At 38.2% G+C, this 524,233-nt stretch overlaps 4 protein-coding genes, 1 non-coding gene and 7 pseudogenes across 14 annotated transcripts; 5 read left to right on the top strand and 7 right to left on the bottom strand.

Annotated features, from left to right (window-relative positions):
• Positions 1–18,531: 18,531 nt before the first annotated feature.
• Positions 18,532–152,328, bottom strand: GK5 (glycerol kinase 5). Of its 4 annotated transcripts, XM_045185840.3 has the most exons (17): positions 152,054–152,328; positions 121,802–121,895; positions 118,561–118,636; positions 91,417–91,510; positions 81,100–81,231; positions 63,638–63,713; positions 63,029–63,090; positions 62,873–62,946; positions 62,580–62,640; positions 59,916–60,042; positions 58,750–58,854; positions 40,507–40,601; positions 31,856–31,959; positions 30,336–30,395; positions 29,635–29,768; positions 21,782–21,801; positions 18,532–21,427 (listed from the first exon to the last, which is right to left on the bottom strand). In XM_045185840.3, exons 1-17 carry the CDS (start codon positions 152,210–152,212, stop codon positions 21,401–21,403), a joined length of 1,500 nt encoding a protein of 499 aa, XP_045041775.1. In that variant the 5' UTR covers positions 152,213–152,328; the 3' UTR covers positions 18,532–21,400. The 4 variants fall into 4 exon arrangements, with proteins under 4 accessions (XP_045041775.1, XP_024433648.1, XP_024433650.1 ...); XM_024577880.4 differs by lacking the exon at positions 21,782–21,801 and having other exon boundaries at positions 152,054–152,327; XM_024577882.4 differs by lacking the exons at positions 21,782–21,801; positions 81,100–81,231 and having other exon boundaries at positions 152,054–152,327.
• Positions 38,824–38,907, bottom strand: LOC112320702 (U2 spliceosomal RNA; annotated as a pseudogene).
• On the bottom strand, positions 125,742–126,565 carry LOC112320413 (large ribosomal subunit protein mL42 pseudogene; annotated as a pseudogene).
• A 9,181-nt stretch (positions 152,329–161,509) lies between the features above and the next one.
• LOC112320606 (elongation factor 1-alpha 1-like) lies at positions 161,510–162,832 on the bottom strand (annotated as a pseudogene).
• Positions 162,833–172,112: 9,280 nt separating this feature from the next.
• Positions 172,113–172,671, top strand: LOC112320648 (small ribosomal subunit protein eS10-like; annotated as a pseudogene).
• A 35,664-nt stretch (positions 172,672–208,335) lies between these two features.
• Positions 208,336–376,502, bottom strand: XRN1 (5'-3' exoribonuclease 1). 4 transcript variants are annotated; one of them, XM_053918514.1, is made up of 42 exons: positions 376,309–376,502; positions 366,631–366,863; positions 360,902–360,999; positions 347,180–347,289; positions 346,975–347,085; positions 345,671–345,753; positions 342,890–342,977; positions 342,637–342,805; positions 341,822–341,889; positions 341,378–341,515; positions 338,976–339,039; positions 338,660–338,765; positions 334,216–334,305; positions 332,057–332,213; positions 330,441–330,560; positions 321,359–321,528; positions 320,270–320,390; positions 320,072–320,170; positions 316,051–316,154; positions 313,272–313,403; positions 298,502–298,664; positions 297,391–297,504; positions 295,471–295,569; positions 292,400–292,515; positions 291,744–291,890; positions 270,789–270,878; positions 270,266–270,401; positions 265,916–265,972; positions 265,652–265,784; positions 263,119–263,188; positions 248,722–248,926; positions 247,567–247,662; positions 240,847–240,955; positions 230,846–230,907; positions 226,526–226,636; positions 226,247–226,369; positions 225,619–225,781; positions 219,842–220,023; positions 218,148–218,261; positions 217,950–218,052; positions 213,462–213,622; positions 208,336–212,990 (listed from the first exon to the last, which is right to left on the bottom strand). In XM_053918514.1, exons 1-42 carry the CDS (start codon positions 376,381–376,383, stop codon positions 212,688–212,690), a joined length of 5,193 nt encoding a protein of 1,730 aa, XP_053774489.1. In that variant the 5' UTR covers positions 376,384–376,502; the 3' UTR covers positions 208,336–212,687. The 4 variants fall into 4 exon arrangements, 3 of the variants coding, with proteins under 3 accessions (XP_053774489.1, XP_053774490.1, XP_053774491.1); XM_053918515.2 differs by lacking the exons at positions 263,119–263,188; positions 265,652–265,784; positions 265,916–265,972; positions 270,266–270,401; positions 270,789–270,878; XM_053918516.2 differs by lacking the exons at positions 208,336–212,990; positions 213,462–213,622; positions 217,950–218,052; ... (13 more) ...; positions 270,789–270,878; positions 292,400–292,515 and having other exon boundaries at positions 291,750–291,890.
• Positions 237,308–237,427, top strand: LOC112320708 (U5 spliceosomal RNA). The gene has a single exon (XR_002976426.1). It is a non-coding gene; the product is annotated as a U5 spliceosomal RNA (small nuclear RNA).
• On the bottom strand, positions 292,525–295,463 carry LOC112320572 (large ribosomal subunit protein eL34-like; annotated as a pseudogene).
• A 1,418-nt stretch (positions 376,503–377,920) lies between the features above and the next one.
• On the bottom strand, positions 377,921–512,495 carry ATR (ATR serine/threonine kinase). 4 transcript variants are annotated; one of them, XM_053918510.2, is made up of 47 exons: positions 511,837–512,491; positions 489,493–489,584; positions 488,383–488,532; positions 485,591–486,468; positions 484,611–484,789; positions 483,731–483,922; positions 482,343–482,527; positions 481,743–481,895; positions 477,933–478,125; positions 477,442–477,704; positions 476,042–476,232; positions 475,859–475,959; positions 475,485–475,656; positions 473,905–474,075; positions 472,729–472,923; positions 471,302–471,487; positions 463,593–463,685; positions 461,687–461,817; positions 460,268–460,411; positions 454,979–455,072; positions 453,637–453,762; positions 446,922–447,128; positions 446,026–446,139; positions 443,028–443,143; positions 436,576–436,696; positions 432,125–432,262; positions 429,356–429,566; positions 417,392–417,570; positions 414,301–414,465; positions 413,178–413,269; positions 410,619–410,710; positions 410,203–410,380; positions 408,213–408,392; positions 407,639–407,798; positions 405,953–406,132; positions 403,514–403,656; positions 400,767–400,864; positions 398,116–398,348; positions 396,917–397,051; positions 395,269–395,469; positions 393,828–393,971; positions 389,783–389,933; positions 386,302–386,458; positions 386,039–386,192; positions 384,750–384,901; positions 379,256–379,361; positions 377,921–378,272 (listed from the first exon to the last, which is right to left on the bottom strand). In XM_053918510.2, exons 1-47 carry the CDS (start codon positions 512,040–512,042, stop codon positions 378,099–378,101), a joined length of 8,076 nt encoding a protein of 2,691 aa, XP_053774485.1. In that variant the 5' UTR covers positions 512,043–512,491; the 3' UTR covers positions 377,921–378,098. The 4 variants fall into 4 exon arrangements, with proteins under 4 accessions (XP_053774485.1, XP_053774486.1, XP_053774487.1 ...); XM_053918511.1 differs by lacking the exon at positions 395,269–395,469 and having other exon boundaries at positions 511,837–512,492; XM_053918512.1 differs by lacking the exon at positions 511,837–512,491 and having other exon boundaries at positions 488,383–488,464.
• LOC112320432 (Y-box-binding protein 1 pseudogene) lies at positions 425,304–428,561 on the top strand (annotated as a pseudogene).
• Positions 439,847–441,393, top strand: LOC112320665 (serum response factor-binding protein 1 pseudogene; annotated as a pseudogene).
• On the top strand, positions 499,439–499,950 carry LOC112320666 (large ribosomal subunit protein uL30m). Its single transcript, XM_024578180.4, has one exon. The coding sequence runs from the start codon at positions 499,490–499,492 to the stop codon at positions 499,919–499,921; it is 432 nt and encodes a 143-aa protein (XP_024433948.2). The 5' UTR covers positions 499,439–499,489; the 3' UTR covers positions 499,922–499,950.
• Positions 512,496–524,233: the final 11,738 nt, after the last annotated feature.

The following is a 524,233-nucleotide window of genomic DNA, read 5'->3' as shown; positions in this document are numbered from 1 at the left end:
GGCATGCTGCCTGTGAGGGGACCTGCGTGGCTGCAGTGAATCTCAAGCATTCAGCCCCTGGCCATCCAGTCCCCATCCTGCCATTCTTGCAGGAGACTTGAGTCAGAACTTCCACTCTGCACAGTCTCCTGCTTGCCAGCCATGCTGCATCAGGTCCCAAAGTGCCTTCAGTGTGACTCTATCCCTCTGCGTTCTTTGTTTGTAGAACTGCTGTGCACATGTGCACACAAGTGCACATGATCATGTGGTCCCTGCTGAGTCATGAGTCTTGCCACTTTAAAAACTTTTAAAACTTTTAAAAGCTCCTCTTTTAAAAGTTTTGTGTGGCCCTCTCACTATAGCACCAGGCCCTGGGGCACCTGTTCTCCATGAGCACCCCTCCACAAAAAGCCCAGAATCTCTCACAGTTAGGGCTGGCCACAGCCTGCCAGAGCCCCCAACAGTTTTAGATAATGTTTCTCTCTGGATCTCTCCCAGATGGCTCTGGGAAGAGTCCCGCAGTGCTACTATAACACGGGGCAGTGGTGGAGTGCTCTCACTGCCCCCTCCAGTGATTCTCAGCCTCAGGTAGGCCTGTTCCAGCCACACTATTCCTGCAACTAGCACCACCCTGGCCTTCTCTCTCAGCCCCCAGAGTTCTAAGCACCTGAGCTTAACTGCAGCCTCCTCAGTCAGATTTCTTCCTATTCACAGTTCCCATGGGTGCCCAGTGTCAGGGAGGTGACAGCCCCTTCCTCAGTAATTACTGCAGTCCCGAGATACTAGCTCCTGGATGTGGTGGGGTGCATGGCCCTGCCAGGGGGGAGCACACAGAGATATATCTGGGCACCGAGGTTTCAGTGACATCTGGAGGCTTCTTCCTGAGGGGGATATTTTTAATTCTTCAAAGTGGCTCCTGCCTCAAATCTCACAGCCAGAAGTGCCAGGTTCGGCAGTGGTGGCAGCAGCTACTACACCACAAGAGTCACGGTTGCCCAGTCTGAGTTCCCTGCAGGTGGGCAGGCTCTTGCCCTCTCACATATACACCCTGCACACTCGTCTGCATACACAGTCACTCACACATGCTCTCACTCACTCTCAGCTGGATTTTCAAGTTGATTGCTCTATGATTTAGCTGCAAGACCAGTCTGGGTCTGGGAGCAAGTAGACAGAGCTTCCAGCTTCTCTGTAGCCATCTTGAATCCCCCAAGAATGCATTCTGATTTTGAAGATCACTTCAGGGACAAAATCTTTACTGTGATGGATTGTCTCATAATAGTGACAGAAGGAAAGAAACTGAAAATGTTTTCAAGGTTTTAGTTTGGAGTGCAATAGGAGCAAATTTGCACGGAAAGCTAATGAGTTAAATTAGGCAAATGTTAAGAGTTGGAGGGCCCATGGGTCATTCACCTGAAAAAAGTTCAGAAATTCAAAATTTTGGTCTGAAATTGCAAAGTCATATAATAATTACTTTCAGTTCTCAACTCTATTTTTGTTTGGATCTTGTAATAATCCATTTTTTCCTCTTCATTTTCTGTGTGCTATTTTAGCTTGGTGGTGTTCTATTATGTTTTTTCCATTTCCTCTTTTAAAAACACTTTTCCTCAGCTTTGGAATTTTGTTTTGTGTTTACCATTAAGTTTGTGTAAAATGTCTCATAGATACAATAGTCCTTTTTCTTCTGAGTGCATCTTATCTTAATTCATCTATGACTCATCAAGTTCAATCCTTTCTGCCACTTCCCTTTTATGTTTTTGTTGTCACAAATTATCCCTTTTTATGTGCATTTGTTTCTAAATTGCAGAGATATAGTCTTTTAAAAATGATTTCCCCTTTTAACCACTAGGTTATTATTGTTTAATTCCCTATTCTGAAATAGTGTTGCAATCTTTTGCTTGTGTCATTTTGCTTCAGGTATAAGAGCTCCATTCAACATTTCTTGTAATGCAGGTCTTGTAGCAGGAAATTTCCTCAGCTTCTGTTTGTCTGGAAAAACATTTATTTCTCCTTTATATCTAATGGATAACTTGTCTGGATCTACTATTCTTGACTTGTGATTTCTCTCTTTCAATATATTGAATATTTCATCAGAACTGTATTCAAATATTTGAATATTTACAGCAGAACTATAAATCTGATGATAATCTAATGGGATTTCCTTTGTAGGTTACCATCCCTCCCCCCCACAACCATAGCTGCTATGAGAATTCTTTCTCTTCATTAACTTTTTTTTTTGCCTTCATTAACCTTTATTGTTTTTTAAAAAAATTTTATTGTTATTCAATTACACTTGTATGCCTTTTCTCCCCATCCCTCCACCCCACCCCAGCCCAACCCCCCTCCCTCCCCCACCTCCACCCTCCCCCTTGATTTTGTCCATGTGTCCTTTATAGTAGTTCCTATAATCCCCTCTCCCCACTGTCCCCTCCCCACTCCCCTCTGGCTATTGTTAGATTGTTCTTAACTTCAATGTCTCTGGTTATATTTTGTTTGCTTTTTTCTTTTGTTGATTATGTTCCAGTTAAAGGTGAGATTATATGGTACTTGTCCCTCACCATCTGGCTCATTTCACATAGCATAATTCTCTCCATTTCCATCCCTGCTGTTGCAAACTGTATAAGCTCCTTCTTTCTCTCTGCTGCATAGAATTCCATTGTGTAAATATACCATAGTTTTTGGATCCACTCATTTGCTAATGGGCACTTAGGTTGCTTCCAGTACTTAGCTATTGTAAATTGGGCTGGTAAGAACATTGGGGTGCATAGGTTCTTTAGGATTGGTGTTTCAAGGTTGTTAGGGTATAATCCCAGCAGCGGAATTGCTAGGTCAAAGGGCAGTTCCATTTTTATTTTTCTGAGGAAATCCCATACTGTTTTCCACAGTGGCCTCACCAGTCTGCATTCCCACCAACAGTGCACTAGGGTTCCCTTTTCTCCGCATCCTCTCCAACATTTGTTTGTGGATTTGTTTATGTTGGCCACTCTGACTGGTGTGAGATGGTACCTCACTGTGGTTTTAATTTGCATCTCTCTGATGGCCAGTGATGCTGAGCATCTTTTCATATGTCTCTGGGCCCTCTGTATGTCTTCCTTGGAGAAGTGTCTGTTCAAGTTCTTTGCCCATTTTTTAATTGGGTTGTTTATCTTCCTGGAGTGCAGTCATGTGAGTTCTTTATATATTTTGGAGATCAGACCCTTGTCTGAGGTATCATTGGCAAATATGTTTTCCCATACTGTTGGTTCTCTTTGTAATTTGGTGCTGTTTTCTTTAGCCATGCAGAAGCTTTTTATTTTGATGAGGTCCCATTTGTTTATTCTTTCCTTTATGTCCCTTGCTTTAGGGGATGTGTCTGTGAGGATGTTGCTACGTGGAATGTCTGAGATTTTCCTGCCAATGTTTTCCTCTAGGACTTTTATGGTGTCACAACTTATATTTAAGTCTTTTATCCATCTTGAGTTTATTTTTGTGTATGGCATAAGTTGGTGATCGAGTTTCATTTTTTTGCACGTAGCTGTCCAACTCTCCCAACAGCATTTGTTGAAGGGGCAATTTTTGCTCAATTTCATGCTCCTGCCTCCTTTGTCAAATATTAATTGACCATAAAGACTTGGGGTTTTTTCTGGGCTCTCTGTTCTGTTCCATTGGTCTACATGCCTGTTTTTATGCCACTACCAGGCTGTTTTGATCACAGTGGCCTCGTAATACAGTTTGATATGAGGTATTGTGATCTCTCCTGCTTTATTCTTCTTTCTCAAAATTGCTGTAGCTATTTGGGGTCATTTATGGTTCCATATGAATTTCTGAAATGTTTGTTCTATATCTGTGAAATATGTCATGGGTACTTTAATAGGGATTGCATTGAATCTATAAGTAGCTTTGGGTAGTATGGCCATTCTGATGATGTTAATTCTTCCAATCCATGAGAATGGTACATGCTTCCATTTGTTTGTGTCTTCCTTCATTTCTTTCTTCAATGTTGTGTAGTTTTCTGAGTACAGGTCTTTTATCTCCTTGTTTAGGTTTATTCCTAGGTACTTTATTTTTCTTGTTGCTATATCAAATGGGATTTTTTTCCTCATTTCTGTTTCTGCAGTTTCATTGTTGGTGTACAGGAATGTCTTTGATTCCTGAATATTGACGTTGTATCCAGCTGTTTTGCCAAACTCATTTATTAGGTCAAGTAGTTTTTTGGTGGAGTCTATAAGATTTTCCATGTACAGAATCATGTCATCTGCAAACAGTGACAGTTTCATTTCCTCCTTTCCAATTTGGATGCCTTTTATTGCTTTTTCTTGTCTGATTGCTGTGGCTAGGACTTCCAATACTATGTTGAATAGGAATGGTGGGAGAGGACATCCTTGTCTTGTTCCTAATAGGTGGAAAGCTCTAAGTTTTTGACCATTAAGTATGATGTTGGCTGTAGGTCTCTCATATATGGCCTTTATTATGTTGAGGAATGCTCCCTCTATTCCCACCTTGCTGAGTGTTTTTGTCATAAATGGGTGCTGTATCTTATCAAATACTGTTTCTGCATCTATTGAAATGATCATGTGATTTTTGTCTTTGCTGTTGTTTATGTGATGTATTATGTTTATTGATTTGCGAATATTGTACCATCCTTGCATCCCTGGGATGAATCCCACTTGGTCATGGTGGATGATCTTCTTAATGTGTTGCTGGATGTGGTTTGCAAATATTTTGTTGAGAATTTTAGCGTCTATGTTCATCAACGATATTGGCCTGAAATTTTCTTTCTGTATTGTGTCTTTATCTAGTTTTGGGATTAGGATGATGCTGGCTTCATAAAAAGAGTTTGGGAGTCTTCCATCAGTTTGGATTTTTTCAAGTAGTCTGTGAAGGATAGGGGTTAGCTGTTCCTTAAATGCTTTGTAGAATTCTCCTGTAAAACCATCTGGTCCAGGGCTTTTGTGTGTTGGGAGGTTTTTTTTTTTAATTTTTATTGTTATTCAATTACAGCTGTATGCCCTTTCTCCCCATCCCTCCACCCCACCTCAGCTGAACCCACCTCCCTCCCCCACCTCCACCCTCCCCCTTGATTTTGTCTGTGTGTCCTTTATAGTAGTTCCTGTAATCCCCTCTTCCCACTGTCCCCCCCCCCCCCCGGCTATGGAGTTTTTTGATGACTGCTTCAATTTCGTCTGATGTTATTGGTCTGTTCAGGTTGTTTTCTGCTTCTTCATTCAGTTTTGGAAGATTATATTTTTCTAGATATGTGTCCATTTCACCTAGGTTTTCAAATTTCTTGGCATACAGTTCTTCGTAGTAATTTCTTACAATCCTTTGTATTTCTGTGGTATCCGTTGTAATCTCTCTTTCATTTCTAATTGTGTTTATTTGGATCCTCCCTCTTTTTTTCTTGATGATGAGCCTACTTAAGGCTTGTCGATTTTGTTTATCTTTTCAAAGAACCAGCTCCTGGATTCATTGATCCTTAGAATTGTGCTTTTAGTCTCTATGTCATTTAACTCTGCTCTGATCTTGGTTATTTCCTTCCTTCTACTTGCTCCGGGTTGTCTTTGTTGTTGTTCCTCGAGTTCTTGTAGGCATAGGGTTAGGCTGTTTGTTTGAAATGTTTCTATCTTTTTAAGGTAGGCCTGTATTGCTATGAACTTCCCTCTCAGGACTGCCTTTGCTGTGTCCCATAGGTTTGGGGTTGTTGTGAATTCATTTTCATTTGTTTCCAGAAAGTTTTTGATTTCTTCCCTAATCTCGTTCTTGACCCATTCATTGTTTAATAGCATGCTATTCAGTCTCCATGATTTTGAGTGTTTTGGGTTTTTCCTTTTGGGTTGGTTTCTAGTTTCAGCCCCTTGTGGTCAGAGAAAATGTTTGATATGATTTCAATTTTCTTGAATTTGTTGAGGCTTGCTTTGTGTCCTATCATGTGGTCTATCCTTGAAAAAGTTCCATGCACACTTGAAAAGAATCTGTATTCTGCTTCTTTGGAATGAAAAGCTCTATATATATCAGTTAAGTCCATTTCATCTAGGGTATTGTTAACTGACACAATATCCTTCTCGATATTTTGTTTGGAAGATCTGTCCATGTTTGACAGTGGGGTGTTAAAGTCCCCTACTATAATTGTATTGCTGTCAATATCTTTCTTGAAGTCCTCCAAGATTTTCTTGATGTATTTGGGTGCTCCTATGTTGGGTGCATATATATTTACAATGTTTATGTCTTCTTGGTGGATTCTTCCTTTGAGTATTATGAAGTGACCTTCTGGGTCTCCCTTTATGGCCCGTCTTTGGAAGTCTATTTTGACTTCCTTAAGTAGGCTCATCATCAAGAAAAAAAGAGGGAGGATCCAAATAAACACAATTAGAATTGTCTGATATGAGTATTGCTACCCCTGCTTTTTTTCCTGTCTGTCTGCTTGGAAAATTTGTTTCCAGCCCTTCACTTTCAGTCTGTGCAAGTCTTTTGTCCTGAGATGGGTCTCTTGTAGGCCCCATATGTGTGGTCATGTTTTCTTATCCATTTAGCTATTCTATATCTTTTGATTGGAGCATTTAATCCTTTTATGCTTAAGGTTATTATTGATAGGTAGTTATTCATTGCCATTTTTCATACCTGTGTTCCTCTCTCTTTCTCTTTTCCTTCCTTTCCTTAAAGCAGTCCCTTTAGCATCTCTTGCAGAGCTGGTTTGGTGGAATTGTATTCTTTTAGACTTCTTTTGTCTGGGAAACTCTTTATTTGGCCTTCTGCCTTGATTGAGAGCCTTGCTGGGTAAAGTAGCCTTGGTTGCAGGCCTCTGTTCCTCATTATATGGAATATTTTTTGCCATTCTCTTCTGGTTTGGAGCGTTTCCATTGAGAAGTCAGTTGCTAACCTTATTGGGGCTCCCTTGGATGTTAGTTCCTGTTTCTCCCTTGCTGCCTTTAGATCCTCTCTTTGTCTTGGAATTTTGCCATAGTTGCCTTGCCTCTGTTTCATTTAGCATTCTTTCTGAGGCTCCTCCTTTTCTTTCATTTGGGGATTTTTTCTTTGTCTTCCCATGTTTGTGAGACTCTTCTTGTTAGCCTCTGCTTCTTAAATTGATCTGTTCTGACTCCCTGGGTTTATGGTATGAACTTCTATGGTAGAATGCCAGTGTTTCAGTGGTGCCGTCTCCTTAATATCCTGAGCTCAGTGGTCTTGAGCTGACGTTTATGGGTCTAACAGGTTCTAACTCTGGCATTTTCAGAGCTCTAGGTTTTAGTCTCTCACTTGTGGAAAAAAGAGAAAGAAGGAAAAAAAGGAGAAGGGAAGAAAGGAAAACGGAATAGAAAAGGAAAGGAAGAAAGGAAGGAAGGAAGAAGGAATAAAAGATCATAGGAAAGATAAGAAGAAGGAATTTTAACAAAAATTAAAATAAAAAATAAATAAAAGAAGGCAGGAAAAAGGAATAAAAAAGTAAAGGAAGGATGGAAGAAGGAATAAAAAAGTAAATGAAGGAAAGAAGGAGGAATAAAAAAGAAAGAAGGAAAGAAAGGAAGAAGGAATTAGGGGGAAAAGAAAAAAAGTCTTCTTTTTTTTTATTTTAATTTTTTAATTATTATTCAATTACAGTTGTGTGCCTTTTCTCCCCATCCCTCCACCCCACCCCAGTTGAACCCCCATCCCTCCCCCACCTCCACCCTCCCCCTTGATTTTGTCCATGTGTCCTTTATAGTAGTTCCTGTAGTTCCCTTTCCTCACTGTCCCCTCACAAGTCCCCCCTGCCCATTGTTAGATTGTTCTTAACTTCAATGTCTCTGGTTATATTTTGTTTCCTTTCTTTTTTTCTATTTATTATGTTCCAGTTAAAGGTGAGATCATATGGTATTTGTCCCTCACCGTCTGGCTTATTTCACTTAACATAATGCTCTCCAGGTCCATCCATGCTGTTGCAAAGGGTATAAGCTCCTTCTTTCTCTCTGCTGCATAGAATTCCATTGTGTAAATATACCATAGTTTTTGGATCCACTCGTTTGCTGATGGGCACTTAGGTTTCTTCCAGTACTTGGCTATTGTAAATTGTGCAGCTATGAACATTGGGGTGCACAGGTTCTTTTGGATTGGTGTTTCAGGATTCTTAGGGTATAATCCCTGGCTTTAAACCTGTCATGTCAGTTCTCCTGGTCTTCGTGTTGTGAAACGGGAGCAGGTGGGTGGAGGGATTGGTTTCACTTTTCTCCTTTCCTGAGCCACACTCTTCACTGTTGTCCATCCTCCATTCCAGTTCCTCAGGGTCCTACTGCTCCCCCCTAGGCCTTTAGTTCACCAGTTGTGCTGTCCTTGAGGTGCACCAATTAGGGGCAACTCACACTCCACCTTCTTGCTCTTTGCTGTCCTAGATGCTAGCGGCTCTCAGTGCTCCTTCAGGGTAGTTTAGCCCTCTACTGAGTCAAGTCTTTCCGAGGACTACAGTCTCCCCCAGCCCTGCAGCTCCCATCTGCTGGGCGTTCTGCCTTCCTCCTAGAGAGTGAGTAGGCCCTGCAGGGTTCTGTGAGCAGGGGCTAGGTAAGAGGTGTTCAGTTCCTGGTGCTTCAGGCGTGGTCGGCCACGGGCAGCCAGGCCATTGATCAGAGTGCGCGCCCACCGGAGTTTTCAGGTGTGGGCACCCAGGCCACTGATTAGTGTGCACACCCACCCAGGGTTTCAGGTGGGGGCGCCCAGGCCACTGATTGGGGTGCGCACCCACCCAGGCGCTTTGGGCCTGTGTACCCAGGCAGCGGGGCTACTGATCTGGTTGCACACTGATCCCTGGCTTTGGGCCTGTGCACCGGGGCAGCCAGGCCAATGATCAGAGTGCGCCCCCACCTGGGGTTTCAGGTGTGGGCGCCCAGTCCGCTGATCTGGGTGCGCACCAACCAGGCTTCAGGTGTGTGCTGGGGCTGTTTATCTGGTGTTCGCAGTCCAGGGGCTGAGGGGGTGGGGGCACAACAGGCCACAGCTGCTGTGGCAAATTCTCTAAACAGCTGCTGAGTGCCTCTATTTTCTCTTTTCCTTTTCAAGAAATTCCTCCTATTCAAGCCCCCCGGTCCAAACAAGCACCTGGCCTCTCACACAGCCCAGCCTAGCTCTCTCCCAAGAACCTTGCAGCAGACCCTGTGCCCCAGCTAAGGTCTTCAGCCACCCTGGTCCCGTGGTGGTCCCAGGGACCTTATTGTCCTTAAGCACTCTTCTTACCCTCTGATCTTTCAATGCCCTCTACAATCTTTGGTGTCCGATCTTCATATATGCTGGAATACCATTGGCTGTTCACTGTGTTCTTCAGATCAGCTAGGCGTTTCACTGGTGCCGAGGGGAAGTGGGCTCCGCTCCCACCTATCTCACCGCCATCTTCCCATATCTCTCTTCATTAACTTTTTACATTTTAATATAATGTGCCTTGAAGAAGGTCTTTTGGCACTGAAATGATTTAGGTGTTTGATTAGCTTTTTGGATTCAAGGGTCCAGCTTTTTCCATAGGTTTGGGAGGTTCTTATTGATTATTTTTAATTATTTCTCTGTTCCCCTCTCTCTCTCCTCTCCTTCTGGCATACCCATTATTTGTATGTTGCTCTTTCTAATGGAGTTAGGTAGCTCTTGTAGGGTTCTTTCATTGTCTTAAACTCAATTTTCTCTTTTTCCAACTGAGTCATTTCTTGATTTCTATAACTAAGCTCACTAATTCTTTCTTCCACTTGGTCTGCTCTGTTTCTAATGCTCTGCAATGCATTCCTTACCTCACTTAGTGAGTCTTCAGCTCCAGAACTTGCTTGGTTCTTTTTATAGTTTCAGTCTCTTTGGTAAAGCACTCCTTTCATTCACTGACTTTATTCCTGAGCTTATCAAACTGCCTTTCTGAGTTTTCTCGTACCTGAGTTTTTTCATAACTGCAGTCTTAAATTCTCTGTCATGTAAATCACAGTCTTCCATGTCTTTGAGTTTGGCTTCTGGAGACATTTTATTTTCTTTATGAGCTACTTCATTACCTTGGTACTTGATGGATTGTTTCTCTGCCTGGGCAGTTGAGGTAGTGAACTCTTTCTTTTTAGGTTTATTTATTTATTTGAATTTATTGGGGTGACATTGGGTGGGGAAAGGGAGAAGAGGGTAAAGGGAATATACGGTGATGGAAGGAGATTTGGGGGTGGTGAACGCACATTGCAAAATACAGATGACATATAAAACTGTACATTTGAAACGTATATAATTTTAGGTACTATTTTGCTCTTAACAATTCAGCAGGTTGATAAATGGTCTTTCTCTTGTTCTCCAGTAGATGGTGCAATAGTGCAAGTGTTTGTATTCTTTTACCTGCTTCCAGGATCTCAGTGTGGCAATGTCATCTCAATAGCAGAAAATGCCCCATATTCTTGAAGCAGTATGCATTCCCTCTGAAACCAGGTCGCCTCCATCTCAATGTCCACCTCCGTGGTGTAATGTAGTCAGCAGTGGGGATCTAGGCCTGGGTGTTCCTGTACTGCCTCTTTGTAACCAGAGGCTGCCAGCCACACTGTGCTCTCTGTGCTATCTCCACTGCCTCTATCAGGTTCCACCACAATGGGTGAGGTGTGGGGGGAGGGTCAAGAGACTGTGGCTTTGTCTTCTTTCTAGTAATGGTGCCAGTCTGCTGCCACCCAACTGCTGTGCCACATCTCAGGTTGGAATGTTACTTCTGCTTCTCTGGCCCTCCAGTATGCTGCATGAGGGCTGAAGTCTGACTCCTTTCTCAACACCATTGTCAGCTGAGTCGGCCGCATCTCTGCCTCCTCTGCTTATTCTGATAAGCCCGCCCTCACATGGCTCAAAGTGAGGATCTCAGACACGTTCGGGTGTTGTGCAAGGAATCCTTTGTTGAATTACAGTTGTCCAATTTGTTGTGATTTTAAGAGGAGACACCAAGGAGTCTTCTCACTCCCCCATGATGCTGATGTTAGGGTTAGTGTAAGTTTTAGTTTTAGGTGTACATTTAGGGTTGTGTTTAGGTTTATTTGTAGGATTAGTGTTAAGTTTGGTTTAGTGGTAGTGGTGGGGTCAGAATTGGTATAAATTTTAGTGTTAGGTTTTGTGTTGGGGTTAGGATTTAGGATTATGGTTTAGTATTGATTCTTTCTTCTTCTTCTTCTTCTTCTTCTTCTTCTTCTTCTTTCTTCTTCTTCTTCTTCTTCTTCTTCTTCTTCTTCTTCTTCTTCTTCTTCTTCTTCTCCTTCTCCTTCTTCCTCTTCCTCTTCTTCTTCTTCCTCTTCTTCTTCTTCCTCTTCCTCCTCTTCCTCCTCTTCCTCCTCCTCTTCTTTCTTCTTCTTCTTCTAATTGTTATTCAATTACAGTTGTATGCCTTTTCTCCCCATCCCTCTACCCCACCCCAGCTGAACCCACCTCCCTCCCCCCACCTCCACCCTCCCCCTTGATTTTGTCCATGTGTACTTTATAGTAGTTCCTGTTTTTTTTGTGTTGATTCTAAAGTTAGGATTAGTGTTAGGGTTAACGTTACAATTAGAATTTAGGTATAGTATTAGGATTAGGTTTAGGTCTAGGGTTAGGTCAGTGTTAGTAACAGGGATAAGATTAACATTAGGGTATGATTTAAAATTAGGGTTAGCATTTAGTATTAAGATTAGAGATTAGGGTTAGTGTTAGAGTCAGTGTTAGTATTAGACTTAAAATTAGGGTTACAATTAAGGTTGAGGGTAATACGTTTATGGTTGCAGTTAGTGTTAGAGGTGAATTTAAAATTAGGGATAGAGATAGGTTTTGGTTTAGTTTTAGGGTTTTTTATAGTTAGGTCAAGGTTATGGTTAGGATTAGCTTTAGGGTAAGACTTAGAATTAGGGCCCTGAGTTGGTTTAAGTTTAGAGTTAGCATTAGAATTTAGGATTAGAATTTCATGTTAGTGTTATGGTTATGGTTATAATTACAATTAGGTTCAAGGTTAAGGGTGGGATTAGGTTTATGGTTGTGGTTAGTGTTACATTTAGTGTTAGGGTTAGTGAAATAGGTTTAAGGCCAGTGTCATAGTTAAGTTTAGGTTTAGAGTTTAATTAGAGGTAGAGTTAGGTCTTCTATTAGGTTTTGGTTTAAGGTAAAGGAAAAGGTGAGGTTAAGGAGTAATGTTAGGGTTAGCTTATGGTTATGGTTAAAGTTAAAGTTAGGGTTATAACGGGTTAAAATTAAAGTAATCATTCAGGGTTATTGTCAAGATTGAAAGTTAGGGTCAGTGTTAAATTTAGTGTTAAGAATAGGACTAGGGTTAGGGTGATAATACCGGTTTAAGGTTAGGGTTAAGTTTAGTTTTATGGTTATGGTGATGGTTAGGTTTTGGTTTAAGTTTAGGGCTAGCTTTAGAATTATGGTTAGGTTTCAGGTATTAGGTTTAGGGTTAGGATTAGGTTTATAATTAGGTTTAATATTAGGATAAGGGAGAAAGTTACCATTCAGTTTAGAGTTAGTGTTAGAACTAGATTTAAATTTAGGGTTAGGTTCAGATTATGGTTGAGGTTAGGGTTTTGTTAGAGTTAGCATTAGGTTTAAATTTGGGCTTAGAGAAGGCAAGAGAAGTAAAAGCAAAAATAAAGTGGGACTGTATCAAACTAAAAATTTTCTGCACAGTGAAAGAAACTATCAACAAAACAAAGAGAAAACCAACCAAATGGGAGAAGATATTTGCAAACAACAGTTCCAACAAAGGGTTAATGTCAAAAATATATTGCAATTCCTATCAAGATTCCAATGACACATTTCAGAGAACTAGAACAAATATTTCAAAAATGTATATGGAACCACAAAAGGCCCTGTACAGCAACAGTGATCCTGAAAAAGAAGAACAAAGTTGGAGGAATCATGCTACCTAATATCAAACTATACTATAAGGCCATAGTAATTAAAACAGCCTGGTACTGGCATAAAATAGACATGTAGATCAATGGAACACAACAGAGACCCCAGAAATAAATTCATACCTTTGTAGTCAATTAATATTAGACAGAGGAAGCAAGTACGTACAATGGGCGAAAGAAAGTTTATTCAATAAGTGGTGCAGGGAAAATTGGACAGATATGTGCAGAAAAAATGAAACTAGACCACCTTCTTACACCACACACACAAGAATAAATTCAAAATGGATCAAAGACTTAAATGTTAGACCCCAAACCATAAAAGTCATAAAAGAAAACATAGGCAGTAAAATCTTGGATATTGCTCATAGAATTTTTTTATCAGATACATCTCCCCAGGCAAGGAAAACAAAAGAAAAAATAAACAAATGGGAATACATCAAACCAAAAAGGTTTTGCACAGCAAAGGAAAACATCAAGAAAACAAAAAGACAACCCACAGAATGGGAGAATATATTTGCCGATAGATCTTATAAGGGGTTAATATTCAAAATTTATAAAGAACTTACAAAATTCAACACCCTTCCCCCAAAAAACAAACTACACAATTAAAAAAATGAAATGGGCAAAGGACCTGAACAGACACTTCTCCAAAGAGGACATATGAAAAGATGCTCAACGTCAATAATCATCAGAGAAATGCAAGTTAAAATCACAATGAGATACCATCTCACACCTGTCAGAATGGTCATCATCAATGAATCAACAAACAACAAGTGCAGCGAGGATATGGGGAAAGGGAAACCCTTTTGCACTGTTGATGGGAATGCAGACTGGTGCAGCGACTGTGGAAAACAGTGTGGAGATACAACCATTTCTCCAGTATGGAGAAAGCAGTATGGAGGAACAACCTGAAAAAATTAAAATGCATCTGCCTGTTGACCCAGAGATCCCACTTCTGGGAATATATCCAAATGAACCCAAAAAACTAATTTCAAAGAACATAAGCACCCCTATTTTCTTTGCCGTGTTATTTACAATCACCAAGATATGGAAGCAGCCCAAGTGTTCATCGGTAGATGAGTGGATAAAACAACTATGGGACATTTACACAATGGAATTCTACTTGGCTGTAAAAAAGAGGAAAATTTAACCCTTTTCAACAGTAAGGATGGTCCTGGAGAATATCATCCTAGTGAAATAAGCCAGTCAGAGAAAGACAAATACTGTATGATTTTACTCATGTGTGGAATCTAATGAACAAACTGAACCAACAAGCAAAACAGAGACAGACTCATAGATGGAGAACAGATGACAGCTAGTGGAGGGGGTAGATAGGGGGTGGAGGGATTGAGCAAAAAGGAAAAAAGACTCATAGACATGGACAACAGTGTGGTGATTGCTGTGGGAAGAGAGGTATAAGGGGACTAAATGGTAATGGAAAAGTACAATAAATATTAAACTTAAATATATGTATATAAAGTTTAAATATATTAATATAAAGTATATATATACCTAATGTATATTATATAAATAAAAGTAATATAAAGTAATATAAAGTTTATATATAAACTTTATATAAATTTAAATATATATATAAAAACATACAAGTCAACAACAAAAAACAATTCAATTTAAAATAGGCAGAGGACCTACAGAAATCTCTCCCAAGAAGACATACAAAAATGTCTAATAGATATATGAAAAGATGCTCAACATCATTAGCTATAAGAGAAATGCAAATCAAAACCACAATGAGATACCAGCTTACACCTGTTAGAATGGCTATCATAAGACAAGTAATAAATGTTAAAGAGGTTGTGGAGAAAAAGGAACTCTCATTCACTGCTGGTGGGAATATAAATTTGTACAGCCACTATGGAAGACAGTATACTCATCCTCAAATAATTAAAAATAGAGCTACCATATGACCCAGCAAGCCCTCTTCTGGGTATCTACCCAAAAAAACTTGGAAATATTTATTCACAAAGATATATGCACCCATATCTTCCTGGTGGCCAAGACATGGAGACAACCAAAGTGCCCTTCCCTAGATGATTGGATAAAGAATACTACTCATGTATAAGAAAAGATGAAATAATGCCATTTGTAAAACATGGATGAATATTATGCTAAGCAAAATAAGTCAGATGGAAAAAGACAAGAACCCTATGATTTCATTCATATGTGGGATATAAAACAAAAAGCAACAAATGAACAAGTCAAACAACAAAACAAACTCATAGATATAGAGGACAGAATGGTGGTTACCAAAGGGGAACAGGGGTGGGGAGGAGGTAGAAGAGGGTAAAGGAGGTCAAATATATGATGATGGAAGGAGACTGGGTGGTGAACATACAATGCGATATACAGGTGGGCACAGTGGGAAGAGGGGATTACAGGAACTACTATAAAGGACACATGGACAAAATCAAGGGGGAGGGTGGAGGTGGGGGAGGGAGGTGGGTTCAGCTGAGGTGGGGTGGAGGGATGGGGAGAAAGGGCATACAGCTGTAATTGAATAACAATAAAAATTTTTTAAAAATATTATAGAACTGTACACTTGAAACATAATCTTATTAGTAAATGCTACCCCAATAAATTTAATATAATTTTTTAAAATAAAATGGGCCCTGGCTGGGTAACTCAGTTGATTAGAGTGTTACCCTGATACACCAAGGTTGCAGGTTTGATCTCTGGTCAGGGCACATACAAGAAGCAACCAATGAATGCATACATTAAGTGGAACAACAACTCTATGTCTGTCCATCTCTCCTTCCCCTTCTTCTGTTTATCTAAAACCAATAAATAAAAAAATAAAAAATAAATTCGGGTTTAGGTTTAGTTTGAAGGTTAGTTTTAGGGTTCAGGTCAGGGTTATGGTTAGGATTAGGCTTAAAGTTAGGTTATGTGTGAAGTTTTGAAGCAGGTTTAGGTTTATGCAGAGGGTTAAGATTAGTGTTAAGATTTTTAGGTTTTGGCATTAGGATTAGTTCTAAAAATAACATTACATTTAGAGTTAAGTTTATGGTTAGGGTTAGGGTTAGTTTTAGCGTTAGGATTATTGTTAGGGTCAAGAGTAGGATTAGCTTCATGGTTAATTTTAACGTTAAGGTTAGAGTTAAAACTAATGTTAGTTTTTGTTTTACATTTAGGATTATGGTTATGGTTAGTAGGATATGGTTGTAGGATAGGAAATAAGTTTAGTGCTGGATTTGGGGTAAGAGGCAGCATGACAGGTTTAGGTTAGGGTAGGGTTATGTTTAAGGTTAAGGTAAGGTTTAGGGTTAATAGTAGGGTTAAAATCAGTGTTAGAGTTAGTGTTAGGATCAGGACTAGGTTTAGGGTTAGGGTTCATTTTAGGGTTATGCTAGTGTCAAGGTTACATATAGGGTTTAGATTAGGGTTAGATTTAAGGTTTGGCTTAGGGTTTACGTTTAACTTTAGGGTCAAGTTAGGGTTAGGTTTAGGTTTAAGGTTAAGGTTATATTTAGAGTCATGTGTAAGGTTAGGATTAAGATTAGGGTTGGTTTATTATGTTAGGGTTAGGATTACTGCTAGGGTTAAATTCAGAGTTCAGTTAGGTTTAGTTTAGGGCATGTTAGGTTTAGAGTGTTGGTTAGGGTTAAAATTAGAGTTAGGATTAGTGTTAGCATTAGGATTATGCTTGGGGTTATACTGAAGTTTAGGGTTAAGATTAAGTTTAGGGTTCGTTTTAGAGTTAGTATTTAGAGTAAGTCTTGGGTTCAGGTTAGGGTTAAGTACTGGGTTAAGTTAGGGATAAAGTTAGGTTATGATTAGTTATAGGCCAGATTTAGGTTTAAATTTAGAGTGAGGTTTAGTATTTGGTTTGGATTTAAGATTAGGGTTATGGATAGGGATAGGTTTTGGTTAGAATATTGGTGTTAGAGGTATGGGTAGTGTTAGTGTTACATTTAGGGTTAAGTTTAGGTTAGGAGGTTTAGGGTTTTGATTAGGGTTAGATTTTGTGTTAACATTAAAGTTGGGCTTAGGTTCATGGTTAAAGTTAGGTTTGGGTTTAGCGTTCGGGTTGGTTTCAGTCTGGGGTAGGGCTAGGGTTAAGGTTTTTAGGTTTAGGTACAGTTTTAGTTGTGTTGTTAGTGTTAAGGTTAGAATTAGGGTTAAAGTTAGTGTTAGAAATAAAGTAGATTTAGGATTAGGTTTAGGGCTGTGTAATGGTTATGATTGCAATTAAAGTTAGGCTTAGTTACAGGGTTAAATTAAGGTTAGATTTAGGGTTAGGTTAAAATTTAGGGTTAGGTTTAGTTTTAACGTTATGGTTATTATTTAGGGTTATGAGTTTGTGTTAGGGTTTAGAATTTTACAGTTAGGGTTAGCTTTAAAGTTAAGTTTAGAATTAGGATTTAGGTCAAGGTTAGGGTTAGCTTTAAATTGAAGTTTAGGGTTAGAGTTCTGGTTAATTTAAGGGTTTGTTAGAATAACCCTACATTAAATTTAAGGTTACAAGTAGGTTTAAGTTTTGGTTTGTGTTAGGTTTAGGAGTAGATTTGGGATTAGGTATAGGTTTGGATTTATAGTTAGGATTAATTTTAGGGTTACGTTTATATGTCAAATGCTGGTTAGGGTGTGGAGAAACTGGGCCATTTATACATGGCTGGTGGGAATGTGAAATGGTATAGCTATTATGGACAGCAGTTTGGCAGTTTCTTAACACAGCACGGTTCATTTAAATTAGAATCTATATCATTTATTTTCTAAATAATAGACATATGTAGTCATTTTATTTAATTAACCAAATTATAGTAAAAGGGGGAAGATAGCAGAAATGAAATAACAGAGAATTTCAGAAATATGATTCTTCAGGTTTCTGCCTCTCTCATTCCCACTCCCAAGATCATTCTTGCATTCATCTAAGTGCAAGGGTCCCGTGGGAATATGGTGACAATATAGCCAGTTACTTATAATAAATGCCGGTGCCAAAACATTTATGGTTATGAGGTTCCAAAACTTAAAAAACAATGTGATTCTGGATCACCTATTTGACTTCTTTGGGGTTACCCATTTTGACTGATTTGAACCAGATTACCTGGCTTTGTCTATGAAAAAGGATGATTCTGGGACAGATAGATCCCTGCTGTGTTTTGGGCTTTTAATTCTAATTCAGAAACATGATCTAAATTTCCTAAGGGGATTCAGAATCCTCTGGGGGTAGAGTCAAGCCCTCTAGGCCATCTCTGGGATGACTCCAGAATCACGTAGAGTTGAAGATCCCCAGAGTCTGGTTATATCTCCATTGAAAGGATTATAAAATTCTTTTCAAAATCCTGGGCTAGATTATTTTTAATTAAAGACTTGTTCCTAGTATAAGTCCCTTGCAGAGGGGCTATTTCTAAAGTTTCTTTCCTCTAAGACCATAGTGTTAAGTGACCTTCTTAAGATTCAATCTGTTAGTCATCGGCCGTCAAATACACAAAACCTGTGACTACAGAGTTAATGTATATATGTATCTCTACATACATATGCAAATACATAAACATTAAGAGGAAACAAAAGGCAGACCATATCAAAGATGATCTACAGACAACATCAATCTCACACCGAAGTCATAAAGCCACTTAGTGAAACCATAGAGGATGCGGGCATGGGGGTGTGGGTGGGTGGATAAAAACAGCAGGACAATTACAATGAGATTTTTTAAAAAACCTCATCAATCAGCAGAATGGAAACCCTACTCACCTTAATATACTACCATCTCTTTTTGCTAACAATCAGCTTCTAAGGTAAAATAAGACAGAGAGAAGAGGGGTACTAACAGACACTCTATAGTCATTGAGTCTCCAATTCTCTTCTAACAGTCTGTATCAGTGGTTCTCCACTGGGGCTGGGGGATGATTCTGCCACCAAGGGGTACATGTGGCAATGTTTGGAGACATTTTTGACCATCACAACTCAGGGGAATGCTACCAGTAGCTAAAGAGTAGAGGTCAGAGATGCTGCAAAATATCCTCTAAAGCACAAAGCAGCACCCTAAAACATAGGATTATCTGTCCCAAAATATTAATAATGCTGAGGTTGAGAAACCACATCATGTTGGATATAGAAGAAAAACAAAAATCAGCACTCCATAGTATAAAAGCAATTAATACCACTTTAAGAAAGATTGTACAGGAACATTCTCCTTGATAAGAAAGCTACAGACCTGAAAATATCTGATAGATCCACAATGGTAACGTAGAATATGATGGGAAATATTAGCACACAATGCTTTTAATATTTCAAATATTAACATACAAGTGAAAATGAACTTGAAAAATGGAAAGGACAATTTTTTTTGCTCAATTGATTTTGATCATCACTGTTTCAACAACAATAAAAGCAAATGTGGTCACACTTCTGATTTAGGTCAAATCTGACAAAAGATTTACTAAACTGTGTCACTAAAAAAGCCTGAAATGTTAAGAATAAAAGAGTAATTTCTAGACTAACACAAAAATTAGCCACTGATTTTTGAGATGCTCAATTCCAATAAGAGATATTCAAAGTTATTTTCCCACATCTAAAAAATACCCTTTTTTGAGGTTATATGCTGAGGAAGAAAAATGTGAAAAAAGAGATGAACTAAAGCTTTTTTTGGTGTTTATATGATAATCTACTATATCCTAATACAGAAAGAATTATTTCCTATGAAATCATATCCACTGAGAATCAGACTCTGTAAGAAATAGTAAAACAACAGAACAGTTTTCATATGATATTGATAATAAAGCCTTTAACTGGTCAGTGAGATTTGTAGAAAGAACATAAAAAAGAATGAAAAGAGTAAGATACCTACATAATGGTATCTGACTTATTACAATACACAAAACACCCCAACATAACAAAAATATTTCCAAATCTTAATTAAAGATACTGTATATTTGCATTAATGACTCCATCAAAACAATTAATCAGTTAAGAAGACAAAGTACAGTGAAATGGAATTGGTAGAAATACAACTTGACCCCTAATTCTATCAAATTTGTCTCTGAAACAGACGTATACAGCAGCATAACCACTTCTGGGTATTAATCTGAAGAAATCCAAAACACTAACTTGAAACTATATAAGCATCCCTATGTTCATTGCCACATTATCTACGACACAAGGTATGGAAGCAGCCCAAGTGTCCATCGTTAGATGATTAGATAAAGGAGATGTAGTTCATCTGAGTACACTGTAGAATCCTACTGGCCATAACCAAGAAGGAAATCTTACCATTTGCAACAACATGGATGGACCTAGAGGTTATTATGCTAAGTGAAATATGTCAGAGAAACACAAATACCACATGATTTCACTTATACATGGAATCTAAAAGAACAAAACAACAAAACAGAAACAAACTCAAAAATACAGAAAACATTTTGATGGTTGCCAGATGGGAGGGGTGTTGTGGGAGAAAGGGTTAAAAAAAAGGAAGGGATGTAGAAGTACAAATTGGCAGTCACAAATAGTCACAGGGATGTAAAGTACAGCATAGGGACTATAGTCAATAGCATTATAATAATATGTGTGGTTCCAGATGGGTACTAGACTAATTAGGGTGATTACTTCATATAGAAATGTCTAATCACTATGCTGTACATGAAAACTAGTACCATATTATATGTCAACTGCAATTAAAATTTTCTAAAATGTGACAATATATCATTTCATTGAGGAAAATACAAAAAAAATTGGAAAATTCTTATTTTCAGGTAGTGAACAACACACACTAAAGCACAGTTCTACCAACCTATTTGTGCTTTCTCCATCATCTTGTTTGGGTTCTTTTGGAGGGGGGTTGTTTTTTCCAGGTCATACAGAAAAAAACCAAAATTCCCTGTAATGGTCACTTCTTTAATTACATTATTATTTAACAGCTAGCTGTAGGACTTTATGTGATAAAACCTGACCAACTGGGAAGTAAACTCATCATTGCTGCGCATCTAAAAGGAACCTAGCTGAAATGTAAGGTGGGCCAAATAACCTGAGAACATGTTGGAAGGTGATTAACTGCCTTACAGCAATTTTATTCTTGGTCTGAAGCTTCTCACAACTCTTACTCTTCTACATTAATTCTGTCAAGAAAGTTGGAGAATAGAGGTGTCTCTGGCCCTCTCTGTGCATCTCTGGCTCAGTGGCTCTGACTCAGGACTATTGATTTGGAGAGTAAACAATTATGTCCCTATATACCATTGACCCAGTATTTTTAAAAAGGAAGGCCCATATCTGGCAAAATATAGTTGCAAATGGCTAATATCCTAATAATTCCAATTTGCTACAAAACAGAATGTAGAAAGTTTTGAGGCATTGCTGCCTTACAATCTTTCCAAGTTTGGGTTAAAAAAAAAGAGCGTTTTAAAAATTGTGTTTGTTTGTTGTTGTTGTTTCCAAAAAAGCAATGCTTTCACTCTCAGGCTGCAAAGCTCATTTTAAATCCCCTCTCGGCCATCCTGGTGCTGGTGTCCCTGCGTTCTGTCCCGTGGGCGTGCACTACACCTTGTTGTACCAGTGCATGGAGCGCTTCACTGCTCTAACCCAGTTTTCCATGCTTGTCTCATATTCTTGCCATTTCTTCTGTGGCTTGAAAACCATTTCACTTTGCCTCAGTTGCTTTAGTTCTTCTTTGTCAGTCCAAAACCCTATAGATGAAAAAATTATTCTCAAATGTTAAAGTAAATAATGAGTCCAGAAAGCTTATCCATAAGCCTATGTGAACGGCAGCAAAGGTAAACAATTATTATTTTAAAGTACAACCCAAAGTATTTTGTTGCTTTTGAATTTTGTTAGATTGACTATCCTAGAGAGTAAATACACCAGGATTTTAAAATCTTTTGGTTTCTAACTATCAGCTGTATTTACATGTGGCAGGACACCCAGTCATTTCTAGAACAACCACCCCCGTCATCATTTAATTTCATGACTTGTTAAGAAAAAAAAAGGTAATATATTTTCTTTTTACAGAATTAAAAAACAAATATAAATTAAGAATGTACCTTGAGGGAAGAGGCAACTCCTTAGGATATGCGTAAAATTCAAAGTTGGTAATTAATAGAATAAATAGTTTCCTTTTCAAACTATTGCATTTCATAAAAGTTACTTAAATGCCTATTCAAGATAATAACAGACTTCTGCACATATTGTTCTTCACAAACAGAATCAGGCAAAGCACCTAACTACGATGCTGAGTGGTCTGCAATGGCAAAGGCGTCTCGCTGGCAAACTCGGCACATCTCACTTACTCTGAAGCACTTTAGTGGACAAGTCTTTGTGAAGCACATTTTCACCTACCAAAAAATTGACACATAAAAGTCTTCCTTCTAAAATTTTCTGTCAGGTCATATTCTTTCTATTTACAGTTAGAATTTTAGACTCTATATTTAAACATATTAATAGAAGTTTTAAAAAGAATAAAAATAGCTTTAATTAGTATACTACAGTTAGATAAGTTCTAGCGATAAAAATAAATATGTTCTAAAATCCTTATTTCCAGAATTTATTATTTACACTAAGGCATATATATTTTTAAAGTCATTTTATTAAATATGTATTGAATAGACTCAGTTTCTGAGTGAATTTTGAAAACACAGAGAATGTACATAGCCTTCAGTCTCAAACTTCTGAAACAGAAGCCATCTAACCAGAAACCTAGGCTCTGAGAAAGTAAAACTGCTTCCCTATAGTTAGTAAAGTGTCATATTACAATATTAGAAAGGCTTGAAATTAAATATAGATAAAATTAAGTAGATAAAACCCAAGACACTATGTTATATGTATGGATAATCTGCACATATTTGTTGTTTAAAGTATTTTAAATGTTCAAGAGAATCTGACATATTTATTCTTATGAGCTGAAAAGTGTAGAAGAATTTGATTCTTATAAATAATAAAAGAATGTTACGAGAATTTGATTTACTCTAGTCATAAGCATAATTTATTCATTTTGCAAGAATTGTTTAAATACTTTAGAAGATTTTCCTTGTAACAGGTCTAAGTTTGCTCAGTTAGTTATGTGAAATCATCATAAAAAATCAACTACATTAAAATTTTCAGGGTTGAAATGTACAAAAACCTTTAAAGTTGTAAATGGAAATTATTATTTAAGGGAAAGTTATCTTGTAAACCTGAATTAATCAAATACTAGTCAAATGAAAGTGACTGTAATAATTTTATCCATGTTAAAAGATTTTTAATAGAATAAAGTTTAAGTTGAACTTACCAAGATTTCATACTTTTTGGATTTGTAACTTTACTATGCTAAATAGTAGCCTAAAACTTTTAACTTTAAAATATTCTCCTCTGTCCCTGGCTGTATAGCTTAGTTGTTTGGAGCATATAGTCCAGAGTACCGTAAGGCCTACTGTCAGGTTTGATCCCCAGCTCAGGAACATAAGGGAGGCAACCAAACAATGTTTCCCTGTCTCTCTCTCCCCCTTTCTATCTCTCTAAAAGAGCCAATGGAAACATATCCTCGGGTACGAATGAAAACAAAATTCTGTTCTGCACAAGCACTCCTTCCCTTCATACAGAAACACAGGCATCATCCTGCTTCCGAAGGAGCCCCTAACTGGCCTCGCACTTCCATTCTTTACCCCTCCAAATTAACCCTTTCACTAACTGCCAAAATGATGTGTTCAAATGAAGATCTGTCCATGCCCCTCTCCTGCTTCAAATTCTTCAGCGGCTGTCCGGTGCCTTGGCAATCAAACCCAGATTCCTCTTTCTGAGGAATCCACCACACCTGGCCCTCTGTGTACCTGCCCAGCCTCCCTCTTGCTCGCATCATACCAGCACTTACCTTTTTCCCTGTTGGACAGCTCACCTTTTACCCTTTCACCTGGCTGGCTGTTAGCCCCTTCAGAACTGAGCTCCATATTGCCTCCTCTAGGAGGGTTACACCATAGCTGCTTGCTGCTTTTTCACATCAAATTTAATAATCAGTTGACTTGTCTGTTCACATCTGAGACTCCCATAGCAGGGGCTCTGTCTTTTAAACTCTGTATTCCCAGCAGTGACCGTCATGTAGCAGGGCACTCAACAAATGTTCAATAAATAAAAGAATGGAGTTCTTTCCAATGCCACAGACAAGCTTAACTACTCAGAAAGTTTACCCAGAGAATCAGGGAAGATGGCGGCAACATAGGTGGGAGCAGAGTCCACTTCCCCTCAACGCCAGGGAAATACCTAGCTGATCTGAGGAGCAGAGCAAACAGCCAACAGTATTCCAGCATATATGAAGATCAGAGACCAAAGATAGAGGACACTGAAAGATCTGATGGTGAGACAACAAAACTAGGAGTGCTGAAAAGACTATTGTTAGACCGTGTTACACCCATAAATGTCAGCTCAAGACCAGTGAGCACAGGAGATTAAGGAGACAGCACCACTGAATCCCATTGGCATTCTACCATAGAAGTTCATACCATAAACCCAGGGAGTCAGAATAGATCAATTTAAGAAGCAGACGCTAACAAGAAGAGTCTCACAAACAAGGGGAAGACAAAGAAACAATTCCCAAATGAAAGGAAAGGAGGAAGCCTCAGAAAGAATGCTAACTGAAAAAGAGGCAAGTCAACTATCAGATACTGAGTTCAAAGCAATGGTCATCAGGAAGCTCACTGAGCTCTCTGAGCTCACAGAGAACTACCAGAAACTACAGGGAAACTAAAATGAACTCACTGCAAACTATATCAACATGAAAAAGGAAATAGAAACTATCAACAAGGGCCAAGAGGAAATGAAGAATACAATTTCTGAATTGAAGAACACAGTAGAAGGAATGAAAAGCAGACTTGATGAAGCAGAGGATCGGATCAGCGAGCTGGAGGACAAAGTAGAAAAAAACACCCAGAAAGAGCAAGAAAAGGAAAAGAGGCTCAGAAAGAATGAAGAGGCAATAAGGGAAATGCAGGACAACATGAAATGTAATAATATCCGTATAATAGGAATACCAGAAGGAGAAAAAGAAGAGCAAGGGATAGAAAACCTGTTTGAAAAGTAATGATGGAAAATTTCCCTAATCTGATGAGAGAAAAAGTCACCCAAATTCAGGAAACAGAGAGAATCCCAAGCAAGAGGAACCCAAAGAGGCCCACTGCAAGACACGTCATAATTAAAATGGCAAAATTCCAAGACAATGAGAGGATCTTAAAGGCAGCAAGGGAGAAACAGGAACTAACATCCAAGGGAGCCCCAATAAGGTTAGCAACTGACTTCTCAATGGAAACGCTCCAAACCAGAAGAGAATGGCAAAAAATACTCCATATAATGAGAAACAGAGGCCTGCAACCAAGGCTACTTTACCCAGCAAGGCTCTCAATAAAGATAGAAGGCCAAATAAAGAGTTTCCCAGACAAAAGAAGTCTAAAAGAATACAATTCCACCAAACCAGCTCTGCAAGAGATGCTAAAGGGACTGCTTTAAGGAAAGGAAGAAAAAGAGAAAGACAGAGGAACACAGGTAGGAATAAAGGCAATGAATAACTACCTTTCGATAATAACCTTAAACGTAAATGGATTAAATGCTCCAATCAAAAGACATAGAATAGCTGAATGGATAAGAAAACATGACCCACACATATGCTGCCTACAAGAGACCCATCTCAGGACAAAAGACTTACACAGACTGAAAGTGAAGGGCTGGAAACAAATTTTCCAAGCAAATGGACAGGAAAACAAAGCAGGGGTAGCAATACTCATATCAGACAAAATAGACTTCCAAAGAAGGGCCATAAAGAGAGACCCAGAAGGTCACTTCATAATACTCAAAGGAAGAATCCACCAAGAAGACATAAACATTGTAAATATATATGCACCCAACATAGGAGCACCCAAATACATTAAGAAAATCTTGGAGGACTTCAAGAAAGATATTGACAGCAACACAATTATAGTAGGGGACTTTAACACCCCACTATCAAAAATGGACAGGTCTTCCAAACAAAATATCAAGAAGGATATTGTGTCACTTAACAATACCCTAGAGGAAATGGACTTAACTGATATATATAGAGCTTTTCATCCCAAAGAGGCAAAATACACATTCTTTTCAAGTTTACATGGAACTTTCTCAAAGATAGACCACATGATAGGACACAAAGCAAGCCTCAACAAATTCAAGAAAATTGAAATCATATCAAGCATTTTCTCTGACCACAAGGGGCTGAAACTAGAAAACAACCCCAAAGGAAAAAACCCAAAACACTCAAAATCATGGAGACTGAAGAGCATGCTATTAAACAATGAATGGGTCAAGAACGAGATTAGGGAAGAAATCAAAAACTTTCTGGAAACAAATGAAAATGAAGTCACAACAACCCCAAACCTATGGGACATTGCAAAGGCAGTCCTGAGAGGGAAGTTCTTAGCAATACAGGCCTACCTTAAAAAGATAGAAACATTTCAAACAAACAACCTAACCCTACGCCTACAAGAATTCAAGGAACAACAACAAAGACAGCCCAGAGCAAGCAGAAGGAAGGAAATAACCAAGATCAGAGCAGAGTTAAATGACATAGAGACTAAAAGCACAATTCTAAGGATCAATGAATCCAGGAGCTGGTTCTTTGAAAAGATAAACAAAATCGACAAGCCTTTAAGTGGGCTCATCAAGAAAAAAAGAGAGAGGATCCAAATAAACACAATTAGAAATGAAAGAGGAGAGATTACAACTGATACCACAGAAATACAAAGGATTGTAAGAAATTACTACGAAGAACTGTATGCCAAGAAATTTGAAAACCTAGGTGAAATGGACACATTTCTAGAAAAATATAATCTTCCAAAACTGAATGAAGAAGAAGCAGAAAACCTGAACAGACCAATAACAGCAGACGAAATTGAAGCAGTCATCAAAAAACTGCCAACACACAAAAGCCCTGGACCACATGGTTTCACAGGAGAATTCTACAAAGCATTTAAGGAAGAGCTAACCCCTATCCTTCACAGACTATTCGAAAAAATCCAAAATGATGGAAGACTCCCAAACTCTTTTTATGAAGCCAGCATCATCCTAATCCCAAAACCAGATAAGGACACAACAAAGAAAGAAAACTTCAGGCCAATATCTCTGATGAACATAGATGCTAAAGTTCTCAACAAAATATTGGCAAACCGCATCCAGGAATACATTAAAAAGATCATCCAGCATGACCAAGTGGAATTCATCCCAGGGATGCAAGGATGGTACAATATTCGCAAATCAATAAACATAATACATCACATCAACAACAGCAAAGACAAAAATGACATGATCATATCAATAGATGCAGAAAAAGCATTTGATAAGGTACAGCACCCATTTCTGATAAAAACACTCACCAAAGTGGGAATACAGGGAGCATTCCTCAACATAATAAAGGCCATATATGAGCAACCTACAGCCAACATCATACTCAATGGACAAAAACTTAGAGCTTTCCCACTAAGATCAGGAACAAGACAAGGATGCCCTCTCTCACCACTCCTATTCAACATAGTATTGGAAGTCCCAGCCACAGCAATCAGACAAGAAAAAGAAATAAAAGGCATCCAAATTGGAAAGGAGGAAATGAAAGTGTCAGTGTTTGCAGATGACATGATTCTGTACATGGAAAATCCTATAGACTCCACCAAAAAACTACTCGACCTAATAAATGAATTTGGCAAAACAGCTGGATACAAAGTCAATACTCAGAAATCAAAGGCATTCCTGTATAACAACAACGAAACTGCAGAAACAGAAATCAGGAAAAAAATCCCATTTGATATAGCAACAAGAAAAATAAAGTACCTAGGAATAAAACCTAACCAAGGAGATAAAAGACCTGTACTCAGAAAACTACACAACACTGAAGAAAGGAATTAAGGAAGACACAAACAAATGGAAGTATGTACCATGCTCATGGATTGGAAGAATTAACATCATCAGAATGCCCATACTACCCAAAGCAATTTATAGATTCAATGCAATCCCTATTAAAGTACCCATGACATATTTCACACATATAGAACGAACATTTCATAAATTTATATGGAACCATAAACGACCCTGAATAGCTGCAGCAATTTTGAGTAAGAAGAACAAAGCAGGAGGGATCACAATACCTGATATCAAACTGTACTACAAGGCCACTGTAATCAAAACAGCCTGGTACTGGCATAAAAACAGGCACATAGACGAATGGAACAGAACAGAGAGCCCAGAAATAAACTCAAGTCTTTATGGTCAATTAATATTTGACAAAGGAGGCAGGAGCATAAAATGGAGCAAAAACAGCCTCTTCAACAGATGGTGTTGGGAGATCTGGACAGCTACATGCAAAAAAATGAAACTTGATCACCAACTTACGCCATACACAAAAATAAACTCAAGATGGATAAAAGACTTAAATATAAGTTGTAACACCATAAAAGTCCTTGAGGACAACATTGGCAGGAAAATCTCAGACATTCCACACAGCAACATCCTCACAGACATGTCCCCTAAAGTAAGGGACATAAAGGAAAGAATAAACAAATGGGACCTCATCAAAATAAAAAGCTTCTGCATGGCTAAAGAAAACAGCACCAAATTACAAAGAGAACCAACAGTATGGGAAAACATATTTGCCAATGATACCTCAGACAAGGGCCTGATCTCCAAAATATATAAAGAACTCACACAACTGCACTCCAGGAAGACAAACAACCCAATGAAAAAATGGGCAAAGGACTTGAACAGACACTTCTCCAAGGAAGACATACAGAGGGCCCAGAGACATATGAAAAGATGCTCAGCATCACCAGCCATCAGAGAGATGCAAATTAAACCCACAATGAGGTACCATCTCACACCAGTCAGAGTGGCCAGCATAAACAAATCCACAAACAAATGTTGGAGATGATGCGGAGAAATGGGAACCCTAGTGCACTGTCGGTGGGAATGCAGACTGGTGAGGCCACTGTGGAAAACAGTATGGAATTTCCTCAGAAAACTAAAAATGGAACTGCCCTTTGACCCAGCAATTCTGCTGATGGGATTATACCCTAAGAACCCTGAAACACCAATCCAAAAGAACCTGTGCACCCCAATGTTCATAGCAGAACAATTTACAATAGCCAAGTACTGGAAGCAACCTAAGTGCCCATCAGCAAACGAGTGGATCCAAAAACTATGGTATATTTACACAATGGAATTCTATGCAGCAGAGAGAAAGAAGGAGCTTATACCCTTTGCAACAGCATGGATGGAACTGGAGAGCATTATGCTAAGTGAAATAAGCCAGGCGGTGAGGGACAAATACCATATGATCTCACCTTTAACTGGAACATAATCAACAAAAGAAAAAGCAAACAAAATACAACCAGAGACATTGAGGTTGGGAACAGTCTAGCAGTGGCCAGGGGGGAGTGGGGTGGGGACAGTGGGAAGAGGGGATTGCAGGAACTATTATAAAGGACACATGGACAAAATCGGGGGGGATGGTGGGAGTGGGGGAGGGAGGTGGGTTCAGCTGGGGTGGGGGGGAGGGAAGGGGAGAAAAGGCATAGAACTGTAATTGAATAACAATAAAAATTTTAAAAAAAAGAAAAGAAAAAGAAAGTTTACCCAGAGACCTTGCCTTGCTAAAGACCAAAGCAGTTGAGAACTAACTGTCCTCACCTCATTTTCAGGACTGAAGGAATGAAGTAAGGCTGAAAGAGATGCCTGAGACCCACCCACAAAGCAGGTCAAGGGCATATTTTGTGAGTTGTGTGTATATGCTTGTGGAGCTTAGTGGACACCAAGGTTTTCCAGATCCTCTCTATAACTTCATAGTTTGGAAGGAGAAATGCTATCTGTAAGAAATAGTTTGCAACACAGCTCTCATTTTTGTAAAACCCACACATACCAACAGCAAGGCCAGCTAGAAAAGCTGCACCTCGGCACGACATGTCAAGGTGGACCGGCCTGTCTATATCCTCATTAATCAGGTCTGAAGTCATCTGCATTACAAAACTGTTCTTACAAACTCCTCCATCTGCCCTGTGGGAAGCAAGATATTTGAGATAAATTACCATAACAAGAGCATAAAAACATTTTTTTAAAAGGTCACTTTTTTTTAGGTCTTTGGTTTTACTTTTTAATTCTAAAAGTGTATCACTTAACATTGAGGACCTTGCTAAGCAATCTTGAAACATCTTTCCTTATTCCTGCCATCAGTCTTCCCACCTGCTCTGCTTGTCCTGGGACTGGTCCAAAACAGGCTGCGCAGACTAAGCCAACATAAGAATTCATCTGGACATGCTAGCAAAGACAATGTGACACTTCCATGCCAAAAGAACAGCCACATATCCAAGAAAGATATTTTAAAGATTTTTATAATATACATAAGGGTACTAAGATCCTCCCAAATTCCATATTGTGTTATATTCTCCATAAATCCAAAATCCACTTTCTTTTCTAAATTCCTATGACTAAGAATTTTCTTGCAAAGAAACTAGGTTTAAGTTCTTTTTGAAATCTTGAATAACCATAATGATGAAAATACTAATAGCAGCTACCACTGACTTCTAATTTCTAATTAAATTACTAGGAATAAAGTTTACATACCGGATTTTTGTTACAGGAATATGAATCTCTTTCTGCATCACCTCGTACAACTGTTTGTTTCTAGTTAAAAAAAAATAAGGTAGCTATTTAGAGGAAATTGAAATCATAGTAATTCTCTATTTTTTCTAAGCTGGAAAACTAAAAACTGTGGTTTTATTTGCATGATATATATAAAATATGCAAAGAAAGAATTACAGAAGTACATTATGCTAACTGCAAGTAGATAACAGATGCTCAAACTGAGGCTCAGGGCCTTGTGCTTTTCACCTCGCTACGAAAGAGCATAATTTTTATTTTTGAACTGAATTTTATCTATAACCATTCATACAAATAAAAGTATAAAGCCAGAATCCATTTAATAGATAGCTATTAAGAAACATGCCATAAATAACATCTAATAGAATTCACCAAATGTAAAAATAATCATTTCATAATCACGGGAAATGTTAAACATTAAAATGTTCCATATTTACAACAGGCACATTCTTAGTTTTAATAAGCTACACCTACCCCATCACAAAAAGAGCAGAAAAATATATGTGAAGATGAATTCTGATGATTCAATCTTTGAGTCTCACAGAAGCATATTCAAATTCTCCTTTATGAATAAAGATACAAAAACCTTTGGAAGTCCAAATTTTGAATCTTTAATTCTTAGGAAATTGGATATATTTTTAAAAATCATTAAATTGCCCTGGCTGGTATAGCTCAGTGGATTGAACATGGACCTGCAAACCAAAGGGTCACCAGTTCAACTCCCAGTCAGGGCACATGCCTGGGTTGCGGGCCAGGTCCCCAGTAGGGGGTGCATGAGAGGCAACCACAGACTGATGTTTCTCTCCCTCTCTTTCTCTCTCCCTTACCCTCTCTCTAAAAATAAATAAAATATTCAAAATACGAATAAAAATCATTAAATTGCCCTGACCAGTGTGGCTTAGTTGGTTGGGCATCATCCTGCAAAGCAAAAGGTCACCAGTCCAATTCCCGGTCAGGACACATACCTGGGTTGAAGGTTCAAGAGGTAACTGATCGATGTTTCTCTCTCACATCAATGTTTCTCTTTCTCTCTCTCTCTGTCGCTGTCTATTTCCTTCCCTCCCTTCCTGCCTTCCCCTCTGTCTAAAAATGAATTCATAAAATCTTTTTTAAAAAATTAAAAAAGAAAAAATCATTATATCAAACCTAAAGTGATACCGGTACTATTTAATATGAAAAATAAGAGATGCTATGAAAATTAGCAGTAAGAACATATTATGTCAAATGTAGCACGAATTAAACTAAATGTATAAACCCTCAATATTAAGAAATTTCCAGTCTCATAGAAATTTTTTAAAAATTTTTTAAAAAGCTTTATTGAGACATTTCTATACTCTCAAAAAGTTATTCTGACACTTGTTAAAATGGTAAGGATAACTTTATTCATAACTACTGCAACAGGTGTCAAAACTATCACAATAGGGGAGAGAGATCATGGCAATACAAAAATGGGAGAGAAATGAGTTTAGAGCAGGTTCTGGTACCTGAAAGCTATAGACTCCAATATTGCTCGTACAAGATGGTATTTACTAGTGGAAGGCTTCAAACCCATGAAAGAGGCACATGCACAGGGGTCATTTAATGGAACCTAAAGTAAGAGATAGTAAGAATATATTATTATTGTTCTAAATTACATCTGTAGACTTAAAGACATATTTACACTAAGGACATGGACATTTTCTTCTTTTTTTAAAATTTTTATTCTTATTCAATTATAGTTGTCTGCATTTTCTCCCCATCCCTCCACCCCAACCCAGCCAAACCCACCTCGCTCCCCCACCTCCACCCTCCCCCTTGATTTTGTCCATGTGTCCTTTATAGTAGTTCCTGTAAACCCCTCTCCCCACTGTCCCCTCCCCACTCCCCTCTGGCTATTGTTAGATTGTTCTTAACTTCAGTGTCTCTGGTTATATTTTGTTTGCTTTTTTCTCTTGTTGATTATGTGGCATGAACATTTTTTTAAATCCCTATTAAAGTAGTTTTAAAATAAATGATAACCCAAAAATGTATTAAATATTATGATAACTTTTTAACAGGACTTAAGCAAGTTTGAGTGACTGATATTGGGCTCAGCCGATCCTTGTGTTTGAGCTCATACCAAGGAAAGGGACTGAAACACAGAGTAACAAATTATTAAAGGCCTAGCTTTATAAATGAGGAAAATGAGAAGCAATCCTGGTATTCCTTCCTTTTCTCCAACTGTAAAGTTTTTACACTGAAATTGTTTACTAAGTAAAGTAGCTTTTTGAGGACATAAATTAGACTCAAGAAAAAGAACAATAATGCAAAAAAATGTGGTTTTCAGTGTCATAACTTATATCCAATATGTTGTCAGACACTCAGGCTAAGGTCAATTTCTTAGCTTATAGTCTTATTGCCTAGTATGAGAAATGACCCAGCCTAACATCTGTCTTGAAAAGAGTCAAAATCTTGCCCTAGCTGGTGTGGCTCAGTGAATCCAGCCTGCAAACCAAAGGGTCACCAGTTCGATTCCCAGTCAGGGCACATGCCTGGGTTGCAGGCGAGCCCTGGGTTGCCAGTGGAGTGGGGGGCATGTGAGAGGCAACCACACATTGATGTTTCTCTCCCTCTCTCCCTCCCTTCCCCTCTCTGTAAAAATAAATAAATAAAATGTAAAAAAAAAAAAAAAACCAGAAGAGTTCCAACACTCCTACTACATAAGGTCGTGACAGGGACATGCGGGTGCTGCCAGGAACTGATGGTCCCTAGAAGAGGGACCTGCTACCTAGCAGAGCACTGACATATCCCCTGTTTACCCGGAATACTACCTACTGCCTCTTCTCCCAATTAATCCTACTCCCTTCCAAATTGCTCAGCTCCCTCTGGTAAAGCTCCTGACCCCAGACAGCAGGCCACGTCTCCAATGATACATTTCTATGGGAGCCTCTAACTTCCTATCATATCATGTGGCACAGTTTATAATTACATATATTTGTGTGATTGTTGAAACTCCATTTAGCACTGTATCGGGCTCTCCACACGGGATCAATACCCATCTGTTGATTGATATGCATTTATTGAATCAATGAACAAACAATGTTTTGTAATTACTTAACTGAAGAAATTCTACATTACATCTTATCTTTACTATAGCTATGATTTTTCCTCCTATTGTGAATTTATCTAGATAATTTTCAAATTCAATAATGTCTTTTGATGTTTCACTCAGTAAAAGTTGATTTACACAGGAAAGCTGGTCTCTATCAGGTGATATGATCCTGTAAAACAAAGATAAGTCAGACTCTGCCAGTTCACTTAGTCCCTAGTATGCTATGGGGTTTCTTTGCATAAAAACTACTTCTTCTGATATACTACATAAAATTCTGGTAAATATGGCCTGAAATCATTTTTGTACAAATAACTGTGAACGTGACTTACCATTAATAATAGGCCAATTTGAGGAGTAATAAAGTCCATAGAAACTTAAAAATGTCATTATACGTTATAATGTCTCTGTATTATTTAGTCCAAGTGAATCTCTCTTTGGGATGATACAGTAGAAGAAAAACTGGGCAGGTCCTTTTAAGGGCCCGGTCACAACTTGCCAGGGCAGACAGCTTCCAGCCACACCTCTAATACGTCATCGCCAATCCCATCAAGTGAGCCTCCCAGAACCACCAACCAACTAGGAACAACAAGACTCGGCCAAGTTCTGTTTGGCACCATAGGTAAAACTAGTAGACTCCAGCCCAGAGCACAGACTATCTGCCCCCAGCAGGCCATTGTCACCAATGAGATAGATGTCAGCCTAACCTGCTGGGACTTGCGGGATGGTTAATGGGAAACTGCCTTTTGCCCTAGTCAACCTAGACCTGAAAGGCGTGCTCCGCCGGCACCTGCGGCGCACTTCTGTCGGCACAGTGTTTTTGCTTCACCGTGAACGGGTGTGGCAGGGTGGTTAGAACATGGACTCTGGAGTCAGACGCTTGGTTCCTAAAATCAGATCTGCCCCTCAGTAGCTCTGTGAGACTGAGCAAGTGATTTAACAGCTCTAAATCTTAACTTTCCTGATCTTCAGAAAGAGATGATAAGAGTATCTTGAATCTTGTTGAGTTACTGAGGAGTAAATGGGATAATGTATGTAAAGAACTTAGAACAGAGTACGAATTCATAGTAAGGTTAGCTACCACTACAATTTTTATTTTTTTATTATTACTTTTATTTTTTACCCAAACCCTTCCCACTACTACTTTCTTCATAGCCTTTTCACTGCACCTTCTGAATATGTCCTTCTATTGTTAAATAAATTCCCCCTAACCCTTAACGAATTCTGAGAAGCTCCCTACACTTATTTTGTGGTTGCTGTAACAAACTTGGCTCTGAGTTGGGAAAACGGCTTTAGCCATAGCTATTTGGTGTAGGTTCCCAGACTTGCACAGCACAAGGACCAGAAGGAAATTGTACTAACCTGTCCAACCACTCTAGGCCACTGTGTACCTGCTGTTAACAGACACTACCCTTCCGCCCATATGTGCTGAGGTCCACATCAACATCATGCTGTACTTCCCTTCACCTTCCCACTGCTCAGACACTGTAGTCGCCCACAGAACCAGAGACGGCATTCACGGTACTTGCTGGCCACATCCCATCCTAAGTAAACTGTTTGAATTCACAGGCCCTGTTTTCTAAAACAGCCAAATCTCGTGCCCCAGTCCCACTGCCACTACCCCAACTGTAAGGAGTGAGCACACCTAACTCAAAGTCTGTTTAAAGCTTGAAAAAACAAGGTAGTCCTATCCGATTCCCTTCCCTGGAAATCTGAACTAGGAAAACACTGAGAAAAGGATCATCAATGGGAACTAATGGATAAAATCAAAAGGATGCACAAGGTGGAAAAATATTGTGCGTATTTATAAATTATGAAGAAGAAAGCATAAGGAAATAATAACAGTTAAGCAGAACTTATGAGGAAGAAAGGATACAGAGCAAAGCTGATACTGAGAAGAGAAAAGCAGACCCACAGAGAAACAGGAACCACAAAGAACACTCAGAACTGCACGGCTGGTTGCCAACTCTTCTAATCCCAGTCCTCAGGAGGACATGAACAAAGCAGCTCCCCTCTGGGGGGACTTAAATAAGCCTGTTTCTTACGGCAGAACTCACCCTCTGAAGACTGACACTGGGCTCACAGTCCTGTCCACTCTACTACTGCCACCAACACAGTAACTTTAATGTCAAGTACACAACCACAGATTCTAGCCTCTGATACCTCTCATGAACACTCTGAGTATCCCTCTCCCCAGACCACAGCCCTGCTAGAGCAAAGCCACAATGACTGCACCAGTCGATGCCAACCTGCGTCCTGCTGGATGCTCCCATGCACCCTTTCTGCCATTCCCTGAAGTAGCTGTTCCAGACACCCTCACTCTCCTCAAAGTTTCCCTGATGACCCTTCCTTAGCGGACTTTCTTGAGATATATGGCTATGAGGAGCCTTTAACATCCTGTCCTCCATTATCCACAGCTGTGACAATATTCTAAATGTATCACAGATAATTGTGTCTTCCTTCCTTCCCACCCCCTATCCCTCATTTCTCTAGCTGTTGTTATAGACAGCTTATAGGCGATCTCTCTCCTATGTACCAAACAGCTTATCATCAACACACTATTGTTCTTTGCATTAACTTTGGTTTCCAGTTTGGACTTTCATTTTACACTGGAAAATATTGGGCTTTGCAGGCTTCCCTCTCCCCTCCCCACCTCACATATTGCCAGGTTGCACTCATGACAGAACAGGGATATTTTGTTATCAACATGAAATTTAAAACCTCCTCTGTAATAGTTTTCTCTAATCTTCTGGGCTTCACCAATACTTAATTTTTTTATTACATATGATTTTTACAGGTATATGAACTGATGGAGAAGTGAAATACAGAGTTGCCAAGATAAAGTCACTAAGTCTACCAGCACATTTTTAAAAATGGGAAGAATCCATAGTAACCTAATTAAATCCTACCTTTACTGATAACTATGCATCTAATCTTCCTCCTTAAACTTCAATCACATAAATCTGCTTCACTTCCTGTCCTGTCCTGGATGATATTTTAGTCGCTTCACACCATCCTGAAGAGGAAGCAATGCACACGCCATACGCAGTTTATAAACTTCAGAGTACAGTATATAAAAGAAAAGGATTGCCGGTCAAGATGGAGGTATAGGTAGACACACTGTGCCTCCTAACACAACCAAAAGAGGGAAAACAACCAATTTAAAAACAAAAACCAACCAGAACTGCCAGAAAATCAAACTGTATGGAAGTCTAACAACTAAGGAGTTAAGGAAACATTCATCCAGACCAGTAGGAGGGGCAGAGACAGGCAGTCGGGCAGAAAGGACTCGCAGCAAGATGGCAGCTGGCAGAGCAGGAGGTCCCACATTTGCGGGTGGTCCCACATTTGTGTGCAGATAAACTGGGGGGAACAACTGGGGAGCGAGACAGACCATGCAACCCAGGGTTCCAGTAAGGGTAAATAAAGCCTCAAAACCTCTGACTGAAAAAACCTATGAGAATTGTAGCAGCGAGAGAAACTCCCAGACTCACAGGAGAGTTCACTGGAGACTCCCAGGGGGTCCTAGCATATACACAAACCACCCACCCAGGAATCAGCACCAGAGGGCCCAATTTGCTTGTGGGTACTGGGGGAAGTGACTGAAAACCTCTGAGAGCCGAGCAGGTGGCATTGTTCCCTGTCTAACCCCTTCCCCACATACAGTGCCACAACTCAGCAAAGTGGGTTGCCCCACCCAGGCGAATACCTAAGGCTCCACACCCCTTACTACATAACAGGTGTGCTGAAACAAAGAAATATGCCCAAATGACAGAACAGATCAAAGCTCCAGAAAAAATACAACTAAGCAATGGATAGCCAACCTATCAGATGCACAGTTCAAAACACTGGTAATCAGGATGCTCACAGAAATGGTTGAGTATGATCACAAAATAGAAGAAAGAGTGAAGGTTATGAAAAGTGAAACAAAGGAAAATGCACAGGGAACTGATGCACAGTGACGGGAAAGAAACTGGGACTCAAATCAACAGTTTGGACCAGAAGGAAGAAATAAACATTCAACCAGAACAGAATGAAGAAACAAGAATTCAAAAAATTGAGGAGAGGCTTAGGAACCTACAGGATAACATTAAACATTCCAACATCTGAATCATAGGAGTGCCAGAAGGAGAAGAGGAAGAGCAAGAAATTGAATACTTATTTGAACAAGTAATGAAGAAGAAGTTCCCCAATCTGACAAAGGAAATAGACTTCCAGGAAGTCCAGGAAGCTCAGAGTCCCAAAGAAGTAGGACCCAAGGAAGCACACACCAAGGCACGTCATAATTACATTAGCCAAGATTAAAGATAAGGAGAGAATCTTTTTTTAATACTTATTTTAAAATTTTTATTGTTACTCAATTACAGTTGTCTGTATTTTCTCCCCATCCCTCCACCCCACCCCAGCCAAACCCACCTCCACCCCTACCTTCACCCTCCCCCTTGATTTTGTCCATGTATCCTTTACAGTAGTTCCTGTAAACCCCTCTCCCCACTGTCCCCTCCCCACTCCCCTCTGGCTACTAGGAGAGAATCTTAAAAGCAGCAAGGGAAAAGGACACAGTTACCTACAAAGAAGTTCCCATAAGACTGTCAGCTGATTTCTCAAAAGAAACCTTGCAGGCAAGAAGAGGCTGGAAAGAAGTATTTGAAGTCATGAAAGACAAGGACCTACATCCATGATTACTCTATCCAGCAAAGCTATCATTTAGAACAGAAGGGCAAATAAATGCTTCCCAGATCAGGTCAAGTTAAAGGAGTTCATCATCCCTGAGACCTTATTCTATGAAATGATAAAGGGACTGATCTAAGAAAAATAAGTACATCAGAAACTATAAACAGTAAAATGACAACAAACAACTATCAACAACTAAAAAAACAAAAACAAACTAAGCAAACAACTAGAACAGGAAGAGAATCCCAGAAATGGAGATCACATGGAGGGTTATCAGTGGGAAGCAGGAGGGAAGAGAATGGGGGGAAGGTACAGGGAATAAGTAGCATAAATGGTAGGTACAAAATAGACAGGGGGAGGGTAAGAATAGTATAAGAAATGTAGAAGCCAAAGAACTTATATGTACGATCTGTGGACATGAACTAAGGGGGGTAATGCAGGTGGGAGGGGAGGTGCAGGGCAGAGGGGGAAAAGGGGCATGGAATAGGACAACTGTAATAGCATAATCAATAAAATATATTTTTTAAAAAATTATCACATATAGTGAAGTAACACTTGTTTAAAAATCTAATTTGGCAATATGGTATTTTTAGAGATTTAAAGCATTCTGATCTAATTGTTTTTCACCAGCTTCTAAATTCTATGATCCAAACTTTAAAATTTTGAACTCTTTTGTAACTGATTTTTTATAACACAGTAAGCAAGTAAGCAATGGACTAGAAGGAAAAGAAAATTTTAGTTTTTGAAAGGAAAAATATACTACACTTGATCTCAGCCAAAAGGCCAAGAAGTGATGGAAGGAAAAATATTTAGAAGGGGATTAAAAAGACTGGTATAGGCTTTCCCAAAAAAATAAGAAAGTAAAGAAAATTTTTTCATAGTAATATACCTCAAAAGAGTTTTTTAAAAAGTCTTTGTAACAATATGCTAATGTTAAATGTAGTATCACAGATCTTTCAATAAAATACAAAGTTAAGTATTACAAAATCAAGTCTTTTATTGGACTCATTTTTTTGATTAGGCAAAGTTAGCAATAATCTATCACAATAAGAAATTTGATTTTTTTAAAATGAAATAAGCTCCTTCTTTCTCTCTGCTGTGTAGAATTCCATTGTGTAAATGTACCATAGTTTTTGGAAAGAAGGAGCTTATACCCTTTGCAATGGCATGGATGGAACTGGAGAGCATTATGCTAAGTGAAATAAGCCAGGCAGTGAGGGACAGATACCATATGATCTCACCTTTAACTGGAACATAATCAACAAAAGAAAAAAGCAAACAAAAATATAACCAGAGACATTGAAATTAAGAACAATGTAACAATAGCCAGAGGGGAGTGGGGAGGGGATAGTGGGGAGAGGGGTCTATAGGAGCTACTATAAAGGACACAAGGACAAAATCAAGGGGGAGGGAGAAGGTGGGGGGGTTTGGCTGGGGGGGGTGGAGGGATGGGGAGAAAATGCAGACAATTGTAACTGAATAAAAATAAAAAGAAAGATGAATTTTTAAAAAATAAAATAAAGAACAAACTGCCAGTAAGCAGAGGGGAGGGGGGAGAGGGGTAATGGGGGATAATAGGAGAAGGGCCATCAAAGAACATGTATAAAGGATACATGGACAAAGCCAAAGGGGGTAGGTTCAAGAGGGGGAGGAGGGGTGGAGGGCCATGGTGGGTTGAAAATGGAGACAACTGTATGTGAACAACATAAAAATAGTGTTTAATATAACTAATAAAGAATTGCAAAATATACACATGCAGATGTTGGGGGAGGCACATGTGTGTACCTTTCCATTATATTTCTAAATTTCAATGATACACTTCCTCTATAAGCACTGATATATTTCTCTCCACTGGGAAATGCCTATTTTGGTCATGATAAAATAACCCTAGGTCTGCCCTGACTGGTGTCGCTCAGTGAGTTGAGCATCATCCCGCAAAGCAAAAGGTCAATTCCCAGTCAGGGCACATGCCTGGGTTTCAGGCTAGGTCATAGGTTGGGGGGGTGTGAGAGGCAACCAATGGATGTTTCTCTTGCACATCAAGGTTTCTCTCTGTCTCTTTTTCCCTCTCTTCCCCTTTCTCTAAAAAATATTTAAAAAAATAAAATATTTATCTTAAAAAAGTAATCCTAGGTCTTATGTAAAAGTTCTATGAAAACCTGCCAACTTTAGTTTCCACAGGGAAAAAGTTCTAAGCAAAAGCCAAATGAATTTGCTATGGTCTCTGATAGAATTCATACTATGTTAAATTATAGTTTCTCAGCCCTAGAATGTACCTTTCACTTTAGTTCTGTTGAGTGCCCAAATTTTCAGGTAAGAAAGTGATAGATACATAATTTTATGTGTGAGTATGAGGAGAGAATGTTTAATTGCCATTAAATATTTTTTACATACCTGCAATCCACTAAAAGATGGAACAAAATAAACTCCTTCAGAATCTTCCAAACTTTTGGCCATATTTTCAGTCTCAGCAGCATCTGTGAAAAGATCTGTGAACACAAAAACAAATAAACAAACAAAAACAAAATGAAGGTGTTGGGGAGGGACAACGAATTATGTTATATGATTAGTGTTTACTGCACCAACATTTATTATAAATTTAATATGAAAGGTAACTCACTTGAAAGAGCCAATACAAAGGCCAATCCACTCTCATACTATCTGGGTTATATGAGGACCAGTTGATAATAATTATAAATTTTACTCAAAATGACAGTTATCAGAACTATAAATCATGTTCACTTGGTCAAAAGGTCCAGGTAACACATCAAAATGTCTGTAGCACTTTAAAAACTAATATTAAAAAGACAACATTGGTTTTGAAATCTATACTTACAAAATATCATGTTCAAATGCCTAAATTTTTAAATCAGAATGTGGAAAACATACTAGATGGCCGGTTTAAGGAACATGTTTGGTAACAGATGAAGAAATGGGAAAAAAATCGAGTTTATCCACATTCTTCACTGATTGTTTCATTCCTGTTTGAAGAATTAACTTTGTCTGAAAAATCTTCCACTTAAACTGTTCTCGAAGGAGCTTATCGATTGAAGAGTCTTTTGGGGTAAATAGACTTTATTCTGTCTCTCCCACTGAATACAATTAAGACTCCTGGATGGGCCCTGGCTGGTGTGGCTCAGTGGATTGAGTACCGGCCTGTGAACCAAAGGGTTGCCAGTTCAATTCCCAATTAGGGCACATGCCTGGGCTGTGGGCCAGGTCCACAGTGGGGGACACAAGAGGCAACCATACATTGATGTTTCTCTCCCTCTCTTTCTCCCTCCATGCCTCTCTAAAAATAAATAAATAAAATCTTTAAAAAAAAAAAAGAATCCTGGATGGAATTCATGGACAAATGACCTAAGGGCCAGACGAATAACCCAGCAGGCTGACAGTGGAACTCTTTAAGTACCACCAAGCCAGCAGAAATTTTCCTGCTATTTTACTTCTTCTGCAATATTCCAGCCTGGACTCAGAGACAGCCTGAAACCAGAAATGTGGGTCTATACACTGGGTGCAAATAAACCTCCTCTTTCTGGTCTGAGGAGCAGGAGTCAGAGGTCTCTATAGAACACAGAGTGGGGGAATTACCCCTTTTTATGTGTGTGTGTGTTTTTCATTCTACCTGAACAAGAGAAGAGGAAGGCAGGGGAAGCGGGGGAGGGGGGGAAAGAGAGAGAGAGAGAGAATAGAGCCTCAGGGATCAGTAGGAAAATGTCTAATATTTGTCATTTAAATTCCAGAAGAAGACAAACAATGCACTTCAGAAAAGCTATGTGAAGAAAAAAAATGTCTGTAGACTTCCCACAGAACAATAAAATAAACTATTGATCACATACAAAAACATGAGCTGAATCTCAAAGACATTATGCTGAGTGAGAGAAACAATCCCAACTGATTATACACTTAATGAATCCCGTCACTGTCTTTGATATTATGGAGGAAGTAAAAGTGTAGGGATGGAGAAAAGATTAATTGCTGCTAAAGATTAGATTGGGATAGGGATTGACTATGAGGAGTGACACCAGGTAATTTGGGGGATGATGAAAGTGTTTAGTGCAACAGTCATGTTCCTGATTGTGGTAGTGGTCATTCAGTCTATACAGTTCTTAAAATCAATAGAACTACACACCAAAATACCACACCAAACACAACCACTATAAACATATAGATATAGTATATGGATATAGATAGATATGAAGACAGATTGAGTATGATGGTGGTTCCACAGATTTATATTTTGTTAACACTCATTGAATGCCTTAAAAGGTGAATTTATTGTATGTAAATTAAACCTCAATACAATCAATTTAAAATAATTTTTTCTCAAAATGAAGAAAAGAGATTCACCTTTATTCATAATCAGAAAAACATCATTTAAACATTGAGATGTAAAGATGGAGGCGTAGGTAGACACATTTGCCCTCTCACACAACCAAAAGAAGGACAACAACAATTTAAAAACAAGAAACAACCAGAACTGACAGAAAATTGAACTGGATGGAAGTCCAACACCAAGGAGATAAAGAAGAAACATTCATCCAGACCAGCAGGAGGGGCGGAGATGGGCAGCGGGGGGGGGGGGGGGGGGGCGGGGCGGAGAGGACTCGTGGCAAGGCTGCAGCTGGCAGACTCAGAGAGATGGCGGATTGTGGAATGGGACAGGCCAGGCTGCAGCTAGCAGACCCCACAAGGTGGTGGCTGGCAGACCCTGCGGCCCCACATTTGCGCATAGATAAACCGGGAGAAACAGCGGGGGAGCAAAGCAGACCCTGCAACCCAGGGCTCCAGAGAGGGGAAATAAAGCCTCAAACCTCTGATTGAAAACACCAGTGGGGGTTGAGGCGGCAGAAGGAGAAACTCCCAGCCTCACAGGAGGATTCCTTGGAGACACCCACAGGGGTGAGCCCACCCACTCGGGAATCAGCACCAGAGGGGCCCAGTTTGATTGTGGGTAGCGGAGGGAGGGACTGAAATCTGGCAGAGAGTGGAGCAAGTGCCCTTGCTCCCTCTCAGCCCCTCCCCCATGTACAGCATCACAGCAAAGCGACCAGCATTACCCCTCCCTGGTGAACACCTAAGGCTCTGCCCCTTTAAGTAACAGAGGCACCAAGACAAAAAAAAAAAATGGCCCAAATGAAAGAACAGATCAAAGCTCCAGAAAAAATACAACTAAGCAACGAAGAGGTAGCCAACCTATCAGATGCACAGTTCAAAACACTGGTAATCAGGAAGCTCACAGAATTGGTTGAATTTGGTCGCAAATTAGATGAAAAATGAAGGCTATGCTAAGAGAAACAAAGGAAAATGTACAGGGAACCAATAGATGGGAAGGAAACTGGGACTCAAATCAACGATGTGGACCAGAAGGAAGAAAGAAACATCTAACCAGAAAAGAATGAAGAAACAATAATTCAAAAAAAAGAGGAGAGGTTTAGGAACCTCCAGGACATCTTTAAACGTTCCAACATCCGAATTATAGGGGTACCAGAAGGAGAAGAGGAAGAACAAAAAATTGAAAACTTATTTGAACAAATAATGAAGGAGAACTTCCCTAATCTGGCAAAGGAAATAGACTTCCAGGAAGTCCAGGAAGCTCAGAGAGTCCCAAAGAAGCTGGACCCAAGGAGGAACACACCAAGGCACATCATCATTACATTCCCCAAGATGAAAGAGAAGCAGAGAATCTTAGAAGCAGCAAGAGAAAAGGACACAGTTACCTACAAAGGAGTTCCCATAAGACTGTCAGCTGATGTCTCAAAAGAGACCTTACAGGCAAGAAGGGGCTGGAAAGAAGTATTCCAAGTCATGAAAGGCAAGGGCCTACATCCAAGATTACTGTATCCAGCAAAGCTATCACTTAGAACAGAAGGGAAGATAAAGTGCTTCTCAGATAAGGTCAAGTTCAAGGAGCTCATCATTACCAAGCCCTTATTATATGAAATGTTAAAGGGATTCATCTAAGAAAAAGAAGATAAAAATATGAACAGTAAACATGACAGCAAACTCACAGTTATTAACAAGCACATCTAAAACAAAAACAAAAGCAAACTAAGCAAACAACTAGAACAGGAACAGAACCACAGAAATGGAGATCACATGGAGGGTTATCAACAGGGGAGTGGAAGGGGGAGAGAGGGGGGAAAGGTACAGAGAATAAGTAGCATAAATGGTAGGTAGAAAATAGACAGGGGGAGGGTTAAGAATAGTATAGGAAATGTAGAATCCAAAGAACTTATATGTATGACCCATGGACATGAACTATAGGGGGTGAATGTGGGAGGGAGGGGGTGGGCAGGATGGAGTGGAGTGAAGGGGCAGAAAAGGGACAACTGTAATAGCATAATCAATATATTTAAAAAATAAACATTGAGATGTCATTTCTCACCCATCTAGATTGGCAAAAATTCAAATGTGTAGCAATACTTCTACTTTAGCCCCCAAATTCTGCAGTTCACCCAACAGCATCATTTGATTATGCAAAAGACACTATGAAAAAGGAGGCTATAGGGAAACAGTCACATACATTTCTGGTGTTAATGCAAAATGAAACAATTCCTACAGAGGGGAATTTGACAATATCTAACGAAGCTACAATGCATTGATTCTCTGATACAGCAATCCCACTTCTGGGAATTTATTCTTAAAACACATCTCCAACGACATAAAACACATTATGTGCAAGGTTATTAACTGAAGTATTATTTGTGCTTTCAAAAGATCAGAAACTATTCAAATGTCCAATATGGGCTCTTTGCTGGCTAAGCTGTGCACATACACATGAAGGAGTACTATGACACTGTGAGAATGAAGAAGATCCCTGTAAACTAATATGAAGTAACTCCCAAAATATATTTTTATATGGAAATGGCAAAATACAAAAGAGCTCACACAGATCACCTTTTATACAAGCATATGGGGGATAAGAAAATATGCATGCATCTTCATGTTTTTGCAAAAAGAAATAGAAGGAATAAACCAAAAACAAATGAATTGACTATTTATCAGAGGTAGGGAGATAGGATGAAGAGACTAGGGAGCAAATCAACTCCTCAGAGCACACCTTATGGTTTTGACTTTGGGAATCATGTTAAAATTCCACATTAAAAAAAATTAAATAGTGTTTTTAAAAAAGGATGCAGAGAGAGGTAAACACTAAGACTGAATGATAACAGAAACAAATGAACCTAATTCTATTTCAAATTAATAAAATCACTGAGGGGAGAAGAAAAAGAACTAATCCAAGTAACTTTTGAAGAGTGTGCTTTGACCATATTACCTTGTTATAAAGAAAAAACACCCCAGCAAATAGTCATGAACAAATGTTACTTGTTGTACTGGTATGGGTCTAGTAATTCTGAAATTCTTTTGAGTATATTTTAAGATTCAGCAAATGAGTATATAATATTAATGTTGTTGGGAGCCAGGTTCTCAAAATAGAAAAAGGGAGACAAAAATATAGAAAAGGGAAAGACAAACAAGGACTCTTAGGAGCTAAACTGGAACTGGAAGTACAATATAAACTCAATGATTTTTCACACATACACTCTTGTATATGCATTTCTCTCTCTCTCTCTCTCTCTCTCTCTCTCTCTCTCTGTTGCACACACACACACACTTCTAGCTCTGTTGTAAGGGCTTAGAAGCAATGACACTTCATTATTGTTTTAAAATGCCATTTCCCACTAAAGAAAGTAAGGAGGACTCACTGGAAAAGTGCCTAATTCCAGAACAGGGGTTGAAAAACACAAGATGAGCTCTTGTGCCAAAAACTAATACCAAGAACGTTCTCAGAAAATAATAAATATAGACATTTAAAAGGCACAAGCCAGTTCTGGCCAAGATGGAGGCATAGCTGGAAATGCTTTGCTTCCTCGCACAGCCAAAGGAAAGATAACAACTAGTTTAAAAACAGAAAACAACCAGAACTGCCAGAAAATCAAAATGCATGGAACTCTGACAACTAGGGAGTTAAAAGAAACATTCATCCAGACTGGCAGGAGACGGGCAGCTGGGGAAACAAGGCAGTTGGCGAGGAGGAGGTAGGGCTGCCTAACTGGTTGGTCCCACATTTGTGCGGGGATAAATAAGGAAGAACAACAAGAGTGAGACAGACTATGAAATCCAGGATTTCAGTGATGTGAAATAAAGACTGAATACCTCTGACTGTAAAATATTGTAAGGGTTGCAGCAGTGGGAAAAACTGCCAGTCTCACAGGAGAATCCATTGAAAAGGCCCCCAGGGTCCTAGGATGTACACAAACCCACCCAACCAGGAATCAGCACCTGAATGGGCACAATCTGCTTTCAAGGAACGAGGGAAGTGACAGAAAGTAGGGCAAGAACTGAGCAAGCAGCATTACTCCCTCTCGGACCCCTCCCCCATATACAGCATGACAATGTAGCAAAGAGGGTTGCCCTACCCTGGTGAATACCCAAGGCTCCACCCCTTACAACATAACAGGTGTGCCGAGACAAAGAAATATAACCAAAATGAAAGAACAGATCAAAGCTCCAGGAAAAATACAACTAAGCAATGAAGAGATAGCCAACCTATCAGATACACAGTTCAAAACACTGGTAATCAGGACGCTCACAGAAATGGTTGAGTATGGTCACAAAATAGAGGAAAGAGTGAAGGCTATGAAAAGAGAAACAAAGGAAAATGCACAGGGAACTAACAGTGATGGGAAGGAAACTGGGACTCAAATCAACAGTTTGGACCAGAAGGAAGAAATAAACATTCAACCAGAACGGAATGAAGAAACAAGAATTCAAAAACATGAGCAGAAGTTTAGGAACCTCCAGGACAACATTAAATGTACCAATATGCAAATTATACGGGTACCAGAAGGAGAAGAGGAAGAACAAAAAATTGAAAACTTATTTTAAAAAAATAATGAAGGAGAACTTCCCCAATCTGGCAAAGGAAATAGACTTTCAGGAAGTCCAAAAAGCTCAGAGAGTCCCAAAGAAGTTGGACCCAAGGAGGAACACACCAAGGCACAGCATAATTACATTACCCAAGATAAAAGATAAGGAGAGAATATTAAAAGCAGCAAGAGAAAAGGACACAGTTACCTACAAAGAAGTTCCCATAAGACTGTCAGCTGATTTCTCAAAAGAGACCTTACAGGCAAGAAGGGGCTGGAAAGAAGTATTCAAAGTCATGAAAGGCAAGGACCTACATCCAAGATTACTCTATCCAGCAAAGCTATCATTTAGAATGGAAGGGCAGATAAAGTGCTTCTCAGATAAGGTCAAATTAAAGGAGTTCATCATCACCAGCCCTTAGTATATGAAATGTTAAAAGGACTTATCTAAGAAAAAGAACATCAAAAGTATGAACAGTAAAATGACAACAAATTTACAACTATAACAACTGAACATAAAAAAACAAAAACAACAGTGAACTAAGCAAACAACTAGAACAGGAAGAGAATCACAGAAATGGAGATCACAGGGAGGGTTATCAGTGGGGAGATGGAGGGGGGAGAATGGGGGAAAGGTACAGGGAATAAGTAGCATAAATGGTAGGTACAAAATAGACAGGGGAAGGTTAAGAATAGTACAGGAAATGTAGAATCCAAAGAACTTATATGTATGACCCATGGACATGAACTAAGGGGGAGGGGGCAATTCTGGTGGGGGTGGTTGGAGGGTGGAGAGGAATAAAGGGGAGAAAAAATGGGACAACTGTAATAGCATAATCAATAAAATATACTTTAAAAAGCAGCACATATAAAAGACTCATGGACATGCACAACAGGGTGCTGATTGACTATGCAAGGGGGTGGTGGATGGTGCTAGGGAGAGCAATAGGGGAAAACTAATTGAACAACAGTAAATAAATAAAATTTGACACATAATTAAAAAAGAAACTATATACTACATGGCCAAGAAACATCCCTTTTGCACTAAATATATTTTTAAGTATTTTTATTGATTATGCTGTTACAGTTTTCGCAATTTTCCTCCTTTATCCCCCTTCCGCCCTGCACTCCCAACCCTCTAGCATCCCCCCCTTAGTTCATGTCAATGGGTTTTACATATAAGTTCTTTCAGTCCTCTGTTTCCTATACCATTTTCCATCTCTCCCGTCTATTTTATGCCTACTAATTATGCTGCTTATTCCCTGCACATTCCTCCCCATTCCTCCCTTCCCCCACCCCACTGAAAATCCTCCATGTGACGTCCATTTCTCTGATTCTGTTCCTGTTCTAGTTGTTTACTTAATTTTTGTTTTCATTGCTTTCCTTCTCTTTTAGACTGATAGTTGTGAGTTTGCTGTCATTTTACCATTCATATTTTCTATCTTCCTTTTCTTAGATAAATCCCTTTAACGTTTCATATTATAATGGCTTGGTGATGATGAACTCATTTAACTTGACCTTATCTGGGAAGCACTTTATTTGCCCTTTCATTCTAAATGAAAGCTTTGCTGGATAGTGTCATGTTGGATGTAGGTCCTTGCTTTTCATGACTTCAAATACTTTCTCCAGACCCTTCTTACCTGTAAGGTTTCTTTTAAAAAATCAGCTGATAGTCATATGGGCACTCCTGAGTCTTACAAACCTCTGGGACAACCCTGCAATGTTCCAATAACTGAATTATAGGGGTGCCAGAAGGAGAAGAACGATAGCAAGAAATTAAAAACTTATTTGAACAAATAATGAAGGACAACTTCCCCAATCTGGAAAAGGAAACAGACTTCCAGGAAGTTCAGGAAGCTCAGAGAGTCCTAAAGAAGTTGGACCCAAAGAGCAACACACCAAGGCACATCATTAAGCTACCCAAGATTAAAGATAAAGAGAGAATCATTTTGCAATTAATATCTTAGCCAAACACTGGAATATTTGTTTATTGCCCTTTTCCTCTGTAACATGTAGATATTGTTCCACTTTTCAAATTTTCCAACTAACTTCAAGCCAGTCTGAGTCTTTTTCTTTATAAATAAAACTGTTCTTCCTGTCTTGAAGCTTTTCTTTATTCTTGCAATTCAGACAGTTCATCTATACATGACTGTCTTAGTTTGTGTCTCATTTTATTTCATTTTATTTTCTTTTTAATGCGGTAAGCCATTTCAGTCTGAAAATTCAGTACTTTCACTTGGTCAGGGAAGTTTATTTTGCATTTTGTCTTTAATTTTTTCATTATCATAATTGTTTCCATTTCCACAGTTACCATTTCATATTCCAAAGAAGACACTATTACTCACACCTTTTTTTCTCTAGTCTTTCCTCCATATTAATTACCTTTCAGTTTTGTTTACTGTTTATGTTTTCTTTTTAAAATCTCCCTGACTCCTATTTGGGTTTTCAGCACTGTCAATTTTATATTTTATCAATCTTTTTACATTTTATACATCATGTTTTTGTTCTTCAAATCCTTATGTTTTCAAGGCTTGAGCAGCACCAAGAGAGACCTGGTTTTTGAAGTCGCAGGGAGGGGAATATGGACGAAGTGGTAAAACCACGGAGACTGTGGGCGCCCACAAGCAGAGTTGAGAGTTGGGCCATGTGGTGCCCTGACCCGGACAGTCCCAGGTCTAGCCAGAGAGGGGGCCTGTGTGAGAGGACAGGCCCTTCCTTGTATGGAGAGGCAGGACTGAGCAGGAGGATTTTCTCAAAAAGAAAAAGACCCTCGGGGGCACTTTGGGGAATCCTCCTGCAGCAACAGCTCCACCGGGCAGCCCGGTGCTCCCGTGGGGCTCTGGGGGGTATCAAGCCCAAATCCTAAACACCAGGGGGAGAATGCACACCTAGGGGGTCCGGAGACCACAGGCACTGACTGGGGAGAGTGCAACTCAGAGAGACCTGAGACCACAGACACGGGGGAGAATGCCAATCACGGGAAGGCCCCTCGAGCACACCCATAGCCTGGAGGAGGGTGAGTGCCTGAACCTGTGGGTCCAGGGGCTGCTGGAGAGCTGAGCCAGAGGCTGCCCAAGTGCTGGTCTGGACGGAGAAGAGCTGGGCTAGGCCCCCTGAGTTGGCTGCAGACAAAAAGACCAGCAAAACTGGCTTGGCCAGTGAAGCCAGCAGGCTTGTTTGTTTGTTTGTTTTATTTTTTAAGGTAGTTCTTTATTATTACATTTTTATTATTTTTTCTTTTAGCACCTTCCTCTTTCCTTCTTTCTTGTTCTACTCCTTTCTCTCCCTTTATATCTCTTCTTCCTTCTTTTTTTTTTTAATCCCCACAGGTGAGACAATAAAATCTGCAACTGTGAAAAGACCAAAGTTGGACCCAAAGAGGGGGCATCCCAACAGCTGAGACAGTGAAACAAATTTCACTTTGCTACTCCAGAGAACTTGCAAGGTATTGTACGTTTGTATTTTTTTCATTATGCTTACATCACTCATTTTATTAGTATTTTTGAATCTCCTTTCTGTTTAGTCTTCTCCGCTTGAATGGTTAATTTGCATTGTTTGACTGGTTTTCCCTTGTTCTCTCTTTCACAGTGTATTGTTAGTTAACTGTCTTTCACTTCACTTGGGTTCCATTAGCACAGTACTCTAGGACCTATACTCCCTATTCTAGTTATCCAGATCACATAGATTCTGTCATATGATTGTTGCTCCATTACTATTGTAAATAATAGCTGTTCCATACATCTGTAAATACTACACAGAACTTCTCCCAGATCTCAGCCCACTTCACTGTTTCCTGGACTTTATTACCGGTGTGGTTAAATCTATTCTCTCATATATTACACCTATTTTCTACCCTTTACTCTCACTTTACCTCATAATCTGACCTCCCACAAGCTCACAGCTTTCTAGATACAACTCAAAATCCTTCCCACCCACCCCAACAACAAGAGCCTTATCTTCTTTCCACCCTTTCTAAAAAGTGGTTAGGTGGGTGAATTATCACGGTTAACACCATATATATACAAAGGATCTCTTATATCTTCTCTAAGGGCTGGTACTAAAGTATAATATCATATATCATATAATACACTCCTGCTGCCTTAAACCATTTTGCCTTTTCCCTACAACCTATCACAAAAAAGAGTAGGTAGAAGCTGTGAACAGCAGGATACCTCCTCCAAGAGGAAACCCACCAACAAAGGAAACACCAACAGCTAAGAACAGAAGACGGTGAAGGAGGAAGTGGAAGTCACACTAACTCAACCCAGGACCTATCTGGAAATACAACTAAATAGTAAAGAAATGACTAAGAACAAACGACTGAACAAGAACAAGAGAAAAGCCTCAAAACCTTGTACACACAGAGGAACCAGCTCCAACACAACCTGCCAACACCTGCACAACAGAAAACAAGAGGTGGAGGACAGACTGACCCTCAGATAACCAGCTGGTGGGAAAGACCCACCAAAGAAACACCCAACAAAAACCAAAAACCAAAGACATACACAGAGCCAACAGAAACGAAAGCACAAGACCAGCCAGCTCAGGAGATCAAGGAGACTGTACCACTGAATCTCACAGGTATTCTACCACAGAAGTTCACACCATAAACCCAGGGGGTCAAAACAGAGCAACTTAAAAGCAGAGGCAAAAAGGAAGAGTCTGAAAAATAATGGGAAGACAAAGAAACAATCCCTAAATGAAAGGAAAGGAGGAAGCCTCAGAAACAATGCTAAATGAAAAATAGGCAAGTCAACTATCAGATATTGAGTTCAAAGAATGGGTTATAAGGAAGTTTAATGAGCTCACACAGATCACCAAAAACTACAGGGAAACTAAAATGAACTCACTGCAAACTATATCAACGTGAAAAAAGAAATAGAAACTATCAACAAGGGCCAAGAGGAAATGAAGAATACAATTTCTGAATTGAAGAACACAGTAGAAGGAATCAAAAGCAGGCTCGATGAAGCAGAGGATCAGATCAGCAAACTGGAGGACAAGGTAGAAAAAAAACACCCAGAATGAGCAAGAAAAAGAAAAGAGGTTCAGAAAGAATGAAGAGGGATTAAGGGAAATGCAGGACATGAAAAGTAGTAATATCCGTATAATAGGGATACTAGAAGGAGAAGAGGAAGAGCAAGGGATAGAAAACCTGTTTGAACAAACTAATCATGGAAAATTTCCCTAATTTAATGAGAGAAAAAGTCACACAAATCCAGGAATCACAGAGAGTCCCAATCAAGAGGAACCCCAAGAGGCCCACTGCAAGACACATCATAATTAAAATGGCAAAATTCCAAGACAAAGAAAGAATCTTAAAGGCAGCAAGGGAGAAACAGGAAGTAACACGCAAGGGAGCCCCAATAAGGTTAGAAACTGACTTCTCAATGGACACGATCCAAGCCAGAAGAGAATGGCAAAAAATATTCCAAGTAATGAGAACCAGAGGCCTGCAACCAAGACTACTTTACTCAGCAAGGCTCTCAATCAAGATAGAAGGCCAAATAAGGAGTTTCCGAGACAAAAGAAGTCTAAAAGCATATACCTCCAACAAACCAGCTCTGCAACAGATGCTAACGGGCTGCTTTAAGGAAAGGAAGGAAGAGAGAAAGACAGAGAGAGAGGAACACAGGTACAAAAAATTGGCAATGAATAAGTACCTATCGATAAACCTTAAATGTAAATGGATGAAATGCTCCAATCAAAAGACACAGAATAGCTGAATGGATAAGAAAGCATGACCCACACATATGCTGCCTACAAGAGACCCACCTCAACAGAGAAGACCTACACAGACTGAAAGTAAAGGGCTAGAAAAAGTTTTCCAAGCAAAAGGACAGGAAAAAAAAGCAGGGGTAGCAATACTCATATCAGACAAAATAGACTCCAAAAAAAGGGCCATAAAGAGAGACCCAGAAGGTCACTTCATAATACTCAAAGGAAGAATCCACCAAGAAAACATAAACATTGTATAGATATATATATGCTCCCAACATAAGAGCACCCAAATACATAAAGAAAATTTTGGAGGACTTCAAGAAAGATATTGATAGCAACACAATTGTAGGGGATTTTAACACCCCTCTGTCAAAGATAAACAGATCTTCCAAACAAAATATTAACAAGGATATTGTGGCATTGAACAATGTCTTAGATGAAATGGACTCAACGGATATATATAGAGCCTTTCATCCCAAAGGTGCAAAATACACATTCTTTTCAAATGCACATGGAACATTTCCAAAGGTAGACCATATGTTAGGACACAAAACAAGCCTCAACAAATTCAAGAAAATAGAAATCATATAAAGCATTTTATCTGACCACAAGGGACTGAAATGAGAAACCATCCCCAAGGAAAAATCCCTAAGCACTAAACGACATGGAGACTGAATAGCATGCTATTAAACAATGAATGGGTCAAGAATGAGATTAGGGGAGAAATCAAAAAGTTTCTGGAAACAAATGAAAATGAACTCACAACAATCCAAAACCTATGGGACACAGCAAAGGCAGTCCTGAGAGGGAAGTTCATAGCAATTCAGGCCTACCTAAAAAGAAAAGAAACATTTCAAATAAACAACCTAACCATATGATTACAAGAACTCAAAGAACCACAACAAAGACAACCCAGATCAAGTAGAAGGAAGGAAGTAACCAAGATAAGAGCAGAATTGAACAACTTAAGTTACTAAACGCACAATTATAAGGATCAATAAATCCAGGAGCTGTTTCTTTTAAAGATAAACAAAATCGACAAGCTTTTCAGCAGACTCATCAAGAAAAAAAGGAGAGGGCCCAAATAAACTCAATCAGAAATGAAAGAGGAGAGATTGCAACTGATAGCACAGAGATACAAAGGATTGTAAGAAATTGCTACAAAGAACTATATGCCAAGAAATTTTTTTTAATTTAATTTTTTTATTGATTGATTATGCTATTACAGTTGTCCCATTTCCGCCCCTTGACTCAATTCCATCCTGCCCACCCCCTCCCTCCCACATTCCCCCCCTATAGTTCATGTCCATGGGTCATACTTATAAGTTCTTTGACTTCTACATTTCCTACACTATTCTTACACTCCCCCTATCTATTTTCCACCTATCATTTACGCTATTTATTCTCTGTACCTTTCCCCCATCTCTCCCCCTCCAAATCCCGTATTGATAACCCTCTATGTGATCTCCATTTCTGTGGTTCTGTTTCTGTTCTAGTTGTTGGCTTAATTTTCTTTTGTTTTGGTTTTAGTTGTGGTTGTTAATAACTGTGAGTTTGCTGTCATTTTTGCTGTTCATATTTTTTATCTTCTTTTTCTTAGGTAACTCCTTTTAACATTTCATATACTAAGGGCTGGTGATGATGAACTCCTTTAACTTGACCTTATCTGAGAAGCACTTTATCTGCCCTTCCATTCTAAATGATAGCTTTCCTGGATAGAGCAATCTTGGATGTAGGTCCATGCCTTTCATGACTTGGAATACTTCTTTCCAGCCCCTTCTTGCCTGTAAGGTCTCTTTTGAGACATCAGCTGACAGTCTTATGGGAACTCCTTTGTAGGTAACTGTGTCCTTTTCTCTTGCTGCTTCTAAGATTCTCTGCTTCTCTTTCATCTTGGGGAATGTAATGATGATGTGCCTTGGTGTGTTCCTCCTTGGGTCCAGCTTCTTTGGGACTCTCTGAGCTTCCTGGACTTCCTGGAAGTCTATTTCCTTTGCCAGATTAGGGAAGTTCTCCTTCATTATTTGTTCAAATAAGTTTTCAATTTTTTGTTCTTCCTCTTCTCCTTCTGGTACCCCTATAATTCGGATGTTGGAACGTTTCAAGATGTCCTGGAAGTTCCTAAGCCTCTCCTCATTTTTCCGAATTCTTGTTTCTTCATTCTTTTCTGGTTGGATGTTTCTTTCTTCCTTCTGGTCCACACCATTGATGTGAGTCCCAGTTTCCTTCGCATCACTATTGGTTCCTGTACATTTTCCTTTGTTTCTCTTGGCATAGCCTTCATTTTTTCTTCTATTTTGAGACCAAATTCAACCAATTCTGTGAGCATCTTAATAACCAGTGTTTTGAACTGTGCATCTGATAGGTTGGCTATCTCTTCCTCGCTTAGTTGTATTTTTTCTGGAGCTTTGAAGTGTTCTGTCACTTGGGCCTTTTTTTTTTTTTTTGGTCTTGGCGCATCTGTTACTTAAAGGGGCGGAGCCTTAGGTGTTCACCTGGGCGGGGTAATGCTGGTTGCTGCACTGTGATGCTGTACGTGGGGGAGGGGCCGAGAGGGAGCAATGGCGCCCGCTCCACTGTCTGCCAGACTTCAGCCACTCCCTCCGATACCTACAATCAAACTGGGCCCCTCTGGTGCTGGTTCCCAAGTGGGTGGGCTTGTGCACACTCTAGGCCCCTGTGGGTCTCTCCAACGACCTCTCCTGTGAGACTGGGAGTCTCTCCTGCTGCTACCCCAACCCCCATGGGCGTTTTCAATCAGAGGTCTGAGGCTTTATTTCCCCACGCTGGAGCCCTGGGTTACGCAGTCTACTTCGCTCCCCGCCATTCGTCCCGTGCGCGAGTGTGGGGCCACGGGGTGCTACCCGCCGCTCTGCCTGCCCCGTTCTCCGCCACTCTGAGTCCGGGCCTCTCGGTTTATCTGTGCGTGAATGCGGGGCCGCAGGGTCTGCTAGTGGTCAGACTGCCTGCCCCGTTTATCCCACACTCCGCCAGTCTCAGTCCTGCCACGTCCTCGCGAGTCCTTTCTGCCCCGGTGCCCGTCTCCGCCCCTCCTACCGGTCTGGATGTATGTTTCTTTTTTATCTACTTGATGTCGGACTTCCCTGCCGTTCGATTTTATGTCCGTTCTGGTTGTGCGAGGAGGCGCAGTGTGTCTACCTATGCCGCCATCTTGGTTCCCCTCCACAAAACACACTTATATGCCAAGAAATTTGAAAACCTAAATGAAATGGACAAATTTCTAGAAAAATATAACCTTCCAAAACTCAATGAAGAAGAAGCAGAAAATCTGAACAGACCAATAACAGCTCATGAAATTGAAACAATAATCAAAAAGCTTCCAAAACACAAAAGCCCTGGACCAGACAGTTTCACATGGAGATTTTTACAAAGCACTTAAAGAACAGCTAACACCCATCCTACCCAGATTATTCCAAAAAATTCAAGAAGATGGAAGACTCCCAAACTCGTTTTATGAAGCCAGCACCATCCTAATCCCAACACCAGATAAAGACATAACAAAGAAAGAAAATTTCAGGCCAATATTGCTGATGATCATAGATGCTAAAATCCTCAATAAAATATTGGCAAATTGCATCCAGCAATACACTAAAAAGATCATACACCATGATCAGTGGGACTCATCCCAGGGATGCAAGGATGGTACAATATTCACAAACCAATAAACATAATACATCACATAAACAAAAGGTAAGACAAAATACACATGATCATATCAATAGATGCGGGAAAAGCATTTGATAAGATACAGCACCCATTTATGATAAAAACACTCAGCAAAGTGGAAATAGAGGGAGCATTCCTCAACATAATAAAGGCCATATACAAGAGACCTACAGCCAACATCATACTCAATGGGCAACAACTAAAAACTTTCCTACTAAGACCAGGAACCAGACAAGGATGCTTACTTCTCATCACTTCTATTCAACATAGTATTGGAAGTCCTGGCCATAGCAATCAGACAAGAAAAAGAAATAAAAGGCATCGAAATTGGAAAGGAAGAAGTAAAACTGTCATTGTTTGCAGATGACATGACAGTGTACATGGAAAATCCTGTAGACTCCACCAAAAAACTACTCGATGTAATAAAAGAATTTAGCAAAACAGCGGGCTACAAAATCAATAACCAGAAATCAAGGCATTTTTGTACACCAATGAAATATTAGAAACAGAAATCAGGAAAAAAGTCCCATTTGATATAGCAACAAGAAAAATAAAGTACCTAGGAATAAACCTAACCAAGGAGGTAAAAGACCTGTACTCAGAAAACTACGCAACACTGAAGAAAGAAATTAAGGAAGACACAAACAAATGGAAATATATACCTTGTTCATGAATCACAAGAATTAACACTCACAATGCCCATACTTCCCAAAGCAATTTATACATTCAACACAATCCCTATTAAAGTACCAATGGCATATTTCTCAGATAAAGAACAAACACTTGAAAAATTTATATGGAACCATAAATGACCCCAAATAGCTGCAGCAACTTTGAGAAAAAAGAGCAAGGTAGGAGGGATCCCAATACCTGATATTAAAATGTATCACAAGGCCACTGTAATCAAAACGGAATGGTAGTGGCATAAGAACAGACACATGGACCAATGGAACAGAATAGAGAGCCCAGAAATAATCCCAAGTCTCTATGGTCAATTAATATTCGAGAAAGGAGGCAGCAGCATAAAATGGAGCAAAGATAGCCTCTTCAACAAATGGCGTTGGGAGAGCTGGACAGCTACATGCAAAAAAAAAAAAAAAAAGAAAAAAGAAACTCAAGCACCAACTTACTCCATACACAAAAATAAATTGAAGGTGGATAAAAGGTTTAAATAAGGCGTGACACCATTGAAGTCCTAGAGCAAAACATAGGCAGGAAATTCTCAGACATTCCATGCAGCAACATCCTCACAGACACGTCCCCTTAAGCAAGGGACATAAAGGAAAGAACAAACACATGGGACCTCATCAAAATAAAAAGCTTCTGCATGGCTAAAGAAAACAGCACCAAATTACAAAGAGAACCAACAGTATGGGAAAACATATTTGCTAATGATGCCTCAGACAAGGGCCTGATCTCCAAAATATATAAAGAACTCACACAACTCCACTCCAGGAAGACAAACAACCCAATGAAAAAATGGGCAAAGGACTTGAACAGACACTTCTCCAAGGAGGGCCCAGAGACATATGAAAAGATGCTCAGCATCACTAGCCATCAGAGAGATGCAAATTAAAACCACAGTGAGATGCCACTTCACACTGGTGAGAATGGCCATCATAAACAAATCAACAAGTGTTGGAGAGGATGTGGAGAAAAAAGGGAACCCTAGTGCACTGTTGGTGGGAATGCAGACTGGTGAGGCCACTGTGGAAAACAGTGCAGAATTTCCTCAGAAAACTGAAAATGGAACTGCCTTTTGACCCAGCAATTCCGCTGCTGGGATTATACCCTAAGAGCCCTGAAACACCAATTCAAAAGAACCTATGCACCCCAATGTTCATAGCAGCACAATTTACAATAGCCAAGTGCTAGAAGCAACCTAAGTGTCAATCAGCAAATGAGTGGATCCGAAAACTATGGTAAATTCACACAATGGAATTCTACGCAGCAGAGAGAAAGAAGGAGCTTGTACCCTTTGCAACAGCATGGATGGCTCTGGAGAGCATTATGCTAAGTGAAATAAGCCAGGTGGTGAGGGACAAATGCCATATGATCTCACCTTTAACTGGAACATAATCAACAAAAGAAAAAAGCAAACAAAATATAACCAGAGACATTGAAGTTAAGAACAATCTAACAATATTTTATATACTTAAATCTATTCTTCTTTATCTTTATGGTATCTGGCTTAACCACCTAGCTGTTTACTATCCCAATATCCTAAAAACAACATCCTATATTTTCTTCTAGCATGTGGCATTTTATTTTATATTTCATTTGAACAATCCATTCATTCCCTACTGATCTGCCATCCTTTAATTCTGGCCTGTGAAATTCTGTAAGGATGACTTACCTAGTTGTTGAGCCCATTCTATGGCAGTACCAGTGTCTCCTGCATTTCCTTCAGCTAAGCATACAATCTCTTGCCCAATCTTCCACCCAATTAATGGATAAAAGCCTTAAAAGCAAACAGTGTAATTGATGTAGTAAACAATTTACTGCAGAGTCATCTACAATGGAATAATTTAATTAACCAAAAAATAGCAAAGTGGCTGTAAAGTCAGAATGCCTGGGGTCAAATTCCAGTCTTCTCTCCTTTACTAGCTGTGGTCTTAAAAGTTTCTAACCTCTTGGCCTCAGTTTCCTTGACTAAAATGGTCTACCTCAGAAAGCTGCCTCAGAGAATAAATTGAATGAAGAGAATTAAAAGAATTTAGCACAATGCCTGGCATATAATATGAATAAATATTAGCTTTTATTAGCTTTGCATATCAATGTTTCTGGAAAAACAGAAAGAATATTTTAACTTAGAAATAAAAGGTTATTATGAGATTGGTTTGCTTGAGAACTGTCTCATCTATTGCATTTATCTGTGGTTTCTATACAAGGCTCCTAAACAGGATCAATCTTATATAATGGTCAACATTTTTTTATCTTCCATTCTCCCTGCTAGGGAAAAAGGAAGAGCTTCAGCAGGGATGGAAAGTAGGTAGGAGATTTTCAAATCCACCTCTTAGTAACCATGTTAAGGGACCAGAGGCCAGGCTAAGAATCCACAGCCATCCTGTGTAGTTAGACAATCTAGTATTTCTTGGTTTATATGTCCCAGGATTTCTCCCATTAGAGAGAACAAATTCTTAATAACTCAATAATATGCAGGGATCACTAGTGGAGAACTATCACTTCCAAAAAATTCAGAAAAAGAAAAATAATTTCTTACATATAAAAGATATTTTACAGGCCTAGAAAGATGTTTAAACACATGTAACATTATAGGTAAATTTTTGGAAAGCTAACCAAAAATACCCTAATTCTTCTGAATTTTTCTGTAACATCTCTCTCATTTTTATGCTTTTAACTTAAAGATAAATGGGAAATGGGGATTAACTGTCTCTAAGAACAATAATGAAAAGTATGTTAGAGAATATCCTTAATATAAAATGGGAAAATAGTATTGTAAAACTTAAATATGCAAAAGTGGCGTTTTATTAATAAAGAGGATATATTCTAATCATTTACCTCCAGCATTCTGTTGAGGGTTATTTCCAGTATTAATATCCAAAAAGGTCCCAGTTCCCATGGTTAATTTCACGTCACCTGTCTGGAAACAGCACTCCCCAAACATGGCTGATTGCTGGTCGGCAACCTGCCAAAAATGTTCAAATGTAAGACCTTTGGGGCCTTAGCAGAGGCCTATTTCACTGTATCCCACTGTCTCATTTAATGTGTTCTCATGGTTCAGCACTGTCTTCTCTTTTTTCCTTTTCCTTAAAAAAAAGTCTGGAGAAAACAGGGAGCAATAACTATAGGATAAGAGTCTCTCTGAGACTAACATTGTATGAATAACCAGTGTGCCTCAGGAATTTTTAGTGGGCAACCTATTTCATGAGTTTTAAGTATTATAAGATTTAAGGGATAATATTAGAAATAAAAATTATGCAGAAAAAATCCCAAGATTTTTGTTTACATCTTGTAAGTGGTTTCACTCATTAGTCAAAATAATTGACCTCGCAAATTTCTCTTTCAGTAAGAGTTATAAGGGTATGCTTAACTATATATATCTACCAACCATACATTCTGTTACTATAGTTTTATATAGATACATACACAGCAATATTTTAAGGACCCAAACTCATCTGAAGAACACTTTCTTACCAATATGTAATTCTTCTAACCATACCTTAGTCTCAACCTGAGCCTACCCCTAGATTAAGTAAGACTGATCCTCTCTAGCCCTGACTGGTATGGCTCAGTGGGTTGAGCATCATTCTACAAACCAAAAGCTCACCAGTTCAATTCCCGGGCACATGCCTGGGTTGCGGGCCAAGTCCCCCACTGGGGTCAGGGGCATGTGAGAGGCAACTGATTGATGTTTCTCTTACACATTGATGTTACTCTACCTCTCTCTTTCTCCCTCCCTTCCACTCTCTCAAATAAATAAATAAATAAATAAATAAATAAATAAATAAATCTTTGGGGAGGGGGAAAAAAAAGACAGATCCTCTCTAAATAACCAGGAATTTGTAACTTGAGAATTAAATTCCCTTCCCCTCAATTTCTTCCTCCACCTACTGTGGCGAATGTCCATCTAGGGACAGATGGTCTGCACTTCCTGCTTAAGCTATTACAGGAAATCAAAGGCAAGATCTACACAGCCTCTCAAATCAGGTGGTAAAATCTTTTGGACTCTCGAAGTTCTGACTCACTCATCCAGAGAATAAGGGTATAATCAAGAAAGAAACTTCAAACACCAAAAACAGCTAATTGTTCATTCTCCCACAAGTTTTTTTACTGGTAGATGCTGGCTAAGGATTTATGAAATGTAAATACAAGTTACGTCTTTATTTTAATTGCCCTATCATTATTTATGGTTACATTATTATATTTAATGTAAACTAAGCATTGACCCTATTACTATTTTTTTTAATCTCAGAGTATCGAATATAAACAAATATTACTCAGAATACATTTTAAAAACATTTAGTACATTGGTGGTGGGAATGCAGACTGGTGCGACCATTGTGGAAAACAGTGCAGAATTTCCTCAGAAAACTAAAAATGGAACTGCCTTTTGACCCAGCAATTCCGCTGCGGGGATTATACCCTAAGAGCCCTGAAACACCAATTCAAAAGTACCTATGCACCCCAATGTTCATAGCAGCACAATTTACAATAGCCAAGTGCTAGAAGCAACCTAAGTGCCCATCAGCAAATGAGTGGATCCAAAAACTATGGTACATTCACACAATGGAATTCTACGAAGCAGAGAGAAAGAAGGAGTTTATACCCTTTGCAACGGCATGGATGGCTCTGGAGAGCATTATGCTAAGTGAAATAAGCCAGGTGGTGAGGGACAAATGCCATATGATCTCACCTTTAATAGAAACCTAATCAACAAAAGAAAAAAGCAAACAAAATATAACCAGAGACATTGAAGTTAAAAACAATCTAACAATAGCCTGAGGGGAGGGGGGAAAGGGACAGTGGAGAGAAGAGTTTTCAGGAACTACTATAAAGGACACATGGACAAAACCAAGGGGGGTGGAAGCAGGGGAGGGAGGTGGGTTTGGCTGGGGTGTGGTAGAGGGGTGGGGAGAAAATGCAGACAACTGTAATTGAACAACAATAAAATAATTTAAAAATTGAAAAAGAAAAAAACAAAAACATTTAACAATTTCCTGAAAAACAATATGTAGAGAAGTCAGTAAAGGTTATAAAGAGAAAAGGCCGACAGTGACCAGAGGGGAGAGGGGAGGGAATTTCAGGGGAAAAGGGTGAAGGGTTTGTAGGAACAATTATAAAGGACACATGGACAATAATGGGGGGGTGGAAATGAGAGGGAGGTGGGGAGGGCTGGGAGTTAGGCTGGGGTAGGGGGAAAAGGCAGAGAACTGTACTTGAATAACAATAAAATTAGAGAAGAAAAAAATAATTATGTACATAAAAATAAATAAATAAATGATAAAGTGCTTCTATGATGGAAGATTTGCCCAGCTGTCCCCTTCCCAGAATATAGAAAACACTTCTGATTATATGACAAGGTATTTTTAACTTAAAAAGAAAAAAGATACTTTAATTTTATTCTGCAAGAACCTTTTTTTGTCTCATGTATAATCCCAATTATTCATGTATATTCATTTACTTTGTACGATACAAGGAGAAACCATCAAATTTTCTACTTACCAAGGCCATTACTGGTATAGGCACACCAAATATCTCTTCATCTACTGATCCAAAATTGAAGCTTCAAATAAAATTGATTTAAAAGTGAGTTATAACTCTAGAAATATTAATTTTAAAATTTAGCAAATTGTTTTTAGCATAAGCCAAAAAGCTATATAATGTATGTTCATAAAGGTACCCCCAAAATGTAAATCAAATACTTTTTAGTTTTAAACCAAATGCTTTTTCCTCACCAAAACTAAATGAATTCAGGGACAATTCTGTTTATTTCTATGTCCAATGTTCATTATTACCTTGTATCCCTCACAGGAGGCAGGAGAGAAAGTGGTATAGAAAGCAGAGAAGTAATCGGGCCACTCCAACACATCTGAACATAAAAACATGTCATCAGAATCCAAGTTAAATTACACAAAAATTGATGATTCAAAAAGGAGGAAAGAAACCTTTACCTCATATGGGTCAAAAAGTCCTGTGGTACTTGCATTTGAAAAGTCCGTGGCAAATGCAGAACCTAAATTTACATTGGAAATAGTCATTTACAGATAGTGTAAACACATCCCTAGTTTATAGTTTAGGCCAATTTTTGCCTGAAAATTTGCCAAAATGTATATTTCCAGTGCAAAGTATCCAAAGCAATTTCCCACTTAATCTTTATAAACTTTTATAACTTACAAAAGCACTTTCAAAAACATTATCACATTATGATGCTTAAGTTTAAAAACCAGGAAAGGGGGTCATAGATGCAATGTGATTGCCTATAGTTATACCAAATTGCAAAGTGGGAGATTTGGTACTGAACTCAAATTTTAGTAGTCTTGAAATTAAGACTGTTCCTGAGTTTTACATTTGAGGTTTCATCACAATTTTAAAATCACCCTCCTCTTCCAACAAATCTGAAATTAATTTAGCTTTGTTACAACATGTAGTTTCTAAGGTGCCAAAGGGCAACGTGTCTGGGATATAGGAAGGAAAAAAAGTAATATCTACTATTTTGGGGTAAATCATTTCTAACAGTCAAATTTTAGTTACTTGAAATACATTTATCAGATCATCTTTACCTTTTGTGAGTTTATGTAACAACCAGGTATCAACAGTCCCAAAGCAGCAATTTTCTTCTTCAATTGCTTTATGCACCTTGGAAACACAATAGCACAAAATCAATTCAAAACGGCTAAATTATTAAGTGCATGATGAAGTGCCAATCAGTAAATACAATATAATTCTATTTATGATAAATACTAATATATACATAGAGGAAAAATTTAACAGTTCTAAGCAATTACTACAGGATATCAAATGCTTTAGTTTTATTTTTTTAAATTTTTTTTATTGTTATTCAATTACAGTTGTGTGCCTTTTCTCCCCATCCCTCCACCCCACCCCAGTTGAACCCCCCATCCCTCCCCCACCTCCACCCTCCCCCTTGATTTTGTCCATGTGTCCTTTATAGTAGTTCCTATAATCCCCTCTCCCCACTGTCCCCTCCCCACTCCCCTCTGGCTATTGTTAGATTGTTCTTAACTTCAATGTCTCTGGTTATATTTTGTTTGCTTTTTTCTTTTGTTGACTATGTTCCAGTTAAAGGTGAAATCATACGGTATTTGTCCCTCACCGTCTGGCTTATTTCACTTAGCATAATGCTCTCCAGTTCCATCCATGCTGTTGCAAAGGGTATAAGCACCTTCTTTCTCTCTGCTGCGTAGAATTCCATTGTGTAAATATACCATAGTTTTTGGATCCACTCGTTTACTGATGGGCACTTCGGTTGCTTCCAGTACTTGGCTATTGTAAATTGTGCTGCTATGAACATTGGGGTGCACAGGTTCTTTTGGATTGGTGTTTCAGGGTGTTTAGGGTATAATCCCAGCAGCGGAATTGCTGGGTCAAAGGGCAGTTCCATTTTTAGTTTTCTGAGGAAATTCCATACTGTTTTCCACAGTGGCCTCACCAGTCTGCATTCCCACCAACAGTGCACTAGGGTTCCCATTTCTCCGCATCCTCTCCAACATTTGTTTGTGGATTTGTTTATGCTGGCCACTCTGACTGGTGTGAGATGGTACCTCATTGTGGGTTTAATTTGCATCTCTCTGATGGCTGGTGATGCTGAGCATCTTTTCATATGTCTCTGGGCCCTCTGTATGTCTTCCTTGGAGAAGTGTCTGTTCAAGTCCTTTGCCCATTTTTTCATTGGGTTGTTTGTCTTCCTGGAGTGCAGTTGTGTGAGTTCTTTATATATTTTGGAGATCAGGCCCTTGTCTGAGGTATCATTGGCAAATATGTTTTCCCATACTGTTGGTTCTCTTTGTAATTTGGTGCTGTTTTCTTTAGCCATGCAGAAGCTTTTTATTTTGATGAGGTCCCATTTGTTTATTCTTTCCTTTATGTCCCTTGCTTCAGGGGACATGTCTGTGAGGATGTTGCTGCGTGGAATGTCTGAGATCTTCCTGCCAATGTTTTCCTCTAGGATTTTTATGGTGTTACGACTTATTTTTAAGTCTTTTATCCATCTTGAGTTTATTTTTGTGTATGGCGTAAGTTGGTGATCGAGTTTCATTTTTTTGCACGTAGCTGTCCAGCTCTCCCAACAGCATTTGTTGAAGGGGCAATTTTTGCTCAATTTCATGCTCCTGCCTCCTTTGTCAAATATTAATTAACCATAAAGACTTGGGTTTTTTCTGGGCTCTCTGTTCTGTTCCATTGGTCTACGTGCCTGTTTTTACGCCAGTACCAGGCCGTTTTGATTACAGTGGCCTCGTAATACAGTTTGATATGAGGTATTGTGATCTCTCCTGCTTTATTCTTCTTTCTCAAAATTGCTGTAGCTATTTGGGGTCGTTTATGGTTCCATATGAATTTCTGAAATGTTTGTTCTATATCTGTGAAATATGTCATGGGTACTCTAATAGGGATTGCATTGAATCTATAAATCGCTGTGGGTAGTATGGCCATTTTGATGATGTTAATTCTTCGAATCCATGAGCATGGTACATGTTTCCATTTGTATGTGTCTTCCTTAATTTCTTTCTTCAGTGTTGTGTAGTTTTCTGAGTACAGGTCTTTTACCTCCTTGGTTAGGTTTATTCCTAGGTACTTTATTTTTCTTGTTGCTATATCAAATGGGATTTTTTTCCTCATTTCTGTTTCTGCAGTTTCGTTGTTGGTATACAGGAATGCCTTTGATTTCTGAGTATTGACTTTGTATCCAGCTGTTTTGCCAAATTCATTTATTAGGTCAAATAGTTTTTTTGGTGGAGTCTATAGGATTTTCCATGTACAGAATCATGTCATCTGCAAACAATGACAGTTTCATTTCTTCCTTTCCAATTTGGATGCCTTTTATTTCTTTTTCCTGATTGCTGGTACCACAGCTTTTTAATCTACTTATCTACTGATGGGCACTTGGACTGCTTCCAAATCTCTTTCTCTCTCTCTTTTTTTTTTTATCTTTTAAAGCAACAGGTTTTATTATCTCTGAAGTCACAGGTGTTATTTACAGGATGAGAAGACTTAGTATTTAGTAATGATATACAGAGCTGAGGTTTTTCAAATCCCACTTTGTACAAATTAAACGTGAATGTGTTCAAACAAGCTTTTTCAGTGTTCTAAAATGGAAGACATTTCATTTGGAATGAAAGACAGGAACTTAACCAACAAAACAAACAAGGAAGCAAAATACAACCTTGACAACCCTTCCCCTTCTTTACCCCATTACCCCCCTCCCCCTGCCCCTCTGGTTACTGTCAGTTTGTTCTTTATTTCCATGTGTCTGTTTATATTTTGCTTGCTTGTTTGTTTTGTTGATTAGGTTCCATTTATAGGTGAGATCATATGGTATTTGTCTTTCACCTCCTGGCTTATTTAACTTAGCATAATGCTCTCCAAATCTTGACTAATGCAAATTACACTGCAATGAACACAGAGCTCCATGTATTCTTTTGATTCAGTGTTTCAGGTTTCTTTGGAAATATTCTCAAAAGTACAACTACTGGGTCATAAAGAAATTCCATTTCCAATTTTTTGATGAACCTATGTACTATATTTTCCACAGTGGCTGCACCAATCTGCATTCCCACCAACAGTGTAACTCCAAATCCTCACCAACACTTGTAGTTTGTTAAATTTATCGATGAAAGCCATTCTGACAGGAGTAAGGTCATATTGCATTGTACTTTTGATTTGCAATTCTCTGATGATTAGTGATGTTGAGCAACTTTACGTATGTCTATTGGCTATCTGTATGTCTTCTTGGAGAAGTTTCTATTCAGAAGTGCCCACTTTTTAATCGTGTTGTTTTTCTGGTATTAAACTGTTAGAGTTCATCAGAAAAAAACAATGCTAAGAGAATGCCAGAGATGTTCTTGCCTATGTTTTCTTCTGGAAGTCTTATGGTTTCTGGTCTTAAATTTGAGTCTTTAATCCATTTGTGGGGGCGTTGTATATAGTGTAAGAAAGTGGTCCAGTTTCATTTTTTGCATGCACCTGTCCAACTTCCCCAACACCATTTATTAAGTAGACTGTCTTTACATACATTACATAATGCTCCATTGTATGTTCTTGCCTCCTCTGTCAAATATTAATTGACCATATAGGCATGGGTTTATGTCTGGGCTCTCTATTCTCTTCCATTGGTCTACATGTTTATTTTTTATGGCAGGACCATGCTGTTTGGATTCCTATGACCTTCTACTATAGTTTGATATCAGGTAGCATGATACCTCCAACTTTGTTCTTTGTCAAGACTGCAAAGGCTATTCAGGGTCTTTTGTGGCTCCATTTAAATCTTTGGATATTTCTTCTAGTTCTGTGAAATACACCATTAGTATTTTCATAACAACTGCATTGAATTTATAGAATGCTTTGGGTAGTATGGACATTTTAATGATATTAATTCTTCCTATCCATAAACACAGTATATGTTTCCATTTATTTTTTTATTTTTTTAATTTTTTATTGTTATTCAATTACAGTTGTGTGCCTTTTCTCCCCATCCCTCCACCCCACCACATCCAAACCCTCCTCCCTCCCCCACCTCCTCCCTCTCCCTTGATTTTGTCCATGTGTCCTTTGTAGTAGTTCCTGTAATCCCCTCTCCTCACTGTCCCCTCCCCACTCCCCCCTGTCCATCTATTACACAATGGAATTCTACGCAGCAGAGAGAAAGAAGGTGTTTCCATTTATTTTTATCTTTTTCAATTTGTTTCTTCAGTATAATTTTCCAAGTACAGGTCTCTTACATCCTTGGTTAAATTTAATCCAGGGCAACCTTTTTTGTTGTTGTTGCAATGGTAATCAGGATGGTTTTCTTAGTTTCTCTTTCTAATAGTTTACTATTGGTGTATTAAAATGTCACTGATTTCTGAATATTAATTTTGGGTCCTGTTACTTTACTGAATTCACTTATCAGATCTAGGAGCTTTTCAGTGCAGTCTTTAGGTTTTTCTATATACAGTATCATGTCATTTGCAAGTAAGTTTTACTTCTTCCTTTCCAATTTGGATGCCCTTTCTTCCTTTCTTCATTCCTTTCTCCCTCCCTTCCTTACTTCCTATCCTCACCTGAGGACAGACTTACTGATTTTAGAGAAAGGGAAAGGGAGGGGTTGAGAGAGGGAGACAAACATTGATCAGTTGCCTCTCCAACACTTCCCATCCAGGACAAACCCACAATGTAGGCATATGCCCTGACTGGGAATCAAACCTGTGGCCTTCTGGTTTACAAGATGATGCTCCAACCAACTGAGCCACACCAGTCACACCAGCCCTTTTATTTCTTCATTTTGTCTAACTGTTGTATACTTTGTTGATTAAAAGTGGTAAAAGTGGACATCCCTGTCTCATTCCTGATCCTAAGGGGAATGCTTTTAGATTTTCCCCATTGAGTATGATGTTGGCTGGAATTTTGTCTATATGGCCTTTATTATGTTGAGGTATGATCCCTTTATCCCCACTTTCCTGAGTTTTTATCATAACTGAGTGCTGAATTTTATCAAATGCTTTTCTGAATCTATTAATAGGATCATACAATTTTATCCATCACTTTGTTTCTGTGCTGTATGATGTTTACTGATTTGCATGTATTTTAACAACCTTGCAACCCAGGAATAAATCCCACATGATTGTGATGTATGATTTTTTTCTTTTTAAATATATTTATTGATTATGCTATTACAGTTGTCCCATTCCCCCCCCCACTCCACTCCATCCTGCACACCCCCTCCCTCCCACATTCCCCTCTTATAGTTCATGTCCATGGGTCATACTTATAAGTTCTTTGGCTTCTACATTTCCTACACTATTTTTACCCTCCCCCTGTCTATTTTCCACCTATCATCTATGCTACTTATTCTCTGTACCTTCCCCACCCTCTTCCCCTCCCACTCCCCTATTGACACCCCTCCATGTGATCTCCATCTCTATGGTTCTGTTCCTGTTCTAGTTGTTTGCCTAGTTTGCTCTCGTTTTTGTTGTAGGTGTGGTTGTTAATAACTGTAAGTTTGCTGTCATTTTTACTGTTCCTATTTTTGATCTTCTTTTTCTTAGGTAACTCCCTTTAACATTTCATATAATAAGGGCTTGGTGATGATGAACTTCTTTAACTTGACCTTATCTGAGAAGCACTTTATCTTCCCTTCTGTTCTAAGTGATAGCTTTGCTGGATACAGTAATCTTGGATGTAGGCCCTTGCCTTTCATGACTTGGAATACTTCTTTCCAGCCCCTTCTTGCCTGTAAGGTCTCTTTTGAGACATCAGCTGACAGTCTTATGGGAACTCCTTTGTAGGTAACTGTGTCCTTTTCTCTTGCTGCTTCTAAGATTCTCTGCTTCTCTTTCATCTTGGGGAATGTAATGATGATGTGCCTTGGTGTGTTCCTCCTTGGGTCCAGCTTCTTTGGGACTCTCTGAGCTTCCTGGACTTCCTGGAAGTCTATTTCCTTTGCCAGATTAGGGAAGTTCTCCTTCATTATTTGTTCAAATAAGTTTTCAATTTTTTGTTCTTCCTCTTCTCCTTCTGGCACCCCTATAATTCGGATGTTGGAACATTTCAAGGTGTCCTGGAGGTTCCTAAGCCTCTCCTCATTTTTCCAAGTTCTTGTTTCTTCATTCTTTTCTGGTTGGATGTTTCTTTCTTCCTTCTGGTCCACACCATTGATTTGAGTCCCAGTTTCCTTCTCATCACTATTGGTTCCCTGTACATTTTCCTTTGTTTCTCTTAGCATAGGCTTCATTTTTTCATCTGTTTTTCGAACAGATTCAACCAATTCTGTGAGCATCTTGACAACCAGTGTTTTGAACTGTGCATCCGATAGGCTGGCTATCTCTTCCTCACTTAGTTGTATTTTTTCTGGAGCTTTGAAGTGTTCTGTCATTTGGGCCATTTTTTTTTTTTTTTTGGTCTTGGCGCGGCTGTTACTTTAAGGGGCGGGGCCTTAGGTGTTCACCGGGGCGGGGTAATGCTGGTGGCTGTGCTGTGACGCTGTACGTGGGGGAGGGGCCAAGAGGGAGCAATGGCTTCCGCCTCACTCTCCTCCGGCTTGGCTTTCAATCTTTCACTCCGATACCCACAATCAAACTGGGCCCCTCTGGTGCTGATTCCCGAGTGGGTGGGCTTGTGCACACTCTAGGCCCCTGTGGGTCTCTCCAACAACCTCTCCTGTGAGGCTGGGAGTCTCTCCTGCTGCCGCCCCAACCCCCACGGGCGTTTTCAATCAGAGGTTTGAAGCTTTATTTCCCCTGTGCTGGAGCCCTGGGTTGCGCTGTCTGCTTTGCTCCCCACTGTTCGTCTGGTTTATCTGTGGGCGAATGTGGGGCCGCAGGGTGCTACCCGCCGCTCTGCCTGCCCCGTTCTCCGCCACTCTGAATCCGGCCCTCTGGGTTTATCTGTGCGAATGTGGGTCCGCAGGGTCTGCTAGTGCTGGGACTGCCTGCGCCGTTTGTCCCATACTCCGCCAGTCTCAGTCCCGCCACAGCCACGCGAGTCCTCTCCACCCGGGTGCCCATCTCCACCCCTCCTACTGGTCTGGATGAATGTTTATTTTCTATTTCCTTGGCGTCGGTCCCCCTTGCCATCGGTCCCCCTTGCCGTTAGATTCTCTGCCAGTTCTGGTTGTGGGAGGAGGCGCAGTGTGTCTACCTATGCCGCCATCTTGGTTCTCTCGATGTATGATTTTTTAAATGTATTGCTCGATTTTGATTGGTAATATTTTGTTAGGGATATTTGCATCTATATTCACCAGGATAATTGGCCTATATTTTTCTTTTGGGTAGTGTCTTTATCTTGTTTTAGAATCAGGACAATGCTGGCTTCAGAAAATGAACTAGGGAGTCTCCCCTACTTTTGTATTTTTGGAATGTTTTGAAGATAGGTGTTAATTCTTCTTGGAATGTTCGGTAAAATTCACCTGTGAAACCATCTGTTCTAGGACTTTTGTTTGCTGGGAGTCTTTTGATTAGTGCTTCAAATTCATTATTTATAATCAGTCTGTTCAGATTTTCTGTTTCTTATTAATTCAGTTTTCGGAGATTGTATGTTTCTAGGAATTCATCCATTTCTTCCAGACTGTCCTTTTTGTTTGTTGGCATACATTTATTTTTAATATTTTCTTATAATCCTTTGTATTTCTGTGGTGGTGTTACTTCTCCTCTTTCATTTCTGATTTTATTACTTGAATCCTGTCTCTTTTTTGATTCTTGATTTCTAGTTAAAGATTTATTGATCTTGGTTGTCTTTTCAAAGAATGAACTCTTGGTTTCATTTACCTTTAGTAGTATTTTTTTAGACTCTACGAGGGGACCCCCTCATAAAATGGAATTTATTTATAAAAACTGTGTGTGTATTCTTACATGTTTAAACTTCAGTCACCTTCAAAGGACTCTCCATTTGACGCTACACCTAGCAAGACATTTTTCCCACTGCTCAAAACAGTTTTTTAACTCATTGGTTTTAATGCCTTTTAGTGCTTCTGCTGTGTTTGTTTGTTTGTTTCACCTCTTCCACATCAGCAAAACATTTCCCTTTGAGGAGTTTTTTTCATCTGGAGAAACAAAAAAAGTCACTCAGGGCACATCAGGTGAATAGGAAGGGTAGGGCACGGAGGTCATGCCATTTTAGGTCAAAAACTGCTGAACATTCAACATAGTGTGAGCAGGTGAGCTCATAAATCACCCATCGTGAACTAGGTAAACATGTTGAAAGTCTTCAGAAAAAATTAAGTGAAGCCAAATGCAGTCCCTCACAACAATGCCAGCTGGTACACAGATACAGATGGGTTCCTGGAACACTCACCTAGTGGGGGTAGCTTGTACTACAAGGGGCCCACTCTCCTGAAGATAATTTCAGGTTTGGGGAGGGTCCCCCCTCATATTTCACATATTTCCACCCTGATCTTTATTATTTCCCTCTTTCAACTCACTTTGGGCTTTGGTTGTTAACTCTTTTTCTAGTTCCTTTATTTGTAAAGTTAGACTGTCTGAGATTTTTCTTGTTTCTTGAGGTAGACATTATTGCTCTGTATTTCCCTCTTAGTACTGCTCTCTCTGTGCCTCAGAGTTTGGGCTGTGTTTTCATTTTCATTTGTTTCAAGGTATCTTTTGATTTCTTCCTTGATCTCATTGCTAACCCATTCATTGTTCAGTAACTTGTTATTTAGCCTCCACATTTGTGTGGTTTTCAGAGTTTTTCTTGTAATTGATTTCTCGTTTTATACCATTGTTATCAGAGAAGATGCTTGATATGATTTCACCCTTCTTGAATTTATTAAGACTTGTTTTGCGTCCTAACATGTGGTCTATCCTAGAGAATGTTTCATGTGCACTGGAAAAAAAATGTATATTCTGTTGCTTTGAGGTAAAATATTCTAAAGATATCAATTAAATCCATCTGGTCTACTGTATTGTTTAAGGTTGTTGTTCCCTTGTTGATTTTTTTCCTGTAAGATCTACCCACTGATGTCTATATGGTGTTAATATCCCCTACTATGACTGGGTTACTGTGGATCTCTCTCTTCATGTCCATCGTGATTTGTTTTACATATTTAGTTACTCCTATGTTGGGTGCATATATCTTTATAAGGGTTATATCGTCTCATTGGCTGATCCTTTTAGCATTATATAATGTCCTCTTTTTCTATTATAGCCTTTGTTTTAAAGTCTCTTTTGTCTAATAGTATTTGACAACTCCAGCCTTTTTTTTTCTTTCCATTTGCATGGAATATTTATTTACATCTCTTTACTTTTAATCTGTGTGTATCCTTCATTCTAAAGTACATCTCTGTAGATAGCAGGGGTCATGCTTTTTTATCCATTCAGCTAACCTGTGTCTTTTGATGGGAGAATGTAATCCATATACATTTAAAGTAATCATTGATAGGTATATATTTATTGCCATTTTATTCTTTATAACTATGCTCTTCCTTTTTATCTTTCTTCTTGTTAAAGTAGGCACTTTAACATTTCTTGTAACACTACTTTGGTGGTAACAACTCCTTTAGTTTTTTCTTTGTTTGTTTTGTGTGGGAAGCTCTTTATTTCACCTTCAATTTTATTGTTTTGTTGTTGTTGCTTTATAGTAAGACTTTTTTATTGTTGTTCAAGTGCAGTTGTCTGCCTTTTCCCCCCACAGCTTACTCTCACCACAGCTGTGCCCACCTCCTTCCCCTCACACCACCCACCTTGGTTTTGTCCATGTGTCCTTTATAGTTGTTCCTGAAAATCTTTTCCCCTTATCCCTCCATTATACCCTCCTACCTCCCCTCTGGTTACTTTCAGTTTGTTCTTAATTTTCAATGTCTCTGGTTACATTTTGCTTGCTTGTTTGTTTTGTTGATTAGGCTCCACATAAAGATGAGATTATATGGTATTTCTCTTTCACCACCTAGCTTATTTCACTTACCATAATTCCCTCCAGTTCCATCCATGCTGTCGCAAAAGGTAGGAGTTCCTTCTTTATTTCTGCTGTGTACTATTCCATCATGTATATGTACCATAGCTTTTTTATCCATTTATTTACGATGGGCACTTAGGTTGCTTCCAGTACTTGGCTATTGTAAATTGTGCTGCTATGAACATTGGGGTGCACAGGTTCTTATAGATTGGTGTTTCAGGGCTCTTAGGATATAATCCCAGCAGTGGAATTGCCAGGTCAAAAGGCAGTTCCATTTTTAGTTTTCTGAAGAAATTCCATACTGTTTTCCACAGTGGCTGCAGCAATTTGCATTCCCACCAACAGTGCACTAGGGTTCCATTTTCTCCACATCCTCTCCAACATTTGTTGTTTGTTTTGTTTATGATGGCCACTCTCATTGGTGTGAAGTGGTATCTCATTGTGGTTTTAACATGCATCCAGTGATGCTGAGCATCTTTTCATATGTCTCTGGGTCCTCTATATGGCTTCCTTGGAGAAGTCTCTGTTCAGGTATTTTGCCCATTTTTTAATTGGGTCATTTGTCTTCCTGGTGTGGAGTCATGTGAGTTCCTTATAAATTTTGGAGATCAAACCCTTGTCAAAGGTATCACTGGCAAATAAGTTTTCCCATATAGTTGGTTCTCTTTGTATTTTAATGCTGTTTTCTTTAGCAATGCAGAAGCTTTTTTATTTTGGTAAGATCCCATTTGTTTATTCTTTCCTTTATGAACCCTGCTCTAGGGAACATATCAGTGAAAATATTGCTGCATGTAATATCTGAGATTTTCTTGTCTATGTTCTCCTCCAGAACTTTTATGGTGTCACAATTTAAATTTAAGTCTTTTATCCATCTTGAATTTCTTTTTTGGTGTGGTGTACTTGGTGATCAAGTTTCTTTTTTCTTTTTTAAAAAATATATTTATTGATTATGCTATTACAGTTGTCCCATTTTCTCCCCTTCACTCAACTCCATCCTGCCCACCACCTCCCTCCACATTCCCCCCTATAGTTCATGTCCATGCGTCATACTTATAAGTTCTTTGGCTTCTACATTTTTCTTTTCTTTTTTTTCCATGTAGCTGTCCAGATCTCCTGACATCATTTCTTGAAAAAGCTATTTTTACTCCATTTTATGCTGCTGCCCCACTTGTCAAATATTAATTGACCATAGGGTCTTGGTTTTATTTCTGGGCTCTCTGTTCTCTTCCATTGGTCTATGTGCCTGTTTTTATGCCAGTACCAGGCTGTTTTGATTACAGTGGCCTTGTAATACAGTTTGATATCAGGTATTGGGATTCCTCCTACTTTGTTCTTCTTCGTCAAAATTGTTGCAGCTATTCAGGGTCATTTATGGTTCCATATAAATTTTTGAAATGTTTGTTCTATATGTGTGAAATATGTCATGGGTACTCTAATAGGGATTGCATTGAATCTATAAGTCGCTTTGGGTAGTAAGGCCATTTTGATGATGTTAATTCTTCCAATCCATGAGCATGGTACATGCTTCCATTTGTTTGCGTCTTCCTTCATTTCTTTCTTCAGTGTTGTGTAGTTTTCTGAGTACAGGTCTTTTACCTCCTTGGTTATGTTTATTCCAAGGTATTTTATTTTTCTTCTTGCTATATCAAATGGGATTTTTTTCCTGATTTCTCTCTCTGATATTTCATTGTTAGTGTACAACAATGCCTTTGATTTCTGGTTATTGACTTTGTATCCTGCTGCTTTGACAAATTTACTTGTTAGGTTGAGTAGTTTTTTGGTGGAGTCTATAGGATTTTCTCTGTACACTATCATGTGATCTGCAAACAATGACAGTTTTGCTTCCTCCTTTCCAATTTGGATGCCTTTATTTATTTATTTATTTATTTAGTCTGATTGCTGTGGCTAGGACTTCCAATATTATGTTGAATAGGAGTGCTAAAAGAGGACATCCTTGATTTGTTAATTATCTTAGTGGCAAAGCTTTTAGTTTTTGCCCATTGAGTATGATGTTGGCTGTAGGTATGTCATATACGGCCTTTATTCTGTTGAGGAATGCTCCCTCTATTCCCACTGTGCTGAGTGTTTTTATCATAAATGGGCACTGTACGTTATCAAATGCTTTTTCTGGATCTATTGATATGATCATGTAATTTTTGTCTTTCCTTTAGTTTATATGATGTATTACTTTTATTGATTTGAGAATATTGTACCATCCTGTCACCCTTGGGATGAATCCCATTTGATCATGGTGTGTGATCTTTTTATTGCTGGATGTGATTTGCCAATATTTTGTTGAGGATTTTAGCCTTTATGTTCTTCAGTGATATTGGCCTGAAGCTTTCTTTCTCAGTGGTATCTTTATTTGGTTTTGGAATTAGGATGATGCTGGATTCATAAAAATAGTTTGGGAGTTGTCCGTCTTCTTGGATTTTCTGGAATAGTCTGAGAAGGTTAGAGGTTAGCTCTTCCTTAAATGGTTTTTAAAATTCTCCTGTGAACTGTCTGGTCCAGGTCTTTGTGTGCCGGGAGTTTTTTGATTACTGTTTCAATTTCATCAGGTGTTACTGGTCTGTTCAGGCTTTCTGCTGCTTCTTCATTGAGTTTTGGAAGGTTATATTGTTCTAGAAATTTGTCCATACACCTAGGTTTTCAAATTTCTTGGCATATAGTTCTTCATAGTAATTTCTTACAATCCTTTGTATCTCTGTGTTATTGGTTGTAATCTCTCCTCTCTCATTTCTGATTGTGTTTATTTGGGTCCTCTCCTTTTTTTCTTGATGAGTCTGCTTAAAGGATTGTGAATTTTGTTTATCTTTTCAAAGATCCAGCTCCTGGATTTATTGATCCTTAGTATTCTTCTTTTAGTCTCTATGTCATTTAATTCTGCTCTGATCTTGGTTATTTCCTTCCTTCTACTTGCTCTGGGCTGTCTTTGTTGTTGTTCCTCCAGTTCCTGTAGGTGTAGGGTTAGGTTGTTTGTTTGAAATGTTTCCATATTTTCTAGATAGGCTTGTCTCACTATACTCTTCCCTCTCAGGACTGCCTTTGCTGTGTCCCATAAGTTTTGGATTGTTGTGAGTTCATTTTCATTTGTTTCCAGAAACTTTTTGATTTCTCCCCTAATCTCATGCTTGACCCATTCATTGTTTAATAGCATGCTTTTCAATTTCCATGAGTTTGAATGTTTTGGGGTTTTTTTCCTTTGGGGTTGGTTTCTAGTTTCAGTCCCTTGTGGTCAGAGAAAATGCTTGATATGATTTTAATTTTCTTGAACTTGTTGAGACTTGTGTTCTATCATGTGGTCTGTCTTTGGAAATGCTCCATGTGCGTTTGAAAAGAATGTGTATTTTGCTTCTTTGGGATGAAAGTTTCTGTATATATCAGATAAGTCCATTTGATCTAGGACATTGTTCAATGCCACAATATCTTTGTTGATATTTTGTTAGGAAGATCTATCCATTTTTGACAGTAGAGTGGTAAAATCCCCTACTATAATTGTGTTGCTGTCAATATCTTTCTTGAAGTCCTCCAAGATTTTCTTTATGTATTTGGGTGCTCCTATGTTGGGTGCATATATATTTACAATGTTTATTTCTTCCTGGTGGATTCTTCCCTTGACTATTATGAAGTGACCATGTGGGACTCTTCTTATGGCCTTTTTTTAAAGTCTGTTCTGTCTTATATGTGTATTGCTACCCCAGCTTTTTTTTCCTGTCCATTTGCTTGGATTATTTGTTTCCAGCCCTTCACTTTCAGTCTGTGTAGGTCTTTTGTTCTGAGGTGGGTCTCTTGTAGGCAGCATACATGTGGGTCATGGTTTCTTATCCATTCAGCTATCTGTGTCTTTGGATTAGAGCATTTAATCCATTTATGTTTAAGGTTATTATTGATAGGGACTTATTCATTGTCATTTTACTTCCTTCATACCTGTGTTCCTGCCTCTCTCACTCTTTTTCTTCCTTTTCTTAAAGGAGTCCCTTTAGCATGTCTTGCAGTGCTGGTTTGGTGGAGGTGTATCCTTTGAGGCTTCTTCTTTTTTTTGGAAACTCCTTATTTCACCTTCCATTTTAATGAGAGCCTTGCTGGATAGAGTAGTCTTGGTTGCAGGGCTTTTTTTTTCATTACTTGTAATATTTCTTGCCATTGCCTTCTGGCTTGGAGTGTTTCCAATGAGAAGACCGCTGCTACCCTTATGGAGAGACTCCCTTGTATGTTACTTCCTGTTTCTCCCTTGTTGCCTTTAAGATTCTCTCTTTGTCTTGGAATTTTGCCATTTTAATTATGATGTGTGTTGAAGTGGGCCTGTTTGGGTTCCTCTTGATTGGGACCCTCTTTGCTTCCTGGAAAGGTGTGTATTTTTCCTTCAACAGGTTAGGGAAGTCTTTAGTCATTGTTTGTTCAAACAGGTTCCCGATCCCTTGCTCTCTCTCTTCTTCTGGAACCCCTCTGATGTAGATGTTGTTATGCTAGATGTTGTCCCAGATATAGGATCCCATACACTTTCTTCATTTTAAAAAAACTCTTTTTTATTCCTCTACTTTTGTGTTTTCTGTTATCTTGTTCTCTAAATCACTGATACAATCCTCTTCCTCTTCTAACCTGCTCTTTATTCTTTCTATTCTTTATTTCTGATACTGTATTCTTCATTTCTGACTGGTCTTTTTTATGGTATTTATGTCCTTTTAAATGCTTACTATCTCTTTTAAGTCCTCGCTGAGATCATTCATTCATCCCTAAGTTCTTTAAACATCCTTATAAGCATTGTTCTGAATTCTGCATCTAGTATCCTGTTTGTTTTCATTTTGTTTAATTCTCTTTTGGGGGATTTCTCTTGTTCTTTCATTTGGGGCATGTTTCTTTGTCATTTTCTCTGCCCTTTGTGTCTGTGTCTGCGTCTGCGTATTAGGTCGATCTGCTATGACTTCCAAACTTGCTCTAGTGGTTTTATGTTGTAGGTGTCTCGTGGGTTCAGTGGCACAATCTCCCGTATCACCTGAACTGAGTGCTCCAGGAATGTCACTTTTATGGCTTATGTGAGCACTCCTGTTGTAGTTGAGTCTTGAATGGTGTTGTTCTGTTTGCAAGTGCGGTTCACCTTCAGGCTGACTGTTAGGACTGACCCAGATCACATTTTATGAGGCACTGTGTTGGGGCTATGCCCCAAGTCACAACTGTTCAGAGCAGTGCCTGCTGTGATTTTCCTTTGGGTGTGCCTCTTGTATGTCTAGTTGGGTCATACTTTGGTATGGTCTGAAGCACACTACTGATTGTGTTGGTTCTGGGTCTCCTTTGGAGGGATTCAGGTGCAGGTTAATGTCAGATGCTTCCTGCAACTGGCCTGGAGCTACATGTTTGGAGCTATCAAGCAATCCACTGTTACTGGCTGTCTCTACTGGGTCTCATTGCACTTGGGAGGAGCCAAGCTGTGTACAAAGATCAGCTTCCCACCATCTTCCAGAAGGCATACTAGATAGGACAGGGTGACTGAAGTTCAGAGGACAGGGCTAGTGAATCTTGAGCTTGGGGACAGTACAGTCAAGTATTCAGTGGGGGCAAAGTGGCCACTATTCCAGAGCCATACCACTCCATCTCTGCCCACTGAGGGAGGGGCTCTGGCAGCATGCAGGTGCAGATGAATGGCCCTACTCTGGAGCTACATAGATCAATGTCCGTCTGAGTCTCTGCCAATAACTTCTCAAAAAAGAGGGTACTGAAGGTCCCAATGGGGTGCTGCCAGCAGACCTTTCGGTAGGACTCAAGCTCAGCAGGGTGGTGCCACCAGGAGTTAAAGGACTGAACTAGTGCTGTCTCCAGGCTGGTGCTGTAAGGACAGGAGTACTCCACCCTGGGCAATTGGCATCTTAGGGTGGTATGAGATAAGGCACCAAGGACCTTGATGGCTGACTCTCCAAATCTCTCCTTGAAACTTGCCATCCAGATCTTCTGTTTATGACTCTTGTATGACCTGACTCACCATTCCTGTACCGAAGCCCCATGTGAGTGTCTAAGAACAAAACCCTGTGTGCTGGCCCTTCAAGAGAGTGCCTGGGTTTCTATCAAAATTCCATCTCTCCTAGGTGAACAGAATCCCCACTGATTTTCACCTTCACATGCTATGCAGGCTCCTCTCCCTTGCTCTGCTGCTCTGGGATGGGATCCAAGTATGGGATTAAGACCCCTTGCTCCTCAGGGAGATCAGTGCAGCTCAGATATCCCTCTGGATTCTCAACCACCACATGTGAGTGCAGGGGCCAGCCCTTTTTGTGTCTCTGAACTTCTTATCAGTCTCTATGTGGCTGCTTCTGTAGAGTCTTCAGTTGGTTATTCAGGTTGATGAATCTATAATTTAGTTGTAAATCTGGTTTAGTGCTGGGAGGAGATGAGTACAGCTTCCACCTACTCTGTAGCCATCTTGGAATTCCATTTACTTTTAACCAATTTGTATTTTTTTCCAATTTGAATTTCTGAATCTAAAGAAGTGTGTCTTCTGTAGACAACATATAGTAGGATCTTGTTTCTTATAATCCAGTCTAAAATCACAAAGAGATACCAGATACCAGAAAAGACTGATAATATCAATTATGATGGTAAAGAAAATAAAAAGTCTTGTCATTCACTGTTGAGGGGTATATAAATTGTCAAAAATTTCAGAAGACGTTTGAAATTATTCACTAAAAATGAAGATATATACACATTCATGCCCTAAAAATTCTATTCCTATATGTAGACACAGCAGAAACTCATTTACAACTCTGGCCAGTATGACTCAGTTGGTTGAAGCACTGTCCCATAAGCAAAAGGTTGTGAGGTTCAATTCCCGGTGAGGGCACATACCTATGTTGAGGATTCAATCCCCAGTCTGGGTGCATATGATCCCCAGTATGGGTGCATATGGGAGGCAACCAATCCATGTTTCTGTCTCACATGAATGTTTCTCTCTCTCCCTCTCTCCCTTCCTGTCTCTAAAAGCAATTAAAAAATGTCTTCAGGTGAGAATTTTTTTTAAGTTAAAAAAAGAAATATGTTTATAGTGCATGAAAAGATAGCATTATTCATAATAGCCCCAAACTAGAAAAAACTCAAATGTACATGAACAGAATGTATAAGTAAACTATGATAAAATCATATATTGAACACTAAATAACAGTGTAAATGTAAAGAAATTAATTTACATAAGACATGCATATATTTCACACATATAATGTTAAGCAAAAGAAGTCAAATACAAAGGAATAAACACTGTATGGTCCTGTTTATACAAAGTTCAAAATTATTCAGATAAAACTAAATGTTGTATTGAGAAAGAAATATATAAGTAAAAGTAAAAAGAATATGTAACACACAATATTACAGTGTTTTAGTGCTTCATTCAAGTAACATCACACAGATGTTTGCTCTGCAGCATATGAATGCTACATTTTTATTCAATTCTCTGTATGTACTATGACTCACAATAAAAAGGTTTTAAAAAAATACGAAGTAAAGATTCCTTATCTTCCATCCCAATATGTGGTAAATACTTAATTTTCCCTCAAATAATCAAGTTACTATCCTTATTCCTTGAATCTTCCCCATAGGTTCCATAATCGCACACGTGCTCACACACACACACACACACATACACACACACTTCTCTTACCTCAACCATGTTCTGCAAAATCCAGGCCAATCTCAAAGAAACATGCTGGGTTGTGAAAGTGAACAAACTGGCTGCTAAAAATCGTCTACTTCTAGTGAAAAAGTGAAGCATTCGGCAGGAACTGTGTATTAGCTATTTCAAAAAATTTTAGAAAAATACATTTAATAATGGTGTTTGATGTTTCCATATTAATTTCATACCTATGCAAACAAACCCAATAACAAGCAAGTTATTTAACTACTTGTAGAGTGTTCTCAGGACTTAAGAAAATTGAGCAGGCTCAAGTACTTCTAAAAGTCTTTTAAAAATAATTGTTTTCTACCTCTTTCCCTACTTTTGATTATGGAAGTAAAGGGAGACAGTCAGGGGAGAAAGCTTTATTGCTATTTTTTAATAATCTATTTTGTTATTTCAAAAATATATTGCTATTATTTTTAATATTATATTCTTAATCAAGTTAGCATTAACCGAGAAGGAATTTCCACTATACATTAAGTAACTAAAATTGGGATGCATAATTTTAATACTATCTATACTTACCTAATAATCAAATTTTAAGTTTAATTTTTTATTAAATATTTTATTGATTATGCTATTACAGTTGTCCCATTTTTTCCCTTTGCCTCCCACCATCCAGTACCACCATTCCTCCAGCAATCCCCCTACCTTAGTTCATGTCCATGGCTTTTACATATTAATTCTTTGGCTTCTCCATTCCTATACTATTCTTAACCTCCCCGTCTATTATGTACCTACCAATTATACTTCTTATTCCCTGTACCTTCTCCCCCATTCTCTCCCCTCCCCCTCCCCACTGATAACCCTCCATGTGATCTCCACTTCTATGATTCTGTCCTGCTCTAGTTGTTTGCTTAGTTTGTTTTTGTTTTTTTTGTTTTAAGTTCAGTTGTTGATAGTTGTGAGTTTGTTGTCAGTTTTTGATCTTTTTCACAGGTAAAACTGTTCACAGTTTTTGATCTTTTTCATAGGTAAGTCCATTTAACATTTCATACATTAAGGGCTTGGTGAGGATGAACTCCTTTAACCTGACCTGATGTGGGGAGCACTTTATCTGCCCTTCCATTCTAAATGATAGCTTTGCTGGATAGAGTAATCTTGGATGTAGGTCCTTGCCTTTCATGACCTTGAATACTTCTTTCCAGCCCCTTCTTGCCTGCAAGGTTTCTTTTGAGAAATCAGCTGACAGTCTTATGGGCACTCCTTTGAAGGTAATTCTCTCCTTTCTTCTTGCTGCTTTTAAGATTCTCTCCTTCTCTTTCATCTTGGGTAACTTATTGATGATGTGTCTTGGTGTGTCCCTCTTTGGGTCCAAATTCTTTGGGACTCTCTAGGCTTCCTGGACTTCCTGGAAGTCTATTTCCTTCACCAGATTGGGGAAGTTCTCCTTCATTATTTGTTCAAATGAGTTTTCAATTTCTTGTCGTTGTTCTTCTCCTTCTGGCACCCCTATGATTCAGATGTTGGAGTGTTTAAATTTGTCCCAGAGGTTCCTAAGCCTCTCCTCTTTTTTTTTTTTTTTTTTTTTTTAATTCTGGTCTCTTCTTTCTGTTCCAGGTAAATGTTTATTTCTTCCTTCTGTTCCAAATTGATGATTTGAATCCCAACTTCCTTCCCTTCACTGTTGGTTCCCTGTATATTTTTCTTTATTTCACTTTGTATAGCCTTCACTTTTTCCTTTATTTTGCAGGTGTACTCAATCATTTCTCTGAACATCCTGATCACTAGTGTTTTGGACTCTGCACATCCAAAGATGCACATAGGCTGGCTATCTCCATGTCACTTAGTTCTTTTTCTGGAGTTTTGCTCTGTTCTTTCATTTGGGCCATATTTCTTTGTCTTCTCAAATTGGCAGCCTCCGTGTTTCTGTGTATTACGTAGAGCTGCTGTGACTCCCAGGGCTGGCACACCTGTTATGGTGTAAGGAGCGGAGTCTTAGGTATTTGCCAGGGCAGGGCAACCCACTTCCCGGGTTTGTGGTGCTGTATGTGGGGGAGGGGTCTCAGAGGGAACAACGCTGCTTGCTTGGCTCTTGTCCCATTTTCAGTCACTTCCCCCACTTCCTGCAAGTGACAGGTGCCCTTACGGCTGCTGCCCTGATACTGATTCCCCAAGTAGCTGGGCTTGTATACATTCTAGGCCCTGTGGGCCTCTCAAATGGACTCTCCTGACACTGGCAGTTTCTTCCACTGCCACAACCCCCACTGGTTTTTACAGCCAAAGGTTATGAGTCTTTTTCCAGGCACTGGAATCCTGGGCTGCACAGTCTGGCCTGGGGCTGGGATTGCTTGCTCTCCAGTTGTCCCTCCCAGTTTTTATCTGCTGCATGCAAATATGGGGCCACCAGTTCCACCAGACGCTACTGCCTCGCTACATTCCTTTCCACCCTGGCTGCCTGTCTCTGCCCCTCCTACCCATCTTGATGAATGTTTCTTCTTTAACTCCTTGGTTGTCAGACTTCCATACAGTGCAATCTTCTCGCAGTACTGGTTGTTTTTTGTTTTTATATTGGTTGTTGTCCTTCCTATGGTTGTGCAAAGAGGCAAAGCAGCTAGTGGAACATATCTATCTATGTCTCCATCTCGGCCAGAAGTCCTTAAACATATTCTTAATAAGAAAAATCTTTAATTTAAAGAAAACCTTACACAGAACATAAGCCCTGAGTTTTAAAATTTGTAACACATACTAAAAAACCAAAAACCAAAAAACCTTATCCTGCTACCTACTACAAGGATTCAGATGGACAATTCAACTCTGAGACTGATGTTTTGTAAGTATTCACTTATGGAGAATTTACCCACTTCTTGCATTTTTCTGTTAATCCCCACCACTCTCCCAAAAAAATAAATGTAAAGATTTTGGTTTATTTATTAAAAATAGTAATATGAATTAACTTTTTTCACTTTTAGCATAACATACTAATCAAAATGTGCAGGCTTTCCATCTTATCCTTTTCTTTTAAACAATGAGCCCCATTTTAATTTTTAACACATTTTTTTTTGGTGAGAACAAAGTTCTACTGTTTTTACAAATTTCAATAGTACAACACAGTGTTGCCAACAATGGTCATGTTATCATTAGATCCTCAGACCTTATTCATGCTTGTAACTAAAACTTTGTATCCTTCTAACTTCATTTCACTTGTTCAGTGCTCCAACCTTCTGTATTTCTTTATATTTTAAATTATCTATTAAAATATAAGACTTTTTAAAAATATTTAAAGTGGTCACTCATAATCCTTCTTCTGATTTGTTACATGTTTAAAAATGCCTCAAATAAAAACTGAAGCACATTATACTTTTCTCTATAAAAAAATAGATTTAGGATCCTTCCGGAATCTTCTGTTAAAATTTATATCCCTGGGGAGGAGAGAGTTACATAAAAAGTATTAGGAGTTGCAACACTAGTACTTTTAGTCAACATATGAACAATGAACACCGTTGTTCATATATTTGACAAATAGCTCTTGAGTCCCTTCTATATACCAAAAATGTGCTAGGCCTTGAGAAAACAGTGAATAATACAAGGAAAATCCTTACCTTCCTTAAATTTACCTTTTACTGGGAGGATACAGACAAATAAGTAATCAAATCAACAAATGAGATCACTTAAGATACTGATTTTAAAAGAAATCACTATTTGAAGTACCACCAAAAAAGAAAAAAATTCAGCCAGCTGAATTATGGCATAATACTGAGTTACAATTAACAGTTCAAAATGCATCCTGATATCAAAGCTGTTAAAATAAGAAAAATGTATGTCTTGTTACTTATACACTACTGGTAGGAATATAAATGATACATACAGCCACTCTGGAAACCAGTTTGGCAGTTTCTTCTAAGCTATGCAATTACCATATGACCTAGCAATTGTACTCTTAAGGTATTTACCCAGGATCAATGGAATTTTATGTTCACATAAAATTCTGTACATGAATGTTTATAACAGCTTTATTTGTAATAGCAAAAACTGGAGTAAGCACACACGTCCTCCAACAGGCAGTATTATCTGTAACGCTGAATACAACTTGGCAATAAAAAACAACTTGGATTCTCCAGGGAATTATACTATGTGAAAAAAGCAAATGCCAAAAGGTTTTATGCTTCTTCTTTCTATGTATATAACATCTTTTAAATGAAAAAAAAAATGAATGGAGGAAAGGTTAATAGTTGCAAAAAGCTAAGGATTTGAGAGGGTGGGAAGGTGCACAGGAGAGAGGTAAATGTGCTTATATAAGAGTAACATAAGGGATCCTTGTAGTGATGGAACTGTTCAGTGTCCTGACTGCATGGTGGATACATGAACACATGAAAAAATATACAGAAATTAACACACACATAGAAACAGAAATGAGTACAAGTAAAACTGAAAATATGTGAATAAAAGCTATGGATCTTGGTTGTAACATTATACAGTAGTTTTATAAAATGTCACCATTGAGAGAAACTCTGAAGTGTACAGGGGATCTCCATATTATTTATTTTTCTTCTTTAAGATTTTTATGTATGTATGTACGTATGTATGTATGTATGTATTTATTTTTAGACAGAGGAGAAAGGAGGGAGAAAGAGAAGAAGAGAAACATCAATGTGTGGTTGCCTCTCACGCCCTCCTACTGGGAACCTGGCCATCCAGGCATGCACCCTGACTGAGAATAGAGCTGGTGACCCATTGGTTCACAGGCTGGCGCTCAATCCACTGAGCCACACCAGCCAGGGCTCAGTATTATTTCTTACAATTGCATGTGAATCCACAATTGCCTCACTTAAAATTTCAGTTTAAAAATGTGTGATACATTTTGGAGATCAAACCCTTGTCTGAGGTATCATTGGCAAATATGTTTTCCCATACAGTTGGTTCTCTTTTCATTTTAATGCTGTTTTCTTTAGCCATGCAGAAGCTTTTTATTTTGATGAGATACCATTTGTTTATACTTTCCTTTATGTCCCTTGCTCTAGGAGACTTATCAGTGAAAATATTGCTGTGTGAATATCTGAGATTTTCCTGCCTATGTTCTCCTGAAGGACTTTTATGGTGTCACGACTTACATTGAAGTCTTTTATCCACCTTGAGTTTACTTTTGTGTGTGGTGTAAGTTGGTGATCAAGTTTCATTTTTTTGCATGTAGCTGTCCAGCTACATGCATGATTTACAATAGCCAAGTGCTAGAAGCAACCTAAGTGCCCGTCAATAAATAAATGGATAAAAAAACTACAGTACATTTACACAATGGAATAGTACACAGCAGAAATAAAGAAGGAGTTTCTACCCTTTGCGACAGCACGGATGGAACTGGAGAGCATTATGCAAAGTGAAATAAGCCAGGCGGTGAAAGACAAATACCAAATAATCTCACCTTTTAGTGGAACCTAATCAACAAAACAAACAAGCAAAATATAATCAGAGACATTGAAATTAAGAACAAACTGACAGTAACCAGAGGCGAGAGGGGAGGGGATAATGGGGGGAAAAGGGTGAAGGGTTTTCAGGAACAACTATAAAGGACACATGGACGAAACCAAAGGGAGGCGTGGAGGAGGAAAAGGAAGAAAACTGTACTTGAACAACAATAAAATTTTAAAAAATGATAAATGTTGTGAAGGAAATAATGGACAGTAAGATAGAGACTGGATGGGAGTTGGGGACTACATTAAACAGGATGGCAGGTAAAGGCTCCTTAGAAGGTGACATAAAGCTGAGCCCTGAGAAATGAGAAGGATCAGCCATGATAACAGAGGAGGCCCCTTGTAGGTGTGAGGGCCTTAAGGTGACAAAGGGCTTGGGTGCTACAAGAATTAAAGCAGGCTGGCAAAGCTGGAACCTAATCCTTAGCAGCTTCAGAGAGAAAGGGGACTGGGAAGTAGTCAGAACTGTAGACAGGGCCAAACCATGGTGAGGCGTAGATATTTTTATGCTGAAAGCAAAGAGAAGCCTTAACAAGAATCAGAACAGCACTGAAAGGAAGCAAGGGCGCTTGGGGAGACTGAAGGAAAACAATGGTGCCAGAAGTTTGACAACACAGCTCAATTCCTTCACAATGCAGCTTGGAGCTACTCTTGGCTAAACTAACAACCTTGGTGCCAGCTCAAGCACATAGACCCTAAACATTTCCAAGAGCCTCAATCAATAAACTATACCACCTAGAAAGACATGACTGTGGGGTGGGGTTCCTTCACTGGCAGGATAGACTCTGTTTGTATGCATCTTTCTGCTAAGAGAAACCAAAACTTACATCATGCACATGTTCAATATCAAGTACATGAAGTGCTTTAAACACTCCCTCTTGTGCTTAAAGTCACAATTTTGTGTTATGATTTGTGATCTGGGCTTTTTTTTTAAGAGAAAAAATGTTTAATGATGGTTGCAAGAATTGAAGACAATATACATGAATACATGGCACATACTATGTGCTAAATCAATAGTGGTTGCTGTTCTGATTATTATCATTATCATAATGCCAAGTGGTCATTATTCTACCTCTCAGATATCTCAGCCAGAAAGGATCTTGCCTTTTTTTAAAATCCCCAGAGAAAGATTTCGTTGATTAGAATTCTAAGTAAAACAGGTTCTGATTAATAGGTTTTCTGGTTAGCAGATGACGATTCACTGACAATTCTGGGCTTATACTAGAGAAGTAAACATTTGCATGGTCACAATCTATTTTTTAAATTTCTTTTTAGCTTTAAGAACTATTATATCTGTCAGTTCAAAATGGCTGTTTCTTTTTTTTTAAATATATAATCTTTATTATTTTTTTCTACTACCACTTAGTCCCCTTACATGGCCCCCAGCAACCAAGTCCCTAAGTGTTTTTTCTTTTTTGCTAAATCCCTCCACCCCCAACCACCCCCCTCTAGTTGTCATCTGCTCTCCATCTATGAGTCTGTCTCTGTTTTGCTTCTTAGTTCAGTTTGTTCATTAGATTCCACATATGAGTGAATCATATGGTACTTTTCTTTCTCTGACTAGCTTATTTCACTTAGCATGAAGTTCTCCAGGTCCATCCATATGGTTCCAAAGGGTAAAATTTTCTTCTTTTTTATGGCTGAGCAGAACTCCATTGCGTAAATGTCCCGTAGTTGTTTTATCCATCCATCTACTGATGGACACTTGGGCTGCTTCCATATCTTGGTGATTATAAACAATGCTGCAATGAACATAGGGATGCATATGTTCTTTCGAATCAGTGTTTTTGGTTCCTTTGGATACATTCCCAGAAGTGGGATTCCTGGGTCAAAAGGCAAATCCATTTTTAATTTTTTGAGGTATCTCCATACTGCTTTCCACTGTGGCTTGCACCAGTCTGCATTCCCACCAACAGTGCAAAAGGGTTCCCTTTGCTCCACAACCTCTCCAGCACTTGTTGTTTTTTGAATTATTGATGAATAGACATTCTGACAGGTGTGAGATGGTATCTCATTGTGATTTGAATTTGCATTTCTCTGATGATTAGTGACATTGAGCATCTTTTCATATGTCTATTGGCCATCTATATGTCCCCTTTGGAGAAGTGTCTATTCAGGTCTTTTGGCCATTTCATTTTTCAGCTGGGTTGTTTTCTTGGTGTTGAATTTTGTAAGTACTTTAAAAATTTTGGATATTAACCCCTTATAAGATCTGTCGGCAAATATATTCTCCCATTCTGTGAGTTGTCTTTTTATTTTCTTTTTATGTTTTCCTTTGTTGTGCAAAAACTTTTTAAGTTTGATGAAGTCTCATTGATTTATTTTTTTTCTTTTGTTTCCCTAGCCTGGAGAGATATTTCCAATAAAAAATTTCTACAAGCAATGTCCAAGATGTTACTGCCTATGTTTTCTTCTATAAAATTTATGGTTTGGGGTCTAACATTTATGTGTTTGATCCATTTTGAATTTGTTCTTGTGTGTGGTGTAAGAAGGTGGTCTAAGTTTCATTTTTCTGCACATATCTGTCCAATTTTCCCTGCACCATTATTGAATAAACTATCTTTAGCCCATTGTACATGCTTGCTCCCTCTGTCAAACATTAATTGACTACAAAGGTGTGGATTTATTTCTGGTGTCTCTGTTGTGTTACATTGATTTATATGTCTGTTTTTATGCCAGGCTGTTTTAATTACTATGGCCTTTTGGTATAGTTTGATATTAGGTAGTGTGATTCCTCCAACTTTGTTCTTTTTTTTTTTTCAGGATCACTGTTGCTATACAGGGCCTTTTGTGGTTCTATATAAATTTTTGAAATATTGGTTCTAGTTCTCTGACATGCATCATTGGAATCTTGATAGGAATTGTGTTGAATCTATAGTGCTTTGGGTAGGATGGACATTTTAATTATGTTAATTCATCCTATCCATGAACATGGTATATGCTTCCACTTACTTGTATCTTTTTCAATTTCTTTCTTCAGTGTCCAAGTACATGTCTTTTACATCCTTGGATAGGTTTATTCCTAGGTGTTTTATTCTTTTTGAAGCAATTGTCAATGGCTTAAATTCCCTTTCTGTTAGTTCCTTATTGGCATATAAAAATGCAACTGATTTCTGAATACTAATTTTCTGTCCTGCTACTTTGCTGAATTCACTTATCAGTTCTAGTAGTTTCTTAGTGGAATCTTTGGGTTTCTCTATGTATAGTATCATGTTATCTGCAAATACAGGCAGTTTTAATTATTCCTTTCCAATTTGGATGCTTTTTATTCCTTCTTCTTGTCTGATTGCTATGGGTAGGACTTCCAGTACTATGTTGAATAAGAGAGGTGAAAGCAGACATCCTATTTTGTTCCCAATCTTAAAGGGAATGCTGGTGGTTTTTCCCTGTTGAGTACGACACTAGCAATGGATTTGTCACATATGGTCTTTCTTATGTTCAGATATGTTCCCTGTCTTCCCACTTTGCTGAGAGTTTTTATTATACATGGGTGCTGGATTTTATCAAAAGCTTTTCCTGCATCTATTGATACACTATTTTTTTTCATTTTTTAAAAAATTTTATTTATTTATTTTTACCAAAGGGAAGGGAAGGAGAAATAGAGGAGAGAGAAACATCAATGTGTGGTTGCCTCTCACACACTCCCAAATGGGGACCTGGCCTAAAACCCAGGTATATGCCCTAGACTGGGAATTGAACCTTTGGTTCACAGGCCAGCACTCAATCCACTGAACCACACCAGCCAGGGCCACAATTCATTTTTAAAGGAAAAAAAGTATTCAACATCTCACTGGCTAAAGAATTAGTTATGACTTAGGAATATTTGTAAATTGACCTATTAAAAACTAAAATTATATGTTAAGGTAAAAAATTACATATTATGAATAGTATAATTTAAAATTGTACCAATCAGGATTCATGCCTTTCCTACACCACTTTCAACTTCCCTTAATTACTGTCTTTCCTGTAAACAGCACATCTCAGAATTCATCCTCACAAGTTATTAAAATAAGGTGCATTTTTATATATTAAACTAACAAAAAGTATCAATGTGCATGAGATTTTGGTGTTTCACTCATGCATTGTTGTCATATTCTATAATATATTCATGTTTACTTTTATATAGAATTAATGTCTCCAAATACTCAGCAAGAAAACTGGTGAAACTTGACACTGCCCCCTGAACTGTCTGGTGTGTGCACCCTAACTGAGAAGATATTAGAAATATTAAAATAATGGGACAAGTGTAATAGCATAATCAATAAATATATTTTTTAAAAAGAAATATTAAAATAATCAAAAGTGTATTGATTATTATAACACCAAATATTGTAGGTTTCACCACAGCTGAGGAGCTAGAAAACTGTCTTCTTACCCAATGACTCAGTTTCCCACTCAGGGAGCGAGATGATGTGGATAGTGCTGCTATTCCTGTCTCTGTCACCATCACCACCATCATCACTTGCTTACTATGTGCCCGGTATTATATTAAGAGGACATGGCAGTCAGCTAGTTAACTATCTCAAAATACATACTCCACTTTTTATAACAAAAATGATGAAATTTGGACATTGCTGCATCTTTTCTGGACATAGTCTGTATTTTTTCCATTTCTCCAGAAATGAAAATGTGAATTCTCACTAACATGTGAACCTTCAGTCCACTCCAAACTTCCTCAGGATGTTTTGAAGTGTAGTGTTAAGTACTTCAGTCTGCTAGTTACACTTTTGTGCAACTATTATTCAGTTTCACTGGTGTGGGAGTGTGCGTGTGTGTATTCTCTTATTAATGTCCAAAACAGCATAGGTAGGAGATTATACAATTAAGTCTACAGCTAAGAAAACTTTACAGGAAAAAACTGTAATATCCAAATTGCAGAGAAGAACAAGATTACCTTCATTATAAGGGAATTATTCCAAGATTTTACAAGTTCAATAGCTCTTAGATCTTGCCAACTAATGAAGTTATGAAAATGATTTCCCGTTTTCCTAAGAAAAATGGAAACAACATTTTGACATTCATATAAATCAAACACTATATTATATAAAAGATATGCCACAAGAGGAAAGAAAATTAGAGGCCCAACTACTTTCAAAGTATGATTTAATTAGATTGGGCTTTCCAAATTACTTTCTTCTCTTTGATTTATAAATTGAACATATTTTATAACAAATATTATGTGATGCAGAGTATGAAATTTTAATCAGGTAGATAAAAAAGATATTTTTTGAAGCACTACAATGTGTACATTTCAAAAAAAACTAATGAAAAACCTTTAACAACTTGCTTATACACTTTTAAAAGCAAGATGGGGAAGGCAATGCCTTCCCCCTTCATTGTACTTACCTTGACATGCACAATCAGATAAAAACTTCTGTACAGATTGAAGAGCTGAAATATTGCCAAGCCAATTTCTACAGCTGTTAACTTTAGGACTGGCTTAGCCACTAGCAACCTACCAGGCTTACCAAAATTTGTCTAATAAAAAGAAATTCAACAAACTCTCTGTCAATACTACAATAAAAGTACAGAACTAAGAAATACAGTAGACACAAGGACAAAATCAAGGGGGAGGGTAGAGGTGCGGGAGGGGGGTGGGACTGGCTGGGTTGGGGTGGAGGGAAGAGGAGAAAATGCAGACAATTGTAACTGAATAAAAATTAATTAATTAATTTAAAAATAAGAAATACAGTAGAAATAAATCATTTATCCTTTGAGACTCTTGCAAATCAACAACAATCTATTCATCTTCAACATCCAACTCAGGTTTGCTTTCTACCCTGTCTCCTCTGTGAATTTAACCATGTTCAATTCTTGAGACTGGCATTTCCCACTTTTATTAAGCAGTCTACAGCCATGGTGGTCACATACTCAATTTTATTAACTGGAAACACTCTACTACTGAAATTCTAGCATTGCAACAGATTAGGCAACACATCTCACTAGCAGAGTTTTGTCCACTTAACAACGGGAGCACATTCTGAGACATGCATTATTAGGTGATTTCATTGTTGTGCGAACATCACAGATTACACCTACACAAACCTAGACGGTCTAGTCTACTACATACTTAGGATCCAAGCCTATACCACAAGGAACAAGCCTGGGCTGTAAGCATGTTACTGTACAAAATGCCACAAGAGTAAATCAAACACAAGAGAAAAGGATGCAATCAAGAGACATGTTAAATAGGAGATGTATGAGGCTGCTGCAGGCTCACACCACACACTGTTTAAAGCATTTTTTACAAGTAGAAAGACTGCACTCTAAAAATGACTTTTAAAAAGCATATATAGTAAATACATAAGCCAGAAAAAGTCATTATTATCATTATCAAGCATTATGTAGTGCACATAATTGTATGTGCTAGACGTTTATCTAACTAGCAGTGCAGAAGGCTTATTTACACCAGCATCACCACAAACACGTGACTAGTGCATTGTGCTAAGATGTTATGATAGCTACTACATCACTAGGTGATAAAAACTTTTCAGCTCCTTTATAATCTATGAGACCACCATAGTATACGCAGTCGGTCGTTTACCAAACATCGCTATGCGGTACACCATTGTATTTCAGTTTTCCCCATTTCACTCCCTAAATGTCTTCCCTTCAAGCACACTGCCACCTTTCATCCCTCAAACATTCCCTTTTCTTTCTACCAACCCCTGCTAGGCTTACTTACTTTCTTGAATCCTGTTAAGAACTTGCCTCTTTTTTTTAAATTTTTTTGTAATTGTGGCAAAATATACATAACATGAAATGTACAATTTTAACCGTTTTTTCAGTGCAAAATTTATTGACATTAAGTACATTTCACAATATTGCATAACCATCACCACTATTTCCAAACACTTTGGTTGTTTCAACCTTCTTGCTATTGTGAATAATGCCACTATAAACATTGCTGTACAAGTATCTGTTTTCAATCCCTTTGGGTATATACTTAGAATAGCTGGGTTATACTGGTATGGTAATTCTATGTATAGTTTTTGAGGAACTGCCAAACTGTTTTCCACAGTAGCTACAACCATTTTACATTCCCATAACCAATATACAACAGTTCCAATTTTTCCACATCCTTGTCGACATTTGTTATTTTCCATTTTTTAAGTTATAGCCATCAGAGTGGGTATACAGTGATATCTCATTGTGGTTTTGATTTGCATTTGCCCAAAAACTAATGATATTGAGCAATTTTCATATGTTTATAGACTATTTGTATATTATTCAAGTCTTTTGTCCATTAATAAACTGTTACTTGGGTGTTTGTTGAGTTGTATGAGTTCTTTCATATATTCTGGGTATTAATTCTTTTCACTATCTTAATTGTTTCCTTTTTCTTTTGTTGTTCACCTTTATTAGTGGGAATCACATCATTCACCTACATCATGAACATGTTACTTCCTATTCCTTTAGTGATACAGTCACCATTATCATTAGTTCAATTCAGAGAAATGAATCTATTGTTTTAGTCTTCAATCTTAGAGGAAAATTACAAACCAAGTATAAAAAGAAACATGCTGCATTGGTTTTCAGAAATCTAACTGCCAATTTGAGATACCAATGACTGCAAACTTGTTCAACATTTTTTCCCAGACACATTTTTAAAATGCAAATTGTATATTATGTCAGAATAATTCCAAAATGGCTTTATTTCTTATTATTTATGATTAAATATAGGGCAAATTTTTCTTTCTTTTTTATTTATTGTTGTTCAAGTACAGTTGTCTCCATTTTCATCCCACCATGGCCCCCGCCTCACCCATCCCCACCTCCCACCCTTGAACCTATCCCCTTGGGCTTTGTCCTTGTGTCCTTTATATGTGTACCTTGATGACCCTTCCCCTATTTTCCCCCATTATCCTCTCCCGCCTCCCTTCTGGTTACTGTCAGTTTGTTCTTTATTCCAATGTCTCTGGTTATATTTTGCTTGCTTGTTTGTTTTGTTGATTAGGTTCCACTTACAGGTGAGATCATTTGGTATTTGTCCCTCACTGCCTGGCTTATTTCACTTAGCATAATGCTCTCCAGTTCCATCCATGCTGTCGCAAAGAGTAGGAGCTCCTTCTTTCTTTCTGCTCTGTAGTATTGCTGTGTAGTATTCCATTGTGTAACTGTACCACAGTTTTTTGATCCCCTTATTTACTGGTGGGCATTTAGGTTGCTTCTAACACTTGACTTTGTGAATTGGGCTGCTATGAACATTGGGGTGCACAGGTTATTTGAATTGGTATTTTGGGATTCTTAGGGTATATAATCCCAGCAGTGGAATTGCTGGGTCAAAAGGCAGTTCATTTTTAGTTTTGTGAGGAAATTCCATACTGTTTTCCACGGTGGCTGCACCAATCTGCATTCCCACCAACAGTGCACTAGGGTTCCCTTTTCTCCACAACCTCGCCAGCACTAGTTGTTTGTTGACTTGTTTATGATGGCCATTCTGACCAGTGTGAAGTGGTATCTCATTAGGGTTTTAATTTGCATCTCTCTGATGGCTAGTGATGCTGAGCATCCTTTCATATGTATCTGGGTCCCCTATATAGCCTCCTTGGAGAAGTGTCTGTTCAAGTCCTTTGCCCATTTTTAAATTGGGTTGTTTGTCTTCCTAGAGTGGAGTCATGTGAGTTCTTTACATCTTTTGGAGATCAAACCCTTGTCCAAGGTGTCATTGGCAAATATATTTTCCTATACACTTGGTTCCCTTTTCATTTTAATGCTGTTTTCTTTAGCCATACAGAAGCTTTTTATTTTAATGAGATCCCATTTGTTTATTCTTCCCTTTATGTCTCTTGCTCTAGGGAACTATTGGTGAAAATATTGCTGTGTGGAATACCAGAGATTTTCCTGCCTACGTTCTCCTCTAGGACTTTCATGGTGTCACAACTTACATTGAAGTCTTTTATCCACCCTGAATTTATTTTTGTGTATGTATAAGTTGGTGATCAAGTTTCATTTTTTTGCATGTGGCTGTCCAGATCTCCCAACACCATTTGTTGAAGAGGCTATTTTTACTCAATTTTATGCTTCTGCCCCCTTTGTCAAATGTTAATTGACCATAGTGACTTGGGTTTATTTCTGGGCTCTCTATTTTGTTCCAAGGGCAAACTTTTCATATGAAGTTCTAATATAGAAAAAAAATTAAATAACCATTGTTAATAGACTACAGGATTTTAATTGTATTCTTTGATGCAAAAAGTTTTTAACTTTGACAAAGTGCAATTAATCTATTTTTTTTTCATTTGTAAGCTGTGTTTTTTATGCCACATAAGAAATCATTGTTAAATCCATGGTCATGAATACATTCCTCTATGCTTTCTTCTAGGAGTTTAATAGTGTTATCTTTAAATTTAGTCTTTGACCCATTATTTGAAGTAATTTTTGTATATGGTCCCACTTCATTTCTTTGCATATGGCTATTCAGTTTTCTCAGCATCATTTGTTGAAAAGGCTGTTCTTTCCCCAATGCCTGGTCTCAGCAACCTTGTCAGAAATCAATTGTCTAGTTTTGTGGGGCTGCCATAACAAACCTTCACAAACGGAATGGTTTAAAACAATAGCAATTTGTCTCAAACATTTCTGGAGGCTAGAAGTGCACATACAAGGTGTTGACAGAGCCATAGTCCCTCTGAAACCTGTAAGGAATTCTTCCGTGCCTCTTCCTGGCTTCTGGTGGTTTGCTGCAATCTTTAGCATTCCTTGGTTTATACATGCATCACTCCAATTCTCCTTCTTTACATGACTTACTCTCTTTGTCCACACTCCATCACTATCTTCATATGAGGACACCAGTCACACTAGGTTAGGCTCCCATCCTACTGCATTATGACCTCATCTTAACTAATTACATCTGCAATGACCCTACTTCCAAAAGTCACATTTTGAGGTACTGCTGTTGCCAATATTGGGTTATTTCCTTCAAATCTCCCTTACTCCTAAATTTGAGATTAAGTCAAATGGTAAGGCAATTTTCCAGCTCCTCAACTGTGGTGAAACCTGCAAATCTTGGCTATTATAAATAACACAGCAATGAATATGGGCATGTGTATATTCCTCTCAAATTACTGTTTCAGACTTCTTCAGATAAATTCCCAAAAGTGGAATTGCTGGGTCATAAGGCAGTTCCATTTTCAATTTTTTGAGGTAACTCCATTCTGCTTTCCACAGTAGCTGCACCAATCTGCATTCCCACCAAAGGTGTAAAAGGGTTCTCCTTTCTCTTCATCCTTGCCAGCACTTGTTGTTTGTTGATTTATTGATAATAGCATTTGGACAAGAGTGAGGAGATATCTCTTTGTGGTTTTCATTTGAATTTTACTGATGATTAATGATGCTGAGCATCTTTTCATATGCCTATTGGCCACTTATATGTCTCCTTTGGAGAAGTGTCTATTAAGGTTCTTTGTCCATTTTTTAATTGAATTGTTTGGGGGTTTTGGTATTGAGTTTTATAAGTTCTTTAAAAATTTTGGATATTATCCCCTTATAAGATATATCAGCAAATATGTTCTCCCATTCAGTGGGTTGTCTTTTCATTTTGTTGAAGGTTTCCTTTGCTGTGCAGAACCTTTTTAGTTTGACGTAGTCCCATGTGTTTGATTTTTCTTCTGTTTCCCTTGCCCGAGGAGATACATCAGAAAAAATATTGCTATGAGAAATGTCTGATTTTACTGCCTATGTTTTCTTCTAAGATTTTTGCAGTTTTGAGACCATGATTTAAGTTTTTAATCCATTTGAATTTATTTTTGTGTGTTGCATAGGAAGGTGATGTAGTTTCATTTTTTTGCATGTATCTGTCCAATTTTCCCAATATCATTTATTGAAGCAACTATCATTAGCTCATTGAATGTTTTGCCTCCTTTATTAAATATTAATAGACTATAGAGGCATGGGTTTATTTCTGGGTTCTCTATTCTGTTCCACTGATCTGTATGTTTGTTTTTATGCCGGTACCATGTTGATTTGATTGCTAGACTTATAGTATAGTTTGATATTATGTACTGTGATTACTCCAACTTTGCTCTTCTTTCTCAATATCTCTTGTTGCTATTTGGGGTATTTTGTGGTTCCATATAAATTTTGGAATATTTGTTCTAGTTCTGCGAAATCACTGGTGTCTTCATAAGAATTGCATTGACTCTGTAGATTGCTTTGGGTAGTATGGATATTTTAGTGATGTTAATTTTTCCTATCCATGAACATGGTATGTTCTTCCATTTATTTGTATCTTCTTTAATTTCTTTCTTCAGTGTCTTATAGTTTTCCAAGTAAGATCTTTTACATTCTTGGTTAATTTTATTCCTAGGTATTTTATTCTCTGTGAAGCATGTGAAAGGTATTATTTTCTTAGCTTCCCTGTTAGTTCATTATTGGCATAGGAAAATGCAACTGATATCGGGATTTTAATTTTGTATCCTGCTACTTTACTAAATTTATTGATCAGTTCTAGTAGTTTCTTGGTGCAATCTTTAGGGTTCTCTATATACAGTATCATGTCATCTGCAAATAATGACAGTTATACTTCTTCCTTTCTAGTTTGGATGCCTTTTATATCTTCTTCTTATCTGATTGCTGTGGCTAGAATTATGTTGAATAAGAATGGTGGAGAACCAAGATGGCGGCGTAGGTAGACACACTGCGCCTCCTCGCACAACCAGAACTGACAGAAAAATCTAACGGCAAGGGGGTCCAACACCAAGGAAATACAAAATAAACATTCATCCAGACCGGTAGGAGGGGCGGAGACGGGCACCGGGGTGGAGAGGACTCACGTGGCTGTGGCGGACCGAGACTGGTGGAGTGTGGGACTAAAGGGACAGGCAATCTGACCACTGGCAGACCCTGCAACCCTACATTTGTGCAGATAAACTGAAAGGACCAGACTCAGAGTGGCGGAGAGAGGGGCAGGCAGAGCAGTGGGTAGCACCCCGGGGCCCCACATTCGCACACAGATAAACTGGGCGAACGGCGGGGATTGAAGCAGACTGCGCAACCCAGGGCTCCAGCTCCAGGAAATAAAGCCTCAAACCTCTGATTGAAAGCGCCCATGGGGGTTGGGGCAGCAGCAGGAGAGACTCCCAGCCTCACGGGAGAGGTTGTTGGAAAGACCCACAGGGGCCTAGAGTGTGCACAAGCCCACCCACTTGGGAACCAGCACCAGAGGGGCCCAGTTTGATTGTGGGTATCGGAGTGAAAGACTGAAATCCGGAGGAGAGTGAGGCCGGTGCCATTGCTCCCTCTTGGCCCCTCCCCCATGTACAGCGTCACAGCACAGCCACCAGCATTACCCCGCCCCGGTGAACACCTAAGGCTCCGCCCCTTAAAGTAACAGAAGCGCCAAGACCAAAAAAAAAAAAAAAAATGGCCCAAATGACAGAACACTTCAAAGCTCCAGAAAAAATACAACTAAGCGACGAAGAGATAGCCAACCTATCGGATGCACAGTTCAAAGCACTGGTTATCAATATGCTCACAGAATTGGTTGAATCTGTTTGAAAAGTAGATGAAAAAATGAAGCCTATGCAAATAGAAACAAAGGAAAATGTACAGGGAACCAATAGTGATGAGAAGGAAACTGGGACTCAAATCAATGGTGTGGACCAGAAGGAAGAAAGAAACATCCAACCAGAAAAGAATGAAGAAACAAGAACTCGGAAAAATGAGGAGAGGCATAGGAACCTCCAGGACATCTCAAAACGTTCCAACATCTGAATTATAGGGGTGCCAGAAGGAGAAGAGGAAGAACAAAAAATTGAAAACTTATTTGAACAAATAATGAAGGAGAACTTCCCTAATATGGCAAAGGAAATAGACTTCCAGGAAGTCCAGGAAGCTCAGAGAGTCCCAAAGAAGCTGGACCCAAGGAGGAACACACCAAGGCACATCATAATTACATTACCCAAGATTAAACGCAAGGACCTACATCCAAGATTACTGTATCCAGCAAAGCTATCATTCAGAATGGAAGGGAAGATAAAAGTGCTTCTCAGATAAGGTCAAGTTAAAGAAGTTCATCATCACCAAGCCCTTATTATATGAAATGTTAAAGGGAGTTACCTAAGAAAAAGAAGATCAAAAATAGGAACAGTAAAAATGACAGCAAACTCACAGTTATTAACGACCACACCTAAAACAAAAACAAGAGCAAATTAGGCAAACAACTAGAACAGGAACAGAACCATAGAGATGGAGATCACATGGAGGGGTGTCAATAGGGGAGTGGGACAGGGAGGAGGGGGGAAAGGTACAGAGAATAAGTAGCATAGATGATAGGTGGAAAATAGACAGGGGGAGGGTAAGAATAGTGTAGGAAATGTAGAAGCCAAAGAACTTATAAGTATGACCCATGGACATGAACTATAGGGGGGAATGTGGGAGGGAGGAGGTGGGCAGGATGGAGTGGAGTGGGGGTGGGAAATGGGACAACTGTAATAGCATAATCAATAAATATATTAAAAATAAATAAATAAATAAATAAATACACCTAAATTGCAACCCCCCCCCAAAAAAAAAGAATGGTGAAAGTGGACATTCTTGTCTTGTTTCAGATCCTAAGGAGAACACTTGTAGTTTTTGCCTAATAAGTATAAGGTTGGCTATGGGCTTGTCATATATAGCCTTTATTACATTGTGGTATTTTCCCTCTATTCCCACTTTGCCAACAATTTTTATCACAACTGGGTGCTTGATTTTATCAAATTCTTTTCTATTGATATGATCATGTGGTTTTTATCTTTACTTCTGCTTATGTGTTGATTTCTTCTTTGATCTCAATGTTAACCCATTCATTGTTTAATAACGTGTTATTTACCTTCCATGTCTTTGTGTATATTTTAGTTTTCTCCTTATGATTGATTTGTAGTTTCATAGTACCATGGTCAGAGAAGATGCTTGATATGATTTCAATCTTTTTAAATTCATTGAGATTTGTTTGTGTCCTAACATGTGGTCTATCACAGAAAATGTCCCATGTGCGCTTGAAGAGAATGTATATTCTGCTTCTTTGGGATGATATGCTCTGAATATGTCAACTAAATCCATTTGATCTAGTGTGTCATTTAAGGCTGCTGCCTCCTTGATGATTTTGGTCTGGTAGATCAATCCATTGATGTCAAATGTATATTGAATTCTCTTATTATGATGGTATTTCTGTCAATATTTCCTTTTATGTCCATCAAGTTTTCTTTACATATTGAGGTGTTCCTATGGTGGGTGCATAAATATTTACTAAGGTTAGATCCTCTTGCTGGATTGTTCCCTTTATCATTATGTAGTGTTCTTCTTTGTCTCTTACCATAGCCTTGGTTTTAAAGTCTATTTTGTCAGATATAAGTATGGCTACCACAGCTTTTTTTCCTTTACCATTTGCATGAATATCTTTTCCCATCCCTTTACCTTTAGTCTGTGTGTATCTTTTGTTCTGACTGGGTCTCTTGAAGACAGCATATATATGGGTCTTGTTTTCTTATCTGTTCAGCTACCCTATATCTTTTCTATATCCTCACCCTAGGACATGCTTATTGATTTTAGAGAGAGGGGAAGGGAGGGAGGGAGAGAGAGAGAGAGGAAGAGAAACATAAACATGAGATAGAAACATCGATAGGTTGCCTTCTTGTATATGCCCTGCTCTGAGATTGAACCTGCAACCCAGGTATGCACCCTGACCAAATCACACCCACAACCCTTTGGTTTATAGGATGATGCTCCAATTAACTGAGCCACACCATCCTGGGCTCCCCTATGTCTTTTGATTTGAGCATTTAAGCCATTTACATTGAAAGTGGTTATTGATAGATATGTATTTATTGCCATTTTATTTTTTTAACTATGTTCCTCTGGGTTCTTTTCTTTTTTCCTGCTTCTTCTTAAAGCAAGCCCTTTAACATTTGTTGTAGTACTGGTTTGGTGGTAACAAGCTCCTTTACCTTTTTTTTTGTTTGAGAAGATCTGTATTTCTCCTTCAGTTTTAAATGATAGCCTTTGGTAAAGTAGTCTTAGTTGTAGGTCCTTGCTTTTCATCACTTTGAATATTCCATGCCAATCAGTTCTGACCTGAGATGTTTCTGTTGAGAAATCAGTGACAGCCTTATGGGAGCTCCCTTGTGTGTAACTATTGCCTTTCTCTTGTGGCCTTTAAGATTCTCTCCCTGTCTTTATGCTTTGCCATTTTTAACTGTGATTTGTCTTGGTGTGGGCTACTTTGGGTTCCTCTTGTTTGGGACTCTGCACTTCCTGGATGTGTGTCTTTTTCCTTCACCTGGTTAGGGAAGTGTTCAGTCACTTTTTTCTGCAAACAGGTTCTGGATCCCTTGCGCTCTTTCTTCTCCTTTAGAACTCCTATGATGCAGATGTTGATGCTTCATGTTGTCCCAATGGTCCCTTAAACTATCCTCTTTTTTTAAATTATTTTTTCATTTTGCTGCTCTGATTGTGTGGGTTTTTTTCTACCTTGTCTTATAAATCCTCTGCTTCATCTAACCTCCTGTTTATTCCTTCCAGAGTATTATTTATTTATGATAATTGCATTCTTTATTTCTGACTGGCCCTTTTTAATGTCTTTTCTCTTTGTTGAGCATCCTTATATTCATTACTTTGAACTCTATATGTGATAAATTGGTTGCCTCCATTTCATTTAGCTATTCTTCTGGAGAATTCTCTTTTTCTTTCATTTGGGGATGCCTCTTTGTATTTGTTTCTATGTATTAGGTGGATTTGCAAAGACTTTCATGCATGTCTACATCAGATGCTGCCTGTTATTGGCCCTGGGCAATGTGATTGGAGCTAACATCAACCCACAGCTTGTGCCTCCATTTTCTGGGCCTGGGTCCTAAGGAAAGGACCAAGCTACACACCAAGGCTAGCTTTTAGCAGCACTAGGCCCAGGGAAGGGCCTAGTCTCAAAGAACACAGAAATCAGCCTCCACCTATAGGCTGCCTGTTAGGTTTAGTCACTAAAACAGACTCTGGCTGACTCCTCAATGGGGCTTAAGCTCCACAGGGTGGGGCAAGAGGGAGTCCCATGAGTAAGGCTATTGCTTCCTCCCAGGCTCATGCCACATGGAGTGGAATGCTCTGCCTGAGAAAGATGGCTTCTACAATATGAGGAATGACTGAGCACAGGGATCCTGGCAGCTGACCCTTAAACCTTCTCCCCAGAGCCACCAACCCCAGACTCTCTTCATGTGGTTCTAGCCCACTCTGCCCTACCTCCACCAGAGCCCAGGGTAAGTGGCTGCAAGTAAAATTTTGTGGATTGGCCCTTTAAGGTGTCTGCATGTCTAGCCATCTCTCCCTGGCAGAGAGAAACCCCTCTGCTTTTCACAGTCAGATGTTATGTAGTAGCCTTTTCTGGTTCTGGTGCTCTAGGCTTGGAAGCCTTGCTTGGGGTCTAGACCCCATACTTCTCAGGGGGAACCTCCCTGGCCACTGAAATATCCTTCCAGAACTTCAACTGCTGCCCACATGTGGGAGCCCAGAGAGTCGTCTTGCACCTCTGTACTTCTTCTCATTCTCAGTGTGGTGATGTTGTTTCTTCTGTATCCTTAGTTATAAGGCTTCTCTCCAGCTAGTCTTTTCAGTTGGCTAGTCAGGATGACTTTTCTGTAACTTAATTGTGGTTCCATTTTGGTCCTGGGAAGTGGTTAGTGTAGCTTCTACCTATTCTGCTGCCATCTTGAATCTCCCTCATTTCAGTGGGTTTTTCTAAGTATTTTTTATTGGTTATGCTATTACAGTTTTCCCAATTTTTCTCCTTTTATCCCCCCTCCACCCTGCACTCCCAACCCTCCAGCATTCTCCCCCCTTAGTTCATGACCATGGGTTGTACATATACGTTCTTTGAATCCTCTGTTTCCTATACCACTTTTTATCTCTACCTATTTTATGCCTCCTAATTATGCTGCTTCTTCTCTGTACCTTTTCCCCATTCCTCCCTTCCTCCTCCCCACTGAAATCCCTCTATGTGATGGCCATTTCTCTGATTCTGTTTCTGTTCTAGTTGTTTGCTTAGTTTTTCTTTTCACCGTTTTTCTTTTCTTTTAGGTTCTTTTGTTGATATCTGTGTTTGTTGTCATTTTACTGTTCATATTTTTTATCTTATTTTTCTTAGATAAGTCCCTTTAACCTTTCCTATAATAATGGCTTGGTGATAATGAACTCCTTTAACTTGGCCTTATCTGGGAAGCACTTTATCTGCCCTTCCCTTCTAAATGAGAGCTTTGCTGGATAGAGTAATCTTGGATGTAGGTCCTTGTCTTTCATGACTTCAAATACTTCTTTCCAGCCCCTTCTTGCCTGCAAGGTTTCTTTTGAGAAATCAGTTGATAGTCTTATGGGCACTCCTTTGAAGGTAATTCTATCCTTTCTTCTTGCTGCTTTTAAGATTCTCTCCTTCTCTTTCATCTTGGGTAACTTAATGGTGATGTGCCTTGCTGTGTTCCTCTTTGGGTCCAACTTCATTGGGACTCTCTGCGCTTCCTGGACTTCCTGGAAGTCTGTTTCCTTCACCAGATTGGGGAAGTTCTCCTTCATTATTTGTTCAAATAAGTTTTCAATTGCTTGCTCTTCCTCTTCTCCTTCTAGCACCCCTATAATTTGGATATTGGAACGTTTCAGGTTGTCCCAGAGGTTTGTAAGACTCTCTTCAATTTTTTGAATTCTTGTTTCTTCATTCTGTTCTGGTGGGATGTTTATTTCTCACTTTTGTTCCAAATCATTGATTTGAGTCCTGGTTTCCTTCCTGTCACTTTTGGTTCCCTGAATATTTTGCTTTATTTCATTTTGGGTATCTTTCATTTGTTTTTTGTTTGGGTTTTTTTTTTTTTTTTCATTTTTCAACCAAGCTCAATCAGATCTGTGAGCATTTTAATTACCAGGGCTTTAAATTCTCCATCAGATGGGTTGGCTATCTCCTCATCACTTAGTTCTCTTTCTAAAGTTTTGCTCTGTTCTTTCGTTTGGGCCATATTTCTTTGTCTTGGCATACCTGATATGTTGTAAGGGGGCGGGACCTTAGGTATTCCCCCTGGGCAGGGCAACCCTCTTTGCTGCTGCTGTGGGGCTGCCTGTTGGGGAGGGGCCAGAGAGGGAACAATGCAGATCACCTGCTCATTTCTAGCACACTTTCCAATGGACTCTCGGACTCGGACTCTCGTGTGAGACTAGGAGTTTCTCCCACCATGGCAACCGCTGTAGTCCACAGACAGCTCTGAGTCTCAGTTTCTCCTTCTGCCAGCCCTGCCTGCATGTTCCACCACCAAGCCTTGGTGTTTCTGAGCTGGCCTGGGCCTACCTGTGGGCTGCTGCCTTATCAGTCTGGTTGTTCTGGTTGATTTTTTCTTTAATTCCTTGGTTGTCGGAGTTCCATGCAGTTTGATTTTCTGGCACTTCTGGTTGTTTATTGATTTTAGATTGGTTGTTATCCTCCTTTTGCTTGTGCAAGGAAGTGAAGGGTTTCTACCTACGCCTCCATCTTGGCCAGAACTCTCCCTCATTTTAGTTTTTAATAGGTCAATTTACCAAACATTCCTAAGAGGACTAATTCCTTAAGCCAGCCAGTGAGATGTTTAAAATGTTTGTCCCTTTAAGAATTAATGTGGTAACTCTAGAAATCATTTTCCAAGTCCTCAGGTATTGCTGATTTTTCCTTGTTGAGGGCTGGAGCTGTCAGTTTGTGACCTTTCCAAACTATTTTTGCCAAATGTGTATACCTTGTTGTATGGTCACTGAAGTTTCTGAAACTTCAGTTATCTCTGTGATCAGCTAGTGACTCAAGAAAGATTTTCTTAAAGGTCTGTCTCCAAAAAGACCCATAAAGGGAATGGCCCTTTAAGTCTTCCAGCAGATGCTGGCAAAGGAAGTCACTGCAGCTGAGAGAGCCAAAAGGGCCAGAACTGAAGTAAGCATCAGAAAAAGTCTTGCAGGCCACGGCCAAATACATCAAAGTTTATCAGCTGACATTTTTGTAGGACAAAGTCCCCCCTGCCTTCTCGAACACCAGGCACTTGCACCAGGGAAGTGGGCTATTTTCCTCATACCCACAGCAGGAATGAGGAATGGAGGATGGTGGCTGGTTTGCACACACCCTCTCTTACCTAAGAACAGCAGCCTCTGCCTTCACCTAGGACTCCGCTAGTTGTTATAAGGGCCAATCAGGTTCTGGAGTTCTGAAACAGTGTATTCCATTCTCTCTTTCCAACTTTCTACTCCACTATTTTGCATGATTTCATTCCCTGCCCCTTGACTTTCAAGTTAACTATCTACCTTTTCAACTCCTAACCTGGGATCAATCTAACCTTCTCTCTCCATCTTCAATGCCAGAACCACTGAGAAGTGTTGGAGAACCACATAGCCTTGTGAATTGGTACCATTTTTCATATCTATGGAATGCAACCTTGTCTATGTTCCCGAAGTCACTTAAAATTATAAAAGTTTTTCTCTCGTCCTTCATGACTTTCTTCTCCATTCCCTACAAATGGCACATCCAAATTTTCATGAGATTTCTCAAGTCCTAGAAATCTCAAAGGAGATAAGAACACAAAAATTACCTTCCTCAATGCCCACCTCCTCCACCAGCTACACCTACAGCCATCATGCATTTTCCTCAGTTCAGAGGAAAATCTTTCCCTCTCCAAGTTTACAGCTGACATCGCTATCTCTACTCTCTATATCCATGCCTTTCTCCCTCCTCCATCACTTCATTTAATCAAATATTTCTTCAGTTCTCTTCTTTAAACACCTTTAATATCCCCATCTTTGAAACAGAACCAAAAACATCTCTCTTAACTCAGGATGCTGCCCATGTAGCTTAGCTCCCTTGAAGTTTCCTCATCACTCCCTACTACCTCAACCAAATACAATTCAGTATGATCACCAGTCCTCCCAGATTTACAGGATCCTTTTCCACCTGACTTGACCTTTCTGCACTAGTGCCCAGAAAAACACTTCCTCTGTCCTAAAACTGTCACTTTCCTAAGTTTCTCTGATAATACTGTATTATTTCTCCTCCTACCCCTCGTAGTACCTCTTATTGGTTTCCTTTGCAGATGTGATTTCTTTGATGGCCAGTTAAATTGCTGGCAGCTGCTGGGGGTTTTATCCTTGGTCCCCTTCTCTTCTTAACTAGCTCTCTGGAAAATCTGACTCACACTCATGAATACAGTCATCACAGAACCACTCACCAACCCACACCTTCAGGGTCAGTCTCTCACTTCAGTTCTACCCCCTCACAAATAGCTGCCTTCCCGATATCTCCTAAGATTGCCCCACAACATCTCAAATGCAATATGTCCACCCAAACCTTCTGTTCCTCTTCCTCTAGTGTACCACACCTGAGTTGATGGTATCCTTTGAGTGCTTAGTCAAAAACTTGGTGGATGGAGGGTTCTTAACATCTCTGGAGCTTATATTCTAATGGGGGGATTAGAAACTAATGAGTAAATAAAAATATTATTTCATATGGTGATTATGCTATGAAAAGGAATAGAGGAACTGGGGAGTGGAGTATCTTTTTAGATATGAGATCCGAGACCTGAATAAGCAATTGCCTTCAAAGAGACTTCTCAGCCTTAGTTTCATTCTCCCCAAATCCACTGTCTGCTTTGCTTTAAGAACATTCTTTGTAAAATGTCAATTTGGTCATATTACTTTTCTGCTTAACATCATTTGATAGTTTCTCTCTGCTTATAAGAGGCAAACTTCTTACTACAACAAATGGCCTTTCCTGCTCTGGGACCCTGTCTTCCTCTCCAGGTTCATCTCAATCACTCAAAGATTTGAGTGCCTACTATGTGCCAGGTACTCTTCTAGGTGTGGGGGACTTATCAAGAACAGGGCAAACAAAAATCCCAATACTCATGGAACTTCTTAGTTCTATGAGAGAGACACAATAAATAAAAATGTAAGTAAGTGAAGAATTTTAGATAATGACAAGTTCTATGAAGAAAATAAAATGGCAATGTGAGGGGTAAATAAAATGGTCAGGGAAGGTCTCTTAGAAGAACTGGTCTTTGAGGTAAGGTCTCAATGATGAGAAAGAGATAAATCTCAGGTAAGAAAGCTCCAGAAAGAAGGAACAATAGGTTCAAAACTGCTCCTTCCAAATGTAGGAACCAGTGGGGAGTGCTCAAGAAACAGAAAGCAAAACAGTGTGGCTGGAGAGCATAGGATAGTAGAACGGTGGTCAAAAACAAGGTCAGAGTAGAGAAGGAGTCAAACACTTGGGTGTGGTGCTGTGCCTATTTCACCCCTTGATTTCCTAAGTGCTTTTGATGCTTCAGACACACCATTCTCTTGTTCCTCCTGCCTTTACCAGGGATTTACTCTTCCCACTTAGAAAACTCATATTCATCCTTCAAGACTTGGCTCAAGTGGCTCTGTGAAACCTCCCCTAGCTCCTCTTCTAGGCTCTTCAGTCTCTCCCTTCAGGCTGCACCCCAACTATCTACATACACACCTGTATCTACAACCGGACTGGGAGCCTCCTGGGGGAACTGTCTGTTCACTTTCAGATTCTCACCACCTAGTCCATATACCAAAGAGGTGTATTTGATAAGTTAAAAAATGTTGCTTTACCAATAACAACTATCAGATTGTGTTTGATGGAAATGACATGTATTGACATAAGATTCTTTGAAGCCATGCTATAATAGCAGCCACCTATACACTTGAATCTGATTTTTAATCACTGATTCAGCAAATATTTATATAGCATTTTGTGCCAGGAGCTAGGGACACAGCTGTGAACAAAGATGAGAAGATATCTCATCATATCCCTATAAATATACTTCTACCAAGGAAGTCACACAAATAATTACTCAATTGCTACTTATAACAGGAATAAGTCCTATAAAGGAGAAGTGCTGGGTGCCACGAGTATATATAACAGGGAGACCCTACCTACTCTGGGTCAGGAAAGGCTTCTTTGAGAAGTGACAGTGGAAATGAGCTCTGAAGGATGCATCAGAACAAAGAAGGAGGGTGAACATTCCCAAAAAATTGTATTGTATCTTCAAAGTGTCCAAGTCAGGGTGAAGCATTGCAGGTTTAAGACTAGTGCAGCTGAAGAACAGAGACAGGAAGAAGATCACAAGATGAAAGTAACATCACTAATTCATAACACATAGAAGACAATCTAGAATACAAGTAGTAGCACATAGTCTAATATTTACTTAGCAGTGATTTAGGTTTATTTTATCTTTGCCAACAATAAGTGGAGAAATGGAAGAAAATCATAAATGGCAATATTGTAAATGAATTGCCTTACACCTCTCTAACACATTATACCATTCTGTGGGTCTTAATATTTTTGTGTCATAAGTAATTGGTTAAGAACCATTGACACAAGTATCAAGTACTATAAAAAAAAGTTATTTTTGGTGCTATGAGAACACAGTAGCTTATGTGCTTGTATTATGAGACTATAAATTCCTTGAGGGCTGATATTCTTGTTCATCTTTATATTCAGTTCATCAACCAACATAGTGCCTTACTCCCTCTAATGCCCAGTTACTAAGTGCATCCTGGTTCCTATGACTCAGTCCATGGTACTCACTGGCACACACCCTGATCTGAGGTTATTTGGCAGAAGCCTCCCTGACAGAGTAAAGAAACAAAACAGCTCTAAAATGATTTTTTTACAACAAAAGGGATTTAGTTTTTAATATATTTTATTGATTATGCTATTACAGTTGTCCCATTTTCCCCCCTTCACTCCCCTCCTTCTTGCACACCCCCTCCCACCCACATTCCCCCCTATAGTTCATGTCCATGGGTCATACATATAAAGAACAAAAGGAATTTAAAGCAACCAAAATGGAGGAGATATCATTAAGAGTTATTTTATATACCATTGATTAAATATGTTGGAAAATTTGTTTAACCTGAAGAACTTCAAGAAAACTCAAAGACTGAAAAGAAGTTAATAAAAAAACAAGTTTCCTGGCATAGATGTCTGGGGGAATGCGGGAAGAAGGAGAAAATAAAGTTCAAAGTTTTAGACTTCTTGACAGTATCTAAAGGAAAATAACATTTCTGTGGTCATAAAGGCAGAAACACCCCATGGACATAGGAGGAAAGACAATGAGCTGGGAAGAGAAGGTGCTGGCTGACACTGGAATAAACAATATGTTCTACAAGGTACAGTCTGTCTCTCTTTTTCTGCCAAAAATGAGCAAAGAATGCCAGGGAGCTTGTAGAATCTGCCAGCATTATAACCCACAATGGCTCACTAGGGCCCCAGGAACAGAAAAGGCTCTATAATTTTAAGGTAAAAGAAGCACAAAACCTCCTGTGTCTTTTTTTTTTAATATCCAGTATTTTAGTTCCTACAAGCAAAGTTTCCAAAACTCTTGAAAGAAAACAAACATCTCAAGGAAAGACGGCCAAGAAGAAACTCACAATTAATTGTCTCAAGAAGAAATCTTAACCTTCTACAATAGCAATACCAGCAAGAAAAGTGACCTATTTGGAATCTGACTCATATTTCTCCTAAAAATGAGATGATCCAACTTCCACATAAAAAACTTTGCTTTTTAATACTTTGAGCTTCATGTCATGAATGACCTGGTACCAGGTTCTGATGAAAGCAGTCTCTGTGGCCCATGACCTAATCTCCAAATCCAACCGATCATTTATACTTCCAATCAGTTGGTTCCCTAAGAAACAACTCTCCTGCCTCTGCTTCCTTATCACCCACTTCCCAGATTTACCTTGGTCCTGTTTTGCCAGCTTTTTTGCTCCCTAACTCCCTCTCAATTTGGCGTGGTGGGGGGTGGGGGGGTGGACTCATTGTCCAAATCCTCCATTGTCTCTCTTCTATCTTTATAATCCCTACCAGAGAAAATACCTACTTCTCCAGACTATTCCTACAGAAACAGTTCTCAGCTAGGAATGATGCTGCGCCCTCCCACCCCAGGGGACATTTGGTAATGTCTGGAGACATTTTTGGTTATTGAAACTGGGTGAGGAGGCTACTGGAATCTAGTAGGTAGAAGCCAGGGATGATGCTAACCATCCTACAATGCCCAGGACAGCCCCCAAGAATAAAAAATTAACTGGCCCAAAATGTTAACAGTACTGTTTAGAAACCCTGATCTATTGGACACTGATAGCTTTAATTGATTTATTAATTTATCTGAAAAATACCTGATAATTTTTTCAGATAATTTTTATCTGAAAAAATTATTACCTACTTAAGACTTGCTATGCCCAAATCACTGGGTAGGGAGTTGGTGGGGGGAGTTTCAGGGGAACTGCAGATGAAGTGACCAACCTGAGGTGCTTTATGCCCTAAAAGAAAAGAGCACCCACCTGGAAAAAATGAGCCCTGCCTCAGTCTAAACCAGACCAATGTTCTAACCACTTTTGGGACACCTCCACATGCACATGTCCCAAGCCAAATACTTTTATCATTTTCTATATTTTCTTCTCTTATATTCTCTATAATTTCTATCATATCCCCCCAAACATCAAGCCAGAAATACTTTTAAATTTGAACTTCCTCTTGGACTGACTTAAAAACCAAGTCACTGTGAATTCACCCTGATTATATTTCTTAGACTTATCCCTATGTCCTATATCCATCACCAATCTCCCTTACAGCCCCAAGCTCAGGATGCTCTTTGGAGCCTAGTACTCTGTAACAAAGAAACAGTGTTGAAGGCAAATGGGGATAGCGGAAAGAGTATACTTTGGGGTAAAAAAGATAATTTGGAATCTTGTCTCTATTTAGTAACTGAATGACCTTGAACAGCTTACTTATTTCTCCAAGCCTCAGTTTCTTTCTCTATAAAAAATAGGCAATACCAAAACAGATCTTTACTATTTGGTAGCTATTCCAAAATTATAACTGTGTTTAATTTTTATATATTTCTTATGCTATATGTACTTAAATATTAAATTTGGAGTAAACTGAAAATGTAAACCATAATTATAGTATTGTGTTTCTGAAATCTATTAGGTTCCCCTGAATCTTTTTAGTTGTAAACTAATTTTTAAGATCTTCAGTCAATCTCTCCCTTCGAGATGGCGGCAACATAGGTGGGAGCGGAATCCACTTCCCTGCAACGCCAGGGAAATACCTAGCTGATCTGAGGAGCAGAGCAAACAGCCAACAGTATTCCAGCATATACGAAGATCAGAGACCAAAGATAGAGGACATTGAAAGATCTGACGGTAAGAAGAGTGCTCAAGGACAATAAGGTCCCCGGGAACCGGGACCGTGCGGTACAAGGGCGGCAGGGGCTGCTGCAGGAGTCTTGGGAGAGGGCCAGGCTGCGCTGTGAGCAGCCAGGTGCTTGATTGGACCAGGGGGGCTTGAAAAGGAGGAATTTCTCAAAAAGAAAAAGAAAATAGAGACACTCAGGGGCTAGTTAGAGAACTCTCGGTAGTAGCCGAGGCCACTGGCGCCCCTCCCCCCTCCGCCCCTGGACTGCGAACGCAGAACGCGGGATAAGCAGCACCGGCGCTCACCTGAGGTCCGGTTGCGCGCGGTCGCGCGCGCGCGCAGATTAGCGAACGGGGCCCATACAGGAAACCCCGGAGGGGCGCCCACACCTGAAACCTCCGAGATCATTTGGAGCTGAGGCTAGCTGCTCCACCCACAGACCCAAAACCTCGGAACCGAGTACCGCGTGATTCGGTCCCTGGGCGGCCCCGCCCACCTGAGAGTCTCAAGCCCCGGGCGGCTGGATCGGGCCCCCAAGCGTAGAGCCTCTGGCTCGGCGGTGGGCTGCGCGCTCACCAAGCGTAGGGCCGGCTGGATGCGCGTTTCCCAAGCACAAAGAGGCTGGCGAGTGTTGTAACACCAAGGCGGCTGAACCAGCAGCTTGCGGCGCGCCAGCCTCCCTAGCCTGGGCGGCTCGATCGGTCGGCCGGCTGCGCCCTCAGAGCCCAAACAACGTCACAAACCCGAAGCGGCTGGATTCCCCTGCTGCGCGCGCACGCCTCCCGAGCCAAAGCGGCTGGAGCGGCCGCTTGCACGTCCAAGAACAAAGCTGCTGGATTGGCTGATCAACGGCCTGAGTGCCTGCCAGGGACCACACCTACAAAACAGTGAAGAGTGTGACCCAGGAAGGAAGAAAAGTGAAACCAATCCTTCCAACCACCCCCTCCCGTTGCACAGACAGGACAACAGCAGAAATAACCTGAACGGTTTAAAGCCAACAGAAGATTTTTTTTTCCCTTTTTTTTTTTTTTCCTTTTCCTTTCCCCCTGAACTCCTTCTTCCTCTCTCTCTCTTTTTTTTCTTTCATTCCTTCTTCCTCCCATCCTTTACCATTTTTATGTCTTCTTCCTGCCTTCTTTTATCTATTTCTATGTTTTAATTTTTGTTAAAATTCCTTCTTATCTTGCCTTCGATCTTTCTTTAATCCTTCTTCCCTCCTTCCTTCCTTTCCTCCTTTCCTATTTCCTTTTTCCCTCCTTCCCATCTTTGTTTTTTTTTTTTTTCTCTTTTTTCCTTTTCTTTCTCCCCCCCTTTCTATTTTTCCCACAGGTGCGACAACAAAACCTGGAGTGCTGAAAAGACTAGAGTTAGTCCGTGTTAAACACATAAATGTCAGCTCAAGACCAGTGAGCACAGGAGAGTAAGGAGACAGCACCACCGAATCCCATTGGCATTCTACCATAGAAGTTCATATCATAAACCCAGGGATTCAGAACAAAGCAATTTAAGAAGCAGAGGCCAACAAGAAGAGCCTCACAAACAATGGGAAGACAAAGAAACAATTCCCAAATGAAAGGAAAGGAGGAAGTCTCAGAAAGAATACTAACCGAAAAAGAGGCAAGTCAACTATCAGATACTGAGTTCAAAGCAATGGTCATCAGGAAGCTCACTGAGCTCTCTGAGCTCAAAGAGAACTACCAGAAACTACAAGGAAACTACAATGAACTCACTGCAAACTATATCAACATGAAAAAGGAAATAGAAAATATCAACAAGAGCCAAGAGGAAATGAAGAATACAATTTCTGAATTGAAGAACACAGTAGAAGGAATGAAAAGCAGACTTGATGAAGCAGAGGATCGGATCAGCGAGCTGGAGGATAAAGTAGAAAAAAACACCCAGAAGGAGCAAGAAAAGGAAAAGAGGCTCAGAAAGAATGAAGAGGCAATAAGGGAAATGCAGGACAACATGAAACGTAACAATATCCGTATAATAGGAATACCAGAAGGAGAAGAAGAAGAGCAAGGGATAGAAAACCTGTTTGAAAAAGTAATGATGGAAAATTTCCCTAATCTGAGGAGACAAAAAGTCACCCAAATCCAGGAATCACAGAGAGTCCCAAACAAGAGGAACCCAAAGAGACCCACTGCAAGACACATCATAATTAAAATGGCAAATTTCCAAGACAAAGAGAGGACCTTAAAGGCAGCAAGGGAGAAAAAGGAAGTAACATACAAGGGAGCCCCAATAAGGTTAGCAACTGACTTCTCAATGGAAACGCTCCAAGCCAGAAGAGAATGGCAAAAAATATTCCAAGTAATGAGAACCAGAGGCCTGCAACCAAGACTACTTTACCCAGCAAGGCTCTCAATCAAGATAGAAGACCAAATAAAGAGCTTCCCAGACAAAACAAGTCTAAAAGAATACAGCTCCACCAAACCAGCTCTGCAAGAGATGCTAAAGGGACTGCTTTAAGGAAAGGAAGGAAAAGAGAAAGACAGAGGAACACAGGTAGGAAATAATGGCAATGAATAACTACCTATCGATAATAACCTTAAATGTAAATGGATTAAATGCTCCAATCAAAAGACATAGAACAGCTGAATGGATAAGAAAACATGACCCACACATATGCTGCCTACAAGAAACCCATCTCAGGACAAAAGACTTACACAGACTGAAAGTGAAGGGCTGGAAACAAATTTTCCAAGCAAACGGACAGGAAAAAAAAGCAGGGGTAGCAATACTCATATCAGACAAAATAGACTTCCAAAGAAGGGCCATAAAGAGAGACCCAGAAGGTCACTTCATAATACTCAAAGGAAGAATCCACCAAGAAGACATAGGCATTATAAATATATATGCACCCAACATAGGAGCACCCAAATACATAAAGAAAATCTTGGAGGATTTCAAGAAAGATATTGACAGCAACACAATTATAGTAGGGGATTTTAACACCCCACTATCAAAAATGGACAGGTCTTCCAAACAAAAGATTAACAAAGATATTGTGTCACTTAACAATACCCTAGAGGAAATGGACTTAACTGATATATACAGAGCTTTTCATCCCAAAGAAGCAAAATACACATTCTTTTCAAGTGTCCATGGAACTTTTTCAAAGATAGACCACATGATAGGACACAAAGCAACCCTCAACAAATTCAAGAAAATTGAAATCATATCAAGCATCTTCTCTGACCACAAGGGTCTGAAACTAGAAACCAACCCCAAGGGTAAAAACCCAAAACACTCAAAATCATGGAGACTGAATAGCATGCTATTAAACAATGAATGGGTCAAGAACGAGATTAGGGAAGAAATCAAAAACTTCCTGGAAACAAATGAAAACGAACTCACAACAACCCAAAACCTATGGGACACAGCAAAGGCAGTCCTGAGAGGGAAGTTCATAGCAATACAGGCCTATCTTCAAAAGATAGAAACATTTCAAACAAACAACCTAACCCTACGCCTACAAGAACTCAAGGAACAACAACAAAGACAACCCAGAGCAAGCAGAAGGAAGGAAATAACCAAGATCAGAGCAGAACTAAATGACATAGAGACTAAAAGCACAATTGTAAGGATCAATGAATCCAGAAGCTGGTTCTTTGAAAAGATAAACAAAATCGACAAGCCTTTAAGTAGGCTTATCAAGAAGAAAAGAGAGAGGATCCAAATAAACAGAATTAGAAATGAAAGTGGAGAGATTACAACTGATACCACAGAAATACAAAGGATCGTAAGAAATTACTTTGAAGACCTGTATGCTAAGAAATTTGAAAACCTAGATGAAATGGACACATTTCTAGAAAAATATAATCTTCCAAAACTGACTGAAGAAGAAGCAGAAAACCTGAACAGACCAATATCAGCAAAGGAAATTGAAGCAGTCATCAAGAAACTCCCATCACACAAAAGCCCTGGACCAGATGGTTTCACAGGAGATTTCTACAAAGCATTTAAGGAAGAACTAACCCCTATCCTTCACAGACTATTCGAAAAAATCCAAACTGATGGAAGACTCCCAAACTCTTTTTATGAAGCCAACATCATCCTAATCCCAAAACCAGATAAAGACACAACGAAGAAAGAAAACTTCAGGCCAATATCGCTGATGAACATAGACGCTAAAATTCTCAACAAAATATTAGCAAACCGCATCCAGCAATATGTGAAAAAGATCATCCACCATGACCAAGTGGGATTCATCCCAGGGATGCAAGGATGGTACAATATTCGCAAATCAATAAACATAATACATCACATCAACAACAGCAAAGACAAAAATCACATGATCATATCAATAGATGCGGAAAAAGCGTTCGATAAGATACAGCACCCATTTCTGATAAAAACACTCAGCAAAGTGGGAATAAAGGGAGCAGTCCTCAACATAATTAAGGCCATATATGAGAGACCTACAGCCAACATCACATTCAATGGACAAAAACTTAGAGCTTTCCCACTAAGATCAGGAACAAGACAAGGATGCCCTCTCTCACCACTCCTATTCAACATAGTATTGGAAGTCCTAGCCTCAGCAATCAGACAAGAAAAAGCAATAAAAGGCATCCAAATTAGAAAGGAGGAAATGAAACTGTCACTGTTTGCAGACGACATGATAGTGTACATGGAAAACCCTATAGACTCCACTCAAAAACTACTCGACCTAATAAATGAATTTGGCAAAATAGCTGGATACAGAGTCAATACCCAGAAATCAAAGGCATTCCTGTACACCAACAACGAAACTGCAGAAACACAAATCAGGAAAAAAATCCCATTCGATATAGCAACAAGAAAAATAAAGTACCTAGGAATAAACCTAACCAAGGAGGTAAAAGACCTGTACTCAGAAAACTACACAACACTGAAGAAAGAAATTAAGGAAGATACAAACAAATGGAAGCATGTACCATGTTCATGGATTGGAAGAATTAACATCATCAAAATGGCCATACTACCCAAAGCAATTTATAGATTCAATGCAATCCCTATTAGAGTACCCATGACATATTTCACAGATATAGAACAAACATTGCAGAAATTCATATGGAACCATAAACGACCTCGAATAGCAGCAGCAATTTTGAGAAAGAAGGACAAAGCAGGAGGTATCACAATACCTGATATCAAACTGTATTACAAGGCCACGGTAATCAAAACAGCCTGGTACTGGCATAAAAACAGGCACATAGACCAATGGAACAGAATAGAGAGCCCAGAAATAAACTGAAATCTATACGATCAATTAATATTTGACAAAGGAGACAGGAGCATAAAATGGAGCAAAAACAGTCTCTTCAACAGATGGTGTTGGGAGATCTGGACAGCTACGTGCAAAAAAATGAAACTGAATCACCAACTTACGCCATACACGAAAATAAACTCAAGATGGATAAAAGACTTAAATATAAGCCGTAACACCATAAAAGTCCTTGAGGACAACATTGGCAGGAAAATCTCAGACATTCCACGCAGCAACATCCTCACAGACACATCCCCTAAAGCAAGGGACATAAAGGAAAGAATAAACAAATGGGACCTCATCAAAATAAAAAGCTTCTGCATGGCTAAAGAAAACAGCACCAAATTACAAAGAGAACCAACAATATGGGAAAACATATTTGCCAATGATACCTCAGACAAGGGCCTGATCTCCAAAATATATAAAGAACTCACATGACTCCACTCCAGGAAGACAAACAACCCAATTAAAAAATGGGCAAAGGACTTGAACAGACACTTCTCCAAGGAAGACATACAGAGGGCCCAGAGACATATGAAAAGATGCTCAGCATCACTAGCCATCAGAGAGATGCAAATTAAAACCACAATGAGGTATCATCTCACACCAGTCAGAATGGCCAACATAAACAAATCCACAAACAAATGTTGGAGAGGATGCGGAGAAAAGGGAACCCTCGTGCACTGTTGGTGGGAATGCAGACTGGTGAGGCCACTGTGGAAAACAGTATGGAATTTCCTCAGAAAACTAAAAATGGAACTGCCCTTTGACCCAGTAATTCCGCTGCTGGGATTATACCCTAAGAACACTGAAACACCAATCCAAAAGAATCTGTGCACCCCAATGTTCATAGCAGCACAATTTACATAGCCAAGTACTGGAAGCAACCGAAGTGCCCATCAGCAAACGAGTGGATCCAAAAACTATGGTATATTTACACAATGGAATTCTACGCAGCAGAGAGAAAGAAGGAGCTTATACCCTTTACAACAGCATGGATGAAACTGGAGAGCATTATGCTAAGTGAAATAAGCCAGGAAGTGAGGGACAAATACCATATGATCTCACCTTTAACTGGAACATAAGCAATAGAAGGAAAAAGCAAACAAAATATAACCAGAGACATTGAAGTTAAGAACAATGTAACAATAGCAAGGGCGGGGGTGGGGGGTGGGGGTGGGGACAGTGGGTAGAGGGGATTACAGGAACTACTATAAAGGACACATGAACAAATCCAAGGGGGAGGGTGGAGAGGGGGGAGGGAAGTGGGTTCACCTGGGGTGGGGTGAAGGGATGGGGAGAAAAGGCATACAACTGTAATTAAATAACAATAAAAAAAAAAAAAAAGATCTTCAGTCAAGGCTATTTGAAAAAACTAACACTAAAATAAAGGATAATTTTAATAACAGCAACACCCTTTTTATTAGTAGTATTTCATATAAGTCTAGCCCAGATAACAGGCAAGGAACATATTTTAATACACCAGAAAGTAAGCTTACTTTCATCCCTCTTAATCAAGCAAAACTGTTCTTAATTCACAAATTTAAAACTCTCCAACAAGGTTTCATAGCAGTGTATTCACTGTGGTATAAACCCAGCCATAGAGAGCTCATCACACTTACTTGTTCCATGTAATAAAAGTTGCCCTCTGTGTTGAAATGCCAAGACCAACAATTTGATTCATCTTTATTCCTGCAGCTAAAAATATAGATAAAACACATATTTAAAAGCCAATTAATTTTTCATTATAAATTATAGTATGGAAATTATTGAGTATATTCTTCCGGAAAAACATTTAGGTTTACCATTTTTCTTTTTTTTTTTATCGTTCTATTAGAGTTGTCCCAATTTCCCCCCCATTGCTCTCCCTTACCCAACCCAATGCTCCACGCCCACAGTCAATCCCCACCCTGTTTTCCATGTCTTTTTTTCTTTTTAAAAAATAAAATAAAATAAAATAAAAAATAAAATAATAATTTAAAAAAGATGCCTTGTCTAAAAAATAAAAAAAAATTGTTTCAATATTATTTTGTATTGATTACAGGTGTACAGCATAGTGGTTAGACAATCATATACTTTACAAAGTGTTTCCTCTGACATTTCCAATACCCACCTGGAATTTTCATAATACAATTGGAGCTAATAAAGAAAGCATTACTGAGATGATTGTATTTTTTTTTTACTTAAAGGGTAAAAATGGTCATATTCTTATAATAACAAAATGGCCTTTTTGCTTAAAATGTTAGAAAAAACAAAGACTATTAAAAGTTAAGTGAGACTGTATTTTCTTCTTGATTATACTAAAAGATTGGATCTCAATTTAAGCAATGATCAATCATAATAGAAGCTGATAAATGACAACAAAGAAAAGTCCCCATTAAAAGTAGTATCATTATTAAAACTCAGATCTTATATTTCACACAAATCAATGCTAGGATACAAATAAAAACATAGTGGGGGGTTTTGGGTCCAAATATCTTAAAATATATCAAGTTTTTGTGATGTTCTTTTTTAAAAAGTATTTTTACCCCACTGGGCAAATTAGACAAAACTTTAATTTGAGTAGAGAAAGACAAATCACTCCCTACACAGCACTCTTTCCAAAGAGTGCTTAATCTGACCTGATCATGAGGAAATAGTCAGACAACCCCAAAATGCAGCACAGTCTACTAAACTGGTCTGTAATTTTGAAAACTGTCCATGTCACGAAGAACATGCTCTAGATTAAAGGAGGCTATACAGATTGACTGCTAAATGCAGTGCCTCATGAATGAATCTTTGGTTGGATTCAGGATTGAAAACAGAAGTTATTACTGGCTAGGATAATAGGTAAATATTCAAGACTAAGTATTAGAAAATATTACTGTTGTAGACCCTGAGAAAGAAGATACCTACTAAGAAGGGCTCCTGGTGGCTAACTAGGCTCAATTTTTTTAAAAACACAGCTTACTAGTCATTTCTAGTCACAGACCTCTCAGCAAACTGCATTTCATGGAGAAGCCTGCACTAAACTAGCTACCTGTGCACTGAACTGCCTGCCTGCACTGTTTCTGCCATCTGAGCCAGCCCTTATAAAGGAGTTTCTGGAATCCTATTTCAGCCAATGAGACTGAGGCTTTCCCTATCCATTTGGAGCTGTACAGCTAAATCCTCCATCAGCATCCTCACTGATATATCAGAGCAGTTCCATTCTGACCAATCAGGGAAGTCTCTTTTGGACTAATCAAACTGGAAGGATTTAGAGTCCTCATTTGCATGAAGACAGACCAATCAGGAATCAGGGGCAGGAGTTTCTGTCCATATAAGCCAGCTCCCTGCTGGCTCTGGGAGCCTGCTTTTTCTTTCCACAGGGGGTTGAAGACCAAGTTTCCCTCACTGTGCTGAATGAAGATGTCTCACCAGAGCAAAGCCAAGCAGACCAGTGCAGAACAAAGCAGACCAGTGGAACAGAGTAAAGCTGTCCAGCTAGAGGGAAGCCTAGTCCCAGGGCTACCTCACAGCCATGCTGTGTTTATAACCATGCTGTATCACAATGGAGCTGTTTTGCACCGGATAAAGTTTCTTTTACCACACTTCAAAATGGGGTTTCCTACTGGAGTTGAATTGGCACCAACTACCATCAGTTGACAAGGTATTAATGTTAAATTTCCTTGTGATAACTGCAAGGTGGTGTTATAGGAGAATACCCCTTTTCTTTGGAAATGATGCTGAAGTATTTAGGGATAACAGGTTAGTATATCACAACCAAACCTCAAAAGGATCAGCAAAAAAAAAAAAATTGTAGAGGATGATACAGTAAACATTGCAAAACATGTCTGAATCTCAGAGAAAGGAATACAGGTATTCAATGCACTATTCTTGAAAGTTTTTTTATAGGTTTTGAAATATTTACAAGTCATTTTTCACTATTTTTTTTAAAAGGTTGCGTGGAAAACATTCTTGAAGAGCTGAGTTTGGACCATAGCTGCAGCCAGGAAAGCACTTTGCATCAAGAGGCCACACAGGAAAAAACAATTATTTTACAAGAAAGGTTACTCAGTTGTAACTCCTGCCAGCAGGAACTGCGTTATAATTTTGTTTATAACCCTGTGGTATTTTGTACACAACAGGAAAGCAAAAAAATAGACACTAGCTATAACCTGGAATAAAGAAGGAAGGTGAGCCTTTTAGATTGTGGCTGTAAAAAACTTAAAGCAGAAGACAGAGTTGCTGTCACTTTTCCTTGAGAAAGTGGTTCGCTAGAAACTGCAAATGTCCCCTGAAAAGTACTGGGAAAGTGTGGCGAAAGAAAAACAACAAAATGGGGTTGATTGTCTTTAGAGCAATCTAAAATTGAGCCAGAAGGCCTCCAGGAAGGCTAGCTACTCACACCCTCCCTGTGAACTTTTGAACTGAGCTAAACCAAATGACTACATCCTGATAGTTTCTAGAACCTGCTCTATATCACTGAACTCTCTGTTTAAAAATAAACTTTTCCCCTAGCAATATACATAAGCAATTAATTGTGTGTAGCATAGTGCAAATCTGCTTACAAGCACCAATCACAGTTCTTTCAAAGCAACTTGTGTAAGCCTTTTACACAAGACAGAAAAGGGCCCCTTTCTTCTGTCTTTATAAACTCTGTCCCTCTTTCATGTTTGAAACACAATTGAGGTTTCTAACCAAATGTATTTTTCTGACCCCTAAATAACACTTTTGTTTGCCTTGCCATTCTTGGTCAAAATTGATTGACACCATGACACCAATAAAATACTATGCATATAATTATAACTTAGGAAACCCACAAAATTCTATAGACCCCTAAGGAAAATTTTTATTAAAAACAAAATATAATTTACCATATTTATTTTTATATCCAATTACCTCTGACAGATTCTTTTATTACAGCAACAAATTGAAGCCAAAGAACATCAGGATCAATTTCAACCCAGCCAACTTGAGGACAAAGATTCTCCACCTATGGAAAAGAGATTTAGTAAAAACAACATTAGATCAAGTCACTAGCACCTGGGTCCTAAAATTGCTGGTGAAAATCCTGAACAACATGGTTTTATGTATTATCTATTTTATTTTTATTTTAAAGTGGAAAATATATGTATAAGAAGTAAAAAAGAATGATACACCAAAATAACATTAGTTTTCTTTAGTTCATGACGTTTATTTTTCGAATTTTCTACAATGAAGATGTGTTATTTTGTAATAAGAAAAAAACCAGACTTTTAAAAACGAAAAATTAACAAATAAAATACCAAGTTCTGGTTCAGACTGTGTTGGAGCAAGCATACTCCACCCTGTTCCTCCCACTAAACACAGATATAAAACTGGGACAGAATTCATGGAGCAGCTATCTGTGAACTCCAAAATGTACATGGGGGCAAGCAGAATGGGCTAGAAGACAAGAATTCAAGTACTTCCCTGACAAGTGTGGCTCAGTTCATAGGGCACTGTCCTGCAAAGCAAAAGGTCACAGGTTCGATTCCTGGTCAGGGCACATGCCTGGGTTGCAGGTTGTTACCTGTCCAGGTGCGTACAAGCTCTCGATGTTTCTCACATTGATGTTTCTCTTCCTCTCTTTCACCCTCCCTTCCTTTCTCTCGAAAAACAAATAAACTTTGAAAGAAATAAAAAAGAATTTGAGTACCACTGGACTGGCAGTAAGTTTCCTATTTTTCTTCTAGTATCACCTGGCCTGGACTCAAGACAGCCTGAAAACCACAAGCGGGCACCAGGATGCAGTAAAAAACCCAAAGAGAAGCACTCTTCTTTTGGTTAACACACAGAGGAAATAGGAAAAGCCTTCATTTTTCTTTTCTTTCCTCCCCACTTGCCTCCATGCTTTTGTACGCAGGCTAACCTGCAGTGGTGGCTGCAGCAGTAACCATAAGCACCTAAAATACTTCAAGGGGTAGAACTTTCTCTCCAATCAAGGTAGCTGTGGGTGAAAAATGGTAACATGAACCCCCATGGCTTTTATCTCTCTGCTTCTTAAGCCTAGCCCTACATGTGGGAAGTGCCTGGCAGAATAACATAATGAAAGCTCCAGGTTTCTGGGAAAAGTACCCGGAAGATCTCAGAGAGGGAGAAACTTGAGAAATCTGGTCCTGAAAGTTGTGTATGAATTCCTAGGCTCACCTCAAAGCTGTAGGTGTGAAATGTAATCCTAACAGCATAGCAAAAATGTTAAGATCAATACACAGGGTCAGAATACTTGACCACTGGATGGCACATACACAGGGTATACCCAAAATAGTACCGCCAAGATTTTGAAAACAGAACATTGAAACAAAAGTCTGAAGCTGGTCAGAATGTTTAGCCTGAATCCAACTGTATTAATTGCCCACTAAAAGAAGAATATCAACATTCGTAATAGCATTTACACAAGATCCAGAGTCTTATACCATGATATTCAAAGTGTCCAGCATACAATCCAAAAATCACAAGGTATATTAAAAAAACAAATAGAAAAATCTCAACTCACATGGGAAATGATAATAGATACTAATGTTAAGAAGGCACTGATATCTGATAAGGGCTTTAAAGCAGCTATTACAAAGGTGCTCCAAGAAGTAAGGACAAAGTCTCTTGAAACTAATGGAAAGATAGAGAATCTCAGCAAAGAAATAGAAGGCATGAAGAAAAAAAATGAAATTTTTAGAATTAAAATATGCAATAATTTACAGAATGGGAGAAAATAAGAAATGCTGGTCAAAGGATACAAATTTTAAGTTATAAGATGAATCAGTTTTGAAGACATAATATACAGCATGGTGACTATAGTTGTTAATAATGTATGGTATACTTGAAATTTGCTAAGTAGTTTTCAACACACACACAAAAATGGTAATCTTGTGAGGTGATGGATATGTTAGTTAGCTTGATTGTGATAGTCATTTTACAATGTATAGGCATACCAAACATCACGTTGTACAGTTTACATATAACAGCCTTTATTTGTCAATCATACCCCAATAAGGCTGAAAAATCAATTTGAAAATAAAAATATAACAATTTAAATTAAAAATATACTGGATGGGCTGAATAGTGGAATGCAGATAGCAAAAAAAAATCAATAAACTTAAAGATGTATCAGAAATTATCTATTCTGAATAACAGAGAGAAAAATATTGAAAAAAATGAATACAGCCTCAGGGATTTGTAGGAAAAGAGTAAAAGGTTTAATACTTACATCATCAGAGTCCATGAAGAACAAAAGAAAGAGTTCCATGCAGAAAAATATTACTTCAGGGAAGTAACAGTGCTAAAACATTCCGAGTTCAGTGAGATTTCAAATCTGTACATTCTAGAAGCTGACAAACCTCCTAACAAGAGTCATACACATCCAGATTCAGCATAATTAAAATGACAAAAGCCAATCACAAAAATGTGTAAGCAGGCCGACACGTTACATATGTGAAGCAATGATCCAACTGACTGTAAATTTTTCATCAGAACCATGAGGGCCAAGAAAAAGTAGCCCAAGAAAAATTTTAGCAATTTTTAAAGTGCTAAAGGAATTGCCATCCACAATTCTATATCAAAATTCCAGTAGAATTTTTTGTGGGTATAGGCATAATTATTCTAAAATTTATATGAAATTTCCAAAGAACTAAAACAGCCACAAATGTCAAAAAGCATAATTTTGGAGGAATCAAACTACACAATTTCAAGACTTACTATAAAGCTATAATAATCAAATAGGTGTACTATTAGCATAAAATAGACAAACAGGTCAATGGCACACAATAGAGTGCAGAAATAGACTCATACAGATATAGTTAATTAATTTTTTACAAATGTACTGGGCAATTCAGTGGAGAAAAGATAGCTTTTTTAAAAGAGTTGGAACAATTACAAATTCATGTGCAAAAAAATTAACTTCACCTAAACCTCACATCTTTTTTTTTGTACTAAAACTAATTTTATTCACAGACTACGTAATCTTTTTATGTGTATTATATGGATTATGTTGTTACAGTTGTCCCAATTTTTTCTCCCCTTCATCCTCCTCTGCCCTGCACCACCCTACCCTCAATCATTCCCTCCCCCTTAGTTCATATCCATGGGTTGTATGTATAAGTTCTTTGGTTTCTCCATTTTCTATACTATTCTTAACCTCCCCCTGTCTGTTTTATACCTACCAATTGTGCTTCTTATTCCCTGTAGCATTTCCCCCCATTCTCTCCCCCTCCACCTCCCCACTGATAACCCTCCATGTGATCTCCATTTCTGGGATTCTCTTCCTGTTCTAGTTTGCTTAAGTTTTTTGGTTTTGTTTTAGATTCAGTTGTTGATAGTTGTGAGTTTGTTGTCATTTTACCGTTTATAGTTTCTGATGTACTTATTTTTCTTAGATCAGTCCCTTTATCATTTCATAGAATAAGGTCTCAGTGATAATGAACTCCTTTAACTTGACCTGATCTGGGAAGCATTTATTTGCCCTTCTGTTCTAAATGATAGCTTTGCTGGATAGAGTAATCTTGGATGTAGGTCCTTGACTTTCATGACTTGGAATACTTCTTTCCAGCCCCTTCTTGCCTGCAAGGTTTCTTTTGAGAAATCAGCTGATAGTCTTATGGGCACTCCTTTGAAGGTAATTCTCTCCTCTCTTCTTGCTGCTTTTAAGATTCTCTCCTTCTCTTTCATCTTGGGTAACTTAATGATGATATGCCTTGGTGTGTTCCTCTTTGGGTCCAACTTCTTTGGGACTCTCTGAGCTTCCTGGACTTCCTGAAAGTCTATTTCCTTCACCAGATTGGGGAAGTTCTCCTTCATTATTTGTTCAAATAAGTTTTCAATTGCTTGCTCTTCCTCTTCACCTTCTGGCACCCCTATGATTCAGATGTTGGAATGTTTAAAGTTGATCCAGAGGTTCCTAAGCCTCTCTTCATTTTTTTGAATTCTTGCTTCTTCATTCTGTTCCAGTTGAATGTTTATTTCTTCCTTCTGTTCTTTTTTTTTTTAGATGAGAAGACATTTTATTATTATTTTACTATATAGCATAGTAGTGAATACACTTGATTGCATTTCCTCAAATGGCAAATGAGACACAGGAAAACATTTTCTTTGATTACTGAAAACCTCAATATCATCTGTCTTTTGGAGGATTCAATTTCTTACGACATGTATGATACTGTCCACGAGGATACCAACAGTGCTTAGTAGTAAAGAACATTTTGCTAAGTTGTTCTATCATAGGTCCTTGCTACAAGTGTTCTTCTTTTTCTTCTAATCTTGTTTTCAGTACTTGATCTAGTGTTTCTTCATAATTATGCACAGGATCTGGCCGAGGGATAGGTTTTGTGTGTTCATATGGAATGTCCACAGAAGGATGGTAGCAAACTATGGTCCTGCCATCAGATGTCAAAGCAAGCTCTACTTTGCAATTATAGTCATCTATTTTCATCCTTGACAGCTGCTCACCACGACCCAGCCATCTTGCCTCAATCCCTCTTCCTTCTGTTCTAAAGCATTGATTTGAGTCCCAGTTTCCTTCCCTTCACTGTTGGTTCCCTGTAAATTTTTCTTTATTTCACTTTGCATAGCCTTCACTTTTTCCTCTATTTTGCAACCCTACTCAGCCATTCCTGTGAGCATCCTGATTACCAGTGTTTTGAACTCTGCACCTGATAGGTTGGCTACCTCTTCATTGCTTAGTTCTATTTTTGGAGTTTTGATATGTTCTTTCATTTGGGCCATATTTCTTTGTCTCAGCACAGCTGTTACATAGTAAGGGGTGGAGCCTTAGGTATTTGTCAGGGCAGGGCAACCCATGTTGCTGCGTTGTGACACTGTATGTGGGGGAGGGGTCAGGGAGGGAACAATGCCTCTTGCTTGGCTTTCAGCCTGCTTTTAGTCCTTGCCCCACTTCCCACAAGCAAATTGGGCATTTCTGGTGCTGATTCCCAGGTGGGTAGGTTTGTGTACATTTTAGGACCTTGTGGGTCTCTCCAATGAACACTCCTGTGAGGCTGGGAGTTTCTCCCACCATCACAACCCCCACATATTTTTACAGACAGAGGTTTTGAGGCTTTCTCTTTCTGCTCTGGAACCCTGGGTTGTGCAGTCTGTCTCATTCCCCAGTTGTTCCTCCTGGTTTATATGCATGCACATGCAAGAACACTCAGTCTTCCAGCTGCCGCCTTGCTTGCCACATGTCCTCTCCACCCCAGCCGCCCGTCTCTACCCCTCCTACCAGGCTGGGTGAATGTTTCTTCTTAACCTCCTTGGTTGTAGGATTCCATATAGTTCAATTTTCTGGCAGTTCTAGTTATTTCTTCTTTTTAAATTTGTTGCCCTTCTTTTGGTTGTGCAAGAGGAGGCAAAGTGTATCTACCTATGCCTCCATCTTCGCCAGAAGTCTCTAAACCTCACATCTTACACAAAAGTTAATTCAAAGTGGATAGTAGATCTAAATGTAAAACTGTAAAATCTTTAGAAGAAAACACAAGAGAAAATCATTGTGATATGGGATTAGGTGAAAAGTTAGATATGACACTGAAAGTATGATTCATAAAACCTAATTGATTTTTAATTAAAAAATTGATAAATTGCACTTCATCAAAATTAAAAACATTTGCTCTTCAAAATATACTATTAAAATGAAAAGACAAAGTACAGAGAATGATTGAAGATATTTGCAAATCATATAACCAATATAGTAATCATACACACAATATAAAAAGAAATCTCAAAACTCAAGTACAAAAACAAAAAATGCAATTAAAAATGGGCAAAACACTTGATCACACAGTTTACCAAAAAAGAAATATGGTAGCAAATATGCATATGTAAATATTCAACATCATTAGCCATTAGGGAAATGCTAATCAAAACCAAAATGAAACACCATTGCATCTACTAAGATGCATAAAATAAACACTAAGTGTTGGTAAAAAACAAATTGAACTCTTACACATTGCTGATAGGAATGCAAACTGGTACAGCCACTCTGGAAAACTTTGGCCTTTCTTGATGTAACAACAAATTAAATATTCACTTCTCTATGACTCAACAATCCCTCTCCTAGGCATTTATCCTAAAGAAATGAAAATTTATGTTCACATTAAAATCTGCACAAAAATGTTTATAGTAACTCTATGCAAAATCACCAGAAACTAGAAACCAAATGTACTTCAATAGGCAAATGAATGTACTACTCAGAAACAAAAAGGAATGAACTATTGATACACATAACAATATGAAAAAATCTCAAAGGGATGATGCTGAAAAAAGCCAATTTTCAAAGGCTATTTACTGTATTGTTCCACTTAGATGACATTCTCAAAAAGAAAAAACTATATTCACGGATAATAGACTAGCAGCTTCAGAAGTTAGGTACAGGAGGAGGGTATGACTACAAAGGAATAGCACAAGGGAGTTTTCTGGGTTATCCCTATGCATGTGCTAAAACTCACAGAACGTATTCACCAAAAAGGCAATTTTAGTGTGCATTAATTTTAAAAATAAAATAAAAGGAACCTATGGCTTCAGATTAAAATGATGGCTTGAACAGATATGTTTTATCTACAATACCTCTCAAGAATCAATTAAAATGGTTTATGCAGAAGGACAATGAGAACAGAGCAAGCATATTCAGGCCAGGTTTGAACAAATGCTTTCAATATCAACAGTGAGTGGATGTACAGTATATGGCTAAGTACAGAGGAGAAAACTGATACCTCACTCTCTGCCCAAATTACACCACATGTATACTCAACCTCTGGCAGAGATTCTATGGTAGAACCCTGAAAATTACAGGTACCTACAAAGGCTGGGATACCAGATGGAGATGAATAAAACCAGATGGTTAAAAGTCTTTAGAAGCTCCAATTCCCCTTCTCCAACCAGCTCACTGCCCCTCTCTACGCAAGCAAAAGGTAAGACGTTTACTCTGGGGATGACGCAGGGGTGGGGATGGGGGGTAAACCAGAGAATTTCTTTACTTGCAAATACCAGATGTAGCTGAGTGGGGTAAGACATAGTACCGAATATATGAACAGATAACCAACCAAAGATCATCATATTCTAAAGAAAATCTCTAACAAGTAAGAAAAGACCAAAATAAGAAAGGGGGGAAAAAAAGGAAATCTGAGGAAACAGTGACAATTTGGAGAACATCGGATGATATAAAGAAAGAATCCAGTAAGCTCATCAGAAACAAACAGATCTAACAAATTTATTCCCCTTTTATCAAATATTTTTGGTGTTTCTATGTAAGATTTTTGTGACCACTGACTGTAAAGGCTCAACTTCAATAAACACTTCCTCATCCCCCAAAAAGCCAATGTAGATATCCTTGTTTCAAGCCTACAAACCTTCAGACTCGACGGTGGCACTATACAGCCACTTTCCCCCACTCTGCCAACATCCCCATTCATGTCACAACAATGAAATCAAATCGTACTGAAATTAGATCAATAATACAATCAAAGCTAAGAAGAAATTTGTGTTGTTGACTAAAATCAAAAGATTTTTCCAAGAGTGTACAGAGGATACATAGCTGTGTTCTTTGGAGTAGACTTTCAAGCAAGATGTTATCTACCATGGTTTCATTACAAGAGCCTGCTGATCCAAAGGGAACATGATAAACTTTCCCCATTTTGAAAAACTAAAAACATCAATATTCATATGTGGGATTTTCAACTCTGAATACTGTTTTTAGGGTATGACACCAAAATTTAAGAGTTCATAAAAAGTTTTTCTATTTTTTTATTTTTTTAATTTTTTATCATTTTTTTGTCTTCAATTACAGCACATACATTATTATATTACTTTCAGGTGTACACCCCAGTAATTAGACATTACACAACTTACTAAGTGATGATCGCAATAAAACTCATACCCATCTGACATCAATATAGTTATAAGAACATTATTAACTACATCACCTATGCTGTACTTTACATACCTATGACTATTCTGTAACAACCAACTTGTACTTCTTAATCCTTTCACCTTTTTTACCCATCCCCCGAACCCCCTCCCATCTGGCAACCACCAAAAACATTCTCTGTATCTATGAGTCTGTATCCGTTCTGCTTGTTCATTTATTTTGTTTTTTAGATTCAATTGTTGATGGAGATATACTTTTTGCAATTTTATTCTTCATATTTTCTACCTTTTTTTTTCTTCTTCTTAAAGAAGATCCTTTAACATTTTACACAATACTAATTTGGTGGTAATTAACTCCTTCAGCTTTTTCTTGGTTAGGAAGCTCTTTATCTGTCCTTCAATTTTAAATGACAGCTTTGCTAGTTATAGGTCCTTGCTTTTCATAACTTTGAATATTTCTTGCCAATTGCTTCTGGCCTACAAAGTTTCTTTAGAGAAATCAGCTGATAATCTTATAAGAACTCCTTTGTAGATAACTCTCTTCTTTACTCTTGCTGCTTTTAAGATTCTCTCTTTATCTTTAACCTTGTATATTTTAACTGTGATATATCTTGATGTGGGCCTCTTTGGGTTCACCTTGTTTGGGACTCTCTGCACTTCCTGGACTTATATGTTGATTTCCTTTAACAAGATAGGGAAGTTTTCTGTGATTATTTTTTCAAATAAGTTTTCAACCTCTTGCTCTCTCTCTTTTCCTGCCAGCACCCCCATGATGTGAATGTTGGTGCACTTGAAGTGTCCCAGAGGCTCCTTAAACTACCCTAATTTTTTTTTTGTTTCTTTTTTCTTTCTGCTGTTTTCATTGGGTGTTTTTTGCTCCCTTACATTCCGAATTGCTGATTAGATTCTTGGCTTATCTACTCTACTACTGATTCCCTGTAAATTATTCTTCATTTCAGTTAGCGTATCCTTCATTTCTGACTGATCCTTTTTTATGCTGCTGAGTTCATTAAGCTTCCCTATTACCAGTGTTTTGAATTCTGTATTTAGTAGATTGTTTGTCTCCATTTTGTTTAGTTCATTTTTTCTGGAGTTTTGTTCTGTTCTTTCATTTGGGCCATGTTTCTTGGTCTCCTCATTTTGGCAACCTCCCTGTGTTTGTTTCTATGTATTAGGTAGAGCTGCTATGTCTCCCAGGCTTGGTAAAGTAGTCTAATGTAGTAGGTGTCCTATAAGGTAACATGGAACAGCCACTCCAATCATGCAAGCTGGGCACTCAGGTGTACCTCCAATGTGATGTGCATACCCTCTTCTTGTCACTGAGCTGTGATTGCTGTCGGCACATCAAGGGGAAGGATTTACTCCCAGGCCAACCAGCTGCAAGGACTGGCTGCTACCACTGGCCACAGACCTCTGACCACTGTGGAATATCACCTATGCAGGGGCCCAACCCACTGAACAGGACTTACTTCAGCAGGGCTCTGGTACCCAGTGAGTTCACCCTTTGAGTCTGTTGCTTGTGAAGGTGGTTGGGTGGTGGTGTTTCAACATGGTCTGAAGCTGTCCACCTTGTGTGCTGGCCCTGGGGCCTCCTAAGAGATGCAGGCAAAGGTCAGCCACCACCTGTGTTCTTCCCAGGGCCAAGCAACATAAGCAACAAAGCAACCTGCAGATGGCTGTTACTTCTGCTGGACTTGGAGTTACCCAGAAGAGTCCAAGCTATGAACCAAGGCCAGCTGCTGCTAGTGCCAGGCCTGGGGCAGCTTAGCAAGAGGTATGGGGCTCACTGAGGCCAGATGCTACTTGTTTGAGAGATTTTAGGAAAATCTGAAGCATGAGCCAAGACAAGCCATTTGTATGAAAAAGCCACTGAAAACAGCTTATGTGGGCCCAAAAGTTGGGTGGAGTAGGGCCCCCAGGGAGTCATCAGGATAGGGCAAATAGTGCTAGCCAGGTTGATAGAGTCTCAGATATGGCGCCTGCCTGCTGGCTCTGTGGGGGAAGGGCTCATCAAAGGAACAATGGCTTCTGCCAGCACTTCTGTCTAGTAGAAAGCTGCCCCCAGCACTCACACTGACACTGGACAATTCCTCCCTGTATGTCTCTGGTGCCTTTCAACTAATGCTGGAGTTCAGAAGGAATGAGTCCAAGCTAATCCATGCATGGGCCCTTTACGAGGACTTGTCTGGGACTCCAGAAGCCTGTGTCCCTCAACCTCAATCCCTGCTGGTTGTTACAGCCAGTAATTATGGAGACTTCTCTTCCCAGAACTGGGTCCTTAGGCTGGGGTTCTGGGGTTGGACTGGAACTCCTCACTTCTTAGAAAGGACCTCTGCAGCTGAGAGATCCCTCCCAATTTTTATCCACCATGTGTGGATATGGAACAAGCCCATTCCACATCTCCACTACCCCTACCCATCTTGATATGGCTTCTTTAATTCCCTACTTGTATGACTTCCATTCAGCTCAACTTCAGCTAGCTCTGAATGATGGTTGTTCTGTAGTTTAGTTTAGTTATAATTTTGATGTGGTTGTGGGAAGAGGCAGGTGACAGACCTAGGTAGGCCTAGCAGGAATGGAAAATGACCAGGCAGGAAAACTGTACCATGGGAAACTGTAGCCTGGGAAAATACCTGCCTGGGAAACTGCCTGCCAACCCTACCCAGGACAAACAGATGCCCAGCTAAGATTGAGGTCTGGGGTCGGCCTATCCAGCATAACAGGATGTAGCTTTAACTTGAGCTTGACAAGATGTATCAAGAACTTGGTCAGCAGAAATGGCACCCAGCAACCAGCTCTAGCCAATTAGACTCTGACACCCCAACCAGTTACCCTTTGCGGGGTTTTGCGCTTAAAAACCCTGCCCTAATTACAACCAAGAGAGTCTTAACCTCCCTAGGTTGGCTGCACTTTCCCTCTTATTCCCCGCTAATAAACCCTGCTCCTTAGCTCGCTGTGCCCGTCTGGTTTCTTGAGCGACTCCGGCCTAACAGCAGGTACTCTGTTTACCTAAGCCATCATCTTGACCAGAAGTCATGAAAAGATTTTTTTAAATAAAAATTATATAAAAAGGCTAAAAATGTATGTTTACAGTTAAAAAGTGAATGCCAAAACAAAAGTCTTCTGAGAAGCCTAGTGCTATCATACTAATGTAAGGGTTCATGTTTTGGGTGTTCAATTTTAACTAAAAGACCAACACAGCCTATATTGTTCCAGTCTCTAAATAGAACAGGATATTTTCAGTTGTTCTGTCTCTCCTTTTTTATAAAAGCTATTTTTTTGGCAATATAAATCAAATACTATAGTAAGGTTTGGGTTTCTATTACATACTCTTTCCATCATAATATTAGTAGAGGTGTAATTTTCAATTAAGCAAATAAACTCAAGTTCTATATCTAATCAACAGTCTCATGAAGCAAACTGAATTTCTAATACTTTGATAAAATGCAATTCAATTATTTATTCTTTACCCATGATGTAATAAACCAGATGCTAAGTAGCAATGTAGGTTAAAAGACTCTTTCCCTAAGAACTCAAACTATCTGAAGGCCTAGCTGTTGTTTGTGTTCTAATTTCTAATTCATTGTGGACCAATAGTTTTTAGAGAAACAATTAAAATATATATCTGGTCCAGATGGCAGAGTACATGAATGCTGTGCTCCCCTTCTCGCATGACCATAATAAAATTACAACTAAATTATAAAACAGCCACCCTTGAGAACTACCTGAATAACAGCTGAACAGAAGTGCTATAAGTAAGGATGTAAAAAAGAAAACACATCCAGACTGGTAGGAGGGAGAGAAACATGAAAAGGAGCCAGTCTTTCCTATGGTGTGCCAGTCCAGTAAGAATCAGGAAGAATATATTGGCTGCAGAGGTCCCTGCCCTGAGGACCAAGGGGTCCCAGCCTCACACCAGAGCACCAGTTCTGGGAAGAGGAGTCCCCACAACATATGGTTGTGAAAATCTGTGGGCATTCCATTTGGATAAGACAAGGGCTGCTGTAGGCTCAAGTGTCCTATTAGCCCAAGCACAGACTCACTTCCTACCAAACACTAACCCTAAGCTCCAGCAAAGAGATAAGTAGATCCAAAAGTACCAGGGACATATGGGAAGGAACTGAATTTTCTGGCTTCAGGGCAAGGACTAGAGAAATAGCTCGCTGCTGGATAGAAGTACTAGTAGATGTCATTGTTTCTTTGTTGAGCCCTCCCACCACCTAGCCTACAGGCACAGGCAGGTGCCAAATCTGAATTTCCACCAACTTGGCTAACACTATTTGCCGCACCCAGGTGATTCCCTGAGAGGCAGGAAATCTACCCTATGCAAAGTTCAAAACATTGGTCAAATGATCCTCAATGAACTTAGGGGTAGAATAGGTGAACTCAGTGAGGTCTTACGCACAGACAGAAACCATAAAAAACAGTCATAAATAAAGAATACAGTAACTGAAATGAAGCATACATTAGATGGAATCAACAGCAGCCTAGATTAAGCAGAGTACTGAATCAGCAATTTAAAAGACAAAGTAACAGAAAGAAAAAAAACAATCGTAACAGCAAAAAGAAAAAAGAATTTTTTAAAAATGGGGGTACTTTAAGGTAGCTAAAAACAACCAATTGAAACAGCAAAATGAAAAAAAATTTTAAGTGCAGTTACTTTTAGGGACTTCTGGGACAACATCAAGCATAACAACACTTGAATCACAGGGGTACCATAAGGAAAAGAGAGAGAGCAAAGAACTGAGAAACTATTTGAAGAAATAATGATTGATAACTTCCATGACCTGGAAGAGAAAATAGACAAACATGTCCAGGAAGCACTAAGAGACCCAAACTAGATGAATCCAAAGAGGCCCATACCAAGACACATCATAATTAAAATGCCAAAGGTTAAAGACAAACAGAGGATCATAAAAGCAGCAAGAGAAAGCAGTTAGTTATCTACAACGGAGCTCCCACAAGACTGTCAGCTGATTTCTCAAGAGAAACTTTGCATGCCAGAAGGGATTGACACAAAATATTCAAACTGATGAAAAGCAAGGACCTAAAATGAAAATTATTCTGCCCAGCAAAGCTATCATTAGAATCAAAGGACAGATAAAGGACTCCCTAAAAAAGAATAGCTATCACAGTTCTTTACAAAGAAATGTTAAAAAGACTTCCTTAAGTAGAAAACATGATCAAAAATATGAATAATAAGATGATAACAATTATATACCTATCAACAATTAATTTTAATGTGAATTGATAAAATGTTCCAACCAAAAGACATAAAGTGGCTATATGGAGAAAATACAAGACATATGTATGTGCTGCCTACTGGAGATGCACTTCAGATCTAAAGTAAAGAGATGGAAAAAGGTATTTCACCCCAGCTGAACCCACCTCCCTCCCCCACCTCCACCCTCCCCCTTGATTTTGTCCGTGTGTCCTTTATAGTAGTTCCTGTAATCCCCTCTCCTCACTGTCTCCTCCCCATTCCCCCCTGGCTATTGTTAGATGGGGAGAAAAGGCATACAACTGTAACTGAATAACAATAAAATTTTTTTTTAAAAAAAGAAGTCTAGTTGAGCTGAAATACCCTCTCAAGAGAAATGCACAAGAGTCTCCCTCTCAGTTTTGCCACCTAGGGGAATGATATTAAAAGATATATATACCCGTGAACCCGTATTTTTCTATATAGCAATAAAAATTTTAATTTCTCCTGAAAAAAAAGAAAAAGGTATTTCATGCCAATGGAAATTTTTAAAAAGTTGAGATACCAATACTATGTCAAACAAAACAGACTTTAAAACAAAGGCTACAGTAAGACAAAGAAGGACATTACATAATAAAGAGATCAATCCAAGAAGAGGATACAAGGTCTGTCTGGAAAAAGTCCAGCCATTGTTAATATAGTGAAAACAGTTTGTGCGACATTGATGTAACCTGGCCGCCATGGAGAGTGGACTGGAATGCACATGAGTGGACAATGACAATGTCAGTGGGGTCAATAGATACCACTAAATGAACATGTATACTGTGGGGCTGTTGCATTTAAAATAACTGAGCTACTAGAGCACAGGTGGTAAACACAAGGCCTGCAAGCCAAATCCAGCCCTCCACCTTGTTCTATCTGGCCCTGACATTTGTTTCTACCTGGTGGCAGCACCAAGCTCCTTATCCCTAGTTAAGGAGTAGTTACATTTATACAGTCCTAAAACTACATTCAGCCCTTTGAAGGCAACTGCGAGGCTGATGTGGCCCCTGGTGAAAATGAGTTTGACACTCCTGTACTAGAGCAATGAATCTGCATCAATTTTGCATTTAGCTTTAACATTCTTCTGCAGAAATTATTTGGATGATTCAGAAGGCGTTTGGGGATGATGCAATGAGTGCAGTGTAAATAAAAGTGTGGCACAGATGCTTCAAAGATGGTCAAGAATCTGTTGAAAGTGATCCACATTCCAGAAGGCCTACAACAAGCAGAACACCTGAGAATGTTGAACATGTACTGGCTGCAAACCCCAAAGACTTGCAACTGACAGTGTGAGAACTAGAAGCTGATCTGGGGATTCCAAAAACTGCTGTCCTAGATTTTGACACAGGATATTGGCATGAAACATGTCATGGTAAAATTCATTCCGTGGCTTCTGCTACAAGAGTAGAAAGAACATCATGCTGCAGTTCCTAATGACTTCATTCAAACCACTACCAATGAACCAGATGTCCTCAAGAAGTTCATAACCAAAGATGAATCATGGGACTACAGCTATGATCTGGGAATGATGGTCCAGTTGACCCAAGGGAAGTCACCTGGTTGTCCACGCCCAAAGAAGGTATGGCAAAATTGCAGCAAGATCAAGACCATGTGAACTGTAGTTTTTGATTGGGAAGGTGTTGTCCATTATGAGTACACCCCTCCAGGCCAAACAATTAATAAGGAGTACTACCTCAATATTCTTGGTTGGTTGAGAAATAATATACAATGAAAACAGCCACAGCTATGGGCAACCAGTGATTCAAATCATCATGACAACAAACCCACTCATGCATCATGTCTCGTGCAGGGCTTTTTTTGAGAAACATCAAACCACCCAAGTGACTAAGCCCCACTACAGCCCCGATTTGGTGCCTGCAACTTCTAGCTTTTCCCAAAACTAAAATCACCTAAAATCTCTTCCCTTGAAAGGGAAGAGATTTCAGACCATCAATGAGATTCATTATATTATGAACACTGGAGTGCATAGATTCTTTTGAACTGGTGTTTCAGGATCCTTAGTGTATAATCCAGGCAGTGGAATTGCCAGGGTCCAAAGGCAGTTCATTTTTAGTTTTCTGAGGAAATTCCATATTGTTTTCCACAGTGGCTTCACCATTCTGCATGCCCACCAATGGTGCACTAGGATTCCCTTTTCCCCACAACCTCTCCAATACTTGTTTGTTGATTTGTTTATGATGGCCTTCCTCACTGGCGTGAAGTGGTATCTCACTGTGGTTTTAATTTGCATCTCTCTGACGGCTAGCGATACTGAGCATCTTTTCATATGTCTCTGGACCTCCTTGGAGAAGTGTCTGTTCAAGTCCATTGCCCATTTTTTCCCCGTTTTTTGTTGATGTTCGAATACAGTTGTCTCCATTTTCCCACCACCACTCTCCCCCTCCCTACCTGTGCCAACCTCCCACCCTCAATCTCACCCCTCCTTAGCTCCTTCCATGGGTCCCTCATTCATGTTTATTTACATCCCTTCTTTCCCACGTTATTTTCCTCTCCCCTGACCTCTGGTTACTGTCAGTTTGTTGTCAAATTCAATGACTGGCTGGCTATATTTTGCTTGCCAGTTTGTTTTTTAAATTAGATTCCACTTATAGGTGAGATCATATGGTATTTGTCTTTGACCACTTGGATTACTTCACTTAGCATAATACTTTTCAGTTCCATCCATGTTTGTTGCAAAGGGTAGGAGCTCTTTCTTTCTCTCTGCTGCATAGTATTCCCTGGTGTGAATGTACCATAGTTTATTGATACACTCATTTGCTGATGCTTTGCCCACTTTTTAATTGGGTTGTTTGTCTTCCTGGAGTGGAGTCGTGTGAGTTCTTTATATATTTTGGAGATCAGACCCTTGTCCCAGGTATCACCGGCAAATGTTTTCCCATACTGTTGGTTCTCTTTTCATTTTAATGCTGTTTTCTTTAGCCATGCAGAAGCTTTTTATTTTGATGAGGTCCCATTTGTTTATTCCTTCCTTTATATCTTTTGCTGTAGGGGACATATTGGGGAAAATATTGTTGTGTGGAATATCTGAGATTTTCCTGCCTATGTTCTCCTCTAGGAATTTTATGGTGTCACAACTTATATTTCAGTCTTTTACCCACCTTGAATTTATTTTGGTGTATGGTATAAGTTGGTGGTCGAGTTTTATTTTTTTTTGCATGTATCTGTCCATGTCTCCCAACACCACTTGTTGAAGAGGCTATTTTTACTCCATTTTAGGCTTCTGTCCCCTTTGTCGAATATTAATTGACCATAGTGACTTGGGTTTATTTCTGGGCTCTCTATTCTGTTCCATTGGTCTGTGTGTCTGTTCCTATGCCAGTACCATACTGTTTTGATTGGCCTTGTAATACAGTTGGGTGCCAGGTATTGTGATCTCTCCTACTTTGCTCTTCTTTCTCAAAATTGCTTTGGCTATTTTGGGTCATTTATGGTTCCATATACATTTTTGAAATGTTTGTTCTATATCTGTGAAGTATGTCTTTGGTATTTTAATAGGGATTGTGTTGAATCTATAAATTGCTTTGGGTGGTATGGACATTTCCATGAACACAGTATATGCTTCCATTTATTCGTGTCTTCCTTAATTTCTTTCTTCAGTGTTGTATAGTTCTCTGAGTACAGTTCTTTTACCTCCTTGGTTAGGTTTATTCCTAGGTGCTTTATTTTTCATGTTGCTATAGCAAATAGGATTTGTTTCTTCATTTCTGATTCTGATCTTTCTTTCTTGGTGCATAAAAATGCCTTTGATTTCTGAATATTGACTTTGAACCCTGCTGTTTTGCCAAATTCACTTATTAGGTCGAGTAGTTGTGGGGGGGGGGGGCGTCTATAGGATTTTCTATGTATACTATCATGTTATTTGCAGTCAGTGACATTTTACTTCCTCCTTTCCAATTTGCATGCCTTTTATTTCTGTTTCTTGTCTGATTGCTGTGGCTAGGACTTAGAATACTAGATTGAATAGAAGTGGTGAAAGCAGACATCCTTGTCTTGTTACTGATCTTAGTGGGAAAGCTTTTAGTTTTTGCCTATTGAGTTTCTCATATATGGTCTATCATGTTGAGAAATGTATCCTGTATTCCCACTTTGCTGAGTGTTTTTATCATAAACGGGTGCTGTACCTTATCAAATGTTTTTTCCAGATCAATTGATATGATCATGTAATTTTTGTCTTTCCTTTAGGTTATGTGATGCATTACGTTTATTGATTTGCAAATATTGTACTATCCTTGCATCCCTGGGATTAATCCCACTTGATCATGGTGTATGATCTTTTTAATGTATTGCTGGATGCGGTTTGCCAATGTTTTGTTGAGGATTTTAGCATGTATGTTCATCAGCGATATTGGCCAATAGTTTTCTTTCTTTGTTGCATCTTTATCTGGTTTTGGAATTAGGGTAATGCTGGCTTCATAAAAAGAGTTTGGCAGTCTTCTCTGTTCTTGAATTTTTTGGAATAGTCTGAGAAAGATAGGGGTTAGCTCTTCCTTAAATGTTTTCTAAAATTCTCCTGTGAAACCATCTGGTCCAGGGCAGTTGTGTGCTGAGAATTTTTTGATTACCGCTTTTATTTCATTAGCTGTTACTGGTCTGTTCAGGCTTTCTGCTTCTTCTTCATTCAGTTTTGGAAGGTTATATTTTTGTAGAAATTTGTCCATTCACCTAGGTTTTCAAATTTCTTGGCATATAGTTCTTCGTAGTAATTTCTTACAATTCTTTGTATCTCTGTGGTATCAATTGTAATCTCTCCTCTTTCATTTCTAATTTTGTTTATTTGGGTCCTCTCTCCTTTTTCTTTGATGAGTCTCCTTAAAGGCTTGTCAATTTTGTTTATCTTTTCAAAGCACCAGCTCCTGGATCTATTGATCCTTAGTATTGTTCTTTTAGTCTCTATGTCATTTAATTCTGCTCTGATCTTGGTTACTTCCTTCCTTCTACTTTCTCTGTGTCATCTTTGTTGTTCTTCCTTGAGTTCTTGTAGGTGTAGGGTTAGATTGTTTATTTGAAATGTTTCTATTTTTTTAGATAGGATTGTCTCGCTATACACTTCCCTCTCAGGACTGCCTTTGCTGTGTCCCATAAGGTTTGGATTGTTGTGAGTTCATTTTCATTTGTTTCCAGAAACTTTTTGATTTCTTCCTTGTTCTCATTATTGACCCATTCATTGTTTAATAGCATGCTATTCAATCTCCATGAGTTTGAGTGTTTTGGGGTTTTTTTTCCTTGCGGTTGGTTTCTAGTTTCAGTTTCTTGTGGTTGGAGAAAATGCTTGATTTCAATTTTCTTGAATTTGTTTAGACTGGTTTTGTGTCATATCATGTAGTCTATCATTGAAAATGTTCCATGTGCATTTGAAAAAAATGTGTACTTTGCTTTTTTGGGATGAAAGGTTGTATATACATCTGTTAAGTGCATTTGATCTAGGACCTTGTTCAATACCACAATATCTTTGTTAATATCTTGTTTCAAAGATCTACCCATTTTTGACAGTAAGGTGTTAAAATCCCCTCATATAAGTGTTTGCTGTCTATACCTTTTGTGAACTCCTCCAAGAGTTTCCTTATATATTTGGGTGCTCCTATGTTGGGTGCTTATATGTTTTCATCTTGAAGAATTCTTCCTTTGCATATTATGAAGTGTGCTTCATTGTCTCTCTTTATGGCTTTTGTTTTAAAGTCTATTTTATCTGATAAAAGTATTGCTAGTCCCACTTTTTTTTCCTGTCCATTTGCTTAGAATATTTTTTTCCTACCTTCACTTTCAGTCTGTGTAGGTCTTTTGTTCGGAGATGGGTCTCTTGCAGGCAGTATATGTATGGGTCATGTTTTCCTATCCATTCAGCTACCCTATGTTCTTTGATTGGAGCATTTAATACATTAACATTTAAGGTTATTATTCATAGGTATTTATTCATTTTTCCCCCTTTGTACCTGTGTTCCTCTCTGTCTCTCTCTTTTCCTTCCTCTTCTTATAGTAGTGCCTTTAGTAAATCTTGTAGTGCTGGTTTGGTGGAGATGTGTTCTTTCAGCCTTCTTTTGTCCAGGAAGCTCCTTATTTCACCTTCCATTTTAATTGAGAGCCTTGCTGGATAGAGTAGTCTCAGTTGCAGGCCCTTGGTTTTCATTACTTGGAATATTTCTTGCAATTCTCTCCTGGATTGGAATGTTTCTGTTGAAAAATCTGCTGCTAGTTTTATTGGATCCCCTTTGTATGTTACTTCTTGTTTCTGCCTTGCTGCTTTTAAGATTCTCTCTTTGTCTTTAAAACTTGGCATTTTAATTATGATGTGTCTTGGCATAGGCCTCTTTGGGTTCATCTTGTTTGGGACATTCTGTGCTTCCTTAATTTGTATGGTTTTTTTTCCCCTCTCCAAGTTCAGAAAGTTTCCTGTCATTATTTTTTCAAACAGGGTTTCTATCCCTTGTTCCTTTTCTTCTCCTTCTGATATTCCTATGATTCAAATGTTGTTGCATTTCATATTATCTTGGAGTTCCCTTAAGCTATCTTCATATTTTTTTTAATCTTTTTTTTTGTGCAGCTGCTCTACCTGGGTGTTTCTTTCCACCTTGTGTTCCAGTTCACTAATTCAGGTCTTTATTTCATTCAGCCTGCTTGTAACTCCTTCTAGTGTTTTTTTTTTTTTTTTTTATTTCAGAAATTGTATTTTCATTTCTTCCTGGTTTTCCTTTAAACTTTCTATATCCTTTTTCATACAGCTCTAGTTCTCACTCAGTTCCTTGTAGTTGCCTGTGAGTTCCTTGGGCATCCTTATAACAATTATTTGAATTCTATATCTGAAAGTTTGTTTATCTCCATTTCATTTAGCTCGTTTAGTGGGGAGTCATCCATTCCTTTTTATTACAGGTTCTTCTTTTGTCTCCCCATTTAAGGTGACTCTTTTTGTTTGTTTCTGCACTTCCTGATATTCCACTTTGTTAGCTGTCTTTGTAGGGTGAACTTCTATGGTAGGCATTCTATGGGATTCAGTGGTGTCGTCTCTTTGACCTCCTTGTCTGTATGCTCTAGGTTTGCCCTTTCTTCTGTTTGTGTGGGCTCTCTTGTTGTACTTTGGTTTTTACCTCTTGGTGCTTCCTTTGTTGGTGAGTTCTCTCATCCAGCACGTATATTGGTGTTCACAGCTCCCACCTAAGTGATCAGTGGCAGTGTGAAGGCAAAATGAATTAAGACAGCGGGAGAGTATTCAATGGGATTTAGTGTACCAACGAGTAGAAAAGAGATAGGAGATCCTTTGGATAAATATAGTGTTAACCGTGATATTTCACCCAACTAGCCACTTTTTATAAAAGGTAACAAACAGATAAGACTCTTGTTAGAAGGGAGACGGATTGTGAGCTGAATCCAGAAAACAGAGCACTTGTGCGAGGTTAGATGGTGAGATAGAGTGAGAGTAATGGACAGAAACTAAACATAGTGTGTGAGAGAATAGAATTAACCACAACTGTAATAAAGCTCTGGAAGATAGTGAAATGGGCTCAGATCAGGGAGCGGTACTGTGTAGTATTTACAATTATATGGAACAACAATTATTGACAATAATACTGGAACAACAATAATATGAAAAGAAACATATTATCTGAATAATAGGAATAGAAAGTACATGACCAAAAGTAATGTGTTATTGGAACAGGAGTGAAGTGGAAGAAGGAAAATTAAAATACAATATGAAAGAGAAAAAAAGAAAAACCAGTCAAACAATGCAATTAAAGAAACAAAATGAAGAAAACTAAAAAGAAAGAAGAGAAATAAAAAATACTAATAAAATAAAAGAAGTAAAAATAATGAAACAAATAATAATAATACTGATAAACAATAAAATGCAAGTTCTCTGGAATAGCAAAGTGAAATTTGTCTCAGTTTCTCAATTGTTGGGGTTAGCCTTGTGGTCCCTCTCTGCATCTGTCACAGTTCCAGGTCTTATTGGTTCACTTGGTGGGGTGGCGGGGGAAGGTGGGGAAAGGGGGAAAAAAAGGCCTCCTGCTGACTTTAAACTAGCCAAAAGACTTCTGCTGGTCTTCCTGAATGCCACAGGCAGAAGGGGCTGGGCTTCGCTTTTTCACCCTTCCTGTGGTTTTGTGAGGATGTGGGCCAGGTCTGGGCCACAATCTTCACAGTTGCCCAGCCTCCAGTCCAGGTCCTCCATGTGCTGCTGGGCCCCCACTGTCCATCTATGCCAGGCTGGTGCCTTTCATCCACCAGCTGTGCTACCCGTGGGGTGCACTGATTAGGGACAACTCTCACACCACCTACTCTTCTCCCTCTTTGCTGGCCTGGGTGCTATGCACCCTCAAAGTCTCTTCAGGGCCACTCAGCTCCCACACCAAACCAAGTTTCTCTGGGGACTGCCAACTCCCTCAGCCCCACTGCACAGTCTGAACAGTCTGTGTGGTGCAGCGTTCCTTCCTCTCCTCTAGCCAGCCACCACAGGAGCCTGCCACTCTGCAAGCCAGCTGCTGTGCAAGCCCACTGCCACACAACCCCAATGCTACACAAGCCGGCTGCTGCATAAGAGCTCCTTAAACAGCAGCTGAGAGCTTTTTTTGAGTAAAATCCACTTGTTTAAGACCGCCATTCTTACCAAGCACCTGGCTTTTCATGCAGCCCAACTTTCTAACCAGACTGGAGACTATCTGAGTTAGGATCAAACACGGCCCAACACTTCTCCATCCTCTAGGTGTCACCCGTCTCCCAGTTTCTCTGGTAATTACCTAGCCAGCATCCACAGTCCCAATGAGTAAACACCACCGCTATGTACCTCCCACTTCGTCTTTACTCCCCTCAGCGACTTCAGGCATCCAGGTCTTTCCTGGTAAACAATAAAATGCAAGTTCTCTGGAATAGCCAAGTGTAATTTGTCTCAGTTTCTCAATTGTTGGGGTTAGCCTTGTGGTCCCTCTCTTTCATGCTGTCTTCCCTGCTTTGGTAGGGGAGGAAGCTGTTGATCTGGTTCTCCTCCAAGGATCCTGTGGCTGTTGCCAACCATGGCGGCAGGTGCCAGGCCGGGGACCACAGGAGCCTTGGCCCTGCACAGGTCCCAGAGACATTACTGACCCAAAGCAATCTCCCTACTGTCTGTTTTTCAATGCCCTTCACAATTTTGGCCTCCAAACTTCAAACAAGCTGAGATTCCATCGGCTGTTCACTCTGTTCCTCAGAAGATCAGCTAGGTATTCCATAACATGATGTCGTTTCTATTCAACATAGTATTGGAAGCCTAGCCACAGTAATCAAACAAGAAAAAGAAATAAAAGGCATCCAAATTGGAAAGGAAGAAGTAAAACTGCCAGTATTTTCAGATGATATACTATATGTATAGAACCCTAAAAAACCACAAAATTACTAGAATAAATGAATTCAATAAAGCAGCAGGATACAAAATAAATATTTAGAAATTGATTGTACTTTTATATACCAATAATGAACTATCAGAAAGAGAAACAAAGAAAGCAATCACATTTACAATTGCATCAAAAAAATTAAAATATAAAATTTATAGGAATAAATCTAACCTAAGAGGTAAAAGACCTATACTTGGAAAATTATAAGATGCTGAAGAAAGAAACTGAGAATGATACAAATATGTGGAAGTATACACCACATTCTTGGATTGGAAGAGTTAACATCATTAAACTGTCCATACTACACAAAACATCTATACATTCAATGAAATTCCTATCAAAATACCAATGGTGTATTTCACAGAACTAGAACAAATAATCCAAAAGTTTCAATGGAACTATAAAGACCCCAAATAGCCAAAACAATTTTGAGAAAGAACAAAGTTGGTGGTATCATGTTACCTGATATCAAAATATACTACATGGGAATAGTCATCAAAACAGCATGGTACTGGTGTAAAAACAAACACACAGACCAATGGGGTAGAATAGATAACCCAGGAATAAACCCAGGTCTATATGGCCAATTAATCTAAGACAAACAAGGCAAGAGTATACAATGGGATAAAAACAGTCTCTTCAATAAATAGTGTTAGGAAAATGGGACAGGTGCATGCAAAAAACTGAAACTACACCACTTCTTACACCAGATACAAGAATAAACTCAAAATGGACTGAAGATTTAAATGTAAGAACTGAAACTATAAAAGTCCTTGAAGAAACCATAAGCACTAAACTCTCTGACACAGTTCTTAGTAATATTTTTTTAATATGTCCCCTCAGGCAAAGGGAACAAAAACAAATAAACAAATGGGACTACATTAAACTAAAGAGTCTTTGCACAGGGAAACTATCAACAAAACAAAAAGAGAACCAACTAAAGAGGAGAACATATTCACCAACGGTAGGAGTTAACATCCAAAATATTTAAGGATCTCATACAACTTAACACCAAAAAGAGAAACAATCTGATTTAAAAATTGGCACAGAACCCGAATAGGCATTTCTCCAAAGAGGACATACAGATGGCCCATAGACATGTGAAAAGATGCTCAACGTCACTACCATCAGAGAGATGCAAACTAAAACTAAAATGAGATATCACCTCACACCTATCAGAGTGGCTATCATCAATAAATCAACAACCAGTTTTGACAAGGACTTAGAGATTGCAAATTGGTATGGCACGATGGAAAACAGTATGGAGTAATAGCCAGAAAATTAAAAAACAAAACAACCATAAGATCCAGAAATCCCACTTCTGGGTATTTATGCAAATCAATGTTAAACACTAATTTGAAAATATATATTAATTCCTATATTTATTGCAGCATTACTTAGAATTGCGAAGATATGGCTACAACCCAAGTGCCCATCAATAGTCAAGTGGATAAAAAGCTGTGGGACACACATATAAGAATATTATTTGGCCAAAAAAAAAGAATGAACTCTTGTCATTTGCAACAGCACTGATAGGCCTAGATGGTTTTATGCAAATAAGTCAGACAGAGAAAGCCACATACCATATACCATATGATTTCACTCATATATGTGGAATCTAATGAACAAACTGAACTAACAAGGAAAATAGAGACAGACTCATAGACGGAGAGCAGGATGACAGTTAGTGGGGGAGGGGTTCGGGCATGGCGGGATTGAGCAAAAAAGGAAAAAGGACTCATGGACACGTACAACAGTGTGGTGGTTGTGGGGGGTCATAAAGGGCAAAGGGAGGTAATGGAAAAATATACAGTAAAACAAAATTTTTTATTGTTATTCAATTACAGTTGTATGCCTTTTCTCCCCATCCCTCCACCCCACCCCAGCCGAACCCACCTCCCTCCAGAAAGAAGGAACAAAATTTTTTTAAAGACCGGCTTTTTTTTTCAAGACTTTATTTCATTTATTTTTAGACAGAGAATTAGGGAGGGAGAGAGAGAGTAAAACATCACTGTGTGGTTGCCTCTCATGCGTCCCCCAAATGGGGACCAGACCTGCAACCCAGGCGTATCCCCTGACTGGGAATCAAATCAGTGACCCTTTGGTTCACAAGCTGGCACTCAATCCACTGAACCACAGCACTCAGGGCTAGTAAAAAATATGTTTTAATTTTAAAAAAATGAATGAACTAAGAAAACACAAACAAACTTATAGATACAGAGAACAAAATGATGGTTGCCAGGTGGGTGGGGACTTGGGAGGCAGGGTAAAAGGCAGAAAGGATTAAGAAATACAAATTGGGACTTCCGGCCAAGATGGAGGCGTAGGTGGATACACTGTGCCTCCTCGCACAATCAAAAGAAGGATGACAACAATTTAAAAACAAAAAACCACCAGAACTAACAGAAAATCGAACTGTATGGAAGTCCGACAACCAAGGAGTTAAAGAAGAAACATTCATCCAGAACGGTAGGAGGGGAGGAGACGGGCGGAAAGGACTTGCCGCAAGGCGGTGACTGGAGGACCGGGGTGGGCAGGGCAGTGGCTGGCGGACCCGGTGAGGTGGTGGCTGGTGGAGCAGGCGGTCCCACATTTGTGAGCAGATAAACCAGGAGCAACAACTGGGGAGATAGACAGACCTCGCAAACTAGGGTTCGGGCATGGGGAAATAAAGCCTCAAACCTCTGATTGACAACACCTGTGGGGGTTGAGAAACTCCCAGCCTCACAGGAGAGTTCATTGGAGAGACCCACAGGGTCCTAGAATGTACACAAATCCACACCCCAGGAATCAGCACCAGAAGGGCCCAATTGGTTTGTAGGTAGCTGGTGAAGTGACCGAAAACCATCAGAGAGTGGAGCAAGCACCATTGTTTCCTCCCTGACCCGTCTCCCACAAACAGTGTCAGAACACACCGATGTGGGTTGCCAGCCCTGGTGAACACTTAAGGCTCCGCCCCTTACTACATAACAGGCACACTGGACAAAAAAAATGGCCCAAATGAAAGAACAGATCAAAGCTCCAGAAAAAATACAACTAAGTGGAAGAGTTACCCAACCTATCAGATGCACAGTTCAAAACACTGGTAATCAGGATGCTCACACAATTGGTTGAATATGGTCACAAATTGGATGAAAAAATGAAGGCTATGCAAAGTGAAATAAAAGAAAATGTACAGGGAACCAACAGTGATGGGAAGGAAACTGGGACTCAGATCAACAGTGTGGACCAGATGGAAGAAAGAAACATTCAACCAGAAAAGAATGAAGAAACAAGAATTCAAAAAATGACGAGAGGCTTAGGAACCTCCAGGACATCTTTAAACATTCCAACACCCGAATCATAGGGGTACCAGAAGGAGAAGAGAAAGAGCAAGAAATTGAAAACTTATTTGAACAAATAATGAATGAAAACTTCCCCAATCTGGTGAAGGAAATAGACTTTTAGGAAGTCAAGGAAGCTCACAGAGTCCCAAAGAAGTTGGACCCAAGAAGGAACACACCAAGGCACATCATCATTAAGTTACCCAAGATGAAAGACAAGGAGAGGATCTTAAAAGCAGCAAGAGAAAAGGAAACAGTTACCTACAAAGGAGCTCCCATAAGACTGTCAGCTGATTTCTCAAGGCATTCCTGTATACCAACAACGAAACTGCAGAAACAGAAATTAGGGGAAAAATCCCATTTGATATAGCAACAAGAAAAATAAAGTACCTAGGAATAAACCTAACCAAGGAGGTAAAAGACCTGTACTCAGAAAACTACACAACACTGAAGAAAGAAATGAAGGAAGACACAAACAAATGGAAGCATGTACCATGCTCATGGATTCGAAGAATTAACATCATCAAAATGGCCATACTACCCAAAGCAATTTATAGATTCAATGCAATCCCTATTAAAGTACCCATGACATATTTCACAGATATAGAACAAACATTTCAGAAATTCATATGGAACCATAAATGACCCCGAATAGCTGCAGCAATTTTGAGAAAGAAGAATAAAGCAGGAGGGATCACAATATCTGATATCAAACTGTATTACAAGGCCACTGTAATCAAAACAGCCTGGTACTGGCATAAAAACAGGCACAAAGACCAATGGAACAGAACAGAGAGCCCAGAAATAAACTCAAGTCTTTATGGTCAATTAACATTTGACAAAGGAAGTAGGAGCATAAAATGGAGCAAAAACAGCCTCTTCAATAGATGGTGTTGGGAGATCTGGAGAGCTACGTGCAAAAAAATGAAACTCAATCACCAACTTACGCCATACACAAAAATAAACTCAAGATGCATAAAAGATTTAAATATAAGTCAAGTCCACCATAAAAGTCCTCGAGGAAAACATTGGCAGGAAAATCTCAGACATTCCACGCAGCAACATCCTCACAGACATGTCCCCTGAAGCAAGGGACATAAAGGAAAGAATAAACAAATGGGACCTCATCAAAATAAAAAGCTTCCGCATGGCTAAAGAAAACAGCACCAAATTACAAAGAGAACCAACAGTATGGAAAAACACATTTGCCAATGATACCTCAGACAAGGGCCTGATCTCCAAAATATATAAAGAACTCACATGACTGCACTCCAGGAAGACAAACAACCCAATTAAAAAATGGGCAAAGGACTTGAACAGACACTTCTCCAAGGAAGACATACAGAGGGCCAAGAGACATATGAAAAGATGCTCAGCATCACTAGCCATCAGAGAGATGCAAATTAAACCCACAATGAGGTACCATCTCACACCAGTCAGAGTGGCCAGCATAAACAAATCCACAAACAAATGTTGGAGAGGATGCGGAGAAAAGGGAACCCTAGTGCACTGTTGGTGGGAATGCAGACTGGTGAGGCCACTGTGGAAAACAGTATGGAATTTCCTCAGAAAACTAAAAATGGAACTGCCCTTTGACCCAGCAATTCCGCTGCTGGGATTATACCCTAAGAACCCTGAAACACCAGTCCAAAAGAACCTGTGCACCCCAATGTTCATAGCAGCACAATTTACAATAGCCAAGTACTGGAAGCAACCTAAGTGCCCATCAGCAAACAAGCGGATCCAAAAACTATGGTATATTTACACAATGGAATTCTATGCAGCAGAGAGAAAGAAGGAGCTTATATCCTTTGCAACAGCATGGATGGAACTGGAGAGCATTATGCTAAGTGAAATAAGCCAGGCAGTGAGGGACAAATACCATATGATCTCACCCTTAACTGGAACATAGTCATAGGTGTTTTGATCCATTCATTTACTGATGGGCACTTAGGTTGCTTCCAGCATTAGCGATTGTAAATTGTGCTGCTATGAATATTGGGGTGCACAGGTTCTTTTGAATTGATGTTTCAGTGTCCTTAGGGTAAAATCCCAGCAGTGGAATTGCCAGGGTCAAAAGGCAGTTCCATCTTTAGTTTTTTGAGGAAATTCCATACTGTTTTCCACATTGGCTGCACCAGTCTGCATTCCCACCAACAGTGGACTAGGGTTCCATTTTCTCCACATCCTCGCCAGCACTTGCTGTTTGTTGATTTGGTTATGATGGCCATTCTGACTGGTGTGAAGTGGTATCACATTATAGTTTTAATTTGCATCTCTGATGGCTAGTGATGCTGAGCATCCTTGCACATGTCTCTGGGCCCTCTGTATGTCCTCCTTGGAAACATGTCTGTTTAGGTCCTTTACCCATTTTTTAATTGGGTTCTTTGTCTTCCTGGAGTGAAGTCATGTGAGTTCTTTAGGGAGAGCATTATGCTAAGTGAAATAAGCCAGGTGGTGAAAGACAAATACCTTATGATTTCACCTATAAGTTGAACGTAATCAACAAAACAAACAAGCAAGCAAACAAAGTATAACCAGAGACATTGAAATAAAGAAGAAACTGACAGTAACCAGAGAAGAGGGGGAAGGCGGATGACAGTGGAAAGAAGAGGAAGGGTCATCAAGGAACATGTATAAGGACCCATGGACAAAACCAAAGGTGGTAGGATTGAGAGTGGAAGGTGGGGGTGTGTGTGGCGGGGGAGAGAGGTGGGGAGACAATGGAGACAACTCTACTTGAACAGCAATAAAAAAAATAGTCATAGGGCTATAAAGTACAGCACAGAGAATATAATCAATAATATTGCAATAACTGTGTATGATGTCAGGTGAGTTGCAGACTTATCAAGGGGATCACTTCAGAAGTTATATAAATGTCTAAACACTGACTGTACACCTGAGGGTAATATAATATTGAATGTGAACTGTAATTGAAGTTTTTTTTCATTTTTTAAAGACAATTAAAACAACTTTCTAGGGGAAAATGCATATAAAATAAAATCCCAAATGTTTTATTAAGGTTAATAATTATACAATTAGTCTGCAGAACTGCTACACGATTTTCTCAATCTTCATTTCTTTATCTCCACCCCAGCAACCCAGGAACCACACATTAGGAAGCACGACTGTAAAATCCTACTGCAGTTTGAGAGGCATTGCTATAAACTCCTTAATCTAAGATAGTGCTTCCTCCTTTGAGGCAGGGACTTTCTGTAGTTTTATTTACTCACAAGTCTTTCCAGATACCATCCCGCCACCCCAATTTAGAATCTGAGCAAACCTTTCTACTTTCCTGCTTCTCGCAGCAATCTTGATTCATCCTTGAGATGCTTACCTCATGGGTAGAAAACTAATAATTTGCTCAAAATAATATCGCAACTGTGAAACTTTGTATCTTTTAACAATTTCTGTCTCCCTTTGGTTCCAAATACTTCAATTCCTTTTTTTGAAATCATTGCTCACAACAAATGTACTTTGTGTCTAGAATTACAAGGGAATCTGTGAAACGTATCATTGGGCGGTGATATAAAGACTTATACAAAGACACGGAGCACACAGTTTCTGAAGGACAGTGTTGGCTTTTCACCTGTCCCTTCTGGTTGGTGCTGGGATGGGGCCAAATCCGATCAACGTTATTTTTAGTACATTGGTAATTGTGTAGAAATCTGCACTTCGTTAAACTGGGAACAGAAGAGTACCTGTCTGTTGGTTGCTTTATTAAGGATTTACTAACAATAACAATTAATGACTTGGTAGGTTTCTCAAACAAGAAAAAGATTTTTTTACACATTCTCGAAAATGGAAAGGAGACAAGTAATGGCAATATAGTCTTCAAAAGTTGTCCAATAACTCCCGTATCCATGGAAATCAGATACTTATGTGAGGAACCAGCACTTTGAGAAGTACTTAATAATGATAACCGAACAATGCACAATGAAGTTAAATTCTATCAAGATCTGAAAAATTAAAAATGCAAATGAAGACAAGGCTGGAGATCTATCAAGGAAGTGCAGGAAAAAATAAGTCACAAAGCACTCTTTGGCTAGATAGTGCAGCCTGCCTTGCCCTGCCCTGCGAGCCACCGAATCAGGGTAGTCCCACCCAGGAAAGATCGGAGACACGAATGCCCAGGTGACAGGCGAAACAGTACAAGGCCCTCAGCCCGGGGTGCACGGGTTTCAGCCCAGCCCAGGAACGAATGCAAATATCCGGCTGCTCCCAGCGCTCCGCACAGCACCGAGAGCCCGCCGGTGCTGCAGGTAGCCGCACGCAGGTCAGATAAGACGGACCTGCCTGCTCACCTTCCGCGACCCTCACCACGGCCCCTTGCCCTCGTCACCTTCTGGGTGCTGGAGCCTCGGATCCTCCCCGCGCGGTCATAGACGTGGCAGCGGATCACTGAGCTGCCCACGTCCAGCCCCAGCACGAAGCCTGCGTTCGAGTGTGGCGAGCTCTGCTCCGGACGCCACTGTTCCGAGAAAGTGGGCAGCCCAGGCATCCCGATCCCGTAAGCCTCCCGCAGTAGCAGTCAACCTAGCTGGAGCGTTATAAACACCTGCACCTCAGAGGCTGAGAGAGCCCAGCTAGGCCACCGCCCCGGCCCGCCCCCTCCCAGAGATCTGGGAGGCCGTCCCACCCAGTTCGCCACTGGCCCCGCCCCGACGCCGTGACGTCACTGCGCTGTGAGCTTTCCCGAGGCGAGCCGCGGAGAGGCGCCTGCGTGGAGCTCGCCATCTTTGGTTGAGAGCTGGAGTCTGGTGGAGCCCGGGAATCTAAGCACAGGCTCACAACCAGTTTTACCGTTGACCTGGCCCGTAATTTTAATTGCCTTCCTCGTAAATGCCCCGAGGCAGTGCCTACATGTCTCTTAACCCTAGTTGGCGTTTATGAATGTCAAGACAAAGTGATTTGACGAGAAGTTCAAAATTGACCCCCAAGACTTCTCTCCCCAGAAAACCTGGTAAAATTTACACATATACTACACAACAATAAATACTTGCTAAATGAAATAACACCGAGTAAGGAGGCCTTCCCAGCCCTCTGATGGAAAGAAAGGACCCCCTACTAAAGCAGCTTCCACCATCAAGCTCCAACCCAGTGGCTGCTTTTTCAAGAATCTGAAAGCTGCTTTTTAATATATATATATATATTATTGATTATGCTATTACAGTTTCCCATGTTTCCCCTCTTTATTCCCCTCTGCCCTGCACCCCCTTCCCACCTACATCCCCTCCCCCCCTTAGCTCTTGTCTATGGGTCCTATGTATAAGTTCTTTGGCTTCTACATTACCTATATTATTCTTAACCTCCCCCTGTCTATTTTGTACCTACTATTTATGCTTCTTATTCCCTGTACCTTTTCCCCCATCCTCCTCCTTCCCTCTCCCCGCTGATACCAAAACTGTTTCCTTCACTGCTTGCCAGAGGGCACGGGCTCTTACAGGCCTGTAAATGTGGGCAGGAAGAAGGCCTATGGAAATTTCAAGATTCCTGCAGCTCTAGTTCTGAAGGCTGGAGCCCAAGGGTCTTCCTGTGGAGTGACCCAGCTCCCAGGGAAAGGTCCTGATCTGTACGTAGTGGGGAGGTGTTAATGCTTGCTTAGCCACCTTTCCACCACCAGCACCACTCCTAAACACCAGTGCCTGAAATAGACTAATATCCTTATTTTTGAAAATTACAAAACTGCCATGGATATGTGTTTTGGGGGGTGTTTGGGGGGGGGTTGAAAACATTTAACAGTGCAGAGTGGTATATTAATAAATAGTAAAGGATATTCTTTTTTTTGACAGGATGTTTATTAATGCTGGGAATGGTGAACAAGGAAGGACTTAGGAGAGAAGCAGCAATAGCAGAAAGACTAAGCTGCTCTGTTTTGGCTCAATGGGAAGCCAGAGGAAAGGGGGCCTTGGATATAGGTGCCAGGGGTTAGCCCTAGAGGAGTTGCTACTTCCCATTGCTCCCCTGGTTGCAAGTCTTGTGGGTGGGGATCCTTAGAGTTTAGGAGATGCATGCCTGTGGGGAAAAGAGGGAAGGAAAGGCACAGGCTGCTCCCCAGAGGGAGAGCACATAGATATTCATTTTCGACCAGATTGTCATGTTAGCCAATTTGCTTTCAGCCAGTTTTACCAAATGGGGTTACTTGGCCATGTTACTTGAATCTTGGAACATACACCTGGAAGAGTATTGGGGTTTTTTTCTCTTTATATCCTGTACCCATCCAACAGTACTCATATGTTTCAAATAGCCTTAGGATTGCCTTCACCAGTGGTGACCATTTTGTTAAGTCATATATATGTAATCCCCAGTATTGTAATGTGGAATAAATGACTAATGGATCATGCACTGGTAAGAGCCCTCCTGAGAAACAGAACCAATAGCCTAGAAGAAAAAGACTGAGATTTATTTTAAGTAATTAGCTCACATGCTTGTGAGGGCTGGCAAGTCCCAGGGCAAGCTGGAAGGCTGGCAATTCAGATAAGACCTGATCTGACAGTCTTGAGTCAGAATTTCTTAGGGCAACAAGCTGGAGATTCAGGCAGGGTTCTGATGTTGCTGTCTTAAGTATTCTTACTTCTCTGGGAAACCTCCATTTTTGCTCATGACACTTGCAACAGATTAGGTGAGGCATACCAACACTATGAAGGGTAATTTGCTTTACTCGATGTTTATTGATTTCAACGTTAATCACATTTTCTAAAAAAATACCTCACAGTAACTAGAGTGATGTTCGACCAAATAACTGAGCACCCACACAGTGTGCCCACATGCCTAGCCAAGTTGACACATAAAATTAACCATAGCAGCTCCCCTTTCATAACAGAAAAAGCTGTTCTGTATTTCCTTGTTTTTAATGTTTAGCCTATTTTTTTAAGTGATAGTTTTTGGGCTTCTGGAACCCTGACACTTCCTTTGCGATCATTTTTTATAAATTATCAACCCAAGAAAGAAAGATTCCTTGTGGTTAATTGGGCCCAAATTCATAACCAGAGTCTAGCAGCCACTGTTTACAGAGGCCTCTCACACACACTGCACTTCAGGGGAAAGTGGCAGAATGAGCTGTCAGCCTCCTGCTCTGCATTCCTGCCATATAAGTTAACTCTTATAAAGAAGCTCCTGGTGGAGAGCGTTATGCTAAGCGAAATAAGCCAGGCGGTGAGGGACAAATACCATATGATCTCACCCTTAACTGGAACATAATCAATAGAAGAAAAAAGCAAACAAAATACAACCAGAGACATTGAGGTTGGGAACAGTCTAGCAGTGGCCAGGGGGGAGTGGGGTGGGGACAGTGGGAAGAGGGGATTGCAGGAACTATTATAAAGGACACATGGACAAAATCAGGGGGGGATGGTGGAGGTGGGGGAGGGAGGTGGGTTCAGCTGGGGTGAGGTGGAGGGAGGGGGAGAAAAGGCATACAACTGTAATTGAATAACAATAAAAATTTAAATAAAAAAAAGAAGCTCCTGGTATTGTATTTTGACCAATGGGACTGAGACCTCCTCATCTAATTGGAGCTGCACAGCTTTGTCTTTAACAACCATCAGCTGTTTCATAACAACGAATCAGAACAGTGCAATTTAGACCAATCAGACTGTGCAGATTTGAAGTCTTCATTTGCCTGAAATTGGCAGGAATTTTTCTCTATGTAAGCCAGCCTTCCCTTTGAAGGCTGAGGTACAGCATACTCTCAGTTTCTACCAATAGCTGTTTCTCTGGTTTGTGTTACAAACTTTCACTTGAGCTGTTTCACTGGAGCTGTTTCACTCAAATGAAGTTTCTCCCTTCACCAGCCCCCAAACTGGGGACTCCTGGTGGCAATGGATTGGTGGCAGCGAACTTTTAATTACAAAATTCAAGTCAAGTATGTTGAATAGTATCAAAGAATCATAGAATGTGAAAACAAAGACCTTAGCAACCACTTAGTTCAGTGTTTTTAAATGTTTCCAATCTTGAACAATTTTGAGACCTTGATAATGCTGTCTTCCTGAGAAGATGCTCATATACACAAAATTCGGCATGTGTTTTCAGGTGTGGGGTGTGGGATAAACTAAACTCAAAGATCTCAGATTTAAAATCCAGAGCTGATTTCCCTAACCTAGACAGACAGTTGTCTAAGAGATGGCTAGAGAAGCAAAGGATACTGTGTTTCTTCCATGTTCACCCCTGTGTACTATGCACAGTCTCACCCTGCTCTGCCCTCAGAGAAAGGAGCATGTGGGCCACAGGGACAAGGCTCAGAAACTCTGAAGGTCCTATTGCTAGTGGATCTGTCAGTTGTTCCTGACTCAGAGGACACTGCCACTCTGAGCTCCATCACCTGGTGGCCTGGGTTTTATCTGGCTTGGCTGCTGCTTCTCCTCAGATTTCAAGCTTGACCTCAGGGAAGGCCACTGAGGCTGCTCTCCCAGGCTCTTTCCCTCCCACTCTCACTCCTGTCACTTACTCCTCGTACAGCAGGCCCAGGACCACAGCTCATTTGCCAGCCTCCCACCTTCTGAAGAATCATGGGTGCAGTCCCTCAGGCTAGTTCAAAAAGTATGTGAGAGCCACCATTCCCTTCACACCCTAAAGGGAAATGAATGGTGCTTCAAGCCTGAGCCCAGGGATATTGATTCCTTCCTACCTCCAAACATGCAGGTCATTGCCCATCCCACCTACAATGACCACTGCCCTGGTTTGCTCTGAGGGATTTTTTGAAGCACAGGACTTTCAGTGCTAAAACCAGATCATTCATCCTCACTACTTATGGACTCTTGGGGAGCACAGGTGATTTCTTTTGGGACACTGGCTATATCATGTTTAGATGTCAGCAACTCTTTTAGACAGTGAGCTCCTTGATAACAGAGATGGAGCCTCAGTATTCTTTTTTCCTCCAAGACACACAAAGTAGCTGCTCAATTACTACTTTGAATGAACAAGTACATTAACATGTATCTGACTCACCTTCTGCCTGACTTGGCCACAAGACACAGAGAGGGCAGTGAGCCCTTCCTAATCCCTGCACTAATCTGGGCATATCATATGACCACGAAGGCAGGCCTTCCAGGGAGTCAGAGAGGGTGGTGTTGTACTGACTGCACTAAGTCTGGAATCGGCAACACCAGAACTGACCCCTGGACCCCCACATGCACATCATGCTGTCTCCTTTCTCCTAGCTGTTGTCTACGAGTCCAGTGTAATTTGGATTGGGCTCCTGCCTCAGTTTCCTGATCTTACCTCCACTCCTGACTGTGTCTTGAGCTCTAGCCTGAACACCACTGTTGGACAGAGGTGGACGTATCATGAAGTTCCTGAAGCTTGTGCTTCATTTCCCTCACTTGCCTAGGCCCTGAGAAGAGCCCTAGCAAACTCAGAATCCTGTTTATAGCATTTGGAAAAGTGAATTATCTTTTATCTCTTTTCTTAAAGTGGGCCCCCAAACTGCACAAGCTTCACATCTCAGAGAAGCATAATCCTCCCCACCTTGGTGTAGTCCTCAGAAATTCCTTCTTTCTTAAGGCCTGCACTCCCTCTTGTGGTGGTCGGGAATGCTGCCATGCACTCACTCTGAGTACTACACACTCCCACTCACCTCTCTGAACCCCTGAATACTGACATGGGCTGACATGGGCTGGGATACAACTCTGATTAAGTTATGGCTTAAACACGCTGTCTTCCTTCCTTGGGCCAGCTTAAGAACCAGCTCCTGCCCATTCTCTACCAGTGTTCCATTGAGGTCCTTGTCTGCACTTGTTATTAGGCTCATTCACCCCCCCGAAGAAGTCAGACTAGAAGGAATAAGAACCAAGAATTCAAATTCTCAGGCCTGATGTCCATCAAGGTCTGAAAATAAAAGAGGACTTTGAGTCAGACCAAAATCAAGGGAAGGATTGGAATTGAAAGGTAGAATAACTATATGACAAAACCCAGACTCAAAGTTACTTTATAACTCAAACAAATAAATAAAAACTTAGTTACATGCTTCCTAGCAAATAAAGCATAAAGAGAAGGAAAGAAGTTATGTAACTGCAGTGCCAATCACAGCAATACGTACAATCTTATGTGTTCTCTCACTGTATTCTGCCCGGAACCCAAAGAGGGTTCCTTTGTTGTCACGAGAGGGAATACCAGCTCCATCAAGGTTGCCATAGCTAGTACACAATGAAAGCAGGGATCTTCCCCTCTACATTGATGTTTCAGAGCTCCTGAAACATCAGCTTCGTCCTGCCACTTAAAACTCTGTACAAAACCCACAGCATGGCTGCCAGCATATGTGTAAGGTTGCTTCCAGCCCGAGCAAAGAGGGACTGAGTAGGTACATGGCCTGTCTAAACATTGAGGGGGCCTTACCAGAAATGGTGGTCTCTTCCTGGCTGAGCTTCTGGGAGTCTTAGAAAGGGTTACCATCTAATCTAAGGGAAACCAGAGTCACACCTGCTGCACCTGCCCAGGTACCTGCTCATCTCCATGTTCTTAAACGACATCCGATAGTGTCAGAACCTGAGCAGGCTCATTCCTCCAACTCTCAAATTCACCCCTCCTAAAGTGTATTAAGTGACAGGAAATCTTTTCATTGACTCACTTATCTGTAAATGTAATGGGAGGGAAAGCAGCCATGTAATGCACAGGTTTGTGAACCTACCTGTTATGTTTATAAATACCAAGATGCTGAACAGTTCTAAAGAGAGGTTGTTGCTTAAGAGAAGTATTCTACTTCCCCTTCTCATTTCAATCATCCTGTTTCACTCGTGGTGACTTGCAAATGAGTGAGTTCTGGGAGTTGAGAGTTAAACCACTTTAGAGAATGGCTGAAAACATTTTTTAATTCGTGGATGTAACTTAAACTTTGTTTTTGGATGAAAATTTTAGAATTGTTGCATAAGGCAATTAAAAATCCAAAGTACACATGGACAAAATCAAGGGAGAGGGTGGAGTTGGGGGAGGGGGGGCTCGGCTGTGGTGGGGTGGAGGGATGGGGAGAAAAGGCATACAACTGTAATTGAATAACAATAAAAATGTTTTTTAAAATCCAAAGTAAATAATGGCACTGCAGTCCTGATGGATGAGGCTCAATGCGTTGGGCATTGTCTTGCAAAATGAAAGATCACCTTTTCCATTTCCAGTCAGGGGCCATGCTTGGGTTGCAGACACCATCCCATAGTGTTTTGTTTGTTGTGGGGGGGGGCGGGGGATTTTGCGACAGGCAAGGAATCAATGTTTCTCTCTCACATTTATGTTTCTCTTCCTCTCTTTTTCCCTCCCTTCCCCCCTCTCTAAAAATAAATAAAATCTTAAAACAACAACAACAACAACGATAGTACTGCAGAGGAAAATGTGGAAAATAAGCCATTACTACTAAGTGTTCAATAATAAAGATTTCTACCTCAGCTTTGTGGCTAATAATAAGTCAAAATAAAGAAACTCCTCCCCACACGTTTCTTAGCCTCTATTGGCATTATTTTCTCCCAAAATACCACAAGATTCTTGGTTTTTTGTTTGTTGTTTGTTGGGGGTTTTTTTAATGTCAGGTTTACTGAGAGGTACAGTCTATGAATTTTGACAAAGGCTTCCAGCCATATAAACACCATGCCTGTCAAGATAGAAAATATTTCCATCACCCCAGAAAGTCCCTTTGACCACAGTACTCTGAATACTTTACTATGAGCATAAGGTGATGTCATCTGCATATATAACTCAGAATTCTTGAATTTAGCAGGTTGATCTCAGTCATTTTAAATGCAGCCCATTCCAAAAGAAGTTGCAGGCTCCAGACAGACTTTAAATGAACTCAATCCTTATGACACATGGGCCAAATGTGTAGACCGTGAGGTTTTCACCAAACAACACACTTACGTGGAGCTGAACATAGTGACAGTTCTTGATTCATTTATGTGACCTGAGTAAATTCCAACTACTTGATATGATTTTTAGCAAGGCGCACATTTAGTAGGCATGTTTACATTTTATCCTGGCAAGGGAGGGAAAGCCCTGTTTTGAAATACAGTTACTTTAGGCTATTTCACAAATTGTAGCTCTAGATTATTATGCTTTCGTACTATAAAGCCTGTAAAATATAGAATAAAATCTAATTAATTCCGAACACAAGGGAAAGTTGAAATAAAAAATCATAAACAATAAACACTAATTTTAAATTAGCTGAAAAAGAATTACAGCTGATTCTCATTATTCACACTTCTGTAAAGTTATCACCAACACTGAATTAGCAAATACTGAACTGTCTCTCCTAGAGGAAATACAGGGTTAGGCTCCTGCTGCCTCTGGTCACATTTCTGTCAACTGATCGACACATAAACTTGTTTTATGTGTATTCTGTTTAAAGACAGCTTATTTAATATACATACAGGGTGGGGAAAAAGTAGGTTTACATTTGTTCATATGAAAAATAATATGATAATTAATAAATAATAACAAAGTGTTTCATGTACTTACAACTGTAAACCTATTTTTGCCCCAACCTGTATATTATTGATGATTCATTAACATTGAACTTACAGCCAGCAGCATTGTAATTTAAGCCTGAATGAGGCTTATCTAATGCACATATTCTCTCTGTAGGGCATACCATAACTTTCTTATGCTTAGGAACACTACAGAGCTTTTCAAGACTATGCTTGGGAGTCATTTTAAACACAAAATCACCAACAAAAAGCACAAACATGGAAACCGTGGCACTCAAAAGACAGTAAAAAGAACATCTGTTTAGAGTAGAAGAGCTAAAGCAAGAAGGCAGAATGTCATCGTATTTGAGCTCAGCTGGAAATGTGCACACTCTGTCTCTTTGTCTCTCTTTTCAGTCTCTCTGTATCTGTATTTAGCAACTTGCTTCTCGATTTATGTGCTCAGCATTGCTTTTCTTATCTTATTCAAGTTGCATCCTTCTAGGTCTATTTCCTTTTTCTTAGATTATTTAGTAAGTAGCTCTTTCAGTGAGCATGTTGGAGTAGTAAACTTTCTTAGTTTTTGAATATCTGAAAATATCTTTATTATATCTGAACCTTCAAAAGATACTTCACCTTGGTAAAGAATACTGGTTTGACAGTGATTTTCTTTATTCCATTGTTCCATTGTCTTCTAGCTGTTGTTACTAACGAGAAGTCTGCTGCCAGTCTAGTTCTCATTCTTTTATATTCTGTCTTTTCTCTCTGGTGGCTTTAAATTTTTCTATTCAAATTCAATGTTCTGGTTTTTGTAGGTGCGGTCTTGTTTTTAATTTATCCTACCAGAGACATTCTGCTTGTGATTCTTTAGACTGAGGACCTGGATCTTCAGTTCTGAAAAATGTTCTGCTTTGTACATATTGCCTCTTCCCATTGTTCATATTTTCTTCGTAGGGAACTCCTATTAGATATTTGATTTTGAAAATTATTTTGACACAATTTCAGACTTACAGAAGAGTTTCAAGATAGCAACAAGCATTCCCATATACCCTCTGCCTAGATTTTCCAAACATTAACATTTTACCACATTTAGTTTATCATATTTATCTATTTATTCATTCTTTTGGTTTTCTCATAAACTTTGTTTAATGGGTCTCAAAATTCAGTGACAGATTCTTGGCCAAGTTGTTTCCATTAAAAAGCATTGATTTTAAAAACTAATAACTTAAAAACTGCCACACAGAAAAAAATAAGTAGTCCACAAAGCATTCTTTTTTCCTTCTAAAAGTTTTACGATGCATTGTAATCACTAACCAGTCTTTTACTATTAAACTTAAATGACCAATTGAGACAAACAGTTCCAAGACCGTTCTTCCACCACCGATTACGACTGGAATGGTAAGTATTGAGGATAATGGTCATTTAGCCTTCTGAGCTTTCTGGGCAGACGTGGTGACTTTGCCTTGTTGTCCACTGCTTTGATGACACCAGCAGCAACTGTCTGTCTCATGTCACAAACAGCAAAGTGACCCGGAAGAGGACAGACAGAGAAGCTCTCAACACACATGGGCTTGCCAGGAACCATATCAACGATGGCAACATCACCAGATTTCAAAAACTTTGGGCCATCTTCCAGCTTTCTCCCAGGATGATGATCAGTCTTCTCCTTCAGCTCAACAAACTTGCAAACAATATGAGTTGTGCAGACAGTCCGACACAGGTGCATGTCCAGCACTGATTTGGCCTGGATGGTTCAGGATAATCGCCTGAGCCATGAAGCCCACTGCTTCTGTTGGTGCATCAGTTTTGCTGACGTCAGCTCCGTTGCCATGACGATGAGCATCTTTGACAGAGACATTGTGGACATCGAAGCCCACATTGTTTCCAGAAAGAGCTTCACTCGAAGCTTCGTGGTATATTTCAACAGACTTTAACAATGTCCATCCTAGACTTGAGAATACCAGTCCCCACTGGGCCCACAGGGACAGTACCAAAACCACAAATTTCATAGATATCTTGGAGGGGCAAACGCAGGGGCTTGTCACTTGGATGAGTTGGTGGCACGATGCAATCTGGAGCTTCAAGTAGCGTGATTCCACTGGCACTGCCATCTTTACGGGTGACTTTCCACCCCTTGAACCACAGCATGTTAGTGCTTGGCTCCAGCATGTTGTCACCATTCCAACCAGAAACTGACACAAGTGCTACTGTGTCAGGGTTGTGACCAATTTTCTTAACGTAGGTGTTGACTTCTTTAACAATTTCCTCATGTATCTACTGGCTGTAGGGCAGCTCAGTGAAATCATATTAATACCAACAATTAGTTGTTTCACACGCAGTGTGTAAGCCAGAAGGGCATGCTCACAGGTCTGCACTTTCTTGGAGATACTGATTCCAACTTACCAACACCAGAATCAACAGTGAGGACAGCACAGTCAGCCTGAGACGTGCCTGTTTTCGATAAAGTCCCTATGTCCTAGGGCATCAATGAGGGTCACATAATACTTGCTGGTCTCACTCTCAATGGTAATACCACATTCACATTCAGGTTCAGTTTACCCAAGACCCAGGCATACTTGAAAGACCCCTGCCTCCATCTCAGCAACCTCCTTCTCAAGTTTTTTGATGGTTCTTTTGTCGATTCCTCTACATTTGCATATCAGATGGCCAGCGGTGGTAGATTTGCTGGAACCTACATGTCCAATGGTGACAATGTTGATATGAATATTTTCTTTCCCCATTTTTGCTTAACTTTAGTGATGATTCTCAAGACACCTGATGCAAAAATGTTTTTACCCATGGTATTTTTTTTCTGAGCTATTTGAAAGTAAGTTGCAGGCATGATGCCCATTTGCTCCTGAATACTTGAATCAGAATTTCCTAAAACCAAGTATATCCTCTTACATAATCATCTTACCATACCATTACCTAATCTAGGGAATCTTATCCAAATTTCAACAATTGTCACAATGGTATCACTTACAGAAAAAGAAAATCCCTGGTTGTGTGTTGCATTCAGTTGTCATGTTTTTTAGTCTCCTTCTATCTGGGATCATTACTCAATCTTTGTCTTTGGTGACATTGACATTTTGAGAAGGGGAAAGCAGTTGTTTTGCAGAATGGCCTTCATTTTGTGTTTGTCTGATGTTTTCTCATGATTAGATTCAGTTATGTATTTTGGTCAGAATAGCACAAAAGTAATGTTGTGCCCTTTTCAGCAGGGCTGCAACTAGGGTGAGATAAAGGAGGTATCTGGTGCACAAAATGTGAGGTGATATTCATTCTCAGCTTCATAAAAATACATGACAGTTAACCCTAGGTGCCTACCTTGCTTCACCCTGGTCCTAGCCTTGCTCTTCAGTACATCCTATAGGAGGTATGTGGTATCTATTGGTCCCACGTTATGTCTAGTGGTCACTTGGTTAAGGTGGTATCTGCCAGAGTTCTTCATTGTACACTTACTATAATTCCTTTCATAATTAATAAGTATTTTATAAGGGGATAATGGAGACTATGTAAGTATCTTATTATTCTTCAAACTTTCACCCAATAATTTTAGAATGCATTGATGATTCTTGTCTTAATCAATTATTAAGATGATTACCAAATGGTGATTTGTTTTCATTCCATCATTCTTTCTACCTTTATTGGTTGCTGTTCTATGGTAAGGAAAAATTTGTTTTTCGGACTATAAGATGCACCGGACCATAAGAAACACCTAGGTTTTAGAGGAGGAAAATAGGAAAAAAAACCCCACTCCACCACCATCTCACCAGCCAGGTAAGCTACATTCAAACTATAAGATGCACCCCCATTTTCCTCCAAAATTTGGGGGGGGGAAGGTGCATCCTATAGTCCAAAAAATATGGTAAATGTAGACTCATGGATTCTTTTTCTTTTTTTTATTGTTGTTCAATTACAGTTGTCCTCATTTTTCCCCATTACTCTCCCCTGCCTTGCCCTCCCCTCATCTACCATATTCAGTCCTCCCCACGCATTGTCCTTGTTCATGTGTCCTTCATGGGCCTTCCCTTCTTTTCTCCCGTTAACCACCTCCCCCACCCCTCTGGTTACTGTCAGTTTGTTCTTTACTTCAATGTTTCTGGTTGTATTTTGCTCGTTTGTCTGTTTTGTTGATTAGATTCCACCAATAGGTGAGATTATATGGTATTTGTCTTTCACCGGCTGGCTCATTTCACTTAGCATAATGCTCTCCAGTCCATCCATGCTGTCACAAAGGGTAGGAGTTCCTTCTTTCTTTCTGCTGTGTAGGATTCCATCATGTAAATGTACCATTGTTTTTTGATCCACTCATTTGCTGGTGGGCATTTAGGTTGCTTCCAACACTTGGCTATTGTAAATTGTGCTGCTATGAACATTGGGGTGCATAGTGTTTCAGGATTCTTAGGGTATAATTCCAGCAGTGATTGCAGTCTTTAAATTTATTGAGATTTGTTTTACATCCTAACATGTGTTCTATCCTGGAAAAATGTTCCATGTGCACTTGAGAAGAATGTATATTCTTCTGCTTGCAATGAAATGCTCTAAAAATATCCATTAATTCCATCTGTCTAATCTGTTATTTACGGCCACTGTTTCCTTGTTGATCTTCTGTCTGGATGACCTATCCTTTGATGTCAATTGGGTGTTAAAGTCCTCTACTATTATTGTTTTACTATTGATCCCTCACTTTGTGTCCATCAATATTTGCTTTAAATATTTAGGTGCTCATACATCAGATGTACAAATGTTTTTAAGGGTTGTATCCTCTTGTTGGATATTCCCTTTATAATTATAAAATGTCTTTCTTTGTCTCTTGTTATAGTCTTTGTTTAAAAGTCTATATTGTCTGTTATCATTATTGTTATCCCAGATTTTTAAAAAATTTCTATTGCGTGAAATATCTTTTCCAACCCTTTAATTTCAGTCTCTGTGTGACTGTTGATCTGAAGTGGGTCTCTTGTAGACATCATTAGATTTTATTTTCTTAGCCATTCTGTCACCTGGTCTTTGATAATCAGCAGACTTAGTCCATTTTCATTTAACATAATATGTATGTTATTGCTTTTTATTAATTTTTCTGAATATTTTTGTAGTTCTCTGTTCCTTTCTTATTCTCTTGATCTTTACTGTTATATACTGATAACTTTCCATAGTGTTATGTTTGGATTTTTCTCTTTATTTCTTTTATTTTATCGGTGTTCAAGTACAGTTCTCTCCATATTCACCCCACCACTCCCCCTACCTCACCCATCCCTGCCTCCTACCCTCAATCCTATCCCTCTATGACTTTGTCCATGTGTCCTTTATAAATGTTCCTTTGACGACACTTTCCCTATTTTCCCCCATTATCCCCTCCTCCCACCCCTCTGATTACTATCAGTTTGTTCTTTATGTCCATGTTTCTGGTTCTATTTTGCTTGCTTGTTTGTTTTGTTGATTAGGTTGCACTAATAGGTGGGATTATATGGTATTTGTCTTTTACCACCAGTCTATTTCACTTACCATAATACTCTCCAGTCCCATCCAATGTGTCATGAAGGGTAGAAGTTCCTTCTTTCTTCCTGCTTCATAGTATTCCATTTTGTAAGTGTACCACTGTTTTTTGACTCACTCATTTATTGATGGGCACTTAGGCTATTTCCAGAACTTGGCTATTGTAAATAAAGCTGCTATGAACATTGGAGTATATAGGTTCTTTTGAATTGGTGTTTTAGGATTCTTAGGGTATAATCCCAGCAGTGGAATTGCCAGGCCAAAAGGCAGCTCCATCTTTAGTTTTTTGATGAAATTCCATACTGTTTTCCACAGTGGCTGCACCAGTCTGCATTCCCACTAGCAGTGCACTAGGGTTCCCTTTTCTCTACAACCTTGGCAGCACTTGTTTTTTGATTTGGTTATGATGCCCATTCTGACCAGTGTGAAGTGGTATCTCATTGTGGTTTCAATTTGAATCTCTCTAGTGGCTAGTGATGCTGAGAATCTTTCCATATGTCTCTGGGCCCTCTGTATGTCCCCCTTGGAGAAATGCCTGTTCAGGTCCTTTGCTCATTTTTAAATTGTGTTGTTTGTCTTCCTGGAGTCATGTGAGTCCTTTATATATTTTGGAGACCAAACCCTTGTCTGAGGTATCATTTGCAAATATATTTTCGCATATGGTTGGTCCCCTTTTAATTTTGCTAATATTTTCTTTAGCCATGCAGAAGCCTTTTAATTTGATGAAGTCCCATTTGTTTATTTTTCTTTTAAGTCCCTTTCTCTAGGGAACATATTGTTGAAAATATTGCTGCATGGAATATCCGAGATTTTCCTGCTTATGTCCTCCTTTAGGACGTTTATGGGGTCATGACTCATGTTTAAATCTTTTATCCACCTTGAATTTATTTTTGTATATGCTGTAAGTTGGTGGTCAGGTTTCATGTTTTTGCATGTAGTTGTCCAGATCTCCCAACACCGTTAGTTTAAGAGGCTATTTTTACTCCATTTATGCTTCTGCTCCCTTTGTTGAGTATTAGTGGACCTTAGAGACTTAGGTTTATTTCTGGGCTCTCCATTCTGTTCCATTGATCTATGTGTCTGTTCTTATGCCAGTACCAGACTGTTTTGATTACTGAGGCCTTGTGATACAGTTTGATATCAGGTATTGTGATCCTTCCTACTTTGTTCTTCTTTCTCAAAATTGCTGCAGCTATTTAGGGTCGTTTATGGTTCCACATACATTTTTGAAGTATTTGTTCTATATCTGTGAAATATGCCATTGGGACTTTAATAGGTATTACATTGAATTTACAGATTGCTTTGGATAGTATGGACATTTTGACAATGTTAATTTTCCAATCCATGAACACAATATATGTTTCCATGTATTTGTGTCTTCCTTAATTTCTTTCTTCAGTGTCATGTAGTTTTCTGGCCTCTTTATTTCTTTTATATCAGTTATGGCTTTATTGTTTAGGGTTTTTTGTGTGTTTACCATGTGCTTTGTGTATACCAAGCTAAGTTTATAGCAGCCTATTTTAAGTTAATGGCTACTTAAGTTTGAACACAGTCTAAATTCACTACAATTTTTATGCATTCCCCCCACCGCATTTACATTTTTGTCATTATTTTTCTACTTCTTTTGTGTTTGTGTGTATTCCTTAATTATTGTTGTAATTTCACATTATCTTCCTACTTAAAAAAATACCTTTGTATTAGCTTTATTATTATTCGAATATCTGCACTTTTTATGCGTTTGCCTTTGTCAGGGAGATTTCTTTCATTCCTATATTTTATTTATCTTTTTGATAGGTTCTTTTTTACTTAAAGAAATCCCTTTAACATTTCTTGTAAAACTGGTTTGGTGGTGGTGAACTTCTTTATCTTTCTCTTGTCTGGGTGAATCTATTCGTCCTTTAATTCTAAATGATAGCTTTGCTGGGCAAAGTAATCTTGGCTTTAGGTTCTTGTTTTCATCACTTTGAATGTTTTGTGCCAATACCTTCTGGCTTGCAAAATTTCTGTTGAGAAATCAGCTGACAGTCTTATACGAGCCTCTTTGGATATAACTAACTGCTTTTCACTTGCTACTTTTAAGATTCTCTCTTTGTCTTCAACTTTGGCATTTTATGATGTGTCTTGGTGTGGACCTCTTTGCATTCATCTTGTTTGGGACTTCCTGTACTTGCTTCCTGTACTTGTATGTCTATTTCCTTTGTCAGATGAGGGAAGTTTTTTGTCAATATTCCTTCAAATAGGCTTTCAGTCTCTTGCTCTCTCTATCTCCCTTCTGGTATCCCTTTGAGGCTCACATTGGTATGCTTGATTTGTTCGTAGAGATCCTATAAACTACCTTCATTTTTTGTATTATTTTTTCTTTTAGCTATTCTGATTTAGCTAACCTGCCTTTGAGGTTCCTTATTCTATTCTCTGCTTTTATCAGCTGCTCTTTCCCTTAGTGTATTCTTCATTTCATTTATTGTATTCTGCAGTTCTGACTGGTTCTTTTTTATGTTTTTTATCTATTTTTATGTTTTCTAGCTCTTTGTTAAAGTTCTCACTGAGTTCATTGCTGTTTCTTCCAAGTTCAGTGAGCATCCTTATAACCAACATTTTGCACTCTGAATCAGGTAGATTGCTTTTCTTTATTTTATTTAGTTCTTTTCTACAGTTTTGTCCTGTTTTTTCATTTGGAACATGTTTCTTTGTTTCTTCCCTGTGTTTATGTCTAAGTTTTAGGTAGATCTGCTATGTCTGCCAGTCTTGACAAAGAAGGCTTGTACAGAAGGTGTCCTGTGACACCCAGTGGCACATTCTCCCCATTCACCTGAGTTGAGTTCTCCAAGGTTACCCCCTTGTATGGGATGTGTGTGCCCTCCTGTTGTAGTTGGCACACAAACTACACATCAGTGGGTGTGTTGATTATTGTTGGCATGTCAGTGGGTGGGGATTGACCCTCAGGTTAACTGGCTATGAGGTCTGGCCATGACTACAGAGGATGAGCTGTTCTATGGGGGCTGAGCCCACACAGCAGGAGTCACTTTAGCATGTGTCTGGTGCCAGCTGAGTGTGTCCTTTGGGTGTGTTGTTTGTGGAACTGGTTGGGTTGTTCTCTGGTGTGGTCTGAAGGTGGCCCTGGATGTGTTGGCTCTGGAGCCAGTTGGGTAGGGTGCTGGTGCAGGCCAACATCAGCTGCTGCTTGTGCCCAGCTTGGAGTCACCTGGTAGGAGCTGCAAAGTGATGTGAACATGGTTGCTGCTTTTGCTGGGCTTGGAGGTGCCTGTGAGAGATTGATTACACTGCAATCTGAAGCCAGCTGCTACTTGTGCCAGCCTAGTAGTTGCTTAATTGAAGGCATGTTCCAGGACAAGATTGGCTACTGCTTATGTCGGGCTTGGAGCCACCTACTGGCAGTTACAATGCAAGTTGAGGCCACTTGCCATTTGTGCTGGGCTTGGGGTCACTTCACAAGAGCTACAAGGCATACCACTGTGGCCACTGTTTGTTTGGGGTATGTGGACATTTGAGAGATATTGGGAAATTCTGCAGCATAAGCCAAAGCAGGCTGCTCCTGTGGAAGAGCAGCTGGAAGAAGCTCTGGCCAAGTGAACAAGTTGGGTGTGGTAGGGTCTCAGGCGATCACCAGGACATGGAAAATGGTGTCATCAAAGTTAATGGAGATCTCAGATTTTGTGCCCTCCTCTGCCAAATCTGCTGGGTTGGAGGAGAGTTCACAAAGGAACAATGGCACCTACCAGCACTTCTGTCTTTGGATAGAGTTGCACCAACCCCTACCAGGAAGTTAGTCAATTCAGTTCCTCCCCACATGTCCCTGGCTTTTTTCAAGCTGCTGCTCCTGCACTGGAGCTTACACTGGGTGAGTTCGTGAACAAGTGAGTCTATGTGCAGTCCCTTTAAGAGAAGTGCCTCAGTCACTAACAGACCTTTGTCTCTCTGGATCACAATCACCACTGGGTTTCACAGTACTCTTGCTCTGGGCTGGGGAGCCCTTACTCTTCAGGGGGGTACTGCCACAGCTGAGATATCCCTCCTGATTCTTCTCTTAAAAGATTTTATTTATTTTATTGTTAGAGTGAATGGAAGGGAAGGAGAAAGAGATGAAGGGAGATATCAATGTGTGGTTGCCACTCATGCACCCCCTACTGGGGACCTGGTCTGCAACCCAGGCATGTGCCCTGACTGGGAATTGAACTGGCGACCCTTTGGTTCACAGGCCAGCATTCAATCCACTGCGCCACACCAGCCAGCATTCCCTCCTGATTCTTGATTGCCACACTAAGGGTGTGGAACTTGCCCATTCCATATCTTCACCCCTCCTACCAGTCTTTTAGTGGTGTCTTCTTTATGTTCTTATTTACAGGAATTCTGTTAAGCTAGTGTTCAGGTGTTTCTCAGTGCTGGTCGTTCTGTAGTTTATTTGTAATTTTGATGTGGAGGAGGCGAGTACAGTCTTTACCCACTCTGCATCTTGACCTGGAGTCCTATTATTACTATTATTGTCCATTATGCTCACCTTACAATGTCTTTTCCTTGCTTTACCTATTTGACTATTTTAAACAGCTATTTAAAGTCTCTTTTAATTTGTTCTATTTTCTCTACCATTTGGAGTTGCTCTATATAGTCCCTCACTGTCACAGTGGTACATTTTCTTCTGTGGTTTTTAATCTTGTAAATTGTGAAATGATATTTTGCGAGGTTCTTTTCCATGGGAATTCTGCATGCTATGGGTTATGGAAACACCCATATAGATCAGTTTCAAGTTTGCCTGTTATAGGGCCTAAAAGATTTTACTAGCTTCATATGCATTTCAATGTTAATTTCTCAGGTTGAGGTTTCCACTGTATGTGAATATTGTGAATTTGAACCCTGTCTGTGCTTATTGGTGGGTTGCATAGTGTCAAGCAGTCAAGGACTCCCTAAGCAGCAGTGACTACTTTACCTCCTAGGTCAGCTTACCATACTTCCATAGATGCAACCACTAAGGAGGAAAATCCACTTGGATTTAGGCACTGTGAGCACCATTAGCTTCGTGTATAATCAGTTATTTTTACCCCCAAGGCCCAGGTGGATGCATATGGTGGGTCTGTGTCTCAGCTGATTAACTCAGAGTTTAAGAAATCCTCAGTCTTTTAAGGGGGCTTCTGGCAAATGTGTCCAACTTTTGCCCCTGAGGACAACATTATCATTATTATCTTTATCAGGAAACAATTCTTCCCTCAACCCACAGGGAGACAATAGCTCTTGTTTCCAGGGCCATCTGCTGTACTAGTCACCCTTGACTAGATAGTTTAGGACAAAAGTTGTCATATGCAGAAATGCCTTAGAGCATTGTCTCCCAGCACAAAGGTCCTAGTTTTGTTTATTTTCTTATATGTGACTTTTTCACCCATAGCAACAACTTACAGCTCGAACTTTTAAGTAGCTTGAGGTTTGCCTTTCTTGGTTTGAAACATGCCAGTATATCAAATAGTGTTTGGTTTCTATTGTTAAGCACTAACCAGCATTTCTATTTATCTCCTAGGACTGGAAGTGGTGGTAGAAAAAGATTCTGTATCAACTTTGTCATCCTTATATACAAAGTGTCAGTTATTAGATGTTGATTTCCTTGCTTAAATGGTTCTGAGGATAAAGCCCATTGATAATTACACTATTTACCAATGCCTATTTAATATCACCAAGACTGGACTCGCCGTAAGTGTCTCACCTGAATCTAATGATGAGAAAACAACTGGGAAAATCCAGACTGGGAGACATTCTGCATAACAACTGGCCTAGAATCATAAAAAGGTCAGTGCCACAGACTTCCAGCCAAGATGGAGGCATAGGTAGATACACTGTGCCTCCTTGCACAACTGAAAGAAGGAAAAGAAATTTAAAAACAAAAACAGCCAGAACTGCCAGAAAATAGAACTGTATGAAACTCTGACAATCAAAGACTTGAAGAAACATTCATCCAAACTGGTAGGAGGGGTGGAGACAGGCAGCTGGGGTGGAGAGGATATGAGGCAAGGTGGGGCTGGAAGTCCAGGCAGGTGAGGTGGAGGCTGGTGGTCCGACATTTGCGTGCAGATAAAGCAGGAGGAACAACGGGAATGAGACAGACCATGCAACTCAGAGTTCTAGCATGGGAAAAGCCTCAAAACCTCTGGCTGAAAAAACCTATGGGGGTTGTAGTGGTGGGAGAAACCCCCAGCCTCACAGGAGAGTTCACTGGAGAGACCCATAGGGTCCTAGAATGTACACAAACCCACCAGCCCAGGAATCAGCACCAGAAGGGCCCAATTTGCTTGGGAGTAGGGGGGAAGTGACTGAAAGCCAGCAGAGAGCCCAGCAAGAGGCATTGTTCCCTCTCTGACCCCACCCCCAGATAGTGCCACAATGCATCCATGTGGGTTGCCCTACCCTGGCAAATACCTAAGGTCCGCCCCTTACAGCATAACAGCTGTGCCAAGATAAAGAAATATAGCCCAAATGAAAGAATAGATCAAAACTCCAGAAAAGGGCTTTTCAGCTCCAGGACCGTCCACAGCAGTTGTTGCGATGTTGATGCCCAAAAAGAACCGTATTGCCATTTATGAACTCCTTTTTAAGGAGGGAGTGATGGTGGCCAAGAAGGATGTGCACCTGCCCAAACACCCCCGCGCTGGCAGACAAGAATGTGCCTAATCTTCACGTCACGAAGGCCGTGCAGTCTCTCAAGTCAGGAGGCTACATGAAGGAACAGTTTGCCTGGAGACATTTCTACTGGTACCTTACCAATGAGGGCATCCGGTATCTCCGGGATTACCTCCACCTGCCCCCTGAGATTGTGCCTGCCACTTTGTGCCGCAGCCGGCCTGAGACTGGCAGGCCAAGGCCCAAAGGTCTGGAGGGCGAGCGACCTGCGAGACTCACCCGAGGGGAAGCTGACAGAGACACTTACAGGCGGAGCGCTGTGCCCCCTGGTGCTGACAAGAAAGCTGAGGCCAGGGCTGGGTCAGCAACTGAATTCCAGTTTAGAGGCAGATTTGGTCGTGGACATGGTCAACCACCTCAGTAAATTTGGAGGGGTTATTTTGTGTTGAATAAACTTGTGGTCAGGAAAAAAAAAAACCCTCCAGAAAAGGAACAAAGCGTTGAAGAGATAGCCAACCTATCAGATGCAGAATTCAAAACACTGGTAATCAGGGTGTTCACAGAAATGGTTGAGTATGGTTGAAAAATAGTGGAAAACATGAAGGCTATGAAAAGTGAAATAAAGAAAATTTTACAGGGAACCAACAGTGACAGGGAGGAAACCGGGCTTCATATCAATGGTTTGGAGCAGAAGGAAGAAATAAACAGTCAACCAGAACAGAATGAAGAAACAAGAATTCAAAAAAATGAGGAGAGGCTCAGGAACTTCTGGGACAACTTTAAATGTTCCAACATTTGAATCATAGGGGTGCCAGAAGGAGAAGAACAACAGCAAGAAATTGAAAACTTATTTGAACAAATAATGGAGGAGAACTTCCCCAGTCTGGTGAAGGAAATAGACTACTAGGAAGTCCAGGAAGCCCAGAGAGTCCCAAAGAAGTGGGACCCAAGGAAGCACATCATCATGGAGTTACCCAAGATGAAAGAGAAGGAGAGAATCTTAAAAGCAGCAAGAGAAAAGGACACAGTTACCTACAAAGGAGTGCCCATAAGACTGTCAGCTGATTTTTCAAAAGAAACCTTGCAGGCAAGAAGGGGCTGGAAAGAAGTATTCCAAGTCATGAAAGGCAAGGACCTACATCCAAGATGACTCTAGCCAGCAAAGCTATCATTTAGAATGGAAGGGCAGATAAAGTGCTTCCCAGATAAGGTCAAGTTAAAAGAGTTCATCATCACCAAGCCCTTACTATATGAAATGTTAAAGGGGATTATCTAAGAAAAAGAAGATCAAAACTATAAACAGTAAAATGACAACAAACTCACAGCTATCAACAACTGAACCTAAAAAAAAAAAAACAAAAACAAAAATAAATTAACCAAACAACTACAACAGGAACAGAACCACAAAAATGGAGGTCACATGGAGGGTTATCAGCAGGTAGGGGGAAGAGTGGAGGAAATGGTACAGAGAATAAGAGGCATAAATGGTAGGTACAAAATAGACAGGGGGAGGGTAAGAATAGTATAGGAAATGTAGAAACCAAAGAATTTATATGTACGACCCATGGACATGAACTAAGGAGGGTAATGTGGGTGGGAGGGGAGGTGCAGGGCAGAGCAGAATCAAGGGGAGAAAAAATCGGGACAACTGTAATAGCATAATCAATAAAATATACTTTAAAAAATATCAGTGTCATGAAAGATATGGGGGAAAAGCCTGGGGACTTAAATCAGTTGAAGGGAAGTGGAAGAGACATGGTATCTAAATTCATTGCATAATTCTGATTGGATTCTAGATTGGATAAAAAATAAAAGCAGTTCCAATATTGGGTAAATTTGAATATGACCTGTATCTTAGCTATTGAATTGTATCCAGGCTAAAATTCCTTATTGTGATATTCTATGTTTTAGTAAGAAAATATCCTTGTTCTTAGGAAATAAATGTTTAAGTATTTAGAGGTAAAGGATAATATAACCCGAAACATGGGAATAAAGAACAAACCGACAGTAACCAGAGGGGTGGGGGGACAGGGATAATGTGGGAAAATAGGGGAAGGTCCATCAAGGAACATGTGTAAAGGACACATGGACAAAGCCAAAGAGGGGTAGGGTCGAGGATGGGAGGCGGGGATGGGTGGGGTGGGGGCCCGTGGTGGGGTGAAAATGGAGACAACTGTACTTGAACAACAATATTAAAAGAGGGAGAAAAAGGCAAACGAGAAGAAAGAATAAATGTGGCTAATAATTGGTGAACCTGCTTGTATATGGTTGTTCATTATACTATCCTTACAAGCTTTCCATATGCTTAGAAGTTTTCATAAATGAGGATAAGGGGGAAAATGTTCAAAACATTTGCACATTTGTTACAAAGCTTTTTGTAATAGACCAGAACACTCTCTTTGGTATGCCCCACAGGGCCCTCCAGACACTTCTGTTGGGGTACATATTCAATTAACCTATGTATCCAGTTTTTCTCCTGAATAGAGACCCTCCTCAGTCCATTTCATGTTTGTATTATCACCACCAACCACATAGTAGGGGTGACATAAATGTCTGTTGAGTAGGCCAAGGAAGGAGGCAGCAAACCTCTGAGATCAAGGAAGCCCACTCACATTTTTACACCTAGAGAGCAAGCTGTCAGAGCTGACCTCCTGCCATGAGCTGTTACCAGAATTGACATTGTTCTAATTCAACAGTTTGGGTTCATCAGACAACCCAAATGTGTCACTGTGAACTTCCTCTTCCAGGGTGATCACCAAAATGTTAAATGAGACAAGTGTGTACCCTGAATCCTGAGAGTGCAGCCTTCAGTGTGAGAGGGGTCCATTTATTCTTGCCCCATTTCTTATTTCTAAGGCAGTTCTCCAGATACATTGTACTTAAGATGAAGCAGCCTTTTTTTTTTTTAAAGAGATTTTGGTGTAAAGCCTTGTCACACATATTTTTAGACTAAATAAATCCCTGTTTATATTTTCTGTCTAGTTATTTAGCACTTGAAAGTTGATTGGACTGTTTTGGCCTGTTTCTACTTAGAGAAACTGTATTTCCTAATTGGGTTGAATGCCATTAGTATCACTAAGACTTAGTTTTTGCATGCTCCCTGATCCTTGGGTGTTTACAATTTGGCATACACGAGTATGTAAAAAGTTAATTCCCTCAATTGGTCATGTTGACTATGATTTTCCTGGTTACAATACAGTTTGTCTGATGTAATCCACCTAGAATTATAGTGGCCAACATCTCTTTTTTTATTAATTTTTATCAGTATAATTATTTAGTCTCTTTTACTATAATTTGTTGAACTTCTACGCTCATTTAAAATATTATTTTAGAGAATTAATGTGGTTTAACTGAGGAGACTCACCACTCTCCATTGTATTTAACATCTTAGGTTACAAAAACAGTGTTTTGCCACCTGTTCTGATAATAGGATTTTAAGACTTGAATTTCAATTTGATTTAATGCTTCCCACTAATCAGGATATTTAGGGGTTTTTTGAAAACTAAATAGCATCATCTCAAAAGCAGATCCTTTCATGTAAACAATGCACACAATTTGTTTAACCATGTTTTTAAAAATATCACACGTAATAAGAAATCCTTCATTTCCCATTACACTAAAGTTACAAATAGTAAAAGTAAAAGGAAATTATTTGGAAAAAGAAAGTTACTTTCTTAAGTTAAAGTAGACCTCATGCAAAAAAGACAAAAAATCCGCCATGGCTGGGTGGCTCAGTCGGTTAGAGTGGCATCCCAATATACCAAGGTTGTGGGTTCAGTCCTGGGTCAGGGCACATAGAAGAATCAATCAATCAATCAATGCATCAATAAGGGGAGCAACAAATCAAAGCCTCTCTCTCTCCCCCTGCCTTCCCCCTCTCTCTAAAATCAATAAATATAAATCTAAAAAAAGATAAATAACCCAATTTGAAAATGGGCAAAGGACTTGAAGAGACCTCTCTCAAAAGAAGATATACGGATGGCCAACAAGTACGCCACAAAATGCTCAATGTCATTGGACTTCAGGGAAATTCAAATCAAAATGACAGTGCAATACCACTTCAGACTCACCAGGATGGTCATGATAAACAAAATGCAAAATGACAAGTGTTGGTGATGATGTAGAGAAATTGGAAATTGCATCCATTGCTGGTAGAAATGTATTAATGCAGCCACTGTGGGAAGCTGTTTGGCAATTCCTCAATAAGTTAACCATATCATCCAGCAATTTCTCTCTTAGACATATGCTCTAAAGAGTTGAAAACAGGTATTTAAATAAAAGTTGTTCATAGCAGCACTATTCATAACTGTCAAAATATGGAAACAACCCAAAAGTCCATTAAATGGATTGATGAATAAACAAAATGTGGTCTATCCAGTCTTCCAGACAAGATGGTGGAGTACGTAAACTCTGTGCTTGCCTCCTCCCACAACCACTTCAAAATCACAACTAAACTATAGAACAACCATTATTGAGAACTGCCTGAAGTCTAGCTGATCAGAGTCCTATACCTAAGGATATACAGAAGAAGCCACGTCAAGACTAGTAGGAGTGAAGGAGACACAAAGCAAACTGATCCCGTACCCATTTGTGGCAGTTAAAAATCAGGAGAAATATCTCAGCTGTGGAGGTCCCTCCTGAGGAGTGAGGACCCACACCAGGGCCCCCAGCCCAGGGTTCTAGTGCCAAGAAGAGGAGTCCCCATAACTTCTGGCGAAGTAATGGCTGGGTGAGATGGAGGGTTTATGGAGTCCTGAGCAATTCCTTTTTTGGGGGGAAGGGTTGAGGTTAGGGGTAAGTTTTGAGTTTAATTTAGGGTTAGAGTTTGAGTTAGAATTAAGCTTAGGGTTGGTGTTGTGTTTATGATCAAGGGTAGCGTTAAAGGCAGGAATGGATTTAGCTTTGAAATCACTGTTAGGATTATGATTAACATTAGGTTAAGGGCTAGGCTTAGGGTTAGATTTTGGGATAGGTTTAGAATTAAGCTTGAGTTAGGCTTAGGGTTTTAATTGGCCTTAGAATTAGGGTTAGGGTTAAGTTTAAGTTTAGTTTTTTTAAATTTTTTATTAAATTTATTGGGGTGACATTAGTTAATAAAATCATATAGGTTTCAAGTGTATGATTCCATAGTATGTCATCTGTATACTGCATTGTGTTCATACATCTCAAACCTATGTTTTCTTCTATGTAATTTATTGTTTCAGGTCTTATATTTAGGTCTGTGTTCCATTTTAAGTTAATTTTTGTGTATGGTGAGAAATAGCAGTCTAGTGTCATTCTTTTGTATGTGGCTTTCCAATTTTACCAGCACCATTCATTGAAGAGGCTTTCTCTTTTTTTTTACTATACATTTTTGGCTTCTCTGTCAAAAATTATTGGGTCATATATTTCTGGGCTCTCAATTCTGTTTTATTGGTCTGAACATCTGTTTTTCTGCCAATACCATGTTTTGATTATTGACCCTTTGACGTCAGGAGGTGTGATACCTCCAGCTTTTTATTTTTCTCAGGGTTTCTTTGGCTATTTCAGGTCTTTTGTGGTTCCATATAGATCTGATGATTTTTTTGTTGTATTTCTTTAAAAAATGTCATTGGGATTTTGATAGAGATGAGTATTAGAAACAATAAACAAATATAGTAAAGTTGTAGGATATAAAATAAAAAATCTATTGCATTCTTATATACTAACAGTAAAATTCCAGAAAAATAAATGAAAATAACAATTCCTTTTGCAATTAACACAACAAAAAATAAAGTACCTAAACATAAACTTAGCAATGGATGTAAAGAACCTATATACTGAAAACTACAAGACATTATTAAAAGAAATTGAAGAACATAGAAAGAAATGGAAAGATATTCCAAGCCCATCAACTGGAAGAATCCTCTTAGTTAAAATGGCCATATTACCCAAAGCAATATACAGATTCAGTCTAGGCATTCCTCTTAAAGGGTCCCACAAACAAAATCACTTGCTGACAGTCTCACTCCCTCTCAGCTCCAGGAATGGGGCAGAAGCTCCAAAGGTGCCAGGGACATACAGGGAGGAACTAAATTGTCTAGCTGCAGGGCAAGGGCTGGAGGAGCAGCATTTTCCCAGAAAGAAGTGCTGGCAAAAGCTATTGTTTCTTTGTTGAGATCTCCCTCCAATCAGCCTGCACAGACAGGTGGACACTATATCTGAGTCTCCATCAACCTGTCTAATACTGTTTGCCCTGCCATGGGGATTCCCTGACACCCCACAGCATCCAGCTTGTAGGCCCACCCAAGCCACTTCCAGTGCCTTCTCCATACAAGTGGTCTTGGCCTGTGTTAGCTTATGCTGCAGACTTTTCCTAAAATCTCTCAAAGGTCCACAAACACCAAATAAGGAACAACTGGCCTCCATGTGTCCTATACCTCTAGCTAAGTAGTCCCATGCTTGGTAGCTAGCCTAAGTTCACAGCTTAGTCTCTCCCAGGTACTTCCAAACCCGGCACAAGTGGAAACCAACTGTAGATCACTTTGTAGCTCATACCAAGGGGCTTTGGGCAGGGTACAGCAGTAGCTGACCTTGGCCTGCAAAAGTGCCCCTTCCAAGAGGCCCCAGAACCAACATACATGGCGGCCAGCTTCAGACCACACCAGAGCACCACCCAACCACCTCCAGAAACAATAGCTAAAGGGCAGACTCACCAGGCACCAGAGCCCTGCAGGAGCAAATCCTGTTTCATAGGATATGCTCCTCCACTGTAGTCACAGCCATTCCTTAAAACCAATAAGCCTGATGGTCAGTCTTTCCCATTGAAATGCCAACAACAATTAAGGCTTCACTACAACAGGAGGACACACACAACCCACACAAAGAACACCCCTGGAGCATGTAGCTCACTCAGATAAACAGGGAGATTGCACCACTGGGCCCCACAAAACACCTACTACATAAAGCCTCTCTACTGACACAGGGAGACATAGCAGTTCTACCTAATGCTGAGAAACAAACACAGGCAGGCTTCCAAAATAAGGAGACAAAACCCCACCAAAAAAAACATGTCCCAAAGGAAAGCTCATAACAAAACTTCAGAAAAAGAACTAAGCAAAATGGAGACAAGCAATCGACAAGATGCAGAATTCAAACACTGGTTATAAGGACGCTCAATGAACTAAGGGGAAGAACAGATCAACTTAATGAGAACTTCAACAAAGACATTGGAAACACTAAAATGGAGATAGAAAACATAAAAAAGAACCTGTCAGAAGTGAAGGAAAAATGACTGAAATGCAGAATATGTTAGAGAGAATCAACATTAGATTAGATGAAGCAGGGTTCAAATCAGTGATTTGGAAGTTAAGGTAGCAGAAAACACCCAATCAAAACATTAAAAAGGAAAATTTTTTAAATATGAGAGCAGTTTAAGGAGCCTCTGGTACAACATCAAGCAAACCAACATTAGCATCATAGGGGTACCAGAAGGAGAATAGAGAGAAAGCAAGGTATTGAAAACCTATTTGAAGAAATAATGATGAAAACTTCTCTAACCTGGCTAAGGAAATAGACATGCAAGTCGAAGAAGCACACAGAGTCTGAAACAAGATGAACCCAAAGAGGCCCACATCAAGACATATCATAATTTAAATGCAAAAAGTTAAAGACTAAGAGAGAATCTTAAAATCAGCAAGAGAAAAACAATTAGTTACCTGCAAGGGAGCTCCCATAAGACTGTCAGCTAATTTCTCAATAGAAACTTTGCAGGCTGGCAGGGATTGGCATAAAATGTTTAAAGTGATGAAAAGCAAGGACCTACAATCAAGATTACTCTACCCAGCAAAGCTAGCATTTAGAATTGAAGGATAGATAAAGAGCTTCCCAGACAAGAAAAAACTAACAGAGTTCACCATCACTAAACCATTATTATGTGAAATGTTAAAGAGACTTCTTTAAAAAGAAGATGAAAAAAGATAAAAATGTAAGTAATAAAATGTTAATAACTACCTATCTACCAACAAATGCTTTAAATGTAAATGGATTAAATGCTTCAGTCGAAAGACGTAGGGTAGCTGAATGAATTAAAAAACAAGACCCTTATATTTGCTGTCCACAAGAGACTCAGTTTTTTTTAGAATTATGTCTTTTTTTCAATTTTTATTGTTATTCAATTACAGAGAGACTCACTTTAAATCAAAAGACACATGCAGACTGATATCACAGTAAAGAGACAGAAAAAGATATTTCATGGTAATGGAAACAACAACTAAAAAAGCTGGGTGGCAATACTTTTAACAGACAAAATAGATTTTAAAACAAAGGCTAATGAGAGACAAAGAAGGACCTAGCAATTTCACCTCTGGGTATTTGTTTGAATAAACCCAAAACATTAATTCAAAAAGGCATACACATCCATATGTACTCTGCAGCATTATTTACAATAACCAAGATATGGAAGCAACCTAAGTGTCCAACAATAGATGAGTGGATTAAGAAGTTGTGCATATACAAGTATACAATGGAATATGACTAAGCCATAAAATAGAATAAAATCCTGCTATTTGCAACAACATGGGTGGACCTGGAGGGTATTTTGCTAAGTGAAATATGTCAGACAGAGAAAGACAAATACCAAATAATTTCACTTATGTGTGATTCTAAAAAAGAAAATAAGTAAAAAATAAAGACAAACTCAGATATAGAGAATATTTTGATGGTTGCCAGATGGAAGGGGGTTAGAGGGGTGGGTAGAAAAGGGAAGGGATTAAGTACAAATTGGTAGTTACAGAGTAGTCATGGGGGTGTAAAGTACAGCATAGAGAATATAGTCACTAATACTGTAGTAACTATGTGTGGTGCCAGGTGGGTACTAGACTTATCAAGGTGATCACCTTGTAAAATATATAATATCTAGTCAATATGTTGTACACCTGAAACTAATATAATATTGTAGGTCAATTGCAATTGAAAAATAGAAAAAAAAATTAAAGAAATGCCAATTATGGCACATTCTTAAGAACTCATGAAATAGGGCATTGAATAAATTTTATTTCTGTTTAGCCCTGACTGATATGGTCTCTGGTTCGGTCCCTGGTCAGGGAAAGTGCCTGGGTTGTGGGCGGGGTCTCCGGTTGTGAGCGTGTGAGAGGCAGCCGATGAATGGCTCTCTCACACATTGATGTTTGTCTTCCTCTCTTTCTCCCTCTTTTCCCTCTCTCTAAAAATAAATAAATAAAATCTATTTTTAAAAAGTGTCAGCTATCTGTACAATGGAGTATCATTCAGTAACAGTAAAGAGTGAAGCAATGACACTTGGGAGAAATTTGAAGACACGATTCCAAGTGAAAGAAGCCTGAAGAAAAGATCACTGTAAAATAATATTTTCCAAAACAAGTGCTGCCTTGTTTTATTTATTATTTATAAATATTTATAAAACAAGTGCTGCCTTGACCCAGTTTTTAAGTGATGGTTAAAATTCTCACGTCCTCTTGCTTGTTGCTTGTTTGCAGTTAATTTGCTAAGCCTCTACCACATCTACTTCCCTTTCAGGCTCGAACACTCCTGGGTTATAATAAGCACATTCCTAACAACCAGAGTCCCCAAGTTACCTAACACCCAGGGATGGCTTATTCCTCCCTCAGATTTATTCAAAATACCCAATTCCCAGGAAGCCCACGAAACCTAGCTAGTCGTACCCTGCTATTCTACATATGCTGCTTACCACATACAGTTTCTCTGACAGCTTTTGTTACCCATCTCCAGGGGCGGCATCTGTGGCCAGAGGGACAGCCTGCTGTCATTGGAAGCTGTTAGTAATAACAATACTGCCTTCCATCTATCCAGAGTACCTTTGTGTGTGTCCTGTCATCCAAAGAATAACCAGTCACACCTAATATAGATATGAGCATAAAACAGCCACAGATATTATTCCCTTTATGTGCAATATCCAGAATAGGAAAATCCATTGAGGCAAAAACCAGAGTTGCGGTTGCCAGAGGCTCTGAGGAAGGAGAGTGGGGAGTGACAAGGGGAGGTTTCCACTTGGGGTAATGAAAAAAATACTGCTGCTTAGAAAGTAGTATGTGTGCACAACACCATGAATTACTTAATACCACTGCATTGTACACATTAAAATTATGTAAATGATACATTTTATTATGTGCAAATTACCACAAAAAAGAACATGGCAAAACATTTAAAAAGGCAGGGTCTAATAAACAAGACTGCATGTATATGTCTTAAAATATTTTAATTTCCTGTGAGTACAAAGAAAACAGTCTCATCAGCTTCTCTAAGTGACACTCTACCCATAACAGAATGGCTAACATTAAAGACTAACAAGACAAATGAACATGAGGAGCAAACTGAATTCACATAATGGTGTCATTGGGAGTAAAAGACAGTACAGACACTTGAAAAATTCTAACAGTTTCAATTGCAATTCTAGGTTTTTACCCAAGATAAATGGAAGCAAATGTCCACAGAAAGACTTGCACGAGAACTTTCATAGCTGGTTTATTCCTAAGAGCCCACCTGGGAAAGAGCTCCGCTGTCCCTCATTTGGAGAACACTACATAGACTATGTTCCTCACACAATGGACTTATATATAGAAACATACACACACACAACACAGACAAGTCCCCAAACATTAAACTGAGTGAAAGGAACCTTGCATAAGGATTACATATGGCATTTTTCAATTGATATGAAGTTCTAGAACTTGCAAATTAATTTTTGGTAAAAAAAATTTCATAATGATTTTCCCTGGCCATCTGGGGGTGGAGAGTGTTGGGAGAAGGTATGAGGGAATTTTCCGCATGTGATGTTCATGTGTCTTGGTAATGATTTAGGTTCCAGACCTCATAGAATGGTACACTTAAGATCTGTGCATTTCACTTTATGTAAATTTTATCTCTAAAGAAAAAAGAGAACGAAAACAATATTGACTTCTATTTAATGATATGCATACTGAAGTACTTGGGGGAAAGTATACTGTTAACCTACAAGTTACTTTGAAATCTATACAAGAATAAGTTGGATTATTAAATGGGAAGAGAGATGGATAGAGGGATAGACATGTGATAAGGTAAGAATAGTAACAGACCTAGGTAGGCCTAGCAGGAATAGAAAACCACCAGGCAGGAACCTGTACCGTGGGAAACTGTAGCCTGGGAAAATGCCTGCCTGTGAAACCGCCTACCGACCCTACCCAGGACAGATGCCCGGCTAAGATTGGGGTCTGGTGTCAGCCTATCCAGCATAACAGGATGCAGCTTTAACCTGAGGTCTAACAAGATGTATCAAGAACAATGGTCAGTAGAAACGGCACCCAGCAACCAGCTTTAGCCAATCAGACTCTGACACCCCAACCAATTACCCTTAGCGAATTTTTGCACTTAAAAACCCTGCCCTACTTACAGCCGAGTGAGGCTTAACCTCCCTAGGTTGGCTCCAATTTCCCTCTTATTACCCACTAATAAACCCTGCTCCTTGGCTTGCTGCATCTGTCTGGTTTCATGAGTGACTCCGACCTAACAAATAGTAACATATTAAAGGTAGAATTTAGGTGGTGCATATATGGAATTCCACTAATTTTTTTTTAACCTTTTATGTGTGTTTAAACATTTTTTTATAGCCTTGGCTGGCATGGTGTTCTGACATGGACTGCGGGTGCAGTGGCCCTGCGGTTTCCTGGGTGGTGCAGACCAAGATCAGCCCCCTTCTGTGTTCTGCCTAGGGTCACCCTACTTGAGCTATAAAGTAATCTGAGGTGGATGCTACTTGTTCTGGGCTTGGAATTCCCAGGCAAAGTCAAGCTGTGAATCTAGGCTGGTTGCTGCTGTTAGTGCTGGGCCTGCAGCCACTTAGCAAGAGGTACAGGGGCTGGTGACTTATTGAGGCCAGCTGTTGTTTGTTTGATAAGATTTAGGAAGTTGTGAAGCATGAGCCAAGACCAGCCATTCATATGGAAAAGTTAACAGTTTGGGTGGGATGGAGCCTCAGGGGATCTCCAGGGCAGGGCAAACAGTGTTAGCCAGGTTGATGGAGTCTCAGATATGGTACCAGCCTGCTGGCTCTGTTGGTGGGAGATGGGGTCAGAGAAGGGACAATGGCCTCTGCCTGACTTTCTGTCTGAGAGAAAGCTGTCCCCCAGCTCTTGCCTTGACGCCAGATACTTCATTTCCTCTCTGCCTGCCACTGGTGCCTTTCAAGCTGCTACTCTGGTGCTGGAGCTCAGAGGGAGTGAGTCTGAGTAGGTCTGTGTGCGGGTTCTTTAAGGGGAACTGTTTGGGACTGCAGAAGTTTCTTCTACTGACTCAATCCCCATTAATTTTTGCAGCCAGAAGTTATGAGGAATTATCTTCCTGGCCCTGGAACCCTGGGCTGGGAGGCTTGGCTCCTTGCTCCTGAGATACCCCTCCTGAATCTTTATATACCACACGTGGGTGTGGGTCCCGCTCGTTCAGTGTCTTTACCCCTCCTACCAGTCTGGATGGATGTGGTTTCTTTAATTCTGTAGTTGTCAGAATTCCATTCAACATGATTTCTGACAGCACAGAGTGACGGTTGTTCTTTATTTTAGTTGTAATTTTGATGTGGTTGTGCAAGAAGGCGAGCCATGTTTACCTATGCTGCCATCTTGACCAGAAGCCCCTTAATTAATTTTTAAAACAAGTTTTTAGGTGGAATGAACATAGGCAACCTCTTTGTGACCTCTTTGTGACCTCTGGGCTCCATTTTAGTTCCACTGACATAAATGACTTTATTGTGGCAACTTCCATTCACATGTATGTAGTCTACAGAGTCAATTACTCAATAAGGGTTATTATGAAAAACAGTAGTCAGCCCATCCCACTTTTGATCCTCCTCAGAAGCACTTTGAAATAAATTGTTTTTGAAACCTGCAGAAAAGTTGAATAACAGTATTCAGGTATTCATACCCAAATAGTCCTCATTTAAAGAGCTATTGTTGCTATCTTAACACAAACTCCATCTTTTTCTACATTTCCTTTACGCCAGACCATCTGAGAGTGGGTAGCACATCTTACAATGCTTCATTCCTGAATACTTCAGCATGCATCTTCCAAGAATAAGAACATCTGCAAATTGCCACACCATTGTCACACCTGAGAGAAATGACACTAATTCAGTAACATCGTTCATACACAAAGGTGCCCGTTGTTCCATAACATGTTTTGTAATTGTTATTTTTTCCCTAACCAGATCCAGTCAAAGTTCACACATTGTATTTGACTACTAGGTTTCTTGAATCTCTCCCAATCTCCCCTTCCCCCAACCTCCCTTTGAAGAGACAAGGCCAGTTGTCTGGCCTGGATTTGAGCCACAAATCCCACATTTGTCTAACTTTCCCTTTACTAGAGTCAGGACAAGTATTTCTGGCCAGAATACCACATTGGAGGTTGTGTTCTTCCCTCCACATCACATCAAGAAGCATATGATGTCAGTCATTCTTTACAACTCTTGGCAATTATCGCCAGGCTTGACCACTTGCTTAAGATAGTGACTGTCAATTCTCTGTACTATGAAGGTACATTTTCCTCTTTGTACTTAATAAGTAATTTATGGAATTATATTTTTGAAACTATGAGAATATCTAACTTACAGATATTTAATCTCTCCATTACACCTGAGATAGAGGTTTCACTAGTCAAATGTATCATTTTTCACCTATGGACCATGAGATCAGAGGGTGTTGGGACTCAGAGGTCTTCTTGGTTGACTTATTTATGGTTTTATTTTATTTCAGACAGTCACATTAAATCTTCTTTTTGTATTTCCTTCCATAAATAACATAATTTTTTTTTCAGTTTTGGACATGATCTATTGATTTTCACCATGGAAGAGTACGCACATAATTCTATCCACCACCAGCCACATATGTGCACCCTTTTCCATCTCCCTAATCCATAATTTTGTTTGGAGCGCCACTTGGTGTTTTCATTATCACACCCATGTAAAACTCCATATTGATACCCAATGCATCAGTACTATGCTGTGTATCTTTTGTTTACCCTTTCAGATCCACTCTTCATCCTTCTCCATTCTGCTCTGGGTCTTGGGAGGCTGGACTCCATCAAGGGCTCGCTCACCCTATGGTTACTTAGTTGGGTCTGACCAACAGAAGGCACCCACAAGACCTTGAAGGGAAAAACAAAATGAGGATATAGTATTTGTTCCTAGCTCACAGGTTAGTTGCTCAGTTTTGCAAAAGGCCACAGCTCTTGTCTGGCAGCACCTTTTATGTGATAGTTCCTTCGTGGCCAAATAATGGCATGTTCTTCTTACTGCTTCAGGCTTGGAATGGTAATAGTTACTATGTCGTTATTAGTCTTGTTAGTTTTCCTAAATCCATCTACATCTTGAAAATTATTAGTATTTTTATTAAACTTTTCTGAATTATGCTATTTTCTGCTGGACATCCATTATGATTATTTTCTTTTTCTGCAAGACTTTTCTTTTTTTTAAATATATTTATTGATTATGCTATTACAGTTGTCCCATTCCCCCCCCCTCACTCCACTCCATCCTGTCCACCCCCTCCCTCCCACATTCCCCCCCTATAGTTCATGTCCACGGGTCATACTTATAAGTTCTTTGGCTTCTACATTTCCTACACTATTTTTACCCTCCCCCTGTCTACTTTCCACCTATCAGTTATGTACTTATTCTCTATACCTTTCCCCCCTCCCTCCCCCTCCCAATCCCCTATTGATAACCCTCCATGTGATCTCCATTTCTGTGGTTCTGTTGCTGTTCGAGCTGTTTGCTTAGTTTGCTTTTGTTTTGGTTTTAGGTGTGGTTGTTAGTAACTGTGAGTTTGCTGTCATTTTTACTGTTCATATTTTTTATCTTCTTTTTCTTAGATAAGTCCCTTTAACATTTCATATAATAAGGGCTTGGTGATGATGAACTCCTTTAACTTGACCTTATCTGAGAAGCACTTTATCTGCCCTTCCCTTCTAAAAGATAGCTTTGCTGGATACAGTAATCTTGGATATAGGTCCTTGACTATCATGACTTGGAATACTTCTTGACAGCCCCTTCTTGCCTGTAAGGTCTCTTTGGAGAAATCAGCTGACAGTCTTATGGGAAGTCCTTTGTAGATAACTGTTCTTTTCTCTTGCTGCTTCTAAGATTCTCTCCTTCTCTTTCATCTTGGGGAATGTAATGATGATGTGCCTTGGTGTGTTCCTCCTTAGGTCCAGCTTCTTTGGGACTCTCTGAGCTTCCTGGACTTACTGAAAGTCTATTTCTTTTGCAAGATTAGGGAAGTTCTCCATTATTTGTTCAAGTAAGTTTTCAATTTTTTGTTCTTCCTCTTCTCCCTCTGGCACCCCCATAATTCAGATGTTGGAACGTTTCAAGATGTCCTCCTGGAGGTTCCTAAGCCTCTCCTCATTTTTCCGAGTTCTTGTTTCTTCATTCTTTTCTGGTTGGATGTTTCTTTCTTCCTTCTGGTCCACACCGTTGATCTGAGTCCCAGTTTCCTTCGCATCACTATTGGTACCCTGTACATTTTCCTTTGTTTCTCTTAGCATAGCCCTCATTTTTTCATCTAGTTTTCAAACAAATTCAACCAATTCTGTGAGCGTCTTGATAACCAGTGTTTTGAACTGTGCATCCGATAGGTTGGCTATCTCTTCCTCACTTAGTTGTATTTTTTCTGGAGCTTTGAAGTGTTCTGTCACTTGGGCCTTTTTTTTTTTTTTTTTTTTTTTGTCTTGGTGCCTCTGTTACTTAAAGGGGCAGAGCCTTAGGTGTTCCCCAGGGCGGGGTAACGCTGGTCGCTGTGCTGTGACGCTGTATGTGGGGGAGGGGCCGAGAGGGAGCAATGGCACTTGCTCCAGTCTCCACAGGATTTAAGTCACTCCCTCTGCTACCCACAATCAAATTGGGCCCTTTTGGTGCTGGTTCCCGAGGGGGTGGGCTTGTGCACACTCTAGGCCCCTGTGGGTCTCTACAACGATCTCTCCTGTGAGGCTGGGAGTTTCTCCTGCTGCCGCCCCAACCCCCACGGGTGTTTTCAATCAGAGGTTTGAGGCTTTATTTCCCCGTGCTGGAGCCCTGGGTTGCGCAGTCTGCTTTGCTCCTGCCATTAGTCCCGGTTTATCTGTGCGCAAATGTGGGGCCGCAGGGTGCTACCCGCCACACTGCCTGCCCCGTTCTCTGCCACTCTGAGTCCGGCCCTCTTCAGTTTATCTGTGTGTGATGTAGGGCCTCAGGGTCCACTAGTGGTCAGACTGCCTGCCCCATTCGTCCCACACTCCGCCAGTCTCAGTCCCACCAGGGCAACGAGAGTCCTCTCAGCCCCGGCTGCCCGTCTCCGCCCCTCCTACTGGTCTGGATTAATGTTTATTTTTTATCTCCTTGGTGTTGGACTTCCTTGCCGTTGGATTTTCTGTCAGTTCTGGTTGTGCGAGGAGGCGCAGTGTGTCTACTTATGCCTCCATCTTGGTTCTCCTTGCAAAACTTTTCTATTTTCTCTGGAGTTATTATTTGATCTGATTTTTCTCTTTTTCTATGAACTTATTAATTTAACCCAAATACCTTCTATTGTTTTCTAAATCTCCTCTGAAGTGTTCAGAAACACCAGAAATTTTCTTGATTTCATATTTTGAAGCCATTTCTTTTGGAGCTCTTTTTCCATTTTATACTGGTCGCCCTCTAGGCCTGATGGACAGCATTCATACTGGTAATTCAGCTTTGCTCTCTCTTTGGAAATTATCTCTTCTTATGAGTTGGAGCCTTTCTTTCCACTGGGCTGACATCTTCAAACTTTCTGTTATCACTTTGTTAGTGCAATGCATATCTTCTAGTCATTTCTTAAAAAGGATCCTTAGAAGATAAATTTTTTTATGTTAGAAAATGTTTTGATTTTATCCTGATATTTTATTGATACTTTGAATGGGTATAAAATTTTATGTTAGCAATTATTTCTTTTCATTATTTTGAAGGCATTATTCTCTAACTTTCAGTATTACCTTTGAGAAGAAGTCTTAAGTCACTATTATTCTTGACCCTTTCTTTGTGATTTTTTTTCTTAGAAACTTTCAAGGGCCTCAGTATTCTGAAATGTCACAACAATAGACCCTAATATTATTTTTACTCATTATGGGTATGAGGAAAACCTTAATTTGAAGAAATCTCAGAAAAAACTTCAATCTGAGATGGTTGCCCGGGGTTGATAAGAGGGGTAAATGGGGATTTCCTAATCCATGAGCATAAAGTTTCAGTTATGTAAGATGGATAATTGTAGAGACCTATTATAAAATATTGTACCTATAATCAACAATAATGTGTTATACACTCAAAAACATGTAAAGATAGTACATCTCACATTGTGTCCTTACCATAAAATAAAATAAAATAAAATTTTAAATGCCTATCTCACAATACTGTGGTGAGAGTTAAATAACACACTGCTATAAAGTACTTGATCTGTATAGTATTCACTTCTCTATTCATGGACCAGAGTGATTCAAGACCAGAAGCAGGAACCCTGAAGACGTTGGCAATAGGCCAAGTATGAGAAGAGGACCTGTATTACCATAATAACCATGAGGATGGAGAAAAGAAGGTGGTTACAAGAGACAACAATGCCCCAGGACTTGAGAACGAACTGAATGTGGGATGAGGGAAAGGAGGAATCAAAGATGACTCATGTGGCCATGACCTGTGTTATTTGTTAGTAGTAAGTGTAGAAATACCATGATGATATTTCAGCAAAAACTTATGACTTCCGGTACATAGTGGCCCTAAGGAAGTGTAATTGGGAAATCACACCCCATGAGCCTGAGACACAATTGGTTAACACTCTGCTGGTATTGATACAGCTACCAAGTGGGAAAGTGGTTTGTGGGTGTTGAATTCACGAAAGACTTCTCTTGCAGTGGAATCAAAATGGTACCAAATGATAACAAAACCTAAGAAAATGCAAAGATCACAAAAACTGAGTTAATAATTCTTCTCACAGCTTCTGCTGTACCACATGCAGACCCAGGGTTGAAGCTTCCAGCCTTGCTACAATGTCAGCCTTAGTCTGAGACTGCACATTTCAGCTGTGCACACTATTGTCAGTCAAGTCTCCTTAAGAGGACTCTTTGACATCAGCCTGTAAAGATTTCTTCTTTCAAGAGAGGAAAAAATGAAATCAGTGAGCTGTGACTAATATCACTGCTCTAAAGCAAGGGTCTGTAGGCTCACCCCCACAAAGAGAAAAGATTGTTTCCCAGCAAAGGAAAAGGGCAACATTTTGTCAAAAGTTGCCCTTTGCCTAGAAATTTTGCCAGCTTACTTTTTAATGTTCTGATTAAAGAAGAGAGAAATTTCTTCTTTAGAATCTTAAATAAGGTAGGAGCATTGTGTAACAGTCACTTCTATGGGAAGGGAATGCAGTATGTATGCTAGCTGAGTCCTGGTTTCTCTTCTCCCTTCTTCAGAGTTCTACCCTGTGAGCCTGAATTTCCTGACAGTGACCAGCACACATAAAGGCTCTTAACTAATACATATGAAACTATAATAAAGCATCTCCTTCAAGCAAGCTCATGGGTTCTCCCTTCTGCACAGCCAACCCCCTTAGTCTGCCCCTGGTCCCTTCTGGCACTTCTTCCACTCATTTCTTTTAATTAATTAATTAATTAATTAATCAATTAATGGTTGTTCAAGTAGAGTTGTCTCCATTTTCCCCTGAACCACTCCCCCCACCCCACCAATCCTCACCTCCCACTCTTATTCCTACCCCCTTTGACTTTGTCCATGTGTCCATTATATATGTTCCTTGACTACCCTTCCCTGACTTTTTCCCATTATCCCTCTCCCCCTACCCCTATAGTTACTGTCAGTTTGTTCTTTATTTCAGTGTTTCTGGTTATATTTTGCTTGCTTGTTTATTTTGTTGATTAGGTTACAATTATAGGTGAGATCATATGGTATTTGTCTTTCACTGCCTGTCTTATTTCACTTAGCATAATACTCTCCAGATCCAACCAAGCTGTTGTATAGGGTAGAAGCTCCTTTTATGATGCCGCATAGTATTCCATTGTGTAAATGTACCAGTTTTTCTTTGAAAGGATAATTTTTTTCACTTTTTTATTGTTGTTCAATTACAACATTTTCCTCCCACCACTACCTCTGATCCCAGCCATCCCCACTTCTCACCCTTGATCCTACCCCACTTTGGTTTTGTCCATGTGTACTTTATATATGTTCCTGAAAACCCTTCTACCTTTTCCCATTATCATCTCCTACCTCCCCTCTGGTTATGTCAGTGTTTTCTTAATTTCAATGACTCTGGTTCTATTTTGCTTGCTTGTTTGTTTTGTTGATTAGGTTCCACTTATAGGTGAGATCATATGCTATTTGTCTTTCACTGCCTGGCTTATTTCACTTAGCATAATGCTTTCCAGATCAATCCATGCTGTCACAAAGGGTAGGAGCTCCTTCTTTCTTTCTGCTGCATAGTATTCCATCATGTAAGTGTACCACAGTTTTTTGATCCACTCATTTACTGATGGGCACTTAGATTGCTTCCAGCACTTGGCTATTGTAAATTGTGTGGAGTACATAGGTTCTTTTGAATTGATGTTTTCAGGATTCTCTTTTTTTCCCTTGTAATAAGAACTCTTAATATCACTCCTTTAGTAACTTTCAAATATACAATACAGTATTATTAACTGTAGACACTGTGTTGGACATTCTATTCCCAGGACTGACTTCTACTTTTTTTTCTTAATTTTTATTGTTATTCTATTACAGAAGTCTGCATTTTCTCCCCATCCCTCCACCCCACCCCAGCTGAACCCACCTCCCTCCCCTGCCTCCACCCGCCCCCTTGATTTTGTCCATGTGTCCTTTATAGTAGTTCCTGTAATCCCCTCTCCTCACTGTCCCCTCTCCACTCCCCTCTGGCTATTGCAACATTGTACTTAACTTATGTCTCTGGTTCTATTTTGTTTCCTTTTTTCTTCTGTTGATTATGTTCCAGTTAAAGGTGAGATCATATGGTATTTGTCCCTCACCATCTGACTTATTTCACTCACCATAATGCTCTACAGTTCCACCCATGATGTTGCAAAGGGTATAAGCTCCTTCTTTCTCTCTGCGGTGTAGAATTCCACTGTGTAAATGTACTATAGTTTTTTGATCCATTTATTTGCTGATGGGCACCTGGTTGCTTCTAGTACAGGGCTAATGTAAATAGTGCTGCTATGAACATTGGGGTGCATAGGTTCTTTTGCATTGGTGTTTCAGGGTTCTTAGGGTATAATCCCAGCAGTGGAATTGCTGGGTCAAAGGGCAGTTCCATTTTTAGTTTTCTGAGGAAATTCCATACTGTTTTCCACAGTGGCTTCACCACTCTGCATTCCCACCAACAATGTACTAGGGCTCCCTTTTCTCCACATCCTCTCCAACATTTGCTCGTTGATTTTTTATGTTGGCCACCCTGACTGGTGTGAGATGGTACCTCATTGTGGTTTTAATTTGCATCTCTCTGATGGCTAGTGATGCTGAGCATCTTTTCATATGTCTCTGGGCCCTCTGTATGTCTTCCTTGGAGAAGTGTCTGTTCAAGTCCTTTGCCCATTTTTTAATTGGGTTGTTTGTCTTCCTGGAGTGCAGTCGTGTGAGTTCTTTATATATTTTGGAGATCAGGCCCTTGTCTGAGGTATCATTGGCAAATATGTTTTTCCATACTGTTCGTTCTCTTTTCATTTTAATGCTGTTTTCTTTAGCCATGCAGAAGCTTTTTATTTTGATGAGGTCCCATTTGTTTATTCTTTCCTTTATGTCCCTAGCTTTAGGGGATGTGTCTGTGAGGATGTTGCTGCATGGAATGTCTGAGATTTTCCTGCCAATATTTTCCTTGAGGACTTTTATGGTGTTAAGACTTATATTTAAGTCTTTTAAGCATCTTTAGTTTATTTTTGTGTATGGCATCGGTTGGTGATTGAGTTTCATTTTTTTGCACATAGCTGTCCAGATTTCCCAACACCATTTGTTCAAGACGTTATTTTTGCTCCATTTTATGCTCCTGCCTCCTTTGTCAAATATTAATTGACTGTAAAGACTTGAGTTTATTTCTGGGCTCTCTATTCTGTTCCAATGGTCTGTGTGCCTATTTTTATACCAGCACCAGGCTGTTTTGATTACAGTGGCCTTGTAATACAGTTTGATATCAGGTATTGTGATCCCTCCTGCTTTATTCTTCTTTCTCAAAATTGCTGCAGCTATTCGGGGTCATTTATGGTTCCATATGAATTTCTGAAATGTTTGTTCTATATCTGTGAAATATGTCATGGGTACTTTAATAGGGATAGCATTGAATCTATAAATCGCTTTGGGTAATGTGGCCATTTTGATTATATTAATTCTTCCACTCCATGAGAATGGTACATGCTTCCATTTGTTCGTGTCTTCCTTAATTTCTTTTTTCAGTGTTGTGTAGTTTTCTGAGTACAGGTCTTTTACCTCCTTGGTTAGGTTTATTTCTAGGTACTTTATTTTTCTTGTTGCTATATCAAATGGGATTTTTTCCCTGATTTCTGTTTCTGCTATTTCATTGTTGATGTACAGGAATGTCTTTGATTTCTGAGTATTGACTTTGTGTCCTGCTGTTTTGCCAAATTCATTTATTAGGTCGAGCAGTTTTTTGGTGGAGTCTATAGGACTTTCTGTGTACACTATCATGTCATCTGCAAACAGTGACAGTTTCATTTCCTCCTTTCCAATTTGGATGCCTTTTATTGCTTTTTCTTGTCTGATTGCTGTGGCTAGGACTTCCAATACTATGTTGAATAGGAATGGTGGGAGAGGACATCCTTGTCTTGTTCCTAATCTTAGGGGGAAAGCTCTAAGTTTTTGACCATTAAGTATGATGCTGGCTGTAGGTCTCTCATATATGGCCTTTATTATGTTGAGGAACGCTCCCTCTATTCCCACTTTGCTGAGTGTTTTTGTAATAAATGGGTGCTGTATCTTATCAAATGCTGTTTCTACATCTATTGATATGATCATGTGACTTTTGTCTTTGCTGTTGTTCATGTGATGTATTATGTTTATTGATTTGCGAATATTGTACCATCCTTAAATCCCTGGGATGAGTCCTACATTGTCACCGTGTATAATCTTTTTAATGTATTGCTGGATGCGGTTTGCCAATATTTTGTTTAGAATTTTAGCGTCTATGTTCATCAGCGATATTGGCCTGAAGTTTTCTTTCTTCATTGTGTCTTTATCTGGTTTTGGGATTAGGATGATGCTGACTTCATAAAAAGAGTTTGGGAGTCTTCCATCATTTTGGATTTTTTCGAATAGTCTGTGAAGGATAGGGGTTAGCTCTTTCTTAAAGGCTTTGTAGAATTCTCCTGTGAAACCATCTGGTCCAGGGCTTTTGTGTGTTGGGAGTTTTTTGATGACTGCTTCAATTTGATGTGATGTTATTGATCTGTTCAGGTTTTCTGCTTCTTCTTCATTCAGTTTTGGAAGATTATGTTTTTCTAGAAATGTGTCCATTTAGCCTAGGTTTTCACATTGATTGGCATACAGTTCTTTGTGGTAATTCCTTACAATCCTTTGTATTTCTGTGGTATCAGTTGTAATCTCTTTCATTTCTAATTGTATTTATTTGGATCCTCTCTCTTTTTTTCTTGATGAGCCTACTTAAAGGCTTGTCAATTTTGTTTATCTTTTCAAAGAACCAGCTTCTGGATTCATTGACCCGTAGAATTGTGCTTTTAACTTAAATATAAGTTGTAACACCATAAAAGTCCTTGAGGAAAACATTGGCAGGAAAATCTCAGACATTCCACGCAGCAATATCCTCATAGACATGTCCCCTAAAGCAAGGGACATAAAGGAAAGAATAAACAAGTGGGACCTCATCAAAATAAAAAGCTTCTGCATGGCTAAAGAAAACAGCACCAAATTACAAAGAGAACCAACAGTATGGAAAAACATATTTGCCAATGATACCTCAGACAAGGGCCTGATCTCGAAAATATATAAAGAACTCACAAGACTCCACTCCAGGAAGACAAACAACCCAATTAAAAAATGGGCAAAGGACTTGAACAGACACTTCTCCAAGGAAGACATACAGAGGGCCCAGAGACATATGAAAAGATGCTCAGCATCACTAGCCATCAGAGAGATGCAAATTAAACCCACAATGAGGTACCATCTCACACCAGTCAGAGTGGCCAGCATAAACAAATCCACAAACAAATGTTGGAGAGGATGCGGAGAAAAGGGAACCCTAGTGCACTGTTGGTGGGAATGCAGACTGGTGAGGCCACTGTGGAAAACAGTATGGAATTTCCTCAGAAAACTAAAAATGGAACTGCCCTTTGACCCAGCAATTCCGCTGCTGGGATTGTACCCTAAGAACCCTGAAACACCAGTCCAAAAGAACCTGTGCACCCCAATGTTCATAGCAGCACAATTTACAATAGCCAAGTACTGGAAACAACCTAAGTGCCCATCAGCAAACGAGTGGATCCAAAAACTATGGTATATTTACACAATGGAATTCTATGCAGCAGAGAGAAAGAAGGAGCTTATACCCTTTGCAACAGCATGAATGGAACTGGAGAGCATTATGCTAAGTGAAATAAGCCAGGTGGTGAGGGACAAATATCATATGATGTCATCCTTAACTGGAACATAATCAATAGAAGAAAAAAGCAAACAAAATACAACCAGAGACATTGAGTTTGGGAACAGTCTAGCAGTGGCCAGGGGGGAGTGGGGTGGGGACAGTGGGAAGATGCGATTGCAGGAACTATTATAAAGGACACATGGACAAAATCGGGGGGGATGGTGGTGGCAGGGGAGGGAGGTGGGTTCAGCTGGGGTGGGGTGGAGGGAGGGGGAGAAAAGGCATACAACTGTAATTGAATAACAATAAAAAATTAAAAAAAAAATTTTAAAAAAGAGTTGTGCTTTTAGTCTCTATGTCATTTAACTCTGCTCTGATCTTGGTTTTTTCCTTCCTTCTGCTTGCTCTGGGCTGTCTTTGTTGTTGTTCCTCCAGTTCCTGTAGGCATAGGGTTAGGTGGTTTGTTTGAATTGTTTCTATCTTTTTAAGGTAGGCCTGTATTGCTATGAACTTCCCTCTCAAGACTGCCTTTGCTGTGTCCCATAGGTTTGGGGTTGTTATGAGTTCATTTTCATTTGTTTCCAGAAAGTTTTTGATTTCTTCCCTAATCTCAGTCTTGACCCATTCATTGTTTAATAGCATGCTATTCAATCTCCATGTTTTTTAGTGTTTTGAGTTTTTTCCTTTGGGGTTGTTTTCTAGTTTCAGTCCCTTGTGGTCAGAGAAAATGCTTGATATGATTTCTATTTTCTTGAATTTGCTGAGGCTTGCTTTCTGTCCTATCATGTGGTCTATCTTTGGAAATGTTCCATGTACACTTGAAAAGAATGTGTATTTTGCCTCTTTGGGATGAAAAGCTCTATATATCAGTTAAGTCCATTTCATCTAGGATATTGTTCAGTGACACAATATCCTCGTTGATATTTTGTTTGGAAGATCTGTCCATTTTTGACAGTGGGGTATTAAAGTCCCCTACTATAATTGTGTGGGGTGTGAATATCTTTCTTGAAATCCTCCAAGATTTTCTTTATGTATTTGTGTGCTCCTATGTTGGGTGCATATATATTTACAATGTTTATGTCTTCTTGGTGGATTCTTCCTTTGAGTATTATGAAGTGACCTTCTGGGTCTCTCTTTATGGCCCTTCTTTTCAAGTCTATTTTGTCTGATATGAGTATTGCTCCCCCTGTCTTTCTTTTTCGTGTCAGTTTGCTTGGAAAATTTGTTTCCAGCCCTTCACTTTCAGTCTGTGTAGGTCTTTTGTCCTGAGGTGGGTCTCTTGTAGGCCCCATGTGTGTTGGTCATGCTTTCTTATATGTCTTTTGATTGGAGCATTTAATCCTTTTATGTTTAAGGTTATTATTGATAGGTAGTTATTCATTGCCATTTTTCATACCTGTGTTCCTCTCTCTCTTTTCGCTCCTTTCCTTAAAGCAGTCCCTTTAGCATCTCTTGCAGAGCTGTTTTAGTGGAGGTGTATTCTTTTAGACTTCTTTTGTCTGGGAAGCTCTTTATTTGGCCTTGTATCTTGATTGAGAGCCTTGCTGGGTAAACTAGTCTTGGTTGCAGGCCTCTGGTTCTCATTACTTGGGATATTTTTTGCCCTTCTCTTCTGGCTCGAGCGTTTCCATTGAGAAGTCAGTTGCTAACCTTATTGGAGCTCCGTTGTATGTTACTTCCTTTTTCTCCCTTGCTGCCTTTAAGATCCTCTCTTTGTCTTGGAATTTTGCCATTTTAATTATGATGTGTCTTGCAGTGGGTCTCTTTGGGTTCCTCTTGCTTGGGACTCTCTGTGATTCCTGGATTTGTGTGACTTTTTCTCTCATCAGATTAGGGAAATTTTCCATGATTACTTTTCCAAACAGGTTTTGTGTCCCTTGCTCTTCTTCTCCTTCTGATATCCCTATTATATGGATATTATTATATTTCATGTTTTCCTGCATTTCCCTTAATCCCTCTTCATTCTCTCTGAGCCTCTTTTCCTTCTCTTGCTCTTTCTGGGTGTTTTTTTCTACTTTGTCCTCCAGCTTGCTGATCCGATCCTCTGCTTCATCAAGTCTGCTTTTCATTCCTTCTACTGTGTTCTTCAATTCAGAAATTGTATTCTTCATTTCCTCTTGGCCCTTGTTGATAGTTTCTATTTCCTTTTTCATGTTAATATAGTTTGCAGTGAGTTCATTGTAGTTTTCCTGTAATTTCTGGTAGTTCTCTGTGAGCTCAGTGAGCTTCCTGATAACCATTGCTTGGAACTCAGTATCTGATAGTTGACTTGCCTCTTTTTCAGTTAGAATTCTTTCTGAGGCTTCCTCCTTTCCTTTCATTTGGAGATTGTTTCTTTGTCTTCCCACTGTTTGTGAGACTCTTCTTGTTAGCCTTTGCTTCTTAAATTGATCTCTTCTGACTCCCTGGGTTTATGGTATGAACTTCTATGGTAGAATGTCAGTGGGATTCAGTGGTGCCATCTCCTTAATCTCCTGAGCTCACTGGTCTTGGACTGATGTTTATGGGTCTAACAGGATCTAACTTGGGTTTTTTTCAGAGCTCTAGGTTTTATTGTCTCACGTGTTGGAAAAGGAGAAAGAAAAAAAAGGAGAAGGGAAGGAAGGAAAAAGGAATAGAAAAGGAGACGAAGGGAGAAGGTATAAAAAAAGATCGTCGGAAAGATAAGAAGGAATTTTAATGAAAATTAAAATAAAAAAATAAAAGAAAGCAGGAAGAAGGAATAAACAAGTAAAGGAAGGAAGGAAGAAGGAATAACAAAAGAAAGAAGGAGGGAAAGGAAGAAGGAATTTAGGGGGAAAGGAAAGAAAAAAAAAAGTCTTCTGCTGGCTTTAAACCTGTCAGGTCAGTTCTGCTGGTCTTCCTGTCTGTGAAATGGGAGGGGGCGGGTGGAGGGATTGGTTTCACTTTTCTCCCTTCCTGAGCCACACTCTTCGCTGTTGTCCAGCCTCCAGTCCAGTTTCTCGGAGTCTTTTTGCTGCCCCCTAGGCCTTTAGTTCACCAGTTGTGCTGCCCTTAAATAGGGGCAACTCACACTCCACCTTCTTGCTCTTTGCTGTCCTAGATGCTAGGGGCTCTCGTTGGTCCTTCAGGGTAGTTCAGCCCCCTACTGGGTCAAGTCTTTCCAGGGACTTCAGTCACCCCTAGCCCTGCAGCTTCCCTCTGCTGGGCATTCTGCCTTCCTCCTAGAGAGCGAGGTGGCCCTGCAGGGTTCTGTGAGCAGGGGCTATGTGGGAGGTGTTCGTTCAGTCTGCAGTGCTTCATGCATGGTCACCCCTGGGCAGCCAGGCCATTGATGGGGTTGTGCACTGATCCCTGGCTTTGGGCCTGTGCGCCTGGGCAGCCAGGCTGCTGATCAGAGTACGCACCCACCCGCGGTTTCAGGTGTGGGTGCCCAGGCCACTGATTGGGGTGCGCACCCACCCGGGGGCTTTGTACCTGTGTACCCAGGCAGCCGCCGCTAATCTGGGTTGGCACTGATCCTGGCTTTGGGCCTGTGCGCCTGGGCAGCCAGGCCGCTGATCAGAGTACGCGCCCACCCGCGGTTTCAGGTGTGGGTGCCTAGGCCGCTGATTGGGGTCCATACCAACCAGGCTTCAGGTGTGTGCTGAGGCTGCTTATCTGGTGTTCACAGTCCAGGGGCTGAGGGGATGGGGGTGCAAGAAGCCACGGCTGCTGTGGAGAATTCTCTAAACAGCCGCTGAGTGCCTCTATTTTCTCTTTTTCTTGTTGAGAAATTCCTCCTATTCGCATCCCGTCTCCCCCCACCCCCATCCAGACAAGCACCTGGCCTCTCACATAGCCCAGCCTGCCTCTTTCCCAAGAATTCTGCAGAAGACCCTGTGCCCATGCTGGGAGCTTCAGCCGCCCTGGTCCCCACACTGGTTCCAGGGACCTTATTTTCCTTAAGCACTCTTCTTACCCTCTGATCTTTCAATGCCCTCTACAGTCTTTGGTCTCCGATCTTCATATATGCTGGAATACCATTGGCTGTTCGCTCTGTTCCTCAGATCAGCTAGGAGTTTCACTGCTGCCAAGGGGAAGTGAGCTCTGCTCCCACCTATCTCACTGCCATCTTCAATATCGGTGTTTCAGGATTCTTAGACTATAACCCCAGCAGTGGAATTGCCAGGTCAAAAGCAGTTCCATTTTTAGTTTTTTGAGGAAATTCCAAACTGTTTTCCATAGTGGCTGTACCAGTGTGCATTTCCAACAACAGTGTACTAGTGTTCCCTTTTCTCCACAAACTTGCCAGCACTTGTTTGTTGATTTGTTTATGATGGCCATTCTCACCAGTGTGAAGTGGTATCTCATTGTGGTTTTATTTGCATCTCTCTGATGGCTAGTGATGCTGAGCATCCTTTCATATGTCCCTGGATCCTCTGTATGTCTTCCTTGGAGAAGTGACTCTTCATGTCCTTTTTCCATTTTTTCCGAAGATTTTATTTTTTTTTAGAGAGGGGAAAGGAATGAGAGAGAGCAATAGCAATGTGTGGTTGCCTCTCACCTGGCCACCACTGGGGATCTGGCCTGCAACCCAGGCATGTGCCCTGACTGGGAATCAAACAGCCTGCACTCAATCCACTGAGCTACGCCAGCCAGGGCCCATTTTTTAATTGAGTTGTTTGTCTTCCTGGAGCGGAGTCATATGAGTTCTTTATGTATTTTGGAGGTCAAACCCTTGTCCAAGATATCATTTGAAAATATATTTTCCCATACGGTGGGTTACTTTTTCACTATTTTTCTTGTTGCTATAGCAAATGGGATTTTTGTGTGTGTGATTTCTGTTTCTGGGATTTTTTGTTGGTATACAAAAATGCCTTCAATTTCTGAATATTTACTTTGTATCCCACTGTTGTGCCAAACTCACTGATTAGGTCAAGTAGTTTTTTGGTGGAGTCTATAGGATTTTCTATGTACACTATCATGTCATCTGCAAACAGTGAGTTTTGCTTCCTTCTTTCCAATTTGGATGCCTTTATTTCTTCTTGCCTGATCACTGTGGTTAGGACTTCCAATATTATGTTGAATAGAAATGGTGAAAGCGGGCATCCTTGTCTTGTTTGTGATCACAGTGGGAAAGCTTTTAGTTTCTGCTTGTTGAGTGTGATGCTGACTGTAGGTCTCTTGTATATGGCTTTTATTGTGTTGAGGAATGCTCCCTCTACTCCCACTTTGCCCAGTGTTTTTATCATAAATGGGTGCTATACCTTATCAAATGCTTTTTCTGCATCTATTGATATACAAAGTCAATATTCAGAAATCCAAGGCGTTTTTGGACCAACAATGAAGTATCAGAAAAAGAAATCAGGAAAAAAATCCCATTTGCTAATGAAGTACCTAGGAGTAAATCTAACCAAGCAGGTAAAAGACCTGTACTCTGAAAACTACACAACACTGAAGAAAGAAATTAAGGAAGACACAAATAAATGGAAGCATGTACTGCGTTCAAGGATTGGAAGAATTAACATCATCAAAATGTCCATACTACTGAAAGCAATTTATAGATTCAATGCAACACTTACTAAAATACCAAGGACATATTTCACAGATATAGAACAAACATTTCAAAAATGTATATGGAACCATAAATGATCCCGAATAGCCATAACAATTTTGAGAAAGAACAACAAAGTAGAAGGGATCACACTACCTGATATCAAACTATATTACAAGTCCACAGTAATCAAAACAATCTGGTACTGGCATAAGAACAGTCACATAGATCAATGGAACAGAACAGAGAGCCCAGAAATAAACCCAAGTCTCTAAGGTCAATTAATATTCAATAAAGAGGGCAGAAGCATAATATGGAGTAAAAATAGCCTCTTCAGCTAATGGTGTTGGGAGACCTGGACAGCTACATGCAAAAACATGAAACTCGACTACCAACTTACACCATACAGAAAAATAAACTCAAGGTTGAAAAAAGACTTAAACACAAGTCGTGACACCATAGAAGTCCTAGAGGACAACATAGGCAGGAAAATCTCAGATATTCCACACAGCAATATTTTCACCGACATGTCCCCTAGAGCAATGGACATAAAGGAAAGAATAAACAGATGGGACTTCATCAAAATAAAAAGCTTCTGCACAGGTAATGAAAACATCATTTCTTAAAGTCAATCTGGATTCTATTTTTTTTTTTTAAGATTTTATTTATTTATTTTTAGAGAGGGAAGGGAGGGAGAAAGAGAGGGAGAAAAAATCAGTTTGTGGATGCTTCTCAAGCGCCCCCCACTGGGGACCTGGCCAGTAACCTAGGCATGTGCTGAGACTGGGAATCCAGCTGGCAACCTTTTGCTTCACAGGCCAGTGCTCAATCCACTGAGCCACACCAGCCAGGACTCAATCTGGATTCTGGATGGAGCCCCTTGTGTGCCTCCCTGTTTTCAAAAACAAGGAAAAAAAATCCCTTCATGGAGTCTGGTGGTGTCAGTGGTGAGCTAAGATTATCAGCACTGGCTCTTGTTCCAGCAGGTGTTTAGAAAGCATGTAGACCCACAAAGGGGCAGAGCAACAAGTGGCAGAGGAGGACATTTCTCAGAGATATTTGTTGGAAGGAAAAAGGGCACTTTCAGAACGCCACATTAAAGCACAATGCCATTTATGTAAAATAAAATACATAATGAGCTACATGCTATATCTTTGGGAAATTAACCTCTTTGTGTCTTAATTTCCTCATTTGTGAAACAAGTTAATAATATTTTAGCATTATGGTTAATGTTCCAAGGATTGAAAGTGCTATATAAAGTGACTTGTGAAGGCAGCAGCTGGTGGACCCAGTGAGGCAGTGGATTGTGGACTAGGTGGTCCCACCTTCAAGTGCAGATAAACTAGGAACAACAACTGGGGAGATAGACCTCGCAACCTAGGGTTTGGGCGTGGGGAAATAAAGCCTTAAACCTCTGATTGAACACACCTGTGGGGGTTGAGGTGGCAGCAGGAGAAACTCCCAGGCTCACAGGAGAGTTCATTGGAGAAACACACAGGGTCCTAGAATGTACACAAACCCACCCACCTGGAAATCAGCACCAGAAGGGCCCAAATTTGATTGTGGGTAGTGGGGGAAGTGACTGAAAACCAGCAGAGAGCAGAGCAAGCAGCATTTGTTCCCTCTTGGACCCCTCCCCCACATACAGCACCACAACACATTGAGGTGGGTAGCCCCCACCTGGTGAACACCTAAGGCTCCGCCCCTTACTACATAACGGGCACACTGAGACAAAAAAAAAAAAAAAAAAATGGCCCAAATGGAAGAACAGATCAAAGCTCCAGAAAAAGTACAACTAAGCAATGAAGAGATAGCCAACCTATCAGATGCATAGTTCAAAACACTGGTAATCAGGATGCTCACAGAATTGGTTAAATATGGTTGCAAATTAGAAGAAAAATGAAGGCTGTGCTAAGTGAAATCAAGGAAAATGTACAGGGAACTAACAGTGACAGGAAGGAAACCGGAACTCAAAGGTGTGGACCAGAAGGAAGAAACACTCAACCAGAACAGAATGAAGAAACAAGAATTCAAAAAATTGAGGAGAGGCTTAGGAACCTCCAGGACATCTTGAAACGTTCCAACATCCGAATCATAGGGGTACCAGAAGGAGAAGAGGAAGAACAAGAAATTGAAAACTTATTTGAACAAATAATGAAGGAGAACTCCCTCAATCTGGCAAAGGGAATAGACTTCCAGGAAGTCCAGGAAGCTCACAGAGTCCCAAAGAAGTTGGACCCAAGGAGGAACACACCAAGGCACATCATAATTACATGACCCAAGATGAAAGAGGAGAGAATCTTAAAAGCAGCAAGAGAAAAGGACACAGTTACCTACAAAGGAGTTCCCAGAAGACTGTCAGCTGATTTCTCAAGAGACGTTGTAGGCAAGAAGGGGCTGGAAAGAAGTATTCCAAGTCATGGAAGGCAAGGACCTACATCCAAGATGATGCTATCCAGCAAAGCTATCTTTTAGAATGGAAGGGCAGATAAAGTGCTTCTCAGATGAGGTCAAGTTAAAGGTGTTCCTCATCACCAAGACCTTACTATATGAAATGTTAAAGGGGCTTATCTAAGAAAAAGATAAAAAATATGAACAGTAAAATGACAAGTTATTAACAACCACACCTAAAACAAAGACAAAAACAAAAACGAAGCAAACAACTAGAACAGGAACAGAATCACAGAAATGGAGATCACGTGGAGGGTTATCAGCGGGGAGTAGGAGGGGGAGAGATGGGGGAAAAGGTACAGAAAATAAGTAGCATAAATGGTAGGTAGAAAATAGACAGGGGGAGGTTAAGAATAGCATAGGAAATGTAGAAGCCTAAGAACCTATATGTATGACCCATGGACATGAACTGAAGGGGGGAAACGTGGGTGGGAAAGGGTAGGCAGGGCAGAGGGGAATAAAGGGGGGGAATATGGGACAACTGTAATAGTATAATCAATAAAATATATTAAAAAAATAAAATAAAGTGACTTGTTCCTAGTAGGTAGCCTGTAGGTAGTAATTGTTACTAGTACTGAGTCTTCAGCACAAACTTCAGTGCAGAATCCATGGAGACATAATTAATGATGTGACTTTTGCTTGTCAGCAATATGAATTGTAAAGCCCTGTAACTAATGTTAGTGGAGAAACTCCCAGCCTTGGCCATTATGTGATGGATTTCTCCATCAGTGTGTGCCCAGTTGTCTTCTGTAGAACACGGTGTTCTACTGTAAGAAGCAGAGAGCACCAGCGCCATTCAAGATTTTGTGGCTGAGGATAGCTCTGACTCCAGTAAGGCGATGCATTCTTGGTAGGAATAGTTTATGCTCCTGATGATCCATGAATATGGTTGCCTAAGGCAGTATTTGTTTGACATTCTAGGAAGTGTCATCAGGCTGACAAAGTTCATGAGAATAACTCTTATTCCTTACATAATAAAAAGACTTAGCAGGTCACAGATAGGAGAAAGTAATTCTCAGGAAGGCTTGGGGCTCCTGACCAAATACAGCATGAATTGCTATCCACCAGTGAGGGTCTCTGATAAAATATTAATGTGCCAGCTTAAGAGGTGATCCTGGATCACCAGTGCAGCTGCATTATTCGTACTTGAATCACTAAAACCTCTTCTCGTCTAATTTAGCCACAATCCCACCACTTCTCATTCTGAAAGCAAATAACTGCCTTCTGAAAACCATGCAATAGCTTCTATTAGAGGTGCATTTGGGGGGACGTCTTCACATCCTAAACTTCTTGCTCTAAAGAACCCCACTCCAAAATGAATGGGACACAGCACCCATGTTTGTATCAGCTGACCTTACTCGCCTAGGCAGAGGTGGACATATCCCGTTTGGAGATGAGATGAAGAAACACTAGTCATTGGCTGGTTGCTGGAAATGAAGCAATGTACAATTGGAACGGGGAAGCTGAGTGTTAAATAGAAAGGCAGAGGGAAGACTAGAGAGGTGGATCTTTGGTGTTCCTGGGAGCTTTCTTATTCTTGGAGGCCCCTTTGAGACCCAGTTGTTCTCCTCTTCCTGGATTCTGGGTGACTTTCCTGTATTTGTGATGATCAACCTTCTAATCCTACCCGTATATTTTCTTGAGCTAATTTAAGTGAGATTTTGTTACATCTAAACAAAAGAGGTTTGACTAAGTCTTTAGGATGAAATTTAAACTTCCATGGTCTGCTGTGTTATATGATCTGTAGCATCCTGTTACCTGCATTTTACCTCTGACCTCCTTAATCAGCACTCTAAGTAATTCAGCTGTGATCAATCTCCTCCTATTTGGATCCTTTTAAGTCTCAGCTCCTCCAGAAGAGAGACCCTGATACCTCCCAACCTGTGAGGTACCCCTTTCCTGTATGCTTGGTATACTGGAACTGCACCTGGTGCTTTACTCTTCTACTAGACTTTGTGAATAGCAAGACTAGGTCTTATTCATATTTGTAACCTCTATGCTTGTGCTAAGCCCTTAAAAGATAGTAATAAATAGCAAATGGAGTGAAAGAATATATTCATAATAAAACTACACAGTGTTGATGTAAAACTACATAGTAAAACCTAAAACCTATAGCAAAGTAGTTAAGAGCATAGGATTTGGATTCCGACTTCTGCTCTGGTGAAATCTGCATACATGATAGGGTTAGAAGATATCAATATAAACCACTGAGGATATTGGACTGGGATATTAAACTCTTAATAAGCACTTAATAAGCAGCAGATACACATTATCTATTGATCCTATATTTAGGAACTCAGTGAAACATGGTTAAGACTCCTACAACTGTACGAATCAGTGACTCCATTAAAGCACTGGGTAATTCTATTGCCGACTATTTTCCAAGGTGAAGTTTAACTAGAATTGCCTTTTTATGAGCGGTTTGCAAGCACATAAGACAGTGAACTCTGGCTCCATTAGGCCATCTTTTATGTAAAAAACTATAAGGACTAAATGGGGGTCCAGGATATGGTTACTATTTAATAAGAGTCTGCCTCTGAGAAGTCTGCATTTCCTTACTACACGTATTACAGTTGAGTGAGTAAAGACCTAAACTAAATAGTCACAGACACCACAGACCCCATGGCCCCGTGAGGGGAGACAGTGAATTGGAAGGTAACACCCTGACCAAGGTTCTGTTTCTTAGAAGCCTTATTGTATTTCCTGGATTGGTTTCTGACATTGCCTCATGTTCTTACAGCTTTCCCTTTATCAAATTAGCTTGAGTGGATTTCAGTTTTAGTTTTGATTCTCAAGTCAAAATATTAGCACCAAGATTAAGGGAGACCAATGATGCTACAGATTGGGGCAGAGAAGGTGGTTACTGAGGATCTCAGTGTGGGGAGCTGGCAGTCTGGGGAGCGAAGTAGAAAAGGTCATCCTAGACCACATGCCTCTGCTGGATCAAGGTGGCCAAATACCACGTTATGCATCAGTTGTATTGTGAGACATGGCCAATATTAGCAAGATATTATTCTTGTAAATTCCCCAGTCTTATCAGTAGCAATTAAAGCCCCTTCCTTTGAAGCTCTGTAAGAACCTTCCCCTGCATGGTAGAAAATATAGAGGGGATCATGACAGGAAAAAGGAAGAACAGAAAAAGAAGAGCCTCCCACAATGATACCTCAGACAAGGGTCTGATCTCCAAAATATATACAGAACTCACACAACTGCACTCCAGGAAGACAAACAACCCAATTAAAAAATGGGCAAAGGACTTGAATAGACACTTCTCCAAGGAAGACATACAGAGGGCCCAGAGACATATGAAAAGATGCTCAGCATCACTAGCCATCAGAGAGATGCAAATTAAAACCACAATGAGGTACCATCTCACACCAGAGTGGCCAACATAAACAAATCCACAAATGTTGGAGAGGATGTGGAGAAAAGGGAACCCTAGTGCGCTGTTGGTGGGAATGCAGACTGGTGAGGCCACTGTGGAAAACAGTATGGAATTTCCTCAGAAAACTGAAAATGGAACTGCCCTTTGACCCAGCAATTCCAAATGTATACCCTAAGAACCCTGAAACACCAATCCAAAAGAACCTGTGCACCCCAATGTTCATAGCAGCACAATTTACAATGGCCTGGTACTGGAAGCAACCTAAGTGCCCATCAGCAAATGAGTGGATCCAAAAACTATGGTACATTTATACAATGGAATTCTATGCAGCAGAGAGAAAGAAGGAGCTTATAACCTTTGCAACAGCATGGGTGGAACTGGAGAGCATTATGCTAAGTGAAATAAGCCAGATAGTGAGGGACAAATACCATATGATCTCACCTTTAACTGGAACATAATCAACAGAAGAAAAAAGGAAACAAAATATAACCAGAGACATTGAAGTTAAGAACAATCTAACAATAGCCAGGGGGGAGTGGGGAGGGGACAGTGGGGAGAGGGGATTACAGGAACTACTCTAAAGGACACACGGACAAAATCAAGGGGGAGGGTGGAGGCTGGGGTGGGGTGGAGGGACGGGGAGAAAAGGCATACAACTGTAATTGAATAACAATAAAAATTAAAAAAAAAAAAAAAGAAGAAGAGCCTCCCAGATACCCAATGGAAACACGGGGACTCTGTGTGAAGTGGATACTGGAGAGTAACTCAGTGGAAAAAGCGTACAGATATTTGGTACCATCCAGAGGATTTTGTGTTTGAGTCCCAGGTGTTTGATCTGCATATACATATGAAAATCTTCATTTACTAACATTTGTAATACACCTACTATGCACCTAGTGCACCGTACATATTAACAACACAAGGAGTGTTGTTTTCTTCCATTAGGAGGTAAAGAAACTGGGACTAAGACCTTATATAACCTGCTCGTGTTAATATGATAATGACCTACTCACAACTAGTAAGAAGTAGAGCTCAGATCAGAACAGTGGCTATCTGAATCTATAATTCAGACTTTTTCTACTAACCATGCTGGCTAGTTTACACTAAATGACATAGATTCAAAATACAGGCATAAAAGGATATGGATTTAAGTGACTAGCGGAATGTTTCTTTTGATATTAAGGCAAAAATACGAGAACAAACAGCTTATGAAATCATTCTCAAGTGTTTAATTAAAATTCATATAGCATTTAACATGTATAACATTTAAACTCTTTCAGTGATTCTTATATTTTAAAATCCTTTGACACAACATTTTGAGGCTAACTTCATGCTATAAATCTACAAATGAACAACTTAACAACACAAAAATAATTTCAAAGTCCATTCCAATGAAAAGTTTAAAACACTTTAAAATTACAGATAATGTAAAGATATTTTTAAAAAAACTACAAAATGAGCACAAAGTCTTCCCTTTTGAATTTTTAATAAAATACTGCTCTGTATAAGATCTAATGAAAAATTCTAGTTACTTATAAAATAGTTATGTGAGAAAAGAAAGGAATTAAGATACATTTGTATGAATTATATTTAATTGTATTGTTTAAATGAACAAAATACTGAACACTTTGATAACACAGCACACTCATATACTGTGAACCGAATTCTTACTCCTATTATTCATTAGAAATGGTACAAGCAATTGGCTTCAAATTGCTAAAACATCTACAGAAACTTATTCGGCAGAGGCAAATTCATAGTATACCAATTGCTGAAATAATCAATAGTCATGGGTGTACTGCTGGAAAAATTAATTTTTACAAGTTCATGTAAAACTTCACCTATTGGAAACCAGAGTCTCCATCACAAATTGCACTTGAGATGGCTGAATGCACTGACTGAGCAAGGCATTACTGTTGGCTCACTGACGCAAAACACAGACACACACAAAACTAGTTCTGGATTGCTGATATTCTTAACTACTAAAACTATTTTATACCCTTTTTCTCTTTCTCTACAAGGACTGTGATGTGCAAGCTGTTAACTCTGTTAACACCAGTGGTGCTTCCACACGCCTGGTGGCCTGGCCCTGTTGGCTGTCTGTTTCAACACTGTGGGGTTGGAGAGAAACGTCAACCAGATCTCAGACTTCACAGTGTTCATTTCTACAATTTTAAGCTTTATCCTGAGAAAGAAAGCTCCTGCCAAAAAGACTGGTTTACCTGCAAAGCTTACCAAATGCACATCAAGAACACTGCCAGTCCTGAGTACTGTCACTATCTCTAGAAAAATGGTAAGGGAATTTCTGTGATTCTTTTATTTTTAAAGGTAGAGAATACCTGCCACAGTCATTTCCCTCAAATAAGTTCATTCTTCTCTACAGTAAAAACACACTTTGGAAGCAAGATGTTACTAACAAATACAGTAAGCTCAAAAAGCTGGGATGTTGATGTACACAGTTGTTTTAAAAATTGCTCTGAACACTGACATGAAGCATGGTAGAATTACAAAGGAGAGCTGGACAGTTCTATCTTTAGGTGAAAATTAGACAATCACTATGAAAAAGCATGGTTTACTGATACAAACAGAACAGATGATTAAAAATGAGTGAATGAAACAGAGCCTGAAGTTTATCTATTTCCTTGAGCCACAAAGATATGTTATAATCTGAAAATGCAGTGACTGATACGTCTTATTTAATTGGTTTCCCTCTTCCAGCCACCTTCTCTCTACTTCCTTCTCTTAAAACCAAGAATCTAGATACGTTTGGAAAACCAAAGCAAATACCTGATTAGAGGAAAGGAAATAACAAAAAACCTGCATTGACTTTTTCATCCCTTCCCCAATAGTGGAAAAAAAAGATCTTTTTATCTTTTTAGTTCTTAAAAAAAAAGTCTTAAATTGAAACCAAGGAATACACAGAGGTTAAAATTAATTTTTCATGCAAATGAGTCTCAGATGTTTAAGACTTGATGTCGACTTGATGGTCTACATGATGTTTAAATTGATTAATACATTCTATCTGTCACATTATAAAACTGATAATAAGCAGATAATGTAGGAAATATGAAAAGAAACAATGAAACTGAAAGGATCGATCTTCAAATCTCAATGGGCTAAAAAAGAAAAAAAAAGTTACTGAACAAGCACATTTAGATTTAACTGCTCTAGTCATATGGAAACATGACGCAATCTGGGGACTCTACTCTTCTATGCCCTACACACTGCCCGCCAAAATCCACAGCAGGTTCAACAGTTGAACAGACATATACTTAAACTTTGGGGTGGATGAGTCTGTCCCATCCAAAAAGGAAAAGCTGTAAGCTTCCCAAACTACCGATGGATCCAGTCTCCTCAAGATTATCACGAAGGAAAAACAGCCTCTGTCCCATCAGGAGGACGCATCTCCTATGGATGTCAGGCCCACATTTGGGATAAATGTGGGAAAGGAATACAGACAAATGCCTGACCCACTACCTAGCTGCTACAGAGCTCTCTTCTATTTTAATCTCTCTTTAATCTTGACCTTGAGAATAATATGTTTTTAAAAGAGGAGGAGGAATGAAAAGAAAACACTTTTACTGTCTATCCACACAGGACAGCTTGCTCTGTTCAAACACTGGGGAACTAACCCCATACATTAAGTGGTGCTGTGCTTACTGAACTTTTTCTTGGCGTTTTCAGGTGCGTGCATTCCTTCTTCTGTGATCTAAAAAAGCATGTGGGCTGCACACAGCTCATAGAGTGGTCCCATAGAAGTGATGGGTGAGGCAATTCTTGATTGTTGGAGTTTGTAGTTACATAAAGGTGACAAATCTTACATACATTAAGCAGAACGTTACTGTCACAATTTAACTTTTTGTATTATATTCTCATAATAGATATTTCCTTTTAAAACAAATAGAGTTTGTGAGGCAGTAAGGACGAACACTGAGAATTACCTGAGCCTTATTACTCAAGATCCCACTAGAGATAAAGAAACATTTGCAACAATAAACTGCTGGAAACCGATGAACATGTAAATACAGGAAAACAGAAAATATCGCAGAGCTCACATAATTGTAACAAATGACAGATAATGAACATTTATCCCTCACACTAAAGGCACTACTAATATACAGATATCCTATTAACATCTAAAGAAACTCTGAAATCAGCAGTTAAAGGCATCTAATTAGTTCGATACCAGCATTTTTAAACATGCTAGTCTAAGACTCCTGGCAGAGTTCCCAATGAGCTAAATGTAATCAGATATAAGGAGCAGCTCCATATAAAAATTGTGATATCCAACTTTTTAAAAAGTATAACTTACTTCCTTAAAAATATATGCACATCACAAAAGCTGAAGGAAATATATATGCATATATGTGTATACACACACACACACACACACACACACACAAATTCGGGTCCTGGTACCACCGATAAATTTTCAAAGATTCTACAATAATTTCAAGAGCCACAGCTTGAAAAATACACACCCACACGTGACATGCAAAGACAAAATGCCAGAGTCACCAAACAGTTCGGTATAAAGCTAAAAATATGGAAACAGAACGAGAGGCATTTGTCATGTAAGTAATGTACGTCACAAAGTGATTGTGCTTATAAGATGTAGCACACCCTGGATTTAAAAAAAATCAGAATTTCATCAGCCCCAGGAAGCACTACACATGGACCAATGATGGAGCTCTTATAGATGTTTGTCAGCTCTACAAAAGAATAATGCAATTTATTTTAATTAACATGATTAATATTTTCTACTTTATTCTATTGGCAGATTAATCTAATCATTGTACCCTGTAAATTTTGAAACTTAATTTTATTAGAAATTACCAATGCTGGTCCTTGAATAGTCGAAAAAAGATTGCAATTAGTTGCTTAAATCTAGATTGCTATTTCTAGTTCTAAGTAGTTAAATGAAATACTCTGATCAGTATTCTAAAGTTGCTTTGGTACAAAATTTAGAATCAAGCAAAACTAGTGGCACGAGCACAAGTGCGATTGTTTCACAGCAGGTCTAAAGGGCCCTCAGAGACAACAGAACATAAATGAAAATATTTCTAAGAGCCATTCTCCTGACAATTCTGTTACATCATTAAAAAGAAAAATAAAATCCAAATTCAGTAAATTATACTTGAGGCCCAATTTCCATGCTCCACTTAATTATTCCTCAATGACAGTGTAAAAATGTTTATTATTATTGCAATATGATGTCTCATTTATACTTCAGGATGCTTCGAATGATGAGGCCAATAGTTAGAGTGGTACACCTTAACGTTTAGTCCACTAGTATTATTTTAACACAAGATTTAATTTATAGTCTTTTTAAAAATAGCTTTATTGAGGTATAATTAATGTAAAGCAAACCACACATATTTAAGATGCACAATGTGATATAGTCTTTTAAATAGCATGAAAAGTGCCTGACAACTTAAAAATTAAAAATTTTCAATTGAAACATTTAAAAATAATAGCACATTCCAATTTTTTTATGAGACATAGATATGGATTTATAAAAAGGTTGGTAGAAGGGGAAAAAACTAATTTAATTCCAAGTACCAAATTCATTCAGAAGGTTTAGAAATGCCAAAATTGACAGCCAGTTTTCTTGATTTTCTTCTTGAAGAAGAGCTTGGTGTTGACTTATGGTGACACATACCACGACTCTGAGAGGCGGCTTCCGCTTGAAAGGAAGAAGCAGGCTGAGTAATCTGACAGGACTTTAAGGAAGCCGATGAACTCTCCTGTGGAATCACTCTGGTGACACTGGAAGACCCTGGCTGGCTAGTCTGAAGTGGGGTGGCTTGAGGATTTTGGGCCTCCTTATTCTCAAAGTTCTTTTTGTTTGCAACCCTTTTTTTAGTAACCTTCAAGGGATAAAAGCATCATCAATTAACAACGTAGGCTAAAAAGTAAAACTAGTCATAAAATACCATAAATCACACTACTAATATTTGTTGATCTCTGCTGTCTTGTGACTTCCACTTATGTTTCCAAATAGACTTTAGAAATTAAGAGAAATTTGGTTTTGAATATTTAAAAATTCTTCATCCCTTAAATATAAAAAAATCACATTCCTGATTTTAAATCACTTTGTGCTAGAAAAGGCTATCATTACTTGCTGCAATTATTATTTATTAGAACATAAGCTCAAGAGTGCAGGGCCCAGGTCAGACTGCTCACCATTGTCATAATATAAATTCTCAGCAGTCAGACCTGTACTGGGCTTCTAGTTGGTACTGAATAAGTAATTCTTGAATAAACAATTTTTTATTAATAGTCTTTGAGCATTAAAAACATTACCTTAAAAACCTAATAATTCTATCTCTAGGTCTCACCTGTAGAGGTATGAACTGACTGTGCACACCACCCACTACGGCCCCCGCCAGGGGCCCAGGCCCAGCATGTGGAGTGTGATGAAAAGGCTTTCCGTGAACTGGCACCGGTGGTCCCCACGGCATCGAGCCAAAGAGATGAGATGATGAAGGCAGTATATTAGCTGTTAAAAATCATGGAAAATTTTTTTTAGTAAAATAGTCCATCAAATCCCTGAAATTGAAGACCTACTTGTGCTACTATTCCTGGCTTTTTTGGCTTTGGCAAAGAGGCATACACTTAACTTATGATAAATCTTGCTTACAACATTCAGCCTCAGAAGCCCCTCTTAGGTTTATGAACAATTTTACAGAAGTCAGTTTATCAATATGCTCTCTGGCTTAGGATGGCCCAGAGAATAACATATACTGATATGAGTTTTAGGAATATTTGTAACCCTATTTAAAAAAATCATAAAAGGGTCATTGAAACTGTCCCTTGGGGGAGAAAAGGCAGGGCATAAAGAAAGAAATCTTAAGGATCTCAACTGCCCCTAATGCTAAGTTGCTTTCACAGGATTCCCAGCCTACAAAAACCCCCAAAAGCTTAAGTCTTCAAATGCGGTCACTTTCATGACATCTTTCTTTTCACTATTCTAATATTTTTAATTCAAGGATTTTTAAAAATTTGTATCTTGTTTCTTATTAAAAAGCACATTGAACCAGGAGTTTCCAAACCTGATTTAAGGCTGTATATTCAATCACCTGGGGCGCTTGTCAAGTACGGATTCCTGGGCAAAGCATCAGCCCTAACAAACCATTGCCACCCGGCCCAGCACCTGTACTGCTAACGAGCTCCGCAGATGATTCTGCAGTCAGTGCCGGTGCGGCATGGGCCCTGCTGTGTTAAACAGCACGTTGCCACTGAAGAAGGTATGTGCTGTGTTCAAACTTTCTTTTTAAAGAGAGATAAAGGTCACCAGAACTGTAAGACAGTATAATGTAATTATGTAAAATTTAGCCATTTAAGAAATTTTGGATTAGGAGAATTGTAATATATTTTACTGTAATGAATTATAAATGCACAAATTCCAGTGAAGAAAACTACATAGACTTAGAAAATTAGGTCTGGATAATACATATAAGCAACTTTGGTAGTAGTCACAAAATTAAGAAGATTCGCAGTTTTTTTGGCTATGCAGAAAAATCAGATGAAACTAATTCTGCCTCAGGATTTGGAGGTATTCAATGCTCAACTGGTTTTTAGCTTTGACCCTCTGTTAAACAGTAAAATACTACCATTCTGATTCTTGATCTTTTAAAGTATTTCCCCCTCGTTGACCTCGTTAGGTTATCTCTTTATTACTTGTACTCTGAGTTTCAAGGCAACCTGTAATCTCTTTTCATTTATTGTACTAAGCATTTGGTGGCCATTTCAATTTAGAGATACACGTCCTTTAGTCCAGAAGGCTTCGTATCTAATTCTTCGATACTTGTCCTCCTTTCCATGATCTCTGGTCTCTCTATCTGGAACTCCAACGAGATGGGTGTTGGCTCCATACACTGTCCCTCTAAACCACCCTTCTTTCTTATTTTCTACATTTTGTTCTTCTTCTTCCTGAGATTGCCATGGCTTTGCTTGGGCTTTATCTACTGAATTATAAAAATTCAATGCAACATTTTATTCTTGTTCTCTAATTATGCTTTTTTCCCCATACCTTTTTGTTCTTATCTTTTGGTTGCAACACTGTTTTATTTCACTAAGAATATTAACAATGACTGTCTTTGATGTCTTATTTCCTATGTTATCACTGTTTCCAGGTCACTTTCATTTCTCTTTGTTTGGGGTTCTCTTTTAATTTTAGATATTTTCTTTTCCTAAAATGTTCAGGATCTCTCACAGTCTTAGTATCATCTATTCATTTGAAAGAACAAGACACTGAAGCAGTGACTGGAAGCAGTGTCTGTGCGGGAAGGGAGCAGGCTGGATGACTTGAGAGCTTCTCTTCAGGATGACTGGGTTGGGAGTCAGGCTTTTGGTTGGGATACCCTCCAGAAATCAATAGGTCTTTTCTTTGGAGTTCAATGAATTTCTCAAAAGAACCATTTTCCAACTAAATTCCTATCTGGGCTATGGCTGGCTACAGTCAGAAAAAAGGATGGGAAAAACAAAATTTACCTTATGCTCTGTTTTCAGCCTGGTATTTCATGTTTTACTCTATGCTGGTATTCCCATATCTAGGGAGCTCTCTGGAGAACCTATCTCCAGTCTTTTGCCTGACTGCATGGCTGTGTGGAGGTGGGATCTAGAGAAGCGGGGGTCCCATCGCTACAGACTCTGAACCCATCCCACTCTTCTTAGCTCAGGCCTCACGGGAAACTCTGGCAGCTTCTGGCAATGTCCAGCTCTGAATCTCATGGGAATTGTGACAGGCAATCTACTCATCAGCTCATTTGTATCCTCTTCTACAGACACTTTAGATTGTATTGGGTTGGCCAAAAAGTCCATACAGTTTTTTCTGTAAAATAAGAGACCCATTTTTCATTTTCACCAATAACTTCATTAATTTGGATATTTTGAGTATGTCAGCTATCTTCTGCTATTGGCTTCTAGTGGGTAGAGGCCAGGGGTGCTGCTAAACATCTTCCAGTGCGTAAGACAGCCCCACAGCAAAGAACTATTTGGCGAAAATGTCAACAGTACCAAGAAAGTTCACCTGCCACTCTGACACATTCGATCAGTCACAGCACCTTTTCAATACACTGAACAAATCTTTTTTTGCATTTCAGTGGCATTTTTACCTTCTTGAAATAATAAAGTATAATACACTGAAAAAGCTGCTTGCTTTCTTCCATCTTCAATATTAAAATGGCTACACAAAAATTCACCATTTTGGGTTAAGTTTATTTTTAAAGGCACGCTGATATGACAACTGTCACAATACAATCTAACAAAACTGTTTTGAATAAAGTTAAAGACAACTAAGGGCTACCAGAACCATCTTATGTAAAAAACCAAATGAACTTTTTGGCCAACCCAACGGCTTAACCCTGCTATGCTAAATTGTTTACTACTTTTTCAACTGCTTTTCTCATCACAAACTCTTTTGAAATCTCTAATTTGCTTATATTTCTTATCTCATCTCTTTGTCCTTCTAGGTTATGCTTTAAAAATAATCTGTGTTTTAGTTCAATGGAGTTTAGGCAAAAAGATTTTAGAGATAACTTGTTTATTCAGCATTATTAATCTCTGTAATGTTTATAGTGAGGATCAGATATGTAGAACTGGAATAATATCCAGAATATAGTAGACTCAAAGTAATTTTCTGAACTTGAAATAAACAAGTTATTGGCTTTAAATTATAATGATTAGGATACGAAGAAGCCAACTGTCATTAGGAAAACAAAAGGGCAATGAAAGAATGTTTAGCCCTGACCAGGTAGCTCAGTGGGTTGGAGTATCGTCCCATAATTTGGAAGATCATGTGTTGAATTCCCATCAGGGCACGTGCCTAGGTTGTGGGCTTGATTCCCAGTTGGGGTGTATGGGAAGCAACTGATAGAGGTTTCTCTCTCACATCGATGTTTCCCCCCCTTTCCCTCCTTTCCTCTCTCTGTAAAATCAATAAATACACTCTCAAGTGAGGATAAACAAAATGGTTAATGAACTTGAGATTTAGAATCATTAAATTACAAAATGTTAGTCTTAAAGAGATCCTAGACACATCTAGCACAAATAAGAAAGTGGAGTCCCAAAGAAGTTACATGAAGACGTCACTAAATGGCCACAGGAAGCACGGAGCTACCTGCTCGATAACTCAAGGCACTGCATTTGCAGGAGGCAGACATTAGGAGAGGGTATGAAGAAACACATCAGTGAGCTTAAACACCCCTCCACTCTTCATTTCTGCCATCATCAAGGACAGCATCTTTCACAACCACAGCTTCAAAGTCTGACCTGTTTTTACTCCCTTCACCTTTGTTTTCTCCTGGCCTGTGCATGTTTTTTTTAATCCTCACCCATGGACATTTTTTATGAAAAATGAGAGAGAGAGGAAGGGAGAGAGAGAAACATCGATGTGAAGAGAAACATTTATTGGATCCCCACCCCTGCATGCACCTGACCGAGGATAGAACCCACAACGTAGGCATGTGCCCTGACCAGGAATCTAACTGCCAGCCTTTTGGTTTATGGGACGAAGCTCCAACTGAGCCACACAGGAAGGCCTCCCCATCTTTGTTTTTAATGTTTAACTTTAACCCGAATTCATCTATGGGGCTACCCAGAACAAAGTGCCATCCTATTTTAGCCACACTAGAGGCTGGAGGAGGAAAATTATGTTGCTAGGTGAATATGCAGGCTCTGGTTTCAGGCTAACATCTCACAATGCTTTATTATATTCCCTAAACACCCAGATAGATTTTTTTGTTTATTCAAATTGATGCATCTTAAAAGAACTCTCTAAAAATAGTAATTCAATGACAAATATTTAGAAATGCAGAATATCTTACCAGTAGGTTGGGGAAAAACTGGAGGAATGGTTCCAGGTGGTACAGCAGGAGGATAATTTGCAAACATTGGTGGAGGCAAAGGGAAACTCACTCCTAAAGAGCCCTATGGAAGCATTTAAAAGTTATAAGACAGTGCAACAAAGACATCTATAGGAATTAATTAAAAATGTATTAGAAAAGATCATGAACAGTTCTCACCAACTGCTGTAAAGCAAAAAGTGCAGCTTTTTCCTTGGCTTCGTTTTCGGAGTGGCACTGTGGCCCCTGTACCAGTAAGCCATTAGACAGTTTTACCTGGCAAACTGTCATTGTCTAAAAAGAGAATGTGAATGTCTATGAAGCGATCTGTCGAGGAAGCCAACTTCCTCCCCCAAAGCTTAAACAAATAGAATAATTTCACCTGACATTCTGTAAAAAATAAAAATAAAAAATTCAAGAATTCAAAAGAGGACTATTTAAGTTTTGGGTTACCATGCAAAAACTTTAAAATTGTTGCCTTATCTTCAAGTGTTCTTTACAAAATAAATGTTTCTAAGCTAGCTGAAGGGTCAAGCATCCTAATGCAAATGAAAGCTAGAAAAACTGTTTTCTTTATACCAAGCCTTGGGAAACTAGGACTTCTACTTGCTTTTGTAAATAAGGTTTTATTGGAACACAGCTGAGTCCATTCTTTAATGTATCATCTATGGTTGTTTTTATACTCTAACTGCAGAGTTGGGTGGCTGTGATAGGGAGCACACGGCCTGCAAAGGTTATACTTACTGTCTGGACCTTTACAGAGAAAATTTGCTGAGCCCTGCATTACACCATCTTCCAAAGAGGCAATATTGCACTAATATGAATTAACTGCCAAAATCTAAAAGACTCAGAGGTACTGATTTTACATGCACATTTAAATTATAACGCTTTACACTTTTTTCCCTTTTTAAAAAAGGATTCTTTTTCAAAAATCTCCTTTTTCAAAAGGTAGCAGAGTTTAATCCTGCTTTCTGTTTTAGGCAAGAATGTACTAAGAACTTACGTGTAAAAAGAATAAAACAATCTTTCTTGTGACTAGTGGTCCTCCAGGTGCAGTTTGGGGACCCTGCGGGTCCCTGAGACCCTTTAGAGAGGTCCTTGAGGTCACAACTATTTTCACGTTAGCATTAAGATGCTATCTGCCTTTTCACTCTCATTTCCCCACAAGTATATGGAGGACAAAAACTTCACTGATGTAGTTTCAGATTCTACATTGCAAGAAATTTTTTAAAAAACACAATGTTTTACTGTAATATCAAAGAACATGCTCAAATATATGAAAAGGCTATTAAAATTATCTCCCTGTTTCAACTACCTACTGTGCGACGCCAGGTTTTCTTCATATATTTCACCCAGAAAACCATATTACAAGAGACTGACAGTAAAAGGAGGTATGAAAATCTAGCTTCTCTTAAGCTAGACATGGAAAAGATCTGCAAAAATGTCAAGCAAGGCCTCTTACCAATTTTTTCGGAAAAATTGTTTTTAAATAAACATATTTATTTTAGTTTTAATTTCTAATACAGTAAATATAGATATAACAAGTAAACAGAAGTACTTTGGGGTTCCTCCCAAATTCAGGGAGTTTCTAAAATCAAAAAGGTTGAACCAAGATGCTTGAGACCAAAATCCCTAGCTCTATCGTCTAAAGAATCTTGCCAGGTTCCCTGCTGCCCAGGTGGCTCTGTCAGGCTCTCTGAGGGCTTTGATTCTGCATAAATGGAACAGCCAGAGTGAGAAGTATATGTATATACTGCTGATACAGTAAAAAAAAAGTCAGCCCCATTAGACTTTTTCTCGCCAAAGACTTTTGTCAATTTACTTAAGCTTAGTGTTAAAAAAACTTCTATAAATGAAACAGTAGTATACTATACCTGTGGTGTTCTAAGAAAGGAGAAATCTGGATGTGGCATTCCAACAAGGGAACAAATTCGAGAAAGTTCAGTTACGGGTGTGGACATAGGAGGAATCTGGCTGGAAGCAGGCCAACACACGTTGTCTATAGACCGGGGGTGGTGGTACTCACTAGCACTGTGAGGCTTGTTTACATAAGATGCTACCAAAAAAAGAGAACAGGACATATCCATATTAAATGATATCTCAAACTATGTAATTATTACAGGGTTTCATGAAATGAAAGAAAAAATTTGTTAAAAAGTGAAAAGAGGACTCTCCCAGGAAGCAAATATAAGAATTTTTTAGTACTGACTAAAATTAGTAAGAATTCAATAAAGACTTTTAGGTGATTGAAACTGATTAATGATATGTGATTAAAATAAAGATTTTAAAAATAATAAGTAGCTGATAGGCAAAAAGGAACATCTTGAGACATTAATGATTACATAGTTATGTTACAGGCAAAACTTAAATAAGCAAATGGCTCTCTTGAGGTGACCCTGGCTTCAGTCCTCTCAAAATTTCATCTTATGTTCTGAGACACAATACATGAATGTTTTTGTTGCTCCAAATGAAGCTTCTTAATTTTTTTTTCTGAAATTAAGTCTTTATAAAGTGCTTTCATATAGAAAATGATTTAAAAGTTCTTAAAGTTCACATTTTTCATAATCAATTAACTCACTAATAGAACAAGAACATACCCCATTGAAAAATGAATCTAACCCTCTCACTGAGAAATGGCTAAGTGGCCTGCCCAGAGTCACAGGTCTCATCAGTTCTGCAACTTGGGCTGGATTTCCAGCTCTTGACTCTAAGGTGTATGATTTTTTTTCACTATACTGAAATAAAGTGAAAGTTATTTATTTTCAACAGTAGAACCATCTCTATCTAATTTTGTTTTTAAGTTTTTATTTTGTCCTATTTCAAGAGCATGTCTGTCACTATGATAAATAATTTCCTAGTAGTTATTGAAATTTTTAATTACTTATCCCAATATTCACTGGAGTATAAATGAAAAAGGAAGGCTCCAATTTTGTTCCATATTTTGCTCCTTAATAAACAGATCTACTTACTTTGAAATTTTTTTACCTCTCTGAAAAACTTCTGTCCCCATCTACTTTTACATTACTGATTCTTCCAGGTAGCCTTTTGCAGACAATGACAAAGACAAAATACTAAAGTATAGGGGACCTACAGAGGCACAGGGGCAAGGATGGAGAGCTACTGAAATCCAGCTGTGTGCCAGATGTTGTGCTAGAGGTTTCACAGATTTCAGGTACTGTATTGTTCAGACTATAAGACGCAACCCCCGCCCCCAATTTGGGAGGAAAATGGGGGTGCATCTTATAGTCCTAATGTAGCGTACCTGGCTTGCTGATGGGGGCGGTGGGAGGGGGGATGTGGTTGGTGGTGGTGGAGTGGTGTTTTTTTTCCTATTTTCCTCCTCTAAAACCTAGGTGCGTCTTATGGTCCAGTGAGTCTTATAGTCCGAAAAATATGGTAAGTACGCAATTTCCAATGTCTGCCTCCATTAATTATTTTTAATTGATTTTATACTTCTTTTATTTTTATGTTGGTCAAGTTATTTTAACATAATGTTAATACTAGTTTTTGGCACCTACAATGTGCTAGACCCAGTTTTAATGGTTTTATAGATGTCATATAATTACCCCAACAGTCACCTGAAATTTTATTTTCACCTTCTAACAGGAAAAAAGAAGTTCAGAAAAGTTAAGTGATATATTTAAGTTACATAGTCATTTTTAAATTACTGGGGAAAAAAAGCTAGAACGTGAAAACCTTTCCAGGTTTGGGATCTACAGAATGAGTATCTGTAATAGTACAATTTAAATGTTCACAAGAAGATATTTAGGAACTATGTATCTATTGGTTACAGAGTGAATATACAAATGACAAAAACATGGAAATTACATTCTTATGTGTTACTTTTAATAACAGTCTTTAAAAAATAACAGTAGGATTTTAAGGGACAGATCAAGAGCAATACAATCATAGTAGGGGATTTTAATACCCAACTGTCATCGATGGATAGATCTTATAGACAAAAAACCAACAAGGACACAGTGACCTTAAATGACACAATCAATCAGATAGCTTTAATTGATATTTACAGAATATGTTATCCCAAAATAGCAGAATATACATTCTTCTCAAGTGTAAATAAAACATTCTCAAAGCTAGAGCACATGTTGGGTCACAAAATAAGTCTTAACAAATTCAAGAACATAAAAATCATATCAAGCATCTTCTCAGATTTCAATGGCATGAAAGTAGAAATCAACTACAATTAAAACTCAAATACATTCAAACACATGGAGGCTTAATAATAGCATGTTATTAAAAAAATGAATGCGTAATCAATTGAGAACAAGAATGAAATAAAAAATTACCTGGAAACAAATAAACTGAACAAACAACAACCCAAAATCTTTGGGACACAGTGAAAGCAGTCCTGAGAATGAAGTTCATAGCATTACAGGCCTATGTCAACAAGCAAGAAAAAACTCAAAGAATCTACGCATACACCTAAAAGAACTAGAATGAGAATAACAAATAAAGACTAGAGTTGAGTAGAAGGAAGGAAATAATAAAGACTGAGGCAGATATAAATGACACAGAGACTAAAAGAACAATATAAAAGATCAGTGGAACCATGAGTTTGTTCTTTGAAAAGATAAACAAGATTGACAAACCTTTAACCAGACTTATCAAGAAAAAAAGAGACAGGACCCAAACAAATAAAATCAGAAATGCAAAGAAGTAAAAACTGACATCATAGAAATACAAAGGATTGTTAAGAAAATACTCTGAACAACTATATGCCAACAAATTGGGACAACCTGGGCAAAATGGATAAATCCTAGAAACATAGTCTTCCACCACAGATCAGGAAGAATCAGAAAACCTGGACAGATTACAACCAATGAAATGGAAGCAGTAATCAAAAAACTTCCAGCAAACAGAAGTCCTGGAACAGATGGCTTCAAAGGCAAATTTTACCAAATATTCAAAGAACTAACACATGTCCTTCTCAAACTATTCCAAAAACTTCAAGAGGATGGAAGACTTCCTAGCTCTTTTTACAGGGTCATCATTACCTTAATTCCAAAACCAAATAAAGACACTAAAAAGAAAATTATAGAACAATTATCCCTGATGAACACAGATGCTAAAGTCCTCAACAAAACATTGGCAAAGCGGATCCAGCAATATCTTATAAACATCATATACCATGGTAAACTGGGAATTATCCCAAGGATGCAAGGTTGGTACAATATATGCAAAAATCAATAAATATGCTATATCACGTAAACAAAATGAAAAGACAAAAATAACATGATCATATCAATAGATGCAGAAAAAGATTTTGATATAATCCAGCACCAATTTACGATATAAGCTCTCAAAAAGTGGGAAAAGAAGGAACATACCTCAACATAATAAAGGCCATATATGAACAACCTACAGCCAGGATCATACTCAATGGGCAAACAGCAAAAGTGTTTTCCTTGTGACCAAGAATAAGACAGGGCTGTCTGCTTTTACCACTCTTATTCAACATACTACTGGAAGGCCTAGACACTGCATTCAGACAAGAAGAAATAAAGGGCATACAAATTGGAAAGGAGGAAGTAAAATTGTCATTCACAGAAGACATGATATTGTATATAGAAAACCTTTAGAGATCCCACCAAAAAACTAATAAATCTAATGAATGAATTTGGTGAAATAGCAAAATACAAAATTAACATTCAGAAATAAGTGGCATTTTTATACAGCAATAATGGATTATCAGAGAAACTAATAAAAGAATCCTGTTTACTCTTGTAAGAACAACACAAAAAAGGTAATGAGGAATAAATTTAACTAAGGAGGTAAAAGATCTGTATTTGGAAAACTATAGAACATTGAAGAAAGAAACCTAGGAAGACACAAATAAGTGGCAACACATACTGTGTTCATGGATTAAAAAATTAACATCATTAAAATGTCCATACTACCCAAAGCAATCCACAGATTCAATGCAATTTCTATTAAAATACCAATGGCATATTCCACAGATCTAGAACAAATATTCCACAAATTTATAGGTAACCAAAAAAAGTCCCCAAATAGTCTTAGTAAGCTTGAGAAAGAAGAACAAAGTTGGAGGGATCATAATACCTGATACTAAACTATACTACGAGGCCAATGTAGTCAAAACAGCCTGGTACTGGTATAAGAACAGGCATGTAGATCAATGGAAGAGAACAGAGAGTCCAGGAATCAACCCAAGTTAATTGATGTGGTCAATTAATACTTCACAAAGGAGTTAAGAGCATAAAATAAAAACAGTCTCTTTAATAAATGGTATTGGGAAAACTGGACGTGTACGTGCAATAAAACTAGACCACCAACTTACACCATATACAAGACTAAACTCAAAATGGATGAAAGACTTAAATGTAGGTTGTGAAACCATAAAATCCTAGAAGAAAACATAGGCAGTAAGATCTCAGACATTTCTCATAGCAATATGTTTTTCTGATATATTTCCTCTACCCAGGGGAAAAAAAGTAAAAAAAAAAATAAGCAAATGGGACTACATCAAATTACATAAAATGCTTTTGCACAACAAAAGAAACCATCGACAAAATGAAAAGGGATTCCGCTGTATGGGAGAAAATATCTGCAAATGATACACCTAATAAGGGATTCATTTCCAAAATATATAAAGAACTTATATAACTCAACATCAGGAAGAAAAACAATCCAATTAAAAAATGGGCAAAGGACCAGAATAGACAATTCTCCAAAGAGGACATACAAATGGCCAACAGATATATGGAAATTGCTCAACATCATTAATCATCAGAGAGATGCAAATTAATACCACAGTGAGATACCACCCCACACCTGCCAGAATGACTACCATCAATAACTAACAGCAAGTACTGGCGAAAATGTAGAGAAAGAAAACCCTTGTGCACTGTTGGTGGGAATGGAGATTGGTGCAACCAATCTGTGAAAAACAGTATGGCATTTCCTCAAAAAATTAAAAATGGAACTACCTTTTGACCCAGTCACCCCACTTTTGGGAATATATCCTAAGAATTCCAAAACACCAATTAGAAGGAATATATGCACCTCTATGTTTAAACCAGCAACATTATTTACAATTGCCAAGATCTGGAAACAGCCCCAGTGCCCATCTGTAGATGAGTGGATAAAGAGCTGTGGTACACGTACACAATGGACTACAATGTGGCCTTAAAAAGAAGGAACTCTTAGCTTTTGCAACAGCATGGATGGACCTGGAGATTATTACGCTAAGTGAAATAAGCCAGTTGGTGAAAGACAAATACCCTATGATTTCATTTACATGTGGAATCTAATGAACAAAATAAACTGAGGAACAAAACAGAAACAGACATGGATACATGGAAGACTGACAGCTGTCAGAAGGGAGGGAGAGGGGAGGACTGGATGAAAGAAGGTGATAGGATTAGCCAAAGAACATCTTTGCACAAGCCACAGACACAGACAACGGTAGGTGATGATGGCCACAGGGAAGTAGGGGCAAGGGTAGGGTGGAGGTGGGCAAAGGAGGGAGAAATGGGGATATCTCTAATAGTGTAAACAATAAAAATAAAGTAAAAAAAACCCCAGTAGTTTCATCTTTAAAAGACACATGATAAAAAGTAAACTGAATTTTTGAAATGATGTTATTAGTAGTTGCACTTAGTTTACTTACTTAATTTCTTATTTTGTTTAGGCTGTGAGGAAGGTGCGCCAAATTCATCTCTTCTATTAGAAGAAACAGTGACTTCATTACCAAACTGCTTCATTTTGTTCTTATGGTCCAGAGGGTCAGAGCCATCAATTTTTAGAATTTCTTTAAGCATCTGCGTTCCCTTCTGTTTTCAAAATGATTGGTATGGAGATGGTGGGGAAAGGGGAGAAAAGTTAACAGAATTATAGAGCTTACTGATCCTTCTTTTAATGAGTTACATTGTTAAAAAACAAAACAATAACTATATTCAGATAAAGAACAAGGAAAATCAGTAGCCTAGAGTAAAAAAAAAAAAAACAACCAACATTTTGTACAACTGAGCTTTTTTGCAAAAAGATAAAAAAAGAGTTTATAGTTACTACTTACCTTTTGACCAAACTGCCTACTAGCAATGTTTGAAAAGCAAGGGAGCTATGTATGGTCCAAAGAGAAAAATGAAAAAAAGGGTTGGTTTTCCTCACAGGATGACAAAAAGATTAACATGCTAGTCTACATGACAGAGAAGTGTTTTAACAGTTGCACGGGATGTATATTCATGGCCAACACCACTGAAATTACCAGAGTACAAAAGCTCCTACAAAATACAAACCATAGCAAAGGACTGTGGTGACAAATGTTCTTCACTTGGAGGCTCGTCATGATGAGATGACTGTACTTCATTTTCTTTGGAGATATTCAAGGATGCTAAAAAGTTCTCAAATCCAGTGTCAGGCTGCAAGAATAATATTTTGTGCATGAAGATGAAAGTCCAGGGACACAGAAACAGAAAGCTAAGACTTTTATGTACAAAAATGATTTTTAATTTTCACCCAATCATCAAACCAGGTAGTAAACTGTGGGAAAATCAAATTTATAAGTGTTCATTTACCTTATCAACAGCATGTGGATAACCAGACCCAACCTTTTGATTTTCTGAGACTTCTGTACTTTCATTTCTCTTTAGTAGCTTAGTATTACATTTGTCAGGCTGTCCAAATGTCTATAAAAGAGTACAAGAAGTTTTTTGTTCAAATAAAATTTATAGTAACACTACTTAATAGTGTTCTAAATAAATTGCTGTAAACTTGGATGAGGAAAAAAATTACATATTTATCTTCATTAATTTCTAAATAAGAATTCAGGATTCTATTACATTATGAATATAGGCAATAAACCACAACAGGGGTGATTCTAATCCTATTTCAGTATAATTGGTTTTCTTTCACAAATTATGTGTATTTATTTTAGCATTAAGACATTATTCTGAGAAAGAGTCCATAGGCTTTACCAAAGAGGCTCATGACATGAAGAAAATTATAGCATAAGAGTGACAGAACAGGGCCTTAAAAGTCATATAATTCAACCATTTTACTGATATCTAAATATTAATGGGTTCAACTTCCGGTCAAGATGGAGGCATAGGTAAATACAGCATGCTTCCTCACACAACCACTTCAAAATTACAATTAAACTATAGAACCACTATCATTCAGAGCTGTCAGAAATCAAGTTTAATGGAAGTCTGACAACTATGGAATTAAAGAAACCACATCAACCCAGACTGGTAGGAGGGGCAGATATGGGGAACAGACTGGTCCTACATCTACATTGGGTGGATAAAATTTGGGAGGGCTATCTGGGGAGCAAGAGGTCCCGGACCAACCCAGGACCTCCAGCCCAGCATTCCATGGCCAGGAAGATAAGTCCTCACAACTTGTGGCTGCAAAAACCAGGAGGGAGTGAGTCAGTGGAAGAAACTTCTGGAGTCCCAAGCATTTCCTTTTAAAGAACCCGCACACGAACTTTCTCAGACTCATTCTCTCTGAGCTTCAGCATGGGGAGTGGGGTGGTTGAAAGGTACCAGTGACACACAAGGAGGAACTGAAGTGTTTGACATCAAAGCAAGAGCTGGGGGATAGCTTTCTCCTAGACAGAAAAGCAGGCAGAGGCCATTGTCCCTATTCTGAACTCTCCCACCCACAGAACCACAGAGCTGGCAGGCTGGTGCCATATCTGAGACTGTGCCAACGTGGCTAACACTGTTTGCCCCACCCTGGAGATCCCCTGAAATTCTGTGACGCAACTTATGGCCCACCTTAGCTGTTAACAGGTACTCTTCCATATGAATGGCTGGTCTTGGCTCATGCTTCACAACTTCCTAAATCTTATCAAACAAGCAACAGCCAGACTCAGTAAGCCCCTAGCCCCTGTATCTCTTGCTAAACGGCTGCAGGCCCAGCACCAGCAGCAACCAGCCTAGATTCACAGCTTGGTTTTGCCTGGGAATTCCAAGCCCAGAACAAGTAGCAGCCATGTCAGATTACTTTATAGCTCATGCTGAGTAATCCTAGGCAGAACACAGATGGGGGCTGACCATGGCCTACACCACCCCAAAAACCTGAGAGTCTTTGCACCCAGTGGACCACATCAAAGCACCACCACCTTGCCCCTCCACAGCTGATCTTCCACAGTGGGTGGAGGTTGGTGGTCAGTGGTCACAGCCAGTCCTTGGGACCACATCAAAGCACCACCACCTTGCCCCTCCACAGCTGATCTTCCACAGTGGGTGGAGGTTGGTGGTCAGTGGTCACAGCCAGTCCTTGGGACCACATCAAAGCACCACCACCTTGCCCCTCCACAGCTGATCTTCCACAGTGGGTGGAGGTTGGTGGTCAGTGGTCACAGCCAGTCCTTGGGACCACATCAAAGCACCACCACCTTGCCCCTCCACAGCTGATCTTCCACAGTGGGTGGAGGTTGGTGGTCAGTGGTCACAGCCAGTCCTTGCAGCTGACTGGCCTGGATAAATCCCTCACATTGACCTGCCAACAGCAACAAGGCTCAACTACAAAAGGAGGGTACACTTGTATAACCAGCTTGGGTGATGGGGGAGGCTGTGCCACTGAATCCTACAGGACACCTACTACATTAGGCCATACTACCAAGACATGGAGTCCTAACAGCTGTACCTAATTCACAGAAATAACACAGGGAAGCTGCCAAAATGAGCAGACAAAGAAACATGGCCCAAATGAAAGAACAGATCAAAATTCCAGGAAAAGAGCTAAACAAAATGGAGAATAGCAATCTATTAGATGCAGAGTTCAAAACAGTGCTTATAAGGATGCTCAAGGAACTTAATGAGGACCTCACAGTATAAAAAAAGATCCAATCAGAAACAAAGGGTACACTAATTGAAATAAAGAACAATTTACAGGGAAACAAAAGCACAGTGGCTGAAGCTGAGAATCAAATCAATGACATGGAACATAAGGCATCAAAACACAACCAATCAGAACAAGAAGAAGAAAAAAGAATAATAATAAAAAAAAAGAGGAGACTGTAAGCAGCCTCTGGGAAAACTTCAAGAATTCCAACATTTGTATCACAGGGGTGCCAGAAGAAGAAGAGAAAGAGCAAGAAATTGGAAATCTATTTGAAAAAATAATGAAAGAAAACTTCCCTAATTTGGTGAAGGAAATAAACATGCAAGCCCAGGGAAGCACAGAGAGTCCCAAACAAGATGGATGCAAAGAGGCCCACTCCAAGACACATCATAATTAAAATGCAAAGGTTAAAGATAAAGAGAGAATTTTAAAAGCAGCGAGAGAAAACCAGTTAGTTACCTACAGGGGACTTCTCATAAGACTGTCAGCTCATTTCTTAAAAGAAATTTTGCAGAGTAGAAGGGATTGGCAAGAAATATTCAAGTCATGAAAAGTAGGGACCTACAGCCGAGATTGTTCTGCCCAGAAAAGCTATCGTTTAGAATCAAAGGGCAGATAAAGAGCATCTCAGACTGTAAAAAACTAAAGGAGTTCATCATCACCAAACCATTATTATATGAAATGTTAAAGGGACTTATTCAAGAAGAAGATAAAAACTATAAACAATAAAATAGCAATAAATACATATCTATCAACAACTGAATCTAAAAAACAAACTAAGCAAACAAGAAGAACAGAGACAGAATCATGGATATGTAGAGCGTTTTGATGGTTACCAGATGCAAGGGGGTTGTGGGAAGAATGGGTGAAGAGGTGACAGGATTAAGAAGTACAAATAGGTAGTTATAGAATAGCCATGGGGATGTAAAGTTGAGTACAGGAAATGGAGTAGCCAAAGAACTTATATGTATGAGCCACGGATATGAACAAGTGTGGTGATTGCCTGAGAGAGTGGTGGGGTGCTGGGTGGCGGGATGCAAAGGGGGAGAAAAAGTAGGACACCTGTAATAATAAAATATAATTAAAAAATAGAATATTAATGGATGAAAATGTAAATATTAATGGACTCTATTTATTGAGAACTTGTTATATGCCAAATATGCGAAGATATCTTTTATACATTTGATATATTACTAGTTATAAGAGATCTAATTTTTTCAAAGTCTGTATTAAAATATATATACAAACATACACACATAAGGGTACGTGTTGATTTATTTTAGATTAAAATTTGTTACACTTTGATCATACTTCATTTCAAATTGCAAAGACTACATATAATAAAACATAAACTCCTGCTTCTCCCTGCAACGTAACTCCAAGGAATTAACAGTTAACTTTACAGTGCTGATCTATATTCTTTTACTGTATATATAAGCATATTTCCATACTTATATATACATATACAGATTTATGTACACAGGTATGCTTGTGTATATAAAGATGATATGTAATGAGAGAGACAAGTGATCTATTTTTTAAAAATATTTTATTTACTTATTTTTAGACAGGGAAAGGGAGGAAGAGAGGGAAAGAAACATCAGTGTGTGGTTGCCTCTCACATGCCCCCTACTGGGGACCTGGCCCATAACCCAGGCATGTGCCCTGACTGGGAATTGAACTGGCAACCCTTTGGTTCACAGGCCCACGCTCAATCCACTCAGCCACACCAGCCAGGGGACAAGTGATCTGTTTTTATCTCCATTTTAAAGATGAAGACCTTGAGGCTGAGAAATGCAGTGCATTCCTCCAGGCCACCCATCTTTAAATGGAAGAACCAGGGTTTCAGGTATTTCTAGTTCCAAATCCTGGACTCCAACTGTGCAAGCATCCATCCAAGTGACTCTTGGACTACACTGCAGCATCCTCTTGCCACACACCTTATGGATTTGATTGTAAGGGCTGCAAAATTCAGTCCAACGCCACAAAACCACCAATTGCAATAAAAAGTTAGCTCCTGAGTATTTCATTACTTAGCTTACCTGGTTACTTGACATTTTTTGTGACCGACTCTCCGTTTTTGGGCTCTTACTCTCCTCTTTAACTAGAGAGAAGAAAATAGAAATTTTAGTAAATGAAAGAACTTGCTGCACACTAATTAAATTTACCAAATTTTACCACTGCAAGGTACTATGTTAAAAATTCACATAATTCCAAGACAAAGGTCCTGATCTTGAGGAATTTATAATCTAGATGAGGGGGAAAGAAGATACAGAAAACAAGAACAAGAAAAAAGTAAAGATGGCATCTAATTGAGCCTTGAAGGATAACAGGTTTCCAATGGGCAAAAAAGGAGGCTAAGTATTCCAGGCAAAGGAAATAATAGGAGAAAAGACATGGAAACAGAGAACAAGGAATGTATTTTTAAACTCTGAATAGACTAGTTCTGCTGGAGGTTAAGGAATGTAAGTTTTGGAGCTTAAATGAACTCAAGAAGGTTGGTGCTATAATCGGAGAGGTATTAAAAGACTGTGGAATTAAACTGGTAGACAAAAAGCAACCATTCATAGAAAGGTTTTCAGCAGATAGTAGTGATCTGATCAGAATTGTGCATTAGGGAAGATTAAAATACAGCACTGGCTTATTGATTAGATAGAAGACGACCGATTAGGAAGCTATTTTAGTATTAATGTTAAAAGGAAACTGGAGGAATAACAGGGGAAATTAAATAATGAATTAGAAGAGGAAGGAAAGAAAGAAGGAAGGGATACGAAAGGAAGGAAGGAAAAAGAGAGGGACAAAAAATATACAGGAATGATGAGGAAAGAAGTAGGGGAAGGTGATGGGAAGGAGGAAAAGGGATGGGATGAGAGGCGAAAAGGAAGAGACAAAGCTAGAATAGGAAGGAAAGCGTGGGAACAGAGAGAGGGGAAAGAAACAGCGAAGGAAAGAGAAAGAAGGTAGGAAAGGAAGTAATTTTGCAAAAAGAGAAAAAGTTAGTTGACAGGTTTCAACATTAAACCTTTACTGAGACACACACAGGAAAATTAATTAGAAGTCCACATAATACAAATATTTTACATACATTTACATAAACAATAACTTGGACAATAATCACAATGTATTTCAATTAAATATGAAATCTTCAAACTATATCTGTCATATTTATAAGGACATTAATCTGACTTCTGGTCAAGATGGAGGCATATATAAACATGCTTTGCCTCCTTGCACAACTACAGAAAAAATTACAAGTAGACCACAAAAGAAGTATCATCTAGAACTGTCAGAAAACCCAACTGTATGGAAGCCTGACAACCAAGGATTTAAAGAAGCCAAATTCATCCAGACAGGGAGCAGAGGCAGAGATACAGAGACAGGCGGGGATGTGCAGAGATGCAGTGTGGTGCAGAGGCAAAACAGGAGGTCCCACATTCACATGTGGTGGATAAAAATCAGCAGTGATGCCTTGGGAGCAAGGGATCCCAGCCCCACCCAGGCCAGACCACTCGGTCCAGGGTTCCAGTGCCAGGAAGATAAATCCCTATAACTTCTGGCTGTAAAAACCAGTGGGGGTTGGGGTGGTGAAAGAAACTGCTGGATTTTCAGGATAACCCTCTTAAAGGGTCTGCACACTTAGGACTGATACAGACCCACCCCCTCTGGGATTCAGCAACAGGTCAACAGCTAGTGTACCAGTGATGTACGGGGAGAAACTGAAGTGACTGGAAACAGGGTGAGTGCTGGGAGACAGCTTCCTCCCTGGCAAACCTCCAGAAGCCAGGCAGCAGCACTGCCCCTCTCCTAGCCTTCCACCCACACAGAGCCAGAAAGCAGTGAAACAAGTTGTCACACCCTGGTGATTACTGAAGGCTCCATTGTGGGGAACTGTTCCAAGCGTGGGAAATGTGGCTCAGCCCCCAATCGGAAAAGCCAGTGGGGAGTGAGGTTGGTGGGCAGAACCCATGTCCATGGATAAGTTCTCCTGTGGGAAATCAGGCCTGCATTGTACCTAGACTGCTATGAGACTTGCTCTTGCTAAAACTCCCTCACCCTGAGGCAGCAAATGTTTAGTGAGTATCTTTATCTTCTCGAAATCTGGGCTAGACCTTCCAGGTATGGGACATAGCCGTTTCGACCATTTCTCCTTTTACATTGCAAATATCCTCCTTTGATGTATTCCGTGACATCCTCTCCTTTGTCTGCAAAAGATAACCACCCAAAACAAACCTATGCATAATAAATGAGGACTGTCTTTGATGTAAGGGGCCTAGAAAAACAATAAAAGCCTGTCCAGGCGGGGCTCTCGGGGCCCTCTCTCTAACTTGGAGAGCGGCCATGCAGCCCCTTTTTCTCCACAGGATTTCTGTAGTCCGTGTGTATTTGTATATGGCAGCCACCACAACAGATCCTGCTGGCCGGGATCTGCGTCATCTAGCGCATCCGCATCACTCCATCCCACACAATTTACAGGCTCCTTTTCTACAACAGGCTATGATACTAAGACAGGAAGTCAAAACAGCTCTACCTAAAACACAGAAAAAAACACAGGGAGGCTTCCAAATTGAGGAGACAAAGATATATGACCAAAATGAAAGAACAGAACTCCAGAAAAAGAACTAAATGAAATGGATAAGCAATTTATCAGATGCAGAGATCAAAACACTGGTTAGTTATCAGGATGCTCAAACATCTCATTGAACATGGCAACAGCATAAAAAAGACCCACACAGAAATGAAGGTTACATTAAGAAAAATTTATAGGGAACCAACAGTGGAGGGGATGAAGCCAAGATTCAAATTAATGATTTGGATCATAAGGAAGAAAAAAGAATTCAATCAGAACAGCAAGAAGAAAAATGAATTTAAAAACAAACAAACAAACAAGGATAGTCTAAGGAGCCTCTGGGACACCTCCAAACGTACCAACATCTGAATTTTAAGTATGACAGAAGAAGAGGAACAGCAAGAAACTGAAAACTTATTTGAAAAAAATGAAAGAAAACTTCCCTAGTTTGGCAAAGGAAATAGACATACAAGTCCAGGAAGCACAGAGAATTCCAAACAAGTGAGACACAAAGAGGACAACACCAAGACACATCGTAATTAAAATGCCAAAGGTTAAAGATAAAGAGAAGATCTTAAAAGCAGCAAGAGAAAAGAAGAGAGTTATCTACAAAGCAGTTCTTGTAAGATTATCAGCTGCTTTCTCTAAAGAAACTTTGTAGGCTAGAACGGACTGGCAAGAAGTATTCAAAGTGATGAAAAACAAGAACCTACAACCTAGATTACTCTATCCAGCAAAGTTACCATTTAGAATGGGAGAGCAGACAATTTGCTTCACAGACAAATTAAAGCTAAAGGAGTTCATCATCACCAAGCCATTATTATGTGAAATGTTAAAGGGACTTATTTAAGAAAAAGAAGAAGATCAAAACTATGAACATTAAAATAGCAACAAACTGACAACTATGAACAACTGAATCTGAAAAACAAATTAAGCAAACAACTAGAAGAGGAACAGAATCACACATACAGAGATCATTTGGAGGGTTATTAGCTGGGAGAGGAAAGGGGGAGGATAGGGGAAAAGGTGCAGGGATTAAGAAGCATAAATTGGTAGGTACAAAATAGACAGGGGGTGTTAAAAATAGTATAGAAATGGAGAAGTCAGGGGCTTCCAGTCAAGATGGAGGCGTAGGTAGACACACTGTGCCTCCTCGCACAACCAAAAGAAGGACAACAACAATTTAAAAACAAAAAACAACCAGACCTGACAGAAAATCAAACTGGATGAAGTCTGACAACCAAGGAGATAAATAAGAAACACTCATCCAGACTGGTAGGAAGGGCTGAGACGTGCAGCTGGGGCGGAGAGGACTTGCAGCAAGGTGGGGCGGCTGGCAGATCTAGCAAGATAGCGCGATTGTGGAATGGGGCAGGCCAGGCTGCAGCTGGCAGACCCTACGGCCCCACATTCGCGCACAGATAAACCAGGAGGAACAGCAGGGGAGTGAAGCAGACTATACAACCTAGGCCTCCAGAAAGGGGAAATAAAGCCTCAAACCTCTGAGTGAAAACACCCGTGGGGGTTGAGGCGGCAGTAGGAGAAACTCCCAGCCTCACAGGAGAGTTCATTGGAGAGGCCCACAGGGGCCTAGAGCATGTACAAGCCCACCCACTTGGGAATCAACACGAGTGGGGCCTAGTTAGATTGTGGGTAGTGGAGGGAGGGACTGAAATCCAGCAGAGAGTGGAGCAGGTGCCATTGTCCCCCCTTGGCCCCTCCTCCACGTACAGCACCACAGCGCAGCGACCAGCGTTACCTGACCCTGGTGAACACCTAAGGCTCTGCCCCTTTATGTAACAGGTGCGCCAAGACAAAAAGAAAAATGGCCTGAATGAAAGAACAGATCAAAGCTCCAGAAAAAAATACAACTAAGCAGCGAAGAGACAGCCAACCTATCAGATGCACAATTCTAAACACTAGTAATCAGGAAGCTCACAGAATTGGTTGAATTTGGTTGAAAATTAGATGAAAAAATGAAGGCTATGCTAAGAGAAACAAAGGAAAATGTACAGGGAACCAATAGTGCTGGAAAGGAAACTGGGACTCAAATCAACCGTGTGGACCAGAAGGAAGAAAGAAACATCCAATCAGAAAAGAATGAAGAAACAAGAATTCAAAAAAATGAGGAGAGGCTTAGGAACTTCCAGGACATCTGAATCGTTCCAACATCCGAATTATGGTGGTACCAGAAGGAGAAAAGGATGAGCAAAAAATTGAAAACTTATTTGAACAAATAATGAAGGAGAACTTCCCTAACCTGGCAAAGGAAATCGACTTCCAGGAAGTCCAGAAAGCTCAGAGAGTCCCAAAGAAGCTGGACCCAAGGAGGAACACACCAAGGCACATCATCATTACATTCCCCAAGATGAAACAGAAGGAGAGAATCTTAGAAGCAGCAAGACAAAAAGACACAGTTACTTACAAAGGAGTTCCCATAAGACTGTCAGCTGATTTTTCCAAAGAGACCTTACAGGCAAGAAGGGGCTGGAAAGAAGTATTCAAAGTCATGAAAGGCAAGGACCTACATCCAAGATTGCTCTATCCAGCAAAGCTATCATTTAGAATGGAAGGGCAGATAAAGTGCTTCCCAGATAAGGTCAAGTTAAAGGAGTTCATCATCACCAAGCCCTTATTATATAAAATGTTAGAGGGATTTATCTAAGAAAAAGAAGATAAAAAATATGAACAGTAAAAATGACAGCAAACTCACAGTTATTAACCACCACACCTAAAACAAAAACAAGAGCAAACTAGGCAAACAACTAGAACAGGAACAGAACCACAGAAATGGAGATCACATGGAGGGTTATCAACAGGGGATTGGGAGGGGGGAGAGAGGGGGGAAAGGTACAGAGAATAAGTAGCATGAATGGTAGGTAGAAAATAGACAGGGGGAGGGTAAGAATAGTATAGGAAATGTAGAAGCTAAAGAACTTATATGTATGACCCATGGACATGAACTATAGGGGGGGAATGTGGGAGAGAGGGGATGGGCAGGATGGAGTGGAGTAAAGGAGGGGAAATGGGACAACTGTAATAGCATAATCAATAAATATATTTTTAAAAAAGAGAAAGATGGAGAAGTCAAAGAATTTGTATGCATGACCCATGAACACGAACTGGTGGGGGAATGCTGGAAGGAATGGGGGTATTAGGTGGAGGGGGGCAACAGAGGAAAAATTGGGACAACTGTAATAGCATAATCAATAAAATATATTTAAAAAAGACATTTATCTATATTTAACTTAAAATATAAAAGAAAAATAAATATTGATAGAAAATCATAGTCTACCCCTGACTGGTCTTAGTTGGTTGGGTATCATCCCATGAAGCAAAAGGTCGCTAGTCTGATTCCCTCAGGGCACATGCCTTGGTGGGGATTCAGTCTGTGGTCAGTGCACATACAAGAGGTAACCGATCAATGTTTCTCTCTCAAATTGATGTTTCTCTCCCCATTTCTTCCTCCCTTGCCCTCTCTCTAAACATAAATAAATCTTAATAAAATACATAGTGTAATAGTTATCAAATTGAACCAAACTTATAAAGCTACATTAAAGTTTTTAAAAATCACTTTTTAGAAAAACATTCTAAAAAATATTTTTAATACTACAAGTCCTATATAAATGCATAAAAAGCATGCATATATAATATATAATAAATCAGAATCAAGACTACACATTTGATGTTTCCTCTGCTGGAAATCTCTTTGGCTAGTTTTCTGCATAGCTTATAACATTCCACTTCCCATTTATTTGGGTTTCTGTTCAAATATTATGTCCTCAAATAGGCATTTCTTGACCACCTATTTAAAATAGCACACCTATCATTCTATTCTAATCTTTATTTTTCATCAAAGCATTTATCATTACTACAGATTATGGAATGTATTGTTTCTTTGGCTATGATCAGATGCCAGTTTAGAATGTAGTAACTTATACTCTAGTTTCTCTTCGGATTGTACAAATCTTTCGTCTTTTACTAAAGTTTTCTGTGGAGAGGAACAACTCTTTTGAGTTTTTACCCAATTTTCTGAGGCCTTCCATTTGCAATGGTTATTAGAAAAAAAAGTAAAAACTTGTCTGTTTGTTCACTCATGAATTTCCAGCAACCTGCACATAATCACTCAAGAAGTAGCAGTTCAATAAATAAATGAATGAATAAAAACTGAATCACATTTTAAGCATAAAGAGCAATTTGCTGCAGTTTGGAAATACTCTGATCAAGAGATGAGAAAAAGTAAGTGCAAGATGAAGATTCTCATTTCTGAATCTCCTCTTGTGCCTGGAACACAGTAGATACTACTGAGAAAAGGAAAAGAGTAAAGATACACAAACTAGGTAAGGGAATATTATTAACAAAATATTTGTATTTATTTTTTAACAAAAACCTGTAATATAGTTTGGATTAATTTAACTAGCAAGTGTTTATACACACGAAATGTAACTGGATTACTTTAAATAAAATCACAAGAAGTAGTTTTACTGTGAACGCATCAGCAAAAACGTCAGAATAAGGATCTCTAAAAATTCTCTCCTCCATAAAAGAAATGAGAAAACGGACATAAATTACCAGAATCCAAATTTTCAGAACTATGGAAGTTAATCAAAGGCTTGCAACGATCAGGGAATACTTATTCAAGAAAAAAGACAAAATCTCAGTAAGAAGAGTGAACTTTGTGGCATTTTTACATGCCCTAACCCCATTTCCCAGTCTCCAGCTCCACGTAGCCTTCAAAAATAACAGCTAGCATTTTTGGCAAAAAACCACAGAGAGATCAGAAAAAGGCTGGAGCTCTTTCAAAGTGTTATATACCCAACAGTCTATGATATCAGTATTTCCATGACATCAAAATCCAAGACATTACAAGAAAATTAAAAATATCCTTTATGAATACAGATGCAAAAATCTTCAAGGAAACCATATGAACGTCTCAACAGACACAGAAACAGCATTTGACAAAATCTAACATCCCTCCAAGAAAAACAAAAAACTCCCTAGGAATAGAAGGGAACTTCCTCCAACAACAAAAGGCATCTACCAGAACCCCACAGTTAACACTACGCTCACTGCTGAAAGATTGAAAGTTATCCCTAAGATCAAGACAAGATAAGAATGTTCACTCTCATCACTTCTGTTAATATCATACTGGTGGTTCTGCCACAGCAGTTAGGCAAGAAAAAGGAAAAAGTACCCAGACTGTAGAGGAAAAAGTAAAACTGTATTTGCAAAGGCCACAAAATATCAGGGCTAATAAACAACTTCTAAAAGATGGAAGGATATGAGATCAATACACAAAAGTCAGTTTTATTTCTATATAGTAAGGAATAAAAAAAATTAAAAGTTTTATTGACAACAGCAGTAAAAAATACTGAGAAATAAATTTTACAAAAAAGTGTAAGAATTGTACACTGAAAGCTATAAGACCATCATTAAAAGAAACTAAAGAACCTAAATAAGTGGAAAGACATTTTATGTTCATAGACAGGAAGACTTACATTGTTAAAAGGACAATGCCACCCAATGTGATCTACAGATTCAACACAATCTCTATAAAAATCCCAGCTGCCACTTTTGTAGAAATAGACAAGCTGATCCTAAAATTCATACGAAAATGCAAGGGACCAGAACAGACAAACAATCTGGAAAAAAAAAGTTGGAAGATTCAAACTCCCCAATTTCAAAACTATAACAAATGTACAGTAATTAAGATGGCGTGTTGTTACCATAAAGATGGCATATAGATCAACGCAATGGAATTGAGAGATCAGAAATAACCCCATACATCTATGGTTAACAGATTTCTGAAAAGGGTGCCAAGACAACTCATTGGGGGAAAGAACAGTATTTTAGCAAATGGTGCTGGGACAACTGGATATCCATATGAAAAAGAATGAATATAGATCCCTACCTCATATCATGTACAAACACTCAAAAATGGGGAGGAAAAAAACCCTAACTGTAAGTGCTAAAAATATAAAACTCTTAGGAAAAAAAAAACATGTATAAATCATTATGACCTTGGATTAGGCCATAGTTTCTTAGTTATGACACCTAAAGCAAAAGCAACCAAGACAAAACAAAACAACAAACAAAAAATATCAGATGAGCCCGTAGTACACCGTATATGTAAAGCATCCTTACAAATCAAGAATAAAAAGACCAATAACTCAATTTTATAATGAGCAAATAATTTGAATACATCTTTCCCCAGGTATATGAACAGCCATTAAGCATATGAAAAGATGCTCAACATTATTAGTCACTGATAAGTTTTAAGTGAAAAGCACAAGGAAGCTCCACTTCACACCCACTTGGATGGCTATAATAAAAAATGTTGAGAGCTAGGCAAGAGGGCTAGGCAATTATAAGCATTGCTAAGCAGAAAACCTCTTGAAGGTCACTAGAATGGATAAGGAAGAGAAACAAATTGTCATCTGAAATAAGCTTATCAACAGGAGACAGACAGATGGTTCTTATCAACAGGAGACAGACAGACAGTTCCTCCTCACCCCAGAGCTACGCAGAGATAACCACAACTCCCGCTTTTGTAACTTGCTTGCTTGCTTCACGCGCGTATAACAGAGCTAGCCTGTGAGCATTCAGCGAGACTCCCCTTTGCAGCCTTAACAGGCACCCTGGGAGTTCGCCCCTGCGCAGGTAAAAACAAAGTACCATCTAAGTGCACTCCACATGTCTCCATTTGATTTTCTGCTCGCGTTCAGGATACAACAAAAAACATGGGCAATAACAACTTTTATGGAGGATGTGGAAAAGTTAGACCCTTAAACATTGCTGGTAGAAATGTAAAATGGTACAATTCTTTTGGAGAACAGTTTATAGTTCCACAAAAAGTTAAAACATAGAGTTAACATATGACTCAGTAATTCTACTCATTCATATATGCCCAAGAGAACTGCAAAAATATGTTCACACAAAAACTTGTACACAGATATTCATAGCAGCATTATTCATTATAACCCCAAAGTGGAAATTTCATAAATGTCCATCAACAGATAAATGGTAAACAAAATGTAGTGTCTGCACAATGAAATATTATTTAGCTATTAAAAGGAATAAAGTAGTGATACATGCAACAACATATAACATGAAGAACCCTGAAAACATTAGGCCAACTGAAAAAAGCCAGCCATAAAAGGACACTATTCTATAATTCCATTTATATGAAATGTACAGAATAAGTCAATCCACAGAGGCAGAAAGTAAACTGACGGTTGCCAGGTGTGGGAGGAGCAACTGCTAACAGATACAGTATTTCTGGGGGTGATGAAAATATTTTCAATTTAGATAGTGGCACTGGTTGTGTAACTTGTGAAAATACCAAAAAAACCACTGATTGCATACTTTAAAATAACCAACTTTGTTATGTGAATTATAATTCAGTAAAGCTATTAATTAAAAAAATAAAATGCAGCAGTTAAGACCACAAGTATACCTTTTTACCTTAAAACTTACATTTTCTGTGAGGCTCATGTTTTCTTTGCTGACATTTAACACTGTTGTCAGTTAAGCCAGATTTATGATGTTGAGTTACTTGACTTATTTCTTGAGGTAAAACTGCACCCTGAAAGTTAAAATTCTTATGATTTAAAGAAACTCTTAATATTATAACTACTTTCCTTCCATGTTTAATAATTACTATTTTTATTAAAATTACATAGCTCACTAGAGAAATACTAAGGAATGCGGGAAAGTACAGAGAATTTTAAAAACCACTCAAATTCCACCACTCAGAAATAAACATTATTAACATAATGATCATTAATGCAGACATTGCTCTATACATTACTTAGCAAGATACATAGAAAACTAACATTTTACAAAAATGCTACTTTTAATAGGAAAATTAAATTGATTTTGTTTGAATTTAAGACAGAAACTAAAGAAATGATTAAATGTTTTTAAGTAAATGTTTCTTCACAACAGAATTAACAGCCTCTAAAGATACCTCTGGCCCTGACTAATGTGGCTCAGTGGGTTGGGCATCATCCTGCAAACCCAAGGGTCACCAGTTCGATTCCCAGGCAGGACACATGCCTGGGTTGTGGGCCAGGTCCCCAGTTGGGGGGGTGCAAGAGGCAACCAAATTGATGTTTCTCTCTCACAATGATGTTTCCCGTCCACTTTGCCCCTCTCTCAAAAATAAATAAATAAATAAATAAATAAAAATATTTTTTAAAATCACAAAAAATTCCTCTAGATTTGCTTAAAAATATTCCTATCTCTGGGAAAGGTGGGGTGGGAAATGAAAGGTAAGGGATGGATATCTGTGCGTTCATTATACTGTTTTCTTGTCTTTATTATTTAAAAAATTTATATTAAAAACGTTTTTGAAAATTCATCATTTTTGCCTCTGGCTGAGGATATTAGCCCTTCTTCCTCCCTTCCCACAAGACCTGAATTTTATTGGGCTGGCCAAAAGTTTCTTTGGTTGACTCTAGTAGTGCTTAGTTGTCTTAAACTTCATTTGAAACAATTTTGTTAGACTGTGTTGTGACAGCTGTAACATAAGCATGCATTTTTAAAAATTCTTATCAAAATTGGTGAATTTTTGTGTAGCCATTTAATATTGAAGATGGAAGAAAATAAGCAACATTTTCAGCATATTATGCCTTATCATTTCAAGAAAGGTAAAAACGCAACTGAAACACACAAAAAAGACTTGTACGGTGTATGGAGAAGGACCTGTGACTGATTGAACGTATCAAAAGTGGTTTGAGAAGTTTCGTGCCGGGGATTTCTCATTGGATGATGATGCTTCATGGTTGGGTAGACCGTCTGAAGCTGAGAGGAATCAAATCCAGATATTTACTGAGAACAACCAATGATACACCACAGGAGATACGATATACTCAAAATATACTCAATCAACATAGCCAACATACTCACAATATCCAAATCAATAAAGTTATTGGTGAAATGAAAAATATGTCTTTTATTTTATGGAAAAAACTAAATGGTCTTTTTGGCCAACCCAATATTAACTAATATTTATAGAATGTCAAGGTTTTCAAATGATTGAAGACTATGACCAGACAGCAAGACTGACCATAAAGCTACAGCAACCGAGACAGTACAGGGATGGACAGAATTTGCAAAATGGCATGATAAGTTTCGCTTAAAGATCATATTCCTTTGTTTTCTGAGAGGAAGAGGAGGCCTGAAGGCAACAAGATGTAGATAACTTTCCACAGCTGAAGCAGAAGAGGAAGCAAAAGCAGAGGCTTTTTGCAAAAGCAGATGTTCAATACAAGTTTATTTTATCCCAGTTTTGGTTTTGGTGAGCCCTGTTTATTTTCTTCTGAGCACAAATATTGAACACTGGGCACAAAGGCCTATCATATCCTATTGGCAGTGGGCATGCTCGACAACAGTTGTGACATGCACCACAGTGCAAAGTAAGGTCCAGTGAGCTCACATGCACAGAACATCTCAGGTACTTTAGTCTTTAAGGGTCAAAAGGGCCAAGGGATTCCTATTTGCATAGCATAATGGTTGGTGGGGCTTGGGGCTACAGCAGTACAGTATGGGATATTTTGACTCTAAGGAAAGGAATTAGAACAATAGATTGGTGTGAACAAATATTGTGTTAATGTCTATTATGTGCCAGGCATGGTTAAGATATGCTTTGCATTCATTATCTTAACAATTTTATAACAATGCTATAATTATAAAAACACTACAGTAGATTTTGATTCTATTATACAGAAGACTAAACTGAGGCTCAAAGTGATAAATTAATTTGGTTATAGAACTAATTAATAGGAGAACCAATATTTGAGTTCTAACTCTAAAACCTAAGTTCACAGGAACATTCCAGAGAAAAAGTGTGCCATAACTTTAATTAGCCCTGACCAGCATGGGTCAGTTGGTTGAGCACCATCCTGCAAAGTGAAAGGCTGCTGATTCAATTTTGAGTCAGGGCTATGCCTGGGCTGCAGGCCCAGTACCTGGTGAGAGGCAACTGGATTGATGATTCTTCCATACACTGATGTTTCTCTCCCTCTCTTTCTTCCTCCCTTCCCTCTCTCTAAAAATAAATAAATGAAATCTTAAACATGAAAAAAAGAAATAAAGCATTCTAGTTTTAAGTATAGTTTTTTGGGTGGTTGTATCTACATTAAGCTATTTGTGTTAGTCACCTTTTCATATTTTGCCAATAAAAAGCTTGAATTTTTTTTAAAGACTTTTTTCAAGGGTAGTTTTAGGTTCATAACAAAATTGCCCCCTGCCCTCACCCATGCATAGCCTCCCCATTATCAACATCCCTTATGGGATGGGTATATTGATTACAATTGAATCTACATTGACACATTACTTCACCCAAAGTCCACAGTTCACATTAAGTTTATTCTCGGTGTTTTACATTCTATGGGGTAGGACAAATGTATAATGACATGTATCCACCATTACAGTGGGGAGGAAAAGGCGGCTCAGTAATAAATCTGTATTTAACAGTAACCTCACAGGGTGATCTGATCATGAATTCCTAACTAGGCAGGTCAGGGTGGGTAATATGCTTCAGGGTTATACCTTCCCTAATACAAGGTTTATCTCTGTCTTAAGCTAAGCCCTGTCCATTGTTTTCCTGCATCTAGGTTAACACACTTTTGAAAAGCCTCTTTTTCAGACCTCTAGAAGGGTAATCACCATTCAGAGAGCACAGAATCTTGTTATCCTATAACACAATCATTGTTATTTCTCTGCCTTGCTGTCTCCCACATTCCTGTAATCTTTCTTATGTTCCCTCTTTAATGCCAAATAGAAAACAAACTGCAAGGTGTCATTCTAGGGAACATGTGATATCTTGCTTCCTGGCATATTATCCTCTGGCTCAAATAAACTCATAAAAATTCTTCACAGGTTTGGACGTTTCTTTTACATCGACAACAGTATCACAGAGTATTTCTCAGTGCCCTAAAAATCCTCTGTACTCCACCTGTTCATCCCTCCCTTTCTCCCTAACCCCTGACAACCACTGATCTTTTTACTGCCTCCAGTTTTTTCTTTTCCAGAAGCTGTATTTTTTTTTATGATGTTGAATTTTCTAGAATTTGTTCATTGGATAAATATTAAGCTGTTTTTTAATGCCTCATGGATATGAGTGTTGTTATGTGGTGGCTCATAATTCTTGGAACATACTGGAGATAAAACACTGGAACACACTGATACAAACCAATATAAATAATGAAACAGCATCAAATAACAGGAAATGCATACAGAATATTCTGAGAAAATATAATAACAGGAGATGCATGCAGAATGTTCTGAGAAAATATTCATGGTATTGAGATCCCTCAAGGAAATAGTTGGTAACATGATTAGAACACCCTGGCTGAGACTTAGGGGAATTTTAATAGTAATAGAGGAAAAGCATCCTAAATAGAAGGAACAGGAAATATAAGTAAGCTGAAATGGGATTTATCTGTTTGTGGGAAAGGGAACGTGAAGAAAGTAAATTTGACTAGTACAGACTATTTTACCAAAAACTTGGACATGCTTTATATGAGAACCAGGTAGTGTTAGCTTATAAAAGGACTAAATATTAGTTTGAGTTGAGGCTCAATTCCAGCAGTGCTAAACAAGGAGCCCTACACGTTCTAAGTATTTGCATAACACTACTTTAGGGCTGGAAAAGACCTCTACTTTGATCTAAGTCCACAAACTTAATTTTATACATAAGCAGCTCAGGAAGATTAAATTTGTTCAATTTGAGTCACAAAACCTAACTTCCTGATTCTGAGTTTAATCCCAGATTGACCACACCACACTGTGTCAGGGCATAAACTGAGTTCAAACCCAGGAGCTTATTCTTATTAATTAATCAAACCCAGGAGCTTATTAAAGGTTCTTATTAATTAGAACCTTTGTTCAACTATGCCGTAGGGCCAAGACAGACGAAAGGATCTTTAGAAAAATTGATCAGGCAGTACTATGTAAGAAAAACTAAAAGAGAAAAAAAAAAATAGAAAATGCACATAGGAGGTTAATCTAGGCTTGGGATGACCATCTAACGTGCAGGTGAAGACACCGAGAAGGCGTGAACAGTTTGTGGTCTCACCTGCAAAGAACTATTAGGGGAGAGTAAAAATTTTAATCCCATGCTTTTCAGATTATAACCCTGGGGAAAATGCTAGTTTTACAAATAAAGATAAGAGAAGAGGCCACAGGTGAGGTAAATTCTGTCACATCTTGAGGTTGAGGGGATGGTGGGTATCCATCTATACTTGTTTTCTAGATAGTTGGAGATACTGGGTTAGGTCTTGATTGAGAGGCTGGATTCAGACAGATTGAGTGGTAATTAGAAGAGAGGAAAGAGCCAAAGTCAGAAGTCAAGCAATAGGGCAAAGGGAAAAGAAAACTGTTCTGGAGTTTTGGGGCACAGTCCCAGGGAAAGGCGGGAAGAACAGAGGTTAATAATAAGGAAGTTAATAGGAAATGCAACAGGAAACTCAGGAAGTATTTCCTTTAGAGCAAAAGTCCTTGAAAAATTGCCTATACTGACTGCCTCTGACTTCTCTCCTTCCCCTTTCTCTTCACCCCTCCCTAATCAGTATTTCATTCCTATCACTCTACTGAAACTGCTCCTGTCAAGGTTCCTAGTGACCTTTGTGTGCTAAGCTCTATGGGTAATTCTCAGTTTTTATCTTAACTGATCCAAAAGCAACATTTGACACATGGATCCTGTATGACATCCATTCTTCACTTGGCATTTAGACACCACACTTTCCTGGTTTTCTTTCTGCTTCACTGCCTGCCTGTTCTCAGTCTTCTTTGTCAGTTTCACCTAGTCACTCTAACTCTTTAAGGATGCTGTTCTCTAAGGCTAAGTTATTGGACCTCTTCTCTATCTACATCCACTCCCTTGGATATAGATAATCAGAGAACAGTTATACAGATACACACATACGGATGCACATATATAGATGAGGACTCCCCAAATTCTCTCTCCAGCTTGGACACCCCCCATGAACTTCAGACTCAAGGGCCAACTCTACATCTGCATTTAAATGTTTAATATACATCTCAAACTCATCATGTCCAAAGCTGAACTCTTAATCTTCTCCTACAAATCTACTGACCCACAATGCTCCCCATGGTAGTTAATAGTCACTCTATCCTTTTAGTTACTCAAACCTTAAGAGTCACACCCTTTAATCCATTATTTCTCTTTTACCCCCATACCTAATTTATCATCAGCTGGCAATCTTTCCAAGTATGTCTAGAATTTGACCACTTCTCACAGGTTCCTATTACTCTGGTCTAAGTCCATATGGTAGGCACTCAATAAATACGTGTTGAATGAATGAATGAATGATAACAAAGCACTCCTGAAGATGGAGTGGTTAGCAGTACCAAATACATTAAAGAAGAAAAGAGGTTTTGAAAATTTGGACATGGCTTATATTTAGTTAGAAATGATTTATGAATGATCTAAGGAAAACTTAGCATATTGGCAGAGGAAACCTGGGTATTTTGTCACTCTCACTTTTTATGTTTATTTTACTATCATTCCCTTTGCTATTTCCCCCTAATTCTGATAACGCCGCCATCATCAGAGGATTTTAGAATAAATGAGGCCCTCATGGTGCAGACTATTGATTTATAAACTTGAAAGAACATCCCTTCTTGACCTAAGCTAAGAAGGTAGGCCAGTAACATGGAAGAAAGGTATAGGAATTCACAGGAATTCAATTCTTTTCTTATTATCTTCATTATCTTATTATCTTCTTCTTATCTGCAATTCTTTTCTTCAAAGAGTCTACTCTTTTAGCAGAATTTCTCTCCCCTTCTTTATCAAGGAATGTGATTTTGCTCATTCATCTTTAAGACAATTAACTGCCAGCATAAATCTATACATTCAAGTGGAAATAAATAAGTTAATGAGTGCCATTAGACCTTTGCTCAATTTAAACATAGTTGTTATGATTTTGTAAACAACTGAAAAAATCCAAAAGTGATTTAAAATAAAAACTGTTTATATTTTCATTCATTGGTCCAAAACATTTTTATATGTAGCTAAATGGAAGTATACAAATTCATGATCAAAACTGTTATTTCTTATGAGATTTCAGAAGAAAATTAATCATTGCATTAATGATTAATTAATATGTAAAAAAATATGTAAAATTAAATTTTTTAAAGTTAAATGACGATCAAAAAAGGTGTACTAACCTTCTCTTGCAAAGCTGGCTGAAGGCGCTGAGCCTTTCCAGACCCCTGTAAGGACTGCCAGATGTTGCAAAACTCATCATCATCTTTAGTAGATACCTGGCAAAGCACAAGAAATTTCTCAAGAAACTGAAACATGATAAAATAGAGTATTATTAAAAATGAAATAATTTATTCATTAAAAGTATTTAGCATATGAGAGGATATTTGACTTTCATTACTTGAAATCTCAATTCCTTTCTTCTGGAGCTCAGTATAGTGATCATAGGAGTAAAATGGCTTCCTTTGTATTTAATTGGTTTTGAATGGTTCTATTGGAAAGTATTTAGTGTATAACAAATGCTGTAAAAGATTATATCTAATCAATATATCGCCACCAACACATTCTTTCCCTCTTTCAATGTACTGACATACTATCTCAAACTAATATCTAATAAATTTATTTTAAAATCTTCATCTTACACAGTAGTAATGTAATAGATAAAAATCAGCTATTACTTTTGGAGAACTGATTTCATGCAGATTAAAACTCTGCAAAACTATGCAACAAAATTTAACAGTAGTTACCTATGACATTCTAGAGGATTTTTGCTTCTGGTTCCTTTGTTATTATCTACTGATCTGTGTTTTCTAATTAGTCTATAATAAACATGTATTATTTGGATTAAAGAGGATGGTAAGATTTGTGGTCACGGAATTAAATAAAGGTATGTGTCTCACACAAAACAACTCAATTTTTGTCCCCAGGAAGATGAATAAAGGGAATTACCCAGGAATTACATGGTGGGAACTTGAAAATTGTTTTTGATGAACATGATATAGTCTCCCTTTCAAATTTATGTCATTTTTATAGCAGATATCAATAGGACATTTAAGTTATATAAAAAAAATTTAATGTTAGTTTGAAGGTATATATATAAAGAGAAAAAGGCATTTTCAAGATTATTTTTTAAATAAATTTCTTCTTTAATATAACTGTAATTTTACAACATAGGTAGAATGCTATCAATAGCATTTTCCACTAGCCCATTAGTTTAAAACAAATCTGGAACTGACTTAAACCAAAACTTAAAAAAAAAATTAAGTCAAATTAAGTTTCTATTTACAGTGAACCTGTGATTTGTAAAGGAGGTAGAGAGAAATTAAAGACAGTCTTACTTGTGAGGGAACAAAAATTGACTGCGGGGAATAGTTCAGGACTCCCAAATGCCCAGATGAAATTGATAGATTTGAGCTCTGATTCACAGCTGGTTGCGGTTTCACAATGGCTGTCAACTTCTGATTTCCACTTTCAGAGCGACTCCCATGAGAAAGGTTCACCAAGGCACTTGTTGGCAGTCGATAACCCCTACCAGGTGAGCACCTAAAAGAAAAAGTTACATCACATTCAGAGTGAAATAATACTGAATATGCTAAGAAGAATCAAGTAATTTTTGGGGGGACAGTGTGTAATTTGAATCAATAAGTATTACCTTTCAATTCACTAGAACAACTTGAAATCATAGAAAAATCTCTGTTTATAAGATGATGAATTTCTGAAGAGTTTCCATATAGACAGACTATCAGTGATACTAAGTGGGAAAAAACCTGGCCTAGAGGTATAGTTTTATGTGTAAAAGTGTGTATGTATGTGTTAGTTTGCCCTCAGAAAGCCTACAACTTACAGCTGAGAATGACTAAGTTTATGAATTAAATGTCAAATTTCTTAAAATGATGGTGGTTTGTACAGTCTGGGTTAGGGAACTGCAGAAGCTATCCAAGTGTGGAGCCATTTTCAGTATGGCCCTATCTACGCAACAAGGCAAATGTTAGCTTTTATCACATTTGTCTCCTGATCAGTTGTTGAGTCCAGCCCCTTTTCATTCTCATCCTCCCATCTTAAAGTCCTAGACTTAGAAGGGTTTAAGAGAGAAATACTGGTAATTTCCTTCCTTCCTGACATTGATAAAAGTGTTAAATATTAAAATAAGTCTTCTTTTATCAAAACTGTTCAACTCTATCACCTGTTTTTCTAAAATAATTTTCTTATACTGAAAGGTTATGAAGTAGTACATTTATTTTAGGAGAACTCTCTGTAAAATGTGTAGGAAATGGTTTTGTGAGAACTGTATTTGAAGACTCTGCACTATATAAATGAATATACAGCAGGCGGGTGATCTTTTACACAGTTCTTTATCAGTCAAAACAAATCCGCTGCCTCTACCTAGGAGGGGGAAAAAAGACTGAGAAAAAAGTTAATTACCATAAAAAGTAAAATTTCAAAATTATTGAGATAAGGTTATTCACAACCAAACATTTTTAATGAGAAATAAAATCAGATATGGAACGCAGACTCTACTGTTACACTTTAAGAGTGAAAACAGTAGTCTTTGGGTAACAGGAATATTCAAATTGGAAAACAATAATAATAGCATTAAAAAGGTGTTCACTTGGTATAAGAACTGATGACTGTTATTTCATGCAAAGAGTCTAACAACCTTCTGTTTTGATTTTTTTAATTTTAATACCCACTAATCAAAACAGAGGAGAAAAAGAAAAACTAAGCTAAATTTAGTTCAGTATTCCCATTAGATCTTACAAAGGAGAACGGAAAACCAGAAAACATTTCATTTAATCAACACAATAACCTAGTAAAGTTTATCTCCATTATACATGAGGAAATTGAGGGTCAGAATGCTTTTTACAAACATACCCAAGGTAATCCAAAGGTTAAGCAAGAAATCCTACATTTTCTAATATTCCATGGTACCTCTCATTCTATCACATCTTTCTCTGGAACTTCAAACTTTTTTTCTACTAGTGTTCCCCCAAAACAGATGTGAATAAGTCTCAACCATGTTAAATTAAAAACAAATAAGAGAAGAAAGCTGGAAAAACCACAAATATATAGAGGTTAAACAACACGCTACTAAACAACTATTAGATCAAAGAAAGAAAGAAAAATCAATCAAAAGATACATATAGACAAACAAAAATGACAACACAGCACACCAAAAGTTTTAGGATGCAGCAAAGCTGTACTAAGAGAGAAGTTTCAAGTATCACAGGTGTATCTCAAGAAACAAGAAAAATCTCAAATAAACAATCTAACACTACACCTTAAAGAACTAGAAAAAGAGGGACAAATTAAGCCCAAAGTCAATAGACAATAGAAAAAAAATTAATGAAACAAAGAGCTAGTTCTTTGAAAAAAAATAAACACAACAAACCTTTGGCTAGATTCAACAAGAATGAAAAGACTCAAATAAATAAAGTCAGAAGTGAAAGAACTTACAACAAATATCAAAGAAATACAAAGGATTATACAAGAATATAATGAAGACTATATGATACCAATTCAATGCCTAGAAGAAAAAATTTTTAGAAATATATAACCTTCTTAGACTGACCATGAAGAACTTAAAAACCTAAACAGACCAATTACTACTAAGGAAATTGAAACAGTAATCAAAAACCTCCCAAAAAAACAAAAATCCAGAACCAGATGGCTTCACCAATAAATTTTACCAAACATTCAAAGAAGATTTAATACCTATCCTTCTCAAATTATTCTAAAATATTGAAGAAGAGGGAATACTTCCTAACTCATTTTATGAGGCAAACATTGCCCCAATACCAAAACCAGGGAAGGACAACACAAAAAAAGAAAGTTATAGGCCAATAACTCCGATGCAAACATAAATGCAAAAAAAAAAAAAAAAAGCAAATCGAATGCAACAATTCTTTAAAAGGATAATGCATCACAATCAAGGAGGGTTCACCCCAAAGACTCAAGGCTAGCTCAACATGTGCAATTCAAACATTGTGATACACCTTAACAAAAGATAGAAATCACAATCATATCAATAGATACATAAAAAGCATCTGACAAGATACAACATCCATGTATAATTAAAACACTCAACATTGAAATGAACATTGAAAGCAAGTACCTCAACATATATAAAGGCCATATATGACAAACCCATAGCTAATATCATACTTAATGGTGAAAACAAAAACTGAAAGCCTTTCCTCTAAGATCAGGGACAAAACAAGGATGTCTACTCTCACCACTGTTACTAAAATTAGTAGTGCAAGTCCTAGCCACAGCAATTAGGCAAGAGAAAGAAGTAAAAAGAATGCAAATTGGGAATGAAGAAGTAAAACTGTCACTATCTGCAGATGACATGATCCTATATAGAGAAAACCCTAAAGAATCCAAAGATCTTAGAAACAAAAAACAAATACAGTAAACTTGTAGGATACAAAGTCAATATACAAAAATCTTCTGCGTTCCAATAGACAAAAATCCACTGTGCCTATATACTAACAATGAGACAGTAAAAGCAATTAAAAAAACAATTATATCTACAATTACAACAAAAAAAATATGTAGAAATAAATTTTACAAAGGACTCCAGCCAAGACAGAGGCATAGGTAGAAATACTTTCCCTCTTTCACCAACCAAAAGAAGGACAACAACCAATTTAAAAATAAAAAAGAATCAGAACTGCCAGAAAATCAAACTGTATGGAAGACTGACAACCAAGGAGTTAAAGAAGAAACATTCATCCAGACCGGTCAGAGGAGTGGAAACAGGCAGCCAGGGTAGAGAGGACTCACGACAAGGTGGCAGCTGGCAGATCAGCTGGTCCCACATTTGTGTGTGGATAAACTGGGAGGAAAAACTGGGGAGTGAGACAGACCATGCAACCCACGGTTCCAGTGCAGGGACATAAAGCCTCAAAACCTCTGACTGAAAAAATCTGTGGGAGTTGTGGTGGTGTGAAAAACTCCCAGCCTCACAGGAAGAGTTTGTTGGAAAGACCCAGAGGATCCTAGAACATACACAAACCCATCCACCTGGGAATCAGCACCAGAAAAGCCCAATTTGCTTATAGGTATCAAGAGAAGTGACTAAAAGCTGGCTCAGAGTTGAGCAAGCAGCATTGTTACCTCTCGACCTCTCCCTCACATAAAGAACCACAACACAGCAACATGGGTTATCCTACTATAACAAATACCTAAGGCTCCGTACCTACGATGTAATAGCTGTGCCAAAACAAAGAAATATGGAGCAAATGAAAGAATAGATCAGAACTCCAAAAATAGAACTAAGCAATGAAGAGAGAGCCAACCTATGAGACGCAGAATTCAAAAGACAGGTCATCAGGATGCTCATAGAAATGGTTAAGAATCATCACAAAATGTGGGGGGAAGTGAAGGCTATGAAAAATGAAATAAAGGAAAATGTAAAGGGACCAACAGTGAAGAGAATACAAATTTTGGAGCAGAAGGAAGAAATAATCAACCAAAACAGAATGAAGACGCAAGAATTCAAAAAAAATGAGGAGAGGCTCAGTAACCTTGGGAACAACTTTAAATGTTCCAACATCCAAATCATAGGAGTACCAGATGGAGAAGAGGAAGAGCAAGAAATTGAAAACTTACCTGAAAAAATAATGAAGGACAACTAACCTGGCAAAAGAAATAGACTTCCTGAAAGTTCATGAAGCTCAGAGTCTCCCAAAGAAGTTGGACCCAAGGAAGCACACACCAAGGTACATTACCAAAGATTAAAGATAAGGAGAAAATCTTAAAAGCAGTAAGATGAAAGGAGACATTTAACTACAAAGGAGTTCCCATAAGACTGTCACCTGGTTTCTCAAGAGACGTTGTAGGCAAGAAGGGGCTGGAAAGAAGTATTCAAAGTCATGCAAGACAAGGACCTACATCCAAGATTCCTCTATCCAGCAAAGCAATTATTTAGAATGGGAGGGCAGATAAAGTGCTTCTCGGATAAGGTCAAGTTAAAGGAGTTCATCATCACCAAGACCTTATTCTTTGAAAGATTAAAGGGACATATCTAATAAAAATGAGATAAAAAATATGAACAGTAAAATGACAACAAACTCACAAGTATCAACTGCAGAACCTAAAACAAAAACAAAAACAAACTAAGCAAACAAGAAGAACAGGAACAGAATCACAGAAATGGAGATCACATGGAGGGTTATCAGCGGGGAGGGAGAGGGTGGAGAATGGGGGAAAAGGTACAGGTAGTAAGACATATAAATGGTAGGTAGAAAACAGACAGGGGGAGGTTAAGAATAGTATAGGAAATGGAGAGGCCAAAGAACTTATATGTACAACCCATGGACATGAACTAAGGTGGAGGGGGTGTGGGTGTTGTCGGTAGGAGGGGGATAGAGGATGGAGGGGACCAAAGGGGGGGATGGAACAACTACAGTAGCATAATCAATAAAATATGTTCTAAAAATATTTTACAAAGGAAATAAAGAAGCTATACACTGCAAACTACAAGATACTGTTGAAAGGAATTAAAGACACAAAGAAATGGAAAGGTGTTCTGTGTTTATGAATTGGAAAAATTAACATTGTGAAAATGGTCATACTACCTAAAGCAATATATAGATTTAATACAATCTCCATCAAAATATCAATGGCATTTTTCACAGAAACAAAACAAAAAAATAATCAGATTTGTATGGAACTACAAAAGAACCCAACAAGCAAAAGCAATCCTGAGAAAAAAAGCCAGAGGTATCATACTACCTGGCTTCAAATCGTACAACAGAGCTATGATAATCCAAATAGCAAGGTATTGGCAGTAAAACAGACACAGAGACCAAAAGGACAGAATTGATAGCCCAAAATATACCCACACATATATGGGCAAATAATTTTCAACAAATAAGCCAAAAACACACAATGGAGATGGGAGTGCCTCTGTAATAAATGGTGTTGGGAAAACTGGAAAGCAACATGCAAAAGAATGAAATTAGGCTGCAATCTGACACCATACACAAAAATTAACTCAAAATGAATTAAATACTTGATCATAAGACCTGATACAATGAAACTCATAGAAGAAAACAAAAATATTAAACTTACCATCTCAGAGGGGTTTTTGTGAATTCAACCCCAAAGGCAAGTCAAAGTAAAAGCAAAAAAACAAATGAGTGGGACTACATCAAACCAAAAAGCTCCTGTACAGCAAAAGAAACCGACAACAAAACAAAAGGGCAACCAACTGAATGGGAGAAGATATCTGCAAATGAAATCCCTTATAAGGACTTAATATCCAAAATAAATAAAGAACTCACATACTTAACAACAAAAACAAATCCAATTAAAAAATGGGCAGAGACCTGAATAGTCACTTTTCGAAGGAAGACAAATAGATGGCCAACAGACACATGACACGATGCTCAACATCACTAGTTATTAGGAAAATGCAAATCAAAACCACAATGAGATACTACTTCATACCTGTTAGAACAGCCATTATCAATAAGGCAAGACACAGCAAGTGTTGGAGAGGATGTGGAGAAAAGAGAACCTTGGTGACTGCTGGTAGGATTGTAAACTGGTCCAGCCACTATGGAAAACAGTATATAGCTTCCTCAAAAAATGAAAAATAGAATATAAAAAGATGCTCAGCATCACTAGCCATCAGAGAGATGCAAATTAAAACCACAATGAGGTACCATCTCACACCAGTCAGGGTGCCCAACATAAACAAATCAACAAACAAGTGTTGGAGAGGATGCGGAGAAAAGGGAACCCTAGTGCATTGTTGGTGGGAATGCAGACTGGTGAGGCCACTGTGGAAAACAGTATGGAATTTCCTCAGAAAACTAAAAATGGAACTGCCCTTTGACCCAGCAATTCCGCTGCTGGGATTATACCCTAAGAACCCTGAAACACCAATCCAAAAGAACCTATGCACCCTATGCTAAGTGAAATAAGCCGGTGAGGGACAAATACCATATGATCTCACCTTTAACTGGAACATAATCAACAAAAGAAAAGAGCAAACAAAATATAACCAGAGACACTGAAGTTAAGAACAATCTAACAACAGCCAGAGGGGAGTGGCAAGGGGACAGTGAGGAGAGGGGACTACAGGAACTACTATAAAGGACACATGGACAAAACCAAAGGAGAGGGTGGAGGTGGGGGAGGGAGGTGGGTTTGGCTAGAGTGGGGTGGAGGGGTGGGAAGAAAATGCAGACAACTGTAATTGAACAACAATTAAAAACAAAGAAAAAAGAAAAATAGAGCTACCATATGACCCACCAATCTCTTCTCTGATTATATACACAAAAAATTGGAAAACACTAATATACAATGATATGTAGCCCCATGTTCATTACAGAATTATTCAAAATACCACAGTATGGAAACAATCTAAGTGTCCTTCGACCAATGACTGGAAACAGAAGGTATGTTACATATGTTTCTCATGGCTATACTACTCAGCCATAAAAAAGAAAAAATGTTGCCATTTATGACAACACAGATGTATCTTGAGAGTATCATGCTAAGTAAAATAAGTCTGACAGAAAAGCACCAGAATCATATGATTTCTCTCATATATGGATATAAAAAAGCAACAAAAGAATAAACAATATAGACACAGACATCAGTATGGTGATTACCACAGGAAAGGGGGTAGGAACAGGTAGAATGGGATACAGGGGGAATAAATGGTGATGGAAGAAGAATAGACTTTGGGTGGTGAACACACAACATACACAGATGACATACTATAGAATTGTACTTGAAACCTATATAATTTTATTAACTAATGTCACCCCAATAAATTCAATAAAACAAACAAACACACAAACAAACTCACAGATACAGACAACAGAATGCAGCTACCAGTTAGGAAGGGGAGTAGGGGGAGGACAAAGAGGGAAATAGCGTAAAATATTTGGTGACAAAAGGAGACTAGACTTTGGAGGCTAAGTATACACTGGAATGCACAGATGTTGTTTATAAAGTTGCATACCTGAAACTCATACAATATTACTTAACCAATGTTACATTTTAAATTTAATAACAATGATCATAAAAGCATAATAAAAATAAATTAAAAAATAAAAAACTACACAGAAGATGGTGGCAAGATAGGTAGGAGCAGAGTCCACTTCCTCCTGGGCACAGGTGAAACACCTAGCCAACCTTCTGAGGAACAGAGCAAACAGCCAATGCTATTCCAGCATACATGAAGACTGGAGACCAAAAATTGAAGAGGACACTGAAAAATCAGATGGTGAGACAATAAAACCTGGAGCTGTGAAAAGACCACTGTTAGACCCAAACAGGGGTCATCCTAAAAACTGAGACAGTGAGACAAATGTCACTTTGCTACTCCAGAGAACTTGCAAGGTGGGAGTGGTGAACACCATTATACCTGCTGGAAGAGGACACACACCAACAAAGGAACCACCAACAGATAACAGAAGAAGGTGAAGGAGGAAGTGGAAGCCACATTAACCTCAATGCTGGACCTATCTGGAAATACAACAAAATGGTAGAGAAATTACCCAGAACAAACAACCGAAGAAGAGGGAGACAGAAGCCTCAAAACCTTGTACAGACAGAAGAATCAGCCTCAACAAAATCTGTCCACACCTAAACAACAGAATACAAGACATGGTGGACGCAGTGACCCTCAGTTAACCAGCTGGGGGGAGGACTCACCAAAGAAAGACCCAACAATAATCAACACCCAAAGACATACAGAGAACCAACATAAACGACAGCCCAAGACCAGCGAGCTCAGGAGATTAAGGAGACGGCACCACTGAATCTCACATGTCTCCTACCATAGAAGTTCACACCATAAACCCAGGGAATCAAACAGATAAATTTAAGAAGCAGAGGCGAACAAGAGTCTCACAAACAATGGCAAGACAAAGAAACAACCCCCAAATGAGAGGAAAGGAGGAAGTCTCAGAAAGAATGCTAAATGAAAAACAGGCAAGTCAACTATCAGATATTGAGTTAAAAGCCATGGTTATCAGGAAGCTCAATGAACTCACAGAGAATTACCAGAAACTGTGGGGAAACTACATGAACTCACTGCAAACTATATCAACATGAAAAAGGAAATAGAAACTATCTACAAGGGCCAAGAGGAAATGAAGACTACAATTTCTAAACTGAAGAACACTGTAGAAGGAATAAAAGGCAGGCTAGATGAAGCAGAGGACTGGATAAGCAAGCTAGAGGACAAAGTAGAAAAAAACACCCAGAAAGAGCAAGAAAAGGAACAGAAGCTCAGAAAGAATGAAGAGCGATTAAGGGAAATGCAGGACAACATGAAACGTAGTAATATCCATATAATAGGGATACCAGAAGGAGAAGAAGAAGAGCAAGGGATAGAAAACCTGTTTGAAAAAGTAATCATGGAAAATTTCCCTAATCTGATGAGAGAAAAAATCACACAAATCCAGGAAGCACAGAGAGTCCCACCCAAGAGGAACCCAAAGAGACCCACTTCAAGACACATCATAATTAAAATGGCAAAATTGAAAGACAAAGAGAGGATCTTAAAGGCAGCAAGGGGAAAACAAGAAGTAACATACAAGGGAGCACCAATAAGGTTAGCAACTGACTTCTCAATGGAAATGCTCCAAGCCAGAAGAGAATGGCAAGAAATTTTCCAAGTAATGAGAACCAGAGGCCTGCAACCAAGACTAGTTTACCCAGCAAGGCTCTCAATCAAGATAGAAGGCCAAATAAGGACTTTCCCAGACAAAAGAAGTCTACAAGAATACACCTCCACTAAACCAGCTCTGCAAGAGATACTAAAGGGACTGCTTTAAGGAAAGGAAGGAAAAGACAGAGAGAGGAACACAGGTATGAAAAAATGGCAATGAATAACTACCTATCAATAATAACCTTAAACATAAAGGGATTAAATGCTCCAATCCAAAGACACAGAATAGCTAAATGGACAAGAAAGCATAACCCACACATATGCCGCCTACAAGAGACCCACCTCAGGACAAAAGACCTACACAGACTGAAAGTGAAGGGCTGGAAACAAATTTTCCAAGCAAATGGACAGGAAAAGAAAGCCAATACACATATCAGACAAAAACCGACCTCAAAAAACGGCCATAAAGGGCAAAAAAGGGCCATAAAGAGAGACCCAGAAGGTCACTTCATAATACTCAAAGGAAGAATCCACCAAGAAGACATAAACATTGTAAATACATATGCACCCAACATAGGAGCACCCAAATACATAAAGAAAATCTTGGAGGATTCAAGAAAGATATTGACAGCAACACAATTATAATAGGGGACTTTAACACCCCACTGTCAAAGATGGACAGATCTTCCAAAAAAAATATCAACAAAGATATTGTGGCATTGAACAATGCCCTAGATGAGATGGACTTAACTGGTATATAGAGAGCCTTTCATCTCAAAGAAGCAAAATACACATTCTTTTCACATGCACATGGAATATTTTCAAAGATAGACCATATGATAGGACACAAAGCAAGCCTCAACAAATTCAAGAAAATTGAAATCATATCAAGCATTTTCTCTGACCACAAGGGACTGAAACTAGAAACCATTCCCAAGGAAAAAATCCAAAAACACTCAAAATCATGGAGACTGAATAGCATGCTATTAAACAATGAATGGGTCAATAATGAGAACAAGGAAGAAATCAAAAGGTTTCTGAAACAAAAGAAAATGAACTCACAACAACCCAAAACATATGGGACACAGCAAAGGCAGTCCTGAGAAGGATGTTCATAGTGATACAGGCCTACTCAAAAAAGATAGAAACATTTCAAACAAACAGCCTAACCCTACACCTACAAGAATTCCAGGATCAACAACAAAGACAACCCAGAGCAAGTAGAAGGAAGGAAGTAACCAAGATCAGAGCAGAATTGAATGATGTAATGGACTAAAAGCACAATTCTAAGGATCAATAAATCAAGGAGCTGGTTCTTTGAATAAACAAAATCAACAAGCTTTTCAGCAGACTCATCTAGAAAAAAAAGGAGAGGGCCCAAATAAACACAATCAGAAATGAAAGAGGTGGGATTACAACTGATACCACAGAAATACAAAGGACTGTAAGAAATTACTACCAAGAACTGTATGCCAAAAAATTTGAAAACCTAAGTGCAAGAGACAAATTTCTAGAAAGATATAATCTTCAAAAACTCAATGAAGAAGCAGCAGAAAGCCTGAACAGTCCAATAACAGCAGAGGAAATTGAAGCAGTAATCAAAAACTCCCGACACAAAAAAGCCCTGGACCAGATGGTTTCACAGGAAAATTCTACAAAGCACTGAAGGAAGAGCTAACCCCTATCTTCCACACACTATTCCAAAAAATCCAAGAAGACGGAAGACTCCCAAACCCTTTTTATGAACCTAGCATCATCGTAGTCCCCAAACCAAATAAAGACACAACAAAGAAGGAAAACTTCGGGCAATAGCGCTGATAAACATAGATGCTAAAAGCCTCAACAAAAATACTGGCAAACCACATCCAGCAATACATTAAAAAGATCATACACCATGACCAAGTGGGATTCATCCCAGGGATGCAAGGAGGGTACAATATTTGCAAATCAATAAACGTAACACACCACATCAACAACATCAAAGACAAAAAACACATGATCCTATCAACAGATGTGGAAAAAGCATTCGATAAGGTACAGCACCCACTTATGATAAAAACACTCAGCTAAGTGGGAGTGGAGGGAGCATTCCTCAACAGAATAAAGGCCATATACGAGAGACCTACAGCCAACATCATATTCAATGGGCAAAAACTAAAATCTTTCCCACTAAGATCAGAAACAAGACAAGGATGCCCTCTCTCACCACTCCTATTCAACATAGTATTGGAAGTCCTAGCCACAGCAACCAGACAAGAAAAAGCAATAAAAGGCATCCAAATTGGAAAAGAGGAAAAAAAATTGTCATTGTTTGCAGACGACATGATAGTGTTCATAGAAAATCCTATAGACTCTGCCAAAAAACTGCTCGACCTAATAAATCAATTTGGCAAAACAGCGGGATACAAAGTCAATACTCAGAAATCAAAGGCATTTTTGTATACCAACAACGAAACATCAGAAGCAGAAATCATGGAAAAAAATCCCATTAGATATAGCAACAAGAAAAATAAAGTACCTAGGAATAAACCTAACCAAGGAGGTAAAAGACCTGTATTCAGAAAACTACACAACACTGAGGAAAGAAATCAAGGAAGATACCAACAAATGGAAACATATACTGTGTTCATGGATTAGAAGAATTAACATAATTAAAATGTCCACACTACTCAAAGCAACTTGTAGATTCAATGCAATACCTATTAAAGTACCAATGGCATATTTCAGAGATATAGAACACACCCTTCAAAAATTTATATGGAACCATAAATGACCCTGAATAGCTGCTGCAATTCTGAGAAAGAAGAGCAAAGTAGGAGCGATCCCAATACCTGATACCAAACTGTATTACAAGGCTACTGTAATCAAAACAGTCTGATCGGGTATAAGAACAGATAGACCAATGGAACAGAACAGAGAGTTCAGAAATAAATGCAAACCTCTACAGTCAATTAATATTTGACAAAGGGGGCAGCAGCATGAAATGAAGTAAAAATAGCCTCTTCAACAAATGGTGTTGGGAGAGCTGGAGAGCAACATGCAAAAAAATGAAACTTGAGCACCAACTTACACCATACAAAAATAAACTCAAAGTGGATAAAAGACTTAAATATAAGTCGTGACACCACGAAAGTCCTAGAGGAGAACATAGGCAGGAAAATTTCAGATATTCCACGCAGCAATACTTTCACTGATATGTCCCCTAGAGCAAGGGACATAAATGGAAGAATACACAAATGGAATCTCACCAAAATAGAAAGCTTCTGCACGGTAAAGAAAACAATATTAAAGTAAAAAGGAACCAACCATATGGGAAAATATATTGGCCAATGACACCTCAGACAAGGGTTTAGTCTCCAAAATATATAAAGAACTCACACGACGGCACTCCAGAAGACAAATAACCCAATGAAAAAATGGGCAAAGGACTTTAACAGACACTTCTCCAAGGTGGACATACAGAGGGTCCAAAGCATATTAAAAGATGCTCAGTATCACTAGCTATCAGAAAAATGGAAATTAAAACCACAATGAGATAAAAGCTCACACTGGTCAGAATTTCTGTCGTAAACAAGGCAATAAACAACAAGGTTTCGCGAGGTTGTGGAGAAAAGGGAACCCTAGTGCACTGTTGGTGGGAATGCAGACTGGTGAGGCCACTGTGGAAAACAGTATGGACTTTCCTCAGAAAACTGAAAATGGATCTGCCTATTGACCTGGCAATCCGAGTGCTGGGATAATACCCTAAGAACCCTGAAACACCAATCCAAAAGAACCTATGCACCCCAATGTTCATAGCAGCACAATTTACAGTAGCCAAGTGCTGGAAGCAACCCAAGTGCGGATCAGTAAATGAATGGATCAAAAAACTAGGGTACATTTACACAACGGAATTGTATGTAGCAGAAAGAAAGAAGGAGCTCCTACCCTTTGTGACAGCATGGATGAAACTGGAAAGCATTATGCTGAGCGAAATCAACCAGGTGGTAAAAGACAAATATGGTAATGATCTCACCTTTAACAGGAACCTAATCAAGAAAACAAACAAAATATAACCAAAGACACTGAAATTGAGAACTAGCTGACAGTGACCAGAGGGGAGAGGGGAGGGAATTTCAGGGGAAAAGGGTGAAGGGTTTGTAGGAACAAGTATAAAGGACACATGGACAATAACGGGGGTGGGGTAGGGGAGGGCTGGAAATGGGAGGGAGGTTGGGAGGGCTGGGGTGGGGGGAAAAGGCAGAAAACTGTACTTGAATAACTAAAAAATAATTTAAAAATTAAAAAACACAAAAAATAACAATTCAATTTTCTACCTCTAAACGCCCTAATCTCTCATTATCTTTTCTCCCTTTTAGAGTCAAAGTTCTCAATTTTCTGTGTCTCCTATTACACCTCCCATTCATACCTCAAACCACCCCCATCTAGACTGAGCACCTACAATTGCATTAAAACTGTTACTAAACTCAAAAACATTCCTATTCCTCAAGGTATTTAAACATTAAAAAATGCAAACTGATCGTGCCACATCTCTTGAGTGTGATGGCTTGACCTTGCTTTAAGGATGGTGACCAAGATACTAAGATCCTTAGCATGTCCTGAAAGATGGCTAAAACGTTATTGTAGTGTGGTCCTTGCTTTTCTCTCTTATTCTAATCTTACCCAGTTGCTGACCTTCAGAGACACTTGCATTCTTTTACTTTTCTAAATAAGAAAAAATGTTGCTGCACATGCTATTCCTTCTTCTTGACTACCTGTGACTTTTCCTCCCTCTTGCCCTAGTTAACTAGCATTCATTCTTCAAGTCCCATCTTTCTGGAACTATCGGATAGGACATATTATTATAGAAACCTGCACTTCTTCCCAGGATTAGTCAAGATTTAATTAATTAATAGTTTAATCAGTTAATTATTTCCCACACTGAAATGAAAGCTCCACGAAGGTAGAAAAAAATGTCTTATTCACTCTTACATCCCTAATAGCAAGTATGATGCCTTGCACAAAATAGGAACTCAAATCGTAAACAAACGAGTAATAGAAAGTCACTGGCCATATGGATATATTCATAAAGTGTAATTATCACCTGGAAACAAACCTTATTGTTAAGCCACCAGGAAATTCTTCATCAAATAATACTTCAAATAGTACATCAGCTTCTCTATTAGCTATTCAAAAAAGAGAGAAAAAAATCATATGATAAAAAATCAGCATGAGTTTTTGAAAATATAAGAAGCATTAGATCTACCAAAAAGTGGTGTGAAGAAATACAGACAGTAAATGAAAAGTAAGTTCACAGATTACCTTACTTGTATCAATTTAAAGTAAAATATTATCTTAAATCAGATGCTAATAATGGCATTGTTAGCTTATTTCTCCACAGAGGGAATTATGCTTTTCTCTTTGCCTTAGTATATGTTTGAAATTATTCATACTAAGTTAATAAAAGAGGTAAGTTTAGTGTTTGCAGTTTAAAAGGTCTTCCAATAACACAGACAAAAAGACAATGAAAATTTGAAAACATCGCAGCAATGTGGAGAGCGGAATGGAAAGAATGGATATATTATTAGACAGAAGTGGCAGGAGTTTGTGACCTATGTAGGTAAAAAGAATGGAGATGCTAAAGATGACTCCAAGGTTCTGGCTGATTATGACTTGCAAGATTATGGATGCCTTAAGTGAAACATTGAGTTTCATGAGAAAGACATTGGTGCAATAAATTTAGGAGCAAAGAAGAATAAATCTGGCAGAGAGCATGATGAGATATATCTGGAAAGATTAAATTTACCTCAAACTCCAAGGTGAAGTGAAATAATTAGCTATAATGTTTTGAACTCTAAGTGTAAATTAATGATTCACATAGCTTAAGAACTGACTGACACACTCTCCCGCCACAACCTCCCCGACCTTTCCATCGTATCGGTTCTGTTTCTTTGACTAATAAAATTTCCAATATTGTGTTAACTCCTGGTATGGGTAGGAAGAAGGCCCCCCACCCCTAGTCCCTCATTGCCCAGGTGAAACTGGGCCTGCAGATCTCATCCGGTTGTACCTTTCAATCTGACATTTTTACTAAAAATCTAAACTCAAGAAAATCCACCTTTTAGGTTCCCATATCCTGTCTGAGGGAAGGGCCATTTCCTCAAAATATTACTGACCTTTGTTCACCCCCTTAGTGTGGAGATGACTATGGAGATAAGGTCTCAGCTGAGGGAAGTAATATCAAATATTCCCCTTTCCATTCCATGTACATGGCAGACATGGCTAATCAATGATGGAGCTCTTTTCTACTGAGGGTAGATGTAGCTTTAAAACCCTTCCAAGACAAAATTCCAAGCAGTCACTGTTACCGATAGAAAGAGTCACAAGAAAGGAAACCTCCATGTTACCAGATTCCTAAGGCTTTCATTGGGACAAGCGAACTAGAGACAATCCAATAAGCTCAGTATCTGAAAAGCTGATTCAGGGGGCTGAGCAGACAGCAGCAGGAGGGTTGCTTCATTACACCCGTCTGACCCTTTCCACATCTAGCTGAGACCGTCCTCTCTCCATATCCAGCAGCCAGAAATATATCCAAGAAAGTTTTTTTTTTTTTTAAATCAGAGAAGGAAATTCTCTTTTAGAGTCAAGTAAGCACGGAAGACTCCAAGAGGATGTGAAGATGAAAAATGTGGAGAACTCATGCTCAATGTTAGGTAAGAATAAAGTGAAAGAGTTCAAATCCCAGCTCTGCCACTTATCTGTTAGGTGAGTCAACCTCTCAGGTAAGAAAATAACACCTGAGAGCTAAATGCAAAATGTAAAAGTGCCTGGCACAGTGATGGCACTAAATATGCAGTTCTCTTAGGCTTACGGCCTGCCTGCTCTTCCTCCTTTCTGGACAGGAAAACCACGGTTGAAAGCCTGGGCCAGGGAGGGACAGTGCTGCCAGCACGGGGCACCCCCCCCCCCTGACTGGCTGCTCTGTGCTGGGTGGACTTTTTTGTCCCTTTCAGGAACATTGCTTCTTCCCTTTTTTCTCCTCTCTCTCATTTTTTTGGTAAAAATCACAACATAAAATTTACCATCTTAGCCATTTTTAAGTGTATATAGTACAGAAGAGTTAACTATATGGTTGACAGGTCTGTTTTATATACATAATCTAACTGTATTAGCAAATTTCAAATTAATATGCACATTTAATTCAAATCTTTTAACTGTAAATGAGCTCACATTTCAGGTTTGCCTATTTCTCCACAGAAATCAAGAGACTACGACGACAATTAAGGTAAATTTCTGAGCAAGATTAGATGAAAGCCTAACTAATGAGAAACAATGAAACATTTCTATTAGTTTCATGAAAATATGCACATACGCACCAAGGTCTTATATAATTTTAATGTGATATATAGAAGCTACCAAATTTTCAGCAGTCCTTACTCAACTTCCCCTTCTTTTAATCACTCCTAGATAATTACACAAGACAGAAAAGAATTTCCTGAAGACTAAAATTTAAAAAGATGAACTGAAACATAAAAAGATTTAGTCCCCCTCCTAATTTATAGTCATTCTCTGCTTAGAAATAACACAGAAATTTGTGTTTACTTGATAATAAAATGCAGTTGATGACACGTCAAGTACTGAGATATTACCCCCTTTAATTCCTATGATGGTTCCCCGAAGGCCAACTGGCACTGAAAAGTTCTCTCTCACATTCACAACGCGATCAAAAAGGCGAAATTCTGCATTCCGATCAGGAATGACTCCATGCTGCTGTTCTAAAGGCTGAAGAGAAGAAAGCTTTAATTATTATTATTAACTCTGATTTTAAAGTTTTTAAATAATTTATTGAAAACATTTTTTCTTCCATACTTTCAAAGTAAAAAGAACTTAGAATTCTTTAACAGAAAACTTACTCTGTACAGCAAATGGGGCTTTACTGTCACGCGTACTTTCTTATTATTCTTTCTTTGCTGAGGACATAAAAAATGTAAAATATTTATATCTGAGGTTCTTCAGATGCAGTAAGGAGGAATAACAAATTCTTACAGTAAAAATTTTAAAGCATTATATAGAAAAATGCAAAATTATGAGGGCCTGATACAGCCTGATTCATTTTTATAGTATGAGCATATCTTTTATAGCCACACCTAGTTTGAGAGAGACAGAACATTACTTAGCACAACATTTCATGGCTGCCAGATGGGACAGAGGTGGGGGGAGCATGGGTGAAGAGGTCAGGGGATTAAGAAGTACAAATAGGTAGTAACAGAGTAGCCATGGGATGTAAAGTACAGTACAGGAAATGGAGTAGCCAAAGAACTTATATGCATGACCCATGGACATGAACAATGGTGGGGGGATTGGCTGAGGGAGTGGGGGTGCTGGGTGGGGGGGACAGTAGGGGAAAAATCAGGACAACTGTAATAGCATAATAAAATATAATTAAAAAAAAACAAAACAAAATTTAAAAAACCCTGGATTCCCTTCCTTCCCTGTTACTACCCTTCCCAAAAGTGAACTTACTTCAATGCAAAAGATTAGATTTGTCTGTTTTGAACTTTATGTAAATGCTATCCTATCAAATGCCTTTTTTACTCAAAAAATTGTATACAATGGTCAACAAAGACTTTTTTTTAAAAGGTATAAAATACTGATCTATGACAATACCATGGGTTTTGTGGCTACTTATAAAAAGGTGGTATTAGTTTTTAGTTTAATACAATCTTTGCTTTTGGAATCTATTGTGAAACTAGCTTTGATATTTGAATTTTTAAAAGATTTTATTTATTTATTGTTACAGAGAGGGGGAGGGTGGGAGGAAGAGAGGGAGAGAAACAGATCAGCCCCCCCTGGCACACACCCTAACCAGGAACCCATACCTGTCAGGTTTGAATTTTTGATTACCTAAAACATGCTGGAAGCCCGACTGGCTCAGTGGGTTGGGCTTCATCCAAGAAGTCTGGAGGGCACCAGTTCGACTCCCAGTCAGGGCACATGCCTGGGATGAGGCCAGGTCCACGGCTGGTGGCGTGTGAGAGGCAACTGATCGATGTTTCTCTTGCACATCAATGTTTCTCTCCCTCACTTTCTCCCTCCCTTCCCCTCTAACAATAAATAAATAAAATCTTTAAATAAATGAAAGAAAGCAAGCTGGAAGACTCCTGTACTATCTTTGCTTTTAGTTCTGTCATCTCACACTTAACTTGAACATCAACTTCCTTCCATCTGTGAGATGGAACAAATATTGTCTGTTCTACGTAATAAAAATGTGTGAATGGTTTATACTCACTGCAATCTATGGCTGTAACTCAAATTTTTTTGAAGTGAATTCTTACGTAGTAAGAAAAATGGCAGCAGTTTACTTAACTGGCAGTCCCCCAGCTTTAGAACAGAACTTATGGAAATAAGTACAAAAGGACGTAAAACAGCTCTAGCTACAGAGATCACACACTACAGAGTTCGTGTATTTATACACTGTAAAACACATAAGCCTTTAAGCAGAGCCTATTTTATTTTAGAGACAGTTCATTTATTCTTTCAACAAATCTTTACTGAGTTCCATTTACGTACATGTATTGATTTTGGTGATGAGAATATAACAGTGATCTGTTTTTTTATTCTAGTTGAGGGAGACGTAAGAGAAACAAAATAAAGGAAATATATAGCATGTTTGAAGACAAAAATCATAGCAAAAAATAAAGCAGCTAAGGGAGATCAGCAGTGTGGGGAGAAACTACAATTTTAAATAGGGTGAAAAGTGAAGGCCTTTCTGACAAGTTGCCTGTTTCCATACCAGAAGGATTAACAGAGTAAACTGGTACTCATTGACAACAGCAAAAAAAGTAGAAATAATAAAGAAATTTGAAAACTATTTTAAAAAACAAATACAAGAACTATGCCTAGAGAATTGCATATTTAAAAAAAAGTATGCTCTAACAGATCCCGAAGCATTACTGCATTATAGCATTGATTAGAGGACATGGCAATTAAACCTGATTCATTAAGCAAATCAATAAACTAGGGAATTTTCATAACAAACCTCAACCCACAGCTACTAAAAGAGAAGTTCTGGGGCCTGGCTACTCAAAATGTGATCATCTGCAAGCTTGTTAGAAATGCAGAATCTCAAGCTTAACCCTAGAGCTACTGAATCAGAACCTGTATTTTCACAAGATCTTCCAGTGGCTGCACGTTAAACGTTTGAGAAGTCCTGCTCTAGGCATGGAATCTAGAATGTGTGTTTTTTAAAAAGCTCCTCCAGTAATTTTGATAATTACCCGAGTCTGGGAATCACTGTCCAATAAGGAAACTACTAATACTAAGGTACAGGGAAAAAGAAGCATAATTGACAGGCATAAAATAGATGGGGAGAGGTTAAGAATAGTATAGGAAACAGAGAAGCCAAAGAACTTCTATGTCATGGACATGAACTAAGAGGGGGTAATGCTAGAGGGTGGGGGTTGCAGGGCAGAGGAGGGATAAAGGGAAGAAAAAAAATTGGGAAAACTAATAGCATAATCAATAAAATATACTTAAAAAAAGAAAACTACTAATACTGCATTAATAATAATCCTGTATTATAAAGTATAAATTATGTTCAGAATGTTGTGTTTTTCTCCTTTCCTTTATAATCCTAAAAGGAAAAAAAAATCACTCATAACTATACCTCTAAGACACATTCATAGGTTTTTTTTTTTTTTTTTTACAAAAATTGCTCTTATTTATAGATACACATATTTTTTTGTAAATGCTGTAACCAAAACATCAGTCTACAAGTTTGCATATTTATCTTCTTGTTTACAAAATAAGGGAAAATGTGCAAAACATTTTAGAAAGCTCTGCATCAAAATGGGTTAAAGTAAAATTTGAAGACTTAAAGTTATAAACTTGTTAAGTAGAAAACACATTTCTAAAACAAATGCCTGACAAATAGATTTTACTGTACAATGGAAGACAATTAAAAAGAAAGGCAAAAGGCAAAAGAGAAAGAAAGAAAAGAAAAAGAGAAATGAAGGCTTACTATCCTCAGCTGAACATCAATGACCTTTTAAAAAATCAAACTCTTGGCTCTGATCCTTGTATTTTTACCTAAAGAAATAGTCCTCTAGTGGTGATCTCCCAGAATGTATTCACAGCTCCTGAGTATGTGGTAGAGAATAATAATAACACCCAAAATAGCTAGGCATTATTAGAAGGAGTTTACATGCATCAACTCAATTAATCCTTTTGATGACCCTATGAGGTAGGTATGGTTTTATCCTCATTTTACTGATGAGGATACAAAGCCAAGGAAGACTAAGTATCTTGCCTAAGGTTATAAGCATAGAAAGAGGGATGGGGAAGATGGCTTCAGAGCCCAGTTCTTAAGTTACTCTGCTATTAGAGCACTGTGTCAGCAAAGCAAGATCAGGTTTTTTAGAAAGAAGGATTCCTCATGTTTCTCTTTTATTTATTTATTTAAAAAAATTTTATTTATTTACTTTTGGAAAGAGGGGAAGGGAGGGAGAAAGAGAGGGAGAGAACTATTGATGTGTAAGAGAAACACCTCTCACACACGCCCTAACCAGGGAGCCCGTAACCCAGGCATGTGCGGTAACCAGGAATTGAACCGGTGACACCTTTTGCTTTGCAGGACACTCAAACAACTGAGCCATGCAGGTCACCTCCATCATTTTTATGAAAAGGCAAATGTGTGAAAAATAAAATCAGAAGTTAAGGAAAGGAATATAATCAATTCATTTTCTACTACATCAAGGTAGGGGATCAAAATAGTTGAAATAGTTAAGCCTACACAAAAATACTCACTAAATGAATGAATTTGTGAGTGGGAAACTACACTTAGAACTAATTCTGTAAAGTTATAAAAAACTTTAAGTTCTGTAAAAACATAAACTGTGTCTTTAAAGAACTTAGAATAGAAGGAATAGGGATTAACCTTACCTCTTAATTGCAAACTTTCTATTTTGACTAAAATCACAAAATATTAATTCCTAAAATTAGAAACAGTACAAGCACATAAAACTTAAATGCTATGGCTTTTGTAACTTAAAGTGCATATACATTTATTCATATAAACTTACTAATGGCCACTGGAAATGGCTGGAACATTTTTTTTAAATCTTAGGATTATTTTACATAAATTAGAAACCACTGAGTATATGTTTTATTTCGTTGAAACATAAATAAGTTATTTGTACAATAAATAATATATAGTTCTTTTAACTTCAAAACGCATTAATATCTTAGTTACTGAAATTTAGTACCTTGTGCTTTTCGACTTCTTCCTCAATTTTCTCAACAATAGCTGCATCCAGAATTTGTAAATCACAAGAAGAACGAGACAAAGTGCTGACAGGATGCCCCTTTAGCCAAGTAATAATTTCTTGAATTTTCTCAGCACTACATTAAAAACAATAATTGTGTCACATTTATTAAAACTTTATGAGGACTTACATAAAAGGCCTGAAATAAACCTGCTGAAGGCTGTAACTATAAAAGACATCAAGTACATAATTAATAATTAATCACCATACTTAATTGAGACTAATTCTAAGTCTATATTAACATGAACATGTTCTCAGTGATTTTCTGGAAATCACAAAATTATTTTAAAGTATTTTAATATAAATGAAATAAAAAAATGTATTAAGATCTTAAAGCAAAAAACAAAACAATACAAAACCCTCTCCTCAAAAGTAATATAAATTCTTGATAATCATTACTGTACCTTTCACTGGAGCCACTGAGTTGAACTATGAGGCAATAAGTACCACAAATTTTGCTTACCCATTCTCATTTTCTCCAGGCCAAATATCATCTTCATAGAACACATCCTCTTGACTATTTTTGGCTATATAACTAAACAGTTCTGGAGCTCTAGCCAAACAAACAAATAAAAATACTGTTTAAAATATATATATATATGTGTGTGTGTGTGTGTGTATATATATATATATATATATAATGGCTAACTTCATATAAACTTCCTATCAAATAATTTTGAATCTTAAGGGGACATATAAAATATATTAAGGACTGATTATAATACAGAGTATTAATAAGGGGTACAGAGTAAAATACCTGAAAATATTTATAGGTCCTTAAAAACCTCTCAGTAGCTGAAGAAGAAATGGTTTAATTTATAAACTATAATAAACTTCAATTGCTGACTCTATCCCCCTTAGATCATAATGATAAATGCTGGCAAATGGACAGAAATGATATCTACAGGTTTTTTCCAATTTTTACAACAAAGCCAGAACATTCCAAGATAGAGCAAATTAAAATATATTACAAGTTTCTTCTAATATTCCTCAAAACTCTACTACTTCCTTTATTGTGCAGGACTTGCAAATGTATAGAGCAGACTGACCATGTGTTTATCGTCTGTCCCAACCTCACCATAAGCACAGTAAAGCAAACAAGGGCACAGACCCACAAAGACAGATGAGGAGAGAAACAGAGAATCTGAGAGCACATATGAGTTGTTAACAAAATACTAGAAACTGAAAACTGGATGGATAGGCCTGAACTGATTTGACAGACAGAAATAAACTGCACCCTAAGCTGCCAGTGTAGGAAGTTAACACAAAACAAGTTGATTTGAACTGTGGGAGTCTGCAAAAGCTCAGGAATTATGGGTCCCACCTACATTTTAATGATACAGTATGGGGTGAAATTTAACAGGCTTTTCAGTTTAATCACATGACTATATAATTAGTCATGTGATTAATCATCTTCCATCTCAGCATAAGAACTGTAGTTTATATTCATGGGAGAGGTTAACAGGTATGCAGGGCTGCTCCAGCCTTGGGTATATCAGGCACAGCTAGTTGGGTGGTGGGTAGGGTGTTAAGAGCAGAGGATGGGTACCACACTGAAAACAGAGGATTAATGAAAGTGTAATGGCTATATGGTGTGTTGCTAGGAAGCAGGTTAGAAAGTATAACATCTTTAGGAAGCAGACCCTGAGATGGAAATAATCATATGTGAAGTTTATTATTAGCAAGTTCTATGGAATGAACGCCTGTGGAAGGGAAGGAAAAAAGGAAGCAAGCAGAACTGTGCACAGGGAGAAGCTGGGCTGTGATTTATTTTTAAAGAATTCCTTGGCTAGTCCCACAGACATCTCAAACTGGGATGGCCATTGAGACTTGTCCTGAACCGGAGCAATCATATTGGCTGGGTTTTTATACCTACTTGTTGATCAGGCACTGAACCTATGGCTATGGCTATTGTGGGAAGGGAAGATAACTTTATTTGAGGTGGTTCTCTTCCACCAGGCTATTCCTGAAGAGAGCTCACAATTAAACGGTGTTATAGACAGCAGCATTCTTGCTACCAGAGGTCCTTCAGTCCTACGGGAGATCTGGGGTTGGGTGTGGGAGGGTGTCACAGTATCCACTTTGTAATGAGACCTCTTTTGCCTGTTTAATTTCCAAAACAGTGGAAGTCAGTTTTGTTTTCCACAATTTTCCTCTAAGAAAAAGGCTGCAGCATACCTCTCTGGGAAAACTAGCCAGCCCCAAAGAAAGATATACATCTATGAAGTCTGTCCTGAAAAAGTCCAGCCATTAATGTTTGTGTGACATCGATGGAAACTGGCAGCCAAGGAGAGTAAACTAGAATGCACATGCGTGAACCATGATGACTTCACTGTACTAGTCAGTGGGGGCGGTAGACGCCATTGAGTGAGCATGTGTACTGTGTGGCCGTCACATTCAAAATGACTGAGCAGGTAGAGCAACGAACCTGCATCAAATTTTGCATTAAGTGAACATTTCTCCACGGAAACTATTCGGATGATTCAGAATGGTGCTGGTGATTGGCAGCTTCATCACAATGCACCTGCTCATGCATCAGGTCTTGTGCAGTTTTTTGGAGAAACATCAAAATCACCCAGGTGACTCAGTCCCCTTACAGTTCAGATTTAGCACCCTGCGAATTCTGGCTTTTCTCAAAACTAAAATCCCCTTTGACAGGAAAGAGATTTCAGACTGTTGATGAGATTCAGGTAAATACAACAGGGGAACTGATGGTGACTGGGAGAACTGTGTGAGGTCCCAAGGTGCCTACATTGAAGAGGACTAAGGTGTCACTGTCCTATGTACGATGTTTCTTGTATCTTCTATAATAAATGTCTATTTTTCATAGTACATTTGCTGGATACATCCTGGCCTCATAGATAGACCTCATAGGTAGTGGTATTTGGAGGTCCTCTGAAGAAATCGCCAAGTCCCACCTGACAAGCCCCACCAAACCATAGTAAATTTCTAATCAGCTTTTTAGTGCTTCACTCTCAAACATGACTGGACACCTAAAAACCACCAGACAAATAAAAACAACAATAGTAACAAAAACCCTTTAGTATGAAAGGAAGAATCAAATCAAACAAACAAAGATCAATTTGGAGAAAACAGAAAATGCAGAGAATACAAGAAAATCTAGAAATACTATCCTCAGAAAAATAAAAGAAGGTATTTCACTATATATAAGAACAGGATGATATTTAAAAAAAGATTACCAGATAATTAGGGCACACTTTTAAGTAAAAAATGATGAAGTTACACAGAAATTTTAAAATGATGTAAGATGAAGTTGAACAAATCTCCCATGGAGTAGGACAGAAGTATGATAATACAATATAGAAAGTGGATGAGAACAGATGAGGAACTTAGGACAATCCAGAAGGTCCATCTACCATCCAGAGTCCCAGAAAGAGAGAATGGAAACAATGGCGAGGAGAAAATTACCACACAAATAATCCAAGAAACTTTCTCAGAACAGAAGAGTATGAGTTTCAAGTCTGAAAGGAATTAACAGCAAAAGGAAAGAAAACAATCCATACTAAGGCACACATTATTAAACAGCACTGTAAAGGAAAAACTCGAAAAAGATTTCAAAAAATGAAACTAGATCACACACAATCATTCAGAATCAGAATGGTACAGAGCTCCTCATCAGCAAAGGAAACAGAGAACAGAGCAGTGCTTTTCAAATATTGAGGGAAAATAATATGCAATCTAGGATTCTACATCCAGACAAGCTATCAAGTATCGGGGAAGAATAAAGACACTTCCAGACATGCAAACTTTCTCAGCAAGCTCCTGGAGTTAAGCGCTACACCAAAAGAGACAAAGTCAGAAAGATAAGACATGAAAGCCACAACATAAAGGAATCCTACACAGGGAAAATTGTGGGGAACTGTTCCAAGCGTGGGAAATGAATGTGGCTCAGCCCCACTCGGAAAAGCCAGTGGGGAGCAAGGTTGGCGAGCAGGACCGATGTCCATGGATAGGTGCTCCAGTGGGAAATCAGGTCTGCATTGTACCCAGACTGCTAAGAGACTTGCTCTTGCTAAAACTCCCTCACCCTGAGGCAGCAAATGTTTACTGAGTATCTTTATCTTCCCAAAATCTGGGCTAGACCTTCCAGATATGGAGCATTGCCTGTTTCGACCACTTCTCCCTTTACGTTGCAAATATCTTCCTTTCAGGTATTCAGCGAGGGAGTGGCCCAGGCGCTCAGAGGTGCTGTCCTCTTGAGAGAGTGGCCGCAGCATCCCTTTTCCTCCACAGGATTTTTGTAGTCCGTGTGTATTTGTATATTGCGGCCACAACAGCAGACCCTGCAGGACGGGATCTGCGTCATCTGGCGCCCAGGAACAGGGACCCAGGGCTATGAGCTGCAGTTGTGGTCAACATACCAACTTGGTGGGAGTGCGCGCATCAGCCCAGGTAAGGGCCAACAGCACCTCGGGAAGGTCGTAAGGTGTGTTGGATTTCAGAGGAAAAGGGTTTTCTTCCTAGGTCGCCCTCTCTCGTGACCACTTTACAACTGTACTTTCTTTAGTAAGCAGGAGCCTTGCTCTCTCTCCCAAGCATCTGCCACAATCTCCTGGGCACTGGTCGAGCAGTTAAAAGCCACAAGGGCGCTCGCCGCTAGAAGACACCGGTGAGAGGATATGCTGGATGTGGACCGGGACAGAACACTAAGTTTCCCTGCCAGCTGCAAGCAAAAGTCCACGCAGCGACAGGCACACTGTAACAAGCCCATCCCCCGCGGCACAGCCCCCAGCTAGGTCTAGGCTTGGGAGAAAGGGCAAAGACTTTCCCTTTAATCAGCTTTAAATACAGCAAGTAGTTACAGGGATATTTTAAAAGCATCTCAGTAAAATCTGTCATTCAAGCCGCATCTTGCAGTCCTTTCGATTTTTGCGTTTTCGCTCCATCCGCCTGCATAAGGAAAAGCGGACAGGGAATGAGTGTTTCGGTTTCGACCGGACTCCGAAGATCACTTTCCAGAAGAATTTAGTGTTAGTCAAACAAGTTTGTATGAGAGTTTGTGGCATTCACCAAGCTCCAAAGACAAAAGGCACTTCCTCCCCTCGGCCTAAGAAATCAGGTGTTCCCACGTGAGTCGGAACCTTGCGAGGGTGTCTGGGATCAATTCCCCGAGACATGCAGGGGCCTTACAGGGACCTCCAACATCACCTAATCTAACTTCTGGCTCATCCACGGAAACAGGATATAAAGGCTGGTCACCTAGCGCTTCCAGCCCCATCCTCACTGCTCTAAACGCTTGGGGAGGACCTGAGACCCATAAGCAGGGTTAGAGCACTCGGAAAGTCCGGTGTTCCTCTCCTTGACGGTCTTTCACCAATAGCACATTTCGACCCACTACACTCTATTCCTTAACAGTTAACTAGTTAGGGTTCAGCATAAGTGGCGGAATCTGAAAGGACAACAATTGAAAGTTAAAAGGAGCCTTTTTAATAGCAAGAATGGGCTCTGGTTTATCTAAAGAGCAGGAAGTTTACCTGCGAGTGTTACAGCAGCTTCTCCGGGGAGCGGGTTGTAAGGTAAAGGAACAGCATCTCATTCAGCTTTTACGAACTATAAAGGAATATTACCCTGCTTTTCCTGACAAAGGAACCTTAGATATTGAGGCTTGGGAAGAAGCAGGTGATACGTTAAAATCTCTACAGGACAGTGGTGTTTCTATCGGGCCCCAAAACTTATTAACTTGGGGGCTAATCAAGACTGCTCTCATGCCCATGTGGGCTAAGAAACAGGAGCTAGTCACAGAGGAGGATAAGGAGTCTAGTTCAAAGAAGGAAGTCATGTGTGATGCAGTGGGAGAACCAGCTATGAAAGTTCTGCCTGCAGCCCCACCGGAGGACCTGCCTCATAGCCGTCGCTCCTTACTTCTATTCTGGGAGTGTTCCTCCTCGCAGAATGACTCTCCACCAAGATAGCCAGAAAATTCAGACAGGTATCCTGTTAGGGGCATGAGACAGTGCCTTCGGCAGGCAGCGGAGGCTGGAGATTTAGATGTCCTTTCTGCCTTCCCCATTATAGTCAAGGGTCAAAGAAATGTTCATGAGCCCCTTCCTTTTTCCCTGTATAAGGATCTAAAAAGGAGCATTAGAGAAAATGGGCTTAAGTCTCCTTATACTAACGGGCTATTCCAAGCCATCACTGACAGCTAGAGAATGGCCCCTTGTGACTGGATTGCTCTGGCCAGGACAGTCTTAACCCCAGCTCAGTTCACAGTCTGGCATTCGGAGTACTCTCGGGAGCCATCCACCAAGCAGCCGAAAATGCACAAATAAATAACCCTGTCACCCTCTCTATGCTGCTTGGTCTGGGGATTTTGCCACGGCCGCGGATCAGGCCAGGCTTGATCCTCATGCTTTTAATCAAAGTGCTCAGATTGCTCTCAGAGCCATGAAGGCTGTGCCTGATTCTCAGGCCAGGGAAACTTCTTCCTCTACCAATATCCGCCAGGGTGCTGCGGAGGCATATATTGACTTTATTGATCACCTCCAAGAAGCTATTGAAAGGCAAATAGATAGTGACAGACCAGCCAAAGCTCTTTCGTGGCAGCTAGCTTATGAGAATGCTAACAAAGACTGCAGGGCCATCATAGGATCTCTGCGAACTTCCACCAAAGACATCAGTGAGTTTATCAAGGCTTGCCAGGATATCGGCACAAAGCATCGTAAGTCTTCCCTCTTGGCTGCGGCAGTTAAGGGAGATCCCAGATGTTACAATTGTGGAAAGCCTGGTCACCTGCACAAGGACTGTTTGTCCACCTCAAAAAGGGGAAAAGGTAATGACAAGCTTCCCCCTGGGGATTGTCCGCTCTGTGGCAACGACAGGCAATGGGCAAAGGAATGCTGCTCTAAATTTGACAAAAATGGCCAACCCATTCAGGGAAACTTCCAAGGGGGCGCCCGCTCCAGCGCCCCCAACCCCAATCAGAGCTTTCAGAACAGCAATCAGTATCAGGGAATTCGAGGAAATGCACAATTTCCGACCTTTGTGCAGACACCCACAGAAGCTCAGGGTTGGACTTGGTCACCACCAACGAGCTCATCTTAAAGGAACAGGATCAAGTAATTACAGCTCCCACCGGTGTCTGGGGACCTTTGCCCTCAGGAACAGTTGGTTTAATCTTAGGGAGATCCAGTATTACTACCAAAGGCATTTTTGTTCAGCCAGGGGTCATTGACTCAGACTATCAAGGGGAAATTAAAATCATGCTTAAAGCTTCTGGCAATCATATTATTCCTGCTCAAACTCGCACTGCCCAGCTGCTCTTACTCCCCTATGTAATCTCAAAGACTCAAAACACAGTGAGGGGGGAAGGAGGCTTCGGTAGTACAGACAACCAGTCAGTTTTTTGGACAGAATCAATTAAGTTAAATAAACCAATCTTACAAATAAAGATAAAGGATAAGACCTTTCAGGGCCTCACAGATACCGGAGCCGACATCTCTGTTATCTCAAATCAGTTTTGGCCTCTGGAGTGGCCTCTAACAGACAGCAGAGCTCCTGTCACAGGTGTCGGAGGAGTTGCTCAACCACAAGTCAGTGTATGGTCTCTTAAATGGTATGGACCAGAAGGACAGGTAGGGAGAATTTGACCATATATCTTGCCTATGCCCCTTAATATTTGGGGCTGTGATCTCCTCAGTCAATGGGGGGTGTGACCTATTAAAGAAATATTAAGAATCCTCCTTGTTTATGCTGGAGCCATGACCTTGTATTGTAAAAATGAAATATAGGTGTACTGTCTCCCGGGGAGAACTAGCCCTTCTCTGAAGAAGACTACGCACCATTTTTTAACTCAGTACCTGTAAACACTGATCATTTCCTTGGGGAAGAACCAGCTATTCTACCGGAGGGAACGGTTAGTTAATCAAGTCACAAAAGGCCCTTGGCATGTAACCGCTCTTTCCTAAAACATATTTAAGCAAAGCACCTCCACCCCCATCTTTCCCACTTTCCTTGCAAACTCTGAACCTAGGAACTACTGGTCTTTAAAAAAAAAAAAAAAAAAAAAAAAAAAAAGGCACTTTTAAAACTGAGGCTATTTTTCAGCTGCCACTTGGAGCCTCCTTCATACTACTCACTTTCCATTGCAAACTGGGAAGCCAAGGTTTAAGGCCTTAAGGCCAAGAGGAGCCCTCCCAGGAGGGCAAGAATCAGAGAATCAGGCCCCTGGGACTAAACAGGAAAAGGAATAGGAAAAAGTTAAGGGACTGTTTCTTTATCATTCCCCTAGCAGAAAGGGACCGCAAGAGATTTGCCTTCTCAGTCCCAGTACTTAACAACTGTCAACCATTAGAGAGGTTTCAGTGGAAAGTCCTGCCGCAGGGCATGTTAAATAGCCCTACCATCCGCCAGCATCTTGTTCTTCAGGCTGTTTAGCCAGTAAGGACTCAGTTTCCTCAAAGTGTAATTTATCATAGATGACATCCTAATTGCTACAGCCTCTCAAGAAGAGCTAAAGCAAGTTTACCTCTTTGAGGACAGTGTCACCTCAGCGGGACTAGTCGTAGCCCCGGAAAAGGCACAGCATTATCAGCCTTGGCAGTGTTTAGGATATGTCTTATTTCACCATACGGTTAGACCTCAAATAGTTCAGATCCAGATACCAGACCCTTTAACACTTAACATTTTACAACAGCTCTTATGCACCATCAACTGGATCCGTCCCAGTTTGGGGATCACCACTGGGAAAATAACCAACTTCTTCAACACCCTTAAAGGGGATCCAGACCTAAATTCTCCTAGATCCTTAAGTAATCAGGCTACACAGGAATTAGATTTAGTTAACCAGTACCTTTCTTCCAGGTAGCTCACTAGGGTAAACAGATAATTACCTGTCAGACTTTTTTGCTTCCCCACACTGGGGACGCCTACTGGCCTAATCAGACATTTGTCACCTAATTTAGAAATGATTGAATGGTTATTTTTATCCCATCAACCCCAGCACACTATTACCACCTACATGACTGCGCTGTGTCAGCTTATTATCAAAGGCCGTGATAGAGTAATTCAGCTTTTTGGCCACGACCCAGCTGTTATACACGTTCCACTCACCCAAGTGTATCTACAACTTTCTAGCCAATCTTTAGAATTTCAGTGTGCAGTCGCTGATTTTGTGGGGGATCGTAATATTCATTTACCTTCTAATAAACTTCTTTAAAACCTCCCCACTCTTAACATCCGCATGGGAGAAAAAATTCAGTGCCACTCCTATTCCCAAAGCTAAAACCATCTTTATTGATGGTTCAGGAAAAACAGAGAAAGCTGCTATCATCTGGAAAGAAGGGAACGAGTGGAAACATCTTCTTTCTGGAGGGCACTCTTCCACCCAACGGGTGGAAATTTCAGGGGCTATTCTTGCCCTCCAGCATTGGCCCAAAGAGCCTCTTAACTTAGTTTGTGACTCTGGTTATACTGTATGTACACTCCTTCATATAAATCAGGCTCTATTAAAAGGGTCCATTGAGCCTCAGTTACTAAGTCTATTTCTAACCCTGCAAAGTCTTTTAGATAAAAGGAAGTACCCCTTATTTGCTACCCATATCCGATCTCATTCAGGCTTGCCTGGACCTATGGCAGAGGGTAATTCTCGGGCTGATGCCCTTGTTAGCCTAGCAGATACTTTTCAATCTGCAGTAATGTCTCATCAATTTTTTCACCAAAATAGTCAGGCCCTACATAAAGAATTTAATATTCCATGGGCCCAAGCAAAACAGATAATCAGAGAATGTCCAGATTGTCAAGCGCCTGCAAAAGCACCCCCTACTCTTGGGATTAACCCTAGAGGGTTGCAACCTCGAATAATTTGGCAAATGATGTTCAAACATTTGGTAATATAGTCATAGTTAAGTTTTAAGACTTGTCATGCTTATTTGGAATGTTATGTGGATTATGTATGTTATAGAAAGTTCAAGTAAGTTGTAGATAGTCTTTAAGGAAGGAATTAAGAAAGTGAAGGAAAGGAAAGTATAGGATTGTGAAGGAGGAGGGTAAGAAGGAACGAAGGAAAAAGACAGATACCATATTCATGTGTACCATAGGAAGTGGAAGTAGAAAGGAAATAAGAGGAATAATAAGCATCTAAGACTTTGAAACAGTCCAAATTTTAGACTTAGGAACTACCAGGTCCTGAGAAAAATAGGGTAATTAACTCACTGCTCAAACTCATTGCAGCTTGCAGAAACAGCAGGGGACCTATCTTTCCAAGACTCAGGTGCTCTACATGCCACTCGCCTCACCGGGGAGTCAGCAAAGCATATTAGAGCTCATTGGCTAGAGGCCTTCAGCCACTTAGGCTGTCCCTTTTCCTCCACAGGATTTCTGTAGTCCGTGTGTATTTGTATATTGCGGCCACAACAGCAGATCCTGCGGGCCAGGATCTGTGTCATCTGGTGCATCGGCGTCAAAAAGTGAAGGGAGTTCCTAGAGTGAGAGTAAAGGGAAACTCTAAACTGAGGGCTGAACAATGACAGTCTCAGAGAGCAGTCAGCTCACACTGAGGAAAGAATGGAGAAGGTTTTAGAACAATGTCCACAAGAAGAAGATGGAACTGAGAGATCCCCTGATCTTATGAATATATTAAATTTTCCAGCGACAGCAGAGAGTTTATGGCTCAATTAGTTATGTGAACAAATGGATAAACAAGACAGAGAAAACAAATGTGTACAACAAAGGAAATGGAATTATAATACCCTAACAAGGTCCAGCTATGACAATTTAATTATCTTAATCAAGTAAACTTTAAATACATATTTAACTAAGAATTGTGATAAAACTATAGCGAGTGGGAAAATACATATGTGAGTACAGGGAGGTGAAGGAATAGGCAGTAGGGACAACAGAAGAGAGCTAAAGCTTTACCTTTCATGGTAGAAATTCAATGCATGTATGAAGTTGAAAAATCAAGAAAAAATAGTCTGAAAATGACATCTTACAGAAATAAGAAAGTCAACAGAAAAAAACAATCTAAATTTTCAGATAGTAATGAGATTGAACTGTGTCCACCCCCCTAACCAAAAACCACATATATTTAAGTCCCAACTCCTAGTACCTCTGCATATGACTTTATTTGAAAACAGGGTTTTTATAGGGGTAATCAAATTAAAATGAGGTCATAAAGGTGCAGCCTGGTCTAACATGACTAGTGTCTTTATAAAAAGGAAAGATTTGGACACAGAGACAGTTATGCACAGAGGAAGATGATATGGAGACACACAGGAAGTGCCCCATGTGCAGAGGGAGGACTGGGGTGATTCATCTACAAGTTAGGAAATGACTATATGAGGCAGTGAGAAGCTGGGTAGGAGGTATGGAACAGTTTCTACCCTAGCACCGTTAGAGGAAGCATGGCACTGCCAATATCTTGATTCTGGAGTTCTGATTTCCAGAACTGTGAGATGATAAATTTCTGTTCTTTTAAGCCACCCAGTGTGTGGTACACTGCTATGGCACCCCTAGGAAACTACTGCAGGTACCCTCAAATCTAACATTAGAAACCAGTGGAACAACAGAATATTTAACTGTGAATCAGAAGTAAAGATATATACTATAAATCTTTGTCCTTGAGTAACTTAGTTAACCTTGATACTCAATTTTCTCACTTTTACAACAAGGAATCGAGATTTGTGATTTCTTAGACCATTTCAGCAATAAAATTCAATTCCAGGACAGTAATCTACTGTCTGGCTGGAAATTTGAGACTCAGGAGAATCTAGTGTGCCAACAGTTGTTCTACTTACCCAAACCAATCCTCTGCCCTTGCACAGACATGCTGACTAGTGAATAATTTAGGATAGCAAGTTAAGGAAAATTTTAATTAAAAAGAGGCCAATTCTCATCATCCTTTTTCATTTAAAATAACATAAGTACAGTATTTTTCCACTCTATTTTAGCCTATGGCTAAGGAACTCCATGACACAATTAAGTTTACATGTGTGCTTCTAGTCAAGATAGTGAATTAGGTAAAAACTGTGTTTACCTCCTCCCATGACAATTGAAAAATTGCAACTGAACTGTAGAACAATCAACAATGAGAATTGCCTAAAGACTAGCTACAGAAGTTGCGTAAGGATATGAAGAAGCCATGAGGAGACTGGTAGGAGGGGTGGAGACACAGAATGAGCTGGTACCACACCCACATGTGGCTGATAAAAACCCAGAGGGATATCTCAGCTGCAGAGGTCCTCCTTAAGAAGTGAAAGGTCCCAGCCCCAAACTGGGCTCACAGATCAGGACCAAGTGCCAGAAAGAGTAGTCTGTGAAAACCACCAGAGGTAGTGGCTGACTGAGATGGAGGGCTTCTGGAGTCCAAGGCATTTCTCTTAAAGGGCCCACACACAGACTTATTGGCTAATGGCCTTGCTCTGAGCTTCAGCGCTGTGGCAACAACTCAAAAGGTACCAGGGAGATACAGAAAAGAACTGAATTCTCTGGTCCCAACAGCTCTCTCCCAGACACATGCTGACAGATGCCACTGTACCTTTGCTGATCTATCCCCTCACCCAGCCCAAAGGCACAGGCTAAAGTGCTCACAGGAGCCATTGTTCCTTTGCTGAGTCATATCCCCACACAGGCAGCAGGTGGGCACCAAATCTGAACAACCATTGACTTGGGTAATGCAGTTGGCTCCTGCCCTGGTGATTCCCTGAGACCCCTCCCCCCCACCAATTTGCAGCAGGCTAGAACCTTTTTCAGCTCCAGTAACACAAAATCAGCTGGCCTTGGCCAGCACCGCAGCACTTCCCAAGAGGCCCCAGAACCAACACACCTGTTGGCTGGCTTCAGACAACACCAGAGCACCACCTAATCACCCACAAATGACATATTCAAAGAGTGAACTAGGCAGGCACCAGAGCACCACTACAGTAAATCCCAGTCCTTAGAGTCAGCCCCTGCACAGCAGCTTGTCCATCCTAGTCAGGGCATTCTTCACAGCTAGTCAGCCTGAGGGTCAATCCCACCTACTGACATTGCAACAGCAATCATGAGTCAGCTACAGCAAAAGGGCACAAACAGCTCAAGCAAGAAAATCCCCTGGTGCACGGAGCTAGGGTGATGATGGAGATTGCACTACTGGGCCCCACAGGATGCCTATTAATGAGGTCCCTCTCCCAAGACCAGGAGATGTAGAACATCTAATTAATATACAGAAACAAGCACAGGGAAGCAGCCAAAATGAGGAAACAAAGAAATATGGTCCAAATAAAGAACCAGACAAAACTCTAGAAAAAGAACTAAATGAAATGGAGATAAGCAGGGTTCAACACACTTGTAATAAGGATGGACAATGAACTTAGGAGAGCAGATGAAATCAGTGAAAACTTTAACAAAGGATATGAAACTTAGAAAAGAACCAGTCAGAAATGAAGACTACAATAACTGAAATGGGCATACATTAGATGGAATCAACTGCAGATTAGAAGAAGCAAAGGATCAAATCAGCAATTTGAAAGACAAGGTAACAGAAAACACACATCAGAAGACAAAACAGAAAAAAAAACCCCCACAAGGATAGTTTAAGGGAACTTGGGAACAATATAAAGCACACTCACACCATATGTAAACCAGAAGGAGAACATAAAGAATAAGGGAATAAAAACCTATTTAAAGAAAAATGACCAAAAACTTCCCTAATCTGGTGAAGAAAATAGACATAGAAGTCCAGGAAGCACAGGGAGTCCCAAACAAGATGACCTCAAAGAGACCTACATGAAGACACATCGCAGTTAAAATGCCAAGGGTTAAGGACAGAGAAAAATCTTAAAAGCAGCTAGTTATTACAAGGGAGCAGCTCCCTCCCATAAGACAGTCAGCTAATTTCTCAACAGAAACTTTGCAGGCCACAAGGGATGAAAGTGATGAAAAGCAAGAACATAAGCAAGATTACTCAACACAGAAAGACTACCGTTTAGAACTGAAGGGCAGATAAAGAGCTTCCCAGAAAAGAGGAGTTCACCACCACCAAACCAGTATCACAAAAACGATAAAGAGAGTTCTTAAAAAAAAAAAAAAAAAAAAAAAAAAAAAACAACCCAAAAACCCAACAACTGCTCTGGCCAGTGTGACACAGTTGATTAGAGTGTTGTCTGTGCACTGGAAGGTTGGGAATTTGATTCCCGGTCAGGGCACATGCCTAGGTTGTGGGTTCAATCCCCAGTCGGGGTGCATATGGGAGGCAACCAACTGATGTTTCTCTCTCTCTAAAAGCAGTAAACATATTTTTAAAAATTGGAAAAAAAACAGCCCTCACAGGGTGGCTCAGTTGGTTAGAGGGTCATCCCATAAATTAAAAGTTGTGGGTTCGATTCCTGGTCAGGGTACATACATAGTTTGTGGGTCTGATTCCCAATCAGGGTGTGTATGGGAGGCAATCAATCAATGTTTCTCTCTGTTTCTGTCTCTGTCTCTCTCTCCTCCCTCTCCCTCTCTCACTTTCTCTCACTCTGAAGGGTCAATAAATATAACATCAGGTAAAGATTTAAAAAAAAGAGAACAACAAAAATATAAAAAATATGAATAATAAAATGGCAAAAACTATGTTATCTACCAAGAATCACTTTAAATGTCAATGGATTAAATGCTCCAATCAAAAGACATAGGGTGAATAAAAAAAATGTCTACAAGAGACCCACTTCAAATTGAAAGACACACAGAGAATGAAAGTAAAGGAATGGAAGAAGATATTCCATGCAAATGGGAATAAAAAACAAAGCTGTGGTAGCAATACTTATATCGGACAAATAGACTTTGAAAAAAAGTCTGTATCAAGAGACAAAGAATGACATTTCATAATGACAAAGGGATCAATCCAACAGGATATAATCCCTGTAACATTTCCGTATCTAACATATTAGCAAGTAAATATATAAAGCAAATATTGATGGACATAAAGGGAGAGATAATCAATAATAAAGTCACATTAGGGGCATTAAGCACTCCACTGACATCAATGGATATATCACATCCAGACAGAAAATCAACAAGGGAACAGTGGCCTTAAATGGCAGATTAGACCAGATGGACTTGATTAATACTTCTAGAACATTTCAACCTAAAGCAGCAGAATATACACTCTTTTCAAACACACATGGAACATTTTCCAGAATACATCACATGTTAGATCACAGTAAAAGTCTCAATAAATTTAAGAAGAATTAAACTATACCAAGCATCTTTTCGAATCACAGTGGTATAAAACTAGAAATTAATTAAGAAAACTGAAACGTAAACACACATAGAGACTAAGTAACATGCTACAAAACAATCACTGGGTTAACAAAGGAATCAAAGAAGACATCAAAAGTATCATGAGGAATGGTAATAAAAATACAAGTCAAAATCTATAGGTCATAGCCAAAGCAGCTAAACACAGAAATTTATAGCAATACATGCCTATCTCAAGATTTAAAAAATCGCAAATAAACAATCTAACCTTACACCTAAAGGAACCAGAAAAAAACAGATGAAGCACAAATTAAGCAGAAGAGAAAAACAATAAAGATCAGAGCAGAAATAAACAAATTTGTATCTAAAAACAATACAAAAGATAAAGCAACAGCCAGTTTTTTGCAGAGATAAACAAGACTGATAACACTTTCACCAAAGTCATGAGAAACAAAAGAACCAAATAATATGAGAATTGAAAAAAAAGAAGTAACAATTGACAGCAAATACAAAGGATTATAGGAAAATACTGTGAACAGTTATATGCCAACAAACCTGGAAAAAATAAATAAATTCCTAGAAACATACAATCTTCTAAGACAAAGCAAGATGAACCAGAAAATCCAAATCTATGACCTATGAAATCGAATCAGTAATCAAAATCTTCCAAGAAACAAAAGTCCTAAACTGATGGCTTCACAGGCAAGTTTTACCAAACATTCGGAAAAAAATTAACACCTATCCTACTCAAATTATTCAAAATTGAAGAGGGGAGAAGCCTCCCAAGCTCATTTCATAGCATTACTCTCATTTCAAAACTACACAAAGACACTAGAAAAATAGATTATAGGCCTATATCCGTGATGAACATAGACACAAAAAGTCTCAACAAAATATCAGCAAAACAAATTCAGCAATACATTAAAAAGACCATATCATACACTACAAATCAAATGGGATTTATGGAATGCAGGGATGATTCAAGATGTGCAAATCAATTAATGTGATACACCACAAAAACAAAATAAAGGATAAAACTTACATGATCATATGAATAGATGCAGAAAAGGATTTGGCAAAAGCCACCATCCATTTATAAGAACTCTCAACAAGTAGGAATACAGAAATCATATTTCAACACAACTAAGGCCATATATGACAAACCCACAGCTAACAACATACGCAACGAGGAAGAAGTTAAACAGTTTTTCTAATGATAAGGAACAAGAAAATGTTGTTGACTGTTACAACTTCTATTCAACATAGTATTGGAAGTCCTAACCACAGCAATCAGACAAGGAAAAGAAATAAAAGGCATCCAAACTGGTAAAGAAAAAGTAAAAACTGTCATTATTTGCAGAAGACATGATGTTATATGTACAGAATACTAAAGATTCTACCAAAAAACTATTAGAACTGATAAGTGAATTCAGCAAGTTAGCAGGATACAAAATTAATATTCAGAAATTGGTTGTATTTTAATACTCCAATAATGAACAATTAGGAAGTGAAATTAAGAAAATCCCATTTACAACTGCATAAGAAAATAAAACACCTAGGAATAAATTTAACCAAGCTACAACAGACCTGTTCTTAAAAACTATGACACTGAAGAAAGAAACTAAAGATAGAGATAAATGGAAGCATATACCATTGTCATGGATTGGAAGAATTAACATTATTAAAATGTTCATACTACCCAAAGCAATCTACAGAATCAGTGCAATTCCCATTAAAATACCAATGACATTTCTCATAGAACTACAACAAATAACTGTAAAATTTATATGAAACCACAAAAGACCTTGCCAAAGCAATCTTGAGAAAGAAGAACAAAGTTGAAGGTATCATACTACCTGGTATGAAACTATACTATAAGGCTATAATCATCAAAACAGCATGGTACTGGTGTAAAAACAGACACATAGGCCAATGGAGTAGAATAGATAACCCAGGAATAAACCCAGGCCTATAAGGTCAATTAATCTAAGACAAACAAGGCAAGAATATACAACAGGATAAAAACAGTCTCTTCAAAAAATGGTGTTAGGAAAATGGGACAGATGCATGCAAAAAATTGAAACTACGCCATTTTCTTAAACCAGATAAAAAAATAAACTCAGAATGGACTGAGGATTTAAATATAATAACTAAAACTACAAAACTCCTTGAAGAAACCATAAGCAGTAAACTCTCTGACATAGTTCATAGTAATATTCTTTGGAATACATCTCCTCAGGCAAAGGAAACAAAAACAAACAAATAAATGGGACTACATCAAACTAAAGTCTTTGCACAGGGAAACTATCAACAAAACAAAAAGAGAACCAACTAAAAGAAAGAAGATATTCACCAATGGTAGGAGTTAACATCCAAAGTATTTAAGAACTCATACAACTTAACACCAAAAAGAGAAACAATCTGATTTAAAAATTGGCACAGAACCCGAACAGACATTTCTCCAAAGAGGAAACACAGATGGCCCACTGACATGTGAAAAGATGTTCAATGTCACTACCATCAGAGAGATGCAAATTAAAACTAAAATGAGGTATCACCTCACACCTGTCAGAATGGCTATCATCAATAAACCACCAACCAAGTCCTTGTTGGCAAGGACTTGGAGATTGCAAACTGGTATGGCACGATGGAAAACTGTATGGAGTAATAGCCAGAAAATTAAAAAACAAAAACAACTGTAAAACCCAAAAATCCCACTTCTGGGTACAACCCTACACACTAATTTGAAAATATAAATTAATTCCTATATTCATTGCAGCATTACTTAGAATTGCCAAGATATGGATGAAACCCAAGTGCCTATCAATAGATGAGTGGATAAAAAGCTGTGGTATGTGGGTGTGTATACACACACACACACTACATATAAATGCACAGTGGAATATTACTTGGCCTTAAAAAAGAATGAACTCTTACCATTTGTAACAGTACTGATGGGCCTAGATGGTTTTATGCAAATAAGTCAGAGAGAAAAAGCCAAATACCATACGATTTCACTCATATGTGGAATCTAATGAACAAACTGAACTAACAAGGAAAACAGACACAGACTCATAGGCAGAGAGCAGGATGACAGTAAGGAGGAGCCAGGAGGTTAGAGGTGGAGGGATCAAGCAAAAAGGAAAAAGGGCTCATGGACATGGACAACAATTTGGCTTTTTGGAGGGTCATATAAGGGGAGGGGAGGTACTGGAAAAAAATACAGTAAAAATTTTTTTTAATTAAAAAATAAAATAAATGAACTAAGAAAACAGAAACAAACTTATAGGTATGGAGAACAAAATGATGGCTGCCAGATGGGAGGGGACTAGGGAGGCTGGGTAAAAATGTGAAGGGATTAAGAAGTACAAATTGGTAGTTAAATAATAGTCATAGGGCTATAAAGTACAACACAGAGAATATAATCAATAATATTGCAATAACTGTGTATGATGTCAGGTGAGTTGCAGACTTATCAAGGGGATCACTTCAGAAGTTATATAAATGTCTAAACACTGACTGTACACCTGAGGGTAATATAATATTGAATGTGAACTGTAATTGAAGTTTTTTTTCATTTTTTAAAGACAATTAAAACAACTTTCTAGGGGAAAATGCATATAAAATAAAATCCCAAATGTTTTATTAAGGTTAATAATTATACAATTAGTCTGCAGAACTGCTACACAATTTTCTCAATCTTCATTTCTTTATCTCCACCCCAGCAACCCAGGAACCACACATTAGGAAGCACGACTGTAAAATCCTACTGCAGTTTGAGAGGCATTGCTATAAACTCCTTAATCTAAGATAGTGCTTCCTCCTTTGAGGCAGGGACTTTCTGTAGTTTTATTTACTCACAAGTCTTTCCAGATACCATCCCGCCACCCCAATTTAGAATCTGAGCAAACCTTTCTACTTTCCTGCTGCTCGCAGCAATCTTGATTCATCCTTGAGATGCTTACCTCATGGGTAGAAAACTAATAATTTGCTCAAAATAATATCGCAACTGTGAAACTTTGTATCTTTTAACAATTTCTGTCTCCCTTTGGTTCCAAATACTTCAATTCCTTTTTTTGAAATCATTGCTCACAACAAATGTACTTTGTGTCTAGAATTACAAGGGAAACTGTGAAACGTATCATTGGGCGGTGATATAAAGACTTATACAAAGACACGGAGCACACAGTTGCTGAAGGACAGTGTTGGCCTTTCACCTGTCCCTTCTGGTTGGTGCTGGGATGGGGTAGTGAGTGGGCTGGCAGGGTTCCTAAAGTCCCAGCTCACTGTCCCGGTCGCCAAACCAGAATTCCAATCTGCTGTTCCCTCAAAACAAGGGCTCAAGTAGTCATTTGGCTAGACCTGCTCCTGGGCGACTGCTGTGGTTGAAAAGCACTTCTAACAGGGTTAGAAGCAGGGTGGGAACCAAGCAAATGGGGAGTTCCGTGCCCCGGGAATGGTTTAGGTAACTAATGGCTCCTGCCCTGATACTGCCAACATAAAACGATGTTGGTATTGGAAAGATGAGTAAATAAGAATACCAAATCCGATCAATGTTATTTTTAGTACGTTGGTAATTGTGTAGAAATCTGCACTTCGTTAAACTGGGAACAGAAGAGTACCTGTCTGTTGGTTGCTTTATTAAGGATTCACTAACAATAACAATTAATGACTTGGTAGGTTTCTCAAACAAGAAAAAGATTTTTTTCACACATTCTCAAAAAGAAGACAAACAAGACAAGTTTATACAATGTGATAAAGACAATCTCTTAAATAAATGGTGCTGAGAACACTGGACAGATAAATGCAAATAAAAAAAAAAAGAAACCATACCACCTTTTACACCACGTAGAAAAATAAACTCAAAGTGCATTAGAGACTGAAATTTAAGAGTGAATACCATAAAACTCTTAGAAGAAAACAGGTAGTAAAATCTTTCACATCACTCCCACTAATGGTTTTTTTTAGTACCTCTCCCAAGAAAGGGAAACAAAAGAAAAAATAAACAAATGAGACAACATCAAACTAAAAAGTTTTTTCACAGAGGAAAAAAATCGTCAAATAACAAAAAGATAACCTGTCGAATGGAAGAAGATATTTGCCAAGATACATCCAATAGGGGGTTAATATGCAAAATTTATGAAGAACTCACACATTTTAACACCAAAAAACCCAAACAACCCAATTTTTAATAGTACAGAGGAGCTGAAGAGATACTTCTCCAATGAAGACATATTAATTGTCAATAAACATATAAAAAGTTTTTCCACATCACTAATCGTCACAGAAATGCAAATTAAAACCACAATGAGGTATCACCTCACAACTGTCAGAATGGAGAAAAGGGAACTTTTGAGCACTGGTGGTATGATTATAAATGGTGCAGCCACTATGGAGAAGAGTACAGAGGTTCCTCAAAAAGTTAACTACTATGTGACTTAGCAATCCCATTTCTGAGTATTTGAAGAAATCTAAAACACTAATTCAAAAAGACATATGCACCTCTATAATCAATGTAGCATTATTTTCCATAGCCAAGATATGGAAGCAAACTAAGTGTCCATCGATAGAAAATGGATAAAAAAGATGTGGTACATATACAGTGTAGAATATTACTCAGCCATAAAAAAGCATGACATCTCACCGTTTGCAACAGTATGGATGGACCTACAGGGTATTATACTAAATGACACAAGTCACACAGAGAAAGACAAATACCGCATGACTTCTCTTGTATGTAGAATCTAGGACATAAAATAAACAAGTAAAACAAACAAACTTATACATACAGAGAACATTTTGATGGCTGCCAAATGACAAGGGTATTGTGGGTATGGATGAAAAAGACAGAAGGTATGAAGAAATACAAGTTGGCAGTTATGAAAATAGCCTCGAGGATACAAAATACAGCATAGGGAATATAGTCAATATAATTGTGAAAGTATGTATAGTGTCAAGTGGGTACTAGACTTTTTGGGGTAATCACTTTGAAAGTTATATAAATGTCTAATCACTATGTTGCATATCTGACTCTAACAGTACTGTATGTCAACTGTAATTTTAAAAACTTTTTAAATTAAAATAAATAAATCTCTGCCAATGCCAAAAAATATTTGTATGTAATACATGTCAAATTTTCCTAAAAGAAACATTTTTCCTCTGAAATTGCTATCAGTAAGGCAAAGTTATTATTTCATTCCTATGTTTCTGGATGCCCAGTAGCATCTTATTCGGCACTTACCTCTCTATGTACTCTGCAAGAAGCTGTTCTGCAGCAGATGAATACATCCATTCATTTCCAACTTTCTTTGTATATCCAGGTACCTCTTCATTTTTTTTGTTGAACTTGAGATTCAAACCCACATTTGCTTTATGGTCTCCATGAGGGCTAAATTTAAACCACACATACACATACACGTTTTAAAATCTTGTTTAAAGAACAGAAAGTTTTGCTTTCAATTCTTAGAAAAACTTAGTTTTGTCTTCTGTATTTTAATTATCACAGCTATTTCCAAAGTAGCAGTGATAAAAAAAAATAGAGGAAAGACTTCAAAATCCAAGTTCACAAAGCATGAACAGTTAACATATATTATGTAATTAGACAGGAGAGTGAAATAAGAAAATGCAGGGAAGTATATTATTGAGATTCACACACACCTTGATACCTTATTTCAAGGTTCAATTTGTTAGCTGCTAAAAATAACAATTGTCTTTTCAACCACTGATAACATGTGTCATTTAGATAACCTATTACCAACAGAGGATTTTATGCATAATTTTTAAGGACAAGTCAGAGCAATTAATGAGAGTAAATATATACGGAAATATTAACCATTTTATCTTTATCATTCAATTTTTTCTGTCACTTTTAAGTAAATTTCTTTAACATAAACTTACTTTCTCCTAGATCCTCTTCCAATAAAAATACTTCCTGTGAACCTTGAAACAAGGTATCCACTCACTCCAAGGCGACTGGCCAACACATATCCTGGGTTGTACTTTATAGAATATTTCTTTAAATATAAAAACAAAAAAGTCAATTACAGAAACACAAAGCATTCAATGTTATTTCTTTATGGTTAAAGTTTGGAGGTAACCAAGACAAGATTAGTCATTCAACTGTGGCTATATAAAAATTCTCAAAAGTAAGTGATCACTTTCCTTTCTTTTTAAAGGATCTGTAGGCAGAATTTCTCTGCTCTTCCTCCTCCTTAAGGATAGAATTCCCAAGGGCCGGTAAAAGGAAGAGGAAATATACAGTTTGTGAACCTGTCTCAAGAAATAAACTCTACTTTAAATACCACGTGGTAAACACTGCAGTTAAGAATATTTAAAAAAATTAATTTTTATATTCCAAGTAGGGCTTAGTAAAGTACCTGGGACAAAATGAGGCCTTGATAATTACTATAATCAAGAAAACATCAGTATGTCATCAAAATAGCTGCTACCGAACAAAATTAACAGTATACTTCATATACGGATATAAACAATACCTGTTTCCCCTAATATTTATGATCACATGAAAGTAACAAGTATGTGTGAGTTTATAATTAACCAGTCAGTAAAGTGTAATCTTAAGGAAAGAAATCATGCAGATTGTCAATTTTTTAAAAAAATAGCAGATCACGTAATTTTTAACCAGGAAGCAACCTGAAAATCCAGCACCAAGTATTGTAAGTGACCATATACTACTTTTTTTTTTTTGGCCTTTTCATTATTTTTATTACTCAAAAAAGCTTCATTTTTTTATTTAGCTTTCTGACTCTGTGCTTGTGCCTTCAATACTTTCACAACAATTTTTTGCTCCTCAATAAGGAAAGCACGCTTGATCCTGTCACAGACACATTTAGCACACATGGATCCACCACAGGCCCTGCTGACATGTTTTTTCATTTTAGACAACCTCATTAGAACTTTAGGTCTCACAGCACAAACTCCACAAAGTCAGCCTGGGCACACACCACATGCAGATTTTGGTGCTTTCCCAACGTTTTTGGTATAAAGGTAAACAATTCTATTGCCAGAGGTTCAGGACAGTCTAGTTCTGTTAGAGGCTGTACTGTAGGACAGCCTCCGATGGGACAGTATGTCAAACGCTGGACCATTGTGAATACCTAACAATGCTGTTCCCGGAAGAGGACCATATACTTCTAACATATGTACATAATGATACACACTTATTTTATATGGATTTCAGGTACTACACTTATATTGATGAATATACAAATAAGTGTACTATATTTACATGAATTATATATTTATATAAATATTTTATACAAATATAAGGATATTTTATCACCAATATATAAGATTGGTAAGGAATTAATTCAGACACCATTAGTTTTTTAATGATCATGGCTACAATTACTTCGAAATGGACAAATATATTTAGTGGTCTTGAATATAAAGATACTATTAAAATATATTAATAGACTAGTAAAGAATATGACACAGTTTCTCCATCAAGAACCTTATCAGATTTAGAAATAATACAGACAAACCAAGTATGCTTTCCAGAATAGATAGTAAAAATTAAGGTAGGTGTTCTCTATCACAGGTAGTACCACTTTTCTAATAATCATTAGGTTATAATAATTGGCACAGGCTACTAGAATTCGGTGTTCAAGTGCCAAGGGTGTCAACTGTCCTGCAAGATAATGGACATAATTGTCCGGCCCAAAATACCAACAGTACTCCTCTTGAGAAATACTGGGTTATGGTATAATCAAAATTAATTAAAACCATACAAATATCCTAGAACATGTAAAATAAACAGCTGAGAACATTCGGGAAGAGAAAGAAGGCTTCAACAGAAGTTAAAGGTACATAAAGAAAAAGTATCTTGAAGAAGGCCCACCTAGCAACACTGGACACTAGAAGTGGGCAAGCTCCTAGAAAAAGCCAAGCATGAAGGAACGAATACAAGTTCTTCCACTGACTTCCAGAACAGAACCCCAACTTCTTTATCTAATGGGCCACTCTCCTGGTTTCCTGACTGCTTTCTGGATTCTCCCTCTAAAAAAGGCCTGATGGTAAGATTTTAGGAACTTTTCTGCCTTCCCTAAAGTTTCCTCATAGGTATGCTGATGCCTTAAATTCACCCCACAGGATATAAAGCTTTAGATTTCACCATTAGAGAAAATAAAAGCACCAAGAGCCAGCTGCTTATGAATTAATTTTTTTCGTTAATTATCCAATCAATAAGCAAAAATAACAGATACCAGCATCCTCCCCCTATTTTAACAGGGAAAAGTAAAAGGAGGCCAGTAAACATCTTTGGAGAAATAGGTCTTGAGGAAGGATGCTATGACCTTACATGAAATTTCCTAATTTACTCAAGGGGCTGTTAGTCTTTAGCTGAGTAGCAACATTTAATTTGTATAGGAAGGCCATTTGTCATTGTAACTAAAAATGTAGGCTTTAATTATGAAACATTGAAAAAAACCAAGTTTATTCCCAGAGGGTATGCTAATCAATGTGCTGCTTAAAAGCTTGAATGCAATAACCTGTAATAACCATTATAGACTAATAATGGGATTTCAGTGATTTCTTCCTATATGAAGTTCTGAACAAAGTTTACACTGATTTTTAAATAATCCTAGATGTAACTTTGAGGGACTTTAATCAGTACTCAATAATACATCTGCAATAAATTCAAAGAAGATAGCAAAAATATCCTTCTAATATATTTATTTTTATTTTTTTTTAAGTATTTTATTTATTTTTAGAGGGGGATGAGAGGGAAAAAGAGAGGGAGAGAAACATTGAGACACAGAGAGAGATCGATCTCTTGCTTTTCGCATACTGGGCACCTGGCCCGCAACCCAGGCACGTGCCCTGACTATCAAACCAGCCACCCGTCGGTTCGCAGGCCAGCACTCAATCCACTGACCAACACCAGCCAGGACCCGTCTAATATTTTTAAAGCTCAATTTGGAATTAAACAATATGGACTATATAGTACTCACGTGCTGGTTCTGTATTAAAGCATCAAGACTGGGTTCACATGGAATGCTGAAAACCACACGAATCCTACCTTCTGTAATCACGTCCCCTGAATCCTGAACCTTGCAGACAAAAAGAATCACAGTATGTTTTAGTCTGTTTCACTACATTTTATTTACTTGACTTTTCTACTTAATTGAACATTTTATTATTTCTGAGATACAATCAGACAACAAAGTTAGAGAGTGGAAATTCTCTTGGAATTTATAAGTGAATGTGATTAAACTGCAAATTTGAGTCATTGTACCTTGTTAACCACTCTTTTTTTTAAATTAACTTTTAATTTGCAAATAATTAAAAGTTAACTAGTCTTTTTTTTAAGTTAACTTTTAACTTTCAAATAATTTCAAACTACTAAAAAGTTGCAAAAACAGGTCAAAGAACATCTGAATAACACTTACCCAGATTAACCTACTTGTTAATAACATTTTCTTCTACTTGTGTTAACATTTGTGCTCTGCATGTGCATTTAAATATACATAATTATTTTTCTGAACCTTTTTAGGGTATATTACATGTACTGTGCTGCTTACCGCTGAATATTTCAGTGTCTATTTCCTAATAATTAGGATATTTTATTATATAATCACAGTATAATTATTAAGTATAAAATTTACATTGATAAAATACTTTAAACTACTGTCCACAGTCCTGTTCTGTCAGTTGACCTAAAAATGTCCTTTATAAAAAAAACTCCTTTCTCCCTCTACTACAGGATCCAGGTTTGATCAGATATTGTATTTAACTGTCATATCTCTTTAACTTCCTTCAACCTAGAATATATCCAGACCTTTTCTCTCTTTCATAACATTGACATTTTGAAGAATACAATTCATTCCTTCCTCTCCACCCTGCCTCAAAAAAAAAAAGGTTATGCATTTTCAACTTCCCTGATGCTTCCTTGTGATTAGCTTAAGGTTATATACTACTCAGAGCCAGAATACTGCATAGGTGATGTGTGCTTCTTAAATAATCACATCTGGAGATACATGATAGATACACTGAATATTTTCATCTGTCCCTCATCATAATACTAACTTTGATCATAACATCAAGATGTTGCTCAATTTCTTCACTGTACAATTACAGTTATTTGTTGCCCTCAAAACTAATAAACAGTTTGCGGGAAAACACTTTCAAGACAATGAAAATACCCCACTCCTGATCAAAAATTTTATCTCGATTTAGCTGCCAATGATGATTGTTGCCTATCAACCTATGATCTATAATTCATTACTGTACTTAATTATTTTGATAATCAATTTGTCCCAAACTTGACGTGATGTGTTCCCATCATTCTTTTGAGCACTTCCTTACTTGCTGATACAACAAGAGGTTTCAGGCTCATCTTACACCTGCCGTGCCCCAGCCCTGTAGTCCACCATTTCTCTAAGAAGTCCTGTTCTTTTTAGTGGGATATGGTACTACAGGTCAAGGTCTGGATATTACATGTGTTCACTGCTACCAGAGTGTCTTTACTTCTTATCCTTTGGTGCGAATAGAGCCAGACAGCATACATGCCTATTTACGTGTACTTTTTTCCACATGAGAACTGGACTGCCCCAAAACATCAAGACTTTACAAATTCATCAACCCAATAATACATCTAAAATAACTATAGAATCGATTTATAGGTACCACCACAATATACCACTAAAGAGAGCAGGATATGAATTCTTTTTTCTCTCCACCTCCCAACCCCAACCTGCTCAAAACTAAAAATACATATAGCCAAATACTATGTTCATTAGTTAGATGAAGAATTCATCCTTATTTTTCCCCTTCAGTATCACCTTTTATTTTATAAATAAATGAAGAGAAGTTAAAGAACTGTATTAACTTCAAATCAGAAAAAAAATTAATTAACAATAACAGGAACTAACTTCTCCAGCACAGCCGTAATAGGGGGTTCCCAGCATAAAGACCATACTTCTTGGAGGAAACAAGTCATCCAATGTTTTGATATTGGAGAAACGGGAATCAAAAGCTCGGATGTCCTATATAGAATGAAATATAAAAGTATATCACCACAATCGTGACTTCTACAGATTGCACACCAAGTTTTTTTCTTGTGGGATTATGGTTGAAAACAAATGTCAAATTCAAAGACTGTCTACCTAACAACACTAGTAACTAAACTTTATTGACTGCTTATATGCCAGGTAACTTGTAGGTATGTTACATATTTATAAATTCATTTAGTCCATAAGACAACTCTCTGTGGCAGAGACTATTATTTGCTCCAGTTTATTTTTCTTTTAAAGATTTTATTTATTAATTTTTAGAGAGAGGGGAAGGGAGGGAGAAAAACATTGATCAGTTGCCTCTTACAGGTCCCCAACTAGGGACCTGGTCTGCTACCCAGACACGTGCCCTGACTGGGAATTGAACCAGTGACCTTTTGGTTCACAGGCCAGTAGTTAATCTACTGAGCCACACCAGTCAGGTCATATTAGTCCCATTTCACAGATGACAAAACTAAGGAACAGAAATTGGGTGAATCTTGCCCATGATCATACAGCTAAGAAGTCTGTGCTCTTAATCACTAGACTGTTTCCCCACAATTACGGTATCATTACATGCTTTAAAAAAAATTTTGTCCCCATCCCATATCTAAGATTACAAACACAGCAACCTTTTCCATTTACAAATTTATGTAAGGAAATTTTTTTTGCTTTTTTTTTTTTTGGAGAATAAAAATCTAAAAATGCAAGGGTGTAAGTTAAGACTGGGACTTTTCTTTTAGAGATTAAGTTAAAAATAAATTAAAAAGAAAAGTTCCGAACCACAAAGTCTCTTGAGTAAGTAACACTCCTTTTAAAACAAACAATATTTTGCAAATTATATTAAATAATAGTCTCCATTAAACACTGCTACTCTTCTACTCTTCTATTTACTCTTCTATTCATAAACAAATGTTAATTTGATTAGTCTTTTCTTTACACAGTGTGACACTGAACACTAAGACAGAATTGAGACCTGATGAAGACTTACCTTAACAATAGCTTGATAAACAAAAGGAAGAACTTGTTTTGACCACTGTTTCTCTAGATGAACTTCACCATTTTGATTTATTTGATATTTACGACCTGTGAGTAATTGAGCATATACAACTGCAGATGTTTCATTTATTATTATTCCTTTTCTTCTCAGGTAGCTAAAGGAAAGAATAAAAAAAATACAGATATGTATGAGAGTGTGTATATTTTAGGGTGATAATCATCATCCCAACCATCATCTCATATTTAAATACTTAAATAAATTTTAAACAAACACGCTAACACTTCTGAGTACCTAACTTAAGACTTTTGCATTAGTCTTTTTTTTTTACTCTGTGGATACCTCTCCCAATGTCTGTGAAATTATGCGAAAACTCAGAGCTATAAAAAACTCCTATGTTTTTTACCCCTAGGAAGGCTACACCGTAGGAGAGAAAACAAGTGTTGGAAAGGATGTGGAGAAATTGTAGCACATATATTGCTGGTGGGATAGTAAAACGATGCAGTCACTGTGTAAAACAGTTTGGCAGTTCCTCAAAAACTTAAACAGAGAATTGCCATATTGTCCAGCAATTCCACTTCTAAATATCTACCCAAAGAACTAGAAATATATACTTAAATATTTATATATAAATGCTCATAGCAGCACTACTCAGAAGAGTAAGAAGGTAGAAACAGTCCAAATGTCCACCAACAGATGAAGGGAAAACCCCAAGTTGTATACCCATAAATGGCATATTCAGCCATAAAAAGAAATGATTACTGATACACACTACAATGTGTATGAACCTCAAAACCATGTCAAGTGAAACAAGCGAGACACTAAAAGTCACATATATGATTCCATTTATATGAGTCATCCAGAACAGGTAAATCCAGACAGAGAAAGGTCGATGGGCCATTCAGTGGGCCTTTTCAAGCTCAAGTAAAGGTCAGCAAACTACAGCCCTGAGGCAATTCCAGACTGCCTCCTATTTCTGTAAATAAAATTTTACTGGAACATAGTCATTATTTACTGTTATGGCTGCTTTTATGCTACAACAACAAAGTCGAGTAGTTGGGACAAACAGTGTTAAGGTCTACAAAGCCTAAAATATTTACTACCAGGCATTTAGAGTAAAACTTTGCTGACCCCTGATCTAAGGATATAGTCATTCTTCATCTGAGGGATATGTTCTTATCTCCTTTGTATTTCTTCTCTCTGGAACTCCTGTTAGAGAGGTGATAGAAATTCTGACTATTCTGAATTATGTCTATGTAATGAATCCTCCATAAAAACCCAAAAGGAGCGGTTTTGGAAAGCTTCTTGGTGGAAATGCGGGGAGTTTGGCACCTTCATGAAAGCTGCACACCCTTTCCCCACACCTCACCCTATGCATCTCTGCCATCTGGCTCTTCCTGAGTGACATCCTTTTATAATAAGCTGATGATCTGAAATTAAACATTTTATCAAACATAAAATGATCTTGGAGAACCAAGATGGCGGCGTACGTAGACACACTGCGCCTCATCGCACAACCAGAACTGACAGAAAATCAAACGGCAAGGAAGTCCGACACCAAGTAGATAAAAAAGAAACATTCATCCAGACCGGTAGGAGGGGCGGAGACGGGCACCCGGGCGGAGAGGACTTGCGTGGCCTTGGCGGGACTGAGACTGGCGGAGTGTGGGATGAACAGGGCAGGCAGTCCGAGCACTAGCAGACCCTGCGGCCCCGCATTCGGGCACAGATAAACTGGGACGAATGGCGGGGAGCAAAGCAGATCGCGTAACCCAGGGCTCCAGCGCAGGGAAATAAAGCCTCAAATCTTTGAGTGAAAACGCCCATGGGGGTTGGGGCGGCAGCAGGAGAGACTCCCAGCCTCACAGGAGAGGTCGTTGGAGAGACCCACAGGGGCCTAGAGTGTGCACAAGCCCACCCACTCGGGAACCAGCACCAGAGGGGCCCAATTTGATTGTGGGTAGTGGAGGGAGTGGCTGAAATCCAGTGGAGAGTGGAGCAGGTGCCATTGCTCCCTCTCGGCCCCTCCCCCACATACAGCGTCACAGCACAGCTACCAGTGTTACCCCGCCCAGGTGAACACCTAAGGCTCCGCCCCTTTAAGTAACAGACGTGCCAACACACACACACACAAAAATGGCCCAAATGACAGAACACTTCAAAGCTCCAGAAAAAATACAACTAAGCGAGGAAGAGATAGCCAACCTATTGGATGCACAGTTCAAAACACTGGTTATTAAGACACTCACAGAATTGGTTGAATTTGTTCGAAAACTAGATGAAAAAACGAAGGCTATGCTAAGAGAAACAAAGGAAAATGTACAGGGAACCAATAGTGCTGGAAAGGAAACTGGGACTCAAATCAACCGTGTGGACCAGAAGGAAGAAAGAAACAGCCGACCAGAAAAGAATGAAGAAACAAGAATTTGGAAAAATGAGGAGAGGCTTAGGAACCTCCAGGACATCTTGAAACGTTCCAACATCCGAATTATAGGGGTGCCAGAAGGAGAAGAGGAAGAACAAAAAATTGAAAACTTATTTGAACAAATAATGAAGGAGAACTTCCCCAGTCTGGCAAAGGAAATAGACTTCCAGGAAGTCCAGAAAGCTCAGAGAGTCCCAAAGAAGCTGGACCCAAGGAGGAACACACCAAGGCACATCATCATTACATTCCCCAAGATGAAACAGAAGGAGAGAATCTTAGAAGCAGCAAGACAAAAAGACACAGTTACTTACAAAGGAGTTCCCATAAGACTGTCAGCTGATTTTTCCAAAGAGACCTTACAGGCAAGAAGGGGCTGGAAAGAAGTATTCAAAGTCATGAAAGGCAAGGACCTACATCCAAGATTGCTCTATCCAGCAAAGCTATCATTTAGAATGGAAGGGCAGATAAAGTGCTTCTCAGATAAGGTCAAGTTAAAGAAGTTCATCATCACCAAGCCCTTATTATATGAAATGTTAAAGGGAGTTACCTAAGAAAAAGAAGATAAAAAATATGAACAGTAAGAATGACAGCAAGCTCACAGTTATTAACGACCACACCTAAAACAAAAACAAGAGCAAACTAGGCAAACAACTAGAACAGGAACAGAACCACAGAAATGGAGATCACATGGAGGGTTATCAACAGGGGAGTGGGAAGGGAGAGAGGGGGGAAAGGTACACGGAATAAGTAGCATAAATGATAGGTGGAAAATAGACAGAGGGAGGGTAATAATACTGTAGGAAATGTAGAAGCCAAAGAACTTATATGTATGACCCATGGACATGAACTATAGGGGGGGAATGTGGGAGGGAGGGAGTGGGCCGGATGGAGTTGAGTGAAGGGGCGGAAATGGGACAACTGTAATAGCATAATCAATAAATATATCAAAAAAATGGAAAAAAAAAAAAGAAATCCTGACTATTTTCATCTCACAGTGATTACTACTATGTGTTGATGGAATCCCTCAGCAGGTCTTTTAGCCCACTGATTCAATTTTTAGTATGTCCTTATTACTATTCAGACCACCTACTAGGCTCATTATAACAATCATAATTTTTATTTTTATTATGTTCATATATAAATACATATTTTATATAATATATACTATATAATGTATGTACAATATGTTAAATAACATTATATAGTGTATGTATATTTTTCCATAGCAGCTTGCATGGTTTTGTTCTTAATGGTAGAGTTGTTCTGAAATAAGCCATATCGTCTTGGCCAGAAACAGCAGTTTTCCAACAAACTTTTGAAGTGTAGCATTCTGGTACCATTTTGTAAACATTCAGTGGGATTTTTTTCTACCACTTTCATTAAAAAGTTATTACATGGGTACTCTTGGTATGAAAGCTGACAAGGACAGTACGAGAAAGGGAAATTATAGGCCAATCTCCTTTGGGAAAATAAATGCAAATATACTCAACAAAATTTAACAAGTTAAATCCAATTATATATAAAAAGGATAATATATCACAGCCAAAGGGATTTATTACAGGAATTCAGGGGTATATTAATATTTGAAATTCAATCCATGGAATTACCTAGATTACAGAAAAAAAGCAGGCATATAATCATTTTCACAGAAGCAGAAAAATTTTTTGATAAAATCAGCACCAATTAATGATTAAAAACATTTCACCTACTAGGAGGAATGAAAGCAAATTTCCATAATCTGATAAAGAATATTAAAAATAAAAAACTCTACAGCAATCATCATATTTAGGGAATCACAGGTTTTTCCTGAAATTGAGAATGACACCAAAGATAAATAAGAAAAATTACAAATAAAAAAGGTAAACAATTCAATTCAAAAAGGGCAGAACAATTGAACAGGCATTTCACAAAAGAGCATATTCAAATATAAGAGACCACAACAAATATAAAAGGATGTTCAACTTTATTAGTTGTGAGAGGAACAGGAATTAAACCAAAATGAGATACCACTATATCAAAATGGCTAAAATGGAAGAGACAATAGTACTAAGTATTGATGAAGTTAGAGAGAAACGGAAATTCCTATAAACTGCTAAGAACATAAACTGATGTGCTAACTTTGCAGAAATCTTTTTGGTGGTATTTACCGAAACTGAGCTTAAGCATATCCTATGAAGCAGTAATTCTAATCTTAGATATGTACCTAACATGGAAAAAATTCAAGGGGTTTGGAGAGGAAGATGGCGGCGAGACAGGTGGGAGCAGAGTCCACTTCCCCTCACCACCAGTGAAACACCTAGCTGATCTGAGGACCAGAGCAAACAGCCAACGGTATTCCAGCATATATGAAGATCGGAGACCAAAGATAGAGGACATTGAAAGATCTGACGGTAAGAAGAGTGCCTAAGGACAATAAGGTCCTTGGGACCTGCGCAGGGACCAGGGCGGCTGAAGCCCCAGCCCGGGTGCAGGGTCTGCTGCAGGATTCTTGGGAGAGAGTCAGGCTGTGCTGCATGAGACGCCAGGTGCTTTTTTGGACCAGGAGGGCTTCGATAGGAAGAATTTCTCCAAAAGAAAAAGAGAAAATAGAGGCACTCAGCGGCTAGTTGGAGAACTCTCTGCAGCAGCCACGGCCTCTGGCGCCCCTCGCCCCTCAGCCCCTGGACTGTGAACGTGGGATAAGCAGCCCCAGCGCATCTGAAGCCCAGTTGGCGCGCACCCAGATCAGCGGACTGGGCGCCCACAAAAGAAACCTTGGGTGGGTGCGCACCTGGATCAGTGGCTGGCTGACCCGTGTACAGGCCCAAAGCAGCTGGATCGGCCGGCAGCATGCGACTCAGGCCCAAAGTGGCGGACCTGCTGACCACGCGCCACCTAGGCCCAAAGCGGCAGATCGCCTGATCAACGGCATGGCTGCCTGCGAGGGACCACACCTAAAGCACCAGTTCTGAACAACTCCCACCTAGCCCCTGCACACAGAGCCCTGCAGGGCCTACTGGCTCTCTAGGAGGAAGGCAGAACGCCCAGCAGAGGGGAGCTGCAGGGCTAGGGGACACTGCATTCCCCGAAAGACTTGACCCAGTAGGGGGCTGAACTACCCCATAGCAGCACCGAGAGCCCCTAACATCTAAGAAAGCAAAGAGCAAGAAGGGGGAGTGTGAGCTGCCCCTAATTGGTGCAACTCAAGGACAGGACAACTGGTGAACTAAAGGCCGAGTGGGCAGCTGAAGAACCTTGAGAAACCGGACTGGAGGCTGAACAACAGTGAAGAGTGTGGCTCAGGAAGGGAGAACAATGAAACCAATCCTTCCAACCACCCCCTCCCATTGCACAGACAGGAAGACCAGCAGAACTAACCTGACCAGTTCAAAGCCAGCAGAAGACGTTTTTTTTTCCCTCCTTTCCCTCTAAATTCCTTCTTCCTTTCTGTCCTTCTGTCTTTTTTTATTCCTTCTTCTTTCCATCCTTTACCTTTTTTATTCCTTCTTCCTGCCGTCTTTTATTGATTTGTTTTAATTTTTGTTAAAATTCCTTCTTATCTTTCCTCCGATCTTTTTTACTCATTCTTCCTTCCTTCCTTTCGTTTTCTATTCCCTTTTTCCTTCCTTCCCTTCTCCTTCGCCCCCCCCCCCCCCCCCCGCCTTCTCTTTTACCCACAGGTGAGACAATAAAACCTGGAGCACTGAAAAGACCAGAGTTAGACCATGTTACACCCATAAACGTCAGCTCAACACCAGTGAGGACAGCAGATTAAGGAGAGGGCACCACTGAATCGCACTGGCATTCTACCATAGAAGTTCATACCATAAACCCAGGGAGGCAGAACAAAACAATTTAGGAAGCAGAGGCTAACAAGAACAATCTCACAAACAATGGGAAGACAATGAAACAATCCCCAAATGAAAGAAAAGGAGGAAGCCTCAGAAAGAATGCTAACTGAAAAAGAGGCAAGTCAACTATCAGATACTGAGTTCAAAGCAATGGTTATTAGGAAGCTCACTGAGCTCACTGAGCTCACAGAGAATTACCAGAAACTACAAGGAACCTACAATGAACTCACTGCAAACTATATCAACATGAAAAAGGAAATAGAAACTATCAACAAGGGCCAAGAGGAAATGAAGAATACAATCTCTGAACTGAAGAACACAGTAGAAGGAATGAAAAGCAGACTTGATGAAGCAGAGGATCGGATCAGCGAGCTGGAGGAAAAAGTAGAAAAAAACACCCAGAAAGAGCAAGAAAAGGAAAAGAGGCTCAGAGAGAATGAAGAGGGATTAAGGGAAATGCAGGACAACATGAAATGTAATAATATCCATATAATAGGAATACCAGAAGGAGAAGAACAGCAAGGGATAGAAAACCTGTTTGGAAAAGTAATCATGGAAAATTTCCCTAATCTGATGAGAGAAAAAGTCACACAAACCCAAGAAACACAGAGAGTCCCAAGCAAAAGGAATACAAGGCGCCCACTGCAAGACATATCATAATTAAAATGGCAAAATTCCAAGACAAAGAGAGGATCTTAAAGGCAGCAAGGGAGAAACAGGAAGTAACATACAAGGGAGCCCCAATAAGGTTAGCAACTGACTTCTCAATGGAAATGCTCCAAGCCAGAAGAGAATGGCAAAAAATATTCCAGGTAATGAGAACCAAAGGCCTGCAACCAAGGCTACTTTACCCAGCAAGGCTCTCAATCAAGATACAAGGCCAAATAAAGAGTATCCCAGACAAAAGAAGTCTAAAAGAACACACCTCCACCAAACCAGCTCTGCAAGAGATGCTAAAGGGACTGCTTTAAGTAAAGGAAGGAAAAGAGACAGAGAGAGGAACACAGGTATGAAAAAATGGCAGTGAATAACTACCTATCGATAATAACCTTAACTGTAAATGGATTAAATGCTCCAATCAAAAGACAAAGAATACCTGAGTGGATAACAAAAGATGATCCACACATATGCTGCCTACAAGAGACCCATCTCAGGACAAAAGACTTACACAAACTGAAAGTGAAGGGCTGGAAACAGATTTTCCAAGCAAACCGACACGAAAAAAAAAGACAGGGGTCGCAATACTCATATCAGACAAAATAGACTTGAAAAGAAGGGCCATAAAGAGAGACCCAGAAAGTCACTTCATAATACTCAAAGGAAGAATCCACCAAGAAGACATAAACATTGTAAATATATATGCACCCAACATAGGAGCACCCAAATACATAAAGAAAATCTTGGAGGACTTCAAGAAAGATATTGACAGCAACGCAATTACAGTAGGGGACATTAATACCCCACTGTCAAACATGGAGAGATCTTCCAAACAAAATATGAACAAGGATGTTGTGTCACTTAACAATACCCTAGAGGAAATGGACTTAACTGATATATAGAGAGCTTTTCATCCTAAAGAAGCAAAATACACATTCTTTTCAAATGCACATGGAACAATTTCAAAGATAGACCATATGATAGGAAACAAAGCAAGCCTCAACAAATTCAAGAAAATTGAAATCATATCAAGCATTTTCTCGGACCACAAGGGACTGAAACTAGAAACCAACCCCAAAGGAAAAAACCCAAAACACTCAAAATCATGGACACTGAATAGCATGCTATTAAACAATGAATGGGTCAAGAACGAGATTAGGGAAGAAATCAAAAACTTCCTGGAAACAAATGAAAACGAACTCACAAGAACCCAAAACCTATGGGACACAGCAAGGCAGTCCTGAGAGGGAAGTTCATAGCAATACAGGCCTACCTTAAAAAGATAGAAACATTTCAAACAAACCACCTAACCCTACGCCTACAAGAAGTGGAGGAACAACAACAAAGACAGAGCAAGCAGAAGGAAGGAAATAACCAAGATCAGAGCAGAGTTAAATGACATAGAGACTGAAAGCACAATTCTAAGGATCAATGAATCCAGGAGCTGGTTCTTTGAAAAGATAAACAAAATCAACAAGACTTTAAGTAGGCTCATCAAGAAAAAAAGAGAGAGGATCCAAATAAACAGAATTAGAAATGAAAGAGATTACAACTGATACCACAGAAATACAAAGGATTGTAAGAAATTACTACGAAGAACTGTATGCGAAGAAATTTGAAAACCTAGGTGAAATGGACACATTTCTAGAAAAATATAATCTTCCAAAACTGAATGAGGAAGAAGCAGAAAACCTGAACAGACCAATAACAGCAGACGAAATTGAAGCAGTCATCAAAAAACTCCCAACACACAAAAGCCCTGGACCAGATGGTTTCACAGGAGAATTCTACAAAGGATTTAAGAAAGAGCTAACCCCTATCCTTCACAGACTATTCGAAAAAATCCAAGCTGATGGACGAATCCCAAACTCTCTTTATGAAGCGAGCATCATCCTAATGCCAAAAACAGATAAAGACACAACGAAGAAGGAAAAAACTTCAGGCCAATATCGCTGATGAACATAGACGCTAAAATTCTCAACAAAATATTAGCAAACCACATCCAGCAATACAGTAAAAAGATCATACACCATGACCAAGTGGGATTCATCCCAGGGATGCAAGGATGGTACAATATTTGCAAATCCATAAACATAATACATCACATCAACAACAGCAAAGACAAAAATCACATGATCATTTCAATAGATGCGGAAAAAGCATTCGATAAGATACAGCACCCATTTCTGATAAAAACACTCAGCAAAGTGGGAATAAAGGGAGCAGTCCTCAACATAATAAAGGCCATATATGAGAGACCTACAGCCAACATCATACTCAATGGACAAAAACTTAGAGCTTTTCCACTAAGATCAGGACCAGGACAAGGATGCCCTCTCTTATCACTTGTATCAATATAGTATTGGAAGTCCTAGCCACAGCAATCAGACAAGAAAAAGCAATAAAAGGCATCCAAATTGGAAAGGAGAAAATGAAACTGTCACTGTTTGCAGATGACATGATAGTGTACATGGAAAATCCAATAGACTCCACCAAAAAACTACTCGACCTAATAAATGAATTTGGCAAAACAGCTGAACACAATGTCAATACCCAGAAATCAAAGGCATTTTTGTACACCAACAATGAAACATCAGAAAGAGAAATCAGGAAAAAAATCCCATTTGATATACCAACAAGAAAAATAAAGTACCTAAGAATAAACCTAACCAAGCAGGTAAAAGACCTGTACTCAGAAAAGTATACAACACTGGAGAAAGAAATCAAGGAAGACACAAACAAATGGAAGCATGTACCATGCTCATGGATTGGAAGAATTAACATCATCAAAATGGCCATACCACCCAAAGCAATTTATAGATTCAATGCAACCCCTATTAAAGTATCCATGACATATTTCACAGACATAGAACAAACATTTCAGAAATTCATATGGAACTATAAACGACCCCCAATATCTGCAGCAATTTTGAGAAAGCAGAACAAAGCAGGAGGGATCACAATACCTGATATCAATCTGTATTACAAGGCCACTGTAATCAAAACAGCCTGGTACTGGCGTAAGAACAGGCACAGACACCAATGGAACAGAACAGAGAGCCCAGAAATAAACCCAAGTCTTTACAGTCAATTAATATTTGACAAAGGAGGCAGGAGCATAAAGTGGAGCAAAAATAGCCTCTTCAACAAATGGTGTTGGGAGATCTGGACAGCCACGTGAAAAAAAATGAAAGTCGATCACCAACTTACACCATACACAAAAATAAATTCAAGGTGGATAAAGGACTTAAATAGAAGTCGTAACCCCGTAAAAGTCCTCGAGGAAAACATTGGCAGGAAAATCTCAGACATTCCATGCAGCAACATCCTCACAGTCATGTCCCCTAAAGCAAGGGACATAAAGGAAAGAACAAACACATGGGACCTCAGCAAAATAAAAAGCTTCTCATGGCTAAAGAAAACTGCATTAAAATACAAAGAGAACCAACAGTCTGGGAAAACATATTTGCCAATGATACCTCAGACAAGAGTCTGATCTCCAAAATATATAAAGAATTCACACGACTCCACTCCAGGAAGACAAACAACCCAATGAAAAAATGGGCAAAGGACTTGAACAGACACTTCTCCAAAGAAGACATACAGAGGGCCTAGAGACATATGAAAAGATTCTCAGCATCACTAGCCATCAGAGAGATGCAAATTAAAACCACAATGAGGTACCATCTCACACCAGTCAGAGTGGCCAGCATAAACAAATCCACAAACGAATGTTGGAGAGGATGCGAAGAAAAGGAAACCCTAGTACATTGTTGGTGGGCATGCAGACTGGTGCAGCCACTGTGGAAAACAGTATGGAATTTCCTCAGAAAACTAAAAATGGAACTGCCCTTTGACCCAGCAATTCCGCTGCTGGGATTATACCCTAAGAGCCCTGAAACACCAATCCAAAAGAACCTATGCACCCCAATGTTCATAGAAGCATAATTTACAATAGCCTGGTACTACAAGCAACCTAAGTGTCCACGAGCAAATGAGTGGATCAGAAAACCAAGGTATATTTACACAATGGAATTGTATGCAGCAGAGAGACAGAAGGAGCTCATACCCTTTGTGAAAGCATGGATGGAACTGGAGAGCATTATGCTAAGTGAAATGAGCCAGGCAGTGAGGGACAAATACCATATGATCTCACCTTTAACTGGAACATAATCAATAGAAATAAAAAGCAAGCAAAATATAACCAGAGACATTGAAGTTAAGAACAATCTAACAATAGCCAGAGGGGAGGTTGGAAGGGATAGTGTGCAGAAGGGTTTTCAGGACCTACTATAATGGACACATGGACAAAACCAAGGAGGAGGGTGGAAGCAGGGGATGGAGGTGGGTTTGGCTGGGGTGGGGTAGAGAGGTGGGGAGAAAATGCAGACAACTGTAATTGAACAACAATAAAATAATTTTAAAAAGAAAAAGTAAATAAAATAATTTTGAGTGATTAAAAAAAACGCACCCATTATATTTTCACCTCCAAAATCACTCAAATACCTTGTCTAAAACTTCTCCATCTAACTTACTTGTTCAACCACTCTTTTCATTTAGGATCTCTAGTCCACCTATGGTCACACTTTCTCCCAAACTATTAACTCTCTACTTCCCTCACTTCTCTTTCTACCCCACCTAGATTCCACTGTCCTCCATTTCAATAGCATTCCTGCTAGTGTCCTAAACTTCCTTGCCTCTTCATCTTTTTATGTGCCCATCTGGCAAATTCCAGTGCTGGTTAAATCTACCTATCTGCTTTATCTGGACATATGACTGATCAGCTCAGCTCTACTATCAAAAGACAGAGCAATTACATTATAAGCCCACCAATAGTTTCATCCCATCTTCTTTAAGACTAGGTCTCATTTCACCTTCCAATGTGTTGTTTTCCCTCCTTTTAAATGTACCTCTCTTGTCATTTATTTTTAAAATGATGAAATCCTCCTGAATAAACCAAAACCACTATATGCCGTTCTATATCCTTCTTCAGCTATCGCCTATCCTATATCCTATCTTCCAACTATCTTTATTGGTGCCTTTTCATCAGAAAGGAAATCTCTTACACAAGAATACAGAAATTTAACAGGCATATCATATATGCATAATTGGAAGGTTTGTAAAAATAAAAACCACGTAATTTGGTAATATCTGGAAGCATTTTATGTCTCAGGTTCACAGAAAAAGGATGTGCTGAATTTGGAGAATAAGATACATGGAGATATAACTGAGATAAGTAATCGTTTCTACGTTCTTGCTGGAGAAGTCTTAGAGCTATGAATGATTTGTACAAGCATTATTCCTACTTGTTGGAACCATGGGATCATCACCTCATTTTAATGACATAATTTGCAAAATCATAAATAAGAGAGGTAAACCCTCAGGGGCAGAACAACAGTAGTCTTGTGAATTTCACCTTGGTAGACAGATAACAAAGAGCTTGGGAAGTACGGGAAGAAGCGACAAAATGTGAGACAATATGAGGCAGGAATACAGTTAAAGAAAAGCAATTTAAGAGAAGGATGACCAGAGTAAATAAACCTGAGTGCTCATGAATCTATGTAGTCTTGTCTACCCTTCTTGGTTGACAAGAGATCTTGAACTGACAGGTACTAGAATTCATTCTCTTGTGTGAACAAGACCAAATGCTCAACCAGAATAGCTCTTGCCTAACCTCTTCATAACATTCTACATGACATACTTCCTTATTCCTGAAACACTATTTTTCTTTGATTTCCATAATATAACATGTAAATCTCCTGGTTTTTCTTTTACCTCTCAGCTTGCCTCTTCCATTTCCCCTGCATCGTCATACTCAATACCCTTCCTTCTTGATTCCAATCCTCCAGCCACATCAGCCATCATACACACTGCTTTTCCTTTTGCCACAGGAACTTTGCATGTAACCTTCCCCTCATCCTGAAACATGCTGCTTTTTCACTCTTTACCTAACTCCTACTCCACATTCAGGCACCAGTTTAGTCAACATTTCCTCAAGAAAATTTTCTCTTGGTAGGGCAAATTCTTCCCTAGTTAGGTCAAACCTTTGTATTACATGGTCTCAGAGTGCTACTCCATCAATTATCATAGTCGCAGTTTGATCAAAAAATCACATAAGACATTAACGCCCAGCTGCCATCTACCAGCCATAAGTTTTATGAGTGTAGGGAGTGTCAATTTTATTCACTTAGTAGGTATCAATAAATAATTGTTGAATATATAAACAAATGTCTAACCAGGGGTGTCCAACTTTTTGGTGTCTCTGAGCCATCCTGGAAGAATTATTGTCATCTTGGCCCATGTATTAAATACACTGCGACACATAATTAGAAAACAATCTGATAATGTTTTAAGTAAATTTACATTTTTGTGTTGGGCCTCATTCATAGCCATCCTCAGCTGCATGTGGCCCGTGGGCCATAGGTTGGACACCCCTGGAAACCCACATTATTTTGAAGAAGGTTGTTTTTTCCAATTAAAAATCTTAACTAAAACAATCTCTATTGCATTCAAACAAATATTTACTGCTTAGACACCAGTCAGGAAATGAGAGCAGAGTGGTGACAAAAACAGATGTGTTCTCTAGCCTTATGGAACACACTATCTAAAAAAAGAGTTATTGCCCTGACCCGTGTGGCTCAGTTGTGGCCGGTCATCATCCTGCAAAGTGAAGGGTTGCCGGTTTGATTCCTTCACTTCCTGGTTGGGGCCCATGCTTGGGTTGCATGTTCAGTCCCTGGTCGGGGCATGTTTGAGAGGCAACAGCTTGATGTTTCTCTCTCCCACTGATGTTTTTCTCTCACATCGCTGTTTCTCTCCCTTTCTCCCTCCCTTCCCCCGTCTCTAAATGTAAATAAATAAAATCTTTTTAAAAAATTAAAAAAGAGTTGTTAAGGTCATCAAATAAATTTATTATTATGATTTTGTTAATAAGCTATAAATAAATTCAGAAAGATATAAGCTATAACAGGGTATCTGATTTTTATTGTTGGGAGGCAAAAATATGTTCTACCTCTACCCTGAGAACTATATTTATCTCCTTCATTTATAGTAGATGGATTTTTTATGATGTTTTAAGATTTTTCCCTATTTATTCATCTTTGAATAAGGATAGTACAGCCTCATATTAGCTCTGTAATTGTAGAAAAGGTGTCTCCTTGAATTCCCCATTTCTCAATGGATGCTATTACAGTTTAAACAGGAAGGCTGATGGATATACATTTATAACACCATTTCATGTGCCACTGTGAGTCTCTATTGTTCTATTTTGATTTAGGAAACCCTAGTGTTTAGATGAACAAAGAAAGGTACTCTTAGGGTGGGATTACGGGACACAACACACTCTGGTGACCCTGAAATCGAGCATTCTGAGGAAGGTTACCTTCTTACTTATTCGGTTGGTACAAACGTTACATGTCTGAATTCAGGGGTATATAGGGCTTGGATGGAGGTGAGTGGGTAAGGAGAGGGGGGGAGAACAAAGAACAGTCTTCCTTCCTAGTTTCATTACTTACGTGTGACCGAGGAATTTAATGGCCTTATGGTTAGTAACACATAACTCTCAAATATAGGCAACAGTAGTAACTGTTATTCCTAGTAATCATATCTTTTCTTTTTTTCTTTCTTTTATTTCAGTACATAATGAAGTATTTTAGTGATGAACTGTGCAAGGCTATATCTGCTGCTAACCATTATTATTTTAAACTACAAGTCATTACTTTCTTTAGAACACAAAATGAAGATGTAGTCACTATACAGAGAGATTACTATGTTAGTGTAAAATAAGTTAGAGGATAAGTACATCAGATCCCACTCTAGCTCTAAAATATTAAATCCTTTTTATGACACTCACTGTTCTGAAATTCCTTGGACTTCTTTGGTCCAGTTAGATTGTTCTTTGTCCCCAAGATGAACCACTTTAGATGGTGGAGCAGTTCTTCCCAGATAGAGCTTCTGTGTTCCTGGAGGTTCTTCCAAGTAAAACCTTAAAAATTAAAATAAAAATTATATTATCCCAAAATCTGTGGTTTAATAGAGTTGAAGTAGTGTAAGCCTTCAAAGCTAGAGGTTTCTATATGGTATAAAAGCCAAAAAAAAAAAAAAAAGCCTCCTTTTAAAAAAATGTAATATAAATTTCAGAGCAAGATCTTGTAAAACTAATACAAATTTAAAAACAAATTACTATTCTTTCTTTCTTAAGAAACTAAACTAATATTTATTACAAAAATATAAAGATTAAAAAGTACTCTCAAATTCAATACAGTATTTTTGCTAAAAAGGTTTAACTTGATTCTACAAGCCACTATACCTGGCTCCAGTTTACCGGAAGTATGTGGGAGGGAGGACCCACTTAAATGACACTAAGAGGAAATAACCAAGTAAATCCAGAATTCTACAAAATAACTGGCTTGCACCCTTCAAGAAAAAAGGCCGGGAACTACGTTCAGCCAGATCCTAGGACATAAATCAACATAAGAGAAATCATCTGTATTTCTACATACTAGTTGGGGAAAACGAAATTTAAAACATTATACAATCTATAGTTGCTCCAAAGTAATTTAAATACTGATACATAAATCTAACAAAACATGTACAGGATGTGTATGCTGAAAAACAAAACAATGACAAATGGATCCACTGAGTCAGAAGACTCAACACAGTAAAGATGTCAAATCTCCCCAAACGAATGTATAGTTTTAATTAAATTCCTACCAAAATCTCTCCACAATTTTTGTACATACAGAACAATTTATTCTTTTTTTTTTTAAGGCTCTTGTAATACTTTTTTTTAACTTTTTTATTGTTATTCAATTACAGTTGTATGCCTTTTCTCCCCATCCCTCCACCCCACCCCAGGTGAACCCACGTCCCTCCCCCACCTCCACCCTCCCCCTTGATTTGGTCCATGTGTCCTTAGAATAATTTATTCTAAAATTTATGTGGAAAGGCAAAGAACCAAAAAGCTAAAAGAATTTTGAAAAATAAAAATAAGGTAGACGGAATAACTCTACCTAAGGTTAAGACTTACCACATAGCTACAGTAATAAACAAGACAGTGTGGTGCTGGCATAAAAACAGACATACAGATCAATGGAACAGAATGGAGAACTCAGAGTAGACCAACACAAATGTGCTCAACTTAACTAATTTTTTTAAATCTTTCAATCACAGTTGACATTCAATATTATTATATTAGTTTTGGGTGTAAAGCATAGTGATTAGACATTTATATAATTTACAGAGTGATCCCCCTGATAAGTCTAGTACCCACCTGGCACCATGCACAGTTATTACAATATTATTGACTATAATTCCTATACTGTACTCTACATCCCCATGACTATTTTGTAACTACCAATCTGTATTTCTTAATCTGTTCAACTATTTCCCCAGCTCCCCAACCTCCCTTCCATCTGGCAACCATCAGTTTGTTTTCTGAATCTATGAGTCTGTTTTTGTTTTGTTTGTTCATTTATTTTGTTCTTAAGGTTCCACATATAAGTGAAATCATACTGTGCTCAACTGTTTTTGACAAAGGTGTAAAAGCAATCTTATGAAAGAAGAATAGCCTTTTCAACAAACAATGCTGGAGCAACTGAATATTCATAGGCAAATGTATGAACTTTGATCTAAACCTTATACTTACAGAAAAATTAACTCACAACAGATCATGGGTTTAAATGCAAAAGGAGGAGTAAAAACTACAAAACTTTTTGAAACACAGATGAGAATCTTAGGAATCTAGGGCTATGTGAAGAGCACTTAGACCAAAAGCATGATCTATTAAAAAAAAAAAAACTAATAAAACTGACTACATCAAAAAGGCAGGGGAACTGAATTCTGATGATTAAAAAAGAACCCTCACAATTTCATACAAAAAAGCAGATACCCATAAAGGAAAAATTCATACTATTATTAAATTCTCATCAAGATAATTACAAGACAGCACATAATTAAGATATGTTTGTACAGATCTGAAGAAAAATAACTGGGCCTCTACGATTCTAAACCTATTTGGGAGAAAAACAAAACAGATCTTCTGGACATGTAATAACTTAGAAAATATGACATTCCCTCATTTTCTCTGAAAAAAGTTACTTTAGAAAATTCTAGAGACACAAAAATAAAACATGAAATCTGACCAAGTCTACATGAAATAAAAATAAAAGACAAAGAATAACTTGTCTAAATAATCATAAATAAAATGATTGTGAACGTAAATAAAATATTTAAAAAATTTTTTAAATTTATTATTTAAAAGAAACCTGGAAGGTGTATGGTAAAGGTAAGGTTATATATATGCTATTAATTCTTATCACTAAGAGAAATATAGATGCTAAATAATATAATAACTGGTAGAAAAGAATTAGGCTATAGAACTTCCAAGCTATTAAAAGGAAAAGAAGGCAAAAGGGAAAAAATTATATATATACACATAAAATATCTCAAGAGAGGTACAAAAAACTATCAACAATGGTTAAACTTCAAGTGGTGTGATTAGAGGACTTGCATCATGATCACTACACAGTATGAACATTTTTACAATAATGATATCAATTAAAATGTATCAGTAAAAACTATTAAGTAGCAAAGCAAATATAAATTTCAAAAAATTATAAATCAAATCTTACTTGGTTTCTCCATCTGATATACCAACAACTCTAGCTTCTTCAAGATGAGGCCAATTAACAAAGACAGACTTTCCAAGCACTGATGAAGCTACATTTTCTACACTCTTCAAGTAAAAGCAGAGAAATTTGTTTATATTTCAGGACCAGGAGAAAATTTTAAAGCAACAGTATTATATAATTAAAACCTGGCTTGTGTTTATAGCTATGTATTTAAAATCTATAAAACAACTCCACATAATTAAAACATATACCATTTGCTCCCTTCAAGCCAATTATTCCCTATAATACCTATTCCCAATAGTTCTCAGCTCTGCTGCCCTTCTCCATGTTACTCCAACTTAATAATGGCATCCACTGAAGTTCAGCTAAGTTTTGTCTTAAGTTGTACACCTTAATTGCTAACTACTCTTTTCTTTCTAGCACATTCTCCAGCATTTCTGGGATTTTTTAGATTTTACATTTTCCTTTCCTTTTCTAAACAATTATTTTTCAACTGTTTTTACCTGCACGCCTTTCTTCACCCTTTAATTTAGTGTGAATCTGTGAAAGTGAACCAAGTGTGCCTTCCTCTCTGCCAGCCTCTTCTCATGAGAGTGGCAGTATGACTGACTTACCAGTACATGACATTAGGGATCTTGCCTCTTACTCATTTTCTCAACAGCCCTGGCAGTTGTTTAGTAGAGTGGCCCATTGATTTTAATTCTGAATGAAATTACGTGGTGAGAAAATAAGTTTTAGTAAAATCAAACAGAAGATCACTGACCTACAATATATTACTGTCCATAATAGCCAATATTAGCAGAGATAATGTTTAGCAAGAACCTGAAGTTCCTAGTTCTGCTGCTGACTATCTGAGGGAAAGTCCCTTTTTCAATGTCCATTTAAGATTTTTAATTTGTGTAATTAATAAGCTGGATTAGTTTTTACAAAATTCCATCCAGTAATAAAATTCCATGATTCCATTATTTTCATGACTGTTTCTTTTTCTTATGGAAATTAATTTTTTAAAAGCAGCAGAAACATCTAAAAAAGAGCTATTATTATTCATTGTTTCATATCAAATAGTCAAATAGTATAAAACAGAACCTAAGAAATCTGATTTCTTTTCACTTAGTGGTTGGTATAATGAAATAAGAACACTAGCCTTACAGTTAGGAATCTGGGATCCAAATGTGGGTTCTACCTGTTTTCAGCCATAGCTTCTTAGGTGACTCTTTTAACCCCACTGAGTGTCAGTTTTCTTTCATGAGACAAAGAAATAGTATCTACTTCACGATGTTTATTTGAGGATAAAATAATATACACAAAAGCTTTGATACACTTACAATGGCATAAGTATTCTATATGAAATAATATGTATTTTTAAAGGTTTATTTTATTCTCATTTGAGAGAGACAGAAAAGGAGAGAGAGAAACACCGATGTGACAAACATCGATTGGCTGCCTCCTGCACGTGCCCCAACAAAGGATCAAGCCCACAAGCTGGGCCTGTACCTTGACTGGGAATCAAACTGAGGACCCTTCGGTTATGGGACAATGCTCCAACCAACCGAGCCACACTGTCCAGGGCTATATGAAATAACATTTAAGTAAAAATTATAGTTTAAAAAATAACATTTTTATTACTATTGGTTAGATAACAACTTTGTGGTAGAAACTGGAAGTTTATACACAAATTTTCATTCATTTTTTTCTGTTTATTAAGTTTAATCATTATTAGCAAATATTTCGTTAACAATTAGAGAGGACTATTTTTAGAATTTTTGGTGGTAACTTAATTACTTAATGTGAACAGAATGTAGTAATACAAGAGAATGACTATTCTGATAAATGAAATAAGTTTCAACATTAAAAGTAGGCTCCATTAATTATCTTTTTCTCTTCTATCTATGTATCTATTTCTAATTTCATTCTCCCAATCTTTCCTTTAGTTTTTAAAGGAAAAGTGGTCCTTCTTTCCCAGATTAACCCTTTTATTTAAGCCCTAGAAAAAATTCCTCACTACCCCCTATGGGGTCTTACTATCAGTAAACATCCCTTTCCCCTGTAGTGTCTTTAATATCCACCTCCTTCTGCCACTAGCCTTACCTCTCTTCTATGTGAATTTTGCTTGATGAACTTTCTCTTCTCTACCTACAGTTTTGTTTCTAGCCTTCTTTTAAATGAAAAACTTCTTAACCAAGGTCTTAATGCCTGATACCTCTAGTTTCCACCTACATGGTCCTAGACTAATCCTTAGGAATTGGACTTCAGCCTCCACCAACCTATTAGAATGGAACTCTCAAAGGTCAACAATGGTGCCTAAAGGACAAATTCAGACTTTGTTTTAGTTTTTATTCTTGAATTGTATGTAGCATCCACTCCATGAGTCTGTGATACTACTTCATTTGGGAATCATTCTCTCTTACCTCCCTGAATACTATGTCACTTTTACTATTCCTTTCCCAACCTTTACAATTGTGGGTATTTCTTGATGCTCAGACCTTCAATCCTCAGAGTTCTTTTTCTTCAGGGAAATGACCTCCAAGGTCTCAGCCATCACCTCCTTGCTGATGACTATATATATCTATCTCCCTCTAAGCTCTAGTTTTTCATCTAAAGATCAGAATACTATAAAAATTTGACTATTTTCTCAATAAAGGGTGTACCGTTCTAACTGCACAGATGGTAAATTAATCCATTATATACAAATGGATGACTTAGGGCCTTCGGGCTTAAAGCTCTGTGGAACCCCTGTTGAGAAAAGCTGACAGGGCTGTTCTTCTTAAGTTCTAGCACCACCTTAAAATTCTATCATTATTTATCATTATTCTCCTCAAACCAGGGACTCTCCCATTTTAACTTCTTTATTCCAGTAAACAATAATTACTTTCTAGTTAATTAGCCTGGATTCTGAGAGTTATATTTAATATTTTCTTCCTTTTTTTCAACCCCTAGATTTGAACCACGAAATGTCAATTTTATTTAGTCTTGTTCATCTAGATTGGAAATTTTCAACTGGTATGCTGCAAGAATTTTTAAAACAGGCAATATCTGACTATTTAGTCTGGGATACTGACCTCTTTTCCCTTAGATTGTCAAATTAAACAATGACAACAGCCAACACAACAATAACCATCGGCGTGAATGAAATCAAAATTATACCTATTCTTTTTGTCAGATTGGCAAAAAAAAAAATATTTTGGTGTGCCGCAGAATTTCAGTAATTAGTTTATGTGTGCCATGAGAGGGAAAAGGTTGAAAGTTGCCAATCTAGATCTATTACCACTTCCACAGTTTATGCCCTTATTACCTAATACTTCTATAATCACAACCTCTGACCTTGAAGACTCTTCCATTTTCTTCCATTTCTCTTTTATGCAATTTAGTCTATTATAATGCCACCGAATGAATCTTGAAAATTTCAATTTCAAGGTAACATCCATGGAAAAGAAAAGTCCAAACTCCTTAACCTGGCATTCAAGGCCCTCCTCCATAATCTGGCCTCAAACTGTTTGTTCAACCTTATCTTCCACTGTTTCCCAACACAAGTCATCTGCTTCAGTCAGGTTTATCTATTCCTTCTCCTTAAATATATCACACTTATTTGAAAAGAAAAAAGAAAAAGTATTAAGAGAAATTTCATACATCAAAAGGTTAAAAAGAATAAGAAAATGTATCACATTTATTTTTGACAATAACTCCCAGGTCATGTTATTCTTTCAACTATAATACCTTTCCCTTCCTTTTCTCTTCTTTGTGATAATTTTTTTTTAGCACCCAGTACAAGCCTATTCTCATCTACAAGTCTATGCTCAGGTCACATAGCTCATCTCCTTTTCAAAGTTCCTGGAGCATTTTTTTCTCATTATGTCACAATTATACATGTCCATTTATTGGTGTAAATGTTTCTCTACTTTATCCTTATTTACTGTGAACTTCTGTAGTTATTTCGTTATACCTCTTTGGGAAACATGCTGCAGTTAGGACAATTTTATGCATAGTAAGCACCTAACAAATATATAATAAAGAAAATACTTACAAGTTCACCTGATTCTGCATTCACTAAGATTTCCAACATCATGTTTTCTCCACGACTGCTTTGCTGGAATACTTGAACCGCACTTTTCTTCAAAAAAAACTTTAAAAAATTTCAGGGAATTGAATTTTAATTCTTTCTCCATAATCACTTCACATTCAATAAAATTTTTTTTAAATTCTGAACTAAATAGCCACTGACTTTGTGTTTGATGTGTTTCAGAGTAGGAAATCCACAGAAATATAATGCCTTCTGGTCAACCCTGGTTATTTTGTTCTCGCTTATGTCTACATGCCAAGCATCTAATGATATTATTTTATACCTAAAAAATAAATCAAGGCATTTAATTTAAAATTCACACATTATAAGCAATCACAGTTTTTCAGCATTCCTTTGAATATTGTGCAAGAGTCATCTTGCTTTTCAACAAGGCAATGACAATTCACCCTCACAAACAAAGAATATAGAGAGCAGGACAATCCAGATCCTCTGTTGTTATTGGTGGAGACACAACCATGCCTATAAGTTACTGAATGGAAGTTTTCCCCATTCACTTAAAACAAAATAATATTTGATACAAACTACATATATAAACAAAACTGTATATAATTAATTTTTTAAATAAAGGGCCATATTAAAGTATATCATAAATCTCCATATTCTCCATCTTCCAAAACCCAGAATGGAAAATAGCATTTTATAATGTGGTTTATAATGTGTCTATTCACCTTTCTCTTTGCTTTAAAAAAAGAAAAAAATCACTGAGAGATGTTCACTTTATCTGCAACTCAAAAGCCATCTAAATACATTATTGGCAGGAAGAAATGAGAAGAGAAAAAAACAAGGATGACATTTTAATGAGGAAGATAGAGAAGAAGTGGAGTTGAGGTAAGAAAAGGAGGAGCTCTTTTTCTTCTTTCTAGTTGTGTGGCTGTCCAAAAGTTATAGCATGTCAAAAAATGCTAGAAGCAGAAACTGGCAATGGAAACAAAAATTCACACATCCTTTTGAAGAATAACACACATATACACTAAGGAAGAAAACATTTTTAGAAACTTAACAGAAGATGGAGAGAGAGAGGGAGAATCTGACTAAAGCAGAGAACTGCACAAACAATTAAGAGAGAAATGCTATAGTCCTTGGCAAGGTGGATGTAACTCATTATAAACTGATTATAACTGTTACAAATTATTTGTTAATTCTCCAAAGAGATATTCAAAAGCTTTTACTTTTGGTATGCGGGGGGGATGGACTCTTTGCAGTTTTTGAAAAATTACCCAATAACATTACCTTGTGCAACACCGCTCTATGGCAGGGAACTTCTCTGGCCATGGAGACGGGTAAGTGAACTCTGTGCCTGCATCGTACCAGCACATTAAGCACTCACTATGTTGGTTTCTTTTCCTCTCTTTTTCTGTGAGGGCCTGGTTACATGTTTCCATGGCTTCCAACAGTCGCTTCTGAATGTGAAGATTGAAGAGAGGTTAAAGGTATAAAAATTCTGTAATTTCAACATACAAAATAAATCTTTCCCCTTCAGCATACAGAATTATTTGTGTTCTTGAAAGACAAAAATCTTAATGGAATTCTTTTCCATTTCATCACATGAAAAACCAATGGGCTATTATTCATTGTTTCGAAGGATTTGAATATTGTCAGATTATCACTTGCCTCTGCAAATTCCTCTGAACCTATTACTCCAACAGCAGACAGTAAAGAGTGCATAGGAAAAGCAGAGAATCAAATTTTAAATGTGAATTCATCATTAAAATTTATCATAATTCTGCAATGGTACAGCAATGTTTATCTTCTCAAATTATCTTACATTTAACATAATTCCAATTCAAATTGCAATGGTTTAAAATACTTCCAAAGGACAAAAATGATGTGAGTGTTCACATGGGAGAAGGAATGTGTGAACTGCAAGTCATTGGGGACCTGTCTTACCAGATCCTATCATTTTTTACGAAGCTACTGTAATCAAAACATTTCAGTATTGATACAACAAGAGAACCATAGGCCAGAAAAACAGAAGAGTTCAAAAACAAATGCAAATCAGTGTCAAGATCATAGTATTTGAACATTTAAGTAATGCTGTTGTCATAATTAGCTATGCAGCTGGGGAAAAAAAGCACATATACTCCCCACTTCACGTCATATATAAAAGCATCAGAGTAACAAAAAAGAGTAACAAAACAACAGTATTAAAAGAAAAGCTGGGAGTATTGATAATTTCGAATGATAAATTCTTATTTAAGACTAAAAAACTTTAACAGTCTTAAGGGAAAAGACAGTTCTAAATTTTAATAAAGGTGACAAAAGATGTCATACACAAATCAGGAGACAAATGCCACATTTGGGAAAGAATACTACTACCATATTGGGTTGGCCAAAAAGTCCGTATGGTTTTTTCCATAAAATAAAAGACATAGTTTTCATTTTCACCAATAACTACTGATTTGGATATTTTGAGTATGTCAGCTATCTCCCACTGTTGGCTTCTAGTGGGTAGAGGCCAGGGGTGCTGCTAAACATCTTCCAATGCATAAGACAGCCCCACAGCAAAGAATTATTTGGTCAAAATATTAATAGCACCAAGAAACTTGGCAAACCACTTCTGACACATTCAATCAGTCACAGCACCTTCTCTATATACTGCACACATCTTTTTTTACATTTCAGTTACATGTTTATCTTTCTTGAAATAATACAGCATAACATGCCAAAAATGCTATGTATCTTCTTGCATCTTCACTATTAAAATGACTGCACAAAAATTCACTGATTTTGGTAAGTTTTTAAAAAAATGAACACTGATAAGACAGGTGTCACCATACAATGTAACAAAATTGTTTCAAATGACATTAAAGACAACTAAGCACTACTAGAGCCATCATATGAAAGAAAACTAAATGAACTTTTGGCTAACCCACTACAAAAAGTTGCTAGAAATCAAAAAAAGAAAATGAAGTAAAGGATATAACAGGCAATATACAATATTCAATATAGAAACTACAAAGAGCAAACACATAAAAATATACTCAAATTAGGGGTCAGGGAAAAACAAATTTGAATAACAAGAAAATGACATTCTTTGTCATTAAATGAAGCAATACTATTCAGGATTGGAGAAGCTGAAAAGTGGGTACTAAAATATTGCTGATGTGAATTAGACCAGTGTTCTTGAACGTTCCCATTAACCAAGCAATCCATTTTTGGGATTTTACTTTATAAAAATAAAAGTTTAATATATAACAATGCATAAACAAACACACAAATAAAAAGAATACATAAATACAAAAGTATTTTTATCACAGCCTTGCGTACAGTGGCAGAAGACATGAAGATTCACAAGAAGTTGCAAAATTAGCCCCAAGCAACCCCATGTGCCTTTCACCGACCATTCCTCTTTCTTACACACAGACACAGTACTTTATAAAATCCAGGGGATTGACATTGGTACATTACTATTAACTAAACTACAGACATTCAGATTTCAATAGTTTTTATATGCGATTTTTTGGTGTGTGCGTACAGTGCTATGGAATTTCTATCATGTGTATGGATTCATGCCACTACCATGCAAACTGGAATATAAAACTGTTAAATCATCATAAAAAAGTCCCTCATGTTATCCCTTTTTAATCACATCTTATCCCCAACCCTAACCCCTGGCAATCACTGCTGTGTTTCATATTACAATAATTTTGTCATTTCAAGAATATTATATAAATGGAATCATGTAATACACAACCCTCTGAGATTGACTTTTTTCATCCAAGTTGTTTCTACCAAGAGTTACTTACTGCTGAGTAGTACTCCATTCTACGGGTATACTACAGTTTGGTTATCCCTCAGTCGCTGAAGGACATCTGAATTTTTTCCAGTTTGGGATTATTACAGATAAGCTGTTCTGAACACTCATATACAGGTTTTTGTGGGGACATACGTTTTCATTTCTCTAGGATAAATTTTAAAAATCACACTTCAAGAGGGTGATTGCTGAGCGGGATAGTAAATCTTTGATTAACTTTAAAAGGAACTATTGAACTGTTTTCCAGAGTGGCCTCCTAGACTTTTAGTCCAATAATTATCTATGCTACTTTCAAAGCATTTACAGAGAAGGCTGTAAAAAGAGGCATGAAGTAGTAAAATCTGGAAAAAGTTTTGAGTAAAATAGGTAACACCGTACCATAATTTCTTCATTTTAAGATACCACTGGTATTGTAAGGTATGTAATAAAATTATCAGTCTTTTAGGAAATAAACACTAAATCGAATTTCCATAATTATTTTTTACGGACAATGGTACTTAGTTATACCCTACTTTATTCTCCAATATCACTTATTTTATTGAGGCATAATTTGCATTCAGCGAAATACATGGACCTAAAGTTTCCAGATTGATGCATTTTGACAACTGCATACACCCAAGTGAGCCAAGATATAGAACATTTTCATCATCCAGTTCATCCTTTCCTCTCATCCATACACTATGTAACTACTGCTCTGCTTTCTGCAAAGATTAGTTTGTGCTCTATTGTGCCTGGCTTCTTCTGCTTAGAATGTTTTTGAGTTCTTCCATGTTGTTTCACTTACCAGCAATCTACACTTATTTTATTGCTGAACAGTATTTTATTGTTTGGATTCACCACAATTCACCCATTGGATTGTTTCCAATTTTTAGTTACTATGAACAGTCAGTACAAGAGCTTTTGTGAACTTTTTTTTTTTTTTCATTCTCCCTCTTGGTAATTACCTAAGAATGGAATTGCTGGATTCTAGGGTAGTTTTATTCTTAACTCTGTGAAAAACTGCCACACAGATACACAAATTATTAGTACTATTTTATAGTCCCACACTATCAATGTATAAAAATTCCAACTGCTCCATATTCTTGCCAATATTTGGTATTGTGTTTCAATCTTTTAATTTTTCTCCACTCTGAGAGTGTTATGCAGTGTTATCTCAACATGGTCATACTTTAAAAATCGCTCTGATGACAAGCTTAACAATGTTTTATGTGCTTACTGGCTATTTGTATGAAGTCTGTACAGAAAATGTCTAACTACTGTTGATATAATGGTAACAGTTTGCATGACATCGATGTAACCTGGCAGCCAAGGAGAGTGGACTGGAATGTGCATGTGTGAACAATGACAACTTCACTGTACTAGTCAGTGGGGGCGGTAGCCATGTTGAGTGAGCACATGTACTGTGAGGCCACCGCATTCAAAATGACTGAGTGAGTGGAGCAATGAATTTGCATCAAAGTTTGTGTTTCCTCTGCGGAAACTATTTGGATGATTCAGAAGGCCACAGCTATGGGTACCTGGTGATTGGCAGCTTCATCATGACAATGTGCCTGATATGCATCACACCTTTTGCAGTTTTTGGCAAAACATCAAATCTCCAGGTGACTCATACCCCCTACAGCCCAGATTTGACACCCTGCAACTTCTGGCTTTTCCAAAAACTAAAATCACTTTTGAAAGGAAGAGATTTCAGACCGTTGATGAGATTCAGGAAAGTACAATGCAGCATCTGATGGCAACTGGGAGAACTGTGTGAGGTCCCAAGGTGTGTACTTTGAAGGGGGCTGAGGCGACACTGTCCTATGCACAATGTTTCTTGTATCTTCTTCAATAAATGTTTCCATTTTTCCTACTATATGGCTGGATATCTTCTGGACAGACCTTATGTATCTTGGTTTGTGAAATGGCCCTTCAAATATTTTGCCCATTTTAAAAATTGGGTTCTCTGTCTTCTTACTACTGAATTAGAAGAGTTGTTTATATTAACCTTTGGACACCAGTCCTATGCTCATGTATGTTTTACAAATATCTTCTCCCAGTGTGTGGCTTACTTATTCAATGTTTAACAGCATCTTTTGAAAAGCATTTTTTTAAAAAAAATTTGATGAAATCTATTTTCTCCATTCTTTTTTTATGGTTAGCGTACTCTGCGTCTTGACTAAGATTTTCTTCTAAGTTTACCTGAAAAAATTTTACAGTTGTAGCTTTTATTTTTAGAGCTATTGTGTATTTTGAGTTAAGTTTTGTGTGTGGTGTAAGCTATGGACCAACACTAATTTTTTCCCACATATACAGATGGCTATTCCAGCAATAACTGTTTGGAAAGTTTTTTCTTTATCCATTAAATAACCTTGGTGGCTTAACTGAAAATGAATTAACTAGAAAAGTATAGTTCTACGTTCAGACTCTATTTTTTTCCACTGACCTATTTGTCTATTGCCATCCAAGTAACATACTGCCTTGAATACTACAGCTTCATAGTAAGTCATGAAATCAGATCATGAAAGTCTTAAACACAGTTTTTCTTTCTACAGATTGCTTTGGTTATTCCAGATTCTTTGCAATCTCACAGAAACTTTAGAATCAGATTTCCAATTTCCAAATAAAAATCTGCTGGGATATTCATTGGGATTATGTTGAGTCCAAAGAACAATTTGGGAACAAGTTACATTTTAACAACATTTAGTCTTCCATTTCTTGAATGTCACATAGCCCCTCCATTTATTTAGGTTTCACCCCATCACCATTATTTACTTTTCAGTGCAGAGGGTCTACACATGTTAAATTTATAGTTATGTAGAATTTAAACATTTTGCATTTCCGGTCGTTTGTTGCTATTATATAGAAACACAACTGAATTTTGTACAGATTTTATATCCTCTGACTTTTCTAAATTTATTTAATATAGTATTTTTTTTTAAGATTCCTTAGAATTTTCTATATACAGGAAAATGTCACATGCAAATAAAGACAATTTTACTTCTTTTTCTCTAATCTGCATGCCTTTATTTCTTTCCCTTGACTTAATACATTGGACTTCCAGTACAGTATTAAAGAGGAGAGCTTGGAATGGACATCCCTGCCCTATCCTTGACTTTACAGAGGAAATGTTCACTGTTTTAAGTATGTTGTTTCCAGGCTTTTTAAGATTCCCTTTATTTGACTGAGGAAGTTTTCTCTTAGTCCATTTCTATTAAAACTGGATGTTAAATATTGATAATGAGGTAAATCACATTGTAAATCAACCTTATATTTCTAAAATAAACCCTATTTGGTAATGAGTATTACCCTTCTAACATATTTACTAAAGTACGACTGTTTTTATTTTGTAAAAAGTTCTTCATCTACTTTTAGGAGGATATTGGTCACAATTTTCTTGTAACACCTTGCTTGTTACTTTTGGTCTCATTAATTTTTCTATTGTTCATTCATTTTCCATGGATTTCCATTCCTATCATTATTATTTATTTATGTTCCTTTGGTTTTAATTTGCTATTATTTTTCTAGCTTCTTATGGTAGGAAGCTTACGTAATTTATTTTAAATTTTTTCTTATTTATTACAATAAGCATTTAAAACCTATATTTCCCTTTAAGCCTTCCTTTAAAGATCATCGCAGATTATGTTACGTTGTGCTTTCAGTATTATTCCCATCAAAATTTTTTCAAATTTCCCTTTTACTTTTACTTTCGTCTTTCATCCATGGGTTATTTATAAGTGTGTTATTTAATTTCAGAATGTTTGCAGATCTCCCAGATATTTGTATTAATTTTTAACTTAATTCCATGTGGTCAGAGAACCCCTATGACTTCAACACTTCTAAATTTATTGAAATGTTTTATATCTCAGCAAATAATCTTGGTGAATGTTCCTTATTCACTTAAGAAGAATGTGTATTCTGCAGTTGTTGGGTGTAGTGTTCTATAAACATTAATGAGTGTTAAGTCTTTATCCTCGCTATCTGTCTTCTTGTTCTATCAGTTCCTCAGAGAGAAGTGTTAAACTTTTCAACTCAAATTGTGGATTTATCTATCTGTCCTTTCAGTTTTGACAGTTTTTCAGTTTTTGTTTCATGTATTTGAATCTCTATTATTAGGTATATAAATATTTAGAATTTTTATGTCTTATTGATTAACTGAATTGACTTTTTAATCAGTATAAAATATCCCTCTTGATCTCTGGTAATACTCCCTATTCTGAAGTCTACTTTGTCTACCACTGGCTGGGTAGCTCAGTAGATCACGGCATTGTCCTCATATGCCAAGGTTTTGGATTGGATCCCCGGTCAGGGTGCTATGATGTCTCTATCTCTCCCTTCTCCCCACTCCCTTCCTCTCTCTCTTTAAAATCAATCAATCAATAAATGAAGTCTTCTTTGTCTAATATTAATAAAGCCATTCCAACTTTCTTATAATTAGTATACCTAGAAGTTTTGATGCACACACTAAAAGAGTAGTTAAATCTCATTAACAAAATATAAATGGTGGTTTAAACTCGGAGCTTCCGGCAAAGATGGAGGTGTAGGTAGACACACTACGCCTCCTCCCACAACCAAAAGAAGGACAACAATAATTTAAAAACAAAAAACCACCAGAACTGACAGAAAATCAAACCGCAAGGAAGTCCAACAACCAAGGAGATAAAGGAGAAACATTAGTCCAGACTGGTAGGAGGGGCGGAGACGGGCAGCTGAGGCAGAGAGGACTCGAGGACCCAGAGAGGTGGAAGATTGTGGAACGGGGCAGGTAGTGCGACTGCTAGCAGACTCCGCAGCCCCACATTCGCAAACCGACAAACCGGGAGGAACAGAGGGGGAGCGAAACAGACCGTGCAACCCAGGTCTCCAGCTCAGGGAAATAAAGCCTCAAACCTCAGATTGAAAACACCCGAAGGGGTTGAAGTAGCAGTGGGAGAAACTCCCAGACTCACAGGACAGGTCATTGGAGAGACCCACAGGGGCCTAGACTGTGAACAAGCCCACCCACTCGGGAATCAGCACTAGAGGGGCCCAGTTTGATTGTGGGTAGCGGAGGGAGGGACTGAAATGCAGCAGAGAGTGGAGCAGGCGCTTTGCTCCCTCTCGGCCCCTCCCCCATATACAGCGTCACAGCGCAGCAACCTGCGTTACCCTACCCTGGTGAACACCTAAGGCTCCGCCCCTTTAAGTAACAGGCGCGCCAAGACAAAAAACAAACAAACAAACAAAATTTGGCCCAAATGAAAGAACAGATCAAAGCTCCAGAAATAATTCAACTAGGCAGCGAACAGATAGCCAACCTATCAGATGCACAGTTCAAAACACGGGTAATTAGGATGCTCACAGAATTGGTTGAATTTGGTCACAAATTAGATGAAAAAACGAAGGCTATGCCAAGAGAAACAAAGGAAAAAGTACAGGGAACCAATAGTGATGGGAAGTAAACTGGGACTCAAATCAATGGTGTGGACCAGAAGGAAGAAAGAAACATCCAACCAGAAAAGAATGAAGAAACAAGAATTTGGAAAAATGAGGAGAGGCTTAGGAACCTCCAGGACATCTTGAAACGTTCCGACATCCAAATTATAGGGGTGCCAGAAGGAGAAGAGGAAGAACAAAAAATTGAAAACTTATTTGAACAAATAATGAAGGAGAACTTCCCCAGTCTGGCAAAGGAAATAGACTTCCAGGAAGTCCAGGAAGCTCAGAGTCCCAAAGAAGCTGGACCCAAGGAGGAACACACCAAGGCACATCATCATTACATTCCCCAAGATGAAACAGAAGGAGAGAATATTAGAAGCAGCAGGAGAAAAGGACACAGTTACCTACAAAGGAGTTCCCATAATTCTGTCAGCTGATTTCTCCAAAGAAACCTTACAGGCAAGAAGGGGCTGGCAAGAAGTATTCCAAGTCATGAAAGGCAAGGACCTACATCCAAGATTGCTCTATCCAAGAAAGCTTTCATTTAGAATGGAAGGGCAGATAAAGTGCTTCCCAGATAAGGTCAAGTTAAAGGAGTTCATCATCACCAAGCCCTTATTATATGAAATATTAAAGAGATTCATCTAAGAAAAAGAAGATAAAAAATATGAACAGTAAAAATGACAGCAAACTCAGTTATTAACAACCACACCTAAAACAAAAACAAAAGCAAACTAAGCAAACAGCTCAAACAGCAAGAGAACCACAGAAATGGAGATCACATGAAGGGTTATCAATAGGGGAGTTGGAGGGGGAGGAAGGGGGGAAAGGTACAGAGAATAAGTAGCATAAATTGTAGGTAGAAAATAGACAGGGGGCGGGTAAGAATAGTGTAGGAAATGTAGAAGCCAAAGAACTTATAAGTATGACCCATGGACATGAACTATAGGGGGAGAATGTGGGAGGGAGGGGGTAGGCAGGATGGAGTGGAGTGAAGGGGGGGAAATGGGACAACTGTAATAGCATAATCAATAAATATATTTTAAAAAATACATCAAAAACCCCCCATAAATGGTGGTTTAAACTCACAGCTTATTAACGTATGTGAAGTAATCTCTAATTAAGAATATATGTGCATATGTAAGTCTTTCATGCACTCACCTCATCAATAAAAGGTATAAGTACCACAGCTTCCCACTCCTGTTGTTTCCCATTTAGATCAGTTTTAAAATCAGGTGGATAATATTCTATAATTGGTGAGTCCTCACTGGTCATCAAATGCTGTGGAAAGACACAATAGTGTAATAGAGATATAAGACTATCAATATAGCTTTTTGTTAATACATTTATAATGTTTCCTCAATTTAAAATTTCTAAGCAAAGCAAAACTAAATTTTTACATCTCAGATATGTTGTAATATACTTGCTATATTTTGATGTTCACCTATGACACTTATAACTTCACTACTATTCATCACTCTACCATTCCTCTGGTTATGCAGCAAAACTGTACTCTGAATTTTAATTTCATCATTTCTATCTTTCCTTGTATTTTCACTCTACAAGACTCACTTAAATTCTTTTCCCATTCAAACTTCAGTTTATTACACAGGCATCTAAAAGCCTCCCATTTTTAACCTTAAATTAAATAATTTATTTTCATGTCCTAATCAATGGATTTTATTAATATAAAAAATATCACCTAACATAATTTAAAAAGAAAAATATCCTAAAACCCAAGAATCTCTTCACTACTAATAGCAAAGATAAGAAGTCCAATAAGACATATTTTTATTAGAGATTTTGTAAGAGAGGTGGAAAATGAAAGCATAAGAATGTCTTCTAAGAAAACAAAACAGCGTATTTCTCAGAGTAATATTTAAAATATGTAATAGCCAGTATACCATGGGCAGAGAACAATCAAAACAGACGTGGCTATAAAACATGTATGGGTGTATTGCTTCATAGTAAGTGAGTACCAATCTTTAATATATCTAGAAATAGGCAAAAAAGCATCGAAGAAACTTAAGGGTGACCAAAGGGGCCAGTGTGGAGGACAGGTTAAGTTTCAGAAAGATGCAGAAGGGAGCCCAACACTGTTCGAAAGGGGCAAAGCACGTGCGCGCATGCGTGTCTACTCTAGTTCCTGGGACCAGACGACAGAACAGATTGATACTCTAACCCTAAGCAGTTCTAAATGCATTCTACCCTCAGAACCAGCTTAGCAGGCTTTGTGTAATTTTGGTGACTCAAATCGTCCCTAAATATCTGCCCTGTTATGTAAATATGTTAACCAGAGAAAAGCCTTTCATTCCACAGTTTGATAAATGAAATACTTAAAACCCAAATATAAACTGAGGTAATACTTCTCTTGAGATAAATGACTTATGAGAATCATATCTAGTCTAATAAGTGGAGGGGAAAAAAGAGAACAAGAATGAAATAAGTAAACATCTGGACAAAGCTGATAGCTTCAGATTTTTCCTGACTCACTTTATTTTCATCAGTGCAGAGACAAACTGCAGATTTGCATAGAGATGCTGAAAATGAAAAGGCTAAAAACAAACTGCTCTGAATAGTTTGTAGAGTTTGCCTACATGTTTAAAACAATGCTAACTTTAAATCAGAAATACTTTTCAAAGGACTTAAGAACTACTGTGTTTGAAAATAAAAATATATTTAGCTATTAAAGAAATTTGGGTACTCTGTCTCTAGGTTTGCAGGAGGAGCTTCCAAATATTAAAAAGAACATAAAAACATTTAATTCTAAAACCCACCTGGTAACATGTAGGAAGTAAATTTTTGCTAGCTGCTGGAAGTACAGCAAGAAGCTGTTCAAATGGCTTAAAAGGTTTTCCTAGTTCAAAATGGATTTGGAGTGTACTGATGTTCCGGATATCAGATAAGAAAGGTGCATAATGATAAGGATAATACCTATAAAACAAAACTGAGTTTTAAACAAATGGCAATGTTATGAAACAGGTCAATATTAAATATGTATGTTTCCATATTTTAACAACACAACAATAATTCTAAATAAAAAATTATCACCCATACTTCTACCAACTGAGTATAAGAAATCAGTAGTCTTAAAAAATTTAGGTCATATGATGGAGACAAATGTTGTATTTACTTAATTTTTAAAGTACAGCTTCAAACATTTTGAAAATTGGGATGTAAAATGTAACTGAAGAATATATGTAACATAATGGGTTAGTTCCCAAAATGATGAGTGTGCATTTTCCAATCAATACGTTCTTGGAATGAAGTACTGAGGTAATCAGAAGACTCTCAGTGAGGCTAGGCCTCTGCCATGAGGACAAGGGGAACAGTGAATCTGGGCTTACATTGGATCTTTCTTACTAGTCAGCTCTACGAACTTTTATATTTGAATTACGTATTATTATGTTTGTGACAAGGATTAAAGTATTTATCAGTCATGCAACTATTTTTAATACTTTCCCATCTTTAACTATAGGTATAAGTATTTTTAAAAAACTTCACACATACAATTTTTTTAAATGTCAATATTCTTAATATTTGACTAAGGATAACTAAAAAATGAAGAAATATTTTTTTATAGTTCACAATTATGGCATATTTGAAATGAATGGAAAAGTTCAGGAGGCAGAATGGCATGTGGAATAATGGAAACTGTAAAGACTTTGGAATCAGACAGGCTTGGACTTGATTCTTGCATAGAGGTGGTATGCATGACCTTAGAAAGATAATTTAACCTCTTTGAGCCTCATCTGCAAAAGGCAAAGAACAAGGCTTAATTTAATTAGCTGTGAGGACTACCATATTTTCCAGACTATATGATGCACTGGACCATAAAACGCACCTAGGTTTTAGAGGAGGAAAATAGGAAAACAATTTTTGAAGTGAAAAATGTGGTCCTGCTCCTGCCTCCCCTGCTCCACTGTCGCCAATTCCCACCCCCCCACTCCCCCACCCCGCCCCCGACCACCACGCCCTGCAAGCCAGGTAAGCTACATTTGGACTAGATGCACTCCCATTTTCCTTCCAAATCTGGGGGGAAGTGCGTCTTATAGTCTGAAAAATATGGTATATGAGAACATGCTTTTTAACTGCTTGGCCTTAATATCAGTGATATGATAAGAATAACACTCATCCTCTAAAAAAGGCAAATCGAGGATTTTTGTCATTAGAACACTCTTCAAAGAAGTGCTGAGAATCAAGTTAGTTATAGGAAAGACTGTTTTAAAGGCTATTAGTAAATGAAATCATAATTGTTACATTATGTTGCTTTGCTTTGCTATGTGGTGCTTTAAAATGAAGCCTAGCACAGGTACTCTGACAGCAAAACAAAATGAGCCATCTCATCACCTAAAAGTCTCTACCTTTCTGCATCATTTTTTGGTTTATTTTTCTATTTGGGGGGTTGGTTTGGAAATGTAGATGGAACATGCTGGAATAGGAAGCTTGAGAGAAATGAAAAATTACTATTTCCTGGAAAAACCAATTATTCTTTTCTTTTTTCTTCTTTACCTTTCACAGTCTAACATTCAAATAATTCATTCCTCAATAATTACTCCTGATAAAAAAAATTTTCTCAAACACACAAAATGTAAAAAAGAATATAATGAACAACCCCACATGACAATAACTCACACCCAATAATTATAAAGACTTTGGTCAGTCTTTATACACCATGATAAAGAATTTTAAATCCTTAGATTAACAAAGGACTTTTATTATGTGCCATTTGCCAGGGCTGAAAGTATCATTGTTATACCAAAGTCTTCTTAAAGTGTTTTTATCTAAGGAGACATTACCTGCATTTCACTTAAACTTGGCTGTATGTACCTTTTTAAAAATACTACCAAAAATAGAAGTAAAAGTAAAGGAATCTCCAAATGAGACTACATTAATGAATCAATACAAAAAAACATTTCTTTTCGTGTTCCCTCACCAGCTCCAGGACTGAACTCCGTGATAGTAATAGTGCAAAATCCACTGTATTGCCTGAATATAACATGCAGCTTGATCAGCCAGAAAGTCACTGAAAACAGAAGAGTATTTTCATTATAACATTATTTTTTTAAAGACAGCATGAAATCTGCTGATACCACAATTTGCCTCAATGAGCTAAATAATTATAATCAGAAAATCTCCAAAATACTGTTTTTTAAAAATTCCATTCTGTCAGATTGTTTGCCTTGTATGTTTCCAAAACCAACTACCAGAATATTTAAAACTGCTGTGCGTATTTATTCAGCCAATGAACTATGCTTTGGTTTAACAGTTGACAATTTTGCCAGTGCAGATTTCCATAAAGTGGTACTACCACTCCCTTAAATAGCTGGGGCGCTTTGAGAAAATGGGGTGGGAATTTTCTTCCTCTAGGAGGATGCCTAAGAGAATCAGAGAGGGAAATCAGAAGCATCTTAAGATATGGTTATAGCAGCTGGAAAACACTTTGAAAAGTGCTATAGATCCACAGACAATTTTCCCCCTAATCCCTTCTTCTTTCTAAAAACCTGCCATTTAAGGTAAAATACATCAGAGGGGGCGGTGGGGATGGGGTGGGGAGGGGGCAGGGAGAGGGGAAAGGGCCCCAGACTAAAGCCAAAAGTGGCTATAATCTTGTTAGTGTGTATTACCAAAATTCAGGTCAAGATGCACTTAAATATTCCAGATCTCCAGTGTTTAGAGAGGCACACTCTGAAAATGAAATTTTTTGTATAACAAAAAAGGAACTTTTTTATTATAAAAGAAATACACCCTCATTATTGAAAATCTCGATAATGAAGAAAAGCATTTTTTACCACTGTATAGCAATTACTATTATATTTTGCTACATTTCTTTTCAGTCTTTTTTATATGTCCAGGCTGGTTTATTTTTGTAATGAGAGTACACTACATATATATGATTTTGTGTCCTGCTTTCAAAACTTGTACTCATTAATAATGTAGGTTTCTTTCTAAATTTGTATGGGCTTTCTGTAAGTATAAGTTCAGCCGTTCTGCAGATTTTGGTGTAGATGGCAGAGACGGCAATTATGATGAGGAGGAAGTAAAGATGATTGTGATGAACCTCCTTACTGAAAATGTAGATTCATAATTTTTCACTATTATAAAACACTATAAAAAACATCCTTGTATAAACAACTTCTGTTTGAGTTTAAATTTTTTTTATTATTGTTATTCAATTACAGTTGTCCCTGTTTAAGAGAGATTAACAATTAGAATTATTGGATCAGAGGGATAAATATTTTACAGGCTTCTGGATATGTGCTTTCCAAAATAATTTTACCAATTTATATTCTCCCCAGTAAATAAGGAAGAGCTCTACCACCACCATGGACCAATAATGAGCACAACAGTTTTAAAAGATTGGTTGATTTGCTAGGCAAATAAATGGTACATTATTTTCATAAGTCTGTATTTTAATATATAAAAAGAAGGGAAATAAAAGCAAAGACTAGTTACCTATCAAATTAAGCATTTAGTGCCACTGCAGGTACTATAGTTCTACCTAACTGTAATCAAGGAAGTAAGAACTAAAGAATAAAAGATTAAAAGTATAACTATTATAAATATTTTATTTCTCAAGTCTCAAAGGTCCTACATGCTAACGCCAACTGACAAGCCTTCAAATGAGCTGGTGAATTGTACCTGAATTCCTCTATCTCTACTTACTGGAGGTCAGTATAAATACAGACACTTCTGAAAGACGATGTCGCGGCTAGAAGATAGTCTGAGAGTATATACAGCAGTGCCTGAAAGCTTGGGTCTCTAGAAAAGATCTAATACTTAGTGCTTTATTATATTTGAAAAAAACGAACAATAGGAGGAACCAAGATGGCAGCCTAGGTAGACACACTGCGCCTCCTCGCACAACCAGAACTGACAGAGAATGGAACAGCAAGGGGGACCAACACCAAGGAAATAGAAAATAAACATTCATCCAGACTAGTAGGAGGGGCGGAGACGGGCACCAGGGTGGAGAGGACTCCCGTGGCTGTGGCAGGACTGAGACTGGCGGAGTGTGGGACAAACGGCGCAGGCAGTCCGAGCACTAGCAGACGCTGCGGCCCCACATTTGCACAGATAAACCCAGAGGGCCGGACTCAGAGTGGCGGAGAACGGGGCAGGCAGAGCAGCAGGTAGCATCCCGCGGCACCACATTCGCACACAGATAAACCGGACAAACGGTGGGGAGTGAAGCAAACCGCGCAACCCAGGGCTCCAGCACGGGGGGGGGAAATAAAGCCTCAAACCTCTGATTGAAAACGCCCGTGGGGGTTGGGGCGGCAGCAGGAGAGACTCCCAGCCTCACAGGAGAGGTTGTTGGAGAGACCCACAGGGGCCTAGAGTGTGCATAGGCCCGCCCACTCGGGAACCAGCACCAGAGGGGCCCAGTTTGATTGTGAGTAGCAGAGTGAAAGATTGAAAGCCAGAGGTGAGGTGGGCGCCATTGCTCCCACTCGGCCCCTCCCCCACATACAGCGTCACAGCGCAGCGACCAGCGCAACCCCGCCCCAGTGAACACCTAAGGCTCCGCCCCTTAAAGAAACAACAAAAAAAAGGCCCCAATGACAGAACACTTCAAAGCTCCAGAAAAAATACAACTAAGCGAGGAAGAGATAGCTAACCTACCGGATGCACAGTTCAAAGCACTGGTTATCAATATGCTCACAGACTTGGTTGAATCTGTTCGAAAAACAGATGAAAAAATGAAGCCTATGCTAAGAGAAACAAAGGAAAATGTACAGGGAACCAATAGTGAGGCGAAGGAAACTGGGACTCAAATCAATGGTGTGGACCAGAAGGAAGAAAGAAACATCCAACCAGAAAAGAATGAAGAAACAAGAATTCAGAAAAATGAGGAGAGGCTTAGGAACCTCCAGGACACCTTGAAACGTTCCAACATCCGAATTATAGGGGTGCCAGAAGAAGAGGAAGAACAAAAAATTGAAAACTTATTTGAACAAATAATGAAGGAGAACTTCCCTAATCTGGCAAAGGAAATAGACTTCTGGGAAGTCCAGGAAGCTCAGAGAGTCCCAAAGAAGCTGGACCCAAGGAGGAACACACCAAGGCACATCATAATTACATTACCCAAGATTAAACACAAGGACCTACATCCAAGATTACTGAATCCAGCAAACCTATCACTTAGAATGGAAGGGAAGATAAAGTGCTTCTCAGATAAGGTCAAGTTAAAGAAGCTCATCATCACCAAGCCCTTATTATATGAAATGTTAAAGGGAGTTACCTAAGAAAAAGAAGATCAAAAATAGGAACAGTAAAAATGACAGCAAACTCACAGTTATTAACGGCCACACGTAAAACATAAACGAGAGCAAACTAGGCAAACAACTAGAACATGAGGGTTGTCAATAAGGGAGTGGGAGGGGGGGAGGGGGGTAAAGGTACAGAGAATAAGTAGCATAGATGATAGGTGGAAAATAGACAAGGGGAGGGTAAAAATAGTGTAGGAAATGTAGAAGCCAAAGAACTTATAAGTATGACCCATGGACATGAACTATAGGGGGGAATGTGGGAGGGAGGGGGGTGGGCAGGATGGAGTGGAGTGGGGGGGGAAATGGGACAACTATAATAGCATAATCAATAAATATATTTAAAAAATAACAATTAAAAAAAAAAGAAACACACACACACACAAAAATGAACAATAGGATAGAAAATATCTAATATCACATAAAATAAGGGTACATAGCATTTCATGAAACTCTTTATTTTCTTAATAGGGAAGCAGCCTCATCTAGTGGTTAAGAGCCCAAGTTCTGAAGCCAGACTGCCCATGTTCAAATCTTGGCCATGCCACTGACTACGTGTATTGCTTGAGCACCTCTCCATTCCTTAACTTCCTTTATTGCACAATAATAATCTACTTATCTTAAAGAATTGTTGTGAGACTTAAATAAGTTAATATATATAAATGCCTAAAATAGTGCTTGGCACTTGATAAGCACTTTATAACTATTAGTTTAAGTAAATAAAATGTGATCATATGTAATTCATACTATGGGCTGCAGTTTAAAAGTATGAAAGCCACCACTCTAGAGATTAAGTTTTTAAGAAACTTTCAGAGTAGTTATTGACCTAGGGTTGAGCCAGGTGGCCTTTGAGGTACATGTGATGTGAGCTTGAGAAGACAGAAGCAAAAAACTAACCATTTTCTATTTGGCAATTTTTATCATAGGAATTCAACACATGTCAGTTAATATCACATTCTCCAAAGCCATACCAGTTCAAAGATTGAGAATAATTTATGAAACCAAAAAATCCTTCTTTCTCACTACCTTAACTATCAAAATCACACTATTTTATGAAGAACTACAAAATCTAATTTTTTTCAAGTATAGTAAGAATTGGCAAAAACGTACTCAGACACTACATCAACTCCCATCTTCGTCATGTAGTATGTTCTTTTATATTGCCTAAACTCAGTCTCAAATAGGTCATCATCTTCAGTCTCATCTTCCAAATTGTCTGAAAAAAAAGCCAGAAACATAGTGGCTGCCAAGTAAGAATATTTTGTTTTTCCATCTAAAGCTTTGATAAATACATATGAAAGCATATGTTTATAAGCTATCATTGAAATCTGTTCCATCCAACATTATTGAATTAGTACTAATAAAGGAAACATATGACAACCATTCCATCCAAAAAGTAACATATTAATATGCAGTTTGTACTCACCCTTAGAAGTTACCGCTTCTCTATTTTTATCTAAAGCAGCCCAACATACAGAGTTTTCCTGGCCCTATAAAAATTATAAATCAATATGAAATTAATGGCAAGCTACATTTCAAAGTAAGACATTTCACAGGGATATTTATAAATATACTAAAAATAAAGGAATGATCCTTAAGTGACGCATTATAAAAATTTATTTTTAAAAATAATTTCCAAATTCTGTGTAAATGTTTTTGGTTTTACATAACTGGTTTTCTAAAGCTGTATGTAGAATTTAATATTCGAGCCTCTCAAAAATATGTAATAAATAATTGTCATAACTATAAAGGAGAAATATATTTAATTACATGTGTTTCAAGAATATTTCATTTACTTAGAGAAAAAGATATAATCAACATCAAATCCTTTTATAATTTATCAATCTTAACATTTATTTATAAGATTCTATTTATTTATTTTTAGAGAGGAGAAGGGAAGGAGAGAGGGAGAGAAACATCTGTGTGTAGTTGCCCCTCACATGCCCCCTACTGGGGACCTGGCCCGCAACCCAGGCATGTGCCCTGGCCGGGAATCCAGCCAGTGACCCTTTGGTTTGCAGGCCAACACTCAATTCACTGAGCCACATCAGCCAGGGCAATCTTAACATTTTTATGTGTCCAATTCTGGACTACCTTTAACAAAATATACTTGATTATGATTGGAACACAATGATTATAAACATCACCTACTTTCTCTGTCTCTGGATCCCATCCTTCTTATGGCTCTATTACCCACCCTCCACCTCTAAATTTTTATCCTTTGCAACTCATTTGCTTTTCTTTAGTTCTTCCATCTCATCACTTTCTTCCTATCTTTTCCTTACCTTGTGATTTCATCTTTTCTCTCCTCTATTTTCTGACTGCCTAGCTACTGCCAGTGACTGTCATTACTGTTCTTCGTACTCCCTATCCTCATCACTTCCTTTTCTTCAGGAGAACTAGGGCCTCTGGCAACTTCTGTGCCTGGGCAGATCCTCCAGCTCCTCTCATTTAAAAGGTGTCTCTACTGTTAACCACTTATGCTTGGAACACATGTGACATTTAAGGACTGAGCTGAAGTGGGTAGAGTCAGGGATTACTGACTGTTATGTAAGTTTCGTGAATTCAAGTTCCAAAAAAGTTGGAGAGACCACCCTGGCCAGGTAGCTCAGTTGGTTGGAGTGCCGTCCTTACACCAAAAGGTTGTGGGTTTGATTCCCAGTCATAGCACATATCTAGGTTGCAGGTCCTACTCCTGTTTGGGGAGCAAATGGGAGCAACTGATCAATGTTTCTCTCTCTCTTCCCGTTCCTCTCTCTTTAAAATCAACAAACATATCCTCAGGCGAGGATTTAAAAAAAAAAAGGTTGCAGAGGCTGTTTTCTTAAGAGAAAAACTGCAAAGCAGAATGCAGATTGCTGCTAAGTTTCACTAAGAAAAACCTAAGCAATTAAAGGACTTTACTAGAGAAAAATCAAGATAGTTGCTCTTCCTGGTGCAAGAGTCCTAATTAAAACCAGTACAGCAAGGAGAATACAGGAAACTCATCAACTTCTGAAGAATACAGTAATTATAGATAGGCTGAGGAAATTTTCAGAAAAGGTTTATTTTCCAAGTTAACACATGTAAGACATTCTTTAGACCTTATTAGAGATGTTTTACATGGTACTAGCATATTCTAATTTTATTATTCATTTATTGAGCATCAAAAGTTTACAAGATATTGTGCTATTAATCACTCAACCTGCCCTACTGCAGTATTATATACATGATTTTATATGCAAATTATTTCTACAGAAAAATCACTTATCTAATTAATGTCTCATAACATTAAATGCTATAAATATCCACATTTTAAAAAGATAACTAATTTCTGGGCTCTTATATTTAGAAATGTTTTCTACAATTTTAAAAGAATAGGAGAGAAGCCCTGGCTGGTGTGGCTCAGTGGACTGAGGGCTGGCCTGCAAACCAAAGGCAGTTCGATTCCCACTAAGGGCACATGTCTGGGTTGCAGGCCAGGTCCCCAATACCGGGTACTTGAGAGGCAACCACACATTGATGTTTCTCTCCCTCTCTTTCTCCCTCTCTTCCCCTCTCTAAAAATAAATAAATAAAATCTTAAAAAAAAAAAAAGAATAGGACAGCAAAGGAAACACAATGTTCTTCTTCAAGGATAAAATAAGAAATTGATTTTTAAAGATTAGATTTAAATGATAGGATCTAACAGAGAAAGAGAAACCAAAACAATTTTTTAAATGTATGTACAGAAGAAATGAAAATGAAATGAAGCAACCCCAAAATCATAAGAAAGAAAATGAGAAACAAGGAATATCAGTTTTACCTTTACAGCTAAAAAAATGAAAGGACACCTAAAAAAATGAACACCTTTGATTTTTTCTTTTCCTTGTAGTTCTTGGCTTCCTCTGCTGCAACACCTGCTGCTTCGTTGAGGTACCTGTTACCAACTTTGCTTTCAAACCACTTTAGGTCCACAAAAACTTCACTGAAGTGATCCCGATCAAACTGAACAGAAATATTTAAATTCATTTAGGTATGTCTAGAAGAATACAAACCAAACTTTTAACATGGACTACTTCTGGGGCATAGGAAATCAGGAGAATGTATTTTTTTATGCACATGGGAGAACTCATCTACTACTCCTAAAATTACAAATAAAAAGCAAATAAACATAATTTACGTAAATTTATTTATATAGAATGACCAATAGGATAAGAATTACAAAAAATTTTTCTTCTGCTATTATGTAATCGCTAGGTGACCATTTACAGCTACCCTGGGACAGGAAAACAAAAACTTCTGGTTACTTACATCTGATAATTTCACAAGGTATTTCTCAAATCGAGGTAAGTTGAGATGCCCACTTTCATTAATATAACCTAAAAGAAATAACATCTAAATTAGGACTAAAAGCTGGTCATTTTTCTAAACAATTCAACAAAATCCTTTTTATAAAATGTTGAATGTTACATTCTAGTAATCAAAGAAAAACACTGTACTGGACTACATATAACTGGCTCTAGTTTCTATGAATTGTTGTTACAATAATATACAATCAATAAGATCTGAAGCAAAATATAAGAAATTCCAGGGTCACATAATAATAATCCTCCCACATTTCCAATATATTGTAACAGTTATTTAAATTAAATATGGTCTAGAATGTAACCATTTGATATGTTACCTTGAGAAGAAAAGAACTAATAACCTGCTACTCTGTTGTTTTCTTCAGTACCACCACCATTTGTGAATTTCCCATGTTAACTGAAAAATCTTTCCTTCATATTAAATACTCTGATGCCTACCCATTCGGAAAAGTTGAATTTCTATGTTTAAATATGAAAGAACCTGAGTGAAAACAACAACTTCTACTGAGTTTCTTAAACAATTAAAAGCAGAGATTAATTAGGTGTCAATAAATGAGACTGCATAATTCTGGTTATTTTCTTAGCTTATGAGCTATTGAAAACTATAACCTTAAAGCTTGGAGCCTTAAATCAAAAGAAACCCCTAATTTTTTCCTACTTTAGTTGTGCATATAATAATCTAATGACCTGAGTAACATTTTTAGAGTTAGCTGAGAGCTAAGTTAAAGTAGCCACAAATGAATATTAAACTTTGTTTACCTCCAAGTTCTGGCAGGATATTAATGTATGTTCCATAAAGAAGAGGCAGTGCATCATGATTAATATGTAAATGAGGTAGATGAGGGATAAAATCATTGCCAACAAGAAATCCCATCAAAATCCAATCATCTATTATTCTTTCAATATCATATTTAAATGTGATCTTGTCCTAGAGTAAAATGGGAAAAATATGTCAAGTCCTATGCAACTTTCTGCATATATATCTTTGGTCCATAGATATATTAATACTTACTTTTAACAATGAAAACTCATAGTCAATATATTCTCTCATTAAAGACAAGTGTAGGAGGTGAAATGTGGTTTCTTCTGGTGCACATACCCTGTAATTAGTCAGATGATCAACAGAGTTAACTTTTTATATATATATATATATTTAGAGTTAATTATATTTTTAAGGTTCAAGCTTAAAAATGTAGCAAGACTTAAAATAAAACTTATCATTAGAAGATAATTTTTGTATTCAATGCATGCAATTTATATGTAAAATGCAAGGTAATGTAAAGATAAAATATAATTGCAATTATAATACATACAGCATAAATTTCAAAATAATTTGTTTACATTATGCTTTCTGTGGAAGGACTCTGAGAATTAAGAAAGCCTAAGTAATATACAGTAGATGTAAGAAACTGCGGGGTCATAGAGATAAGTTGATTTTATACTTTTGTATGTACTGCAGTACAGTCCAAGACTTCAATGGTGAGGCACTACTGGTAAGGGAACTCAAGAGTTAAAGGTTTTAGCTTCAGTTATAGTTGACAGGCTTAAGTGACTAATGCATGTGGAAAGCTGTTATTCCAGGAACCAGGAATGTATGACACCAGGAGATTGACAAGCAATTCAACCTTTCTGCCCCAAAGGGCTGTGGGCTGGGGGGTGGGGGTGGGGGGAGGGGGGAGGGGGGGAGTCTGTAAGCGATGGAGACTGTATCTGAGCCACTGTGTTCCAGGTAGTCAGACTGCTGATCAGCAGATAAATACTAGGTGAACGGCCTCCCTAGGCAGTTAGTACTCTAGCACGTATTTATCTAGCTAAACTATCTCTCAGATAAGAGATAAGGCAACTCTTAACCTGATTTACCTTTTCCCAAATCCCTTACCTATGCTTTCCTTCTCCCTATAAAAAGGGTCATCTTGAGATGAGATGTTAAGAGGAATTTGAGGGTACACAACCCATCATCTTTTCAAATCACCAGCATCTGAATGAAGTGCCCATAAAGATTCAATCAAGTCTCTACTTATTGGTCCTAGTATTTGGTTTCACTATCACTTCCTATCTTGCCCTGATTGGTTCATATATCTGGCCGTTAGCCTATACTCTAATTACAAGTAAGAATACAGGCTAACAATAGTATATTAAAAGGATTATACACCAGTAGCAAGTGGGATTTACCCCAGGAATGCAAAGATGATTCAACATAAGAAAAAAAATTGATGTTAATATACCACATTAACAAACAAAGGAAAAAAAACACCCCACAATCATGTAGCAGGAAAAAATTGTCAAAATTCAATACCCTTTCATGGTAAAAATACCTAGCAAAGTGGAATAAAAGGAAACTTCATTAACATAGTACAGGGAATTTATAAAAAGAAAAACACACAGCTAACATCATACTAAATGACTCAATGATTAAAGACTAAATAAAGATCAAGAACAAGTCAAAGATGCCCAGTTTCACTATAGCTATTTAACATTATTCTGGAAGTCCTATCCAGAGGGCACTAAGGCAAGAAAACATAAATGGTATCCAAAATTGGAAAAGAAGAAATAAAACTATGTATTTTGAGATGGAGTAAATTCTCTCTATATAAAATCCCACAGAACACACAAAAGCGCTACTAGTAGAAAAAGTTCACTAGATACAGACCAAAAGACAAAAATCAGTTGTGTTCTAACACAGCAGCAACAAAGAATCCAAAAAGGAAATTAAGAAACAATTTCACTTACAATACCATCCAAAAGAATAAAACACTTAGTAATAAACTTGACCAAAAAGACAAAAGAAAAAAGAAAAAATCCCAGAAGCAAAAAACAAATTCAGAGTTACAGAGAACAGACTGATGGTGCCCAGAGGTGGAAGGGGGGTGCAGGGAGCAAAATGAGTGCAGGTGGCCAAAGGGTACAAATTCCAATTATAGGTTATATAAGCCTGGGGTTGTAACGTACAGCATGGCAGACATAAAGAGAAAAAAAAGAAGGAAAAAAGGAAGCAGAAGACTTGTACACTGAAACTACAACATTCTGCTGGAAGAAAGTAGATACCACATGTTAATGGACTGGAAGACAATATCAAGATATAAACAGCACTGAAAAGGATATACAGATTCAACGCCATCCCTAATAAAATACCAAGGATTATTTTTTTACAAAAATAAAAATACCCATCCTAAAAATTGTTAATCTCAGGAGACCCCCAAAATAGCTAAAATAATCCTGGAAAAGAACAAAGTTGGAAGGCTCACTCTCCCTAATTTCAAAACTTACTATAAAGCCACAGTGATCAAAATACTGTGGTACTGCCGTACAGACATACATACAGACCAATGGATTAGACTGTAGAGCCCCAAAATCAACCCTTGCATATATGGTCAAGTTATTTTTAAAAAGACAATCTTTTCAACAAGTGGTGGTGGGAAAACTGGATATCCACATTCAAAAGAATGAGGATGGACCCTTACCTTATACCATATACAAAAATTAATTCAACATGGATCAAAGACCTAAATGTAAGAGCTAAAGCTACAAAGCTCTTAAAATAAAATGGGAAAAAGCTTTATGGCACTGGATTTGGCAATGCTTTCATGGACATTACACTAAAAGTACAAGGAACAAAACAAAAAATGCACTGGACTTCATCACAATTTAAAATTTTGGATATTACCTAACTATCAACAGAGTGAAAAGGCAACCCTCAGAATGGGAAAAATATTTACAGATCACATATCTATTTAGGGATTCGTATTCTTAATTTAAATTGTTTTTCTCCCAAGATATATACAGCATGATTTACCTTTGCGTCTTCTTGCCACCAAACCGAACCTCTTCTCTTAAAAGGGAGAAATGTGCTTCATGACTTGTTAATCCAAGCATAATCTGTTGAAAAATGATTAAGAATTCTTTCTATTCTCTCACTTTTTATAATATCAGGTTCACAAAAGCAATCAAATAAAAAGTATTTCTATATAGAAAACATGATTATTTTTCAAGATGAAACAATGTTACCAAATTAAATATAGAAATATCAAAATATGATCAATTTATAGGTTATGAATGGGGTAAAGTGAGAACATTTTTCTAAGACAAAAATGTTTACCTTAGACACTCACATGATCTTAGACACTCTTCCCAACCCCAACCAAAAAAATCCCCAAAACCTTCTTTTGGTTTTTACACCTTTCCACTTGCCATGGAGGAATGGGTAATAAATTAAAAGCAGCAGATTTCCCAATAACAGAAAGTAGGACTCTTTTGGAGGCCAGGATACCTTCACCATGTAAAAACTCAGAAAAAAATGGAAAAGGGCATTTTCATTTAATTTTCTCACTTAGTACTGTAATCCCCAAAGAAAGTTAAATAGTCTCATGACATATATCAACCAACTGCAATGTATGCTATATATTTTATTTCAGTACTGATTCAAACAAACAAAAAAATGAAACATTTATGAAACAATCAGGGAAATGACAATACCAAATGGTTATTTACATATTAAACAGTGATTGTTAATTGTTGTTTTGTGTTCAATAATGGCATTATGTTTTTTTAATAACCCTCTTTAGAGAAACATTATGAAAAATTTATAGATTAAATAATACAAAGTCTGGGATGTGCTTCAAGAATCCAGAGAAGTAGGAGAAAGGAGACAGATGGTGAGGGATAGGAATTGAAAATTATTTAAGGTAAATAAAGGTCATTATACTATCTTCTCAACTTCTGTTTATGTTTGAAAATTTCCACAATAAAAAGCCAAAAGAAGTCTAGCAAAGTTACTTGAGTCATGGAGTTATCAAATCAGGTGATATTAAAAGTCATGCATTAAGCATGAGGGTAAGCAGGGCCCTCTCCCCTGACCCCAGCGTGCCATTTACAGCGTCAGGGTCAGTTAGATGTAAACACTAACTACAGACACCTGTTGATCGTATTTGGCAAAACAGATCATTTTTCAATTGTTTTTGTAATGGCAATGGCAGCAATCATTATTATGTCTCAAATATTTGTTTCCATAGCCAGAAAGCTTCTTACATAAAGAATAAGTATGTTAAATATTTAACTACCATGGTATAAGGTTATAACAACAACCAACGTTATACTTACCAAATCAGCATCTAAACCATACAGACAATGTCTGGTGTTTGGATCATGATCTGGCTTTGCTTTCTCAGATCTGATAAATTCCATGATTTTATGCTCTCCTTCTCCTGGAGTCTAAATATAAGGTTTTAAAATTTTGGTAATATGATATGCATTAGAATATTAAATTTTAAAAAATAACTCTTTAAATTAAAAAGAAAGATAATACCTCATGGCCTGAGAAATAGATGGTGACTCCTTGCCATGACTTATCTGTAGAAATTTTCATATTTACAAAGTACTTCAGATGTTCATGTAACCTGGCCATGAATTCAGTCCCTATAAATAACAAGTTTTAAAAAGTTTAATCTGAAAGAGACATAAAAACAGCACGTTCCCAATGACAACATAAAATTGAATCTTGGTGTCCAGGTAATTAATAGCTAACTAAGATCTCCAAAGGAGGTCAAATGTTTCTTATTTATCTAGAAAAGCAAGTAATGTTGCACCTTTCCCTAGCAGATATCACTTTTACTGTTTCTGATTTCACTGGTTATAGTAAAATTAAGTTATTGTCACACAGGAAAGTCAAGGAATATTACTATTGTCTTAGGGCTATACCTCAAATATTTTTACACAAGGAAAAAGTTTCAACTTTCTAATAAATCTCCATCTTCTATTACCTCTGCTGGATTCTGAAGTTTTGTTTTATAAGGCATACAACTTCAATCGAATTGCTATTAATAACATCAACAAAGGCAACTACTGTAAACCTGAAAAATTATTATTAATCTGGAAACTAAGTCTATATGGTCATGTTTTATGAAAAGCCCAGATGGTCAATAGCCAAAGTAATACAGTCTTAAACTACAATCAGGATTAAATTGGTTATTAAGCCAAGCAATATGTGATTAGGGCACTGACTGAAAAAGAAAATTATCAGAGTTAGTAAAGGATTCATGAGAAAGACCTTAATATTATTTTCCAAAGCAAAGGATTATGATGATAATTAAACAAAGCTCTAGGAAGTACAGAGTATGTTGTTGCATATAAAATCAATCTTAATACTGATAAATTCATTTATACCTAAAGTCACAGAAGGGTTAATTGCCTTGGAGATGTACAACAGTGAGCACTCTGGACTAATGGAATAAGTTTCTCATTTGAAACACAAAAAGCTAGCTACATGAACTTGGATGAGCCACAGCCTCACTGAGTCAGTTTTCACACAACAAATGGCAACAGACAGCTTTGGAAGATGGCAGTGGAGTAGGTGGAAGCTACACTATCCACCTCCCAGGACGAAACTGGAATTACAACTGATTATAGAAAAATCATCCTGAATAACCAAATGAATACTAGGTGGAGGGAAACCTTATAACCAAGGACTTACGGAAGAAGGCACATCACCACAAGCAGACTTGTAGGAACTGTGGAGGCGTAAGAAGGCTGGCTAGGCTCCCAAAAGAGGCAGCTGAAGTTCCAGAGGGATATTTCAGCATCCAGGGGTGTGTCCCCCTAAGAAGTGTGGGATCTAAACCCAAAGCTGAGCTCCCCAGCCTACAGCACCAGAAGCAGAAAAGGAACCCAAATAACATCTGGCTGTGAAAAGCAGTAGGATTTCTGTCCAACAGAAAGAGATGGCTGGAGATGCAGGCAGACTCTTAAATGGCTAACACACAAAATTTCATTTGTAGCCACTTACCCTGAGCCCCAGCAGAGGGAGGGCAGAGTAGACTAGAGCCATGTGAGGAGGTTCTGGGGTTGGTGGCTCTGGGGAGAGAGCTGAAGAAGGGTCAGCCACCAGGATCCCTGTGCTCAGTCATTCCCCATAGTTTCTTGAACAGAACACTCCCCTCCATGTGGCAGCAGCCTGGGGGGAAGCAACCTCCCAACTGGCAGGAACCCCTCTTGCTCCACCCTGTGGAGTTTAAGCCCTGCTGCTGACGAATACATTGGGAGGTTCCTTTACTGATTAAGCCTGATAGACAGCCTGCAGATGAATGCAGATCTCTAGGAGCTTTGAGACTTCAGCTGACCCATCCCTGGGCTGCTGCTGGTAAAAGCCAGCCTTGGTGTGCTGCTTCGTTTCCTCTAGAGGCACCCAGGCCCAGCAGAGAGAGCCACAAGATGCGGATTGCTGACAGCTCCAAACAGGTCGCCAAGGGCCAGTCACAGCGTCTGACATAGGCCTACGCCAACATCTTTGCAGATCTACCCAATATACAGAAACAAGCACAAAGAGGCAGCCAAAATGGGAAGGCAAAGAAACAGTCCTCAAATAAAAGAACAAGAAAATTCTCAAGAAGAAGAGCTAAATGAAATGGAGACAAGCAATTTATCAGATATAGTGTTCAAAGTAAAGGTTATAGAATGCTCAGCAGCATGAAAAAAACAGAAACCATAAAAAAGTACGAGACAGAAATAAAGAATTCAGTATCTGAAATATTTAAAAAGTAACACACTAGAAGAAATAAACTGTAGGTTAGATGAAGCAGAAGATCAAATTAGTAATTTGAAATACAAGGTTAAAAAAAAAATCAGAGAGGTTAAAAAAAAAATTAGGATAGTTTAAGGGACCTTTAAGACAACATAAAGTGTAACAGCATCCACATCATGGGGGTACCAGAAGGAGAAGAGAGAGAACAAGGGTAGAGAACATATTTGAAGAAATAATACCAAAAACATCTCTAACCTGGTGAAGAAAAAAGACACACAGTCCCAAGAAGTGCAGAGAGTCCAAAACAAGATGGACCCAAAGAAGCCTACACCAAGACACGTCATAATTAAAATGGCAAGGCTTAAAGACAAGAGGAGAATCTTAAAAGCCACAGAGAAAAGCAGTTAATTGCCTACAAGGGCGTTCCCATTGGACTGTCTTATAATTTCTCAACAGAAACATTTCAGGCCAGAAGGAATGGTAAAAAACACTCAAGCTGAGGAAAAACAAGGGCCTATACAACCAAGGCTGATTTACCCAGCAAGACTATCATTTAAAATTGAAGAAGAAATAAAGAGCTTCCCAGACAAGAGAAAGCTAAAGGAGTTTGTTACCACCAAACCAATATTGCAACAAATGTTAAAGGGGTTGCTTTAAGAAAAGAGGAAGATAAAAAAAGGAAAAGAAAACAGTTAAATAATAAAATGGCAATAAATACATACCTATCGCTTTAAATGTAAATGGCTTAAATGATTCAATAGAAAGACATAAGGTAGCTGACTGGATAAGAAACAAAACCCACATATATGCTGTCATCAAGAGACCATCCTCAGAACGAAAAATACAACAGAGTAAAAGTAAAGGGATGGAAAGGGATTTTCATGAAAATGGGAAGGAAAAAAAAGGTTGGGGTAGCAATACTCTTATCTGACAAAATAAACTTTAAAACCAAGGATATAGCCCTGGCTGGTGTGGCTCAGTGGACTGAGTGCCAGCCTGTGAACCAAAGGGTCGCTGGTCTGTTTCCCAGTCAGGGCACATGGCTGGGTTGTGGGCCAGGTCCCCAGGAGAGGACATGAGAGGCAAGCACACATTGATGTTTCTCTCCCTTTTTCTCCCTCCCTTACCCTCTCTCTAAAAACAAATAAATAAAAGCTTAAAAAAAAAAAAAACCCAACAAGCTATAGTTAAGAGACAAGGATACTACATAATGATCCTACATAAAGGGAATAATCCAACAAGAGCATATAACCCTAGTAAACATTTATACACCCAACATAGGAGCACCTAAATATTAAAGCAAATCTTGATGGATATAAAGGGAGAGATTGACAGAAATATAGTCACAGTAGGTGAACAAGATCAGAAACACAGGACTCTTCACTTTCACCATTCTTCTTCAACATAGTACTGGAAGTCCTAGCGATAGCAATCAGACAAGAAGAAATAAAAGGCACCCAAATTGGAAAGGAAGAAGTAAAATTGTCATTATGTGCACATGATATGATACTGTACATTGAGAACCGTTATGATTCAACCAAGAAACTACCAGAACTGATAAATAAAATGAAGTGAAACAGGAGGATACAAAATTAACATCCAGAAGTCAATTGCATTCACAATTGCGTCAAAAAGAATAAAATATCTAGCAATAAATGTAACCAAGAATATAAAAGACATGTATTCATAAATTATAATACACTGAAGAAACTGAAGAAGATACAAATAATGTGGAAGCAAAAATGGATAGGAAGAATTAACATCATTAAAATATCAATACTAACCAAAGCAATCTATACATTGAATGCCATTCCTATCAAGACACCAAGGATGTATTTCACAGTACTAAAACAAATATTTCAAAAATGTATGTGGAACCACAAAAGAACCTGAATAGCAACAGTGATCTTGAGAAAGAAGAACTTGGAGGAATCCGGCTGCCTAATACCAAACTATACTATAACACCATTATAATCAAAATATCATGGTACTGGCATAAAAACAGACACACAGATCAATGGAACTGAATAGACAGCCCAGAAATAAACCTACACTTTTATAGCCAATTAATATTTGACAGAGGAGCAAGCACATACAATGAGCTAAAGACAGTTTATTCAATAAATGGTGTTGGCAAAATGAAGACCATCTTCTTACACCACACACAAGAATAAATTCAAAATGGATTGAAGACCTAAATGTTAGATGCAAAACCATAAAAATCCCAGAAGAAAACAGCAGCAAAAAATCTCAGATGTTGCTTATACCACTATCTTTTCTGATTTGTCTCCTCAGGCAAGGAACACAAGAAAAAATAAACAAATGGAACTACATCAAACTAAAAAGTTTTTGCACAGCAAAGGGAACCATCCATAAAACAAAAAGACACCCACTGAATTTGAGAACATATTCACAGATACATCTGATTAGGGGTTAATATCCAAATTTTTAAAGAACTTAAAAACCCAAAACACTAATTCAGAAGAATATAAGCACCCAATATGCATGGCAGCATTATTTAAAATAGCTAAGATCTGAAGTAGCCCAAGTGTCCATCAGTAGCTGAGTGGATAAAACAACTATGGGACATTTACACAGTGGAATACTACTCTGCCATAAAAAAGAAAATTTTACCCTTTGCAACAGCATAGATAGACCTGGAGAAATTAAGGCAAAGTGAAAAAAGCCACTCAGAGAAAGACAGATACCATATGATTTCACTCATATGTGGGATCTAATGAACAAACTGAACTAACAAGCAAAACAGAGACCGACTCATAGAGAGCAGGCTCATAGAGAACAATTCTTGGGGGTGGGTGGATATCTAGAGTGAAGGGATGAGGAGAAAAGAAAAAGGACTGGACACAGACAACAGTGTGGAAAATGGGGTGGGGGGAGGTGAGTGTGTGGAGGTGCAACACGTAATTACAGGAATAAATGGAAATGAAACAAATTACAATAAAAAAACTACTTCTGGTCAAGATGGCAGCATAGGTAAACAAGGCTCAACTCCTTGAACAACCACATCAAAACTACAACTAAAATATAGAACCCCCATCACTCTGAAATGTCAAAAATCAAGCTGAATGGAAGTCTCACAACTACGGAATAAAAGAAACTACATTCAGCTAGACTCATAGGAGGGGTAGAGACGAGGAATGGGCTGGTACCATATCCATGTGTGGTGGATAAAAATTTGGAAGGGATATCTGGGGTCTAGGAGTCCCAGCTCCAAACCAGGGCTCCCAGACCAGGGTTCCAGTTTCAGGAAGAAAGTCCCCATAACTCCTCGGTACAAAAACCAGCAGGGATTGAGTTGGTAGATGAAACTTCTGGAGTCCCAAGCAGTTCCTCTTAATGAACAAAAACTTACTCAGACTCACTCCCTCTGAGCTCCAGCACCAGAGTAGCAGCTTGAAAGTCACCAGGTAGCATACAAGGAGGAGTTGAAGTGTCTGGCAACAAGGCAAGAGCTGGGGGGCAGCTTTCCCCCAGAAACAAAGGCAGGCAGAGGTCATTGTCACTTTTTTGAACCCTCCCCCAGAGTCAAGAGAGCCGGCAGACTGGTACCATATCTGAGTCTCCATCAACCCAGCTCCTCTGTATAGCCCAACCAGGATATGCACAGAAACTGTGTCCCACCCAAGTTATGGGTCCACCCAAGCTGCTTCTCCATATGAATGACTGGTCTTGGCCCATGCTTCCGAGTTTCCTAAATCCTCTCAAACAAGCAACAGCCAGGTGTGGCAGAAGGAGAAGAGATAGAGCAAGCAACTGGAAATCTATTTGAAAAAAATAATAAAAAAAACTTCCCTAATTTGGTGAAGGAAATAGACATGCAAGTCCTGGAAGCACAGAGTCTCTCAAAAAAGATGATGCAAAGAGGCCCACTCCAAGACACATCATAGTTAAAATGCTAAAGGTTAAAGATAAAGATAATCTTAAAAGCAATAAGAGAAAAGCTGTTAGTTACCTACAGGGGAGTTCCCATAAGACTGTCAGGTGAACTTTGAGAAGAAACTTTGCAGGCTAGCAGGGATTGGGAAGAGATATTCAACATCATGAAAAGCTGGGACCTACAGCCAATGCTCTACCCAGCAAAGCTATCATTTAGAATTGAAGGGTAGATATAGAGCTTCCCAGACAAGAAAAGGCTAAAGGAGTTCATCATCACCAAACCATTATTATATGAAAAATTAAAGGGACTTATTTAAGAAAAAGATCAAAACTATTAACAATAAAGTGGCAATGAATACATACCTATCAACAATTGAATCTAAAAAACAAACTCAGCCAGTTCGGGGGGGTAAGATGGCGGCAACATGGGTGGGAGCGGAGTCCACTTCCCCTCAACGCCAGGGAAATACCTAGCTGATCTGAGGAGCAGAGCGAACAGCCAACAGTACTCCAGCATATACGAAGATTAGAGACCAAAGATAGAGGACATTGAAAGATCTGACGGTAAGAAGAGTGCTTAAGGACAATAAGGTCCCCGGACCCGGGACCCAGGACCCGGGACCGCGCGGTACAAGGGTGGCAGAAGCGTCAGCCCAGGCGCAGGGGCCGCTGCAGGAGTCTTGGGAGAGGGCCAGGCTGAGCTGTGAGCAGCCAGGTGCTTGATTGGACCAGGGGGCTTGAATAGGAGGAATTTCTCAAAAAGAAAAAGAAAATAGAGACACTCAGGGGCTAGTTAGAGAACTCTCCGCAGCAGCCCGGGCCCCTGGCGCCCCTCCCCCCTCCGCCCCTGGACTGCGAGCGCAGGATAAGCAGCCCCTGAGCGTGGCGCTCACCTGAGGCCCGGTTGTGGGTACGCAGATTAGCGAACTGGGGGCACACACATGAATCCCCGGAGGGGTGCCCACACCTGAAACCTCCGAGAGCATCTGGAGCAGAGGCTAGCTGCTCCACCCACAGGCCCAAAACCTTGGACCCAAGTGCCGCGTGATTCAGTCCCAGGGCGGCCCCGCCCGCCAGAGAGACTCCAGCCCAGGGCGGCTGGATCGGCCTCCCAAGCACAAGGCGGCTGGCTCAGCGGGCTGCACGCTTACCAGGCACAGGGCCGGCTGGCTGCGCGTGTTACAAGCACAAAGCCGCTTGAGAGCTTCCCAAGCCCAAGCAGCCGCTTGCCCGCATCCCAAGAACAAAGCTGCTGGATTGGCTGATCAACGGCCTGATTGCCTGCCAGGGACCACACCCACAACGCCTACCTAACACCTGCGCACAGAGCCCTGCAGGGCCTACCAGCTCTCTAGGACAAAGGCAGAACACCCAGCAGAGGGGAGCTGCAGGGCTAGGAGAGACTGCAGGCTGAACAACAGCGAAGAGTGTGGCCCAGGAAGGGAGAAAAGTGAAACCAGTCCTTCCCCTCCCGTTGCACAGACAGGACAACCAGCAGAACTAACCTGACCGGTTTAAAGCCAGCAGAAGATTTTTTTTTTCCCTTTCCCTTTCCTCCTTTCCCCCTGAATTCCTTCTTCCTCTCTCTCTCTTTTTTTTTTTTCATTCCTTCTTCCTCCCATCCTTTACCATTTTTATGTCTTCTTCCTGCCTTCTTTTATCTATTTCTATGTTTTAATTTTTGTTAAAATTCCTTCTTATCTTGCCTCCGATCTTTCTTTATTCCTTCTTCCCTTCTTCCTTCCTTTCCTCCTTTTCTATTTCCTTTTTCCCTCCTTCCCTTCTTTTTTTCTTTCTTTCTTCCCCCCTTTCTCTTTTTCCCACAGGTGAGACAACAAAACCTGGAGTGCTGAAAAGACTAGAGTTAGACCGTGTTAAACCCATAAACGTCAATTCAAGACCAGTGAGCACAGGAGATTAAGGAGACAGCACCACCGAATCCCATTGGCATTCTACCATAGAAGTTCATACCATAAACCCATGGAGTCAGAATAGAGCAATTTAAGAGCAGAGGCCAACAAGAAGAGTCTCACAAACAATGGGAAGAAAAAGAAACAATTCCCAAATGAAAGGAAAGGAGGAAGTCTCAGAAAGAATGCTAACTGAAAAAGAGGCAAGTCAACTATCAGATACTGAGTTCAAAGCAATGGTCATCAGGAAGCTCACTGAGCTCTCTGAGCTCAAAGAGAACTACCAGAAACTACAAGGAAAGTACAATGAACTCACTGCAAACTATATCAACATGAAAAAGGAAATAGAAAATATCAACAAGGGCCAAGAGGAAATGAAGAATACAATTTCTGAATTGAAGAACACAGTAGAAGGAATGAAAAGCAGACTTGATGAAGCAGAGGATCGGATCAGCAAGCTGGAGGACAAAGTAGAAAAAAACACCCAGAAAGAGCAAGAAAAGGAAAAGAGGCTCAGAGAGAATGAAGAGGGATTAAGGGAAATGCAGGAAAACATGAAATATAATAATATCCATATAATAGGGATACCAGAAGGAGAAGAAGAGCAAGGGACACAAAACCTGTTTGGAAAAGTAATCATGGAAAATTTCCCTAATCTGATGAGAGAAAAAGTCACACAAATCCAGGAATCACAGAGAGTCCCAAGCAAGAGGAACCCAAAGAGACCCACTGCAAGACACATCATAATTAAAATGGCAAAATTCCAAGACAAAGAGAGGATCTTAAAGGCAGCAAGGGAGAAAAAGGAAGTAACATACAAAGGAGCTCCAATAAGGTTAGCAACTGACTTCTCAATGGAAATGCTCAAGCCAGAGAGAAGGGCAAAAAATATCCCAAGTAATGAGAACCAGAGGCCTGCAACCAAGACTAGTTTACCCAGCAAGGCTCTCAATCAAGATACAAGGCCAAATAAAGAACTTCCCAGACAAAAGAAGTCTAAAAGAATACACCTCCACTAAAACAGCTCTGCAAGAGATGCTAAAGGGACTGCTTTAAGGAAAGGAACGAAAAGAGAAAGAGAGAGGAACACAGGTATGAAAAATGGCAATGAATAACTACCTATCAATAATAAACTTAAACATAAAAGGATTAAATGCTCCAATCAAAAGACATATAAGAAAGCATGACCAACACACATGGGGCCTACAAGAGACCCACCTCAGGACAAAAGACCTACACAGATTGAAAGTGAAGGGCTGGAAACAAATTTTCCAAGCAAACTGACACGAAAAAAAAAAGACAGGGGGAGCAATACTCATATCAGACAAAATAGAGTTGAAAAGAAGGGCCATAAAGAGAGACCCAGAAGGTCACTTCATAATACTCAAAGGAAGAATCCACCAAGAAGACATAAACATTGTAAATATATATGCACCCAACATAGGAGCACACAAATACATAAAGAAAATCTTGGAGGACTTCAAGAAAGATATTCACACCCCACACAATTATAGTAGGGGACTTTAACACCCCACTATCAAAAATGGACAGGTCTTCCAAACAAAATATCAACAAAGATATTGTGTCACTTAACAATACCCTAGAGGAAATGGACTTAACTGATTTATACAGAGCTTTTCATCCCAAAGAAGCAAAATACACATTCTTTTCAAGTGTCCATGGAACTTTTTCAAAGATAGACCACATGATAGGACACAAAGGAAGCCTCAACAAATTCAAGAAAATTGAAATCCTATCCAGCATTTTCTCTGACCACAAGGGACTGAAACTAGAAACCAACCCCAAAGGAAAAAACCCAAAACACTCAAAATCATGGAGACTGAATAGCATGCTATTAAACAATGAATGGGTCAAGAACGAGATTAGGGAAGAAATCAAAAACTTCCTGGAAACAAATGAAAACGAACTCACAAGAACCCAAAACCTATGGGACACAGCAAAAGCAGTCCTGAGAGGGAAGTTCATAGCAATACAGGCCTACCTTAAAAAGAGAGAAACATTTCAAACAAACAACCTAACCCTACGCCTACAAGAAGTGGAGGAACAACAACAAAGACAGCCCAGAGCAAGCAGAAGGAAGGAAATAACCAAGATCAGAGCAGAACTAAATGACACAGAGACTAAAAGCACAATTTTAACGATCAATGAATCCAGGAGCTGGTTCTTTGAAAAGATAAACAAAATTGACAAGCCTTTAAGTAGGCTCATCAAGAAAAAAAGAGAGAGGATCCAAATAAACACAATTAGAAATGAAAGAGGAGAGATTACAACTGATACCACAGAAATACAAAGGATTGTAAGAAATTACTATGAAGAACTGTATGCTAAGAAATTTGAAAACCTAGATGAAATGGACACATTTCTAGAAAAATATAATCTTCCAAAACTGAATGAAGAAGAAGCAGAAAACCTGAACAGACCAATAACAGCAAAGGAAATTAAAGCAGTCATCAAAAAACTCCCATCACACAAAAGCCCTGGACCAGATGGTTTCACAGGAGATTTCTACAAAGCATTTAAGGAAGAGCTAACCCCTATCCTTCACAGACTATTCCAAAAAATCCAAAATGATGGAAGACTCCCAAACTCTTTTTATGAAGCCAGCATCATCCTAATCCCAAAACCAGATAAAGACACAAAGAAGAAAGAAAACTTCAGGCCAATATCGCTGATGAACATAGACGCTAAAATTCTCAACAAAATATTAGCAAATCGCATCCAGCAATACATTAAAAAGATCATCCACCATGACCAAGTGGGATTCATCCCAGGGATGCAAGGATGGTACAATATTCGCAAATCAATAAATGTAATACATCACATCAACAACAGCAAAGACAAAAAATCACATGACCATTTCAACAGATGCGGAAAAAGCGTTCGATAAGATACAGCACCCATTTCTGATAAAAACACTCAGCAAAGTGGGAATAAAGGGAGCAGTCCTCAACATAATAAAGGCCATATATGAGAGACCTACAGCCAACATCACACTCAATGGACAAAAACTTAGAGCTTTCCCACTAAGACCAGGAACAAGACAAGGATGCCCTCTCTCACCACTCCTATTCAACATAGTATTGGAAGTCCTAGCCACAGCAATCAGACAAGAAAAAGACATAAAAGGCATCCAAATTGGAAAGGAGGAAATGAAACTGTCACTGTTTGCAGACGACATGATAGTGTACATGGAAAACCCTATAGACTCCACCAAAAAACTACTCGACCTAATAAATGAATTTGGCAAAACAGCTGGATACAGAGTCAATACCCAGAAATCAAAAGCATTCCTGTACACCAGCAACGAAACTGCAGAAACAGAAATCAGGAAAAAAATCCCATTTGATATAGCAACAAGGAAAATAAAGTACCTAGGAATAAACCTAACCAAGCAGGTAAAAGACCTGTACTCAGAAAACTACACAACACTGAAGAAAGAAATTAAGGAAGACACAAACAAATGGAAGCATGTACCATGTTCATGGATTGGAAGAATTAACATCATCAAAATGGCCATACTACCCAAAGCAATTTATAGATTCAATGCAATCCCTATTAGAGTACCCATGACATATTTCACAGATATAGAACAAACATTTCAGAAATTCATATGGAACCATAAACGACCCCGAATAGCTGCAGCAATTTTGAGAAAGAAGAACAAAGCAGGAGGGATCACAATACCTGATATCAAACTGTATTACAAGGCCACGGTAATCAAAACAGCCTGGTACTGGCATAAAAACAGGCACATAGACCAATGGAACAGAACAGAGAGCCCAGAAATAAACTCAAGTCTATACGGTCAATTAATATTTGACAAAGGAGGCAGGAGCATAAAATGGAGCAAAACCTCTTCAACAGATGGTGTTGGGAGATCTGGACAGCTACGTGCAAAAAAATGAAACTCGATCACCAACTTACGCCATACACGAAAATAAACTCAAGATGGATAAAAGACTTAAACATAAGTCGTAACACCATAAAAGTCCTTGAGGAAAACATTGGCAGGAAAATCTCAGACATTCCATGCAGCAACATCCTCACAGAGACATCCCCTAAAGCAAGGGACATAAAGGAAAGAATAAACAAATGGGACCTCATCAAAATAAAGAGCTTCTGTATGGCTAAAGAAAACAGCACCAAATTACAAAGAGAACCAACAGTATGGGAAAACATATTTGCCAATGATACCTCAGACAAGGGCCTGATCTCCAAAATATATAAATAACTCACATGACTCCACTCCAGGAAGACAAACAACCCAATTAAAAAATGGGCAAAGGACTTGAACAGACACTTCTCCAAGGAAGACATACAGAGGGCCCAGAGACATATGAAGAAATGCTCAGCATCACTAGCCATCAGAGAGATGCAAATTAAAACCACAATGAGGTACCATCTCACACCAGTCAGAGTGGCCAACATAAACAAATCCACAAACAAATGTTGGAGAGGATGCGGAGAAAAGGGAACCCTAGTGCACTGTTGGTGGGAATGCAGACTGGTGAGGCCACTTGGCAAACAATATGGAATTTCCTCAGAAAACTGAAAATGGAACTGCCCTTTGACCCAGCAATTCCGCTGCTGGGATTATACCCTAAGAACACTGAAACACCAATCCAAAAAACCTGTGCACCCTAATGTTCATAGCAGCACAATTTACAATAGCCAAGTACTGGAAGCAACCGAAGTGCCCATCAGCAAACGAGTGGATCCAAAAACTATGGTATATTTACACAATGGAATTTTACGCAGCAGAGAGAAAGAAGGAGCTTATACCCTTTGCAACAGCATGGATGAAACTGGAGAGCATTATGCTAAGTGAAATAAGCCAGGCAGTGAGGGACAAATACCATATGATCTCACCTGTAACTGGGACATAATCAATAGAAGAAAAAAGCAAACAAAATATAACCAGAGACATTCAAGTTAAGAACAATCTAACAATAGCTGGGGGGGGGGGGGGGGGGGGTCAGTGGGAAGAAAGGATTACAGGAACTACTATAAAGGACACCTGAACAAAACCAAGGGGGAGGGTGGAGATGGGGGAGGGAGGGGGGTTCAGCTGGTGTGGGGTGGAGGGACGGGGAGAAAAGGCATACAACTGTAATTGAATAACAATAAAAATTAAAAAAAAAAAGAAGTACAAGTAGGTAGTTAAAGAATAGCCAGGGGGATGTAAAGTACAGTATAGGAAATGGAGCAGCCAAAGAACTTATATGCATGACCCATGGACATGAACAATGATGTGAGGGGTGCCTGAGGGAGTGGGGATGCTGCGTAGGGAGGCAAAGGGGGAATATTAGCATAACCAATAAAATATCATTAAAAACATAAAAAACAAACTAAAAAATAAAAGAAAATTCTGATTCCGTTATAAATAAATGGTGACATTAGGACGAATCTTTTAAGTTCCTTTAGGTCTGAAATTCTGTGCATCTGGAAGAGTCCACTCTATAGTTGCTCTCGTCAACATGTGTAAATCCCTACAGTGGGTCTTCATAGTAGTACTTATGACCACGGCAACCAAACTATCTCGTGAGGAGACAAAATTGAAGAAAATAAAGCAAATGGAACCCCAGGACAAAACAGATAGAGACTAGAAAAGAAGTAATACATTTGAGAAAAATTAAAATTTCCATTTTTAATCTCTTAAGAATTTTTTTCTCAGTGAATTTACCTGGTGTAATACAGTTGGAATCAAATCTGGCCTCTGCAGGAAGAGTTTCTCCTTTTTCTATTGCCTTTTTTATTTTGTCTTCTGCCTCCTTTGCTGACCTTAAAGGATAAGGGGAAAAATACCTTATATTTTCTGGGACAAAAAAGAGATCTTTATACAAAGTAAACTGTTATTTAGATGCTTTTATAACTAAAATACCAACCTATCAATTTTAAGGTCCAAAACAAGTTTTGAAATAAATTCTAATCGATAAAGATGAGCCTCAGTACTGTTTGTTTTAATTTATTTAAAGAATTGAGTTTTTTCAGATAAGGGCTATAGAAGTAGAACAATATAACAATATAAAACTGACAGAACATTATTAATACTTATAAAGTAATTCTTTCTTATCATAAGTATATAGCAAATTGATTCTAAAATCAAACTCAAAAGTATAGCTTTAACTTTCATTATACAAAATGGGGAAAAAGTTTTACAGTTGTATGTGAAACAGAGTTTATTCTTCTATTATTATTTATTAATTATTGTATAATTTTCCATATGAACTGTTAACCTACTTTTGCCCCACCCTGTATGCACTTTTAATAATATCAAACAATAAGTACATTCTTAACCTGATCTCTAAGAATAGTACATAAAAATAACTATAAAATTATAGTGTATACCTTTAGGTTTCTTCATAAAAACATTTAAAATAAAAGCTTAATAAATTAATGGCATCAGTTGGTAAAATCGTCTTATTTTTATGGCAATTAGATTTACTAGGAAGAACATACGTTTTAGAGTCAGATGGACCTAGGTTTAAAAAGGAGCATCTCAATTACTATCCAGTTTTCCCTATAACCCATTTGCGGCACCCCAGCATGCTGAGACGTACAAGTTAGAAAGCTCTGCTTTGTGTACATTTAAAAACAGCCTTGTTACTGTGCCCTGTGGAATTCTATTTCTGTGATAAACTTTTCTTCATATTACACCTCTCTCTCACCAACCTCTTCAATATAACAAAAACTGTGAAGTTATCAACTCATTTGTAATCTCTCTAGTAAAAATCATTCTTTCTTCTTTTTTCCCCTTCCTTCTTGTTACTATGTGACAGTTCTTGGGATATAACAAAAAAGAAAAATTAAACAGCTATAACATTTACTGTAGTTACAACAGAAAGTTTGGGCAAGGGACAAGGTAATACTATTAAAGTAATCTTGGTCATAGATTATGGTGGCCTCGGCTGAGATAGTAGCTGTAAAAATGAAAATAAGTAAATAGCTATCACAATTTTTTAAATTGATTTGAGAAAGAGGAAGGGGGGAGAGAGAGAAAGAAACATCAATTTGTTGTTCCTCATATTTATTCATTCATTGGTTGCTTCTTGTATATGCCCTGACCGAAGACTGAACCCACAACCTTGGAGTATCAGGATGATGCTCTAACCAAGTTACCTGGCCAGGGCCTAGATATGACAAGTTTTTAAGAGACTAGATAGAGAGAAATGAGGAAGAGGCAGAAGCCAAATTACTCCTGGACTTTTAAGTTGAGCAACTATATGCATGGTGTTGTCACTCACTGAAACTGACAAAATAGAAGACAGTTTTGAGGCAAAGATGAGATCAGTTCTGAACACGTTAAGCCTGAAATATATCTGTGGTATCCAGAAATAGACATTTAGCAGGCATTTGGATATACAGGGAGCTCTGGAGAGACTTACCTACCAGAAAGATAAATTTGGGAGTCATTAGAATTGACACAGTAATTGAAGTCATTGGATAAGATCACTTAGGATCCAGAAAAGAACCTTAAAATACATCAATATTTAAGAAAATGCAGAGGGACAGTAGATAACAAGGACACTAAGAAGGTGCATTCAGAGAGTGTGTGGTTACATGAAGTTCAAGGAAAGGAAGTTCAAGAAATAAAAGTTAACTTTGTTAAAATACCACAGATTAAGTAATATGATTCAGAATTAATCTTTAGATTTAGTTTATTTGTAATCTTGTTAAGTTTCAGTGGAATGGTAGGGATGAAAGCCAGATGACAGCAAATTTTAAAATGAGTTAAGAGATGTGGAAAGATTATGAATGGAGGAACAGTCACTGTGGAGAACGAGAAAAAGCTGACTGGAGGACTGGAGCACTGGGAGCACTCAACGCCATCACAGCACTTCGTAAATGCTTGCAGTGGTAACAGTGAATTGGCCCCCAGCATCCATTCCATTTCCAGTTTGTCTTCATGTACTGGAGAGGTTGGAAAGCTTAAAAAAAAAAAAAAAAATTAAACTCTAGGACTTTCCCACAACTAAGTTTCTGGATATGACTTAGATTTTGTAAGTCAGATGCCTCCAAAAAGGTGTGGAAGGCAGAAGTGTGGTAGAGTCTGCATGACAGTCGAGGCACTGAAGTTGTGGGGTGTGTGTGTTTCATCAACAGAAAAAGAGATCTCAAAATTCAGCAGCTTTGTAGGTGCTGAGAACACCACACAGGGCACCTGTTATTCTGTTACAGGTGGAGCTGACATATACGGATGCAGTGTTAGCCTCTTGATTGCTGATTTTAACTAAAGTGATGTATTCCTGGAGTCACGAGCTCAGGTGTCAGTTTGCTAATCTCTGAATCACAGCTAAAGGATTAGGTTCCAGGAACCACCTGTTCTGGTGGGGATCTCTGAACTCCACCTTCTTGAAAATGGTGGTAGCAGTGCCACCTACTGGTTAGTCAACTGTATGGTGTGTTCTAGAAGTCATTCTTTTTTTTCTTTTTTAAATCCTCACCAGAGGATATATTTATTGATTTTAGAGAGAGGGAGAAAAGGAGAGAAACATCAGCTGGTGCCTTCTCATACATACCCTGACCAGTGATCAAGCCCACAACCTAGGTCTATGCCCAGACCAGGGATTGAACCCACGACTCTTTGGTCTGTGGGACAACTCTCCAACCAACTGAGCCATACCAGCAGGGCTCTTAAAACAATTTTTATGTGCACCTAATTCTCAGGATTATAAACTTTTCTGCTTAAAATAGCTAGGTTTCTATCACCTATAACTGAATTCTGACTGACAGTGGGCTTATTTATACAATCTTTTCTCAATACTAGATTTTCTAGCCCAGTAGCTCCCGATAACTAGTTTAACAAATAGCAGAGGAGTCTGGTAAAAATAGTTTCCAGGACCCAATTTTTAGAGATTCAGATTAAATAAGCCTTGGGTAGTACTTGAGAATCTAAATTTTAATAAGAGATGGTCCTTTTCTTCAAAGATTTTACAGAGGTTCCAATATTCACTATCTTTTCTCTTTTGGTACTTATTTGATTTTTAAGTTTTTAAAATTATTGATTTGAGAGAGGAAGGAGCGGGGAGGGGGGAGAGAGACAGGAGACAGAGGTGGGGGGGGATCAATTTGTTGTTCCACTTATTAATGCATGCACCCTGACTGGGGATTGAACCCACAACCCTGGCATCACTTTGCAACTGAGCTTCTGCCTGGACAGGGTTCTTCTGATATTTACATCAGTACTTTTGACCATCCTCCTCCCGTTCTCACTGCTAGCCTCCAAGGTACTCTCAGGTTCCTTGATGACTTCCACATTTGATTCACAGGTGCCCTTCCCACTACTTTACATGCCACTGTGGTGAGAGGATTTATTTGCAAAACCCATCAAATATGCTGAACTCAGGGTTTCTTTCCTTCAATTCTAATAACCCTCTTAACTTCTGCTATCATAAACAATTACACAACATGCTCTCACTGTTATCCGGAAATATTTCACATGTCCAGGATTCTGACTTTAAAACCCTGTCTGTGTGTATAACCTCTTCTCATCCTTTTACTTCTATTGCCCAACTCACAGGGCTGATAATACAGGGTAGGACAAAAGAAGGTTTACAGTTGTTTGTATGTAAGATAATACAGTAGTAAAAAATAATACAAGAATAAATTGTTTTGTGTACTCACAACTATAACCTACTTTTGCCTCACCCTACTTTTGTACATCGAGTGTCCTAACTCAGACCTCTTCTCATACTCCATCAATCACCTTCTAGTCTCACTTGCCCTGGACTCATGCTCAGAGTCAGCATCTAGCCCAGAATCTGGGCATTCAATAAATGTTGAATTAAAGTAAAATGTCAATGATATTCTGATTAAAACAATCAGTTCACTCTGCAATTTCCTAGCTCAAGGCATACTACTATAGAAGCTTTCTCTAATACTACCATCTGCAAATTATCAATGAGATGTTTGAAAAATTCGCAACCATGGAAGAAAAGGGGCCACATGCAAAACCCGATAAGCTCAGGGGAAGACTGAATGGCAGCCTTACAAACTCAGAGACCTAAAGTAACCGCATTTGATGGTCTGAAATTAAAACTGTCTAACTAAAAGCAGTTCACGGCAGATAGTCATGTCCCAGGCTGGTAATTTTCCCCTAACAAAGGTCAATCTTTACCTTAACTGAGCCTTACTAGGACAAAAGCCACTTTCTCAGGCCCTGTTTCCCAGTGCCAGCTGGACACCATAAAGCATGACTGACCCTAACTGTCTTATGAGCCTTTATCCTCAGGACTAGAAAACTACTGTAAGTGCCCTGAAGGCACAGTGGCTTTGGGGAACTGGGAACTTGTGAAACAGGACATACCAGACCACAAAACTCAGACCAAACCCTGCACCCAAAGATAACATCGAAACAAGCTGCAGCCCAACTGAAATATCCTGCTCTACAACTACCCCACTATTTGATAAAAGCCCAAAGCCCTACTAGGGGTGTCCAACCCGGTGCCCACGGGCCACATGCTGCCCAAGATGGCTTTGAATGCAACCCAACACAAAATCATAAGTTTACTTAAAAGTTTTTCTGCTCATCAGTTTTTCTTAGTGTTTGTGTATTTAATGTGTGGTCTAGGACAACTCTTCTTCCAGCATGGCCCAGACGCCAAAAGGTTAGACACCCCTGCAACTGCTCAGGGCTAGTGCATTTTTCCGTACCTAGCCCTTTTCCTCTCATAAGAAAGTAAAAATAAAAACTTTTACTCCCTGCACCTTCTCTTTGTGAATTCTTTCACAGCCCACATCACTGACCACCTTAACAAGACCGTCTTGTTGTCTTTTAGCATCTAGGATAACATACCTATGGAATGTCAAATTTCCTTTTTCTGGACCCCTCAAGGCACAGGCACTGCACAAGGGGGAGACCACAAATCCTCTCTTTGTTATTGGTATCATGTTAACTATCCTGTACCCACCTATGTAAAAGAAGGTGTCTACACTTTTTAATCCAATCCCAGGTTTCCTCACTTTGCTTCCTCCCACCTCCCTAATCTATCACCAGTGGATTTCATGGAACCCACATGCACTTCCTCTTTTGACTGTAATGTATAAAATAAGGTGTTAAACTGCCATTTTTCGGAGCATTATCTCTACTCATTCCCAGCAATTATTGTCAGTTTGGCTCAAATAAACTTACAAAAAATTCTCTACAGGTCTGAATGTTTCTTATGCTGCCATGACAGACAACAACAGAGTAACTTTATATAACCCAACATAGGCTTTGAGAAATGATACCTCACTTGCATTACTCATTTGTTTACTTGATTGATAAAACGTTACATTATATTTCCGTTTCTGGGGATATTTAAGTAGAAAAGAAACATTAACAGAAGATGCAATGTGTTAGGTCAGTTATCATTAAAATAATATATTTCATTAATCTAACAGTATTCTGAAATGAAACCATAAATGTTTTACCTAAATCGCCTTCCACGCTGCTGGTTCATTTTTGCTCGAGGAGCCACACCATCAACAGCCATAAAAAACACTTTTCTAGGTTTAATAATTCGAAACAACACTTCTAAGTAGTGAAAAATATCAGTAAAGATTTTATCATCGGAAATTCTGAAGTGAACATCATCATCATTAGGATGGGAACACTGATGTATAATTCCGTTCATATCCAGGTACAGGTTGTCAAATTCAGGAATCTAAAAAACAAAAAGAGATGATTCAGCTCATTATTATAATCAACCATGGATATCTAAGAAGCTGGACAAAGCAGCTCATAAAGAGCAGAATGTCGGGGCATTCTTATTATATAAAAACTGAGTGAACAACCATATCTGAATAAAGTAAGTAAAGTAAAAAACAGGAAGAACTTATAAGATGGAGATATATTATATGATTACATACATACTGTAGCAACTGCTTGATTAAAGTTACTGTAGGAAATTATCTATTTATTTAAAATAAGATACCCCAAGAAAACACCAAAAAAAAGTGCTTGGTTCATTTGGTATCAGAATATTAGTTTCTTTTTTTTCCTACCACTTGACATTAACTCTCAAAGCCTCAATTTTCTCTATAAATGGATAAATAATGTCGACATATCAAAAAGCTGCATGTACATGGTCATTAAAAGGTTTTACTAACGATTTAAAACCTTACTGTATGTATATTTGGTTTCACTAATATAACCAAATCACTAATTTGGTTATATTAATTTTAAAAACTTATATTATGCCAAGTAATTTAGGAAATTCTGAAAACTGATCTTATTTTTGATATGTGAATTATAATTTCTAAACTTTGGCCAACAAGTGTCTACTTTTAATAAAAGACCTTCAAGGCTCTGGGTCTCATTTATTTTTTCTCTGCTTAAATGTGAGCAAGTAAGGGAAACACTACTGAAACAAATGTACATTAACCAGGAACTTAAATGGACACAGCTTAAAAGGTACATTATCTAGAGTAATTAAAGAATTTTTATAGACTGCCTTACATATTTATTAAAGAAAAGTATTTTGAATTTTCAAACATAATAAACTGTCCTTGTATGAACTTAAGGAGAACCATCTTTGAAACAATTATTCAAGTTTTACCATATGTACAGGTAACAACACATTTTCCTATTATTGAGAAAATGACATGCCTTTGAGTTTTGGGGGGGTAAAAATTTTTGGCTTCTCAGTCAATAAACACTATGAAAATATTTCAATAAAACACCCATTTGTACTAAGTACCACAAAAAATTTTAAATGCCCTTACTGAATAACAGACTCAACTGAAATGACAACTGTAATCATGAGATTTTAAAAATAAATTCAGATTTACTGTTTATTTCAAGAAATCTGAAAACCCTCAATCAGAATATGAATGGGATCTTTTTTTTGAGGGTGTGGGGATACTTATGATTACAAAGTTTCCCTAGGAGAATAAACAAAGAATATTAAAAAGAATAATGGAGAAAAATCTGTCCTATATATTAAATATTATAAAATAGCCCTCCCTGGCTGGTGTGGCTCAGTGGATTGAGTGCTGGCCTGAAAACTGAAAGGTCCCTGGTTCGATTCCCAGTCAGGGCACATGCCTGGGTTGTGGGCCAGGTCTCCAGTTGGAGGTACGCGAGAGGTAACTGATCCTATGTTTCTTGCACACACTGATGTTTTTCTCCCTCTCTTTCTCCCTCCCTTCCTCTCCCTCTAAAAATAAATAAACAATATCCTTGAAAAACATAAAATACATTTGGACTGAACCACATAGTTTAGAAGTAGTCTAAGTATATACAGAAATACAGTATATAAGATACATTTCAAATCAGTGAAAGACAGGAATAGGGCACCTAGCTAACTATTGGAAACAAAGCTATCTCATTTTATAACGAAATAATTCCACAAGGATTAGAAATTTTGAGAAATGTTAGTAAAAAATTATATATAAACATTTAGGTAATCTCAGGGTGGGGAAAGCCAGAAATCGTAAACCAGATGGTGGTGTTGGCTATCTAAAACTACATTTTTAAATCTATAGGGTTAAAAAAAAGAGCCATGAACAAGTTTAACTGAATATGACAAAATGCAGGGAAAAGCTTGCAAATTAGGACAAAGTCAACATTCCTAATACACAAAAATTCTCAAATATGAGAAAAAGAGCAAATTTTGAAAGCAAGCATGGAAAATACAAATACAAAAGTCTAATAAATATATGAAACGATGTTCAACATCCCCAAATATCAAGATAAAATGACACATCATTTGTCCCTTCATGTTATTAGCAAAGATCATAGATTGTTACCCATTATTGCTAAAGTTTGGGGAAAATACATACTTCCTATGTTATTAAAAGCAATAGCTAGCCCTGACTGGTTTGGCTCAGTTGCTTGAGGGCTGTCCCACAAACTGAAGGTCACCAGTTTGGTTCTGGTCAGGGCACGTGCTGAGGGCCAGGTCCCCAGTTCAGGGCAAGCAAGAGGCAACCAGCTGATGTTTCTCTCACAGGTACATGTTTCTCACATTTCAGTGTTTCTCTCCTCATCTTTCTCCCTCCCTTCCACTCTAAAAAAATAATAAAATCTTTTAAAAAAAGCAACAGCTGCCATTTATCAAGAATTTATTAGAGCATTTATATATTCATTCTCTCAATTATAACCACCTTAAAAGAGAAATATTTATATTCCCCGTTAAAGAGAAGAGGAAAATCACAGAGCTAGAAAAGAGATGGCATCTATACCCAGTAGTCTGGAATGGGAATAATAAATTGATATAACTAATATAAAAGCATTTATCAAAATTTCAAGTATGTACATCTTTGACCCAGGATTTCTACTACTGAAAATTTATCCTAGTCCAGTCATGACGGCGGCACAGGTAACACAGCTCACCTCGTCGCACAACCACGTCAAAATTACAACTACAATATAGAACCACCATCACTCTGAAATGCCAAAAATCAAGTTGAATGGAAGTCTCACAACTATGGAATAAAAGAAACCACATTCATCCAGGCTCACAGGAAGGGTGGACACGAGGAACAGGCTAGTCCCACATCCACGAGTGGTGGGTAAAACTTCGGGAGGGATATCTTAGGATCCAGGAGTCCCAGCTCCAAACCAGGGCTCCCAGCCCAGAGTTCCAGTTTCAGGAAGATAAGTTCCCATAACTCCTGGCTGCAAAACCAGCAGTGATTGAGTCGGTGGAAGAAACTTCTGGAGTCCCAAGCAGTTCCTCTTAATGAACCCCCACACAAACTTACTCAGACTCCCTCCCTCTGAGCTCCAGCACCAGAGTAGCAGCTTGAAAGGCACCAGTGGCATGCAGGGAGGAGTTGAAGTATCTGGCAACAAGGCAAGAGCTGGGGGACAGACAGCTTTCTCCCAGAAACAAAGGTGGGCAGTGGCCACTGTTCATTTTATGAACCCTCCCTCACAGAGCTGTCAGGCTGGTGCCATCTCTGAGACTCCACCAACCTGGCTGAAACTGCTAGCCCCAACCAGATCCACAGAGATTCTGTCCCACCCAACTTATGGGCCCACCCAAGCTTTTTTTCCATAAGAATGGCTGGTCTTGGCTCATGCTGCACAACTTCCTAAGACCTCTCAAACAAGCAACAGCCAGTCTAAGTGGGTCCCTAGCCCCCATACCTCTTGCTAAGTGGCTGCAGGCACAGCACTAGCAGCAACCAGCCTAGATTCACAGCTTAGCTTTGCTTGGGAATCTAAGCCCAGCACAAGTAGCAGCCAACTCATATTGCTTTATAGCTCAGGCAGGGTGGCCAGGGGCAAAACACAGATAGGGGCTAACCTTGCCCTATATTACCTGGGAAACCACAGGGCCTGCACACCCAGTGGACAGCTACAGACCATGTTGGAACACTACCACCTGCACAGCTGAGCTTCCACAGTGGGTGGAGGTTGGTGGTCAGTAGTCGCAGCCAGTCTTTGAAGTTCATTGGCCTGGGTAAATCCCTCCCATTAACCTCAACAAGACTCAACTACAAAAGGAGGGTGTACTCAGCCCACAAGTAAGGCGCCAGCTTAGGTGAAGGGGGGGGTAGGGGGGCTGTGCCACTGGACCTTACAGGACATCTACTACATTAGGCCACACTACCAAGACATGGAGTCAAAGCAGTTCCATCTAATACACAGAAACAAACACAAGGAGGCTGCCAAAATGAGGAGACAGAGAAACATGGCCCAATTGAAAAAACAGATCAAAACTCCAGAAAAAGAGCTAAACAAAATGGAAGTAAGCAATCTTATCAGATGCAGAGTTCAAAACACTGGTTTATAGGAATGCTCAAGGAACTTAACAGGGACCTCAGCTGCATAGAAAAAGATCCAATCAGAAACAAAGCATACACTAATTGAAATAAAGAACAATAACGTACAGGGAAACAACAGTAGAGGAGAAGAAGCCAAGAATCAAATCAATGATTTAGAACATGAAGAAGCTAGAAACCACCACACAGAACAAGGAGAAAAAAAGAAACCAAAAAACATGGGTAGTGGAAGCAGGCTCTGGGACAACTTCAAGAGGTCCAACAATCACATCATGGGGTGCCAGAAGAAGAAGAGAAAGAGCAAGAAATTGGAAATCTATTTGAAAAAATAATGAAAGAAAACTTCTCTAATTTGGCGAAGGAAATAAACATGCAAGTCCAGGAAGCACAGAGAGTCCCAAACAAGATGGATGCAGAGAGGCCCACTCCAAGACACATCATAATTAACATGCCAAAGGTTAAAGATAAAGAGAGGATCTTAAAAGCAGCAAGAGATAAGCAGTTAGTTACTTACAAGGAGTTACCACAAAACTGTCAGCTGACTTCTCCAGAAATATTCATGAAAAATGTCATGAAAAGCAGAGACCTACAGTCAAGATTACTATGATATAGAATCAAAGGGCAGATAAAGAGCTTCCCAGACAAGAAAATGCTAAAGGAGTTCATCATCACCAAACCATTATTATGTAAAATGTTAAATGGACTTATTTAAGTAAAAGAAGATCACAACTTTGAATAAAGTGGCTATAAATACCTATCTATCAACAATAAAATCTAAAAAACAAACTAAGCAAACAAGAACAGAGACAGAATCATGAATTCATAGAACATTTCAATGGTTGCCAGATGGGAAAAGGGTTTAGGGGAATGGGTGAAGAGGTGAGGAGTTTAAGAAGTACAAATAGGTAGTTATAGAACAGTCTTGGATATGTAAAGTATAGTATAGAAAATGCAGTAGTCAAAGAACTTATATGCATGACTTATACGCAAACTTTTGTTGTTATATTAACAATGGCTGGATTCTGTCCAGACAGACCTCATGCAGAACATGTGCAACTTCCTCTTGGACTTTGTTTTCCTTTTGTACTTTGTAATCTCCACATTCTGGTCTAGGCTACTTTCCTTAACTCTAAGAAAAGTGTCTTTTTCTTAAAGGAGGCACTGTTTTGTTTGTTTTGCTTTGTTGTTGCAGTTATTGTTATTATTACTATTTAACTCCTTCCTTACTCCTAGCCCTTCACTACACAAGACATATGGCTACACTAATATAACACTAGCACAAAATATTACTGTATTTCTTCATATTCTTCAAGTCTATGATATATAAACTTTACATTCAACACAGATTTGTGAAAAAACTAATTTTGTACTGTCATAATATATTTCTACCAAACTACTGGAAGACTCAATTGACTTAATTACTGAAAATAGTTCTAGGTGTGTAGTTTACACATCCAAACAACAATGTAAGTCGTGTATACATTACCAATGTAAAGAATTCTCTCAAATAGAAATAGAGGTAAGCTCTATAGTTTGGTTGCCGCACATTCTTTTTCCTAATATTAGCAGCCATTGATACTTAATGCCTATTTTTATTAATTCATTTGAGGTTGCAAAATGGTAATATTCTATCATTTCTTTTTATCAGTTAGAGTATTTTTATAAAGAGACCATTTTACTAATTGGTTACCCAGTGGTACAGGAAAGATAGAACAAAATGCTTTCTTCCCTTTAATCGGTTTTCAAGATTAGGAATAGTCCCTGTCACCTTTGGAAGGGGACCCTTTTTCTTAAAGTACCTGAACTCAAGGATTTAAGCGTATTTGATGAGTTTTAATACAGTGGATTATTATTATTGAGGCTCAAACTATACCTCTTGGGTCCACTGCAAGCCTCTTCCAGTTGTCTCTTCAAATCCTTCAGCATGTCTCTAGTAGTTTTTGGTAGCTTCTTTGCAATATGGTATGACAAGTTTCCAGGACCATCTAGAAAACTTCCCATCTGGCCTAGAATCTGTCATTTCTCCAAGAAATTCCAATTTCTTTTAATGAATAAGGTATTTTAAGGCCATAACCTGGGCACTAAGGGTATATATTGCTACTGGTTTAATCATTGTTTCTAGGACTGTTCCATGGGCAGAGGGATGACAGAGGGACAGAGGCAGGAAATTTACACACAAGCAATGTGTGTGTCATAAGTTCATACTGATGCTTTCAATTCAAATTCAAAAGCAACTTTTGTTGCTTTTTTATATTTAATGTTCACTACTGGTCCTTATGTTGATGTCTCCCTAGCCATTTTGTCTGAAGCTCATTCTCTAGTAGACTCCTCGAGGAACTACTCAAAGAAACAATATTCCCTGAATTCTTGTACACTGAGAACAGTTTATCAGCTTACAGATTATACTCAAGTCAGTTCCGTTTCATGTTACTCCAGTTTCTTCTAGCACATAACTGTAATGGAAACCTAATTTTCTTTTCCTTACAAGTGATGTGTTCTTTTCTTCTAACTAACCGAAGTTTTCTTGTTTTTTTCTCCTTTTTCTTTACAGTCCAGTAACTTCATCATGTCTTGGCATTGATCATCTTAATTAAACTTCTTAGGCACATGTTATATTCTTTCAACATGCAGCTTCAAGAAAAAAATTTTAATTTCAGGAAAGTTTTAATTATAGTTTCAGTATTTATTGTTATGTTGCTTTGATTTCCTTCTTCAGAAACCACTATTATTTGTCTTTCTTATGACTGTCTCTTGAAACTTTATCTTTTAAAATTTCTTTACACCTTCTGTGTTTTCTCATGGCAGCATTTGCTCTTGCCTTGCTGCTATTTTAAACTTCATTTCTGAAATAACTGTTTATGTCTAATTTTCCCTAGGTTCTGTCATCTTATTGTGAATTTTCACAATTGATTGTTCTTTCATGTCTTATGTCATTTTCTTAGTGCCTTTTTGCTCATTTTGAAATAGTAGGTGATTATTTTGGTCTGTTTTGTGTATGTGTTTTTATTACAAGCTTTAATTGTAGGGAATGTTATGTAGTTCCTTTTTTCCCCCATGATAACTTTGTATGCTATTTAACCTTGATACTTTTCTATTGCTCATTTTTATGTAAATTTAATTTTCCTGAACTTTTATAGAGTGAAGGAGTTCAGGAAAGCTTTAATTTCACAAAGTTCCCTCTTTTGCTGTTTTGGGATAGGTTAAAAATGGGGGGTGGGGGTGGGGCGGGGTTGTTGATTGTTAGTTTGTTTCCTAAGATTTCTTGATTCTGTAACCCTACCTCACTTTTATTTGGACCTTGTTCTTTTATCTCTATTGTCCCTTTTCTAATAAAATTTTATTTCACTCCCAGCAGTTTCTCCTTAAGCAGAGCTCTGCCTTAGAATGGTGCCTTGGCAAGTCAGTTTTGAAAGTTCATAGAAGGCAGACTGCTCCTGACCATTAAGCTCCTCAGTTACAGCTACTGCTATCTAATCGGCCCTCACAGACTTTTAGTGAATATTCTGGAGTTCCGTTCTCAGGTCCAACAGATGTTGCCCCATTGCTTCTTCCTTTCTCTTGCAGAGATGCCAATACTGGTTGGGTCTAAAGGCTGGTTTAGACCCAACCAGTATTGGTATTTAGACCCTTGGTAGTTTGTCCCCACCTCCTTGTATTTTGGGGCTTGTAGGGATGCTGCTACGTGGTTTTGTGGTAATTGTTCTATATACTTTAAATGTTGCTAATTACTCTTTCTGCTTTTATGTAAGGATTCAGAGACCAAAAACTATGTTACCGTTAACCACCACCAAATTTCCAGAATGCACCCCTCCGCCAAACTTCTTCCCAGCCCCTTCCCCACAGGACTAGCTTTTGGACCTTTGTGACTCACTTAAGCATTACCATCTTTCAAGCACTGCTTGAGTAACCCCTTCATAACATCGGCTTTTGCTGGTGTTAAGTACCAGTATCAAACAGTTTTGAAAGACATCACTTTGATAGACCGAGTTTAAACCTATCCTTAGTGTTCATAGCATAAGCTACCTTAAAAATATTACTTTTGTACTTTAGTAACAAAATGCTTAAGATGAAGACAATCAGATATATTCACCAAACCAAATTCTACGCCAAAGACTACAAAGAAAAAAATATTACTGAACAAATTAATGTATTATCAAGTGAGTCTGAATAACAATCGCTTTTTTTTTCACTTGACAAAGTGAAAGATGTGTGGGAAGGTACAAAAAAGTTTTCTGAATGAAGGACCACGAAAAGCCAAAGTTAGTAGTCTCCATTTTTGCAATGCACTAGTAACTTTTTTACCTTCTTCTCTGGAAACAAATATCTTCGTAAATCTAACTCAACCCATGTTTCAAGTAAATTAAAGATAAACTACCATTTTGGAATTTTTGTAAGCTTTTCCTCATATATGAAATCTGATTGTAATCCATCAACCGAAAAATTGTTTCAGGAAGTTTAACCCTACCTTCATGCTTACGGTATTTTTTAAAAAGATCAAACTATATGTAGAGAGCACGATGTTGTTCCCTATACTGGTACCCCTCCACTATAAATACAATGCTATCCATCACAAATAATTCAATTAGTTATACACATTTCAAAACTAATTTTTTTCTGTAAATACAAAATTGACAAGAGATCTACTAAAATCATTAAATGTGACAAACACTAACCTATCACCCAAAGTCTAGCAGTTAGATAACTGCTTTCTATTATCTTTCCACAGTTCCAATATATTATTAGTGCTCTAACAATCTCAACCAATCTCTCTCTCACACAATGAAAAATCAAAATAATGCGCCCTGCTCCAAGTGTATTCTTGTTCTTTCGGAATGGGAGAGTGGTACTGTAGTCGCAACACAAAAAGGGCAACAAATGGTATCACAAACAGGAACCCCGAAGCGCAGGCGTTCCGGCGGGTGGGAAGCGGTCCCCCGCCCCCGGAAGTAAACAGCTCCGACTGCGCAGACGGTGCCGGCGGCTAGTCTGCGATCTGCGCTGCGGGCGGGGTTGGCAGGTCGCGCAGGACTTGCTCTCCGGCTTCGCGACCTCTACAGGGGAAAGCGCACCCTGCAGCTCCAGGAGTTCTGGGCGCTCACTGAAGCTGGCCTCCCCGGGACTGAATTTCGGGATCCGGGCAGGCTCTGCCAGCTGGGAGCTGTCACAGCCGCCGCGGTCAACGGAGCTCGGTCACAGAAACGCTACCTGTCCTCGCCCCCACCCAGATCGCTGGGTGTTCTCAAACCTACGGTCCCGTCCTTAGCCTCTCCTCGGAAGACGAGCAGGAGGCGGAGACCGGAAAACCCCGTCCCAAGGCGGAGAGGGCCACGAAGCCCAGGTCCTCTGTCTTCTAACCGCTGGCCCTCGCTCACCCACCTGATGCTCTTTCACCACTTCGCTGAGGCAAGGGTACCGCTCCGAAATCCATCGGTAAAACTTGGGGACGCCCATCTCCACTGTCAACACTTAACTCCACCAAAACGAAACCAAACGCCCCGCCGGGCCCTACGCCGCCCACGCCGCCGCCGGCCGTCGCTCTGCTGATGACAACACACCGCCCGCCCGACCATAGAGAGCGCCCGCCAAGTCTAGAGCGGCTGGTCCAGGCCGCGCCTGGGGCCGAGCTCCAACCCCCCCAGCCAACGCACTCCGCGTTGGGAGCGCTCAGGTGGCTGTGACGTAAGTGAGTGATGCTTAGTTCTTTTTTTAAAGCATGTTTTTGTATATTTTTCATTACCATTTACCACCACCCCCATACTCGCCTCCCCCCGGCAATCACCGACACTTCCTTCTGAAAACCACCAGACTTCTGAAAGACCACTTAACGCTGAATTTTGTCCTGTTTGCTATAGTCTCCCAGGGTACTCATCTAAGTTTTTTTTTTTTTCTTTTTTTTAACAGATTTAGAAAGCTCTGGGGATTTATTTGGTTTAGTTTTTTCTGGTTGAGGGTGAGTTTTTTTCTCTTTGAGGGATACATACGTACAACAAAGTTTCTTTTAAAGAATACTCTTTAACAAGTTATTTATTGAAAAAAATTTCCTAACTACACCCCCACCCAGCCTCCTCCTCAACTCTTTAATACAGTATTAGGCCTTCAATTGTAAATTATATGTTTGGTTTGCACGTTCATACCTCTTGGCTTATCCTGTTTTCCCCAACACACTTTCAACCGTGCAAGAAAGAATTCTCTCAAGTGAACTTAAATGAAGTCATCTGTAATGACTAAGAATTTTCCGTTTATTTGAATAACCTCACTGCTTTGTAATTATCGTCAACTATTTTAAATCCTCTGCAAAAAAACAAAAAAAATTTAACCACACGAAACATTTTTTAGATTTTAAAATCTCATGAAATTTTAAGTATTACTGTCTTCCAAGATTAAACATTCTGGTACACTTTCAGTATGGCGGCATTTTTTAACTTATGGAATGTTTGTATAGTTTTCATATGCATGCTTCTTGTCTTATGTTTTTTCCTGATCACACAATGCAACTGTAAAAAGTTTTATTAAGTGAACATAATGATATGCTATTTGTGTTTATATCTCTGAGTGTCAGTTCTTAGAGGGCAGGGAAAATAAGCTCTGTACACAAATATAGCACAGTGGTTTGTCCACAGAATTTATTCAATGTAATTTTTTGTTGTTCAAATGACTCCTTATACTAATGAGTACTTAAAAACTAAAAACTGTGAAATGAAGTAAGCCTGGCTTACTGCCTGCAAATACATATTTTTATTTCTTAAAGATTTTATTTATTTATTTTTAGATAGAGGGGAAGGGAGGGAGAAATAGAGGAAGAGAAACATCAACGTCTCATACACCCCAGGCATGGTCCCTGACTGGGAATCGAAAGAGCAACCCTTTGGTTAGCAGGCTGGCGCTCAATCCACTGAGCCACACCAGCCAGGGATATACGTATTTTTAGAGCATAAGAACATTTCATGTTCTATTTCTCTAGTGGTTATAATACACAGTAGATAGTGAGGAAAGTACTTTATTTCTTAACAACATACAATTTTAAATATTAACAATCGGAAAATTAATGCATTGTTCTGAAGACATAAAGCAACTTATATTGTACTGTACTTTGGAATGGAACAGATAAAAACACCAATTAATATGAAATATGTTAATTTTAGATTAACGTATTCTTTGAAGTAATTTCACATATATGGGGTCCAACCAAGGTACATTTGGCATAGTAAGTTTTCATCAGTAGCTTCTTGTATAAGGTAATGCACATGTCCTTCAATAGATAAAGGCAGCCCTGTCACTCTATTACGGGTCTTGATTACACCTTGCAATCGCTGCTCGATATCAAGAACATGAGTCTTGGCCTAAAAGAAAAAAATTGAAAATCATAAGAGATAAGGACCTAATGGCATGTGGATGTTGATAATTTGGGATTACTATCTTTCTGTTATTTAACAAATGTTAATGCCATTTTACTGACCCCATTTGTAAGAGCAAATTCAAAAGAAGAAATGAAACAAGTATAATAATGAGATTGCTTTGAAGGCCTGCAATGTTGATCCAACATCAACTATTTAGGCATTTTTCTGGACTATGTGAAATAGCAGGGAATGTTAGTAGGGAGTGAATTCTTTTTCTTTTTTTTACAGTTTTGATAGAAGAAATCATTTTTAATGTGTACTGACATACTCAGGAGCTGAGTGAATACGTTTGTTACTACTAACAATCCCCAGCTGTTAGTCCCTTAGTTTTGTTTTAAAGTGGTCTTTTCAACTTTGTCTCCTGTTTACCTACCAGTGACATCTGTTGTAGACTCACTGTTGTATTGTAACAGACTACATGTCAGTGGTGTGGTAAGTCAATTTACCATGTCTTAATTTAACCTTTGTAAACCTTTCATTTTTAAGTGCTTAAAGAAGTAATATTTTGAAATAAAAATATAGTGATATAATTAACCAGCCATTAAAAATTTACTTCTACAGAGTGTTAACTGAGTTCATATGTTAGGTACTTACATATTTCTTATCATTAATGTAAAATCAGAGCAATTAAAATGTTAAAGCTGAGACCTGCTGCTCTGTAAGTTATGCAATTTGTGTTCAAGTTTTTCCCACTCATAATTGTAATTGTGTATGGTTTAAACAAGTGTGTCCTCACCTCTGCTTTTATTACGTAAATGATAATAATGTTAACATTAGTAATGACAATAAAGAAAAGTCAGGCATTGATGTACTAGAGAACTAGATTTCAGAGTATTCAATGGTCAGTCACTGATAGTATTTAGAATCAGTTCTTGTTTGTAGAGATATACAGTATCAGCTCACATCATCTTACATCTTCTACTAACCTTTTCATTGACAACTTCCCCAGTTTCATTCAGGAGTACTTTGGAATGCCCTTTTACCGGTTTACTCCATTCCACAAGAGGATCATGAAGAAAAGTCTTTAAGACACTGAAAAGGAAAGAAAATATTATGGTAATAATGCAATGTTATCTTTGTAAAAAGAAATCTTGGTAAAGTTGACACTTAGGTAAAGACTAAGTGAAGGATGAGAAGCTAATGGTAATACTCTTAACAACACATTATTACTGTTTCAGTAAAATACATGAAATTATTGTTTGGGGATAACAGGAGGGAAAGGAAAGAGGTGGCAGGAAAGAGACAAGATGGAGGAGGTCAGAGGTTCTGGGGAGTAGAGTACGATGTTCTGTGTGCCATCTCTGAATGCATAGTGTAAACTAGTTAATGACTATTTATTGAATGAGTAAATTTCATCCTCTGCCACATCTCCACAATGACCATAGAATAATAGCTACCATATAGACAGACCCCAGCACATTATTTTTCTACTGTACTCTAGATGTCAGATCCATGTACCTATGGGAAAAACCCACTTAGATATCTTGTGGACACCTTAAATTCAATATTTTCGTAACAAAACTCATGACTTTCCCCCAACTATTTCTCCTTTATTCTTCAAATCAGTAAGAACAACATCGTCCATCCACCGGCCCTGAACAAAAAACTGGAGTCATCCTTGCCTCCTCTTCTTCTAAACACTTAACTCTATTTCCTGAATCTCTTTAGAACATCTCCACTTATCCCCACCATTCCTGTCACTACCTCGCTGAGTGTGCCGTCATTGTTTGCCTGTGTTTCTGCAACAGTCCTCTTAACTAGTTTTCTGGCCTCTCGCCCAAAATGGAATTAATTTTTCTACAGTACAAATCTGATGATCTCATTTCTTCTTCTTTATTTTCTTCTTAAAACTCTCCAATGACCTCTGGTTATTCTCAGGGCAAAGTGTGAATGTGTAAACTTGCCTCAGGTGGACCTTTCATAATCTAGCTCTGCCTCTCCTCCTAGGAATGAAGTATATGAAGTCTACCCTCTAGGATACAGTATTGCATTTCTCAGGCAGGCCATGCCTTCAATAGCACTGGTATTTCTATCACTCAGAACACTCTTCCCTTTTGCATGACCAGTTCTGTTTATCTTGAAGGTCTCAGCTACTTGTTCCAGAAATTATTTCCTGACTTCTTCTGGACTAGGATAGGTGCTCCTAGTTAAGTGTTTCACAAGATGCTATGCTTCCTCTTTCAGAGAATTTGCTTTTGCTTATGTCTAACTAACTAATGCATTCTATGATAATGTTTGATAGACAGCTTTTAAATAAGGTGAATAAAGGAGTTTTTTAAGTCCTTTTTAAAAACTGCAGTTGACCCTTGAAACAATATGGGTTTGAACTGTGCAGGTTCACTTATATAAGGATTTTTTAAATAAATATGTACAGTACTGTAAATTTTCTCTTATTTTCTCAGTAACATTTTCTTCTCTCTGCTTTATATTATTGTAAGAATACAGTACATAATACATAAACAAAATATAGGTTAATGGACCATTTATGTTCTCTAGTAGCATGAGATGGAGAAAAATAATCCTTTTAAAAAATGCTGCTGGGACAATTGGATGTGCATATTCAAAAGAATAAATATGGACCCCTACACCTCACACTAGATAGAAAAAATAACTGAAAATGATCTAGGATTTAAATATGAGAGCTAAAACTATAAAACAGAAGAAAACATAGGTGTAACTCTTAATGACTTTGGATTATACAATAGTTTATTAGATATGACAGCAAAAGCACAAATAATAACAACAAAAAAATTAACTGGGGAGTTCCGGCCAAGATGGAGGTGTAGGTAGAAACCCTTCGCTTCCTCACACAACCAAAAGGAGGATAACCTAAAATCAATAAACCAGAAGTGCCAGAAAATTAAACTGCATGGAGCTCCGACAACCACGGAATTAAAGAAACAGTCCAACAAAACAACCAGACTGAAAAGGCAGCAGATGGAGAGAACCCACAGCGAGGTGGCAGACCATGGGGACGGGGCTAGCTGCAGCAGGGAGGCGAGGCTGCGTGGGAGGGGCTGACTTAAGGGGAAACTGAAACTCAGAGCCGGCTGTGGACTATGGCAGTTGCCGCAGTGGGAGAAACTCCCAGTCTCACAGGAGATTGACTGTGGAAAGTAGGCTAGAGACCAGCAGGGGAGCCACACTGATCCCTCTCTGGCCCCTCCCCTACAGGCAGCACCACAGCGCAGCAAGGAGGGTTGCCCTGCCCTGGTGACAACCTAAGGCCCCGCCCCCCTTATAATTTAACAGGTGCCCGGAACAAAGAAATAGGGCCAAAATGAAAGAACAGCAAAACTTCAGGAAGAGAGCTAAGTGAGGAGGAGATAGCCAACCTACCTGATGGAGAATTTAAAGCCCTGGTAATCAAAATGCTCACAGAACTGACTGAGCTTGGTCGAAAAATGAAAGAACAAATAAAAGATACCCAAAATGAAATAAAGCAAAATATTCAGGGAACCAACAGTGGCAGGAAGGAAACCAGGACTCAAATCAATGATTTGGATTAGAAGGAAGAAATAAATATCCAACTGGAACAGAATGAAGAAAGAAGAATTCAAAAAAATGAAGAGAGACTTTGGAACCTCTGGGACAACTTGAAACGTTCCAATATCCAAATTATAGGGGTACCAGAAGGAGAAGAACAGCAAGAAATTGAAAACTTATTTGAACAAACAATGAAGGAAAAATCCCCAATCTGGTGAAGGAAATAGACTTCCAGGAAGTCCAGGAAGCACAGAGTCTCCCAAAGAAGTTGGACCCAAAGAGGAACACACCAAGACACATCATCATTAAGTTACCCAAGATTAAAGACAAAGAGAGAATCTTAAAAGCAGCAAGAGGAAAGGAGAGAGTTACCTACAAAGGAGTTCCCATAAGACTGTCAGCTGATTTCTCCAAAGAAACCTTGTAGGCAAGAAGGGGCTGGCAAGAAGTATTCAAAGTCATGAAAGGCAAGGACCTACATCCAAGATTACTGTATCCACAACGAAAACAAAAACTAAGCAAACAACTAGAACAGGAACAGAATCAGAGAAATGGACATCACATGGAGGGTTTTCAGTGGGGAGGGGGAAGGGTGGAATAAGGGGGAAACGGTACAGGGAACAAGAAGCATAATCAGTAGGCATTAAATAGACGGGGAGAGGTCAAAACACACCAAGTGGTATAGGAAACAAGGAACTCAAAGAACTTACATGTATACTCATGGACATGAACTAAGGTGGAGGAATGCTGGAGGGTTGGGGGGTGCAGGGTGGAGGGGGGCTAAAGGGGGGAAAATTTGTAACACTGTAATAGCATAATCAATAAAATATACTTTAAAAAATAAATAACTAGATTTTATCAAAAATAAAAACTTTTATGCTTCAAAGGACATCATTGAAAAAGGGAAAAGACAACCCACATATGAGAAAATATTTGAAAATCATATCTCATAAGGTCTAGTATCCACCTAGGTAAAGAACTCTTACAACTTAACAATAAAAAGATAAATAATCCAATTTAAATTGGGATTTGAATAGACATTTGTCCAAAGAAGATACACAAGTGACAAACATGACACATGAAAAGACGTTCATCATCATTGCTCATTAGGGAAATGCAAACTAAACTCACAATGATGTGTGGGTGGAAGCTACACATGGTTCTCTTGGGCAAATCCCTGACTTGTCTGTTGTGTCCTGTCAGTAGGTGGCAATACTTGGTGTCAGATGGTTCCAGTCCCAAGCCTGGTTGGGACTCCCTGACACTTGAAGACTCTGGACATGCCCGGGCAAGGCACACAGAAGTTAGTACCAGTCAAGGAATATCAAATGCAAGCACAAGCACAGCTTAATCAAGCAACTGAGCACACAGACCTGTGCCCAACCCCCCTACCCGCCCCTATTGAAGCATTCCCCTCGCCTCAGACCTCTCCTGCCACTGTCATCGTGGGGAGGTTGGGTAGAAGTCTGGGGTTGGAGTGGAAGAGGGTGTGGGAAGTTAGACCCTGCCAGGTCCCTTTTTACACTCTTAAATTGGGAAGAATTTCAAACATATCGTAACAGTCCACAGAATAGTAGTACAGTGAAACCCCCACTCCGACCATGTACCCATAATTTTGTGACCACCACCCAGAACCCATCCTGTCCCCTCCCGTGTTTTTTTTAAAGCAAATCTCAGGCATCCAGTTTTTCCTTCTGTAAATATTTGAGGATGCATCCACCTAAGATAAGGGCCGTTAAAAACACAATCACAAAACTTTTTAACTGAGAAAAAGTCAATAATTTTGTAATATCATTAAATGTCTGGTGAATATTAAAAAAAAAACCCACAATGAGATACCACTTCATCCCAACAAGGATAGATAAAATTAAAAAGATATACAATCAAGTGGTGGTAAGGATGTGGAGATATTGGAGCTCTAAGACATTGCTAGTGGGACTGTAAAATATTACAGCTGCTTTGGAAAACAGTTTGAAAGTTCCTCAAAATGTTAAACTTAAGGACCCAGTAATGGTTACATAGGACCCAGTAATTCTACTCCAGGGTATACCTAAAATAACTAAAAACATACATCCACATAAAACTTATATGCAAAAGTTCATAGCCACACTATTCACAGTAGTCAAAAGGTGGAAATAATCCAAATATTGATTAACCAATGAATGGATAAACAAAATGTGGTATCCATACAATGGAATATTATTTGGCAATAAAAAAATGAAGTATTGATACATACTACAGCACGGACAAACCTTAAAAACATTACGCTGACAGAAAACAGATGCAAAAGGCTCCATTGTTGTATGATCCCATTTATATAAGAAATGTCCAGAACAGGCATCCATGGAGACAGAAAGTACATTAGTGGTTGCTAGGGGATGGTGGGGGAGTAAGGATGGGGAATGATTGCTAATTTCTTTTGGGGGTAACGAAATGTTTTATAAATAGTTAACAGTGATGGTGGTTTTATAATCAGATAGCAGTGATGGTTGTACAATCCTGTGAATGAACTAAAGTAGTTTCACTTTAAAAGAGTGAATTTTATGATATATAAATGTTATGGGCCCTGGCTGGTATGGCTCAGTGGATTGAGTGCCAGACTACGAATCAAAGGGTCACAGTTCAATTCCCACTCAGGACTCACGCCTGGGTTGTGGGCCACGTCCCCAGTAGGGGTCATGTGAGAGGCAACCACACATTGATGTTTCTCTCCCTCTCTTTCTACCTCCCTTCCCTTTGTCTAAAAATAAATAAATTCTTTAAAAAAACACATATTAAACAGTAATTAAATTTTATGCTATGTAACTTATATAAAGCTATTATTTTAAACAATCTAGCCAATGCAAAGTGGCTTCTATATAAAGAAAACATACTTAGGAACCAGTAATTGCATTCAAATTTACTATAAATTGTTTACAAGATACAAATGATTACCTCATTAAAGGCTCTCTCTGATCTCGCATCAGCCTCATTGTAACTTCACAAGCTCTTCGAAAAAGACCTTCTGTTCCCATAGGACCCATTCCATTAACCATATTATGAGTCAGGCGAAATGGAACAATTTCTGGAACTTCAAAGGTTTCTCCCTTAACACAATGCATTTTATTAAAAAGTAATAATGTTAGAATTTTTAAATGTTTATGCAAAAAATTTAAAACTTCATGTCTAGACTCATTTAGCAAAGAGCACACATACTGTCAAAATATATATATATATTTGTAACTGTTTTTGAAGACTGTATCATAAAGGATCTATATGACTCTACCTTTACTTGGATAAGATCTAGAGGATGGATGGACTCACCTTTTATTGAATTACTATGGTAAACAGCGTTATAGAGAAATTTTTATGCTTTCAATATTTAGTCTTATTTAGCTTCCTTAATGTCCTTCCTTGAATAATACAAAGTACATACAAATATTATCATATTTTCTTCTTTTCTTTAAGACTCATTTTAAAGCAGCAAAGGAAAAGATATAGCCAAGTATGAGATGCTCACATCCCTCAGACAGGAAATGTAACATGAAATGTAATTAAATCCATCCAGTTCATTTATTTTTTTGTCATTTTCTAACCTGCCTTTCCTAGGACTTTCTTATCCCTCCAGTTTTCCTAAATTCCTCTCGAGTGATTTAACCTATGCCAGTGGTTTATCTCTGATTTGTTCTCAGTTTGGTCTGTGACCTTTCTTGGTTTCCTGTGATAACTGAAGGCAACCCATAGAGAATGATGACGAAGAAAAAAGTGGTTTTACCTGCCAGTCTGCTTTCCGGGATCGCAACATTGGAAAATTGGAGGAGGTCTTAGGGAGAGTCCAACTACCTTAATTTATTCCCAGGTACCACTCTGGACCTACAGAATCTGAATCCCCTGGGATGTTTCCTAGGTATCTGCAATTTTATGAAAACTCCTAAGATGCAAACTACTTTATTTCTCTAACAATGAGTCTCAGTAAAATCAACCGCTCTGTCCATGTTAATATAACTAAGAACTAACTGAATCAGAACTTGAACCTATATTTTCAGATTTAAGTTCAGTGCTAGTTTTATTATATTACTCTTTTGAGTTCTCTCCATTCTAAGTTCTTATACTGAGGGCAATGGGAAATGTGAGTCAGCTGTGAATATAACTGCTACTAATGGGTATGTCTAGGAAGAACAGTTGTTGAAGAAGGAAAATTAGGAGAAAACATACAATTAACTAAAGTAAGTCACATCACATACCTTATTGAAGAGACAGTTGAAATCTACATGTACGCATTCTCCAGTCAAAGAATCAAAGAGAATGTTTTCACCATGACGATCTCCAAGGCCCAGGATATAACCAACCATTGACATAACTGCAGTGGAACGGCAATATGCTGATCTGCTACTGTACCTAAAAAAATGTCAATGCCTATCAAATATCCTCATGCATATCAGGCAACACATTTAAAATACTTTTTAAATTCCAACCATAATAATGTATTATAATCTTGGTAACTTACCATGATGTCGGATCAGGGAATGTTCTCAGAAACCACTCATGAAAAACAGGAGGATGCCTGGGCAGGAGAAATTCTTGGAACACTTTGAGTTTTTCAGACAAAGCTGCCGTCTTTGGTAGCATACATTGGCGAAGTTCCTTACCTGTCATATAAACTCCTGCAAGATAGAATGATTTCCATTAATCACACAAGCCAAATGAGGAAAGGGGCATTTGTTGTTGCTACTGTTATTGTTTTTGTGGTTAAAATAGGACAGGAAATTCTACTTTTATTCAAATTGGTATTCAAAAGCAAGAATGGAAAATTTTCAATTATGCATTATGTAAATTTATCTCCTTGTTGATTATAATTAATGTCAACTAAAACCAATATTTGGAATCAAATAACGCCAGGAGATAGCACTCAGAATAAGTTCAATGTGATGCTGCATCCCTCACTAAAATTACAGTGACCTCTCTGTTAATCAGGACGTAGGATAGGTCCACACTGGATCATTACTATAAAAACTTACAGTGGTGCTCTGAAATAATTTACTCTCTGTGAAGGCTAGTCTGTAAGATTCACCTGGTTCTTAAGTTAATCTGGCACAATGTAAATCATCTGGGGAAGAAGAGGAATATATATATATTCCTTGATATATATTTGTGAGCCACATCAGATGACTGGCATGACTCCAGTGTATCCAATGCCTTTTAGGCCTACCATGGTTTGGTGCTTTGTATACCTAAGGCACAGCTAAAAGTTTTATGGATGAATTTGCGATTTGAAGTTCTTAGAGTCAAATGCTGCATAGTTCAACTGTGTGTTCATAATAATGTAGAAAAAATATATATATATTTTAAAATCCAATAACAGTAACTAAACTTATACAATATTTCATCTTTCTAAATAAAATAGTCAACAGCAAGTTCCCTGAAATCAGGTTCAAATATGTTTGAACTCCAGTTCTACAACATACTAGCTATGTGAACTGGATAAATTACTTAGCCTCTCTGTCACTGTTCATAAAGAAGGTTATTATGGCTTGTTAACAATAGTTAACAAGCTAGGCTAATAGTTAACAAGTTAGGCTTGTTAACAATAATAAATATTATATAATGTACTTATCATACTTAGCACAATACCCATAATACAGTAATTTATCAATTTTACTTAATGTTATGGGTTGAATTGTATTCTACCAAAATATTCTGATGTCTTAACCCCTGATACCTATGAATGTGACCTTATTTGAAAATAGGGTGTTTGTCCATGTCATCAGGTTAAGATGAAGTCATTAAGGTGTGCCCTAAATATAATATGATTGATGTCTTTATAAGAAGAGAAAATAGACATAGACTTAGAGAGAATGCTATGATAATTGAGGCAGAGAATGGGCTGATGCATCTATAAATCAAAAAACATCAAAAGTTGCTGGCAATACCAGAAGAAAAAGGTTTGAAACAGATTCTCCCCTAGAGCCTTCAGAGATAACATGGCCCTACTGACACTGTGATTTTGGACTCCTAGCCTCCAGAGCTGGGACAGAATAGATTTCCATTGTTTATAATCAGTTTGTACGACTTTGTTACAGCACCCCTAGAAAACTAATATACTTACTTTCTCCTTCACTCTAATAAATTAATATATATATTTTAATGTATTGCATTTCATGCATTTAAAAACTAGAAATAATTTTAGAATTATAAAAATTGCATAAATGATATAAAGAGTTCCCATATATTCATCCTGTCAGTAGGTGGCAGTATATGACCCAGATTCACCCAGATTTTTTATTGTTTATCTTTCTCATAGCAATAGTACAATTATCTAAATCAGAAAATTAATTTGTTAGAATCTTATTAATTAACCTTTAGATCTTATTCAAATTTCACCAAGTGTCCTACTACCACCCTTCTTCCTAGGTCAGGACACTACCCAGGGTACCATATTGCATTGGCCTCTGTAACGTTCTCAAATCTGGGAAATTTCTGTCTTTGTCTTTTATTATGTTGACATTTTTAAAGTGTTCTGAGCAATTGTTTTTGTTTTTACACTGTAAAGTTACTATTTTTCCCTTTGTAATTAATAAGCTATTTTGCAGGGATATACATTGAGACTCTGTAAATAACCTGTTTCCTGTCATACTTTCCCTATTAATCTCAGCATCCATTGAGATTCACTGCCTGCAACAATTATATACTATGGTATTTACTAATTGGTGGTTTTCTATTTCCATCTTTATCTTCTATATTTATTCATTGCAATTCTATTCAGAGAAGAACTGTTTGTACTTCCTTATTTATTCATTTGTTTACATTGGTGTGGATTTGTAATCTAACACTATCATCTATTTTGGTGCTCATATTATCTCAGGTTTGGTCTGTGGGAGGCTCCACTTCTAATCTGATACTTTCATTCTAGCCTTCCCCTTCCTTTTCTTTGTCTGAAAATGAAAAGCTGGCTCCCATTAGCCACAACCTACTTACTTGTTTGCTAAAGTCTAGTATACACGTAAAGTAGTTCCAGAATTGCTAACCAGTAACTCTATGAAAAACACATTTTTGCAAGCCATGTCAGTCCTTTTGGGATGAAGGTAAAGAAGGAATTAAAACACAAGGAATGAAGGAGAAAGGGAGGAAGGGAAGGAAGCAGGAAGGACACTTAAGTACTTCTGTATATAGAATCTCATTTGAACAGAAATTTCATCATGTTTTATACCAAGAAAATGTACAATGACTTATGTTAGTAACAAATACACCCATATTATCTGAGGTCTGTCCAGAAGAAGTCCAACCATTGTTAATATAACAAGAACAGTTTGCATGACATCAATGTAACCTGGAAACCAAGGAGAGTGCACTAAAATGCACATGTGTGAACAATGATGACTTCACTGTGCTAGTCAGTGGGGGCTGTATAGGCCTTTGAGTGAGTGTGTGTACTGTGTAGCCATCACATTCACAATGACTGAAAGAGTAAAGCAACAAATCTGCATCAAATTTTGCATTAACCTTGAACATTCTTCCACAGAAACTATTCAGATGATTCAGAAGGCTGCAGCTCTGGGCAACTGGTGATTGGCAGCTTCATTATGACAATGCACCTGCTCGTGCATAACATCTCATGCAGAGTTTTTTGGCAAAACATCAAATCACTCAGGTGACTCAGCCCCCTTACTGTCCAGATGTGCCCTGTGACTTCTGGTTTGTCTGAAAACTAAAGTCACATTTGAAAGGGAAGAAATTTCAGACATTGATGAGATTCAGAGAAATATGAGGGGGCAACTGGGAGAACTGCGTGAGGTCTCAAGGTGCCTACTTTAAAGGGGACTGAGGCATCATTGTCTGATGCACAATGTTTCTTGTACCTTCTATCTTCTTCAATAAATGTGTCTATTTTTCATAGTACATGGCTGGATACCTTCTGGACAGAACTGGTGTATGTTAGCAGCTACTATATGCATATTACTTATTTATATTGTAAAAATTAATTTTGGTACCCTTTTCCTTATATAGTTTGGTAAGAATAGGTCTCAAGCCAGCAGTGTTGTTAACCCATTCAATAATCCCACATTCATCATTCAATGGAATAACTGCATATGTTCGGATATGAAGTTCTCTTCTACGAGATTCTGCATCTTTTCTTAAACACTATTAAAAAAACAAATGTAAAAATTAATATTTCTAAATGTTATATCAACTATATCTAAAGATTATTCATTTCATAGTAAAAGAAGGTCAACAAAAGTTTAACATTAATGAAATAATATAATCAGTAATACAGCTGATTAAGATAAATATATAAACTAAAGCTAGGCCACTTGATCTGCTCAACCAGAAAATCACTCAGGGAGCTTCAAGGCTGAACATACTAATAATTAGTCATGAAATTAAGTTACCAATTCACCAAACAACATTTTAAATAAAAAATATTCCTTCCCTTCATGTTGCCTTTGAAATGAGTTTTTAATATGGTATTAATGTTTAACTTACTTTTGTAAATGCTTTTCATAAAATCCTCACCTGACTTCCAGTCAAGATGGAGGCATAGGTAAACACAGCTTGCCTCCTTGCACAACCACAGAAAAAATTTTTGACTCAGCTACAAAACAATTATCACCCAGAATTGTCAAAACTTGAACTGTATGTAAGTCCACAACCAAGGATTTAAGAAACCAAATTCATCCAGACAGGTAGGAGGGGTGGAGACATGAGAACGTGGAACTGGTGTTCTCACAACCGCATATGGTGGATAAAAATCCCGAGGGATACCTTAGGAGCAAGGGATCCCAGCCCCACACCAGATTCAAAAACAAATTAAAAAAAAAAAAGGCTAAGGAGGCTCTGGGACAACTTCAACCATACCAACATTCAAATCATAAGGGTACCAGAAGGTAAAAATAAAGAGGAAGAAATTAAAAACTTATCTGAAAAATAATGAAAGAAAACCTCCTTAATGTGGCGAAGGAAATAGACATACAAGTCCAGGAAGCACACAGAGTCCCAAACAAGATGAAAACAAAGAGGACCCACCAAGAGAAATTATAACTAAAGTGTCAAAAGTTAAAGATAAAGAGAGAATCTGAAAAGCAGATAGTTACTTACAAAGGAGTTCCCATAAGGCTGTCAGATGATTTCTCAAAAGAAACTTTGCAGGCAAGAAGGGACTGGCAAGAAGTATTCAAATTGATGAAAAGCAAGGACCTACAACCTAGATTATTCTATCCAGCAAAGCTATCATTTAGAATGGAAGGGCAGATAAAATGCTTCCCAGACAAGGTAAAGCTAAAGCAGTTCATCATCATCAAGCCATTTTATATGAAATGTTAAAAGGACTTAGAAAAAAATAAGATCATAACTATGAACATTAAAATGGCAATAAATTCACAATTGAATCCAGAAAACAAACTAAGCAAAGCAGAACAGAAACAGAATCATAAATATGGAGATCATTTGGAGTGTTATCAGTTGGGAAGAGGAAGGGGGAGAATGGGGAAAAAGATGTAGGGATTAAGAAGTACAAATTGGTAGGTACAAAATAGGGAGTATTAAGAACAGAATAGGAAATGGAGTATCCAAAGAACTTATATGCATGACCCATGATCCTGAACTAAGGGAGGGGATTGCCGGAGGGAATGGGTGGTATCAGGTGGAGGGGGCAAAGGGGTAAAAATTGGTACAACTGTAATAACATAATCAATAAAATGTTTTTTTAAAAATCCTCACCTGAAGATATGTTTTTATTGATTTTAGAGAGAGAGGAAGGGAAAGAAAGAAACATCGATTGGCTGCCTCTTGTATACATCCCAAGAGGGGATGAACCTGCAACCTGTATGTGCCCGGATTAGGAATCAAACCCACATACTTTTGGTTATGGGACAATGCTCCAAACAACTGGGCCACCCAGCCAGGGCATTTTTTACTTACTTTTAATTAAGCACAAAGCATAACTATCTTATGAAAACTGAACTCATCTGCTGCTTTATCTTTTCTATGTTAAAAGTCCCTAACTTTTCCAGGTAATAAAAGGGGTATCAGTGAAATGTGGGAAGAAGATAGAGAATAGGGACAAAAATCTTAGATAAAAACAATAATGTTTCATCCTTCAAATCCTTCAAGAGTATGGTCTATTTTTATCAATACAAAAAGAGAATCTGTGCATTTATAGTACCTGGCTATAGAATAATTCAAAATACCTAACAGTATATTTTTAATAACCTTTTAATGAGATCTCGCATTGTCATTTCTGAGACAGAAATCAAGTACTTAACAATAAAACCAAAAAAAAATACTAGTGACCACTTTTAAAATAGTGTGTTGATAAAAATAGAACCTAACACTTTCTTTATAGCACTGAAACACAAAACATAAATCTGATATAAAAAGTACATTATACTTTAAAAATTAAGTAGAAAAATTGCCCCTCATTAATATACATTATACATTTTTCTCAATATAATAATTAGCAGTATCTTATTTTTAAAAAATTAAGTGAAACCAGTGCTCTTTACGCACTGGTGTGCCTGCCTGGATTGGATGCTGTGACGGTGAGGAGGAGGAGGAAGAGAGGAGGGCTGAGGAGCAGCAGCAATTCTCTTATCAACAGACATTTGAAAAGAGGCACAATTAATACAGAAGATGTGAAGCTCTTAGCCAGGAGGAGTAATTCACTGCTAAATACAACACAGAGAAAACTGAAGAGATTGCTCAGTTTAACACAGAACGAAAAGCAAAGAAGAACTTAGAGGATGAAAACAAAAATTCAGTGGAGCCAGCAGGGCCTGAAGGAGTTGAAACAGAGAATTAAATTCTGTCACCATTTGGAAAAAGCAGGCCTCAGCAGGTAGAGCCACCAAAAACATATATTGCTACACAGGCAATTTTGAAGGGATAAGTGGAGATTTAAAAACAAAAAGGCGAGAAGACTTTTTTTTTGTGGTTTAGTCTCCAAGACAGCAAAAGCTACTTTAAAAGAGAACTGGAAACTCAAAGCAAAATACTCCTCCATCCCATGTCTTACTGAAGTGGTTTGAAATATAATGAAAATTATATCTATTGCAATTAATAAAATTTTGTTAGCAGTTAAAAAAATTAAGTGAAACCAGCAATTTTACTTCTGAGTACCTACACAAAAGATTGAAAGCAGGTAATCAAACAGATATTTGTAAACCTATGTTCATAGCAGCATTATTAACCATAGCCAAAAGGAGGAAGCAACCCAAGTGTCCACTGATGAGTGAAAGGATAAACAAAACATAGTATACACATACAATGGTATATTATTCTGCCTTATAAAATAAAGAAATTCTGACATACTATAACATGGATGGACCTTGAAGCCATAATGCTAAGTGAAATAAGCCAGTAAAAAAGGATAATAGTGTATGATTCCACTACTAGAAGGTATCTAGAGTAGTAAAATTCATATAGACAGAAAGCAGAAGGGTGGTTAACAGGGCCTGGGAAGAAGGTAAATAGGGAGTTACTATTTAGTGATACAGAGATTTAGTTTGGTAAAATAAAAAGAGCTCTGGAAAACACTATATGATTTCACTCATATATGGAATCTAATGAACAAATGAAACTGACAAGCAAAATGGAGACAGATTCAGAGAGCAGGATGACAGTTATTGTGGAGGGGCAGGGTTAGGGGGTGGAAGGATCAAGCAAAAACAAAAAAGGACTCGTGGACATGGACAACAGTGTGGTGACTGCAGGAGGCAGTATAAGGAACTAAATGGTAATGGAAAAAATAAAATAAAATAAAATAAAATTATAAAATGAGTTCTGGAGAGAGATGGTGGTGGTGGTTGCACAATGTGAATCTGCTTAATGCCACTAAACTGACCACTTAAAAATTGTTAAGATGGTTAATTTTATGTTATATATATTTTATCCCAATTTTAAAAACTAATTAAAAACATAATGAAAGGCAGTACATTTCATTCCCCCTTTTGGACAGTGACCTGTTTGCATACTGAAAAGCTCACATCACATTGATAGTAATTATAGTTAACTCTAAAATAAAAGCAAACTATCTCCAACCTTATTAATCAAGGAATTGAATTCCATTAGTCTACAATCCTTTCTCAGGTCATCTTTTGGCTTACACATCATGATGTAGAACTTTCCATCTGATCCTTTTAAAGATATCTTCTTTGGTTTCTGAAGAGAAGCAAGAATTTCCACCTAAAAGATGATGAGATATATATACATTAAGGTCAAAATTCTGTACCTAAATATCTATATGTATTATAAATATTGTGGTACCTAACATAATAAAAAGAAGAATCTATATTATGCAGTAAATTTATTCTTTTTATTAATTTCTTTTAATTATCTATGACCTATGAAAAGAATGGCTGCCCATGGGTAGACATATTTTCACCCATTAAGAATGACTATGAAATAAAAGGATTATTTTATCAGCAATATAAGTCATATACAGCTAAATTTATATAGCCACTTAAAGCAGTCACAATGTTTAAATGATTTTTGTATTTTTAGGACCTTTCTTCAGAGGCTATGACACTGTTTTAAAATGTATTTAATGGTAAGAAATGTTTATCAATCAAAAGTAACTTGATTTTTTAAAAAAGAAACTGCTCCAAAATCAAGTCTACCTAATGAGGTGAGTAAATAAGCTTAATTATATTAAGTTAAAAACAAGGCATGATTATAAGTAATTAAAAATGATTGCATTATGTGCTTTAATAACTGGCTCTAAAGCAGTTAAACAAATGTTTGGAGTCAGAAGTACTGGAATAAATACAGTTGTCAAAAGTATTTAAGCCCTGGCTGGTGTGGCTCAGTGAATTGAGCATCACCTATAAACCAAAGGGTCGCTGGTTTGATTCCCAGTCAGGGCACATGCCTGGGTTGTGGGCCAGGTCAGGGCCCCAATAGGGGGCGCTCAAGAGGCAACCACACATTGACATTACCCTCTCTTACTCCCTTCCCCTCTGCCTAAAAATAAATAAATAAAATCTTAAAAAAAAAGTATTTACTAAGAAGTCCTCTAGTACCATTTCTTTAAAATAGTCACAAATGATTCAGAAAAGAATCAAGCTCTTCCTAGCTGAATTTCACTTCCTTCCAAAATACAAAAAAAAACCCCAAAAATCTCGATGTTTTTTTTTTCTTTCTGTTCTTCATATTGAAGACAAAGAAGACAAAAGAAGAATTTAAGACAAAAGAAGTATGGAAAAATCAAACTGATAAAAAATAAAGATTATAGTCATACTAAAACAAATGTGAGCATGTGAAAAATCAAGATACGTACTAGGTTAGCCATAGAATCTTTATCAATTAATTTTTTGTTTCCTCAGTACAAGAGAGTTTTACTATTCTGTATTTCCAATCACTTCTTCTTTGCTAATAAAATTCACTTAATCTATGGGAAGAACACTTTTAAACTTAATTTGAAAATTTTAACTTAACTAAATTTAAAAAAACATAGTTACAGTCATATAAAACTGAAGTTTACCATATCATCAAAACTTGCAATATAAGCCCAATGACCAGGAAATGGATCGTGGTTAGCATGGGTACCCGGAATTGACGGAAGAGTAGGTATCATGACTGATTGTAAAGGGATGAGGATTTCACTAAATGTTGCTTCTTCTACCAGCTTTTTAAGCATTTTAAAGTGAGTGCTCATGCTTAATGTGGAGCTACTTCCATCCACCTGGGGGGGGAAATTGTACATTTTAATTTTTCTGTTTAGCTTAAATTACAGAACTCTTTAGTTTCACCCAAAATAAAACTTCAGTTTTGCAGTATCTTAATTACAATGGCTCCACAGTCTATAGTTTTCTAAATATTTTTTACACATTATCTTATTTTAATCTCTCTGTACTCTTTTACCTAATCAATAACAATACCTACATCATAGGATTGTTAAGTGACTAAAGGAGATAATAAAGGGTATAATCCATTATCAGACATTACAAAATTCAAACATTTTTTGGTACCATATCTCATTTGGCAGCAAAATAATACCTTATTTCTCACTTAGTGCAATGATTAATATGTTTCACTACAGAAATAATTAGGTATCTAATTATGATACTCAATATAAAGTACAATATATGCACTATATTCCCTTTAAAAATCTGAAAAATTCAGAATTCCTAAATGCAGTGGGCCACAGAGGTTTCAGATAAAGAATTGGAAACTTGTAAAAGTGCCAGTGTTTAATAAATGCTGGCCACTATCATAACACTGTTTTTGATAATATCAAGTACATCAGAAATCAAATAGAATTCAGATACAAAAACAGATTATACTTTCAAGAAGTTTATTGTTGAAGAATAGTCTCTTTTCTCACCTACAGTTATTAGTGAATATTTGCATAGAGAAATATAGCTATTAACCTTATAAAGAGTCTCTCTCTCTGTTTATAACTAGCCCTACCCCCTCCTTTGCCTTTCTGTACATTCTTTAGTGTTTTTGTTCCCCTCCAATTCCTTAGGTAGAATAGTGGGTCACTCCTATAAGCATGTCTATATTCCACTCACAAACTTACTGAAAAAAGTAGTTGTTACACTAGATAATAACCATCTGCTTAGTTTCCTATGAGACCAGGAGCACTTCAAGACAGGAGAGTGTGTATTATTCAACGCTGTTTCCCTTAGCATAGTGCTTGTCTCCTGGTAATAAAATGTGCATTGAAGGAATGAAAACCAAAACGCCAATCTTCTTTCCTCTCAGGTATGTAGGTTAATAAATGTAATTTTTGAAAGTTTAAAGATATGAGAGAAAACAATCACAGACACAACTTTAATTAACTGACTATTTTATATATGGCTTACTTCATATCCTCCACTTAAAATTATTTTTAATACATACAAACAATTTACTCTTAGAAGAATTTATATTAAGAACTTTTAGAAATTCGGAAGGTATTTGATAGAGGGACATATGTTACCAATTTTAAAAACAGCTTTATTAAGGTAAACTGCACATTTTTTAATTTAAAGTATACAATTTGATGGCTTTCGATATCTGTACATACCAATATTCGTTAGAATTTTAATTTAACCAAATGAAAGAAAACCTGCTAAAATCCTATAGAAGTTTTATATAAAATTATACAACATTGGCCTATAAAGTAGCAAGATTTATGATAATACCGGTTTATTGCACAATTCTAGAAGCTGATCTGTTAGACGAGTTGCATCTCCAACAAACTTTTCTAAGGATTTTTTCATATGAATAGCTTTATTTAGGATTTCCTTGCATCTGTTCACACGCATGGGATAAGAAGACTGCCATAAAAAAGAAAGTAAAATGCAATTTTATATGAGATTTTAAAAAGATAACAAAATTTACTATCAACTTTAAAAGTATTCATGATGAAAGTTTATACTGATATAAGTTTTCTGAAAATCAATATGACAATACTATCAATAGTCATAAAAATGCTGCTATTTTATGACTTGATGAATATATCCTTCTTAGGATCTACCCTGAAGTAGTAATCGGAAATGAGGAAAAATATAGATGTGTCTAGATGTATTACAATAGCAAAAAACTGTAAACAACCTTAATGATCAACAATAGTTAATATATAGATGACTAACTACTACAGAATTCTATACAATTATTAAAATTATATCTTCAAGGAATATTTAATAACATGTGAACATGCTTATAATAACAATCTTAAGTGAAAAATATGAAATTATGTATGTATGTAATTCAAATTAGGGCTAAAATGTGTATAGAAAATAAATATATAAAAAATATATCAACATATGAATTGGAGAGAAATTTTCTTTTTTATATCTCTGTATATTTTTTAAATTCTCTAAAATATTTATTAATAAACATATTTACCAAGTTGTAAAGTTCCATTAATAATGCCACAAAACTTTAATAGTATTCATAAGTTCAGGTACTTTGAATTAAAACACTTGGGAAAAAACCAGACTACTGGAGTGGGGTGGAGGGAAGGGAAGAAAATGCAGACAATTGTAACTGAATAAAAATAAATTAATTAATTTAAAATAATACAAAAAATATATAAATAAATAAATAAAAAGGGGAGGGGGGAAACAGACTACCAAGCACTAACAATTTGTCCACTTTATAAAGAAAAGGCATGCTGAATTCTGGGATCTTAAACACACTTGTCACTTCATTTGATGTGGTAAATATTTCTAAATTTTAAAATGAATCACAATGCTGTAATTTCTTGTTTAAGTATTTAAAATTTATGTTTTACTACAAATCTAAGAGGCAAACCCTGAAACTTGCATCTATATATTAGCACTAAATAATCAATGCCATATAAAATGGAAAAAACACACTGTTGTGATTGATACATTACCTTTGATACAGCTGTCATCATCCACATTGCTTGCTGAGGATAGGCCAGAAACACTTTGGCTATAATTTCCATCAAGACGACAAAAACTTCATCGTGAGAATGACAAATTCGGGAGATCAATTGTGAAAAAGCAGTCAAAAACTGATATGGAGCTAACTGACTTGTGTGGTCTGTGATAACTTTGTTTATTTTAGCTAAATCATTTCTCATTTGTACACGATCAGAGCGGCCAGCTGGAAGAAAAATCAAAGTTTAAAAAATACTAAGTTAAAAAGAATAAAACAGTATAATAGTTCTTTTCACAGAAAAACTATTTTGTTTTAAAAACAATTTTAAGATATATAGTAATCCACTCTATCCACAGTTTTGCTTTCCTGCTTTCAGTTATGGCAGTCAACTGCTGCTTGAAAATATTAAATGGAAACTTCCAGAAATAAACAATTCATAAGTTTTAAGTTATACAACATTCTGAGTACTGTAATGAAATCTCATGCTATCCCCACTCCATCCTCCCCAGGACATGACTCATTGCTTTGTCTAGCATCTTCACACTGTACATGTTAGTCACTTAGCAGGCCTCTCACTTATCAGGTTGACTGTCGAGGTATTGCAGTGTTGGTATTCAAGTAACCCTTATCTTACTTAATATAATGACCTTAAAGCACAGGAGTAGTGATGCTGACAATTCAGATATGCTAAAGAGAAGCCATACAGTGCTTCTTTTAAGTGAAAAGGCCAAAGTTCTCAACAATATAGAAAGAAAAAAAAATGTATACTGAGGTCACTAAGATCTACAGTAAGAAGACTCTTCTATCCATGAAGTTATGAAGAAGGAAAAAGAAATACATGCTAGCTTGGCTATCACACCTCACACTGCAAAAGTTATAGCCACAATATGTGAGAAGTGCTTAGTTAAGATAGAAAAGGCATTAAATATGTGGGTAGAAAACATGAACAGAAAACCTGTTCTGAATGACAGCAATGTGTTGCACTAGCAAGCACTGAGCCCATACAAAGACTTCAGGAAGGGATCCCCTAAAATAAGTGACACCACCTCATTTACTTCAAGGGATGGTTACATAGACTTAGGAATACGTTTGTACTGAAAAATGTAAAAGTTACTGGAGAGGCACCTTGACCGGTGTGACTTAGTGGGTTGGGCTTTGTCTCACAAACCAAAAGGTCACTGGTTTGGTTCCAGGTCAGGGCACATGCCTGGGTTGCAGGCCAGGTCCCAGGTGGGGGTTCTGCAAGAGGCAACCCATTGATGCTTCTTTTGCACATTGAAGTTTCTCTTCCTCTTACTCCCTCCCTTTCCCTCTCTCTAAAAAATAAATAAATAAATAAATAAATAGAAAAAAATATATAAAAGGAGCCGTGGCTGGTGTGGCTCAGTGGATTGAGTGCCAGCCTGTGAATCAGAGGGTTGCTGGTTCAACTCCCAGTTGGGGCACATGCCTGGGTTGCGGGCCAGGTCCCCAGTGGTCCCCAGTGCGGAGCACATGAGAGGCAGCCACACATTGATGTTTCTCTCCCTCTCTGTCTCCCTCCCTTCCCCTCTGTCTAAAAACAAATAAATAAAATCTTTTAAAAAAAAGAAGAAAAGAAAAAAAAAATTACTGGAGAGGTTGTGTCTGCTAATGAAGAAACTGCTGCCATATTTCCAGCAGAGTTGAAGAAGTTGATTAGCGTTTGGTACCATCCAAGGCTTCAGGCATCCACTAAGGGTTTTGGAATGTGTCCCCCATAGATAAATAGGACTACAGTATGTTATTCTCATGTACCAAACCAGGTCATGGGCCAATTTTTGAAAATATAGTTTTCTCTGTCCAAGTAGGAAAAAATATGTAGGACTGTTGAAAAATTCAAGGGCCATTAATTTTCACTAGAAACAAACAGAACAAGCCACAGTCTATTGTAATTTTTATGGTAAATTATTTGGCTTAAACTAGTATTTTTCAATATCTGTTAGCTTCATCAAGGAATGAGCAGATTTTCAATTGCAGGCTCTGAGCTGCAACTACTTAAAAAGTCTATGTTTAGTTACTTAAAAAAAAAAACAAACAAACAAATCAAAACAGAAACAGCTTCATAGACATAGACAACAAACTGAGGGTTGCCAGTGGCGGGGGAAAGGCAAAAAAAATGTAGGGGATTAAGAGGTACAAATTTTCAGTTATAAAATAAATTAAGTCATGGGGATGTAATGTGCAGCATAGGGAATATAGACAATAATATAATAACTTTACACAGTGACAGATGCATACCAGATTACTGGTGGTAATGACTTTGTTAAAAACAGGAAATACTAAACAGACTTTTTAAATTAAAATATGGTTACTTTATTTGTAACCAATATTAGTAATCATATCTTAATATGGTTATGTTCTTTACCTGAAACTAATAGAAAATTTGTAACCATATATGTACAACATAGTTATTCAATGTTTATAAACCTAACAAAGTCATTCTTGCTCACACAAAATATTTTTAAAATTTAGTTTTCAATTACAGCTGACTTTAATTTATAAAATCTTATTTACCAAACTCATTCTTAGCTTTTAATAAGTTAAACTGCCAAGCAAAATCTGACTTAATATAAAAATTATAATTTTTCTTGGTTCCTTAAAATTTTACATACAGAATTATACCTTTTTCCCATTCATATGCCTTAGCACCAAAATCAAGCCATAATGATAACATCCGTGGCATTGACTGATAAATGAATTGATTTCCATACTGTAGAGATCTGCAATCATATAGAGAAGGTATTATTAACAGTGTTCTTTGTTTATGTTATATAAATTAAAATCTTAAGATTTAAACTACTACTTGAGTAATATATATCCTTTAGACAAAAATTATGCTATCAGTATTTCTTCCTATTAGAGTTATCTTTGATTCCTCTCTTTCCTTTATTTCCTACTATATTCCTCACTAAGCTCTATCTTGCCTGTACCAAATTAATACAAGTTACGACCTAGTGAAAATCTTGTCACCCTGACTGGTATGGCTCAGTTGGTTGGGCATCGTCCCACAAAGCAAAAGGTCACCAATTAGATTCCCAGTAAGGGCACGTGCCTGGGTTACGGGCCCAGTCCCTGGTTGGGGCAATGATGTTTCACACATTGATTTTCTATCCCTTCCTTTCTCCTTCCATTCCCCTCCCTCTAAGAATAAATAAATAAAATCTTAAAAAAAAACCAAACCTGTCAACACTTCTTTCAAATTTTCCGTAAGATCTGTGCCTTTGATTGCATTCCGTGGCCATAAGCCTACATCAGCCTCAATCACTCAATTTTTGGAAAGTTAGAATAACTTAGTCTCCCTAATTTTACATCTCTTCCCTTCAGTTAAGTTCCAGAATAGTATTCTTTAAATTCTAGTTTTATCGTGCTCAAAAACAGGAATCAACTACCTATTTTTAAGATCATATGAACAACTCTGCCTAGGATTCAAATATTCACAATTTTGTTTCTTTATAACTTTCCAATCTTAGTCTCTTACTACTCACCAGCATCCATCTTCCAAGATTCCAATAAGGAATCTTCCATCAAGTCCAATTTTCTCACCATCCTCTGAACAAACCATTCAAACCCTATCTCTCTGCCAAATTTATAAAAGGTTAGTAATGGCCTCTCCTTCTTAAATTTAATTAACTTTCAAATCCTACCTTCTTCATGAGGCTTACCACACTTCTGCAGCAATGCAGTATAAAAAGGTATACTTTTCAAATCATGAAGTCAGGGGCTCAAGTTTTGGCTTCAGATTTGCCCAAAATTTATGACTTCTGGACTTGTTTGGTTCATTTTTTGTATTTGTTAAAATCAAAAGATTTTTACACTATTTATTTTGATACCTAATCACACATTCTATTATGTACCATTATTTAAATGTTTTATGTGCTGCTGTGGCCAGGTGGCTCAGTTAGTTGGAGTGTCGTCTTGTACACCAAAGGGTTGCAGGTTCAATCCCTGGACAGGGCACATACCAAGGCTGCAGATTCAGTCCCCATTTGGGGTGCATTAGGGAGGCAACCTGTTGATGTTTCTCTCTGTCTCTTTCTTTGTCTGTCTCTCTCTCTCTTCCCCCAGGCCCCTTCTTCTCTTTCTAAAATTGATGAATATATCCTTGGGTGAGGATAAAAAAAGTGTTTTATGTGCTTAAGGTTCCTCTATCTAATTGGACTGGAGTTCCCTAAGGGCAAATACTGATGCTTAATTAGTAATAACACAGAAATTCAATCACTCAGAGGAAAAATAAGTCTTGATAGCTGAATGTACTCCCTTAAGCATCCAAATGTTTTATTATAACTACTGTGGATAAAATAACTTCTAAAATCTCCTTACTTTCTTAAACTATACTTATAAATATCTCACAGTATACCTAATAGTGTTATGTACATCAAGGACTCTAAATAACTCTGTTTTAGAAGAAATGTGTTAAATAAATTCTGTTTACCAATGTACATGATATAAATTAATACTAAAGAGCAAATGGAAGCTATTACTCATTTTGGAAAAGAAAAGTAACTACCCTCTGCACATGCTTCCATTTCAAAATGCCAGGACGCCATAAACTCTGTCCCCAAAACAAGCAACTAATAATTAATAAATAAAATTAAGTTTGGATTTTATAAAACTTGAATTCCATCTTGGGAAGAAAGGCTTGGCTAATCTTGTAATTCTGTCATCACCGATAAACAAATACTGCTTTGACTCCTGAAAATATTAAGTTGAGAAGTCAAAATATCAAACAACAGGCAACAATAAATAGATTTATTGCTCTGAAATAAGTTACCCTTCAATGTAAAGCAATGGTAATAGCATGATAAAAAGAATGAGTGGAATGTCATTATTATCTCTTAGAAATTAATAATTTGTGACAATATAAAAAGTGGGTATGAAGTAATAATCAATTTGACTACCATATACTAACATATGAAATTAAGTTATATTTCACTTGTTATCTAGTTTAAGAGATAAGCTTTTCTACAAGTCCAATGTCAAAACCATTTTCATATATATACTATTTCTTAGTAAAATGGGCTAACAGGAAAGATTCTACTGGCAATTACATACAAGTAAATGTATTAGATTTAGAGCCCTCTGTCATTCTAGGGAGGGGAACTCAGGAGATGAGAGTCTGAAATAGGAAGGACACTTAATTTTCATTATATATACTTGGTACTATTGAATTTTTTTAAAATATGCATGCCTTAACCCATTAAAATAGTTATTTTTAAAAGGGAAGAAAAATTAACATATCATCAAGGTGATAAGTAAAGCAGAAAACATCCTAAATATGCTAATATCTGTGATAACAGTTTGATATCAACAGTTACCCTGACATACAAGTATTTAATCAACAAACTCACAGTTCTCACACTCACACTCACCTTCCAAAATGAAGGACTATATACCGAATGAGATCACCCTGCTTTTCCATTTTGTTGTCTGTGACCATGGGCATCAATTTGTCATAGTACTTGGCAAGGTAGAAATGCCCATCCTCCCATTCTGGCAGGAACAAGGTCACATCCTGGAAAAGGGAAGACAGGACACTCAACTCAGAAAACCTGACACTATGCTGGGAAGTAAAATATGAACAGATGATTAGAGACCAAAAGTATGAAACCCACAACTGACTTACTCTTTGATGTAAATAAGGAATAGCTAAATACTTTCTCAACAAATGTTTTTCTCAAGATGGCTGGTTAGTTTTGGTGATTGTCCACTGATCAACATTTCATGATAATTTGCCACTTTATATGATAAAATAATTTCCAGATGGGTAAAGTACTTTATGTATCTGTGTATATGCATATTATTATTGTTTAAAAAAAAACTCAAAGAAAGGAGAGGTAATATCAAATCACCGAAAATGAAAGGATTTTAAAAGCATAAAAATGTGTTTTAAAAATATGTATCTTATTTTTCTCCAAGACTCTCTCATTATCACCCTCTCTCACAACTCCTTCAAAATCAGGCTTCTAAAAAGAAATCTCCACCTTACATTCATTCCTCAAACTATTTCTTGTGGGCTTCAGTTTTCACCACTCTACAAAGTAGCTTCCTAAATCAAAGGCACACTTTCCAAGTCTGATCTCATTTGAATACTCTTCAGCATTGTTTCTGTCGTCCACCCATTTTCTCTTTGAAACATTTTCTCCCCTTGGCTTTTGTGAGGCCCCAATATTCCAGGTTTTCTCCTACCTTTCAGGCCACTCAATCTCCTTTGTCATTTTCTTTCCCTTCCCTTTAAATATTTGTGTGGTTTATTAACTTTTTAATAATATTTGAAATGTAATGGAAAATACACAGAATGCTGACTAAAAAAAATTCTCTAAATCAATTTCCACTCTTAGTCCAAGCAAGTTTGAGAACACAACTTAGTACAGCAACCTGCCTGTCGAGAGAGCACTGACATGACTAGATGTGTGGGACACATACTGGTCTGAACCAGCCACAAGAATGAGGCAACCAGTGCGCCTCTCCTATTTAGCCATCAGAGAAGAAAAGGGAACAACAGAAAACAATAATTAAAATTTCTTCCCCCCAAAAATATTTTTTAATCTGCTTTTATCATCTTTTTATCATCCTTTCTTCCTCTCTTCTCTCCCTTCCTCCTTCCTTTCTGGTTTAAGTTTAAAATTTTTATCTTAGAAATTAAAATTTACATACAGAAAAATAAATAAATCTCACAGGTACGGCTTGATCAATTATCACAAAGTGGTAACACCCATACAAGAACTCCAGAAATTTGAGTACCCCCATTCACCCCTCATTTCCTTTCCCCCCAAAATAACCACTACTATAGACTGAATGTTTATGTCACCACCCCTCACCACCACCCAACAAAAATTCTTATGTTGAAGTCTAATCTCCAGTGTGACAGTATTTGGAGGTGGGGCCTTTTGGAGGTGGTTAGGTCACAAGATAGAACCTTCATGAATAGGATTAGTGTCCTTATAAAAGAGACCCCATTAAGTTCCCTTGCCCTTTCCATTATGTTATATTATAACGAGAAGATGGTAGTCTAATGAACCAGGAAGCAGGACGTGATACATGAGCAGGCGCATTGTTGTGATGAAGCTGCCTATCACCAGTTGCCCAAAGCTGCAGCCTTCTGAATCACCCAAACAGTTTTCGCAGAGGACTATTCAAGCTTAACAAAAAAATTTGATGCAGATTTGTGGCTCTACTCACTCAGTCATTCTGAATGCAATGACCACACAGTACACATGCTCACTCAACTGCATCTACTGCCCTTCCTGACTAGTACAGTGAAGTTGTCATTGATCATGCATGTGCATTCCAGTCCACTCTCGCTGGCTGTCAGGTCACATTGATGCTGCGCAAACCATTCTCATTATGTTAACAATGGCTGGACTTTTTCTGGACAGGCCTCCTATATTGGGTTTGTTCAAAATTTTTCAGGTTAATGTGTAGTTAACTTTGGGGAATGTGGGTGAAAGGGCAGGTTGTAAAGTGCTAATAAGATTCTCCTTCTTGACCCAGGTGATGATTTCATGAGTATATTTACTTTGTTGTAGTAAATAACATACGCTTATGTTATTTATATACTTATATAGTTATGCTATATACTTACTAAAAAATCAAAAAGGTTTACTGGTTATTTTTATACATGTATTTCTTTTCCATTTGGACTTTAAAAAAATCTTACCTATTTTCAAAATCAAAAAAAGACTACTTTTCAGTTCCTTAGTCTAATGAGTATGTACTTTCTAGGCAGTATTCTTGATTAAATTAGACATTTCAAGTATTCAAAAAAAAAAAAAAGTTTCTACCTGAAATTGCATTATATATATACTTGCCTTATATTTTTTCATAACTGCATTGCTTTCAAAGTTAGCTGTTTCCTCCATAAATCGGCCTACTAGTAGCATAGCTCGACCATGGATTAACATGTCTTTACTCTCAGTTGGAGTTTTATTTTCCGGAAAACATAATTCAACACCCTTTTGAAGAACAATTAGTGCCTGGTGAACATCACCCTGAAAGAAAAGAAGGCAACAACAAGACTTTTAACTTAAGAACCTATTGACATTTTCTGAAAAAAAAAAATAAAATTGTTAGGATTTAAAGTTCATTAGATATTTTATTTGTAATCCATTTGAATTTCATGTTCAGCTCTTATTTTCATCCTATGAAAAGTAACATCTTAAAAAGCAATCATTGCTTCATTTCACACAGAACACACATTTATTTACTCATTCATTTTATAATCAAAGTGTAGGAACTGAAGCTATATCTACATGACTGGGGATGAACAATGAATAAATCAAAATCTCTGGCTTAAAAAAGTTCATCAAATAAGGAAATAGACCATGTAAACTAAAAGGGAATGTGCTAAGTGCTATTAACAGAGGAATATAGATGGGTATTACGGGGGAAAGAAAAGGGAGTTCCCTAAATCTCCATGAAAATATAGGAAAATAAAGGAGAACAACAGTCAGGAAAGGTTACCCAATGAGGAAGATCTGAATTTGGTCTTAAAGAACGAGTAAAGGACATTCTTGGCAGAAGGAAAAATAATTTTAATTGGAAGAAAGATAAGTAGTCTGATTTTAGCTGAAGACTAAAGGGCTTGTGAGAGAGTGACAAATGAAACTGAAGAGGTAGCCTGGGACTCAATCACAAAGGGCCTTCTGTACTTTCTAGAGTTCAGACTTAATCCTGAAGGCATAAAGAACACTTTGAAGGATTTTAGTCAGGGGAGCAACATGATTCAATATGAATTTTAGAAACATCATAGACTGTAGTCATGTATACAGAGAAATGGCGAGACCCCCAAAAAGGCTATCAATATTGTTATAGGCTACAAATGGCATGAATATAAGCAGCAGAGACAAATAAGTGGGAGAGAATTCAAAAGTTCTGAAATGTCGATTTCAGAACACCTATGTCTACTACTAATTCTGAACTGGTGGCAAGTATGAAGAGATGTGTAAAGAATAGCCATTAAAATCTGGGACATAAGCTTTGCAAATTTAGATATTTAAAAAAGCCCCTTTCTCATTACACTAGCTTTAATCTGAGGATTGCTAAAGACTTGTTCATGACAGGCTAGTTTAATTAGAAGTGAATCTTGACAGTAACATTAGCAAGTCCACACAAAACTAATTCTCTGCCGAGGATATAAGGTAAGGGCAATGTTGTGTTCATTTAACAAATATTTTTTGAGTTCTTACTACATGCACCCTTTATACATATAGGAGATTAAAACAAAGTAAAAACCTGTCACTTCCCTCAAGAAAAAAGTGAAAAACAGATGAAAACTGAAAGAACTACACTTTCAGTCTTGAAATGGAAAACTATTTGGGAACTTCAGGATAGAAGAAAGTTTTTTCCCAATTATGGTGGATAAATGATGAAGAAAGGTGACAGAAAAAGAAGGTTCTGAATTCAGATTAGGGACTGTCTTGTCACTCAGGCCTTTATAAGAAGTACACAATCCACAAAAGAATACATATATATGATGACATTCCCTTAGTGGTTACCTTGGACCACAACCACTTTGCCCTTTCCACATACAGTTCCGCGAGTCGCGATTCTCCAGCATTAAGCAGAGCATTGTAAGCTGTCTGATGGTGACCAGCCTTTCTAGCCACTCTGGCACTCTGCAGCCAGCATTCTCCAACCATTTCACTGTAATCTCGTCTAAAGAAATGTGACAAAACAGGAGGAAAAGAGCATTTTTAAGTGTTTTCAACAATTAAGACACCTCTTCCTAACATGGAACATTCTTAATATACCATTCAAATGAATCAAAAATTAATGTGTTAAAAAAACTTTTAATTTCCTTAAGGTGCTCTATCTTTATAAATGATAAGTCTATAAAGACCTATTAATGACTGAAATTTATACCTCCCAAAATAAGTTTTTAACATTAAAAAAGGTATATTGCATGTACATATAATTCTTAAGTTCTAGGTTCACTGTAGCCTTGATAATTAAAAGTAGAAAAATACAAATTCAGAGAGAAAATTAGGAAAAAATAAATACTTCCAAGTAATATACAAATACAATAGTAAATTCACAATAATTGACATTTTTTAAAAAGTATGAAAAAACCTTTTATTGACGCTTAATAAAGCTCTCCGGAGAGCGAGAATGGGCTCCTTGGCTCTATAGGAGTTCTGGGTCATTTCTAGTCGAGCTCCCCAGTTTAGAGAATCTTCTTGAGAATCATCACCTAGAGACTGCTGAAAAAGTGGTTTGATGCTATGCTCCAATTCACACAGCATGTGTAGTCTGAAGACAGAGAAAACCCATGTTAAAATGTTGTAATATTCATATTTATTAATCTCATATATAAAGCATGTACTTTAGCCATGAAAAATCAGAAATGTGCAGTGTTCTTTGCGAGAACTTTAACCAATATATATTCTCAATAAATATTAATAGTAACATCTTTTCATACTGGGTATACATACCAATTTATGTTGATTTAAATATTTAGTGCTTTACTATGATCCCCAAATTCCTATTAACTAAATTAGAGAAGGGTATATAAAACTAAATTCAAATGTATGAAAATCAGACTTTATCACCTATATGAAAATAAAAGAAAATATGGCTCCATTACATAGCGACATAAATATTTAACATAAGAGGACTTGGGGGAGAAAAGGCATACAACTGCAATTGAATAACAATAAAAATTAAAAAAAATAAAAAAATACATTTGAAAATTAAAAAAAAAAAAAGAGGACTTGGCATAGATGAGATGCCAGTAAAAAATGGGAAAGATGCAATTTTAATTGTTTTTTTCCTAAGAGTAATAGAAACACTCATGATACCTTCCCTTCAACTAGATGTTTCTCCTCTGTATAATCATCAGCATTTATGACTCAGTCATTGTTCAAGAACACAGCTAGCTATAGCTCTAGCCTGTGTGGCTCAGCTGGTTGGAATGTCATCCATAAACCAAAAGGTTGCGGGTTCGATTCCCAGACAAGTCGAGGTGCATATGAGAGGCAACCAATCGATGTTTCTCTTTCACATCCATGTTTCCCTCTCTCTCTCCCTCCCTTCCCCTCTATCTAAAGTCAATGTACTCCAGTGAGATTTTTTTTTTTTAATTTTAAAAGAAGGAATACAGCTACAGAACAGAAATAATCTCAGTGGTCCAATCTCTGGTTTCATTAAGTTGTTACCAAAGAGGCTTCTACAGAATACAGTAAATTCTTCTAACAAGAAAAAAATTGTTTACTTATCTTTTTATTGTTTAATTATTTTCTTCAGAAAATGTTTTCCATCAGGTTCTTTCTTACCTCTAAAAGTTAATATTCCTTTCTAGTAATGCAATGCCTATATTTTTGTGGAGGGAGTGAATGTCAAATGCCTTTCTAAATGGAAGGAAGAAAAAGGGACTTACGAGAACACCAATGTGATAAACACAGGTGTCTAGATTATTTAGGTTAGTTGTAAGAAAAATAAACTATGAATTACATCAGGACAAATGTAAGATATTTTTGTTATTTTTTAGAAGTCTCATAATTGCCTTTGCAATTAACAGAACATATATTTGAACATTTTTTTATTTTTATTTTTAAAGATTTCATTTATTTATTTTTAGAGAAAGTGGAAGGGAGGGAGAAAGAAAGGGAGAGAAACATCAATGTGTAATTGACTAATGAGCACCCCCACTGGGAACCTGGTCCACAACCCAGGCATATGCCCTACACTGGGAATTGAACTGTGACCCTTTGGTTCGCAAGTCAGTGCTCAATCCACTGAGCCACACCAGCCAGGAGTATTTGAACATTTTTAAAAACTATAGGGTGATTATGAGATAAAGAACAAAAAAGTCACTTTGTTTAGCTGCGCATAATAGCAAACATACTATCAGTTATTTCCTGATCAAAAAATTCTAAGCCTACTTGGGGGAGGGAGGTATAAAGGGACTAAAAGGTAATGTAAAAAAAAATACAATAAAGGATGGTACAATAAAAAAAAATTCTAAGCCTATCAGATAATACTTACAGACCAGGAATATAATAAATATAGAAACCTTGAAATGTGCTGAACACAGGACAATATATTCACAATATATATATACCTCACAATATATTCATATCCTCTTTGGTAAGAGCCTCTTTCAAAGCTTGCAGCTGAAAGAGGTACAATTTGTTCTGCTCTCACTAGTTTCAATGTATCAAAAAAAGCTGTGGAGTCTCTTTTTTTGGCTGATAATAATAGCTGTCCCAGTCTGACACTCCATGTGGTGGATTTCCAATCTGAAAAACAAATGAAGAGTCAAGGAATACTCTAAGAGCTACATCTATGAAAAAGCTTTATTTCATTTGGTCAAATGGTCAGAATAAATACTGAACAAATAGTTTCATTCTACTACAAACAACTAAACAGGGTTATCATAATATAGGCTGAGAGATTAATTACCCCAGTTACTTAACTACTTAAGTCTGACGATTTATGGCATATTAAAATTGCTTACATTTTAAGAAGTAATTTTACCTGCTGCCAAATAGTTTTCCACCAAATCCCACTGTGACAATTTCCAAGCTGCTTCCACTCTGTATGTGTTTAATTCATCTGTCCATTCAGACCTATCGAAAGGAACCCATATGAACTAAGCTTTTATTTAAATTTAAAGTGTATTTAAAGGTTATTTTCATTGGTTTAGACACTCTGTTTATTGTATTTATTCATTATTCTATTTATTGTATTTGTACTGTATTGTATTTTATATTTGATACAAAATAATTACGTCGATCCATAAGAACCTCCCAGATTTTAATCCTTCCATCTCCCGAAAACATTTCTTCAATAATTACTTGTGATAGAGCCCTTTAAAAATGTCATTCTTTGATGAATTAAATTGTGTCAATTAGAGCAGAATTAATACCTGGAAAATTACAAAGAATGTTTGGAAGATTAGCTTCATGCTTAATTTGGACAAAGGGAAAGGGGAAAGAAAAAACCCAACTGAACATACATGCATTAAGAGGAAAGCAATTCCAGTAACTAGGGATTATGAATGAAATTTAAGATAAAATTATAGGTGGTGCAGTGGCTCAGGTACAGCTTGGGAATACACAGGACACAATAATAAGGGCACAAGAAAGTTACAAATGATGTATCAGTGGCATAACAAAGGATACAAAATTAGCTAACCAAAATACATACCTACTCTTAAACTATTTTCAGTAATTTTAAAATTTGAGTTTATAAAATCAGTACAATATGGGTATTTTTTATAAGTATTCTATGTATGTCAGACTAAGACAGCTAGTGATATTTCACATCATGAGTACATAAAAGAAGCTACACTTTCCTCATGTTTCTTCTTTATTAATCATACCATTTGAATACCTGCTATTTGCTAGACCCTGGGCTGGGCACATTTTTCCATTTAATTAACTAACAAAAATGAAAGGTACACATATTCCCTTATTATAAAGAAGGTAACGAGACTCAGAGAGGCTAGGATCAATGCCCTTAAAGGCCCTCCCTGCTCTTTCTCCAGTAAAAACACATAAAGAAAGTATAACAAATGAGTAAAATATTTTTTATTTTATTTTTTAAAAATCTAAATAGGATAAATATTGAGTATTCCTTAATTTCCAAATATGAATACTACCATAAATAATTTAAAACAAGGCTAAAAGAAATAAAATAGAAATATAATTTTCAAAGCTATAATTATTGATAACTTTACAAGTGTTATCACCAAATGCCAAAAAATCAAAATTTCAAAACAACAATCTGAGGAGAATGAGCATGATTTGCTCTCCAGAAGGGGTGTATACCAGGTATTAAATCAAAAAAAGTACCAAATGGCAATGAGGATCAGGTTGTTGAAAACTTATCCGCATAAAATGAGTACATTCAAAAGAATGATTGTGCACATCAAGCACAATTAATAATTCTGGAGATATATTTGTTTAAATGCAAATATTACCCCATGGAAAACACATACCCTCAATGACCATTTGTTCCAATATGATACAAAATCATTCACTGAATACTGAAATTTGCCATTTCACAAATCAGATCCAAAGAGTAGACAAGAGGAAGTAGAATTGTCCAGTGTTCATCATAAAGAAACTTGATACCTCTGCCTAAGCCATGACAAACTGTTCCAAATTCCTGCAAGCCCTTTATTCTCAACTAATCTGGAATAACGTATCTAAAACATATAATCCATTCTTTCCATACTTCTGCAAAGTTTTCTCCATGATTTCATAAATTCCACTATTATGAAGCCATCTGACCAACACTAAGCTTCTCTGATCTTAGACATTTCAGAATAGTGGTCTTAACAAATCACAGTTGGAATTTATAGAAACTGCACTTCAAAGAACTGCTTTCAGGGTAATCTAACTAAAAACAGTGGCCTGTGTGCTCTTTAGTTAACTAAAACCCCATCCCTTTTGACCAGATCTCATTGCCCAAGAAAGGCAGTTGGGGTCTAGTAAATAAATACATTAAGGAACAAGGCTTTTCAGTTCTCAGAGCATAGCAGCTTCAAAAGCAAAACCAACCTCCAGAGTTATTCTCAAAATTAGAATTGTGTGGCCTTCATCTTCGCCACATATAAGGGTTATTTTTTGTTTGGTATCACTGGGTTTGCTATAATAAACCCATTTTCAGGAAAGGAAAGCTGCTTTCATTTTTATCAATCCTTTAGGGGAAAATCCAACCCACACTTCAGTCACAAAGGTTCCCTACCCAACACAAAAAATAACTGATATTGATAATGTAGAAGAGCTTAGATACCCTTTGAAGTGCCTGTATGAGCCTCACCAAGAGTACATGAATTCTGGAAGCTTCCTGTCTTAAAGCAGATCTAATTCAAGGATGACTCTTTGGACAGAAGATAAGCCATTAAGACTAGCTCAATGTATGAAAAAGTAGAAAAATATATATGTTTTAGAGCTTATCTCTAATGCATGAAAACATAAAAAAGATTTCATTACTTTAGTAAACATTATGTCAACCCAATTCATTAATTTAAAAATTCCCCATTAAGCTAAAACAACAAAAGAAAATCATTATTTCAAAAAATATTACCTGTTAGCATGCACTCCATTGACCTGAGTAATTACAGTAGAGAGCTGACCAAGACCCAACATGGACTTCACTACACCATGATAATGAATGATCTAAAAATTTAAAAAACATTTAAAGTAACAGTTGTCACTTATAAGTGTATCTTGGGAATCAAAAACAGTTTTATATTTATTTTAAAAATTACTATTTACCTCACTGAGCCCTGCATCTTAGTTTAGCAGTGAACTTGCTTGGTATATGGCAGAGCCTCCTACCAATGTCATACACACATCTGAATATTTTTTTTAAAGGCAGACAACCTTTAAAAACTCAAACTAAATTTATTATTTTTCCTAAATTTGGTCTAGTTTTTGGTTCAGATAAAATATAAAAGTAACAAGTACTGTTTAATATTTTATTTAAAGATTATTTGTCATACTGTCACATAAATGAAAATTCAAGGTCATACTATCATTAATATAGATTTTGGGCTTTAGTAACAAAAAAGTTAAATAGGATTATGTGATATTCTTTAAAATTGAAAACAAGATTATAAAAAGTAAGAACCCTGTACATTGAGCTTCCGAGAAAATGAACACGTCAAATATGATAAAAAGCAATACTCCAAGACTAGAGAGAATTTAAGCCAAGATTCTAAATCAACGATTCTAAACTCCTTTCCTGTCTCAAAGAACATAAGATATATAACATACCCCCCATGCTACCGCTTATTGATTCTAAGGGACCATTTCAGAGATTCACAGATATTGGTAGGGAGCATGCGAAATCTGAAGAAGTTTCTAGACTAGGAAATCATTATTAAAAATTGATGCATGTCACTTTTAATAGCAAACTAAAATTATATAAACTTTAGAGTAATTTAACACACAGTTTAAATATACCCTGCAATAAATCTCATTCACTTAGGTATATCTAAGATTATAGGAATTTGGCATTAGAAGGGATCTTCGAGATAATCTAGTGCAAGTCTCTAATTTTATCAACAAGAAAACTCAAGCTCAGAAATGATTAAATAGTTTCCAGACACAGTGGGACACTGATAGAGACAGCAGTGAAACCAAGTTTTCCGGAGTTCCTAGTATAGGGCTATTTTCATTGTGTTGCCTTTCATGTATCATCTTACCTGGTCTGGTTCTAGCTGAATAGCCCTGTCATAACAAGCAGTGGCATCCCTCAGCAAGCCGATGCTCTCATGCTCCAGGATCTGTTCTTTTAGAGATGGTTCTGCCTTTCGAATTGCACTGACTCCAGCCACTCCATCTGGTTCATGCATAGCAGCGTATAATTTCTTTGTTCAACCATTAAAAACAATCAAATTAGGAGAAAAATACAACTGAAAATAAAGCTATAAAACCACCAGTTTATATGAAAAGGGCATATGACAATTTTTTCTCAAAGCAGCAGTTAAGTTTTGTTTTTCAAGGCAGACTCACAATAAAATTCTAATTTTATTCCCAGCCTTCCTATTACAACAGCCATTCTACCTGAACACAACCTACATTAGTAACCGTTATTGATAATAAGAGCTGTGAAGAACCTCAAGGTCCTGAGCTCTCTTTAAACACAACTGAAAATAAATTCTGTTGAGTATGGTTTATAAGTGTTTTATTACTTTTTAAAACAAAAAAATTTAAACAAGCATTTTAATATATTGGTATTTAGATGCCTTCAAGAAACCCAAAACATCAAATATGGGTTTAAAAGAGATATTTAGACTGAAGATAAAAATTTAGGAGCAATAGCACAAAAAGTGGCAGGGGAAAGGATGGCATGATTTAGAGAGAGAAGAAAAGAGGTCCAGGGAAAGAGAATAGTATATTTATAAATAAGGAAGAACTAGCAAACGAAACTGAGAGCAGAAACCAGAGCAGTTTGAAGAACCTGGAGAACATGGTATCCCAAGAGATGGAGAAAATCAAATGTCTTATTTTAAAAGGAGTGGTCAAATGATGTTGTGAGGTTAAGAAAATCAGGACTGGGAAACACTGACTGGATTTGGTAACAAGAGACCACTGATTTTCTTAGCAAGAGTAGTGTCAGTGAAATGGAGAAAGAAGTCTTATTGGAATGGACAAAAAATCAATGGGATAAAGTGAATATAGGGAAGACACAATTCTTTTAAAAGTTGGCTGTGAAGGGAACAGCAATAGGAAGCATCTGAAAGAGTATCTAAGGTTAAGGGAATTACAAAAAATTAAAATTGGAGATACCAGATCATGTCTATATACTGCATATACTCTGGTTGACAAAGAGAAATTAATGGTACTAGAAAAAGTAGGAACATTTGAAGGGGTGAAATTCTCAAAATTGAGGGAACAAGTAAGACTGAATTTTGGCAGGAAGGGAATCCTTCCTTAGGACTAACAGAAGAAAAGAAAAAGAACATGATGCAGAAGCCAGTATGTTTTCAGATTTGGTAGACATTTGGTTTCTATTTTCCTAATGAACAATGAAGCAAAACCATCATTTGAGAGTAAGTGAGATGGAAGGTGGGAAATGAAGTGAAGGTAAAAAATAGTTGTCTTGAAGAGTGAGAAAATGGGTTTACTAGAGAAACATTTAGAAGAGCTGAAGGCAGTGTTAAAGAGTTTGGCTTATGGTTGCTATTATGAACTTAAAAGCAATTCTGTGACTATGAGATTTTTCTTCAGCAATGTTCAGCTGCTTACATGCAGACAACGGGAAGGTAGATGGGTGACTTTATTCAGGGTTTGAGTTTTACAAAGTGAGTGCAACACAAAGGAAAGGGAGAAAGACTAGAAAGTTGAATGTCCTATAAAGGAAATGATTTTGACAATGAACAATAGACTCAAAGCTAGATAAGGAGGAACACAATGACAGGAGAGGGCTAATATTTATCCTGAATACAAGCTACTAATTTTCCAGTTCTCTCACCACACCTTGTTTTTCAACCTGAAGAAAGCTGACCAATTTTGACCTCTTATTTAAATCCCATTGCATTAGTCCCACCTGCCCTTAGTTTCTTTTCTTTCCCGCACAGTCATAATATCATCACCTAATCCATTTTTCCCCCAGTATTGTCATGGCTAATTCCTGTTTAAACAGGGTATTCCCCTACCCACACATCCCCAAATTCAGGCCTGCATTACTCACGACCTGCTTCGGCTCAAAATACCCCTTTCAACTCCTTCCTCCATGACTGCCATAGACATTTAGCTAAAATGCCATTCTGACTAAAGCACCTGCCTGTTTCAAATCCTCTAAGAATTTTGGGCAACTTAGAGGTCCTCTGTGATTTATCTTTCCTCTGCCATTCCATATACACACTCTTTCCCAAATCCATAGGGATGCCTCTGCTTAAAATGTCTTGCCTCCTCCTTTTACCTGTCATTCATTCTTCAAGATCCCTTAGATAGCACCTTCAAGAAGCCCTTATTGACCCCCTGCTCATTCACTCCTACCTCTCACAACACTCCACAAAGACAATGAGTTAAATGTCCTTCCTCAGGGCATATCTATGTCACTCCACTTAAGATATTACATCAAATTGGTGTCTATCCCTCCCCACTAATCTGGCAAGGTCCTGAAGTATTAGGTTGGCCAAAAAGTCTGTTCAGCTTTTTCCATAAAATAAAAGACATATTTTTCATTTTCACTAATATCTATCGATTTGGATTTTTTGAGTACACCATTTCTCTCCCGCTATTGCCTTCTAGTGGGTAGTGGTCAGGGGTGCTGCTAAACATCTTCCAATGCAAGACAGTCCTACAGAAAACAATTAATTGGCCAAAATGTCAAATACCAAGAAACTTCACAAACCACTTTGACACATTTGATCAGTCACAGAACCTTCTCAATACACTGCACAAATCTTTTTATGCGTTACACTTATGTTCTTAACTTTCTTGAAATAATAAAGCATAATACACTGAATATGTTGCATATCTTCTTCTATCTTCAGTACTAAAATGGCTGCACAAGAATTCACCAATTTTTATGAGTTTTCTTTTCAAGACACACTGATAAAACAGCTGTCACAATACAATCTAACAAAATTGTTTCAAATGAACTTAAACACAACTAAACACTACTACAGCCATCATACAGAAAAAACTAAATGAACTTTTTGGCCAACCCAATACTTATGAACATCTGGTTCCTAGCACAGCATGTCAAACACTTGATAAAATGAACAATATAAACATAACAGATTAGCAACAAACATTATTAAATTCACTATATGAATTTCAAACCTGTAAAAATCCAAGATGTGCTTGAATGTCCTGCTTATTTTCTGTAATAAATGATTCAAAGTGCATTACAGCTCGTGTGTATGCTTTAGAGCGAAAAGAAGCTACTGCCAGAGTGTCCTGAGGTATGAGGTCTAGAAAACGAGTTACACTCTGATAGTCTTCATGATCCACTGTAGATACTAGATTTAAAAAAAGATAAATAATTAAAAACTTAAGAAAATGAAATGTCATTTCTATTTTTATTTTTTAAAGATTTATTTATTTATTTTAGAGAGGGGAAGGGAGGGACAAAGAGAGGGAAAAAGAGAGAGAGAGATGTGTGGTTACCTATCGTGCACCCCCTACCAGGGACCTGGCCCAAAACCCTGGCATGTGCCCTAGACTAGGAATCGAACCAGAAACCCTTTGGTTCGCATGTCCTCACTCAATCAATCCACTGAGCCACACCAGCTAGGGAAGAAGATGAAATTTTAAAAGTGTTCATTTTAGTTATAATTTATTTATTTTAAAATTAATTTATTTCACTAACAATAATATCAAAATGTATTTGGGATAATATTTAGAATGTAACTATCAACAAAATGATTGCTCAGAGGATTCTTGCTTCAACTTCACCATTATTACTTACCTATCTTGGACACTCAATTACCTTACTTGAGCTTCAGTTTTATTATAAATAAAAGGTAAGTGTTAGTATCTATACTGCCTTCCTTACAATATTGTGGTGAGGATTAAGTATAAAACTATATTAAATGTTGAAAAAAGGAGAGCACAAGATGGCACCGAGGTAGGTGGGAGCAGAGCCCATTTCTCCCTGTGCCTGGCTGAGGAACAGAGTGAATAGCCAATGGAATCCCAGCTTATATGAAGTTTGGAGGCCATTAATTGTAGAGGACATTGAAAAGCAGAAAAGCAGAAAAGCATAAATTATAGGGGACACTGAGATTGCACTGGGATAGTAAGGTCCCTGGGAACTGTGTAAGGACCTAGGCTGTTGTGGCCCCTGGCCCAGGGCCTGCCACAGGATGGGATACAGGGAGGAGAGTTAGATCACCAGCTTCCTCCCCTACCAAAGTGGTGAGGGAGCACGGCACCAGGAAGGACCTGGACACTGGAAGTCACTGGGGGGAAAAGAAACAAAGTGGAAGACTCACAGAGGTGGTATACGTCTGCTGGGACTGTGGCCGCCGGCATGAAAGAAATTGGGGGTACCAGGTGACACCTGGAGAGAGGAGTTGAGCCCTGTCAGACCCTGACTCACACAGGCTCTGGACTGGATGGAAAGTTGGGCTGTGTGAAAAGCTGTGCCCTTGTTAAGAAAGGCAGGCAACTGCTCTGAAGGAGGGTGATCTGAGCTGCCTGTGCCAGGAGACTGAGTGGCTCAGTGGAACAGCGGACCCAAACGTGACCTGCACGGTGCACCCAGAGACTTGAGTGACTGATTTGAGCCTGGCAGCTCACGGAGGACCTGGGCCAGAGGCTAGGCAACTGTGAATATTGCACCTCATCCTCTCAAAAACATAGGAAGGTAGAAATCGAAGCCCAGCCCCGCTCTTCCTGTGGCATCCAGGAAGAACAGCAAAACTCCAGAACTTGCTGAACAGGTTTAAAGTCAGCAAGAGGCTTATTCTGTTCTTTCCTCTTTTTTTTTTTCTTCCCCCAAGTGAGACAATAAGACTTGGAGTTAGGTAGGGTCCAGAGACAGATCCAAAGGGGAAGCAAAAGGCTAAGCCCAAACACTGAGAGACAACTGTCACTTTGCTATCCCATAGAGCTGGCATTTTATTATGTGTATTATATTTTTTTTCATTAATTTTACCACTTTTATTTTATCAGTATTTTTTTATTTCTCTTCCTTATGTATAGTTTACCTCATTTTATTTCTGTTTAATGTCATTGTTTCACTGGTTTTCTTTATTATCTTTATTGTATTTTAATTTTCCATTTTTCACTTCACTTGTATTCCAGTAACAAACTACTCTTGATCATGTACTTTCTATTCCGGTTATCAAAATCATATATTTCTTGTCATATTACTGTTGTTCTAGTACTATTGTAAATAATTGTTCCATACAATTTTACATACTACACAGCAACCTTCCCTGATCTTAGCCCACTTCACTTTATTCCTGAGCATTATTATTGTTGTGGTTAACTCTGTTCTCTCTCATACTACGTCTACTTTCTATCCTTTATGCTAACTATATCTCATCATCTAACCTTGCACAAGCACTCTGTTTTTTTGGATTCAGCTCATAATCTTCCTCCACTCTAACAAGAGTCTTATCTCTCATTCACCTTTTATAAAAAGTGGCCCATGGGGTGAAATATCACAGTTAACACTATACTTATCCAAAAAATCTCCTATCTCTTCTCTAATTGCTGGTACTTTAAATTCCATAAAATACTCACCCACTGTCTTAATCCATTTTGCCTACACACTGCCACTGATCACATACAAGAATAGGTGGGAGCTATGAACATCAGTATACCTGCTAGAGGAGAAAAACCACCAACAAAGGAACCACCAAAAGGTAAAAACCCAAGTACAACCAGAGAGATCACACAAACAGAAGAAATGGCAAACCTAGAGCGTCCAGATCTAAGGAGATCAAAGACACCACACTACTGAACCCAATAGAATTCCTACCATAGAAGTTCACCATACAAAGACAGCTAGCAAAGTGAAACATCAGGAAGCACAGAAACAAACAAAAAGACTCACCTAAAATGAGGAGGAAAACAGAATATGCAATGAAAAGGAATGGAAGACTCCCCATGAAAAGAGGTAAATGAAATGGAGGTAAACAAACTGTCATATATAGAATTCAAAATAATGGTTATAAAAATGGTAAAGGAACTCACAGACAGTTATAAAGAACTGAGTGAGAACTACAAATGTACGAAAAAGGAAATAGAAACTATAAACAAAAACCAGGAAAAAAAAGAACAATAAAATCTCAGAAATAAAAAACACACTAGAAAGAATGACAAGCAGGCTGGATGAAGCAGAGGATCGAATCAGTGGCCTGGAGAACAAGGTATAAAAAAATATCCACAAAGAGCAAAAAAAAAGGAACAGAAACTCAGAAAGAATGAACAGGTTGTAAGAGAACTGCAAGATAACATGAAACGTAAAAATATCCATATAATTGGGATATGAGAAGGAGAGAAGAGCAAGGGAGAGAAAACCTGTCTGAAAAAGTAATCATGGAAAATTTCCCTAACTTGAAGAGAGAAATAGCCACACAAATCCAGGAAGCATGGAGAGTCCCACGCAAGAGGAACCCAAAGAGGCCCACTGCAAGACACATCATAATTAAAATGGCAAAATTCCAACACCAAGAGAGAATCTTGAAGGCAGCAAGGGAGAAACAGGAAGTAACATACAAGTGAGCCCCAATAAGGTTAGCAGCTGACTTCTCAACGGAAACGCTTCAAGCCAGAAGAGAATGGCGAAAAATATTACAAGTAATGAGAACCAGAGGCCTGCAACCAAAACTACTTTTTTGGTTTAATTTGGTTTCAATTTAAATGGAAGGCCAAATAAGGAGCTTCCCAGACAAAACAAGTCTAAAATAAGCATTTTCTCTGACCGACCACAAGGGACTGAAAGTAGAAACCAACCTCAAGGAAAAAATTCAAAAACATTCAAATTCATGGAGATTGAATAGCATGCTATTAAACAATGAATGGTCAAGAATGACATCAAGGAAGACATCAGAAAGTTTCTGGAAACAAATGAAAATTACCTCACAACAAGCCAAAACTTACAGGACACTGTGAAGAGTCCTGAGAGGGAAGTTTACAGGTCTCCCTAAAAAAAGATAGAAACATTTCAAATAAACAACCTAACCTACACCTACAAGAACTCCAAGTACAACAACAAAGACAGCCCAGAGCAAGAGGAAGCAAGGAAATAAGCAAGGTCAGAGTGGAATTTAACAACATAGAGAATAAAGAAATAATTCTAAGGATCAATAAAGTCCAGGAGATGGTTCTTCAAAAACATAAATAAAATCGACAAGCCTGTAAGCAGACTGATCAAGAAAAAAACAGAGAGGACCCAAATAAACACAATCAGAAATGAAAGAGGAAAGATTACAACTGATACCACAGAAATACAAAGGATTGTAAGAAATTACTATGAAGAACTACATGGTAAGAAATTTGAAAACCTAGGGAAAAGGACAAATTTCTAGAAAAATATATTCTTTTAAAACTGAATGAAGAAACAGAAAGCCTGAACAGACCAGTAACACCTGAAGAAATTGAAACAGTAATCAAAAAACTCCCAACACAAAAAAGCCCTGGACCAAACGGTTTCACAGGAGAATTCTACAAAGCATTTAAGGAAGAGCAAACCCCTATCCTTCACACTATTCCAAAAAATCCAAGAAGACGGAAGACTCCCAAACTCTTTTTATGAAGCCAACATCATCTTAATCCCAAAACCAGATAAAGACACAACAAAGAAGGAAAACTTCAGGCCAATATCGCTGATGAACATAGACGCTAAAATCCTCAACAAAATACTGGTAAACCACACCCAGCAATACATCACAAAAATCATACACCATGACGAAGTGAAATTCATCCCAGGGACGCAGGGTGGTACAATATTCACAAATCAATAGACATAATACATCACATAAACAAAAGACAAATATCATATGATCATAGCAATAGATGCAGAAAAAGCATTTGATGAAGTACAGCACCCATTTATGATAAAAACACTAAGCAAAGTGGGAACAGAGGGAGTATTCCTCACAGAGTAAAGGCCATATATGAGAGACCTACAGCCAACACCATAATCAATGGGCAAAAACTAAAAACTTTCCTACTAAGATCAGGAACAAGACAAGGTTGTCCACTTTCACCACTTCTATTCAACACAGTACTGGAAGTCCTAGCCACAGCAATGAGACAAGAAAAGGAAATAAAAGGCATCCAAATTGGAAAAGAGGAAACAAAACTGCCATTGCTTGCAGATGACATGATAGTGTACAGAGAAGATCTTATAGACTCCACCAAAAAACTACCTCAGCCTAATAAATGAATTTGGCAAAACAGTGGTATACAAAGTCAATATTCAGAAATCAAAGGCACTTTTGTATACCAACACTGAAATATCAGAAACAGAAATCAGGAAAAAAATCCCATTTGATACAGTAACAAGAAAAATAAAATATCTAGGAATAAACCTAACCAAGGAAGTAAAAGACCTGTACTCAGAAAACTACACAACACTGAAAAAAGAAATTAAGGAAGACACAAAGAAATGGAAACATACACCATGCTCATGGATCAGAAGAATTAACATCATCAAAATGTCCATACTACCCAAAGCAATTTATAGATTCAACACAATCCCTATTAAAGTACCAATGGCATATTTCACAGATATAGAACAATCATTTCAAAAATTTATATGGATCCATAAACGACCCTGAATAGCTGCAGCAATTTTGAGAAAGAAGAACAAAGTAGAAGGGATCACAATACCTGATATCAAACTGTATTACAGGGCCACTATAATCAAAACACTCTGATATGGGCATAAGAACAGACACATGGACCAATGGAACAGAATAGAGAACCCATAAATAAAACCAAGTCCCTAATGTCCATTAATATTTTACAAAGGGCACAGCAGCCTAAAATGGAGCAAATACCTTCTTCAACAAATGGTGTTTGGAGAGCCGGACGGACAACTACAGGAAAAAAAATGAAACTTGACCACCAACTTACACCATACACAAAAATAAATTCAAGGTGGATAAAAGACTTAAATATAACTCATGACACCATAAAAGTCCTTCAGGAGAACATAGGCAGGAAAATCTCAGATATTCCATGCAGCAATATTTTCACTGATATGTCCCCTAGGGCAGGGGATATAAAGGAAAGAACAAACAAATGGGATCTCATGAAAACAAAAAGTTTCTGCACAGGTAAAGAAAACAGCATTAAAATGAAAATAGAACCAACTATAAGGGAAAACATATTTTCCAGTGATACCTCAGACTAGGGTTTGATCTCCAAAATATATAAAGAACTCACATGACTCCACTCTAAGTAGACAAGCGGTCCAAAAAAAAATTGGGCAAAGGACTTGAACAGACACTTCTCCAAGGAGGACATACAGAGGGTCCAGAGACATATGAAAAGATGCTCAGTAGCCATCACAGAGATGCAAATTAAAACAACAGTGAGATACCACTTCACACCAGTCAGAAGGTCCATCATAAACAAAGCAACAAACCACAAGTGTTGGAGAGGTTGTGGAGAAAAGGGAACCATAATGCACTGTTGGTGGGATTGCAGACTGGTACAACCACTATGGAAAGCAGTATCGAATTTCCTCAGAAAACTAAAAATGGAACTGCCTTTTTACCTGGCAATTGCACTGCTAGGATTATATCCTAAGAGCCCTGAAACACCAATCCAAAAGAACCTATGCATCCCAATGTTCACAGCAGCACAATTTAATCAAGATAGTAAATTAAAAAGAAATTATATTTAAAGTAAGTCCCTTCCTTCCATCAACTGCATATCATTTCAGCCCTTGCTGGTGTGGCTCAGTGGATTGAGTGCCGCCCTGTGAACCAAAGGGTTGCCAGTTCAATTCCCAGTCAGGGCACATGCCTGGGTTGTGTGCCAAGTCAGGTCCTCAGCAGGACCACACACTGATGTTTCTCTCCCTGTCTTTCTCCTTCCCTTCTTCTCTGTCTAAAATAAAATACAGAAAATCTTTTTAAAATGCATATATCATTTCAAGTTATAAAAATGGTAAAGGTATTATACTTTTGAGCCCTTACAAATATTATTATTAAAAGCTAAAATTTTCATTTCGGTGATACTAGAAATGGTGATGCCAGAGTTCATGCTTGGTTTTAGTACCATTTTCACATGCAGAAACAGGAGCAAACTGTAAGTATTAAATTAATGGAAAATGTAAAGTCACATTCCAGACAATTCATTCCCCCCAAAAGATAATTATAGCCAGTTAAAAATTTTTAGAAAAATAAACTATTGTGCTTAACAACAAGGATGTATGTGCTTTCATAAGTATGGGAAGAAAAGAGAGACACTCAAAAATTGAGAACTGTGATCAGGGGTGTCCAAGCTTTTGATGTCTCTGGGCCACACTGGAGGAAGAATTGTCTTGGGCCACAGAGTAAATACATAAACACTAATGAAAACAAAAAAATCTCATAATAGTTTGTGTAAACTATGTGTTGGATCGCATTCATAGCCATGCTAGGCGGCGGGTTGGACACCCTTGATTTGAAGACTTCTTTAAGAACTGTTAGTCAATTTTTTCAATTAGCCTCATGCCTGGAGTGAAAACATATAATGTCCATTAAAATGGGTGAGTTATACAGAAGCAGGCAGATTATTTATCTACTTGCTGCAAGAATAAATGAGATATTGAGTATCTATAATTGTTTTTTTTCAAAATTGAAATAGAAATATATTTATTTTACTAAACATTATTTATTAACAGCTATGGTTAATGTCTTTCTTTTTCATTGTTTTATTCCCAGATCCAACTACAGTGCCTGCATTCTTTAGGAACTAAACAAGTATTTGTTGAATTTGAGTTTTATAGAACAGTAAGATAACCTCCTGTTTAAACTAACATTTAAAGAAGTTGGAGCACCAAAAGATCATGCTGATAAATTTCTGGCCCATATTTTGGCAGGCCTTTAGCTTTCTCTTATCTACAGAGACTTGGCTTTTTCTTTTAACTTTATTGTTGTTCAATGTAATTATTCTCACCAAATGCTTGTAGCATAGGGGCAGATGTCATTTCTAACTCTAACGAGATTCCCCTTTTAGTCATCTTAGTGAGAGTTGTAATATCATAGGTTAAAAAGAAAAAAGCACAGAGTTCTATCAATAATGGGAGCATAGAGTAGACCCCAGAAAGTCCTGGGTAGCCCCACCGCCACCCCGGGAGGAACGGCAGCTTGCCCCAGTCACCTTCACTGCAACCACGAGCATCGAGACCAAGGCCCAACAGCCACCCACCACCCCCACCCCTAGTGCTGCAGACACCAAGCACATGACCACAGGCAGCTGCACAGCGAGCCGGGAAGGGCAGCCTCCCACTGGCAGGAACAACGTCATGGCAACAAAGTTTTGGGAACAGTAAAATGATTCAATGTAACAAAAGATATGGTTCCATCAACAGGTATGACACCAAGGAAGATGTTTTTGTACACCAGACTGCCAAAAAGTAGAATAACCCTAGGAAGTACCTTTGCAGTGTAGGAGACGGAGAGACTAGAGTTTGATGTTGCTGAAGGATAACAAGGGGCACAGGCAGCAAATGTCTCAGGCCCTGGTAGAGTCCCAGTACAACAAGGCAGTGAGTGTGTGTGCAGCAGATCGTAACCATTATAGACACTGTCCACGTGGCATGGGCCCTCCACACAATTACCAGCAGAATTACTAGAATAGTGAGAGTGGGGAAAAGAAGGAGGGATCCAAGAGTGCTCCCGAAGGACAGGCCCAATAGCAGGGCCCAGAGGCGATGATTCCCACCTTAGTAAATTTAGAAGAAACCCTATGGGCTTCGACCATAGTATTCCAACCCTCCCATGCAGGGAAAAGTGATGGAAGGTACTGACAACCAGGGTGCAGGAGATCAAAGTAGACTAGTGAGACAGAATATCTATCAGGGCTACAGAACATGATTTCGCCTTCCTCCTTGTGAAAGACAGCCTAGAGAGGACAGCAATGAAGAAGACAAGGAAATCAAGGACATAAAACTCAAGGTCAGCAGTCACCTCAACATAGGTACTGCCACAACCACAATTATGACTATGCAGACAGTCAGAAAACCCAAAACTACAAGATGGCAAAGAGACAAAGGCAGCCGATCTACCAGCTGGGAATTCATCCACTCCCCTGGATGAGCAGGCTGGGCTGAGTAAATGCCGGCTTACTATCTCTAGTATCATTAGGTTTTGTCATCCAACAAGAAAAAGTGAATATGAAATTCCAACAATAAGAAATGAACAGAAGATTGGAGCTGAAGACCTTGAGTACTTGCTTTTTGCCCATTGACAAGACAACAAGAACTACCTGTGTTATCTATGCAGCATGGTATTTTTATTATTTTTATCTCAAGACGTCTCTTTTTGGTAATAACGAATGTGTGGGTTTTTTAATTTATAGGTTTTTAAGTTGTTTGAATTTGTAATTAAAGTTTACAACTTAATTTTTTTTTTAAAGTCAACAAACCCCAAGCACCTGTAAATAAAGGTCTTAAATAATACAACAAACAAAAACCAGCACAATAGTAGGTATAGCAGATGTAGTGTACTAACATGCTAGATACCAAACACTGCCAGAGATGGGGGGGGGGGAGAAGGATAAAATGAAGAAAATAATGGGTGGGGGAAGGCCATGAAATTAAAATCTCCTTTGAAATTTAACTTAAATGTGAAAAAGACTGCAAAAAGTATTTCACAAATGAAAAAGGATAAAGAACACTTCATTACATATATATGTATATGTATACATATGAATATGTCACATGTATACACACACACAATACACTAAGGCGACACGGAGCAAATGAGTTAATAGTGAGGGGAGGGTTAATAACAATATTAACATGGCATTTATTTCACACTTTACAATTTGTATAGTCATCACCTTATTTAATCCTCAATCTTCTAAGAGAGATAATATTAATCCTACTTTATAAAAAGACAAATTAAATATGTGTATTATCTAAGGAAATGAGACTGAGCACTTAGAGGTTTTCTAACTAAATACACTGCTTTCTCTCAGTGAAAAGGCCACCTTAAGAAAAAAAAAGTGCCCGAGAACCAAGATGGCGGCGTAGGTAGACACACTGCGCCTCCTCGCACAACCAGAACTGACAGAAAATAGAACGGCAAGGAAGTCCGACACCAAGTAGATAAAAAAGAAACATTCATCCAGACCGGTAGGAGGGGCAGAGACGGGCACTGGGGCGGAGAAGACTTGCATGGCCGTGGCGGGACGGAGACTGGCGGAGTGTGGGACCAACGGGGCAGGCAGTCTGACCACTAGCAGACCCTGCGGCCCCACATTCGTGTAGATATGTCGAGAGGGCCGGACTCAGAGTGGCGGAGAACAGGGCCGGCAGAGCGGCAGGTAGCACCCCGCGGCCCCACACTCGTGCACAGATAAACCGGGACGAATGGCGGGGAGCGAAGCAGACCAGGTAACACAGGGCTCCAGCGTGGGGAAATAATGCCTCAGACCTCTGACTGAAAGAGCCGGTGGGGGTTGGGGTGGCAGCAGGAGAGACTCCCAGCCTCACAGGAGAGGTCGCTGGAGAGACCCACAGGGACCTAGAGTGTGCACAAGCCCACCCACTCGGGAACCAGCACCAGAGGGGCCCAATTTGATTGTGGGTAGCGGAGGGAGTGGCTCAAATCCGGTGGAGAGTGGAGCGGGTGCCATTGCTCCCTCTCGGCCCCTCCCCCACGTACAGCGTCACAGCGCAGCAACCAGCATTACCCCGCCCTGGGAAACACCTAAGGCTCCGCCCCTTTAAGTAACAGATGGGCCAAGAAAAAAAAAATGGCCCAAATGAAAGAACAGATCAAAGCTCCAGAAAAAATACAACTAAGCGAGGAAAAGACAGCCAACCTATCGGATGCACAGTTCAAAACAATGGTAATTAGGATGTTCACAGAATTGGTTGAATTTGGTCACAAACTAGATGAAAAAATGAAGGCTATGCTAAGAGAAACAAAGGAAAACGTACAGGGAACCAATAGTGAGGCGAAGGAAACTGGGACTCAAATCAATGGTGTGGACCAGAAGGAAGAAAGAAACATCCAACCAGAAAAGAATGAAGAAACAAGAATTCGGAAAAATGAGGAGAGGCTTAGGAACCTCCGGGACATCTTGAAACGTTCCAACATCTGAATTCTAGGGGTGCCAGAAGGAGAAGAGGAAGAATAAAAAATTGAAAACTTATTTGAACAAATAATGAAGGAGAACTTCCCCAGTCTGGCAAAGGAAATAGACTTTCAGGAAGTCCAGGAAGCTCAGAGAGTCCCAAAGAAGCTGGACTCAAGGAGGAACACACCAAGGCACATCATCATTACATTCCCCAAGATGAAACAGAAGAAGAGAACCTTAGAAGCAGCAAGACAAAAGGACACAGTTACCTACAAAGGGGTTCCCATAAGACTGTCAGCTGATTTCTCCAAAGAGACCTTACAGGCAAGAAGGGACTGGCAAGAAGTATTCCAAGTCATGAAAGGCAAGGACCTACATCCAAGATTACTGTATCCAGCAAAGCTATCATTGAGAATGGAACGGCAGATAAAGTGCTTCTCAGATAAGGTCAAGTTCAAGGAGTTCATCATCACCAAGCCATTATTATATGAAATGTTAAAGGGACTTATCTAAGAAAAAGAAGATAAAAAATAGCAACAGTAAAAATGACAGCAAACTCACAGTTATTAACAACCACACCTAAAACCAAAACAAAAGAAAACTAAGCAAACAACTAGAACAGAAACAGAACCACAGAAATGGAGATCACATGGAGGGTTATCAATAGGGGATTGGGAGGGGGAGAGAAGGGGAAAAGGTACAGAGAATAAATAGCATAAATGATAGGTGGAAAATAGACAGGGGGAGAGTAAGAATAGTGTAGGAAATGTAGAAGCCAAAGAACTTATAAGTATGACCCATGGACGTGAACTATAGGAGGGGAATGTGGGAGGGAGGGGGTGGGCAGGATGGAGTTGAGTGAAGGGGCGGAAATGGGACAACTGTAATAGCATAATCAATAAATATATCAAAAAAAGAAGAAAAAAGTATGCAAAAAGTGTATGTCTTTTAAAAACTAATGCTTAAATTATAGAACTGATACAGAAAGGAGCTAATTTGTTAATAAAAAATAAGATTTAAAAATAAACAGAAGTTATGACTTACCCATTGAGTCTACCTTCTCTCTATTTGATTTGCTTTGTGGTAATTTCTCAGCATTCAGTGCCTGAAATTTGTGCCTTGACCATTGTGTGAGATGGTCAATCATGGAGAACACAGTCTGTGTGCTAAGTTGACACAGATCAGATGCACTGTCTTGGGTACTTATATCATGCTGATCTTCATGCTTTACAACAGCCATAATTTCTTCATAAACCTGAGAAGAAATCATTTTATGGTCAATAATATGTCTACATAATATCCTTTTACTAGTGTCTAATATGTGAGACTAACCATTCAAAGGCAAAAATTTTCAAAAGAAAAAACTCACCATAGATAATAATAAGTTATCTTTCTTATCTATAGTTCAGCCAATAAAAGGTTACCCTAAAAATATCTACTGTAACAGGAACTACTATAAAGGACACATGGACAAAACCAAGGGGGAGGGTGGAGAGGGGGGAGGGAGGTGGGTTCAGCTGGGGTGGGGTGGAGGGATGGGGAGAAAAGGCATACAACTGTAATTGAATAACAATAAAAAAAAAAAAATCTACTGTAAAAGTCCTAAGTGTAAATACAAAAGTATTTTTAAATTCTTCTGTATCAGTGATTTTTAACCTATGTGCCACAGCACACTGTTGTGTGATAAGAATTTTTAAAACATGCAATACTTCACTATTTAGTCAGGGGCACTGATCTCTTTTCCCTTAGACTGTCTGATAAAAAATGACAACAGTCAACACAATATCCATCCAGTGTCAATGAATCAAAATTATATCTACCCCTGGCTGGTAAGGCTCAGTGGATTGAGCGTTGGCCTGCGAACCAAGGGGTCATCAGTTCGTTTCCCAGTCAGGGCACACGCCTGGATTGTGTGGGCCAGTTCCCCAGTGAAAGGCAAACGATCGATGTATCTCTGGCACACTGACATTTCTCTCCCTCTCCTTCTCCCTCCCTTCCCCTCTCTCTAAAAGTAAATAAATAAAATCTTCACAATTTTATCTATTTTTTGGTCAGATTGGCAAAAAACATATTTTTTGGTGTGCCGTAGAATTTTAGTAATTAGTTTATGTATGCTATGAGTTGAAAAAGGTTGAAAATTACTGTTCCAGATTATTCACTAAATTATAATGAAACTATTTATAAACTAGTAGCAAAAAAACTTGAAACAATATTTCAGAGTATCCACAAAATCAAGCCCCTAAATTTCAGAGTAATAGAAGGGCTAAATATAAAATCAAAAGGATTTTTTAAAATGTAGGCAATATGTTCATGACATTGGATTAAGAGAAGGCATCAAATAAAAGGCTTAAAATTCAAAAGTTATAAGAGATTAATAAATTTGGCATTTACATATAAAATTTCTCCATGGTAAAAGATATAAACAAAGGTTAAAAAGAAAACCACTAGCTAGGGGATATTTTTGCAAGATATGACTGACACAAATTGTTATCCAAATATATACAGAAGTCCTATCAATTAATTAAAAAGGACACACACACCCCCCCAAAATAAGTAATGGATATGAACAGATAATTTATAGAAAAGTAAAGCAAACGGCCAATGAACAAAAATACTGGGAATAATAAAAACAGAAAGTAAAAAATAAGCTGGGGTTTTTTTTACCCATAATACTGCCAAAGATAAATCTTAAAGATTTTATTTATTTATTTATTTTCAGAGAGATGGGAAGGGAGGGTGAAAGAGAGGGAAATATCGATGTGTGAGAGAAACATCAACCGGTTGCCTCTCACACATCCCCAACCAGTGAACTGGCCCACAACCCAGGCACATGCCCTGACCGGGAAGCAAACTGATGACCCCTTGGTTTGCAGGCCAGCACTCAATCCACTGAGCCTTACCAGCCAGGGCATACTGCCTAAAATTTAAATGTTTGAAAGTATCAAGTACTAGCAAGTACATGGGAAATGGATAGATATATGAACTGCTGGTAGAACTATAAATCAGTTTGAACATTTTACAGTCTCTAATTAAAATTTAAATGTACATACCATACATAAGAATAGCCATGAAGCTCACCATAGCATTGTTTGTAAAAGCAAAATATTAGAAGTAATCATTATTATCACAGCAATAGTTAAATAAATTATGGTACAGTTATTAAGTGAAATTATATGATGCAGCACTAATAAAACAAAGGGTGGTACACTGCTGTTAATTAATAAAAGAAAGCAAGTTACAAAACAATACCTACAACAGGATACCATCATAAAAAACAAAACAAAACCAACTGCATTAAAAAAAGCCATGAAAAATGTATATATCAAATTAATAACAGTACTGACCTCTGAGGATACAGGATTAGGATGGTAGTCAAAAGAGTACACTTTGAACTATTTTGTATAATTTGAATTTTTACATTAAGAACATAGAATATGCTGCTTATCCTATTAAGAATAATCAATTTTTAAATGCTGTATGTATGTGGTTAAAAAATATTATAAAATGAATTTGAAAAAATTATCTTTCTTCTACTCTAATTCATAGTAACACTCCCCACGAAAAAACACTATCAATAGTTTCTTATGTATCCTTGTCAAAAGTTCTGTGCATCATCTTTGGGCATATATAATATACTTTCTAATTTTCTGCACTAAGCATTATATAATTTTTTGATAATTAAAAAACTAGAGGATACTGTAAACCTTTATACATGTACATACATAGCACTGATCTACATTTCCTACTAATATGTAGCCTTTCTAATACCTTGGACAAATGTACAAAGAAAACCCAGGTAAAATGATCTCTCACCTCCTGCTGATCGTCTTGATTACCACCCAACAAGACATACACTAGAATATGCGGGAGAAGATATATGGTCACCTTGAAATCATGCTTCATCATTATGCTACAGCAGGTGAAGATTTTACTGGCAAGATCATGCCGAACCTGTAAACTCAAATGGTTGAGAGTGAGTGAGTAGTTTTATACATTTTATTCTTTAATTAATGTCAAAGAAAAACATGGGAGATTATTTATTAGTGCAAAGTGGGTACCCTCTTACAGAGTGAAGCATGTGCACTCAAGCAGGGAAGATTTCACATGGCCACTTCTCTCCTAACTGTAAATACCTTGAAGTGCCTGAACTAGATCTCTATAAGGCAATATAGCTACCTGGCCTGCCAACTACCTCAGCATCAATGGACTTCCCCACTTATAATTCATTTTTTAAAATTATATTGTACTGATTAGGCTATTACAGTTTTCCCAATTTCTCCCCCTTTGCCCTCCTCCACCCTGTACCCCTCCCTCAGGCCATCTCCCCACCAGTGTTCATGTCCATGTAAGTTCTTTGGCTACTCTATTTCCTATACTGTACTTTACATCCCCGTGGCTATTCTGTAACTACCTATTCATACTTCTTAATCCCCTCACCTCTTTACGCATTCCCCCACAACCCTCTCCCATCAGGCAACCCTCAGAACACTCTCTGTATCCATCATTCTGTATCTATTTGCTTAGTTTTCTAGATTCAATTGTTAATAGATATGTATTTATTACCATTTTATTGTTCATAGTTTTGATCTTTTTTTAAAAATAAGTCCCTTTAATATTGCATATAATAATGGTTTGGTGAAGATGAACTCCTTTAGTTTTTTCTTGTCTGGGAAGCTCTTTATCTGCCCTTATATTCTAAATGATAGCTTTGCTGGGTAGAGCAATCTTGGTCATAGGCCCCTGCTTTTCATGACTTGGAATACTTCTTGCCAATCCCTTCTAGCCTGCAAACTTTCTTTTGAGAAATCAGCTGACAGTCTTGTGGGAACTCCCCTGTATGGAACTAACTCATTTTCTCTTGCTGCTTTTAAGATCTTCTCTTTATCTTTAAACTTTGGCTTTTTAATTATGATGTGTCTTAGAGTAGGCCTCTTTGCATCTATCTTGTTTGGGACTCTCTGTGCTTCCTGGACTTGCATGTCTATTTCCTTCACCAAATTAGAGAAGTTTCTTTCATTATTTTTTCAAATAGATTTCCAATTTCTTGCTCTTTCTCTTCTCCTTCTGGCACCCCCATGAGGTGAATGTTGGACCTCTTAAAGTTGTCCCAGATGCTGTTTCTACTATCCTCATTTTTTTGGCTTTTTTCTTCTTGTTCTTCTGATTGTTTTCTGCTTCCTTATGTTCCAAATAATTGATTAGATTCTCGGCTTCATCTCCTCTACGGTTGTTTCACTGTACATTGTTCTTTATTTCAGTTAGTGTACCCTTTGTTTCTAACTGGATCCTTTTTATACTGTTGAGGTCCCCACTAATTTCCTTGAGCATCCTTATAACCGGTGGTTTGAACTCAGCATTTGAGAGACTGCTTATCTCCATTTCATTTAGTTCTTTTCCTGGAATTTTAATGTCTTTAATTTGGGCCATGTTTCTTTATCTCTGCATTTTGTCAGCCCCCCTGTTTGTTTCTATATATTAGGTAGAGCTGCTATGACTCTCTGTCTTGGTAGCGTGACTTAATGTAATAGGTGTCCTGTAGGGTCCAGTAGCAGAACCACCCCTATCACCCAAGCTGGGTACTCGAGGTACACCCTTTGTGTGGGCTGAGTACCCTCCTCTTGTAGTTCAGCAATAATTAATGTTGGCAGGTCAATAGGAGGGATTTACCCAAGCAAGTCAGCTGCAAGGGCTAGCTGTGACCACTGACCACCAACCTTCCCCCTGTGTGCAGGCTCAGCTGTACAGGGTAAGGAGGTGGTGCTCCAACGTGGTCTGTAGCTGTCCACTAGGTGCACAGGATCTGGGGTTTCCTTGGTGCAGCTGGCCAAGGTCAGGGCTCTCCAATGTTCTGCCCTGGGCCACCCTGCATGAGCAATAAAGCAATCTAAGATAGCTGCTACTTGTGCTGAGGTTAGAGATCTCCAGGCAAAGACAAGCTGTGAATCTAGGCTGGCTGCTGCTAGTGCCAGGCCTGGAGCCACTTAGCAAGAGGTATGGGCACTGGGGGCTCACTGAGACCTGGTGTTGCTTATTTGATAGATTTTAGGAAGTTATGAAGCATGAGCCAAGACCAGCCATTCATATGGAAAAGTCATGGTTTGGGTGGGCCTGTAAGTTGAGTTGGTCAGAGTCCCAGGGGATCTCCAGGGTGGGCAAATAGTGTTAGCCAGGTTGATGGAGTCAGACATGGCACCCTCCTCCTGGCTCTGTGGCTCTCTGAGGGGGATTCAGAAAAGAGACACTGGCCTCTGCCTCCCTTTCTGTCTGGGAGAAAGCTGTCCCCCAGCTCCTACCTTGATGCCAGACACTTCAGTTCCTCCCTGTGTGCCATTGGTGCCTTTCAACCTGCTACCCAAGGGCTAGAGCTCAGAGGGAGTGAGTCTGATTAAGTGTGTGTGGGCTCTTTAAGGGGAACTGTTTTGGACTCCAGAAGTTTCCTCTGCCGACTCAGTCACCACTGGATTTCGCAGCCAAAAGATATGGGTGTTATTTTCACACAGAGTGTGTGGTATGGGGGGCCTGGTGTAGAACTGGGAATCCTTGCTCCCAAGATATCCCTCCCAAATTTTTATCTACCACATGGACATGGGACCAGCCCATTCCACGTCTCTACCTGTCCTACCAGTCTGGATGGATGTCGTTTCTTTAATTCCATTGTTGTCAGACTTCCATTCAACTCAATTTCTGACAGTTCTGAGTGACAGCTGTTGTATATATTAGCTGTAATTTTGATGTGGTTGTGTAAAGAGGGGAGCTGTGTTTACCTATTCTGCCATCTTGACTGGAAGTCTGAATGAATTTCTGCAGTTCATTCTTTTTATTTAATGTGTGACCTAGAATTTTTTCTTAATTATTTTACTGTTGTTCAATTACAGTTGTCTGCATTTACCCACCACCAGTCCCCTCTACTCCAGCCAAACACACCTCCTTCCCTTGCTTCCACCCCTCCTTTGGTTTTATCCATGTGTCCTTTATAGTTGTTCCTGAAAACCCTTCCCTGTAGTTCATTTTTTAATGCACCATGTTTTGTTACAGATTAACGTCCCTAATAACAGAATATTTTACTTAGCTAACGTTAGGTTTATTGTATTAATTCCCTGAGCACAAAGATGAATAAAGTAACCAAAAAGTATGCTCTGAGCCAGCATATTAAACATAAGGTTAACATATTTCAATAAGTAATAAATGGTGATTAACTACAGGAAAAAAAATAAATAGAAAATTAAATTACTTGGTGTTAGAGTCAAATTTTATTAATATGACCTTACACTTAATTTACTCACATTAATGCTCTCTTATAAAATTTTACAGGCTTTCCTTCCTCAAATATATATACGACACTTAAAAAAGAACCCTGGCTGGTATGGCTCAGTGGATTGAGCACCTGCCTGTGCACCGAAAGGTCACCAGTTCAATTCCCAATCAGGGCACATGCCTGGGTTGCAGGCCAGGTCCCCAGATGGGGCTGTGCAAGAGGCAAAGGATAGATGTATCTCTCACATATCCATGCTTCTCTCCCTCTCTTTCTTCCTCCCTTCCCCTGTCCTAAAAAATAAATAAAATCTTAAAAAACAAACCTAAAAATATTCCAGAGCTGAAATAATTACATTCAACATTTCACATATTATATTTTCACTATGTTTATTTCAAAATGAGAGAAACTTTATTAAAATTGTCTGATATGAATTTTTATATTTTAACACATTAACAGAAATATGATTTTTTTTTAAACTTGTGCATTTTAAATATTCATTTAAAACATTTTCTTAGAACACAGAGTACCTTTTTGTCTGTGGGCATGCAGAAATTCATCATATTAGAAAAACATCAGAAATATACCTCTATTTTTTTCATGAAATTTCATTCTTTAAAAAATCTTTATTTTTATTTTGGAGCAAGTTCAGATCATGTTCTTCTTTTAGAAATAACCGCTAATGGATACTATATCTTAATTATGTAATAAACACTGATAAAGCATTAAATTCCTTTTAAACAGTATTTCACAACTTAAAAAGAATAGACATTTTACAAACACATGAAGACATAGTAATTTGATAAAATAATTAACTTTTTACTCAGAATCTGTTATTAGTAGCAACAGAGAAATTGTTACCTTTTATTAGTACATATTTTCTTAAAAAATTTCGATCATTATCACTACAAATATTTCAATGCCTTCTGTGTGTACTATGCATTCAGATAGATATTCTCATTTCCTTTAGAATTTCTACCCAAGTAACAAATTCTGAACAAAATTCTCTTACCTTTGTTATAAGATAACCTGCCCAAGATGCTGACCATTCTGCAAAGTTATTACCTAATTTACTTAAGTAAATTGGCTTCTTTACTCCAGACCAATCTGTTGACTTCTGAGAACTCTTATATCTGTAATTTTGAAAATTTGTGTATTAAAAATATATATAATTATATATCCATCTGTTAAGATCTATAGTAAAAACATCTTAAGAAACTACCAACTCCTTTACTGACTACCCCACTACTGCTTTTCCTTTAATAAAATGTAGTTAAAGATACTACTTTTCCTATATTCTTTTTGTTTACTGATTGATTTTAGAAAGAGAGAAAAGAAGAGAGGAAAGAGAAAGACAGAGAGAGACATCAATTTGCTGCTCCACTTATTGATGCATTCACTGTTTGATTTTTGTATGTGCTATGACTGGGGAATGAACCTGCAACCGTGGCATATCAGGAAGACGCTCTAACCAACTGAGCTACCTGGCCATGGTTTTCCTATATTCTTCTTAATGGTGGAGTAGAAGGTCATTCTTAAAACATGCCAAGTACTTCAAAGGATTCTAGTGTGCCTCCTCTCCTTCAATGTTCCTTTCCGATCCTTTGAAATCCCTTCTTATCTTTGTAAGAAAGATCTTTTCCTTTGAGCTTCAAGCCACCCATGTATACTATTCTCTACTCCTCATTAAGGTCATCTACCAAACTCCTTGATTACCAAACTCATTAATAACTTTAGTACATTGCTCAGTGTTTTCTTTCTTCCCCAAACCTCACCATTCTGGATGACTTCATCTAATCAAACTTGAAACATCTCAATGACTTTCTCTTATACTCCTTTGTCAGGGCTCCGTTGCCAATACAAAGAAACTTTGTCACTTCCAAAATGAACTATTTAAACACCTTACTCTATGGATAGTTTCCCAAATTTCCAGTTCTTCCCAGTTACTCTAACACACCTGTTCTCTCAATGAGATCTTCTGTCCCTTGACCCAGCTAAACTCACCTTATTTATAATACCTTCCTTTTGTTCCCCTTTCCCTAACCAGCTCGGTTTCCATGGTCCTTTACTTCAAGCACTTTCTTGGTAATATCCTCTACCTACTCCTCTGCCACAATGTCTCTACCAGCTGTACTCTTCTGTGAACCTCCCAACCTTGAGTCAATCTATGATATCCAGGCCACTGCACAGATAACTGAAAATCACTCAACCACTTATGAGATTAGTACTATTATATATTTTTAATTTTCTACCTCAGTGGACCTTTCTAAGCTTTCCTTATTATCTCTCTCTTCTGTTTTCCATAATGACTATTTCAAATCATCACTCCATATCACCTATACCAACTCCATTGCACCAATAATCTCATTTTCTATACCTTTCATTTCATGGAGAAAAGAAATCATTGCTTTCCATAATCACATTCATAAACATGGCTGAGTTATAGCCATCATTTTATTTTCCCCTATTACAGAAAAAAATATTTTACTTCCTCTAGATCTAATCCCCCATTAGGGATATGGCTACCATTCTGGATGCTACTCAGAGTCTTTATATCAATTACCACTTCTCTTTCATAACTTCAACATGATCCTTTCTCCTCAGCATTAACATTTAAGCATGTTCAAGTAGCTCTCACCTTACAACTGCATGTGTGTAGCATTTTGTGAGGGGAACGGGTTCCTTCTCAATCACTAGGTTAGCAAATGACAAAAATAATAAATGAGTATAAACCTATACTCAAGGTCTCTAGCAAACATTATGTATTTCGCTGTATTCTAAACTTCTAAAAATTGAAAAATCCAGTAATCTCTCAGTTAACCATCACTATTTTGAATCATCATGAATGTAATTCTCCCAGGGGTGTCCAACATTTTGACATCTCTGGGCCACACTGGAAGAAGAGCTGTCTTGGGCTACATATTAAATACATTACAACACATAATCACAAAAAAATCTCATAATATTTTAAGTAAATTTATGATTTTGTGTTGGGCCTCATTCATAACCTTCCTGGGCCGCATGCGGCCTGGCCACAGGTTAGACACCCCTGCTCTGGATGATTTTACCAAGTTTTATAATTAACTTAGCTAGAAAACTACTAATATTAGGGTACAAGCCAGGTTTTACCTGGCCACAACCAAATATTTTTCCAAGAATTATTCTGATGGCAACTTTGAATTGTAGTCAGTCTATCTAGTTCTAAAAATCAAATCTCCCAAACATAGCCATCCTTTAATCCAAGTTAGTGATTGCACATAAATAGCTCAATTGAAAAAAATTAAAGGAGAATATAGACGTTTAACTTTAAGGCAGCAAAAACAAAAATACGCTTTTAGGAAATTCTTTACTTCTCCCAGGCCCTCTTAAGTCCAAGCTATAAAGGTGACCTATTGATTAATCAGGTATCTTGGTGTTTTATACAAAAGCTTTCAAACAAATGTGGGTCACCTCCATTAATACTGCCTGCTACCGACCTCTTTTTTTTTAAGAAGTGACAACTTCAATGAGCATATGACAGCCAGATAAATCTCCTAACATCCACCATTGAGAGAGCATCTGAAAGGTTCCTTAAAGCTCTTGGATATAAAAGCAGAAGGGTTAGAATTCTCATGGTTTTACTAAGATTACTCATAAATGACCACTTAAATGTTGCACCTTATGAAAGAATAACAAGTAGGCAATGTTGGCTTCTCATGAAAAATTTAATTGAATATCAAGTAGGCAAAAATGTTAGTTTCTTCTTCATATGAAATAAGCAAGCAACCCTACCCCTTTCAAAAAAAGCAAGGAATTTATTCAACAAGATGGGATGGAAAAAGCATTATTATTGAGTATCAATTAAATATTAGGCACTCTACTAAGTACGTTTTTAAAGTATCTTCTTTATTTCTAACAATGATTATTCAAGATGAATAAAACTACCCACATTTTCAAGATGAAAAAATTGAGCCTTGGAAATGTTTAGTAACTTGCCCAAGACATCAGAGCTCAAGTGCAGAGCCAAGATTCAAATTTAGATCTATGTGACTCCAAAGGCCATAAACTTTAAACTAGATCACAGAAACTCTTAAGCATCTATCTATATAGGCTGTAAAATATAGAATACAGAATTAAAAGTATGAAATTCTCAAAAAAGAAAAAACAATTTTAACTGTAGAATTTTTTACATATAATAAACTGCATCTCTAAATAATGCTGTTCATAAATAAAAATGATGTTTGAAAAGTTTCTAAACATAAAAAGGTATCTAGCAAATAAGTATGGAAACTTAGGGGCTTTTATAAAGAATTTTACTACAAGGCTAGGCATGGTTCTAAAGCTCAAAGAAGTAATTTATCCAAGGTCACATATCCAATTAGCATGTGACCTAGACTATGTAAAATTACAGTTGCTAAATAAAAATAATTTAAAATGTACATTTCAATCAGTCTTAACAAAGTTATTAAAATTGGAAAAATGATTTAATAATATTGTTTTAGAAATTGAAGAAGAGACAGTTCACATGCCGGCAGCAGCAGATCTTCTTCCTAGGTCTACCATGGTTCAACTGGGGACTCTGAACCTCAATAACAAGGTTGTGAAGACAAGAAAAGAAGTGAAGAGAATCCAAGTTTTGGTTACCTGAAAATTTGACAGGGGTGTTGGCAGACTGAAGTCAAGAAAGATTACTGAAGATGCACTGATGAAAAAACAAAGAGGTGCACAACAACTGCTTAAAGAAATTCATGCCATGATGAAACCTGATATAGTAACTAAATCTGCTCCTGGTGATGATATCAATTTTGAAAAAATCTGCAAAAAGCCTGACTCTACTGAGACTGAAAGAGCAACTGCCAGATTAGCAATGCACCCTCTTCTGAAGAAAAAAAGTAGATGTGTTAAAAGTTGCTGTCAAAACCTTTAAAGATTCTGCAAGACACAATGACGCTGAAGTTAAGTCATCAAAGAGTGTTTCAGAACAAAATCATCCTACGTACAACTCATGCCATTTAGTTACAGCATAAAGGAACTATTATCAGTGGGCAAAAAGACAAAGAAACCAAATTATTGGCAAAGAAACCTATAAATGTTCAAAAGAAAAAACAGCCAAGATGAAACATGGACCCAAAACAGTGGGTATTCCAAATTCTCCATCAAAGCCTTCTGAAAAGAATTCCATAGTTTCCTCTGAACTCCAGAAAACATCTCCTGACCTAAAAATAAAAACGTTATGGCAAACCAAGAAAAAAAGCAAGAGTGCAACAGTTTACTTGGTACTAAAACTGATGGAGAAGAATTACATGAAGAAAAGGAGTATTATGATGATAGCACAGAAGAAAGGCTTTTACACTCTTCCATATCTGAGGATAGTGACAGTGGGGATGATGTCTTTTTTTTTTAAGATTTTATTTATTTTTCGAGAGAGGGAAAGGGAGGGAGAAAGAGGGAGAGAAACATCAACGTGTGGTTGCCTCTTGCACATCCCCCACTGGGGACCTGGCCCACAACCCAGGCATGTGCCCTGACTGGGAATTGAACCAGAGACCCTTTAGTTCTCAGGCCGGTGCTCAATCCACTGAGACACACCAGCCAGGGTAGTGATGACTTGTTTATTGGGAAAGTCACATAGACACGGAAGAAGGAAAAGTGGTTGTCATTCTTCAGTTTTGGAACAAAAATCCTGCTAAAAAGTGTCCCCTGAAGAAGATATACTTGTAACCTGTCAGGATAGAATAACCAAAAAATAGCCAAGTACAGAAGCAAGAAAGTGTGAATCAGTATTTTCCCATATTTTATCTGGATCTAAAACCTCTAGAAGAAATTACAGAGAACAGGCTCTGAAAAGCAACACCCCAGGTTTTCAGCAAAATGAACCTCAGCTCGAGGATCAGTTTAAGAATGCACAAAGAGGACCTGAGAGGGCAGACACAGCCGCCTCAACATCCTTCATGGGACGCAAACAGGAGGCGGAAAGAACAGCAATCTAAAACTGCTCTGTTAGGGTGGGGCGGGGCGCAGGGGGGACTACATTTGATGATTGATTAGTACCTCTTTTTGTGAACTTTTCCATATAAAAATTTTTTCTCCTTTTTGTTTTTACTAGTCCATTATTTAAATTCATATTTGAATAAGTCTTTTAGAGCAGTTATGTAATGAGTTGCTTGCTGTCTTTATTTCTCTTTTTTAAATGTATTCAAGTTATGTTTACATAAACCTTCCATAAATCAACTACATAAATTGGTTTTTAAAAATATGTCCAGTTCTGCCCAGTGTGACTCAGTTGGTTGGAGCATCATTCCATAACTGAGGGCTACAGGTTCAATTCCTGGTCGGGGCACATACCTAGGTTGCAGTTCTGTTACCTGTCCTGGCATGTCCCATCCTGGTCGGGGCATGTCTGGAAGGCAACCAATCAATGCTTCAATCTCACATCAATGTTTCTCTCTCTCCCTTCCTCTCTCTCTAAAAAAAGCAATGAAAAAATGTCCCTTGGGTGAAAACATAAAACTACGCCCAGCCCTGACCAGTGTGGCTCAGTTGGTTGGGCACTGCCCCTCAAAGTGGAAGATCACTGTCTCAATTCCCACTCTGGGCACATGCCTGGGTTGTGGTTCAGTCCCAGTTGGGGCATGTACAAGAGGCAACAGATCAATGTTTCTCTCTCACATCAATGTTTCTCTCCCTCTCTTTCTCTCTCCTTTCCCCTCTATCTAAAAATAAATAAATGAAATCTTAAAAGAAAAAAAAAAAAAAGCCCAGGCTGTTCCATTTATAAAAGTATTTTGAGATTATAACTCTCACATTTTCTCATTTGTACTTATCATGAAGTGTATTTCACTGGTATAGGACTGTATTTCTTTGCCTCAAAAATAAATGTTGAGATATATTTAAAATAATGGAGAAATATGAGGAAATTGTAGCTATTTAAAATAGATCACCTTTGCTAAAAGTTGTTCTTGTTAGCAAAACTAAGATTAAAGTAGTAGTGTTTATTATGGGTTATACACATAATAAGTTATGCAAGTAAATATAACTTTTATTATAGGTTTTTAAAAAGTAGAGGAAAAAAAATATCTTCATGAGGAGAAATTGGCTATGGTTGAAAATCTCTTACCTTTAACTGGGCTTACTAAAGATTTTGAGGCTGACTTTAAACTCTTAAATTTCTATATTAATTACACCTATCATAAGCTTCAACACATATTCAGCTGAAAGTAGCTTCTTCCAAGTACTATGACAGTTTAATTTTTTTTAAAAAATCCTTTTAGCTTCAACAAATATGCCTAAATACTTAAAGTTATAGAATTTAACCAATGAGTAAACTGTACTTACATTTTTCAAGAATATAAACATAAATCACAGTGGAAAATACGTATTAGAACATATTTTTTAAAACTTTGAATGCTAAAATTATATGAAAAATATAATTAACTTTATAAAGTTAAAAACCATTTTATGAATAGTTTTAATGAGTCTACCAACCTAGTATTTAGATGAGGTTCCAATATTTCCCGAACGTGCTCAGGAAATTTCCTCCATAATTGGTGACCTGGGCTGTCAGTTGGCATCTCTCTACAGTCATAAATAGAAAGTAACTCCTACAAACGCATATTTTACATTTGTAAACCCACAGTGAAGCAGATACATTTTTATATTCATCAACATTCTACACATTATCATTATAAAAATATACAGAAAAATACTAGAATTATAAAATTGGGGGGTTAGGACATTTGAAGTAAGCATTGAAGTAAATGTCCTAACATTTACTTCAATGCTTAGACATTTACTTCAATGCTTAGAATCATTTCGGTTGCAAAGCTACGGTAGTACTTGAACATGCAGTTTGTGTTCTATGTATAATATGTATTGAAATATGAGGTTTTGAGCTACTTGGAAGAAAAAGAGTAAAACTTTGTGTATTTGCAGAAGTGTAATTCTTGGCATCTAACCTTATTTGAATTTTAATGAAAGCAACTACAAATCCAAAAGAGTTCAAAAATTCCAGATATTTAAATTTTACATATAAAATACTGGTTCTTGGCTGGGTAGCTCAGTTGGTTAGAGCATCATCTTAATACATCAAGGTTGTAGGTTCAATCCCTGGTCAGGGTACATATAAGAATTAACCAATGAATGAATAAATAAGCAGAACAGCAATTTGATATTTCTCTCTCTCTCTGCCCCTACCTCTCTCTCAAAACCAATTAAAAATAAAAATAAACATAAAATACTGAGCTTAAAATTTTGAAAAAAAAAATACAAATATTAAAGACCAATTTACTATTCAATCCTAGGAATTAAATAATTACATTTTACTGTCCTGAAAATAAAACAAATGGGATTTTATACAAGAAGAGAAAACATCTTTCTCTCTAATATCAAACTTCAAAACAAGACAATTATGTTAGGGTATTATACCTTCCACCATATATTACTCTTTCTTTCCAATTCCATTAAAAATGGCTATATGCAATAGATTTTTCCTAAAATTTATAAAATATAAGTACTGTCTAGCAAAATATGTATTTTGTACTTATATTTAACACTGTATTTTTTAAATAAAAGTAAGGAAGTATTTGAAAAGTTCAAATACAGAAACGTCCAAAACTCACTTTCATTTAACTTTAAAGTGTGATAAAAATTTTATTTGAAGCCAGGTTTTTTTAATGTTTGGAAAGTTGCTCTAGCTAACAGAAGCTCTCTTCATCGACCTCTAATGACAGACTTAGTAATTCCCCAACTCTTTGGTTTCAGGACCACTTACACTTAAATATACTGGTATACTTACAATTGTAGACCTTGCTTCATATTTCACTGAGAAAACAGAAGCAATCAGGAAAGACCCTACACCTTCCATGCTCCTATTTACCCAACCTGGCAATATGAGCATCAGTGCCCACATGCTCTTTCTCGCTTGTTACTACAGATGAATTGTTTTTGCTGTTAAGGTTACCCCTTTCACTTCCACACTATATCCCACATCTTTTTACCTACTTAAAATAGTATTACATTAATTATCTCCTATATCATCACTTTTCTCCTCTCTGCTGAATTGTTTCCAAGCAATGTATAAACATACTGTTATTTTTCCCATCTTAACTCCTCTTTCCTCCCCAGCCACTCTCATTCTTCTTCAACAATCCTCAAAAAAGTTTCTGTAACTTCTCTACTTCCTCTCTTCCCACATGTTCTTAAAAATACTCTAACAAGGCTTTCAATACTCCACTGACATTGCTCTTATCAAGGTCATCAATGACCATTATGTTACTATAGTCAAGTTAATTATCAATCCTTAAGTTATCACACCTGTGATCAGCATTTAATTCGGTGGATTACTCCATACTTCTTGAAACACTTTCTTATCTTCCATAATACCACATTCTCCTACCTTATTGGGGGTTATTTTTCAGTTTTCTTATTTGTTCCCTCCTCTTCCAACTGACCCCTCATAATCCAGATCTCATTTACTAGATAGAACCTGTTTATCTATATTCCCTCTCTTGATATCATACAGAATCACAGTTTTAAGTACCATCTCTACAACAAGAAAGTCTCCAAATATGTATCTGTAACAGAGCCCTCTCACCATGAGTGCCAGACCTGCATATCTAACAAAGAAATTTTTAAATGAAAAAAATAAAAAACCATGAAAAAAGGCAAAGAAAGCCAAACTGGAAAAATATTTATTACATGTACAATAGACAAAGAGTTAATTTCTATCATATCCAAATAGGTCTTACACATCAATAAAAAACAGATCAATAACCAAGAGAAAAATGGGAAAAGATATAGAGAAAATCAAAAAAAGCAATAAAACATGTTATATCTCTCTCAAAATTAAATGCAAATTAAAATAAAATGGTACCATTTTCATCTGTCACATTGACAAAGATTTAAAATTTTGATAAAATACATTTGTCACATGAATAAACTGGTGAAACTTTTTTTTTGATAAAACTCTGTACTTGTTCTGAGACTTATTTTAATTTCTGGGTATTTGTATTATGACATACTACTCCAGTGCTAAGAAATATATGTATGTCCTCTAAATCATTTTTTTATAAAAATAAAACATTAAACATAACCTAAATGTGTTAAATTACTTAAATAATCATATACATGTATTGAATATTAAGTCACTGAAAAAAATAAATTGTACTGATATGGAAACTACCCAGGACAGACTGTTAAACATGAAAGAAAATCAAGTTACAGATTGTTGATAAGTAATATGATCTCATTGTTTGGTGGAGCAAACATACACAGAAAACTTCTCAAAGTACCTATAATAATCTGTTGAGAGGGTATGCTCTGTACACTGTGAAATTTTTATCATGAATTTGTATTACTTTGATAATAAAAATGACAGTTAAAAAAATAAGAGTTTTCAAAGTCTACAAATTTCTTACTCCAAAATCTACAAATTTCTTACTAGAAGATAATATGTAAAGCAAGTAATGACTATATTCATTCTTACCTGAATGGCGTAAGCAGCTGAATCTTGAGCTCGGCTGTTATCTGCATATGCAAGGTAAGCTCTTGTTAATTCCATGAATAATCCATAGGCAAAGCTTGGATCTTCTACTCCAGTCTCAAGAAAAACAAGAAAAAATTCAAGGATAATTTGTATAAAATTTTCTAAAGTGTACGGTCTTCCATGGTGAATTTAACTTAGGAAAGGAAAGAATAGTAAGGTTCAAACTAAGTTAGGTACCATAGCTAAAATATAATCTCTAGCTAAGAAGCTAAATCTAAGGCTTCTAAGGCTCTTTATAAGGTATAGTAGAATCATTAAACTTTACATAACTTCAACAATTTGTCTTTTTTGTTTTTTAACCCTTAGGGAAGAGAATTGTATATATGTCCTTTCCTAAACTGCATTCTGTGGAAGTCTGGTCACTTGAGAAGCTCTAAGAAATAATTTTAACACAACTTTCTGTTAGATATTGATAATGCACACCAATATATTAAAAGTTTAATTTTGTTTTAAAGGACTTCCCAAAGTCATTTAACCACAGAAATTTTTTTATACACAGACTATTAGAATACCCTGAGAAATTAGTTTCCCATGGAAATACTTAGCAATAGTATTTAAATAGTAATATTTAAATAGTTAATTAAGTTTTAAGTATTTGTCAAAATTAGATTAGGAAGTTTATTTAAAAGAACACAGCACACCAGAGTGGGCTCAAACTTTGTTACTGGCTTAAGAACTTTGTAATACCATTAGGGAATAAATTCAGAAGTTACATAAATTGTCTAGTTTAGATCAACTTCCACTAAAGATAAACTGAAGAGTTCTTTATAAATGGAATATAGAAACCCTAGGAGAACAGAGAACTCTTTTTGTCACTCCAAATTACTATTACTTACCACAAACGTAAAATCTTTTCCTTGGGTTTCAGTTGTTGAGAAATCGAGTCGACCGGGATCTATTGCCCCCAATTCCCCTAAACATTCCCCACAGAGCAACCGAGCATGACAATTTGCATCTTGGCAACCTTTCAAAAGCACTGTCACCAGCTGTGAGATAACAGGTTCCACTGTTTCACTATCTGTTGCATATTTTATTAGTTTTTCCTAAAATAAAAAAAGAGAAAGACAGTGTATACATAGCTTCTACAAGCTAGCATATTTTCTTAACTAGAAAACTTAAAAATATTAAGGGACATCTGACATAAATATGACAAAATTAAATTCCCATAGCTGCAGGCTTTTCAGCTAGTTTTTGATAAGTTCACATAATACAGTTCACAATATGTTCCATGGTATTAGAATGATTAAATGTGTTTGAAAGTTTTAATCATTAACCCATTAAACAAAGAGTTACTGAATATTATTACATCAGCATTAAAAAAATAAGTAAGAAATAGTTCTTATGCCGACTTCACAATCTAATGGGAACGTAGACAGTTAACAAATTTAGAAAAATAGGAGAGACTATTCTCAAGCCAATTAAGACTTAGATATTATACTTGTGTGACCACTTTAGAACTACATTTATTTAATTTTCTTTCTAGCAAAAGCAAAGCACATATGAGCATCTGAAATTCTATGTTAAAACTGTGATTCAAATTAGAGTAATACATTTCAAAAGAAAAATAAAAAGACATTTTATCTCATCCAAAATCTTCAACATGCAATCACTTGTTAAGGTTAATTCAGACATAAATACAGAAAAAGAGAAACCAGTAGTCAATAGATAGTTGAACTAATATTTAAAAATTAGACATTAATTCACTTGCTAAAATTAGAAAACAGTAAGAAAAAGAACACTTTAGTTGGCAAAGATAAATGCAATTTATACTCAATACAAATTATGAAACACTAAAATGAAAGGTCATTTAAAATATAAACAATGGAATACTACACAGCCATAAGAAAAGATGAAATACTGCCATTTGCATTCATGCTAAGCAAAATAAGTGATACAGAAAAAGTCAAGAACCATTTGATTTCACTCATATGTGGGATATAAAACTGAAAGCAACAAATTTACAAACAAAAACTCATAGACACAAACAACAATATTGTGGTTACCAAAGGAAAGGGGGACAGGATTAGTAAGGGATATGGGGGTAAAATATACGGTGACTGAAGGAGATTTAATTTAGAATTTCTTAAATGAGTATATGTTCAATGCATCTATTTAGACAGGTTTTTTTTAACATATAGACCCAATTCTATGATTTTCCAAATGTTTAGTAAGTTGTCAAAACGAATCCACGTTTGCTCCAGTTATTTGAAATGTCACTTTTATCATATGCTGAAAGTCCATATATACCTGGTTCCATTTCTAGACTTTCTATTCTCTCCTACTGATTTGTTTATTTCTTCACCAGGATCACACTGTTGTAATGATGGAGGCTATAGAGTATGTTAATGTCTGGTAGGGCTACTGAACACTCGTAGTTGCCTCTTTTTTGCCCCAGAGTTTCCCTAGCTATTTTTACTTTTTTGTTTTTTCATATGAACATTAGTATAAAATTGTTTTAGTTTAAAAAAAGTACTTGATCTTTCTTTGGGATGGCATTTGATTTATCAATTAACTCAGGGAGAATTAAAATCTTTATAATATTGAGTATAACTATCCAAGAAACAAGTCATTTGTTTAAACTTATTACATTTTTGTGCCTTTCAGGGGTGTTTCAAAGTTTCCCTCTTATTGGTTTACACATTTATTGTTACACTTATTCCTAAGTATATTACCTTTCGCAGTTACTATTGGAAATTGGGTTTTCCAACAAGTCTTCTACCTAATTATTGCTTGCTATATGATTGTTGATTTTTATATCCTCCTACTGAATTAGTTTGTTGTCTGAAACAGTTATATTATAAATTCTCTACAGTTTTCCAAGTATATCAGTATATTATCTGCAAACAGAGTTTTACATCTTTTCCAGTTCTTAATGCCTCTGTTGCTTTCCTCTTGTCTAAATTTATTGGCCAGCACTTCCAACTGAATGTTAAATTGTAGTAGAGTTAGTGAGCAAACTTGATTTTAGTAGGAATTTATCACATTTCACCATTAAGTGTGTGTGTGTGTGTGTGTGTGTGTATACATATATACACATAATAGATGTGTATAGCATACATTTATAATATATTGAACTAGTGTCTATCAATTCCTATTTTCTCAAGTATTTTTATCTGAAGTGGATGTTATAGTGTCAGGCTGTTTCAGAATCTGTGGAAATAACAGTATGATTTTCTCCTTTGATATATTAATATTAATACAGTAAATTATATTAACAGATTGCCAAATATGAACCATTCTTGCAATCCTGGAATAAATTACAATTGTTTGTGGGTATTTTCTTAATATAAAACTGAATTCTATTGATAATATTTCATTTCATTTTTGCTTTGATATTTGTAAGTAATAATGATCTTTAATTCTATATTATGCTATCTTTATGAGGTTTAGTGAAACTTACACAATTGTCTTCTAAAAAAATTATAAGTTTTCCTAAATTGTTCTAGAAAATGCTCTAGAACAATTTAAATAGCACTGGGACTATCCAGTTTTTAAAGATTTGGTAAAAATCCCCCTGTAAAACCACTGGGCATGGTGCTTTCCTCTACTTGCAGTTCTTTTGTAATATTCTCTGTTTCTTTACAGAAATTAGTCTTTTACGCATTCTATTTCTACGGGAGTTAATTTTGATAAATTATATTTCCCAGGAAAAATATCCAGGTTTACCAAGGTATTTGTATGAAGGGTACAAAATAGTTTCTGTGATTTTTAAAAAATATTTCCTTTGTTGCAATGTTTATTTGTCTCGTCATTTCCTCTTTGCACATTTGTGATTTCTGCTTTTTGTTCTTCTTTAGGTTAGAGATTTACCTATTTTTATTTATTAGAATAAAAGAACCAGTATTTTTATTTATTAATTTGTGCCATTTTTGTCTTTTCTACATCATTAATTTTGGCTTTTATTTTTTATTACTCCCTTCCTGTGCTATCATTTCTTAAATAAACAGCTTTATTGAAATATAATTCACATACCATAAATTCACTCCTTTGAAGTATAAAACCCAGTTATCATTAGTATATTCACAATGTTTAAAATATTTACAATTACAACCATTACTTCTATTTAACTCCAGAACACTTCCATCTTCAGTTTTCTTCTTAGCAATTTAAAATAAATTTATCCAGGTACATATTGATACTAAATTAAATTAACCCTCACTTAAAAAGTATATCCCTTAACAATCCATGGCCATTATATCTTATTCAGACTACTGAAAGTGACTACAAGTGCATTTATCGTCGTACACTGCCTAGTTACTCTGTTAGCACCAGGGATTTATAGGAAGGCTTGTCAGAGAATTATCAGATGGGTTCTGTCTTTTACGACACAGGTAGGAAAAGTGTGGCAGCTGTAGCTTTTTCCTAAGAGTATAAGAAATCTTGAGTTCTCAAATTTAATCATTTATATCTAAGAGGTGATGATTAGTATGAAGTTTCATTAGTTAGACCATGACCATGTCACCTGCTTAGAAATAATCTAAACTAGAAAATCTGTTTGCTAAGAGAAGAGATCCTTTGCTATTCATACATACTTACATTAAATTAAAAAGCTTGAGGCCCACTGACATATTAGACCTATCAAAGGCCATGTAGTTCAGTATTTTTTTATTACCACTTCTGAAAAACATGTTACAACTATTACCTACCAGAAATGTCATGTTCTAAAATTCTAAAATTATGTTCAGCAATAGATCTGATTTAAAACCATTTTCAGACAAGAGTCTGCGCACTCACTGTCCACATCCATGCCTGCCTCTGTCCATCTCACACACACAGTTCTTTGGGCACATCTTGTCCTGTCATCTTGTTCTTGTAGGTCACATTTTTTAGCTGTACAATTTACTTTGCCTGTTTTCCAATTAGGTAGATTTCCACTAAAACAAAACTCCTCTAAATCCCCTCAAATCAACTAATCTGACCATAATTTTGCTTTTGACATAAAAGATGAAGTTTTGTGAGTGACACCAAATGCATATTTAAACATCATTTCATTAGTTTTGATTTGATGTTCTTTTGCCTTTTGTAATCAGAAGTAGTAAGTCTTCTAGGCAACTGCTTATTTCAACTAAAGCTGTTATATGAAAAACATAGGTAAGAAAGGCGTGCCAGAAAGTACAAATAAGTAACCATTAGTTCCTCCATTAAGGTAATATTCATGTAAGGGTACAAGAGTGATCATGAAGGAGAAGATTGCTTTCTCCACAAGATGGCCCTTGATTACATCCTATGTGAGATGCCTCCCTGACTCTGTGGCAGAAGGTAAGCCCCACCTCTTTGTGAATTTTATTTTATGCACACTGGTAGGCAACCAAATGAATTCTTCAGCCCCAAAAGAAGAAAATTTGCCTGCACAGAATAATGAAATATGATCTCTCCCTTCTGCTAAATATTACAACTTGAAGAGAATAAATTCTTAATCTAAATTCTGCAAGTGGAAAAGTAAAATCGATTTAAGTCATTAACAAATAGAGTGATTTTAAGGTTTCAAACTTCACTACAGCAGAGGCTGAAATAAAGTTTAAATGTATCATTTTAGTCATTGAAGAAATGAGCATTTTGTTACACCTTAAAAAATGGTTTTTAAGAAAAAATGTTATTCTAGCCTGGTAAAGCCAGCTATGCAATACACATTGACTATATCTAGAAAGAGCCTATTTAAATGCCATGTAATTTTAATTTTCAATAAATAAATGATATCTGTCTTAGAATTCCTGTGCAAAGAGAAATGAAAATGTAGTTAAACACGCATAGATAGACAGCTTGACATACAAGTGTAGACATGTTGACATGACTAAAACCAGTCAGCTTAAAGGTAATCATTTCGTCTAAGAGTTAAAATTGAAGTTAGTTTTAAAATAATGATCTGAAGAATAAAAAAGCAGAAAAATCTGTATTATCATTCTATGAGTTAAAAACTGATTGTTTCGTTCTGGCCAGATAGCTCAGTTGGTTAGAGCGTCGACCAGATATGCCAAGGTTGCAGGTTCAATCTCAGGTCAGGGCACAAACAAGCAGCAACAGATGAATGCATAATTCATCAAGTAGAACAACAAATCAATGCCTCCCTCTGTCTCTTTCTCCCTTCCTCTCCCTCTCTAAAATCAATAAATTTAAAAAAACTTTTTAACTGATTGCTTCTATCATTATTTAGACCACGATTGTTTTAAAGTACATGTAAGATTACCTAATTAGACTCAACTTAGCAATGTGGACCTGAACTATTTGATGATTTCAGTTTAACAAAAATGAAGAAAACGACCTCTGAGCAGCTTCATCCCAGAACTTGCACTTTCCTTGCTGTTGGTGTGGAAGCATTTAGGTGAAACCAATGAATGCATGGACCTGTCCAGCTCTGCTGAATGAAGGCAGACGCAGAGTAAATCTAGCCAAATGAGGAGCCAGAGAAATGTGAATATACCAAAGTAGCTCAGCCTCCAACCTAACTTGTATTAATCAACATACAGATATTCATATTATAATTGTCCTTTGTTACATAGGATATCAACTAGATTGAGGAATATTATCATTTGCAATGACTGTATTGGTTTAGAATATAGGATTTTACTATTCTAAAACATTTCAATAAAATGCTACTTCTTTCAAAAAAAAAAAAAAACAGCTAGGGGTTAACTATGGAACCCAGGTAGAAGTTTGGGGCAAGGGGTAAGCAGAGTAGTTTCAATGTAGTATAGGGCAGAGAATGAGGCTGTAACACTAATAATGTAGAACCACAGTTAGAATGGCAAAAAATCATACATTCGGGGAGATTCAAGGCTCCTCACATGTGGTAGGATCATCTCCACACTGGCTCCTCCCCAAATTGGTTATACAAGCTCAATGACCCAGAAGCAGGTACTCACTACCATCGTGTATATCTTTTGTCCTAAGTATATGCTTCCTTCTATCATGAAAACAAACATAACACTAACTCATGAGGGTCTTAGACTCTCACATCCTATTATATAGGTTCTTGATATGCAAAAATGAATACCTCAGATTTTTCAATTTTATAGATTTATAGTGATCTGGTCTTTTAAATTCAGTTCTCACTGCTATCAAGATAAGGGATAATCTACATCATATTCACAAAGAAAGAATAAAGTTCACTGATCCCATGAAAAAGTAAACTTAAAAATTTAGCTTCAACAAAACTAGTAAATTCAGTTAAAATATAAAATGGCAAAAGTACTAAAATTTTATGTAATGTATGTGTAAGAAAGTACATGAGAAGAATCACATAAACTGCTGCTGTTCAAACACATACACTCTTACTCAGGAAGATACAGGACCCAAAATATAACCATCAATCATGACCCTTCAAAGACATCAAAGAAAACAAGAACAAACAAACAAAAAAACCTATAAATCACTGATATTCAGACTCAAAGGCATGGACTACTGATTCTAAGTCAGATCTAATAATCTAGGTAAAATGATAATCATTTCTTTCATTGAACCTACTGAGTCTCAAGCAAATACACTAATCTGTCATCTTGTCTTTAAACTTCCAAACTTTCTTTTCTATAGCTTTTTTGTTATATTTTAGTATACCTGATTTTTATACAAGGTTTCCTTCAAGCTTGTTAGAGCATGCATACGAACATCCACATTTTCATGCTGAATTGCTTTCATAGATAGCTGAAGAGTTGTCTGAAGATCAGTGCTCTCAGAGGTTTCCTATATAAAGAGCACAGAGAGATACACCTAATTAATTAACTTCAGGAACCATTTGGAAGGCCTAGAATCCCTCTAGAGTTATCATTAAAGTAATTAAATTATACCCTTATTAAAAGCAGTTTTAAAATATAATTTCCATCTCTCCCCTAGTATAGTTATAGGTCATTTTTAGTAATTCTCAGGGAAAGGGATTTCATTTTAAAATCTTTAGAGCTGGAAAAATACATTTTTCCAACTAAATAAGAATTTACTTATCTAAAAGAAATCATTCTTGGCAAGAAACACAAGTTTCCCTTAACTTACAGAAGGCTACATAGCCTTGAACCAGGTCTACAGATTATGCACATAATTCACCTCTTCCTTACTTGACCACTTATTTTCTTATGATGAATTACCCATTAAAGACATATGGTCTTCAGAATAAATCATGGGGTCTGTAGTAAATAGCTTTGCTACTCTGACCCAAGGTCAGATACCCTACTTGCTGCCCTAAAATTCTATAGAACCACCATTAATATTTTCATAATTTCAGAGTTCACTGGACTTCAAGATGATGGAACTATATAGATTATTCCCCTTCGGTCAGACCTGAATTTCCATACCATAGTTTATAGCACAACATAATTAGAATCATCCCACAGCTTTTCCTTCTTTACTCAGGGCATGCAGTTATGGTAGCTTCTTGTTTGGGGGACTATAAGTACGACATTATTGACCTGGGTAGTCAAGGCGCAAGAAATGTATTTTTTGTTCTGTGTTCTATCTAATGCTATTACATCTTTGATATAAAGGCTAAAACTTCCTTCTAAAAATCATGGATTCGTGATAGGATTATCTAGTCACCAGAAATTAGCCACCAGAATATTGACTATAGCCCTGGCTGCACAGTTCAGTTGGTTGGAGCGTTGTCCCACACACCAAAAGGTTGCGAGTTCAATCCCTGGTCAGGGCACATACTAGGCTGTGGGTTTGATCCCTGGTCAGGAAGTGTACAGGAGACAACTAATCGATGTTTCTCTCTCACATTAAAGTTTCTCTCTCTCTCTGCCTTTCTCTCTAAAACCAATAAATGTATTCTTGGGTGAGGATTAAAAAAAAAAAAAAGAAGGACTATATTCTCCCTAGTTATGATTCTAAAGAATCTCTTTCAGTGTATGGAACTTGGGAACAATTTCATATCAATGATCTCCTAAACCATAAATAAAAAATTAAATACCTTTCTGTATTCCTGCAGAACTGCTTTTATCTTTTTTAATTCTAGATGATCAGGTAAAAAATATATTTCATGAAGAAAATCTTGTACAGCATCCCTAATAGTCAGTTGGAAGAAAAAGAGTTATTTGCAAAGAGAATGCACACTAAAAATATATAAAGCAGAGGCTGAAACTACAGCCAACTTAATACACATTTAAAAGTACTGGTTAATTATTGACATTGAAAGTGTTCTTCCTAACAATGTCTAGGATGTTCAGCTAATTAATAGTGGCAAATAATCACACCTAAGAAAATAACCCTGTGGCAGTCTGTTACACTAGTAGCTATAAATAAACTGCACTTCTTGGTACACACATCCATGTACATTCACTTGATCTTTAATTCGTGCTTGGTGTATGACCTGCGTTAACAAAATATGGCAAAAGAGATGCTGTGCCAGTTTGGAGCCTAAATGTTAAAAAAAGTGTGACAACTTCTGGCTAGTTTTGTGCTCATAAGAATCCTGAGTCACCACATAAAAAGTCTGGCCACCAACAAGAACAGGTTACATGCACATGGAGAGGGTACATGGAAAGAGAGGCTCTGAGATTACATGGAAAAGGGGAGAAGTCCAGCCAAGCCTACAAGGAGGCTGACTGCAGTCATACCAATGCCAAGGAATCAACCAACTGAACACAGCACAGACTGCAAATTTACGAGTAAGTAAAAGTGCTCATCCTTTTAAGACATTATGTTTTGGAGTGTTTTGTGATGCAGCAATGGAGACACAAGCCAACTCCAAAACAAATTCTCCTAAAGAATTTTAGAGGGAGAACTAAGATGGCAGTAAAGGTAGACACACTGCACCTCCTCGCACAACCAGAACTGGCAGAAAATAGAACGGCAAGGAAGTCCGACACCAAGGAGATAAAAAATAAACATTCATCCACACTGGTAGGAGGTGGGGAGACGGCAGCCGGGGCGGAGAGGACTTGTGTTGCTGTGGTGGGACCGAGACTGGCGGTGTGTGGGACCAACGGGGCAGGCAGTCTGACCACTAGCAGACCCTGCGGCCCTAAATCGCACACAGATAAACCGAGAGGGCCGGACTCAGAGTGGCGGAGAATGGGGCAGGCAGAGCGGCAGGTAGCACCCGTGGCCCCACTTTCATGCATAGATAAACCGGGAGGAACGGCGGGGAGTGAAGCAGACTGTGCAACCCAGGGCTCCAGCACGGGGAAAGTAAAGCCCCAAATCTCTGAGTGAAAACACCCGTGGGGGTTGGGGCAGCAGCAGGAGAGACTCCCAGCCTCACAGGAGAGGTCGTTGGAGAGACCCACAGGGGCCTAGAGGGTACACAAGCCCACCCACTCAGGAACCAGCACCAGAGGGGCCCAATTTGATTGTGGGTAGCAGAAGGAGTGACTGAAATCCGGGGGAGAGTGGAGTGGATACCATTACTCCCTCTCATCCCCTCCCCCACATACAGCGTCACAGCACAGCGACCAGCGTTACCCCGCCCTGGGGAACACCTAAGGCTCCGCCCCTTTAAGTAACAGACGCACCAAGACAAAAAAAAAAAACCAAAACGGCCTGAACGACAGAACACTTCAAAGCTCCAGAAATAGTTCAACTAAGAAGCGAACAGATAGCCAACCTATCAGATGCACAGTTCAAAACACTGGTAATCAAAGAAGCTCACAGAATTGGTTGAATTTGTTCGAAAAGTAGATGAAAAAATGAAGCCTATGCTAAGAGAGACAAAGGAAAACATACAGGGAACCAATAGTGAGGCGAAGGAAACTGGGACTCAAATCAATGGTGTGGACCAGAAGGAAGAAAGAAACATCCAACCAGAAAAGAATGAAGAAACAAGAATTCGGAAAAATGAGGAGAGGCTTAGGAACCTCCAGGACATCTTGAAACGTTCCGACATCCGAATTATAGGGGTGCCAGAAGGAGAAGAGGAGGAACAAAAAATTGAAAACTTATTTGAACAAATAATGAAGGAGAACTTCCCCAGTCTGGCAAAGGAAATAGACTTCCAGGAAGTCCAGGAAGCTCAGAGAGTCCCAAAGAAGCTGGACTCAAGGAGGAACACACCAAGGCACATCATCATTACATTCCCCAAGATGAAACAGAAGAAGAGAACCTTAGAAGCAGTAAGACAAAAGGACACAGTTACCTACAAAGGGGTTCCCATAAGACTGTCAGCTAATTTCTCCAAAGAGACCTTACAGGCAAGAAAGGGCTGGCAAGAAGTATTCCAAGTCATGAAAGGCAAGGACCTACATCCAAGATTGCTCTATCCAGCAAAGCTATCATTGAGAATGGAACGGCAGATAAAGTGCTTCTCAGATAAGGTCAAGTTCAAGGAGTTCATCATCACCAAGCCATTATTATATGAAATGTAAAAGGGAGTTACCTAAGAAAAAGAAGATAAAAAATAGGAACAGTAAGAATGACAGCAAACTCACAGTTATTAACAACCACACCTAAAACAAAAACAAAAGAAAACTAGGCAAACAACTAGAACAGGAACAGAACCATAGAGATGGAGATCACATGGAGGGTTGTCAGTAGGGGAGTAGGAGGGGGAGAGGGGGGGAAAGTACAGAGAATAAGGAGCATAAATGATAGGTGGAAAATAGACAGGGGGAGGGTAAGAATAGTGTAGGAAGTGTAGAAGCCAAAGAACTTGTAAGTATGACCCATGGACATGAACTATAGGGGGGGAATATGGGAAGGAGGGGGTGGGCAGTATGGAGTGGAGTGAGTGGGGGGGAAATGGGACAACTGTAATAGCATAATCAATAAATATATTTAAAAAAAAAGAATTTTAGAGAAAAAGTCAATTAATTCCTATTGAGGCAACAATTTTTAATTTGCTTCAAATATAATACTCTAATCTTTCTGGGTCCAAATAAAGTATTTCTAAATTCTAGTCTTCATTAACTCATGCAACAAATATGCATAAGTAACTACTATGTGCTAGACACTGAGTTTGTAACAATAAAGAAAGCTGAAATAATTCCTTCATTCAGGGAGCTAAAGATCTTCTACCTGGCACTAAGTGAAAGAGAATTTTTTTTTCATTTTTTAACAGCTTTATTGACATGGAAATGTAAGGTGTACATATTTGAAGTGTACAACTTTGTAAGTTCTGATGTATCTATATGTTCATGAAACCATTACCACACCTCTCCCTCCCGCTTACCCCTCCCTCCCCAGCCAACCACTGATCTCCTGTGTTTCAGTACAGATTATTTGAATGTTTTAGTATTTTATATAAATAAAATTATACAGTATACACTCACTTTTGTCTATCTTCTTTGAATTAGTACATAACTTTGCTGTTTTTTCATATTGTTTCCTGTATCAGTAGTTATTTCTTGTTATTTGTGGAGAATTTTTTTAATGATATGAAAAAGATAGAGAAATGATTCCTTTATAATAAACAGCAAAGATACACTATTTGTACGATAATCCAAAAAGTATTTCAAAAGTGATCTGGATCAGTTATTGGGCTGATTGATACTTTGTCCATGTATAAAATATCAAAAATAAAATTTTAATTTAAAAAATAACTACATTAGCCTTTACTTCTGTATTTTCTCCCTAATTGGACAGTTACTAATAATTACCACATTTTGCCCTGTATAATGTGTACTTTTCTGTCCAAATTTTTGAGGGAAATGTAAGGATGCACATTATACACAGGTAGTACTAATTCTGTATCTATATAAATGTGTTTAATTCTTTTATTTATGCTTATGCATTAAAAGAATAATTCTAGAAAGCAATAACCATATCCATATGCAAAATAATACCCTGGAATACGATAATCGGTTTTGTTTCTCAATATAAATAAAAAAAAATTGAATTAAAACATTAAAATTAAAGTTTTTTTCTGAAAGTTTGGGCTAAGAATATGGGTACGCATTATACACAGCAAATTACAGTAATGAGGGTAGCAATAGTATATAAGTAGTACTTAAATCCTAACTTTTCAGAAGCAAATGAACTATGATACACAGCCAGTACAAAAATGGAAATAATTTTTAAATGTACAGGAAGACATACTAGACTAAAAAGTAGCTGGAGTGAATAATAAAAATGGAAAAGAATAATGCCTATTCTTGTAATAGCAATCTGTACTGGTAATAGCCTAGTGCCTATTTTAGAAAATCTTGGGAAAGGATTTTAAGAAAAAAAAAAAAATGTGGCCAGATTTTGGAAAGCCTTTTAGGTCAAGATAAGCAATTTGGAATTTGTCGGTTAGGAAATGGAGAACCACAAAATGTCTCTACGCTAGAATGATACAGATAAAGAAATGCTTTTAAATATGAACAATATAAAAAAATATAATAAGCACTTAAAGGAAGGGGACTGTTTTGAAAAGTAATCTAATGTAGTAAGAGTTTCAATTAATACAAACTATAGAAAGTAGGTGAATAATATCATGGTACTCAACTATCTGCCTTTTAATTGTGAGAAGAAAATTTACCCCACCTTTTTTCAAAATTGATGAAAACTAATTGAGTTGCTGACCTACTGATTAATTAATTTAAAATTATTATAATGGAAGCCATGTCACAACTGAAATAGCATCAGTTCAATATGTATCGTCTTAAAGTATGTCAATTAGTCTACAGCCGTACCACCCTGAGCACCCCCAATCTTGTCTAAAGTATGTCAATTACTTTTGTTTATTGGTGGACTCTAAATTTAAGCCATTAATATATGAAATGTTAAAGAGACTTATTTAAGAAAAAGAAAATCAAAAGTATGAACATTAAAATGACAAATTCACAATGATCAACAATTGAATCTAAAAAGCAAACTAAGCAAACAAGCAGAACAGAAACAGTATCATAAATATGGAGATCATTTGGAGGGTTCTCAGTTGGGGAGGGGGAGAATGGAGTCAAAGATGCAGACATTAAGAAGTGCAAATAGGTAGGTACAGAATAGACAGGAGGATGTTAAGAACAGTACTGGAGAAGCCAAAGAACTTGTATGTATAACCCATGGACATGAACTAAGGGGAGTGTGGGGTGGGGGGGATTGCCAGAGAGAATGAGGTGTACTGAGGGGAGGAAGGAAAAAGGGGAAAAATTGGGATAACTCTAATCGCATAATTAATAAAATGTATTAAAAAATAAGAAAACTCAAAAGTAGAATAAAAAAGAATATGAACAGGAACAGTTTCCACATTATCAACAGTTAAGTAATCCTAGTACCTTGAGACACAAAAATACAGTAATAAAAAGTTGCTTGCTATCCTTACCATCAATTTCAGTTACAATACCTGTTTTCAATTATGAGGTAGTGAAATATAGCTGCAGTTTCTTTAGGCTGGATATGTATGAGAGGTAACAAAGCTACTATTACATGACTAAGGAGGGAGCCAAGATAAGCATGATCCAGGCAACGAACAAAGCAGTCCCAAGCTCTACAAAAAAACAAACAAATTAAAGTTAAAAGTACACTATTTTTATTATTTGTAAAGCTTCATCAATGAGTTATTAGCTAAATAAATAATGATACAAGTAATAAAATTACAAGGTATCTGTAAAAATTGAATAAAGATCAGCACCATATACTCAAATACTTAATACATTAAGTCAAAAAAGCAAAGTGAAAACAGTGCTTATAGTATGCTACCTTTTGGGGCAGGGTTAATATGAAAAAAAAAATGTATGTGTGAGTGTGTGCACATTTGCTTACATTTTTAGAAAGAGGGGTTACACAAAAGTTAATAGAAATAAAACCCTGCAGGCTTCAAGCACGGAAACTAGATTCTCTGAGTGGACCTTAAAACAAATTTGAATTTGGGACAACGTAAATGTGTTATGTGATTTTGAAATTTAATAAAATAAAGGGTAAAAGCAATCTCTAAAAACTTTAAACAAAATGAAATGAATAAACCTAACAATATCAACTTGTGGTACCTACACACAGAAAACAGTTATTTCACATGACTTTAAAACATTATTCTGACTGTACATCTACAATAAGTTACAGTTAAGGACATGTAGAACCTCCAAGAGGCTTAAACTTCATTCAGTAAACTGCATTCAGTAAACTGCATTACTGTTAGCAGTAATATTTTATTAGATTAGTAATCAGCAAAACCCTACAAATCTCAATGGACTAAAAGTAGTGTAGGGAGGGGACATAAGGGGTAAATCTGTTTATAAAAGATACTTAAGGGGCCAAACAAATGTTTGACATGTGCACCTTATTTGGATTCTGATTCAAACCAACCAACATCTTTGGAAAAAACATTTTTGAGACAATTGGGGAAATGTGAATATACAATGAGTTTAGATGATATTAAGGAATTCCTATTAATTAGTACAATAATTTATGATGGTTACATCTGAGGTATTTATAAGTACAACAATGTAATACTGACGTTTTCTTTAAAACATTTCAACTAACAAAAACAGTGGAAGTGGAAGGTTACGTAACATTAGCAATGTTGATAACTGCTGAGGTTGAGGAGTGGGTGTGTAGAGATTCACAATATTATTCTATTTCTCAGTATGTTAAAAGATTTCATGGTAAAATGGTTTTAAGGAGGTAAACACATTCCCTTTTCTATATAAGTAGCCTTTCTAGCTTCATTATTTATGATTTGAACCCAATTTCCCTCCAAGAGATAAGGATTCAAGTTAGCGCCCCTATGAAATGCAAAAAAAATCTAACGAACTCAGGCAGTCACCTGCAACACAATTCAGGAAAATCATCCTTGAATCGAAGGCCAGTTCTCAGCGTTGTCATCATCTTCACCCTGACTGAACTGACATGTTTGGGTCCCATCAATCTCATCAAGGACATCAAACTGTTCAAGGCCTAAAAAGTAAGTAGGGCTTTAAAATAAAGCCTATAAAAAATATGACAGGAGGAGAAGAGTCATAAAGAAAAGCACATCCCACCCTAATTTCAGAGTAGTATCTATTCTCTGGCACACAGGTCCTAATGAATGTTGGCCAGTTCATTTTGTCCAACTTCTTACGTAGGAATTAAGAGTCTGAAAAATACGAATTCTGTTTTGTATTTTTTTCTCTTGAAGGTGATTTCTTGTCTTAGTCCTGATGGTCCTCTGGCCACTGATTTTCAAATTTATTAAGAATATAATACCTGCCCCGGCTGGGGGGCCTGGCTAGTTGAAGCATCGTCCCATGCACCAAACAGCTGCGGGCTGAACCAGTGGTTGGGGCACATCCTAGGCAGCAGGTTCTGAGGCATGTAAGGGGGATAACTGATCAATGTTTCTCTCTCAAATCGGCCGGCCTTCCTTCTTTTCTTCCTTCCCTCCCTCCCTCTGTCTTTCTCAACCCCTCTCTCCCTTCTTCTCTTTGTAAAATCAATAACCATATCCTCAGGTGAGGATTAAAAAAAAGATTACCTACTGTTTAATTTTCTTCATCTCCATCCCAAACTGCTATGCAGTACATGCATTTTCATCTTAATAGTACTAAATTCAAGATGCTCTGAATTTAGTAAAACAAGCAGGTACTGATGCTATACCCAGAAAATGATACATATATTCTATTATGTGGGAAGCACAAAATCAGACTTGTATTAACAGTTCCAGATTCTAATGAGGGGTAAAGAAACTCTCTAGTCAACTTTAATCATATGCCAAAACATGCAAAGTCTTTATAGTTTGAAACAAACTCTAGTTTTCTTAGAAAAGAGATTCTCTCACTTGGGCTAACAAGAAAGATTCCATGTAGATGAACTAGAAGTTGTTTGGGAAATTAAATTTACCTGTTGACATCAAAGAACAAGTACTGGTTGCTTAAGTTTATAGAATTTAATGTTGTGTCATGTCTTTATTAATTCCTTAAGGTTATTAAGACAAGGATAATTCAGACTGAAAATTCTATTCATGGATTTTTACTATAATTTTACAGACTGCAGAGGTAGAATCAGTATTTAAACTTCTAACACAATCTATGGACAAAACTTTCCAGTGGTGACCAATTGTTATAGCAATCATAATGAAACTTTACTGTGCTTAATGCATTTAAATATAAACTGACAAATAACTGAAATTACTTCACTCACTATAGATAACCTAGCATTTTTGGTCTTCAAAAGTACCATGTGCCATGACCCACATCAGACTAATGTGGACCAATACATTCAACTATACAACTTTCCTTTGTCTATCAGTAATTGTTGGTCTCTTTTTCCCATTGAACTAGATGTTGTGATAACATGAGATTGAAACTTTTGGGGCCATCACCTGGCACGTTAGCATACAGCCAATCCAGGGGAATTCAAGCTAAGAAATTAATTCTGAGAACACTGTGTCCAAAATCAAGCAACACCCAAAGCTATATCATCCCTCTACTTTCAGTTACAGGGCCAACAAATTCCTTTAAATCAGTTTGGGTTAGGTTTTCCATCCCTATTAAAAAAAATACAAACACTGTAATAATACAATTCCTCTTTTAAGACTCCCCAATAGCTTTTACAAGTTGTTCAGCAATACAGAATATCATATGTTTGATTACTTCTTGTCTTTGAATGTCCGTAACAGTATCAGAAATCATGTCTCCGGCATATTCTATATAAATTTTATTCCAGCACTCTGAGACTCAACTATCACTACCTACCATTTTCTTATCTTCAATGCCAACACTGGAGCTCAGTAACTGCATGTTAAAAAAGGCCAGAATGCCCAATAACTTGGGTTGCAAATAATCAGCCTAAGGAAAAACAATATAAACAGATATTATATAAATTTTAAACAGATCAAATTTCATAAACCAACAATTTAATTATTTAAACTAACATCATTTCTATTTTACCTAGTAGAACAGAAATAGACACCTGGTGAATTAAGTTTCTCCAAATGTATATATTTTCACAACTAATATTTTTAAAAATTTGTGAAACTCATTTGTAACCACCATGACAAAATACGATTAAACAGTACTGTGTAAGGAAATCAAGAGCTTTTGGGAGTTCCGACCAAAATGGAGGCTTAGGTAGAAACCCTTCACTTCCTCGCACAACCAAAAGGAGGATAACAACGAATCTGAAATCAGTAAACAACCAGAAGCTCCAGAAAATCCAATTGCATGGAACTCCGACAACCAAGAAACAGTCAACCAGAACAACCAGACTGGTAAGGCGGTGGACCACACAGACCAGCTCAGAAAAACCAAGGCTAGGCGGTGGACAGGGCAGGCGAGGCTGGCTGCTGCTAGGCTGAGGGCTGCGAGGGCGGGGCTGACTTATGGGGAAACTGAGACTCAGAGTTGACTGTGGACTACTGCAGTTGCTGAGGTGGGAGAAAATCCCAGTCTCCCATGAGAGTCAGTTGGAAAGTGTACCAGAGATGAGCAGGCAAGCTGCATAGGTCCCTCTCTGGCCCCTCCCCTACAGGCAGCGGGGCAGCCAGCAAAGAGGGTTGCCCTGCCGGGGGGGAATACCTAAGGCCCCGCCCCCTTACAACTTATCAGGTGTGCCAAGATGAAGAAATATGGCCCAAATGAAAGAATAGAGCAAAACCTCATAAAGGGAACTAAGCGATGAGGAGATAGTCAAGCTAACTGATGGAGAATTTAAAGCCCTGGTAATCAAAATGCTCACAGATCTGATTGAGCTGGGTCGAAAAATGAAAAAAACGAATGAAAGATACCAAAAATGAAATAAAGCAAAATATTCAGGGAACCAACAGTGACAGGAAGGAAACCAGGACTCAAAGCAACGATTTGGAACAAGAGGAAGGAATGAGAGTCCAACCGGAACAGAATGAAGAAACAAGAATTCAAAAAAGTGAAGAGCGTCTTACAAACCTCTGCGACAACCTGAAACATTCCAATATCTGAATTATGGGGGTGCCGGAAGGAGAGGAACAACAGCAGGAAATTGAAACTTACTTGAACAAATAGTGAGGGAAAACTTCCCCGATCTGGCGAAGGAAATGGACTTCCAAGAAGTCAAGTCCCAAGGACCTTGGACACAGGGAGGAACACACCAAGGCACATCATCATTAGGTTACCCAGGATTAAGAATAAAGAGACAATCCTAGAAGAAGCAGGAAGAAGGGAGAGAGAGTTGCCTACAGAGGGGTGCCCATGGGGCTGTTGGCTGATTTCTCAGGGGAGACCTTGCAGGTGGGGGGGTGGGAGGGTGGGTGCTGGAAAGAAGTATTTGAGGTCATGAAGGGCAGGGACCTGCATCCAACATTGCTCTGTTCAGCAAAGCTTTCATTTGGAATGGGGGGTGGGGGGACCAGCACGGATGGAGTGCTTCCCAGATACGGTCAGGTTAAAGGAGTTCATTATCACCAAGCCCTTATTATATGAAGTATTGAAGGGACTTATCTGGGAAAAAGAGGATCAAAAATCTGAACAGTAAAATGACAACAAACTCACAACTATCAACAAATGAACCTAAAAGAAAAGAAAAACAACGAAAACAAAAACTGGGCAGACGACTAGAACAGGAACAGAATCGGGGAGGTGGACATTGCATGGAGGGATTTCAATGAGGAGGGGGAAGGGAGGACTGGGGGGAGAAGGTACAGGGATGAAGAAGCATAATTAGTAGGTATAAAATGGATCGGGATATATAAAAAATGGTATAGCAAACAGAGGACTCAAGGAACTTATGTATACAACCCATGGACAGGAACTAGGGGGAGGGGAATGATGGAGGGTTGGAGGGCAGGGCAGAAGGGGCATAAAGGGGGAAAAATTGGGAGAACTGTAATAGCATAATCAATAAAAAAGACTTTAAAAAAGTGGAAATGGGGAGAGAACCAAGATGGTGGCGTAGGTGGACACACTGCGCCTCCTCGTACAAACAGAACTGACAGAAAATAGAACGGCAAGGAAGTTCTACACCAGGCAAATAAAAAATAAACATTTATCCAGACCGGTAGGAGGGGCGGAGACGGGCAGCCGGGGCAGAGAGGACTGGCGTGGCCGTGGCGGGACCGAGACTGGTGGAGTGTGGGACCAACGGGGCAGGCAGTCTGACCACTAGCAGACCCTGCGGCCCCACATTCGCGCAGATAAAGTGAGAGGGCTGGACCCAGAGTGGCAGAAAGGGGGAGGCAGAGCGCTCCTAGCACCCCGCAGCCCCACACTGGCGCACAGATAAACCGGGATGAAAGGAGGAGAGCAAAGCAGTCCTCGTAATCCAGGGCTCCAGCACGGGGGAAGTAAAGCCTCAAACCTCTGAGTGAAAACTCCCGTGGGTTTGGGGCGGCAGCAGGAGAGACTCCCAGCCTCACAGGAGAGGTCGTTGGAGAGACCCACGGGGGCCTAGAGGGTGCACAAGCCCACCCACTCGGGAGCCAGCCCCAGAGGGGCCCAATTTGATTGTGGGTAGTGGAGGGAGTGGCTGAAACCTGGTGGAGAGTGGAGCGGGCACCACTGCTCCCTCTCAGCCCCTCCCCCACGTACAGCTTCACAGCACAGAGACCAGCGTTACCCCGCCCTGGTGAACACCTAAAGCTCCGCCTCTTAAAGTAACAGACGCACCAAGACAAAAAAATAAAAAAAGGCCCAAATGACAGAACACTTCAAAGCTCCAGAAAAAATACAACTAAGAGAGGAAGAGACAGCCAACCTATCGGATGCACAGTTCAAAACACTGGTAATCAAAGAAGCTCACAGAATTGGTTGAATTTGTTCGAAAAGTAGATGAAAAAATGAAGCCTATGCCAAGAGAAACAAAGGAAAATGTACAGGGAACCAATAGTGATGCGTAGGAAACTGGGACTCAAATCAATGGTGTGGACCAGAAGGAAGAAACATCCAACCAGAAAAGAATGAAGAAACAAGAATTTGGAAAAATGAGGAGAGGCTTAGGAACCTCCAGGACATCTTGAAACGTTCCGACATCCAAATTATAGGGGTGCCAGAAGGAGAAGAGGAAGAACAAAAAATTGAAAACTTATTTGAACAAATAATGAAGGAGAACTTCCCCAGTCTGGCAAAGGAAATAGACTTCCAGAAAGTCCAGGAAGCTCAGAGAGTCCCAAAGAAGCTGGACCCAAGGAGGAACACAACAAGGCACATCATTACATTCCCCAAGATGAAACAGGAGAGAATCTTAGAAGCAGCAAGACAAAAGCACACAGTTACCTACAAAGGAGTTCCCATAAGACTATCAGCTGATTTCTCAAAAGAGACCTTGCAGGCAAGAAGGGGCTGGAAAGGAGTATTTTAAGTCATGAAAGGCAAGGGCCTACATCCAAGATTACTGTATCCAGCAAAGGTATCATTTAGAATGGAAGGGCAGATAAAGTGCTTCTCAGATAAGGTCAAGTTCAAGGAGTTCATCATCACCAAGCCATTATTATATGAAATGTTAAAGGGAGTTACCTAAGAAAAAGAAGATCAAAAATAGGAACAGTAAAAATGACAGCAAACTCCCAGTTATTAACAACCACACCTAAAACCAAAACAAAAGAAAACTAAGCAAACAACTAGAACAGAAATAGAACCACAGCAATGGAGATCACATGGAGGGTTATCAATAGGGGATTGGGAGGGGGAGAGAAGGGGGAAAGGTACAGAGAATAAATAGCATAAATGATAGGTGGAAAATAGACAGGGGGAGGGTAAGAATAGTGTAGGAAATGTAGAAGCCAAAGAACTTATAAGTATGACCCATGGACATGAACTATAGGGGGGGGAATGTGGGAGGGAGGAGGTGGGCAGGACAGAGTTGAGTGAAGGGGCGGAAAAGGGACAACTGTAATAGCATAATCAATAAATATATCAAAAGAAAAAGTGGAAATTATGAGCTTTTGAATTCTGCACTGGGCTGGGGTGTAATGCAAGGCTATGGACATCAATAGATATAGACTAGGTATCACTGACCCTATATAGCACTTTGGATTAATTCTTTCTTGAATGAGGGTCCTAAAGGAGAGAGTTTGGGCTTTACATCAGTCAGACCTGGGTTTAAATCTCAATTTTGATACTTCCTAACGTGTGATTTTGGATGAGTTACTTAACTCCTTTGAGTCTTTCAAATGGGAACAATTAAAGCACTTCCTACATAGAGTTGTTGTAGAAGTTAACTAAGATAACACGCATCAACCACGGAGACTACAGTAAAGAGTTAAACAAATATAAATTGTTAATATTACAACAAACTGGGAACATGAGTAATCTGCAAAGAATATTCCTCTCTTTCAAATTCTTTACATACAGGAAGGAAAAGGCAAAAGAAAAAGAACTGGGGAAGAGCAGCAATTAAAGTATTTTCCAACTCTGAAAGAAAGTTGCATTGCTTGATGGTGAGGCACCTGATTTCCGGATCCCCAGGTTACATACAGTGCCAAGGGGAGGGGGAGGATCGGAGGATGTGTACTAGCACATAGTAGAAAAGAAGTTAGGTGCCCAACATGTCTCTCCAGATTAGATGCTGGGATAAACTTTTCTCTTGCCAAGCATAGAGAATCATCTGTCTCTCAAGCTTAAATTACATTTAATTTGCAAACTTCTGATTTGGATTAAGACTTATTTTTAGGCTTAATAATCCATAATTGCACAGTACCAGATCCTGCTTCTTAAAATAACAAGGAGACATAGATGACACTTATATAATCTATGTTGACATTCTAGTTATAAAGCCCTTTGAATTAGACAAATGGTTCATTCATCTACCACACACCAAATATTTATTATCTATGCCTAGAATACTATGCCAGGTTCAGGTGTAACAAGATAAGCAACGTCACTTTCTCCCTACAAATATGAATGGAGGACATTAAATAAGTAAATATGGTTGCAGTAAGTACTATATAGAAATCAACATAATCACATGATAGAGAAGAACTGGGATAAGGGAATTTAGATAGGGTGATCAGGAAACTCTGAGATCTAAAGAAGGAGAAAGATCCAGGAGATTATTCCAAATACTATTATTCCAATAGACTATCTAGTGCAAAGACTATGAAGCAGGAAAAAGCCTGACATGCTAAAAGATGCTAAAAGATAGTGAGAAAGGAAGAAAAGAGCTGTACAACATGAAGGTGGAAAGTTATATCTAAAATCACATATAGTTTTATAGATTTTACTTATAGAGCAAAGAAAACCACAGAAGGAATTTATTTCAGCAAGGGAATGATATGAGCTAAAGTTGTACAAAGAGCACTTTGAATGCTATGTAAATAACTGAATATAGCTATAGAGAGGGAAGAGTGAAGGGAGAGAACAGTTAGCAGGTTTTTGCTGTTGTCCTGGAGAAAGATGATGGTCACTTGTATGAGGGTAGTGACAGCAGAGATGGAAAGATATATTTTGGAGAGAGATGTGATAGGACTTATGGAGGGCTCATGACTGATTCCCAGGTTTTGATTTGAGCAAGTAGGTTAATATTGGTACCATTTCCTGAGACAGGGAGATAAACAGGTTAGGGAGGTAAAATTAAGATTCTTACTGGACATGTTATATTTAGACTTGTTTGAGATGTTTATAAGACAGGCAAGTAGAGATGACAAAGAGAAAGTTAGATAATCTCTGTATGCCACTCTCTCTCACCCTCAGATCCATTTGCTACCCTTTTCTGCACTGCTCTGTGCCTGGAAGGCTTACCAGATTTCATCACTCAATATCCCTTTCCCTCTGGCTTCCCTCTGAATTTAGTTAATAGGAAGTACCAACGGAGGAACGGAGAGCAGGAGAAAAGAGCGTGGTACTTAAATTTCCTGCTCCTTCTGGGTTTTGAGGTGGTTCTGCCAATGGCTACATCCCCCTACAATGAGAGATCTCCCCCCACACCATGGTTTTAGCTCTCAACCAGGTTCTGGTAACACCACTTCTTATCCTTGCCCAGGACTAATGGGAGCATAAGTTTTCTAGTCCCTGGGTTCCTTAACATTTCCTGCTCATTCTCTTAACTTGCCCATGACAATGAAATTAGCCCCCTTTATTGAATTATTTTCAGTTAAAGATCTTTGTGTGTACCATCTGTTTCCTACCAGGACCTAACCTGTATAAATCCGTAAGTACAAAGCTCTGGAGAGGTCTGGACTGGAATTTCAACTATGAAATCACCAAAATATAAATCATATTAAAGCAAAGGGACAAATGAGGCCAGATTCTCTTCCATTTAGGGAGAGAATGTTTACAGAGAAAAACACCCGATTACATAGTCTTAAATCAATCTAATATTTAGAGGATAAAGTAGAGGAAAGAGCCAATAAAGACTAAAAATGAGTGGACAATGAAACAAAAAGGAAATCAAGAAAATGTGGTATCACAGACGGATTGAAAGAAATAGATGGATATAGGAAAGGATCGTCAGTTGCACTGAAAGCTACTGAAAGGTTGAATAAAATAGAAGAAGAGAAGTAACTACTGGATTTCACAGCAGGAAGACTGCTTTTGACGTTGACTAGAAGTTCAATAGAATAATGAGAACAGAGTTGGACTAGAATGAGCTAGTGAATGAAAAATTCATTGTGAATGAGCTAATAAATGAAAAATTCATAATGAATGGAAAAGGAGAAAGCAGAGACAGAAACTTCTCAAGGTATATTGCGGATAATCTTGAGAGTCTCTTGAAGGAATCAGGCAATCAAAAGACAAAAAAATAACAAGCCTTAAGATTTTTTATATTTTTTCAGATGAAAAAAATGAAATAGTAAAGTGATTTCAGATACAAATTTTGATAGGGAAAGATAAAAAGAGATGACATATCCTCTAATCTCCCTTACATCCAACAACGGGTTTAAATATATTCAATAGTTAGAACTGATAAGGTTAATATGTTGTGCCAAGAAAGGAGTAACTGGGGGAAGCTACAAATGTATTCCAATCTACAGCTCATAAGTGGTAAAGAAAAATAAACATTTTTTTTATTTTTCAGTAAAAAATATAATCTAAAATCATTTGAAAATGTATATATTTCAATGCTAATATATATTGTTAATTCCTTCATGTAACCATTCAATTTCAATGATCACCCTTTTCGAAATAAAAGTCCTAGCCCTGACTTCTGTGGCTCATTTGGTTGGGTATCATTCTGCAAAGCAAAAGGCTGCAGGTTTAATTCCCCGTCACGGCACATGCCTGGGGTACCTGTTTGGTCCCTGGTCAGGGCACATAGGAGAGATAACCAATCAGTATTTCCCTCTCACATCAATGTTTCTCTCTCTCTCTCTCTCTCCCACCTTCCCCCCTCCCTAAAAATAAATAAATAAAATCTTTAAAAAAAAACACAAAATAAAAATCCCTATTTAAAATTTAAACTAAACTCTACCATTTGAAAATGCACAGTAACTTGCTTTTCAAATTTCATAATTAAGCTAGAAAAAGGAGGGAAAAAACCCATAGAACATATTCCTTACCATTAGTTCAGGTGATATGATATCTTTTGGACCCTGATATGGATCATCACTAGATGCAAATGAGGCAAGTATTGACAAACCATTGAAAACTTGTTGATAGTGTTCTCCAATACGCAGCAATAATTCATTATGCAATCCTTGGAAATCTTGTCTCAACAAGCTCCCCAGTTCAATATCTGTTTCATTCTAATCCAAAGACACATTTTTAAAATTTATTTTTTCTCCATACTAACATCCTGAAAATAAGTATATTGATTTTTTAATACACTATTAGTAAATCAGGAGCTCTAGACCAGGTGATAAGATTTATTAATGATATTTTTTAAAGGCAATGTAAAATTATTCTAATTTTGTTCTCTCCTCCTGGTAGGTCTCCCATGGGTATGGGTAATGAAGAGAAATGATCAGATTTTATTTGGAAATAAAATTTAAAAAGGAAGTCCTAGTTTTCTATAAGGTCTTAAAATGCCATCCACTCATTATTCATGCATACATGATCCCTGAGCAGATACAGCACAGAAGCCTAGAGTACAGCCTTTCCAGTCAGACTGATGGGATTTAAATTCCAGATTTGTCACTTATTAGTTGTATTGTGACTTGAACAAGTTACCTCATCTGACCTCTCTATGCCTTAGTTTCCTCATCTATAAAATGGAAAAGTAATAGTATCTTTCTCTCACTAGGCAACAATGAGTGAAATGATAGATAAATTATTTAGCAAAGTTTCTGATATGTAGTAAGCACTCAGTAAATACTTATTATTCTACCTCTATGACAGAGATTGTCTTTCTCAAAATAAATAAATATACTCCTTATTCAACAACTCTTATGTGAAAATAGATCTATTGCTGGCATATCATGAAACACATGACATAAATTAACAAAGGAAATAGTAAAGTCACATATGCGTATCACACAGGGTCTTCTGTTCCCATACAGTCTCATATTCTTTAAAACTACCATTGCTATTATGACACCAAAAAGACACACAAGCTATAATTTTAAATTTAAAAACTAGCAAGAAACTGAGCCAAATTGTAATCTGCACTTAATAAACTAAATGCTGACATTATACTGCATTTGAAGGAAACTGCCTCTTCCTATAGATATAATTACTTGCATATCATTACTCAACATCTAGTTCCAATCAATTAAAAAATTCTAAAGTGAAATTAGCTGAGAACCTGATCCATGAATGAATGATTATCATATGCCATTATGGTAAAATGATCAAAGAAAGTAACAAAACAATAATTCTATTTAATAAACCCTCTAGGCCCAGGACAAAGTTTATTTACATAATATCAGTTGTTTTTAAGTGACGTTAGTATAGGCTATACATTACCCACTATCTACAAGAATGTTACTGCAGCTCTCCTTTAATGATAATTTAAAGAAGGGTAAAATATCTATAAATATTCAATTACCTTTAGATAATGAAGGGCACGTTCTAATTCATCCTTGGAACAGGAACAGACCAAATGAGAAAAAATATACTTGAAGTTATTTATTAAAATCTCTCTACGATTGACATTTAATTGTTTTCCTAAAGTTCGAATGAGAGCAGAAGCTGCAGGGCTTGCTTTGGCAGCAAGGTCAGGTAGCAGAACTTGTAATGTCCTCTGAAAAAAAACACTACAATTACCAAAAAGAACATTTGTCCAGGTGATAAAATACATAAGCTATGTGCAAAAATATCTTAAAATGCCACACAAATTTGAAGTCCACATATGACATAGGTATTTGAATTCAGATTTACCATTTATTCATTCAACATATGTTTACCAAGCATCTACTATGATGCAGGTATTAAAGATAAAGCTGTGAAGAAACAGGCAAGGTCCCTGAGGACACAGTTTACATTGTAGGGCAGGAGACACAGACAATAAACAAACTAATTTATAGGTAAAGAAGATATTTTTTCATGAGTATATGTTAAAATGTACTCATGCTCTAAGGATAAGTTCTATGCCTGATTTATTATTTCCTTCCAGGATTTGACCAATTTACAAGCAATTTAAGTTTGTTAAAATATAATAATACTGCAGAAAAATCCTGTATAAATCACATTATAATTTATTAGCTAAAAGTAATAATAAACTTTGCCTTCGGGAAAAGGTAAGAAGAAAATCTACTACAACCATCTTTCAAATCTCAGTCCTAAGGATTTCTCAAAGGCTTCCCAAACCACTCCACATTTCAAATTGTCATCTGAATTCACAGAAGATCATCCATAACACTAGGTTTATACTGTATTACTCCAACTCCTTAAGGGTACAAATGATGATATCAGACTTCGAATTGCCAACAGAACCAATCACGGCACCAAAGACATAAAGGCTCAGTCAACTGAATTAATTAGCATTAATCAATTAGTATTAAACTTTAGAGATAGCTAACCATTAGAGCAATAACTCAAATTGGCATGAACTTAAATTTTATACAAGTAACGTTATCATAACAAAGTCAAAATCTGAAAATTTAGGGTCTATATGCTCCTCAATGTACTTGCCAGATTTTCTTTTAAAAAATCTAGAATAAACACAAAATATTGAATTGAAAACCTCAATTAAGTCAACTATATTATGTAACTTGTAACTTACAGTAAGGAAACGATTAAGATCAGGAAAGTCAAAAACATTGGCAATTTCAGACAAGGTATTCAGAGCCATTTCTCTCTGGTGAGCCACATCCTGTTTGCGCATCTCAGTGTTCTGGCATGGAGTACCAGGAAGTGCTGTCACCTGACTGGAGTGAAGGGATTCCACCAAAAACTAAAGCAAAATGGTTTGTTAGTTTTCACACAAGGAACAAAATTTAACTAATACTTTTTAAGGTAACATCAAGGACAGTATCAGACAGTGTTCTAAACATATTACCTCAGCCCTGGCTGGTGTGGCTCAGGGGACTGAGCACCGACCTGTGAACCAAAGGGTCGCTGGTAGATTCTCAGTCGGGACACATGCCTGGATTGCGGGCCACGTCCCCCAGTAGGGGGCATGTGAGAGGCAACCACACACTGATGTTTCTCTACCTCTCTTTCTCCCTCCCTTCCTCTTTCTCTAAAATTAAATAAATAAAATCTTCAAAAATAAATAAATAAACATATTACCTCAATTAACATTCACTTAATTGTTATAACAAAGTAATGGAATAGATTATGTATAATCTCACTTTTAGGTCATTAACCAGGCTTAGTTAAGAAACTTGAATATCTTGCTTAGGGTTATACCAACACAGGGCAAAACCAGTATTTTAACATATCCTAACTTTTCAGTCATGAAGTGAATCAACCTTTTAAGAACAAAGCCCCTTATCCATAATATCAAAGCATAAAAGTTCATCATCGCTAAAGGAAAGGCACCTCTTCATAGATTAACAATAGAGCATAATATCCAATATATTGGGTGGGCCAAAAAGTCTGTTATGTTTTTTCCATAAAATAAAAGACACATTTTTCATTTTCACTAATAACTTTATTCATTTGGATGTTTTGGGTATGTCGGCTGTGTCCTGTTATTGGCTTCTAGTGAGTAGAGACAAGGGGTTCTGCTAAACATCTTCCAGTGCATAAGACAGCCCCACAGCAAACAATTATTGGGCCAAAATATCAATAGTACCAAGAAACTTCGCAAACCACTTTTGACACATTTGATCAGTCACAACACCTTCTCCATACACTGCACAAGTCTTTTTTGCACTTCAGTTGCATTTTTACCCTTCTTCAAATGATAAATCATAATATACTGAAAATGTTGCATGTCTTCTCCCATCTTCAGTATTAAAATGGCTGCACAAAAATTCACCAATTTTGATAAGTTTTTTTAAAGACACACTGATATGAAAGCTGTCACGATGCAATCTAACAAAACTGTTTCAAATGAAGTTGAAGACAACTGAGCACTACTACAGCCATCATACAAAAAACCTAAATGTAAATGGACTATTTGGCCAACCCAATACGATAATAATATGATTTTTACCCCTCTCCCATTTATAATCTACATCTTCAGTCCAAGATGCTAAAATATAAAACTGGCAAGATTTAGATGCTCTTAAACTGAATATATTGTTTTTAAAAATATATCATTTAAGGCAAGAAAAATAAAACATATATATGTTTTTTTTTAACTCTTACAAAGCACTGCTATGTCCCATAGTCAAGGCCAATGCTGACTCTCACCTGACAGATGGGTTTCTTATACTGGCTGAAAAAGTTTTGCAGTTTAACACTTTTAGCTGCAGCCAAAGCTCTGATTTCTGTGTATGCTGCTCCAGAGACAGATGCTGACTTGGACAGTAAACAATGCAGTAAGTGCAAAAGTGCAAAAGGTACTAAATCTCCTTTTGCTGCCCTGAAATTGAAAAAAAAAAAAAAAAAGTTATCATTAATGTCTCAAAAATAAATGGAAATCCACATACCAATGCATGCTGATATCATATTTTTTTCTCTAATATCACATCCCTCATGCCACCATTTCAAACACCAGGCAAATAAAAAAAAAAAAGAGAACGGCCAAAATAAGTAAGGAAGTATGTAAATGCTGCCATATATACCTTCCAATATCTCCTGTCGTAAGAATCAAAGTATCCTTCAACTCATTATTTCTTGAGATTTGAGCATGTGTATACGCTTCCTTCATTCTTAAGACAAAAAGCTAAGAACAATAAAATTAATTAGTTAAATTTCTAGGTCAGGTTTATGAAAACACAAATGTTTAAAGATAAAAATTATCAAACCTCTTTTATAAATCCATCTTCAGAGTCCAAGGATTCCAGTATGTGTTTGATATTTCCACTAAAAGCCACTCTAACATCCTTGTCTGGATCTTCCATTAAATTTAATAAAGCTCCAAGAACTATTTTTACATCTGTTTCATCTTCTCTAAAATCAAGATGCTTACAAAGATGATATAGATTATCTATGAAAGCTAAAGGGCAAGAGCATATTAATACCTAATTTAACACATTAAAATTCAGAATTTTACTATAAAAGTATTGTCAATAAATAATATGCTACACAGAATTCTAAGCTGCCTCATAATGTCAATATTTAGTATTTAAATTTATACAGCACACAGAATTGTAAAGGATTAAAATGAATTTATAATTTTTAATATACTTTATACTTAATAAAATTTTGCCTGAGGGAGTGGGGGGTGTTGGCTCAAAGAGGGCAAAGGGGGAAAAATTGGGACAACTATAATAGCATAATCAATAAAATATAATTTTTTTAAAGTTTTAAATAATTTAATCTAAAATAAGTTCTAGAATTTTTTAAGTTGTTAAATACTAGTCACTTAGATTTTGTATGTTACCAAGACAGACTTAAAACCACATTTCACTAATCTGAAGAACTATGAATTCAGGGTAATTTTAGCCATACTGTTAATCTTACATTAAAAGATTTAGGAAGTCCTAGAAACTACCTATCACATACTGTTTTGAAAACTTGAGAACAAGTTGCAAAACAGAACCCAAACAAATGGATCTGGAAAGTATTTGTGTAAATCTCATGCTCCCAACAAACCCTTAAACAATTACCATTGAAAAATGGCCAAGAAGATACAATCTACAATCCTCAGTTGTGCAATATCTAACCATTTGAAGCCCTGAAGGTCCAAGGCTGTGACAGGGAACACATTAACAAGGTCTCTGGTATCACCAAAGAGAATTAAAAATATTGAACCTGCCCTGGCTGGTGTGGCTTAATGGATTGAACACTGGCCTGAAAACCAAAAGGTTGCTGGTTTGATTCCCAGCCAGAGCACATGCCTGGGTTGTAAGCCAGGTCCCTGGTTGGGAGTTGTGTTCACTGATCTTTCTCCCTCCCTTCCCCTCTCTCTAAAAGTCAAGATAAAATCTTAAAAAAAAAAAAAAAGAATATTGAATCTCATTACATTGAACCAAACATCAGGTATGCCCCATTATACTATCAAATCACAAGGGCAATTTAAAAATCAAAATACTACTTCCCTTGTTTCTTTTGTGATACAGTCACCCCCTTTACAAATAATCATTACATGAACATTGAACCAATCAAGAAAGTCTAAGTTTTTAAGGCATCAGGCTAATTCTATCATGGATTTTAAAAATAGAAGTTAAGTGGATTTTAAAATATTAAATAACAAATCACTCACCAAGTTTCACTAGACTAGATACTTTTTTTTTCAGAAGGAAAAGGAATGGCTTGAAAACAGAAGCTCTTAGTCGAGAAGATGAACATTCATGTTGAGAAGTGACTTTCAGGCTCTTACAGAAGAGGTCAATATGTCCATGTTCAGAAAAAGGTTCTATTAAAGAACTTGTCAGGTAAAACACGCCATGAAGTGTACAGACAAGTTGACCAAGTACAGAGGCAAATTCTTTCTTAACAATATCGGAATCATCTTTGACTTTATCTCTGGGGAAAAAAAGAAGTGGTACTAAACCTTCTTACTTAATTCTGTGGTCCAATAGCCTCACTTAATTTGTGGCAAAAGTACTAGTAAGACAAAGCCCATAAGAAAAAAATATTTAAATTCTAAAACTAAAAGCAACATTTGTTCTATTAACATCAACATTAACTTTAATTTACATATATGATTTTTCCAGTCAAGTTATATATTCAAATTAAAATATGAATACATACATAAGAATCTTGGGAACTCTGTTACAAGAATTCTGCTTCTGCGATAAGATAAAAAATCCATTAACACAACTAGTCCTGATTACTTCATGGGAGCTCTGCAGGGCCCAGGTGTAAACTGCTGTTCTCCATTCAAGGAATATTCTTCTTGGAAATAGTGTAAGAAGAAACACACATCGTGATTGTGCCTGTGGTGCTGAAAAATTAAGTCTATTAAACAAGATTTCTGAATGTTAACTTTATTTATATATACACACATATGTTCATTCTTTATTGTACAGTCAGTAACATATCAATTACAGGTAATATTTTACTTCTGGTCAGGATGGCAGCATAGGTAAACATGGTCTGCCTCTTCACACAACCACATCAAAATTACAACTAAAATATAAACAACCATCACTAGAAACATCAGAAATCAAGTTGAATGAAGTCTCACAACTACAGAATAAAAGAAACCACATCCATCCAGAATGGTAGGAGGGGCAGAGATGCAAAATGGGCTGGTCCCACATCCACGTGTGGTGGATAAAAATTCGGGAGGGGTATCTCAAGAGTAAGGAGTACCAGCCCCATACCAGGCCTCCCAGCCCAGGGTTCAAGTGGAAAGAATATAAGTCCCTATAACTCCTGGCTGCAAAAACCAGTGGGTATTGAGTCAGTTGAAGAAATCCTGGAGTCCCAAATAGTTCCCTTTAAAGAACCCATACACAGACTTACTCGGATTCACTCACTCTGAGCTCCAGCACTGGAGTACCAGCTGGAAAGGCACCATGGTATACAGAGAGGAACTGAAGTGTCTGGCATCAAGGTGGGAGCTGGGGGACACCTTTCTCCCAGACAGAATGGTGGCCAGAGGCTATTGTCTCTTTTTGACCCTCCCACCACACAGCCACAGAGCTAGCAGGCTGCTGCCATATCTGAAACTCCACCGATCTGGCTAATACTGTTTGCCCCACCCTGGAGGTCCTCTGAGACTCCACTCCACCCAAGTTCCTGACCACCCAAGCTGTGAATCATGACTTTTCCATATGAATGGCTGGTCTTACCTCTTGCTTTACAACTTCCTAAAACCTATCTAACAACCAACAGCCAGCCTCAGTAAGCCCCTAGCCCCCATACTTCTTGCTGAGTAGCCCTAGGCCCAGCACTAGCAGCAGCCAGCATAGGTTCACAGCTTGCCTTCACCCGGGCATCTACAAGCCCAGCACAAGCAGTAGCCATCTCATATTGCTTTATACCTCATGCAGGTTAGTCCCAGGAAAAACACACGTGGAGGCTGACCTTGGCCTGAACCACCTGGGAAACTCCAAGGCCAGCATACCCACCGGACAGCTTCAGACCACGTCCGAGTACCACCACCCTGCCCCTGCACAGCTGATCCTCCACAGAGGGCAGAGGTTGATGGTCAGTGGTCACTGCCAGTCCTTCTAGCTTATTGGCCTGGATAAATCTCTCATATTGACCTGCCAACAGCAATCAAGGCTCAACAAGAGGAGGGAGTACTCAGAGCACACAAAGGGCACACCTCAAGTATACAGCTTGGGGGATGGGGAGGCTGAGCTACAGGACCCTACAAGACGCCTACTACATTAGGCCACTCTACCAAGCCTGGGAGATGTAGCAGCTCTACCTAATACATAGAAACAAACACAGAGAGGCTGCCAAAATGAGAAGACAAAGAAATGTGGTCAAAATGAAAGAACAGATCAAAACTCCAGAAAAAGAACTAAATAAAATGGAGATAAGCAATCTATCAGATGCAGAGTTCAAGTACTGGTTATAAGGATGCTGAAGGAACTTAGTGAGGACCTCAACAGCATAAAAAAGACCCAGTCAGAAACAAAAGATACACTAATTGAAATAAAGAACAATTTACAGAGAAACAACCGCAGAGGGGATGAAGCCAAGAACCAAATAAATGATTTGGAACATCAGGAAGCAAAACACAACCAGTCAGAACAACAAGAAAAAAGATTCCAAAAAAAAATGAGAATGTGGTAAGCAGCCTCTGGAACAACTTCGAGAGGTCCAAAAGTCGTATCATCATAGGGGTGTCAGAAATAGAAGAGAAAGTGGAAATCTATCTGAAAAAATAATGAAAGAAACTTCTCTAATTTGGTGAAGGAAATAGACATGCAAGTTCAGGAAGCACAGAGTCCCAAACAAGATGGATGCAAGAAGCCCATTCCAAGACACATCATAATTAAAATGCCAAAGGTTAAAGATAAAGAGAGGATCTTAAAAGCAGCAAAAGAAAAGCAACTAGTTACGTACAGGGGAGTTCCCACAAGACTGTCAGCTGATTTCTCAAAAGAAAGTTTGCAGGCTAGAAGGGATTGGCAGGAAATATTCAAAGTCATGAAAAACAGGGACGTACAACCAAGACTGCTCTACCCAGCAAAGCTATCATTTAGAATCAAAGGGCAAATAAAAAAGCTTCCCAGACAAGAAAAAACTAAAGGAGTTTATCATCACCAAATCATTATATGAAATGTTAAAGCGTCTTATTTAAGAAAAAGATCAAACCTATGAACAATAAAATGGCAATAAATACATACCCATCAACAATTGAATCTAAAGAACTAAGCAAATAAGTAGAACAGAGACATTCATGGATATGGAGAGCATTATGAGGGTTACCTGGTTGGAGTATGGAGGAATGAGTGAAGAGGCAAAGGAATTAATAATTACAAATAGGCAGTTACAGAATAGTCATGGGGATGTAAAGTACAGTATAGGAAATGGAGCAGCCAAAGAACTTATACATATGACCTGTGGACATGAACAATGGTGTGGGGGTTGCCTGAGGGAGTGGAGAATGCTGGGTGGAGGGGAGCAAAGGGGGAAAAATTGGGACAACTGAAATAACATAATCAATAAAATATAATTAAAAAAATAAAATATATTTAAATTTAATTTAATTAAAAGCTCCCTCTCCAAAAATGAAATGTTCCAGAAAAAGGTGTATGCACAATATTACTACATAATCAGGAAAATGCAATTAAAAATCATACCCACCAGAGTTAAAAAATAATTGTTTTTAGATACCATATTTTTCAGGCTATAAGATGTACTTTCTCCCCCAAAATTTGGGAGGAAAATGGGGGCACATTTTATAGTCTGAATGTAGCTTTCATTTACATAGGTGAAATATTATGTTATTTATGTTATCAAATATTTTACCACATTTTTTGCTTCAAATTTTTTTTTCCTATTTTCCTCCTCTAAAACCTAGATGCATCTTGTGGTCCGAAAAATAGGGTAGTTACCTCCTCGACATTCACATTTCTTCTTTTTTTTTTTTTGATAGCAAAAATTTTAAAGAGAGGATGAGAAACAATGGGAACTCCAATATTCTGCTAGTAGGATCGTGAATTGAAATGACATTTTTAGAGAACAATGTGACAGAAGAGTTGAGGATGTGTGCAAATCCTACAATTTTTAACTTTTTATATGTTTAACTTGTTTTTGCATTATTAAAAATGTTCCTCCTCTCACCCCAGCTGGTGTGGCTCAGGGTATTGAGCACTGAACTGTGAACCAAAAGGTCGAGGATTCGATTCCCAGTCAGGGCACATGCCTGGGTTGTGGGCCAGGTCCCTAGTAGGGGCTGCACAAGAGGCAACCACACATTGATGTTTCTCTCCCTCTCTTTCTCCTTCCCTTCCCCTCTCTCTAAAAATAAATAAATAAAATCTTAAAAAAATACATAATTCTTAGTTATTGAAAATATAGAAGTAAGTGTAGAAATCCCAAATAGAGATGAGTTAAACCAAAACAAACCAGACATAGAATTTTGTGACCACTTACAGAAGCTATCTGAAATCCTCTGGCTTAATGTTAGAAGATTAGTGGCAAATGTTGTCAATTTTAAACAGCCATCATCAGAATGGGAATAAATCCATGGAATTGAGAGCATTCCACATAAATCTTCTAGAATATGATCTTCAAATGAAGTTTTTACTACAGAAACACACAACAAGTGATTAATTACATCTCTTCCTTAATCATTTCTACCTTTTTCAATAAAAACAGATGTTCCAATCATCTGGTAGAATTAGAATAAATATTCAGTTAACAATCTCAACATAGAAATGATGTTCTGAGCCCTATGAACCCAAACAAATTAAATGTGGCTTCATCTATGTATTTTTAAGGACCTTAGCATTCTTCAGATGCTCCAAAAAATTTTAAAGCTATAAGTAATTTCCACTGACTGAAAAAGAATAATAAATCAAAATATGATACAAATAATTTTGGAACTTGGAAATTAATGACAGCTTAACAGAATTGAAATCAAGTAAACTTCTGGTTATTGCAAACATTTGTACATTTACACCTTAGGCAAAAGAGATTTCTATGTTGATTATTCCTAAAGGTTATTTTGATTTACTACTTATTTGTACTCACCTTGAATATAAATCAAGGCATCGCATATTTTCATCACTTTATCAATAACTGCCCCCAGGTCAGGTTTCTGAACAGATTCCAACAAACTCCTACAGCTCTTAAGCACTTTTGTGTAAAAATCCAAAGGCATCCAAGTTATTACTACTGGTTTCTTCTTATACTTTTGTTGACAGTCCTTGAAATGGCTGCAATTAATACATTTTTTAAGACATAGATTAAAATTAGTTGTTAGTCAAACCTAATATTGTAGTAAGCCAAAAGAAATTGGGAGTATAAAACTAGCATATAACTTTAAACCAATTCAAAATAAATATGTAAATCAATTAATATCATTATTATTTGAAGCTTAATCTTTTCATACCTTTCTAAATCACTCTTAGGATTTGGTAATTAAAATTAATCTAGGATATTTAAATCTGGCATCACCAGGCTTAAAAATGACTGAAGACTGACTGTGTAATTTTTAACTGGCTTAGTAAATCCTTTCTTAATAATAGGACAAGGGGAGTCCTCAGCCTAATTAGCTATTCCTTCAAGTTATTTGAAATTCCAAATTTAATGCAATATGAACTAATATTTTTTTAATATTTCCTCCATAACTTTGGATTGGCTAGCTAAAAGAATGAATCAGGGCAGAACAGTCAGAAGGAGATTGCTGCTCAAAGAATACAGTCAATATTTACTTGAAACATCAGAGGGACCCACTCTGTAAAGTACATGATTTTTTAGTTTCATATATGCTGTATATATGAAACTAACACAGAATAATATTGTATGTAAACTGTAATTGAAAAAAATCAATGAATCAGAAAATACAGAATAAATTATCATGTAACAAATTAATAAGGAGTTTTGGTCTATAATATGGCACCAAAAATAAGACTAAATCTTCAGAGAGCACCTACCCTATTGTTTTTTCCAATAGAATAATTAACCTATGTTAAGAATACTGAACAAACACACCTTTAGCAAGTTCTAAATTCCTTCTCTTATTATCAAAGGCAAGTGTTCTTTCAACTTAATGTTTGACTAAAAAAAATTGGCTTTTGAGTTGCATAAAAATGTATTTTGCAATTTTATAAACGTGTATGCCCAGGAGTTTGTTTAGACTTCAGACCAAAAAAAGGCCTCAATATCTCTAAGCCTCAGTTTCTAATTTGTAAAGGAAGCATAATAGCATTTACCTCACAGAATTGTTGTAAAAATTAAGTTATGTATAGTACTTAACAAAGTACATAGCATTTAGCAAGTACTCAATAAAAAACAAATTTCTATTTCAGTAAAAAGTTTGTGTTTTAAGGTCATACAAATCAAGTGAATGAAGGCTCCTAAACCATAAACCCAAATTTATTACAGAAAACCCACTCAGAAAATACAAGTTGTTTTACCAGTCCGTGTTTTGAGGAGAACAATGAACAGCACACAGAGCAGTCAGTTGCAGGACAACAGCAATTCCTTCTAAAGTCTCAACAACAGGATTCTCTAGACTACAATGATCAAGGAAAATCTGAAGAGATTCAGCTTTCTGTTTCAGGGCACTCCATAATAAGCTTCTTTTGTTCATATCCACATGATTAATTCTGTAATTATAACCACAGTATAAATATAGTCATATTTAACATAAACTTGGTTCAAACATGAAAAATGCTTAAAACAAAAAATAACGTGTAAAGTACTGAAATTTATCCTAAGATGTAAAACAACTTTCATGGACGTCTGAAATATGGGAATTCTTTGACCAAATATAAAAAAAAGTCACTTATCCACATTTTTAAAAGCTGCTATTAGATGTACAGTCTCAGATTTTTCATATATTAAGAAGTTAAACTAGACAGTAGAGACTTATAGTCCTGGGTGGTGAGTAACCATATTTATCCATAAAATATTTCATACTAGCACTATTAAAGTATGTTAGGCATTTCTTTGTCTACCTCTAGAAAGAACAAATGTTCTTTGTGTATTTAAGTCAAAGCACTTAACTAAAGGTAATTTTAAAAAAGATTTTATTTATATATATGTAGAGAGAGGGGAAGGTAGGGAGAAAGAGAGGGAGAGAAAGATCAGTGTGTGGTTGTCTCTCACACACCCCTACTGGGGACCTGGCCCGCAACCCAGGCACAAGCCCTGACTGGGAATCAAACCAGCGACCCTTTGCTTCACAGTCCAGTGCTCAATCCACTGAGTCACACCAGCCACAGCTAAAGGCAATTTTCAAAAGTAAATAAAGTTTTGCTATATAGCTAAATAAAAACTGAATGAAGGTCATACTCCTCAGTCTGTTTTGTTGATCTTTTGGAGAAGTTTAGAGATGAGCTGAGTCGACGCCTTTTGGGTGATAGTCCATCACTTATACTGCTGAGGTTTTCCTGTTGAAGTTGGCACTGAATCTCCTCAATAATTTCCATAGTTTCCATTTTTAAGGCTGCATAAAGTGGCCCCAACAAGTACTGAGAAAGCAAAAATAATTTCAACAACCAACTCTTACGAAATGTTTGTATTATTCACAGACAGTGAAAATGCAGTAGGAATTAGCTGTAAGTTTTCTAAAAAAGTAAACTATTTCTGGAGTCTCATCAGGTAAAACAAAGACCTTATATATTAAGTTAATATATAGAATTTCACAGTCTACATATAATTCTTTATCTAGAACTATGGTTCTATAATTTTAGAAGGCATAACAAATCCTTCTCCCTATAAATTGTTTTTCCTTCTATCAAAATGTCACAAAAAATATTCTATTAAGGGAATTACTAACTTATTCCATACTACAAATCCAGCAAGTCTCAGAGATAAAAATAAACTAAAATATTTAATCAAGTTACTGCACATCTATTTTATTGCACTGCCTCTCTATTCACAGCTCAAATAGAAAAAGAGGCATTACTACAACTATGTACCCATAGGTTTTCTAAAAGTTATTGATGATAAACTGTCAAAAAAAATCTTGGTGCTCAGTTTTTGCAATTAAGTTAACTGACCCCCTTTTAATTAATAATGCATCAAACATGCACACACTTCAGAAATTCTACCTTAAAACATTCAACTTCATTGGCAGTTCATTACCAACTTAGTGAAGAAATTCTTCTGAAATCCAAGTAATAATCCATTGTAGGGAGCCAAAGTACATTGCAAAAAACATCCCATTCTGAATGTACATTATTATTGAAGATATTCTATTCTCTCATTGTATCTTGCATATATGCATATATAAGTTATGAAAATAATACTTAACCTTAAAAATGACTTACCTCTGCATCTACCTGAACTCCAAGCACATCTACAAGAGCTCTACAAATATTTCTCACATAAACTTCCCTAACTTGTGAAGCAGATTCATACCCCGCTGGAACAGATTTAAGGAAATACTGCAGTAAGTGACAAAAAGCTCCTTTTAGTAAATGAGACTTAAGTCTCATAAGCACACCGTTTTCAAACATGACACAGAGTTTTTCCAGCAGCATATTTAAATAGACAGGTTCAATATTTCTATAAGCTTCTGCTTCAAAAGCGAATAGTGTCTGTATTAGCTTTAATAATGGACCTTCATAGATTTTCAATTGGTCAGCATCCATTTCTACAAGGTGTTTTAATAATTCCAAAAATGAGCTGAAAAAAGTGCTGGCTGGTTGTGCCGGAAGTCCTCCAAGCTCAAATAGTTCAGTTAAAAAGCTAATTGCCAAGGATTTAATTTTTGGACTACCATACTGCAGCAGAACACAACCTATCCGCCAAAATAAGAGTTCTTGCCTTCTAAAAAACACAATTGCAATAATACGAATTAGAACTGTTAATAAAGTGATTTCAATAAATTCTAAATTTTGCATGTTCATGAACTGCAAAGGAGCTGGCTGTAAATATCCCACATGTTCATCTAATTGACTTAAAAATCGGCTAACTACCACTGGCCATTCCACAAAGTGTCCCATTGCATTTCTTCTGTGGAGGTAAATCAAGTCTTCAAAAAGATGTAATAATTCCTTTGTCAGCACTCCAAAAATAGCAGGACTCTTGCTTTTAAAAAGAAATAATAATGAGCAGATGACTTCACAGATTTTCTTGTGTAACATATGACAGGATGGAGTTGCTGCAATCCGCAGAAGTCTTCTTATGATCCAATTACTGAAATCTTTGAAATAAGCAAACAAAAAAGATATTAAATAAGTACATCAGAAATCCTTATTAATTTGCTAAATGCTTAATAACTTACTTTTAAAGTGTAAACTTCACTAACAAGGTAGTCTAAAACAGGGGTGCCAAACTCATTTTCACCAGGGTCCACATCAGCTTCGAGGTTGCCTTTAAAGGGCCGAATGTAATTTTAGGACTGTATAAATGTTACTACTCCTTAACAGTTAAGCGAGAGCTCAGTGCTGCCACTGGGTAGAAACAAGGTGCGGGACCGGATAAAACAAGGTCGAGGGCCGGATTCAGTCCGTGGTCCCTGTGTACTGCCTGTGGTCTAAAGCATTCCTTATAAAATGGAAATATAGTAATTTAGAATACCAGTTTTGGAGTCAGACAAAGTCCTAGCTTTCCACTTTACTAGTTGTGTAAACTTTTCATTTATCTGAACCTCTAATTTCATCTATGAAAGGGGAATGACGACATCTACTTTATAGGTTACTAAAGATTGAGTAAGATGATATATGTGAAATCCTCAGCATAGAGCCTGAAGTTAAATAAACACTCAATAAATAGTAGTTATAATTATTATCACCCCTTCAAGAAGTATTTATTGAGTAGTGACTTTGCCCAAGTGCACAAGAACAAATCAGTCATAGTCCTGTCCTCATAAACCCTACAATGAAAGTTTCTGGAACTTTTTGACTAATGTAAGAGATGTATTTTATATCTTGACCCAGTACAGAAAGGGATATTTATTTAAATGTATGAAACAAAAGTTTCATGAAATAGTACTTATTCTTATTATATATAGTACATTGTAAGTAATACTTTCTAGTCTCTTACATTTCATCTTCATAACCCACTAATGGGTCACAACCTATTTTTTTTTAAAGTGTGTTTTATAATACAATTTAAAAACCACTATGATAGAAAACATGGAGAACATTCTATTAATCGAGCATTAAGAAGCAGCAACGAAGCCAGTCCCAAGCCCAACAGTCGGCAATAGTGGCCAAAAAAGACTTTTTGGAGGACGTGTTATCAAACCTCAGTCTTGAAATTCAAGCAAAAAATTTTAAAATACTCTATGCATTGTACGTACATTACAAAAAATGTTTGCTTTACACCTCTTTAGGAGGAAGCTAATAAAAGGACAATTAGTGGGAAAAATCAGGAGAAAGTCTAGGAAAAGAACTTCATCTAGAACAGGTATCAGCAAACTCATTCTTTTTTATTGAATTTATTGGGATGACAGTTAATTATGTAGGTTTCAGGTGCACAGTTCTATAATACATCACCTGTATAACGTATTGTGTGTTCACCACCCAAAGTCTAGTCTCCTTCATTTATCCCCAAATACCCTCTTCTACCTCCCTTTCCCTCTGGTAGTCATCATACTGTTGTGTCTGTCTACAAGGGATTTGTGTGTGTATGCATGTGTATGTGTGTGATTGTGGGTCTGGGTGAAAAGGTAAAGTGATTAAGAAAAAAAAAACCAGAACTCATTCTTAAAGGACCAGATAGGTTCAAGGGCCATGTGGTCTCCATGTCAACTACTCCATGTTGTTTCAGTAGTTGCAAACAATATGAGCAGGGCTCTGTTACAATAAATACTTTTACATAAACAGAGAGCCTGCCTGTGAGCCATTGTTTGTTAATGCCTGATCTAGAAGAGATCACCAAAACCAGAAAAAAGAAAATAGCTGACGTTTTCAATGGCAAATAAACAAATTTGATTATTTCTGCCCCATTGTGGGTATCTAGTCCATAACAAATGAAAATAATTAGGATACATGAAATAAAACTAACCATAATTTGACTAAGATGTTTATTAATATATACGTTGTATTTCAGAGAGAAGAAGGTCGATTTCATAAAACAGACTGCAAATGAATGTATAAATAGCTGGACTTACCAATACAACTGCCTTTCGCCTCATTTTGCCCATGGCTTCCATTCACATTTACAAACATAAGTGGAGAGGACTTCATGATATGCTGGATGAAATCAAGCAACATCACAGAGGTTGGCTGAGAGTCAGTTTTCTTTATGAGTTCTAGAGCAACTAAAAAATACAAGATTCACTTTAAAGAATCTTTCTAATTTTAAATGTTTAATAATCATGCTCATTCATCTATTATACATCCATTCACCAAATATGTACTATAGGCCTACAATAGCCTGGCACTATGCTAAAATATGAGAATAAAAAAAAATTTCACAATCAGGTGAAGCAGACAAATAAACTAATAATTATAATACAATATGCTGATTGCACTAATTCAGAGTGGAGGAAACAAGTGTGTGGGAAGATGCTGTGAAGGCCTTGAGACCTAAATGATGAAGAGTTAGTAAACAAGAAGGAGGACAAGCTAGTGGTGTAAACAGGAGCACCATAGGAAAACACATCTAACAAGTATTCAGTAGTTCTTTGTTATTTTTCAGCAACTCATAACTTTATTGATTGAAAGACGAAGGGTAAATAACTGTCACAAGTCATAAAACTTGTATCAAATATGGAATCAAATCTATAAACCATGAGCCAAATAGCACTCTATATTACCCCTTCAATGTAATTTTAACAGGTATGACAGATGTGACACCATTCTTGCTAAGTCTGTAATTTGTCTTTTAGATTGCCACAGATAAGAAATATAAACAGTTGATTCAAAAACTTACAAAGTCACCAGCTATTTATGTCATTTGCTGTTTCTCAACCACTGGCATAAGACCCAGCTAAAGCAGAGTCCACCTCACTGGAACTGGCCAAATATTTTTTACCTATAATAATACCCTATATCAAAACTCATAGTAAGCAGCAGAAAATCTAGATACCAAATAGGAAAACAGACGTCCTATAAAATTCTAATCTATATTATGTAATATAAACTGCTTGAAAATAGTAACTGTCATAAATACTAATTCTACAAAACAACATTGAGAAAAATGCTTATAAAATGTTATGTGTTCAGAAAATAAAACAATTTAATTTATAAAGTTTATATAAGAAATAGTTATTTCTTACCAACATTTACATCTGTAAGTATTCGGTCAACAAACTGACACAGAATTTGTCTTGGCTTCTGTACAACTGTATTATATTCCTCTGGACTGGCACTAAAATACAAATAAAAAGTTTTTTAAGCCTTAAAGGAAGTCACAATTTCATTTGTAAAAAATTTTCTGAAGTTGAACTTATCAAATGTTTAATTTTAATGTTGACATTCATAATAATTCTTCTGTTTAAAAATGAAACAAAAATCTAAAAACATGTTACCAATTTACAAATAAAACACATGCTAAATGACATCATAGGCATCCAATCTGCAAAATGTAAACTGCCCTGCCCAATATGTAGCCAGTAGCTACAAGCAGCAGATATTGAGCCCTTGGAATATTAGTCCAAAGTGAGATATACTATAAATATAAAATACACATTGGACTTTGAGTATTTGGTACAAAAAAACAGTACAACATCTCATTAGCAATTTTATGTTAATTCCATGTTACTGAGTTAAATAAAACATTAAAAATTAACTTCACCTGTTTCCTTTTACTTTTTATAATGTGCTAACTAGAACATATGTGGCTTGCCTTATATTTCTATTGAGCAGAGCTGAGCTATACTTTTACACTTTTAAAAATCTACAGGACACAGTTTCTTCAACAAATAAATTCAACAAATAAAAGAGAGGAGGAGACCTATAACTAAGACTCAAGAGCTGTATCAAGCAGTTACAAGTATGATCCCAAGTTGGATTCTGATTCAAACATTTGAACATAGACTAGATATCTAATATAATTAAGAATTACTCTTAAGTGTGATAATAGTATTACAGTATGTTTTAAAAGTCTTTATCCTTTAGAGACAAATACTGTTATTTATGGATAAAATGATATCTGGAATTTGTTTCAAAGTAATCGGAGTCGAGAGGAAGAGGGCCACAAATTGATAATTATTGGGTGATGGGTACACGAGAAATCGATATACCATTTTCTCTTTTTTTGTATGTTTGAAGTCATCACAAAAATTTAATCGAATGCTAAGAAAAAATATATATATTGCATCTTAGGACCAATCAAGAAAAAACAATAAGGAAGTGACACAATACTTAGGCAGAAGAATGGCATCCTAGAATACTGAATGAATTTAACTTAAGCTCCATGATTTGGTGTAAATCACCATAGAATACAATATAAGATTATAGTAGTAAGTCTATGTTCCACAACATAGCTTGAGCCATTCATGTGATCAACGGTCATTCATGTAATCAAAAAACATTTATTGAATACCTATTATGTACCAGGCAAAATATCAGAAGCTTCTGCTGGGAAGTTGAACAATATAGATTAGTAGGGGAGGGTGATAAGCCAACCTACCCCTCTGTTTGGGGTGGACTGTAAGATCATTCACTAATAGAGTTAACACAGAAGGAAGTGTAAGTCTGGGGAGAGAAAGCCAGTTTTAGAAATACTGAGTTTAAGGGTTTCAAGGGAACAATTAAGTGGGATGTTCAAAAGAATGTTGGAATTACATTTTTTCCTCAAAAAATATCTAGCCTACAGATATATAAATAGATTATCATTATACAATACCTACCAGACAAGGCTAAATATTATCTGTATTACTTCATTTTCACAAGCAATAAGATAGGGATACTAAATCTTAATTTGTTTATGAGGAGATTGACATTCATAGAGACTAAATAATCTGCCAGTACCAGAGCTAGTAGTAGTGGAAACCTTAAATATGAATGCAAATCTTAAGTAATAAGCCAAAGAGATATTCCTAAATTAAAGAAGCCATAAAGGAGAAGGGAAAGAGGTCCAGAAAAACAGAAAGAAAAACCATGAGAATGTTCTAGAAATCTAGGTAAGAATTTCAAGGACAGAAATATCAACAGAAGCAAATAAAATTAGTTTGGTAAATGTCCTTTGAATTTTATTATGGTAAAATATACTTAACATAATATTTACCATTTTAACAATTTTTGAGTGTACTGCTCTGTGGCATTAAGTACATTCACATTGTTCTACAACTATCACCATAATACTTCTCCTGAGCTTTTTAACCTTCCCAAACTGAAACTATACTCATTAAACAGTAACTCCCCTTCTCTTCCCCCAGCCCCTGGCAACCACCACTCTATTGATACTTTCTGTCTCTCTGAATTTGACTATGTCATGTAACTTAAATCACATACGTCTCTCTATGACTGATTTGATTTAGCATAATGTCTTCACAGTTCATCCATGTTGTAGCATGTGTCAGAATTCCCTTCCTTTTCAAGGCTAAATAATATTCCACTGTATTATATACCTTATTTTGTACATTCATCCCTCCACAGACACTTGGCTTGCTTCTACCTTTTGGCTAATGTGAATAATGCTCCAATGAGCATGCGTGTACAAATATGTGTCCCAGTCCCTTTCAGTTCTTTTGAATGTATACCTAGAAGTAGAACTGGGGAATCATTTAGTGATTCTATGATTAATTTTTCGAGAAACTCCCATTCCATTTTCCACAATGACTATAGCTTGTCACATACACACCAGCAATGCACAGGGTTCCAATTTCTCCTATCCTCACCAACACTTGTTATTTTCTGCTTTTTAAATATTAGCCATCCTCAGATGTATGAAGTGGTGCCTCATTATGGTTTTGATTTGCATTTCTCTTATGATTAGTGACGTTAAACATCTTTTCATGTGCTTTGCGGCTATTTGTATTTCTTTGTGGAAATGTCTATTCAAGTTCTTTCCCCATTTTTAAATCAAGTTACTTGGTTTTTGTTGTTGAGTTGTAGTTCTTAATATTTTCTGGCCCTGGCAGCAGGTGTGGCTCAGTTGATTGGGTGTTGTCCCACAAAGCAAAAGGTCACTGGTTTGATTCCAGGTCATGGCACATGCCTGGGTTGCGCGTTCAGCCTGAACAGGGCATATGAGAGAGGCAACCTATTGATGTTTCTCTCACACATCGATGTGTGTCTCTCTCTCTTTATCCCTCTCTTCCCCTCTAAAAATAAATAAAGTCTTTAAAAATATTTTTTTCTGGATATCTGATGTATCTTTATCAGGTGTATAATTTACATTTTCTCTCATTTCATATGTTTTCTTTTCACTCTTGAGATTGTCCTTTGATGCACAAAAGGTTTAAATTTTGATAAAGTCTATTTTTTCTTTTTGCTGTGCTTTTGGTGTCAAACCTAAGAAATCACTGCCAAATCCATTATCTTGAAGCTTCTCCCCATGTTCTCTATGAAGAATTTTATTTATAGTTTTAGGTCTTACATTTAGGTCTTTGATTCATTTTGAATTTTTTAAATGTCCTTTGGATTTTAAAATCTTAGTGTAGAGATGAAAGCAGAAGCCAGAATGCAAGGGGTTGAAAAGCAAGTGAAATGTGAACACTGAGAATAGCATGCTCTTTCTAAAGCTTGACCATGAAATGAAGAATTGAGGTTAGTGGCAACTAAAACAATATATGGGGTCAAAAGGATTTGTTTTTTCCTCTTAAGATGGGAGAGACTTGAATAACTAATACTTGAGACTTGGCTTTCCTTCTCAGGACCCTGTACAAATCAAGAGATAATCCTTGCACAGGAGGGATACCTCTTGCACTAATATAGGAGGAAATGATGAGTACAGATGTTAATAAGTTAATAAATTCAAAAGGCAAATAAAATAAGATCCCCTGGGGAGAAGGGAGAAATGCACACAAATAATTGTAATTAAGTGCCATCTATACCCAAAGCAGGAAATAATTAACTCTGCCTAGAGGGTTCACTGAAGGCTAGCTATAAATCATTAGCTCAGCCCACCACTTCCACTGACAAAACAACGAGGATGGAATAAGTAAGCTGGTTATTTATATATTTTTTATAAGCAACAATATATAACTTCTACATCACTGTAAAATGAACACATTTTCTCAGTTATTATCTTGAAGAATGCTAAAAGAAAAAATCATTGTTTTCCGAATTATTTAACCACAAAATCCAATCCTGACTGATTATATACAGGATCCATGACATTTTTTGCTTCAGTGCTATGAAGTAACTGGTCCTGTCACACAGTAGATAGTCAAACAGATATTTGCTGTATGAATGAATGATTCATAAGAATCTTCCTGAATTGTGTGGTTCCTTAATCCTGAATGCATAACCTTTTGGACCTATGGAGTATTTGCTTAATCCCTGCCACCAGACCCTAGGAGACTGTTTTCTTTCTCCATGTATCCCCTGTAGCACCTAGAACTATGTCTTGCTTAACAACAACAACAACAAAACAACTACTAAGTTACTGAAATTAACAAATATTTACAAATAGTATAAACCCTAGGTATACAGAATCAAAGAACAAGTAGTTATAATTGTACATGAAAGTATAAAAACTTGGTGCTATATATCTTATTATTTAAACCAGCACTGGCCAATAGATATAAAGTGCAAGCCACATGTGTAATCATAAATTTTTTTGTAGCTGTGTTAAGAAGTATAAAAAGAAAAAGAACCAGATATAAAAAGAAAAAGAACCAGAGACGTTGAAATAAAGAACAGACAGTAACCAGAGGGGAGGGAAGAAGGGGGAAATGAGGGGAAAAAGGGGAACGGTCATCAAGGAACATGTATAAACGACCCACGGACAAAGATACTGGGGGTGGGAGGGGACTGATTGGGGGGGTAGGGATGGGGATACACTAATGGGGGGAAAACGGGGACAACAGTAATTGAACAACAATAAAAATTTTTTTTAAAGAAACATAAAAAGAAACAGGCAATTTTAATGGTAATAATATATCCAAAATATTATTTGAACTTGTATAAATAATATACAAATTTGTATTAATATACAAATTAATAAAATATTTTACATTCTGGGGAGTTCTATGTCTTTGAAACTTGGTGGACATCCTATATTTACAGCACTGCATTTAGACTGGCTTCATGTGAAGTGCTCAATGGCCACATCTGGCTAGTAGCAACTATATTATAGGACATTACAGATTTAAATATAACAAATTTTAAGTCTAAAATTACAAGATAGCATAAATTGTTTTAGACAAAGTCAGAAGACTTTATCATAAACCAAGTGTAATTTGACAAGTGTCATTTAAAAATAAGAATGAGGAGGTATATGGGGAGAGGAACTAGGATAGAAGTCAGTTTCCTATAAAGCTTAATTTTGTATAAAGATGATGCGTTCTAGTGTTATTTGTGTAATTTAAAAAAATAAGCTTTTGCCCCAGCTAGTGTAGCTCAGTGGATTAAGCATGGGCTTGTGAACCAAAGGGTCACCGGTTCGGTTCCCAGTCAGGGCACATGCCTGGGTTTCAAGCCAGGTCCCCAGTTGAGGAACATGAGAAACATCAATGCAACCACACACTGATGTTTCTCTCCCTCTCCTTCTCCTTCCCTTCCCATCTCTCTAAAAAGTAAATAAATAAAATCTTTTAAAAAATAAGCTTTTAAACAAGGTGAATTAATTCATTAGGTGTACTATCAAAATAAAGAAAATCATGGGAGAATGAACATTTCTTATTTTGCAACCTCTACCTTGGAATTGAGTTAAAAGGGTATACTTTTTCAAAAATATACTGTCAAGATGGCAGCATAGGTAAATGCCATACTTGCCTCCTCCAACAACCACATCAAAATTACAACTAAACTATAGAACCACCATCACTCAGAACTGCCTGAAGTCTGGCTAAATGGAAGTCCTACAACTAGGGAATTAAAGAAGAAGCCACATCAAGACTTATAGGAGGGGCAAGGACTCCCAATAGGCTGGACCCACACCCAAGTGTGGCAGGGAAAAACTGGGAGGGATATCTTGGCTACAGAGGTCCCACCTGAGAAGTGAGGGGTCCCAGCCCCACTCAGGCTCCCTAGCCCACGGATCCAATGACAGAAAGAGAAGTCCCCTAACTTCTGGCTGTAAAACCCAACAGAAATCAAGGCTGAAGAAGGAGGAGGCTGCTGAAGTCCCAATCAGTTCCTCTTAAAGGACCCAGATACAGGCTTACTCTGACTCACTCCAGCATGGGGGCAGCCACTTGAAAAGCACCAGGAACATAGGGAGAGAAAATGAACTGTCCAGCATCAGGGTGAGAGCTGGGGGGACACAGCTCTATCCCAGAAGGCTGGCAAAGGCCGTTGTTCCTTTGATGAACCCGTTGCTCTTTTGATGAGCCTTCTTCCTATAGAACCAGCATGTGGCCACCATATCTGTTTCCATCAACCTGGCTCACACTGTTCATCCCACCCTGGTGATTCCCTAATACCCTGCCCCACCCAACTTTTGGGCCCACCCAAGCTGTTTCCAGTGGCTTTTGCATAGGAATGGCATGTTGGCTCATGCTTCACATTTTCCTAAAATCTCTCAAAAAAGCATCATCTGGCCTCAGCAAGCCCTGTACCTCTCATCCGGTAACTTCAGGCCCAGCACTGACAGCAGCCCACCTTGTTTCACAGCCTGGCCTTACCTGGGCATCTCCACGCCCAGCACAAGTAGCAGCCATCTGCAGATTGCTTTTTAGCTCATGCCAGGTAGCCCCAGGTAGAACACAGGTGGTGGGTGACCTTGGACTGCACCTCCTGGGAGGCCCCAGAACTCATGGAAATCTTCAGACCGCATCGAAGCTCCACCATTCAACCACCTCTACAAGCGACACATTCAAGGGGCAGATTCAGTGAGCACCAGAGCCCCATTGAAGTAAGTCCTGCTCTGTGGGGTGGGCCCCTGCACAACCAATCCACCAAAATGGTCAGAAGTCAATGGTCAGAAGTCAGTGGTCACAGCCAGTCCTTACTGCTAACTGGCCTTGGGGTAAATCCCTCCCATTGATGTGCCAACAACAATCACGACTCAACTGCAAGAAGAGGGTGTACACAGCCCACACTGGGGGTGCACCTAGAGAGCCCAGCTTGGATGATCAGGGCAAGCTGTACCACTGAACCCTACAGAACACCTAGTGCATTAGACCACTCTACCAAGCCTGGGAGATGTAGCAGCTCTACCTGATATATAGAGACAAACAAAGGCAGGCTAGCAAAATGAGGAGACAAAGAAACATGGCCCAAATGAAAGAACTGATCAAAACTCCAGAAAAAGAACTAAACAAAATGGAGACAAGTAATCCACTAGATGCAGAGCTCAAAACACTGGTTATAAGAAAGCTCAATGAATTTAGTGAGAAGTTCAATAGCATAAAAAAGATCAAGTCAGAATTTAAGGATACACTAACTGTATCCTTCACACAACAGTAGAGTAGATGAAGCCAAGTATCAAATCAGTGATGTGGAATATAAGGAAGCAAAAAACACCGAAAGCAACAAAAAGAAACAAAAATTTTTTAAAAATGAGGATAGTGTAAGAAGAAGCCACTGGGAAAATGTCAAGCATACCAACATTTGCATCATTGAGGTGCTGGAAAAGAGAGAGCAGAAAATTGAAAACCTACTTGAAAAAAATGACAGAAAACTTCCCTAACTGGATGAAGGAAATAGACACACAAGTCCAGGAAACAGTCCCAAACAAGATGAACCCAAAGAGGCCAACACCATGACACATAGTAATTAAAATGCAAAATGTTAAAGACAAAGAGAGAATCCCAAAAACAGCAAGAGGAAAGCAGTTACCTACAAGGGAGCTCCCATAAGACCTTCAGCTGATTTCTCAACAGAAACTTTGCAAGCCAGAATGGATTGACAAGAAATATCCAAAGTGAAGAAAAGTAAGGGCCTACAACCAAGATTACTCAACCCAGCAAAGCTATCATTTAGAATCAAAGAACAGATACAGAGCTTCCCAGACCAAAAAATAAGAAGAAAAAGAAAAAGAAAAGAAAGAGTTCAGCACCACAAACCAATATTATATGAAATGTTAAAGGATCTTCTTTGAGAAGAAAAAAAATGATCAAAAATATGAACAAAATGGCAATAAATACATATCTATCAACACCTGAATCTAACAGACAAACAAACAAACAAACACAATGTTGGGAACAGTCCTGCCTGGTTTCAGGAGCTGTAACCCCACCCAACAGGCAAAAAGGCCCCACGGCTAGGGGACCTTAGGACCATAAGCCACTAAGGAAACAAAACTTATCCTCCTGGCAGGGGCGCAGCCTCTGCCCCCTTTACTTCACCCTGTTTGGCCCCTGGAAGATGGCTGGATAGTCAATGATGGGTAAGATTCCTCAAGAAAGGAACAACCTAAGACAGGCACAGTCACAAAGGGGCCATCAGGGAAGGACTTGGGGGATTGTGGATAAGGGACAAAAGACCCTCACCCCTCAGCTTTATCATAGCCTGAGTCCTCATTCTATCTGTAAAAAGTCTCCTAATCTCTTGGCTGCCTTGCTTTCCCTGCCTGATTCAGGCCTGAAACAATGCCGAAAGGGGGTGCAGCCCTGTGCCAGAACCAGCAGTTCCCGGCAGGGGGCAATCAGGCCTAAGAAAGAACGTATAAAGTCCTGTGGAACCTGCTTTGCCAAGAATGTCCTCAATTTAAATGTTAAGGGTCCAATCACAAAATAAAGTTTCCCAAGGTTTTACAGCCAATTGGAGTCACCCTATCTACCACACCCTGACTCAAAAGGACCCCTGTGATCCCAGAAATGTTATCTGTAAACCATACCTCCTTTCTTTGATATGCATCCCTATGCAAGCTAAACCCAATAAAAGCCCATTGAGAGAGAGGCTGACGACCTTTCTCCTCTGAGAGACTGGTCAGCCTTTCCTCCCCAAGCAGATCATGTCTTGGTAGACTCATTCTCATCCACAGCAGCCAGGGGAGCTCTGTGGGCAGAGCCTCCCCCTCCCTCACAACAAACATACGTGAACAGAAACAGAATCATAGACACAGAGAACATTTTGATGGTTGCTAGATGAGAGAGGGCTCAGGGGGCAGGGTGAAAAAGGTGAAGGGATTAAGAAGTACAAATTGGTGGTTACAGAATAGTCATGGGGATAAAGTACAGCATATGGAATATAGTCAATAATATTCTAATATTTATGTATGGTGTCAGATTAGTGCAAGATTTGTCAAGATGATCACTTAGTAAGTCATGTAATGTCACTGGGGCGTACACCTGAAAGTAATATAATAATGCATGTCAATTGTAATGAAAAAAAAAGATTAAGTAAATAAGTAAATAAATTTAAAAAAATAAAAACTACACTTCCCAGCCTTCCTTATGGATAACAAGCAACATATGGCCAATTAGAAGTAAGCTGATGTCATGGGGCAAGAGAACTTTTGAGGAAGTTCTTTCACCTGGGATAAAAACCACACTGTTGCCCCTCCAGGCTTTCTCTTTATTGCCTGGAATTCGGACATGATGACTGGAGCTCCAGGGACCGTATCAGACCAGACGGAGACCTAATGGATAGAAGTTGTAAACTGAGAATGCAGAGTATAAAGATAGAAGCCTGGGTTCTTTGTAACCAATGAGCATGGGTCCACCACGCTAGTCCTGAAATACTTTGTCCAGACCTCTTTGATGTGGAAGAAAAATATTGGGTTGGCCAAAAAGTTTGTTTGGTTTTTTTCTGTAAGATGGCTCTAGTAGCACTTTAGTTGTCTTCGACTTCATTTGAAACAATTTTGTTAGACTGTATTGTGACATCTGTCATATCGGTGTGCCTTTAAAAAAAACAACCTACCGAAATTGTTGAATTTTAATGTAGCCATTTTAATAGTGAAGATGGAAGAAAACACCCTTAACACTTTTGGCCTATTATGCTTTATTATTTCACGAAAGGTGAAAACACGACTGAAATGCAAAAAAAGATTTGCGCAGTGTATGGAGAAGGTGCTGTGACTGATCAAACATGTCAAAAGTGGTCTGCAAAGTTTAGTGCTGGAGATTTCTTGCTGGATGATGCTCCAAGGTTGGGTAGACCAGTTGAAGTTGATAGCAATCAAATCAAGACATTAACTGAGAGTGTAGCACGTGATGGTCTCTCCTCTGTTCAGCTTCCTGTCCGTGGCCTCTGCAGAGGACAGTCACCACAGTCATGGCTGGGATTTTGCGCTCAATAGTTCAGAGGCCCCCAAGAAAACTACACACTCTGACAAAAGGTGTGGAGTCTCTTGTTCATACAGATTGGATTCGTCATAAATTTACCGAGTCAAGAATTCCAGATAAAGTGTTTCAGCCTTCACCTGAAGATCATGAAAAATATGGTGGGGATCCACAGCACCCTCATAAACAGCATATTGTTACCAGAATAAAAAGTATAAAAAGACGTCCATATTGGGAAAAAGATGTAATAAAGATGCTTGGATTAGAAAAGGCTCATACTCCTCAAGTTCGCAAGAACATTCCTTCAGTGAATGCAAAACTGAAAGTGGTTAAACATTTGATAAGAATCAAGCCCCTGAGGTTGCCACAAGGACTTCCAAAAGAGGAGGACATGGCTCACACCTGCCTCAAGAGCACTGGATAGTTAGTGCTACAGTGGCATCTAAGCCCCATTGACCAGGAAACAATTAAGTCCTAATGCCAGAGCTGTTTCAGATTAAAAAGTGCAAATCATTTTCATTTAATGATGGTGAGAAAGTGTTCTCGTTAAAATATATTTTAAATGCTAAAAAAAAAAAGACAGACATTAACTGAGAACTATCAATGTTATATCATGCAGGAGATAGCCCACATACTCAAAATATCCAAATCAATAAAGTGATTGGTGAAAATAAAAATGTGTCTTTTATTTTACGGAAAAAAACCATACGAACTTTTTGACCAACCCAATAAATAAATTTATTTAAGCTTATGTTACTCTGATTTTTTCATATGCAGTTAAACTTAACAGCCACATCAAACCTCCATGAAAGTATAAAGGGAACTTTCACACTTTACTTTCTATGCTACAGTATTGTTTGCATTTATTATTATTACTTTTTACAATAAAAATGTATGTGTATTATTTGTGTAAACATCTGTTTTTGGAGCCCCAGAGAACTCAAGTTGACTGACAGCCCTACCGCTTCCTAGCTATGCGACCCTGAACAGTGAATTAAGTCCTCATCTGCAAAATGAGCATGATAATAATAGAACTTATCTCATTGGGTTGTATGGAGCTTAACTGAGCTAAAGCAGAAAATATTCTTTGCACATGCCTGGCTGACAGCTATTACTATATATGCTACATTATGCTACAGCATAGGCACTGGTGGTGGCAGAACCAATTGGAAAAGCCTAGGACATGTTGACTAAAAAGAAAAAAAAACAGGCTGCACAACTGGCACATGAATATGATCCCTTTGGTAAAAAATTATTTGTATTTCTACATCTATCTGTGCATCAGAGATGTCTAGAGCGATGGTTATCCAAATGTTGGTAATAGTAATTTCTGGGTAGTAGAATTCTTGTTTCTTCTATGTGGCTGGAAAATAGAAGAAGTATTATTGTTGAGCAGGAAAATAAATAAAAACCCTTTGTTAAAAAATATTACAATTCACACCAGGAATTATTAAAGTATTTGTACCCTTTGACCTAGCAATCTCACTCTTGGGAACCGACCTGAGGAAATAACTCAAATGAAGGAAGATGCTATATCCATAAAAACATGCTCTACAGCATTATTTATAATGAAGGAAAACAGGGAACCATTTAAATGACTTACATTAGGGTAACAATTCTTATTCACTCATTGAAACACTATGCGACAATTTAAATGAGAAAGATAACCATATAACAATATGGAAAAATGCTTATGGAAGGATGAGAACCAAAAAGGGCAGAATGCAAAATTAGATCTGTGCCAGGAGCACTAATAGGCAAAGATCCTACATGCATTTGGATGAAGACTAGAAGGGAATACAGGCAAATAAAAAATTTAATTTGTTGGGGGGAGGAGTGTGTGTGTATACACACACACATATATTATATATAATATATATTATTAGAGTGAAAACTTTAATATCACATTAAGCTTTCATATATTTAGCAAATACAAGCACCTCCTTTGGGGCAAGCATTAACTACCAGGATAACCAAGACACTGTGCATCTGCCCTAAAAGAATTTGTAAATTAAAGAACAAATCATTTTAACACAGTATGGTTAAGTATTAACAGAGCCAAGACAGAATACAAGAGAGGACACTCTGCCTTGAGAAGGGTCTATCAGTCAAGGTTCCCTGGGAGTGATACAAAAAGCTGAGTCCCTAAGGGGATAACCAGGTAAAATAAGGGAAAGAAGAAGGGTATTCCCAGTGGAGGGAACAAAGGCTCAGGAATAAGAACAGTCTGTTCTAGAAACTCTAGAGACTGTACTTGGCTAAAGAGGAGGGAGACAATAATTGGAGGGGAAGATCAGATCAAAGGATGAACTAAGGAGTTTGGATTTCATACTGAAGGCAATGAAACACTGAAGGGTCTCTTAACTAGAAGAGAGAAGATTAAACATGTTTTTAAAACATTAGTTCGGTGGGGAAGATGGCGGTGAGATAGGTGGGAGCGGAGTCCACTTCCCCTCAACACCAGTGAAACACCTAGCTGATCTGAGGGGCAGAGCAAACAGCCAACGGTATTCCAGCATATATGAAGATCGGAGACCAAAGATAGAGGACATTGAAAGATCTGACGGTAAAAAGAGTACATAAGGACAATAAGGTCCCTGGGACGTGCGCGGGGACCAGGGCGGCTGAAGCCCTGGCCCGGGCGCAGGGTCTGCTGCAGGATTCTTGGGAGAGAGCCAGGCTGGGCTGTGTGAGCAGCCAGGTGCTTGTTTGGACCAGGGGGGCTTGAATAGGAAGAATTTCTCAAAAAGAAAAAGAAAATAGAGGCACTCAGCAGCTATTTACAGAACTCTCCACAGCAGCCGTGGCCTCTAGCACCCCTCCCACCTCAGTCCCTGGACGGGGTGAACGCAGGATAAGCAGCCCCAGCGCTAACCTAAAGCCCAGTTGCGCGCACCCAGATTAGCGGACTGGGGGCCCACACCTGAAACGTCGGGTGGGTACGCACCGGGAGCAGAGGCTAGCTGCCCCACGCACAGGCCCAAGGCAGTGGACACGCCGGCCACACAACTCAGGCCCAAAGCGGTGGACCCGCTGATCAACGGCCTGGCTGCCTGCCAGGGACCACACCTAAAAGCACCGGTTCTGAACAACTCCTACCTAGCCCCTGCGAACAGAGCCCTGCAGGGCCTACTGCCTCTCTAGGACAAAGGCAGAATACCCAGCAGAGGGGAGCTGCAGGGATAGACACTGGATTCCCTGGAAAGACTTGACCCAGTAGGGCGCTGAACTACCCCATAGCAGCACCGAGAGCCCCTAACATCTAAGAAAGCAAAGAGCAAGAAGGGGGAGTGTGAGCTGCCCCTAACTGGTGCAACTCAAGGACAGCACAACTGGTGAACTAAAGGCCTAGTGGGGAGCTGAAGGACCCTGAGAAACTGGACTGGAGACTGAACAACAGCGAAGAGTGTGGCTCAGGAAGGGAGAACAATGAAACCAATCCTTCCAACCACCCCCTACCATTTCACAGACAGGAAGACCAGCAGAACTAACCTGACTGGTTTAAAGCCAGTGGAAGACTTTTTTTTTTTTTCTTCTTCTTTTTTTTTCCTTCCTCCTTTCCCCCTAAATTCCTTCTTTTCTGTCCTTCTTTCTTTTTTTATTCCTTCCTCCTTCCATCCTTTACCTTTTTTATTCCTTCTTCCTGCCGACTTGTATTTATTCTTTTGTTTAACTTTTGTTAACATTCCTTCTTACCTTGCCTCCGATCTTTCCTTCTTCCTTCTTCCTTCCATCCTTTCCTTTTCTATTCCCTTTTTCCCTCCTTCCCTTCTTCTTCCTCCCCCTTTCTCTTTTTCCCACAGGTGAGGCAATAAAACCTGGAGTGCTGAAAAGACCAGAGTTAGATGGTGTTACACCCATAAACGTCAGCTCAAGACCAGTGAGCACAGGAGATTAAGGAGACAGCACCACTGAAATCCCACTGGCATTCTACCATAGAAGTTCATACCATAAACCCAGGGAGTCAGAATAGATCAATTTAAGAAGCAGAGGCTAACAAGAAGAGTCTCACAAACAATGGGAAGACAAAGAAACAATCCCCAAATGAAAGGAGAGGAGGAAACCTCAGAAAGAATGCTAACTGAAAAAGAGGCAAGTCAACTATCAGATACTCAGTTCAAAGCAATGGTTATCAGGAAGCTCACTGAGCTCACAGAGAACTACCAGAAACTACAGGGAAACTACAATGAACTCACTGCAAACTATATCAACATGAAAAAGGAAACAGAAACTATCAACAAGGGCCAAGAGGAAATGAAGAATACAATTTCTGAATTGAAGAACACAGTAGAAGGAATCAAAAGCAGACCTGATGAAGCAGAGGATCGGACCAGCGAGCTGGAAGACAAAGTAGAAAAAAACACCCAGAAAGAGTAAGAAAAGGAAAAGAGGCTCAGAAAGAATGAAGAGGGATTAAGGGAAATGCAGGACAACATGAAATGTAACAATATCCGTATAATAGGAATACCAGAAGGAGAAGAAGAACAGCAAGGGATAGAAAACCTGTTTGAAAAAGTAATCATGGAAAATTTCCCTAATCTGAGGAGAGAAAAAGTCACAGAAATCCAGGAAACACAGAGAGTCCCAAACAAAAGGAACCCAAAGAGGCCCACTGCAAGGCACATCATAATTAAAATGGCAAAATTTCAAGACAAAGAGAAGATCTTAAAGGCAGCAAGGGAGAAACAGGAAGTAACATACAAGGGAGCCCCAATAAGGTTAGCAACTGACTTCTCAATGGAAACGCTCCAAGCCAGAAGAGAATGGAAAAAAACATTCCAAGTAATGAGAACCAGAGGCCTGCAACCAAGACTACTTTACCCAGCAAGGCTCTCAATCAAGAGAGAAGGCCAAATAAAGAGCTTCCCAGACAAAAGAAGTCTAAAAGAATACACCTCCACCAAACCAGTTCTGCAAGAGATGCTAATGGGGCTGCTTTAAGGAAAGGAAGGAAAAGAGAAAGAGAGAGGAACACAGGTAGGAAAAATGGCAATGAATAACTACCTATCAATAATAACCTTAAGCGTAAAAGGATTAAATGCTCCAATCAAAAGAGATAGAATGGCTGAATGGATAAGAAAGCATGACCCACACATATCCTGCCTACAAGAGACCCACCTCAGAATAAAAGACCTACACAGACTGAAAGTGAAGGGCTGGAAACAAATTTTCCAAGCAAACAGACAGGAAAAAAAAAGCAGGGGTAGCAATACTCATATCAGACAAAATAGACTTCCAAAGAAGGGCCATAAAGAGAGACCCAGAAGGTCACTTCATAATACTCAAAGGAAGAATCCACCAAGAAGACATAAACATTGTAAATATATATGCACCCAACATAGGAGCACCCAAATACATAAAGAAAATCTTGGAGGACTTCAAGAAAGATATTGACAGCAACACAATTATAGTAGGGGACGTTAACACCCCACTGTCAAAGATGGACAGATCTTGCAAACAAAATATCAATAAGGATATTGTGTCACTTAACAATACCCTAGATGAAATGGATTTAACTGATATATAGAGAGCTTTTCATCCCAAAGAAACAAAATACAGATTCTTTTCAGGTGTACATGGAACATTTTCAAAGACAGACCACATGATAGGACATAAAGAAAGCCTCAACTAATTCAAGAAATTTGATACATATCAAGTATTTTCTCTGACCACAAGGGACTGAAACTAGAAACCAACCCCAAAGGAAAAAACCCAAAACACTTCAAATCATGGAGACTGAATGGCATGCTATTAAACAATGAATGGGTCAAGAACGACATTAGGGAAGAAATCAAAAACTTTCTGGAAACAAATGAAAATGAACTCACAACAACCCAAAAGCTATGGGACACAGCAAAGGCAGTCCTGAGAGGGAAGTTCATAGCAATACAGGCCTATCTTCAAAAGATAGAAACATTTCAAACAAACAACCTAACCCTACGCCTACAAGAACTCAAGGAACAACAACAAAGACAGCCCAGAGCAAGCAGAAGGAAGGAAATAACCAAGATCAGAGCAGAGTTAAATGACATAAAGACTAAAAGCACAATTCTAAGGATCAATGAATCCAGGAGCTGGTTCTTTGAAAAGATAAACAAAATTGACAAGCCTTTAAGTAGGCTTATCAAGAAGAAAAGAGAGAGGATCCAAATAAACAGAATTAGAAATGAAAGTGGAGAGATTACAACTGATACCACAGAAATACAAAGGATCGTAAGAAATTACTATGAAGACCTGTATGCTAAGAAATTTGAAAACCTAGATGAAATGGACACATTTCTAGAAAAATATAATCTTCCAAAACTGAATGAAGAAGCAGAAAACCTGAACAGAACAATAACAGCAGACGAAACTGAAGCAGTCATCAAAAAACTCCCAATGCACAAAAGCCCTGGACCAGATGGTTTCACAGGAGAATTCTACAAAGCATTTAAGGAAGAAATAACCCCTATCCTTCACAGACTATTCGAAAAAATCCAAACTGATGGAAGACGCCCAAACTCTTTTTATGAAGCTAGTATCATCCTAATCCCAAAACCGGATAAAGACACAACGAAGAAAGAAAACTTCAGGCCAATATCGCTGATGAACACAGACGCTAAAATTCTCAACAAAATATTGGCAAACCGCATCCAGCAATACATTAAAAAGATCATACACTATGACCAAGTGGGTTTCATCCCAGGGATGCAAGGATGGTACAATATTCGCAAATCAATAAACATAATACATCACATAAACAACAGCAAAGACAAAAATCACATGATCATATCAATAGATGCGGAAAAAGCGTTCGATAAGATACAGCACCCATTTCTGATAAAAACACTCAGCAAAGTGGGAATAGAGAGAGAATTCCTCAACATAATAAAGGCCATATATGAGAGACCTACAACCAATATCATACTCAATGGACAAAAACTTAGAGCTTTCCCACTAAGATGAGGAACAAGACAAGGATGCCCTCTCTCACCACTCCTATTCAACATAGTATTGGAAGTCCTAGCCACAGCAATCAGACAAGAAAAGGAAAGAAAAGGAATCCAAACTGGAAAGGAGGAAATGAAACTGTCACTGGTTGCAAATGACATGATCGTGTACATGGAAAATCCTATAGACTCCACCAAAAAACTACTCGACCTAATAAATGAATTTGGCAAAACAGCTGCATACAAAGTCAATACTCAGAAATCAAAGGCATTCCTGTATACCAACAACAAAACAGCAGAAAAAGAAATCAGGAAAAATTCCCATTTGATATAGCAACAAAGAAAATAAATTACCTAGGAATAAACCTAACCAAGGAGGTAAAAGACCTGTACTCAGAAAACTACACAACACCGAAGAAAGAAATTAAGGAAGACACAAACAAATGGAAGCATATACCGTGTTCATGGATTGGAAGAATTAACATCATCAAAATGGCCATACTACCCAAAGCAATTTATAGATTCAGTGCAATCCCTATTAGAGTACCCATGACATACTTCACAGATATAGAACAAACATTTCAGAAATTCATATGGAACCACAAACGACCCCGAATAGCTGCAGCAATTTTGAGAAAGAAGAACAAAGCAGGAGGGATCACAATACCTGATATCAAACTGTATTACAAGGCCACTGTCATCAAAACAACCTGGTACTGGCATATAAACAGGCACACAGACCAATGGAACAGAACAGAGAGCCCAGAAATAAACTCAAGTCTTTAAGGTCAATTAATATTTGACAAAGGAGGCAGGAGCATAAAATGGAGCAAAAACAGCCTCTTCAACACATGGTGTTGGGAGATCTGGACAGCTACGTGCAAAAAAATGAAACTCGATCACCAACTTATGCCATACACAAAAATAAGCTCAAGATGCATAGAAGACTTAAATATAAGTTGTAACACCATAAAAGTCCTCGAGGAAAACATTGGCAGGAAAATCTCAGACATTCCACGCAGCAACATCCTCACAGACATGTCCCCTAAAGCAAGGGACATAAAGGAAAGAATAAACAAATGGGACCTCACCAAAATAAAAAGCTTCTGCATGGCTAAAGAAAACAGCACCAAATTACAAAGAGAACCCACAGTATGGGAAAACATATTTGCTAATGATACCTCAGACAAGGGCCTGATCTCTAAAATATATAAAGAACTCACACGACTCCACTCCAGGAAGACAAACAACCCAATTAAAAAATGGGCAAAGGACTTGAACAGACTCTTCTCCAAGGAAGACATACAGAGGGCCCAGAGACATATGAAAAGATGCTCAGCATCACTAGCCATCAGAAAGATGCAAATTAAAACCACAATGAGGTACCATCTCACACCAGTCAGAGTGGCCAACATATACAAATCCACAAACAAATGTTGGAGAGGATGCAGAGAAAAGGGAACCCTAGTGCACTGTTGGTGGGAATGCAGACTGGTGAGGCCACTGTGGAAAACAGTATGGAATTTCCTCAGAAAACTAAAAATGGAACTGCCCTTTGACCCAGCAATTCTGCTGCTGGGATTATACCCTAAGAACCCTGAAACACCAATGCAAAAGAACCTGTGCACCCCAATGTTCATAGCAGCACAATTCACAATAGCCAAGTACTGGAAGCAACCTAAGTGCCCATCAGCAAATGAGTGGATCCAAAAAGCATGGTATATTTACACAATGGAATTCTACGCAGCAGAGAGAAAGAAGGTGCGTATACCCTTTACAACAACATGAATGGAACTGGAGAGCATTATGCTAAGTGAAATAAGCCAGGCGGTGAGGGACAAATACCATATGATCTCATCCTTAACTGGAACATAATCAATAGAAGAAAAAAGCAAACAAAATATAACCAGACATTGAAGTTAAGAACAATCTAACAATGGGCAGGGGGGACTGGGGAGGGGACAGTGAGGAAAGGGGACTACAGGAACTACTATAAAGGACACATGGACAAAATCAAGGGGGAGGGTGGAGGTGGGGGAGGGATGGGGGGTTCAACTGGGGTGGGGTGGAGGGATGGGGAGAAAAGGCACACAACTGTAATTGAATAACAAAAAAAATTAAAATTATTAAAAAAAACCCCATTAGTTCAATTGTGTTTCCATTTTTGAACATTGCAATGGTTTCCCATTGCCACTTAAAATAAAACCCTACTCCTTATCCTGGCCTGTAAGGTTCTAAAGGATCTGGCCCCTGCCTACTTCTCCCTCCATCCTAACTAATACCAAACCCTCTTTGCTCCCTATGTTCCAGCCTTCTTCCGATTCCTTAAAAAATAGGCTCACTCCCACATAAGGGCCTTTGTACTTCCTCTTCTATCGCAGACACTTCTCCTAGCTTTAAATGACTGGCTTTTTCTTACTCTCCAAATGTCCTCTAGTGGCTAATGTCACTGATCCCTGGATCCTTATCTCCCTCTCATTGCCTCATTTAATATTTTAATAGCAACTATCGCTATCTGAAAATACCTTGTGATTACAAAGTAATTGTAAACAGGAAGGTCAGAGAAGGCCCCTCAGAAATGACATTTGAATGGAACCAGTTGGTGTTCAGATAGAAGAAGTATCAAGTGCGAAGGACTGAAGGCAGGCATGACCACGGTGTACACAAACAGTAAGGTTAATATTATTGGAGTAGAGTGAGCAAGGGAGGGTAACAAGACCATGAGGTCAGAGACAAGCAGAGGCCATATCATACAGGAATTTAGAGGCTTCGGTGAAATAGTTTGGATTTTATTCTAACTGTGCTGGAAAACCAAAGGAAGGTTTTGAGCAGAGGAGTAATGTTATATAATCTACAATTTGATTTACAGTTATAAAAATCACTTTGCTGAGTAGGAAATCCATTGTAAATGGGTAAAAATGGAAATGAATAAATAAGCTGAGAGGTTATTGCAACAGTCCAAATAAGAAACTATGGAGGTAGCAGTGGACATGAGAAGTGTATTTTAAAGGAAGTATTGACAAGGCTTGCTGATGGATTATTAGGGATAAGGGAAAGAATCAAGGATAACTCCTAGATTTTTGGTTGGTACATTTACAATAACCTGTGGGGAAGGAACAGTAAATCGGCAGGTCTGCTTTGGATATGTTAATTTCAGTTCTGGGTGTAGATGTTGAGTAAGCAACCTAATTTATATCTCTGGGCCAGAGGTACAAATTTAGGAGTTATCAGCATATAGATGATATAAAGCCATAGGACTAGGTAGAGTTACTCAGGAAGAGAATGAAGATGAAAACAGAACCAAGGATGTAACCCAAAAGCACATAGGGACTGAAGACTGATTCCCAGATTTCTGGTTTGGAAAAATTGAATGAACATGATATCATGTACTGAAATATCCCTACCTGAGTGAATGAGAAGAATTGAAAGAAAAAAAAAAAAAAAAAAGGCTGAGAAAGTCGAGATATGAGAAGAATTTGCATTGGCTATGTTAAGTCTTAACTTTATATAGGACACCCTAATAAAACTGCCAGTATACAGTTATACATATAGTTCTACAGGAGGTAGGTGTAGTTTGGCGAAACACATCTGCAGTCATCGAATAGCACTTCAAAGCAGGAGAATGGGTGCAATCACACAGTAAGACCACGCAGAGAGGAGAGTGCTAACAGCAAAAATCAGTGGAACAAAATTTATACCTGAGAGATAGAGGAAGATGAACCCACACATTAGAACTGTTTAACATCTCACTGCTTTCAGAAGTCTAACTGCCACAGCCAATTAAAGAAAAAGAAACTTGGGATAAAAGGCCTTGAGGCCTTGAATCTGAGATGACTCTGATAACTACTACAGCTTTGTCTTTAGTTCTTCAACTTTTGTGGCTCCATTTCTTAATAGTGATAATATTTGCCATATTCTATACCTGGGAGATACTGTGAGACCAAATAAGCTTGAATGAAACAGTTGCAATAAAAAAGTCATGACAATTACAAACTATTATTAGACAATTCCCTGTGGGTCAGTTTTTCTATTCATTCTTTTAGAATAGCTACCATGAAAGAGACCATAAATAAATCTAATATACTATTATTTTTATTAACAAGTCTCATAGAGGAAGAGAGGAGGAACGATAAGTATTAATAAGCTAATTTTACATTAAAGTAAAGCATAGTGAGCTCCACATTGAGCCTGAAAGATTAAATCTGTACACCAACTTCCTAAAGTGAGCACTTGTATCTTTTAGAAAAGTCGATGTTACTTTAAAAAATGTTAATACAAAGTATGCTTGCACTACTCTCGCGAAGTGAAAAAATTCATTGGTACAAAACCAGGTTGATTCAGTTAAGACAAACATGGTCTCTTCATTTATACTCTTTATTACGTAATTAAGGGAGACTAAATGTCCTTGTGTGGCCATCAAGTAGAAATGAACACAACTGCACCCAAAAAATGAAAGGATATTAAATATTCCATTGGCTTAACGTCAGTTTTGACTTTGTGTGCTAAGTTTTCAGTTTACGAAATCGGGAAGCAATTGTTTCAACTGATAGTTCAAGTGCAATACTGATACCAGCCACCTATTTCTTGTTGGCAGTGGGATACAATAAAAAGAGAACACACACAGGAGTGCCCTGCCTCCCAGTGCTCCCGCCAGGCTAGGGTGGGAGGAGGCGGGCTTCCGGGGGGTGGGGGGGGCAACCTGTGGGAGGGTGGTGACCTGGTGGGGACGGCAGCCACCAACCTCTTCCCCACTGCGGGGCCACACTGGGTCATACTCTCTCTTACGTTTGCAGAAAACAAGCTTGCACAACTGAAAAAACATTAGATTGTCTTCATGTTTTGGCAACATCCTGTGCATTGTGTGGACGCTGTGGCCGACCCCAAGGCTTTCCGACTACAATAACGGACTGGGACTGGATGGTCAATACGAAATCGGTCCGATCTTCAGAATGGCCTGCGGTTTCACTTGGAAGGAAACAAACTGCCTTTTCTAGCAACTAGCCTTCCTTCTACAGAATCATGGGTAGTTCTGGGTCGAAACGTGGAGCAAAAATCCCAATTTCTGCGTAAGCGATCATAAATAGTAAAAACTGGCGAAGTCCACGGCTCAAGTCCCTCATCTAAGGAAGTAAGATAGTGAGCGCAATGCCGCGCCCAGGCAGTGAGGAGAAGGCCGCCCCCGCGTGCGGACACGCTTGCGCGGCGCGGGGGCCAGTCCCCTCAAGCCGTCCCGCAGGCACCCAGCGACGCTTCGCGTCCTTCGTGGCCTGAGGGAACGGAGCGAGTCGGCGCCACAGAACGCCTACGGAAGAGCCGCGGCCGGGGCCGCGGGCACCGGGCCGGGAGGTGTGGCTGGGCGGGGAGAACACGCGAGGGGACGGCGTGGGCCCAGGATGGCCAGCCGGCCTACCTGCCCAGCTCCCGGAGGGCGGGGATCATGGACGCCAGCTCCAGGCCGGGCTCGCCCATGCTGAGGAGGCGCGGCGCTCGTCCACGACGCAGAGGCGGGCTCGCGGCGTCTCCACCGACACCGTCGGAACAGGAAGTCTCGGCGCCCGCCCGGGCCCAGTCTCCTGCCGGAAGCCGCGGCGGGTCCGTGCGCCAGGTCCCCTGCATTTCCGCGGCGCCGTGCGCGGGCGGGGTCGGCACCGGACGCTCTCGGGGCCAGTTTTCCTGGCGGCTTCCGGTGGTACCTGGAGCACCGGCGGTACTCGCCGAGAGTCTGGCGCCTCGGGGACCTGCTCTATTACTCCGGCCTGGGAGGCTCAGCAAAAGACGACCCGGAAGTGAGCAAAGGGGCCTGGAGGGCACCCAGGCTGCACTCCTAGTATCACGCGTGTGAGAACGGAGATAGCTACTTTGTGCCAAGTCCAAGACTAGACCCCTGGTGTTAGGTTTCTCCTGTTCCTCCCACTCTCTTGCCAGCCTTTCTGAGACACGGGTGCAAAGGAGTGCTGCTCCCAGTCCTTTCTGTTTTCAGCAGATTTTTTTCAACTTGAGGTCACTTAGGTTTCCTTGAGGATTCTCCTAACCTTTAATATTTAAAAAGGGGATTGAATTGTATTAATAGGTGTCTCACCAAATCAGCAGCAGTACTGTGTTGACACCTTAACAAGCATCTAAAGTGAATCAATGAGTTCTGGCTGTAGACATTTTCTAGCTCAACCCAATTTGTGTGTATTCAAAAGATAGCCATCATAAGAGACTGTTAACATGTCAATGTAACAGGGTGCAGCCAAGAGAGGGCCCCAAATAGGAATGTGTAATGGGGTCCAGAACTCAAGGTGTCCAGGAAATATTAGAAAAAAGTATATAGGATGTCCTCACCCCCACAAGCCTGAGCTGGGGGAAGGGACACATGGAGCAGGACCATTCAGAGCTGTTTTGTACACCAACAGCTGTGCAGCTAAGCTCTGGCATGGTCATTTAACGCATCTATAACCTTTAACTGGTTTCATGGATATGTTAAATAGCTGTGGCCACGCTCGTCAGGGAGATGGGAGTGACTTCCACCCAGGATGTAACTGGGAAGCAACTTCCCCTGGTTACAGCGCCTGCGTGAGAGCTTGGAGATGATTGGCTCCTTGCCATGGGGCCACACCTGCCCGGACTTACTATGGCAGCCCAGTAAAGCTGGAAGAATAGGGGGATGCTGGCAGGTGTAACTGATTGTAGGAGGGGTCGGAAATGGGGCTGCAGAGGAAGATTGGCACTAGGATTTAAACCCAGGCACGGCAGCCAAACCTGAGAGAGGACCCCATGGCAACGACACAGCTGATGTTGCGGGGAGCCTGAATCACAGACTTTTACTTCTTTTCCTGAGATACGGTACCCCAGACTGGGCAGAGGGAGAAGGAAGGACTGTGTGCATCTGTGGGTATTCTAAAGGACTTTGGTATTTTAATGAAGACATTAAGTCATTACTCTAAGTCTGTATAACTTTTAAATAAATAATTCCTTTCCTTTTCACCAGTCTCTGGCATTGAGAGACGCCTTTCCTCTGGCGGTGGGCAAGGCAAACCTAGAAGGTGGGAGGGGACCGCCCCCCCAGAGAGAAGGGGGGAGGTCCTTTCCGTAATAGCATTGTTCACCCCCGCCCCGTCTGTTCTGTAACATCAACAGTATGCATTTATTCAGGCAAAGCCATGCAGTGTACTTACATTTGTTCTTTGGTACATGAGTGTTGATACAGCATCTTTAAAAAATCAAAGTTATGGAATGAAAGCCATATGTGCTCCTGCCTCACGGATTTTGCATTTGCTGTACCCTTTACCTTGAGCTTGAACACCCTCTCTCATTGCCTCTCTTCAGATATTTGCTGAAATGCCACCAGAGAGCCTCATAGAGACTAGCACACTCACACTGTTTTCCCCCATCTGCTTTATTTTTCTTCATAGCACTTAGAACCGAATGGTATATTGCATACTATTTTACTGACTATGTCCTCCAATGAAAATATAGGCTCCTAGAGAGCACGGTCCTGCTTCAGTCACTGTTTAGATAACCCAGGACCTAAAACAGTGCCTGGCACATAGGTGTTCAGTAAATACCTGCTAAACAGTTGAATGATAGAGTGGAGAGAACATATGATTAGGAATTAGAGGCCCTGCACAAGTTCTCATTCCATCTTAGCAACTCTGTTACCTAGGTAAAGTTACTTAACCTCTCTGTACTTTAGTTTTTCATCTATAAAACGGAATTAAAAATATCTACCTCACAAGATTACGGTAAAGATTAAATAGGAGGTGGTAGAGTCACACTAGACTATCATTTCTTAGTTAAAATGAATGAAGTATGCAACACATGCCAACCAAGATAAATCCTGAAAGCAATGCTGAGGGAAAAAGGCAAATTGCAAAGGAATACATAAGAGTACATCACATACATACCATTTTAAAACCACAAAAAAAGACTCTGGGTTATGTATACATACATATATGCTAAAATGATAAAAACAAGGTTGGGAAGGATATACATCAATTCCAGAGAAGATGTACCTCTGGAAAAGGCAACAAGGGAATGAAATTATGAGGCTTCAGCATATCTGTGAGGGATTTCTTTTAATAGGACATGAAATAATCATGACAAATTTAACATCTGTTGTATGTGGGTGATTGTTATATTACTGTTTGTATCTATATGATCAAGATATCCCAAAATGCATTAAAAATACACTTTTAAAGCTTAAATTGAAAAACAGTTTATCAACTAAAAAGTAACAAGTGTTGGATATTATTTTTGGACCAAATGAAGAAAGATTATAAAAGTTACAATATTATATGGTAGGCAATAGCTGAATAGCATTGTAATTCTAAGAGAGAGGATTAGAACAAAAATTAGAACAAATTGGGACTCCAATTTAATTCAAAAAGGTATTTTTGTACAAGGTATTGTGTTAGGTACTGTGACACAATGATGAGGAAGACAAAGTCAGTTCCAAGTATGTACAATCTGTGGATGTAGAAAGGATATAATAACCCCCAAAATTTAAAGCAGTGCAAATCCAATGAATGCCACAAGAAAGGTACAAATAGCATGCATTGGAAAAATAGAGGAGGGAGAGGTCATTTTCTACTCTGCTGGAGAGATGGTAGATCAGGAAAGGGTTCAAGGAGAATGTGGCACTACATCTGAGTGATAGGGGAACTCAAGAGCTAAGACTTTAGCTTCAGTCATGGTTGATAGGCTTAAATGAGCTTTATATTCCATATGTCTACCTTCCAAATGAATTTTTCCCTTGAATTATTCCAAGGCAATTTAACTTTTTAGTTTTGTTTAACTTTTTATTATGGGAGATTCAAATATATACAAAGTAAACAGATAAAGAACCCCCTATGTTCATTACCCAACCTCAACATTATCAGCATAAGGCCAGTCTTTTTTTTTTAAGAAATTATATTTTGACTTCTGATCAAGATGGAGGCATAAACATGCTTCCCCTAATTGCATAACTACAGCAAAAATTACAACTAGATTAGAAAATTAGTATCACTCAGATTCATCAGAAAATCAAGCTTTGGAAAATCAACAACCAAGGATTTAAAGAAGGTACATTCATCCAGACTAGTAGAAGGAGCAGAGGCGTGGAGCAGCATGGAAAGGCAGCAGAGTGGGAAGTCCCACATTCACTTGTTGTGGATAAAAATCAGGAGAGATGCCTCAGAAGCAAGCAGATCCCAGCCCCAGACCATACCACCTAGCCCAGGATTCCAGCACCAGGAAGGTAAATCCCCAAAACTTTTTTTAAAAAATGTTTATTGTTATTCAATTACAGTTGTCTGCATTTTCTCCCCATCCCTCCACCCCATCCCAACTGAACCCACCTCCCTCCCCCGCCTCCACCCTCCCCCTTGATTTTGCCCATAACTTTTGGCTGTAAACACCACTAGGGGTTGGAGTGGTGGAAGAAACTGTAGGTTTCTCAGGAGTCTCCTCTTAAAGGGCTCACAAAGGTCTCAGGACTTATGCAGACACACCCACCCTGGGATCAAGGCAAAAGCTGGAAGGGTGCAAGTGTCACATGGGGAAAGTGAAGTGACTCCAACTGGGCGAGTGCCAGGAGACAGCTTCCTGCTGGGAAAATCTCCAGAGGCCAGGCAGTAGCATTGTCCCCTCTCCAAGCCCTACTCTACACAGAGCCACAAAGCAGTGAAACAGGTTGCCCCACTTCATGATTACCTAAGGCTCCACCCCACACAATTTACAGGTGCCTTTTCTACAATACACCACACTACTAAGACAGGGAGTCAAATAATTAGGTAGAGTCAGCTCTACCTAACACACAGAAATTGTATTTTATTGATTATGCTATCACAGTTGTCCCAATTTTTCCCCCTTTGCCACCCTCCACCCAGACCCAACCATTCCCTCAGGCAATTCCTACATCGTTGCCCTAGACCGTGTGTCATGCCTATATGTTCTTTATTTTTAAAATATATTTTATTGATTATGCTATTACAGTTGTCCCATTCCCCCGCCCTTTATTGCCCTATGCCCTGCACCACACCTCACAACCAGCATTCCACCCCCCCTTAGTTCATGTCCATGGGTTGTACGTATAAGTTCTTTGGCTTCTCCATTTCCTATACATTTCTTAACCTCCCCTGTCTATTTTGTACCTACCATGATGCTTCTTATTCCCTGTACCTTTACCCCATTCTCTCCCCTCTCCCACCCCTCCCCACTGATAACCCTCCACGTGATCTCCATTTCTGTGATTCTATTTCTGTTCTAGTTGTTTGCTTAGTTTGCTTTTGTTTTGGTTTTAGGTTCAGTTGTTGATAGTTGTGAGTTTGTTGTCATTTTACTGTTCATAGTGTTGATCTTCTTTTTCTTAGATAAGTCCCTTTAACATTTCATATAATAAGGGCTTGGTGATAATTAACTCCTCCAACTTGACCTTATCTGGGAAGCACTTTATCTGCCCTTCCATTCTAAATGATAGCTTTGCTGGATACAGTAATCTTGGATGTAAGACCTTGCCTTTCACGACTTCGAGTACTTCTTTCCATCCCCTTCTTCCAGCAAGATTTCTTTTGAGAAATCAGCTGATAGGTAGTCTTATGGGAACTCCTTTGCAGGTAACTATCCTTTTCTCATGCTGCTTTTAAGATTCTCTCCTTGTCTTTCATCTTGGGTAATGTAATTATGATGTGCCTTGGTGTGTGCTTCTTTGGGTCCAATTTCTTTGGAATTCTTCTGACCTTCCTGGACTTCCTAGAAGTCTATTTTCTATGCCAGATTGGGGAAGTTCTCCTTCATTATTTTTTCAAATAAGTTTTCAATTTCTTGCTCTTCCTCTCTTCCTTCTGGCACCCCTATGATTTGGATGTTGGAATGTTTAAAGATGTCCTGGAGGTTCCTAAGCCTCTCCTCATTTTTTTGAATTCTTTGTTGGGAGCCGTCCTGCCTGGTTTCAGGGACTGTAGCCTCATTGATGGACAAAAATGTCCCATGGCTAGAGCTGAGTGAAAAGGCCTTGGGGACGTGAGCCACTAAGGAGACAGAACATTTCCTCCTGGCAGGAGCATAGCCCCTGCCTCCCTCGCTTCACCCTGCTTGTCCCTGAAAGACGACTGGTTAGTCAACAACGGGTAAGATCCCTCAAGGGAGGGACAACCTAATCCAGGCACAGCTGTAAAAAGGGCCATGAGGGAAGGACTTAGGAGACTATAGCCAAGGGGCAGGAAAACCCTCACCCCTCGGCTTTGTCAGAGCCTGAGTCCTCACTCTATCTGTAAGAAGGCTCCTAATCTCTTGGCTGCTTTGCTCCCCACGCCTGACTCAGCCTGAAAACAATGCCAGAAGCAGCTGCCGCCTTGTACTGGAATGGACTGCTCCCAAGGGCAAATCAGGCCTGATAAAGAATGTACATTGTTTCCTTTGAGGCTTACTCTACCTATTGATTACCCTGTTGATGTCTGAGCTCAGATCCTAGGTTGGTTGTGAAACTCCCTACGTCATGATACATGCCTCAACAACCTTCTGGCGTCAGCAAATCTTACCAACCCTGCCCAGAGACAATCCCTGTGTTTCTTCAATTATTACTTGTAGATGATGTCAGTTTTTCATTACTGTAGCTTTTTAGACATTGATTGATGAGCTTCACATGCATACTATGTATCTCTGTGTTAGCTGAACTCAGTAAATACCCAGGGAAAAGGGTACTCAAGGCTCTTTTCCTCTGAGAGATTAGCCAGCCTTTTCTCCCCAAGCAGATCTTGTCTTGGAAGTCTCATTTCATCTGCGATGGCGGGGAGGACTCCGCTGGACTGAGACTCCCACAATTCTTGTTTCTTCATTCTGTTCTAGTTGAATGTTTATTTCTTCCTTCTGCTCCAAACTGTTGATTTAAGCCCTGGTTTCCTTCCCTTCACTGTTGGTTCCTTGTACATTTCTCTTCATTTTACTTCGCATAGCCTTCACTTTTTCCTCCATCTTACAACCATACTCAACCATTTTTGTGAGCATCCTGATTACCAGTGTTTTGAACTCTGCATTGAACAGGTTGGCTACCTCTTCATCGCTTAGTTGTATTTTTGGAGGTTTGATTTGTTCTTTCATTTGGGCAATATTTTTATCTCATCACACGTGTTATATAGCAAGGGGCAGAGCCTTAGGTATTAACTAGGGTGAGGCAACCCACATCTCTGCATTCTGATGCTGTATGTGGGGGAGGAGTCCAAGAGGCAACAATGCTGCTTGCTCAGCTCTCTGCCAGCTTTCAGTCACTTCCTCCACTACCCACAGGCAAATTTGGCCCTTCTGGTGCTGATTCCAATGTGTGTGTGTGTGTGTGTGTGTTCTAGGACCCTGTAGGTCTCTCCAATGAACTCTCCTGTGAGGCTGGGAGTTTCTTCTGCTGCCACGAAACCCACAGGTTTAAACCGCCAGAGGTTTTGAGGCTTTATTTCCCTGCTCTGGAACCCTGGGTTGCGCAGTCTGTCTCACTCCCCAGTTGTTCTTCCTGGTTATCTGCACACAAAAGTGGGACCGCCCAGTTCCCCAGACACCACCTTGACTGCACAGTCCTCCAGCGGCTGCCTTGCTGCACATCCTCTCTGCCCTGGCTGCTTGTCTCCGCCCCTCCTACCAGTGTGGATGAATGTTTCTTCTTTAACACCTTGGTTGTCATACAGTTCGATTTTCGGCAGTTCTGGTTATTTTTTGTTTTTAAATTTGTTGTCCTTCTTTTGGTTGTGAAAGGAGCCGAAGTGTATCTACCTACACCTCCATCTTGGCCAGAAGTCATGCGTATCCATGCATAAATGTTCTTTTCTACTCTTATTTCCTATGTTGTATTTTACACCCCCATAATTATTCTTTAACAACCAAATTGTACTTCTTAATCTCTTCAACTTTTTCGCCCATCCCCCACAGCCCCTTTCCATCTACCAACCATCAAAACATTCTCTGTATCTATGATTCTGTTTCTGTTCTTGTTTTTTTATTTTGTTTACTTTGTTTTTCGATTCAATTGTTGGTAGATATGTATTTATTGCCATTTTATTCATATTTTTAACTTTTTTCTTCTTAAAGGAGACCTTTTAATATTTCATATAGTACTGTTTTGTGGTGATGAATTTTTTTAGCTTTTCCTTGTCTGGGAAGATCTTCATCTGTCCTTCAATTCTAAATGATAGCTCATCTGGGTAGAATAATCTTGGTTGTAGGTCCTTTCTTTTTATCACTTTGTATATTTCTTGCCAACCCCTTCTAGCCTGCAAAGCTTCCTTTGACAAATCAGTTGACAGCTTTATGGGAGCTTCCTTGTAGATAACTAACTGCTTTCCTCTTGCTGCTTTTAAGATTCTATTTTGGTATTTAACCTTTGTGATTTTAATTACGATGTGTCTTGATGTGGGCCGCTTTATTTTCATCTTGTTTGGAACTCTCTGTGCTTCCTGGACATGTATGTCTATTTCTTTCACCAAGTTAGGGAAGTTTTCTGTCATTATTTCTTCAAATAGATTTCCATTTCTTACTCTCTCTCTTCTCCTCTGGCAACCCCATGATGTGAATATTAGAACACTTGAAGTTGTTCCAGAGGCACCGTACACTACCCTCATTTTGTCTGGATTCTTTATTCTTCTTACTGTTCTGGTTGGTTGGTTTATGCTTCATAATATTCCAAATTGTTGATTTGACTCATGGCTTCATGCACTGTACTGTAGATTCCCTGTAAATTGTTCCTCATTTTATTTAGTGTATCTTTTGTTTCTGGCTGAGTCTTTTATGCTGTTGAGGTTTTCACTAAGTCCATTGAACATCCTTATAACCAGTGTTTTGAACTCTGCATCTAGTAGCTTGCTTGTCTCCATTTTGTTTAGTTCTTTTTCTGGAGTTTTGTCCTGTTCTTTCATTTGGGCCATGTTTCTTTGTCTCTTCATTTTGTCAGCCTCTCTGTGTTTGTTTCTATGTATGAGGACAGCTGCTACATCTCCCAGGCTTGGTAGAATAGATTAATGTAGTAGGTGTCCTGCAGGGTCCAGTGGCACAGCCTCCCCTATCACCCAAACTGGGTACTTGAGTTACTCCCACTATGTGGACTGTGTACACCCTCCTGTTATAGCTGAGACTTTTTTGCTGTTGGCACATCCAAGGTCAGCCACCACCTGTGTTTTATATGGGGTCACACAGCATTAGCTACAAAATGATCTGCAGATGGCTGCTACTTGTGCTGGGCTTGGAGGTGACCAGGTGAGGCCAAGGTGTGAACCAAGGCCAACTGCTGCTAATGCCAGGCCTGGGGCACCTTAGTGAGAGGTACAGAGCTTACTGGCTCCAGATGCCACTTGTTTCAGAGAACTTAGGAAAATCTGAAGCGTATGCCAAGACAAGCCATTTGTATAGAAAAGCTACTGTAAACAACTTGGGTGGGCCTGAAAGTTGGGTTGGGCAGGGCCTCAGGAAATCACCAAGGTGGGGCAAACAGTGTGAGCCAGTTTGATGGAGTCTCAGGTATTGCTCCCACCTGTTGGCTCAGTTGTTCTGTGGTAGGAGGGCTCTGAAAAGGAACAGTGGCCTCTGCCAACACTTCTGTCTGGGAGAAACCTTCCCCCCAGCTCTTGCTCTGATGTTGGACAATTATTGATTTCCTCCCCATGTGTTTCTGGTGCATTTTAATCTGCTGCCCTGACACTGGAGCTCAGAGGGAGTGAATCCAAGTAAGTCTGTGCATGGGCCCTTTAAGAGGAACTGCCTGAGACTCAAGCAGTTTGTCTTCCACAGCCCTTAGTTCCAGCTAGTTTTTACAGCCAAAAGTATGGTGACTCCCCCTCCTGGCACTGGAACTCTGGGCTGTGGAGGCTGGTGTGGGACTGGGATCCTTCACTCCTGAGATATACCTCTCAGTTTTTATCTACCACATGTGGGTGTGGAACCAGCCCATTCTGCAATCCACCTCTCCTATCAGTCTCAATATAGTTTCTTCTTTAACTCTGTAGTTGTAGGACTTCCATTCAGCTCAATTTCAGATGGTTCTGAGTGATGGTTGTTCTATAGTGTAGTTGTAAATTTGATGTGGTTGTGCAAGGAAGCTAGCCAGGTTTACTTGTGCCACCATCCATCTTGACTGGAAGTGGCCAGTCATTTTCATTTAAAACTCCCCTACCCTATTTCTCCTGTCTTTGATTGGATTATTTTAGAGAAATAATAAACCAGTCAAAGAAAGACAAATACCATATGATTTCACAAGAAACCTACAGCCAATATCATACTCAACAGGCAAAAACTAAAAGCTTTCCAACTAAGATCAGGAACAAGATAAGATTGTCCGCTTTCACCACTTCTCTTCAACATAGTATTGAAAGTCGTAGCCGCAGTGATCAGACAAGAAAAAGAAATAAAAGGCATCCAAATTGGAAAGGAGGAAGCAAAACTGTCATTGTTTGCAGATGACATGATAGTGTACGTGGAAAATCGTATAGACTCCACCAAAAAACTAATCGACATAATAAATGAATTTGGCAAAACAGTGAGATACAAAGTCAATATTCAGAAATCAAAGGCATTTTTGTACACCAACACTGAAATATTGGAAACAGAAATCAGGGGAAAAAATCCCATTTGATATAGCAACAAGGAAAATAAAGTACCTAGGAATAAACCTAACCAAAGAGGTAAAAGACCTGTACTCAGAAAACTACACAACACTGAAGAAAGAAATTAAGGAAGACACAAACAAATGGAAGCATGTACCATGCTCATGGATTGGAGGAATTAACATCATCAAAATGGCCATACCACCCAAAGCGATTTATAGATTCAATGCAATCCCTATTAGAGTACCCATGTCATATTTCACAGATATAGAACAAACATTTCAGAAATTTATATGGAACTATAAATGACCTCAAATAGCGGCAGCAACTTTGAGAAAAAGAACAAAGTAAGAGAGATCACACTACCTAATATCGAGCTGCATTACAAGGCCACTGTAATGAAAACAGCCTGGTATTGGCATAAGAACAGACACATAGACCAATGGAACAGAATAGAGAACCCAGAAATAAACCCAAATCTCTATGGTCAATTAATATTCTACAAAGGGAGCAGAATCATATGTGGAATCTAACAAACAAACCAAACTAACAAGCAGAACAGAGACAGACTCATAGATGGAGAACAGATGACAGCCAGTGGGGATGGAAGTTAGGAGGTGGTGGGATTAAGTAAGAAGGAAAATGGACTCATGGAGATAGACAACAGTGTTGTGATTGCTGGGGGCAGGGAGATATAAGGGGACTAAATGGTAATGGAAAAAATATAATAAAGATTATATATATTTTTAAAAATCTAGGCAGTCTAGCTGTGCAAGTTTCATTTTAATGCATTGGATTTATTTACTTCGTTTGTGGCATTACATCAAGATTTTGCTGTATAATTAATATAAAGTAAATACTAAAATGGAAACCTTTTAAAAATTAGATAAAAATTACAATTTTATAAGTTCATTTGTTCACCTGAATGAACTTCAAAATATACCTCCTTGGTACACACACACTCAATAATTTGCACATTAAATAATTTTAATAATTTTTAAAAGTATTATTTTTAATAGTTTATATATTTAATAATTTTTAACAGGTAGCTCCTAGTCAATGCTGCTCTCATTTGGAATTGTTCTACACAGCAGACAGAGCAGCCTTTTCAAAACCTGAATATATTTATGCAATTGCCCTGCTTCAGTAACTTGACTGTGTATTGAATATCGTCAGACAGATTAATGGGTAAAAAGGGGCATGTGTCTCTTGATTTTCATTGGATAAAGTCTCAAATAACATATGCACATAACCACAAGTCAACATTCTGAAACTAAGTGAAGCAGAATAAATGATCCTGTATAGCCAAATTGCACAAATACAATTTTCCCATTTAGTAGAAACACTGAAAAAAAAAAAAGACATTACAAAAAGACATCTAGTTCTCAGAGGGGAACTTGTAATACTTGAGAAACTGAAAAGTAAAGCTACTTGTTATCGTATTCATGTGGTAGTTTCACATCTACTGAGGCTATGTTATAGAACTAGGACTCCACTGTATTTGGAGATGAATCTGAAATAAGGACATAGGCAACTTTCCCATTTGTCCAACAGATTTCTATCTCAGTAATGAGTTATTGTCATTTATATTGTTAAGTATGACCCTAAGATTACATAAAGTTTGTTTGGCTGGGAATGATTACTTCCATTTACAATCATTACTTTTACTTTCCTCAAAATAGTTTCATCTGTTTCATCACTGTTATCCTCCCAATAGTTCTGTAATATAAATAAAAGTTGGAGAGAGATTTCTTTCACTTTTTTTTTACAGGAGGAAACTCAGAATTTTAATATGTGTGCATAGGGAATACATATTCATGAAAATTCCAATGACTATGAGGCAACATTGCGTATATATAACATTTTTTGGACAAAGGAAAAGAAGGAGAACAAAGTATTAGATTTCAGAAGTGAGAATGGCTGATTTATAGCACAGGTGCCAAACAAAGCTGAATCCGGCCCTCCACCCTGTTTTATCTGCCTGGCACCTTGTTTCTGCCCAGTGGCAGTGCCAGGCTCTCGCTTAACTGTTAAGGAGTAGCTACACTTATACAGTCCTAAAATTACATTCAGCCCTTTGAAGTCAATGGTGAGGCTGATGTGGCCCCCAGTGAAAATGAGTTTGACACCCCTGATTTACAGGTAGTTGAGGAAGAGAACAACACACATGGCGGGCAGGTTCTTGCTAGGCAGCTCAGAAACAATGGAATATGGCAGGGCCTGAAGCCTGAGGACAGAGAATTCCGAGTTCTCTAACTTGAGAAT

This window comes from Desmodus rotundus, chromosome 2 (assembly GCF_022682495.2).
Source record: "Desmodus rotundus isolate HL8 chromosome 2, HLdesRot8A.1, whole genome shotgun sequence".
NCBI classification, from domain to species: domain Eukaryota; kingdom Metazoa; phylum Chordata; class Mammalia; order Chiroptera; family Phyllostomidae; genus Desmodus; species Desmodus rotundus.
Note: the sequence above shows the minus strand (reverse complement) of the source record. Positions and strands in the feature narration are given on the sequence as shown.

Excerpts from the sequence above, each read along its gene's own strand:
- GK5 (XM_024577880.4), bottom strand. The coding sequence starts at position 152,212 with ATGCCTGGGCTGCCCACTTTCTCGGAACAGTGGCGTCCGGAGCAGAGC. Across the intron at positions 118,637-121,801 it reads AATAAAAGAATCTGTCAGAG|CTGCAGGAATAAAGATGAAT; the intron begins GTAATTGGATAT and ends CTATATTTTTAG. Across the intron at positions 60,043-62,579 it reads CTATACCAGTAATGGCCTTG|GTTGCCGACCAGCAATCAGC; the intron begins GTAAGTAGAAAA and ends CATTTTTGGCAG.
- XRN1 (XM_053918514.1), bottom strand. The coding sequence starts at position 376,383 with ATGGGCGTCCCCAAGTTTTACCGATGGATTTCGGAGCGGTACCCTTGC. Across the intron at positions 341,516-341,821 it reads ACCTTGTGAAATTATCAGAT|TTTGATCGGGATCACTTCAG; the intron begins GTAAGTAACCAG and ends ATTTCTGTTCAG. Across the intron at positions 218,053-218,147 it reads TTTTTGCTTTACAGCAGTTG|GGCTCTTTAGGAGTGAGTTT; the intron begins GTGAGAACTGTT and ends ATGCTTCCATAG.
- LOC112320666 (XM_024578180.4), top strand. The coding sequence starts at position 499,490 with ATGGCTGGGATTTTGCGCTCAATAGTTCAGAGGCCCCCAAGAAAACTA.
- ATR (XM_053918510.2), bottom strand. The coding sequence starts at position 512,042 with ATGCAGGGGACCTGGCGCACGGACCCGCCGCGGCTTCCGGCAGGAGAC. Across the intron at positions 488,533-489,492 it reads ACTTACAGATGTAAATGTTG|TTGCTCTAGAACTCATAAAG; the intron begins GTAAGAAATAAC and ends TGTATTTTTTAG. Across the intron at positions 403,657-405,952 it reads CAGTTATGAAAAAATATAAG|GATGTGACCTTGTTCCTGCC; the intron begins GCAAGTATATAT and ends TCCCTTTTCCAG.